Source organism: Natator depressus, chromosome 7 (assembly GCF_965152275.1).
Source record: "Natator depressus isolate rNatDep1 chromosome 7, rNatDep2.hap1, whole genome shotgun sequence".
In the NCBI taxonomy this organism is placed as follows: Eukaryota; Metazoa; Chordata; order Testudines; family Cheloniidae; genus Natator; species Natator depressus.
In genome coordinates, this window is record NC_134240.1 from 94,806,145 (window position 1) to 95,369,981 (window position 563,837).

Here is a 563,837-nt window from a genome sequence, read left to right on the forward strand (position 1 = left end):
TCCCCACAGCCCCTGACTACTTTCTAGTCCCAATCTCCTTTTCCCAGTTCCTCAGACTCTCCCCTTTTCCCAGTTCCTCAGCTGATCTCAGTGTTCCCCACCTCAGCTAACTCGCTCCCAATCTCCACCCCATTTCCCTCACCAACTGCGAGTCCCAGTCTCCTTGCCCAACCAATCCCAGCCTCCCCTCACCATGTTGGCCCCTATTGCCAGTATCCTTGCCCAATGAATCCAGCCTCCACACCACCAACCACCAGCTTCCAGTTCCTGCCGCTACTCCCTTCCAGTCTCAGTCTCCTTTCCCAGCCAGTGACAATCACAGTTTCTCCCTCTCCAGTCCTAATCTCACCAGATTCCTTGTCACACTCTACTCCTTTCCCTCCCTCTAGTTCAGCCTTTGTCTACTCTGCATTTGAATAGGACAACTTCCTCTTCTATGCTGCATAGGTGCTAGCAAGGGGGTCATTGAGAGCACAAAAAAGACAGGCTCCCTGCTCTCAGTTCTTGTACCTGGCCCCATCCCAGGCCAGAGCAGCTGGAGGAGCCATTACATGGAAAGTGCTCCTGAGCACCCATAGCCCTGGGCTGGAGCATGCTCAGTTACTCTGTGGGGATGACACATATGCAGTGCTTGAAGCTGTGAGAGGCTGTAGTGTGCTCAGTGAGAATGGAATCTTTGGAGAATTTAGTTGCTAAAATTAAAGGTGTTGAAAATGTGTGACCTGCTATTTTTCAACACTTGACCAAATTTGGGCAGATTCATGGGGATGGTAATTGGTAAAAGCCATTTCCTTGACACAAAGGCCATCCTCCCGCCCAATTTCAACTCTTTGCTCTAGAGCAAGGGCGAAGCAGAGCTGTTCAAAGAAAAGATCACCAGAATTGTTTACCATGGGCAAAAAAACAATATATTTTTCCCTAGCCTTATTTGTGGTAATGGCTGAGTGGTTTTTGGATGAAATTTTCCAAATAAATTCAGGCTGAGGCAGACCATGGAAAACTTCAACCAAAATGGTTAATGTGGCAAAGTTACAAGCAACTGAAAATGGGGTCTTGTGACAGGAAGTGTAGGGCAAACTTAATAAATAGTGCTACCAGCTCCACCTATCATAGGATAAAAGATGGGTAATGAATGAGTGCGTTGTGCTAGGAATGAGTATAATTCACAAACCTGAGATTACCATCTTCTCTTTTTCTCCCAGAGTAGCCCCCAAGGTTAGTTTTTCCTTTTTCCAGCTGCATCCTTCAGGTATTGCTTAGTCTTACTCAGGGGGTAAGTGGATGGAGCCACGGATATGCTGAGCCAGATGACTTGTCTTCTATCTGCCAAACAGCTAGACAATGTACTGAAGGAGTGGAGGAGGAGCTACAACAGTTATAATGACCTGCCAATGAAAGAAGTCGGTTTTCTGCCTACCCAGAGCCCAAGAGTCTTAGGTGATAGATACCACAGTGACAGGTACTGTTAGAAATACATCAAAACAACCCCCCAAAACAGATAGTAGCTGGAAGAGTAGCCCCTACGGCTTGGCAGGGGGCATGCATTTAAAACAAACCTCTCTCTCTGACTTGACATGCTGCATAGCCTTAAGGCATGAAATTTATCAGGGAGGGTGGACCACTTTAGAAATTGCAGAAGCTTGAAGACCAAATCCTGACCTTTCCCATTAGGCAGCAGTAAAAGCTGCTTTAGCACTTCTATTTCATTTATGCTGTCTGCTTGGACCAGACCAATCCTGAGGACATTCAGGTTGTGTGGGAAGGTGGGGGTGAATATACTCACTTTCACCTGGAGGTGCAGTAATTTCTGCAGAGAAGATATAGAGCAAGGAGAGAAGAGGGGACCAAAATGTATCTCTACATTTTACACTCACACACACATTTATACCTTGGTAAGAGTGCAGCTGGCTTTGAAGAATCATAGGGGATTATGCCCTTCTCCATCTTCCAATCTCCAGGGTGCAGTGATTCTTCTCTATAATGCACACCAACATGCTCCTGATGACATCTCATTCTGGAACTTTTGAGTGGGCCTGGCCTTTTCTGTCAAAAAACCCCTTCTGTTTTCAAAATCTGCTTAGATTTATCCAGAATCCCCCACTGATTCTTTGAAGGAAGGAACATGCTGCACTGTGGAGCTAAAGAAGCACTGAGCACTAACAGGACCGCCACGACAACATCCTCAAGTGTTCAGGGAGCACAGCATTATCGACTCCATCCCAGGGCACAGATCAAAGGGTGCCAACCATTGAGCAGCTTTGTGGCTGAACCTCAGGGGGTATTTCCCTCATGATATACTCATGCTTCTCTGGCCACATGGCTCTACTAGACTGTTTAGCTCCATCTGGGCTCTGGATGCTCCTGGACCAGGATTTTTGTTCCTGAGTCTCGAAGTGAAAGTTGCTTAGACTCAATGGTGAGAATGACTGTGTGAACACCTGGGAACAGCACACATGCCCCAGGCATAATTTTCAAACATTCATAATTTATTTCCATATTGAATTTCTTTACATGAGGTTAAGCAGGAATTCCTCATGCAAAACTGCATGTGTGCCATGATCCAAGTCTTAAAAGAAAGCCACTTTGAGGTGCCCAAAACTGAACTAATTAAAACTGGAAGCTGTGTACATACACAGAGTTAAGAATACATCCATCATAAGAAATTGGAGTAATAAATTTGATCCCTAATTACCTTTATTTAATGTTCAGTATAAATGTGAATTACTAAACTTCAAGTGATCTGTCTGGCAGAGAATTTTTTAAAAGTTTATGCTTTCTTGGATTATATCTTCATGGGACTTACATGGGAAACAGTAATTGCCACACTGGATTTGACCCATGGTCCATCTAGTCCAGTATTCTATCTCCAACAGTTAAGAGTAAGACAGAACTTTAATTTTAACCCCCTGTTGTCAATTGCCTGTATCATTCTCAGAAAATTACCTTTGGGGCTGAAATTTCTCATGCTTTGTCTCAGGCCCAGGAAGTGACCTATAAAAATCTGTTCTGCCACTTTTGTGTTATTCATGCACAACTAAAACTAATGTTAGTATTCAGCTGGGTTACATGTGCATGTCCAGGAGGGAATTTGTTAGTACAATATATCTGCTATACTGTACGTATTTCACAGACTTTATTTTTATGTCATAAGAAATCAGGTAAAGTCAATGATTCACTGACTCTAAATGACAAAAAAACCAACAACAATTAAATGATCCCATTTATCTTGGAAAAAAAAAGTCAAAAGCACAGAAAGAATTTTGGTCAAATCTGATGTTATAAAACATGTTGTAATTTATTTAATATCATGTTCTCCTACTCTGTAGTTATATATTTCTGAAAAAATAATATGCAAACAGATTATTGCATAACACATCTTTTCCAAATTAGCCTCAAAATATTTACTAAATTAATATTTTAACACAATAAGAAAGGTGTTTTCATATTTAATGTTAATTTTCCAGAGAGTTTTATCACATAAGATATTCTGTGGAAAGCAGCACCTATTTTACTTCTTTGTAAGCCATTATGAAGATCATACACAAGCCTCTCAGACAAAACAACACGAGTGACAGAAACGCAAGCTGAATAAAGAACCTCACTGGGTGTGTTCTAGCAAAGTGAATATTTCACCTGGCCATGTATGTGGGATATTTTGCATAATGATCTATAGACCCTCTAGGATTCATCTATTACAGCATAGATATATACTGCTGAGATACAGAGAAGTGGTATTTACCATTATGTCTATGCTTGCTTAGGGCTCACTGTCTATGTGAAATGAGAATAAAATAATATTAAAATGAAAATAATTATTAAACAGAAAATATTGCATTATGCAAACAATGAAAATACTGTATTTTAGTTTTGAGACAGTTCAAGCACATACAGCATATACATAATAAAGCATAGTTTTTTTTAAATTCTCCCCATCACTTAAAGAAGCAGTCATGAAAAGGTTGTATACTGGTTTAAAACTCAACAACCAACTAGTGCATTCTTCCTGCTCTTTTAAAGACACACATAATAGGAAATGGATACATTACACTGCTGTAGTTTACAATATATATTTCAAATTTACAAAAATACAGAAAAACAAGATTTCTTGCACTCAGATACTGAGCATTAACCCTTTGAGTACTAATTCCCACCTGCAACACTGCAGAACACATTCGTCTGACTTATGCACTTTTATAACATTGCAACAATTATAATTGTCACCTATATGTACACTGTTAGGAAATGTTTTCCTACATAATTTAAAAAAAAAGAGTAGGGACTAATAAACTGCAGCTAACAGACAAATGATGGGTTGAGGCATGTTAGTATTTCTGCAAAATATACATTGTAAATTGATGCTCCATCAAGGGGCTTTTATTATTTGTTCTGTGCTCTATAGCAATGTATCAGTTACCCAAGCCTGTGTTAGGATATGACAGACTTGTTCATATGGCCATACAACATTGTGCTTTGTCTTTTTATTTATGAAACCACTTCTCTCCTTTCATTGCAGACATTTTTCTTCCAGCTATATGTTTCTATTCACAGTATATAACTCATTCTTACTTTGCAGCCTTCTTATTTTAAAAAGGAGTTTCATTTCACATAAGGATAATTATAATTCAGATCTGTCCTGTGAGTTGACGCTTTGTGTACAGACGTTCATGGACAAAGAATTTCTTGCCAAAAGCCTTGTTAACAGAGAATGTTACTGACCCTAAAATGCCCTATGGTTGAGCGGAATTAATGAACACAAGTAACTGCTTTTGAAGGTCAAATTTGCATTAAAGGATAAAGACAATCTGAAATTTGCTGGGAGGGAAAGTGGCTTTCACATAAGATGTGAAATTAATAAATTAGTATCTGGAAAGTTATGTTTCTGGAAAATGATTAAACGTTCACTTTCCTGACAACTCTGGACTACATTGTTCATATGATTAAATAGACAATATAGTATATACAGTCTCTCTGAAGTAGAGTAAGCTATTTTTAAGAAAATGACAGTAGTCCTCAAAGAGTTAATGATAAAACTGCTCTACCTAAACAGATTTTGAAAGGTTATTGTGAAACAGCTTACAGATTTGTTCAAAAGGCATACTTTACAAAGAAGTGTAAAACTTGTTGAGACAATTGCTATTACACTGCACAGTGTCACATACAATGAGTAGTGCATGCTCTGTAAAGACATTAGAGTGGACCCTTATCAAAGCTATCATATAACCTTACACAAAGGATTGTGCCACTTAAACTAGTGCTTTAGTGATTTTTTGTAGATTCATAATGCTCTAGATTAAATACCAACAGGGTTTCCACAGCCTTTTACAATACTTGTTTTTACATATGTAACACTAGAACACAGCAAATGGTATATCCTGACATATGTCATGCAAAATACAACCAATACAGCACCATAGATGTAACAGACATTACCTAGTACTTCTCTCCAACAAGAAAAGAGGCATAACAGAGACTGTACATTACATGATTTTACAGGCCATATGCTACAGAAGATCTTTAGAGGCAGTATCACTTTGTAGGGCTAAAAAGCTGTATCAATAATTTATTAAAATCCTGCTCCTCATTTCTATTATGTAACTTCTGATTAAAATCCATGGCACAGTAATAATATTTTGCTACAAAAATAAATAAGTAAAAGATGCGGATATGTATATAAAAGAGTCTGAAGTTACCTTAGAATTAAAAAAAAAACCCCAAATAATGAATTAAAAGTGATGTATTTCTAAAGAAATACAGTTCTTTGTAACAAAAGGATATTGCCTCTTATATTCAGTTTTCTAGACTTCAGTTTCAAATTCTCTCCCAGAACAATTTTCTAACATTCTTTTAAAAATAACTTCACTTTTAAAACACTGCCACTACTTCTCTCTTTTAGTCGCTCATTCAGAAAACAGAAATAAAGGTGTAAAACCTGTACAATTTGCTGATGTGCTACACAAATGTAATCTTATTCAGTTTAGAATAAAAACAAAACTGAAGATGATCTGAGTTGAAAAAGACAATATAGTGGCCCATGAACTACACAGTAGTTTCATTCTTCCAAGGACCAGTTTTGATATTTCCTGTACTATCTGAACTGTATATCATGGCTTCATGCACATTTCCCTTGAGAATTCCATTGTGATTAGTTGTATTAAATGGCAATGATTGTGTCCGCGGATGCATCTCAAAATGAGCTGTATGGTGCACAGTGTCACTTTCTGGGATTTTAGGACAACTGTATATTACAGTACTTGCATCGCTACTTTCAGGCTGGTTGATAGTAGGATATGCATCACTTTTCGCACAGCAAGCCCGTCTGTGCCCTGACTGACTATCATGCGTGCTGTGTGGACTGTCTGTATGTGAACTGTGGATGCTACCATCAATGCTCGAAGGAATGTGATAGGCATATTCTCTTTCTCCTGCAGATCTATGTCGACTGAAGTAACGTGGTTTAGTTCTGCTTTTCAGACATCTGTGAATGTGCATGTTGGGCCTGAAAGTTCCCTCGTTATGCACATGTATATGAGCTTCATCATCCAAAAGTTGATCACAGTGCATTTTTGCACAACATGGTGTAACTGGTGAAAGGCAGTTAACATGGTTTTGAACAGCTTGTAGATTAGTAAGCTTGCAGTGATTAGCAGGTGGATGATTAAAAACAGCTGATTTGTTAGGACATGGTGACTCTTGAAGACAAGGTGCATGAACCTGCGTGTCCCCATTGACATTAACCTTTGGGCGGACATTAACTTGTACAGAATATGTGCTTCTTCTAGATGGGCAACAGGACCACCAGCAATGCCATACATCATCTCGCTTTGCACAGTGATGGATGAGGATGAAAAGCCCTAAGGTCACACAAAATGCTCCATAGAGGCAGCTAAATATCATATCCAAGAAATGTCCTTGAGATACAGCAAGTGCTCCAAAGGTCCAAGTGGCAGTAAACAAGAACAAAGTGAATGCCGCAGCTCGAAGCTGAGCCTTAAACGAGTGCTCGTTTTCCAACAAAGAAGAAGAAATCATGGAGCATGTTGTCTGGGAAACTGACCCAGTGTCCGTAATATGACTACGGCCCACTTCAGTACTTGCCAACCTCTGCTGATCTTCTGTCCTTTCTCTTAATTCATACTTGCGTTCTGGATGACGCTTCAATTGCACGTATGTGCAGAGAAAGTAAACACAGGTGACTAGCACAATGAATGCTACTGGCCCATAAAATGCACCAAGGCTAGGTTCCCAAGCCATCCAACAACTGCAAAACAAACAAACAAAAAAGTGAAAGTCAAATTAATTTTTAAACCCAAATTTGACATAATGGACAATAACTTCTCATATGTACAATACATTGGTTTTGCCTTAACAGCATGATATCCCCTTGATGTGTATGGAGAGCTCCCATTAATGTCAAGGAAACTATTAAATGTTAGCAATGGGAGGGAGAGAATATGATAATTAAGGTTCATTATTCTGAGTCATCACCCTCAGTCCCATTAAACACATATTTAGACTGAGATACTTTGGACTGAGGCTGTAGAGCAGACTCATTAATTGCTCTCTAAGTGGTCTCGGTGCCACTGCATGGGACATAACATCACACCCAGGAGGTGTGTGTGTTACACTGAGACTCTCAGCCTCACCTTGCTTTCTGACCTCCAGTCTCCAAACGCAGTCTGACTGACCCTGACTCTGTCCTCCTGATTCCCACCTGGTAACTGCCTCTGATACCCAGTCTCTGACTCCAGCCTGCCTCTGACTCTTACGTATTGATCCCAGCTCTAGCAATTATTCTGATTCCTGCTCACTGACTACCACTTTGTGGCTGTCCTTGACTTGCGGACACCAGCTCAGTTGTGACCAAAAGGCCAGACCACTTATGCCCCCGGTCCTTTACACTGGGGTCATGAGGCAGCAGGAGTTACTTTAATCCTAGTGCTGTAGTCATTCAAGTAGTGTGGAGAAAAGATAACAGGACGGTGTTCCTTTTCTATTTATTTCAAACAAAACAGCAACACATGCTAGCTGCGGGGTGGGAGGTGGGGAAAGGAAGAAGTCCCTTTCTGTTCCCCAGTATGATTGCTATTTGGGATAACCTTCTCTCCCAGATGACACTCTTCTATTTCTCTTTGACTGAGTCCCATTTCTGAAACAAGAATTCTCTTAAACCTGCACCGACTCTTTTACAGTCTCTCCTGAGGCCCATTGACATTTAAACCAGGGAGGAGCCCACCATGAGCAAATGATCACTTCCACAGAAATGCGGATGTTGAGATGGATGAGTGGTATAAGCAAGAAAGACCACATGTGGAATATGTTTGTTAGAGACAAGCTCAAAGTAACAGTCTAATGGAAAAATGAGGGCGTGCAGGCTTAGAGGGTTTGGTCATGTAAACCACAGTCCTGACAACTACATAGGTAAGAGAGTCCAGCAGATCAAGATTGAAGGAAAAAGCCAGAGAGGCTGACCCAAGAAAAAGTGGTGGGATGTTATAAAAGAAGACATTATTATGTGGTGTGATAGGGGATACGGCATTAAACAGAGCACTTTGGAAGGAGAGGATTCAGAGTGGACCCAATTTGATGCAAGGAAGAAGAACAAGAAGGGCCCACTCTCCTGCTGGGAGGTAGACAAGGTTCATTGCCTTCCCAAAGTCATTCTCCAGAGTTCACTATCTACATATGGCATTCAGAGTGATAGGTAACTTAGGCCACGTCTACACTACCCGACGGATCGGCGGGTAGCGATCAATCTATCGGGGATCGATTTATCGTGTCTAGTGTAGATGCGATAAATCGATACCCGATCGCTCTGCCGTTGACTCCGGAACTCCACCACAGCGAGAGGTGGAAGCAGAGTCAATGGGAGAGCAGCAGCCGTCGATCCTGCACCGCAAGGACGCGAAGTAAGTGATTCTAAGTCGATCTAAGATACGTCGACTTCAGCTACGCTATTCTTGTAGCTGAAGTTGCGTACCTTAGATCAATCCCACCCCGCAGTGTAGACCAGGCCTTAGACTATTTGACGTGGGCTCCATAACACAGAAAATGTTATGCATGTCAACAATGGGCCCTTAGGGAAAGGAAAGTGGCATGGAAGAGGCATGATACTTTATTTACAATACTTATTCACAGTCCACTAATAAAAAATAGGGTTAGTCATTTATAGCCAGAGGTGTGTATGATTCTTTACAAGGAGAACAGAAGTCCCCAATTTTGGATGTGGTCCTTCTAATACAATGGTTCTGAAACTTTTCCATGCCAGGACTCCCTCTCACCACACTCTCATGTAGCCAGAATCCCCTCGACCATTTAGTAATATGAGTGGTCATACTCTCTGGGTTCAGAACCCCCTCATCTAACAAAATTCAGCCCTGGTGTGTTTTGGTCACCTTTAGTAGCATTTACATTTGATTATTACATTTACATTTTTGATTCTGGACTCTGATCTTTAACAAATGCACACAATTTATTATTTATTTCATAAGCACCACAGGGTTTAAGTATTATGCCCTTCTGGCAAAAGACCAAGGTGATTTTACTCCCAGGGTCATAAGAAAACAGGTTAACTCCTACTTTTCATTTGATAAGTGTGAAGCACTGATATATGTGCATACATTAAATAAACTCCAATGTTGCACATTTGATGCAAAGTGAAAACCAGAATATTCCCCAGTAGAACACTGTCTCAGGATGTTGTTGGTTCACGTGGAATCTCATCAGGATCACTTCAAAAATCAGTTCCTCAGTTCCATAAAAAACATGTTGAAGTTACTGCATCTACATTTTGATGTGTTAATATTATTAAAAATGAATCAGGCATATAACCCACTGTGCTGCTGTTCAATTTGTATCTTTCCTAGACAATTTTATAACCATCCTTCACCTGCTTTCCGTTTTCTGTACAGATTGTGATATCTGGTATTGATTGTCTATGATTAAAGTGATTAAAGTAGTACAACCTCTGTAACTGTGCCAAAATAAAAAATGTCTCACAGATTTATGAAGATAAATAATCAAGTCTTCAATATATTGTTGATTATAAATGATTGTCTAATTGTACATGTTTGAATAAATATATTTTGAATATATGACAGGCATGGTCTGAGTAGGTACCAGTCTAAGCAGATAAAGTTGCCTAGGGTCTCTACTAATTTACTGTCAGGTTTTACAATTTAATTCTCTCTGAAAATGATTTTGAAAGGTCAAATATTTAATTATTATACCTTTCACTTTGTTTCCAGACAACTCTATTTCTACTCATTCCATGGCTGCTTTGAGATGTGTCAAGATGCATTTTCAAAGCACTGTAGCATTGATTGAAACTGAATCCCTTCCAAGAATCCGTATACCTGTATTGACAGAATGGACTGAAAGTTCCATTAAAGCACTGATCACTGGCATGATGAATCATCTCCGTGCAATCAGTGTCAATTACTATTCTAAACCACTTCCTGTTCAGCTCTTCTGGAAAAAGCCTATTGGGGGCCTCCTTTGGCACTCCCCACCCCCAGGCAACAAGAGCAAATAATGTAGCTAAGGTGCCTGAAGCACCAACATGTAACAGCTGTACAGCCACCTTGGTCAGACTGGGTACTAGAAGGTTGGGTCATAACTGCAAGACGATATTGCTGGGATGTTTCTGGGTTGCTGAAAACCCAAGAATGTTTTTTTAAGGGAAAAAATATTTAAAAAAAAATAATTTTGTTGAAATTACATTAACGATTTCTTCACTTATGAAGAATAGTCTCTCTCTCCTTTTAAGGTTGGGGGCTAAAAGTGTCAATAGCGCCCCTTAAAAATACTATGCATTAGGTATTTTGTAGCAGTCATAATGAAACTAAGCAAAATGTGGAGGGACAACATCTGGGAACCAAATACGTGCATGCAAGTGGGGGTTTCTGGTCAGCTCAGTGAAGTGTGGTACTTATTCCTCTTATACCAGCTGGTGTACATGGGGGTGTCCTTTCATCATTGCCCCCTTTTGGGTTTCTCTGATAAGAGTCAGACAGTGAGCATTGTGACTGTTCATTGCACAAGTGGGCAAGAAGTAGGGAAGGTCATGTTGAGCTGTCACTCCCCACCCTGTGCAAACCCAAGCAGAGCCAGTTATAGTCTGGTTGCACTGGTTTGAATAGGAGAATACATGGTAAATCAAACAGTAGTTAGAGGCGTAATCAAGATTTTGTTGTTTCTGATTGGCTAGTGTGGTCCTTTTTATACAATACATGCAACAATACATGATTATAGTGAATGTAGAAACAACAGGTCTGATTCTCTTCTCATTCACGCTGGTGTAAATCAAATGTAACTCCATTGATATCAGTGAAATCAAACTGGTATAAAACCGTTGGTAAGTGAGCCAAGCATCAGACCCCAAAGTAAGACAATGATTTTTCACAGCCATTATTCCATGCAGGCAAATATGGAATTTTATCTTAAAGTTTTATGTTTCTGCCCCTTATGAAGGCAGTAACATTTATCAGCATCTGACAGAGACATATTATTTATTTCTGAGAGTATTTTATTACAATGCTATATACTTACTATGGGGCATTGCCTTCAATTCCATAATTATTGATGTTGGTCGCTGCTGTAATCCCACATATAATAAAAGGAACACCTCCACTAATTAGATAAAATCTGTCAAGAGATAACAATTGATATTTTAATTTTCTTGGTTTGCAATTGCTAGAATTTTTTTTAAACAGTTTTTCTTTCTTGATGTTTTGTAAAAGGATAACAATGCACAATATAGCCTGAAACATTAAATATCAGAGACATAAGATCAGAAAATCAAGAAAATAAAATAGTTTTGAAAACCCTGAAAGCCCAGTATGAAGCAATAGCAGAGGGCTAATGTTTGCATTGATCCATTTCAGAATTTCCTCACAATCTCGTGACTTGTAGTTTCAATATGTATAATTACACTCCAAAAAGAACCTCAGTAATGAGAGAAAACAATGAGGAGTCCTTGTGGCACCTTAGAGACTAACAAATTCATTAGGGCATAAGCTTTTGTGGGTTAAAACCCACTTCATCAGATGCATGGAGTGGAAAATACAGTAGGGAGGTATAAATACACAACATATGAAAAGATGGGATTTGCCTTACCAAGTAGGGGATCAGCGCTAACTAGATAATTCAATTAAGCTGGAAGTGGGCTATTCTCAACAGTTGACAAGAAGGGGTGGAAATCACTGTTGTAGTGCTACTAAGGCCAATGTAATCAAGGTGGCCCATTTCAAACAGTTGACAAGAAGGTGTGAGTATCAGCAGGGTGGAATTAGTTTTTGTAGTGACCCATCCACTCACAGTCGTTATTCAGGCCTAATTTGATGATGTCCAGTTTGCAAATTAATTACAACATCTCAAATAATAAGTTATTCCTTCTACTTAAATGTTTTTGCTTTATATACATATATGCACTATAAATTCAGAAAGTACAGCCAAGTCAGCTGTTTATGGTCTATATCCAACGTAAATTTTCTCAGAAGCTTCTGTCCTACAGAGGTTCTGGGGTCACAAAAACTGTTCCTAGCTGACAACTCTGAAATGGAGGAGAAAAAGATGTGGTCCATTGGGCAAAGCTTGCCCTCCAAACAGGGATGCCCTGCTAACTGTGATGATGGCCCTTCCCGCTAAGGTCTGGAAATCAAGATGATAAAACCTCCCTCTGCCTACTGCTCCTCACCAGTGAAGGGTGGTGGGACAGCACCCTAACAATTTAACGCCCTAATCCTGCATCTGTATCCATGTGGGCAAACCTCTGAACCCCTGATCCCGGCCTCACAAAAATCTAACAAAATATACATTTTAATATGTAATTTTTGTAATTTAATTTTTGTAACTTGTATGAAAAGAATGGAACACATAATTTCACAGCCACTTAACTGGTTAAACACCACTTTACTTGGATCCAATAAGAGGAATACATACTAATACTATCCTAGTTAAGACACAGTCATTACCATTCACTATAATTAGGCTAAATCAGATTCCTAGGAGATGTCCTTTGAAGCAGCCATCCTGTTTTATGATGTTCAAATTCAGCAGAGTGTATTGTAATATTATTTTACATTTGCATAGCACCTTCCCTTCCAAAGCAAACAGCAAATTATGCATATAATGCAGCACTGAACTGCTGTGACTTCTGAGACAGAGAGCAGCAGCCAACTGGTGCACAGGAGACTGCAGAATAGTTATGGTGGAAAGGAATTTTGTTCAGTGGCCCAAGGAGAAAACTCAAATTTTACTGCATCCGATGAAGTGAGCTGTAGCTCACGAAACTTATGCTCAAATAAATTTGTTAGTCTCTAAGGTGCCACAAGTGCTCCTTTTCTTTTTATGAATACAGACTAACATGGCTGCTACTCTGAAACCTGTCAAATTTTACAGACAGTGTTAGGCTCTTTAATATCCACACAGAGAACTTTAGTTTGTAGAGTGTTGTTTGAAAAATCCACGCAGTAAGCTCTAGTGAACTCACTTTATCTACCTTTAGGATGAAGGGCTGAGATAACCCTGCTTAGCTTTGAACCTGTGGCTGCAGGGACACTACACATTTCAAACCAGAGAACCAAGCCCCTCCTGCAGACCCTGTAAGCTCTGTTGTTGCTCTCTGTGTACATCCTCTCTCATCTCCTATTTAAACCAGCTTTTCTCTCCGGTGAAACAATTCCTTTCTCTTCTATCACCTCTCAACTGTGGAAGGCAGTAGAGTTAAATTATAGGAAAGGATATTTTTTCTTCCCTACCCAGTATTTTCTGCTCCTCCAAACAAAAGGGGAACCTCTTACTTATACAACACATTATTGTGTGAGGTTCTGATCTGAGATTAGAATCTGGTCCCTATATTTTCCAAAGTCCTGTTCAAACATTACATAATCTCACAGTTATTGTAAGATAGAGCTTGGGCAGATCGGCGAAACAGAGGTAGAGTGAGTGGAAGTGACTGCCCCAAGATCACTCAGAAGGCTAATCAGAATCAGGGTTTTAATCCAGATTCTTTTGGTTCCCAGGCCCAAAGTTAGAGGTCACTTTATAAACAGAAAGATCACACAGCAAAGCTTATAGCACACTTTTTCCTAGGGTTCCAAGCTGTAAAAAAAAGCAAAGAAACCTACCAGAAAATTACCTCGCATACGCCTGAAAAATCTTTCAGATTTTATACCTTAAGCACATTTCCTTCAAACTTGGTTTAACTAGATCTCAATGAGTGCTACAGAATAAGCAAAGTCCAGACAAAATCCATTCAGCCATTGCTACTTTATGATTATGCAATCATTTTGTGATCTGGGCAGATAGGACAAACATAATGTAATTAATTTATCTTTTTTACATACACAATTCAAAACTGGATGAATGAAGTTTTCAGAAATGTTTTAAAAAATTGCTCTGGGTAGAGACAAAGCATGAAAAATTTCAGACCAATTTGTCTGAGAAAATTATAAGAAACACAAAAATAAGAATGTACAGATCTATATAGGAAATCACATTTCAATCTTAAGTATAGTAGTCACAAAAATTTCACAATATTACATTCTATAATCTCACTTTCTATCTAGATACACATTTCTTCTACATTGAATATATACTCACACACATTGTATATCCTTTAACCCTATAAACACTTCTATTGTACATCTTTGAACACTATAAAATACTAATCTATTTTAGGTTTTCAAAAGAAATATATCATGTCAATATCACACAGGGCACTGTGCTGTGTGCTGGTAATTTTCAGATGCCCTGGAAGCAGTTACCTATACGATGCTCCAGAAATGAGGCAATGTCCAGCCAAATGTCTATCCTGTCTCATTGCTAAAAGTAGGAAAATACATTCTAGAAGTGACATAAGGTGAAGTCAAATGCTTTCAATGCACCCAACGTGCACTGTACTGATATCCATCACAGCACAGTGCCTGCCCTGTCTCATTGCTAATTTTTTTTTAAAAAAAATCACAGGCTAGAAATGATACTATGTACAAATGATTCTTCAACTATAGTATCAGGCCTCCTCAGGAATAGGAAATAACTCCCCAGAAAATATACGGCTGAGAAATGAAACTGGGTAGCAGATGGATGGCACAAAGCAAAATGAAGACAAAATATGGAGAAATGGGAGTTAAAGTATAAGAACTAGGTTATATGCACTTTGGGGCAGGAACCATGTATTCTTGTTTATCTGTATAGAGACCATAACACTTGGGTGCTGTAAATATTATATTAATGAACAAACAATAAGTATCTGAAGATTGAAAAAAGAGGAAGAGGCATTGTTCAGGATGGTCCAGAGGAATATAACTAGTAGTTTAGGAAATTTAGACCATTTTTAATGTGGTCTATGAAATATTAGGAGAGTCTGCCAAGAGAAGAAATGGATGAAGGGTCATTATTTGAGTAATTTAAAATGATTGGACAAAGCACTGGAGGAAATAGTGCTGGGGACAATTTGTTAGGAGACTGGACTGTGTGACATAATAGGTTTTTTTCAATCACTAGCAATTATGCAATATTTTATTATTAAAGGGAGAAAATTTATAAATGCAAGTAATTTCTAAGAAGCAGCCAAGAACAGAATTCACAATGCAAAAGAAAGAAAAACCACAATAATGAATAAAAAAGTGAGGAAAAGGTTGATAACAATTAGTAACACTTAGTACTTATACAGCACCTTTCATCTGAGGAAATTAAAGTGCTTTATAATATTAATTGATTTAACCTTACAAACCCTTATGTGGTCGATAAGTATTATTAACCTTGTCATACCGATGAGAAAACTAGCAAAGAGAGATAATGTGGTTTGTCCAAGGTCACACAGAAAGTCTCTCTCAGAACCAGACCTCTTGATTCCTAGTGCTGTGATTTAAACACAAGACTATCTTTCCACCCTGTTAGAGTAAAATGAAGGGAATGGGTCACAATATGCCACCCAGGAAACAGTTTCCACATCAAGGAGTTTACAAGAAATGGGATTTGCCTCCCCTTGGAGTGAACAAGGGCATCACCCTTCATTAAACTCAGACATCTCCTGGATCTTAAAAGCAGGACTGAGGATTCACAAGGAGGGCTGGGTGGCTCTGTGCTACTCCTGGGACTTATTGATGCCCGGGTGTCCCTGCTCATATCTGGCAATTACTCCCTAAAAGGGTTTGACAGCAGGTAGATGGAACCTGTGTGAGTTAAGCCTTACAGTGTTAATCCTAGCTTCCACTTGTATTTTCTTCTTGGATTGCCAGGGAATGTCACAAGCATCAGCTTTTCCCCACCCAAATCAATGGAGTCCAAACATTCAGAATTTTGTCTGGGGCGGTGGAGGGGTGGGAGTGTATTCCTCTGAGATCAGAGCATGGAGAGTACTGATCAGGTTCAGCTCCTCTCCCTGCAGCGTATTTTCTGCTATTTCAACAGATTTTCAATTACTTTCATCTATACAGCAGGAAAAATCAGGGGGAATATTCTTGCCCAATGACACACACACACACAATCCAGTACAGCACCCAGTTTTGTGGTGTGAACTGCAATTATTCCCCATAAACAAACACACGTCTCTCCATCTCATTCTCGTCTCATGTTTACTTTCCTATTTTTTTATACCATCAATCTTTTTTCATTCGCTTCTTTACAGTTTCCCTTAGCATTTGTATACTCCCCTAAACTTACCTTATCTCCCTCTAGGTACATCTGGGTTTCAGAGCTTGGCTCTGTGCCCTTTGGCTTTTCAGTTTCTAATGACCATCTCCATCTTTGCATACAAGTCACTCAATTTTTTACAGTCCAGTTCTATTTGTGCTTCACTCTCTTTAACTAAGCCTGGCCTAAGCCAGTTTGCACAAAAGGTTTACAGCCAAACCAGTACCTCCACTTTGAATTTTTATTTCTCCTTTGTTTTACTAACTACTTTTTATTTACTGTGTAAATACTGACTCATCACCAGATCTATCTGAAGTGTCTGATCTATGGAATATATGATGCCATAACATCTTAGCATTATTTAAAAATGGACAGAGATATGGGCTAACTGTTAAGAGATGGATACATGACATCGGCTTGCCTACACCTCAAACAACAGGTGAAGGTGCTTGCCATTCAGATTGTGACCTTGTTGGATGCATACAAACTCAGCAGTTGTATCAGCTGCAGGAATGCAGACTGCTAGCTAGAAATAATGCTTCTCATGATTGGGCACTCATTTGACATCTGCATACATTTATTTACTTGAATCATACACTCCTTCCATTTGAAGGAGCACCTATCCTTTGCTCCAGGGGACACACACACACAAGTTATAAAAATAGACAAATCCTCTAACACCTTTTGTCCAATAATGCATCTATATAATAACCCATCAGCTGAAAACATATGTGAGGTCTTTTCAATCTCCCATCAGACTTCCCAGTCCTTTGCAGACAGGGAAAATAAATGGCCCTTGCAACGTATCCTGCAGTCTGATAAAGGCCAATTGCAGATGTATATGAACCCATGGAAGTCTTGGTTCCATATCTGTGGCCTGGTGAAGATGGAGTTGTGCAGCTGATTAGGAGTTATTTTTCTTATCTTTCCCATTCCCATTCATAAGCGCTTTCTCTGCCTCCACAGGAAAACATCCAGTAACATCAGAGATCAGAGCTAGTTTCACCAACTAGCGTGGCTATTTCGTAACTCATGCAAGTTAAAGCTGATAACGTATGCTATCAGCAGTGAAACACACTCGAAGGTAGTAAGATAGAAAAGCCATGCTAGTGGGTGAAACCAGCTCTGATATCCAGGGCCGGCTCTGGGTTTCTTACCGCCCCAAGCAAAAAATTTGCCGCCCCACGCTCAGGTGGGGCTGGGGCTCGCAGGCGGCGCTGGAAGTGGAGGGAGTGATGTCTCCTTCTCCCAGTGCCTGCAGGGGCTTTACCCCCTCCCCCGCCCGGCCACGCAGAGAAGCCCCGATATAAGGGGTGGCACAAGGCCGCGCAGCAGCCAGTGCACAGATGAGGTGGCACAACCCCAGCTCCCTGGTAGGACTCGTCCTCTCCTCGTAGCGGCTGGGCCCTGGCAGCTCAGCATCCCGGGGCTGGGGCTTCCCCTTCCTGCTATGGACGGGGGCGTGGCGCCCTCGCCCTGTCTAAGTGGTGCAGCTCCGAGAGCACAACTGCCCCCCAGAAAGGGTGGCCAGAATGCCGCCCCAAGCACATGCTTGCTTTGCTGGTGCCTAGAGCCGGTCCTGCTGATATCATTGTGGTGTAGGCTAATGTGTGGGGTTTGGAGTGGGAATGATGCACGTGCACACGCACACAGGAAATGGCTTCACACACACACACACACACACACAGGAAATGGCTTGAGACTCAAAGAAAACTACAGAGAAGAAATAAGGGTTTTATAGATAAAAGCTGATTTTGACACACTGTTTATTTATGTAATATTTTAGAATTGTTTTACAGGGAATTTAATCCAGGGGCAATTCCACACACAAAGGCAATTGCCAAGCAATGTCTTCAGCAGTCCCTGAGGAATGCTTTTTAGTATTTGCACATTGTTGTTAGCATTGGGCCACGTCCTTGCCATCAGTCTGAGTCAGGGCCTGAAAAAACACCAGGCACAGAAACGATAAAAACGCCCACACTCCTGTTTCGGAATACACACACTGCACATATTTTGAAGTCATTTTTATATGCACTTAGAGCTATAGATAGGCACATTTTAGGAATATAAAAACAACAGTGAAACACTGATGCCTTCCTTCCTTTCACTCTCTCCACCCTCCAAAAATGTGTATCTTTGTGAAGAGTGACAGGATGGGTGAGGTCATACCTTTTATCGGAACAACTTCAGAGAAAAAAATGTTGAGAACACCTGTTCTAAGGGACCATTCAAGGTAGAGTGGCACTTAACACATCTGCAGCCATAGGCCAAAAAGAGGGGGTTAGTGGGTTACAGATTGTTGTAATAAGCCAGAAATTAGTGTCTCTGTTCAGTCTATGATTTTTAGTGTCCAGCAGAATTATGAATTTAAGTTCCCAGACGTGTCTTTTGAAAGGGTAGTGCAGGTTTCCTGCCCCTGTTTTTTCAATCCTTATCCCCTGTAATCATTTGCCATCTGCACTTTGTGGTTCATCACTCCTGGTTAAGGTGGTGGGCCTTTAGTTCTGAGCAACCGTATGGCCGCCTGTCCCAGTATCTGCAATAGATACACACCTTCTGATTTCTACAGCAAATGAGGCAGGTCTCCTACAAACCACCTCCTCCTTCAGTACAAATCCCTCACCCCTATTCCTGAATCACCTATTAACTTGAATGGTTAAAGTCTAGCAAAGTTATAAGCAACTGAAAACAGTTATAAGCAACAGGAAGGATGAGGCAACATTAACTATAGATTAACTATGCCTATCATACCTATCTTTATGGCAGGAAAGGGGTTAACTCAGGGCCCATTACAGTACAGATAGAAACCTAACGCATATAAAAGCTAAGGGAAAGGTTATACAAGGATAACAAGTTGTCTCTCCTCCAAAATCGAGGCAAGAAGAAAGTGGAAAACTGAAAACTGATATTGAGAGTCATCAGATTTTGGTGTGTGACAAAGCCACACACTTTTGCTTCACTGTCGTTGAGAATCATCCAAACTACACTCAGTTATAAAGGAACAAGTGCTAGGTGAATATTTTAGCTTAATATATACAGATTCTTTAGGTATTCATTTCACTTCAAAAATACATTTTTCTTTCCAGTACTGATAAGCCAGAGTTGCGTCAGCTTGCTGGAAAAATTTTAGTATTCATTTGAATCAGGCTCCTAAATGACAGAAGTTATACTGCTGTTAGGTAATAAAATGCTGTAAAATAATTGATTAGAATGTTCCGAGGTTTCAAAATCCTTGAGGGAAAAAAAAGAAGCTAATACCCCTAAGCTTGTCCGAGTTTTCTGAGTAAACCTACCACCTATATTCTGTTCTATCAAGCTAGCAAGATTTCTGTGCTGACAAGTTCTTTTTTATATTTTCAAACAGAATAAATAACATCTTACCACCAAAACATTTTTAATGACAATAGTATTTCACAACTGCAGACCAAAGATATGGAGAACAGAATGAATCTAAACTGCAGAGCATTAGGTTCACTCTTGCCAGTGCAGGGAGGCATAATTTCAAATGCATCTCCCTACACTAGTTTGGGGAATTCACTTTAGGGAGTGCAGCTTTAGCTTCTGCCATTGGCCCTCCCAGTGTAAGTGGCCTGATGTGCTGAATCCACACATACCCAGCCTCCCCGTTTAAGCTCAGTGCCGCATAGAGGGTCTGCTGTGGCTTTTTGCAGGTGGAAAGGAATTTATAGGCACCTAATGTAGCAGCAAACTGCCGTTGTCTCAATAGCTTTTCTATTGCCAGTGCCCCACAGCAGAGTTTGAGCCAGCAGAGGGAATCAGGCCCAGAAAATTTGTTCACAAGAATAGCATTAAATGAATAACTCCAAACATCTTAAAGAAAATAAAAATCGGGAGGAAAAGATATAGAAGAAGTTGCACTTGCACATAAGGGACTCAATTACTTCTTGGAGACAGTGAAACTGCACTGCCCCAGAAGGGCGCCAGGAGGTTCCTTTCCTGGAGCTTCCAGGAATGCAGGGGCTTTCTTGCTACTAGGGCCCTTTGTGGGGGTGAGACTTACATGCTACAATCCCATAGTGAAAGTCAGCTTTGTTGGCCTGTGCACAGGGAGGGCAAAGTCATAGCCCTGCCTCTTCCCCAGCCCCTTACGGGCTCTATGAGTCCCCACACTGCCCAAAACACAAGGGCTAAAGCAGATCCTAAGAATTAGGACTGCAGCCTATTTGGTCCTTATAGGGACCATGTAAGTGGGGAAAGCTCTCCTCATGTAAGGGTCAGGCAGAATCTGGCCCAGAACGAGGGTAGCAATTGTAGAGATTTCCACTCACGCTTAATGAATAATAACTAAGTAGCAAAAATGAGTAAAGAACTAGTCATGCTGAAATAATTAAATAAAATATTTCTACAGCCTATTTGTACCGTCTGTAAAATAAAAGGAAAGTAAATGCACAAAAATCATATCTTTTTAAGCAAAGGAAAAAAATAAAGGAATGCAAAATGAGGATTCAAATTACAGAGAAAAAATGATTGTGTTAATCCTTTGAGAAGAATTATATAATGTAAATAAATACCTCTTTCTCCCAAAATATTCACATTTGATCCTTACCCCACCCCACCCACATGCATTTTCACTGTCATTTTCTCCTGAGGAATCATAAAAAGCTGGTCAATACCGTTTAAAATGTTAATTTCTAGCAGTAAAATGGCTGATACTCTTGTCGTAAGCAATTCATTGCTTCCTCCTTCTTCCTAGTCTACACTTGACTACATCAGTGTAGAGCTGTTATCTAAAATTCTATTGCAGCTCCAGCCTGCTGAATCAAATACAACTGCATTACCGAGCACCACAGAATACACCTTTCGAAAGTCAATTACCATCAAGATGTCCTTCTGCCTTTCAGTGAGGAGAAAAGAATCATTAACCTATCAACCCTCATCTAGGCAACAAATTCTGATAAGTGCCTATTTATGACAATGCCATTTTATATCATACAAAGCTGAATGGAAAATAAAGCATACACAGATAGTAATGATAAGTTCTATGACCTTATATTCTGCTATATTTAATACATGGTTCACATTATATTAGTATCCATGTTTTATAGCTGTCAGTAGAATCAGCTTGCATTTTAAAAAGACAATATAGATTTATTTGGTTCTGCTCAATGTAAATTGCATTAAGTCTGCCAAAGGAACCAAATCAAACTATCACCAAAGGGAAATGCATTGTACTTTTGATCAAGTATGCAAGCCCTTGTCAGTGGTTCCCAGTTTGTGTTCCCCTACAACTGAAATATGAAATAGTAGTTTTTAAAAGTAATTTTCTCTAATCCTTTATGTCACCGGGGGACCTTCAGTGTAGTTCCCTGATTAGTACTAAAGTTTATCTCCCATGCTTCAGAGCTGTTGGTTTATTTTGGCCATTAAATAACATTTAGTTTATTTGGCAGAATTCTCTCTCCTGTAGGAATTCTCTTATTTAAAATGGAATAGTCAGGCTAATGATTTGTAATCTATGCACACATCTTAAAACATCTTTCCCCACTTGTATAAGAAGCAGCATTTGTACAACTCTCTCTGCAGTATTTTATTCACTGTTGGAGATTTTTCCTTACAATATGAAAGATGGCACCATAGATTTAACCTATTGTATTAAAAATAAATATCCTGACAATGATTACACCATGAGTTATACCACAAACTTAAGACTCCATTATTTGAATCATGGATTTCAAAGAAAATGTGTGGAACTGTTCATTTTCCATGACAAAAGTGTAAAGTCTCTGAGAAACAAACAAAATGTAACTTTCTGCCACTTTTCTCTTACTACACATGCATAGAGGGAAGCTGGAGAGACCTGGAAGTGACTGAGCAAGCAATCTAATTGAGTTACAGACTTTACTGGTGGAGCCAGATGGTCTGTTCTCAGGCTCCCTCAGTGGAGCCTATAAATTAGAACTCTGAAAATGGCAGAGGAAGAATGGAAGACAACACACAGGAGGCTCAGGACACAGGAGACCCGCTTCTATTCTATTCCCTTCTCCGAAGTTCATGAGTCTTCTTTTCCCTCCTCTCTTACTGCAATCAATAGTCTACCCTGAAGGTCAGGCTCCTTGTTCCAGCAGCCAGAGAGAATTAAATCACTGATGAGAAGAGGGAGAGTGGAAAATATCTCAAATAATTCAGAGAAAGGAGACCTGACTTTCCATCCTCACCTGCTATCAGTGTTCCAACTCTCAAAATTTGATTGCAAGTCTTGCGACATTTGATGTTTTTCTTAACCCCAGTTCTTGAAGTCAGATGATTATGTGAGAATCTCAGTGTTCATTAAAAAATTAAAAGTTTTCAACACTCGTGGTTGTGGAGAAAAGCTGGAAAATGGGAACCCTAGTGGCTCAAAAACCAGAAGACAAATCAAAGGAACCTCAAATTTAGTATTTTTAAATCTCATGATTTTTGGGCAAAGTCATGATTCCGAGTAGCAATATTGCCTATCGGAAAAAATACTATTAGGCAAGTACCAGCTTCAACAAGCTGAGAAGCACCTTGGAAATTATTTTTATATCTTTTTCAGGTACCAAAACATTTTTAGCACCTTATGAAGCCTTGTTTGATTGATACTGGCCAATAAAACAATGTAAATTAGGAAATTTAATGTTGCTCAAAGAAACTTGCCATTTTCTCCATAAAAAATGGGCCATTTAAAATGAAAACAAAAAACTACAGTCCTACACATACTGTATGTAAAATCAGCTGAAATGCATCAGCTGGCTTCCTTTGAATAATGGTCAACAAATGGTAACTATTATGGAGATTAAGCTGTCACAACTATTTTAAAATGATCTGCTCTCTGACCATAATGTAAAACATTTTTGAGCTATCTGGCACTATATATTCCTATTTTCCAACCAAGCTCTATATTATGAAGTCAAGTTTAAAGTGAAATGGTATATTTTGTCACTTTTACTGGATTTGTTGTGCATATCATAAGCATATCTATGAATTAAGGCTTTTTTATACACCAGACAAAATAGATGATTATACTATATGTGCATGTATATGGAGAGACTTCCAGAAGGTTAAAACATACCTACTATTTCTGTGGGCATAATTCACAAGATACTAAGAAACAAATCTTTAAAACATTCCTAAAGCGTAGTTGCTACATCATCAAAATTAAACACAGTTAGTATGTCACGCTACTGCATCTTTTTTCTACAATTATGTTCTAATCACAATTTACTCTTTCCTCCCATCTATTTAGGTATTCAGATGTATTTTCAACTTCATGAATCTAAAAATCTAATCACTCACAGCTACAGCAAGATGTATCCTCAGGCCAAGTGAGAGAACAGCACTGTTTAAGACAGGAAGTAAACCAAACAAATAAAAATATCATCATTGTATTAAGTCTAGTTGGTCTAATTGAGAAATTCAGTCACAAACCCAGAAGGCAATTCAAAATTGAAGAGCCTTTATAGAAATGCTCCATGGATATCATCAAAACCCCAGCTGTTGAAGCTTACTAGCTGTCAGCTTCTGTCATGGACAAAGTCAGCCTGCACTTTACAGAACAGATGAAACATTCTCCTGAAAAGAATGGCTGAATATGTGAAAGAAATAAGAGATGATAAATTCTTCTAAAGTCCACCATGCAGAAAGCTACCTCGACGCCTATCACTTTAGGTTGCCTATCACTTCCCATTCTAAATATATTTCCAGTCTGTTTGGAAGGGCTCTAATGCTTCTATGGTTAGCAGTAGGAACTTGAAATTTGGCAGGGGGTAGTCTTGGGGGTGCGAGGATCAAAAAAGTGCCCACTTGAAACACCGAGGACATGATTTTCAGAGGCGCTGAGCACTAAAAACTCCAGATGAAGTCAGTAAGAAGCACCTCTGAAAAATAAGGTCCCAGCTGCCTCAACTCGGCCACCTAATCATTGAGGCACTCAAAATTAGTGAAAAATTTGGTCTAAATAACTTGCCGAAGGCCACACGATGCCATACAAAATAATTACTCTTGTCAAGGTATCTTTAGGACTTAAATGTGGAAATGTGCCATATTTCATCAGTTTTATTTCCCCCTTCTCGTTTCTACTCTCCATTTTAATCTGTCCACTAATATTGGCTGAGCAAACATCTGAAGCTCAGAACTGAAATAAGAGAACAGAGTATCCTTGTTCGAGGAATTTCCTTACAGTATATGAAGACTGGAAGTTCAAAAATCTTTGATGGAACAATTCTCTGTAAGAAAATGCAATTTCCTCTAACCATTTCATGAGGACATGTTAATTTAAACAAAATTTTTGATGGGAAACTCAAAATGTTTTCTTTAGACTTTCTTGCTTCATTTCAATAATGTTTAAATATTTCATTCAAATAATGTTAAAACCATTCATTTTGTATCAACTTCTATATAACATTGATTTTATTATATTATACACACCTTGCATTTAATATACAGTACATATTTTTTTCTAATATAGTGTTTTGATATTATTGGAACAAAATGTTTAGAGTTTCTGAATTGAAATTTTTCAAAATTTCTGTAACACAGGACATTTTGTAATTTCAACCTTTTGGTTTGATTTGGAAAAAACAAACTTTGAAATGTCAAAGTCTTCTGTGGAACAGAAATTCCATTTTCTAACCAGCCCTAACTGGAAGATACGGAGATATCTGAAGTGGGAGGTCCAGATATGAAATGCTACTTGTGACTAGATATATAAAGCTTTCAGAGTAGCAACCGTGTTAATCTGTATCTGCAAAAAGAAAAGGAGGACTTGTGGCATCTTAGAGACTAACAAATTTATTTGCGCATAAGCTTTTGTGAGCTACAGCTCACTTCATCAGATACATTCAGTGGAAAATACAGTGGGTAGATTTATATACACAGAGAACATGAAACAATGGGTGTTACCATACACACTGTAACAAGAGTGATCAGGTAAGGTAAGCTATTACCAGCAGGAGAGCAGGGGGGTGGGGGGAACCTTTTGTAGTGATAATCAAGGTGGGCCATTTCCAGCAGTTGACAAGAACATCTGAGGAACTGTGGGGGTTGTGGGAGGGAGAATAAACATGGGGAAATAGTTTTACTTTGTGTAATGACCCATCCACTCCCAGTCTTTATTCAAGTCTAAGTTAATTGTATCCAGTTTGCAAATTAATTCCAATTCAGCAGTCTCTCCTTGGAGTCTGTTTTTGAAGTTTTTTTGTTGAAGAATTGCCACTTTTAGGTCTGTAATCGAAGAGATTGAAGTGTTCTCCTACTGGTTTTTGAATGTTATAATTCTTGACGTCTGATTTGTGTCCATTTATTCTTTTATGTAGAGACTGTCCAGTTTGGCCAATGTACATGGCAGAGGGGCATTGCTGGCACATGATGGCATATATCACATTGGTAGATGCACAGGTGAACGAGCCTCTGATAGTGTGGCTGATGTGATTAGGCCCTATGATGGTGTCCCCTGAATGGATATGTGGGCACAGTTGGCAACAGGCTTTGTTGCAAGGATAGGTTCCTGGGTTAGTGGTTCTGTTGTGTGGTGTGTGGTTGCTGGTGAGTATTTGCTTCAGGCTGGGGGGCTGTCTGTAAGCAAGAACTGGCCTGTCTCCCAAGATCTGTGAGAGTGATGGGTCGTCGTTCAGGATAGGTTGTAGATCCTTGATGATGAGTTGGAGAGGTTTTAGTTGGGGGCTGAAGGTGATGGCTAGTGGCGTTCTGTTATTTTCTTTGTTGGGCCTGTCCTGTAGTAGGTAACTTCTGGGTACTCTTCTGGCTTTGTCAATCTGTTTCTTCACTTCGGCAGGTGGGTACTGTAGTTGTAAGAACGCTTGATAGAGACCTTGTAGGTGTTTGTCTCTGTCTGAGGGGTTGGAGCAAATGCGGTTGTATTGTAGAGCTTGGCTGTAGACGATGGATCGTGTGGTGTGGTCTGGATGAAAGCTGGAGGCATGTAGGTAGGCATAGCGGTCAGTAGGCTTCTGGTATAGGGTGGTGTTTATGTGACCATTGCTTATTAGCACTGTAGTGTTCAGGAAGTGGATCTCTTGTGTGGACTAGTCCAGGCTGAGGTTGATGGTGGGATGGAAATTGTTGAAATCATGGTGGAATTCTTTTCCATGGGTTCAGATGATGAAGATGTCATCAATGTAGCGCAAGTAGAGTAGGGGCATTAGGGGACGAGCGCTGAGGAAGTGTTGTTCTAAGTCAACCATAAAAATGTTGGAATACTGTGGGGCCATGTGGGTACCCATAGCAGTGCCGCTGATTTGAAGGTATACATTGTCCCCAAATGTGAAGTAGTTATGGGTGAGGACAAAGTCACAAAGTTCAGCCACCAGGTTTGCCGTGACATTATCGGGGATACTGTTCCTGATGGCTTGTAGTCCATCTTTGTGTGGAATGTTAGTGTAGAGGGCTTCTACATCCATAGTGGCCAGGAAGATCACCGATGGATTGTAGTTTCCTCAGGAAGTCAGTGGTGTCTCGAAGATAGCTGGGAGTGCTGGTAGAGTAGGGCCTGAGGAGGAAGTCTACATAGCCAGACAAACCTGCTGTCAGGGTGCCAATGCCTGAGATGATGGGGCGTCCAGGATTTCCAGGTTTATGGATCTTGGGTAGCAGATAGAATACCCCTGGTCAGGGTTCCAGGGGTGTGTCTGTGCGGATTTGTTCTTGTGCTTTTTCAGGGAGTTTCTTGAGCAAATGCTATAGTTTCTTTTGGTAACCCTCAGTGGGATCAGAGGGTAATGGCTTGTAGAAAGTGGTGTTGGAGAGCTGCCTAGCAGCTTCTTGTTCATATTCCGACCTATTCCTGATGACGACAGCACCTCCTTTGTCAGCCTTTTTGATATTGATGTCAGAGTTATCTTGATTAACAATAATGTAAATGGTTACACTACTTGACCTGATAAATTAGGTGCTATTTAATGTTATGTCAAATGCACTTTATCACTTCCAGTCTCTCATGGTGAAACATTAGGTGTAAATGCTTATAGATACACTTGTAATGCCAACATCACTGCGTATTTTCCTGCAATCCAATACTACAGGCTTTAAGCCAGCTTCAGTATTTAAAACATGACATTCTTTTATGAGCTTCCTTCTTTACATGTGCTAAGCAATGAGTGGACCAAGTCATTATTTAATACTCATATATACAAATCCAGATGAATGTATTCTGATGACATTACTATGGAACAACAACGGCATCCAGTGGCCAAAACCATTTATTGTCTATCCTGTACAGAACATAGTGCACCAGACAGTGATTGCACTATGGCATACATTCCCCTTCATACATTTAGGTGTGTACATGTGGTGCCAAAACTGGCAAAGGTGAGTAAATTCAAAGCTTCATAGCTTACAAGGCCAGAAGGGACCATTATGATCAACTAGTCCAATCTCCTATATAATACAAGTCAGAGGACTTCCCTTAATTAATTCCTATTTGAACTAGAGCACATCTTTTAGAAAAGCATCAAAACTTGATTTAAAAATTTCCAGTGATGGAAAATCTGCCACAACCCTTGGTAAATTATCCCAATGGTTAAATACTCTCTGTTAAAAACTGCACTGTATTTCCAGTTTTAATTTGTCTAGCTTCAACTTCTAGCCCATGGCTCTTATTATACTTTTTTCTGCCAAACTGAGGAGCCCATTATCACATTTTTATTCCCCATGTAGATACTTATAAACACTGATCAAGTCACCTCTTTATCTTCTCTTTGTTAAGCTAAGCAAATGGAGCTCCTTAAGTCTAACAATGTGAGGCACATCTTCCAAGCCTTTAATAATTCTGGTGGCTCTACTCTGAGTCTTCTCCACTTTACCAACATAAATCGCCTCCATTGCTCATGGTATTTGTCAGACCAGGTTTTGATCTCACGCTGATCAGAGAGTTTTGTAAGGTACTACTCATAACATAGGCATTGAGGTAAGAATCCACTTAGAATTGACTGGCTTTTGTCAGTTTGATGCGTTTTTTTTTTTAAAACAAACATTTATTAAAAATACATAACTTCCTATTGAGAGCTATGTATTATTGTACAAACATGGGATTATGAAGTCTTTTAAAGACTTCTGAAACCTTTGCAAAGAAGGGATCTTGGATAATTAAGATTGCAGTACTGATAAACTGCTGCAAGATGGGTTGACCAACAGTTAAGTAATGAGGCATTTCTCTTACCTCAGGGTTGGCTAAATTGAATACTTAAGTCATGAATAATTTAGATATATTACATACATTTTTATGTGCACATTATATAGTAAATGTACATTACATTACATTACATGGGATATACATTTTTATTAGGCCTGTGTAAAACTCAGTGACTTCAATTTTCAGGACCTTTGCTTCAGAATGGTTTGTATCTTTTGAGTTTCAGATTTGAATGAACCAGAAAACTCAAAGTGAAATTGAACCACATAAGGGAACTAATAAGGGGATGAGAAGCCCTGTAACAAGATGTAAGGTGGATGTTTTTAGCTCTAGCAGAACTGAATGTTAACTCATCAAAAAACAAACAAACAAAGGATGGGTGAGAGAGAAGGTATTTCTGTAACCCTCTTACATTTTCTACTGTAAATTAAATAATAATAGTTCATTTCAGTGTTTTATTTGCACTGTGCAAATATCATTCTTTATAAATATCTGTAAATATTATTTTAACGTTATTCTCTGGTATGATCTTGTGATTCAATCCCTAATGGCAAATCCCATACACGATAGATGTTATATGTATAAAGATTCAGAACATCGGGTCCTAGCAGCCCATTTCTTGTACGGATTAAGAGGAAGTACAATGAAATCCAAAGTGTTATGTTCCCTCCACCCCAAGCAACAGTCTTTAAGAGGCTCAAGTAACTCGGTACAGTGTGTGATTTGGGAAAGACACTCTGGTGGCTACAGATTCACAGTGCAAGTCCCACAGTAGGTTCAGTACAATGTATCACCTTACAGCCTAGTTCTCTTTAGTTTTATTGCGAAATGATTTATTTACTTCGCGGTGGGTACATATGCACATATTGTGTTAATTGTACTCTATTACACTGCTTCACAATGACAATAACTGATAGCATTGGGAGATAACTTACAGTTTGTTGACAGTCAGTGGCTTTATTTCAGACTGAACAGGCAACATCTTGTATTATAGCAAGCAGCTATATACTCTCCGATATCTAAATTTATGTGGTCACCATCAAAAAGTGGTGTTTTCCAATGGTTACCTCATTAAAATTACCAAAGTCTTCCTCTACTCTTACAATAAGAGATATCTACATGGTAACATCTGGCAAAAGGTGACTTTTTAAATGGTGACCACTGTAACGCATTTCCCATATCATTATATACCAAGTGATAATTTAAACAGAACCACAAGGGCTACAGACTTAAATCATTTGGTGCTATAAACTTTATTATATGATTTTATTAGTTGTTAGGTGATGACAGAGGCATTGGTGCTGCTGTATTAGACACAAAGTTAAAGATTGTCCCTGCTTACAGGCTAAAAGACAAACCAGCTAGGCTGAGTTCACTCAGAAATCCAGAAAGTGTGTTGCTTAACTTTTCTTTATTCCTTTTATTTCTGAACTCATAATTTATAGGTATGTAGGAGAAGTGAGTTTTATATCTTTCTTCCATATTCTGGCTTAGGTTTTTTTCATATCTTTCTTGTTTGATTCTTGTTATCCTTTAAATCATGCCAGTTATCCCTCCTTATCAGCTGTTCTCTGTTCAATGCAGAGAGAAAGTCTCTTTAGTTCTACTCTTATTGTACTTTTATATGACAATGTAAATTGGAACTACATACTATTCAGGGGACTGATGTACTTGACATAACAAGTTCAGATAAATATACAGTGGTGTCTCATGTAGAAGCTATATATTAATCTACCACTGTACAAAACTGAAAGAGATCTTATATTACACCAGGTGGATCACAGACCTATAACACATATCTGGCCAGATTCTTTTCTGCACTCCTACCCATTGCAATGATCTGATAGTACAAGGGGTATGGAAAGCCACTGAATCCCCCCAGGAAGGGATTCTCTGAGTATGGGTAATCTGTAGCAGGCATAGATCTGGCAGAAGCAGATCTATAACACCTGCCATGAAACTATGAGCGTAGAGGTCAGGTCAGGGCTACAGGGGGGTTGGCAAAACTCTAGCTATTCTTCTATGGTGAATGGCCCCCAGGGACTATAGCAAGGCAGGGCACTTTGAGGAGCCCCCAGGGTGCATTAAAGTATTCCTGGGCTGGTGTTGAATTGTTCTCAGATGTGAGAAACCACAACCAACTTCTTTGAGACTCATCCTTTCATACCAGAAGATAATGCACGCAGCTGAGTATGTCGCCCACAGCCTGTATGCTTCTTGCACTAAAGGAAATGTTTAATCTAAAGCTTATTTTTATCTGTGCTGTCTATAGAACCTCTCTGTTATAATACAGACATGAATGTAGAACCGTTACTCATGCTGATGAATACATACTGTGACTCATGCAAGTAGTCCCACTGACTTCAATCAAGCCCTATATAAGTGTAGTCTAGGCTCACACAATTCAGTACTACAGACACGCATTGTTCATCACTGGGAACTCATTCATACTGTGAAGAACGTTCGCGAGGTTTCACCTCTTCAATTTTCATGAAGAAAAACTAACTCTTCTAAGTTTGTTTTCATGGATAAAGTCTCTCTTATTATTGGTGGTCCAATTTCACATCTTACAATTTATCACCCTAAAAAGATAACTATAGATAACCAGCAACTCAAACCCTTACCCAGCTGCTAACTATTGAATACAATAAAGTAGTACATTTGAAGCATGAAAACATGATGGAAACCACGCTCCCTGGTGACTTCTGACTTTTGGCTCCTTCTTAGAGATCTCTCTCTTTCATTTCTGCTTTCTCTAGCAGGCACAGTTCAATCTGCTAATAAAGAGACAGCATCAAAGCATGCTCTTTTAAAGTTATACACAAAGGATAGATATTAGGGATTATAATGCTATTAAGTCACAGAGAAACTGTAATCAAGTAATGATTTGAATCCTCAAAACCAAGGAGATTTAGAGTTAATGGCAAAAATTCAGGTTGACATTGCATCCTTAGCTCACCCTACTGAAAAGTAAAAAAGCAAAGGTACAATGGCAGGAGTGTCAGCCCAAATTTTTAGCTTTAATGTTGAATCCTTTTGCTATTGTCAGTTTAAGTTGGATACCTAAATGGAGCTATGTGAAAACTTTCACATATACAATTAAATTCATGCATTCCGGCTCTCTGTTGTTTTTAAAAAACTGACACACACGAACGCACAAATCTATTTTTGGTGGCTCCTGTCCCAGATTTTTAACCAGAAGCTAAAACAAAACTTTTCCATCATCTATAAAAGTCAAAGGGTAAATTACAGAAAGTCACAAGCTTTTGAAGGACGAATCTTATTTTCCCCACCCCCAGCATTCAGACCAACAATGATGAAAGACTTCAGAAAGAAAAAAGAGAGGAGGGAAAGAACACAGCTATTTTGATGTGTTGTGGTTTTGTTGTTGGTTTTCTTTTTCTTTTTTTTTTTTTTTGGAGACACACACATCAGGTTAGAAAGAAAAATTGGCTAAATTGCCTAAAAATGTTGAGCTAAACATCCAGACAATGGGAAATTTGCGAGAAGAGGAATGAACAACTAGCATTGCGATCATCAACAAAGCTGCCAGTCTCAAAGTGCACATTTCTGCTCAGTTTCCTGTTCATTAGTCTGCTTAGTTTATAATCAAATGAATTTATTTTGGCCAGGGCTTATGATCTTTTTGCATTCACTTTTCTTCGTGAGATTGACTTTTCCTGGCATAAACGCTCACAGAAAGCAAATTTCAAAGTGACATGCATGCACACACACTTGTGGAAAATAAATTTTGCTTGCACAGGCATTTGTGCTGGAAGTGCCTGCACACTCCATCCACTCAGGGAGCAGAAGCAACACCCTGTGACCTGTTTGACTGTCATGACCAACATATAAAGCAATATCAAATATTCAGAGGACTTTCCACAATCAATTCATAAGTTAAAACAGTTGTGAATTTTTGTTTTTTTAAATTATGAAATAATTTAGGACAACAGATAAACCTGAGGAAATTGTAATCTTCTCCTGGATATTCTGGGAGCAGAAACAGAAGCTATATTTATGAGATAAATTATTAATTGAGAATTATATACTCCATTCTAGTGCCGATATACAACAAGTGCAGCTACAGATCGAGGCACCTCAGAAGAGAGAACTGTGCTGTACACCTATAACTTCCTACACTTTCAATGTCTTTCAGAATAAACAACGGAGCCTCTGTAACTTATGCAGCACTTATGCAGCACTATAGCATACCCAGTTTTGCAGGCACTGTTGAAAAAAATCACAGGTACTAGCACAAATTATCTTGTGGAACTACTATTGCAGAATACATCCATTTACAGTCAGATGACTGGATCTGGATCTCATCGGGGATCTCAAAAGCAAAAGAAATGGGCCAATCTCCACTCAGATGCACGGGTATAAATCTGGAGAAACTCCACTGATAGTGGCCCAATAAGTACGGCATTTCCCACTTAAAAAAGGAAGGACCCAGTAGGGGCATAAATTGTATACTGGACGTTGACCAGTATTGTTGGAGCATATGAGATACGTTAAATTGGTAGACTACTTGTATTGCAAACTATTTTAAACCGTGCTGCTGATACTAATAAGTACAGGAATATGCAGGTAGTTACTTTTATTTATTGGCACTAATAAAGGGGAAAAGATATGTGGATGAAATACTTCCCTGGGTTACACATGTGCAGCTGCCAATGATTTCAGTTAGGGGTGTGCATGTGTCTGTCTGTCTGTCTGTCTGACTGACTGACTCAGAGCAGAACTTGGCCTAAATTTTTGGTTTGTATTGTAGAGCTCTACAGCAGTGTGGTACCTGAACAAAAATACCTGGAGGACCAGCAGCCAGCTTCTACTAGACTCACAACAAATATGCCTTCTGAACACTGCAGGCATATTTGGAACACATTAGTTTCAAAGTCTCCTCTGTCCGAGTTGGCTTACATAATAAAAGACTATAGGTTCCTACCAGCTCCATAAAGCTGTAGGAATCCAGCAGGAAAAAAAGGCTTTTGAAAATGAGAACACGGTTAACAAAAATGCTTATTTTTAGATTCCTTATCCCATATTAATTTACTTTTCAGAGAACATTTTTTGGTTTATTTAAAAATGCCCACGGCCCTTCAATATTTTCTATCTGTGAGGGACTTGCCTTCTCCTTGTTTTATTTCTGTCCTCCCTTCCCTCATTCTCTGACTCCAAGACCTTCCTCCTTCTGCCTGCCTCTAACATCTCTACCTGCCCACTGGCCCCTGTTACAAGCAGTCATTTGAGGGCTGAGATGGAAGAGAACCTTGTTTCAACAGCCTGAGGGGACAGCTCCTAAGACCAGTGGTGAGAGGCCCACACAGGCTCTTAAGGACCCAACTGCCCACCTCTTTCTCGAGGAAACCTCTATTCTTGTAATTGGACTGTTTTTCTTGGGGAAGGGATCCTTTGGATCCCCTTTCTCTTAACTATCGCTATGTCTACGTTTGGAGCTGGTGGTGTTGTTCCCAGCTTGAGCAGACATACTTGTGCTAGTGTAATGCTGATGGACCCTGGTCATCAGTGGGCGGGATTGAACCGGGAACCTCTGGAGCTTAGTGCATGAGCCTCTATCACATGAGCTAAAAGCCAACTGCCTCTTAGCTAAGGCTGTAGAGCAGACTCATTTAACTCTGTCGAAGTGGTCTTGGTGCCACTAGATGGGACAGAACACCACAGCCAGAAGGTGTGTAGGCTACACTAGACCTAATCAAGCTAGGGTGCTATAAATAGCAATATAGCCACATTAGCATGGGCAGTGGCCAGTGACAGCACAGTCTAGCTGCCCTGAGTATGTATGCACAGGGTGCAGGTGGGTTTGTAGTCGGGGCAGATAGCTCATGCGTTCTCTCAACACTTTCCATGGTACTGGGGCTATTTGTAATGTACTAGATCAATGAGCACCAGTGTGAGTTTGTCTGCATAAGCTGGGAATCACACCCCCAGCTCAAAGTGTAGATGTAGCCTCTACATTGAGACTAGGTCTTTTAGCTTTCTTTTCCCTCCTATCCTCCACTATGCTCTCAATGGCCTGGTCTGCAGACTCCTCTCTCCCTCACCGCAACCTGCAGGGCCCAGTTCAGGTGAACCTGCTCCAGCAGAGGTCCAGTCTTTCAACCTGCTCCCTATCTGCCTGTCCTAAGTAGGTGAGCCAGACAAGAGTGCTGGTAAGAAAATGGTCTATTTCTTGGCCCCAGTTACCGGGTATAGACCAGAGTTCCAGAAGGTCATAAACAGGGGGTCAGTATTCACTGACTCGCATGGCCCACTAAAAGACTGAAACTAGGAGTAAGACCCTCCCCCCCAAAAGCATGACTGTCTCCAAAATCATGAGATATTTAAAAAAATAATGTATTTTTGGTTCTTGTTTTCCTTTTGGTTTCTGTGCCTTTAGCGTACATACTGGTCATATTTTCATGCTTTTCTCCCCAGCCACGAGGGCTAGAAACTTTTGTTTTTAAACAGAAATTGAAGTTCTCATTTAATCACATGGCTCCAGTGGCTGGGGCTTTAAGGAAGACACAAAATATCATGATGCTCATGATAAAATGGCGAGAGTTGGCAGCACTACACTCCTGCTTTCTCTTTCCATTTCCCCTTTTCTGCCACGAAAATTCCTCTTACCTGATTGATGAGGGTCCCTGCAGCCTAGGACCTAGCCCACAAACAAGGCATTAGCTAATGCATATAGGGTATATTCACGCACTTATACATACACCATATTAATAGGTATTATGCACATGGTATTAATGTAATATATATGTGTGTTGGGTTGGATAACAGTGCTAAATTGTACTCTGTTTATTCTTGCTCACTTATGCTAAGGCATATATCCCATGATGCCCTGGGACAAGTATAGCTCAGCACTTGGTTTAAGAAAATACAAAAGATGGCAAAAACTAGATCGACGAGTGTTATGAAACAAAGGTACAATGTAGCATAGGACAATAAGGTAAGATTTTTGAATATTTTGTGCTAGGGAGTATCTTCATGCCCCTTAACATCTGGAATTTAATATTCAAACAAAAGATGGTAAAGTATAGGGAGGCACCAAAGGCAAAGCTGGCACAGAGTTGGTTAATTAAACTTACACATTAAGTGACATGATCAGTGTACTGCAACTTGTAAAGAGCCTTCCTATAAAAGATGGCTAGTTTAAAGGGGCATCTGGGAAGCACATCTTCTGTGAAGATGAACTGAACATGCTGCATGAATTCGCCTCCTGGGAAGGACTGGTGATGTATTATCCCCTTCTTTCCTGTACTGTGTTGGATTGTCTTCAGACAATAAATTTGGCTGAGCTTGGTTATTTGGTCTCCCAAACATTCTTAACATCAAATGACACATACAGTGAATTAGTTGACCATACCCTTTTGTCAATAAAGGGGATGATTTATTATCTCAATTATTAGTGAATGTCGGGAGCTTTGATATCAAGCACTATCTAAATGTTAATCATAGTCATAATCTCTTGCCTTGATTTCTGACCCCCCTAAATCCCCTCCCTGTTCCCCCTTATGTTACTGCAGCTAACATTTTCTACCTCTTCTGTATTCCATTAGCATCATCCCATCCTCAAATCCCTTCAACCTTCCTCTCATTTACTGCATTATATTGTCATTATTACCTCTGAGGATGTGGACAGTTCTCCCCATGACCACATCAACCTTTGTTTCCACCTGCACTCTGTCTCAAGCCGAAGGCCTTCTCGGTTCTCTCTCTCTCTCTCTTTCTCTCTCTACAGCGTTCTTTGCCCACTCCGTTTTCTGCCTTTTTACACACTGGCCCTACACTTGAAACAGCTTCTTTTTTCTGTGCCAAACTTCCTTCTCCCCATGTGCCTCTTCAAGCCCATTTTTTTCACTGGCTCTTTCATTTGCCCTCATTCCTAGCCCTTCGGTCCTCTGCATTGTGCCTGTCCCAATTGCAGTGTATGTTCCTCCAGATGGGGAACTTGCCTAAATGTGTTTGTAAAGTGCAATGTACTCCCATAGCATTGTATAATAAATGTGGTAAGTAAAATCAATGTGAGATTACAGCTGAGAAATTAAAAAAACTAATTCCATCATGTTGCACAAGACGTATAAATTAAGATGTATAATCTATGGTACACAACGGTATAAAAATTAAAACGTTAATGTAAACATTTAAAAGCACATAGTAGTATTTTCCTATGTACAACATCATGGAATTACTGTTAAGAACACAAGAACTGCCATATTGGATCAGGCCCATCTACTCCAGTATCCTGTATGAGACAGTGGCCTGTATCAGCTGCTTCTGAGGAAGGCGTAAAAAACAATGCTGTAGTCAGTTATGGAGTAATCTTCCCCCAGCTTTCCTCTTAACACCCAATGGTCAGTGGTTGGCTTATGCGCTGAAGCATGAGGGTTTATATCCTTTCAGCACTTATGTTTTAATATTTACTATTATAAGTCTGGATATTGCATAAGAAATCTTCATTTGTCAAGGCCAGTGTTGCATTAACTTTAGTTATAGCATTTAGTTTTCCTATGTTTTTTGAAGTTAAAAGAAAAGTGAATATAAATGCAAAAAGCAAACTAAAATGCTTTAGATGTAAAGCGCTTGAGGTAGATATGCGCTAAAAGCAGTCTTAAATGCTGAGTCACCTTACACTTTAAGGCCTTAAGCACCTCGCTATCTAAAGGTGGTTTTGTTGCTTACAGCTTTAATGGTTTAAGGGCAATATAAAATGATTTGGTGCCTGCCCAGCATTTCAAATGGATTTACCTTTAGGGTGTCATGAAAATCAAAATAAAATACTCTACCATAGCTTTGTGCATATTCCAACTTTAAGCATTCATACCTCTAAAACTACAGGTGAAATTTTAATTCAGATGTCTTCACATTTGGTGTCAAGGCTGATTCCGCACTCTGGCACTTTGAGTGCAGAAGGTGGGGGCCCGCAAGGATTCTAAAAATTAGTAATGGTCACTCCAGGCTGATATTAAACTCCCAAGGTTACAGCTTTTCTCTGACCTTGGATGGGTAGATGCTGCCACCACCCAAGTGCAGAAAAACCCCTTTGGAAACCCAGGAAGGTGCACTTGGGAATTCCTTCCTGTGGGGTACCCTCAAGCCCTTTCACCCCCCATCCAGGGAAGGGCTGAGAAAGAAAAACAAAGGAAGTCAGCTGTTGCCACAAGCTAATTAAACATGTGCACAAACCTCTTAGGACACAAAAACCCAATCCTGTTCTTAAAAAAGGTAAATTTTATTAAAAACAGAAAGAAAATACATCTGGAACTTAGGCTATTGCTAGATTTCAAAAGAGCAAATATAATAATTCAGCACCAAGAATGGTTTTCTTGAGGTCCAGCTTAATGGTTACAAACAAAACAAAAGCATTTGGGGGTTACCACAGAGGAGTCCACAAGCCATAAAGAAATAAAAGAGATAAACCTAATCACATCTTCCTAGACATTTCCTGATCTACTTACATATCTGGGGTTTCAAATGAGTAGTTTCTAGGTATAATCTGATGATTTTCATACCTGGCTCAAAGTTTTTTACAGCACAGTTCCAGCCCTGTCCCTGCTCTCCGAGACAACAGCACAGACAGACAAAGGGGAAGCTTTTCCCCAATTTTAAAAAGTTCTCGTCTTCCCATTGACTCTTTTGGTGAGGTGCCCACTCCCTTCGTTTTACCTATGGACTTTTTAACCCTTTACAGGTAAAGCAAGTAGAGAACAGCTACTAACAGGGATTTTATTGCTAGCTGGCTGGCTGGATGTCCATAAAAGAGAGCTACCCCCACTTCATTTGGCATATCAGGATTCTTCAATGAAGATTATAAAAAAAGACAGGCTAGCTTCGACCACTTACAATGTACAAGCACAAAAATGCCATCTGGAACATATGGGGACAAGTGTATTTTTACAAGCTCCCATAACTCAAAAACAATTCAGCTAATTTAATTCAAACCTTTTCCCCCAAACACCAAAACCAGCCAGCCAAATACACACACTTTTGGCTGGAGATTAAGCGTGGAAAATTCCAGCCCCAAGTGAATCTGTCAGAGGAGGTTATGAGCAACCAAATAAAAGGATGTTAAAATGGAAGATAGATTTCAACCTTAAGCATAGTATTTGCTTCCTGCCAATACAGACGTGAATACAATAGCACTTACAACAGTAACCACCACACACTGCATTGTGTAATTAATAATCATGAAGTCCTGTAATCTTCTCTGATGACTATAGGCGAGTTATACTTTGGTTTGAATGCATTACAGGACACCAGTGTGTAGCTATCTCATGATCATTCACCTCCTCTGTGTGTTTACTTGTTCTTTAATTTTTAATTGTATTTACTATTTGTGAAATGTCCTGAACTGACAGCATTTACAGACTGAAATGCTCTATTTACTCTGTTCTCAGTGCAGATTATCACATGGGAAACTACGCCATAAACCGCACAACATTATCTCACCAACCTGCTCAATCCTTTTATGGAGGGAGGACCTTCACAGACTGAAAGGTAGCCAAGGTCTTCTGCCCATTTCAACTTTGGTCTCCTGGCAGAGACTGCCAAAAAGAGGCCAGTTAGTGCCAACTGTGATGTGACACCTGTCCACGTGGGATTGATCTAAAACTTCCAACTCATTTGAACTGGCAACAGATGATGAAGCAAATGAACATTTTACATGCTAGTTGTCCTCTGTCCTCCTATTCACCTTGGGCCACATCCTCTGGGCTGCAAACTGCCTTAGCTGAGCAGCTGAGGATATTCCCCACACTGGGAAATCCCTGAGTTGAGTAGAGTTGGCACAACTGTTTCTACATCATCCTCTCTCAGTCCCCTCATTAAAGGGGGCATGGCCGGTGGCAGGTGTGGCCAAGGGAAGGGGGCAATATTCAGCTGATGTAAATACCTCTTGGGGGGTTACTACCAGCTGGCACAAATTAGAACAGCCCTAAGACAACCCTTACTTGTGCTGGAAACTGAACCAGCCTCTGATGCATAAAACCACCTTTGTTCCTCCAACCCTCCTTGGGTTCTCAGCAGACTCCACCTGGACAGATCCAGAAAACTGGGACATTTAAGTACAGTAGCACCTTACAGACAAGCATAGTATTATACAGAAATTGTGTATTAAACTGTGCCACCTAGGGAGCCGTACTATTTGCAATGGTCCACTGGCCATATTAAAAGATACTGATGTTACTCCAGGTCATACTATCTATAGCCACACATACTGTAGCCATACACATATACAACTAGGGCACAGCATCAGAGTATTTTCTTTCCAGTGTATATTTCCTGATAATAGTACTATTTTCTTTTCATGATAAAGCCAAGCAAAATATTTTGAAATGTAACAGCATATTTAAATAAATTATTGAAAAGGAAATTGCATGCACACACACACACATAAGAGATAACTACTTTTGATTGACAATGTCTTTTTAAGATAACCCTTTGTTCCATATACTGCATTCTATACAATAATTTCTCTTGGTATCTTATAACACCTTGAATCCACAAGGGCTTAACAAATTAACTGTAATGCACGATCAAAATGCTATAGCCTTTCTGTACATTTATGTTATGCTGTCATAAACATATAATGCTTGTACAGTATTGCAATTCATAGAATTATAGAATATCAGGGTTGGAAGGGACCTCAGGAGGTCATCTAGTCCAACCCCCTGCTCAAAGCAGGACCAATCCCCAACTAAATCATCCCAGCCAGGGCTTTGTCAAACCTGACCTTAAAAACCTCACAGGAAGGAAATTCTACCACTTCCCTAGGTAACCCATTCCAGTGCTTCACCACCCTCCTAGTGAAAAAGTTTTTCCTAATATCCAACCTAAACCTTCCCCACTGCAACTTGAGACCATTACTCCTTGTGTAATCATCAATTATGATTGATTACTGAATCACATATCGTTAATTGTTGGCTAACTGCGTTCCAAGTTTCTGAAATGTTGCAGCGTGTCAATCACATATTATACTTAGTTCCTTGAATCACATCTTGCCACACTAATTCTTTAATCACTTCACTGTTTAGCCCCTCCTCCCCTGCACACATACCCTTACACATACACACAGTTGAAAAGTTCTAATTGGACGATATATTGGAAAATTCTAACTCCATTATTCACAGCATACCAGCTATGGAGTTGTACCATCTTCTGCCACATATTGATAGTTTTCATAAGCAATAATTTTTATCCTATATTTTATTTAAATAAGCCAATAAATTCTTTTTCTAATTTCCTTAATAAATGGTAGCTGTACTAATCATCGGCAATGAATGTCAAAATGGTCTTTTCTGTAACTGTAGTGAATATTATTCCCTATAGAGAGGAATGGTTGATCACGTATGTCACAAATCTTTGTTTTTATTATGGCAGTATCCGCAACATAAACATATGAAATGTATTCTTATGTGTTTGTCCTTACCACTCTTTGCATAATCAAGTCTCTACCTATGCAACACTGCATTCATCACAGAAAATATCTAGAGTCTCCAAATCTGACAGGATTTTCTGCAAAGCCCCTGCTGAAGTTTGAATATATTATCTTCAAGGATTTTCAGAACTTGCAAAGTTTCCAATTACCCCTTTACATTTTGCCTGGAGCAGCACATTAAAGTTGTAATTTTATCTATCTTACTCTATCCTCTACAATTACATATATGACTAGAACAGAGTCTGGAAACTGTAGAGAGATGTGCCAGGATTACAAGAATTCTGAATTTCTAGGAAATATGTAGATGTGTATTTGTGATAAAAGTACAAAAACATCCACTCAAATCGTAGTATTCCAGAGCAGCAGTTTGTGGTTACGAGTCTATCCAACCTGATAAAATCACAGCAGAAATCCCACTGAACCTATGTCATTTTGGAAGCATGAATTCAACTAACAACTGTTCTAAACCATGATGATAGCTTTAATAGTTTCCATGTTACAAGCACCCTAAGCCTAACCTTTAATCTTTTTCTTAGTAAAATGACTGTGTATCACCCATACGTTGCCTCATTTTTTTCTCTGCTAAAAATTTTGTACAGATGCACTGCATGCTTTCAGAATTTGGGAGATTTTAAAGCATACCCTCCTTCAAGTCATCTGCATTCCCAACTGATAGCTCAAATAAGGTGTCCAGGAGATATACATACTTGGCAAAGCAGTTAAGTATCTTGTTTACAAGTAAGGAATTTACTTACATAACTTTCTCTTTGAAGTACCTGTAAACCATCTGTATAGATCTGTAGTAAGTAGTTTATTCACTGTTCTTCTAATACAGAGGACAAACCTCATTGTAGATCCAAATTACCAATCATCTCATAAAGACATGGTATTAGACCACCTTTTATTATTGCACATTATATACATCATAAATACTGAATCTGAAACTATTACTGAAAGGCATAATTTTGCTGAATATATTTATATCTGATAAACAAAAACAAAATACCTAAGTGAATTGAAATATAGTATCCTGGCACAGATTTTCTTCTTCAGTTTATATTAGTTGTTGTTAGCTACTGTAATTCATATTTCAATATATAATAGATTAGTAACAAAAAAACCTTTCTTGTAAAGTACTGTATCTTCTATGATACATTTTAATCTACTGTGCGTTAGCCAGTGCAAAAATTTAAAAGGCCATATTGTATTTCAGCAATCTGGCAAGGACTTTGTTGACAAACATATTAAGCTTCAAGCCAAGAGCTATACGGGCTACCGAAATGTAGAGAATGTGTCTGAAAGTAGCTATTATGCATTTTGTCCCCTGAGAGGCTTCTGGTATTCAAGCAATGTGGAAGCCTGGGAAAATACATGAGAATTGCTAACATTTCCATTGTTCAATAATGAATTAACCCAATTACAGCACAATTGGAAAATGATCTAAAAATATACATTACAATTATTGGAGAAAAAGAGACAAGTTTCTAGTATTAACTTCTTCTTAAGATTTTCCACAGCTAACATGAGAAGCATACTTATACTGTGGCTTTAGTTATATTCCTTGCTTTTCTACTGTACCAAACTTGGGTGGAAGAGACTAACTCTACCAATGCTAGAATTCACATTAATGGTCCAAACTATGTTGTCCTCTAAATAAAAGAGTGTACTTGGCTAGGACATGTGGTCAGGCAAAAGTCATGCAGGAATAACATACCAGTAAGCCTAGAAATTGGGAAAAAAAAGTTTTCCCCCGGACTAGACATCAACACAAAAGTGTATATAATGTATATACGAAAATTGTGAATATTTTATTGTATTCTGCTGTATTCCTATGTACAGTGCTTAGCATAAATAGGCTGTTACTTGGAACCTCAGTACACGTAATAAATAATAATTATTACTGTCAATGTATTTTTTAACATGCCATCACCTAGAACCTAGGTATCACAGATTTTTCACTGGGAGAAAAAATCGTTGGGCTAATCCACCATTACTATGACTATGAGAAAGCTTATTCAAAGACACTCATCTTTCCATTTAGACATAAAGGTGGTGAGACTCCAGCTCATCCTGACTTCTTGTGGAAGAGAGTTCCGCAGCCAAGGGTCCTACAGGGGGAGTGCCCTGACTATGGCTCCTGAGCATTTTGCTCTGGGCTTTGTTAGTTGTAGCATTCCCTATTACTTGCAATATCCATGAGTTATAGAATCATAGGACTGGAAGGGACCTCGAAAGGTCATCTAGTCCAGTCCCCTGCACTCATGGCAGGACTAAATATTATCTAGACCATCCCTGACAGGTGTTTGTCTAACCTGCTCTTAAAAATCTCCAATGATGGAGATTCCACAACCTCCCTAGGCAACTTATTCCAGTGCTTAGTCACCCTGACAATTAGGATGTTTTTCCTAATATCCAGCCTAACCCTCCCTTGCTGCAATTTAGGCCCATTGCTTCTTGTCCTATCCTCAGAGGTTAAGAACAATAATTTTTCTCCCTCCTCCTATGTACTTGAAAACTGTTATGTCCCCTCTCAGTCTTCACTTTTCAAAACTAAACAAACCCAATTTTTTCAATCTTCCCTCATAGGTCATGTTTTCTAGATCTTTAATCATGTTTGTTGCTCTTCTCTGGATTTTCTCCAATTTGCCCACATCTTTCCTGAAATGTGGTGCCCAGAACTGGACACAACACTGCAGTTGAGGCCTAATCAGCACGATGTAAAGCGGAAGAATTACTTCTTGTGCCTTACTTACAACACTCCTCCTAATACATCCCAGAATGATGTTAGCTTTTTTTGAAACAGTGTTATACTGTTGACTCATATTTAGTTTGTGGTCCACTATGACCCCCAGATCCTTTTCTGCAGTACTCCTTCCTAGGCAGTCATTTCCATTTTGTATGTGTGCAAGTGATTGTTGCTTCCTAAGTGGAGTACTTTGCATTTGTCCTTCTTGAATTTCATCCTATTTACTTCAGACCATTTCTCTAGTTTGTCCAGATCACTTTGAATTATAATCCTATCCTCCAAAGCACTTGTAACACTGACCAGCTTGGTATCATCTGCAAAACTTTATAAGTGTACTTTCTATGCCATTATCTAAATCATTAATGAAGATATTGAATAGAACTAATCCTTGTGGCACTCCACTCGTTATGCCCTTCCAGCATTACTGTGAACCACTGATAACTACTCTCTGGGAATGGTTTTCCAACCATTTATGCACCCACCTTATAGTAGCTCCATCTAGGTTGCATTTCCCTAGTTTGTTTATGAGAAGGTCATGCAAGACAGTGTCAAAAGTCAAGATATACCACATCTACCACTTCCCCCCTTCCACAAGGCTAGTTACTAGTTACCCTGTCAAAGAAAGCTATCAGGTTGGTTTGACACAATTTGTTCTTGACAAATCCATGCTGACTGTTACTTATCGCCTTATCTTCTAGATGTTTGCAAACTGATTCCTTAATTATTTGCTACATTATCTTTCCAGATACAGAAGTTAAGCTGACTGGTCTGTAATTCCCTGGATTGTCCTTATTTCCCTTTTATAGGTTGGCACTATATTTGCCCTTTTCCAGTCCTCTGGAATCTCTCCCATCTTTCATGACTTTTCAAAGATAATCGCTAATGGCTCAGATATCTCTTCAGTCAGCTCCTTGAGAATTCTAGTATGCAGTTCATCAGGCCCTTGTGACTTCATAGAATCATAGATTTTAAGGTCAGAAGGCACTATTATGATCGTCTAATCTGACCTCCTGCACAACGCAGGCCACAGAATCTCACCCACCTACTTCTGTAACAACCCCTAACTTATGTCTGAGCGATTGAAGTCCTCAAATCGTGGTTTAAAGACTTCAAGGTGTAGAGAATCCTCCCGCAAGTGACCCGTGCCCCACGCTGCAGAGGAAGGTGAAAAACCCCCATGGCTTCTGACAATCTGCCCTGGAGGAAAATTCCTTCTCAACCCCAAATATGGTGATCAGCTAAACCCTGAGTATGTGGGCAAGACTCACCAGCCAGACACCCAGGAAAGAATTCTCTGTAGTAACTCGGATCCCACCTTATCTAACATCCCATCACAGGCCATTGGGCATATCTATTGCTAATAGTCGAAGATCAATTAATTGCCACAATTAGGCAATTCCATCATATCATCCCTTCCATAAACTTATCAAACTTAGTCTTGAAGCCAGATATGTCTTTTGCCCCCACTGCTTCCCTTGGAAGGCTGTTCCAGAACTTCACTCCTCTGAAGGTTAGAAACCTTTGTCTAATTTCAAGTCTAAACTTCCTGACGGCCAGTTTATATCCATTTGTTCTTGTGTCCACATTGGTACTGAGCTTAAATAATTCTTCTCCCACCATGGTATTTATCCCCCTGATATATTTATAGATAGCAATCGTATCTCCTCTCAGCCTTCTTTTGGTTAGGCTAAACAAGCCAAACTCTTTGAGTCTCCTTTCATAAAACAGGTTTTCCATTCCTCAGATCATCCTAGGAGCCCTTCCCTGTACCTGTTTGAATTCATCCTTAACTTGAAGACATCTAATTTGTCTAAGTAATTTTTAACTTGTTCTTCCCCTATTTTAGCCTCTAATCCTACCTCATTTTCACTGGCATTCACTATGTTAGACGTCCAATCACCCCCAGCCTTTTTTGGTGAAAACCGAAACAAAAATCATTAAGCAACCGCTGCGATTTCCACATTTTCTGTTATTGTTTCGCCACCCTCATTGAGTAATGGGCCTACCCTGTCCTTGCTCTTCCTCCTGTTTCTAATGTATTTGTGGAATATTTTTGTTACCCTTTATGTCTCTAGCTAGTTTGATCTTGTTTTGTGCCTTGGCCTTTCTAGTTTTGTCCCTATATACTTGTGTTATTTGTTTATATTCATCCTTTGTAACTTGACCTAATTTGTATGACTCTTTTTTATTTTTAGATCCTTGAAGATCTCCTGGTTAAGCCAGGTGCTCCCTTATCATATTTCCCATCTTTCCTAAGCAATGGGATAGTTTGCTGTTGTGCTCTTAATAATGTTTCTTTGAAAAACTGCCAACTGTCTTCAATTGTTTTTCCCCTTAGACTTGCTTTCCATGGGATCTTACCTTCCCATGTAGGTAAGTTGTAGAGGGCTGGGAAGGGAAAGGCAGACAGTCTTTGGGATAACCAGTCAAGGCTTTATAAATGAGGACTGGTATGGTCGCTGTACGATGAAAGTGGCTTCCATAAAGGTAGATAAGAGAAAATAACATTTAAGAACACAGAAGAAAGAGGAAAACAATAGGCAGAAACTGATGCTTATCTGGTGACCCCTCTCCCTCCTTTTACACTAGGAGACATAAATTCATAAGATCCATTTCTAATGAAAAATGCACTAGAGCTTAACTGCATACATTTCAGAGCCACTGGTGCCAAGGGGCTAGTACAGTCTGTGTCTGTCAGGGTGTGAATTATGCCACTTCATATGATTTCACCTGAAAATGGCAGGACTAAAGATGTGAACATGGCCAAGAAGAGGATGTGACTCATTTGGAGTCCACACATCTACGAAAGGATCCAAAATGCAAAGTCCAGACATTTACTAGAGGATCTATCACCCTTGGCCAAAATTCACCCCAAAATAACTTCATTACATTGATTGGTATTACATTAGGGATGACTTTGCACCCATGAGCTATACATTGATATGGGAAATTTCCTAGACCCTGAGATTAGTGAGATCTCTTGCTAAAGGAACTTGCAACTTCAAGTATATTAGATATACTCAATATACTAGATATACTGGTAAGTGACGATTATTGTGCCTCAGAGAACTAACTATAAGACTCTTGAAAAGTTAAAGGAGCACTTTTTATGCTTATACATGCTTTGACTCAGTTACCAGAATTCTAAACATTTAATGCCTTCCTTAGAGTCCAGAAAAATTGCACAGATGTGTTTTTATGATGTAGCTTAAACATACTGCAAGCGGCCAAACTGAGGAGTGCCACAGGGTGGTATAAGGCAATTATATGTAAGTCAATGTAAAACACCATGTAAACAGATGTAATTAACACAGTAAAGGGTGAAACAGGAAGGGGTAGAAGGAAAAGAACAAAAGAGGGTTTAATAAGGCAAAAATAAATGAGGCGCGTGCACCATTCAGCATAATTAGATTCAGGCTCATCCTGCTTTATCTCATAACCACTTCTTAGCTGCTTTTCGTTACTTCCTCCCCAACTCCACTGAATTATACCCATTCACAACAATTCACCGGTCTGCAACTTACACAATATTTACCTCACCTCCCAATTTGGCCTTTTTTAAAAAATCAACAACAACCTTGGTTGGTAATCCTTGCTGATAAACTAGGATCTAGGGCAACAGCCAGATCAGGGAAGCTGCCTTCAGTATTCATAATTTGCAGTGAGTGGAGGGTTGATCTATAAGAAAGATGTGGTTTGCCAGTCGTAAGGGTGGACCCTTAGGGCACCCAGCCCTGATATATGTGCCCTAGATGACCCACAATCTCTGCAGTGAAGTAATTACTATTGCACTTTGTTCAAACTGAACAAAAAAGACTATTGAATAAGCAAATAAACCAATAGAACAAAAGTTGCAGCCAATTTGACTTCCATCCAGTCTCTCTGGGTAGTCACAACCTGGTGAATGCATTAACATATAGCTGTAAAACTTTAAACCCACTTGCGCCAGTGACTTAAATATTGTGCTTGTCAGTATTTGAGCCATGCCTCCATTGCTTCATATGATTCACACTGAAACAAGCAGGGCTAAATCTATGGGACCAGAAGTTAAGTAAAGGACCTGACCCCCCATGGCATCATTTAGAGCCCCGTGAAAAGAATTGAGCTGCAAGGCCAGAGGTTTAGTGAAGGACTTGTTACCAGATGTCAAACAGTGATGGGGGAGATTTTCTAAACTTTGACACTTAGCAAGACTTCTCTCACTGCAAAAGGTAAATGCAGTAGATAAGTTTAAGTGCTAGATGTATATAGCTGGATACCAATGACTGACTTTAGGGTACCTGAGAGAACTACAGATAACATTATAACCTTGAAAGGATTAAAGGAGCACTGATGCATATTAATGTATTTCATAAGTGTGGGTTCTGGAAAAGAGTATCTGTAATTTAGTGATTTGATTAGAAATTAAGTAGGTTTTATGGTTGATTTGCTTCAGTGATAATGATATGATGGGGAAAGCCTTTTTGCCTCATCTTTTAGATAAAACTGAAGAATCCAATGGAATTTATGTAGGAACATAAAATCTAAAGTTATACTGTAACTTTTAGTGAGCTTTCAGATTAGCTTTTTTCTTTGTGATTAATCCTATTTTCTAATTAATTATATGATTTCTGATAGTCTATTCCATGTCAGCCAATATTGTGTGTGTGTAAATATATATGTGTATATATATATACATATATACACACACCAGCGCAGGTGTGTACACACACACACACTGTATAGGAACCCATTCTCATGTATGAAAGTTTGAGTGACAACTGGAATTAAAATTGCCTAAACATTTCCATTCTAGCCCACTGTTTTCAATCATTCATAGTATACACTCAACTCTGATTTCTGAGTTGAAATTTTCCAGGCTTGCACTGTGCCCAAAGGTGATTTTTTAAATGAAAAGTTTATGTTAAATGGTTTAGTCATTTTTTGGAAAGTGAAAATATGAACATTTCCCCATTAATTATTCTTAAATTATAAATACACACTTATTTTTAAATTAGTGCCAAAGAAAATTTAAATTTGGCAGGTCAATAGTGCTCACTGAGAAGTGCCTCTGAGTGTTCTGGTGAAAACTGATTTAATTTGGGTGCGTTACCACCTGCAGAAAACTGCACATGTACATTTTTAATGACAATAATGCTAACCTTGATAAGATGTTTAGCAAAGGAAGGACATATTGCCCATTCATAAAGAGCTATATACTGTAAAGTGCTCTGTAGGAATGCAGTGTCTGAAGCAGCGACCCCTAGATGCCTTATTGCATTCAGTGGGCATCTTGGAAGATGTATATTTTGTACACTGCATAATGAACAAGACAAAGCTCCATGGTCTCATTCATTGAGCAATTTGGGCCTGCTTAGCAAGTAGGGCTGTATTTGATGACAAGCAGCAATGGGACTATTTATGTGAGCTAGGGTTTGCAAGGTTAGTCCCCTGCCAGGCATCCAGCGAATGAGGGAGAGGGGAGGAAACCAGGAGATCTGTTTGTCTTGCAAACAATTCCCAAGCTTTTCCAAAGAGGGAGGGTGGGGGTGGTGCTCTGGCCCTATTAATTAATTTGTTCAAATTTTTAAAATTCAACTATAGGTGCCCATCCGAGGTGCTCTAGGTACCTACCCAATCAACTAAAATACACACCATTAACAGAAAGACTGCCACTAAACATACATACTGAGCCCACACCCTCCTCAGCAGTCTTAAAAAAGAAGTAAAGAGATAGGCTTTGTAGTGTGCTCAAAAGGTTTACAAATCTGAAGAGAAAATAATAAATATGTCTGAGAGGAAAATAAAGCTAACAAAAAAATTGAATGAACTAATTTAATTACTAATACAAAATTATTTACTTGCACTCTGTGATGGACTAGTGCCCGAAGAAAAAATAGATAAGCTAATTCTCAGTTTTGCTATAAGTGATATGCTGCCCCTGTTGATTGTTGAAGGGAGTGGCTTTCACACTTTACTTCGCAAAATGATTCCCAAGGCCACTGTTATGTGTACAGAAACATTAAAACATAAGTTAGTGGGACAATACAACTTGGATCGTGAAAGAATTAAAAACAAATTGGCATCTCTGCCTTATGTTGTCCATGAATTGTCTTCCTTTTTGGAAGGAAACCTGGGCGTTATCTGTCACTGGACTGACCCAATTAACCTAACAAGAGAATCAGCAGTCCTAGGTTTCTGATGCTTCGCTGGAACACATTCATGCAACAAGATTGCTTCTCTACTGACTGAGATCCACTAACAGTTTGATCTGGACTCAATACAAATAACAGATGTACTCACAGACAATGGCAACAATTTTTTTAAAGCCTTCAGTATGTTTTCAGATGCTGGAGAATGATGCTGGAAAGCAGGAGAAAGAGGATGCGGGTAAAGAAATGGAGGATGATGCTGGTAAGGAAGTGGAATCACCAGATTCTGATATATGTAGCCCGGTGAGTACTGATGAAGTTTTGTCAAGCAATACTGCTGACTGTTAGTGTATATTGTACTTGCCACCAAACAGGACCTGTTTTTCATACGCACTCAACATGGTAGCAACTACTGATGCTTCTAGGGCTCTCGCCAAAAACTCCTCATACAAATGTGTTTTTTAGAAGTGTGGCAGGTAAGTGCTCTGCACTACACACCAAAGTTCAAAGATTGCTGAGACTGTGAATGACACACTTTGAAAAACAATTCCCAAACCTAACTCTGTGTGCTGGAATTCAGAATCTGATTGCTTTCCACACATTTATGACATGAGTAATAGGATTTAAATTGTGATGCAGCATCTCCAGCTGCCAAAATTCTCCAACTCAGAGCTGGAATTCTAGGTGAGTAGTTGGACATGATGCCCCCAATTTCCACTACACTTGACAAACTACAGGGGGAGGAGAACAAAGTCTTTCTATGGTGCGGTTCTGCCTATTGGGTTTGTGCTAAAATCCAGACTTTACATGTTTTCTCCAAAATGCAGTTCTTGCTTGGTAGATAATTTGAAGGAGGGACTTAGAAAATGGTTCAGGCATATTTTGACCTTTGATGTAGTGGTGAATAACAAAAGTACTAAGCCATTTGTTGTTATTCCTGTGTTGTACCTATTTCTTAAGTTGCATTAGCTGCAGAATCAGGATAAGAGAATAAACGAAGAGGAACTTTAAAAAAAAAAAGATCTGGTTTGTTGTGACACCTTACTGAAGCCTGTAGATCAAGTTACTTCATCTAAAGCTGCCACTAATTTTGACGGCTTTGATGATTAGAGGGGCATCTGCATCTGACTCTGACTTAAGAATTCTTGGGATGCAATTCCTCAATGATCCATTGCATGAACTGGATCAACTGGACCAATGATCCATTGCATGAACTGGATCAACAGTTATTATGCTTTTTATCAAATTTAATATCAAAGAGCCAAGCTCTGCTCCTGGGGCAAGAGTATCCAGTTATACTGGACGAATCCTTAGGCCAAGAAGGAACTGTCTTCAGGATATGTGTGAGATTATGTTGTTATTGAAGAAAAATGCCCACTTCATGGAATGATTGCTGTACATAATATGTACATGCTGTATGTAATATTCTTATTAATAAATTTATTACGGAAAGTAAATTTATACATTTATTTACATTTAGAGATTTTTTCATTGTTATTCCATGCTTATTTGTATATATGAATAAAATTTAATTGCTGCTCTTTTTCTCTCTCTTCCATTATGTATTATATTATTTAGGCCGTAGTCCATATATTGACCAAATAATTGCAGGGAATACAGGAGTTGAAAGTACTAGAACGTATACTTGTACTTATAAACACATAAATACTATTTCCATGGAATATTTACATTTGTATTTATAAGTGCTTCTGTAATACTATTCTTAGTTGCTTAAACTTAAGCTCTTTTTATTAGTTCTTACAGGAACACTGTAAGCAGGGCCAGGGTAGAATAATGAAACAGAAAATTCACAAAGGCTGAATGGAACATAATCACCTTTGCTTGGCACATTTTTACTGCAGAGGTTCTATTTTAATCTAAAATGACACAAATTTAGCAATAGTCTCTAGCTACACAATCCTTCTATACATTATAAATATGTCTGCCATGTCAGTATAATTATACAGGTTAACACCCATATTTCCAGATACACTAACCCAATTTATAGTAGTCTAATATTATTCTTCTCATCCACAATGTAATAATTCTAACAGAGCTGTTTAATGATCAATTTTTCCCCCACTCCTCCTACGTCTCTCTAAAATGTATTGTGCAGTGTTCAAATTAAACTGGTCAGTCCCAAGAGACCACACTTGAAGCCCATGTATGCACCATCTGCACAACCTGATCCTATCCATGCCTGATAGTGGGATGATGCCAAGTTTCAAAGCCCAGAACCAACCACTAGAAGAGGACAAAGAGTTGGTGTTTCGTCTGCCAGCTGAGTACTCCTCATGTTTCAGGACAGTGGTGGGCACTTTACAAATGCCATACATAGACAGAATAGATTGAAATAGTTCCATTTACTCTGAAGCACATCACAAACTATGTTTATATAATCACATGTACAGCAATGACTTCATTTTTGCAGTGTTAATGGTTAGAATTTAATTGCACAAAATTCAGCGAAGCATTCATTAATTCATGTTTTGTAAGCATTCTAAAACATTAATCTGAAGGGCAGTTTGGAAAATGCCAGAATGTTAAGAGTTAATGAGTTTCTTTCACTAAATAGTTATGGGCTTATATTTAATCATTGAACTACGCAGAGAAGAAGTCACTACACTCAAAATAATGTTGCCAAGGAGGAGTGAGTTTCCGTAAAAATGTACAAGTTTAATAAGAATATACTTTAGGTTCCTAAAGCATTCTGGTTTTGGTCACTGTACCTATACATAACAAGAAAATAATCTATAGATGGCCAGCATTTCTTTCGGCAACCGAACACCCATAGCATCAGTCAAGAAGCAGACAAAATATGTGCTTTTTAAAAAAAACAACCCTACAAGGAAATACATCAAATACTATTTGTCATTTACTTTAATTCTTTAAAATTAAATTTAAAATTAAAATTAAATGCTATAGTGATAAAGCAGAAACCTTTTTGCAAGTGGTATTTTAACAAAGAATAGAATGAAAAAGAAGTTATAAAATTCAAGTTACAATAAAAGCAATAAAATGGTATTGCAAAATCTCAAAGACTCATCTACTGCAAAACTGACAAGAGAAAAACTTGATAAAAACCACAACAGGTCTACTCTGATTTTTACATTGTTGAATTTAATAAACATATCTTTCTGGGTCAAATGTATATTTATGAGTCAATTTTTTTAAAATGGCACAATTAGGCTGAAAATATATACCTGTAATTGTGCACACAATTAGTATAAAACTGCATGCCCAAATGGTAAAATGTACATGCAAGTGGCAAGACAGACCCTTGATTATTTGTACACATAAATTCAGTAATTGTATATGTAACCTCAAATGTCTTTTCACATACAGAGGTCGAGTCTTCATTTTGAAAATTTGGCCCTTTGGTATTTATTCAATATTTTCCACTATTTCAACTGCTTTAAAAGGTGAATCAAACCCTTTTAAGCACGCATTAGGTTTTTAAAAATTTCTTGGTAAATATTTGGTAAATGCTGTTCTACTGAGTTATTTTTTAATTTCCTGCAGTAGAATCCTCCAGTGAATCACAACAGATATCCTTGTCTCCTATAGAAAGAGTACATTAAGAAGGTGTAAAAACATCCATATGCAAACTGGGAAGCCAGTCAACTCTACACATTCATTTTGAGGAAAGAAAAGTTTGTAGAAGAGCAGCAAACTGTGCAGTTTATGTGATATGCACTCATAGACATTTTTGAAAGAAGCAGAGATACCAGCCAAAATAGACCTATAAACCTGAATTACTGATAGCAATTTACCTCCTAGTTTTTTTAACTGCCTTTGCAGGTCATATTATTTACATTTTACAAATGACAGCCCTTATATGTAGCAGTAAAAAGGCCTCAACTCAGCCTCTCTTACGTGAGCACAATTATTTATGAGTGCCAAAATTGAGGTAATTTGTTTGCTTTTACAAAAAATCAGTCCTGAAAAAATTTCATTATCCTTTACTTATGTGAAAATATTTCATACACACAAAGCAGCCAATGTCAGCTTTCAGGTCCAAAAAATTAACATTAAAACCTATTTCTTATTAATATAGTAACAATTTAAGCAGTACCAAATGGATGTTATGGAAATATTTTGGATACATGATACAGAATATTTTAGATATTAACTTTATTGAAAATAACCAAATTAAAATGACCATGAAATTATCTTTGTCTTTCCAAAAGAACAACAATTACTAATTCTGAGTTTGGGCATTCTCTGAATTAAAGGATTTTTTAATTTTCCACATAACATGCCCATTTTCTACTTGAAATAGATCCTTCACTATTTTGAAACTAGTACTAGCTATTATGGAATCACACCAGACATTTCAGTGGTTGAATCTCTAGGACATATGATGCTCTGAGTGAGAAAACTAACTGTAGAATAAATTTAGTTAGCTATTAAACAATTATTTACATGTGCTTTTACAGCTAAAAGTAGGTCTATCGTTTCTATTACAAAGTTTAAAATACCTACAGTTTATTTTCACTGTCTGAGGAACTCTATACAATTGCCAGAACAAGGGCTCTAATTAGAGTAATCTTTTCTGTAACCTGATTGTCTGTTGTTTTCTTCCAGCTCTAACAGGATTTGAATTTGAAGAACATACAATACACTGGGTCTGTGTAACCTGAAACAATTTTCTTCCTTAATAACCTCACTGCAGTACTTGAAAATTAACAATTATTCATTTCGCCATGAGCAAATAACTGAATGACTGAAATTCACATCTGTGAAGAATGGTATAGTAAATCACAGATTAGCACTCACTCTCAACAAAAACATTTCCCTTTGCTTATACCTAACACAAAGCCAACCTTCAGTGTGAGTCTTCTCCTTTCCACCAGACAAATTTTATGTAAGTTTTAATCAACTTCGTCTTTGGAAAGAAAATATTTTAAAAAGCAGAGAACTAATGACGGTAATAAAGATTTCATTCAATGGGGTCTGGGTTATAAAACAAATCTTTTTACAGAACATGTGCACAATGCATATTTCTATATAATGTTAACAGTCTGGCTCATGTTCACACAGCATGGCCTATCAAGGCCATATAACAGATTTTATGTTCTCAGTAAAAAATGCTGTTCTAGACATTTTTGTACAGAATTTACTATTTTGGACTGAGTTCTCATGAAATTATGCCCCCTTGGTGAGAATTCTTTTGAAATTACAGCTGCTGTAAATTCAGAAGAATTCTTTCCAGATGGCCTCCTCTACTGAGCATCTTGACAATCTCTCAAGTAGTGACGGATCATCTCTGGTGTGGGGTGAGGTGGGTGGTGGGAGGACTGGCATAAGATCTCTATGGAATGAAGAAGAGCATGAGTAAGATTTGTGGGCATAAGGGGAAAGTGAAGGCCATTATGGGCCAGTTTCTGATCACTGAATAGTACTTTACTCCACAAGTGGGCCACGGTATTTGGCTCAATAGGAAATCAACAGGATCCATTGGGGAGGTAGGTGCTATCTGGCATAAATAAGGGAATCAGAATCTAGCTGTATATAACTTCTATATATTTCAGTGTTTTGAGTGAAATTAGCCATAACCACTGCTGCAAAGTGGCAGATTTTTCCACATATTTAACAGACATTTCTGTAGTGCTCTGAGGGATTCAGGTTTTCAGTGGTCTTACCTATAGTTTTCACAACTGAAGATGACAGCAAATAATGCAACAGACTATTTAAAAAGTTAGAATTGTTAACAAATCTTAGGCACTCAGATAAAAAAAATCAACCTTTAATGTTATTAGTCCATACCTGAGCAATGGCTGTTTTGGATAAGAAGCTTGGTCACTATTTTGGCATGGCTGAGCTTTTTTTGTGACTTGCTTATAAATATTCCTTGCAGTTACTCCGATCCATAGCATAGTGGAGAGGGTAGAATAATGCAATACTATGCCAACCTAAAACAAGAGGGTAATAGTTACAGAAATCGGCAAATGGCCAGTAAAACAAAAATACTTTGTAACATAAGCCTATTGTACAAATGCACAAGTAAACCAGAATAATTTTATTTTAAATGAACTGAATTTGTGATTACCTTAACAACATTTTTGCATCTCTCTGGTTACTTCTAATCAGTGCAAGAGAATTAAAATGATTTAAAAAGCAGGTGGCATCTCTTACTTAAACTAATGTTTAAATTATAATTGCTAATATCTGAGACACCCAGTAAGGTGTTATGAAATCAGAACACATAAAATGTGTTTTCTGAGAGCATCATTAGTGGCTACTCACTGAATGTGCAAATTTAAGCTTATGGAAGATTAGCTTGATTCTCAACGTTTTGTTAGCAAGGAACCTGCCACTGCTTTGCTAATTATGCTGCATATAATGCAAATTTCAAGTCTGGGGTCAATGAAAAGGCAAACGTTTTGTCTGAATTTGTACTATCAGCATTAATTTTAGTAAGTTTTGTGGAAGCAGTATATCTTTTCCCTCTCAGCTAGGTACAGCCATGTATGACCTGATGAAATGACCCATTAGTAGATTGGGATAGGATCCTAGCATCTCAGGCATGCTAAGAAAAAATATTTCTGGTGTCTTTAAAAACTGGCCATTTTAGCCAAAAGTAGGTGAAGAAGATTTGCATCTTTTAAAACAGTACTTAGTACGGAAATAAAAGAAAAAGGAAGTACAAACCTAAAAGTGTGGCTGTCCTGATCTTTCCAATAAAGTGCTGTGTGTATCATTAAAAGTAAAACAAAAACACCAACGCTAAGATGCTAACATGTTTACTCTGCTAGTAACTGTTATTCATTACTATGGAAATAGTAATTGGAATTTTATCCAATCTACAATGCTTTATTATATTAGCTAAGTCTCCATCTGATTATATAAAATGAGGTTACTTTTGAAGCAATAACCTGACATTTTGCTGTGACAAGTAAAATATTGCTATAATTGGAAAGCCCATACATTTTTAAGGAATACAGAGAATTACTGAATAAAGCTAACACAAACCTATTATAATGATTTATCTAAACTAGAGTTCCATTTTTGCTTAAGTTGAAACAAAATAATTGATAGAAAGAAAAAACATGAATTTTGTTTAGGTTTAATAATACATCGTAATATTTATATATTTGCACAGCAAATATTAATCAAGGCAAAGGCTGTTGGAATTCTTTTCTTTTCCTGGGCTTGTCTGACATATTAGACAGGGGAGAGTATGGACTTCACAGTGGCTGTCGCTTGAGGTGAGAGAAACAGAAATAAGAGAATGAGACAACTATGCACCATCAGCTGGCAGATGTTGCCAATTCAGTGGCTAGTGCTGTCTGGGTTTATTTCATGTGCAGTTCACAGAAGAGTTTTGCAGGGACACAGTGAGTACTAGTATGAATCCAAGGGGGGCGGGAATGAGAAGAAAGAATCAGAAAAATATGAAGGACTAAATTGATAACATTGTTCTAGTTATTTCAGTGTAGGGCTGAGGCTGTGTATTGTATGGTTATTCAGAAAATATATCAAGAAAATATATATTAACAAATGCACGAGCATGAGGGATGAGTCTGGTGTCAGTATATACAAATGTGTGAAGTTCAGACAACATATGGGATGATAAAATTCCATTCCCTATTGATGTACCAACAGATATGGCCAACAATATAAATTAATGTGGATCCTAATAAAATAGTACAATAAAATAGCAACCGTTTCACTGCACTATCAAAGAAGCAACAGAAATGAGGCCAGAATAGAATTTCTGTGTCATACCCTACCCACATGACTTTTCTTTATACAATGCCCAACTTTCAGAGATTAGTCCCCTTCAGTAACATCAGATAAAACATGCTGACAAGGAAGAGAGACCATACATATTATTAGCTGTTGTGCAACCTCTTAAATACTAAGCCTATTAATATTGGTATTTCCTGCCTTTAATAGAGGAGAACATGTTTTCAGGCCCTGAATGGCTAGTAAATTTGAAGGATGATGGTGGCTCCAGACTTATTATTTAGCCAGACATATATGCAGGCATTCATAAAATATGCTCAGTGCAGATTGGGTGAATGCATTCGGCTTCTATATTCAAGTCAGAGGGCAACAGTGCCTTTTTTCTTCATAGATTCTAAAGCCAGAAGGTACTATTGTCATAATCTAGCCTGATTGCCTGTTTGTGCCTTACTTCACTCCATAAACACTGGATTAGAGGACAGATTTTTCTGATGTTAAATATGTATTCAATAGAACAGACGTGTTTGTCACACCTCATTTTGGAATATGTCAAGTGTTTGTAAGGGTACCCTCACTCAAATCCAGATTCAGGATATGGGAGTTCAAATGTATGCGGTGGGTATTGAAAGTCCTAATGGGTTACTTGTTTAAGGTGCTGAGTGGGGTTTGGGTTTATTTGTGTATATTGTGTTATTGGATTTGGGCCTAGAGCACACGGACAGATGCTATATAAAAATCCAAACAAACAAATAGATTAAAAATTAAGTAGTTTAAACACGATGTGGATGTGGTGCTCAGGTTCATCATTGTGTACAGATGATGTACACACTTGCATGACGGGCCCTGTTTCCAGTATGGAGAAAAGGATAAAGATTGAGGATACTAGATCTACACAAAACAGAGGGGGAGGGGGAGGGAGACTTTCCTTATAACCTTCAGACTAATGCTTAGAGCACTCACCCAGGATGTGGGAGATCGCGGGTTCAAGTCCCCACTCTGACTGATAAGGAGAAGGGATTTGAAGAGAAGATCTGTCACCTCTCAGGTGAGTGCTCTAACCACTGAACTATGGGATATACTGATGTGGGTCTCTCTCTCAGTCTTTTCTGCTGAAATTGTTCCATATCAATTAAATAATTGAATAATTAAATATTAATTGGGCCAGAGAAAGAGTGAGAATGACGCTATAGCAGGGGTAGACAACCTATAGCACGCGTGCCAAAGGTGGCACGCGAGCTGATTTTCAGTGGCACTCACGCTGCCCGGGTCCTGGCCACTGGTCCAGGGGGCTCTGCATTTTAATTTAATTTTAAATGAAGCTTCTTAACCATTTTAAAAACCTTATTTACTTTACATACACCAATAGTTTAGTTATATACTATAGACTTATAGAAAGAGACCTTCTAAAAACATTTAAATGTATTACTGGCACGTGAAACCTTAAATTAGAGTGAATAAATGAAGACTTGGCACACCACTTCTGAAAGGTTGCTGACCCCTGCTCTATAGCCTAGGACACGCCCCTGAGAAACAGATCACTGGCAGAGACAGGCGCTTCCCTGCTGCCTGGACTTAGGTACATATCTCTGAGGGGGGGGGGGTAGGGTTTAGGACACACCCATCTCATCCGATGATACGCATCTCTCACTGGTATTTTAGGAACAAGACTGTGACCCACAAAGCCTGAGTTAGGCACCTAGGTTCCCTATACAATGATTGGATTGCCTGCCTGTCTCTCCCCACTCATTGTATAGGAAACCTAGGTGCCTAACTCAGGCTTTGTGGGTCGCAGTCTTGTTCCTATGATTTTCTAGGTACTTAAAAGTTATGCATAATGTTGCAATGCTTAAGTCCATTTGTGGATCAGAGTCAGAGAGACATGCTCAAGATCACACAGCAAGCCTGGGGTAGATTAGAGTATTGAATTCAGGTCTCCCAAGTCCCAGGCCAGCACTCTAATCAGTGGACCATCCTTCCTCTCTTTACAAATGACAAATAATGAGCATCTAATAGGTAGCAAAATGAGGTAAACCATTTGAATGGGATTTTCATGTCTGAAAGGAATTTTTAGATGTTTGGATTTCAGATTAAAATAAATACTGTACCACGGAGAGAAGTAATTGTTTTTCTTTAGTTCAACTACTTGACATTCAAGGATATAATAAGATGAATTAGTGGCCTAGTGCAGAAAACAGCCCTTGTTCATACCATTAACTCTTTCTCCCTAAACTGGGATCATTGTGAGACACTTAATTCTGGGGTAGAGCAATGGTTAAACTCAAATATTCTGCAAAGACATCTGCTAATGAGGTAGAGCCTTAAGGAAATTCACTTTATTATTTCACTTAGGTGAAAGAATTGTAATGAGGTTTTGTCATGTGCAAAAGAAAGTGCTGGGGGTGTGGAGCTGAGTATGGTGAGAAAGCTAGGAGAAGATTCACTCCACAACACTCAGAGCAGTGACTCCATCAGAAAAGGCTGCATTTGGAATTTTCCACCAAGCATTGCACTATAAAACAACAATGCAGACTTCCCTCTGTCCTTTCCTTTGTTCCTGGGCTGCATTTATGTTGCATTTGTAAAGCAGGGAGAGACACCGAAGGTACTGTAACTATATCCCCAATGGAATATATGTTAACTTGTTTTAATGCTTCTTTGAGATAAATCATTTGAAACAGCCATCTTTACAAAATGTGTGATTAACAAGCAATGTTATGGTAACATCCTCTTCAGATACATCCTATCGGAAAGAAGATCAGATAGTTCTGTACCAGTGTTCTTTTCTTTCTGCCCAGGTCCAGTTGTGCTTGCAAGAATTTAAAAAAAGGATCAGCCAATCCTCATTCCTGCTTACACAGTCCTGAGGGACACCTGAACCAAATATGGCTATTTAAAAAGGTTCTGCCCTGGACTGACTGATCTTGACGATGGCTGCACTCATTGTGTGCACCCACTCCACAGGGCCTTGTGTGGAGCTGCTTGAGCGGCTATTGGGTATCATCATATAAATGAGCTCCCAGACACCCTGAGAAGCCATATGTAGGTCTCCCTTCTTTCCAGTACTGGCCTCTTACAGGTTACGTCAACGCTGCTGCAGCAATAATACCCAGAGAGCTGTCAGAAGAGGAGACAGGTGCCAGGACTGAGGGCTCTGTATGACTTTTTTACATGTGTATGTTGGCAGGCAAGGAGGTTAGGAAGGGTGGTGGTGGTGAAACAATGGCTGCGAATGGGCAGTATGTTCAGCCTGTGGTATCAGCTAAAATATCCCCTTCATGGGTTGTTCAGTCCATTCGATCTCCCCTGCTGTCAATCAGCTCCTCTCAGGGAATCAGAGAAGCTGTATGCACGCTCAGTGAGCTCTGTGTCATCCCTGGACCCTTGGTGAAGTACGGTGCTGACACTCTCCATAGACGGGCATGGTCTTATGTGGATGAGTGAACCTAATGCAGGTGCCTTGGGGGCATGTGTGTGGGGTCTCAGGATCTGTTTAGGTTTCTCTAGCTGCACAGTGTGACTATGCTTTATAATGACTCAGGATTTGGCCTAATACCATGAGAGGAAATAACTACCATATGCGCTGCATTTTATTAAAAAATTCCTGTAGCTTATCATAGAATCATAGGACTGGAAGGGACCTCGAGAGGTCATTTAGTCCAGTCCCCTGCCCTCATGTTATGTATTACTCATAACAGAATTATTAATAACTCATTTAACAAAATCTATTTTTCATTATCATTTTTACTGTGCAGTCTGCAAGGTAAATAACCAAGCAAAAATTGTAACAACAGATGGTCATTTGTGACCATGTAATTACATGGCCATGGCTGTCCTATAAACTTTCAATCTACAGATAAAAAAAAATGTAAATGATGTTTAGATTTGTGAGAATTTAGAGATTAATTACCATGCAATTGGCTAGATATTAAGAGAGATTTATCTCAAAATAATGAAATAGACAAAAATGTCGTAAAAATAATGTCACGTAAGGCATATTTTACAACTTAGTGTTTATTGCACTAGAGAAGCTTATAATATTTATAGGTGCTGTCTGTTGAAAGTCATACAAATGTAAATGTTCAACTTTCAGAACAGGTTACAGAAAATTAGAAACAGAATTCCTAAAATTGGTTATGGGAGCTGTATTATATAAATTCCTGTACTCATATTAAAAAAATCTAATTATATAAAATGTAAAGGACATGCTTCAAACAGTGTTAGAATTTCAAGTTGTGAAGAACAGGAGAATTCTAGCATGGAACTGTTGTCTTGTGGTTAGAACAAGAGAATGTGAATCAGGATTCCTGGGTTCTCCTTGTGGTCTTGTAATGCGACTTTCACTTAACCTCTCTATACCTTGGTTTATCCACCTGCGCAATGGATATAGTAGTAACAAACTCACTTGAGTGTTTTGATGTTATTTCTGTTCATAAAGGGCTCTGACATCTTCCAATGAAAGTATTATGTAAGTAGAAAGTATTACTTCAGCAAGAACAGTCTTGCAAATCCTCATTGGTATATTACACAGATCCTAAATATTTTATCACCATTTTTAGTTGGATTATATTTAAGAAATTCATAATACATTAAGCACTAACTGTATTAACTATGGGCCAAATATTGCCTTTATTTACAATCACACAGTGACATTGAATCCATTATAAAAATGGGGAGAATTTTGTGTCTTATTTGCTTTCCTCAGACAGGAATAATTCAAAGTAAGATGTGTAACTTGCTGTCTATTCCTTCCCTGGGTCACTATTCTAACTGAGAGATTGCATCTCAATTAAAATTTTACTTTAGAAATAAATTCTATCAGGAAATACAGAGGGGCATTTTACACGCTGCTATTTTTAGTAAGCCTGCTGAGCAATCATGAGTGCTTAGAAGAACAATTGCAACACTTTTTGATTCTCCTTGTTAGTAACAGAAATATTATAATGCATGAATGAAGAAATAATTTTTTAATTAAAAAAGTGGGCAAAGAATAATTTATAAATTAGCTAAAAAAAGGCAAGCAGACAAGTTGGGTCACTGTTCTCAAGTAAGATTTATTACTGGTGATGTTTTTTTATCCTCTTGTCTGCTAAAACCCCATGAAGCTCTGCTCACTTTTAAATTAAATGTGAGAACAGAACTTCTAATATATTAGTACTGCGGCTACACTGTGCAGACTCAGTTCCATCATGAGTAATGGAAAGAGATCAGCCACACATTTGTTTTCAATGGGCTGGGTTTCAAGACTATAGCCTGTTTAAGTAAAGGAGAATACACATCTCATATTAGAGGTCTCAGTGCTAATACCATTAGATAAAAGCTGAGTGTTGCATTCACAGATATTTTTGCTTCATGAAATTCTTTAGCAAAGGTCAGCAACAATATCATTCATGAGAACAGGGGCATCTGGTCTAAAGAATTCCAGAAAAAATTATTAGAAATACAAAGCTGGATTTTAACTGGTCCTTGTGAGGTTTTGCTGAGAGGGGAGGACGGAAGCAGGCTTCTTCCCTTCCTCTCCTGCCAAAGGACCAATCACAATCTCATTCCCTGTATCCAGGAGAGCACAGAGACTGCTCCCTCTGTGAGATTCCAGGGATGTACCTCCCCATATAAGATGTTTCACAGGAGGAGGAGGTGGGGATTGTGCAGCCTGCACAACACCCATGCCTGCATACCAGGAAACTCAGTGAGGCTCCCTAACATACAAGCCCTTTTCTGGGGACTGGGTGGTATAAGCATTGCCTCCAAAGCCTGCGCTGCACTTAAAATACATCGTTATGTTATAAACATTAAGTTGCTAAAATATATTCAGTGATTACACAGTGGGCATAAAGGGCCTACATTACAAAGCTGAAACAGGTAGGTTAGTATGATATTCTCATGGTAAGCAACCGCAAGAGTAATAATTCTAACTTTGCCCCTCTAATCTGAAGATCTCAAAGGGCATTACAAACATGAATAAACCATATCCCCCAACACTCCTGTAAAAAAGAGAAATAGTATTAACTCCATTTTGCTTTTGGATAGGGAAATTGAGGCACAGAGAAGTTAATATATTTGCCCAAGTTCACACAGCAACTCAGTGGCACAGATGGAAACACTGATGGAAAGAGTTCCTGATTGCCACTGCTGCATATTAGCCACAATCTTCATAGTGATGACTAATTCTGGTACATATGTCTGACAAAATATAGAATCTTTGATAAGAAAGAATATCATCAGTATTAAGTCAACATGTATAATTTCAGGGGCTTTTTTTTTTTTAAAATAAGAATAAGGTAACAAAGGTACTTACAGCTTGACATATAATTGGGTATTTTATGCGATTGATTCCACCAGCAAAGACAGCAAAAGTAAGAGCAGTATGGAAACAGAAGTTGAGAAGCATGTGCCATCCTTTTCTACTGATTCGGATTGTGCTGTTTAAAATTAACATATTTTTTCAATTCACATCTTTATTGTAAAAATCTTCGAATGCGTTCTTATATTTTTGGAAAAAATATATTTGACATATAGATTTCAAACTCTCAGATTCTTGACTACTAGACTACTTGCAGCATAGCGAGTCTGTTTTAAAGCCCATTGAAGTCAATGGGAGGTTTTTAAAATTTTTTTTACTGACTTCAGTGGGCTTTTTAAACAGGCCCAGAATGAAATAATACATGTATTTAAAAGGCTTTCTGCCAGATGTCAAATATGCAGTAGTCTAACTATGACAACTCTGAAGGATTACGTATAAGTTGAAGATCAAAATTCATTACATTAAATACATTCTTAATTAATGTTTATCAGCTTATACAGTAAAATACATTCCTGCTCTTTTAAATAGTTAATGACTTTTAAGTACTGTGTACACACACACAAACACACACTTAAAAATCTCATTCATACAAATGAAATCACAACATTTCTAAAACCAAACAGATTTAAAAGCAAGAAAACACCTTTCTGATAAGATGATATTTATCAAACCCTTTGTACAAGGTTGTTCTCTGATTCTAATACAATTAGTGTATCTTTCCAAGGGGCTGTCGTGGAAATGGAAGCGAGCATCCAGTAGTTTGATATCAAAGGTGGCCTTATATCACAGAGCTTCATATTGCAGTATCAAATTATAAAGAATATAAGAAATTTTAGGAACAATATAAGACCATCTCTAGACACACATCTGCTTCTTTTTAGGGGAAGCTACAGCTTGGGAACAAGCCCATCATAATATTTTATGGGTTTCTAGTTTTCTAGTCCTTAAATTTTGTTTGTGTGTGAAACCAATATTTGAATGGATATTTTTTTCCAAATGGAGTCAAGAAGGACACATTTCCATAAGTTACTGATTAGAAGAGCTTGTTTTGGTATGTGTTGTCACATGTAGAAAGATTAATTATGAATGTTTTTGAGGGCAAAGTTCAATTTCCCTTTTCTCTCACAGAGCTTAGTACAGTGGTTCTCAAACTATTGTACTGGTGACCCCTTTCACATAGCAAGCCCCTGAGTGCAACTCCCTCCCCCCAATAAATTAAAAACACTTGTTTATATATTTAATACCACTATAAATGCTGGAGGCAAAGCGGGGTTTGGGGTGGAGACTGACAGCTAGTGACCACCCATATAATAACCTCATAAGCCCCTGAGGGGTCCCAACCCCCAGTTTGAGAACCCCTGCCTTAGTATAAACAAAACAGATTATTTGACTTTGTATATATTTTTACTTATGAAACACCATATTCCATTCTTTTTTTTACTACATTATACTGTAAATTTTAGTATCCATCAGTAACTAAACTATTTAAGCATTTTATCTTTGTGCAAAGAAAACATAGATAATGAATGTCTGTTTGCTTCTGTATTGAATTCTTACCTGTGATGCACAATGTAAGTGATAATGGATGCAAACAGGCACAATAACATGACTGCAGTACATGCATATACCACAGGGTGCAGGAACTCCCCTGGGTACTGGGGAAAGGAGAGCACTGTCTTCAAATCCTGCCAAAGAAGGAAAATAAAATTAGCATTTTAAGGGGTGAGAACCTAAGACTTCACTGCAATACTCCCATCATTCCCAATTAACCCCCTCTAGATTTTCACATGCTGCATTTTGGAATAGAAAAATAAGATGATGAATTTATCTGCATAAAGTTCATGAATTTACAGTTGCAACAAACTGCTCTCCACGATTCTGCATATACTTCTCAGGGGGAAATTAACTTTCTTCCACAGGCAAGGCTGTCCTGATTAAAAAAATATATTCCAGAAAGAAAAATGTGCAAAATTCCACAGCAAACGGACATCAGTAATGTCTGTACTATCTGACACCACGAACTTTATAGATCTCTTTTACTATGATAGTGAGTACAAAATACCTATTTACCATGAACAGTATTCTACTTCCAACACACTCATTTCTTCTTAAGGAAACAGAAACATGACAAGATAGCTAACTGAGAGAATTCGTTGTTAAGATACTACAGGAGTCTGATCCTCATCTGCTGTAAAGCAGCATAAATCCACGTGGGCCAACAGATTGGAGTAGAATGTCTTTCCATAAAATGCCACCTTTGATGCACACATGCATAGCTTCTGTTGATGTCAGTTGAACAGCAGCTGCACAATTATATCTAAGGCAAAACCTAGGTGCAAGAGTTCTTTTTAGGGAAGCTGGAGGTGTTGCCACAGTTATTCATGGAAACAGCATGTCAGTGAGAATACTGACAAAGGATATACTTCGGTGGACTCAACCATATCAGATTCCCATACCAACCGGTTGGATGCTCATCCTGGTTATGCCTGGCATAAGGTCCCAAATACAACTGAGGCTATTGGAGATAACAGGAGAATAAGAAAAACATAAGACCAAGGGTAAACACCGCTAGGTCAGTGGAAGAATTCCTCCATGGGGGAGGCTCCTACGTTTGGTCTGGCAATTTTCTAGGTGTAGAGGCCTATCCTTCTGTACTTATTTAAAATATAAATCCCATTTACAGTGCACTTGTTACTTTAAATTAATTCTTAATAGAGAAAGAATTTTAAAAAAACGTGATTGGCTAAGAATTGTGCAGACAGTTAGTTTGTGCTAGAACATACTTAATACTAACTCATTATTCTCCTTCAAAACTATCCTTAAAACTCTCCTTTGCTGTGAGGCCTACAAAATCTTGATCAGCGCTAGGCTGCTGGTGTGCTGAGACCACAGACTAGCATGTTAACCAATATTGTTACATTGTTTTCTTGTACTCCCCTGTCTTTCTATATCTGTTGGTTTCTTCTTGTTTTATACTCAGACTGTAAGCTCTCTGGGGCAGGAACAGTTTTTTTGTTCTGTGTTTTGTTTTTTGTTGACTGGGGCTCCTAGTGCTACAATAATATATCTAATTCAAAATAATAATAAAATAACAACAACAGCAACAACATCCTATTCTCCAACACACCCATTTGTATCATCCACCTGTTATGGCTTATCTTTTAGATTGTAAGCTCTTTCAAGCAGGGACTATCATTCACTACAAACATACAGTGCCTAGCAAAATGGCACTTGGGTGTGTGACAGACCTCTATGCTACTACTATAATATACATATAATAAAATTAGACTGCTTTGCTGAAAAAGATAAAATAGTATCAGCTTCTAGCTCTCACTAATGTAGTCGCATTTATGGTAAATAAATACCAAAACCATGGTCAGAATTTTATTTTGAGGCCCTTTACATTTCCAGAAATGTATATAATAGCTACCATACCTGATACAATAATAGTAATACAATTATTTAAACAAGTAACAAGAGAAGAAAGCACTTTTCTGACATTTCTGTAACCTATTATTGAAAAACAAATTATAAAAAGCTAACAGAGTTGAAAACAGAAATAAAAAAAACTGTCAATGTACTGCACTGAGATATATATAGTATACCAAACTTAAAAGGGTTTAACTGACATGACATCATTTCACATATTAAAGAGCTAGCCTTTAATCATGTGTGATAGTGTAGATGCAGGATTCTACCAATCCTCTTACACTTGAGTGTTTACATGAAAGCAAATGCTATATGTCTTGCAGGAATATGGCTATTTTTGTCCCCAGAAGAGTCATGAACAATCAGCCTTTTAAACCTATTTCCAAGTTTAATCTTTCTCTTTTCTGATCTTGTACATCAAGTCTGTTAAAGAGTGAAATTCTAAAGAAAAATAGCTTAATAATAATTACCGCTGTAGAATATCTTTTTTTAGGGTTCTGAACACTGAAAACTGATTTCACTACAGATAAATGATAAATGTATCTAGTCTGCTTTTTAATGATAATTAAAGCTTATTGATCTGTCAACCACCCCTGAGTGATCTTCTGGGAGAGACAGCATGAGAAGATAAAGTTAATTTTTTTTCATGCCTTAAGCAGAGTAGTATAATTGTACATTACATTGAAATAAGGCTGTTTTGATTTTATTTCCTGGAGCGGATTCAAAGAACGATAATATTAAAAACTGGCAGGAAATATCTAAGGGAAAAAAGGATATGCAGTGGAGCATTTTGACATTCTAAAGAAAGCATCATCTAGAATTATACGGCCTGTAAAATGCTGCCGTAATCAGAAATCTCCATTCACTCCCTCTAATAGTAAAGGTGTCAAGCTCACTTATCATAGGTATAAATGGCTGCACCATATGGAAGGCAGTAGACAATCAGGCCCATAGAAACTAGAGATGGAAAAGACTTATTACAGCATCTAATTCAGCTAATCACTACAGAATTTTTTTTAAAAAAGTTTCACCACAAACAGGGTTTTCACCACTTTCCCTTTGGAACCCAGACAAAAATAAATTGTCTAAAGCAGATAAATCTGTAAAGATGGCTTAGTGGGTGATATAAAAGTATAAAGAAGTGTTGATAAATTATATAACGATAGTCCAGAGATATCCAACAGCAAACACTGAGAAAGGAGGGGGAGAAGTTATTTTGCTCTAGAAACCAGGTAGACGCAACACTGTCTGTGCTCGTTCACTAAAATACATGGAGTTAACAAACAAGATCGTGCACTTTAGAAAAGGTAAGTTTTTGTAATCCTGGTATTTATATTGGTAAATTCTGAATTTATTTTTTTGTAGGATTCAAAGTCAGATAAATACTGTGAGAGCATCCTCCCTTATAATATTATGACACTTCTGGCAAATGAAATTCAATGTTGATAAATGCAAAGTAATGCACATTGGAAAACATAACCCTAACTATACATATAAAAAGATGACATCTAAATTAGCTGTTACCACTTCAGAAAGAGATCATAGAATCATAGATCTTGGACTCATTGTGAATAGTTCTCTGAAAACATCCACTCACTGTGCAGTGGCAGTCAAAGAAGCTAACAGAATGTTAGGAAACATTAGGAAAGGGATAGATAATAAGACAGAAATATCATATTGTCTCTATATAAATCCATGGTATGCCCACATCTTGAATACTGCGTGCAGATCTGGTTGTCCCATCTTAAAAAAGATATGTTGGAATTGGAAAAGGTACAGAAAAGGGCAACAAAAATGATTATGGGTATGGAACGGCTGCCATATGAGGAGAGATTAATAAGACTGGGACTTTTCAGCTAGGAAAAGAGATGACTAAGGGAGATATGACAGAGGTCTATAAAATCATGACTGGTGTGGAGAAAGTAAATAAGGACGTGTTATTTACTTCTTCTCATAACACAAGAACTAAGGGTCACCAAATGAAATTAATAGGCAGCAGGTTTAAAACAAACAAAAGGAAGTATTTCTTCACACAACGCACAGTCAACCTGTGGAACTCTTTGCCAGAGGATGTTGTGAAGGCCAAGAGTCTAACAGGGTTCAAAAAAAGAGCAAGATACGTTCATGGAGGATAGGTCCATCAATGGCTATTAGCCAGGGTGGGCAGGAATGCCAAACCATGCTCTGAAGTGTCCCTAGCCTCTGTTTGCCAGATGCTGGGAATGGGCGACAGGGGCTGGATCACTTGATGATTATCTGTTCTCTTCGTTCCCTCTGAAGCATCTGGCATTGGCCACTGTCAGAAGAAATGATACTGGGCTAGATAGACAATTGGTCTGACCCAGTATGGCTGTTCTTATGTTCTTCTCATCCTGGCCAGAATCAGGACAGGCAAAGGGTGTATGGAAAACTCTGCCAGTTTCCCCCAAAAGAGAGTTTATGGTTGTTCCAAGGTTTATGTTGAGCAAAGATTCAGATTGGTTCTATTGTTGTGAAATTGGCCTGGCCATCCCTAGTTATCAGGTACCAAATAGATGTCCCTGACTACGCCACTCTCCTGATCAAAGGAGAATTATTGACATTCATACCAAGAAAATTAACAATCATTTAAATTATTTTTAAAAACTAGAGTGATACAATAAGTCCTGTTTTACTGTGCTAAAATATAGAAAACGATAATTTCAGACTTCTCATTTGTTTGGCAAAAATTCATTAAAAAGAAGAAGGAATCCTAACAGCATTTATTAATCAATTTTCTCTTCATTTAGAAGCATACTGTTTAGGCAAATTGGGGAATTTCACTTTTATTTATTTACTAAATGCGTGGAAATTATTATGGACAAAACCAATCTGATAGGGAAAGGAATGCATTGTACACAATTACAATAACATTCATCCCTATTAAATTGTGAGTGTGTTTTAAGAAAAAAGAAATAAAGAAAAACAAAGGAAAATATATGACAAAGATTTAATCACAGATTTGAGAAGTTCTCACTTTATCTCATTAAGAGTTACAGTTCTCTGAGCTATGTGCTATGATTGCAGGAAACTATACTACTTGAAAAAAATAAATGCTGTTCTTGCAGAAATTAAAATATTAATATAACATTCATTTCATAAGTGATGCACTCATATTTGTCTATACCTATTAAAAGCTTCTGCTTGTTACAAAACAAACTTTGGTAATTAGGTATACTAAGGCTTTAGAATATATACATTTATAATGCTACAATAAATCAGAACAGTTTGCTTTATATAGGTGCATTTTTATCTTTATCTGAAGATCTAAAAGTGCTTTGCATAGAGTAAATAATAAAGCCTCACCACGTCTCAGTGAGAAACTAAGTATTATTATACCACTTTTAAACACAGATAAACTGAGGAAGGGAGAAGTTAAGGTGACTTAACCAAACTCATGCAGCAAATCAATGGCAGACACAGGAATAAAACTCAAGGATACTGTCTCACAGTCTTCAGTTCTAACCACTAGCCCACACTTTTCAGCAACTGATCAGGGGAAAATAACGGTATGCAAAAATCTTGATGTTATGCTTTCACTTCTAGCCACTTGCCCAAGCAAAAACAGTGTGAGGTGAAGGTACATTATACCCACTTGTATCTCACTCCCAATTCAAAGCACTGAAACTTTCAAATTTATATCACTTGAACAACATCACGGAGAGAAAAACAGCTAAACATAAATACCTACAAAAACATTAGTCGTAGCTATTAATTATTATGGAGAAAAATCTCAAATTATATTTACTAAACGAAAACCATATTAAACAATTTTTCTGAAGAAGGCCTCCACTAAAGCTAGATTTTAACACTTTGTGGTCATAGACGGCAGCAACGGTAGAGAAATAACTCAAAGGTTCGTCTTTTAATATTCCAAAAAGTCTCCCTGTCAAATACATAATAGCTATGATGAATCTGAACGTGTGCTGTGCTAGCAGTACAATGCACAGCTGGATTAATTTAGGCATTTACTTCATCTTGTTCCACAGCAGGGTATACATTATCCTGACAGTGATGCAAACCTTCAGGACCACTGCATCTTTATTGCTTCACTTCAGTTTAGTTGTATTACTTCAATTCACTGATATTGGCCCACACCATAATAGTGCTTTGTTATTGGATGGTACAGTTGCTTTAAAAAAAAATATCCTATACCAGTACATGGCATCCTATTCTACTGAGTCACAAATAACATGCTACCTATTTTTAATTTACTGTTAGGTAAAATACATTAGGTACTCAGCTGATCTGCTTAGCTGAAGCTATGCAGTTTATTACTATAACTTAGTCGATCATTAGAATAATGCTTCACTATTCTGATACGAACAACAAAACACCTAGAAACTCTTAATCTAAATCAAACTCAACAAATATCTCATTTTATGCCCCCAAATGCCACATTAACAAATAAGGCACTAACATTTACAACTACTAATGCACTTAATTATGCTACTAAAGTTTTCCATTGGTTCTTCCAGAAGATCTTGGAAGGCATGTCTGGATAAACATTGCAAAAAACATTATTGCTTTTCTTAACAGTGATTGAGAAACACAGAACAGGTGCCATATTACATTATTTAGAGCTGTACCAACTACTAAGGCAAAGTAGGATGTGAAAGATTTTATTTTGATGATGTTTTGCACAGATCAAAAAGGAGATCCGCATATAGGGAAAGAAAAGATGGAGTAATGAAACAATATAAAAAAGCCTAAATCAAAGTAACAAATTAAACATAAAAAGTCCAAGAAAACCCACCATGTTACACTTTACCAAATGATATAAACATGGAATAAATTTGATATAAATGTCTAAAATAAAAATAAATTAGTCAATCTTTAAAGTAGTATATGATTTTTGTAAACAAAACAAGCAAATGAGTTGTTTGTGAGTAAATAATTAGTAGCTAATTATTAACTAAGCAAACTTTAAATATGATAACTTGAACTGAAACAGTTCTAGAAAGAGACAGCCATTTTGGGTGTGGTACCTGCAAAGTCAACAGGTGTTTTCTTTAAAATTTTTAGAAAAACCTCTTCAGAGCAAAATTATGTTTCCTACTTAGAAAAAAACACAAATGTCCAGAAAAAATAAGTCCATACTAGCTATACAAGGGTGAGACATGTTTGACACCATCTGATCTTCAGCAACAGGATGCTAAATTCGGAGCCATTCAGGTATGTGTGAAAAAATGATCAAATAACTCTGAGGGAAATCAGTTCTTATAAAGTAGATGATAATTCCGCATTTAACTACTCATTGTCACAGCTTCGTGCAATGATTGGCTGCCATCTATGCTCCATCTGACAGCAGCAGATTGGTATTCTCTGCACACGTCTTCTCAATTCCTGTCGTCTATGTTTGCTGTCCTTTACAAATACACACAATGCATTATTTACTTAACTATAAACCTATCAAAAACATTCACAAGCAGTACCAAACATGTACAAATGCACCAGCATTTAGGAAAAATTCAATATTAGGCAAATACAAGTGACTAATCTATTTACAACCGGCTCACAATGACCCCTTTTAATGATGTAAAAGATTGTCAACAACATGTTCTTCAATCAGCAACCTTACATTTTTTTGTTTGCTTTTCTCTTTCTCAACCAAGAAGCCATTTATTATCGCATACGTGTGCCTTTTCTTTCATTAAGGTAACTTTCTGTTAAGCATGGTAGTTAAATAACTGCAGTGTGAACTGCAAGTGTGACTGAGAACAGACCAAAGCAGCCTGATTGTGTTAGCATTGCACAGAAATATCTTTCTTCATGAACAGCAATTTAGCAAAAAGAATATTATCATCAGTATACACACTAAAGCTCCCAAAACACCAGCAAGGACAAAAAAGTGCTTGTTTAAAAGGGCATGAGATGTTATTCATTTCCATTTATTAAATGATTCAACATTGCGGTATGCCTGAAACTAATTAGTATGATCAACACAGTGTGAGGCAGGAACAAAAGCAGATGAGCTTTCTGAGATATACTGATGTAAAAGCATAAATGAGTATACATTTAAAAAACCTTCTCCTGTAATTTGTAACCTTCACATACTGATCATTCCTTGATAGAACTTTCATCTGACAAGATTGACTTAAATGTCATTTACGATTGGGCCTCTCTCTAGATATTAGGCTGAGATGACCACCAGGTTTATTCACTTATTAGCAGTTAAATAATTTACTTTTCTCTAAGGTTGTATTGTATAAAACATCATGAGAAATGAAACCTCAGTTACTGGCAAGCAAGGATGGTACATGTACATATAAGAGGAATACATCTGTGTATATATAGATATATATTTATAGATATACTTGCTAAGTCATATACTCACCATTAGCACTGCAAAGTTACTGAAGTGTGTACTCTGAATGGTGGTAATATTGCCTACAGAGCTAATTATGTGGCACCCTTTTCCACACCAGCCTCCATGTCCATCTAGAAGGTCAAAATCCCAAAAGGCTGCAATGGGGTCTATACCCCGTGCAAAGTGTCTCAAACCTATAGTAAGAGGCGTGGTGAGGTTTCCGAAACTGCATCCATCTGCAAAAGCAACAAACTGAATCAGAGAAATAGACTGGAAAATCCTTTACTGCTGAATGCTGTATATTCACAGATTCAAAAATGTACTGAACTATGGAAAACCAAGCAATAGCCACATATTCCTGTCTGTGTGAATTAAAAGCAAATACAGAAAAGTTTACTACAGTTTAAATTAATCTTAATGACTATTTCAGCCTGTTGAGGTGTCCGATTGATCTGATCATCCTTAATAAAGCTGGATTTGTTGTGTAAGTCTTAAATTAAGACACGTTATACTATTCACTCATGTAACTGAAAAAAGAGCTGTCCCTTAGTATGATTAATAGCTAAGGCAATTTTGCACTTTTAAAGTTACATTAAAACATTGTTTTAAAAGCAAATGGAAATGTGAATACTATTCAGAATAAAGTAAAACTATTAAAATTGCCTAGGTGACTAATTAACATAATTAGTCACAGTTCTGTAAGATTCATCACACTGAGACAAAAGCCTTTAGCAACACCTGTTTTAGGTCTTCATACCAAAAACTATTCTGGTGAATATTAAGATACATGCAACAGGGCATTAACACCCCTCCCATCTTAATATTTATCTGAATCCAGAGTGATGGTCTTGCAATTTTCCTTGTATAGAGTAAAACAAGGTTCTTTTCTATTTCACCTTGGTTTGAGATATAAGCTTCTGTCACAACAACATAAAAAAAATGTAGAACCTAATTTGCCTTCTGTTCCTACAATAATTACACTTCTCTTGTGGACAAGTTAATTTGAATAAAACCATATACATATGAATAAATACAAACACTTGTGTTAAGAAACAGAGAGACCCCAGGCTCTCAGCATACTGTATACCCTGCTGCTCCATTCTGTAATCAAGTATACCGTAGCTTTCAGATTAAAAGAAATAATGAATAACACTCCTCACCTATTTTAGCAAAGACAGCTGGTGTGGTAACTGTCCTACGTTTCCCGTCATCTGCAAGATTTGATGAGTTTCCCGTGCTAGGAAAGAGTTTTCCATTCCGAAAGACAATAAACTGTAGCTTGCAAGTGGAGTTATCAACAGATTGCAAGGCTGAAGACTGAGAGAAGACAGACTGTGGCAAATGAACTGAAGCTACTGCTACAGCATTCTGTACAATGAGAGGAAAAAAGAAAAATTTAAAATGCAAATCACAACAGGGTTGCTTTCAGTATGTTTTAAACTCCTGTACAAGAAATGTATGCTGCCTCCCTTTTCCAACAGACTAGAAGCAACCAAAGAAGCAGGAGCGGTAACCATGGGAATAGGATTGGTACAGCGCATATTAAAAGGGAAAACGTTTTGATTGAATGTGTGAGCCTATATGGTCAAGCTCCCTGCTGCAGAGGTGCAAATGGTTCTTACCATGCCTGCTAGAGGGTCCATCAACACTGCAGATCTGATTTAAAGAGACAACCTCTACCAGGTTTTCTCCTTCACTTAAAACAGAATCAGACAATTTACATGAAAATATTTCTCTGAAAGGGTACTTAAAGAGTACTGGTATAATTTTATTAATACAAAAATTACATCAGTGGAGAACGCTAAACAGAAAAAATGCAGTGCAGTAAATATATTGTATGGGTAGTATTTAATTCTTGCTTCACATAAAGAAAATTATTCATCCAACTCCGTTTTTTAGTAAATCTAGCATTATAAATATCTCAAAGTACCAATGTACCAGAAGAAAGCAAGATTAGTATGAAGTGAATACAAAGACTGTCAGATCACGATAATGGCTTTGACTTGTGAATGTGTTATACACCATTATGTAAGTAGAGATGTCACTTACAAAATGCATATAAACACACCAGAATGAATGCTAGGCTGATTTTTCTCATCATTCATTCCCCTTCCTCCTGCTCTAGAGGGAACCTTATCAGTAAGCGCTGAGATATGTACAAGAAAAAACAAAAGGGGAACAGAGTGTAAATAAACAGGACAAGAGATTGGCCTGAGTCTATTTATGTGAAAAGTCTATTTATTTAAAAACAAACAAATTGAAAAATGTTCTGAGTAATTTACATTCCCCCAAAGGCAAAGTACAGCTTCTGTGCACACAATTTGCATAGATTATCACACAATTTACTTATAGCACATGTGCAGTACCTCTTTGAAAATTAAAAAAGAATCATCTTCCCAATCATGCAGACAAACATGACATTAATATATGTATATGTGCTGGGAAGGATACATGTGTGATAGATACATAATGCTACTCAGGTGAGTGAGCAGAAAGGCTACAATAATGTAACAGAGGCTTCTTGTGACATCATAGGTATGAGAGCAAAGCTTGGGTGGCCTCTAATGTCATCGGAACTCTTAGATGAGTGGGTATAGGCTTATTCACAATTCTCCTCTGTTGCAGTGCAAATTCTGGAAGTGTATCAAGATTTTAACATGACAAAAGTGCTTAAAAATTACGTAAAAGTCCTTCTGGACTTGATGGCTTTTTCTTATCTGGAAGATGCCATTTGTTAGATAAAGACATTTTGGAAAAACGGAACAAAAAACAACACGAGAGAATCTTTTAGATATTTTTAACCTCACCATTAGATTTTAAAACAGCTGAGGAAGTAGTGACATGAGCGGTAACTGGAACTGTGACATTATTGGTAACTCAGTCCATCATTATGCACTCAACTTCAGATGTTTATATTGCAGTCCCATTGATTATAAAGCTGTAAAATTTCTGATTATTCCCTCATGCTTTTAAAAAAAAGTCTTATTTCACTGTTATGATATCATACAGTAGCTGTGAAAATATGAACCTCTGATGACATCACCTTAGCCACAAATCAGTTTTCAACAACTAGAAGTAAGGATTTTTACTAGGTCCATTCATCAAATTTCAGCAAGTACCTATTGAGGACTTTTCTAGGGTCACATATGAGCATGAGCGAGGTTATAATTTATTTATATTGTTCTTTTATTATTATTACTGTGTGCTGGAAGCAACAAAAGCACTAAATTACACAAATTATTTAGTATATAAAAAGGAGAAAGCTAGCAGCTCTTGAATAAGATTATGATAATGAGACTGACTCCTAAAAGCATTGGGATAAATAATGATGTACCTTGACAAAATAGCTTGACAAAAGCAGCGGTGAATAAGCTGGATGAACACAAGGGTTTTTATAGAGTATTTACTGAGATAGAAAACTATTAAGCCAGTGTGATTCTTAAGCTCTTCCATACTGTGACTTCATGTTACAGAGAGAAAAAAAGTTATGGATCCCCCTTTCCCAAATAGGTATAAAGGAAAGTGGTAATAATGTCGTTCAGCTTTGAGAAGCCATGAACTAAACCAATCAGACTTGGAATGCTGTCCATGTATTACAAATGATTTGTGGAAATACCTACACTTGGCTGAGGAAGTCTGATGTGCATAACACTACAGATTGGTGAGTCAATCAGATAATAAAAAAGACTAATTATATTGTTGTATGCAGCATAATTGTAGCAGTGTTGGTCTCAGGATATTTAATATCTTTTATTGGACCAACTTCTATTGGTGAGAGAGACACCCACACCTTGTCTCTGTAGGATTAATTACAGACAACTGAAATTTTTTCTCCATTAGTAGAGCTGACAAAATAATCTGTAACAAGACACTTCATTGCTGAATTTTGTCTCTTTTTCTCTTTACAAAAATTGCCTACAAACACATAGTAATTTTCAAAAATATAATAATTATTTTGAAATTATCTACCAACAAATCTCTGAATAATTCTTGATCTGTACTTCATTCATGAGCATGTCACTTTGAGCATTTAATATTTCAAATAAAAGTTGTTTTAAGTGGATATACGGGGCATGTGGGTTTTTTGTTTTGTTTCCTGATTGGAGATGTGTAAATCCAAAGAGCAAATACTCATGATTATGCATTCAAAATTTGCTTTCCATGGATATTCTGCAATGATAGATTAAAACTGGCTGTTTCAGCACACATTCCTGCCAATAAACTCATCTGCTAGAATATTCATGGAACACACACACATTGGGAGTGCCTACACATTCACATTGCTGTTTAAAAATATGAACAAATATTTGTGAACAATTTTTACATCTTAGCCACATGAGAAATTTTTGTTCAACAGCATTACTCATATGGGGAAGGTATACTGTAGACTAGAATTCTCTCTCTCCTGCAACAGAAGAAGCAGCAGGGTCTTGTGGATAAAGCACTGGCCTAGTTGAAGGACTTGAGCTCTATCCTTGGCTCTACCGTTAACCTTCTGTGTAAGAGCAGGCAAGTTATGTCACCTCTCTCCCTCAGTTTCCCCACTGGCAAAATGCAATAATGATATTCACTTTCCTTTATAAGACATTTTGAGAGCTATAGCTAAAAAGCATTATAGAAAAACAGTTTTATTATTATTGATAATATTAATATTACATCTGGGGAGACTTATGACTGAATGAATCAAGTGCCAATTGCGGTACTATATGTAAAATTGTTATTATGGTTTAAATTAAGACATTTCCCCTGTTACAAATTTTATTTGATCACTATAATATGAAACTGCCTATGTGTGGCACTTTACAAAATTCAGCTAACAGCGTTATGAGAAGGCGCTCCACGGTTATGACAGCAATTATAACACTACCCTAAAAATGCCATCTGGTGTCTAGCAAGGGAACTGCAGTGTTACAATGATGTGAAGATTCAGAAATGACACCTGGCATTTGCTCAGGGAAAGGCAGGAAAAGCTGCCAGCTTGTGCAGTTTATTTAACCATTAGGATTTATGCACTTGGTGGGGTTTTGGAAAATAACCATGTAGGTAATCCAGTCATGACAGCAGGGTTGTTTGCATTCCATTTTTCATGACTGTATTTAGACTAGACACACCCTTCAAAAGGGGAAATACTAGAGTGACTGGAACTAGTTCAACACAGTGTTTTTTCCAGTGGAAACACTGATTGGTTGAAATCAAAATATTCCATGGGAATGTGTCAACTTCAATGAAATTCTGATGGAACCCTGCCTGCCAGGAATGTTACAAAACCCACCTGGTTTCTTGCCAGCTTACCTGCCTGGCTCCTCAGCAGACCACCAGAGGAGCTGAGAGACTGCAAGCCCTGGCTCACAGCTTTTCAAAATCCAGGGCTCCTAGATTTCCTGGCTCTTGCATAGCCTGCCAGGTGGACTGTCCTGGAGCCAAGGCTCCCAGCCTCCTCATCAGCCTAGAAGCCCTGTGAGCCGCAGCTCCCTAAGCTGCTTGGCTCCCTCACTGGCATGCTGCTGGGACTCCAGGGAGCCTCAGAAACATTTAGATAAGGATGAAACAAAATACCATTTTGACTTTTTTTAAACAAAATTTCAGAATTCCCATTTTGTGGAAAATTTTGACATTTCAATTTTGTTTTAGCTAAGAATTTTATTTTGGAATTTCCCACAGAATGGGAATTCCAGTTACCAGCCAACTCCAGAAAACTCTAAAAAGGGACATAAGAATCCAAGAGAACAATACTGAAATTAACAAGTTTGTCTGCAGTGTTGTAGCCGTCTTGGTCTCAGGATATTAGAGACACAAGGTGGGCGAGGTAATATCTTTTATTGGATCAACTTCTTTTGGTGAAAGAGCCAAGCTTTTGAACTACACAGAGTTCTTCTACATACATCACCCACTTTACCTATCAAAAGTTTAAAATTTCTCATACCATAAAGTGAATGATCCTCAAAATATTGAGAGCTACTGAATCTTGACATTTTTTGTAGCTCATGCATGTGTGACTCTTATTAAAAATGTTTAAGGGAAAAACTGAAAGATTTAAAGTGAATTTCTTCCCCCAGGCAATTTTACTCTGGCCTGGAGCACACTTCCTCATAATTGATGCTAGCATTCACGAGGAGTTTTTAAGAGTTTAGAGAAGACATTGCTTCAGGTACCTTTGTGATATGGTAACCTCTTCCTAGTTTCCCTCTACTTTCATGACCTTTACTTCTTTAAAGAGGCCTGCTCCTGTTTTCAGCATTCCTTGCTGATTGTCCTGCTCTAGCTAAATGAAATTGGAACGTCGTAAGTTATCAGAGGTTTGTTATTAATGTATTTACCTGCTTGCCCTGTGCTGGAGTGACATTCATTGGATGATCAGGTACACAAATTCTTCTTCTAGTGCTGTCCTTGCTTTTACCATTCGGATATTGCGCTGCAAGAATATGAGGGTCTTGTTCCATTGTAGCTGGAGTGCTACATCAGCTGTAGTGAGTCATGACACAACAGAAGCCCTTCCCTCCGGCTGCATATATCTTGTAAGGAGTGCAGTGAATGAGGCCAGGGCTGTCACACACTATTTTTCAAATATTACAATGTAATATCATAGAATATTTTCTGCAACCTTGGTAATTGCAGTGTGTATGGTGAGGAGTGATTGAGGCAGAAACCTGCAAGAGCCATTGTCTTCTTCATTATGGATCTTGTATATAAATGGATTTCATGGAGCCCTGTTTGTGCTGTAAACACAGAGTAGTACACAGCACTACAAGAAGACAAACACATATCTGGGGATCTATTTTATGGTATTATATTACACTACTTGAGAAACAGCATGTGCTCATATAGTTAGAAATTATGTGACAGATAATTCAAACACACAAAAGGAAAGATAAGTGCAACCGTAACTTTTGCATTTCCTGATTTTCAGTGCTTCAACTTTGCTTGATTTAAATTATTCTTCAAGTAATTGGGAATCCACCACATCCCTAGATGAGCTGTTCCAACTGTTAATTTTCCTAATTTAAAAATGTGCACCTGAATATGAGGTCGGAAGAAAATAATCTCTGGCAAAAATGAAACAAATGTAGCCACCTCAATCCCACAATCTGAAAAAGAAGCTGGCAAGGAAATAGAGAAAGTAGGTGCAGTGCTTCCAAACATTAAAGAATTTGATGACTGACTAATGGATTGGGATGCATTAAGGATATAATACATCATACTGATAGAGATCTGAGTGTGCCGCCAGAAATACATGCACCACATAAAGTTGCATTAGCAGTAAGAGAGCAAGTAAAAACTGAACTTGACTGGATGGTAATATCAGGTGTTATTGAACAAATACAGACACCAACGGACTGAGCTAATTGCATGGTCCCCACAATAAAATCAAACACAGGATTTATATATAAACAAATAGAGAATATCCAAAAGATGAAGACAAGGACCTAAAATGAGACTTCTGCTGCACACAAATATCAAGACTTCAAAATAAAAGAGTATATTCAGTTTGAGATGCATGCCAAGGGTTTACGCAGACTGACTTGATACAAAAAGTGCAAAACTCTGCACTTTCAATTCCCCTTGTCGATAGATATTGGGGTTGTCTCAGCACATGTGACAGATTGAGGTATCACATTCCAGATCCTTGTGGTTCTAGATGGGGCAAAAGTAAATTTTGAGTTGCTGATTTGGGGCAAAAATAATTAACGAACAATGAGAACCTTTGTAATGTTCTTCAACATGCCAATTAAAGGAACTTTAAATCAAACAGAAGCAAATGACAATTTGAATAGAATGTAGTTAGTTATAAACTTGGTGACAAAGTTTGACAGGACCTAAAAAAAGTAGAGCTAATTGTACAAATAGAAAGACCCCCAAGCAAGGAAAATTTACAGAGTCATAGCCAAGAAAATTATTTCCTGATTTGTCACAGTCAAATCCTCCACTTAGAATGCTGCTTGAACACAAGTGCAGAATGGTACAGAAATGATTGGCAATAAAATAAACCTTAATTTTTTGTCAATTAAATGACAAATATAAAATGACCTAACCCTACAACTGGTCAGACAGTGAGAAAAAGCTGGGTACCTCCAAGAATAAATATTTATTGAGACTATAGAGATGTAATTGCTGTATATGACAGGATTATTGTGCGCTACAAATATTATATAATAATACTGCATAGCATGAGGTTGGAAATACTAAACATAATGCACATCCACCTATGTACTGAGAAATGTAAGACTAGAGTCCAAGAAGTCCCATTCTGGCCAGACATGGATATGCCATAGGGTATAGTGAAAGTGGAATCTACAGTAAAGAAATACAGGAAACGCTATGCAAAAAAAAAAAAAAAACAAAAAAAACCCTGAAACCACATAGGATTCCAGATCGCTTTTGTTTCAGTGCTGGTGCAAATGTATTTGAATTTAAAAACAAAGAAAGAAAGAAATTATATATTTATATATATATATATATATATATATATATATACACACAAATACTATATGTGTTGCACAATACACCACACAGCAATGTAAACCAGCTTTTCTTCCATGTGATTCTAGAGAAGTTGCTAACAAATAATGGCACATTTCTCTTTGGTATATTACCTCAAACACACCAAGTCACATCCTTTTTATGCAGTCAAACATGTTAGCAGAAAAGTCAGTATGAAGAGAAAAGAACTTTATTTTAAAAAACACTGGTGGATTCAAATGATCCATACTTAGACTACAACAACCCCAATGCTGTATTAGAATCCCCATTCAGAGGTGCTGAATCCACTGAAGTCCACTGAAAATGCAGGTGCTCAGTACTTTTGAAAATCAGGGCACTTATTTAGGTGCCTGAATATGGATTTAGGAGTCTAACTTCAGGCACCCAATTCTGAAAATTTCAATTTAAATGCATAAAAATTAGAACAGCTACAGACATGTTTTAAACCTCAGAGTTAAACAACTTTTTATCTCATTACTAAGTACCATGAAGAACCAAGAGACCATCCACCCCTCCACTAAGAAGCACAAGCTTCCAACCACTCTGAAGTGTGTGACAGTCTGGGCCATTCCACAAAATATCAATATTCAATGCAAATGACCTAGCTAACTACTAGCCCATGCTCAGCCAAATATTCCTGATGCTAAATCACAGAAAATGTGGAAGCAAGCAAGCAAATTCCAACAAAGCTAATCTTCTGCCAGTGTCGTAGATTTGCCTTACCCATTTAGGCTAAGACTGGGACACAGCATGGACACGGTACTGGCAGCACATCTCAGTCACTTGTCCTTTGTTCATGGTAGCCATGGATAGAGCACAAACTGCTACACTTACACTGCTGGATCTGTCTGCAGCCTTCCATGTGTGACTGATGCACATATAAGTAGAAAGAACAGGAGTACTTGTGGCACCTTAGAGACAAACAAATTAATTTGAGCATAAGCTTTCGTGGGCTACAGCCCACTTCATCAGATGCATAGAATGGAACATATAGTAAGAAGCTTATGCTCAAATAAATTTGTTAGTCTCTAAGGTGCCACAAGTACTCCTGTTCTTTTTGCGGATGCAGATTAACACAGCTGTTACTCTGAAACATATAAGTAGGGTTCTATGTACACTGTGACCACGATATTTTCTATAAACCCCTCCACTCACATCATAGAATTGTGCTCCACAATTTTTCATTGTTTGAAAAGTTCTTCCACCATGATGACTGCAAAGAAAACGTTTGAAATGTAAACTGAGTATTTCTACATTGTCTTGAAGTGTGGGCATCAGAACTGGACAAATATTTTAGTACTGGTATTACCCATTCGGTGTGCAGAAGAAAGACCACTTCTTTGTGTCTACTTGATATTCCCCGTTTTATACATCCAAGCATCACATTAGCCCTTTTTGCATAGCAGAGAGCTCATGTTGAGGTGATTATCTATAATGACCCAATAATCCTTCTCTGAGTCACTCCTTTCCAAATCAGTCTCCCTTCCCGTAGGTATAGTGTTCATTCTTTGTTCCCAGATATATTACCTTGTATTTGGTTGTAATGTTGGACTGTGACTATTTAACCAGGTGGTTCATATCACTCTGTAACAGTAACCTGTCCTCCTTATTTACTACTGCAGCAATTTGTGTGGTCATATGGAATCTTTACCAGCAAAGATTTCATATCATCTAGGTTTCAGAGTAGCAGCCGTGTTAGTCCGTATTCGCAAAAAGAAAAGGAGTACTTGTGGCACCTTAGAGACTAACCAATTTATTTGAGCATAAGCTTTCGTGAGCTACAGCTCACATCATCTAGATTGTTGATAAAACCATTTAATAACACTGATCAAAAGAAATGATCCCTGAAGAAGCCCTCTAGAAAAGGCCCCATTCATTGGTACCTTCTCATTAACAACTACATATTGAGATCTGTCAGTGAGCCAGTTTTTAATCCATCTAATTTATGCCCTATTAATTCCATATAATGCAAGATTTTAAATCAAGATGCCATGTTGTACTAAATCAATTTCAACAAGCTAATATGCTAATCCTGCAACCCCACATCACCTCTGGCACCTCCTAGACACCAAAACATCTGGCTCTCCAAAAACTTCTCTGAATCAGTTATGTGTTGACAATACAAAACTCTGAAGCATATTGAAACCTGAAAATGTGTGAACAACATTATGTCAATTTAAATATAAAAATAAATAGGACAGGGCTACTCTACTGACTGTATTATTCACTTTCATATTTAATTTAAATACAAACTTTAATTTTAATGAATCTGCCACAGTGCCCCATCAGAGCACTGCGAAAAAAGGGACCTTGTTGCAAAATGTAGGTACAGCTTGATGCAGAGTCTCCAGAGGAATATAGACAAGATTTAGCAGGATTAAACGGTACGTTCCAAGTGGATAGATCTCTTAGAGCTATGATAAGCAATCACTCATTGCTGCTAAGATCCGAGAGATGGGATGCCTCCTGAGGACACTGGAGAATACGTGCCTCCATCTGTTCCTTGTTTCCCCACATGCTGGAGGATAAAATGAACCATTGTGGTATTGCCACAAGATGACAAAAATCAGACAGCTCATGTTGGGGGAGTTGTATCATATTCATAGTGCTCCTTTGTTTGGCTAGCCATCTAACAGTAAGACAGTCTAAACACTAGCGCAGTTCTGAAGCCCAGTAATTGTTATTTATTTTAAAATAAATCTGAAAATTCATCAGAATAAATGCACACAACCTTTCCAGAAGTGTAGGATTAGGACCCCCAGAACTCTGGTTTGCTTGGGAATTTGCCTCCTTTTATTCATTATTAAAGGTGAGTATGTGTGCAATCCCATGTGCCTGTCCTGAGAGGGGATGTTGCAAAGGAGAAGGGGGACAGTTGGGGAAGTTGGGAGGACTTGTGCATTGCAGGAAAGGAGAGATCTGTCAATCAGGGGTAAAGAGGTATCCAAAATGAAATATTTTTAAAAATTGAAATCTGTAAAGGGAAAGGGCTGTAGTTTGGATTATTACTTGTGCTCTCAAAACTAGTTTACCCATCCCAAGTTGTAAATCCAGCATAGCCTCATTGTGCTTGTCACAATGCAGTGGCCCACTTACCGAGTGGAGTTTCACTCTGAGAATGCATGTCACAGGTATTCTGGAGCTGTGCTTGCTGCTTATGAGTTTCTAAGTGGAATTGAAGGTGCTGTTTTTGATCTTTTAAAGGTCTGGGACATAGTTACCTGAGACAACATAATATCCCCATTATCTTTTGCCTCTGCAGAGATGTTCTCACTGGAGCTCCCTTTTCATAATGGAACGTAGCAGCTGGCAGCGTGTGTTCCAGAAAGCTCCATCAGATCTAGAATCCGTTTCCCCCTTGCCCCTTGCAGTCTGTATTTGTTAAACTCTGGGAATGATACATTTTGTCCCAGACATGTTGGGTGAAGGCTGCCTGAGGTGTGGGGATGTATTTCTATTTTACAGGGAATGTTATTTGCCATCTAAGGCATGTTGGGAGTGAAGATTTTATGGTGGAATGAGGAGACAATTTATTATTATGATATTGATGGGACTGTAACGTAACTGTTACAAGGGCACTCAGAGGATAGACGGGCATCTGTTGAACTCTTGGATTTTTTTTTTTTTTTTTTTATAAATCAAAATAAAGAAACAGACAAGTAAATAAATATCATCAGTGGAGCTGTCTGGATGGCTCATTCAGCTACATTCCATGTTTTGCAGGTCTAGCATCATGGGACGTCAGAGATAAGAATCACAGTTAGACCCAATAGCCACTCAGCCAATAGCCTCTGTGACTCATCATCCACAGAGTTGAATTATGGATGAGCCCTGCCAGTTTTGATCAAGGATTCATGTGAATTCCAGCTCCAGTATATTAACAGATATTCTTTTTTTGCACATGAATATATGTGATTTCCATTTACAACTAGTTAAACCCTGTCAATACACATGCCTCATGAGCTTTTAGTTTTTATTTTCTACGCGGGTTCATAGCTTACTGACACAGACGCAGAAGATTCTCAGTAAAACCAGGAAGAAGTACTTTTTATCAACCTTGACATCTTATTACTCCCACCACCCAAAAATAATAAAGTGACACCCAAAGGTTTTACAGCATTAGGATCAAAATATTTGAGTTAAAAGAGGATGCTTATGATATGTACAAGAAAAAAATATTTAAGACTGAGACTGTATTGCAAATTGTATTTGCATTTGGGTAGTAAGCAGAATATACATGAAGGCACCAGTCAAACTTTTACTGAAGTCTCACACTTAGATACATTTTACATATTTCTGCTTACTGAATCTGATGCAAACAGATTCAGCCATTAGGTGACATATAAGGCCCTACTTGAACTGCAGGATGATTGTCAAAAAATTGCAGCTAAGTTGAGGACAAGGCATGGAAAATTGAGGGAAAGGAATAATGGACCTTATTATTTGCAGTAATAAAGTCCATTATTACATTTCCATGATTTTCCTCTGTCAGCTGCTCGGGTTTCAGAGCAGGGGCCCACACTGTTGGCCGCCCAGAAGTGACAACGGGGATCCAGGGCTGAGAGTGGCCACCGGGGCTCACAGCAGGGGATCCCACTCTCAGCCCTGAAATGGCCCAGGCTCCCACTGTCAAAATTGCAGTGGAAGCCTAATATTGCAAAATCTGTAACTTTTGCAATATTACAAGTTACAAAGGACCTTAGTGATGTAATAATTTAAATGACTGAATATTACAGCTCTTTAAGCATATTAGTTATTAAGATTCTAAACTTCACAGAACTATATTCACACTAACTAGATAAATATAAAGTTCATCAAGGAACATGAATGGGAATGCAATGCAAAACAAAATTCATAGAGCTCTCTTATGAAGTTTGTCATTAGAATGTTGAGACTGAAAAATATAAAGAACATACAGTGTGCTGAAGTCTTGGTATTACATGATTTTTAGCATTCTTAGTTATTTCTTGTGGATAACAGGGTGTTGATTACTGAAGTGCAATACTGATATTACTAGTCAATGGCTATTGAGAAATTGCTACTTTTTGTTTAGGGAAAAACATAAACTCATTTAATGCAGTCAATGACAGCAATTCCAGTTATCTTTGTTTTTTTCTGGAAGTGGGTTGGGGAAGTTCCATGCCATAAAAACTCCACCCATCATTCTTCATATTTTAAATTTGATTTTGAACAATTCACAGACCGTATTAAATCAGTATTCCCCAAGCTGCACGCACTGCTACAGAAGAGTGTGAGATTATCAAGGGCTGTGAAGGCACTTCAGCTCCCTCTTCATGTGGTAAGAAGGGGATATGTAAAGGAAGAAGCAGTGAGGCTAATGTTAAGGTTTGCCTCTATTCTAAGAGCCATATGTAGATGACCCCCATCTTTTGCTGTACTCCAAGAAACAACAACCCTGCCACTCTCACACTACTAAGGGGCACAATCATCCCCAAGGTGGGGGGGAGGTGTCACATATTATTATTTTCCCTGTTCTTGTCCCTCCCCCCTGAACCAATACCGTCTCCCTGTCCCCAAGATAGAAATCAGTCTCTCTTTTCTGAATTCCCAAAGGTGACAAATAGCAGTCTCCTCTCTGGATCTCAGTTAACACAGCTGATCTGATAGTTTCTAGAATGCAACTTGAAGGAATAAGTAATAGAGAGAATTGCCCTTGGGTCAAAAGGTTTCATTAGCTTGTTAATGAAATTCAGATGTCACAAAGGTGGTGATTCTTATACTGGAAGATAGATGGAGACCAAATCCTTAAAAAATGTCTTCACATTTGGGTGAACAAAAAAGAGAAGACCATTGGACTGTGGGTTATATGATGGTATAATTGATGAGTGGACTTTAATAGTGGCAAGAGCTAGATCTGACTTTTCAGAGAAAACATGCTGTCCAAGACGTTGGTAATGGAGGAAGATAGAGACTGTGTTCTTGCTGTATGCCCATATTGTAAACCACCTTTATTTCACAGCATGTGTCTTTTTGTAGTACTCTCATGAAATTCTTTGGAAGAGCCAGTTGGATCTACTGTGAACACTAAGGGGGAAACTCTGACCCTATTGAAGGCAACAGGAGTTTTGTAATTGGTTCATTCGGGCCAGGATTTCACCATAAAAGCCCAAGGGCTTTTCTATACTACCGCTTAAGTCGATGTAACTTATATTGCTCAGGGATGTGAAAAAGACATCCCCCTGAGCAACAAAAGTTACAGCGACCTAACTGCTGTCTACAGCAGTGCTGTGTCAGCCGGAGACACTCTCCTGCTAACTTCTGCCTCTCGCAGAGGTGCAGTAATTATGCTGATGGGAGAACACTCTCCCATCAGCATACAGCATCTTCACCAGACATGCTACAGCACTTCCAATGTAGACCTGCCGTAAGTCTAGCAGAATGCCATGCTAAAGGTCTGCATGAACTGGACATGGGGCTGAGTGAAGGACCTAGCTTTGGGCCTGGGAAAAGAGACATGGAGATGCTATACTGGTAAGTGATGCAGAGGTTCCAAGACTATGACTACAGGTTCCAGTTACTAGCACTGTTGAGCCCAGGTTGGAAATATAAGGATGATCTGAGCCTTGTCCTTACTTTAGCTTTCTGAAGACTTGAGGGTGATGTGGTAGAGAAGAGGATGCTTAGCTGTGCACCAGTTCATAAGATCTAGGGATGACTTTAGGGGCAAGTGACCCAGGCGACCGCCTGGAGTGCTGGGCTTGGACGGTGCTGGGCTGAGGGTGCTATTCTGGTTGTTAGTGACAAAAGGGAAAATAGAATGTTTGAAGTAAAATATTTCAGGTATTCTGTATGTGGATTCATTTTTCACTAAAATCCTACAACGTTCTGGAACTTTGTAGAATATCAAGGAACCTTCCAGACTTTCTGAGAACTACATTTTCCTTGAACCTCCTAGAATGTTGTTAGCCATGCCCTCATATGTGTATAATGGGGCAGGCATCACCTTAAGACTGCAGAACATAGACTTTTGCTTTCCCTAATACTGTCTGTTTTCCCCTGCAGAAAATACAAGATTCCCCCAAAGAATCCTTCAGGAGCTCAGTATAGGAAGCGAAAAGCTCAGTTGCAATCTGGTTTGCAGCAAGGGGCAAATTTGATGGGAAAATATCTGAAACAGAACAACATAGAATGGACTTTAGGTAGTAGTGATCGTCCCAGTGCAGAAGAAATTGAAGACGAAGCATAAATGATGGAAGTCCTATTACTAAGGAATTCGCAGATTTACCTGATGCACAGTTCAATTTCTTGATGTTAGTACATTTCAGTTATTCTTAAAATTCAAAAGTTTCTATAAGCTTAGAGGAAACAATTTTTTATTTGCTTATATATGGCATGAATAAATACAGATTTACAGATCCTGGCATACAAATTTACCGTCTTGCATAACAGGGATAAATAAGGCATGTAAATCGTGCATCAGAGTCATTAAATGGGCTACAAATGCAATAAAAAAGAAGATATTCAAAAGTTTAACAAATGGGGGGGGGGGTGGAAGCACCAAAGACGCTCCTCACCTGGGGCACCATTCGGTCTTGGGCTGGCCCTGATAAGATCTATGTTCTTTAATAAACTCAGGTCAGATCCTTATTAACTTTTGAACAATGTAAAGGACACTTAGTATTGTCCTACAAGACAAACACATACTTGGGGGTCCCCATTGTTAGAATCAGCCTTTAGTGACACTTGTGTTGATCTTGTTGTTTCAGGTCCTTTGTAAAGAAATTATCTTTGCCTGCCAAATTTAGAATCACAGGGATGCCTGGATGAATAAACTACTGCCAGAACCATGTGAACAGTGAGGAGCAAACCCTTCATGTGGTAGTACATTCTGACTGTGCCATATGTCAGAATCTATGGTGTCAGACTCTTGATTCAAGGAAGAGAGACATTCCAAGCCACAACATCTCTCATAGTTCAAGCTTGTTCATTTAAATTCTGGATTATCTGATCATAAACTGTTAGTCAGTCTAGGTTAACTTCCTAGGTTAACTAGGCTGGATGCACAAGCATTGATGGAAATGACTGACAAAATGGAAGCCACTCCTCACCCTGAATCTGTCTAGGTAAGGTTTTTCTAAGGCTCTAACCACAGAGGTATCTAAACATCAAAGAACATTTGCTATCACTACCAACAAAGGCAATGACAAAAATCCTGAGGCAACATATGCAAGGTCTTAATGTTGCTTTTCTCACGCTCTGTTGCCACTTCACAAAGTGCTTTCAATTGACAGTATTTTTTGGGAAAAACAAAAGCCATCTTGGATAAAATTTCCAAAAGCGCCTAAATGATTTAGGATCCTAAATGACTTTTTTGAAAATGGGACTTATGTTTCTAAATCATATCAGTTCTATTGCAAATTTTACCCCATTATTTTTGCAAAAATAAAAGTATAATGGCAAAGTGGCATTTTATTTTGCAAAAGTGGATTGTGAAACATAGTAAATTTCCAACTGAGACAAAATCTTGAACATTTACCATTTTGCTCATATACCATTAAAAGCTGGTGACATTTCATCCTGGGTCAAATTTGAAAATAATCACAGACATAATCAGTTTTCACCACAAATACTCATCATGTGAAAACTGATAGCTTAAAGTGAGGAGAGAGTAGCTGATATTTGAGGGACAGCATGGGAAGGAAGATTGTGAAAGAGCAGCTCCTGCCACAAACTTGTTATGTGGCCTTGTGTGAATCCCAACCTCTCTTCCCCACTTTCTAGATCTATAAAAAGGGAAGAAGAAGAATATTGCGTAATCTTCCTCTTCATTCTTGTGGGTGGTAGATTGACTTGCGAGTGATAATACAAAGTTAAGTCACTACAGTATTCCAGAAGTGGATGGAAAGAGCTTGTCTTCTAGTTTTTTCTCTTGCTTATGAATTCAGATAAGTTTTCACATACTAATGCTGCAGGGCCCTTATCCTTCAGAGAAAAGCATTAATAAAAAATAGCAGTTTATACACCATGCAGTACTTATTTTTGAATCTTGTATAGTAGGAGCAAATTTGCAATTTAATCAGAAAAAAAAGAACTGTTTTACATTATTATATATAAGCATTGCTATAACTTGAATATTTTTGGTCCTCCCATCTTGCTCTACTGATTTTCTAATTCCTTTCAGTAAAGGTCAAATTTTCTGGCAAAAGTATATTTAATGTGTTCACAAATTTGTACCAAAGGCTTTTAGACTAAAGGGCTTCACTTTACCAGTCAGACACATCAACATTGTGTATAATTCAGATTTACTCAAGGGCTTCTACTGCTAAATCTGACTAATCTTTAATTTTTTTTAAAAGGCAGCATTTTGTCATCCTTACTGAATCACTCCCAGTCTCCCATTAAATTGATATACCTTTTTCTATTAATATTCTATCACAATACCATAATATGTTCACATTTACCCTATGTGTTACTTCCTCTTCTAGAGTCTCTAACTTTACTTTAAACATTAGTGTCCTAAAAGAATGGGAGTGCTTTGGTAAGTTTGGCACATGCATTTTTGCATTCTCACTACTCTTACAAGATGTTGATATGAGGACCTGAGTGGAGGAATCAATTATTTAAGAGCCAAGAGCTGAGAAAGCATGCTAGAGAGGGGAAAAAATCAGTAAAGAAAAAATTGGGTCTCTGATGCCAACTGAAGGGCTAACACTGCGTACAAAATTAATAACTTGCATTATTAGCTGAAAGACAGTAGATTTGAGAAAGTTTGGCAGAGTCCTAAATTGCCTACTTCAGCAACTGGTCTTGGAAACTACCCACCTAAGGTGATCACAAAATGCTCCTGACAAGGGCACAGAGTAAACTAATGACTAAACTCCTATTACTTTCTTCCTTTCTGGCTCTGCAAGTCTCCAGAATAGCCTAGCAGGGAAAAAAAATAGCTGTGATGATGATTGTTGTGGTTAGATGAAACTAGACTAGACTAGGATCGCAAGGAAACCAGTCAATTTTGACACAGCTCCTAAAAAAACAACTTTAGAAGTGTGGTGTTGCACTTCCATGCAACATATAGCATCTGCAAAGCAAATAAAGACAATGCCTTTCCTACAGTCTGCATTAAATAAATGGCTTAATTTTGATGAAATGAAATATCATAGATTGAGGTCTCCTTCCCCTCCAGATGTAAAAACAAAAACTGAACACAATAAAAACTGATTGAGCTCTTTATGCTCTTCTGCTAGTCGAAATGATGATGCTACTACATTCTTCCTATAGTACATACGACAAATACATTGACAAACATATTCAAAACAACACAAGACTAATTAAATTATAAATATCTTACATCTCATCTCTGCATTTTACAACCATTTTAGGGCTCTTGAAAGAACCTTATTCAACACTCATTTTCTGGATTAGCTTGGGTACTCTTTAACTGGTTAGATTTTCAATGAAAATGTTCATTAACAATAAACCAAAATGATGTGCTCTGGGGTATCTGTTTTTTTTTCTTTTCTCTTTTGTACCTTGACATGGAAAATGCAAGATACTTGTACTTGCTAAGCAATGGTCTATTCAGCACCATTGTGTTGGCATTACTCACCAAGTGGAATTAAAAACTGCACTACAGTTACCATGACAACCAGCTGTCTCCCACATACAGCATCAGTTTGAATTTTTGCAGACCATTTCTAAAAAAGATTTAAGTCAACAAATTCAGTCTTATCCTGAGGTAAAACCCTGGTTTAAGGACAAATAAATAAAATTACTAAACTGAAAATATTTAAGATCAATACACGTTTATCCCTTTCATATGACTTTGGTCTTCAAATATCAGCAGTGACTTTTGTCAGAAATTAAAGGTAAACAGAAATCTCCCTGTTCAAACTATAGCTGAGGGCCAGTGAAATTCTTGACCCAATATCTATCCAAGATTATTTAATGTGGTAAAGCTACAAGAAATTCTTGATATATTGTGCCCTCAGACATATTAAGCTTTTCCATTTAGCATTGCTTTTGCAAATCAGTCACATAATAAATGAAATAAAATATAGCAACCCCAATGTTTACAACTGCATTTCAAGTCCTGAGGTTCTTGAAACAATGGATCTATAAAGTTAGGTATTATGAATCTTTTGTGTTTCAACAAATCTGCAAATTAGCCACTGAACTGAGGAGTAGGGCTTGCATAACCAAATAAATAATTTAGGGCAAGCCAGACAGAAAAGACAGCACTGTTCTCAATGGTCTAATATATTATACACTAATATTTATCATCATCTGATTATGTTTTAAAACATTATACACCCTTTCCTCCAAGCAGGGGGTATTTCATTATGTATTCAGGGAAAACACTCCTACTAAATCTAAATTTTCTTTTTAAGCTACCTTTTTAAAAAATGAAAGAAATTCAGAGGTTAAGAACACACATAAATAATGTTTACTTAAATCCTAACAAAATCAGACAATACACAATTCAGACTTGCACTCCCCTGGAAAAGTGGGACACTGTGACATGCAATTATGAAACAAAACAGTAAAACACCAGAAGTTAAGCACGACTTTAGCTTTAAATCTTCTTGCTGTTGATGGTTTGTATGATAATTGCATTTAAACAGCATCAAAGTTTTGTTCTGATTAACAATGAGCAAAATAAAAGGAAAAGATCTTTCACAGAAGGACATCAAATATATATTATATTCACACAGCATGTGAAAGAAAGAGCTATTTTTTCTCCATCCCCAACTTGTTTTCAGGTAAGAGTGTGTATGTGTGTGCATGTGTGCAAGAGAGAGAGAGGGAACAAACAATAATGTAAACAACCACTCTTCTGACCAGAATTTTTGGATAAATAAATTATTGATCTCAAACATAAATCTGTAATCTCAAAGTATCTGGAAAACATACATTAATTAATCATACTTATTATTATAAAACAATTATATTGCACTATATATTTCCATTTTGCTTTACAGAACATTAAAGACACATTCCCTGCCTTGAAGAGCTTGCTAACCTGGTAAGGCCTGGATGGACAAAAGGAGTTAGGCATTGTGATGCTGAGTATCACAGTGCCTAACTTTTAGGTGCCTAGAAAAATCACTGTGATTCACAAAGCCTGAGTTAGGCACCTAGACTCCTACAAAATGACTGGGGAAAGACATTTTCCTTTGAATATGATTCACAAAAGCCACTAGATTAGGCATTGAGCCGACTAAGCTAGCCAATGGGTGATGTCAGCTAGAGGGATGTGTGCTACCCCACTCATGCAGATAGGTGCCCAAGTCCAAACTGCAGGGATGAACCTAGCTCCATTGGTGATTCTGAGCCGTGAACCTTCTTCTCGAGTTAGGTGCCTATGCTGCTTTAGCAAGAACTGGGGGGAGAGAGGAGAGGGCAGAACAAGGAGAAGGAGGAGGAGCTCCCTCATAAGTTTTAGCCCAGTAGTCAGGGTACTCACCTGGGATGTGGAAGACCTCTGGTTTAAATACCCCCTTCACCTGAGGGGAAGAAGGGTTTTGAATGGGAGTCTGCCACCTCTAAAATGATTGCTCTAGCCACTGAGCTATGGGAGCCAGTCCCTCAGTCTCTCCGGTGGAAGCTGATGCACTCTGGATAAATAACTAAGGTGTCACTTGGGACAAAGGGAGAGAGTGAGAGAGCACAACCATAAGAATGACTCTGTAGCTCAGTGGTTAGAGCTCATTCAGATGGTAGAAGAACCAGTATCCAGTCCCCCTACTCCAGTGACACTCATTATTTATCCAGAGTGCAACGGCTTCAAAAGGAGAGACTGAGGGACACCCACATCAGAATATCTATAACCCAATGATTTGAGCACTCATCTGAGGGGTGGCAGATCCCTGTTGAAATCTCGTCTCTCCTCAGGTGGATGGGGGACTTGAACAGAGGGTCTCCGACATCCCAGGTGAGTACTGACCACTGGGCTAAAAGTTCTGAGAGAGCTGCCTGTCCTCTCTAACACCCTATCCCAGTGAACTCACCTGAGGGACCAGTCTGGTAGGCATGCTCAGAAGATGCCTATTGGATCGGACCCTGCACATGACTCAGGCAGTCAAACACCTATCTTGCCCTGGTTTGTGAATCTCCCTGAGGCTTTGGTGGGAGATAGGCATCCAGATGCCTAGAGGGAGGCTGCAGAATGCATGCTGAGAGGCAGAAACACAGGCATTTAGGAAACTTCTACTACAAAAACTTAGATGCCCAATGAGTTTAGGTAGCTACGGGATTCAGCAGGCATCTTGTGCATTGCATTGATCCTGAAACAGGGACATAGGCACCTAATTCCTTTTGTGCATCCAGGCCTAAACAACAAGAAGGCAACAGATTCATTCAGACGAGGCAGTGTCTCTTGGGTAGACTATTAACAGATCTTGGCCTCCATTTCCTAAGAGGTAAAAATAGTAAGAATAGTATTCCCTGTGCTTGCAAGGCCTCTCAAATTTTTATATATAGTTTTATTGTTCTGTTAATTGAAAAACTCCCATTTTATAGCTGGATAAACTGAGACATAGAAAGGTTGCAACACACCCACAGGAACACCTCAGAGGGAACTCAACTTCTCTCTGTTCTTAAGGTTCAAAGGTGTTTGTGTGCATGTGCACAGTAAGTGTGAGATTTTACTCTGTCTCTTTGAAATCTACCTGTCTGCACTCTTATTCATTTTGATAGCCTCTGATATTCACCAAATTGCCCCAAACAGCTGGGTTGTGGGTGTTTAAAAAAAAAAAAAAACCTAAGACAAAGAGACCACCTGCCCAAACCATCCACCCTGACAAAGGGCCAGCTCATCTCCTACTCCTGGAAGTGAAGTATCAAGGAAGAAAATCTTTGCAAGGATCCCCTTGTATCAATTCACCCACATCGTCTCTTTGGAGAGGTAGCTAAAGAGATCTGCAGAAGGCCAGCACCATCCACAGAGAAGCCCTGTTACTCTACATTGGCTCTAGCCTGCAACACCCCTATTGCCTTGTGTTCCTGGCAGCATGATAACACTGGAGCCACACGACAAGGTATTCCCCCAGAGTGCTGCTGGCTTTGGGACCCCAGGGCAAAAAATGTAGTACAGCCTGACAGAGCTCCACATGGCCAAAATGAGGGACAAAGGGGGGGGATCGATCTAAGTTACGCAACTGAAGTCGACGTACTTAGATCGACTTACCATGGTATCTTCACCATGGTGAGTTGACTGCTGCCGCTCCCCCATCGACTCCGCCTGCGCCTCTCGCGGCGGTGGAGTACAGGGGTCGACGGGAGAGCGCTCAAGGATCGATTTATCGCGTCTTGACTAGACACAATAAATCGATCCCCGCTGGATCGATTGCTGTCCACCGGTAGACATACCCTTAGACTTTGTCCTCCACAAGACTTCTACAGGATCCAGAGGACAGTGATAATATTATCCCAAAAGATCCCAAATCAGAGAGGCAAAGACATTGTTCATGCAGGAAACTTAAAAGGGTGCAGAACTCATTTCTGTAGCATCAATAATTATTTCCATAACCTGTTTCATGATTCTGTATTTCTACTGTAAATACTTTTCTATAATAAAAGTGCTGAGGACACCCATTTTGTGTGGAACCAATGTGCATTTGGCACTAAAATAAGAGACGTCCCTTAAAAAAGTTTATTTGAGGCTATGTCTACCCTATGAGCTAAAGATGCCATTCCTCTGCTCGTATTCACATACTTGTTCTAGCTCTCATCAATCTAGTGTAAGTTAGGTTGACCAGATGTCCTGTTTTTAAAGGGACAGTCCCATTTTTTGGGACTTTCTCTTATAGAGGCGCCTATTATCGCCCACCCCCGTCCCATTTTTTCACAGTTGCTATCTGGTAACCCGAGTGTAAGTATCAACATCTGTGTAGCTACGGTAGCAATATAGTGGCAGCTGAGGCACTTAGCTTAGCTGTGCCAAATATAGACCCACCGGTTTCAGACAAGATTTTACCCAGCACAGCTCAGCTATGTCTCTGCTGCCACTTCCATTGCTACCGCAACTACAATGCTATTTACACTTGCACTAGCTCAACCAGAGCTAGTGCAAATATACATACATGAGAAGGGGAATTACATACCTAGCTCATAGTATAGACATATCCTGAGAGGTATGTTCTACTTGCACCAAAAGTAGGGTTTAACATCTACCTTTTATGAAGGTAAAGGACTATACAAATTCAAAGCAGTGGAGAGTCTAGACCCAGAATGAACTTTGGGATAATCCTACACAGTTCCCATATTCTGGTCAAAAGCATACAAAAAAATCTCAGTCTATATCCAAAAATTGTTTCTGAAAGTACCTTGTGGAAAATGTGAAATGCATCAGGAGCGCTGTGATTCACAGTAGTTTGTTCTAAGTTGCAGATGTGAAAGTTGCAAATTTGGATTTTTTGAAACATTTCTGAGCTTTGTGTTCATGAAGTGAACTACCATGCTCATGTACAATGAAAAGCTTTTCTAGGCAATCTTTGTCTCTTTTTGGATTTACATATCACCCAGCACATTTTGATCGAGAGTCTATCTCATGATGCATAGATATGCTTTTGTATAAGTTACACAAGAAAGGCATGTTGCTTGATTGTCTTTATAATTAATATAATATACCTTATTATGAAGCCCTATGTAAAACAAAAATATAAAAATATTAAGATTAAGATGCAAATAACTATAAAAATCATAGACAAATAAGCTCACAAAATAACTTTTATATTAGACAAGGCTAGGTCAACAAAACATGTCCAAATGCCATCATCAAATTGCCAGACTTAAGGGTTTAGATTCTTTATTGCCACATAAATGTCTTTTTAAAATAAAGTGATCATGAATCTAATTTTTGCTGTGCTTTTCCTGTTGGATCCCAGGGGAAAATTCTTAACATCTGCTTCCTATTCAAAGGTGGTAAATTGAATTCAAAACTAGAAAAAGACTTTCTTCCCAAGAGTTGCATCACTAATTAAGATGTGGTCAAGAAGATGATCCTTAAATAGTCCTGGCAAAGTAGTAGTTGAGAGGCATCTACATATCCTGGGACAATATCTTGAGGGTGATGGGTATTCTGATCACTGATGGGTATTTAAAAGCACTCTAACTTCTTATATGCCACCATCAAATATCAAGTCACTGATTTCTATACATAGCACTGTACAAATGTATTCTCTTCAGAGCCCTTGTTTAGCCTAGAAGGAATAATTGACAATGTGGTATATATATAGCAATGTAATTGCTTTCTTTGCACTGCATTTTTAATTGTCTAGGAGTTCGCAAAAAGAAAAGGAGTACTTGTGGCACGTTAGAGACTAACCAATTTATTTGAGCATGAGCTTTCGTGAGCTACAGCTCAAGCTCACGAAAGCTCATGCTCAAATAAATTGGTTAGTCTCTAAGGTGCCACAAGTACTCCTTTTCTTTTTGTGAATACAGACTAACACAGCTGTTACTCTGAAACCTGTCTAGGAGTTGGCTTTCTGCAGGACTAACTACTATTTGGCAAAGATACTCATTGCGTATGGAAAACATAAGAGAATTGTATATTGTTTATAGCAGAGTTTGTGTGAACAAAATTTTAAAATAATCTTATTTAACTATTTTGTAAGTCTAGGTTTGAATCACTGTGTGTCGATTACATTGGAAAGCATGGCTAGTGTAGCCAAGCTCACCCAGTGAGGGAGGAATTTGCAATCTATGCTCACCTGAAGCATCACCAGGCAACAGCTATAGCATAGGTTCAAAAAAAAAAAATCTAAAAGTTGTTAGTTCCCGTAGTGGAAATTCTAAAATGGGATTTTTTTTCACTAAATCTGATGTGTTTCACTTGTAATCCAATAATGGGATTTCTACCAAACTTCTCATATCTTAAACAATTTGCAAAAACAGTAGAACCTCAGAGTTACGAACACCTCGGTAATGGAGGTTGTTCGTAACTCTGAACAAAATGTTATGGTTGTTGTTTCAAAAGTTTACAACTGAACGTTAAAATTACTTTTAATTTTAGCTCGGCAGGCTGGCCAACTGGTTAGCAACCAAAAGGGGAAGTTAGGAGACTTGGGTTCTAGTTCAGCTCCAACATTCGCTCACTGAGTTACCTTAACTTTTCTGAAACCCCAGTTCATGAAGAGCATGAAGTACCCTTCAAAAGTTTACAACAGCTGTGAAACTACTCTACAGAATAAAAATTCTGCATTCCCCCTTTTTTTAGTTTACATTTAATACAGTACTGTACTGTATTTGCTTTTTTGTGTGCGTCTCTGCTGCTTCCTGATTGCGTACTTCCAGTTCCAAATGAAGTGTGTGGTTGATTGGTCAGTTCGTAACTCTGGTGTTTGTAACTCCAAGGTTCCACTGTAAAGAGAAGGCAACAAAGCCACAGCTGAGCTAATGAAGGAGAGGGGAAAACAACGATTGTTTCCAGCATATCATCTTTATATTCTCTAGTGAAGCTGCAGTAAGATGAATGTCTGGTTATCTGTATGAAGTAGCAGTCCAGCACTTTTCAAACCCTGTTGATCACTGAATACACTTACAATAGGGAATGGATGGTTTTAATTGCCAGTATGTTAAAATACAATGCAGCAACATCCCAAATCTGTTTGCAGGGGATTTGTCAATTTTGAAAAAAGAAAAACAAACTGAGCAAAATCCCACCTCCAGAATACAAAACCCAGCTGATTTTGCTCAAATGTAATATCAGCACAGGGGGCTGGAACAAAGAGTTGGAAAACACTGAAATAATGGCAGGAGAAATCAACCATCTATTACAATTTTTTTAAATGCAATCTAATCACAGGGAATAAAATAACTTATTTTCATAAAGGAAACCATAACAAAAAAATCAAGGAGCAATTCTTAGGATGGAGAATTTGACAGTAGCTCCCAAAATTATTAATGGAAGTAGTAACAGTATGTGTTCAAGTCCCCACATATTAATACTATATCTCCAACTCCTCACTCACTGTTCTGGTAAGATAATGCCATGATTTAGGTCATTACAGGTACCACTTTTCATCTCATGTTTAAGGTAGTAATTGAGGTGCTCCTGTTTTGGAGTCTGACATAGGACCAGTAGCATCACAGAACTTAAAATACACAACAAAAAAAGAAAACAGGAAGAAATCAATATAAAAAATTAGCATTATAAACACCAGAGACATTATAGGAGCCGATGCTGTTTGTGAGCAGTTGTAATCTGTGACTGAAGGCTATCAAAGCCTAACCCTCAGCACAACATATATTTTATCCACACTAAAGCTTCTGATGAGCACATATTATTGCTTGCAATTTCATATTACTTTTCTTTACTTGGAGCACTTGCCAGAGGATAAAGTTAGAAAAATAAAAGAAATCTAGGAAGACTAACAAAGGCAGTAGCACAAAAAAAGCATTTAGTCCTGGATCGCTGTGGACACATTTTTATTAGTGACAGGTAATGTGAAATGAAGCATAAACTGAAATCAAACCCATCTTTAAGGTTACACTAAATTGAACTGACAAGAACACTACATGGAAGGGGGGGAAAGAAATGGATTGCTACATAGTACTTTGATCTTCACAAATGAGAGTGCACAGTGCTTAAATATAAAACCAGAAGAGGTGGAATTCAAGGTAGAGGAGAGATGGAAAACAAGAGGAGGTGTAAACTTTAACCTGGAACTTCAACTCCCCAAGTCCAGATAGATGCCAGTCTTTGTTGGTGAAGGGGATTGAGGGAGAAAAGGATGGTGAAGAAGGAGAAATAACAGAAGTGAGTTACTGATATTTAACAGTGCTGTCAATATGTACTCTGTCCTATATTTAGCTACAGCATAAGACCATAAAAGAAACAAAGAATAGAGGAAAATCAAGTGGTAGCCTAGGCAGACATGTATGAGTTTACTCTGAGGCTGGGTTTGATTCCTGAGATTACAAATGCTGTTAAAGAGTAACATTGCTAAAAACAGCTAACGGATACTCTCTCAGGGCATTTTAGAAGACTATAGACAATGTCAGTCAAAGGAAACATTTTTCTGTGTGGTTTATTGAACCTAGCAGCTCAAAAACTGGCCTCACAGATTGCTGTCTTGAAATGAGAAAAGAAAATTAAAATAGCAAGACAGGAAAATCAACAAGTTATGTTCAAACTTAATATTCCAGTACATATCTGCAAACATTCCCCACCAAAGCCAATTTCCAGGCCTCCTATAAGGCCATCTGCAGAAACCAATATGGGGAATGGTGTTCTTTAGCAAGTCAGAACTGCAGGCATTTGCAGCTTGAGGTGGGCAGCTGAAACAGGTGTTGGATGAAATGAGTGCTGGTAGAGTGAAGTTGGTTCGGAAGTTATTTTAGATCAGATTCATTAGAATCTCTGGCCTTGGTACTGATTTCCTTATTCCAGATTCACAATGGTGTAACTTCATTGAGTTATGCCTAATTTATACCAACACAAACAAGGCAGAATCAGTCATTTGTCTCAGCAGAAAAAACAACTAGTTTATATAGCTGGTAATGGAAAATAAAGCTAATTTCAGTCTTACCAACAGTACCTCTTTTAGCAGGACACTTTGCATTTGTTTCTGCAGTCTGCGTCCTCTTGAGTCTCCCTTGCAGGCAGAGGCACTAGAGAGATTTGCAGTGTGCTGCTGTCTCAGTACTATTCCTAGTACAACCATACAACAAAAAACACCTGAACATGGCATGTTTGTAGACAGTCTATGTCTGCAGAGACTTGGACTATCCTTTTTATCTAGAGGTGGGCACTTCATCTCAGGAAATAAATACATTAACAGAAATATCTTGGAATCTTTCAGTGCTGGAGACCAGCTGTAGATAAACTGAGTACTTCTTTATGAGTGCTACAGTCTAGTGTGCTTTAAAAGCACATAATTAAATATTTTTAACTAAAGGTTTTGGTTTTGTGTTTTTATTTTAATCTAATAAACATGGCACACAAGAATTATTTTGAATTGTGAAGCATTACTTCATCCCCAGTAATGTAATGGCAGTAATCCATATGACTTGTCCGAAGACGCAAAAACAGAAAGGAGTTTTGTTGTCTGACTTTCAGATTGGATCGAATCAATGAAAGAGCAAGTCAGGAATGTTTATTTTCTCCTGACCAATTTAACCTCTTCTCAGATAGCTACAAAGAGAAATGCTGGATGAGATTTCAATTCCACTCACAGGAAGGAAACAACATTTTTGTTGTGCAGATAATCAAATAAGATATTTATAAGACTTGGCTGACAACCAATTATTCCAGTCCAAGCTTTGTGTTTCAGATAAACAAATAAGTACATAATGAACAGCATGTTCCTAAGAAAAGTGCGTAATTGTCTAAGGTGGAGGGATGTGAACAGTAAAAATTAGTCTGAAAATGGGTACTCTTGCATTCATCAATTTAAGTATCGACAGCAGTAATAATCCTACGTATCATCTTTGTCCTTTTCTTATATGGGTTCCAATACAAGGGAATGTTCAACAGATTTGTTTCCAGTCTATGCCCTTACTTATGCTGAATATTACCTTACTACTCATAATGTAAAGTCCTTAACTGTCAGTAAAGATGTCAGAATTTGGCCCTATGTTCAAATGCACAATCAGTCACTATTATCTCATGTAGTTCATAGCCTGCTTCTGCTATTCACATGATGAGAAATATGGTTGTGATTACTTCTTTAACATCCCCACCATAATGTAGGATGCTACTATTTCAGTGCAACCCATGGACCTATCTCCATATTCTGTTATCTTACAGAGATCATCATCAAATAAATGTGCTGCAGGGAATGATGGAATATAGCCAAACTGAAGCTGAAATTGCTAGGCAATAGCCACAGATTGAAAAAAGATTGAGCAGCAATAGCAAGTGTACACATAAGTATGTCCCAGCTCTAAAAAGCCTTATACCCAAATGTGTAGGCAAAATAACAGCAAATCTTCTAAGACACAGAGAGTATTATTAAATTGATTACAAGTTTAATGAAGTGTCTGTTTAAGAGAATATAATACTCTGCTGTTCAAAGTGAGAATCTCCGAAGAGTAAGTATTCCATCCTTGACTTTGTTTTTCAGATATGATGAGAGATGAGCAGATACTCCAATTCATTTAACTTATGAAAGCAGGACATATATAAAAGGAACGTTGGGAGTGAAAACAGGCAGAATGCTGCTAGAGATTATTTATGTGGGCAGGATAAGGAAAACTCTTACAGAACTGGCAAAGATAATAAACAGGGTTACTTTGACAAAGAGGGTCAAATATATCAAGTGAAAAATGAACTACATTAAAACATTTAAGTAAATGTTCATAATCTAGGCATTAGAGGAAGAACTACTTAACGCTTCTCATTTACCCCTCTCAACTTAGTCATCTCGTTTTTCAAATATGAAATGTGAAAGCATGACAGACATATCTGCAAAATTATAACCGCCCGTCTATTCAACTTCATACCTTGAATTACTCAAATGTATTAGTATTCTTAAGCCATTTATATTTTTTTTTTACAAAAAGGAAAGGAAAATGTCATAGCAAAATACTACTTTATGAAAGCTGTGGGCCTCATTTACAGTAGTATAGAGGACCCATAATTGCAAATGAGGTCACTGGGTGCCGCAGGTACGCAGCACCTCTGAAAAGCAGGCCTATATCTATACTTCACCAAAAAAGAACTTTAGGAAAATATCAAGATCACATGGTTAAACACTCAGTAGTAAAGAAATAAACAACCTTAATTATGCCTTGTAATAAATACACATTATGATGCTGTCTTTAATTATATACTATTTCTCAAATTATACAATGTCATGCCATTTTTTTACACTCAAATAGCTATGTGAAGAATATTTTTATCTTCTTTCATTATTTTCTACTTAAACTAACTTTCATAATAATCCTTCTAAATGTACTGATGTAAACATTTCATAATCTCAGTAACTCTATGATGTTTCTTTCAGTAATTTTGTGTACCCTTTCTTTTCCATCAGCCCTACAGACCTGTTTAGCAACAATTCAGAGAATAAAACTGTTGGCTATGAAGCTAATTTAGCTACATATATACAGCATGGGTTTCCCAGCCTGCAATTTGGGGGATGAGATTGTTAGCTATGAAATCCTGCCCTGTTGCAATTTAGCCATAAAATAGCTAATACTAGTTAAGAATCTTTCTGGAATAAATGTCAAAGGAATGTATGGTCCTGTGTATACAAGGCATGCGCAGGGTATCCTTTGCAATAACTGGGTTTCCTGTTTAAAAATGTATCATAGGCTTTAGTTAGATTATACAATTGGATTTCTGCCAAGTTTCAGAAACAGGTAACTCAGGAAAAGTTGCACAGTGTAATTTTGGATTTGGCGGTATAACATTTGTCCTTTTCATTGGGTATGAGGGAGAGTTAATTTCACATGCATACTGCTAACACTAATGATCACTTAGTTGCATATACCCTGTGGAAATACATTTCTCTAACAAATGCACAAATTTAAAATGAGAAAATGTGTATCACTAGTAAATGTTTGCTCTAGTGAGGCTGATAAACTGCATCCAAACACTGAACACTCAAGCTACAATGAGGCAGATCCCCTGTTGGTGTAAACTGTCATAGTTCCACTGAAGTCTGTGGAGCCGTGACAATTTATACTAGGTACTGCCCCGGTGTCTCTCTTCTGCTTTTGACCAAAAAGGTTATTAAAACATTTTAATCCTCCAGACAAACTTTATATTTCCATAATAACTTCTCAAGGGCTTCTTATCCTAAATGAGCGAGGGCCTGCTCTTGCTCCCAATGAATTAACAAACTCCCATTGATTTCAGTAGAAGCAGAATAGGACCCTGGGTGACAAAGCAACTTCCTCCCTGGTGCAAATGGCCTGTGTAAATCTCAGCTCTATTTAATCCCTCAGCACCAAATGACCAATTTTGTCATCTTCATTTGGACAAAACAATCACTAAAACTTTTGCAAAGGGGCTCGTCCGTGCAAGAAAAATGAGTCTATTCACTGGACTGCAGACTGGGAACTTGCTGCTTTATTTAACTGCATCACAACAGAGTTGGGGGTGGGACTTACTAAATAGGAAGTAATGCAAGGATAGAGTGTGGCGCCAACCTGTAATACTCTAAGTAACACAGCTAACCCCTTGATGTCCACTTACCACAGAAACCAGTAGAAGTTTTGCCTGAATAAGGACTACAGGCATCATTCCCAGTGATGCAAAGAGGTTTACACAGGTAAGTTTACCCTTCAGATTTTATGTACGTTTGCAAATCTCACTGTGATTTTACCTTCATTCAGACACCCTCTTTATCATATTGAATACCTGCATAAGTGTCTGCTATGCTTGACCTTGCAGTGTACTTTGGTCTGCAATGTCATTAAGCTGATTCACTTCAGCTTTATGAATGAACCATCAGGAATCTCTCTAGCATTACATAGGTTATAGTCTTCCTTAACTCCATAAAACACTCAGAAGAATCTGAACTTAAGTGAAAAGTTCAAGAATGCAATTTTTAATTCTTTCTTAAAATCTCTGGTCCAGAAAACAAAATATGATTAAAATATTTATCAACTATTTGGTAACAGACCAATTCAAAGGGCAAAATTCTGCTCCCAGAGTTAGACATTGTTTCACTCTGGTATTCTCTATACACACAGATCAAGGGACTGTCATCCATGTCATGAAAGCACAATACTGGAATTGAAAATCACTGTGTGAATCTGAGAGCAGAATTTTGCTGATGCTTTGATGGAGTATTTAATCAGTTACATGGAAGGAGTATATGACAGGAGATAAAAAGAGAGAGATCATCTCTATGGAAACAACTATGGTCTACTTCAGCAGTAAGGGATATCACAAGAATGAACTATTCTAATGTTACAAGAAAGTCCAGTAATGGAGAAAGTGTGATTTGAAACTACTGCCTGCATGGCCAAAATTATATAGAATTACATAAAATGATTCACATAAATTGCATAGAAGATTTTACCAGCAATTACCACTAATGAAGTGATCAAAGATGAAGTGGTTCTGTTGTGCTATAGCAGAAACATGAGGTCCCTGAAGTTCCTGTCACTATTTCATCTGTTTAAATGAGCATAAGTAAAATACCATGATAGCTGTTTTGGAAGATGGCTTAATCTTCAATCTCATTTAATACAATAGTAGTCACTGATGGACTTCAGTCTTATGAAATAAAAGAAATGACCCCTTAACATGCAGTTCTACCTTGCAAAAATATCTGTGTAAAAATGGCATGGTCTTACTCAACAGATCTGCTCCCTGATGTATACTCTGAGATATATTTGCTTACTTCAGTGACAGCACAACATTTTTACTGATTTTTATTCTTAACCCAGATCTAATAGTTAAGGCAGAGTGAACTAGATTCCGTTCTTCCTTGTGCATCATCAACAGAATTGTTCACCGTGTCTAATCAGTCACACCTGCACAAATCCATTGAAGGCACAAGTGTCAGTAATGGCCTAATTTGCTAGCTGCAAAATTTCAAAACTTTTAGTGTAAAATGGCAGATTTCTGTGGAAAACGTCCCCCATTTTTCAACCATTTCTGACAACTGGTGATGATGCTCTAGAAGGAAGGACCATAGTGTTTAGTATGATTATTAAATATTGGTACAGCACCAAAACATGCAAAAAGCACCTTAGAGAACAGATATTTAGGCTGGTCCCTGTGCCAAAGGGCTTACAGTCTAAGGAAAAGCTAACATATATGAGAACTAGGGCAAGCAAGAAGAAATGGGCCAGGACAGGATAAGTTCAAAAGATCATGCGGAGAGGTGCTAATATATTTCATATGAACAGGTTTTATTTTCTTCCCAGTCACCTAAAGTCCTTATTTTGTAAGTTTAATTGGTTCACTTCTAACAGGCTTTATGTGAGGGATCGCAGCCCTCAAAGCGAGTCCTGCAGGTCCCCAGATGGTGCTCAAGACCACAGCTGCCACTCAGCAGCTCACCTAACCCCCTGGAGAAGGAGGCCAATGAAGCTCTAGCTTATAAAGGACCCCACCCAACAGAGCTCCTGACTGGGGGAGACATCCTGCCCTACCAATTGCCTGACTTCTACTTAAACCAGAAAGAGACACAGGAAATTGAGCAACTAGGTGAATCCATGACTGGCTGCTATTATGCATCCCACCTACTTGCCTGACTCCTGAGCCCTGCCTGGTCCGGGTTCCTGCTTTCCTGCCTTGCTCCCGGTCCCTGCTGATCTGGCTCTGACTCTTGGCTTGGCATCTGGCTCTGGTTCCAGGCTTCTGACTCTAACCATTAGGCCTGACCGCCCATGCCCTGGTCTCTATTCTTTGCAGCAGTCAGGAGAGGAGCTGATTAGAATGTGGACAAATAGCATAACTCTCAAACTGAGGCTAAATTTGCAGGACTGAGTTTTAGAAAAAAATTGTTTTACTTGTGAAATGAGCAAATCTAATAGGCAAAAATCACTAAAAGGCAAATATGGAACTTTACAATGGAGCCTCAGAATTTTTAGAATAGAACTTCACTTTAAACATCTTGGCCACAGTTAACTGGCTGTTGTTGTAAGTCTTTGACATTTATTATATAATTTCAGTAAGTAGGGTACTGTGATTGGGGAGGCTCATATTAAGCCTTTTAAAAACATTTACAACTTTGGGAGAAAATTATCTCTTGGGCTAAAATTTCTAAAGTAACTTTTGTCTCTTAAATATGTATTTATTAAGTCTAGTAACATTCTATTTTGATAATTTTTACTAAACCAAGTACAGAAGACAATGACTGAAATCCTGGTCCCACTGGGGTCAATAGAAGTTTTACCATTAACTTCACTGGGGACAGCATTTCACCCAGTGTGTTTTTCATTTTTTAAGAATATCCACATGTGCCTTTCTTGAACATGGGTGTGACAGACTGACACTATCCTGCAATATTTTGAATGAATTTTATTGAATTAAGTTTACCATCTTTGGGATTCATTGTATGAAAAAAGCAATTGCGTATGTGTGATTGCAGAATTGTACGCATGCACCTTCTCTAGGAGACTGACTAATGCAATCTCTGGAAGGTATTAGGAACTTCAAAGGACTTTTTGGAACAATATCTGTGAACTGAATTTCATAGGAAATGTCTATGAAATGCAAAAGACCTACTTCAATCTACTCTTTTGAAGCTATGTCCTGGGGAGAAAAACCCACGGTTTATTAATTACCTGATCCTGGAAACTAGTTCAAACACCCCTGACCTGCATAAAGGATGGACTAACATGTTATGAATGTGTTTGTTCTGAACTGAAGCTGTGATGAACTTGTAACCACATGGAATCCCCTTGAATGCTTCTGACATGGTCCATGTAGGATTAGGTGAACTCTGGTAAATTTATTAGCATGCATGTTGGTTCTTTTATTGTTTTTAATATGTTTTCTCTGTAGTGGTTTTTACCTTAAGAATACAGTAGAAAGAACTGTATGGTACTTATACTGTTTCAATCACTCTTATTAATCTCTGAACAGGAAGCAACCAGGTGTGCTTGGGTAACCTGTCCCTGCTGGGAACAACACAGTGAAGGCAGGAAACTGCAGCCTGGACATACCCCAGATGGAAGGAAGTGAGACATAGGTTTCCACCAAAGAAAGGCAATAATTAGGGAGCTGGAAGTCTGTGAATGGGTGCTTTGCTGGGCCACTGAGGGGAAATCGAGGTTCATTTGCCCTGAACTGTGACACAGGGATTCAAAACCAGCTACTCAAAATTTCAACTTTTCCATAGACCTAGTCAATGAGAACACGTGCCATTGACATAATTTAGTATAGAAGTATTTGGAGTTCACACAGTTTGTTAAACCATTTTCTCTGAAGGTGTTTGAAAGAAATAAATCTCTTGATGGTCACAGATTATGGTGATGTTGATATTCCCAAAGAGAGATTTCTGCTTTAAGTCTATCCATCACTTGAGACATAATTGAATGTTTATTGGTTTTAGGCGAGATACAGATGAAAAGCCAGAGGATTTTGTAGCAATTAAAATAAGCTGACCCAGCCCTCTGATAAAATTTATCTTTTAATACAGCTGAAAAATATATCTTCTGCTTTCTGACAGAGCTTCCAGTGGTTCTCTTCCAAAAATTGATAAGGAATATATTTGTTTATTTTGTATGAACATGGTATTAAGTTTCTTTAATGCCCAAAAGAATATGAAAAGAAAGTGGAGGATAAATCAAATTCAAAACATTAATCTAATCTGATCTTCTTCCCATCGGAGAAATATGGTTATTTAATCAGAAATTGGAATATATGTTCCAAAATTAATAGTAGAAACCTTTTAAAAAAGACAGATGTTTTCTGTTACATATATGTAGAGGTTATGCTGATTCAGAGCAACAAAGTCTTTCTGAGGCAGGGATAGACTGGAGAGTTCGGAGACCCAGCTTTCCATGATCTTGGTATGAGGTATGTTGTTACATTAAATCATGGCAAATTAATGGTTATGATGCAAAAATCAGGTGAAACTCAGTGGTTTAGAGTGAGCTTCGTGTTGAGAGTTTGAGCTCCTTCAATCAATGATCCAAAATTAAAGAGATACAAACCACCGTGGAATGAAACCAAAGAATATTTGCGTGACATGTAGGATGTGAAACAGCCAACTTTTGAGTCAGCTCTCACACTAGCAGACCTAGTTGACATATGGGGGTTAGTGCAGAACAACAACATTTTATACTTGATAGGTATCTAGCAACTAAAAATCTATTTGTAGCATTACATTATTTTAACTATAGAAATAAAAGGTCTTGGAAAAGAAATAATAATAGTAATAAAAATAATACAGCCTATCTGTGAGATTAGGAAGGTGGTTAGGGTTTTTTGTTTTGTAAAAGAGTTACAGTGTATCTTTTAGTTAATGTCAGTTTTGATAATATGCAATGATTTTATTGTAACTGAACCACATCTAACAAATGTAAAACTAGGCATTGTTGATTTCTTAAGTGTACTTCCCACTCCACCTCATCCAAAGCTCTTGGGACCCTGCACTAAATTCAATATAAAGTAGTAAATACTCCTAGGTTTCCAGCTGAAACAGACAAGATGGTAGGAGATTAAATACAAAGAAAAAAATGGAGTTTAACATTTTTGAAAATGGACAAAACACTACACTAAACATACATACATGCATGCTTTCCTACTAATACTTTGCATTTAAGCAATTGCTGTATTTGCCACAGTGGTGATGTGAGAGGGGAAGGGATCTGATCTGAGCAGACATGAATAGAAAGACAAAGGAAAAGGAGATAGTTTTGACTGAAGCAAGGACTCACACCACTAAGGGTTTCTACAAAAACAATAGAATCAATTGACCCCTATGGAAGGCAGTGGAAAGAAAGCAGGACAAGGGGAATGTAATCATGATACATAGTATGTTTTCCTTTGGATTTATCCCCACAGTGATTTGCTATAGTCAACGGAGAGCACTAAGGAGAGGTCTTTGTCTTTTTTACAAAGCACATATTGGATGATCCTCCCTCAATAAGCTTGTGAAAGCTGGAAAAACCACTAGGTGCCTACAGCATGGGGTAGAGGAATTCCTTCCTGACCCAAACTTCCACGAGTTCACAAGGCAATTTTACAAATGAGTTCTCAGTGATGTCAGCTAGATGATTCTTTCTTCCATATAACTGTACACTCTGGAAATGTGCCAAAATCAATAGGCCCTAATATTAGGAAAGGAAATTTCCAGGCCTTCTAATCTGTTATTAGAAGCTATATTAGTGTGTGACTAACTGGGGAAGGTGGGGAGGGGAAATGGGATAAAAATACTAGGATATAGGCCAGACTATTACCTATTTTTGGTTAGCAAAAAAAAAATAATTTAATTGCATGTTAGGTAAATTCTTCCAGGTACATGGCATTTAAGATATAGAAGTTTAATAGAATGAGGCACCCTTTCTTAACACATTTTATAAGCCTGTTTACAATATTATGCAAGATTGCTGCCATAGGATAAGTGGAATTAATAAACTATGATGCCTTATATCTGTCTCTGTTTTTATCTGCCTTTGACTCTGCTTTCAGGGAAAGACTGTATGCTCCAGAACAGAAAGTACAGTGTTGTGCAGTGGTTATGTCAATTTGGTTTGGTTTTACATTGTTACTTTGAACAATTACTCCCAGTAAGAGCATTCATGGTAATTCAGCCAAATGGAAAATGCTGCATTTGTGTCATACAGACAATATTACATTTGCTGAATTATGATGTTTTCAAAAATTTTATTAAAAAGAGAATTAAAAAAGGCAGGTGAATTTGGTTGATCTGATTACCTAATGTCAGTCCTGAGCTTTGACTTTTACAAAGCAAAATTCAGAGGTCAGAATTTCATTGGTTTCAAGTGGTGAATTTTTGCTATATTATATTCACTAGTCTGACCTAGAGAACCTCAACCTTATTTCACAATGGGATAAAGCTTGAGAGGGGATGAGCACCTAAAACATCCCTTGGATTTAGGGTCACCGTTAGGATTTGGCACAATATAGATGGTGTTTCTTAATGGCAAGTGTGATTTGTCAAGTATATTGTTGCTACAGATCTAAACTCTGGCACTCACTCACTTATTGCTGTATGGAAAGCAAACCCCTGGGGGTAACACTTATGACCCTTCATAGAACTGAACATTCTTTCAGATTCAGGGATATTAGAAAGACTGTGGATCCAACACAATCAGTTCCCAACCACTAACTCATTCATTCAAAGATCCAACATAGCTTTCGGAAGAAGTGGAGAACCTGCAGAAGCAATATACATAAAGAACTGGTTTCTTTGAGTTAACCTTTGCTTTCTCTTTCAAAAATTGCATCGGCAGAACACCACTCTGTGAGATTAATAAGCAGTATGACCTCCTAGGAGGAATAGGGCTAAAGATTACTAATTGAATAAAGAATGTAGGAAAGGCTTCCTTGAGAAGCACGGGCTCTGATGAACCAGTCGTTCAAGTTCAAGCAACGGGAGGTGGACATACAAGAGCAAAAGGCCCCCCATAACCACTACTTTCCAGAAGATTCAAACCCAGTGGTGCTATGGGTGAATGCATTCCGGAATTGGAATCTGCAGAGACAATTGTCAAAGGAGAATAAGATAATCATAACAATACACCCCTTTGTGAGACACACATTCTTTCAGTTCACACCTCCTTACATTGAAGAGCATATAACTTTCAGCCTCATGCTTAACTTCACACTAGGTTAAACTAATGCAAAACAATTCACGCCCAGTCATATCTCACTATCTGAACATAACAATCTCAGGTAACAGAATTCATATAAGACAGAAAAGAACAGGCCAAATCCATCTTTGGAGTAACCTCATGAACTTCAGCTGGGCTACTCTGGGGACAAATTTAGCATAAATATAGCATGAAAAAGTCTCTGATGTGACGAATACTGATCTGACAAAAGAATGCTACCCCACAAATATTAAATGCATTAGACAGTGGTTATCCTTAAAAACTTGTCAGTTGCCTTTGAGAATAGGTTTACCTCCTTATTTGGAACATTCTAATTGTCGCATCTAGTAAATATAGGAAAGTTTAGGTAGGACTGCAAATTCTGAGATAAAGTTATTTAATTAAGGCAAGATTGTCAAGTTTTTAAGAAGGGCCCTGTAGATTTAATTTATTTCACTCACTCACTACTTTAACTGCTATTAACACATTGTTTTGCCCAATTTCATGGTGTACTTAATTATTTTAAGAAATGAAGGTAACAAGTATTTAACATTAATATGAAATCCCTCAACACAAGAAAATTAGTGATAAATAATACAAATGCTTTCCATTTCTATAGCCGAATATCTTAAAGTGCTATATAAATATTTAATATAGTTTCACAAGGGAGTTAAGAATTATTATGCCTTAATTTTACAGAATGCAGAACTGAGGCATGGAGAGGTTAAATGATTTGCTCACAGTCACACAGCAAGTCTGTGTTACAGCCAGGAATAAATCCCAGAACTCCTAAATCCCAGTCCACAAGATCATCCTCCCTTCTTATTCCTAGTTAAAGCATCACAGCTCCTTTATCTCAGTTCTACTGTTTCCAAGCATCATAGTCTGATTAGGTCTTGCACTGGATTAAATCACAACAAGTAAACTTGCACACAATGGACCAAATTCTGCACTCAGACATACAGGTAATACGTTAAAGATAAGTATTAGCATCAGCCATCTGAAAACTGGAGATACCATTTCCTCCAGTTTCTTTTCCAATCCACCACACAAACAGCAGTAGGGACCTGTGTGTCAGCTATTTTCACTCTGCCGTATCTCCCCACGCAACCCACCATGGGAGAGACCAAAAGCAGCAGCAACAAAGAGAGACTTAGAGCAAGCTTCTTCATGTATTTGTTGGTTTTTACTTCTGCTCCTGACCTCTCTAGGTCTAGTCTACACCTAAAACTTAGGTCAACCTAGCTATCTCGCTCAAGAGTGTGAAAAAATCACACCCCTGAGACACATAATTAAGCTGACCTAAACCCCAGAATAGACACTGCTAGGTCAAAGAAAGAAGTTTTTTTTTATCAACCTAGCTATCCCCTCTCAAGGGGTTGGATTAACTAGAGAGATGGAAAACCCTCTTCCATCACTGTAGCAAGTGTCTACACTATGGCACTACAGTGCCACAGCTACAGTGCCATAACTGTGTTGATGTAGTATGTGTAATGTAGATATACCCTTAGCCTCAGTACATAGTTCTTCCTAGAGCAGGTCACACTGGCAGAGTGGAGTAGCTAGACGGATGGGCCTCCCTGCTCCCACTCAGCTCTCTTTTATTTTGTTCTGATGCTAGACCGGCTGGAATTGGATGAATGCTATAAATATCCTTATAAGTTTTTTTTTGGCGGGACCAGCCAATCAGACATAGGAAAACCAGTAAGAAAACACAAACAAATTAGAACATAAATGACAGATAAGATGACAATCACTGGAGATGGGAGAGATGTGGGCACTGAGATCTCCTTGTCTAAAGATATTTTAACAATTACTAAAGGCACTGTGGGTAATTCTGGAAGGAAACTGAATAATTCATTTGATGCTAAAATAGATGATGCTGTTGACTTTGAAACACTGGCTAAAGTTACAGTTAGGATTCAGGAGGCCGAGTTTTGCATTGTGATCATAGAAAGGCAGCTGGAAAAGACTAATTCTGCTAGATGTTGGAAAGGCTGTGGACAGTAACTATGTGCACACGTGGTGAAGTTGTACTGTTGCACACGTGGTGGAATTGTTCTGTTGTTAAAACATTCTGGACAGCTGTTCATTCCAAGATCACCATACTGTTACAAGTTGACTTGCCATTGGACCCTGCACCATTTCTATTAGGTCGATGGACTTTTAAAATGTTGAGTGTAGTCTGCTGAATATTAACAAACCACCTTATTCAGTCAGCACTGTACAAAAAAGTCTCAGATAGCTTTCATATGATCATACTCAGCCACACATCAAGAGGCTGGATGATTATGAATTTGCATGGAATCTGCTCAATTCCAAAATTTGTGAGGCTCTAGTCCATTGTCTCTCATTCTTTCCTCACTCTGCTTACTAATGCTCACTTCTTGTTACCTAACTGTGGCTTCAACACGCTTGTCAACAGTGTTATAAGAGAGAATAGTTGTGCATTCGAAAAGCACATAAGAAAGAGAGGAGTGTCTCAGCCATTCAGAATATCAACAATATCTGATATATGTTAGAGACTTTACTTGCCATACTTTTCACATTAATCTATTTTATGTTACATTTCCCCAAAGAGGCTTTAACTGGGTTAAAAAACAAATGTGTTAAAGATAATCTGAATGAAATTCTAGTATGAAAATTTCCATTTGGACTGAAAAATTATCTCAGTGCATTTGGAAATGACCAAGGGCTTGATCCTGCACTCTGGCCCTAATCCAGCAAAGCTCAAAACTTTAAGCACTTGCGCAGTTCCATTGAAATCATTGAGTGGCCAGTGACATGGATTTGTGACCTCAACGTAAATGACACAGCATATTAGAGAGCAGGATGCCCGCTCCTATAGAGAACTCATACTACTTACTCTAACTCCTCTAAATAGAAAAGAAGTTTGTGGGGAATGGGAGGAGTGGGGATATTCAAAACCTTTATAAAATTAGGCGTGGTGGTCTTAATTCACAGAAAGAGTTAAGGAGCACAGAAGTCTAGAAAGTGCTTTATCTATAGTGTAGGTCCAAAGGTCGAACAAACTTATTCTCACAAATTCCATATACAGCATAACATACTGTTAGTACTGGGCCATTATTTTAAGTACTTGACTGCCTCCATATTTATGTCCAGAGTTTATTTGCTTAATTACTGCTCCACAATCATTCAACAGTTAAGGAAGTATGGTTTCATAATAAATAGTAGTAGTAAATATATTATGCAGTCAGCTAGGGGGCATGCTGTACATATACAAGATAATCCAACTCATAGGTTTGCATTCTTGAATTTCACATTTTGTGCAGTGAACCTTTGAAAAACTGTATAAAAATGTAAACTAATACCAACATTTGGAATATTCTTATTTGATAAGCCCAAGCAACCTTTAATTAACAATATTGTTAAAAGGCTGTGTGATTCTTAGGAAACCCTTCAAAGCAGGTTATCACAGATTAATTTTATCATAATAATCCACATGCAATATTCAGTTTTTCACCATTCCAAGAACACATGTCAATTTCAGGAAGATTAAATAAAATGTCATATCAACCCTAGGATTCCTCTGCTTAGTTTACTTTATTTTGAGACTGTTCCTTTGTGACTTTACAAAACAAACATTTACACTCAAAAAGACACTAGTGGAAAGACCAACCATCGATATAACCCAATAAGTTGTTTAAAGTGGGTACATGGACAATGCCCAGCTTTTCTGTTCATTAAAAACATAAGAACAACAGTATTTTTGTTAGGACTTCACAGAAATGTGAAGAATTTTGTATTTGGATAACCATTTAGGACTAAATCCTGGATGGCTGTGCAAAAATCATGTAATCATGTAATCATGTCCTTCATGCAGTGCAGACTGAAGCAGAGCAAATCCTTCTCCCAGGGTGTGGAGCATCAGAGCAGATGCTCTTCAGCCATTACTACAGTCCATAGGCAGTGGGAGCCACAGCTGCTATGAACTACTCTAAGCAGGAATTTGGGACAGTAGATCCATGTAGTCACAGACCCAATGACCATGCCCCCATCTCAATAACTCCTCCTTACTGCCCAAAAACAAAAACAAAAAACCCAGAACCAAAGAAACACCACAGAGAATTGCTCTGTAGGGAGCAAAGAGTGCAGAGTTCTCTGCATGGCCATTCTGCAAATTAGAATTCCCCAAACTTTAAAAAAACTATTTTTTATATTCATGGTATTAATGCTTTTAAAGACATTTTCTGAACTCTTTGTTTATTCATGAGCATGTCTTCCTAAGACTAACTGTGCATTCCCTGCATTTTCAGTTCTTATCTTGTCAAAATCATTAATTGAATCTTTGATTAGAAAGTTGGATTTGATTGGACATCACATTGGGGCCATTCTTCCCATGCATTAAAATCAAAGCTATTCTTTAAAGGATTTCCATCTAGTCACTGACAGGAGGTTCTGGAACAAAAGGACAGCCTTTCTTTTCTATTGTTTAATTTTGCTGATGAACCAATATTTTCCTCTTGGCTCTTGTGACATTATGTCTTACTTCAGTGAATTTCACTCAGTATTTAATTGCAATAGAGGCAAATTTGTTTTTTTCTTGCAAATAATAGATCAGTAAAGGAGAATCCCTAATTATTTGCAATATTTATATAAATATATAAAATTTTGTGTGGAAGTGTGTATTTGTATATTATTCAATTACTTTTCACATGAAGAACAGTGGTCACCCTTGTCAATTGGCTTAGATCATAGGTTTTTAAACTGTAGTCGGTGAGAAAGACTGTCCATCATCACAAAAAAGATGGGGTTAATAATCATTTCTGAAAAAATAAATGTAATGCAACCCCACCAATTCCCAGCTCAAGCATAACCTTAGAAGGCGAAGAATTGAGTCAATTCACATATCTTGTCAGTAACATGCATGCCAACGAGGATATCCAGAAGGAAATAATGTCACGCATTGGCAAAGAGGCAGCTGTATTCACCAGCTTAAACAAGATTTAGTCATCAAAAAAATCTACAATTAAAAAGACCAAACTACAAATTTTAAGTCAAATGTTATTTCCATCTTAACCCCTGGACAGAAAACCACCAAAAGTACAGACAAACATGTCAATACCTTTGAAAAATGCTAGGTATTAAATGCAATAAATTTATAAGATATGATAAGATTTTGTCAGAGAGCTCAACTATTCCATCTCTCTAAAGTTATTCAGAAAAGAAGATAACATAGCTCCCAGATATTTCTAAGGATGAAGCCAGAGAATCTGCCATAGCAAGCATGCCACTGGGCAACTGGATGAACCGGCAAAAGGATCTAACCCAAAGAATCCCTCCATGGAACACTGCTTAGAAAGGGAAAATATATGGCACTTAACAACATAGAGGACATGCAAAGAGCATCTCAGGATACACAGAGATGGCACAGCCTTGTTCATGCCAGTGGCTCTCAACCTTTCCAAACTACTATACCCCTTTCAGGAGTCTGATTTGTCTTGCATACCTCACAAGTTACATCTCACTTAAAAGCGACTTGCTTACAAAATCAGACATAAAAATACAAAAGTGTCACAGCACACTATTACTGAAAAATTGCTTACTTTCTCATTTATACCATATAATTATAAAATAAATCAATTGGAATATAAATATTGTACTTACATTTCAGTGTATAGGATATAGAGCAGTATAAACAAGCCAGTGTCTGTAGGAAATTTTAGTTTGTACTGACTTTGCTAGTGCTTTTTATGTAGCCTATTATAAAACTAAGCAAATATCTAGATGAGTTGATGTACACCCTGGAAGATCACTGCATACTCCCAGAGGTACGAGTATCAGTGGTTGAGAACCACTGCACTATGTGACATCTGATGGCACAGGAAGGATTCCAATTCAGAGTGCCTCATGGATGCTGCGTGGTCACTAGGGCTGGTCGAAATTTTGCTGTCAAAACAGTTTGCTGACTGAAATGGTTTGTAGATGAAACAAAAGTTTATGTGGAAAGTACCTGCTTTCCTTCAAAACTTATAATTATTTTTACCACAAAATTGAAAACCTATTTTTTGTATCCAAAACTTGAACATGTTCAGGTTTTGTGTTTTTGACTAAAAAAAATATGTCTGTGAAAATAAACCTTTCTGACCAGCTCTAGTGACCACAGATGAAAGCAGAGATGTCTGTGTGATTCCAAATAGGACAGGAAGTATATCCATGAAATAGCTTTTTTACAAAAATGTGATCCACCCGCTGAGAAAGTTTGAGGACCTTTGAAGTAAACTAAATAATTTTACCTCACTGTTTGCAGTATTCCCCTAAGCATTCTTTATATTAAGTACAGGGAATACTGAGAAAATCTTTGTATTACTTTAAGGTAAAATTAACAAGTTTTAAAGGTTATGTCAGACAAACATGTCTGTGTTTAAGAGAACTGTTGAGATTAATATTGTAGCATTAAAGTACAGTGAGGTGACTAAGTGAAACAGGACTGAGCAGTTTGAACCCACTCATTGTACAGCCTTTTTTATTATAGTGAGATACAGAATGAAAGTCATACAATCTGCAACCTCTTTTCCCATAATTCATGAATGCAAAGGAAGTCTTTGCATATAATGCACAGAGGTCATTATCACATTTGAATTGTGCTTTGTTAGCAGTTAGCACTGTACGTGATACTTCAGGTTTGGGAAATTTCATTTTGATAACTGGAAAGGGACAATATGAATGATATCAGGTTCCCAAAATCAACCTTTACACATTTCAGTTGAATGATTGCTGGCATTACATTAAAATAATGAATACACAATTGTGAAGCTGTCAGATAGTCTCCTTTTTCAATATTGTTTGGAGAAGATTCATGAGATAACAGCAAGTGAGAATATAGGATCTGCTGGTACAATATGCCCAGTTCCTAGTTACCTCTTCAGAGCAAGAGTTTTATATATTGGTAAGCAGGACAGTTATTCTTCTTGACTACAGAAGACCATTTCCAATGTACTATAACTCAACACAAACTACTTATAGTCTACCAGAGTAAAAGGCAATATTTTGAAGTTGCTTGAAAAATGAATATGTCCAGAAGCTCTAAAATATGTTTGATCCATTTCTAAGAAAAACAGGGTGTTTTATTATATGTTGAAGCAAACATCTATCTGATCCAAAACATTTCACATTTTAAAAAGCCAAGTTAGAGAAAGAAAAGTTCTTCCATTTAAAAAGGTGACAATTATAAAAGCTGAAGAAGAGGACTGTTTAAATGACTAATTCAACATAAACACAACAAGTAGAGCTAATTTGGTCTTTTCCTTGTCATTTGTCTTTTCTAGAGCTAAATACTGATACAAATGAAAAATAGAAATCACAAAATATTTGCTTCTGAAAGCACTTTCTGTATTTCATACATCTTAATTTAGAGCATGTCACTCTGAGATATCCACTATACAGAATTAACAACTAGCTTCACAAAAACACTACACAAATAAAACCTACTAATCCAAGTACCAGACATAGCAAGAACTCACCATAGCCACTGTGCTAGAATGTACCTCTGTGGTCACACACTACACATTATTGTAATAATCTTTGTACAAGGTATGCTTTGTGAAGTATGATTTGAAAACTCAGTAACTTGCTGATCAGTAATGTCATGGTAAAATATATGTAGTAACATTATGTGTAAAATTATGAACATAAGCTAAAATCATGACTGAAGTGTGTTTCCCAGATAAGTCTGGGAAGTGGCTAAACCAGTTTCTCAAAGACAAAGGACAATGTAACACCCCAGCCAGCTGTCAACAAAGCTGATGGGCCCTCACTTATCAGGTGGCTATTCTTTGGCAAGAAAGCAGGAAGGGACAAAGAGATCTGCATGTTATCATAGAAACGGTCCTGCACCAGACCCCGTCTCTTGATTCTGAACTGGAAATACATTTCAAAGAGGGACTGAAACTATAAAAAGAAGGGGCAAACACCTCAAGATACCCCCCTTTCTCTTCCTGACCATCTCATTCTCTGCATCTGAGATGATAAAGGAAACAGCCGTTGGAAACTGGGGGAGGGGTCCTGACTTGAAAATTTGGTCAGTAATGCTGTTGGATGCATGTGGCAAGAAGCTTTGCTACAAATCTAATATAGTCTGTTAAGATAGGCACTAGAAAGCGTTTTTATCTTTATTTTCTTGTAACCATTTCTGACTCTTATGCCTCATTCCTTGTACTCACTTAAAATCTCTATTTTTGAAGTCAATAAACTTATTTTATTGTTTTATCTAATCCAGTGTCTTTAAGTTAAAGTGTCTGGACAACTCTATTCAAGGTAACAAAGCTAGCATATATTATTCCCTTATAGGAATAATGGATTTAATATATTTGTACTGTCCAGACAAGGGGTGGGCATTACAGGATATACATTTCTGGGGGAGAAATCTGGGACTCAGAGTGTATTGGGGTCACCCTGCAGAAGGAACCAAGGCTGGTAAAAGCCAGAGTGTAACCCAAGTGTGGCTGGCAGGTTGCAGTTACACACAGACCCTCAGGGTATGGCTTTGCACACTGTAGGGCTATTTGTGAGTAACCAAGGTGGGAATACTGCAGCAAGCCATTATAAAGCACCCAAGGTAGCAGGGCAGGGGGTCATACAGCCCCTCACTGATTTAGATTGCACACCAGTATGTCACAATCACCAGCAAACCATAGTGAAGAACCAGAGAATCAAATTACTAATTCCAGCTTTCACCTATAAAATGCCATGACGGCAAATAAATTATTCAGAAATTAAGAAGCTATTTAGCAATTTAGTTGTAAATAATGAATTAAGGTAAAACATGAACACTACTGCAGTTATCATGCTGCTTTAACATATTTAACCTCCAGGATGGAATTTTGCATAAAAGAAAGAGATTGTGCCATTTGAAAGCAAAATTATTTCTGCAATTACGGAACTCAGAATATACACTATAAATGAATACCTACTGTATATTTGGGATTGGGACTAAGTTTCATTTCAACTCTATACTGCCTCTGGTGTCATTAAGTTTTTTTAAAAAAAATCATATATATATTTTCGGTAAGTGCTCACCTTCAAGAGCTCAGTAGAAATGAAAATATATTTTCCTTATTCTGTGTTAAGAAATGAAACTACTGAAAGTTCTCCTCTGTGGCATACCACACAAGATGATCAACAGCACGATAGCATTAGCTCCTTGGATGCAACATCTCTGTCATGTGCATGTCCATTTATTTCAGGGCATTGACACTGATGTATCAGGTCACACAGTGTGTGGCAAGTCCAGTGGGATATTTTTGATATTAGTCCAACACATTTTGACAGCATTTTTACTATGCAGCAGTGAAAGTACTAGTAATTTCCACTAGTAATGGAATGGCTTTCACAAATCTCTCAAGATTCTGCCATTGCAGTTTTCTCATTTTCTAATTTATTGACACACAAAAGTCCAGTGCAGATATGGCATCTGTTTTCCACTGAAGTCCAGCTTTTTGCACAGTTCCAGCTGGGTTAACTGAGGCAAAAGAAAGTTAAATGATTTGCCTAAGGTCACACATTGAGCGAGTGGCTTACATGAGATTAGAAACGACTTTTCTCCAAAGTCCCAATTCTGTCTTGTACACGGAACACTAGAATTCTTTAATAACAAATTGTTTTGAGGTACTCTATGCTTAGTCAAAACTGTACAATTCCAATGCTGCTGCAGCTTACAGATTTACAGGTAAGGACTTGTGTCCTTTCTCTCTTCTCAAACCACCTCTGGAAGGTGCTCAGATACCATGGCGAGGGGTATAAGAGTGAGTAGAATTTACAATCTCCATTTTCCAGAGCCTCTATTGAGTTTAAGAAAATGCATGCACAGTAAACCATGGCATAGGACTTTGGAGTGATTATTTGCTCCACAACTTTATTTTCAGTTTTAAAGAGCAAAACAACAGGCCTGAATAGCTACATGTGCTTTTATTAAATTTATTTGACTAAATGTTGACATTGATGTTTTTAAAAGCAGCATAATTTCGGAAGCAATTTGTCCAGTAATCTAGTTACTTTTGATATAATTGAAACAATATGAATCAAATAAGCAGTATACCTGCTGTTTAAAATTTGGCTATAGCCCACTGCACACTACATTCTTCACACAGCATGTAAACAAAAACTCTACAGATACCAGTAAATTCAAACACAGTAAATAAATGTTTTATTTAAAATAATCCCCCAGTTAAATCAGAAGTCTAATATCTCCTCTTGCGGTGTCTCTAAATCCCAATAAGATAATGGGGAGCCATACACATGAAGCAGTATATCCAATATACATTATAGATTAAAAATCTTTTTTTAGATAGGATATATATTTTTCTCAGTGTAAACATTACTTGATATTTTTAAAGGTGCCTTAGAGTAATCAGTAATGTCTTTTCTGTATAGCTGACTGTTAAATAAACAGTCCCTACGCACAGCCAGTCATATTCCATTAAAAGAAGACAGTAAACCTTACCTACAGGGTTTTTGTTCAAATCAACACTTTTAACACGTTGGAAGAGTGAGTAGAACCACCAGGACTGGAAGAACTCTGAGGAAGATCTGTCTGTGGCCAGAGTACCACTTAGTCACTCTGCTAACTTGCCAGGAAACTAAAGGGTATGTTACAAGATTTTTCTCTGCATCTACAAGTAATGTTTATGTTGTTTTTTCCTTCCCTTAAAAATATTTCAACAAAGGGCCATTACTCCAAGTAAAGTGCAGCAGTCCTGCACAGTTCTGCATGAACTATTCTCAGGAGCAAATTTACATAGCCAAGGATGATCTATTTTAATAGAATATGCATACATATATATATATTATATACAAATATGTCGATACAAAGAAACTTAATTGAAGTGAAGTTGAGGTTGCAGGCTCTGCTTTCCCACAAAAACCTAACCACTAGACTCCTTGGATTCTTAAAGGTCCCACAAACATGCTGTCCATAGGGTAGGATGGCTGTGGAGCCCCCAGTAATCCTTCTAATAGTTGTAAAGACTTTGGGGCTTTTAACAAACTTTATAATGGGTGCAAAGGGGTTGATACACTCTGAGAGGGGCATTAGTTATATTTTGTCCTTAGGTAGATTGTAAGCAGTTCAAACCATGCCTGCTTACATATTAGTACATTGCCTAGCACAATGTGGCCCTGCTGCTGAATCAGGCACTTGGGTGCTACTATAATATAAATACACATATCATATCATAGAAGCATATATATTGTGATTGCATCTACGCAGACTGTCAAGTCAAATGTGTTAATAGCTGAGGGAAGAGCACTGTGCAAGTCCATGAGGAATACAAACAGCTCTTGCCAAAGAATGCAGCTTGCAATATGTGGCCCTTATCTTCTAACGAGCCACAGCTGCAAAGTGGGGAGTCACGAGGGTCCCACTTATAGTCACTAGAAGCACACCTGATCAGTCCACAGCATGGCAGTTAATCACATGCCTGTGCCCATATCTCCTCACTCCTAATCTATCTCTCTGAGACTGGCCCTAGTGTTCCAAAAAACTCCCATTTAAACCACAAAATCAACTTGTTAAAGAAATGTCTCCTGTGGTATCCCAACAACATGAAGACCACTCAAGTGTAAATTCAAACAAGACGAAACCGTATTCCAGGGATCTTACTTAGACTTCTAGGCTTCTCTTCCTCATTACCCCCTCACTGGGACCTCTCCTCTCCCTCCTCCTGGCTCCACTTCCTGGTTTCTTAAAAGAGCCATGCCTCATAAGCAGCCATTCCCAAATACAACATCTGCTCCTCTGGATTTCCTTCCCAGGCTGCAACTGCCTCAGGCCTAGAACTTTCAAGCTTTAGTTATGGTCCAGTAACTTTTAGGTCTCTAGACCTAAAAGTGTCACATCATTAAAGTTTGATATTGTACATCCACCCTGCAAGGCACAAGGGGTATTTTTTTTTTCAGGTGTTTGCAGAGGCGAAGTTCTCTAGCTTCCTGAATCTGAAGCAGGAACAAGTAGTAAATGGAGCAATGGGCGACGATGTGAGCCTCTCCGAGACAATACAGAAAATGTTGGTGCTCATCACTTACAGAGAAGGAGCACAGGCATGAAGCACAACTTTTGAAGCTGGCTTGTAGGGCTTTGTCCTCAGGTGAACTCCACAAGGGGAAGAACTCCACAACGGGAAGAAATCCAACTGTGGGAGACCTAACTAACAACTCCTGGAACTATATACAATTGACAAAAAGTATGTACAAAAGGCAGAAAACGGACTAGTCAGTTCATAACTCTGGTGTTTGTAACTCTGAGGTTCTACTGTAGTTCCTTTGCATAATCTCCTTGAAAAGGATGTGAGGTGTAAATAGGGATGAAGCATACAAGAACAACTTTAATGAGATAAAACATTCAATTTCCACCAGTCCTTTTGATTTAAAAAAATCCTATTCTGTCATTAAGATAGAGGGCAGTGAGTGGGTGGGTGAGGTTCTCTGGCCAACAATGTGCAGGAGGTCAGACTAGATGATCATGATTAAGATTAAGATTCTGTCATTGTTATTTTTAGTAAAAGTCATGGACAGGTTACAGGCAATAAACAAAAATTTCCTCCCAGCCATGGAGGAAGGGACAACTCCAGCCCCGGCTGCTTGGGAGGCAGGGGATGACTCCATCCCCAGCCACTGGTGTGGGGACCACTCCCGCCCCAGCCCCAGCCACTGACAGCTCCTGCCCTGGCCCCTGACAGCTGTGACCATGGCCCTGGTCCTGCTCTGGCCCCAGCTGCTGACAGCTCTGGCCCTGGCACCAGCTGCTGATGGCTCTTGTCCTAGCCATTGCCGGGGGGGGGGAGAAACAGGGGGACAGCTCCAGCTCCTGCTGCTGACCAGTCCCGGCTGCAGGCACAGTGGTGGGGACTGAAGCCAAAGAAATCCCAGAGGTCCATTAAAGCCTTGGAATCCATGACCAAATCATATCCTTAATCACGATGGTCCCTTCTGACCTTAAAGTCTGTGAATCTACAAGTAAGATACTGCAGAACCTGCCTTTGGGGTAGGAGATTTTTCTTAAGATCTGATCACAAACCTCTTTCAGCTTTATTCACTGCATGAGGTTCTGGATGAACACCACTAAGAATTGCCAAATGGGCCACCAAACTACTGGACTTTGTTTTCCAGACAGTTTATCTTCCAGGTTCCAAGAACACCACTGCAGATCGTCTGTCTCGCTTGCCATACCTTATCATGAAGGTGCAATACAGAAATAGGATAATAAGAGATTACTATTTCACAAATCACAGTTTCAGAGTTGGCAACACCCATGAGAGAAGACAAGGAACTTAAGGACATGGAGACTTACACAGTCAACGGATGGCCTTACAATATGACCAAACCAGAACACTTGCAACCATATAGAAACACATCACATGAGCTGTCCCTTGCAAATGAATGGCTCTTAAGAACTGACCATCTTATTGTGCCTACATTTCTGAGAGAATGACTGATCCACCTGGCACGTGAAGGACATCTGGGGGTGAGTTTAATTAAAAGTTGACTGCAACAAGACTTTTAATGGCCAGAGATGGACAAGAAGGTTGAGGAAATAATCAAGAATTACATGGCTTGTGCTGCTAGTGATAAATCAAAAGAAAACCTTCAGCATTCCTCTCACCATCTGAATATCAACCATCCATGGAAGAAACTGGCTTTCAACCTAATGGGACCATTTGAAGATCAGCCTGCTATGCAAAGGTTTGGAATAGAAGTGATAGACTATACTTCCATGTGGCCGGAAGTTACAGTCACTGGAAAGGTTACCACTGAAATAGTGATAAAGTCTTTGCTCGAGAAGGCTTTCCCAAGAAATTGGTAAGTGACAATGGAATGCAATTGTCCTCTACCAGAAATGAAACACCACCTCAGTAACAGTGATATCAAGCACAAAACGGTGTCTCTATGCTATCTGAGAGCTAATGGTCTAGTTGAGAGAATGAACAGACTAGTGAAAGAAAGTTTGCAACTTAACAGTTTGCAAGCAAGACCATGGAATGATGCTTTATGTGAAACACTGTTTGGTTACAGGACCACTCCACACTCAATGGGAGTATCACCCTTTGAACTGTTCAGAGGAACCTTTTAGTGTTATATACATTTTAGACCAGATCCTTGGCACCATTAGGTTGTTTTTTTACTGTTCCAGCAACATAAATCAGCCTTAGTGTTATTTTTATTGGCAACTGAAGGAGTCTCCCTACACCCCCCATGTGGTCCTATTGACAACCCGATCTTGGCTCCAACATTCAGTGCTTCAAGATGGCATGTCTTTACAGAATGTTCTTGAAGTTCAGGGGTACTAGAGGAGGGTACAGCCTACAAATGGAATAACAGAGGCTGCCTTGAAGAAGTAGCTTCCATTTGCAGCCCTACCAGTGCCCATAGCACATGCATATGGCATGACACAAGGCCTGAAGGGGGAAATGATGTACGACAACTCTATTGAGAATGCAGCTCTCAGGCTGGTCTCTCAGTGGTGCCTGGTGTGCCTGACATGCACATCTCACAGCTGTGAGAGCCTGGCACATATGTGGTTCATGGCCATGATTACAATGTGTGGGCTATAATTATGCAGGTGGAGATGCTACATGGTCACATAACTTCTCACAAAACAAGCACAAACACAGTGAAGAAACCATGGGGACGGATTTAAATCAGTTGAATAACTCTGAATTTGTAAAAAGAAAAGGAGTACTTGTGGCACCTTAGAGACTAACCAATTTATTTGAGCATAAGCTTTCATGAGCTACAGCTCACTTCATCGGATGCATACTGTGGAAAGTACAGAAGACGTTTTTATACACACAAACCATGAAAAAATGGGTGATTATCACTACAAAAGGTTTTCTCTCTCCCCATCCCACTCTCCTGCTGGTAATAGCTTATGTGAAGTGATCACTCTCCTTACAATGTGTATGATAATCAAGGTGGGCCATTTCCAGCACAAATCCAGGTTTTCTCCCCCCCCCCCCAACACCCCCCCCAAAAAAACACTCTCCTGTTGGTAATAGCTTATCTAAAGTGATCACTAAGGAGAGTGATCACTTTAGATAAGCTATTACCAACAGGAGAGTGGGTTTTTTTGGGGGGGGGCTGTTGGGGGGGGAGAAAACCTGGATTTGTGCTGGAAATGGCCCACCTTGATTATCATACACATTGTAAGGAGAGTGATCACTTTAGATAAGCTATTACCAACAGGAGAGTGTTTTTTTTTGGGGGGGGGGGTTGGGGGGAGGGAGAAAACCTGGATTTGTGCTGGAAATGGCCCACCTTGATTATCATACACATTGTAAGGAGAGTGATCACTTTACATAAGCTATTACCAGCAGGAGAGTGGGGTGGGGGGAGAGAAAACCTTTTGTAGTGATAATCACCCATTTTTTCATGGTTTGTGTGTATAAAAATGTCTTCTGTACTTTCCACAGTATGCATCCGATGAAGTGAGCTGTAGCTCACGAAAGCTTATGCTCAAATAAATTGGTTAGTCTCTAAGGTGCCACAAGTACTCCTTTTCTTTTTGCAAATACAGACTAACACGGCTGTTACTCTGAAATCCGAATTTGTGCCGCTGTAGCTGAGATCAGAATATGGCCATAAAGTGTGAGGGCAGTTAAAATGTTTCTTTTAACTTTTCACTGATATTTCCTGTTAAAGGTAAAGGGGCTACCTGCTCAAACTAGTAATATCTTATATACTGGTACAAAGATAAAAGAAAATGTTTTACCTATATCTACTCTCTCTCTCTCTCGCTCTCTCTGTGGTACAAGTAGGTATGAGTGAAAACTTTTGACTTTCCCAATTCATTCTTTTGGAAACTGAACTAGTTTAAATCTTAAGTAAGGTGATCATTATAGTATATATTTAAGATCTGAACTAGTCATACAACAGAGTGAAGGTTGAGCTTATTAGATTCTCTTCAGCACACATCAATTATACCCACCATTGAAGGTGATGTAAGTATGATTCCAGCTAATTAAGTCTGTACTATTAAGATGGAGTGCTTAATAAGGCTTAACATGGGAAATCAAGTTAACTGTCAATCTCCTTTGTGATAATATGTTTCACTTCTAAACAGTCAGCATAGCTGTGATTTGCAATGTTGCCAACTTCCAATGCATTTGGGTGCTTTTTGTACAGGTTTTAAATAATAAATAATAACAATAATTAGGATAGAAGCTCTTGGGGTGGCCAGATGTGTGTCTTTTTTGTTAACATCTTTATTGGTATTGTTACAAAATATTCTCTAAAATCCAATAGGGAAAACACTTGTTTTGTATTCTACTGAGTCTAAATCTTTCTCTGTGTTTTGTTATCCATAAGAAGGAAAGCCAGAATAGTATATTGGAAATAGAACTACTTTATCAGACCTCACTGAGTGATGTTACCCATTTAATGACTACATGGTCTTGTAAGAATCACATAAAGCCAAAACTTTTCAAAACAAATGTGAGTAGTTTTGTCTCCCATTTTCTACTCACTATCAAATCACAGTCCTCACAAATACACGACTAATATTAAGCCTGTTAAACAGTAGGTTGATGCAGTATAGAGCTCTCTACAGCAATTTTCCAGTATCATTCAATCCTTAAGTATAAAGATGCCAGGGTATAATGGATACTGATGTTTACTTAATTTGGTAATAATGCAACAAACACATAATGTGCAATAGCAATAGATTACCTTAGACTAGAAATAGTTTACCTTAGGTAGGTCTGAATGTCATTACGTTGTTCCACTCTTATCATGGGTCCTATTTAAATTGAAATTTATAGTCTTTGACACTGACTTCACTGGGAGTAGGATCTGAGTCGACAGGCCAGTCCTTGCTTACAGACAGCCCCCCAACCTGAAGCAAATACTCACCAGCAACCACATACCACACAACAGAACCCCTAACCCAGGAACCTATCCTTGCAACAAAGCCCGTTGCCAACTGTGTCCACATATCTATTCGGGGGACACCATCATAGGGCCTAATCACATCAGCCACACCATTAGAGGCTCGTTCACCTGCACATCTACCAATGTGAGATATGGCATCATGTGCCAGCAATGCCCCTCTGCCATGTACATTGGTCAGACTGGACAGTCTCTACGTAAAAGAATAAATGGACACAAATCAGATGTCAAGAATTATAACACTCAAAAACCAGTCAGAGAACACTTCAATCTCTTTGGTCACTTGATTACAAACCTAAAAGTGGCAATTCTTCAACAAAAAAACTTAAAAAACAGACTCCAAGGAGAGACTGCTGAATTGGAATTAATTTGCAAACTGCATACAATTAACTTAGGCTTGAATAGAGACTGGGAGTGGATGGGTCATTACACAAAGTAAAACTATTTTCCCATGTTTATCTCCCCCCCTTCCACTGTTCCTCAGACATTCTTGTCAACTGCTAGAAATGGCCCACCTTGATTATCACTACAAAAGGTTTCTCCCTCCCCCCCGCCCCCCGCTCTCCTGCTGGTAATAGCTCACCTTAAGTGATCACTCTGGTTACAGTGTGTATGGTAACACCTATTGTTTCATGTTCTCTATGTATATAAATCTCCCCACTGTATTTTCCACTGAATGCATCCGATGAAGTGAGCTGTAGCTCATGAAAGCTTATGCTCAGATAAATTGGTTAGTCTCTAAGGTGCCACAAGTACTCCTTTTCTTTCTGCGAATACAGACTAACACGGCTGCTACTCTGAAATCTGACAAATCAGTGGGCAAAATAAGGCACCTCCTTTAGCACTGCACAGCCAATACAGCAGACAGAGAGAGAGCATGAATTAGATTCTGTTCCTTCCTTGGGATGCATCAGGAGAGGTATTTCCAGTAGGGATAAGGAGGTTTTAGTACCGTTGTACAAGGCACTGGTGAGACCTCACCTGGAATACTGTGTGCAGTTCTGGTCTCCCATGTTTAAGAAGGATGAATTCAAACTGGAACAGGTACAGAGAAGGGCTACTAGGATGATCCGAGGAATGGAAAACTTGCCTTATGAAAGGAGACTCAAGGAGCTTGGCTTGTTTAGCCTAACTAAAAGAAGGTTGAGGGGAGATATGATTGCTCTCTATAAATAGATCAGAGGGATAAATACCAGAGAGGGAGAGGAATTATTTAAGCTCAGTACCAATGTGGACACAAGAACAAATGGATATAAAATGGCCACCAGGAAGTTTAGACTTGAAATTAGACGAAGGTTTCTAACCATCAGAGGAGTGAAGTTTTGGAATAGCCTTCCAAGAGAAGCAGTGGGGGGCAAAAGATCTATCTGGCTTTAAGATTAAACTCGATAAGTTTATGGAGGAGATGGTATGATGGGTTAACATGGTTTTGGTAATTAAATATTCATGGTAAATAGGCCCAATGGCCTGTGATGGGATATTAGATGGGGTGGGATCTGAGATACCCAGGAAAGAATTTTCTGTAGTATCTGGCTGGTGAATCTTGCCCATATGCTCAGGGTTTAGCTGATTGCCATATTTGGGGTCGGGAAAGAATTTTCCTCCAGGGCAGACTGGAAGAGGCCCTGGAGGTTTTTCGCCTTCCTTTGTAGCATGGGGCACGGGTCACTTGCTGGAGGATTCTCTGTTCCTTGAAGTTTTTAAACGACAATTTGAGGACTTCAATAGCTCAGACATAGGTGAGAGGTTTTTCGCAGGAGTGGGTGGGTGAAATTCTGTGGCCTGCGTTGTGCAGGAGGTCAGACTAGATGATCATAATGGTCCCTTCTGACCTTAGTATCTATGAATCTATGTGAATCAACAGAATTGTTTATTAAGGTCCAAGAAATTACACCTGAAGAAACACCCAATGAAGGCTATTTGGAGACAATGGGCTTTCACAAATATAAGAGAGGGCCCAATTTGGCCTCAAGAACAACACTTTAAGTGACCATTGAGGGGACCTACAAAATTTGGTTCTTTTGACACACACAATCTTCTAATAGAGGAAAGAAGAATTATTCTATGCCTAGTTTTGCTTTCTTACACTGGTTTAAAGTTTGGAGTAACTCACTGAAGTTCTACTTGTATGAAACATGTAAGAGAAAGAAGAATAAAATGCAACATGGTTAGGAATTCTTTGAGGGAATCTCTTAGAAGGGGTTAAATAAGAAGTGTCTTTTGTAAAGATATTACTGTGATTTAAATCCTTAAGGCTGCATCCTTAGCTGGGGTAAAATGGTGAGCCTCATTGAAGTCTGTGGTGCTCTACTGATTTACACCAACTGAGGATGTGGTACTAGTAATCTGCACTTTAACAACATCATCAATACACAGTGAATTGCATGTGTATATTCATTTCTTTACTGAAAATGTCTTTATCATAAATCCCTTACATCCAGTGATCTTGAGGTTCTTTATGCATTTTTGTGAAGATTTTGTACACTTGCAGCCCCTCTATTAAATATTATTTCAGTAACTTCTTACTGACAACATAGGATCCAGCATTGTCTTATTTATCCTGTGATTAACACGAATGTTTTAGTATTATTCTAACTTATGTTTAATATGAACTAATAATTATACCCTTCAAACATAAATGCACTGTTACGAAGGCATCCTGTTTAAAATACAAAGAATGCAAAACCCTTCTATCAAGCTTTAGATGACAGATTAACATTCAACACTTGTCACAAACAGAGTGACTAATTATGCCCAGGCAGGCACAACAGAGATAACAGGTGTCTGCGATAAGGTCACACGAAGGGCTTTATATTCAACTTGAATGAGAAAGTGATTGTTGTAACAGTCTGCATAGCAACACCCAGCCACAAGCAGCATGTGTATTTTGAAAATTGCTAATGCTTCTAAACATGGGGAAAAAATCTTCATTTGATAGCACCAAGACTATCTTTGAGTTTCTGATTAGGATGCATACATAAAAATAAATGAATACAAATATTCCCAAACAGAATCAGTCAAGCAATATTAAAACACTCTACATTATTTAGTTTTGGTATTCCTTTAGGCACTCACCACTTACTACTGGTCACATGAAAGCTGACGCTCAAAAGGATACATGGGGACAATTTCCTGGTGCAAGTGCTGGAGGAACCAACTAAGGGCAGAGCTCTTCTTGACCTGCTGCTCACAAACCGGGAAGAATTAGTAGGGGAAGCAAAAGTGGATGGGAACCTGGGAGGCAGTGACCATGAGATGGTAGAGTTCAGGATCCTGACACAGGGAAGAAAGGAGAGCAGCAGAATACGGACCCTGGACTTCAGAAAAGCAGAATTTGACTCCCTCAGGGAACTGATGGGCAGGATCCCCTGGGAGAATAACATGAGGGGGAAAGGAGTCCAGGAGAGCTGGCTGTATTTTAAAGAATCCTTATTGAGGTTACAGGGACAAACCATCCTGATGTGTAGAAAGAATAGTAAATATGGCAGGTGACCAGCTTGGCTTAACAGTGAAATCCCTGCGGCTCTTAAACACAAAAAAGAAGCTTACAAGAAGTGGAAGATTGGACAAATGACCAGGGAAGAGTATAAAAATATTGCTCGGGCATGCAGGAGTGAAATCAGGAAGGCCAAACCACACCTAGAGTTGCAGCTAGCAAGAGATGTTAAGAGTAACAAGAAGGGTTTCTTCAGGTATGTTAGCAACAAGAAGAAAGTCAAGGAAAGTGTGGACCCCTTACTGAATGAGGAAGGCAACCTAGTGACAGAGGATGTGGAAAAAGCTAATGTACTCAATGCTTTTTTTGCCTCTGTCTTCACGAACAAGGTCAGCTCCCAGACTACTGCACTGGGCAGCATAGCATGGGGAGGAGGTGACCAGCCCTCTGTGGAGAAAGAAGTGGTTCGGGACAATTTAGAAAAGCTAGACAAGCACAAGTCCATGGGGCCGGATGCGTTGCATCCAAGAGTGCTAAAGGAGTTGGTGGATGTGATTGCAGAGCCATTGGCCATTATCTTTGAAAACTCACGGCGATCGGGGGAAGTCCCAGACGACTGGAAATGTAGTGCCCATCTTTAAAAAAGGAAAGGAGGAGGATCCTGGGAACTACAGGCGAGTCAGCCTCACCTCAGTGCCCTGGAAAAATCATGGAGCAGGTCCTCAAGTAATCAATTCTGAAGCACTTAGAGGAAAGAGATCAGGAATAGTCAGCATGGATTCACCAAGGGCAAATCATGTTTGACTAATCTAATTGCCTTCTATGACGAGATAACTGGCTCTGTGGATGAGGGGAAAGCAGTGGACGTGTTGTTCCTTGACTTTAGCAAAGCTTTTGACACGGTCTCCCACAGTATTCTTGCCAGCAAGTTGAAGAAATATGGGCTGGATGAATGGACTATAAGGTGGATAGAAAGTTGGCTAGATTGTCAGGATCAACAGGTACTGATCAATGGCTTCATGTCTAGTTGGCAGCCGGTATCAAGTGGAGTACCCCAAGGGTTGGTCCTCGGGCCGGTTTTGTTCAATAACTTCATAAATGATCTGGAGGATGGTGTGGATTGCACCCTCAGCAAGTTTGCAGATGACACTAAACTGGGAGGAGAGGTAGATACGCTGGAGGGTAGGGGTAGGATACAGAGGGACCTAGACAAATTAGAGGATTGGTCCAAAAGAAATCTGATGAGGTTCAACAAGGACAAGTGCAGAGTCCTGCGCTTAGGACGGAAGAATCCCATGCACCGCTACAGACTAGGGACCGAATAGCTAGGCAGCAGTTCTGCAGAAAAGGACCAACGGGTTACAGTGGACGAGAAGCTGGATATGAGTCAACAGTGTGCCCTTGTTGCCAAGAAGGCCAATGGCATTTTGGGATGTATAAGTAGGGGCATTGCCAGCAGATCGAGGGACATGAACGTTCCCCTCTATTCGACATTGATGAGGCCTCATCTGGAGTACTGTGTCAAGTTTTGGGCCCCACACTACAAGAAGGATGTGGAAAAATTGGAAAGAGTCCAGCGGAGGGCAAGAAAAATGATTAGGGGACTGGAACACATGAGTTATGAGGAGAGGCTGAGGGAAGTGGAGATGTTTAGTCTGCAGAAGAGAAGAATGAGGGGGGATTTGATAGCTGCTTTCAACTACCTGAAAGGGGTTCCAAAGAGGATGGATCTAGACTGTTCTCAGTGGTAGCGGATGACAGAACAAGGAGTAATGGTCTCAAGTTGCAGTGGGGGAGGTTTAGGTTGCATATTAGGAAACTAGGAGGGTGGTGAAACACTGGAATGCGTTACCTAGGGAAGTGGTGGAATCTCCTTCCTTAGAAGTTTTTAAGGTCAGGCTTGACAAAGCCCTGGCTGGGATGATTTAGTTGTGGATTGGTCCTGTTTTGAGCAGGGGGTTGGACTAGATGACCTCCTGAGGTCCCTTCCAACCCTGATATTCTATGATTCTATGATATCCTGTAAGTTTTTTATTTTTCTGGTCAGAAAGTGCTAATGATATAAAAATAGTAACAGTAACAATACCGTATTATTTAAAAATTGAGATGGTCTTTGGTTTTGCTACTAAAGATGGACTGGAGAGGTATTTAAGTTACCCAGGAACCATTAGCAATTATCTCCAAGAACTCATGGAAGACAGGTGAGGTCTCAGAGGACTGGAGAAGGGCAAACATAGAACCTATCTTTAAAAACAGGAACAAAGAGGACCAGGGGAATTATAGATCAATTAGCCTAACTTTGAGATCTGGAAAGATAATTGAACAAATTATTAAATTAAATTATTATTATTAAATTATTAATAATTACATTAAATTATTAAACTATTAATTAAATCATTATTAAATTATTAAATTATCATTAAAGATTCCATTAATAAGCACCTAGAGGCTATGAGGGTGATAAGGGATAGCCAGCATGGGTTTGTCAAGAATGAATCTTGCCAAACTAATCTAATTTCTTTCTTTGACAGGATTACTGGCCTAGTGGATAGGGGGAAGTGGTAGATGTGATATATCCTGATTTTAGTAAGGCTTTTGACATTCCCACATGGCAGTCTCATAAGCAAACTAGGGAAACGAGGTCTAGATGAATTTACTAGGAGGAGGGTGCACCACTGGTTGAAAAGCAGTACTCACATAGTAGTTATCAATGGTTCAGTAGCAAAATGGGTGGATGTAGCTATTGGGTCCCGTAGGGGCCTGTCCTCGGTTTGATACTATTAAATATTTTCATTAATGTCTTGGATAATGGAGTAAAGAGTATGCTCATAAAATTTATGGTTGACTCCAAGTTGGGAGGTGTTGCAAGCACTTTGGAGGACAGGATTAGAATTCAAAATGACCTTTATAAATTGGAGAATTGGTCTGAAATCAACAAGATGAAATTCAATAAAGACAAGTGCAAAGTATTTTGCTTCAGAAGGAAAAAAAAACAAATGCACAATTACAAAATGGAGAATTACTGGCTAGGTGGTAATACTATGGAAAAGGATCTGGGGGATATAGTGGATCACAAATTAAATCTGAGTCAATAATGTGATGCAGTTGTGGGTTGGACAAATACCTGTCAGGAATAGCCACATATCTTAGGTATTTCTAAGGTGCCTATTTCCTTGGTATCTAAGTATCCCTTATCCCCAGTACTGAGAGAGTGATACAGTACCTCGGTCATATGGTCACCTACATTCAAAAAGCATGCTTGTCATTCAGTTTTATTAAATCCTTCATGCATTTTTAAAAAACCCCTATAAACTTTTATGATTTGACTTGGTCAGGCCTAGTAATGTTCACTGTCTACAAATAGAAGCTCTTGTTCTGGAGAGTTGTAATTATTTCTACTGAGACAGTTCTATTATATTCTCTTCATTTCATTATAAAGATGCATGTTTTCATATTTTAATATCCATGTCAGTGCTATGCTCCCGATTTAATAATTATATTTAATGTTAATGAGACACACTGTATTATTTTTAAATGCACTATCAACACTCTTTTAAAACAATAACAAGACCAACATTATTCATACTTCATCTAGGAGCAAGTTGAGATTTCAGTTTCTTTCATGAAAAGAGCAAACATAAGAGGATAGACCAATCCCCTCCTTCCACCCAACTGGCTCTGCCAATAGAACAAAAGATGCATATGTTTAATTGAAATACACTATATGTCAAATTCTAAAAAACCAAAAAACCACACGTGTTGTAGAGTATACTGAAAGATATGCATGAGTGTGCATAATGCTGAAATACACAAGATAAGTTTGTTTGTGTGTGTATATATATATCTATATATAAAAGCAGGTGTTTACCATTTGAATTTATAGATTTGTTTGGAAAGGGAACAGTGAATATAAGCATTCAATCTTCTTTTTCTTATTTGTATGCCAGCAACATCTGTGATAACTCTGACCATGGTTTCAAAAATTTTCCAAGCAGGGCAAACCTCTCCTGGGATTCTGACTCTGATTCCCTGAGTTCAAATTGAGACAGCTCTCCTTCTTCCACTGAGCGTGGAGATGAGTCACAGGAATAGGAGGTCTTTTGTTTCCTTTGAAGTGATTTTTCTTTTTCTTAGCATGTTTACATTTCTCCTCTTCTTTTTGGACATATGAACTCTGATGCTAGACAGAGAGGAATGGTGATGTGCCATCTTCACTGACTGTTTCCTTTTCAGAAGCACTTGGAATCCTGAACAGCTAAGCTGACCCTATTCTTTTCAGAGTTGAAAAGGCTCATTTACCTAGAATAATTCTGATACGTCTTTGCCATCAACTTCTGAAAGAAAAATCTAATGAAGAACTCAATCCAACTCCCATTAAAGTCAATGGAAAGACTCAGATTGCCTTCAGTGGGTGCTGGATCCAATCATGTTATATTCATTCCAACAGTAATTTACTATTGGAATAATTTTTGACAGAAAATGCCATTTCTGGAAAGTCAAAATTTTCCATAGGAAAATTTGATTTTGCTGAAGTTTTTCAATTTTTTTAAATTGGGAAAACTCATACAACATATTTCATTTCTTATCCGTTCAAACAGCATCGAAATAAATGACTAAGTGGTGTGATGCTTCATGGGAGAGATTGCATTGCATCCTGAGAGATATACTGCAGCCAGGGAGTTGAGTTTGTTGGAGACCCCAGGGCATGGCCACTAGTTAAGTCGAGGGGATGGAAGGCCATAAGGGTCGAGGAAGTCTCCCTGCTGTAGGCCTAAGGGCTTCTTTTCAACCCCCCTTAATAGAACTCAGGCCTGGCTGGTTTGAGTAAGATCTTTTGCTCTTAAAACAATGTTGCAGCCGCAGATAATGCCTCGTAGTGTAAGGTTTGCTGACGCCAAGTTAAAAATAACAGGAGAGACAGCTACAAGGCCAGACAGGATGTGCTGGTTGTTTAAGTTGCTAGAAATGCTTGTTAGAGGTTGCAAAAAATAAATATTGTTGTAATCATACAAGGAAGGCAGAGTATTTGAGCAAAGTTTTGATTGGCTGATGTGTAGTGCAGTAGCATTAAAAAATATAAAAGTGTGTGTAATGACCCGCTCTAATGTGCAGGATTTGAGATTCTATTCTCCCTGTACCTTGTTTGCAGCTGCAAATAAATGTTTCTGCTTCTCCACCCCGTTGCGTTTATTGGGTGACGCACACCGGGCAACGAACTCCTGCTGTTGTTTGCCTCTGGCACTGGGTGCCGGCAACAGCTTTTGGCGTCCCTGGGTGGGCGTGAGGCTGCAATTTAGCCTTGCCCGGATCCCTTCCGGCGGTCGAGGACTGCAGTGACAACCGATGCCCAGCGCGCACCGGTGAGTTCCACTCCCTGCAGCCTGGTAATTCAGTGCTCGTACGTACCTAAAAAAACGAGCCCCTCCAAAAAAAGTGGAAGGGACCCTATACCGTCCTGCTGGTCTCCCACACGGCAGCAAAGGACGAAAGACACAAAAATTGAATTCATTATACCCGTCTGAAAGCGGTGTCAACCCCCCCGGCTGAAAGCTGCAAATAAATTTTTCTGCTTCTCCACCCCGTTGTGTTTATTGGGTAGTGCACACCGGGCAACAAACCCCAGCTGTTTGCCTCTGGCACTGGGTGCCGGCAACAAGTTCATAAAGAGAATGGGGTCATCAGGCCTGGAAACTACAGTGAGGAAATGCACCACAATAGGGAAATGTATTTTAATGTTGAATTAACTCAAACTTAAATATTTCAGGTCAGTTCAACAATCCTGTCTCCTGCTGACTAAGTGGTGTGGTGCACCATGGGAGATGTAGTCTGGCCTGGGAGCCCAGCCCTAGAGAAGAATGGGGGCAAGGAGAGTACAAACTACAAAATCCATGAGGCAATGTTACTCAATAGGGAAATGCAGTTTAATGATGAATTGTTTGTCCTGATTTGTGACAAAAAACAAATGTTGAAATATTGCAATTTCCTGTGGGATGGAAATTCCGGTTTTTGTCCAGTTCCATTCATTAGCATTATAATATGTCATATTCTGTTAAATTTATTAATCTGATTGAAGACAAGTTAACATACCATGGCTCTCATCTTGCAAGATGTTCCATGGTAGTGGACCCACATGCCATGATGTCTTCATTTTGGCGCCATGGTAAATGAGAGGAGAAGGAGCAGAGTCCATGTTGCTAACACAAGAATTTTTTAAATTTGATACTTGTTTTTTAGGTAGTGGACACCATTTCCCAATAGATATTTTCTCACTAAAATGTCTTTCCTTGGAGGGAAGGAGTTGGGAGTCAGAAGGTGCAGAGTTTTAATTTGGGCACTGCCACTGGCTTGCTGCATGTCTCTGTCTCCATTTTCCCATTTGTAAAAAAAGTAATTAAATAATATGTACCCACTAACCTCACAGAAGTATTGTGAGAGCTAATTAATTAATTTTTGAACAGTGTTTTGAGCAGCTACAGCAATATTATAACTGCTAAATATCTGTATTATCAGCAGTCAGTTTGGAGAAGGTCTTGCACTAAAAAACTGCCCAGATGTATCAATGCTCTCTTGAAGCTAAGATCAAATTCAATCAATTTTGTGGGAATAATCCCATTAATTTGCATTTTCAGCTATTTCTGTGCTTTACAAAATACTAAATGAAAACAAGAAAACATACAAACAATGACTTAATATATGAGGATTTGCATCAGTTTTGATAAAGAATTAGGTTGTAGCTCTATGATTTTCTCCTTTGCATAGATTTCATTTTAAATCAGCCTCAGTCTAAGGGTATATCTACACTGCAATGAAAACCCACGGCTGGCCCATGCCAGCCAATGAAGGCTCACGAGGCTGTGGCTGTGGAGCTGTTTCACTGCAGTGTAGACTTCCAGGCCTGAGCCCAGCAGTCTACAGAGCAATGAAACTGCCCCACAGCCTGAGCCCAAGTCAGCTGGCACAGAAACAGTTCCATAAGCTGAAGAACCAGATGGTCTCAGCCTTTGGGGAATTCTCTCCAGCTAAAGAGGAAGTTCTGCTTCTTCTAGGCAAGACAGATAACTTGGGAAAGGGAATTGAACAGTGAAAATGTAAAGATTATTTAGATTTCAAAGAGCTCTGAAGACTGATTTCTGATGAAAAACTAGAGAAGATATGGCCTCAGGGAGAAAACAAATAGCAGTTTTCTTGATGACTCTTTTCTAAGAGTTTTTGGACACTAACAGATTAAAAAGGTAAAGGTTTTGACACCACTGTGTCACATCTTAGTACATGGAAATTAAAGTTATCTTTCTATCTATGTACTGCTTAATAAATACTTAATTGTCAGAACAGAAATCAATCCCACATCAGCTGAAAAAGCAGACAGTTTTCCCCTTTTTGTCTGGATTTATTTCTTACAATCATTTGACAAATAATTTACAAAAGTGATTAATGACTACAGTGTCAGGTTAGAAGGCTGAAACTTTTAAAGATTCAAATTAATCAGTTCTAGTACACTATTTCTTTAGTTCAGTAGCGGTGCTGATGGATGGATATATGATTAGGCTTAATTACTATACATTTTTAAGTTTTTTGCTGGGAAATTTTGCACGACATGATTCCTTTTCCATTTACTTACCAATTACTAGAGGGATATTGACAATGTTTTGCTTATAGATGATTCTTTCTGTTCCTAATAAATAGAGTACAACCTTCTATTTAAATGGTTAAGATTACTATAATTTAATGGAAAGCTAAATTGTCCTGGAGGTAAAAGCCTATGTTGTTTGGAAAATGTGAAAGATGACTTTATTCTTTTAAAAGAAACGTATCCTTTTATAAAGTAGTAACTCAGCTGCAGCTGGAGTCATTAAACTATTTTCTCAGCTTCCTAGACTCAAAATGAGATCCTGACTGTAACTACTGTAGCAGGGTGTTGAGGCTTGGGATGCATAGGTGTATCCCAGTGCGCTTGTTATAGCCCTTAGCCCCTTAGAAACAGGAGCTGTATTTGCAGGATACATGAACAGGAGCAAGAATGTGACCTACAGGAATCTAGATACAAGGTTTCTAGCAGACAGGAAAAGAGCCAGGGTCAGAGACACCCTAGTATGGCTACACAGTAGCCAGAAATGGGTACTGAAGGGGAAGGATGTGTCCTCACAGCTGTCAGAAGCTGGGCTACCATATAGTTAGGGTATGTCCTTTTCCCTCCCAGGAAGTTGGGAAAGCCTCAGGTGGGTAGTACCACATATTCTGAGCTTATTTGCTCTTGGTTTGGAACTAGTACTTGTGTTTTGTAAAATTGTGCAAGCAAAGGCAGTGATAGGATATTTTAAAGTACAAGTTCTTTAAGTTGGCATTTCTACTCCTACAATTTTCCAACCAGTTTAACCAGAACTAGGTGAACTTATTGACAGTGAATTTTTTGAACCAAGTGAGAACAAATACAAAGAATGTTCTGTAGTGCTAATTCCAGTTTACCTGCAATGGTTCAGTGTATTCTCGCCATCTTGTGTGCCATGTTCATAGAATCATAGAATATCAGGGTTGAAAGGGACCTTGGGAGGTCATCTAGTCCAATACCCTGCTCAAAGCAGGACCAATCCACAACTAAATCACCCCAGCCAGGGCTTTGTCAAGCCTGATCTTAAAAACTTCAAAGGAAGGAGATTCCCCCACCTCCCTAGGGAACGCATTCCAGTGCTTCACCACCCTCCTAGTGAAAAGTTTTTCCTAATATCCAACCTAAACCTCCCCCACTGCAACTTGAGACCATTACTCCTCATTCTGTCATCTGCCACCACTGAGAACAGTCTAGATCCATCCTCTTTGGAACCCCCTTTCAGGTAGTTGAAAGCAGCTATCAAATCCCACCTCATTCTTCTCTTCCACAGACTAAACAATCCAAGTTCCCTCAGACTCTCCTCATAAGTCATGTGTTCCGGTCCCCTAATCATTTTTGTTGCCCTCCGCTGGACGCTTTCCAATTTTTTTACATTCTTAGCTCAACCATAACAAATGCTAGAAAACAGCTCAAAATTAATGAGACTACCAGCACTGGGAAAGGGAATGACATCTAGTCAGTGGGAGCCAGGGTAAGAAAAGTGAGAGCTGTGGAGAGGATCCACCTTGTTTCTACAGCACTCTGCAGATCATGGTGCTTTAGAGAAGAGAGCAAGGATGGCCAACAGGGGCAGGGAGTAGAGATTTCCACCACTTTCAGCATACCTATCAGTGGAGACCTGGAAAGGAGGAGCATCTTCAGGAGTCTATTCTACAGTTTGGTATTATGACCAGGAAGAGCTAAGAAGTCAAGGAATAAAATTAAATTATTGCATGCCTCACTCCACTGATGGCCTGAGGAGTGTTACAAGGGTGTCACATGATCCCAAATGGGTTCACTGGCAAGAAAAAATATCTATACTATCCTGGAAGACATTATACATCAAAATGAAGGCACCCAACAGATACTATCAAGTCTGGATGTACAATTTGACCAGTTAACAAGTAGTGCAGATAATACTGAAATTCAAACATGGAAACAAATGAACAGGCTGGAGTTAGTCTGCAAAGGGCTTCACAACTTTTAAAACAGACACTGAAATGACTAAAACAATATTAAACTGAAATAATGAAGATCTACTAAGGACAGACATTAGAATTTTGATATATCCAGTGGTCAACCAAAGGAAGTGCTGATAGAATTTGTGGAGCAGTGACCAGCCAGTATATTGTCTCCCATATTTAATAACAAACCTATGCATACTAAAAAGGCAGCCCCAGTGATGTAGGAGCAGGATTTTATATTTGTACTATGAGAATTAATGTATGATTTGATGATCCTGCCAGCCACACTTTTTGAATAGCAGAAAGGAATGACCCCCTGGGACATTGGTAGAAATGCATCTGACAGACTGCCAATGTCTGTACTGATATTAACACAGACCAGAACAATCCTTATCACTGATTATGTTCACCCTTTAGTTTTAGGATAAGTTATAATGTCTACTATGGTTTCCTATATGTATTATAAATTAGGCACTCTAGTTAAATATACATTTCTTTGTTTTAAGATTTAGTAAGTAAGAGACAGGATCTTGTATTATGTCTATGTTAAGGAGATTAGAGGAATGTTGAAGGCCCAGGCCACAATGTGAACTGTTTTGATTACAAGATTTAGTAAGGTTTAATTTACAATGCCTTTCTTGCTCAACATAAACTCTGCTGTATACCTCTGAAGGTCTCTGTAAAAGACTGTTTGTGTGAATGAGGAATGCATGCATCAGGAAAAGATAAGGTATGAAGGCCATTGTTATAGCCAGATGGTCAAGGAAGAAGGAGTGAAGAGACTTAACGACACCAGAGAACCATCAATGCACATCTATAATTAAGGAAGGGCAGATTTACCCTGAGGTGGAGGCTGGCACCCCTAAAGACAATGATTCAATCAGAACCCATGACAGGATGACCCTCTTAGAGGTGTTTTGGAATGTTAACATAAAAAGATAACACCAATTAAGGAGTAACCAGTCACAAGCTTACAAAGCAAAATCCATAGATTTCAACAGAGAAAAAAGACTATAAGAACAGGGTGCTTGGCCATGGGACTTTGGGTTCATCTTGCCTAAACTCCAGGAGCATCGGATTGTGACCGACAGAGCCCGGCTCCCCTGGGCAACCAATCTGGCTGGCCACTAGATTGATCCAGACTCTGGACTGCTAACTATAAACATCTATCAGGTTTCAGAGTAGCAGCCATGTTAGTCTGTATTCGCAAAAAGAAAAGGAGTACTTGTGGCACCTTAGAGACTAACAAATTTATTTGAGCTTTCATGAGCTACAGTTCAGGACTGTGTGCATGGTGTGTTGTGTCTGTGTGTGTAACTGAAAAGCATATGGTAACTGCTGTATTCTCAATAAATGCAGCGTATTGCCTTCTTCCCTGAAAAACATCCCGTGTGCTTCTTACAAGCGTAACAGTGAGATCATTGCAGTGCAGTCAATGTTGGCAGAAAAGGCACGAGACAATTGCAGGCAGCAATGTGTTTTATTCCAAACCTCTGGACAACATAACTCATAAGAAATGTCCCTGGCTTTTCAGGGGATACACGACAACGGAGCGGGTGTGGGGGATGACTTTTTGGCCCGAGGGCCACATCTGGGAATAGAAATTGCATGGCAGGCCATGAATGCTCACAAAATTGGGGTTGGGGTGCGAGAGGGGGTGAGGGCTCTGGTTGGGGGTGCAGGCTCTGGGGTGGGCCCAGAAATTAGGAGTTCAGGGTACGGGAGGGGGCTCCGGGCTGGGGTGGAGGAGTGGGATGTGTGGGGAGATGTGTGTGGGGGTGAGGGCTCTGGCTGGGGGTGCGGGCTCTGGGGTGGGGCTGGCGATGAGGAGTTTGGGGTATAGGAGGGTGCTCTGGGCTAGGACCAAAGGGTTCAGAGGGCAGGAGGGGGATTGGGGCAGGGGGTTGGAGTGCAGGAAGGGGTGCAGGCTCTGGGATGGGGCTGGAGATGAGGGATTTGGGGTGCACAAGGGTGCTCCAGGCTGGGATTGAGGGGTTAGGAGGGCAGGAGAGGGATCAGGGCTGGGGCAGGGGGTTGGGGCGTGGGGAGAGGCTCAGAGGTGCAGGCTCCAGGGTGGCGCTTACCTCAAGTGGCTCCCAGAAGCAGCGGCATGTCCCTTCTCCGGCTCCTATGAAGAGGCGTGGACAGGTAGCTCTATATGCTGCTCCGTCCACAGGTACCACCACTGCAGCTCCCATAGGAGCACTGGAGGGGGCCATTGGAGCACATAGGAGACAGAGGGGGGCCATGCCATGGCTTTCTGGAGCCACGTGGAATGGCCCCTGACCCTTCTCCCGAGCTGGAGCACTAGAGGGGGGCCATGCGGCTGCTTCCGGGAGCCACGTGGAATGGCCCCCGACCCTGCTCCGTGGCTGGAGTGCCAGAGCAGGTCAAGCCCCAGACCCCGCTCCCCAGCGGGAGCTCGAAGGCAAGTTTAAAATGGCTGGTGAGCTGGATCCGGCCTATGGGCCATAGTTTGCCCACCCCTGCACTACAGCAAGAGTTACAAAAGTCCAAATCAGACTAAGTTCAAAGTTGCTCACCCGATTATACTGTTCAACATGCCTACATGCAGAGGTCCTCCTAGCCCAAGTTCCAGGCATCATGTCCCTCCCTAGAACCAAGGACCCATTTCCCTAATGAAGCCTGGCAGTCAGTCCCTTCCTTACATGAACACTTAGTTGCCCATTTATCCTCTTGGTAGGACAGGTATATACATTTTGCCATGTGATGCTACATGGCAAAAATAACTCTATCCAATAGCAGGCTAACCTCATCTGCAAAATAAAAACTTCCTCATAGCAAAATGTGGAATCACCATTCATACACCTGGTAATATTGTAGGTTTAAAACTGGCGGGGGAGGGAGGGGAGAAAGGAGGTGCAGCACATCCCAAAAGAAGTAGAAATTCTACTACAAACATTTGGAGGTGGAGATGTCAATAGCAGCCCCCAATGGGAAAAAAGTAAAATCAGATAATGACAAAGTCTGAAAAGAAATACATTGTATAGTAAAGATTACTGAACAACAATGGGTGTATAATAGATAATTGCAAATTATTCTACTGTTGCTTTAAGATGCAACTCAGTAAATTGGCAGATTTTTTTTAATAAGATGTGATTTGATTGATTTTCCTTTTGCTAGTATTCTACTGCACACTCTAGGTATACGGAAGCATGTGCTGGACAAATTAAAGTTAATAAGGTGTTTTTTCTGGACCTATTGTTCTTGCAAGCAATGAAGGGATTATATGCCTATTAAAAAGCCAATGGCTGCACAACAATATTTCTAAAAGCAGATGCCAATACTCCCACATCCTCCACCCCTGAATAGAGGTCAGACTTTGGAAAGCTGACTATTGATCATTTTTTCTTTTGTAAATGCCTTTTAAGGTGGAAGTTTGAAATCTATATATTAAAATTGACTAGATGAATGTATTTAGAGTAGCTGCTGGTTCTTGTTCTTTTATACCAGTATGCTCCTTGTGACTTTTTGACACTGTATGATATTAAAAGTTATATAAAAATCACGAAACATTAGAAAGAAAAAGTGAATTCACTCCAAACTGCCCAAAAATCTATGGAGCTAACCTAAACATCGAGAAGAAATTATATGAGTAACATTTTTTCCTGTATTGGCCATTGGCCATAGTAACATGTTAATGTATGTTCAAGAATGCTACAATTTGGTATCACATAAATATTTCTCACTACAGCTATGTCAAAGACTAGAACTTGGTAAAGTATTTATAACAGACTAATTATTATGTATATTTAACTCCTTTTTTCCACCTGTGAATTGTCCATGAACAGACTTCAATTTCTATTAAATATATTCATTATTTGAACTATTCAATCAGTGGTTTAAACTAATGTAGTTCAAGGTATGTTGCTTAAGAGCTATTCCCACTGGAACTGTGTCGGAATCCTTGCCATTCTTATTTACTAACTGTGCTGAGTGACTGGTAACCTAAATCACATGGTATTCTTTTTGCTCTCTGGCTGATAAATCCCAAGCCCACAAAGATCTTTTTAGATGGCCACTGAGCACTTCCAGCCCAAATATTTATGTGCATACATATTTACATAAGTATTTGCAAGACTATTTTTCTGCAAATGTTCTTGAGAACAAATATTTGCACACACAAATATTCAAAGAAAGCACATTGAAGGGGTCACAGATACCACCTAGCTCTTCTTCAGGTGACCTGAAGGTGATGCAGCAGGTGATCTGAAGAATAGTTCTGTGGAGCTTGAAAGTGTGTTTCTTTCACCAACAGAAGTTGGTCAAATAAAAGATATTACCTCATCCACCTTATCTCTTTCCTGTCCTGGAACCAACATGACTACAACAACAACGGTTGATTCTTATAGGCCAGTGCAACATATGTTTAACACTGCCAAGAAAATAGTTATTTGTTTCAGCCTCTCCACCCAAATTATGTATTGAATGTTTCAGCGAGAAAACAATTTGGCAAGTAAACAACTACATCAAGGTATACAACAAAATTCCATTTTCTACATGCTACAATGGTAACTGAAGCAGAAAGAAGCAGTGTGCAGTTACCGTTTGCTCTTGGTTCTGATGGAGTAAAGCTAGCATATCAAGAGTGGGCATTAATGGAACATATCTTCCTTATACTCAGTCCCTTTGAGACAGTCTGTCATAAATATAAAGGGAAGGGGTTAAGAAGCTCTGATACAGTACTATAAAATCCTCTTGCCTGTAAAGGGTTAAGAAGCTCAAGTAACCTGGTTGGCACCTGACCAAAATGACAAATAAGGGGACAAGAGACTTTCAAATTTGGGGGGCGGGGAAGGCTTTGTCTGTCTGTCTGTCTGTGTGATGCCTCTGCTGGGGACAGATCAAGAAAGCAAGCGATCCAACTCCTATGGAGTTGATAAGTAATCTAGCTAGAAAAATGTGTTAGATTTTCTTTTGTTTTTGGCTTGTGAAATTCGCTGTGCTGGAGGGAATGTGTATCCCTGTTTTTGTGTCTTTTTGTAACTTAAGGTTTTGCCTAGAGGGATCTCTATGTTTTGAATCTGACTGCCTGTGAGATTATCTTCCATTCTAATCTTGCAGAGTTTTTCTTTTATCTTTATTTTGTTCTTGTAATAAAGTTCTGTTTTTTAAGAATCTGACTGGGTTTTTAGGGTCCTAAAAACCCAAGGCTGGTCTGTGCTCATTGTGTTTATTCTCAAGCCTCCCCAGGAAAGGGGGTGTAAAGGTTGGGGGGATATTTTGGGGAAGACGTCTCCAAGTGGTCTCTTCTCTAATTCTTTGTTAAATCGCTTTGTGGTGGCAGCATACTGAATCCCAGATATGAGGAGTTTTGTGTCTTGGGGAAGTTTTAACCTAAGCTGGTAGAAATAAGCCTAGAGGGTCTTTCATGTGGGTCCCCACATCTGTACCCAGAGTTCAGAGTGGGGAAGGGAACCCTGACACAGTCACTTGTAATATATTTTCTGATACTGCTGGTATAAGCCAGGTCATTCCTCTTCTCAGACTTCTGAAATGCTACTTGAAAATGCTCAAAAAATCATTTAGGAAAAGTCACGTTCTTAATGCTATATCCCTGATTGATTCCATGCAAGAAAGATTCACATAAGTGAAAATCATTAGTTTGATATAATCAAGCAATATGTCTTGGGTTGGCAACACCCAAAATCGCACCTTAAAATATACAAATGTTGATCAACCTCCGTTGTAAATAATTATTCTGAGAAGGAACTGTCTCAGCCACTCGGTTTACAGATGTTATACAGGGGTTGACGTACAACAGAACAGCTTTGTTCACTGTACAATTTCTGTACTCTGGTTGTGAAATCTGATTTACATAGCAACTGGATGGATGTATCTCAGTGACAGTATCTCAGTTCACAAGTCCTTGTATTGTAATTAGCTGCCAACACTTGTTAGCCAGAATGTGATAGTTTATATGATCACTGCCCAGTAACTTAATAATTTAGTAAAATGTACTGTGAATATGTAAATCTCTCTGCTCTATTGGCTCCAATAATTCCTTTTTTTTATTTCCTCCTGTACTCAGGAATAAACAATTTTATTTTTAGAATACTGAAATACAATAAATAAATTTAATTTGAGTTCTCTTAATTCAGTAGTGGTTAATGTAATCTAAGTCTTTATTAATTCTAATGCTACAGTTGTTGAGAGCTCTTCTGTACGATTTATATTGTACTTGATTAAATACTGCAAAACCTTTTGTTGAGCAAAAAGGACTTGCAAAGACTGAATAATAAAAAGAATTTTGGGCTTTATCATGTATACAACCCTCTGAATATAAATGCACCATTGTAGAGATAATCTACGAGAAAATGTAAATTCTGGCTAATAACCAAACATTGTATCAATTCTACTTTATTAGCCTGGAAAAAAATAATTAGTGCTGACAAAAAACCTCACTAGTGGCTTGAAGGCAAACAAACAGGTGGATAATTAACACATCAATTGCTAGTTAGTTAATATTGTACATAATGTATACATAATATTTTGATGGTTTTCAGACGTTTCTATTGGACTATAAATACATGCTGAAGAATTCATTATAATTGCTCAACTTGAAAATGTTAGGTATATCATTGTCATCTGCTCGCATTTTTCAAAGAAATGCTGAAAAGAAGGAAAAGAGCAATGCTTCTGAACCATGGCACTGAGAAAGGATGTAGGAGTGAGAGTTCAATAACTTGTGACTGATCATTAGAACTGAAGTTATGCAAATATTCAGGTTGCTTTTGACAAATGTCAGGTTTCAGAGTAACAGCCATGTTAGTTTGTATTCGCAAAAAGAAAAGGAGTACTCGTGGCACCTTAGAGACTAATCAATTTATTTGAGCATAAGCTTTCGTGAGCTACAGCTCACTTCATCGGATGCATACTGTGGAAAGTACAGAAGATCTTTTTATACACACAAAGCATGAAAAAATGGGTGTTTTCCACTACAAAAGGTAGAGATAAAAGGGAGGGAAAACCTTTTGTAGTGGTAAACACCCATTTTTTCATGCTTTGTGTGTATAAAAAGATCTTCTGTACTTTCCACAGTATGCATCCGATGAAGTGAGCTGTAGCTCACGAAAGCTTATGCTCAAATAAATTGGTTAGTCTCTAAGGTGCCACAAGTACTCCTTTTCTTTTTGACAAATGTGAAAGCTGAATTCAATTCAGCATAATCTGAGTGGTTTTGTTAATTTTATTTAAATCTTCTGATTTATTTTATTACCAAATGTTATTAACTGCACAAACTGCTCCTACTTCTCAACTCTCTCTGTATGTATCCGACAACAAAATTTGCTCTTCACTGGTGCATTTCTCTATGAAATCCCCGCAAAGTTCAAGTAACGGATAATTTTTTCTTTTCGTTTACTCGTGGCAGGAGAGACCTGAATTATCATAACTCTGAGGTCATGGACCTGATCTGCCACTGTATTCTAAATCTACTGGAACAGCCACCAACAACCTTAGGCTCCTATCTCTTTGGGAAGGGGAAGGAGAAGGAGAAGGATGGGAGGAGATTGTGTTGAATCATTCCTACAAGTGGCATGAATCCTCAAAATGAACACCAGCTTGAAAAAAATGTCAGGGTGAAATCTTGGCTTCACTGAAGTTGATAGGAGTCTTACCATTTACATCAATAGTGCCATAATTTCACCCTCACACTATACCTCAAAAAAAAAAACTGGTTAAACTACCTTTGAGGAAAAGTCTGTATTATCATTTTTTAAAATTTGGCTTATGTCATTAACTGCCAGCCACCGACATGTAAAATAACAATCCCCCCTTCTACCTCCCCAAAGATTTTATGTTTAACTTTGTTGTTCTTGTACAAAGAGATAAGCTACTCAGAAAAAGTTTATGTAGCATGTTTAGCTACTCAAAGCCTTTCATTTAATTGGCTAAATGGGCTCATCCTCTTTAAACAGGTAATTTTCTCTTGTCTCCTATAGGTAGCAGTAATTTTTAGTTCAGCAAGCTGTTTCCAAAACTCTCGACAAAAGGAGTTCAAACTCACAGCCTTAACTAGGGTTTTTGCCACTCTGTCAAACACATCTTCTTGTACAACTTTTATTTATACATGGTAGTGAATAGAATATTATTTAAAGCTGCTGTTGCACTGACAGCTAAACTGATTTTGTAGCTCAGCTTTCTGCAATAATAGAATTATATGTTTTTAACACTAATACATTTTTAATATCAGATGATGTGCTGATACGTGTAATGCAACTTACAATGAGATTTTAGTTGCTACCATTGTGAACTTTTGCTGTAATTTTAAAAAGAAAACCCCCACATCGATACTGCATGTAATGACAGATCCATACCCTGCTTTAAAAAAAAAGAGTAATTGAGATTAGAATCTATGATGTGCCTACAAGGCAGAGTCACTCCCACTTCACAAAAAGAAAAGGATTTTTAAATTGGTTAGTCCCTAAGGTGCCACAAGTACTCCTTTTCTTTTTGCGAATACAGACTAACACGGCTGCTACTCTGAAACTCCCACTTCAGAGCTGCATTGACTAACTTTGACATTTTCTGAAAAAGAAAACGGGCTTCAACATGCATAAGAAATGTGGGAGTGTTTTGTCAACAAACTTGCCAAAACCTGTTGTTAGTATTCAACAATAACAAAAACAAACAAATATATAGGCTCAGGGAAACTAAATAGAATCAACAGCAGCTTTCAACAGACAGCAAAATGCAAAGCTGGAGCCTGGATAGAGTAATGTTCACTACAATAGTTTTCCCTAAATTAAAAATACAGCCAGGTTACTCCAATAGTACTTCTGTTGCAAAGACAATAGTGAAATGCCTATTATGTACTTTGAAATGAAACTTCCCATGGAGACACTTGCCTAAAGGATTCAATACGGACTGGCTACATCAACTGCACCAGATAGTCCTAAAGGGTTGAACATATGGGTTAAACACGCTTTTCCATCTCTATGGAGACTTGCAAAGAAGCCCCTTCCAATGGATATTGGTCAAATTTGTCTGAGTTACTCTGTGTTGCAGAGCAGCTGTCCAGAAGGGTAAATGTACAGGCTCAGAGCTGATTCATGCTGAGTACTGAGAACAATTAGCTCCACTGGGGCAAGAGCTGGTGACTTTGGGATTAGAGGTGTTCCAGGTGAGAGTACAAGGGAACAGACAGTGTGCTGAGAAACAAAAAGACCAAAGGTAAGAAAGAGAGATTTATTTCTGGCACGAATATTGGACACCCAGACAAAAGTTTCTTTATGTGGAGGTAGTTATGTGTAGCTTTGCTGTTGTTATTGCCATCTCTTTTCAAGGTAAACAGGAGCCATGTGCCTCTTATGAATAAATCAAACTACGAAATATCCTGAGCCTCTATGTTTGCTAAATTCTGTTCCAACAAATAATCATTCTACCCCAGAGGTGTAATTGTTCAAAGGGACATCAGTATAAATCCATCATATACATTTACAGTGTGTTCTCTGCCTACCACTTTGGGATATCCATGAATCATGGGGGGTGGAAAGGGATATGATTTAGCCAGTACTATACAATTACAATTCACTGGGAATTGATTTTTGTTGAAAAATTTCATTGGGGAAAACAATGTTTTTTCTTTCAAGTTTTGTAAAAAAAAAAAAAAAAAGTCTTTGGAAGCTTTGGGGTTTTCACTGTAAACACCCAAAATAACTTTTTTTGGTGCTCAGCACCAACATCTCACATTTTTCAGTTGTGGAAAATGGATTAGTTGTTGCTTTTTTGATGAAAAACCTGAAATTTCCACTCTGTAGGAAAAAAACCTTCTCTTTATTTATGAAAAAAAAAAAGTTACTGGAAAATTTTTTGACCAACCCTAAATGCAATGTACCTACATAAGACATTTGGGCAGGGACAATGCTAGGGCAGTAAGGTGACTGAGCAGGCAATGCCACATCTAGATTTTTAAAAAGGACCATCCCTGAAGTATAATAAGATGCTAACTCCCTGAAAATTCTTGCACTGAAAGATTGGGTGTTTAGTCAGCTGCTACCCAGTGCATCTTTGTCTTGAAGTGCACTGTCTGCATGTCCTTTGGCTATGGAGCTGTGTGTCACCTTGTCTGCAGAGTATGAGCAGATGAGAGCACAAGCAGTCCAAAGGCAAGATATGCCTGACAGCTTCTATCACAAAGAGAAAAAAGAAGAGAGAACCAGCAATGAAGGAGTAAAGAAGAATCTAAAGGTTAAACAATACTAATTTAAAGAGACAAATTACAGGGCAAAAGGAGGAAATGCATAAGAAACTGAAGAAAACATTAACATCAAAAGAAAATAAATTCTAAAGGAAAAAGAGAAAAAAAGGATAGAGGAAGAAAAAAGCAGAGAATTTAAAAATGGAGAATAAACTCATACCAGAAAAGGAATAAGGGGGAAAAGGGGGAAATGTTAAAAAGAGAGTGAGAGAGAAAAAATGAAAGACAACAATTTGCAGTGATTATTTTGGATTTGTTCTGTTGACAAGTACTTCCCCATGGCCAGGTGTGAAACTTTGTTTTGAGTTTTAAAGAGCTCCTATGAGTTGACACAATGTGCATAGGCCATTTGCTAGGAGAGATTTTAAAGCTTCAAAACCTGGTGACTGGTAAGCCTCAGAATAAAAATGACGGGTTTGAAGCCATTGGATCTGTGGACATGCAGATTCAACACATGTAGTGTCTTCTCTTAAAACAGAACATAAGCTCCTTGGGGACAGGATCCATCTGCCAATTGTGTGTTAGTATAGTGCTAGTACAATGAGGCCCAAATCAGGAGTGCTGGGCCTCTGGTTACTACTGTAATACAAATAATTAGAATAAGGCCTGCAAGCAACAGGATCCACAACACTTATGCACCCCTTCTATGAGGAAGTAGCTACAGATCTGCTGGATCTACTCTTCCTTTGTCCCCATCCCTAATCTCCAAACCCCACAACATGCTGGGGAGCAATGAGCCATTACAAAGCCTCTTTCAAAGGGCACTGGAATCCTGCCCACCTAAGATGTATAACCACACCATTTTTGTTGCAGGCAATGTGCCCTGTGGCTATAGAGAAAGGAGCAAAATTTTACCCCTACAAACAGCATTTTAACTGAAACAGCACTAAGCATTTCTCACGCTGCTTAATGATTATAAGATGTTTGAACTACAAAAGGAGTTCCTATGAGTCCAATATCAATATTGTAAGACGAAAAATGGAAAGATGTGAGATGAAAAAAAGCTATAGGATATCTTGACACTGGTTGTCAGGAACTTTATGAAAATTAGTTGTACCTGAGGAAAAGCTCATGATAGATAAGTTGTCCTTCATTCATATCTGTAGGCTTTGCTGTCTGTTTACCCTATCAAGATAAACTTTGAAGTACTAATATGTATTTTTGTTAGATACAACATTTGATTTATGATTTCTCTGTTTTCCTTGTGTTGTGTGTGTCACCTTTAAAATAAATACAGATGTTCAGCTTTTAGCTGCAAAAAAACCAATGACTCAACCTTTATTATCTATGTGCATTTGTGAGCTTAAGATTTACTTCAGCTTTTCTTGAAAAAAAAAAAAAACAACCCCAAACCAACCACATTTAGAAGAAAGGAAAGAAGGGTGAATTGCTTCCTATTTAGTATTCCATTCAATTCTATGTAGTTTGTAACACACCAAACTATGGTTCAGCCTGACTTGACTTACTAACATTAAATAATCTTAAGGATTGAGAAGTTTGCTTCTTTCTAGGTGAAATTCAGCCCTTTGCTTAGGTCCAACTCAAGCACAATTTAAGGCCTTCTGCTGGCCCTCTGCACCAGGGTGAATTCCACCTAAGACACAGAGTATTCATTTCTTTTGCAATTTATTTGGGCCAACATAAAATTCATGGATTACACAGTTTGAAGGTCTTTCAGTAATTTCTTTCTTCAAAATGTAAGTTTTCATTAAAAGAAATGTTTTTCCATAACAGAGAGCCTTAAAAATGTAAATAGATGCACAATTAATATAGGCTTGCAAAAACAATATTCAAAACTAAAATGGTACCCAGACAAACAGCAGCAAAGGTGTGGTATGCTCCTTCACAAAATACAGATTCCTGTAGAACAAGTGAACAGTTATGTACACTGTAAAGGAAGCTTGCTGCATTTGCATCATACCACTGTCTACTAGTCTGACCTCTTGCATAACACAGGCCAAAGAACCACATCCAGTATTTTCTGCATCTAGCTCATACCTTCTGTTTGAGCTATAGCGTATCTTTTAGAGAGATATCCAATCTTAAAGACTTCTAGAGATGGAGAACCCACCGTGTTCCCAGGTAACTTGTTCCAATATCTAATTACCATCAATGTTAACTTTTTTTGCCTTATTTAAAATTTGAATTTGTCTAGCTTCAGCTTCCAATCATTAGATCTCATTATACCTTTCTGTGCTAGATTGAAGAGCCTCCTCTCAGGGGTGCTGGAACAGTTTGTATAGTGGGGGTGCTGAGGGGCATTGACCCAAACTGTAAACCCTGTATATAATGAAAACCACTTCAAGCCAGGGGGTGCAGTAGCACCCCTAGCATCCCTAGTTCCAGCACCTATGCCTCCTCTATTATTAGAAATCTTCCCCCATGTATGTAATTGTAGACTGTGAATCAGTCACCTCTTAACTCTCTCTTGGACAAATTAAACAAACTGAGCTTCTTAAATTTCTCATTGTAAAAGCAGGTTTTGCAAAACCTCAAATTAATCTTATTGCTCTTTTCTGAACCTTTTCCAGTTTTTCAACATGCTTTTTGAAGTGATGACGCCAGAACTGGATACAGGGTTCCTGTAATGATCTCACTACTGCTGTAAATAGAGGTAATACCACCTCCCTACTTTTACTTGCTATTCCCCTGCTCTTACATCCGAGAATCATGTTCTTAGCTACACCAATGCACTAGTAGTTCTAGTTCAACAGGTCGAGTTCAACCATGACCCCTAAATCCTTTTCAGTGTCAATGCATTTCAGGATATAATTCCCCAATTTGTGTGACCTTCATTCTCTGTTCCTAGACACATGACCTTGTTTTTTACTGTATTAAAATGCAGGTTGTTCAAATGAGCCTGTCTCTCCAAACAAGCCGGGTTGGTCTGTGTAAGTGACCTATCCCCATCATTAATAACTATACCACCAACTTTTGTATCATTGGCAAATTTTACTAGGAATGATTCTATATTTTCTTCCAAATTGTTCGTGAAGATTCTGAATACCATCAGGTAAAGAACAGATCTCTCTCGCACAGAAACAGCCCCATTAAATGACATTTTCCCACAATTGCTAATATTTTTATCAGAATGTCCTACAGGACTGACACTCTTAAGTAAGGTTTCAGAGTAGCAGCCGTGTTAGTCTGTATTCGCAAAAAGAAAAGGAGTACTTGTGGCACCTTAGAGACTAACCAATTTATTTGAGCATAAGCTTTCGTGAGCTATAGCTCACTTCATCGGATGCATTCAGTGGAAAATACAGTGGGGAGATTTATATACATAGAGAACATGAAACAATGGGTGTTACCATACACACTGTAACCAGAGTGATCACTTAAAGTGAGCTATTACCAGCAGGAGAGCGGGGGGGAAAAAACCTTTTGTGGTGATAATCAAGGTGGGCCATTTCCAGCAGTTGACAAGAACATCTGAGGAACAGTGGGGGGTGTAGGAGGGGTATAAACATGGGGAAATAGTTTTACTTTGTGTAATGACCCATCCACTCCCAGTCTTTATTCAAGGCTAAGTTAATTGTATCCAGTTTGCAAATTAATTCCAATTCAGCAGTCTCTCCTTGGAGTCTGTTTTTTAAGTTTTTTTGTTGAAGAATTGCCACTTTTAGGTTTGTAATCAAGTGACCAAAGAGATTGAAGTGTTCTCTGACTGGTTTTTGAGTGTTATAATTCTTGACATCTGATTTGTGTCCATTTATTCTTTTACGTAGAGACTATGAATGTAGAAGCCCTCGACACCAACATTCCACACAAAGATGGACTACAAGACATCAGGAACAGTATCCCCAATAATGTCATGGCAAACCTGGTGGCTGAACTTTGTCATGGCAAACCTGGTGGCTGAACTTTGTGACTTTGTCCTCACCCGTAACTATTTCACATTTGGGGACAATGTATACCTTCAAATCAGCGGCACTACTATGGGTACCCGCATGGCCCCACAGTATGCCAACATTTTTATGGCTGACTTAGAACAACGCTTCCTCAGCTCTTGTCCCCTAATGCCCCTACTCTACTTGCGCTACATTGATGCCATCTTCATCATCTGGACCCATGGAAAAGAAGCCCTTGAGGAATTCCACCATGATTTCAACAATTTCCATCCCACCATCAACCTCAGCCTGGACCAGTCCGCCCAAGAGATCCACTTCCTGGACACGACGGTGCTAATAAGCGATGGTCACATAAACACCACCCTATACCGGAAACCTGCTGACCGCTATTCCTACCTACATGCCTCCAGCTTTCATCCAGACCACACCACAAGATCCATTGTCTACAGCCAAGCTCTACGATACAACCACATTTGCTTCAACCCCTCAGACAGAGACAAACACCTACAAGATCTCTATCAAGCATTCTTACAACTACAGTACCCACCTGCTGAAGTGAAGAAACAGATTGACAGATCCCAAAGAGTACCCAGAAGTCATCTACTATAGGACAGGCCCAACAAAGAAAATAACAGAACGCCACTAGCCATCACCTTCAGCCCCCAACTAAAACCTCTCCAACGCATCATCAAGGATCTACAACCTATCCTGAAGGATGACCCATCACTCTCACAGATCTTGGGAGACAGGCCAGTCCTTGCTTACAGACAGCCCCCCAAACCTGAAGCAAATACTCACCAGCAACCACACACCACACAACAGAACCACTAACCCAGGAACCTGTCCTTGCAACAAAGCCCATTGCCAACTGTGTCCACATATCTATTCAGGGGACACCATCATAGGGCCTAATCACATCAGCCACACTATCAGAGGCTCGTTCACCTGCACATCTACCAATGTGAGATATGCCATCATGTGCCAGCAATGCCCCTCTGCCATGTACATTGGTCAAACTGGACAGTCTCTACGTAAAAGAATAAATGGACACAAATCAGATGTCAAGAATTATAACATTCAAAAACCAGTCAGAGAACACTTCAATCTCTTTGGTCACTCGATTACAGACCTAAAATTGACAATTCTTCAACAAAAAAACTTAAAAAACAGACTCCAAGGAGAGACTGCTGAATTGGAATTAATTTGCAAACTGGATACAATTAACTTAGGCTTGAATAAAGACTGGGAGTGGATAGGTTATTACACAAAGTAAAACTATTTCCCCATGTTTATTCCCCCTCCCACAGCCCCCACTGTTCCTCAGACGTTCTTGTCAACTGCTGGAAATGGCCCACCTTGATTATCAGTACAAAAGGTTTCCCCCCCCCCCGCTCTCCTGCTGGTAATAGCTCACCTTAAGTGATCACTCTGGTTACAGTGTGTATGGTAACACCCATTGTTTCATGTTCTCTATGTATATAAATCTCCCCACTGTATTTTCCACTGAATGCATCTGATGAAGTGAGCTGTAGCTCACAAAAGCTTATGCTCAAATAAATTGGTTAGTCTCTAAGGTGCCACAAGTCCTCCTGTTCTTTTTACTCTTGAGTAAGTTTCCCAGACCTGAAGAAGAGCTCTGTGCAAGCTTGAAAGCTTGTCTCTCTCACCAACGGAAGTTGGTCCAATAAAAGATATTACCTCAACCACCTTGTCTCTCATGCAGGACTAAGTCAAATACCTTACAGAAATCCGAGCATATGATGTCAACAATTACCTTTATCAACCAAATGTGATGCTTTTGCATATTTGTTTGCATATGGCAAACCGAAGGAAAATAGTCATTAAAAAAATCATTGGCCCTGACTCTGCTTTTAACTACAGTCCTGGTGACTTGAAATGCCTCCTTGTCCTCTCTATCTTTTTTTTAAAGCAGGATCTCAGTCAGGGGCAACGGGTATCATAGGCTGGGACAGGCTGTGCCTCCCCAAACAGCCTGGCATGGCCCCGCCCATGCTCCACCCCCAAGGCCTCTGCAGTTCCTTCTCCCTCTTCCATAGCCCAGGTTGGCTGGGGCGTGCAGCCGGGACTCAGTGCTCCGGGGCTGGGTGCGCTGCGGCCGCATCGCCCGGAGCTCTGGGCCTGGGGTTAGAGGCCTGCCTGGTGCTCTGGGGCTGGGAGCACTTGGGCAGCCTGGGGCTGGGGCAGAGGGGGCTGTGGCCATGGTGGGAGTGCTCTGGGCTCCTGCGGGGGGAGGAGTGTGTGAGGGGTGGGGCCTTGGGCAGAAGGGGAGGGCGTGGTGGTTAGCCTCCCCCAATGGCCTGTTCGTTGGCCGCTCATGATCTCAGTGTTACTCATTGAATTCACCATTGGGGCAAGCACTATCTTGCAGGACAGGTGCAATTGTAAAATGTCAGTACTGTGCATCAGTACTTGCCAATGCACTTCACTGGAGGTACTCCTGATTTACACTGGCCCAGATTCTCCCCTCACTTACACCATTCCATGAGGAAAGAAATGACACTTTCAGCCCTCAGGGACAGGGAGGGAATTTCAGAAGTAGATAGACTTTCTCCCTGGTCTGTTTTGTAGATTTGATTGGGCAGAGATTTGAGGTTATTCTATGTGGCAGACATGGCATAGGGTTAGGTTCTCACACCAACCCTGGTGAGACTATGAGAGGGAACAGAGAGGAAGCAAGTGCTAGACCAGAATAGGGGGAACAGAGAAGGTCTATGAAGACTTCTTTTTAACTGCTGCTACAATCTGTTCTATATATTTTAGGGCATTTACATGCTATGAAGTAACAACATTTGCTTCTTAACTAAGGAAACTCAGTAGATGCCTTTGTATCTTGGTAGATGTCTAAGGCCCAAACAAATTCCCATAAATAACAATGGAAAGACTCCCATTAACTTTTATCAATAAATGCAAAAGAGTCTAGGTCTAGGTTTGGCATTTCCACTTATTTCTTTATAGTTTTTTTCTGATTCTATTTGACCAACACATTCATTAACAAGCAGAAGGGATCCTTCACGTCTATATTTGATTTCTACACAAAATGTCACATTTGTCTCTGCTCTGCCTAGAGGCTACAACACCGCCATGCTCAAAAAGACAAAAACTGAAAAGGAAAATTACATAATGAGGTTTAACCAGAAAATGGTATTATTTCATGTAGTGTCATTAACCTTAGATTTCATTTACTCTCTGGGAAAAACTCTCCCTTCAACGTGGTATATAATTCCTGTGAATACTAATGGCACACACTGATGTGCAAATAAGAGAAAAATACCTCAAAATTTTGAAAATGCTCGATTATGCAAGATGAGGTGCACTTCTAATATTTATAGGAACCAGCTCTATTCCTAATTAAGACATCCCAATTAAAGGATCTTAATAAAAAGAACATTTTTACCATATTTAACCTAGATGATGAATAGTTTGAAATAAGCAATAAAACAACAGTACCTTTCACTTTATGGTAAAGTTTGAGAGTCTCTCTAGGGCCTGATTTTGCAAACATCTTATACAGTGAGTAACTCTATTTGCATGAGTATTCCCATTGCAACCAGACCACACAAGGGAAGGTTTCTGGTGCCCTTCATGTCCTGAGCACCTACAAAAGGGTGAAACACAATCTGGCTATTATTTAATGATTATTAGGTAGGTAAAATGCTTCATCAATCCTTCCTCACAATAAAATAAATGACAATTGCTTGAATTTTAAAAATATGTCTAAAAACTAGCATTATGCAGATTTTAATTAGTCAATCCTTGTACCGAACAATTAAATAATTGTCTTGTACTCTGCTCTATACTGGCTTTAATATTACCCTTATCATGGTGTCAACTGAATGTCCTCCATATGTTTTGATTACTCATTTGACCTCTGAGTGAATTTCACCCTTGTGCAGAGTCAGCTGAGTCCCACTTACACCCTAAAACATTGAACAGGCCTTGTACTGGCCTGCTGCACAAGGGTGAGTTTCACCATTCTTGTAGAATATTTATTGAATGAATTAATATCATAGAAATTCTTGCTTTTCCCATGTGTCTTTGGACAGTGATTTTATAATTATTTTTACATTATTTTAGATTTAGAAATCTTCATATATAATGCTAAGATTTTATATGTTGATGATTTTTACTTTTCCTTTGTGTTTCCCATTTTCGTAACTAGACATCATATATAGAGTTGGTTAAGTTATTTGTATAAAATGTATGTCCTGCTAAAGTAATTATTTTCATTTCTGTTGTCCAAACATTTTCTTAAAATCATAAATACAAAGCACTGAATGTTTCAAGCAGCAAGTAGAGAATACTATACTCAGATATTTGTTAAAATGTTAATTTTTACACTATTACATAATTTAATTTAAACAAGCGAGATAAATTTGTCAGTAGTCATCTTGAAACTCATAAAAGTTATTTCCAGCATAACTTGGAATAATTTTACTTAGATTTAATATCTAATTATACTGTAGCAGTTTCTTTAGGGGGAAAATTATTTGGGTCCCATCCAGAATCTGCATTTAAATTAAGATACACTCCTGATTCAGACCTCCAAGCTGAAGTCAGCATGCTCTAATTAGTACACAATTGTGGTAAATATTGAATACAAAACTAAATTAACTACTCATTTATAAGAGATAAAGGCAATGAAAATCAGGAAAATAACTGCCATCGTGTTTTATGGTGAGCTACATTTTTTTTAAAGAAAAGCTCTTTTAAGATTTCAAGTCATTAACAAAAACATACAATTAAAAGTACAGATAAATACAGTTAAAAGGGTTTGCAGCTTACATTTCCTCTGCCAGGATGTAAATTCCTAATCTTGCCAGCATTTACTGCTCTGACTTGTCATTTCAATGTTTTATTTATTATTAGGCCCGGCAGCAAATGTAGGCAGCATTTCAGCCATAGATTATAAACTCCTCTCAGAAGTGCAGCACTGAACGTGCAACCTGGGTCAGGGGGGTAGTGGGGAAGGAGGAGTGCCAGGCTGAAAGAGTTTCCACCATGTGGCCACATCATTTTTTGCTGTGAGCTCACAGTTGGGTGAAGACATCGCCAAAGCTGTGTATGAAATCTGTAGCCTGTTCCTTCTTTGTATTGCAGATGTTTATATTTGTGCCCTGAAGTTAGCAACTCAGCTTCAACATTTGTTCAATGGGCTAAACAGACATTTCTTCTCTGACTCTTCAGAGTTATAGAACAAGTTCATGTAATAAATCTGTTTACCTCTGCCAAGGTTCATTCCCCACTCTGAACTCTAGGGTACAGATGTGGGGACATGCATGAAAACCCCCCTAAGCTTATTTTTACCAGCTTAGGTTAAAACTTCCCCAAGGTACAAACTATTTTACCTTTTGTCCCTGGACTTTATTGCTGCCACCACCAAGCATCTAACAAATATAACAGGGAAAGAGCCCACTTGGAAACGTCTTTTCCCCCGAAAATCCCCCCAAGCTCTACACCCCCTTTCCTGGGGAAGGCTTGATAAAAATCCTCACCAATTTGCATAGGTGAACACAGACCCAAACCCTTGGATTTTAAGAACAATAAAAAAGCAATCAGGTTCTTAAAAGAAGAATTTTAATTGAAGAAAAAGTAAAAGAATCACCTCTGTAAAATCAGGATGGTAAATACCTTACAGGGTAATCAGATTCAAAACACAGAGAATCCCTCTAGGCAAAACCTTAAGTTACAAAAAGACACAAAAACAGGAATATACATTCCATTCAGCACAGCTTATTTTATCAGCCATTTAAACAAAACAGAATCTAACACATATCTAACTAGATTGCTTACTGATTTTTGACAGGAGTTCTGACCTGCATTCCTGCTCTGGTCCCGGCAAAAGACACACACAGCCAGAGAGAACCCTTTGTTTCCCCCCTCCCCAGCTTTGAAAGTATCTTGTCTCCTCGTTGGTCATTTTGGTCAGGTGCCAGCGAGGTTATCTTTAGCTTCTTAACCCTTTACAGGTGAAAGGGTTTTTCCTCTGGCCAGGAGAGATTTAAAGGTGGTTAGCCTTCCCTTTATATTTATGACAATCTCCTTGCCTATAATAGGCATATTTGAAAGTTCAGTTCTCCCATCCATTGCATTACTTCAAAGGGGCCCTGTCACTGTGCAGGAAGTTTGTCCTCAGAGCATGATAGTGAGAAAAGGCTCCAGTCTCCGGGTTGATCCACCTAAGGTCAAGAATTTTTATTGTAATATTGCTCTTGGGAATATTGAGCAACATGTAAAATTTAACAAGTGAAAGCCCCTATCAGCTGCAGATGTTTCTGTGAATTGAGGACACACTAGAGGTGAAGATGCCACTCACCTCATGTTATAGGTAATGCTCTCTTAGGAGACTAAGGATTCCAAGCAGTGATTCAAAAGAGGCAAAGCATAGTAGAAGATTACAGGATCTCATAGATTAATAGATGACTGCTATAGAAGCAATTTGTTCCATTTAATGTTTATGCAACCCCAATATGTATCACATAAACTACTTTCAATTCTGTTGAAATGACTATTACATCAGTTTGAAGGTTATAGACTAAAGATTTTGCCATAACAACCTTTGGGAGGGACTACACCTCTCCCCAACCCTAATCAGTTAACAGTTTTGGGGGGATATCATCAACCTGAGAAAGTATTTTCAGCAACTCACTTGTTAATAATTGTGCTGGCTGTGGGCCAAGTTCATCACTGTTCTACTCCAATTTTATGGTGGTGTAACTTCATTGGTTGCACACAAGCATAACATTGTGGAAACTCGCCAGAAAGTGCAGCAGTAGGGTCTCTGGGTAACTGTTTGGACAGTTAACTATCACTAGATTTTAACAGCACCTACTACTTCTCAGCTTGAGAGATTCTATCTATCTAATGTGATCAAACAGCACGTACATTTATGATAGCAGGATGAGTAGGCCCTTTGATTAGTCTGGAAAAAAAAGAGCTAGCACCGTAAGGAAAATACACAATTATCTTTGTGTAAAATTATTCCTGACCGTAGGAACTCAACCAACATTCTGTCCTGTTTCCTCATGATCTCCAAAGGGCCAGACCACTAAAAAGAATGAGCTAGGCTCTGTGTCGTCTGCTGAAAACCTTTTCTTACTAATTACTACTTACTAAAGCTAAGATTTTCTTGTAAGAATAGTGTCTTGTTTGGGTTGTTTAATGATCCTCCCCAGGTCAAAGTGGGGATAGCTGTACACAGGGTATCATCCCGCAGTGCCTCATTATTCACCTTTGCCATCCACACATAAGCAGCTGAACACAGAGTCGTTTCTGTGGTCCTACATAAAATTTGCAGAACTAGTAACCAACTGAAAGTCGACTGGTGAGAGGGTATGTGGTGGCTAGACCTGAACAGGTACTCCACAATAGTCCAAATTATAAAGTCCCTCTAAGCCCCTTTATCTGGATCTTCTGGGGTTATAATTTAACCCCCATTTGGTCAACAGATATTCCCTCTGTTTTTAGGAGATGGAAGGTCAGGGTCTTGAAGGGGATTTATTTTCTCTTCCACATATGCATACCTATATATACTTTCTCTCTTCCTCTCTCTATTTATATCTCCTCAACCATATGTACACACTCTCACACACAAAATCTGCTGAGTAAGATCTGATAACTCATTGTGGCAGATGCAGCTTGTTAATGTCACAAGGATATGAGAGAATTGCGCATAGCCTTTGGTCAGAGGGAACTAGGGGCAGAGACAGGGAGGTCCCACAGGAAAGCCTAGGACTTTTGTTGATAAATTTTAGGCTGAAGTTCATATTTTGTTATTATTTGTTACCTGTGAAGCCAAACGGCATGAATGGGGTACCTTTTACACCATTTATACACCATGTGTGTATTTCATTTGGAATATACACAAAGATATATGTGCACATCCACTCACTCTCTCTAAAAGTTGTAGCCAGAAATTAATTAACACAAGGTGAGAGATAAGCCTCTGAAAAACAAGCAATCTAAAAACAGATGGCAACTCAAATTAAGCATACTGCAAAAGTATGCCAAAATTCAAATTCAAATGTTCTGTGTGTAGACCTTATCTGCAACTATTAATTAAATAGTTTTGCATATTAAAGCCTATTTTTTCTTCAAACTAGACCATGTACATATTGTAATAATTAGTATCAGTTGAATAGTATGTTTTCTGACATCCCTCTAGATGATATTGCTCTTTTCTGATTAGGAATACTTAAGGCTTCAAAGACAGAGTAAATATCTGTAAATAACTATTCAGTTCAGTGAGTCTGATAATTACATTTGACATTGGCAGATAATATTTAGCAAGAGTGTCAGCTCTGTTGAATACTTTATACCAGCGGTTCCCAAACTTGTTCCGCTGCTTGTGCAGGGAAAGCCCCTGGTGGGCCGGGCCGGTTTGTTTACCTGCCGTGTCCGCACATTCGGCCGCTCGCGGCTCCCAGTGGCCGTGGTTACTGCTCCAGGCCAATGGGAGCTGCTGGAAGCAGGGGCCAGTACATCCCTCGGCCCACACCGCTTTCAGCGGCTCCCATTGGCCTGGAGCAGTGAACCGCGGCCACTGGGAACCTGCGGATGCGGCCGGCAAACAAACCGGCCCGGCCCGCCAGGGGCTTTCCCTGCCCAAGCAGCGGAACAAGTTTGGGAACCGCTGATTTATAAAATACTGGTCACCAAAGCGAATTTATTAAATGCAGGATGCTTTTTGTGAGGGACTCTCTTAAGGAGGTGGTGTTTTAAGTATAATTCTTAGGTCTACTCTTTTCTTTTCCAGTCAGAATTGCAGCATACATTGATCAGTGAAGCATAAGCCAGACAGCTGTTAACCCTACTGTATGACCTGCACATACTGAATTAGCCATTGTGTTTTTCAATTCTGGTTCATCAAACTTTTGGTCTGAGGAGCTTTAATCTATATTTAGTAAAGAAATACAATTCAATGCTCTTTTGTCCATCCATAATTCATAGCCTCTAGTCTGCTTTACATTTACAGCAATTGCTAAGGATTTTTTCGCAGTTACATTGGAAGTATAGAAAAACAACACAGTTCATGGATTGACGGTAGCAAACCTAAGAATAGTTCTTTTGTTAGCAGTTTTGATGAAGTAAATGCTTATGGACACACAGAGGCAATTAATAGATGTTTTTGGTGTCAATATTTTGTATATTAAGAATGATAATTTAGCACATAAATACCATACAATACAAAATTCAATTGGAGATAAATAGAAAACAATAAGGGTAGAGCCCACTAAGACCAGAGGTGAAAGGGGGCCGGTATGGCATACTGGTAAGAAGTGCCTGCCGGTACCGGCCCGTACACAGCCAATGTTAAAGCGCTTAACGTCGCTGGCCCTTTTGGCCCCCCCCCGACAGAGCTGCTGATGGGGTGGGGGCAGAGGCGTGGCACAAAAGGGGCAGCTGCCCTGGGGCCCAGGGCTCCCAGCTGCCACCTCAGGCCTTTTAAATCGCTCCCAGAGTCCCAGGCAGCACAGGCTGGGCAGCATGGAAGGGCTGGTTGGGGGAGGCCCCTTCTGCCCGAGGCCCTGCTCCTCCTGGGGGCCCAGAGCCGGGCCCCCGTACTGGTAAGTCTTTTCTGTTGCTTTCACCCCTGACTAAGACCTATTCCATTAAGACCTACCAGAACTTCAAATCTACCCATCTGTCATGACTGGGGTGTGGGCAGTCTGACCTAATGGTTGGAGCACCAATCAGGCAGGGTCAGGTTACCAGGAGAGCAAGAGCAGGCATTGCAGGGGCAATAGTCCGAAGCAGGGTGAAACCAGTTGCATCAACAACTTCCTGATTCTGTGCTGGGTTTAAATGGAAGCTCTGAGCCAAGTAGTTCCCAGGACTGAGGTCCTCTATCAGAGTTCAGCTCCTCTTCTGACGACAGTTTGAAGGTCACTGGATTGCAGGTTGGAACTTACTAGTTTCAAAGAACCCTGTGGACCAGGCTTCAAGACGCCTGGTCTCTGACACCACTCCCTCCCCAAGGGGCACCATTGAGGCGATGTGGGACCAGACTTTTCAGGGGGATTCCTATGGAATGCTTGTACAAGCGCAGGGGCATGGACTTTTTCCTCAGGTTCCTGAATCCATTCGTGAGGACCATATCTCTTCCAGTCAACAAGATACAACAGCTTGCCACATTTATGTTTTGAGTTCAGGATTTCATTAAACACGTATTTCTCGTTGCCCTTTATCTGTACCAGTGGAAAAGGTGTCTGGCTTCTGGGAGGAAAAGGGTTTTCAATCGAGAGCTTCAAAAGTGAGACATGAAACACCGGGTACACTAGTACATCTGTGATGCCTTGCTCCAGTCGGTATTGGCATTGAGGCAGAAGAATTGCATGGCATAAGTGGCTACAGTGCCCCTGTTGAGCTTCCTTAGGGAAGCCTCTGCTGTTTGAGCTCAATGTGGATTGTCAAATAGCACTGACATGCCTTGGAGGAAGACCTCCCAGATGGACAATACTGGGCTGTCACACTCCACGCAGGGGGAAGCCCAGTCTAATACTTCCCTGGACAGCAGGCTGATAACCAGGCTCACCTTTGCACAATCAGTAATACAGGACTGAGGGTGCATCGTGAACAGAAGATGGCACTGGTTTATAAAACCCTGGAATTGCTGGTGATTACCATCAAACCATTCCAGCAGATATAGAGGGGAACAGGGCTCTGCGAGCCATGTCTGGAGTGCAGCATTTTCCGCATACAACTGCATGAATTGCTCCTGCAAGAGCACATTCTCCGAGGTCAGCTGGACGACATGGGCCTGCAGGGCTTTGTTGTCTGCCTGAAGGCAGGTGGCCCACTTGAGTGGATCGGTGCTCTCAAAGGGTTAGTCAGGTCCATTCTGCTGGTACCAGGACCAAGCCTGTGACCTAAGCGATCCACGGAAACTGTGTAAATGATACCCAGTGTGCATGCATAAATCAAATAGCTGCATGTACATGTGACCACTCAGCCTACAGACTCATTTTAAGATAATCTGTCTGAGTCTTTATTAAATCAGCTAGATAAGTTCCCTTCATGCATAATTCAACAGATATACATTGAGTAATTCCCCAAGATGCTATGAGAATAACATTCCAATCAGTCTATATTATAAACAAACTGGAAGTTTATCATCAGAAACATAAATGATGAATCAACAGACTTACTTGTAGAAGGAATTCACTTTAAGTTCATACAACAAATGTGTTTGGACTTTCAATTGTCTTTACAGACTATTTGTAGACATAGCATCTAGAAGTATTCTTGGAGTCAAAGAAAACTCATATATAAGCATGGAGAATGAATATTTGTAGCTCCATTGTGGATTAATGATGATGGAAAGAATAAACTTCACAGTACTCTAACTCTGGGGAATATATGTAAAGTTGCATCCTGGATATATATCCTGAATTCTTAACTTTAAAATCAGATGTAAATGGTTCATTAGAACTATTGAGGCATTAAAACTAAGACAAATCTTAACAATATGGAAAGGAAATACGAAAACTAGTTTAGAACAATAGATTAATTCGGTGCTGGAAATATGGAATTTTGAAGATAATTTTTTATAAAATACATTCAGTAGATTGGCTATGATCATATCTGGTAGCACTTTTTTAGATCTCCACAGTATGCATTGAATAAGAGCTTAATTAATTTACAACCTCTCTTTCACATTTTATATATGATATGCCAACCATACATAATTCAATAATGCAGGAAGTGCTCCCTATCCAAACATGAATCAGCAGATCAACATTTATTTAGATAAAATTACTTTCATTGAGATAGCCTTGTGAGATGCAGTGCGTATGTCTTCTTTGTGAGGAGCCCAGGGGAATGGTAGTCATGCAATCTTACTTCATATGTTACAAAAATTGTAACGTAAGACACAGTCTAAAACAGCAGACAAAAATGAGTCACAGTTTCAGTCAACTCTTTTTACTCTGAAAAGGCTTCTTAAGATAATTTAAAAAACAATTACTTGTTTTATTGCAAAAGACATTATTCCATCTCCCTGGGGCTTTAACCCCACAAAAGATCGACTCTACAATGTATTATCCTACTTTGATATCACATCCCCCCTCCTTCTCTCTTTTCCTGTTAATTTCTTTCTCTGTGCTTTTTTTGGTTTGGTTTTCTTGTTGTTGGTTTATATATCTATATCTATACACACAAGTTTACATTGAACTCATAACCCATAAACTCATCATATATTCTATTTATGTGGTAACTAATTCTTACATTATTTCTTCAAAACTAATTTTGTAAAATATTGCCAATTGAGTACTGCCAACTCCATGCATTCAAAAATAATAAGACATGATCCCAAAGTTATGAGATTTGTTTTTTAAAAATAAACATTTCGGATTATTTTATTTGCCTTGCATTTTCTGAGCCATTAAGATTTTCTCTGAAACAATGAGGGCTACAAACTTGCCCGGTTTTTAAATGAAAGCTCAGATTCTCATGTCATTACTGGATTCCAGTAGCTGGGGCTTTAATAAAAACAATTATCTCAAAATTGTGAGAGTTGGCAACTCTGCTAATTCCTGCCTCCACAGGAATTTACACTCCATGTTTTGGTAAACACAAGAAATTCTGATTTGCAACCAACTGGGGCAGGAATATGCCATATATTCCCTCTGGGGCTGGCAGACGCTGATCGCACCTGTTCCAAGGAATTGTTTTATAGGGTGGCTAGTCAAAGAAACAGAAGGTCACTTTAGAGTGGTTCCATCCAGCCCTGGTTTTCCCAGTGACCTGAAAAGGAGAATGTGTAAAGAAGAAGAAAAAAATCACAAGGATTCAGACAGCCTCTAGAATGCCAATGAGTAACAACAACTACTGAACCTACTGGATATTGAACCCTGTCACATGACAGGGGCAATTAATCTTTTGCAGCCTTGATGTATGTCATCATCTGACCAAGACAAGAAATAAAGATCAGTCTCTCTTCTCAGCATGCTTCTTAGCTTCAGAAGAGAACTGAAGAGCTGCCAAAAATATAACAAAAGGAAGCTGCCTGAAGTTGCCAATCTGAAAAGGAACTGGGCAGAATCCATGCAGAGCTAGATGTAGCACTTTCAGGTTCTGCTGGAAGCAACAGGCATTGAAGACAAATGAGACAGGCTGAAATTCTCCACATAAACCCAGATGCATTGGAGATCTACAATACATTCCAATGGGACTGCAAAGAGCTAGAAAATGTCATTCATAAATTTTGGCAATAATTTAATTCACACAAGGCAGTAATTTGGGAAAGGCCCATTCTCTTTACTTGAAACCAACTGTGAGGTGAGAACACTGACCATTACGATTTAGACCTGGGTAATAAAGCTAAGTCCACGTGAATTTGAATATGTGTAACCCCTTTAGAGGGGGTGCTTCTGAAATACCACACTGAGCATTTAGGGGACTCACCCCTGGACTATAGCATTAATAGTAGCAGAGGCTCAGGACTCTGATTTCAGGTTACCTAGAGTCCAGGACAGAGAACTGGCTGGCAACACTACCAGAACCAATCATAAGCCAGAAGTCAAAGACAAAGGGTTTGGTTTTACTTTTGGTTTTAGCTGTATTTGGGGAGTGGAGCAGAGAGAGAAGCTACACACCTGGGGGTGAGCCTTCTACCCTCCACAGTCCTATGCAAGGGAAGACTTGGAACTCCTGGGATCCGGGGACACTGAGCAGTGTCATCTGAGCAGATATCAGAAACCCAGGAGGCTGAGGAGAGTCACAGTCAGGATACCAAGAGCCCGCCTAACTGTACGTGGGAATCCAGATCAGAGAGCCACAGAGACATCCTTGGTATGGAGACTTTGGAAGAACAGCCCTCTTTATTTATTTTTCTATTTTGTTCAAAGCTGGCCAATGATTGTGTGTTAAATATTTTATCTAGGGACAAACCAACTATGTTCTCTGTGCTAGGAAGGGTTTCCCTGAGTGGAGGCACCAGGCACTCTCATAGGTGAACCAAGGACCCATACCCCTGAAAAAGAAAAGGGAAAGGCTGGATCCACACCGCAGGGTGGAGTCTACAAACAGTTACTAGATGGACTAGGTAAAGTAAGAATTATTTAATAGTCAGCAAGATTGTTATTGTGTGAAACTGACGTGACTCTCAATTACAAAGACAGCTGATATTTGTGGGGCTAGAGAAAACTTCCCAATGAAAGAGTTAGCAAACAATGAAAGAACTGTGATGCAATTAAAAGTGCACTTCACTTTATAATGTGAGCTGCCAAAAATCCACACATCATGTAGTGCAATAAAGGTTTGATGTTTCCTGAACTTTTCTTCAAATAAATGTAAATGAAAATTGTTCACTTTTTGACATTTAATTATATAAAATTTAATAAAAATATTCTCTAATGGGATGGATGGCTGATAGTCAAACAGCCACTGTGAGCATATTTTCAAACTTGGTCACCTAAGTCCGATAACTGCATTTGGCCTCTCAAATCTTCATTCACACACCCAACCTATTTTAAGTTCTAATCTTCTGGTGTGAAGGTGGGCACCCTCAGTTAGTGATTTTCAACCTTTTTCATTTGTGGACCCCTAAAAAATTTCACATGGAGGTGTGCACCCTTTGAAAAATCTTAGACATAGTTTGTGGTCCCCCGGGGTCTGCGGACCACAGATTGAAAACCACTGCTCTAAGTCATCCAAATTTGAAAACTGAGCTACCCTACTGTAAATAGGAGAAGTAGACAGTGTAGCGAAACTGCCCTGTAGAAAGAACACTTTGGATTAGCCAACTGTAACTATCCCCTGGTTGCTACTTTTGTAATATATTCAGCATAGTACATTTTGCTATTCAGTATCAAGTATATTTTGATGACTGAAAATAAAGTGGGCCTTGGAAGCCAAAGATTAGAAAGAGCAGTTACAGGTATTCAGCTCATATATGGAACTATGGTACAGCATGATATGGTATGTCTTAAAATGGGCCACATATGAAAAACACATCATAACTGCAGTAAATTGCTCTATTAGATTTAGGGTCTAGTTCTTGAGGTGCTGAGGGCTTCCTCAGAATCATGCCCCAGGAAACTTGTACAGTACTCAGTGTTCTCCTCGTTCTTTATTATAGTTAATACCATTAAGTTAACTTCAAATATATTCTAACAACTAAAGTGCTATATTATTAACTGTTACCATATCAGTGTGGTTTTATTATCAGATTTATCTTAATTAGTGTACAAGCTATTATTTAACAGCACATTGCACATGAAGAAGTTTGGCAATTTTGCTTTCTTGGCTCATAATAATAATCCTATCTTCTAATGCACTTTGGGAAATCATGAAAAGTACTTTCCATAACAGGGGAGAATGCAAAGAGAATAAGAAGAATCTTTCTTACACACACCATTTTGAATTAGAAATAGATAGCTTGATCAATCTTTCAGATATGTCTGACAAGTCATGTAAAATATGTATTTTACAGGATTCAAGAAAGTCAGAGGAGAGTGGAAGGAAAGAATTTCTTGTCAGATACAATTTTACAATTTTTTCAATCTTGTGTTTCTTATTTCTTTTCCCTACCCAAATTTCATATATATCTATATTGGAAATACAAACTCCATATGTCTTTAATGGACAACCTAACATAAATTATACAACTAGATGAATAGATTTATCTTTGGTTTTGTGAACACTTTTTGGGAAACTGAACATTGCCAAATTTTGTTCAAATCTGGTATTTTTATCCAAACATTTGTTGTTTTAAAGATAACTCATGCCTACAGAAACATCAGTCCAGAGACAAAGTTATAGATGTAACAACTGCTTGGCAACTGATACTACTATTTGCATAATGAACATTTTATTTGCTGAAAGAAGGCGACATACGACAGTAAGAGGCAAGATATCTGTAGGATACATTTTAAAGATGTTTTTATTATTACCACAAAAGCAAACAGAAGCCATGTATAAAGTATAGGAAAATGAGATAAAATCCCTTTTCCTTTTTTAAAAAATTTTTTGGAAGAACTTATGTGGAAGGATAAGTAACTGCATAGCTAAAAATCTAAATGCATACATGAAATAAACAATGAGATGATGGGAAAAGTGGGAATGATTAGTGTGTACATAATACCTTACCCATTTGTTGTACATGTGAAATCTATTATTATAGCGCAATTTAATCTTCTTGGTATTTTTTTTTTAAGATATTTGTAACAGGAGGGGAGCATTTACATTTCAAAGACTATAAAAATAAAACTATGATAAGGTAGGAAATATAAGGTGGCAAATTGTCGTCCATATAGATGGGATCATTGTAGGAAGTATAGGTATTTACATAGATGATTTGGTTTTGGGGGGGGGGGGCAGGGGATGCATTCTGGCAATTTTTTTAAAAAAAGGAGGTGAGTAAATCTTCTTCTCATTAAAATGACCTGATCCAGCAACTGAAAAAAGATGCTCAGTTTTCCCCACAACTGTTTTTTACTTCTCAAAGTAACTACAAACAAATTCAGTCCTGTGAAGAGGGCCAGCACAAGTCCTATGCCCCACTTAAGTCCAATTGAAAATAGATGATAGTTCACTCCAGCTGACTATTCCCATTCTCAACATTAGATATATTAAAGATTTATGCCTAATTATGATTTCAGGTTGCATCATCAACTTGATAGCTGCAACAATACAACAATGGCCCAGTGACTTCATTTTTAATATAGCTACCTTTCTATTTTTCCTAGATCTCCGTTCTTATCAAGAAGAATATTGCAAGTCATCAATACATATTTTGGTATTGATATGAATGGAATGATAAGTACAGTACATGTGTATACAGTCTACTTACAACACATCCCATTATATCATAAATCTTGAAACTGAAACCTTAATGGATTAAAAAAGCCAGTCAAATGACACAGGAAGGAAAAAAAGCTCGTAAACTGTCTATGGAATGTAAGGATATCCCGGTGTGAAAGTAGCAACCAAGTACACACACACAGAAAGAAGCAATAGATTCAAAAGAATTACTATACAAACATAGGTGCAGACTATGTAGCATTTGAGCCAATTTCCTCATGAATAACCACAGCAAACACCCCAAAAGACATCAACATTTAATATTACAATAGCAGGATGCTTTTTGAACTTGGATATCACAGTGGTGGGTGATGAAAAGGTAGAAGAACAAATTACAAAATTCTAGTCTGTAAACAGAACATTTATTACTCAATCTTGATTTATACACTGAGGAAGTGCCTTGCAATACTTGGATAAGAAAATCTGAAACCAATGTAAGTTATTGGTTATTGGTATATTATCTTCCCTTCTCTTTCTTATTAGCATTGAGTCTAACTGCCTCCAGATGATATACAGTACCTGTAAATTAGAAAAGTCAGTCCTCTGTTGTGTATCTGTTCTCTTGAAGCAGCACAAACTAGAAAAGACAATTTCTTACTAATCTTACATACACTTGCATCTGGACATTTTATTTGGTGTTACTGTACTATTCCATCTGAAGCCAGCAAAATGTTTATTAGGGAACTGGTGGCAATTAATGTGGCTTAGAGCACCATATCTTCTATTACACCCTACGCGTACCTACCAATTTACTAAATGTTACCACGCTGCGGCATCAGAGATACTGCTGTTCTCCCATCTTCTAAATATAGAATACCCACCATGGTATCTCTAATACTACTGTGCGTTAAAGGTTGACTTTTATGGCTATGATTTTGTTTGTGTGTGTATTTATACCCAAAGAGATTTCTTTCAATCACGTCACCTGTAACTGATGCATAGCCATCTCCTGACTGAAACAGTCATTGTTTCATCGCATAATACATTAAATGTAGAAGTGAAGAAAATCAGATCCAACTGAATTTACTGGGAGAATTTTATGTTGGCAGATTTGGCTAGGACAATCTGGTTAAAGCACTCATAATCTTGTGAAAGTTGCCATGAAGTATTTATATGTCAGCAAGTAGAAAAAATGTAATCTGAAATTAGATTCTACTAACTTTTACCATTTTTTCATTTCCCTATACTTCTGAATTCCCTTATCTGAATTTATCGTGCCTATATTTTGTGGGTATCCAAATTTTGAGCAAAACTGAACTGTATATCTGTAATGGATGCACTTCCCATTACAGTCAATAGGCTTTAAACACATGCGTATTGTTAAGTGCTTTCTTGATTCAGGTTGTTATGTAGTTAGAGCTTTAAGGACTCAACTGTGCACACAAATCAGTTGTGGGCACAAATTGGAACCCCAAAATGAAGGCCATTCTTTTGAAACTTTATCCACTGGAGAGCTGGAAAAGCTGCTTCCAAATGTCTTCTCAGTCTTCAAAGTAACAGAAGAAGAGTTATTGTTCAAAAGCCAAGTCAAAACTGGCTGGTTTTATAAAAGTTCAGTATGAAAACCATTTTGAAACCTATAGCTGTTTAGCCGTGCATGTGAAACACTCTGGGTTTTGACACTTTCAGTATAAATAATAATTATTTATATAAGAACTAGCTTTTGCATTAATGGGAAAGTTAATTAGTGCACACTCTGCTAGGCAGCTTCTAAACAGATACAATTAATTATCCACAAAGATTCTGACAATTTCACACATGCTGAATTATAGAGTAGAAGGCACTTTCATTATGAGACCTATTTTCTGGACCTTATAACTTTCCCCTTCAAATTCCTCTTTGGGCTTCAGTTTTCCATGCTTGATCCTAGCTCAAAAATGTTTTTTTCCCTCTTTCATGGTGGAAGCGGTTGTACTATATTCTATTCTCCACTCTTTTAACTCAAGCACTTCTACCTAATGACTTATGATCATCATCTTTACAATTACTAAAATTTACACACTATTTTTATAATTTGAAATTCAAAATTGATTCTGGGCAAAAGGAAAACTGCTTCTCACAAGATGATTGCATATTTTTCAATTCACAAGTCATTGTGGTACCAGTTCCATTGAATAATATTATTTAACATCTGAAAATATTATACCGTGAACAAAAAAGCATAGGTTTTTGTCAAGGTACTTTAAAATCCAGGTATGTTTCTTCATGGTTGACATGTTTAAAGTTATAATACCAATTCAACTTTTAACATCCCAACCTACGGACATCTCCTGTAATGCAACCTGACAAATCAAAAGGCCAGTCTCACTCTGAAAAACATAAGAAGTAAATAGAACTGAAAAGCTAATAGGAATGTGTGGAGTGCAATGTGCCTACCTTGAATTTTAAAATGCAAGGCATACATACAGGAAACGAATATTGTTGTTGCACCTCTGAAGCATTAACTCGATGATTCACCTCTCTGTGAGATGACCCAAAGGGAGGTAAGGCTTTTTATTGTGGTTTATACTCTGAAACAGCAATCACTTAAGCTGAGACCTGCAAGTAAAATGCTTTTTCAAAGTCTATTTATGACACTAACTCTAAGGCCCTATCTATATTACAAATTTGACTGTGATATTAAAAGTTTTTAAAAAGTTTTCTGCTAACAGAATTTTAATGATCGTATAGAAGGGCTATATATTTAATGTACTGTACATGTTCAATATGGGTCATATTAAATTTAAACTGGATTTCAGGTCTGAGGATGAATCAAGACTAGAATTTGGGTTCAGATTTAACAGGACTGAAATTTCATGAGTTGTTCTCACAATATCTGACCCCAAAATGCAGGAATATCACTTCTTGTGATAGCTTGATAGCAACCAATGCAGCCAGAGCAAGAGATGGAATCAGTCCTAGTTATGAGTTTTTAGGACAAGGGCCAAAATATAAACCAGAAGGATCAGAAGTCTGAAATTCTGTCAGCATATAATAAAGAATGATTGATGTTCTTCAATCTCAAGCATTGTGGAAAAAATCTAAACCAACTTGTCCTTTCTTGAACACACACATATATTATGGTTCCAGTATTTTCCCCTAAGTCTGAAGTCATACTAAAATACTTTATTATTATTATTGACTTGGTATAATCAAATTGTACTGATTTTCTCTCTCTTCAGAGGTAAGAGGTTTGATGACAATAATGGTAAAGCTCTGTGTGCGCGCGTAGGGGGGAACTTGCATGGTGCCTACTTGCAATACATTTCGCTCTCACTATTAGATACTCCCTTTCTTTTGTTCACTCTCCATTGGATTCTGGACTTACTGCCTTGACTTACTTTATGGAAAACATCCTAAAGTTGAAATGAAAATTAAATTGAAAATCTGTGAATCAGACAGGAATGAACTGCAGGCTTTAGGACATCTTGAGAACATTACAAGTTATTCTCCCAGAAGGGTCTTGCTGATAGTGGAATCAGAACTGGATGTTGAAATGTATTAAAAATGGTTTCCTAAACTTCTGTTTTGAATGACTGTTCTCTCTCTCTCTCAGGTGCCATTTTTGTAATTTAGTTTTAATTTTTTTTGTCCTTATAATTTGTTTTATTTTACCTGTTTAACTCAGTACATTATGCCCAGTTTAGTTTTAGTTTAGTTTTCCTCCTTCCCGAAGGCTACAACTGGATGATCTATTCACAGCAAAGTATTTAATAATTTTGCCATATTTTTCTACTTATGAAAATAGAAATAGCAGGCTCCAAATGTTAGGAGTTTATTATTCAAATGACAATATATTTCACCCTACATCAGTAAATTGTTTTCAAACTACTTATTGTGGCTACTGCTTGAGTATTTACTATTCTTTTATTGTGTAATTGGTCATCTACAACATGTGGGTTTTGTTTGTGCTCCCTGAATTGGATGACTAAATATCTCATAAATAAATTACAAGATAGTTATATACTTCCAGGACAAAATCATGTAAATATTTCTCTTTCCTCAAACGTTTTTGAGGACAACAACAGTTAGTACTTATGTTGGTGGAAAGCAGGTAACAGGGATTAGTAAGAGTACTGTTGTAGTGATTTTGTGGCTTTTGCTCCTCCGCCCCCACCCATATTCACCCAGCTCTAATTAAGGAAATGCTAAAAGAATAATTAAAAATGAAAAGTAGTCTTTGAAACTGAGACCATCAGTCTCCCATCACTGCCACTGATGGGCCTGATTCTCCATTTTCTTGCACCTTGTGTAGTCATTTACAACTGTACAATCACTATTGTCAATCAGTAAGGTTTCATTTTGCATCTAGTTTGCACAGGTATAAATGGCTTTTGCAAAGTGCAGGGCAGTGGGGAATCAGCATGGATCAGATAGCTGGAATTCTCCAGCTCATTTTATTGGGAGAGAACAGGTATAGAACAGGTGAAATATAGCTACTCAACTGTTTAAAATAAATTAAAAGAGAACTGTTTAACTTACCAGTGGCAGAGAAAAGCCAGTCTATGGAAAACTCTCACTTATCAGAATTAAGTTAAGGAATGTACTTAATGCTGCAAACTCACATCTTAAATTTAAGCTCTGACTAATTTTTTTAGTCAAGCAATAAAACCCATGAAAATACGATAGGAACTGCCACTCAGCCTCATCTATAAACAGCAACAATGTGCTGATATAATATTTATAAATTCACATACACATTCACATGATAGGCAATGATCCACTTAATGAAATCACTTCTCTCAAAATATCTCATATACTCCAAAATTGTTTTGCACGCTAAATAAGTAAAACATTCTTTTCAATTTCCATCTTCTTCCTGTGTGTACATTCAGTACGGAGGGTTTCCCTTCAGTACTGCATATGGGTCTGAAAGCAAGCTTTGCGTTACCCTATATCAGCATGGTAACAGAAGAAATGTTCTTAGACCCAGGGGAAAATAACTACTTAATTCCATACTTTCTCCTATTCCTAAGAGCTGGAGGTACAGATGAAACTTCACACTAAAGCATGGAAATGCAAACTGAGGAAAGGGTTTTGGTGGCGAGGCAGGGGAGAAATAGAAACGGTGTCACTGGTGAAGGTCTTTAGTAACTGTAAAGATGGCTGCTCAGTGCTCATGAGGGTGCACACTCTGCACCAGCCATCAGAACAGAGCTGATTGCTCCTCCCAAGCACATTCTAGTGCCAGTGTCCCACATTCCTCTCTGCCCCTTTCTGGATGATTTGCTTATCGGGGGAGAAAGGGGTAAACACTCCTATTTTCATAGGTAACCCTTGCACACACAAGGAGAGGAGACTCTTTGCGTTCCTCCCCCATCCCCAACACAAGGACCACTCACAATTGGGTCCAGCAATAATTTAAATGCTCTATGTTCCAAGGGCACATTTGTCTTTATACTCCTCTTAATTTGCAGAGCTTAATATTTCTACATTTTCTAGATATAAAAGTGTGCTGTATTTAAGGAGCTGAAAAAGATTGACTTGCATCTTGTTTCAAATTACATTGCAAACTCTTCTGCACTGCAATCGTGTCTGTTTACATGTTTGTCTACTTCCCAGCACCATGGGACCCCCAAAACGTTTGAGGCCTTTGGATGCTACACCAATAAAAACTGATACTAATGATGATGATAACGATAAAAATAATTAACAATAAGATGGAAGTGGAATCTTTTCTCTGCCAGTGCCTGATACAAATGTATCGGATCAAAGCTTATAATCTTCTCTCAGGTAAATGCTTTACTGACTTCAGTGCAGGTTTGCCTGAATAAGGACAAAGGTCTGCAGGATCTGTCCCACTGTCTCCATTTTACAAATGGAAGGGAAAAGAGTGTGTTTGTGCATTACTTTGTATGATTACTATTAGAAAAAATTCATTGACTTCTTATCGAAACAGCTTCTGTGCTCAGTCCGAGAATAAATCTGAAACCAGTTTAAAAAAGGTTCTGCTTGAGACATGGAAACCTTCTCATCTAAAAAACACAGATCAAGAAAATACGTCACCACTATAGACTTGCTTTTACCATGGTTAGTGTTGCTGTAGCCATGTAGGTCCCGGAATATTAGAGAGAGACAGGGTGGGTGAGGTAATATCTTTTACTGGACCAACCTCTGTTGGTGAGAGAGAAGCTTTCATGCTTAGATAGAGCTTTTCTTAAAAAATATTTCCTCATCCACCTTGTTTCTTTACTATATTTAGTATAGCTAAAAGAGGAGAAAAGGCAGCTTTCAATGTTTCAAGCTAAATCAAGCTGAGTTTCACTCTATTTTATTTTATTAAATTGGGAATGAAGGATGCTTACGTGTACCTTTTCCTGTTCTAATATATCTTTTTTGAGATGGGGCCACGAAAAATGCATGCACTATTCAAGGTGTGAGAATAGCATGGATTTATATAGAGACAATATGATATTTTCTGTCATATTATCTATCCCTTTCTTAATGATTCCCAATGTTCTGTTTGCTTTTTTGACTGCCGCTGCACATTGAGTGGATGTTTTCAGAGAACTATCCACAATGACTCTAAGATCTTTCTTGAGTGGTAACAGCTAATTTAGACCCCATCATTTTATATGTATAGTTGGGATGATGTTTTCCAATGTGCACTACTTAGCACTTATCAACATTGAATTTCATCTGCCATTTTGTTGCCCAGTCACCCAGTTTTGTGAGATCCTTTTGTAATTCTTTGCAGTCTGCTCTGGACTTAACTTGAATAATTTTGTACCATCTGCAAATTATGCCACCTCACTGTTCACCCCCTTTCCCAGACCATTTATAAAGATGTTGAACAGCACAGGTCCCAGAACAGATCCTTGGGGGACCCTGCAATTTATCTCTATTCACTGAGAAGGCTGACCATTTATTCCTACCCTGTGTTTCTTAACTTTTAACCAGTTACTGATCCAATAAAGGGCCTTCCCTCTTATCCTATGACTGCTTAGTTTGCTTAATAGCCTTTGGTGAAGGACCTTTTCAAAGGTATTATGAAATTCCAAGTACACTGTATCAACTGTATGACCCTTTCCCACATGCTTGTTGACTCCCTCAAAGAATTCTAATAGATTGGTGAGGCACAATTTCCCTTTAACAAAAGCTGTGTTGACTCTTCCCCAGCATGTGTTCATCTGTGTGTCTGACAATTCTGTTCTTTACTATAGTTTCAGCCTATTTGCCTGGTACTGAAGTCAGACTTACTGGCCTTTAATTGCCAGGATCACCTCTAGAGCCTTTTTAAAAAATCAGTGTTACATTAGCTATATTCCACCCATCTGCTAAGGAGGGTGATTTAAGTAATAGCTTACATACCAAAGTTAGTAGTTCTGCAATTTCATATTTGAGTTTCTTCAGAACTCTTGGATGAATACCATTTGGTCCTGGTGACTTATTACTGTTTAATTTATCAATTTGTTCCAAAATGTCCTCTACTGACACATCGATCTGGGACAATTCTTCAGATGTGTCATCTAAAAATAATGGCTCAAGTGTTGGCATCTCCCTCATATCCCCTGTGGTGAAGACTGATGCAAAGAATTTTGTTTTGCTTCCCTGCAATGGCTTTGAGTGCTCCTTTAGCACCTTGATCTCCCAGTGGCCCCACTGACTGTTGGGAAGGCTTCTGGCTTCTGAGGTACTTAAAAAAAATTTGCTGTTAGTTTTTGTGTCTTTTGTTATCTGCTCTTCAAATTCTTTTTTGGCCTGCTTAATTACACTTTTGCACTTGACTTTCCAGGGTTTATGCCCTTTTCCGTTTTCTGCAGTAGGATTTCAGTTCCCATTTTTAAAGGATGCATTTTTGCATCTTTTACGCCATTGTTAAGCCATGGTGCTATTATTTTTGTCCTATTACAGTTTTTTTTTAATTTGGGGAATTCATTTAGTTTGAGCCTCTATTATGGTGTTTTAAAATAGTTTCTATACAGCTTGCAGGCATTTCACTCTTGTGGCTCTTCCTTTTAATTTCTGTTCAATTAGCTTCCTCATTTATGTATAGTTCCCCTTTCTAAAGTTAAATGCTACTCTGGTAGGTTTCTTTGTTATTTAAGGATGTTAAATTTAATTACATTATGGTTGCTATTACTGAGTGGTTCAGCTATATTTATCTCTTGGACCCAATTCTGTGGACTACTTTGGACTAAATCAAGAATTGCCTCTCCCCTTCTGGGTTTCAGGACTAGCTGCTCCAAGAACAGTCATTAATGGTGTCTAGAAACTTTATCTCCATATCCCATCCTCTGGTGACATGTACTCAGCCAATGTGGGGATAGTTAAAATTCCCCATTATTATTGCATTTTCTGGTTTTGTAGCCTCTCTAATCTCCCTGAGAATTTCGCAATCACTGTCACCATCCTAATCAGGTGGGTGGGAGTGTACTCCTGATGCTATATTCATTATTTAAGGATAGAATGTCTATTCCCCGAAATTCCATGGAACTGAGTCATTTAAGATTTTTATTATATTGGACTGCTTTCTTTCACATATAGTGCCACGCTCACACTAGCATGTCCTACTCACTCATGGCCTATATATTTTGTTCCTTGGTATTATTGTGTCCCAGTGATTACCATCATTCCGCCAAGTTTCTGTGATGCCTATTACATCAATATTTAATACCAGGCACTCAAGTTCATCCATCTTAGTATTTAGATTTCTAGCATTTGTATACAAGCACTTATATAATTTGTCAATATTTTGTTGTCTGCCTTCATGTGATGTAATTGAATAGGTCTCTTTCGTTTGACTGTTTCTCTTCATTTCCTACCACTACTATCCTTTCCTCTTTACTAGGATATAGAATGTCCCCTTTAATAGATCCTCCCCTAACGAATGTTTCTGTCTGAAACGTGTGCTTCACATTATCTTTCCCCCAGCCCTTAGTCATATAAAAGCATCCATGCATGGGGCCCTTATGCCACACGATCCTTTTGCCTAAAATAGTATTATTACTTTTATTACTAATCTCTGTTCAATGTTCTGTAAAATCACAGATGACTTACAGCTATGTTAAGATACTTCTGCGTAAGGTATAAATAAAACAATAAAAGAACAGGAAGAATGTGATACTGAAATAACCTCTTGAGATGCCAAACCAAAATATGTAGGAGAGATTAGAGGAAAAAAAAAAGAAAAAAGTTAATCTTTTAAAGAATAATGAAACCTTGTATAGAATAACGTTCTTTTTCCTTTGGAAACTTGATGCCATTTAGAATTGTTCATGTGTTTGAATATCCAAATCTTTCTTATTCTACATCTGTGCCTGTAAACACTTAAGCACTCATATACTTACTGCCAATAAGTCAGTATTACTAAAATGACACAAGTGTGTTTGAAACATCGCACTGAAGAATCACACTGTCACATAGCAGCGTGGTGGGGGCCGAGGAACTTCGCACAAGGGCCAGTCCCTGTGCCTCACACTATATGCATTTTAGTATGCTCTTCACTGTGTAGTTAAGTTAGCTATGATGATTCAAACTCTATTTAGCTGTACAATTTACAAAATTAGCATAACTCCTGTAGAATGTATTGCACATGATCAATTTGCACTTTCCAAAGGCTCATAACCTGGTCAAATCAAAACCAATGCACACTAGAACACTTACAGCCACTTTCTCCTCAATGAGGGCTATTTCTATGCCAAGTTTTAAGACTCAACCATTTTATATGTATCATTAGATCTGTTTTGATTTTATTTTTTAATATTGCTAGAATTTCTTTTGATAATAATACAAGGAAAAAATTATCTCCTCCACATCTCTTGTATTCAAAAACCAGCTTTATTCAATCTTTCTAAACCAGCTCACCTTTGAACAGTGACAAAGCCTGGAACATTTCCACCTGAAAAGTGAAAGTTTTCAGTCATAATAACTTTTTAGAAACAGGAGGTAGAATGGAAAGCATAATTTAACCTTACCTATTATACAGAGGTCACTTCTGTTCTCAGTATAAGAAGAACATAAGAATGGCCATACTGGGTTAGACCAAAGGTCCATCTAGCACAAACATTCAATAAAGAGATGCTTGCCTCATGCCCAGCTATAATCTTTAAACTTACTAATGCATAGGTTAAAGAGACACTGTCAAATTTAATAGGGCCAAAATTTAACCTACTTTGTTATTTTTATATCTGTTTACACAGTCCCTGCCATTTTTGTAAAACAAATGCTTCAGCACTCTTTTCTTCTCAAAAGGAATGATAGATTCCAGCAGGTCAGCACTCATGTGAAAAATACTTTTCACATGTGTTGGAAGGGAGAAATGTGTGTAAGGAAATGGTTTCATTTTCAAGGAGTTATTATAAACAAAGCGAAAAGAAAAATGAATTATAAAGTTATGAAAAATAACTTGACAGTCTCCTTTTAAGGAAGACTTGCTATATTTGCAAGCCTTAGTTTGGTATCAAATTCAGCAGTACATTCCTGATAAAATCTTACATTTGGTTATAATTATAGAACAATGGGGTTCTAAAGAGCATTATGAAATACCCTATTGCACCTGCAGTTTAAAAAAATATTTTTATCCACTGAAACTAGATATGAAAACGCAAATTTGGATGGAAATTCTGACTTGGATGCTTTCTATAAACATGGCAAAATATGTAAGAAAAGATTATAATGACCCTTTATGCAGTGATGCACTGCCAACTTTTTATAAAAAGGGCTTCAACCAAAATGTTCTGCCTTAGCCTGTGATAAATCTTGCATGCCTGTGTGCTTATAGACATGGAGGATGAGGGGCTGTGGAATCTATTTGTTTTCCTATTTAAACCAAAATGCTTAATCATAACCAAAGAAGGAGACATCATCACTTGGCAAACAAACTTCTATGGACTGCATTTACTGAAAATGTTTATTCTTTGTTCCTGAAAAATATACAAAGTACATATATAGATTTAGATATTTTAGGGCCAGAAGGGACCATTATAATCATCTTGTCTGACCTTCTGCATAAGATTGGCCAAAGAACCTTACCAGTAAACTCTGCTTCAAGCTCACAACTTCTGCTTGAGTTATAGCATATATATATAGCACAGTGCTCAGCTTGTGTAGTTTGAAGTGTGTGTATATAGCTATATTAATAGATAGATTGTTTTGTAAGAAAGTGCAAGAGTATTAGTCCCTAGGGATCTTTCTTTTTTTCCCCTTTTTAATGTAATCATTGACATTAGGTTCTACCTTGTGCATTCCAAGGACTAAAAAGTTGCTCTTCAGAAGCATCTTTGTAAGTCATTCTCGGTGTAGATGGTGTTCATCCCTCCCTGGATGCTGCTAAACTATCAAAGGGAGGAAAGCTACCCAATCCTTCCTTCAATTTGGTGACAGAATTTTTACAAGGTTCTCCCAAGAGCTGCCTCCACTGGCATTACCTAAGTTACACAGAGCTTCCAAAGGCAGCACTAGGAAAATAACTGCAATCAAAGTACTCTCAGAGTTCAGTAAGCTTGTAGTATTACCTAGAAAAGTATCATTTTGGAGTACTCAGCATTTCCAGGAATAAGCCTATTAAAATGAGATGCTGTTGGAGGATAACTAAAATTCAACCCTAGTTCTCTTAAATTTAATAACACACTCAACCAAACGCAAAATTTCCATTTCCCGCTAGATAAAAATTTCATTGTACCACTTCATTATTTGATAATAATACTGCATTCTATTAAGAGGCTTATTTATTATTGTTTTCCTTAGGCTGTTCCAAAACTCCAAGGTAATGCTCTTCTTTTATATCAAGTTTTGGAGATAAGAACCGTAAAACAATTTAGTGGAAGTAAAGACAATTTTTCTGAAAATGTCACTGTCCATGCAAGCTTAACTCACCTGAGAGTTCCTGACAAAACTCAGTATTTCCCATCGACTTCAATGGGATTGCTCACATGTGTAGAAGTTTGTAGGATCGAGCCCAAAGATTATAATTGCAAAATATATACTCATTTCTGTTTATATGTTGAATTTTTACATCATGCATGGAAACACTTATGCAATATTTGTAAACACAGCACACTGGTATTGGAAGTAAAATATGCATTTTTATCATACTTGAAGTTAAATATTTAAGACCAGTAACAAGTTACAATTACTTCTCTTATTAACCAATTTACAAGATTAAAAGCTCATATAATTATTTAATATAATCAGTTTGAGTCCTGCAGTGGTAAAGTAGTAATCTGCTTTGAATACAAGATACAAATGAAAAAAAATATATATATACCTATGAGTCAGTTGTACACAACTGTTTATACCACTTACTTTGGTAGAAAAATTCATGAAAGAACCACTGAGACTGCCATCGTTGCACTTAAAATTCAAATGTTGGTCTGGGTGATAATCTGCTTCCCAGCTCCCCACCTCATGGATCAGTGACCTGTCTGAATTTTCAGATATTTTCTGGAAGGCAGTGCAAGTCATTCCTATGAAGCTAGATGGCTTGATCATAAAGGCTTCCAGAGCAATATTAAGGGAAATCTGTCAAAACACATTGAGAAACTGGTATTTTGCTAACATACTTTAAAAGGAATCCTTGGTACAAAATATGCATTTTGTATACATTGTATATTATATATATATATATACACACACACACACACACACACACACATATGAAATAAACATAAACATTTCAATAAAATGCCTAAAATAGAAAATATGAAACATCCATACATATTCAATTTGATTTGTATAAAATCTTGAATGTATGTGTAGTAGAGCTAAGGAGAGAGATAAGCTTTAGGTTTCGTTTCCAAATTATATCCTTTATAGTGAAATTACTACTGACTCTCCTTATGTTTCTATTCCACTCAGGAAATAATTAGAGAGAACTCAGGAAAGTTTAAGATACTTTCCCTACTAAAGCATATCCACGTTATGCTGTGCAGCAATAAAAGCCATTAATATGTCTGTTAAGATACAGGCCTGGAAAGCAGGGAAAAGTATTGACATTGGTGCAACTTCCCTCTCATACAAGAGCTGTTTTTGCAATTTCCGTGTTCTGGTTCACACAATCAAAATGGGTATGATACATACTACAACTTACATAGGTCAAGCTGGCTCTGTGGATGAGGGGAAAGCAGTGGACGTGTTGTTCCTTGACTTTAGCAATGCTTTCGACACGGTCTCCTACAGTATTCTTGCCAGCAAGTTAAAGACGTATGGGCTGGATGAATGGACTATAAGGTGGATAGAAAGTTGGCTAGATTGTCGGGCTCAACGGGTAGTGATCAATGGTTCCATGTCTAGCTGGCAGCCGGTATCAAGTGGAGTGCCCCAAGGGTCGGTCCTCGGGCCGGTTTTGTTCAATATCTTCATAAATGATCTGGAGGATGGTGTGGATTGCACCCTCAGCAAGTTTGCAGATGACACTAAACTGGGAGGAGAGGTAGATACGCTGGAGGGTAGGGATAGGATACAGAGGGCCCTCAACAAATTAGAGGATTGGGCCAAAAGAAATCTAATGAGGTTCAACAAGGACAAGTGCAGAGTCCTGCACTTAGGACGGAAGAATCCCATGCACCGCTACAGACTAGGGACCGAATGGCTAGGCAGCAGTTCTGCAGAAAAGGACCAACGGGTTACAGTGGACGAGAAGCTGGATATGAGTCAACAGTGTGCCCTTGTTGCCAAGAAGGCCAAAGGCATTTTGGGATGTATAAGTAGGGGCATTGCCAGCAGATCGAGGGACGTGATCATTCCCCTCTATTAGACATTGGTGAGGCCTCACCTGGAGTACTGTGTCCAGTTTTGGGCCCCACACTACAAGAAGGATGTGGAAAAATTGGAAAGACTCCAGCGGAGGGCAAGAAAAATGATTAGGGGACTGGAACACATGACTTACGAGAAGAGGCTGAGGGAACCGGGATTGTTTAGTCTGCGGAAGAGAAGAATGAGGCGGGATTTGATAGCTGCTTTCAACTACCTGAAAGGGGGTTCCAAAGAGGATGGATCTAGACTGTTTTCAGTGGTAGCAGATGACAGAACAAGGAGTAATGGTCTCAAGTTGCTAGAGGTTTAGGTTGGATATTAGGAAAAACTTTTTCACTAGGAGGGTGGTGAAACACTGGAATGCGTTACCTAGGGAGGTGGTGGAATCTCCTTCCTTAGAAGTTTTTAAGGTCAAGCTTGACAAAGCCCTGGCTGGGATGATTTAGTTGGGGATTGGTCCTGCTTTGAGCAGGGGGTTGGACTAGATGACCTCCTGAGATCCCTTCCAACCCTGATATTCTATGATTCTATGATGGGCTTATTAGTGGGCTCACATTTGCTGAGTGCAGTCAATGGAAGAGCACTGTCTTTACTAGTCCTAGAGAGACGGTGTTTCATCTTTCATTATGCAAAGTGGTAATTAATGATGATGGGAAAGTTTTAACAGCAGCACAGCTCTGAAGAATAGCAAGTTTTCTACCCCTGGATTTTTGTTAATCGGGTATATTTGCTGCAGCAAAAACACAGTTTTGATGATTATTTGTAGAGTAACAAAGGTGCACATGGCACTTTATACAATCTTCTTCATTTGTGGGGATGAGGTTGTCCGGGAAATTTTGCCCCTTGATTTAGAAAAGGAAGGGACTCTAGAGTGTATTAGGCTCCAAGCATTCTAGGATACTCCTCAACCCCTCAGACAATAGTGTTCCACAATAAGACTCAACTCCACTCAGTATTGATTAGAATGGGGTAAAATTGTCACATCAAACCCCAGCAAATTTGGAGTATGGTGCCAGTTCTGCTGAAGGTTTATTTTGCAGAAGATTTTCACATGACTTCACACTAAAGGAAAGCACTTTCTACCTGGCAGGGAAAAAAACAAAACAAAACAAAAAACCAAGCAAACATAAGACTCAGTTTAGAGCTGGGGGGGAAACTGTTTTCCTGTCCCAGGAAAATGTTTGAAATTTTGAAAATATTTCCTGTCCTGACTGGAATAAAAAGCTGAAATTTTGAAGTTTTTTGCTGAATGGATATATCACATTATTTCATTTTGGAAGCACTGAAATGCGGTATTTCTGAAGGGAAATATATTCATCAGGATCCCTGATTGCCCACCTGGTGAACTGAAATGGAGCTGGGGACCCTGGAAGCCCTAGCAGCTGCAGACTGAAGTTGACATGATTCTTGTCAATTTCATGACTGCCCACCACTGAACAGCAAAGTAAAACTGACCAGACCCTGTTAACAAGAGTCTGGTCAGCAACACTGCTGCTGTTAGTGAGGACAGCAATGAAACTGACAAGAATTATGTCAATTTCAGCCCCCTGTGGCCAAATCTTTGAGGGTCCTCCAGAGCCCCCAGCTCCAAAGCAGCCAACTTGGTGGGGGCTTTCAGGATCCTGGTTTCCCTCAGCCTGTATGGTGGGCTGAAGTGGAACTGTGAGCCCGGAAACACTGGCTCCTATGTTCTGAGACTCCCAGCTCAGTGGACTGCCAAGGAGCTGGTCAGGCAAGCTGGAAGGAAACCAGGCAGGTTTATGATGGAAACCTGACTGACTGGCAGGCAGGTTTTGAAACCTGGGGTCCATTGGGAGTTTGTGAAAATCCAACCAGTCTCACAAAATGGTGTGATCCCAATGAACTGGCAAATTCCAAAAAAGAAAGTTTTGTCAGCATTTTTCTGATCAGCACTCTACTCAGGATGTTGTAGGCTTGGAGCCAAAACATTAAAACCTCATTGTAAGGTGGGGAGGAAATATGGTGGCTTTGCTGCTCTTAGGTCCTGCCTTGTCAATTCAGATTGCCTGGATTCTGTCATAAGCCAGTGGGGTGTCTCATGATAACCCTTCAGTGGCTGGTTTATCTGTGTGTGCTCAAAACGAAGCTATGAAGTGCAGTAAATTCCTGTCGGCCACAAGTGCTGCCACCTCCAACGCTATATTTAGGCTGTAGCACTAATGGCTAATTATAGCAGGAACTGCAGCTTCTGCTACAGTTAAGGTTCCATAATATTTCCATTCTAATCCCTTGTTTTCAGTTGCTGCTAATTTTCTAAAATATTCACCTGTCCAGATTTTTTAAGTTTGAGTAAAAATGGTTGAGCCATTTTAGAACACACCAAGCAGAATTTTTTCCCCCACTAAAAAAAATATCCTGAGACTTTGTTTTGAACAGTCTAATTGCTGGAACAGCCAGGCAGGAAAGCTTTAAAATTGAAACCAGGTTTTCCTGGATAACTTGATGCACCCTACACATATAGATTTCTGTGCTGTGCAGACAAGTTTCACTGGCACATGTTATGCTTGTGGAAAAGTCAAAAGATATGGGTTCAATCCCCAGCTCTGCCAAAGACTTCTTGTGTGACCTTAGGTAAGTCATGTAGTGTCCCCGTGCCTCAGATCTCTCTCTCTGGAAAATGGGGATAATAGAGACAATTTCATTAACGCTAACTTAGATATTTTCATGATGGAGGACATGTAAACAGAAGTAAAGTCATTTGCAATAATGAACGCTACTATTTTTATAAATATATACAATTATATTGAAATATATTCTTGCAAATGCCATGCAGTTCTCTCATGCCAAGCACAGAAGAATATGTCGATAAGGAACTGTATATGATATGGTAAGGCATCCAAAGTAAATCCGCAGAATTAGATATATCATGGGCAAGGATAGATGCAGAACTAAAACTTTCTACCCTCTACTCCATTCACACAATCATAGCAAGTTACAGTCAGAATGGCAAGCATTGTATGGAAAGCTACCAAACTAATCTTCTTGTTTCCAAGTGCTATAAATATATAAAATAATATGGTATCCATGCATGTAACAGCAGGTTGGGGCAACACTTAAGATGATGGCAAGAACAGCTCCTTGGGTGTGCAGCTCAGGACAATGCCAAAGGGCACAAAGATGCCTACAAAGGGAAAGCCTCATTAACAATTAACCCGAAATTCTCTGACAGTTTCAATGGGATTATTTAGAGCAGTGGTTCTCAAACTTTTGTACTGGTGACCCCTTTCACATAGCAAGCCTCTGAGTGCAACCCCCCACACCCTCTTATAAATTAAAAATACTTTTTTTATATATTTAACACCATTATAAATGCTGGAGGCAATGCGGGGTTTGGGGTGGAGGCTGACATATAATAATAACCTTGCGACCCCCTGAGGGGTCCTGACCCCCAGTTTGAAAACCCCTGATTTAGAGAAAGATGTGAAAAAATATATGGAAGGTTTTAATACTATTTTGTGCATTTCCAAAAATGGGCTGAGGAATTAACATAGAACATGTTATTTCATGGCAAAGAGGCTGCCAACAACGTCACTACCTAGTTATAGATAGGCAGGATAGTTTGCTTTTGAAAGCTAAACAGTTACCGTAAATTAGATAAATAGATAGATAGTTAGCCAGCCAGCCATGGAAAGATATTGCAGACTACTTAGAACATTTACACATACATTAACAATGAAGTTGGTTTAATTTGAGTGGGTCAGGTTAGCACACTAAGAGCAAAAAATAGTAGCTTTTTCACTTGTCTCTGTCCCATCAGAAGAATTTTGTGTTCATAGGAATTTATTCTTACTTTTTAATAATAACATACAGAAGAAGAGTTTCTTTTTCACTCTGCACGGTAATATTAATGTGAAGACAATATACAATTTCCTACCTTAAATGCATTATTATATGGGATACAGTATCTGGGATTTATACATTTGAGAAGACGTAACAGGCCATTCCTTATGTAAAGAACAATGTTTATATATACATCACCCCAAACTGAGGGAGGCATAAGGAAATACAACTGATCTATTGCCCTATCTTTCAACTCAGGGATTTGTTTGCCTTTGTGATAACCCATCCCGTAGTGCATGAGAAAAACATGTCTGTCTTCCCCAAAAAACCATTGCCATTTAAGGAATTTTTCAATAGACTTAGAATGAAAATGGCCAGTTTCATGTCATACAATTGACAGATTTAGTCGGAGACTTAATTTTTCAGAAATTATATCTAAAACCGGTGACCACTTCAAGCTGTGTGCAGTCTTACTCTGTTTAAAGAAACTAAAGCAATTTCTATGAGCTAGTTAACTGGCTAATTGTTTGCTGGCTGGTCTCCAAAAGGAACAGAATTGCATGAGACTACACAAGAAAGTCCACAGATTTGTTTATTTACAAGCTGCACTCGACTGCACTAAATCTCCTACAGAAAACTGTAAGAATAAAAAAGATAGAGCACAGCTAATAGGTTAAGGATACAGATTTACAGCTTGCATAAACAGAAAGAATTACTTTGGATAGGAATGTCAGCATCCTCCCGAAGCAGAGACAAGAAAAATGACCTATGGAACTTGACATTTAAAATAAACCAGGAGTTTATACAAATAGAGCATCCCCTTAGCTGTTACATAAAAAGTCAGCCCTAGGAAGGCACTTTACTGTCTATACGTATTCTAAATAGATACATACATAAAAATGGGCATCAAAGTGATTCTTTTCTATATATAACCATTTAAATGAACAGCTTTTTTCTCACAGAGTATAATCTGCAAGTGAAAAAAGACTGGCTCTTCTAGCTCTTTCTTCTCTAAGGATATGTGTTTACTGCAGTTAAAAACCCAAAGCTGGCCCATGCTAGCTGACTCAGGCTCACAGGGCTCGGGCTAAAGAACTGTTTAATTGTGGTGTAGATGTTCGGGCTCAGGCTATAGCCCAAGTTCTAGGACCCTCCCACCTCACCTAAGTTGTACTATTGAAGGATCTAAGGATATAGGCAGGCCATCAATGCCTTTTTGTGTCTGTGCGTGCACTAGGGTGAACAGACAGCAAGTGTGAAAAAATGGGACAGGGGGTGGGGAGTAATAGGAGCCAATATAAGAAAAGCAATATAAGGGTGGGGGAGTGATAGCTCAGTGGTTTGAGCATTGGCCTGCTAAACCCAGGGTTGTGAGTTCAATCCTTGAGGGGGCCATTTAGGGATCTGGGGCAAAAATTGGGGATTGGTCCTGCTTTGAGCAGGGGGTTGGACTAGATGACCTCCTGAGGTCCCTTCCAACCCTGATATTCTATGATTCTATGAAAAAGCCCCAAATATCGGGACTGTCCCTATAAAATCGGGACATCTGCTCACTCTAGCGTGCACATGTGTGTTTGCAAATACACACTGTTCAGTAACTAAAATTAACAATGAATTCACTTTCAAGCAATACCCCCAAACAAATTCTGTAGATAACTGACCAAAATATGCAAGGTTTGCAAGTTGTTATTGTTTTTTTCTTTTTTACACAAACTCAATAACTCTTTAAATATTTAATTTAAAATTGTGAAGGGTTTGGATTTAAGCTTCTGATTTTGGTCCATTTCTACTATTTAAATGTTGAAAAATTGATAAAACATATTCAGTGTCCCGGGAGTGAACTCTTGTGAACTGGAGGCTGGGCATTTTTGGTAGCAGGTCCATGCATCTACAGTTTGCTCCCTATAGACAGGGCCGGCTCTAGGCACCAGCAAAATAAGAAGGTGCTTGGGGCAGCACATTTCTAGGGGCGGCATTCTGGTGCCGGCCATGCTGCCCCTAGAAATGTGTCCCCACCGGCCCAGTCTCGCCTCTGCTCCGTCTCCGCCTGCTCCCCTGAGCGCGCCGCCGCCGCTCGGCTTCTCCCCGCTCCCCCCCAGGCTTCCTGTGCGCGAAACAGCTGTTTCGCGAGGCAAGCCTGGGAGGGAGGGGGGAGAAGCCGAGCGGCGGCGCACTCGGGGGAGGTGGTGGTGGTGGAGCGGAGGCAAGCTGGGTTGGGGAGCGGTTCCTGTACCCCCTCCCCCCCGTTATTTCCTGCGCTCCCCCCCGACCCTCGCTCACCTATGCTCTGCCTGCTCCCCTGAACGCGCTGCCTCTCCCTCGCCTGAGAGGGAGAGGGGAGAAGACAAGCGGCGGCATGTTCAGGGGAGCAAGCGGAGCAGAGGTGAGCTAGGGCGGGCGGTTGGGGGGGGCCACAGGAAGCAATGGGGGGGGGAATCCGGCATGCCCGGGGGAGGAGGCGGGGCCGGGGATTTGGGGAAGGGGTTGGGGGGCACGAAAAAAAGCAGGGGTGGCCAAATTTTTTTTTGCTTGGGGCAGCAAAAATCCTAGAGCCATAGAAATAAGCTTAAACACAAAACTAGCTGCTATCTTTACCAAGAGCAACAAGATGCACCTTTTCAGCCAGGCCTTTCTCACTGGTTTACGCTATTAATACCTAGAATACTCTCTGACAGCCATATCAAAAGCTGCAGGCAACAACAGAGCATGTTGTCTTATCCTCTTATTGGAAATGTTGATTGACCCAATTTAAGTCTTCTAAAATGAACACAGATCACCAACAGTGATGGGTAAACTGAAGTGAACAGCAATACCATATTTGAAGAACACTCCACAAACAAAACAATCCACTATGATAATAAATAGATAAATGTCAGTTATTGAGCCTATCGGTAATGTTCGATAAACCTGCTGTATTTGTGCTCTTTTTCTGTCTTCCAACGGTACTTTAATGTATATAAATTGCTAATGCAAAAATTCATAGAAAAATAACAGATCTTTCGAACAATGCCCCCACCCCAAAATGTTTGTAATTTTATTACATACCTTTGATATAACCTGAGTATGGCTGCTCAGCGTCTGATTTGTAATGTGCGCCACACATTGTACAATCCTGGTACAGGCTTTGTTTTCATTCTGGGCCATCCACAACACATGGTCATCTACCAACATTATGTTGCTGGCAATTTCAACTATAGCATCTACAAGCTGAAAGAAAAAGTAATTACAAGGGAAACTATTATACCATTAAAACTGCAACAAAGAACACAAGAGTGAAATTGAAATTAGGCACCTTATCTCACCTAATGGCAGTCATTTTAAGGAGACTAGTCATTCCGTTAGATCATTACATTTCAACAAACACAGAGACCAAGGAGAAGAGGAGACAAAAGTGCCAACTGACATCAAAGAAAATACTTTCTGGTTCACTATTTAAGTGTAATATCCCCACAGTACTCAAGTTTTTATTTTTTTTATGTATTTATTTATTTGTGTATTTCACCATTTTGGGTTAAAGCAGGTGCTATTGATCATGTTTTTCCTATTAACTAAAATCAATTAAAATAAAGTAACACTGCTAATTTTTTATTTGTTTATTACAAATATGATTATTGATTATTGATCATTCCTCTGGTTATTTTGGTATTTTATTCTGCTCTGCTAATTTAATATGTTCTACTCTACTGTTTGTCTTATTAATGTGGGATATTTACAAGCCTTTATTTTTAAAGAATTTCAGTTCTCCTCTTACTATCTCAGCCACTGGATCTTCCCTATAACAACAAATATGAATTGATTTTGTATGGATTTATCTTTTCCCAAATTAATTTTTTAAAACTAAATCTGTTTGAGTTATATATGCCCAAGAAAGCATTCTACTCAGATGAAGTACATTTTTAACCAGGATTAACCAGGTAAAAAGTTTTCCTTCACGATTTATATAAAACCAAACCAAAATACCAGAATCAAACCCAAAAACAAACACCGCCCCCCACTCCACCCCCGAACTTCTTGTTTTCTGAATTACAATCTTTTTTTTTTTTCAGAAAACAAGAGACTAAGATGGAAACAAGAATACAGCCATAACAGCTACAGTGCAACTTGCAATATCCCTTGATATTTTACAGCATTTTGTACAAGAAAGGAAATGCTCTATATGACTGAATACATGCCTGGCAACAGTCTCCATCAGAATGTTGGCAGTTTGTGAGAGTCTGACAAATTTCATCAGACAGCAGAGTGAACAGTGCCCCCAAACCAAGGTGTTTCTGAGATTAATACTGTGGTACCCAAGATACAATCATTTTATATTTTGATGGGTACAACGATTCATCAGAAAGCCTGAAATGTTTCTTTGACTTAAAAACACAGTCAACTTAAAAAACACATTTCTGTCTGAAAATCACTTTCCCTGGTGTTGTTTCAAGTAATACCTACACTTACTGTAACTGAGAGGGTTTTAAAAAAACATATTTCTTTTTTACTTTGTGCATTTGAAAGCACTTTGGGTATAGTCAGTTTCACTCTCGCTCTCTATGTAGGGAGAGAGGGCCTAATTCTCAAAAGCGTGGAGAACACACAACTCAATTTGAAATGAATGAGAGTTGCAGGTCCTCCGTATCTCTGAAAATCAGGCTCACAGTCAGTTTACATTTTTGGTTGATTGCTTCTAAGTATGAGTATTGCAGTAGTTCCAGGAAGCCTGTGAAGAGCCCCACTGCCCTAGGTGCCTTAAATGAGCCCTTGCCCTAAATAGCAAAATTGAAGAGAAAACCATTTTAGAAAATGTGATTGTAATGATACTCCAAGGATTTCATCTTGAATTGAATCAAGGATGCAATGGCTTCTTTCTTGACTTTTCATTCTGAAATGAAAATATTAACTTTTTTGGAAATTAAACTTAATTTTAATCAGAGTACAAAGTCATATAGCCTTGTAAATGTACACAGCAGTTTTCAGAACCCACAGATATGGCATCCCAAAGAGTTTACTGATCAACTCACACAAAAATGATGCATGGAAGAGTGATTACATTCAGGGGCATAAAAATAACTAAAAAATGTTTCAACAGGGAAAGAGGTAAACTAATATATCTGGACATATAGTTCAAAGTACAGATATTCACTAGAACAAAGAAACCTGTAAAGCAACAATACTGAGATGTCGGAGATGGCAGACATTAAGAAATTAAACAGGAGTTTGCAGTGCTAATGGTTGCTGAAAAAGCCAAGGCAATTTTAAACTTTATATACAGCAGTCACACAACAATGGACAGAGATATAATGTGTCCTCTCTATATGGCTCTTTTGCGACGACCTGAAATAATATATTAATTTCTGGTAACCTAATTACTAGTAGGTTATTGACAAATTATGTTACTGATGCAGTGAAGAGTAATAAAAATGATTAGGAGACTGGAGGCAATGATTTATGAGAAAAGATTAAGACGTATAGCTCGGCTAGGTGAGGGATAGGATAATAGCCTATACATAAATAAGAGGTGGGAAAATGAGGGAGAGGAAGCAATTCTTTAGCATAATAAAATGTGCTAACTAGGAGTAATAGCATGAAATCAAGAAAATGAAAAATTGGGTGAATGTATGCACATTTTCCTGACAACATGATGTACTAGACTGTTAAATTATGCCCCAGGAGAAGCAGTGAAAGCCCTATCATTTGACACATTTGACACCAGATGGGACAATGCAGGAGTAAAATGTGCAGTAAGGAACAAACATGCACTGGCTGCAATGTAGACTAAATGATCAAATTGGTCTTTTTCTGCTCTAAGCATGACCTCAACATAGAAGTTGCACAAATTTAACTAAAATCGGTTTAAAACAGTGCAAAACTGTGAACCCACTTACGTTAAAAAAAACAAAGAGTACTTGTGGCACCTTAGAGACTAATACATTTATTTGGGCATAAGCTTTCGTGGGCTAAAACCCACTTCATTGGTGGAAAATACAGTAGGAAGATATATATACACAGAGAACATAAAAAAATGGGTGTTGCCATACCAACTGTAATGAGACCAATCAATTAAGGTGGGCTATTATCTTTGATTATCTCTGATAATAGCAGACCTTAATTGATTGTGAGAGATTATGAAAGAAACGGGTGGAGAAGTAACACGCGATGAGGGGTGGAGTTGTGTGGATGCTTTGATAGTGCGGATCAGGAGTTTGAACATTACATGGCAGGAGAAGCAAAACCAATTGGAGCTGATGCTAATTTATGTAATGAACAATACATAAGGAGCTAGTACCAAAACCAAAGTGGACTCAAAGGATTTTTGAGGAGAGCTATAACTGTGAATAAGGCTGTTTTTTGTCAGAGAGAAAATTCTTACTTTTGCAGGGGAGAGGGGGTCAAAAAGCAACATCATCATATTGGGATTCTGAGCCAGGAGGCTGAAAAGCAATTGTAGCTTTGAAATATGACTCTGGGAAGCACTTAGTATGCACTTTAGTTCTGGCATATGATGATGAAATTAAAGTTGAAGGCACTCTCAAAGTGGCACTAAAATGTTAACCATTACAAACCCCAAAGCCAGAATGAAATGAACAATGCCAAACCAAAAGAAAAACAAATGTTTTAACTATAACTATCATGTATTCAAAAATTACAGAAAATGAAATCTTTACGCAAACAGCTATTCTGAAAATTAAACAATGAAAACTTTTATGAGTATCATTGCTGTTCTCTATAAAAAGCTATTTTTTCCTTTGGGATTTGCATAACTGATTAGATTTCCTTGTAAAATGTTACCCCCTGTGCTAGAAGTTTCTTCAGAAAGTTATACTTAAAGAGGCATTTTGTCCTCTTCACATAAAGTGATACATACACTCGTAATTCTTCAAAATGCAGTGAAAATATCATCCATAATTATTCTGTTGATAATACAGAAGAAACAAAAACATTTGTGACACTCAGATACTGTCATGGAAATATCCAGAAGGAAAAGCATCTAGGGTTACTTCCAATACTTTATCCACTGTATAATTTAAAAAGGCACAAAGTAAAGGAAATGTGTGCATCCTAAAATATTTTGTTCCAAAACAGCAATGGCTCTATCAGGCAGATGAGAAGGCTCAATCCTCCTACTAGACACTGAGCAACCCACTGCTGAATCTTTTGTACAAAGTATATGCATTCACAAGAGCAGGGAGCAGTTTTAGAATCTACACTGCAATGTGTGCCTGCATATGTTAAAACAGGACCATGCCCTAAATGTACAAATACGTGATTTCAATTTTAAGTGGTAGATTATTCAGTATTCAAACAGTATCTTACATCTTTGACTTCATCCACGATGGCTATTAACTTTTCCATTATGTAAGCCAAATATATAATATCCATCTTATCTGCAAAGTTGGAAGCATCTCTTGTGTAGGCTGTAAGTTGGCGGGAAAATTCAAGAGCATTGGTGGCGTTGACGTGCATCTGGAAATACATCAGAATTGTTATGTGTAATATCTGGCTTGGCTTTTATCACTCTTTTCACATTTCTGAGGCTACATAACTTGTTTAAGGTGTACCAATTTAGGATCTGATCATACAATCAAGGAAGATTAGGGTTGGAAGAGACCTCAGGAGGTCATCTAGTCCAACCCCCTGCTCAAAGCAGGGCCAACACCAACTAAATCATCCCAGCCAGGGCTTTGTCAAGCTGGGCCTTAAAAACCTTCTAAGGATGGCAATTCCACCACTTCCCTAGGTAACCCATTCCAGTGCTTCACCACCCTCAAGTGAAATAGTATTTCCTAATATACAACCTAGACCTCCCCCACTGCAACTTGAGACCATTGCTCCTTGTTCTGTCATCTGCCACCACTGAGAACAGCCAAGCTCCATCCTCTTTGGAACCCCCCTTCAGGTAGTTGAAGGCTACTATCAACCCCCGCCCCCCTTCTTCTCTTCTGCAGACTAAACAAGCCCAGTTCCCTCAGCCTCTCCTCGTAAGTCATGTGCCCCAGCCCCCTGATCATTTTTGTTGCCCTCCTCTGGACTCTCCAATTTTTCCACATCCTTTCTGTAGTGGGGGGCCCAAAACTGGATGCAATACTCCAGATGTGGTCTCACCAGTGCCGAATAGAGTGGACTAATCACTTCCCTCAATCCTTCAAAAGACTTACACACGTGAATAGTGCCATTGACCTAAAGTGAAGCATGTGTAGAAGTCTTTGCAGGATCAGGGCTTTAGTCAGATGATTCCCACTAACATGGAACCATGCAGCTAAGAATCAATACACTGCACTGAATCAGGATTCCCTAGGACCTGTGGTTTTTATCTCATACACACAGCTGTGAATCTGAAATAACTTTTGACTTCAATGGCATTTCTTTGGATTTACACTAACATGAAGGTGACCAGGATACATGGCTCTTGGAGTCTTTATGTCAGGAACATGTCCAGATTTTCAGAAATGTAGCTACTGGAGTAAAAAAAATCAGTTTTAAAAGCAGAGGGGTATCATTTTTATTGACAATTTTCAGGTAGAAAAGCAAGTCCCAACTCTGAAGGTCTGGGAAAATTATAAGCAAGGAGTTATAATGGAAAGGGATTTTCATCCTTAACTATCACATGCACTACACACGTTCACTATACTATTTCTGATATTGGCTAACTACACAGTTAGATGACTGCAGTTCAAACAGGCTACACAAAAACAGGCTAATAATTACTCTGTGCACCTTGGCTCTCTAGCTTGGATTTGACAGTAACATCTGATTATTGAACAAATTGTTAATAAACTTTCTGCTGTGGCAACAGGCAGCACGAATTCTATAGAGACTTGAGAGTCCTCCAAAGAGAGGAAGAGGTGAGACAGGAAACTAATGAATGGAAAAAAAGAAAAAAGCAACAAGAAAAAAAGTCCTGTAAGGAAAACTCACAGGTATGTGTGAGATAAATATATTTTTCGAGGATAAAGCCAGAGTAAGGAAACAGAATGTCTGGATTCATTATCCAGAACCACTGAAATCACACAGACTAAACAGATGACCAGGCAAAAGAAAGGCATTGCTTTGCTGTAGCATTCCTTCAACCCAATCTTTTCATTTCTCTTTCCTGAGATGCTTTTCCTCAGATTAATCTTTGACTTTTCTCACAAGTAGAATTTTTAAAAAAAAATTACATTTGGTTTACCTATCAACTGTTGTAGATTATTATAAATGGAAATCATATTTCCAGATTGAACTTTCTGGCTGTGTTATGAAAATATGCTCTGTTTATGTTTTAGTTTAACTCTGATATTTTAATTCATTGTATCTGTGATATAATTCATCTGAAGAAGTCCAAAGAGTAGAAGAGGCAAGAGATCAAAGAGCAATTCTCTTCTTCCCCCTGTACCTTTTGGTGGCACTGTTTGTGTTAAGTATCATTACATCAAGACTTCTTTTTTTAAACAAGCTAGAATTAAAAGGGGAGTTTTGCAGGCAGTGGCTTTAACAGGCACAAGTTAAAAATATTTAGGCTTACATATTTAAGCTTTGTACTGAGAACAAGAGGTGGAAACAGCTGCCTTGTGTATATAATGCTCCTAGTAACTTTTTCAGACTGAAAGCAGAGTTTATATTATTAATATTATTTATGCAGCATTGTAGGTCTGCATCAAGCTTTACAGAAATGAAAGTAGGAACACTCCCTACCCCAGAAAACATATAATTTAAAGGCCTGATCCTGCTAATTGTTCAGCAACCTTAATTTCCAATGGAGTCTGGGGTTCAGCACCTCTGACCAGACTCTGCAATTTGCAGCATCAAATTAAGCAAACACAGATAACGGACAAAGCTGGTGGGAGAGACAGGAGGGATGAGGGTTTCAACAAACCAAGATAATGTGATCTGAACTGTTATGCTGTGTGCAGCCCACACACTTCGGGTTGGACGTATTAATGTATTTATTTCAAAGAGAAGCTTGTGAAAAAATGTGAAAGAGAAGCCCTAGGAGTGGAGGTGTGGTGGAAATCTAGCAAACAGAAACAATTTCAGGCTAGGTTGGGTAGATTGGTGCACTAGGAAAGGGAGGCAGTTGTTATACATCAGGGGCAGCGCATGAAAGGAAGTGCATGGAAGGAGACAAAGAAGAAAGAGTGTTGGAGTGAAAAGAGTGTGCTGAGAACAGAGGCATGGGATTGAGATGGGAGCTGAGGGCAGATGTGCAAGCAGGTACAGAGCTGTGCAGTTCCAACCACCGTCCTCCCTTCTATACACTTTCCTGCTCTCTCCCTATACCTCTTTCAACATCTCACCCATTTTTTTTTGGACTTTGATGCTATCTAGACAATGACTGGAGGTGGAGGAGGTGATGGTAGCTGTATCCCTCTTACAACCTTTAGTCTAGTGACTAGGGCACTCAGTTGGGATGGAGGAGACCCCAGTTTGAATCCCTACTCTGGTGCCCTAACCACCAGGCTATGGGGTATTCTCTGGTGGGTCTTTCTCAATCTCTCCTGTTGAAGCTGCTCCATGTGGTAAATAATTAAATATTTATTGGAGCAGGGACTTCAACTTGGGTCTCCCACTTCTCTCTCTGGGCTCATAACTAATCAAGGGAGTGTGAATGACTCGATAGCCTGGTGGTTACAGCACTCACCTGGGAGGAGGGAGATTTGAACCTCTCCCCTTACAGCCCAGATGAATGCCTTTCATGCCATGCTAAAGCTTGGTGGTGGGGGGAGGGAACACCACATCCCATTCCCCCATTTTGTGACTCTAGTCCTTTAAAAATGTTCAGAAACAAAACATTTTGGGTTAATGAAACATTTTGTTCGATTCACAACAGACTTTTTTGAATCACTGAAATAAAAAAAAAAAACAGATTTACTTCAACCCAAGCCATTCTTTTTTTCCAGTTTTTTAGAACTGCCACCAAACCAAAATAATCAGTTATTCACCCAGCTCTACCCAACCTTGCCTCCAGTAGGTGTTGAACACTCTTCATGCTAGTCTAAAACTTTCTCCTTTCCTCTTTCTTACAGACCCTCTAATCTGTGCTCTGCTTCTTACCCAACTGAAATGCCCACAGAACCAGTATCATGGCAATGAGGAGAGACATTCTAGTTGGGGAGTCAGCCATATAAGAATGCAAGAGGAACTAACACCACTGTGGCAAGAATGTGTGTGTGGAGGAGAAAAGACAAACGAAAGTGGTGCTCTGATGTCTCATTGTCCTTGTCAGTGAGTACCAGCATGTCACTCCATTACCAATGTTCACGTAAGTTCCAGACACAGGGAGAAACACACATTGCAATGAAGGTGCTGATATGCTGTACACACTCACATCCACGGCACAATTATAGCACTACATTATTCCAGTTTTACCTCAGTTTAAGTATAGTTACACTGAAGTAAAACTGGAGTAATATAGGGTATATTTATACAGCAGTAAAATACATGTGGCTGGCCTGGATCAGCTGACTCGGGTTTGGAGGTTATAAAATTGCAGTGTAGACATACAGGCTTGGGCTGGAGCCCAGGTTCTGAGACCCCACAAGGGCTCTAGCAAGAACATCTACACTGCAATTTTATGGCCTCACAGCCTGAGCCCCATGAGCCCAAGTCCACGGACCCAGGCCTGCCACAGCTGTGCTGTGGGTCTTTTATCACAACATAGATGTACCCATAGTGGTGAATCTGGCCCAAAACATTTTCCTATATATATATCATATTTTACAGTCTTTTTTGTGATAGAGAAAGCTAAGGAAGTGAAGACAGTATAGGCCCTTTTCTTATTCTGAGGGCATCAGTTTCCACAAACCCTTCGAATGACGACTGCCTCATTTAGATGAAGTACTTCATTTTGCCTTGCTAGAGTGTAGAAATCCCAAACTTGTGCCTAAACTCAGGTTTGCTTGCAAGCTGTGCAATAAATCAAAGCTACAGCAAGGTGGCCCTAGTTAGTGCTTTAAAGCACCATGATCATATTGCTCCATGGTATTTGGATCCTCACAGGAACCCAGTGTTGTATGCCCTAGAAACAGACGCATATTCTGTTTCATGTGAAGGACCAACAACCACCTCACATATATATGTGTAACCTAACAATAACTACAGTACATTCTATGAATAAGGACTTTGTAATATTACCTGACTAAAGGCATGAAGTACTTGAGTTACTTCTTGTGAATACGGACATTCAGAATAGTTTTCATCTGCCCAGCGTCCCGTCCGGTTACATTTACGCCATGCCTTTGACTCTTCTGCTCCATTGTGGAGGGAAATGGAGCTAAATGAATACTGAAGACAGGGGTGATAAGCAGTTATCCCAGCTAGAGTTTTGGGCCATCTATAAGGAGGATAATAATAAGCAATTTGAACTTGACATGCTTTATTTAGAACCAATTTACAATGTGGCAGCAATATGGCAGAACATTTGAAAAAAACTGTCAGTAGAAAGTAATAATTTAAAACATTTTATTTTCTAAAAATAGCTTCCTGTTTTTGTGCTTTGTGGTAAATTACTTTGTTTTCTTGGGAAATGCCAAAAATACACGAACCCAGAGTCTGGCAGTGATGAAAACTGGCAACTGATCTGTTCTAATGAGGCGTTTGGTTGTTAAAAAATATATATATAGATGGCATGTTTCCTCCATTTGTGTCTATTCAGCTCTCTAAGAGCAGAGCTAAAGAGCACAGAACTATCTGGAAATGCAACATCTGTTATTAAAAACCGAATGGCAAATGCTCCAAAAAGGGACGGCCATTTGTACTGTGGATTTTGGCCCAAAGCCACAGAAGGGAAGATCATGAGTTCACTTGCAAGCTCCTCCTTCTGCCTTAAGCATGTGGAAACCTATCTATTGGGGGTCTCAAGAACTCGGGATCCATGGGTGAGGAGGGTGCTAAGCCCCAGGTGAAATGGCACAGTTATACTCTAGCAGGTTTCACCTAAAAAGTATAGTGGATAAGCCAGTGTAAGTTACACATCAGTTCCTCTGCTTTGCTGTCAAGTCACTCCTGGAAAGAGGGCTCATAGGGCAACAGCAGTCAGCACAGCTCAACTAGGCTAGAGGGGACCAGTAGGCAATACAATGTCTCTGTACTACTACTGTATTCTCAAGAGCCTCACAAATCCCAGGGAATCTGAAACTTTTGGGGCTGAATCCTGTGCCATTTACAGGGCAGTGGGAACAAAATGCGTTCAAATGATTAAAAGGGGAAATTAGAAGGAAACATAACTACAATCTCACAGAGTTTCAGATGCCTTCATAAGTTTGGAGAGGATCAGGCCCTTTAGCACATGTCTAGTGAGCCTCCTAGTCTTGGTCAACAGACTTGGGCTAGGAGGGCTTGGGTCTAATCGTTACATCAGTATAATTTCAACTGAGGATATGTCTACACCGCATTTCGGAGTGAGTCTCCCAGCCTGGTTCGACAGACTGAGGATAATGGGGCTCACACTAATGCTCTAAAACCAACGGTGTAGACAGTGCTTTGAAGTTGCAGCTCAAGCTGGAGCTTGTGCTCTGAAGTCTAGGAAGGGGCAAGAGCTTCACAATCTGAGCTGCAACTTCAAAGCACTGTCTGCACCGTTGTTTTTAGAGCACCAGTACGAGCCCTACTAGCCTCAGTCTGTTGAACCAGGCTGGGAGACTCACTCCAAAATGTAGTGTAGACATATCCTCAGTTGAAATTATACTGATGTAATGATTAGACCTAAGCAGTCGTACTAGTACTCAGCTTCTCAGTGACGCATGTAGCACACCTCGATTATTAATGTTTAGATTAACATGTAAATTAACCCTTTTCACTTGTGCTCTGTAGATTGATTTGAACACTAGTACATAATATGCTGACAGGTTCTGAGCCATCCACATCTTTTCAATTCCAAAGAAAGCTAAGCCAAGAAGAAAAATTATCTTCCTTTTCCACAGCTGACAAATCAATGAAATAACTCATCACATGGAGCAAAAACATTGGACGCAAAATGAAACACGAACAGAGTTGTGGGAAAAAAAAGAAAAAGAAAATACCACATATTTCCCTCTTTGCCTTTGAATGGAATGCTACCTTTAGTGAAAGGTAGTGTACTGTATTAGCTAAAGGCCCAGTTCTTACCTCAAACATAAAATCGATGAGGCTCCTCAGAAAAGTAAGCACCTAATCTAAGCAAGGCTGGCAGAATCTGACCCTTTAGGATTAGGAATAATGCAACATAAAGCTTTTACCTTTAGCATTTAAGAACAGACTTATAGTGAGTGGAAAGCAAAGTACAGCATCACACAAAATATCATTTAGTTCACAGGATCAGTTCAGTCTGATTCACAATGCATAATATTCTTATTGCAATTATAAATACCACCTGGGCCTGCCAACTAAAAGAACCAATCTTCGACAGCATTTATTGCTTCTCTGCCCAATAAAGAGGCAGTCCTTTTTAGTTTTGCTTTTGTGGATGATATCTTTCTACCTACCTATTTGCTATGATATCAAAACCTCAAAGATCTTTCCATGAAAAATTACTGGCATGTTAGCTACATCTCAGAGGAGAAACCTTTGAAACAACCTTCATGTGTTAATGCTAAGTTTGCTCAAAAGAAGTTCTCTATAATTTTACATTAATTCCCTTCAAATGCCAAAAGAATCCATGGATTCAAGATACTTTTGATCTATGCTTCAAAACTAAATTTGTCTGGACTTTCTGAAAGATGATCAATAAGGAAAGAAACATGCATTCCTGTTCCTTTGATTTATATAAAAAGGCAAAATGCCCTTGGCGTTAGTTTGAGACACTATGTAGGAATTTATATATCTTTTATTTATAAATAAAAGAATGACATTTACTGGCAAGTGTATAATAGGCCTCTTAAAGTTGCCATTTGAAAGCTGCATTGTGTGGCACTCAGTACAATTTTATATAATCTATTTCAAAAATGGCTCATTAAAAAACACCCACAATTCATCCTTTTGGTGCTGGACAGAAAGGTAGTTTTGCCAGTAACAAATAAACCCAACAAGCTCTGCTTGAGACTTTTAAAGGAATCCAAGGGATTTAGCTATGTGTCTTCCATTATTTCAATATTTTCCTTGAAATTTGTGGTGAAGCAAAAAAATATGTTTTGGGGTGGGTTTTTTTGGAGAATTGTGAAAAGAATCTTTGGTGGCAGTAAGTTTTCCTTCTCCACACAGCTCTATCTGTGCTGTACCATAAGTGAAAGCCAGAGGCAAAGTACCAAGAAAAATGAGTCATTCTCACAGTTTAAGGATAAATTAAAAGAGAAGATATTTATTACAGTTAGAAGCTTGTACAGAGAGCACTAAGCTCCCACAGGGAAAGCTCCCTGCCCACCTTACTTTTCTTTTAATTAATTATGCAACATCAACCCTTATCATAATCAACCTGGCAACAAGTTACCTTCCTGCTCTTTGGGGACTATTACACATTGGTGTTACTCAGTCATGGCCCACCCCCGCCCCCACCCCCCGGGACTCCTGCCCCATCCAACCCCCCGCATTCCTTGACGCCCCCTGCAGGACCCCTGCCCCATCCACCCCCCTCCCCTTTCCCCTGACTGCCGCAGAACCAGGCAGGAGGGTCTTGTGGGCCACTGTAGTGGGTGCCCACCACGCCCCGCCCCAAAGAGCCAGAGGGACCTGCTGGGGGGTGAGGTGGGGAGTCCCGGCAGTGCTTACTTGGGGCGGCTCCCAGGAAGCATCCGGCAGGTCCCTCTGGCTCCTAGAAGTGGGATAGCGTAGCTGGGGGAGAACAGGGGGAGGGCCGCTCCCTCCACTGATCACATCAAAAGTTGTGCCTTAGGCGCTGACTCTGTGGGTGCTCCGGGGCTGGAGCACCCATGGGGAAAATTTGTTAGGTGCAGAGGACCCACGGCAGCTTCCCGCCCCATGCCCAGCCCCAGCTCACCTCTGCCACCTCCCCTGAATGCACTGCCCCGCTCTGCTTCTCCGACCCCCCTTCCTGCAAATCAGCTGTTCACGTGGGAAGCTGGGGAGGGCTGAGAAGCAAGCAGCAGCTTTGAGCTCAGGCCCAGGGAGGCGGAGGTGAGCTGGGGCGGGGAGCAGTTCCCCTGCGCGCCCCCGCCCTCCTGGGTTACCTACTGTGGTGTGGGCGGCCTTCCTCGCACCTCCCTGCCCCAGCTCACCTCCGCCTCTCTGGGCCTGAGCGCAAAGCCGCCGCCTGCTTCTCAGCCCTCCCCGGCTTCCCGCGCGAACAGCTGATTCTAAAAGGCTTCCCGCGAGAACAGCTGATTTGCGGGAAGCTGGGGGTGGGGTGGGGTGGAGAAGCAGAGTGGGGCGGCGCATTCAGGGGAGGAGGCGGAGATGGAGCGGAGGTGAGGTGAGCTGGGGCCGGGTGAGGGGCTGCCGGTGGGTGCTCTGCACCTACCAAATTTTCCCCGTGGGTGCTCCAGCCCCGGAACACCACAGAGGTATGAACCGGCTCCAGCTCACCACTGGTGTTACTGCAGGACAGGTTAAAAAAAACGTATCTTAGAATTTTATATTCATCACCATCATATTTCAACTTCTCCCACTTAAAATCTCTAGCAATAGTGGAATCCCTAGCAGATTTCATGAAGTCTCTGGTTCTCCTCCATTTTGGGAGTTAAAAACTTCTTAAAACATATCATGTGATTAAACTGGAGTTAAATCATAAGTTACATTTGGTCACCACTTTGTGCAGACTACAGGTTTAATATGTAATTTTAGGGGGAAAGTCTACCCAAATGCAACTAATATATTTAATCTCTGTCAAAATACAATTGGTGGGTAATATTCATATTTATTTAAAAGAACAAGTTTTTCTGAAAGCAGGGTTAAGTATTCTATTAATATTTTTTCAAATTTTATTATATATTATTAGGTATTTTGGGAACTTGGGTACTATATTCATAAAAAGTCATCTCAAGCAATCTGTTTGTTTATCTGAACAGTTTTCACTTTAAATTTTTAGTACCTCCAGTGGAATATTCCGTAACAGTTGTATGCTACTTATTGCTCCTAATAGCACCTGAGCAAAACAATTTGAACTGGAATGGATTCATCAGAAGTGTATTGAAGATTATATCTTGTAATGTTTTAGTGCAGTGGTTATTGACTTATTCTTTACTATGATTCCGTGTTACAACAGAAAAAAGAGTCCCAGAAGTTTTCAGAGCCTTCTCTCATTTAGCCATAATGGAAAGGAAGGCAGTCACAACCCCCCCCGAAACCTTCCATGTCTCAGGTTGAGAACACGTGCTATACCACAAGCATTATAACAGAGTTTTTCATAATGCACTCTATGGACCACAGAGCACTTGCTGGTGGTCCTCAGAGATCTGGCTAGTCACAGGGTGTTGGTTCTTCCTCCTACTAAATCACATTAAAAAGACAGCAAAAACTAAGTGAGATACTTTCCTAAAGTTCCTTTTCCGCATGAGCACTTGTTGTAGTTACCACAAGGATATTTATATAAATCATGGATGAGAGGGAAAATAGTCCACAGGTTAATTTCTTGCATCAATATGAGGTCCATGCTGAGAAAATGTTTAAGAACCTGTTGTAAGTAATGTGTCCAGGATGAATTTACAGATCCATTTTATAGAGGACAAAGGCTTTTGCTTTCTTCATGTTTGTATATTTTAAACTTAGAGGAAATCATACCTGAAATCTCCTTTATTATTAATTATTCTTTCTTCAGGGCAGTAGGGTGCTGCTGTTTCTAATACCACAATTTCTACGTGCTTAGTACTGGTTCCATAGGAGTTGTTGATCAGACACTCCCAATCTCCAGTCGCACCAATGTCAATGCTGGACAAGATAAGCTCACTATAGGTATATATAAAAAAATAAAATACAAATTATTGACCACACCTAATCTATGCACAGGTAGACATTTGTTACTTGAAAAATATGAAGTTATCTTTTAGGGCTTTACTACAGAAATACAGAACCATTTGTGTATGTGTATTGCTGTAAAGACAGAGAAACATGGTGATTTGGTATGACGTTTTCATCAGCATAAATTTGGATTAGCTGTTCTGACCATGAGTGACAAAGCCACAGATATTTGTACAGGTCATCCCAAATGAGTATCAGATACATACAAAAAGCTACATAAAAAGAATGTTATTTATGCTGCAAAGTCAAACAACTGAAAGTTAGAAAATGCCATATTTACAGTTGCCACTGCAACCTTAATTTGGCCATGATGTCCTCCTGTCCTCCACCCCACAGCTGTTTTAGCAACTCCAAGGCATTCCCAGTGCAGTGCCTGATACTGCTGTAGCACGTGCATGGGCCTGGCTCTTTACAGTTTTCAGTGATTTCGGCAAACTGTCAACAGTTTCCTGAGGAATGCAAACTAGAAGATGAAAATGATATTTTTTTAGTATTGTGCAACTCAGGGACATCTGAATGGCACTTCAAGGGACAAAGAAAAGTCATTTGTATAGCCAGGGGCTTCTCACTGTTGAATATGAAAGACTTCCTCCAAACAGTGGAGGTGTTACTACTTGTCCAAAAAAAAAAAAAAAAAAAGGGCATACAAACCTTTATACTGGAGTATTAAGAAACTTAAATATATGGGTTGCTATCAACATCCTCAATACTGAAACTTCTGTGCAGTACCACACCACACTAACATGTTGACTCTGTATGACAAATATTCTACAGGGAAATTATTTGGGGAATTATTTTAGAACCATTTCTAAATTTTATTGATACTATTTTTCATAGACTTCAACATGTCAGCCCAGCTTCTCTTAGTATAATGAGTGAACCCTTTACCCCATTGAAGTCAAAGGGAATTTTACCACTGACTTCAACAGGACCAGGATTTCACCCAATGAGTGCAATTCCATAGATCTTATAAACAAAAAATTCTAACTATTAAATTTTCGGAAGCAAATTCTACATTTAAGTCCTTATTAAAGATGCACTTCTGCTGTGCTACATACAGCAAATATTCTTGGTTTGAGTCCTACCTACAACAAATCTACTTGGAAACAAACAAACATTGTTCCCCTTCCTCTAACTTGTGTGTCTGTCCTTACACTGGGAGATTCTTGTGTCATGGCCCATCCCTTTCAGAATTTCTGGGAGGTGCCTTGTTAATTATAGTCACTAACAAACAAACAAATAAATAATAAAACACCTTTAAAAGGTACCTAAAAACTTTTATTTACATAATTCATATTAATATTTAAAGGTGTAAAGTGTCATGATCTACCATGAAAAATTTACACCATTGAAAAAAGCTTGCTTTCTAATAAACAAATCACAAAATATTATACCGTAAATCTGTCACTGATCCAGAACTGAATATTGCTCATTCTGATCCTCAAGGAAGTGCATTTCTAGAAAGAAACTCTAGATTTAAAAAGGAGTTGGGAGGGTGGGAAAGGCAACATCTCCCTGAAAATTTTTATTGTTTTACAAAGATGGCAGCTGTTCAAATCTGCTCAGTCACTTGGAATGTTAGTTGTTCTGGAAGAATTGGATTATGGGCAGAATGCAGGGCAGGTAATAAATGTACATGATAAAACAACATCACATAGTTCAGTAACTGTCAAACCGATATCAAAACAAAATTTGAGGTAGTTAAAACAAGACCTTATCGGCAGGTATTTGGTGGTCCTTCAAGTTATCTGTAATGAGTTTGACAATTTTTAAAGGCAATGTGTAGTAAAAAGAATTGTACCAGTTATTGAATTTTGTCATCTTAAACTTGATAAATTTCCATTTTCTTTCAACTTAAATCATGATGAATAAATTAAACCACAACACATTAGCTGCATGAAGGTGTCCGATTTCCTCACATATAAACTAGTTGAACAGATGCTTTCATCTATATAAAAATGGACTACAACTGATTGATTCACTCAGCAACCTATATTCCCATTTTTTCCCCATAAACAATGGAGGACGACCGTCTCAGCTAGTCACTTCAATATCATTAATCAGTTGATAATGATTCCTAAATTAAATTTACTCTTTCAGACCACAAATATTTTCACATCACCTTCACAGTCAGCTGGGGACAAAAACTTCAAGCTGGTTGAAAAATTTCCATTGAAACTGTTTTTCAATAAAACATTGTTTTTTTTAAAAAATGACCTCACAGTAGCGTTGGGGCAGAATAACTTCTGAAATGCGTAGAATATGTGACAGTCAGATGAGTTAACCTATTGATATAATTGATAAAAAAGCAGATGAGATCACTGTTAAGGTTTTGCATTTGAGTACAAGTTTGATGAAGTTGAAGTTGCTTTTGGGTATCTGCTGGATACAGATGTGAAAGCCTTATGGGGGTACTGGACTGCATTATCAACAGCATTGTGGGGAATACGAAGGTGGAAAGGAATGTACATGTCTTTCCCCTTAACTTCTTATTTGCATTCTTTTAAGGTTCTGATTGCATGAAGTTTTGCCATAATCTTAACTACTACTAAACATAGTCTGTTTGTAATTAAGTTAACTCAATTTTCACACAGCTCCATAGGCAAATATTTACTAGCATAACATCAGTCCTTACATTAGAAGTACAAGAGATCAGCGTTCTCCGAGATCATATGAGGAAGCTGACATTCAGACTCATTTAGCCTTCTATGAGCCTTGACTAATGGTGGACAAAATAAAAGGCCAGATCCAGCGTTAAGCAAAGCAGAAGACCCTGCATAATGACTAGGGTACGAATTACCATCTGGCCATGGCAAATTAAGAATGAATTTATATTCCTCTAGGAACATTTTGGGTAGAGAGCCCAATGGTGAAATTGTTCATTTTCTTACCATCTGGATATGACAAATGATTAATTGATTTTATTCCCCCCGGAGGCTTTTTGGGAACTGGTCAAGTAGAGAAACCTTTTACATTCTTAAAAAGAGAAGTCTGTAAATTGTCCTGCCACTCAACATGATGTCTTAAACATTTTTTCACCTATAATCCTTAGCAACTTCAGGTTTCTGGAAGACTTTAAGGAAAGCATGGGTCCGTATAGAATTTTAAACTCCTTTGTAAATCTTTCCAGGAGGTACACTGCTTACGCTGTGTCTTGGCATTATTACAGTAGCCTTCTCAAAGGTTCCAATAATAATAGTGTTTTTTGGCTCCTAATAACAGGCTGCTCTTGAGCTTCCTTGAGGATGGTGGTGAGTCTTGGCAACAGGTAGAAACTCTCAGTCCCCACATGAGCCTAGAAGAATGCTGAATTTAGGCAGCTTGATCAGAGAGGAATCAAGACATGAGGAGGATGGAGGCTTCTGGGCCCTCCTGTTCACAAGAGATGCATTTAGTTGTGCCTCTGGCTGCCATCTCTCCTTCAGACACCTGGCTTATCCCACAAAGGCTAAGGATCATTCCCACGAGTTCACTCAGCAGACCTTGTGGCAGTAGTGAGTTTTCCAAGGGGTGAAGCAGAGGACAGAAAGAGCCCACTGCAGCGGGCATCATGCCTTTCCTAAAATTGGAATGGATTCTCTCTCTCTTCTTGAGAAGTGCGGTAGTTGCCATTTCCAACAGAAACTTCTGACATGCCAAGAGGTACAGTGCAGGAAAGCCTAGGTGTTCACAAGAGGGGATTACTGCAATTTGGAATGGAAGTGTTCTGACTGGAAAGCTGCCTGATGAGGTCAAAGGGCCGAGTAGCACAAATGTTGTTCAATTTATCATGCACCTTATAACACAGAACCTTGAAAGCAAGGAAGAGGATTGTAGTGGGGTTCACTCAGAGGCCAGCTGGCTCAGTGGACATGCTGTGGCACAACAGTCTCCAAAGGCCAGAGGGATAGGGGGCTTTGTCAGGCAATCTCAGGGTCTGGCAGCCAAGTTACAGTCTGTCCTTCTCTATGTTGGACTGGGGCAAAGGGAAGAGTAAGGAGACCCGGGTGATCCCTCTGCACATGGTCCCAGCCCAGAGCCCAAGGGATGTGTCTGTCCCCTCTGGCTGATACCCCAGACCAGCCTCCCCTGGGCCACCTCCAACCCCCCCTCCCACCACCACCACCACCCACGGACTTTCTTCGTTTGGGGAATGGTCACAGCTCTCTGCTTCCCTTCTGACAGAAGGCTGTTCAAGTAGTCTCCGTGATTCTGACAGTTGGCTGGGGCTTCCCAGCTCACTTCGCAGTGTTCCATGATTTCCTCCTTGTCAGGGAGAAGGGGAGAGAAAAAGGGGTCAGGTTTCTGGCTGACTGGTTGGGCCTTACCCACAGTCCTTCCCCTGTATATTCCTAGAAGGTACTAACTGGCTTCCTCCCTGGGTACAGCCTCTTTTACACTCTTCCCGCAGCTTGATTGCCAGAGTCCCACTTTAACCAGGTCTCCTATTTGGAGCATGCTCCGCAGCTGCTGAGGGCCAGGGCCTTCTTGGCCCAGTACTGCTCCATCACCCCTTTAGTCTTAGTGAGGGGTCTGCAAACCCTATCACAAGGATATACATATTTTTTCCACTTTGTGCTGGGTGAACTCATGCATAATAGGAGTCCTCTCTCAAATGTAATGATTGACATGCTGGAAAATTAACCACAATATGCAACTGAAACTATTCCATGAAAAGTCGTTATAATACTCTACAACACCCTGCAGTGTTGGTCATTGCTAAGTGAGGAAGCTTAATACAGGCAGAAAGCATATCCATTTAATCAGTTAACCTATGGCAAAAGATTTTCATTTGAAGCATAGATTTTCTTCGTTATAGCTATGCATAACTAATTAGGCAGATCGGAACTAGGTCATGTTTTGTAGAGTTACTCATTTCTTGTCCCCAAGTAATACCTTAGCGACATTTATCTTACATTCTGATAGTCATTTACATGTCAGAAAAAACAACCACCAAGGGAGGGGATGACTACAGCAGCCTATTTTGATAATCTTTCCTTCAGAAAGGTTTTAGAATCTGACCGAATTTCCTATATAACGCTGCAAGAACCTATCTCCGTACAGGGGAAAACCAAAAATAAATTATTGGAACATGAACAGGTTTTTAACATTTGTGGCACTCTTCTTCAGACAGACAGACAGACAGACGCAGAGAATTGGTTTCCACAATTTAGGCAAAAAGCCGGCATAGCCTATATCTAATCCAAGCCTCCATAAATTATTAATACTAACAAAGAATTTAAAAAATGATGATCCCTGGAGTCTGCTGCTGCTGGGAATGCAGTCTTTCACAGAGGATAAAAGGTTAAAGCATGAAAAATCAAAAGACAATGTGCAAGTCTGGGCATTTAAAACGAATTTATATTGCTAATCTGATCTCTCTGACCAATTGTCAGAATTGCCCAGGAAATAAATATCTTTAGAGAACTGATGGACTTTTAAAGAAAATTTGTGTCAGGCAGCAGCAAGAGAAAGTGAAGATTAAAGTACTTATTCAGGGTCTTCTATGCAACACAGAAGAGTTCTAGCAAATATATTCCAGGTGTAATCAATTTGTCAAAGTCATAGCAAATTCAATACACTGTATTTTCTATTTCTTCTGATCAAATATATAAAACACATTACTAATCATTTAATTCAATCTATGTGTTGAAAAAACAGACACTCAAAATACTGACTATATTAAACATTAAGTTTCATTGTGATTTAAATAGTGCCTAACATGCTACACTGTGGATTAAATTTAAGAGATGTGAATTGAATGGAGAAAATGATCTATTGCGGCATTACAATAAAAATATGTGGACAAAAATATAAGACATATACCTTCAACACAGGAGACAAATGATCCTGGAGATTAGTTTTATTTCTGTTATTCAAATGAATGATACTGACTGAAGAGACATAAATGGTCAACATTGTCATAGGATAATATGCTCCATCTGCCACCAAGTACTTGGCCAAAGGTGAAGTATATGTTTTCAAAGTAGGGTCAGTGATTCTGTGACTCAGTGTACAGTTCCATTGAAATACTTTCTCATAAATAAGATAATAAATACAGCAATATTAATATTGGAGACAAGTGGCAATTTCTCACTGTGCAATGGGAAATCTGCTGCATACTGACTGTCTGTAACACATGACAGATTAGCTTTTTTAATCTCGAAGCCCATCAGATATAGTCAGAGCCCAGATACTCAGCTGTAGCTACGGAGTGCTCAAAGGGCTGCATGCGAAAGTGGTCTTAGGCCTCCTGGATCCAATCTGTACCAATCCATTCATCAGGAGGGCGAGCTGCTCTAATTTCTCCCAGCAACCAGAGTTAGCTGGGACATAAGAGAGCCTTGCCCACACAGGACTTGTCAAAAGAGCAGGTACAGGCCACTCAAGGATTCCCCTAGGTTGGGTAAATCATCTGACAACTGGGTTTTGTACCAGAACAGTGCTATAAAGCTGCCCTAACAGGGCAGGATCTGGCTTGGTGTTTTTTTAAAGTATACTGTACATTTATTAATTAGCCAACGGTTCACTAGTTGAAAGGTTTGGGGGAGGGGTGTAGTTTGTTTTATTGCTTTAAAAAAATATCAGCAGACAATAGTCAGCTATATTGGAATTCGTTCGACTGCCACAGCAGTTGTTTGGTACAATGCAGTTAGACCTGTTGTACATCTTCCATTTGCTCTCAGAGAAGTAGTATTCTATAGACTGGAATATTGTATCCTGAAAAAGTTTTATTCCATTTGCATAGTTCTTGTGACTTGTGCACTAGGAGAGGTTTTCAGACAAAAATATCATTGTGACAATCAGTCCAACAGAGTCAAAATTGCATAAAAAGCTTTTTAAGTAAAAACATTTCCCAGACGATTCACGAGAAGTGTTAACCTCTTTTTGATGATTCTTGATTACTTGATTACAGGCCTTTGGGACTAGCCAGAAAAAGGCAATGCTCAGTTCACTACACTAACTAATTTTTTAATTTGAAATTATTTCTTTCTCAAGTTTGTAGTTCAAATGCTTGCACAGCAGTATGGCTGAAGTGGGGCTGCTATCTAATCACTTGTACTTATGAATATTGAAATGTAACAATTTATGAATACTGTATGAAACCTGGTCAGTCAGGGTTACTGGGGTCAGAAGATTTGCCTGTGTGAATGCATTGATTTAGCAAGAGAAGGCTATGGGAATAACAAACAGGGAAGCAATCCAATGACTTCCCAGATAAGAACATCTAGGTAGACACTTGAAAGACAATGGGGCAAACTGTTGACTTCAAAAATCCTGTCTCCAACATGTTAGACATCTTGTTTTGCCAGAGTGGGCAGTTGCCAGATCAAAGGGCTATAAACAGTCAAAACGTGTTTTGATTCCTGCCAGGGTGGTGAGTTGCCAAGGGCTGCTCAGGATGTTCTCAATGAGCCCTGACAGGCTCAGATTCCCTGTGGGGCTTGTGTGGGGAACAGTGTGCACTACCTGCACCCTGCAGTCCAGGCCAACTCTTTCTCCACACACAGATCCTGACCTGATATGCTGCTGATGGCTTGTGGGTGGGGGAAGTGAGGGAAGGGGAGATCAGTGCCACAGAGGCAGCTGACCCTTCCACCATTCCATGCTGGAAGATTCAATTGTGCAGGGTCCCCTCTAAGTACATCTCACAGGGAGATGAGTGGGCCCCAAGATAGCTAACAGTTCCTATTTTCTTTAGGAAACAAGAATTGTTTTTCGCCTTTCAGCCAAAACTTTACACTTTACAATACTTGTTTTGATTAATGTTCTTATCTCTTAATATTTCAGTATTCTCAAAATTAAGCAGTCAGATAGTATATCACAAGACAACTTTTTGCAGTTGCCTTTATTCCATCAAACAAGTAGAAAGTACCATATCTGCCCCTATTGTTTTCCACAGGATTCATACATTTAGTTCACAAATTTATTTTAAACTATTCTCACATCTTTAATAAGTTACAAACGGTAAATCATCTCCCTTGTCACTGGATTTTATTTAATCAATTCAGATTATTTCAGAAAAATCCTAACATTACTCTTCCAATTAATTAATGTGAAAACTCTCTTGTTCTTCGCAGATAATTAAGCCCTAAGTCTGTATCCTTCCAAAAAAACTGCACTGATTTTTAACATTTTTTTTACAGTCTAAAAATACTGTGTGAGATGGGATTCTTTTCTAAAAGTATTAGCAATAAGGACTTTTTGTGCTTTCAGTATCCTTTGTCTGTTTCACAGTCTGAAGTTTAAGGTAATCTCAAAATGGTGTAGGAGCATTGATTTACAAGTTAAATGGGTTTTTGCTTTGCTAAGTCATTTACCTAGCTGTTCAGCAATTAAGCATCAAATAGAACCCAAGACTGCTGCTCAAATGATGTACAAATAAAATATCAGCACTATACAATTACTGCTGATTACCACTGGCCTCTCAGTATGCCCTTTAGCTGCTCATCCATCACCAAGAGATAACTGACAGCAGTACATAAAGTCCTTCTCAAAAATCTATTGGATGAATCAGATTTCTTGGTCTCTCCTCTTATCCTCACAACTGTTGTCTTTTTGTCTTGCCTAGATTAAGTCTCCCAGACTCTGTCATCACTTTACACTCATATAGCCTCATCTAATTATGCATCTGGGTTGCAATCTATTTATCTCTGGAACACAACTCTCAAAATGCTCCTAACATATTAGCACCACCACAAGTTCACTCACAACTCTTCCCGAGGAAATGTATGGTTATCAGTTTGCCAAAAACTGATCAGAGAATCTGGAAATCACTAGTTCCCCACTTCCTTTCTACCAGAACTTCTGCAAATGTGTCATTCCTTCTTCTGGATCTCAAAATTGCCATGAAACTGACAGCCTAACTCTTGGCACGTCTTGATGCCCACAGCGTGTTCTCTCTCAACAGCCACACCTTGCCCCATCCTCATTTTGTTAGCATGCTTTTGCAACTCTTCCTCTCACCCAATGAAATTCCTTTGCCAACTGCAGTATTATCAATCCCAACAATTTATAAATAATGAGTCAGAAACTAAAAAATCATGAGATTGGCTTTAAGATCATGATATATTTTGTAAAAAGCGTTGAGCTTTTTATTTGCTTTCTGGTTTTTGAGTCTTTGTGGGTCCTGTTTTCGAACTTTCCTCTGCAACCATGAGGATTATAAACTTACTTACAAAAAAATCTGAGATTTACATCTAATCACTTTCCTCCAGGAACAGGAGCTTTAAGGAATATGCACTCTGCAGAATTTTAGTTCACTCCTTTTTTCTCCTACCCTTGCATCTCTTAAAGGATCAGTGGTAATTTTGTTCTTATTGTCTCAAACAGGTGTTTCCTCTTTCCTTAATCATTAACACTCAGTCCAAGACAGCTCATCACAACAGATGCAGAGGACTCTGCTGGAAAAGCATGAGGAAATGCTACGTGCATGAAAAGCTCAGATTCCTATGCATATTTCCTTTTGGTAATGTATTCTAAATACTCTAAATGTACATCTATGGCAGCTCACAGCTCTATACTTTGGACACATTTTAAAAGGAAAACTATCATTTGCAATGGTTCATGGGTGGGACATATCGACATAAATTCATGGTGGCATTTGAATCTACATAGCATGACGATCAAGTGCTTAGATGATGTGAATAATGTGCTTTCTAATAGCACCTACTATCTCGGCTTCAGTTAAGTGCATGCTAGTTTTCCCATTAGCAACATATACTTTCATGGGTTCTTAACCTACTGCACAATTCACTATTTTCAAAAAGAGCCTCACAAACCATAATAGCCCCACAGCAACCACGAAAGCCAAATAAGTGCTGTTAAACACTGTCTAAATAAGTATTTACAGGATAGAACAAAGTATCTCTAAAGTAGTCATTACAGTCTATTGGGTAACTAATGCAATTATCTGAAAAAAATCTCTCACTACTGAGGAGCTGATGGATTCTTGACAACTACAATATTTTCTCTTTGAACAGAAAATCTAAAAAAAAAGATCAATGCAAACTATATAATTGTAGTACCTGCTTACTGGCAACTCCTCAGAACAATAAAATACAAAAATGGGTTGAAGTGTGAGGAGATAGCTGTCGTTTGCTGTACATAACGCTTCTGTTGGCAGAAAGGCTGCTTTTACCTGGAAGTAAAACTGAGCAAGTCCTTAGGTGGAAGAGAATTTTTTTGTAAAAAATAACATTATCTGCCCAGCCAGTGGAAAACAAAACCAAAAGAACAGTTTTAGAAAAGCGTTGATAATGTGTAGTCTCCTAGAATGTTTATAATTTATCATAAACTGTTATCAAACCTAAGACCTATGTGTTACCAAACCATTTCATAAGCTATAATCCTGAAATATTTACACATTAAATCACTGTACATATGCAAATAGCCCTCAACGTTACTTGTGTGCCTAGAGGGTTTGCAGGATTGGAGTCCTTGTGTGTAAATTCAAAGGACAGCAAATAGAATGGGACAAAAATGAGATGACAGTATAAATCAGAGTGTCAATGTCTTCACTGTCTATATATCAATCCTGCTCTTTATTTCACACCTTTACTTAAAATTGTCTCCTCAGCTTCATTTAAAATCCCAATTTTTAAAAGGTCCTTAAGTCCTAAAAAGCCCCCAGCAGCTAAGTCATCAGTAAAAGGGTGGCTACTATATCAAACCACTGGATTTATTTTCCCTACAAACTAAGGGCCAGATTGTGGCACACCTTGCATGCAAGCAGCAGGGAATACAGGGGGTATTAGTGATCTCCCTTACTCCTTGTGCTAATGCACTGTATTATAGCTTCCTGTGAAAGTGGGAAGCAGCCTACATTTCCCACCCTCACCCCAAACGTGGGTGGGAAGTGCTGAAGGGAGTAGCTGGAGCCTAGACTCCACACACACCTGTAAGTTTTAGTTATGCCAGTGTATCAGTAAGCAAATACTGTGACACCCTCCCCAGAACAGTGAGAAGATCAGGAGGATGATGGTGCTCAAATGAGCTAGTCTCCCTTCTGGGCTGCTCCAGGGATCATGTGTTATTGCCCTGCCCCTTACCTTGAGCTAGGCCCCAATCTAATGGTCTAGCCCTAAGAAACTAGCACTGCCTTGGTACAAACAAGTCAATTTCTGGATATCACACACACACACACACACACACACACACACACACACGAATAATGACGGAAAGTTCAACATGAGCAAAATCAAATACTATTATTGTTGGCAAGAAATGGTAAATGTGAGCTAGCAGCAGAATTGAAAACACCCTTTTGAATATCCCATAAGGAAATACCCTTTGCCAAGAAAAATATCAAGACAGAATATGGTTTCAAAAATCTATAATTAGCAGAAGAAAAAGTATTTATTTTATTTTGTTTTACCATAGGAGACATAAATATGCATTTGATATTCTATCCTTGCATGTTGCCAATTAATAAAATGGAAAGATTTAGGAGGATATTTTTGTTACAAATCCATGTCTACAAATATCTGGTTTCAGAGTAACAGCCGTGTTAGTCTGTATTCGCAAAAAGAAAAGGAGTACTTGTGGCACCTTAGAGACTAACCAATTTATTTGAGCATGAGCTTTCGTGAGCTACAGCTCACTTGAGCTGTAGCTCACGAAAGCTCATGCTCAAATAAATTGGTTAGTCTCTAAGGTGCCACAAGTACTCCTTTTCTTTTTACAAATATCTGGAAATCGGGAGCTACCAAATAAAATAATAATCTACAACTGTTTAAATAAGTTGCTTTTGGAACAGCACCTCTTTGTTCAAAGTCAGCTTCAGAAGTAGAACCATAAGCTGCTAAGCATTATGGGTCAAATTCTGCCCTCAGTGCAATCACAGGAACAGAATAGATTTCAATGGGAGCTACATGCATAGGAGGGCAGTAGGTAGTACTTTAAGAACTGCAGGAAGGAGTAGTTTTATTTATGTACTGATACTATGTAAGTTCCTCAGGGAAGGGATTTTTTTATTTAGAGTTGTACAGTGCCTATCACAGAGTGGTAGTCTATGACTGGGGGACCCTAAGGACTACAGTAAAACACAGTAATAATAACTGCAGCAAATATAAACAAAACCATTCTATACAATGACATAAAGCTTAGAAAATGTTGTCAAGTGATTTTAGGACTAAAATTTACTAATGTATTTTTAGTATCTGTTTGCAGAGTCCAAACAACTTTTTTTAACATTAATTATTTGAAGAATAGTTTTGTTTAATAATAATAGAAGAACAAGAGAGACCAGTTTTAACAGCACTGCACTCATAAGCAACGGTAAGCCCTGATGCTACAATGAGCCCTATTTTGGTGGGCCCCAGCACCCACACAGAGCCATAAGTTCAATGGCAGCACTATGCCAGCAGGATTGGGGCCTTGACATATAACAAACTGAAGTATTACAGGATAGGGGCTGTAATGTATAAAAAGTGAAATCTACAACCAATCGAGAAAATAAAGTCAGTCATGAAAATCATTTGTTTTACACTTCCAATTTTTAAATATTCTGAAAATACCTTGGCAGTCATTTTGCATATTGCATATAATATGCCTTTAGCACTGTACTGTTTAAAAAAAGAAACTTTCTAGTCTACAGTCCATCAGCAAATTAATGTTTCCAGATCCATCAATATTCCATACACTATTATAACATAGTAATTTCAAGCATCTGTTTAAGAGCACTCTTTAAAGTGGTAGACAGAAGCCCCGTAATCTTTATTGAAGTATTACTATAGGCCTAGATTTTTATTTTATGATTGGACACACAGCTGACAATCATAAATAAATTCAGTTTCATTGCTCCATAATCTAACTTTTTAAAGAGGAAGCAGTAGCAATTTTGCAGACCCTAATATGATCAGACAATTTAATACTTCAGTGTACTATGACCCTCTCCCTTCCTACAAATTCTTCATATAGTATAAAATATAATTTGGTTGAAGAGTGTAATGATGGTAATTAAGAGTATGTCTCTTAATTCTGATATCATGGAAATAAGGAGCACATGCTTAAATTAAAGTGATTTAGCAGCACTTATACCAGCTCATACACTTGGCATTACCATATTAATTGGTATAATATTCTTGTTCATTATCCATTACACCCCTTGACATTGCTATTACAAATTAATAGATGAAAGAATAGATCTCTTCCACATCTCTCCATCTATCAAAAACCAAATAGGGTCAAATCGCCAATAAGGAGACTCCGCAAAAATCACTAAAGTAGGAAAGCCCCAAATGGTTTGGAAGCAATTTATTATATACAAAACAACCCTTCCATAACCTTAGTTTGACAGTTCAAGAAGCATTTTGGGTAAATTACATTAATAGAAAGTGGTTGAGGTGGAAATAAATTAATGATGTTCCAAAAGGCAATTAGTATGGTTACTTTCACTGTGTTTTTTAGACAGAGAAAGGTGGTGGTAAAGAATACAAACAGCCTTGAAGGATTGATTCTTCCTGATCACATAGGGAAACTGGCTGGGGATCTGCTGAAGGGATATTTACAATAGGTTAGTTGCTTTCAGAGCTAGTTTTTGCCATCATAATGGGAACCAAAAACAAATATATGAATAAAAATAAAGGGAGGGAAAAACTAAAAGACAAAACAGAGGCACAAGCCAACATGGTATGTTCACTATCAGACAACCTTTTTATTAGAGGATATTTTTAAAATATGTTTTTTATGCAATCAACCTTTTACTTCAATTATATGCTACTCTATTCTTTCAACATTTTTTCACATCTAAAACATCTGAGGATATCCGAGGATGGTCATAGCTAAGATTGTAGATACCTGTAAAGACAGGTTCTAACCAGATGCAAAAGACAAGTTTATCTAATTAAAGTAACTGTAAGGGTATGTCTACACTATGAAATTAGATCGAATTTATAGAAGTCGTTTTTTTAGAAATCGTTTTTATATATTCGAGTGTGTGTGTCCCCACAGAAAATGCTCTAAGTGCATTAACTTGGTGGAGTGCTTCCACAGTACCGAGGCAAGCGTCGACTTCCGGAGTGTTGCACTGTGGGTAGTTCCCCCAGTTCCAGCAGTCTCCGCTTCCCATTGGAATTCTGGGTTGAGATCCCAATGCCTGATGGGGCTAAAACATTGTTGCAGGTGGTTCTGGGTACATATCGTCATACCATCAGGCCCCCGTTCCCTCCCTTGCTCCGTGAAAGCAGCAGCAGACAATCGTTTTGCGCCTTTTTTCTTGAGCTCTGCATGGTCACCATGCTCTGCATGGTCACCCGCAGCTTGCCACGCTGGCCAAACAGGAAATGAGATTCAAAAGTTCGCGGTTCTTTTCCTGTCTACCTGGCCAGTGCATCTGAGTTGAGAGTGCTGTCCAGAGTGGTCACAATGGAGCACTCTGGGATAGCTCCCGGAGGCCAATACCGTCGAATTGTGTCCACAGTACCCCAAATTCGACCTGGCAAGGCCGATTTAAGCGCTAATCCACTTGTCAGGGGTGGAGTAAGGAAATTGATTTTAAGAGTCCTTTAAGTCGAAAAAAAGGGCTTCATCGTGTGGACGGGTGCAGGTTTACATCGATTTAACGCTGCTAAATTCGACCTAAAGTCCTAGTGTAGACCAGGGCTAAGACTCCCATCATAATAGTATATAATGTGCTGGATCCTAAGTAAATTCATCCAATCTCTTCTATTTATAGTTTTTCGTAGCTGGATCCCACTTTGCTGTTCCAGGTAGTCTCAGCAAAAAGTGGTCTGGCTAAGAGTTAAAGTTCTCCTAGGCTACTGAGTTATTAAAACTTTATTTAATTTTTTTCCCATTCCTTTCATCACCCTATGTGTCAGAACCACTAATCATTATCTTGGAGTTTTCTCTAGCTCCCAATTCCAGAGCAAGTCAGAAACACCAACATTTTCTCAGTGATTCTTCAAGTTCTAATCTGAATATGGTAGCATGTAGACTAGAAAAATGGGGGTTAGAATATGCATCCATGTATAGATAAGACGATTCCATGCCTCTATCTCTTAATGTTCAACACCATGCATATGGAACACTTCCATTTCACCAACTCAAACTAATCTTTCTGCACATTCCTGTTAGGCTTGTTATTTATTTTGCATTTGTTTGCACTGCCTGCAGTACTGTATATCATTAAAATGTGTATACATTACCGTGTAATTAAACAGCAGTCATGTATTATGCTGTCCTCCACAAATATGCCACTCTCTTCATCAGTTCCAATAAGATGACCGTCATGGTACCAGTGTACTTGGGTAGTGTTGTCGACGTATGTTGCAGTGCACTGAAATGGCAAGCGGTCTCCATGAAAAACCACCTGCCTTTGTGATGGTATCAGTTCAAAAAGAGGCAGTTCCAAAGGTCCAGCTGTGGAAAAAAAAATTCCTGTTATTTAAGGAATGGAAAACAGGCCATAGTGTGCTTTTCAAAAATTGCTTGGATTTTGTTAATAGCTATTATTTCTACAAGTGTCAGCATGCATTATAGAAGAAATCAAGTGTTCTACAATTTAACACTTTCAGATAAGATCAAACATTTTTCATGCACAGGACAAAATATGCAATCAAATATCTACTCTACATCTACTACTGCTTTTCTTGCATAAAGCAATAAAAACACAATACTGGCTACACACCATGTATAATACTGCACCCATCATGCACAGAATAGATTTTTTTCTGAATTCTCTTGCACGTGAGTTTGTCTTATTACTTTTTCATTGATTGGGATTCTCTGAAGTTAATTCATTCATTGCCTCTGCATTTATTTTACCAGGAAGCAATGGCACAATGGCTGCCCAAGGAGACTTTTGTGCCTCATGTGCATTGTGAAGATGGGCTCTGCACCATCCCAAAATACGCTGAGGCAGAGGGAACTGTTGAGGGTGAGTTGGGGAAGGAGCTATTGGATCTGCTTACATAGATACAGTGTTCCTCACAATTAAGGTGGATGTGGAGGGGCTGAAGCTGCTTCTCAAGCCCATAGTGAGCGATAGCAGCTTCCAAGGAACTGAACTTCAGCTTCATCATGACTTGCCCCACTACTTAGTTCCTAGCATGAATAATCAGATTTTTTGTGGGGAAAATCTATTTTCTCTACAACTAGTGAAACACACACACACACACACACACACTCTGCAGCTATGTTTAAGTGCACATCTTAGACTTAAAGATGTTGTCTATCAAGGACCATCTGTAATCAGACCTGCTGAATTGTTTGTCAGCTGATGATTGTCTATGTCTGCTGCAGCTAACTTTAAAAGACACGCCCCCTAAGACAACTCACTTCCAAAGGAACTCTCCTTTAGGTTAACCATAATTGGAGCAAAAGGTAAATTTGTTTTCTTCACAGTTCACCTATGCGATCAGCTGGCAACCACAATGGCTAAATCCACAGATTGTTATAGCCATCCACATTTCGTATAAAAAGTTAGTGTTGTTCTACAATAGTTGTTATTGCTGATTATTAAAGCAAAACAGGACAAATTAGAAAGTTTGTCTTTAAACATGTAAATTATTACTCTAGCAAAGCTGTATTGAAAAAAGAATTAACAGAACTTTGACAAAAATTAAAGACATACAATCATTGCCACAACCACTGAGAAGGAGGAAGAGCAAAGAAAGGAATTAAGTTGCATTTAGCTGGAGTTTCAACAACTGAGAATGGTTTTGGATTCAGTTCCATTTTCTGAAAAATGTCGCCACATATTTGAGTTAAAAGGATGCATTCAAAGTAATCTGGTAATCTGAAATTCTCCTCCTTAAATGCTTGAGAAAAAAGCTTACCACCTTGGAGACTACCAGATGGAAATTTACCCAGACTAAAGCAAAATTCCTCTTTTGCCCAGTAAATTATGTCCTCCTATGCAATGATTTTTTTTTTACCATGAATACTGTAGAGTGTATGTTTGAGTGATTAGTGACAAAGCCAATAAAACTATTCTAGCGAACCTTAGTCAGTGTGGCCATCATGGTCCAGAAACCCTAAGGGGAGAACAGAAGGTTTTAACCCCCAAAATGATCAGTTAAACCAATTGATTGTATATTGTGTTATTGTACAATAAAACATATCAGTTAAGGTCTTTTATGAAAGCCTGTAATGTTCTGAACTTAATGGTCAAGACTGGTTATGAATGTATATATTTTTGTATATAGAAAATTGTGCTTATAATCTCTGGCACAAATTCAACTACACCTCATGGCAGGATGGTGAGAAGTTAAGCAGAGAGCCGCACCTGTCAAGCCAGTTGTTTACGTGCAACAGGCTTAAAGTAACTCTCTGTTGTCCAGTCCAGGAAAGGACAACGGTGGACCACTAGAGTTCATGGAAAGACATTTAGACAACTCAAAATTGAAAAGAATATCCTGACTCCTGGACACCAAATCAGGAGGAAATTTCCCCATTCTGATTAACCATGAGTCAAGGTAGACTTGGGGGGCAGGGAGAGGAGAAGAGAAGGAAAAAAGCCTTTTAAAAAGCAGATTTGGGATTGAAGCTCAGGGGACAGTCTTGAGAAAGGAGGATGCTCATGAACAGTGGATCCCGCCTACAACTAGGGGATATGCTGGGAAATTGTTTTAAGGCAATAGGTAACTCTTATTAGAAAAGTATCAGAGGGGTAGCCATGTTAGTCTGGATCTGTAAAAGCGGCAAAGAGTCCTGTCGCACTTTATAGACTAACAGACGTATTGGAGCATAAGCTTTCCAGAGGCAGTTATAAATACGCATCCGACGAAGTGGGTATTCACCCACGAAAGCTTATGCTCCAATACGTCTGTTAGTCTATAAGGTGCCACAGGACTCTTTGCCTCTTATTAGAAAAGACATTTTACCTAAGAAAGTGTAAAGCCTGAGGTTGTATCTTTATCTTTATTTTCTGTGCAACTTTTATGTTTGCTTTCCCTTATGATTTCACCTTTCCATCTGTGATTTTTCTATTATATAAACTTTTTGTTTATTTTTATCCCAAGCAGGTCTCTGGTGTGCAAACTGTGTGGAGTGTTTATGCCAAAGGGAGCTGATAACTGGGGTTAGGTTTTCACACCTTGTGGGGGTGATGAACCAGAGGGGAATGGCCTGAGTGTCTGGTAATTAAGAACTCATGGAAGAAATATTTGGGGAGACTAGGGACTGGAAGGGCTGTTGGAGTCATCCTGCAAAGAGTAACTGGGCAGGTGAGCCTCCTTAAATGCTTGCGGGATGGCTACTACTGGTGTCAGGGATCCAAACCATAACAAACAAACAAAGGCTCTCAAGGTTACGGGGCAGGCAGTGACAACTCCTTGCTGATCTGAGTAGTCCCCAAAACGTCACAGTCAGCAAACCTCATTTACTGTGATGGAAAGAAACCACATTGCACAGATGATTCACCAACCTGCATCCAGTGCTTTTGACATTTGTGTCTTTTACAGTACAAACAGGACATCTTACAACCTAAAAACAAGGTTTCAGTGCATTTAAAATGTTCTTTAAAAACATCACAAAGACTGCCAAAATGAAACCATGTTCATTTGCTGAAACACATCTTTAAATATATTTTGGTCTACAATAAAACTACCTGTGGTATGTTTCAGCATATTGGTTGTTCAAACTACAAGCCTGCTACCCACTAAAAGCCCCACAATCAGTGGGTCACTGTGGAGTAGTTATTCATCTGATTAAACTAACAGATTTGCTAAATCTTTAAATGTGCCCAGCTGTTTTTGTCTGAATAATATATTGCAAATTGAACAAAGTGTATAAAATTCTAGCTTCCACCAACCCCAATATTAAAAGCACTTAAATAAAATGTATGCCTATAAACTACCCACATATATTTAATCATATTTTCAGTTTGGAAGCACAAATATCTTTAAATAGGCTGAGACAAGACTATTATATGATTATTGGAAAATACTGCAGTAAATAAAATGTTCATTTCACAGCCAGGTACATGCAAAAGAGATGAGAGGCCAACAATATAGAATCATAGGGTTAAAAGGGACCACAAGGGTTATCTAGTCTAACCCCTTGCCAAGATGCAGGATTTGAGCGTCTAAACCATTCAAGACAGATGGCTATCCAGCCTCCTTTTGAAAACCTACAGTGAATAAGCTTTCACACCCTCCTGAGGCAGTCAGTTCCATTGTCCTACTGTTCTTACAGTTAGGAAGTTTTTCATGAGATTTAATCTAAATCTGGTATGCTGTAGTTTGAACCCATTGCCTCTTGTGCTGCCCACTGTGGCAAAAGAGAACAACTTTACTCTATCTTTTTTTATGGCAGCCTTTCAAATATTTGAAGACTGCTATCGTGTCCCCACTTAATATCCTCTTTTCCAAACTAAACATCCCCAGTTCCTTCAGCCTTTGCTCATATGGCTTTCATTACATCCCTTTGATCATCTTTGTCGCTTGCCTTTGGACCCTTTCTAGTTTCTCTACATCCTTTCTATACATTAGTGACCAAAACTGGACACAGTACTCCTGCTGAGGCCTAACCAGCGCCGAATAGAGCGGTACTATCACCTCCTATGACTTGCATGCCATGCCTCTGTTAATGCAACCTAAAATTGCATTTGCTTTTTTTGCAACAGCATTGCATTGCTGACTCACGTTTAGGCTGTGAGCCACCACAACTCCAAGATCCTTCTCAGCAGTGCTGCTGCCAAGCCAGTTTCCCCCCATTCTGTATTTGTGCATTTGTTTTTTTCCCCTTAAGTGTGGCACCTTACATTTGTCTTTGTTGAATTTCATTTTGTCGTCTATAGCCCAGTTCTTCAATTTATCAAGATTCCTCTGAATCTTAGCTCTATTCTCCACAGTATTGGCAACCACACCCTATCTTTATCTCATCTGAAAACTTGATCAGTATGCTCTCTATGCCTACATCCAGGTCCTTAATAGAGATGTTAAACAACACCAGACACAGAACAGCTCCCTGTGGAACCCCACTTGAGACCTCCCTCCAATCCCACATCATTCCATTAATAGCTACTCTTTGTTTGCAGTCGTTTAACCACTCATTGGTAGCTCTGTCAATCCCGCATTTCTCCAGCTTACTTATCAGAATGTCCAATGGGACTGTGTCAAAAGCCTTGCTGAAGTCCACCTCATAAGTATATTATGTCCACCTCATTCCCCCATCTACCAAATCAGTTATGCTGTTAAAGAAGAAAATCAAGCTGGTTTGGCATGATTTGTTCTTAGTAGCAGCCAGCGTGGCTGCTAAAGATTACCCCTCCATCCTCCAGGTATTCACAAATTGAATGTTTTATACATTGTTCTAGTAGCTTCACAGGTAAAGTCAGACTGTCGGGTCTATAGGTCCCCTGCACCTCCTTTTTGCCCCTCTCTAAAGACAGGCAGTAGGTTAGCCCTTCTACAGTCTTCCAGGACCTCTCCTATCATCCATGAGTTTGTAAATATTATTGCCAGTGACTCAGAGATTTCTTCAGCTAATTCCTTCAGTACCCTTGGGTGAATAGCATCTGGACCCGCTGATTTGAATTCATTCAAATTCATCAGAAGATATCTGATCTGCATCTCTTCCCCTTTATTGTCTATGGTAATTTCACTAGTTGTCCGGTGACATGTCAAATTTTTTGAGAAGACTGAAACAAAATAGGCACTCAGCAGCTCTGCTGTCCTATCATTTTCTATTACCAGCTCACATTCTCTATTGAGCAACAGATTCACACCATCCATGATCCATTTTTTTGTCTGATATATTTGAAGAACCCCTTCCTGTTGTCTCTAACATTTCTTGCCAGGTGTAACTCATTGTTTGCCTTAGCTTTCCTGATTTTGTCCCTACACACCTGCACTATTACTGTGAAAACTTCCTTGGTGACATGCCCCTCCTTCCATTTCCTGTATGTATCCCTTTTGGTTTTTAGAGAACTAAAAAGCTCCTTTTGCAGCCACATTGGCCTCCTGTGGCTCTTCTTGTCTTTCCCCTGCGTTGGAATAGCTTGATGTTGAGCCTCTAGTATTACATCTTTTAAAAACCAACCCCCTTCAACTCCTTTTCTTCCTAATTGGTCTTTCCATGAACCTTTCCTACTATTTCTCTGAGTCAGTTGAAATCTGCCTTTCTGAAGCCCAGTGTCCTTGTTTTGCTGTTCTCATGTCCTCCTTTCCATAGTATCTTGAATTCTATCAGATCAGGATCACTTCCTTCCAAGTTACACCTCCAAGTTTGCAACTAATTCATCCCTGTTGGTCAAAACCAGACCCAAAACGATGCCCTAGTTGTTTCCTCAACTTTCTGAATCAGAAAGCTGTCCCCTACACGTTCTAGGAATTTTCAGGACATATTATGTTTTGCTGCCATAGTCTTCCAACAGAAATGAGGGAAGTTAAAATATCCCATTAATACCAGCTCCCGTGTGTTAGCTAATCTTGTTACCTGCTTGCAGAATGATTCATCCCCTTCCTCGTCCTGATTTGGTGGTCTTTAATAGACCCTCAAATAACATCACTACTGTTCTTTTCCCTTGTTATCCCCCCCAGAGATTCTCAGTAGGTCTGTTGCTCACTTCCCCTTGGACCTCGGAGCAAGTGTACACATACCTGATGTACAGCGCAACATCTCCTCCTTTTTTCGCATAGTTATCCTTTTGGAACAAGCTATATCCCTCATTCTTGGTACTCCAATTATGGGAGCTTTCCCACCAAGTTTATGTGATGCCAATTAAGTCATAATTTTCTTCATATACCATGACTTCCCGTTCATCCTGCTTGTTCCCCATACTCCTTGCATTTGTATACAGGCATCAAAGATATTTTGCAGACTGCCATGCTGCTTTTCTTTTTGTCTTTATAATGCAGTTGTGATTTCGACACCCTTCTCCATAAAGTAGCCCCCTCATCTTAGTTAGTTTAGCCTAGATGCACTTTGCCTGGATTTTTGTCACCATCCCCCACAGGACCTCATTTAAACCTTTCCTTATCAGGTTAGCCAGACAACATCCAAAGATGCTGCTCTGAGAATTTGATATATGGAGTCCATCTCAGCACAGTAATCCGCTTTCTTGGAAAATCAGCTTGTTGTCAAAGAAGCCAAAGCCCTCTCACCAACACCACCTGCATAACCATGCATTTCCTTTCACAATTCCACAGTCCCTTCCAGGGCCTTTTCCTTCAACAAGGTGGATGGATGAGAACACCATTTGCACCCCAAACTCTGTTATCCTTCCTCCCAGAGCCACATAGTCTGCAGTGTTCTGCTCAGGGTCATTCTTGGAAGTATCACTGGTGACCACATGGATAAATAGCAAGGGGTAGCAGTCTGAGGGCTAAAATTACTTTAGCTTGTGCTTAACGTATTTTCTACTCTCTCTCTCTCTATATGAATACAAAACAGAATCGAGTCTCACAGCTCAAAGATCAGATCCTGACACTCTTCATCAGGTTGAGTAGTACCTTACCCTGCAAGTAATTCTATTTATTTCAACAATACTATTCAGATTCCAATTTGACTATTCAGTGTGCATAAACACAACCAAAGCTTACTCTTACTTAGTAGAAAGTAGCCCGTGTCCAACCGTGTGCTATACACAAAATCTGATGAGTTCCTGGGTTTTCCATTTTCCATTTTGTGGGGAAGTAAGAATATTTAGCCATTCTTTGGTCACTGTGGAATAAGTTATTAGGCATTCTGTAACTCCTCTTTGCCGTGAAGAGATTCTTGCTCAGCCCAGCTCATATGCCTTATAAATGGGCAACTGGCATTTGGACAGTGACACTGTGGAAAGCCTACTAACTTTGATCAGGAAAGAAGCAAGACACTCTGCTACTGGAGTGACCCCCTCCCCTGGCTGAAACAGATATGGCCAGCCTCTTACACTAGGAACTATTTAAAAGGCCAGTCATAGAATCATAGAATATTAGGGTTGGAAGAGACCTCAGGAGGTCATCTAGTCTAATCCCCTGCTCAAAGCAGGACCAACACAAACTAAATCATCCCAGCCAAGATGTTGTCATGCCGGAACTTAAAAACCTCTAAGGATGGCGATTCCACCACTTCTCTAGGTAACCCATTCCACTGCTTCACCACCCTCAAGTGAAATAATGTTTCCAAATATCCAACCTAGACCTCCCCCACTGGAACTTGAGACCATTGCTTCTTGTTCTGTCAACTACCACCACCGAGAACAGCCTAGCTCCATCCTCTTTTGAACCCCCGTTCAGGTAATTGAAGGCTGCTATCAAATCCCCCCTCACTCTTCTCTTCTACAGACTAAATAACCCTAGTTCCCACAGCCTCTCCTCATAAGTCATGTTTGATAGAGCATAACCAATGTTTGATAGACCTTGACTACAGGTCCAATCCATTAGCCAGTGAGAGCAATTTATGTCAGCAACTTGGTTCTTGTTCCTTTAGTACTAAAGGAAATGTGCAAGTGATTGGATGATATGCAAACTTCTCCCTGGCTGACCTTAGTGGAGATCTTGGGTCTAAGCAGTGTAGGGCTTCAGTCTACCTGGGTCCCTGCATCACATGCAGAAATCCAATTACACAGCCTGAGCCATATCCTCATTTTGCCGTCTCTTATCACTGAGGGGATGGTTACAGATTGGTGTTATGAGTATGCAGAGGTTGGGGGCCCCTTCATAGGAGAGGAAGGAGCTGGATGTGTCTAAGGTGTTTATATGCCCCCCCCACCACCACCACAGTATCTAAACCCAACACAACCTGTAATGTATTTATTTTCACAATGCCCCTGTAAGTTAGAGAAGTACTATTATCTGCAGTTAACAGATGGGAAAATGAGACAGAGAGAGTCTCTTCCTCTGTCCCAGGCCTTGTTTCCCTCTGTCTGTAAGAGATTGCCACCAGCCCCCTCTTGTTCCCCGGCTACAGTAAACAAGATGCACATTGCATTCTGACTCAGTAGTAATTACCTTGTGTCTTTCTGGAGGATTCTAGCACCTCGCATCAGGATGACTCATTAGATGAGCCTTGAAATCCTATACAGTATCCGTTATGCTTACGACTTCACACTAATGACTCGGATTATTGAATTTGGTGAATTAGCAAGTAAGTGAGCAAACAATACAAAGGAATGTTAAGACATCACAAAATGTACTGTATGTTGCCAAATAAATATTTGTAAGGATTTAATATGCTTCACCAACTACATGTAATGTGAAATGTTTTGTGAAAATAATGAAATCCTGATGGTATAAAAAATCTCGTAGAAGTTATATTTTTGGTTAATGTTAAGGAACTACTCCTTTCTTTGTGTGGATTACAAAGTGTGTGTTCAACAAATTGTGGTTTAGAATGGTTATTTTGTAATATTACCTACAAAGAAATGGCTATCCTCATCTTTCCCTCCTCTCCTTCATCCTTTTGTGAAGTATAGGAAATTTACTAGAGTTGCATGTTCGTGGGCAAAGAATTTTTCAGAATTCTCAAGAACTGGATATTGTGAGCTGTGAGGTTAAAATTATTTGCATGGGCTTTCCTCTTCCCACTTAGATCTACAACTTTTTGATACATACTGGTAATCTTATTTTTAATTAGGTTGGGGCTAATATTGCTACATATCAATTCTGTTGAGCATATTGGCTTTTTGCAGAATCAAGATCCACGGCCTTCTGCGCAAAGCACATAAAATTAGTTAAATATAAATCAGACATAATTCTGTACCAGTGAAAGTTAAAACTACCAAAATGCACAGGTAGACATGCCCTCCAATCCATAGACCACATCCCATGCTGTGCTCCCTGAACCCTCTTCCTCTTATTACACAGTAGTAAATCAAGTGCAGGTTTGAGGCCAATGAGTAACATTAGTAGGACCTCCAGTTCATCTAATTTTGAAAGCACACTTAAAATATATTTCATAGTTTCAACTTCCAAAGTTATAATGCACAACCTGCTCTATGCAGCTTTTGACAGATAACTCAGATCACTCCTGATCTTATTCCGTCAGCATAATGGGATAATTTTCAATGCAGTTTAAAGAGAAGGAGACGTGGAATTCCTATTAACATGGAAAATGTACCACATTGTGGCATTAGATTGTGGTGTGTCAATCTCATGAATATGTAAGTACTTTTTGTAATGTATGATGGTCTGGGTGTCAAAAATGATTTAAACTTTAACTTGCCACTTAATCCCTTAATGCTAATAAAACAAAGCCATTCATAATAATTTCCATGTTGATTATCATGATGTTATTCATAACTTGCTATGCACAATGCATAAACCTCACACATTCTCTTCAATTATAATTCTTTCTGAAATAAATGCAAACGGTTTTATTTATTGGCAGCATCATACAGAATTTACCACGTCAAGTAAACGCATCAGCATCATACTGAAAGGATTAATCATTTAACAGATCTTCCATGAGGCCAAAAAAGATCCTTCATATATTTGGCAATAGTCTCTTGACATATAATTATGTAATTGAGGATATTTTCTATTTTTGTATATCTAGACAAATTCACAAATTTTGGAAGCAGAAAAACATCAGAAATGTATCTTATTCCATACCTCTTATTTTCAGCTGACAAACCCTTTCCTCCACATTCTAATATTTGCCCTTCCCTCATGTTAACAATCCTCTCACCTTTGGTTCCTATTCTGTTTCTATCTCTCCCCAAACCAGAAAACTTTCACTACCTTTATTTAATACTATCCCCATCTCTCCCAGGTGTTCTCTTTTCCACCTTATTTCTCACCCTTCAGGTTCAACTGTTTTTCCCAAGACCTGGCCTGGTAATACAAATGCTGCACATGCTTACTCAGGTCAATGGTTTTTTGCATATAACTATACTTCACAGTTTCTTCTAAGTTTTTGTCATGCACATCCTTAAAGTTAATAAGAATTTTTATTTTTTGAGATCAACAGTTAAACTCCTGAAGGTAAATTATGTTAATTTACTGAACTTCAATTTATGCTAAAGACCATGCCCACTCACACTTGAATCTCTGCACTGGTTTCCCTTTCCCCCCACCTCCATATACTTTTAAGCTCTCTACAGTTGTGCATCAGCATATTCTATGTATAATAATTTGTTCATACTCATTATATAGCTCTCGCATGCCTCTCTATTCCATGCAGAACGTAGGGCCCTCATCACTGCTTTCCAACTTTGTCTGTCTCCTACTGCAATCTTCCCATGTCATTCTGATAGCTTTCAATTTTCCTTCTATTGTGCATTTCCATATTATTCTTGGTTTACCTCATCACCTCTTGCCCTGTGGGTTCCAGTCCAACATTTGTCTTGTTATATGTTATGAGAATATATGTACTCTTGCTTTAAATTTGTAACAGGAAGCTAGGCAGTAATGGGGAACAGGAATGGGGAAAGTAATTTAGGCAGAACCTCTGTAGTGAACCAGAGAGAGGCAGCGTACCTCCAAGGATAAAAAGATTTTCATTTTTCTAATATTAATCCTCATTAGGTGTTAGAAGAAAGTGACTCTCTCCACCTGTGATGTTGTTCCTCATGAATAGGGAAAGGACCCAGTCAAATCTGTAAAGCCACCATCTTATCCCCGATCTCCCTCCTCAAAATTCACTTCTGCCAAAATGCATACAGAAAACGACAACCTAAGAATTCCTAAGCAGGTAGTGAGTCGCAGTCACTGCTCCTTGGATGTCTAAGAACTGTGCACATTCTGTTATAGTTGCTACCTTGTCTCCCCCTTGCCTGCACCCTGGACCTGTTGGTTTATGTCATCCACCTGTTGTCTTGTCGTTTGGATTATAAATTCGTTGGGGCAGGGACTGTCATTGTTATATGTTTGCACAGCACCCAGCACAATGAGGCCAGACCCAATTGTAGACTTAAGGTGCTTCCGCCATATAAGCGTTAAATAATAAGACGTTTAAAGCATATCTTAAACAGACAGCAAGAAGGACAGATACTGCTTAAAGTCAGATAAGTTTCTTTTACATAGTATCTTTCATACTCAAGGAATATCGAAACTTTATAGAATAATGGATTAAATTCTTGTAGTAGAGGAACAGTATAAGTAAACTGAAGCGATTGTACTCTTGGTAATAACTCATAGATTGCCTTTGTAATTAGAACTTGTCCTATGTACTTAGCCAGTGTAATACACAGGACTTGCATGAATGTATGATATTGCTTTCTGGGGATTGGCCTGCAGGGGATTAATGGATCTGCTGATATTACCTGGTTAAATGGTAGAGGTCGGTTTTGGCCATTATAGACAAGTGTTTAGTCCCCACTCCCTGTGCAGACCTGTGTGTGTGGAATACGATTTATGTAGTAATGGTGTCTGTTGTGTGCAGACATGAATTTTTTACACTAGGTTGCTTGGAATATACCCTGGAGTTTTAAAAAAATTATGTGATTTTTAATGTACATCTGAACAGCTAAAAGAGATATTAGAAAGGAAGCCAATTTAACAACTCATTCAAAGGATAGCACTCCTACTACTAAGAGGATATTGCATGGTTGCATGGTGTCAAGCAGTACATATTAGCAGAAATCATGGCATTGGAGGAGATCGGCCACCTGGCTGAACGAAATGACAGCTTAGCAAAATGTAAGCGTCCATGATCAGAGAACATGGAAAAATAACCTAAGAGAATCCACACAAGTTAAACATACCATCACTACAGTAACAGCAATTCATTAAACTAGCATCCTTAATTCATAAGGTGCTTTCTGTGAATGTGATCACTGTTTACTGAGGGTACATTGTACTACTGAATTTAAGTGTTCATTAGTGCAGTGATCTATTATGTCAAAAGGCACCTAGTAGAGCATGAAATATAACATTGGTATTTCATAAATCAAGCTAAATAACTTGCATGGTGTATCGATTTAGAGTAATGTTGGAACAGCAATACTTTGAATTTACTTCTCCCTTCACAACTGGTCTTAGATGCTCTTTTCTATCAGTACTTTGGTATTCAGCCTTGGGAATCAGACCAAAATGAGGAATGAAATAAGCACCAAATATTCTGAACAGATTTTTTAAGTTAAAGACCACAAACAAATTAAACCGTTGTTTACAGATGGATGTCAAAAAAGGAGAAAATCTTTTGTTTGACATCAAACATGCCATGTTCATTTTCTTGTTATTTACAAACCCTTGAAAGCATGAGGAGACATGCCAAGTGATACTGAATGGAACCTGCTACTGGTTTACCGCTAATTTCTAGGAGAGCCTTGTAACCTTATGAACTCTTGCAGAATGTAAATTTTTGGTTTGACTAACCTGACAAAAAAATTGTGCACACACATTTTTTAACTGAAACCGATTTAATCGCTTGTGAATTATGTCATTTGCAGAGCATAGAAGACACATTTTAGTACTGCTTTACAACATCTGTTTTTCATTCTAAGGATGTCTCTGGAAAAATGATTGGTATCTTTAATCCTCAGCTGTCTCTTGGAGATCATCTTGATTCAAATGACTGAGCCCAATCCTGCAACTAATACTTCTGCAAAAAGTCTCATTGACTTCAAAGAGACTAATCACAGATGCAAGGATTATTCACCATGAAAGAGTGTCTCAGGATTAGATACTATATACCAAGTCATAAAATGTCTGCATAGCAATAGGAACAGTGCAGATGGAGACACTTGTTTCTAAAACTATAATCTGTCAATCCCTCAGTTTTGGAAATGTGTATAATTTAAAGTGCTTATTTACCAATAGAATACCCACATTTTCAAATTGTACACTTTAAGCAAAGCACAAAATAGGAAAGAATCTATTCAGAAGCCATTTAAGGGTCTATTCTTAGTTATTTTCCAGTTATCTTTGTACAGATAGCACTTAATATAACTACAAACATGCTAGGATAATCATATCCTGGCCCTAGCACAATTTATTCATTGATTAAATAATTATTGAAGACCCAGATAAGTATAGAACAAAACAATCTTTTCAGCTAGTTTTATGAAGATGTTGCACCAGACGGTTACAGCCTCACTGCTAAGTTTTATAAGGCAAATGAGAGTTAAAAAAAAATGTTCTGCTTCGTAGGCTCTCCTTCCAGACAAACCCACCCGTCTTGCAAAAATGCAGGAAAAGAGAAGTGTGATTCTGCTCCAGGCATTTAGATCAAGAGTTGGTAAAGTATTTTACAGTAATCTCCTATCTTATCTCTTCTGTCAGCACTGAACGATGATTGCAGTGCAGCACCACAGGAATCACTGATTACACAAGGTATTCAAAGGCCTAACCCATCATTATAATAATTCCATCTTTTTCTTGATTTCTCTACCTCATTTTGATGTAAAAACAGGTTTTTGTTGACTGAAAGCTGTATTCTTTCTATTAAAAGTGACCATTATCAATCCTAAATTCCAGATTAGCTATGGTTTATAAGACAGAGCAAAGATGGAACAGAAATCAGCTAGGTTCTACACTAAATGCTATGGTGGTGAGTTTGAATACTGCTAAAGGGCCTGTCTATTATAGTGCATGATAACAAGGTGCATGTGCGATAGCAAAATAGAAATGATAGGACATACAAGATCTTGTGAATTGCATCTGAAATATGAAAAGCATATTTGGAATAGCATGGACGATTCATTGCATATCTCTAGGGCAACAGAAATTCTGTCCCAATTTCAACACACACACACTTAATAACCTTATAATAAGATTCAGAACACAAATACTTTAAATAATTTACCTCTTGTACCCTTAAACCTCAATTTTGACTGAACACTTACAATATTCAAATTATAGTTCTCACTTGGTTTCCTTTTTAAATTTCTATTTCAAAAGGTGGGTAGGGGAAGAATGTACTGGAAATAAAGGAAAACTCTAACCTATCTTTATGCATAAAAGCAACACATGAATGTATGTGACAGACATCACCTAGAATACATCTATAACTCTGAATTTTAATTACATTTTAAATATTTTAAATATAGCTCTTTGTATTTGAATAAATTAAGCATTAATGTATTTTTAATGGACAAATACTCTTTCCTGCTGGGTAAGTGGTGAAAAACAAATGTTCAGTCTCAGTAGCCATCCCATGAAGTAGACATATTGGGACATGTTCTAAACATAGCTCTTTGTCATTCTTTGGCGAGACAGACCTACGCAGCATGACCAGAGCAATTGTAGGCATGTCCCAACACAGTCTAACTCCTTCCATGCTGACTTCCACACACACAAGCTATTACAGCATGAACAAGAAACTTCTCACAGCCAGAGAGTTGGCAAGTATACTTCGGGGTTGTTCAGTTTGCCATTCATTTCTATGATTCTTTCTTTCTGTTATAAAATTTAGTGAGCCACAGTAACTTATTTTGCCAGTTTGGAGTGGGTGGGTATAGTAGTGTTAGTGAGAAGAAAATCCAGTTTTTGTAGGTGGCTTACCATGCTTTCCATACATGCAACTGTTATGATGCTTATGCCTTAGAATAAAACGGTGAACTTTTGCCTCTCTTTGTGTATATTATTCAGCTCATTATAGCCTACTGTGAGCTTTGGAAGGCATGAAAACCAGAGTTTGGTATATTATTTCTTGTTAATCAATTGATTTGTTGTATTGCCAATGGGCCTTTCTAGCTGAACTGCGTATGCACACTGAGTGTAGCAAGTACTGATGATGAAAGCTCTACTATTTGTATACAGCCTCAGTGGGAAAGAAATATGCAAGGCAGAGTTCAATGGGAAGAAACTGGAAGCCATGACAAAGTAAAGTAACTTGTCCAATAATGAAGATAAATGAAAAACTGGAGGAGGAGGACTGGAAAAAACAACTTTGAAAATGTTTTAAAAATTGAATTGCTGATAAAGCAAATTATCTCTAGTGACACTGACTACACAGAACCAAAGAAAACAGAAAAAATTGGAATGCTGTAAATGCTGGGTCTGCTAAGTATGGAAAATGTTAGTAAAACAATGCCAATTTATGTACTGCAAAACATTGCTGAGCATGACGCAGGATTCTGTGCAGAAGGTCAAAAACAGCGCCACAGCATTAGAGACAGACCAGAATGAATAGAGAAGTGGAGACAAGTTTCAGTTTAATGAAATCCTATCCAGTCTCTGATTTCTACATAATTTATAGAAAACGTAGCAGACGATGTATAAAATGCATAAAAACAAGTCAAATTTTACTGGGCTGAGGGTAAAGACATTGTGAACCATACCCATACTGCTCACTAAAGAAGGGGAAGAGCCTCCATTCAAGTAATGGCTTCTCATTTCTACCAACTTTATGCTACCAGCAAGGGAAATTGGGATTCCAAATCATTTTAACAACCTCTGCTTCCTTAATACAAATGCTCTAGTCAGTAATATAAAATGGAAGTTGTTTTCGCAGTATCTCAAAATTAAATCACAGCTTTATGTTTGTTTCTCAATGTGCAGCTGTACTCTGAAAAGTGATTGTATAAAAATGGCAGATTTTTACTTAAGAGAGGCTCCCTCTGTGTATGCAGAGTCATACTGGCTGTCTGTAGGACCAAAGTTTTATTACATTTACTCCTGTTATCTCTGCAGAGCTAACACAGCTGAGAGAGAGAGATGGATTGTAGAGCTTCTTGGTTAAATTGCAGTTGGTTACATGTGTGCAAAAACCATTGAATGTAGCAAAATTACAAGTAAGGGCCTAAATTGACCTGCATAATTTTTATTGCTGGAGTTGATGTATAAAGTCAGTGTAGCCGAGAGAAACACATTCTAACACTGGCTTATTGTGTGGCATTTGGCTGGTCACTTCAAATTTCAGTCTGTTTGCCATCTGTAAAATGGGGGCACTTACAGGGATGTTGTGAGGATGAACTAATTCTGTACAGTACTCCAAACAGAGTAAACACTATGTGACTGAGAAATCATGTCATTAAGAGCCTAAAAGAACCCAGTGTGTGTTGTAGTTCAGTATGCAGGGCGGGGAGTAAATTAAGTATAGTCTTCTCTAGCAACATTGACACACTATCAATATTGCACCCTGCATTAACACTTTCAGAATAGAATTGAGGTGTGCAAGAAGATCTATCATTCTATTTCACTGGAGGAAATGTGTACTGTGCAGTACTTTTGGTGTCTACAATGTGACAGAAAGGCCACAGAAGAGTTAATCCCCCATTGGATTCCCTTAGGGGCTTGGGAGAACTACCGCATGTCTCTCCCCATCCCTCCAAGTCTGCACCCTACTTACAAATTAGGGCCCTCTGTGTATGCATCCTGGGTGAACTATTTTCCATGATGCCCATGAGCTTTTATTTACAACTCTGTATGTAGTAAGCCCCCATTCACCCCCCCAAAATATAGTATTTCTAAAGACACTCCCACACTATGGCAATATTTTACTTACCTCGCCCAATATGGATATGCCTTATACTACAAAATGCTGTGGAATATGGCCACATGTAGTAAATGAGATGCCATCAGAATATCATCTAACTGGAAGAAAAACTGATTGAGGACTTTGGATTTACAGGGGAGTAAAAGACTAATAAGAAACTCCTTCTGGACCAGAGGCATTTCACATAATACAATGAACAAGGCTTTTTAGTCTGATGTGGAACTAGGACTCTGGTCATGGTGTCTTGTATGATAACTGCCTGAAGCATTTTTATTTTCTGTTTTGGTTCTCTCTCATTTTTTTACTTAAAAAAATAAATAAATTATGTTAATGTTACTCATTTTATTACACCTGAGCAGAAGCTATAGTTAAGGTTCCAATGCAGTGTCCATGATAACTCACTGTTTCCAGTCACTTAACTTGTTTCAGCTTATACTTTTTGTACTGACATTTTCCAAGCTTGGTCTCACAAAAAGTGATTTTATTTTAAGTTGGAGAAGAACTCTTCAAACTGGTAGGTGAATCAACAATCAACTGCAGGAGAAAGTCTTTCTCGGTGTAATTTAAACCAAGTTATCATTAACAAATCAATCTTAACATCCAGCCCTCCACAGCTGGGTGTGGAGTCCTTCCTTGCCACATACATTCTCCTGCTTTCAGTTCTCCAACAGTCTCTCCTGTAGCCCAGAGCATCTGTGCAAGGGAGTTGGAAACAGCTGGAGTTGCACCAAGGTGAGGCAGTGTCCCTGCCTGCATCAGACCCATTCACCCCATTTTGAGTAAGGCAAGAGCAAAAGTACACTTTCCCATCTAACAAAAAAAAGTCATGTTTCGTTTCAGGGCGGGTCAAGGAACAGTTGTAAGAGCTAACTCTTGAAATTTGACATGAATATAGTTCTCAGGGTATAATGCATACTCTACTGAGTTTCAGAAAAATCAGCTGTAAAATAGCTGTAGCTGTCTGAAAAATCTGCATGAGCGTATGTATAATATGAAACGGTAAATTTTATCCATTTTAATCCCAAGTGTGATCTGAAATTAAGGCCCTGATCCTGTAAGGAGCTCAAACAGGAACAGGGGTCTCTGAAGGGTGGACAGAGCAAAGGTGGCTTTATGCCCACTCTTGTCACCCCCCGATCCTTGGCTTTTACATTGCCAGACCAATCTCCTGCCACACATCAAAGAAGCTGGGGATCAGCAAGTTGCAAGGATGTTCTGGGGTACGTGGTAACATATCTTTACACCATCAGAGGATTCCCCAATAGAGGAAGGCTCCTCCACTGGTCAGATCAACCAGGTTTAGGATACATTTAAACTGGGAGACTAGTGCAAATTTTCCCTGACTCATCATAGAATCTGTCCTTTAGCTTTCATTTAGCCAATAACTCAAAACTAAACAGGATGACTCACAATTTTATTTTTAAGGCAAACAAGCTGAAGCTCTCTCTTGGCAGTGTGTGGATATTTCAGTTTATCATTGGTCAATAACAATGATCAAGCAATGACAGAAATTAGGATATGAAGCTGCACAAAACTTGGCAGCTATATCTGGGGTACTGGTCGGTGTCTGGGATGCTTGCGTCAATGAGTGCTGAAGGGTGTCTGAAGGATGCTAAGGTTGCTGTGGATGTCTGGGTTCTCTCTGGTGGGAACTGGATGTTGTTGGTGTGTCTAGGACAGAAAGTGGAGTTCGTCCTGGGTGCTGTCTGGGAGAGAAACTGGGGTCTCTCACCGGGCTGTGATCTGGCTAGGTACTGTTTGCAAAGGTAACTGGGGTCTGGTTGGGAAGTCTGGAGGCAATATTGATCACCACTACCTTATGTCACTACTAGTCAGCTGCCCATTGACACCATCTCTTCTGACTCCTTCCATGCAGAGATCCATTAGGGGGATCAGTAAGAGGGGAAGCAGAGAGGCAACTACCCCATTTTCCTGCAGTCCAGTTGACTGCATGAGGATCCAGCTGGGCTGCTGGAATGAATGCCTTACAGGGCTGCCATATGCATTAATATCATGTGAGATGTGTAACGCCTGACAGTCCTGTCAGACTAAGAATTTACCCCTTTCTCATGCTGAGAAATTTCTCCTGTTCCCACTGCTCTGCAGTACCTTCAGCACGGATGGCTACCATGTCAGCTACTGCGGTTCCATGGAACTGTGTAATTACATTTTTATAGATACATTAAAGAAAGTACTTTGAGATGAAAGGTGCTACATAAGTGTAAAATGCCATTACAGCATATTCTACATAATTGGGACACAGGATATCGGGATGGCTGCTCTATTGCAATATCTCTCAATAAACTGATTTAAGCTACGGATAGTGAACAGTAATAACTGCTGCTTATCAGGCCAAATAGTATAAATTTAGCTAAGGAGTTTGATGTATTTTAATATGTGTGAAATTCTGAACTCTAGTCTTAAATGCACAGGTTGCCAAATTAAGATTAAAGGACACATTTTCTTGGGTACTCAATAAGTCTCATTCAAGGGTGGCTGTGTTCTCATTGTCTTGGTTAAGGGTTGGGTTCTAGAGGCATCCAGCCAAGGCACTGGTGCTTAGAAGCTTTGGAGACTGAAGCTCTCTCCTTTGAGTTAATTTTCTCCTCTCCTTCCCTGCAATCCCATCTATTTCTTTCTTTTAGAAAGAGAAGGAGGAGGGAATGTAGGAAATTAGACACAAAACTACACAAACAGCCATTATGATAATTTGAAGTTAGGATACATGAAAAATACAAATTAGATATGCTTCCAAATAAGAGACATACTGAAAGATGAAATCTTAAAAAAAACCCCACAACATTTAACTCTTTCTCTGTGTATTTCTCTGAGGAACAGTATGAGATACCACAATAATAAAATATTTGTTATGCATGCACAATTCACTGAGCTCAATGACTGTTGTAGCTTACAACTTAATTGCAGACTTTGGATTTAAGTTAATAAAGATATTCTGGAAAAATATGACAATGAAATTAAAGTATACAAAAATGAAAACGATATTATTATTGTTATTGTTATTCCAAGATGCTACATATGTAAAGCTGAGAAAAATTAACTATATTGAATTACACAATATACTGGATTTCAGGAATTATGTGAGATCATTTAGGTAAAGGCTATTGCAATGCACATGCACAGGAGGAAAGGTCAACCTAACTTTGGTACTTCCTGACATTTGATGGTTTAACCATACAGCCTTGATGGTACATTATGTTTTTTTTTAAAAAAAATCAATCATATTTACACTGAACAATTAATTACTTTCTTTTTCAAAAAATAGACTAGCCAGTTTGGGAGGGGGTATCATTTTCAGGATCATTTCATTTTCTAGTATTCACACATTAGCACAGCTGCAAGAAAGTATTTAAATAGCAGTTTTCATTTATATTCCTAAAAAGATTAACATTTAATAGAAATGCCTGATCTGATAAATGTGTGTAATCAGAGATTTCAATTAAAAAAAATCACTAGAAACAGCATCCCATGGGTAGGGTAAAGGCACTCCCTTTGTAATGTGGTAACACACTGTTAAATAGAGAGTTCTGATGATTGCTACTTTATATTTCTCTGAACAAAGTCTCCTTGTTTTAATGATTATTGTCCTGTTTCTGATATTTACATGCAAGGATTTGTAAACCTGTTAAACCTTCATAAATAAATAGGTTTTTTTAAAGTTTCTATTAATGTTAGATTTTGGTAGGTTTTAATTTTAATAAATGTTAGGACCAAAGATTGGCAGTTTTGTTTTATACTAGTACAAAATGAATGAAAATAATAATTTCCCTGTACTTTCACATAGACAACACATTATTGTTTTATTTTCCAGCTAAAAATGCCTGAGATTGGATGAGAAACCTAGGGTTTGTAGCCAGAGCTAGTTCAACACTATTGGCCTCATATCCTCACTGAGTTATCTATTGCAAAGTTTGACATATAAAATGAACCACTTAACTCTGGCAAGAAACTAGAACCCACAACCTCCCACTTTAAAAGACATCCAAAAACTTTCAACTGCATTAGTTGATTTATATGTAAATCTGTTAAGAGGCATATATTGTTATAGCTACAAAACCTTGATTTGATAAAAATTTGACACAAATAAAATACCACAGGATATATTTTTACTGATCACTGGTAAATGTATCACAGTTCATCTCTTCTGAAACCTGAAGCATGTATTAAATAATGGTCAGATCCTGAAAAACATTACTCATGTGCATATTCCCATTTACATTTAATTAGAGCAATTCTCAAGAATTCCCCACAGGATCTGGCCTCAAGTCCTTGCTCCTGCAGCTTTGTAAAGTCAGTGGAGCTTAGTGAGGGTGCAAAACATTGCATGATTGGAACCTTAATTTGGATAATCAACCCATCCATACTTTGTACTTGTGAGTCTCAGTTCAGCAAATATTTTTTAAAAACCACTAATGTTTACACTGTACCAGATTTATCGTAGAGTAGAAAGAGCAGCCTGAATGAAGAATTTGTATGAAGAATGTCCTGTCTTGAGTACAGGGGACTGGACTAGAAGACCTTTCATGGCCCTTCCAGTGCTACAATTCTATGATTCTAAGAACGAAGTTAGCGAAGTGCGCTAACCCTGGAGAATTTTACTACAAAAAGTACCAAACAACAGGGGTTGGTACACAAAAAGGGAACGCTGAATGCCATTATTATATAAGAAAGTTATTAACTTCCCAAACTGGGACAAAGTTCTCATGAATTTTGAGCTAGTTATTACTACTGCAGTATGTTACATAGGGGAAGCATAATTTTCCAGAAGGGGCACCTAAATCTACATGTAGGCAACTAAAACTGTTGTTTATTTATTGCCCAAGTGCCACCAGGGGCAACTAATTTATGGCACTCATTAGAAACATTTCAAATCACCACTTCCAACCAATGGTTGGCACATACTATCTAACAGTAGTCTATAAAGTAGCTGACTTGACAAGGTGCTGAATGCCCTCAATTCTTATTGAGTTCAGGATTGAAGCTCAGTGCTGAAAAGGCTCTATTCAAAAGTAAACTTTCCCATCATCAATCACTCTCTATTTTTATCATTTTAAAAGTATGTGCCCTCCAAGGAGCTTCTAATTATAAAGACAGGCTGTTTCAGATAGCTGTGTCAGGGACGAAGGTGAACTTACATGTATGCATGTCAAGTAAAAGATCGCAGCTACCTCAACACATTTAGGACATGAGAATCATTAATCAACCACAGTTATGAAAAGAGCTAGTGCCATATTAGAAATACATCACTGGAGGAAAAGAAGACATTTCTAAATAGGTGAATACTTCATGACAAAATAATACTTAAAAGGAAATTCTCTTCTTCATAAAGATTCCAGAGCTGTAATTGACAGATGTCTTGCATTTTCTGCATTGCTGTGGCAACTGCAATGTGTAAGATCTGTGTAACTGTAGTACACACTTCTTATGAAGAGAAGTTAGGAAGCTGTGTACTGACCTGACAGAAATATGCCTTAGTGTGTTGCTTACACTAAAAGAGTGGAAAATAGACTGGAAAATGTCATAGTGGATAAGGAATGATGAAAAGACTTGGTGTCCTTCTTGTTGGATCATATTAAAGAAGTTCTGTATTAAAATCACAAATGAGTTTGATTCCCCATAGTTTAAATTCCAGGGTATTACTAATTAAGAGGTCTCTTGGTTTTTGGTACTGTTTCTCTCCCTCTGTATGTGAAACTTGCAAGCTGCTAATTGCGTTAGTACATTCTAAGACAGAATCTGTTCTCAAAGCAATTCACAGAGACTCAAAGCAATACTCTAACAACAGAAACAGCACCCAGAGACTCCCCGCCCTTTTGTTGTATTAACAATTGTGATTAAAATAGAGATAGAGGATGTATGTGGACGGATGCTTGGTGTGGATAACAACTGAATGATCAGGGAGGTGCCAGCCTAAGAATCCAGTGTCCATCGGCTGAAGAAGGCGTCAAGTGGAAATAACCAGAGGACCCCCGGAGGGCAGACTGGAATCCACCCAACAGCCTCAAGAATGGGAGAACCAAAGAACAAGATAACTTCTTGGAGCCGTCAGGAATGTGCTATCTGCTGATTGATTCAGCAACAGCATGATGAAGCAATTCCCATAGACTGGCATAGGAAGAAATTCCTATAAAAATAGACTCTTAAAAAGTGAGAACTTTGGGGTCTGATTCTGCAAACCAACTTCCAGGAGCATCAGATGAGCATCTGACAAGGCCCTGCTCCCTCCTCATGTCCAGGCCACCTGGCCAGTGGCTTGGCATGAGCAACTCTAAGGCTGGTAACTATGATGACAACCTTGCAGAACCTCTGTGTGTGTGTGTGTGTGTGTGTGAATGTGTGAATAAATATGAGATTGAATGGAATGTTATAGCTATAACTAACTGCTTACTATGATAACAACCTTGCAGAACCTGTGTGTGTGTGTGTGTGTGTTTGTATGAATGAATGAGTGAATAAAGATGAGATTGAATGGAATGTTACAGCTGTAACTAACTGCTTACTATGATTCTTTCTGTATTCACAATAAATGTGGTATTTTGCCTTTTTCCCTTTAATAAGATCCTGCTGGTTTTTAATTTATTGGTACAACATTTTGGTGGAGAATTGCGAAAGGGGGAATATTGGTAAAAAAACCTCAGTTATTGTAAATATTGGTGTGCACACCGCCAGCTCTAGTGAGCTAGGCATTTCTATTAGGTTAACCAGACCTGCTGGCCTCCGAGAAGGTAGCAGGGGACCTGCTGGCCTCCGAGAAGGTAGCAGGAAAAACAGATTAAACCAGACCTGCTGGCCTCCGAGAAGGTAGCAGGGGACCTGTTGGCCTCCGAGAAGGTAACAGGAAAAACAGATTAAACCAGACCTGCTGGCCTCCGAGAAGGTAGCAGGGGACCTGCTGGCCTCCGAGAAGGTAGCAGGAAAAACAGATTAAACCAGACCTGCTGGCCTCCGAGAAGGTAGCAGGGAGAAACAGGTTAACCGGACCTGCTGGCCTCCGAGAAGGTAGCAGGGAGAAACAGGTTAACCGGACCTGCTGGCCTCCGAGAAGGTAGCAGGGAAGAAAAAGCATAGATTAAGCACTGAATAAAATCAGGAGTGATAGAAAAATTAAAAATTTGTTAGAATGTTAAAGAAAAAACAGGGTAAAGCAGGTATGGAGGGAGGAATGAAACCGGAGGGAGCTCCAGCCTCCGCTTTCATTAGAGAAATTACACCTTTCAAACAAGTCCTCCAAAGATATGGACATAATCCATGGACTGAACAAGTCCTTGTAGATGTCTGTACTATATCAGACCTAGAGGATAGATTGGCTCAATACATCCTCATATACAAACCCTTCTAGTGCTGCCAAAAGAGATGCAGCAGCAATTTGGTTGTTGTGGGAGGCATGTAAGGATTCTTCCCTCCACTTGTCTTCATGTAAAGAAGAAAAGGCACAAACGGAAAAGGGAGCAGACAATTGGAAGGTGCTGGCTACAAATACCCAAAGCCAGCTGAAAATAGTGAAAGAGGCACTCCAGGAATACAAAAAGAGTGAAAAAGTTAACTCTGCAGAGGCTGGAGGGAATTAAGCAGCTAAACTTTGTGAAAATGTTAAAAAGGAAAAGTGTTAGAGAAAGAGCATTCTTGGTTTCTTTGCAGCCATTCTGAAAGAAAAATGGGCCCTTTTCCAAAGGAATGTCTGTAAATTAGCCAGGCAAAAATAAACTATCTGATTAAAATCATTTGACTGGACAATTTAGTCAAATTTGCTAAAAGAACATAAGAGGATTCTATTGGAACTTAGCTGCCTCAAATGTATAAAGGGAATGTAAGATGTAAAAAAACCAGAGCAGTGTGGAAGGGATGTTAAAGAAAATGTGTATGTATCTATCTCTGTGTGTGTAAATATGTAAAGTTCTAAGGACCAGTTGGTTTTGTTTTTGTTTTAAATAATGCCACTAAAAATCCATTTGACTCTTTAATTCAAAGTTGCAAAACTGACAGACCTTTTTGCTAGACACAGGTAATTAGTGCTGTTTGGCTTTGGGATTTGGCATTCAACCCTTAAAAGGTAACTCAATGCTTTACAAAATTTAAAATGTTTTTAAGTTGTGGCTGCAGCTGGGCAGTCAAAATCAGGAGAATATAAAAAAAAAAAATTCTCGATTCTTTTTGTTTGTTTGTTTTTGTAACAAAATAACAGATGAGAGTTGTAGAAAAAAAATTAAAAAAACAGTGCCTCTCTGAAGCAACAGCAGGGGTGAGGTGCACAAAACAAAAAGAAGCAATGTGAGAAACACTGAGTCTTAAAATGGCTCTGAGTAATCAGACTGTCACTTTGATAAAGGTACATGAAACCTCTGCAAGCAAAAAAAAGGAATAGTGACACCTTATGTAAAAATGGATCTGGATAATGTTATAGAAGTTAAACTATGGAAGGAATGTGCATTTGCCCCAGAACATGTGCAGGGTATATTGTAGAAGGGGCAAAAGAAATGCAAACATACCATGCTACTTAATTAAAATGCTATTAGGGCTCCAAAGGGAGCCACAATAGGTTGGGTTTTCTTTTTCAGATTGCTGTGTGTTTTGGAAGCAGAAGTTCAAAGTAATCAAAACTCTGGTGAAAGCTGATTGTGTCCCTTTTAAGATAGAGTCTCTGAGCTGCTGATGGCTTTAAATCCAAAAGCAGGAAGCTTCTGTGAAAATGCAAATTACCTAAATGATAAAGGAAGGAAAGAACTAGCAGCACAAAGGAGCTGCAGATAAAGGACACACCTGGTCAGCAAACAAATTGTCTAAATAAAAGACATGGGATAACAAGATAATTTTAATAAATTTAATGATAATAAGTATCCCTGTAACAACATATAGTGTGTATGATTTTTGGAAAAACCCTTTAAGGTCGTATGGTAATGATGCTTCTCAGTTATTACCTGTAAATAAAACTTGAAGCTTAACACAGCAGGAAAAACATTATAAACTTGGTCTTCTGTATAAGAAGGAAAACTCAGGGATTTAATGACTAAACAGTGGGATAATTTCCCCATAACCCTTAAAAGATAAAAGCCATTGAAACCTGGCCTGCCTATAGAACAAAAACAGGAAAATACGGGGGCAATTCCTCTGTTTTGCCTGCAATCAGCAAGGGTATTTGTAAAAGAAATATTTTAAGCAATAATCTGCCACCCCAAAAAGGGGTAGAAACATGTTCTTTTTGTCTTTCAGAAAATCAGGAAAAGCTGATGCCAGCTGAAAAGCAACCCAATACCATGAATCTACTGTCACAATAGAAATTGTGTTTTGTGTTCTATGTTTTGTCTTGTTGCTAGCACTGTTGTGTGTTTAAAAAAAAAAAAAAATACTAAAGACCTGCAGGTACTTAAAAATAAATTAAGCTCTCTGACCCAGCTACAGGACAGCCTGACACAAAAACAAGTACATGCCAATGTAGACTTGGTCCAAATTGGTCTGGGTAACCTAAAAGCCCGATGGAATCTTTGGCAATGGCTTAATACTACCACATGGCTTATGCATAAGAAAAAAAAAATATTAGAAATAGGAAACCACACAGCCATAGCTATGGGATGCACTGAAATGCAGATACTTGCACTAGCTACTTTGGAACACGAAATGTTCTGGGTCATATTGGGAAATATTAAGGGTTTGATGCATTTGTTAAAACAAAGAAAGAGATCATTGTTTGACACTTATCAATATGAATGGATGCAATATGTTTCCAGTATTGTAAAACCAGACTTGTTAATGGGAGAAATTGTTGTCAAAATTGCACACCAACAGTCCCTGGAGGCAAAGGTATTGAAGGTTAGCCCACTCCCCATATTACACGTGGGATCCTTCTGGCTACCCTGGACCTCGAGCCAGTGGGCTGGGGAGGGAGGGAAGCTATTGGACACTAGAGGTTGTACCGAATGGACTCCTCAAAAGTGGGTGTGCCTCACCTTGCCTGTTGCCCCAGAACCTTGTAGTAAAGATACATCACTAGGATCATGTATGTGGCATGAATTGGAATCACAAACTCAAATTGCCTCACAGTACCTTCTCTTGAATTGGCTACATAGAAAGTGACACTGACGATTATAAATCTTAGTGTCAAAAGGGGGATTATGTTGGATCATATTAAAGAAGTTCTGTATTAAAATCACAAATGAGTTTGATTCCCCATAGTTTAAATTCCAGGGTATTACTAATTAAGAGGTCTCTTGGTTTTTGGTACTGTTTCTCTCCCTCTGTATGTGAAACTTGCAAGCTGCTAATTGCGTTAGTACATTCTAAGACAGAATCTGTTCTCAAAGCAATTCACAGAGACTCAAAGCAATACTCTAACAACAGAAACAGCACCCAGAGACTCCCCGCCCTTTTGTTGTATTAACAATTGTGATTAAAATAGAGATAGAGGATGTATGTGGACGGATGCTTGGTGTGGATAACAACTGAATGATCAGGGAGGTGCCAGCCTAAGAATCCAGTGTCCATCGGCTGAAGAAGGCGTCAAGTGGAAATAACCAGAGGACCCCCGGAGGGCAGACTGGAATCCACCCAACAGCCTCAAGAATGGGAGAACCAAAGAACAAGATAACTTCTTGGAGCCGTCAGGAATGTGCTATCTGCTGATTGATTCAGCAACAGCATGATGAAGCAATTCCCATAGACTGGCATAGGAAGAAATTCCTATAAAAATAGACTCTTAAAAAGTGAGAACTTTGGGGTCTGATTCTGCAAACCAACTTCCAGGAGCATCAGATGAGCATCTGACAAGGCCCTGCTCCCTCCTCATGTCCAGGCCACCTGGCCAGTGGCTTGGCATGAGCAACTCTAAGGCTGGTAACTATGATGACAACCTTGCAGAACCTCTGTGTGTGTGTGTGTGTGTGTGTGAATGTGTGAATAAATATGAGATTGAATGGAATGTTATAGCTATAACTAACTGCTTACTATGATAACAACCTTGCAGAACCTGTGTGTGTGTGTGTGTGTGTTTGTATGAATGAATGAGTGAATAAAGATGAGATTGAATGGAATGTTACAGCTGTAACTAACTGCTTACTATGATTCTTTCTGTATTCACAATAAATGTGGTATTTTGCCTTTTTCCCTTTAATAAGATCCTGCTGGTTTTTAATTTATTGGTACAACATTCTCACATCTAACAAAACAAGTCTTAAAATGATTAAGAATTCTGTGCGACTGAAAGTGGAAGAAGAACGTGAACATGTTCTTCTCCTTTTTTTGCTTAGAGTCAATTTTAGTGTGAATAAGCAGAGTGCATCAGAGCATAAAGTGCTTACTTCTTTACCTGACTCTGCTCCTCTTGGGGATGAATACTTTTGATATTCAGTGAAGTGAGGGCAACTGCAAAAGACAGGCTGGTGAACTGTCTCACAAATAATTCCCTAACAAATGTGTGTTTTTCCTAAGAAAATGGCACAAAGATTTCATTGAAATGTCATATGAAACTTTTAATTAATTGGATCCTAAAACACACAGCAAAGAATAAGGTATCCTTTTGAAAATTCCTTCAAAGGCATCTTATTAGACTCCCCCCACCTACCCGGAAAAAAAGCATTTCAGATAACATTTTGTGTCACTACTTGCTAATTTCACTCATGACTTAACACTTAAAATTAAGGTAGTTTGCAAACTATACAGACTGGAAAATCATTCAAATGCTGGTGGTTTAAAAATGATTCTCCATCACTTAGGATAGGTACATTCCTTCACTCTTTTCATCCTGAGCCTTAAAAAGAGAATTTTTGTGGTCTTTAGTATTAACACATTTCAAAGTATATTCTACTTTAATGCCCACAACAGACTACATCCTACAGACCTTACACAAACCAAACTCCCATTTGCTTCTGTAAGTTCTGCAGGATAGGAAACTCTCTGTAAGTTGCCAAGAGTAATATATCCCAAGCACTTACTCCATCAAAAAAAGAAAGTGCGATTTACTAGCAATTAAAGCTATATGTAAATTATCAGGGCCATCCCTAGGGAGGTGCAGGGCTGGGACAAATCAGCCCCCGCTGGCTTAGGGGCCCCACTCTGTATCGGTGGCCAGGCCAGCGGGATGGATCCAGCCTGGTGCTATGCCCTCTGCTGCTGCTGGCAGCTGCAAGCGCCTACCGCAGGGCTATTGTTGGCTATAGGGCCATGACAGCTCAGGGCTCTGGCCGGGACAGAGGATTTGCTGCACCAAAACGTGGGCGGCAGAGCCCATGGCACATAGGGCCAGCAGCCGGGACCCCGGGTGAGCAGGGCCAGCAGCCCAGGGGTGCTGCTGCAGCACCACCCGACCCCCCGCACCCTTAGTTCCTGCACCTATGTCTTCTGGGACATTTGTCTTCTGGCTAATTGCACTGGCCCGCAGGGCCCTCGAAAGAGTGGGGCCGAGAGTGGTCTCCCCAATTCGCCCTACGCAAGGGATAGCTCTGTAAATTACAAGCCAATCAATAAGTAAATTCACAACGCAAATTTAATGTAATCAGTTGCACTATTATTCAAATCCAGCATGGACTTACTAACCTATGAATCTCTTTTGTACAGTTTGTACATGCTGCTACCAACACTACTTACCACAGTTCTTGCCATTCAGAGACACTGAACTGTAACCATCATAAACCTTGAGTATACACACTTTTTCATTTAACATATTTTTGTCCATGTATAACATCCCCAGTGGAGTTGGTTGAAATACATTGGGTCCAATTTTCAGATGCACCGAGCACCCAGAATTCCAGTTAAAGTCAATGAGAGTTGTGGGCACTCAGCACCTATGAAAATTAGGTTCTAATTACATATAGCTGAGAGACATCCTCACACACCAGCTTGGCAATCTTTATGAAAGAGTAGACTTTTTATTTTTAATATTAATTCTTATTAATAATAATTAAAGGGAAAAAGAAAGCTGTTCTATGTCATGGAAAGTACATTAATAGTCACTGAAGCAGGGATTTGCACTTGGTTCTCCCATGTTGCAGGTGAGTGTCCTAACCACCAGGTTATAAAGTCATTATCTCTCTCTGACCCAATATATATTTAATATTATTTATATGAAGTGGAACAGCTTCCAAAGGTTATGGCACTCCTCTATAACATTTCTGAATTAGGCAGAGTGGTGACTTGAAGCCAGGACTCCCTCATGCCCAGTAAGCACTCTAACCACGGTTTTCTACAGTACCTCCTTCTTCTCCCTCCATGAATGGTATTTCCAACTTTCCTTTGCTTTTAATGGAAAAAAAAGTGGTTAAAATGCCCCAAACTGAAATAATAATAATAAAAAAACCCATTCATTTAGGTCATATTAAACATTATATTTGACCCAAAATGAAATTTTTGTTTTTTGTTTCACCAAGAGAAGTCAACCTAAAATGATTTTTTTCTGATTTTTTTGGCTTGGCCAGCAAGCAGAGAAATAGATTATTCACACAGTTCTAATTAGACCCAACTATCAAATAGAAACAGTCCATGTACAGTATCATTTTTTTAATGAAGCCAAGACACTGCCATGAGTATGAGTCAAAACATGTTAAATATATTAATGTATAATCTTTATATCCAAGAGAGGAAGAGATGCAATTTCTTAGAGCAATTCTTAGGGCCTCTTCTCATAGCCACCAACCTTCTAGCTGTCAGGCACCATAGGTCTTGAATTCAGCGGACAAGGTTGCCAGCTGAGAGACTTATCCTCTGCACCACTGCACTGCAGGATCAGATGAGGGAACTGCAGCTGATGCCCCACCACCAGAGGCTGCACCCTCTGACTCAGCACTGTCAGGGAATTTGCAGCAGACTCATGAATGGACACCATCGGCTATAATGCTTCCTGCCTTGTCCCACTCTTGTCTGAGCAGCTAGTTGCTGGCCAAACCTCTGAGACACAGTTCCTGCCTACTGACCTGGTCCCTGCTCTTTGCTCCTACCATCACACTTTGTTCCTAGTTTCTGCTTCATCATCCTAGCTCCAGTTACTGGTTCTGGCTTGACCCTTGGTATGGCCTCTGTCTCCAACTCTGGCTTAATCCTTGGCATAGTTTCCACCTCTGGCTCGGACCCTTGGCTTGGCTTCAGACTCTGGCTTTGACTTTTGACGGGACTTCCAACCCCTGACTCCACCCTTGGTTCTGGTCACTAGGTCAGACCACTTCCTTACTGCCCTGACACTAGTAGAGGATAACTGAATAGGAACAACTGGAGAATCCTCCAGGCAGTGAAGTCTGTATTGAGCATTGTAAGATACTCCCTCTACATAGGTGCCTTGAATGCTCCCTCAAGAGATGCCCTATTACTCCAACAAACAGGAGACCAGAGCCAAAAATCTAACCAGTGCTTTCCACAGAGAAGTGCAGAATATTTCCACCAAGTCATAAGGCCACCCCAGATTATAAAAGGATGTCACTTGTGCCCTTTATTGCACATTTATTCTAATAAATATTACATATTTTTATGTATCTCAACAACAGTTCCCTTGTTTTGTGAAGGGTGGATATGGAAAGAACATGGATCACCTTAGGAAAGCATTAAATTCCTGCAAGTCTGCAATAGCCTAGACAACAAGAAAATAATTAAAAACATTCCTGGTCTCCACATCCGGCAAAGAAAAATACACTTAAACAATGTAGACTGAAAATTTAAGTTAGTGCCTCCACATACAGGGAAAGTATTAGCAAAAATGATATTGCATAATAGCATGTCACTTTCTACTCTTAACTAGGAATCTGTGAAACACAAATTGAGGTGATTATATCATGAAATAAGTGTATCTCCAAGAAAAATGAAAGCATGCAGCCTCATTGTTCAGCCAGCTGAAACAGAGGCAAAATTAATGCTAATTAATTACTCATTAATGAGGAAACCCCAAATACAAGCTAGGATTTTTTTAAAAAAAATAGCAGAAATAATAGTATATTTTTATTAAGTATGTGAATCCAATACAGAATTTTGCTCTATTCCTATAAGAAATCAAAACCATTAAGGCTAAATGAATAGTGAATTAATGGACTGGTACCTCAGGGAGACCCAGGCTCAAATTGACTTTGATGTGAGCTAAAACCAGTACCATGATTATAACTTAGTTCCTAGCAGATGTTGCGCACATCATAAAGCAACCTTACATTCACCCAAAATTCAGGTTTTTTTACACAAGAGAGGACTAGAAATTGGGAAGGGTGAATTTGAAGCTGAGACAAAGTGCAAATCTATTGTCTGTGAGAAAAACTTGCCCAATGGCTAACTATTTCTCCAGGCAGCTTCGGCCATTGCTATCACTCCCTTATTTTAATTAATCATAAGAATGGCCATCCCGGGTCAGACCAAAGGTCCATGTCTAGTCCAGTATCCTGTCTTCTGACAGTGGCCAATGCCAGGGGCTTCAGAGGGAATGAACAGAGCAGGTAATCATCACATGATCCATCCTGTCGCCCATTCCCAACTTCTGGCAACAAAAATCAATCTATGAAAATACAGGGCCAAATTACTCAAGCCCTGAAGTCAATGGAGTTTCATCGGGTGACAACAGATTTGAATTTGGTTCATAAGTACTATATTGCTCTACCCTAAAAAAATGACTGTGTAAAAATGATACCTTCTTAATCAACACTGCTCCCAATGTGTTTTTGTAGCAGAGCTGGCTTCCTGTGCTATGAGGAGTTTTCAAGATTTTGAAAATTTTTCCTTTCCTGAATTGGGACAAAGTCAAAATCTCAAAAATGTTTGCAAACCAATAAACCATATTTTTTTTGGATCAGATCAAAATGTCTTATATCAATAATTTTGAAACATTAAGTTTTGATTTTGATCCTTTTTTAACAATTAAAATTTCTAAATGAGTCATTATGATTTGAAAAAAGAAACTTTCAAAAATTCAAAATGGGGCATTCTGAGAATTCTGAAACATTTTACAATTTTTTGAATGATCAAAACTGACCCTTTCCTGGGAACAATTTTGGCCTTGATAAATCAACATTTTTGGATGAAAAAAATGTTTCAACAGAAAATTCCCAACCAGGTTCTAATCTGCAGGTTTTCAGAACAAATAAGCTCTTATTATTTTGTACTGCTAGCTTGGTAGAGCCCACACAGCTATGTTAAACTGGCTCACTCAACATAATTAACTAAGCCTTAATTGCAGCACCAATTACTTTCACTTGTGTAATTCCATTTAAGACAAATGTCAGCACCTCACAAGTTAGGTTAACCCAGCGACTTCACTCATTGGTGTGAAAAATCTACACTCATGAGTGATGTAGTTAAGCTGACGTAACCCCCAATGTAGTCAGAGCTAGCTTGACAGAAAAATTCTTCTGCCAGCCTCGTGACCACCTCTTAGGGAAGTGGACTAACTATGCTGACAGGAGAACCCTGAAACACAAAATTGAAGTGCTACAGTGGTGCAGCTGCCGCGGTGCCACTGTACTGTTTCGAGTGTAGACAAGGCCAAAGGGCTTATACAGGTGTAACCAAAGGCACAATTTAGCCCGCAGAATCGTTATGGCTAGTGATGATGTGTGAAAAGGGGGGGGAAACAGTCTGATTTTCAGACCTCAGGCTGAGTTTGCAAGGCTGGTATTCAGAAAAGTCACCTTTTTGCCTATAACCTGAGCAAGTTTTATCTAGAGTCAGAGAGAGAGTAACATGGAATCTCATCATGCCATTTTCAGCCACTTTTCAGAGCAATACTGTTCCTAAAATGTTATAAAACCACTGTAGTATCCTGTAGTTGTTTGGTCTGTAACACTATTTTTATTATCATCCAAGTTTTGACCCACACCTCGAAGATTCTTTAAAAATCACTTTTAACCCTGGAATTTATTCTGATGACAAGGGATGTGTGTGTGTTGCATGAGTTAGTCATAGTCAGGACCCTATGAATTCAATGACTGTGCAGCTGCAAATTTTTGAAAATTACTTTCATACTGTTAGACACTACAAAAAGTGTCTACCTACCTCACACAGGGTACTTTTTTCTTCGTTTTAGAAACAGGGAAACAGACAGGGCCAGGCAGCTCTATTGATTTTAATGGAATTATGCCAATTTACATAAACTGAGTATCTGACAGAAAGTTTGGCACAGTCAAGATATATACTCAGGTCTCTGAAATCCCAGACCACTACCATCTAACCGTATGTCTACACTGCAATCAGGTGTGGTTATACCACATGTAGGTATACCTGAGCTGGTTTTGACTGTGCTAGGTCACTAAAAATAGCAGTGAAACCATGGCAGTATGGGTGGTGGCAAAAGGCTAGTAGACTGAGTATGTACTCGGGTCCCAGGAGGTCTTGCACTTGGGAATCTGCCCCATGATGTTGCGGCTTCACTGTATTTTTAGCAAGCTAGTTTGATCAAAGCTCGCTTGGGTGTGTCTATATGTGCTGCAATCAAACCATCGTTTGCAGTACTGACATAGCCTTAGTTGGGAGACTCTTTTCTCTACTATTTGTGACAGCTGCTGCATGATCTTCTATTTTGGTGGCAGTTGGTGGCAGTTTTGCCAGTTTAGTTGCAACCTGCTGCTATTTTGTACTTTCTGACATTTCTCCTCTCTGCCCTCCCTCCAACAAGGCAGATTTCTAATTGTTTTCAGTGGACAGACTATACAACTAGATAGAGTTTTCCACCTGATCCATTGGAAGGCTCTTCTCAGGAAGAACCACGAAAGACAGTATTTTCCCTTACTTCAAAAGTAAAAAAAAAAGAAAAAGAAAAAATCACTCTACAAAGTGCTTCAGAGGCTTTTTATTAAACCCAAGTACAAATTAAATGATTGAAAATTAAATTTCTCAGTGTTGTGAGCACCATGGGCTCCACAGAACCATGAAGTACCTGGAAGACATTATAAAGATTGTGAACCACTCAAGAATTATTATAATCATTGTGAAGCTCTCAGAGGATATTAAAACAGCATCAAGTTCTGGGCAGACATAGTAAACAAGTGTTCTATGGACATAATAAACAGCATTTTAAAAATACTACAAGTATATCAGTGGTGTTATAAGGAGTGTTATCCGAGAAATCATCGTTTCACTTCCTCTATAACATTCACTGGACTCTCTGGGAAGTTCACGTTAGTTAAGAGCCTAAAAATACCAGTTCAAAGCCTTGAGACTTCTCTGGCTTCTCCAGAACTTTCAATAGCCAGGAGCCCTTTTTTCCACCTGCACTGCATTCTCTATACTGGATTGCTATAAAGTCTTACTTCTTGTTTAGCCAATCGCTAAGATAAACAAGTTTGTTTACATTTGCAGAAGATAATGCTGTCCACTTCTTGTTTACAATGTCACCTGAAAGTGAGAACAGGTGTTCTCATGGCACCGTTGTAGCTGGCATCACAAGATATTTACATGCCAGATGCGCTAAAGATTCGTATGTCCCTTCATGCTTCAACCACCATTCCAGGGGACACATGTCCATGCTGATTACGGGTTGTGCCTGATAATAATCCAAAGCAGTGCAGACCGATGCGTGTTCATTTTCATTATCTGAGTCGGATGCCCCTAGCAGAAGGCTGATTTTCTTTTTTGGTGGTTCGGGTTCTGTAGTTTCCGCATCAGAGTGCTGCTCTTTTAAGACTTCTGAAAGCATGCGCCACACCTCGTTCCTCTCAAATTTTGGAAGGCACTTCAGATTCTTAAACCTTGGGTCGAGTGCTGTCGCTATCTTTAGAAATCTCACATTGGTACCTTCTTTGCATTTTGATAAATCTGCAGTGAAAGTGTTCTTAAAATGAACATGTGCTGGGTGATCATCTGAGACTGCCATAATATGAAATATATGGCAGAAGGTAGGTAAAATACAGAGCAGTAGACATACAATTCTCCCCCAAGGAGTTCAGCTACAAATTTAATTAAAGCATTATTTTTTTTAACAAGCATCATCAACATGGAAGTATGTCATCTGGAATGGTGGCCAAAGCAAGAAGGGACACACAAATGTTTAGCATATCGAGCACCTAAATACTTTGCAATGCCGGCTGCAAAAGTGCCATGCAAATGCCTGTTCTCACTTTCAGTTGACATTATAAATAAGAAGAGGGCAGCATTATCTCCTCTAAATGTAAATAAACTTGTTTGTCTTAGCGATTGGCTGAACAAGAAGTAGGTCTGAGTGGACTTGTAGGTTCTGAAGTTTTACATTGCTTTATTTTTGAGTACAGTTATGTAACAAAAAAACCTTATATCTGTAAGTTGCACTTATGCAATAAAGAGATTGCACTACAGTATTTGTGTGAGGTGAATTGAAAAATACTATGATTAATCGTGATTAATTTTTTTAAGTTAACTGCATGAGTTAACTGCAATTAATTAACAGTCCTACTCACAATCACACGTTTTGCTGCAGAGAAAGGCGCTTGCATCCCTTGGTATCTCTCCCAACTTCTAAATACCTGAAAATTGTTTTTAAAACCAGCATTTGTACTAGGATCACTGCTGGGCCCTACCTCCCTCCTTCGTATTAGCACGGCCTACTCTTTGCTTTTATAGTTTTTAGTATAAGGGTGTGTCTACACTGCAGCTGGGAGCTTGCTTCCCTGTGCAAGTAGACAGACACATGCCAGCTCTGCTTGCACTAGCATGTTCAAAATAACAAGGTAGATGGAGGCAGCACCAGTGGCTCACACTAGCCACCCGAGTGCATACCCAGGGGGCCTGGACAGGTTTCTATCTGCTCTCAGCTACAGAATAGATGTACACATAGAATGCAACTAGTACACTGGTCTTTGTATCATGTTTTTAGAATATATTTAGCATGCATCCCAGCAAACTATTGTAATTCAAGAAACTCCTCATAAAGATCATATTAATATTGAAAGGTCTGTGAAGTGATATTTCTGTCTGTGTTAGGATTTTCAATTGAGATCATCACTGTGGTATCTGAGAGCTTCTGATGTACTTTTTTGCACTTACTAATGTATAACATTGTTGCTTTGAGTCACCTGTTTTAGTGTCTTCCTTACTATAAGAGGCTCACCTTGATATATCTTATATTCATTCATTCATATTCTTCTCTCTCACCTCCTCCTTTCCCCATCACTTTGATTATGGTGGAAAAGCTTTTTCAAAGAGCTATTTCCTTTATACATTTTCAAATAATGAATTTTGCCTAACTGGAACTCTTCTGAATATAAAAATTATATTCCTCTCCAGTGCACAGTGGTAAAGAATACTGTACAGGTTCATAAACGTGAGAGATGTAGCAATGTGGTTTCACATTTGCGCCATGCTGTTAAGAGTACAACCTAAAAAAATATTGTTTTAATCCCTGCAGGAATACACTGCTTCATGTAGAACTACCACTATGGATTGATGTTTATTTTATACCATAATTAAATATTATTTTATATATGGGACACGACAGTTATGTTTCTGTGATTTACAAATTCCATTTTATATGAAACTAGACAGCTGTATTTTTTCCAAGCTGTATTCTCTTTCAATTATCAGAGGGGTAGTAGCCGTGTTAGTCTGTATCCACAAAAACAATGAGGAGTCCGGTGGAACCTTGAAGACTAACAGATTTATTGGGGCATAAGCTTTCATGGGTAAAAAATCCACTTCTTCAAAAGCAATTTTCCCTCTCTTGGTATTGACACTGCTTCATCAATTATTGGGAGTTGACCACATCCACCCTGACTGAATTGGCCTTCAACATTGGTTCTCCACTTGTAAGGTAACTCCCTTCTCTTCATGTGCCAATATATATATTTATGCCTGTATCTGTAATTTTCACTCCATGCATCTGAAGAAGTGGCTTTTTACCCATGAAAGCTTATGCCCAAATAAATCTGTTTGTCTTTAAGGTGCCACCAGACTCCTCATTCTCTTTCAATGTTAGTGCTATTTTCTGTGCACCGTACCTTGGTTTTCTTCCACTCATGAGAAGGCTATACATCAGCACATTCTGTTTGGCATTCATTCATCGGTTTACACCTTTTCCTGGGAAATCCACTTCAATTTATAATGTTAAATTAGTGTGCAACTCACCACATATCAGCTGGTTTTCCTTCAGGTTATGAAATGCCAGCCCTCGTAAAGTACTGGGGTAAGCACAAACTGTTTCTTCTGCTATTCGAACTGAAGCATTTCTAGCCCACTGCAAAACCCATTTTAGATTACAGTCACAGATGAGCGAATCAGTGTTGAAATGTCTAGGAAAATAAAAAAGTAACACTGAAGGACCAAAATGCACTTTTGCAAAATAAATTCATGTATACAGCACAAAATTAGACTGATGCATCTAAACATAAAGACAGGCATCACATGACAAATAATATACATTTTCCTCACTCATATGGATTCCAAGATACTATGCCCAATTCTACTCTTAGGTACAATGCAACATCCTTTGACTTCAATGAGAATTTGGCCCACCATATTCCATATGCACGTAATTACAGTGACACTATTTGTCCACTACACTCGTTAATTTTGCATTAGTGTGTGCACTCAAAGCTAAAACCTGTATGACCCTACTGAGCAAAATGATCCTAAGCTATTACTTTGTCTATTAAAAATTCCCCTTAGAGTATGTCTACCTTGCAATGAAAGACTCATGGCATGGCTAGGCTATGGCTTGCCTTGGGACAGCTGATTCAGGCTCACTGGGCTAGGGCTGCGAGGCTAAAAAGTTCAGTGTAGATGTTTGGACACAGACTGGAGCCTAAGCTCTGAAGCCCTGCTGGGAAAAAGGGGGAAATGGGGGCAGGTCTCAGAGCCCAGGCTCCAGCCCGAGCCTGAATGCAGTGTAGTCATGACTACACTGCCATGTTTAACCCTGCAGCCCAAGCCTTGTGCTGTGGGGTTTTTATTGCAGTGTAGATATACCCTCTGTCTCTAACACCATGCAAACAATATTTACCCATTTAAAAAACCCTCTAATATGTGTATTTAATACATTCAGTAATTAATTATTGGAAATTTTCAAATGAAAATTATTTGGTATTAATTTGTTTTTCCTCTTTCCATAAAAAACAAAGGAAAATTATTGCAAAAGGCAGTACATTTTAAGTAATTAGAAACTGACAAAATAAGCCCATTCAAATTAATACTGCAGTTCTGCCATGCTGGTTCTGAGAAGTTCTCAAATTAGGGTAAATGGGGAAAAAGAAACACTATATAGTCTACGGTATCAACAGAAGGACTTAATATATAGTTTCAGCCTTGATTATTAAAACTCTGTGCTTTTGACATGTAGAAACTAGATAACGCCAAGATATCTTAGCTACAATATTGTACACATATATGACAACAATAGATTTGTATGATATCCAAAATCGAATTTTACATAATGAAGCCATACTTACAAGGCTTTCAGAGCTAATAGCTCAGAAAAAAGTCCAGTCATGAGACTTGAAAAAATATTCCCTGATAAATTCCTAGAAAAGAAGCAACATACAGTTACTATAACAAATAAAAGATACAAACCAGTTGTTAATTTATATGGCAGAATTTTTGCTGCTGTTAAAAAAATAAAATAGGTTAGAACTTTGCTGCTTTCTTCCATGGGAAGAATAAATAAGATATACTTTCTTAAGGTTACATATTCTTTTTTGATGAAAGACTATGTATAAACATGTATAAAGCAAATCACACACCGATTTTCATCTTCCTTTCACAGCAGACACATTTCTATGATGCAATAATATCTTCTAATAAACAGCTATTCATAGCTGTTATAGATCTAGTAATATTTTCCGTGTTTAAATTTGAAGTTATGATATAATGATATAAAACAGACCTATGTTAGAGCTATGTTGTGCTCTTTTAAATCTATGTAACATGATACTTCACGGTAATCCAGACCAAATAAATTGATTAATTTAATATTGAGAAGAGTTTAGAGAACATACTTAATATGTTTTATGTGTAAAATGAGACTAACTATAAAGCAAGTTAGTTTCATATTCTAAGGTTGCATTTCATTATACCTTCATAAAAATAATATTTTCATATTAAACTTCTTGGAAATGTAAACTTTTTCTATAAACTACAAAAAGATCCAGCGTCATGGGGTCAGTCAAGAAATGTCTGTTGTAAGAGGATTTGTCCATGAATTTGCTTTGAAAATTTATTACTGTCTTTAAGGAACAAGTCTGAACATCTCAGTTCTAAATAGCTCTAATTGTCTTTGGTAATTGATTCCTGATTGGTTTTTAACTTCATGACTACAAATATATTAATTTTCTTTTGCATAGTCTAATGGTATTGTTGTGCTCAATACACGTTAACATCAATGGCAAATGCCTAAATGTCAAGTCATATTCTCCATTGCTATACCAGTTAAATAAAAATTGGTGTAGCATCTAAGATTAAAGTTTCCTTTCAGATAAAGCACATATTTCTGGATTGCTGACAAACGTTCTTTTCTATCTATGCAAATAAGTAAATGCCTCAAGCCTTCTGAATTTACATGACTACATTTAAGATGGCTGCAAAATTTCATGTCTTAGAGGACTGTTCAGCAGGAAATGTGTTGTCACCAAGAAGAAAATAAGTTGTATCGAAAAATAAAGATGCAAGCCTTTTTGACAGAAAAATCGATTTTTTACTGATTTATATTTCTTGTTCTGTCTACAAAGTAAAGAACTCAAGCTATACTGAAGGTAAGAATTAAGTTTAAAAGTACTGTTTAACAAATGAAGCCTCTGGCAAGCTGTAAATAATCTGATTTAAAAAAAAATCTTTGCAGGGACTCCATTATGTACAGGAACATGTGCCCTGATGAGTTCCTGCCAGAAAGATGAGGAAGTATCACAGGTCAAAAACGTTTATGGAATTCTTTTACGAAAATCATTTATTCTTGAAAGATAATATTACTTTTAGGGTATTTATTCAAGAAAACTGTACCGTGCATGAAGCCCAATGACAAATATGCAGCGTGGATGATAATGTATGAAGCCATGAAGATAACTGAATAAATGTTGTAAAGATAGGAGATGCTAAAACCCATTTCCATCCTACTAGAAATGTTGGTGCAAGTTTGTGAAGTGCTGAGTACCTTGCATCTCTCATAGTGTAGCAGGAACTGCACCCTATTTAAGGCTCTATTACAGAACTCAGTTTAAACAAGAACTTTACATCTTTATTTCGTAATAATCTCATCAAAATGGCAAAACCCAAAACACAGAATATAAACTTTGAGTACAATGAATTTTATCATGCTTTGACGAAAAACAAATTTATACAGAAAAAAATAAATTGATATTTTATTTGCACTCTAAAGCAAACCCTTAACAGTGACCTCAGCAATGTTAAGGCAAAAGAACTTCCCAAGTGCGTGGAACATGTGAGTCAGGTGTGCTGTTCTTTTGAGACACTTGATCTGAAAGGAGTGTGACAGGGTCGGGCCAGATGGCTATAGGAGAGTAATAGAAGGCAGATATATTAGCCCCAGGTTAAGTAGCTCCCTTTTCCCTGGGTAAGGTAATAGGGAAGGTTCCAGAACAATCAGGAACCTTCTGGAGACAATTAAGACAGGCTGATTAGAACACCTGCAGCCAATCAAGAAGCTGCTAGAATCAATTAAGGAAGGCTAATCAGGGCACCTGGGTTTTAAAAAGGAGCTCACTTCAGTTTGTGGTGTGCGTGTGAGGAGCTGGGAGCAAGAGGCACTAGGAGCTGAGAGTGAGAACGCGGACTGTTGGAGGACTGAGGTGTACAAGCATTATCAGAAACCAGGAGGAAGGGCCTGTGGTGAGAGGAGGCCATGGGGAAGTAGCCCAGCGAATTGTAGCTGTCACACAGCTATTCCAGGAGGCACTCTAGACAGCTGCATTCCACAGGGCCCTGGGCTGGAACCCGGAGTAGAGGGTGGGCCCGGGTTCCCCCCAAATCCTCCCAACTCCCGGTCAGACACAGGAGAAGTCAACCTGGACTGTGGGTTCAGAAAAATGGCCAAGCTGAGGGCTGCTGTGAAGCTCCAAGGCAAGCAAATCCGCCAATAAGCGCAAGACCCACCAAGGTAGGGCAGGAGCTTTGTCACAGGAGATGAGGTCACTGTTAAAGTTTTGTGTCACCCTCCAAGTTTGATGAAACTGCAGTACGTATTGCTTTTAGGGATCTGCTGGAAATGGAAGTAAAAGCCTGATGGGGTGTTGGAGTACATTACTGACTGTAGGAAATATGGAGATATAAAGGAATGCACTAGAATTTCCCCATAAATTCTTATGTCTATGCTTTTTAGCATACCATAGTGTAGATGGAGCATGCTCTGTGCAATTTTCAGTCTCATTAAATATAGTTTTTGTTTGCTGATATCAATGGGAGTTGAGGGCACTCAGCATCATAGAGACCCCAATTATGCAGATGCCTAACTCTAAAGTCAGTGAGACCATTCATGTGCTTACTGTTAGGCACATGCTTAAACACCTTGCTGAGGTGCTGAGAGTTCCTCAGCGTGAACTGGACTGATCAGGATTTGGCCTACAGTATGGTAACCTAAATATTTCTGAATCACCTGCCATCAAGGGTTTTCTGTTTTTCTTATTTGCTGTAATCATGAAGGATGAGAATATTTTCTTCAGTGTTTTAATCAATGTTAAATGCTGCACAACTCTAACACCAACACACACACACAGAGGATAATGCTAATCTGTAGTCTTTTTTTTTCTTTCTTCTTCTAGTTGTATTTTCTCTTTCAAATGAGGGAGTGATCCCAGCATTTGACTGACAGGATGGTTTTTTGTGGTTATGGCAGAAGTGAAGTTTGAGGAGGGATTTAAGTGAAAATAGGGAGGACACAAGGGGCATTTGAATAGGGAGTGTGTTCCAGGCATAAGAACAGCACTGAAGAAAGTATAAAGATGAAAGTGATGAACAAATAAAGGGAGAGGCAAGGAGAGATTAATTAAATGTGGGAAGAGATTGAGGGGGTGGGGAATAAAAATGAGAGGAGAGGTGTAGGCTGGGATAGGTTCCAGTGGATAGTTTCTTGATACCACTACAGTAGTGCCAATTGGATTCCCTACACGTTACTTGTTTTGTACTTTATCTCTACAGTGTACATAGTGATTAGCTGCTTCAATGACATTAACAAAGTCACAAGAGAATTTATTATATGATATTATCATAAAGATAACTGATGATGATTCAGAGTCAGGATGAAATATAAATCAGATGTACTTTAATCAAATAATTGCAAGTAAGCAGCAAGGTATGCTTCATACTTTTAAAAAGAAGATTCAGAAGTAACTGTTTGTCAAAGCATGTTTCAGGCTGGAACATTTTATAGTCTGAGGTGCTAATTTATCCAGGTTCATCAAAATAGACTCTAATATATCATTAAAGTGATACCCATAATCTTCTGCTGCTCCTGATACTTAGTTCCGAGTAGAACAGGTGTTTAAATTATTAAGAGCCCCATTACACACCAGAAATCCATTTGCATACCTGGTTCCTGGAACATAGCATTGAAACATGACCATTGAGAAGGCCAAAAGGAGATATGAAAGACTTGTTACATTCAATTATGTCACTTATAATCATGTTTAGAATATAAGAAGCTCACCAAATATAAGCATGACCAAAGGATAAAATAGAAGCCAGGAAAGCCAAGCCAATAGATTAGCAAGTCATAACAAAGCATCTTTTGAACTACCTGGATTGCAGTCAGCTACACCTGTCATATAATATGAATATATGCGCTAGGATCATTTTGGTACTCTTCCATTTTGGCAAATTCATCAGCTCCAAGTAAGTGTAAAACCTGGATCAATCTCAGGGAAAATAATCACACATCATTGACAGGCAGTGATAAATTCCTGGAATAGTGTGAAAACTTTGGATTTCAATACTAACCAAAAGTTCAACTCCTATTCATTGCAAGGTATGAGACTTTTTTGGCACAAGCTTTGGGCAAAATCCTCCATCTCTATGGGTGCCATCAAGGGGGCTATGTTTTTAAGTGGATTCAGTGGTTGTACTTGAAACCCAATCTAGCTTAAACATGGCAGTTATCAATGAATTTATTAACCAAATCAAGTCTGTGGTTTGGCCAGATCTAAAATAATTGTGTAGCCTTTCTGGTACTGACAAGAATATACTGTACCATGGCCCTTGGCTTTCAGAGCCAGCAGACAAAATCCTGCCCAGGTCAATGAACTATGGATGTAGAAGCCCTCTACACCAACATTCCACACAAAGATGGACTACAAGCTGTCAAGAACACTATCCCCGATAATGTCACGGCTAACCTGGTGGCTGAACTTTGTGACTTTGTCCTTACCCATAACTATTTTACATTTGGGGACAATGTATACCTTCAGATCAGCGGCACTGCTATGAGTACCCGCATGGCCCCACAGTATGCCAACATTTTTATGGCTGATTTAGAACAACGCTTCCTCAGCTCTCGTCCCCTAACGCCCCTACTCTACTTGCGCTATATTGATGGCATCTTCATCATCTGGACCCATGGAAAAGAAGCCCTTGAGGAATTCCACCATGATTTCAACAATTTCCATCCCACCATCAACCTCAGCCTGGTCCAGTCCACACAAGAGATCCACTTCCTGGACACTACAGTGCTAATAAACAATGGTCACATAAACACCACCCTAGACCGGAAACCTACTGACCGCTATTCCTACCTACGTGCCTCCAGCTTTCACCCTGACCACACCACACGATCCATCGTCTACAGCCAAGCTCTGCGATACAACCGCATTTGCTCCAACCCCTCAGACAGAGACAAACACCTACAAGATCTCTATCAAGCATTCTTACAACTACAATACCCACCTGCTGAAGTGAAGAAACAGATTGATAGAGCCAGAAGAGTTCCCAGAAGTCACGTACTACAGGACAGGGCTAACAAAGAAAATAACAGAACGCCACTAGCCGTCACCTTCAGCCCCCAACTAAAACCCCTCCAACGCATTATTAAGGATCTACAACCTATCCTGAAGGATGACCCAACACTCTCACAAATCTTGGGAGACAGGCCAGTCCTTGCCTACAGACAGCCCCCCAATCTGAAGCAAATACTCACCAACAACCACATACCACACAACAGAACCACTAACCCAGGAACCTATCCTTGCAACAAAGCCCGTTGCCAACTGTGCCCACATATCTATTCAGGGGACACCATCACAGGGCCTAACAACATCAGCCACACTATCAGAGGCTCGTTCACCTGCACATCCACCAATGTGATATATGCCATCATGTGCCAGCAATGCCCCTCTGCCATGTACATTGGTCAAACTGGACAGTCTCTACGTAAAAGAATAAATGGATACAAATCAGATGTCAAGAATTATAACATTCATAAACCAGTCAGAGAACACTTCAATCTCTCTGGTCACGCAATCACAGACATGAAGGTCACTATCTTACAACAAAAAAACTTCAAATCCAGACTCCAGCGAGAAACTGCTGAATTGGAATTCATTTGCAAATTGGATACTATTAATTTAGGCTTAAATAGAGACTGGGAGTGGCTAAGTCATTATGCAAGGTAGCCTATTTCCCCTTGTTTTTTCCTACCCCCCCCCCCCAGACGTTCTGGTTAAACTTGGATTTATGCTGGAAATGGCCCACCTTGATTATCACGCACATTGTAAGGAGAGTGGTCAGTTTGGATGAGCTATTGCCAGCAGGAGAGTGAGTTTGTGTGTGGGGGGGGGGGTTTGGGGGAAAAAGGCGCGGGGGGGTGAGAAAACCTGGATTTGTGCTGGAAATGGCCCACCTTGATTATCATGCACATTGTAGGGAGAGTGGTCACTTTGGATAAGCTATTACCAGCAGGAGAGTGAGTTTGTGTGGGGGGGGTTTTTTGGGGAAAAAGGGGCGGGGGGGTGAGAAAACCTGTATTTGTGCTGGAAATGGCCTACCTTGATTATCATACACATTGTAAAGAGAGTGGTCATTTTGGATGGGCTATTACCAGCAGGAGAGTGAGTTTGTGTGTGGGCGGGCGGAGGGTGAGAAAACCTGGATTTGTGCTGGAAATGGCCCAACTTGATGATCACTTTAGATAAGCTATTACCAGCAGGAGAGTGGGGTGGGAGGAGGTATTGTTTCATGGTCTCTGTGTATATAATGTCTTCTGCAGTTTCCACAGTATGCATCTGATGAAGTGAGCTGTAGCTCACGAAAGCTCATGCTCAAATAAATTGGTTAGTCTCTAAGGTGCCACAAGTACTCCTTTTCTTTTTGCGAATACAGACTAACACGGCTGTTACTCTGAAACCTATAAATATTCTTCTTACTCCTGTTTTGAAGACAATCTGCTCCAAACTGCCCTCTATCTGCCCTTTAATTAAACTAGTTAAAGACCTTTGCATTAGAGTTGGTACCTCTGACAGTTTTTTCAGGGCAGCCCAAGTTGTCCTCCCTAATTCAAGCAAAGGATTTAAATCCTTCCCTATGTTGCTGGGTATGGATATATACCCTACAGTACATGATGAAAAACCAATATGAAATGAAACCTAAAGCCAGTGGTGTCCCAAAACGTTCTGCAAATTAAATCAAAGGGTAACACATAACTCTTAAAAAACCTTGAATTATGTTAATCTAAATGAAACATATTCCAATTGCCTTTGTTTCACCCGATATTTATGCTTTTAAACACTGTAAGAAACCTAATCTCTGTAGTTAGCAGAAGATGACTAGAGATTTACCTCTCTTGCTCTTTCCAGTAGACTTATGGCTCTCTCTACTGGTTCTAATAATGGCCTACAAATGATTCCTTGTACTTTGTCATGCTAAGGTAGCAAGAGAGCTTAGAAGAGTTTCTACAGTAAGTAGGTTTCAGAGTAGCAGCCGTGTTAGTCTGTATCCGTAAAAAGAAAAGGAGTACTTGTGGCACCTTAGAGACTAACAAATTTATTAGAGCATAAGCTTTCGTGAGCTACAGCTCCAGCATTCAAAGAGTATGTATGTGATTTCCATTTTGCTGTTTCAGTTACTTGGACCAGGCTTGATTGCTTTATCAGTGCCAGTTACTAGTTTAAGAACTTGTCACCTTCACATCACTTGCTCAGTGCTTTCAAAACTGTGTATATCAGCACTATTGTTATGCTAAATAAATGTTTCTACACAGCTCTTCTACAATTTAGCTGTCTCTCATGCTCCTCAGTTGACTAGTAAACACATTTCCAATTATATCAATGGCAAATGCATTACTACCAGACAATTTTCTGTATTTCAAACAGGTGCTAAAGAAGGGAGAATCTGGAAAGTATTTGTTCATGAACCACCAAGAAAACCCTAGGGTGCTGCTATCCAGATTCAAAAGATGGAACTAGCATGGAATTAGGAGGCAGTGCACTTTTACCACCTTTTGGACAAGAGGAAAATGGTCCTGACCATTTGTGATAATTAAAAAATACCCTGACACTTTTCACAAGAATAGGGTATTAACCCCAGTGTTCCTGGCTAAATTCCAACTTCATTCTACTTATGTAAACAGCCTTGGCAGTTTCAAATAGATCCGATATTCCTCACTTATACAATACTGCTTCATAATGCTAGAAATGGCCACAGTCTGCCTCAGAGGGTGGCTTCCTTTTCCTGGTGAGTGAGGAGAATTCTGTATATCCTATAAACATGTGTTTACTCGAATCAGGCCCAAGGATCATATTCTCAAGCCCACTGAAATCAAAGAGTGCTAACTGGTGGATCCATTTATAGAATTTAAGAACTTTGGTTACGTTTGTTTGACAGGTACTATATAAGTGTAATATATAGTTTTGTGTTCAGAATACACTACATATTCACATAAGAACTAAGATTTAAGAATAAACTGCTGTCTTGATCAGCCAATAGGAAATAAGTAAACTTCCAAAGGTTCCTTCTGCTCATGAATAAACTTTTATCATCTGTTAGATGCAATGACACACTCCCTTCAACTTCAGAATGCTTTAGTTCTACTACTCAATCAATAGCTTTTACAAGAAGAGATTTATTAAATGCACTACTTGTTCTGCATTTCAACATCCTTGTTGCACTAACATATCATTACATACAAATGCCAAGAAATTCAGGACTGAATGATCCACATGTACAATGAAGCAATTATACAAGTTAAATTAATGGCAAATAGGATGCTGACTGCTTCCATAAAATTGAGCTGCCTAAATTAATATTTCCAGAAGCAATCCAATTTGAAGTATCCTGGTTTTCTAAATCTCCCCTAATTTAATAGTCTATGCACTACTTTTTCTCAGCTACCATTTTGAGTCTTCACTGTAATATGTTTTATTGCACATTTAAGATGATAAAATATTATGCCATCTGTACGGAATATAAACAGGTGATTTTTTTTTTACCATTATGAATACCAATATTTGGGATTATCATTAGCATGTTTGATCTGAGCTGAGTTTTCAAACTATGCAAAATGAAAGACATCATATTTTATCTTCTGCCTCTTCTTGGTATGAAAGTTAAACTTTCAGTTGCATTCTTTGTAGAGTATACGCTTAATAGGTAACTTGGCTTATATCATAATTACATATAGAAAGTATGTTAGAAGAACGTAAGGCTGTAAAGTCAAGCCCTCAAAAGCAGAATACAACTTGAACGGGGTGGGGAGGGGGAGAGTGGGGAGAAGGGAAAGAAAGGAGGGAAAAATAGATCTACTCCTGTCATAAATATAAAGGGAAGGGTAACAACCTTCCGTTACACAGTACTATAAAATCCTTCCTGGCCAGAGGCACAAAATCATTTTACCTGTAAAGGGTTAAGAAGCTCAGGTAACCTGGCTGGCACCTGACCAAAAGGACCAATAAGGGGACAAGATACTTTCAAATCTGGGGCTGGGGGGGAGGCTTTTGGTCTGTCTGTTCTGTGTGCTTGCTGGACACAGATCAAGGAAGCAAGCAATCCAACTCCATTAGAATTAGTAAGTACTAGTAAGGGAATGCGTTAGCTTATTTTTGTTTTGGCTTGTGATTTTCTCTGTGCTGAGAGGAAGGTGTATTCCTGGTTTTCTTTTTGTAACTTTAAAGTTTGGCCCAGAGGGAAATCCTCTGCGTTTTTGAATCTGATTGCCCTGTAAGATTATCTTCTATTCTAATTTTACAGAGGTGCTTCTTTTACCTTTTTTCTTTATAATAAAGTTCTGTTTCTTTTAGAATCTGATTGGGTTTTTTTTTTAGTATCCTAAAAAAAACCCCCAAGGTTGGTCTGTGCTCATCTTGTTTATTCCCAGGCCTCCCCCGGAAAGGGGGTGCGGGGGCTTGAAGGGATATTACGGGGGGAGTAGGAACTCCAAGTGGTCCTTTCCCTGAGTTTTAATAAAATCACTTGGTGGTGGCAGTGTTACCCCATCCAAGGTACAAGAGAGAATTTGTGTCTTGGGGAGTTTTTAACCTAAGCTGGTAGAAATAAGCTTAGGGGGTCTTTCATGTGGGTCCCCATGTCTGTACCCTAGAGTTCAGAGTGGGAGGGAACCCTGACAACTCCCATTTTTCAATACCAAATTTTCACCAAAAAAGGGGATCCTTTTGAAAATGATTTTCAATTTTTTTGAATTGTTTAATGAACAAAATCTTACTTTTTGGATCAGTTCTATTCAAATGTAGGAAGTGCCAAAATTAAGGTTGTCCACGTAAACCTTAGTCTTGCCCCAAATATCCCCAAATCTGTGATAGAACCAAGAAAAAATCCATTTATTCCACATCCCAATCCAGCGCTGTCGGACTTAAACACAGAGAATGCCCTTTTGCTTTTAGTATTGAATCGAGGCGGGGGTCTTGTAGTACAAATTATATAATCACGTAATTGAAGACGATACCATAATGCATAAGGAGAAAGAGTAAAGGTTTATTTTTGCATTTAAAATTAGTTTAGACTCTTTAAAAAAATAAATCTGCAGTCTTTCCCATACTCTGCACACCCCACTGTCTGGCTTACATAACATACCAAACAAATTGGATAATGGCTGGTTTACTTTATGTTCTTCTACTTCACTCTTGTCCTAGCAGGCTTGAGTGACAGGATCCCATTCTCTGTTTTTCATTAAGTGTCCAGGGGAAATCCACTGAAAAAGTTTGGCTTTCTCTAGTTTAAAATGTACAGACATGCCTTCTTTTAAAATCCTTTGCAGATAGTTCAGTCAACACAATTGACAGACAATTTCCTGTTCTCCTAGTTGTAATGTGTTAAAGGTTTTTTAAAAAAATGATTATTACAAAATGGTATTATACTCACAATTTGTGAAGATTGTTAAGGCCCTCAAATATTTCTGGGGTCAGACATCCAATTCTATTATTGGAAAGATCCCTGAAACAAACAAAAAAAAAATCAAAAACATTAGTTGTGTACTATGGGCGTACACAGCTACATAGCCACAAACAGCTTTGTTAGTTTTGATTTTAAGGAGTTAGAAAGCTACAAATGAAAGAATAAATATAATTTTTTTGTACTATAACATATTTGAATTTAACTGATTTTATAGCTTTTTAATTTTTATTATATTAACATAGTTACGAATCCCACTTAACAGTTAAACTTTCCTGTAACACATTGGTTTGAATTTTACATTAATTGCTTTGTAAATGAGTGTCATGTCTCTAGAGGCCTCAAAGTAAAATCAGTCTTCATCTCATAGCAGTAATTTTTAGCAACATTTATTTAATAATGAGAAAATGACATGTATTTTAGGAATTGCTGCATACAATAGTTTCTGCAGCCTGGTCTGAACCCTAGGTATCATCTATTTTTCCCTTATTAAGTTACTCCATGCTCAAGGCCTCCTATCATTGCCAACCAGAATGGATTTGATTTCAGTCAAATTGATTTAAATCGTGATTTAAATCGCTATACAGGAAAACTCGATTTAATCATGGATTTCTACATAAAAGTGCATTCTTGTTGTTTGTTATAACCTTAATACATATTCTTCACAACTCAGAGATAGATAGATGTAGGTTTCATTTTTAGAAGGTACACACTATGCATTTTTAAAGTGATTTATTTTGAAAACTTTTCAGATTAGCTTTACAGCTATATCAGAAAATGAATGATTGTTTGGTTATTTCATTTACCAAAGGTAACTGAAGCAGATATTTAGGAAGTCATTGGGAGGTAAACTATCTCCAATTCAACAGGTTAATCATTAATATTTGTAGGAATTTCTTGCCTCCAAATATTAATGATTAACCTGTTGAAGGTTAATCACCAGACAGACATTTAAATTCTTTTATTTAACTAAAACAACAATGTTATGTATTCTGGAATTTTTTCTTCAACAGCAAATGTCTAATGTTTTAACAAAACATGCATATGAATTTTTGAATTTAGTTAAACATTCAAGTTTTTTAAAATCAGGTTTGTTTTTGTTACAATTGTTTTAACTAAAATATTAAATATTAAATAAATATTAAATATTAAAAATTATTAAAATTAGTATTAAAATTTTTTTAATATTAAATATTAAAAAATATTGACAATGTCAGCCAGGTTAACACAAGAAACTTAAAATATTGGCTCCTGCAGCTAACTCAGTCGTCTTCACCTTCATTTTCCTGTTTGTTCATAAACTGGAAAAGAAAAACAAGCTTTCCTGCTTTTTCAGGTCCCAAACGATTTCTAAATTTGGAATGAATTAGTCCAAAGGAAGAAAATATTCTTTCTACACCTTTCCACATTCTTTAACAGCTACTGCTGTTAAAAGTGAGATTATCACTTCAACAGTCTCTGAATCCAAGTGTTTAAGTGACTTCCACCAGTTCACTGGTGTGACTTTCTTTAAAACATCATCAGCAAGCATATATTTCTTGAATGGTTCACCCTTAGCTCTGAAGTTTATTATAGTTGGCATTATGGAGGGATGATTGCTGGATGTCCATGTCATAGCCAACTCCTCTTCTTCAGCAATTAGGGTTTGACCCTGGTACCAAGTATTGAGAATATCTGCAAGAAAATGAGATGGAGATAGTGCTTGTCCCATTCCTTTTCTTAATGCTTGTAATTTAACTCTGTCATTGCATATTTCTCTTTTTAAGATCTCACTCAGTTCCTTCCAAATTTCGACAGCATCAGCAATAAACAGTGATTTCCCTGCATTTTGTTCAAGGCTACAGAAATAGGCTTCAGGGTACTCAGTATGTGTTCAACATTTCTCTTAAGCCCAGTGCTGAGAACTTTGGTTATGACAGTGCCATCTAGTTTTTAACAATTTTGTTCACAAAGAGTCATCAGATTAGGCCAGTTCTTGATATAGTGCTCAAAACAGTCCACTACTGAGTTACATCACAAGTCTTGTGGGAGAGTAAGCTTGGTTCCTCCCACTCTTTTCAGAGCAGCTGCTGCAAAGTGGTTGTTACAGAAGTATTTTGCAATTTCAGCAACATTAGCAACCATATGTTATTAGCTTGAGACTCTCTTCACTTTCCTCTAAATAATTTCTTCTCATTTTGGATACATTTCCAGCATTGTCTGTGACCAAGCTGCGTACCACACATTTGAATTTTTGTTCACAGTTTGTTATAGCTTTTGCTGCTACTTCTTCTAAGTATTCTGCTGTGTGCGCATTTCCTGATGTATCAGTTGTTTCTGTAAGAAAGACATTCCCTTCTTCTGTTGTCACACAAGCACATACAACAGGATCATTGTGGACACTGCTCCATCAAGACTCAGGTTAACAATTTTACCTTTACCTCTAGACCTTTTGCACACTGCTCAATTTCTCTTTCATACACTTTATCCAGCAATTTGCCTGAGACATCTGCTCTGTTGGGTGGACTGTATCCTGCTCTTAATCACTGAACCATGCTAATGAAGTGTGGGTTCTCAATCATACAGAAAGGAGAGTTTGTTCCATAAACAAACTGGGCAATTTTTTCATCTATTACCTCTTTTTGTAATCTGCTAGTTCCTATCACAAACTTATCTATGGTTGTTTCTGGATGATGGATTTTTTTTTTCTTTTTGCTACAGGTGATATAGTGTGGCTATGTGACATACATGATGTGACTGAAACACTATCATTGGCAGATAACTCTGAAACTATAGAAAATGATGGTGATCTTGAAGGTGGATAGTCTTCAGAATCCCATATGTTGAGGATGGATTCTCCTAAACAAAATAAGTCAATGCAGTTATTTAATTATTATTAATGTACTGCTCATTTAGTATTACTCATTGCACTCACTGACACTCAGTACTACTTTAAAGGTGAAATTGTAAAAGGAAGATCTACCTATTTCAGCTATTTATTTTTTATCACAACTGCATCTAAAAGGATAGTACCATAGAGTAACAACCATATTTTTTGCTCAAACATGAGAATTCAAGAATAGTCCAGAAGGAAGACAGGCAGTCCTAAGAAAGAAGTATGAAATGAAAAAGTTTACCAACCTGAAGATCCTGCATGTTCAGACATGTTCCTTTCCATCATCTTCAACGCAGCTTCCTCCTGAGAAGGAACACTTCTCATGATGTTTCATTCAGGCAACTAGGCCTTGCATTTCTTTGTTGCACTGTTTGCATTTTGCATGGATGCCTGTCTTACACACAGGTAGAGGAACTTCATTAAAATATTCCTATACTGGGTCTCTTTTACGGCCTGCTGGCATTATAGGTTTTCCCTTCTAGTGAGAGAATGGTATGGTAGGTCTTAAATTAATGAAGACTACACTCAAAAAGACCTCAAGACTTCTGGGATATGCTGCTCAAACAATTTAATTGTTTCTACTGCCTGTCCCTCCCTTCTCACATTTATCTCCAGACTTCTTCTCCTTGTCCAGATCTATTCCACCCCAAATAATCTTCTCTTCATTGAACTTTTTGAAATTTTGCACGTTTAGAGAGAGGTAAGGGATTGACTCTGTGTGCACAAATTTGCAGGGGCAATAGGGTTGAGGTCTGTTATTTTTCACCTCCATATATTATTTATTGATTTTAAAACATTTTTGCTGTTAACAAGCATGTTATCTCTGGAGACACAAATCCACAGTTTGAGAACTGCAAAACTAAGCATCTCTGATGGTATCTTCTAGACTGAGCACTGAGTCCCATTGGGTAGATAGAAAGATTAACCTAAATAATCGATACAGAAGCCCCTGGAACCCCATAAAATTGGGTCCCTAATCCATGAACTATTGGAACTCATTCACAAAACTTTTCTTAAACATTACATGAATACATTGTCTCATACTAGAGAATTAGAATTTATAATCCCTATTCCATCATGAGATTCTTTGAGCTATAACGTATCTTAATTAAAATGATCTTTGGATAGGTTTTGTCCTCAAAAAGCATTTTATAAAAAAAATCTTATTTAAATTAAAAAAAATCTGATTTTTTTAAAATCATTGATTTTTATCCACCTTGTTGCCAACATTCTTCCAGCTGAGGAAGTCTGTAGGAGAGTTTTGAAGCCATCAATGCCACTCTTTAATTAACCAGAAATATAACTCTTGAGAAATGCAAACAGTGTACCGCTGCCTCTGCAGCATGCCTTGGGTCTGCAGACCAAAAGTTTAGAGAGACTGGCCCAAACCATAAATTTTGGATCTAGATTTCAAACATCCCAAAAATTCAGAGAAGTTTGTATCCAGGAGTTTATCTTGAGATCTTGGGTCTCAAGAGGGAAACAGATTAGGACTGGAAAACTGAACACCCATCTCCCATGTGATATTAACAAATAAACCATGAATGTCTTACTGGAGGTCCGTATTAAAAGTTATAAAAGCAAAAAACCAAAATATTAGCCTAGGGTAAGTTTTCATTATTATGCCCATTTATACTCTAATTTCAAAGCTAACTTATATATAGCTGACTGATAGCCATAATAGAAAGCTTAAAGCACTAATTAATAGTTGTTATAAAACCCATTTGTGTTGTAGCTTATAAAACCCAGGTGGGGGCTGTTATGGAAGCCGAGTGAGTGGCACCAGTGGGGTATTTCTTCTGCGTTTTGTGTCACTGGTTTTCTTCATCTCCTTTTTCTTATATTCCAGTGTGCTTCTGACACAACACACAAAACATAGTTGCAACAGGGACAGGATATGAGCAGCTAGGACAGAAAATTCACAGAAGGCTCAGGTGAAGGAAAAGGGAAAAAATCAACTTCTCTGGTTCAAGCAAAAGAACATAATTCAGCAAAGTTTCTGGCTACATCACTTGCAGTTTAACAGCCTAAACTCTACAAATAATATTAATCTAACCAAAGTAACGAACAGGGCAGCTGTTATGTCTCTTGAGCACCAAGTAGGGGGTGTTTGGCCCTCCTACAAGAGTATACCAGCCACTTCATAAAACACTAATCCTCACTAGGTTTTCAACTTAACCTGAATGCCTCCTGCTCAAGGAGGCACTTATAACAAGGACTCCAAAAATCCCCATCAAGGTATAACCCCAGATCCCCCCAAAAAAACCTCCCCACAAACACACTGATTGTCATAGCAATGTCTATTATTAAATGTACAGATGGGATGGGCTGTAACAGGTCTGTGGAACCTTCTCAAGGGTTCCAAAAGATTGTGTACAACCCATCGCACCAGAGTAATAACATGAGGCATAAAGTCACTATGATGTGACTATAGTCTCCAGAAGAGCGTATGCAAGATTACACTCTATGTAATTCATAACTGCGACAGCGTACACTTTCAAGAGGCAGCTACCAGGGCTCTCCCACCATTTACAAGATGACAGCAGCTGCGTAATTCCAGATTTTCCACCCTATGTGTATTCTCAACTATAACCTAATTTCCTGACTTTCAAATGTTTTGTTTGTAATTTTAACTTAAATTTCTTCAGCTCTGTTTTTTGTGAAAACTGCAATGATCTAATCATCTTTCAAACGAACAGATAACCTTTTACAACGTTAAATCTAGTCTGTTTGGAAACTAGATTGGTATTGCTTCAGGTATTGTGCCGCCTTTCTCTGCCGCCCTATTTTCTCCTATTATCCTCCGCATCTGTCAACACACATGTCCAAAATAAGAAAGCAAGAGTAATAATTTGCCATCTTGTAACTAAATCCTCAGAATCTTGGAGAGCCACCCAAAAAAATTACTGAAAGAACAGGGCATCTTTTAAATCTCACTGTGTTTCATGTTATACTTAAAAAAATGAAAGTTTTGGATAATCAAATATTACTGTATCTTCTTACTAGACATGAAAATATGCTTGTGCAGCTAAACATTTTAAAGTAATTTTTAAATATAGCATACATTTTTCTTATATACTTCTCAATTATATTAGCTGGACTAGTCCAGAAAAAGAGTAGTTTGTGTAAAAATATTAAAAATGTTAATTTATATTTTTTCCTACTGAGAGGATCATTACTCCATAATGAACACAAGCATAAAACAGAAATACATCAGTAATTTTCCTAGTATGTCAGTGTCACTGGATTATCCTGGAAATCTGTAGTTTAACTTAAAAAAAGAAGGAAAAAATAACAGCCAAATCCTAAAATTGTTACTTGGGCAAAATTTTATCTGAAATCATTAGGAATTTTACCTGAGCAAAGACTGAGCAGGGATTTCAGAATATGGATCACTGTACGTGGCAAAACTGGGTAACAAAACTAGATTTCAGCCAAAAGAAAAAAAAATCACAAAACTAAAAACGATCTTGCCATCCTATTCATGTAGTTCTCAAGAAGAGACATGCAGTAACAGGCTATTTCTAACAAAGCCACAGCACATGTATCCTCTTCTCAGCCTCTAAAATAACAAATGCTATTTTCACAACATGTTGCATAAGCTGGCAACAACTGAAATCTGTTCACTGTAAACCATTTTTCCTCATGAAACATTAGCAAAGAGAAATGACAGCTTGCACCAGCTTGCTGCACATACCTCTCAGCTGATCCTTATGATTTTAGGGCCAATTTGCTGCATGTTACAAAAATCTGGTGTTCATTTTTAGTTGTAAAATATTTACATCAGAAATGTTGACTCATGAAATTGATCTTACAGAAGACAAATATTCCTCTGTTAAAGAAACGAGTCCCACATGCTTTCTGTGCTTCCTCACATTTTATTTTTTATGTATCCATCATTTTGTGTTAACCCAAATGGTAACGCAGTTTGCCATTGCAAATAATGAATTCTCACAATACAATCAGTTCTCAGAAAGGGTTATACACAGGAGAAATTGTTAATTTTTATAGGACCTTGACAGCTTGCAATTTACCCACCTCGCTCACTGTAATTATGTCTCCTTCAGCGGCCTATGCTACACTAGCTTCAGCTGCCTACTGGATTACTCATGGGACATATGTGAAACAATACTAAATGAATGCAAGTACAGTCAAAGTAATTACAGCATTCAGACTTCAGTAACGTTTTTTATTTAGAGCTAGCTCTGGTTGATATTGTGTAGTGATCTTCTACTACTCAAGAACATTTTCCTCGTGGATAAGAGTGGAAACATATCAGTACCAAACACAGAATACTTCTTTTTAAAGTCTGGCATGATAAATCTCAGGATGTCTGTGGGTGACGAGAGCTTCTGCTGAGGAGTCTTTTTGCTAGCTGTCCCATCTCCTAATACCTTTTCCCTTCTTTGACTTCTCTTTTGCGGCCAACCTTTGACTTCCTCAAAATGTTTCTTTTCTGTGACTCAGAAAGATTAAATCATGGCGTTTACAGGTTACCCATTCTTCCCACAAGAGGTCAGGGTTGTGTTATTAGATTATATGGCCTCATCAGTAATTAACATTCATTCTCATCATTGCACTACAATGTAATTATCTGTGTATGCAATACAGAAAAAATTCAAATATAGAGATCATAACTAAACAGCAAAAGTGTATGATTATATAACGTCATTTATTTTTCATAAAATTGCCCTCCACAAGCTCTAAATGAAGAATTTACGCAGTATAGGGATTTACTTATAAACATAACTGCATTCACCATTCTTTGATGTTTATTATTAACACTGCTATTTACAAGCCATGTAAAATTAGCAGATATCAAAGTCCTTTACTAAAACCAAAGAATGTTAATTGAATATGTTGTTAGGGAATTAACGAGTTAAGAATATAAAGGTATATGCCAAAATGTATTATTTGAAATTTGACCCCAATATTTTGCATTAAATTAGTAGGGAAGTAATATTTTAAAACCCAACTTCAAAAATACACAGTTATCACATGATCACCAGTATTCGGAAGGATATGGTGTACAATATGACCAAAGAGATTAAACAAACAAACAAAAAAAGACACAGAGTAGAGTAGACTTGATAGACAAGAAATTGGTGAACTTAACTTCTTCAGCATGCAGAATCCTCCTTCCGAGGAAATTGTTTTATAAATCTGGCCTATGGTATCTATGAGTAAAAGTGGACCTCATAACAAAAAAAGTGGGTGCGCAGAATTTTTATTTCAATGTACTAGTTAGGTCATTAGTTACACATTTTTAAAAAACGTATCAGCTACAGTCTTATTTATTTAGATATTTAATAGGGTATTTCTTTGCTAGAAGACAAAAAGATATTTTTAAATACTCCAAAGCATGCCCCCAAATAGAGCAGAAAATAGGAATAGGACCTATGTAGAAGAAAAAAAATTAAAAGAATCCAAGTACAGTATGTGGTTTTATGTCCTTTGCCCTAAGTCCTTATGTTATTATTGCTTGGTGGCATACTCAAGTTCCCCAAGGACAGAAATGTTGATATGAACACAATTTCCAGGGTAATTCAATTGGAATTAATACTTACAAGCGCTTCAGTTCTGGAAGTCCATGGAAGGTTCCAGGCTCAATAGTACTAATCAAGTTATTCTTCAGATCTCTAGAGATATATAATAGGAGGAGCAATTAATTAGCACTTTACCTAGAATACTAGTCTCATACATGAACAGAAGAACAAAAAAGATAACATACTAAGGCTTATCCTAAGCTTTATTTCGTTTAACTCAGAACAAGAATGCATGTATTTTAGATAGCAAAACTGAAAAATATTACCAAGCTCACAGTTTGGAAATCAATGGGGAGATTTTGCAATAAAAAGAGTTGGTTAAGATTGGGGGGAAACATATGTGGCTATGTGCCCTTTGTTTTAAATTATTTTTAAAAAATTTCCCTAAACAAGTTTGCCAGCTTTACCAGCCTAAGGAAAAATGCATTAGTCAACAGAACATTTTAAAGTGAGTGAAACAATTAGATCAACCTATTGGTTTGCTTATTCATTGTGCTGTGCCCTTTTACACTCAAAATAGTCTTCCTTCCCACCTACGGAAAGCAAAGCAACTGGCATTTGGTATATTGTGCAGATAGATCAGCACAGTGCATTGGCACACATACATATTTGGCAGACAGGTGTACTTGGTAACTATCCAGGGGATCAGATGTTGTAGAGATAAAGAATATTTTACTAGCATTAGTAACCTCATCTGCTACTGGCGCAGTACTTGAGGCAGTGACTCTGCTCTCAATTCAATCTCCACTGAGATTTAATATGAGATTTTCTGATGCTCTCCAGGATTCGGACTCTGAAGTGTGTTTTGGGAGTAATTAGAAAGGCAGGCATAGGGGATATCTGCTGTAAATTCTTGTAGACTCTTGGTGTTCATCTTTTAAACAGTTTGAAACTCATAGTTGAGGGCTGGCATTCAATAATATTAGTGATGTTTTTCTCAGGACAAGTCTACACTACAGCACTACTTCGGTGCAGCTGCGCCACAGTAGCACGTCTGGTGAAGACGCACTATGCCGATGGTAGAGCACTCTCCTGTCAGCAGAGCTACTCCACCTCCACAAGAAGCGGAAGCTATGTCAGCAGGAGAGCATCTCCCACCAACAAAGTGCCGCTGTGGACAGCGTGAAACTTGCATCGCTTGGGGGCAGGGGGAGCTTTCATACCCCGGAGTGACGTAAGTGATATTGATTTAGGCTGTAGTTTAGGCCTGCTCTCAGACTGGTGAAACATTCTACAATGGATGCACTGCTTCTGGGAGTACCACAGGACAGCTATGTCAGCACCAGTATGAGTCACCCTACCTATGGCTTTCTATTTTATTGCAAATACAATACATACCAAGTGAAATCCTGGTCCAATTGAAGTCAACAGGAGTTTTGCCATTGACTTTAATAGGGCCAGATTTCACTCACAATATTTATTTCAAATATTTTCAAATAAGATCCACATATGAGAAACCAACTTTTTGTATCTTTTGCTAACTATGTAGGTGGACCTTTACATTCACTGGTTCAGTAAGGTGCTGTGTATTAATGCTGCTTAGATTTAATGCTGGTGGCCCATTAATGCTCTGTCTCCCTCATATTCCTCAGTCACCCGTTGACTGAAAGCTCACTTCACATAACCACCCCCCAGTTCCATCAAGAAGGAGATCATGACCGCTTACAGACAAGGAGTTCCAGTAACTTCTACGTTTGTGAACATTTGAATTTTTCCTATTGACTTGACGCAAAAACTGTTTATATGGTTATCGTTATGGAGTAAAGAGCAAAGCTATCGGGCAAACAGTAGTAATATTCTAATCTTACTGGAAGAGACTGAAGGAGGAGTGAATGCCTCACAGCATTTCTACTATTCATCTCTCATTTCAGCCAGAAGAGCATATTTAGGTAGTCACTTGTTGAAGTTATAAATATAAACCTGAGTCAGGATAATCATACTGTGATTATTACTGCAGCTAATAAAAAGAGCCTAGTCAGCTCAAAGATTCTGCAACAGCTCAATCTACAAACACACATAAGCAAGAACTGAATACTCCAATATTCACATTTACTCCAATATTCATACTAACAAAGATTCTGTTAACCATAGTTCATTTTCATCAATACATTTTATGTATCAATGATTTATTTATATGCACATAGCAATAATGTGACAAGACCCAGATCTGCCTACAAATAAATGTGAAAATAATATGAAAACCCAGACCTTTAAAAATGAGTATAAACTGGTATTGCTTATGTTTAATCCAATATGAAAAAAACAGCAAGTTATTACGTTATTTAACTTAATGTGATTTGTGATTAAATTGCACTGTATACGGAGTGATTCATAATATTTTAAAATAAACCATTCGTAGTGTATTTCCCCCGGCTTTGACCGCAAAGATCATGTATTATAAAAATCAACTACTCTATTGTTCTTAAATCAACTTTTGTTCTTTACGTCAACATGTTCGTCAGGGGCGGGGCTTTCATGATGAAGACGTCATATTTTCTCATCTTGTGACATCATTAGAACAAATCACATAAGAAAACTGAGAAGGGAGCTGCATTTTTAAAGCTGAGCTAAAATCCTTTTACATGAAATATAGGTAGTGCAAGTAGTCCATGTTTACTTAATCCCTATAATTAAATACTTAATCTAAAAAAGTGAAGATTTAAGAAGAAAGAGTAATATATTGGCAAATTTTTCTCCTTGCCACCCCAGATATTGCAAGTATAAGTTTTATTTTATTTTATTTTTTAAAAAAATATATTTCAGTTGCTATTCTCCAGCCCTAATTTTCATCTATATCAGACATACATTGATCATCGTCTTATACAAACATAACTCATCAGAGTAAGTTAAACTTATTTTAACAAAAATAAATTGAACATTACGATGACATGCTGGCAAATATTAATATGTTTCAATTAAGCCAATATTGATATAACTTTTTTAATAAATATGCATGCATACTCAAATATGCACATGTGCATATCCAACATTAGAGGTTTATTGCATTTTCATATATTTGGGCATGGTCCAGCATCCTATTTCCTTGGACCATAATGACTCCTTATGCATACTCTCTTGCTGCCTGCTACGTAGGCAGAAAGCAAGCATCAGGCCCAGAGGCTTCCTCTTTCCCTTCCCCTGTGTGGTCACTCTGCAGGAAGTGAATGTGCTAGGGGTTGACTGAGGAAGGGAGAGAATCAGTGCCCCCTTTCCTCCATTGTGGAATCCCAAGAACCTGGGAAAGTTGGCCACTGACAGGTTGAGTAGAAGAGAGGCAGGTGGCAAACAGTAAAGTGCGGAAAGCAATTGAGCTGCTGGACAAAGTGGAGCAGCCAGAAAGGGGCAAAGGGCTTGAGAGAGGAAACTTGATGGTGATTCTGAGACATAAGGGGACAGGAACAAAGGAAACTGAGATAAAGGGACAAAGAGAGGAAGAGATATGAAATTCAGAGGAAGAAAGAGACAGTGACTCTGCCTCACAGAGGACAAGAGGTGCTACCTCTCAAGTTGCACAGAGTGGATAACAGATCCATTATCTACCCCTAAAGATGCAAATTTTATTGCAGGCTTTTTATGGGCCCAAAATAGACATGTCCTATGGTCAGTTTCCGCATAAAGGTCAATGAGTTAATAACCATAAATCTAAAGTATCTTCTCATGCTTGGAGGTCATCTCTCTTCAAGTTTGTAGCTGGACAGTCTAACTGCCGGGACCATTGTTGCACGGACCTGTAGTAGTCCTCCTCTCATTCCCTCAGTCACAGTAGTTTGCCAAAAGTGCGCAGCAGATAAAGTGGGATGGAAGGATAATGAAAGGCAGTCACTAGTTACTACAGTGACAGGAGAAATACATATGCACAGACTTGACTGGAGAAAGACTTGCGCTGATTCTGATCAACTGCAACACAGTCCTCCTCTTGCTCGAAGTGTATGTGAAACCGCACAGCAGATGACTGAGAAATTATGGGCCATGGTGTCATCATTACACTGCTGATACTCTACTCTCCACCTCTTTGTTATCAAAGCAAGAAAATGGCAGTGTCTCGATTTCTCAATGTCTGGTACAGATAGGAACTTGGATGAAAGCATCTGTAGCTGGGCGAGATACAGATGATGTTTATTAGTAAGGAGACACACCCTCAGGAATCAGCAAAGGCTGTGATCTCATCTTCTGTTTTTTGTCAAGGTGGTTTGCAGACTAGGGATAAAATGGATCCATCTGCTGTCCTAGGACTACAAGAAAGCAGCAGTGGCCAAAAGTGCCATCTTCCACCTTCAGTTGACCAAGAAGCTGTGAAATTTTCTTCTAGATCAGAACCTCACTATTTATATAGTAAGAGTGGTGTGTGTGTGTGTGTGTGCGCACACACACATATATTCCTCCAGACTAGACTATTGTAATGCATTTGTAGATCTCTTGAATAGTGTCCCAGGCCTTTCAGAAGACATACTTGAGCCTTTGGTTAACGTTAACCAGCAGAGTTTATTTTCTTTTGGTGATCCTGGGTTATTCACCCTGTATAAACTTCAACCACAACCGAATTCCCTTAACTCTCCAAAATCCAAAATAAACCTTGCAGCCTACTGAACTCTGTCCACAAACAACATCAGGAGTTAGCCTTCTCTAGTCAAGACAACTGAAAAATACCTTAGCTACTTACAGATGTAACCTTTTGCCTGCTTAGTATGTTCAGTCTATACCATCACAGCACTCTATGCAGATAAATTTGAAGACCACTTGTCAGCTTCATCTAGTGCAGATGTCCACGTTTAGACAGATTAAACTAACAAGAACACGTTACAACAATAATCCATATTCTTCATTGGTTGCCAATTAATTTCAATGTGAAATTCAAGTTGTTGATTATAATCTGTAAAGCCATAAATGATATACAAATTTAATAACTATTTGAAGAGATCCTCTCTCATAGTTAACAGTACCAATGGCTAGTGACAAATCTAAAAGAACCAGAATGCAGAGAACATTGTTGATGGGTGCATTTTAATGTATGTCAAAATGGAAAAGTAGACACCAGGTTTTAGACTTATTGAAATTTGCTGTGTATTTGCCCATGGAAACACTGTTCTATTTCTAGGTAACTTGTGAAAGCCCATAGGAAAAAGAAGCATGATCCTGAACTATCATCTGCAGGAATTAAAAAGCACAGCCTCGTGTTAGTAAAAAACAGACCATTTCCAGGAAAACTGTCTATCAACTGGATGGCCAAGCTAGGCTATCTGCTCTCCTTATTTTAGAAATTATACTAGAATTTGGTAGGTCATTTTAGTGACGGCTTTTCCCAGAAAACTGTAGATATACTACCCACAGTCTTGGCACCATATCGGTAAGTATGTTGTTCTTGTGATTATTCCATAATGTGTCAATACACTGTTAACTTTATCTTTTCCTATCTAGCACCCACTGTAGACTACAATACTGTCAAAATAAATGTGAAAATTACCACAACTGCATACCATCTATATTTCTTATTTCTGCAGTAGGAATGTTACTTGATTATTATTACTTCCTTACCTTTAACTGGTATTTTTGTTTCAAACAGAATGACTTTTGTCAAAATATTAAATACAGGCCTGTCATTTTCTAATTTAGCTAAAGCAGCTGGTTACATTGAAGCTTTATAGTAAGTATCAACTTTCACTGAGTTAAATAAAGAAACCAGGCTAATTTGGTTGTATGTTTACACTTCCTCCCAAGAAGATATTCCTGAGGTTTGGCAAAAGGCTTGATCCTAAACATGCCAAGCAGCAGCCCAGGCTGGACCACACACACACATACTCTGTGCAAGCAACTTTGGCATCAGCCAAGCATAGGAAAGGAGGAAAAAGACCTACCACCGTAATACTCAATGGCTGTAGGGTGACCCAGTTAAAGTGACCAAAAAATGCATTTTATAACTAACAGTTATGGTTTTATGATAGAGAATTCTAACTTCTAAGTTGCTGTTCTTAGTCTAAATGACGTGTCATTTGTGGTGTGGGTGTATACATCCGGTGGCACGACCTGAAAATAAATCAAAACTAAACTGCTGTTACAATTACAGATACACGAAGCTACATGAAGTCCACTCTAGTTGTAATAATTGAAATGTTTATACCAAGGTTGTACAGTTGTAAAACTATTACTAGAATATGTATTGGAAAGTCATATCTTGCATCATTTTATATTACTGTTATTAGAGGTACTTATGGTGTGGTACCATGATCTTGACTAAATATGAATGGGAAAAATAACAACAGGGTGGAGTTACTTAGTAGGAATTGCCTTGTCATAACAGAAAATATTTTCTGCAGAGTTAGAAAAAGTAACCAGAAGACAGTTTCCTTTCTATTTACAAATTAGAACGTACGTAGAACAGGGGGCCACAAACAAGGGAGTTTGGGAGGCGGGGAAGGAGATACTCCTGCTGAATGAACAATGTGCAAATACTAATGTCTTGGGGTGAGTGAGTTTGTTTGGCTGTTTGTGTTTTTCTTTCTCTTTCAGATCATTTCAATTACATGGTGGATTGGGATTGTGAATCTGGGTACTATTTAAACCTTTGTTCCCTTGCATGGTGTCAAGTATCAGGGGGTAGCTGTATTAGTCTGTATTCACAAAATCAATAAGGAGTCTGGTGGCACTTTAAAGACTAACAGATTTATTTGGGCGTAAGGTTTCGTGTGTAAAAAGCTTTCAGAAGAAGTAGGTTTTTTATCCACGAAAGTTTATGCCCAAATAAATATGTTAGTCTTTAAGGTGCCACCGGACTCCTTGTTTGTTCCCTTGATCATCTTTGACCAGCCTCAATCAGCTTTGTGATCACCCTCCCCCCTGTATGATTAATGAGGGGGTAGGGCTGACCTAGGAGAGAAGGCCTTAAAAGCCAAAGGCTAAGTGACCAAGGGGAGCTAGCGAACACGGGACCACAAACAGGGGAGTTAGAGAGGGAGTTTGTGGAAGGGAGACGTAATATAATCACTATGGCATCACCAGTGCCAACGCTGCTCCTGTCTCCTCCACCTGTGCCTGTATCCAGACAGACAATCTGACCATGGATGCCTCTACCCAGATCCCAGTGTGGATTTTCAGAGACTGTGGCCTGCATTTCCCACGCAAAGAAAGCCAGGCTGGGGGGAACATCCAGTGTGAAAGGTGCCTGCTGGTGGAATATCTCAGGAAGCAGGTGGGAGAACTACAGGAGGAGGTGGCTAGGCTGAGGGGCATCTATGCCCATGAGGAATTCCTTGAGCGTATTCATATGGAGACATCCAAGGCTGAGGAAACTATCCAGCTACAGAGGATGGCTGTCACAACACCGGAGGAGGAGGATATGGCCCTATCACAGGGAGTACAGTGGCTGCTAGTTACTTCCAACCCACCTACCATGGAAAACTGTTATGCTGCCCTAGCAACGAGCGATGAGGAATCACCCAAAGGTGGAGGAGGAGAAACCATGTACCCACAAAGCTGGGAGGATCGCAGCCACCACTCCCGGGAAGAAACGTAGGGTAGTGGTGGTTGGTGACTCTCTTCTGAGGGTGATGGAGGCACCATCTGTCACCCTGACATGGCATCCCAGGAGGTATGCTGTCTGCCAGGGGCCTGTATCTGATACATTACAGAGGGATTGTCGTGGATCATCTGGCCCGCTGACTACTACCCCATGCTACTCATCTATGTAGGCACTAATGATACTGCCAGATATGACCCTCAGCAGATCAGAAGTGACTACAGGGCTCTGGGAGTAAGGGTGAAGGAGCTTGGAGTGCAGGTGATGTTCTCTTCGATTCTTCTGGTCAAGGGTAGGGGCCCAGGCAGTGACAGATGCATCCTGGAGGTGAATGCCTGGCTGCAAGGATGGTGTCGCCAGGAGGGCTTCGGCTTCCTTGACCACAGGATGCTGTTCCAGGAAGAAGGACTGCTAAGCAGAGATGGGGTCCACCTATCGAGGAAGGGGAAGAGCATATTTGAGTACAGACTGGCAAACATAGTGAGGAGGGGGCAGGTGACCAAAGCCCACAGGTAAGTCAAAAACATGGAGACCTGGGAGAAGGGTCAGAATCTGGGGGGTGAGCATGGGCTGTTATAGCAGGGAGAAAGGAGAGACAAGACAGAACTGGGGGAGGTGGAATCAAATCAGTATCTTAGATGTGTGTATACTAATGCAAGAAGTATGGAGAATAAGCAGGAAGAACTTGAAATGTTAGTAAACAAACAAAACTATGACATAATTGGCATCACAGATTTGACTTGGTTGAATAATACACGGCTGAATATTGGTATAGAAGGGTACAGCTTGCTCAGGAAGGATAGGCAGGGAAAAAAAGGAGAAGGTGTCACCTTATATATTAAAAATGTATACACTTGGACTAAGGTTGAGATTGAAATAGGAGATAGACTTGTTGAAAGTCTCGGGGTAAGGATAAAAGGGGTAAAAAACAAGGCTGATGTCATGGTAGGGGTCTACTACATGTATTAGCAGGAGTGTTGTAAGCAAGACACGAGAAGTAATTCTTCCATTCTACTTCACGCTGATTAGCCCTCAACTAGAGTATTGTGTCCAGCTCTGAGCGCCACATTTCAGGAAAAATGTGGACAAATTGGAGAAAGTCCAGAGAAGAGCAACAAAAATGATTAAAGGTCTAGAAAACATGACCTGTGAGGGAAGACTTAAAAAATTGGGTTTGTTTAGTCTGGAAAAAGAGAAGACTGAGAGGGGACATGATAACAGTTTCCAAATACATAAAATGTTGTTACAAGGAGAAGGGAGAAAAATTGTTCTTCTTAACCTCTGAGGATAGGATAAGAAACAATGGGCTTAAATTGCAGCAAGGGAGGTTTAGGTTGGACATTAGGAAAACCTTCCCAACTGTCAAGGTGGGTAAGCACTGGAATAAATTGCCTAGAGAGGTTGTGGAAGATTGGAGATTTTTAAGAGCAGGTGTCAAATATAAAGGAAAGGGTAACAACCTTCCATTATACAGTACTATAAAATCCCTCCTGGCCAGAGGCTCAAAATCCTTTTACCTGTAAAGGGTTAAGAAGCTCAGGTAACCTGGCTGGCACCTGACCAAAAGGACCAATAAGGGGACAAGATACTTTCAAATCTGGGGGGAGGGGAGCAGCGGCGGAGAAAAGGTTTTGGTCTGTCTGTTTTGTGTACTTGCCGGACACAGATCAAGGAAGCAAGCAATCCAACTCCATTAGAATTAGTAAGTACTAGTAAGGGAATGCGTTAGCTTATTTTTGTTTTGGCTTGTGATTTTCTCTGTGCTGAGAAGAAGGTGTATTCCTGGGTTTCTTTTTATAACTTTAAAGTTTGGCCCAGAGGGAAATCCTCTGTGTTTTTGAATCTTTTGTTACCCTGTAAAGTTATTTTCCATCCTGATTTTACAGAGGTGATTTTTACCTTTTTTTTTTTTAAATAAAATCGTTCTTTTCAGAACCTGACTGATTTCTCTATTGTCTTAAGACCCAGGGGTTTGGGTCTGCGATCACTTTGTAACCAATTGGTTAGGATATTATTCTCAAGCCTCCCCAGGAAAGGGGGTGTAAGGGCTTGTGGGGGAATATTTTGGGGGAATAGGACTCCAAGTGGTCCTTTCCCTGGTTCTTTGTCTAAATAACTTGGTGGCACCATACTGTTCAAGAACAAGGTGGAATTTGTGCCTTGGGAAAGTGTTTAACCTAAGCTGGTAAAAATAAGCTTAGGGGGTCTTTCATGTGGGTCCCCACGTCCGTATCCTAGAGTTCAGAGTGGGGAGGGAACCCTGACAGCAGGTTAGACAAACACCTGTCAGGGATGGTCTAGATAATACTTAGTCCTGCTATGAGTGCAGGGGACTGGAATAGATGACCTCTCGAGGTCCCATCCAGTCCTATGATTCTATGTACAAAATGTACAAACTTGTACAAAATGTGATAAAACAAGCACCCCCTGCACTCCCCCACACATTTTCAGCATCTCAGACATACCTATGCAGACTAATAATCCCTCACATTTAAAAATACAACCATCCTACAGAGTAACACAGGGTGCTTACAGCAGAGCTGGTTAGAAATTTTTCATAAAAAAAGTTTATCCAACTAAAAATGCTGATTTGAAAAATGTTGATTTTGATAAAGTTTTATTTGTCAAAATGTCTCATTACATTTTCATAACAGAACACTTTGATTTTTCGTTTGAAAACAAAATTCATTGTTTTTAACAAAAAACGTTAAAGTTTTAAAAGGTTGAAATTGGAACAATACCTTTTGATTTTATCTACACAAAACCCAAAATGATTTTTTTTTGGGGTAGGAATTTAGTTTCATGGTAAATTTTTAGTTTTTGGTCTGTTTCAGAATTGATTTTTTTTTTTCAAAACAACAGAATTTACCATTAAGTGAAAAATTTGGTTTCTGCCCTGCTCTAGCTGAGAGCTTATCACCTTGAGCCTCTGATCTTTGAACTGGTTCCCATTTACTAACTGGATACTTGCACTTCAATTAAATGGAGATAACTGATTAAAGTCAGGGAGAGCTCTGTGTTTGAATGGTCAACTTCCCAAAGGCCTTATGGTGGTAGAGAAGAGATGGGAAAAGAAACTACTAATGAGCCTTTATATGTAGAAACTTTAACGGCTTTAAAATAGCTGCTTACTTCTTCCCTCTCAGCCATCCAGCTTCCCTATCTAATTGAACCTCTGATTATCCAAAGATGTCCTTGTGACTTTTGATGATTCATGTTTACTATATGCATTCATATAATATAATTATGGTGAAATAGCTATATTTAAACCTAAATCTCATTAACAAAAAGAACATATTTCCCTTGACAAGTTAGATGCTGACAAATTGGGCATACTGTTTTAGATTATTGGTGGTTATACTGGAGGTCTTCAGATACTATGGAACTTGTTTCCAACTTAAAATATATGCACTGAAAATATTTTGAATACATATTTTTAACAAATATGTTTGGTCTTTGTTCGAATTCTTGACATTGATACATCTTTCATAAAAAATATTGGTTGTACAAAGAGGACATTTTTGTTTGGAAAGTTGTCATTGTGGTACTATAGACATTCCAAAAAAAGCTCTGAGAAATGCAATCAGTCATGGAGCAGATGCCAAATACCAGTGAAATATAACTGACATTGCTTTTTGCATGTTGTCTGTTACTATGAAACAAAACACACATAGAGAGGTCAAATCCTCCACTCCTTACTCTTACAAAACTCCAACTGAACTATATGGGACTTATACCCAATTGTGACTGTAGGATCATGTACCTTAAAGAACAATGTGCTTTTACAATATGGTTATAATTAGTGGTGGTTGTGGAAGGCCACAGGACAGACAGGACCAAGCTGATCACCACATCTAATGCATATCATGCTAAGATGATCACTTTTCATCAGGTGGCTACAGTGACCAAGACCTAAGGTGAGTTGGCAAATCTATGTGAAGACATTTCAGGAGGATCTGACCATATTATGCCTGGCTTGTGCCAACGATTCAGTGCCCACCTCTCACCTCCCACAGCATAGCTATTTTTGTTAATAACTGCAACCATACATATTTGAGAGAGAGAGAGAGAGAGGGGGGGGGGGGGAACGGTGTATAAGCCAACTCTCTATTAACCAAAGCTGTTAATGCTCTCAACAACACAGCACACAATGCTTCTCTGAAACTCTTGGGGTTTGCATTTTTTGGAAGGGGGGTGGGGTTTGTAGATTAAGGATGTTTACACCACATTTCAGAAAAGTCAAGGTTGCACTGAATGTAAATGTCAAGAGATAAGAATACATCCCTGCTTATCTTAAGAATTCTCCCCCAAGAGATATTTCTATTTACCAGATATCAGATAGACAGTAATTGCTTCTTTGGAGCCACTACAGCGTTTTGGGTTAAAATTCATTCACTTTTAAATGTTTATGTCTTCTTTGTTTAATTTTCTTTATTAAATAATTAAATATTGTAGAACGTCACACACACGAATCTTATGTTTCAATTCATGATACTTACTAGTATGGCTACCTATGCCAGTAGACCTGAGGATAGGAGCAAAAAAAACCCACAACCTCCCACCTCTACAAAATGCTAGGAATTGTCAGCAGTTCCTACCCTGCCATATTCAATTGCTATAATAAGATATAAAACAACCAAGTCTCTCACATAGACTGAACCTATTGTGCTGCAATAACTACGCAGCTAGTTGCAATTTAGAGACAAGTTTAAAAATATTAAATAAAGAGCATCAATATATAGCTGAAACAAAACAGAATTTGATGCATTATGGAACACTTTAAATATGAAAACTACTAAAGCATTTTTAATGTAATTAGTTTTAATGATAATAGCGCAGTGACTGTTATAATACCTTGTTACTGAACACTATCTCCCACAGCCCATTTAGATTTTTTTTTTTTTAAATTGTAGGAGCGTTATGTTGGCCAAGACGTATGGGTTCTTCTCTGACCTCTACAGAAAGTGCAGTGGGATGTTTCACTTTCACATCTGCTGCCATCAGAGTTACCACAGTTATAACATTTCTTCTGAAGGACAATACCTCCAACAGTGTAATAATTCCCAGCATACTTTGCAGTGCTATTGTTTGGTATGACCTTAATTCCTGGCAGGGCTCTGAACTTAAACTTCTAGTCCAGATGTGAAAGTGCAACTCAGCCACATTAACGCATTGTTAGTTTTGAAGTAAACTTTTGTTAGACTCCCTTTTTTGCTTCTTAGTATAAATAATCAAAATGTAAATGTATGGAATGGGGTTTTGGTCTGTGCATTCCATGTACGCAGAGAAAATCTAGGCTAACTATTTGGCATGGGTGATTGTCCAATGTTTCCTCTGCTATTGTCCCATCTTACTTGCTCTGACTTACTCTTGTAAGTGCTGGTCACATTAACATTGCCTGATGCAGTCAAGTTTCCAGCACTGTTTGTACAAATTTGTTCATTGTCATTGTTTTCATGATAAGCCCAGCGTTCCCTTATATCTTGTGATCTACCGACCTTGTTATTTGCTTATATTCCTACTCACAAACCTGATGCTCTATTCACCAGCACCAAGTAACCAAAAGGAATTAATTTCATGTGTATAATTTATACAAAAACAGCCACATATGAGTGCTACACACCACGCAGCGCTCAACCTAATGACATTTAAAGAAATGGAATCGGAACTGTAGTTAAAAACAACACCAGCACACTTAGTAAGTAAAGATAGTTGTCCTAAATGTTTTTTTGGGGGGGTGTTTAAATATATTTTGGAAGATTGCACTTTTGCTAATTTGGAATTTTTTAAAATATTAATTTATGGCATGCTGGCTTCAGAGAGGTACAAATTTGACCAGGTACAAATTCTAATCTAAGTTTAAACATGATGCCAACCAATGAGAAACTGGAGTGCAGATGCACAGAAATTAGAATCTGTCAATCACAGTTGGAGTTTAACTTAGGTTTGGTGTTTTATTACTGTATATAAATAAATATAGGGAAAGTCATCATGGCTGCAGCTAATCTGAAGCAGAAAACCCAAGTTGAGCATTACATGCAGCTTTGAGTTCATATATCCCCATGGGATAGACACAGTAGTATATTGTTAAAAATGAAAAAAAAAGGAATATACTCAAGATTGTTACTAATTAACAAGCAAATTTTAAATGCAGATATTTATTCTTCTAGAAAGCTTTCCTCTCATTCAACTCTGACATACTGACATCTCCAAGAACACAAATTCTGCTCCTGTTACCTAATATATAAACCACAGTTTTAAACACATCCCTGCATACACTAAAATATCCCCTACTTAAATTAACATATGTAGTATCCCACCTTTGAATCACAAGATTCTTCTGAGCCCCATCTGGTCCATTCCAGAGGCAATGAATGGAGAACTACTGCACTGCATGGAGAAATCAGTCTGAAGGCAAAGGCAACAGCCACTCTGGCTGCAGACATAAGCCTTGTCTTCACTACAAAATGTGTAAACACAGTTGTGATTGATCGTGTTAACTGAACACAGTTTAACCATCAGTGTAAACTTGGATAAATCATCTTCAGCACTAGATCAGACAATTGTGATTAAACTCTGATCTCAGCAGAACTTAATCACAGTTAGCCATATGCTTTGTGCTGGTCTACGCTGACTGCTAAACTGTGCTCAGTTAGGCTGACCTTTCACAATGGTACTCAAACACAGTAACATTTTGTAGACTAGACAAGGGCACAGAAGTTGCTGGCAGCAAAGGGTGATAGAGAGAGTAGTATACAAGGGAGCTCAGGGCAGGAGCTGAACTGTCATGTTTCAGAGAAGAGAAAGTAGGTGAAGCAAAAGCTTCTGCAAGGCATGAATCCAGGAGTCAGGTCCAGAAATTATATCAAATAACAAGACTATTTTGAATTAGGAAGCTGTCATTCCAATAACAATTCCAATGAGTATATAAACCACTCAAGCTTTCTTCTCATGGTTTGTGGAGTGACTAGAACTCCTTGATGGAATTATAGCCTCATCGTGCATAGTTACCTGTTAAAAATAAAACTTATAAACATCTTATTGAAATGGAGCTTTTCTGTTAAAACTTATGACAATAACATGTGCATGCACCTATTAACATCTCAACCTTTACCAATTTTTACATTATTTGAGGCTGACCCAGAAGTCACAGGCTAGCAATAAATACAATCTCCAACCAGGCAAAAGAATCATTTTATCCTTCCTACACAGAATTAATGAGGTAGTAGCCAAGCATCTGACAGATGTTTAGGTTTTACTCATGAACTTATTTAACCTTTCATTTTCTAACCACACAATTCCTTCTCCACAAACAGAACAGCCACATATTATTAATTTACTTCCCCTAGGTCTTTTCCTCACTATCTGTTAAAGACCAACAATGAACAGACAAACAATAGATGAGAACAGGGGGTACACACCAGGGTCAGCTAAGGTCTGTGAATCAGTGGCTTTAATTGTTGCAAAAGATACTGCCACATGTGGCTGGAGGTAATAACTAAGAGAACCAGCCAGGGGGTCCATGAATTAGTGCTACAGGGAACCAGTAGGAATGAATGGATGGAGGCAATGAATGCCAAGGGAGGCATACAGAGTGGAGGAGCTCAGCCCACACCAGTGTGTGGGTGACTCACTGGAAACAGGATTTTGAGCACTAGATATCAGCACCGTACTGATATACAGTGAGATGTCCTACATGCTAAATCCGGTTCTCTGCTGATCACCATTGCTGATGGCTGTTTGTCTGTCCATAACTGGTTCTCCATGGCCCACAGATTCATTACAACCAGCTTTTAGAGAACCACACTGCATTCATCAGGCATCTTTTCCTCTACAGCCCTGCACATGCTGTCTCCACATCTACCTGTGGCTAGACATGCACAGCAGCCTTCCAGGAGTCTAGCTATTTCCATGGAGACACTGATGAGCATGAAGAGTTTGGCAGCTGAAAGTAGCCAGAGGCTTCTTTAATTTGTGCACCCATTGGGACCCCTCTGAGCATGTATGCCCAGGGGGTAATTCTGTGTGGACTAGATTTCTTTAGACATGCTCAATCCTTTTTGTAACTGGCTAACTCACACATCTGCTTTCTGGGCACAAATTCAGAGCACAATAGCAGCAAATGAAAAAGCTGCCTGCAGAGAAGATGGGAAAATGTACGCCTGACCTTTAAAAAAAAATCTGATAGAAAATGATACTTTCACATTTATGTGCTGCTTTGTGTCCCAGGGCCACTGGTACTCACTGCACCCTAAGCATATAGAACAAATGAAATATAAAATAAAGACTGTGAAAATGAAATACAATATAATAATTGCTACTTGTGTGGCAGATTTCAGGTCTGTTATCGGAATGGTTATTCTCCATTCTAACAATGCATTTATTTATGTATTTATTTAATTTATTTATAAAGTTCCAACATTATCAATATAATATTCTCCGAGATCAAATTCCAGTCACTCGTCTGAAGTTACCGGTTAACAACAGAAATATACACTTTTGATACAGTATATTAAATATCTCATGCCTGTATTTCAAAAGTATATTTAAATTCAATTTCTATAATAAATTAGAGAAGTGGCATTTTTACACTGAATTAACAAATACACTGGGTAAGTGATCATGCACTTTGTTTAATAATTTGAGAACTATAATAAATGAATTATTGAAACATGGACATAATATTTTAAAGGGAAACACATGCTTGATTCTCACTTTTGTTCTGCTGTGGAAGATTATCCCAGGCCGACACTGAAGAACACACACAATATGTCATTACATTTAATTTAGAACGTTGTAAACTATGTCACTTACAGTGGATAAAAAGTCAGACTGGGCTATACTAAAAATGGGAGAAATTCAGCCCTCAAGTGTGTGTGTCTGCACACAAATCCAAATATTTGAGACCAGATTTGAGACAAAAATGAATGAATTTACTATTCTGTATAAATCAAATTTGATAATGAATCTATCTTCCTAGACATTTTTAGGTTACTCTAAAAACATCTTAAAGCGGATCTTAAAAACTTCTAAAAATTACTAATTAATAGTGTTAGAATCCAAAACCCCACAGAAGGAAATCTGGCTTCCAGTCCCCTCCCTTGGTCAGTATAATTCTGCAAGAAGAACTGAGAGTTAATGTGGATAAATAGTATTACAAAGAACCCTCTCAATTTGTTAAATTAATCTGAAATGGGTTTTTCGCCTAGTTAAGTCCCGCCGAAGTTCTCATGTTGCCTCCTATAACTGTCTAGTTGTTTTTTGCTTATTTAGAAAAAATGTTACCCTATGTACAACTGCTTTGCAGAATTTCAGCAAGAACTATATTCAAAGCTGTTCTTCCTATTTACATGGGCAGTTTAATACCCACAAGCAGTAACCGTGACTGGATAAATTCTAACTACTGTATTTTAAACCAGCACTGAAAGCAGTTTCCAGAAAAAATAATTTTAAATTCAGTTTTACTCATCTGAACAGGACAGAGGCATTTTTAATGAGGTAGAGAGACTTTCAATTAACTCTCACAATTACAGGTACTTTTCAGGGAAATTGGAAGTGGTTTTAGAACTGAGGACAGAGTGGAACCATTTGTCTGCAGTACTACTCACAGGAATTAAAATTAGCTAAAAGGGTGGCCCAGGAACTCTTCCCCGGAAACATTTGTGGATGTAAAACAGTAGCTTTTGAAAATAATTTCAAAAGCGTTCATGCATGCAAATGACAGAGCATGCAGAGTGGTTTTATACTGGGTAGCTGTGATTAATAATCTCCCTTTTCATACAAATAGAAGAGAGTTCACAGGGATTTTCACTGTCATTCTGCATAGATGAACATGGAAGGAAAGCGACATCTCTAGCCACCCAGGCATTGCTAGAAAACTTTATGAAATTTTAAGTAAGAAATAATAATCAATACAGATAAGGACAGCACACTACAAAGTTTGCAAAGCAAGGAGTTAGTGGACACATGTAAGGGTGGTGTGATCCATTGTTCTGTTATGCTCCGTATCAGATATTTTGCTTGTTACATCATCTGTATCCTTGTGCCATTTCTAGGGAAACAGCTTTCTTGAATTTCACCCACGTTGGTGAAATGCCGTTTAGACCATTCCTCACTCCAGGGATTCTCTTGGTACTTTAAGAGCCAAATTTTCAAAAGAGCTCATCTGATTTGGACAATTTGGGTGTGTCTACCCTGCAGTGTAAGTCCAGGCTCAGACTCAAGTCCACCCTTCACTCCACACTATTCTGTCTACACAAAAGTCTGTCTGGCTTGGGCCCCAGGATCCCAAAGGAGTGGAGGATTTGAGCCCAAGCCATGAGGGCTTGGGCCCAAACTCCATTGTTTGCAGTGAGGATGCAGCTCAGGTCTGGTCTACCAGTCCTGCAAGTCCACCAACACAATCCCACAATCTCATGGGACAGTGTTCTTTGTCCTTTCTATCCCAAGACTGGACAATTGACTCCCAGGAAATGGAAGAGTATAGCTGCTTGGCGTTTAACCCTTCCCTTTTGTTCTGGTCACTGAAATGCAGAGTGAGCCTTCTCCTGCATTTGCAAGGGACAGCGACATGAAGAAGTGCTTTGCCAAGCATGCTGCTAGCTGATCATGGGAGCACACCTAGATTTTGGTTCATCTCTGGTACAAGACGAGCAAACCGTTCCAGGACCACGCATACCAGCTAATAACAAAGAAGCTGTCAGTGTTGGGCATTCACCGGACTAATGACCAGTGCAGGCAGAGAATTAAGAAGCTCAAGACCAACTATCAGAAAGCCAGGGATGAACACTGCACTTCTGTGAACTCCCCATCATCTGCCCCTTTTACGAGGAGTCTGACCAGGTGTCCAATACTGTTCCAAGCATTGAGGTATGCCTACAATTAGACACCTGCAGCTGGCCCATGCTAAGTGACTCCAGCTCATGGGGCTCAACCTAAGGGGCTGTTTAATTCCAATGAATTCCAATAGATATTCGGGCTCCAGCTGCAGCTCAAGCTCTGGGACTCTCCCACCTCACAGTTTCCTAGAGACCAGGCTCCAGCCCGAGCCCAAACATCTACACTGCAATTAAAAAAGCCCCTTAGCCAAAGCGTAAGTCAGCTGGCACAGGCCAGCCATGGGTTTTAATTGCAATGTAGACATACCCTGAACCACCAGTGCTTCACAACAGCTTGATCAGCTGTGGCGGCGACTTTCTCACCCCTGAATCCAGCATAGGACTGGAGGGGAGCCAGCAAGGGTTGGATGAGACTGCCAAACCAACTCTTACTCAAACCAGTCCCTGAGGAGGCTTTACCTCTGGAGCAGGTGCAGCACATTCCGGGTCCCTAATCAGAGAAACATTTTGATGCCCCCCTGCCCCAAAAGGAGCTGACCGCTAACCACCCTAGCACCAGCATCAGAAACACAAGAAGCGGAAGTAGACCCTGAGTCCGGTAAGCTTCTGGCTCCATATTTATTATCAATATAGAGATGGGCAGGATTTCCGGTTTTAACCCAATGCAAAATGTATTGCAAGCCACATGCAGCAGCATGCATCTGCTAGTGGTGGATTGCATGTCAGCGCCTCTCCTGCACCTCCCCAACACAACTACACCTCTACCCAGATATTACGCGGTCCTCGGGAGCCAAAAAATCTTACTGCATTATAGGTGAAACTGTGTTATATCGAACTTGCTTTGGCCTCGAGTATTTCCGTTATTAATAGTCACTTCCCGCCCCCTGACTGATCCCCTCAGAACCGCCGACCCATTCAACCCTCCCCTGCTCCCTGTCCCCTGACCCCTATCCACACCCTTGGCCCCCTCACAGGCCCCCGGGACCTCACCCCTATCCAATGCCCCCGTTCCCCATCCCCTGACCGCCCCACCCCCAGAACCTTCGAACCATCCAACCCCCCCGCTCTCTGTCCCCTGACTGCCCCCCGAGACCCTCAGCCCCTTATCCAACCCCTCGCCCCGGCACCCTTAACACGCGGCTCAGAGCAGTGTGTCGGAGCCAGACACGCTGACGCGCTGATCCGCCGGAGCACGCAGCCCCGCCCCCCAGAGTGTTGCTTTACCGCGTTATATATGAATTCATGTTGCATCGGGTCACGTTATATCGGAGTAGAGGTGTACATGGAGACCAGGAAGCACAAACGGCAGTGAAACAAGGATTTACAATTAAAATTTTTATTAGAAACTCTCATATTTTTAGAGAGATGTGCTGCGGTATTAAAAGTAAGAACCTTATATTGCCTTCCCTTTTAGTACGCCATACCATACAAATCAAGCACACCATAACATAATGAGCCGCCTGTAAACAGAGAACTGTATAGGGACGGGGGAAGGGTGGTTAAATGTAATCCATGGGTGACAAAAATCAACATACGGAGCATGGCTGAGGGGTTGTATGTAGTTCAGAAACATGCCAGGGGAGAGGGGGTGGCTGTGTAGTTCTTTGAGAGTCTGTAATATCATGTGTGTTTGCATCTACTAGTCCCTGACTAGATGAGTTCAAAGCAGCCTCCATTAGAAGTTGTACAAAGCCATACAGAGGTAGTCATTCACGAGGATGCTAACACAGCATACTGCTGAGTCCCCATGAATTTGAACCCAATCCCGAGCGCTGATAGCCGCAAACTTTTTCCAGTAATAGGAACTCCAGATAGATAATCACATTTTGGAGAAGGGGGCATTTTCTAGGCCCAGCTCTATAGCTCACTCCACTCAGAAAGGTGCTGCTCTGTCACCACAAATTTGAAAACTCTGTGGCATACATGGCTAGATTGCCATGGCAGCTTGGAATAAAATCTCCCTTTGCCATTCTGGAGCCTCTCAGATTATGTCCTCAAGAATGTGGAATGCCTGAAAGCACAGAGAAGGCTTATGTAGTAAGCCGTGGCTTCTCCTCCCCATCCCACCAAAAAGCCCAGGGATCTCTGTAATTTTTTTTTAAAAAGTATAAAACTTACTACCATTGTCTGTGTAGTCTCTTCACTGTGGTTAGCTGAGTTTTATCCAAGGAGCTTCTGGGACCTGAGGGTTCCTCTCAGAAGATAGTGAAGCTGTTTTACAAAGTTATTTGTGGCCTTGAGATTCCACAAGGCACTTTTTCGTGGGGGTACACTGAACTGGTTGGGAAGCACTGAAACAGTAATGCACTGTTTGATGTCTGGTTTTAGATCCTTCAAGTTCTGATGGTACTCCAACCTCTGCTGGTCCTTCCACCTCGGTGGCAGGCCCCTGGGATTCAGAACTGTCATGGACTGGTCTTACCGGAAGTGTTTCCTTGATGAACTTTTGGTGGATATTGTGGAAAGGGGCCAACAAGCATATGCAGTACCAGAGGGAGAAGGATTTGTGGCAAGAAGAAAGGTGCAGGCAGGTTGCAGAGCAAGAGGACAGAATTTCATGATGGGAGGAGAGGCTTGTAGTACAATTTCTGGACCAGAAACATAATCTGATGGGGGAGGATATAGCCGAGCAGAAAGATATTTAAGAGGCTGCTTATGCTTATGGCCCCCAGAGTACAGGTTCCTCTTCTATCCTAAGCAGTCGTCCACCCTCATGCTGACCCCTGCCCCTATGAACAGTTTCACCCTGCTGCAGTGGTGCCAAGTGCACACTAAACGTGGAAGGAATGGAAAGGAACATGAGGGACCAGGAGACACACAACAGTTGTGAAGGTTATTGTTTGGAACTAGATTCACTGTTTGCACTGTTCAAGCCCTTTGTGTTTGTTTAAGATTTTGGTGTAGGTTGATGACTGGTGTTTTGGTGTGCTAATGGCAGCTGGCTTGCCCGGCAATGGTTTAATATTGTGCTTTTCTAATATATGTTCAAAAATGAAGGTTTTTATTTTATTACGAAAGTTTACCGCCATCATTGCATCACCTAATATAATGTGTATTTCAAATAATAAAAGTAAACACATGGTAAGGGTCAACTGGGAAGTAGGATGCAAACACTATTTCTCAATACATTTCTTTACATCGAGCCACATTGATAACCCACAATTCTGGCCCTTACCCCAACCCCATTTCATAAGCAGTCAGATCATTCACAACTACAATGCATGGCAATCCATCACCCCACGCCATTTCACTGTATGATGTGACAGTACCTCATTTATTGTAAATATTGTACAAGCACATCCACAGATATACTATTTTTCCTCTTCCAATGGCCCATACAAGCCCAAGCGGCATGGACGTTTTAGCCCCAGCTTTGGAGCCTGGGTCTAGAAATGCTAAACTTAGGGTCAATATGCAGTATGGATGCTCAAGCCCTAGGCTTATGAACCACAAAGGTCCACAGACTCAAGTCCCACTAATCCTCGGTTTATACTGCAGTTTAGACATACTCTTAAACAAAGTGACTAGAGTTTCAAAAGAGCACAGAAGCTCTCATTGAGAACAACGTGCTCACTGCAACTTCATGTGGCTAGCTTGAAAGAAAAGGGATGCTCCCTTACAAGGGGTGGGGAAAGGGGAAAGTTTACAGGGATAGACAGGAAGCATAGAAAACAGGTGGGGTCAGGTTCTTGTAGCAGGTTCTTAGTCCAAAGGATTTCAGTGGAGTCGTCTTGGAAGATGGGCCCTAGAAAGGATCCACATCATCCCATCACTGTTAAAAAAGCTTAGAAATTTGGTGAAGGTACTCTATCAAAATTTGTAGAAGCTGACAGGAGGCAGCCTTGGTCAAGGCTGCATTCCTGATAGTGTTTTTTCCAGCTTTTAGAGTCAGCAAGCTAGTGCTTGGGTGAGCAAGGGATACTTTGGGAAGCACTTTGGAGTGAAGGAGTTTACCATGGGAAGAGCAATCAGTCATCCCTAACCCTGAGGATCTTGAAAACCAAATTGAGGCAATGAGGTGAGTTCTTAATGCTACAGGAGGGTGGCAGGACAAAGCAAGGATTGGCTCAATAAGGGAAGTGAGGACATAGACAGTAAAGAGACTCATTGGAGAGGGGCCCCTCTTTATTCATGGTGATGGAAATCCCTTCATAACATACCAATTTGTTACAGTTTTCAAAAATGGGCTTACAAAGTTACAAAACACAGGAATAAAGAGTCAGTTTTCACAGTGGAGGGGTAAATAATGGAGTCCCCCCAAGATCTGAACTGAGACCAGTGCTGTTCAACATATTCATAAATGAGATGGAAAAAAGGGTAAACCATGAGGTGGCAAAGTTTGCAGATGTTACAAAATTACTCAAGATAGTTAAGCCCAAAGCAGACTTCAAAGAGTTACAAAGGGATCATACTAAACTGGATGACTGGCCAAAAAAAACAAAAAAACAAAAAACCAGATGAAATTCACTGCTAATAAATGCAAAGTAATGCACACTGGAAAACTATCGCAAGTATACATACAAAATGATGGGGTCTCAGTTAGCTGTTACCACTCAGAGAGATCTTGCAGTCACTGTGGAGAGTTCTCTGAAAATATCTGTTCATTGTGCAGTGGCAGTCAAAAAGGCTAACAAAATGTTAGGAACTATTAGGAAAGAGATCACAGAATGCTGACTGTTCCTGATCACTTTCCTTTCGTGTAAGTGCTTCAGGATTGATTCCTTGAGGACCTGCTCCATGATTTTTTACAGGCCAGTCAGCCTCACCTCAGTCCCCGGAAAAATCATGGAGCAGGTCCTCAAGGAATCAATCCTGAAGCACTTACACGAGAGGAAAGTGATCAGGAACAGTCAGCATGGATTCACCAAGGGAAGGTCATGCCTGACTAATCTAATCGCCTTCTATGATGAGATTACTGATTCTGTGGATGAAGGGAAAGCAGTGGATGTATTGTTTCTTGACTTTAGCAGTGCTTTTGACACGGTCTCCCACAGTATTCTTGTCAGCAAGTTAAAGAAGTATGGGCTGGATGAATGCACTATAAGGTGGGTAGAAAGTTGGCTAGATTGTCGGGCTCAACGGGTAGTGATCAATGGCTCCATGTCTAGTTGGCAGCCGGTGTCAAGTGGAGTGCCCCAGGGGTCGGTCCTGGGGCCGGTTTTGTTCAATATCTTCATAAATGATCTGGAGGATGGTGTGGATTGCACTCTCAGCAAATTTGCGGATGATACTAAACTGGGAGGAGTGGTAGATACGCTGGAGGGCAGAGATAGGATACAGAGGGACCTAGACAAATTGGAGGATTGGGCCAAAAGAAACCTGATGAGGTTCAATAAGGATAAGTGCAGGGTCCTGCACTTAGGACGGAAGAACCCAATGCACAGCTACAGACTAGGGACCGAATGGCTAGGCAGCAGTTCTGCAGAAAAGGACCTACAGGTTACAGTGGACGAGAAGCTGGATATGAGTCAACAGTGTGCCCTTGTTGCCAAGAAGGCCAATGGCATTTTGGGATGTATAAGTAGGGGCATAGCGAGCAGATTTAGGGACGTGATCGTTCCCCTCTGTTCGACATTGGTGAGGCCTCATCTGGAGTACTGTGTCCAGTTCTGGGCCCCACACTACAAGAAGGATGTGGATAAATTGGAGAGAGTCCAGCGAAGGGCAACAAAAATGATTAGGGGTCTGGAACACATGACTTATGAGGAGAGGCTGAGGGAACTGCGATTGTTTAGTCTGCAGAAGAGAAGAATGAGGGGGGATTTGATAGCTGCTTTCAACTACCTGAGCAGTGGTTCCAGAGAGGATGGTTCTAGACTATTCTCAGTGGTAGAAGAGGACAGGACAAGGAGTAATGGTCTCAAGTTGCAGTGGGGGAGGTTTAGGTTGGATATTAGGAAAAACTTTTTCACTAGGAGGGTGGTGAAACACTGGAATGCGTTACCTAGGGAGGTGGTAGAATCTCCTTCCTTGGAAGTTTTTAAGGTCAGGCTTGACAAAGCCTTGGCTGGGATGATTTGATTGGGGATTGGTCCTGCTTTGAGCAGGGGGTTGGACTAGATGACCTCCTGAGGTCCCTTCCAACCCTGATATTCTATGATTCTATGATTCTATGAATCATAGAACTGGAAGGGACCTCGAGACGTCATCTAGTGCAGCCCCCTGCACTCATGGCAGGACTAAGTATTATCTAGACCATTCCTGATAGGTATTTGTCTAACCTGCTCTTAAAAATCTCCAATGATGGAGATTCCACGACCTCCCTAGGCAATTTATTCCAGTGCTGAACCACCCTGACAATTAGGAAGTTTTTCCTAATGGCCAACTTAAACCTCCTTTGCTGCAATTTAAGCCCATTGCTTCTTGTCCTATCCTCAGAGATTAAGAAGAACAATTTTTCTCCCTCCTCCTTGTAACGTTTTATGTACTTGGAAACTGTTATCACGTTCTCTCTCAGTCTTCTCTTTTCCATACTAAACATAGAAAATATCAGAATGCCATTATATAAATCCGTGGTATGCCCACTCCTTGAATACCGTGTGCAGTTCTGGTCACCCAAAAAAGATACATTAGAATTGGAAAAGGTACAGAGGAGAGCAACAAAAATGATCATGGGTATAGAACAGCTTCATATGACGAGAGATTAAAAAGAGTGGAACTGTTCAGCTTGGAAAAGAGATGACTCAGGAGGGGTATGATAGAGTCTATAAAATCATGAATGGAGTAAGTGAATAAGGAAGTGTTATTTACCCTTTCACATAACACACGAACCAGGGGTCACCCAATGAAATTAGAAAAGGAGTACTTGTGGCACCTTAGAGACTAACCAATTTATTTGAGCATAAGCTTTCGTGAACTACAGCTCACTTCATCGGATGCATACTGGGGAAAATACAGAAGACATTTTTATACACGCAAACCATGAAACAATGGGTAATTATCACTACAAAAGGTTTTCTCTCCCCCCACCCCACTCTCCTGCTGGTAATAGCTTATGTAAAGTGATCACTCTCCTTACAATGTGTATGATAATCAAGGTGGGCCATTTCCACATTGTAAGGAGAGTGATCACTTTAGATAAGCTATTACCAACAGGAGATTGGGGTTTTTTTTTGGGGGGGGGGGAGGGAGAAAACCTGGATTTGTGCTGGAAATGGCCCACCTTAATTATCATACACATTGTAAGGAGAGTGATCACTTTACATAAGCTATTACCAGCAGGAGAGTGGGGTGGGGGGAGAGAAAACCTTTTGTAGTGATAATCACCCATTGTTTCATGGTTTGCGTGTATAAAAACGTCTTCTGTATTTTCCACAGTATGCATCCGATGAAGACATTTTTTCCAGTGCACCTTGCTGACAACAGTGTGCTGTTGACACCAAGAGCTGCCATCTTTAATAGTTAATCTAACCCACAGTGGTTTAGAGTAAACCTAATGTGGATCCAGCAAAAAATCGTCTACCAGGTGCACGTAGATACACTGATTTATCTGAGCTTCATTCTATGCAAATCAATCAAGGCACAATCACTTGGATGTCATCAAGACCGAGGTTTAAAGGTGTGATGTTAGCAAACGTTATTTAAGTCTAATGTAGACAAAGCACATTGCCTTTAACATGTTAAACTTGACCAATTTAAGCTAGCGTGCTTTGTGCACACCAAGCTTTTAAATGTGTTACTCAGGACATGTTAGCTAACTCACCCTTTTAAACACACTTTTAAATCTCAGTCTAGGTAAGGCCTTCAAGCCTGGAGTGTAGACAAGTCCAAAGTCAGGAGAAATATACATAGACATCATCCTCCAGCTGTATAATACTTGCCTTCACTGAAGGAATGGAGATTGTGGGGAATAAACTAGTTCACAGTGACAATTGACAATGCAAAGTATAAGTTACTATCTTAATGCTAGAGCCCTGCAAATCTGTGGATATCTGCTTTGTATCTGCTGACCCTTTTTGCGGATCAGGGACCGGATCGCGGATACAAATTTTATATCCGGGCAGGGCTCTACTTAAAGCTGTCTTACTGCTTCATTCCCTTTCATATTCTTTTTTGTCTTACTCTCCACCTATTTCTATTTCCTCTTCTGTTTCTACTGTTTAGCATTCTCTCACGCATTTATGTATTCCCTCTCTCTCGCTGAAAGAATTTATTTTCTCATATAATGGAGCAGCATCCCCGTGCCCTATGCATTTAAGGGCCTGATTTTCTCCCCATTCCAGCCCTTGGAGTTGCTCAGGTGGCACAAAGGGGCTGGAATCAGGCCAAATGAGAATTCTCCACGCACAAGGGAGCTCTCCACTGGCCCTGTAGTAGAGCGTGTGCAGGGGGCATAGGTGGGACGTTGATGTACTCCAGCTATTCTCATTTGATGCACAGTTACTTTGAAATCCTTGCCAACTGACTTAGGTTGGAGCTCAAAGGGCTGTGGACCAGTTGGGCAGAAAAAATAACTCCCCAATAGACTCCCCTCTGTGCTGAACTACCTCGTCACAGTAGAGAATCTGGCCTTTTGTGTTCATCAATGAAAATTACTGCTGAATGAGGACAGTGCTCAGTGCTGCATATGACCCAGATAAGGATATAGTCCCTTCCTCAGGGAGTTCACAGTCAGAGAAATAAATTTTTTCTTCACAGTTTTTCCCCCGCATCCCCACTTTCATCTCCCAGCTTCCCTCTGCACCATCCAGAGGCACGGGAACTAGCAGTGTGTGTGGGGGGGGTGCTGCAGCTGGCCCTGGGGTCCCGGCAGCCAGCCCCACGGTCCCAGCCGCCGGCCCCGCAACCCTGGGGTCCTGGCCCCACACCTAGGACTCCTAGCCTCAGCTCAGGGGTGGGAGGGAAGGGATGGACAAGAGTCTTTCTTAAGTGCTCCCTTTAGGTCTTAGATTCATCCAATCTGCTGCTCAAAAAGGTCAGCTTTTATGTCAGAAAAAGCCCGTACAAGCCTGCAGGAGGCAGAAAAACTGAACATCAGCGCACGGGGAAGCAGCAATCTGCTTTCTTTGCTCCCTGCAAGGCCTGATGGGTACTATATCATTAATAAGCAGGGAGTCAAACTGGAGGTGGAGGAGAGTATTTTAACATGTACTGTCCCTCCCCAAACTTGTGACCAGGTCCTATCCTGCTCCTACCCCAGTTTCAGAGGTATCAGTGAGGAAATGCTCGTGGAAGCAGAGGTACACAGTCACTATTTTAAATGCCTGTTTAACATGGTAAAAGATTTTATTATGTTTGTAGTTTGTAAAATCAGGGTACACTTTCAAGCCACACCAAAAGTATATTTTACATGATGTAAATTTATAAATCTGTACTTGATAAATCTTTCTAAAAGATGACAGTATCCAATACAATTTTTTTTGTCACCTTAATGACATCATTGTTTAAAATGTCAGATGCATATTTCATCTAGCTGAGATGGTAGACTGCATGTCAAACTAATTTGACTATTTGCACAGGGTTACTGAGAAACAGAAGACTGGATGCCCATAAATCCAATTATGTGACTTTCTGAAATACCGCAACATTTGTTAAAGACCTATTATATTGATTTTTAAAGATCATATTGTCCGTAATTTAAACAGCTCTATAAATTAATGTTATAGGATATTTTATTTTATATTTTTGCCATTTTGAATGCAAATATTGGAATTTTATATGGAACACACGCTATATATATTTGTTTTGGTGCACTATACACATCATAAATTGTTAGTTTAATGGTGTCTAATGTTATTTTAAATCTGTTGATGAAAATCATTGTAATGTGAAATGGAATCAGTATATAATCAATAATGAATAATAGTTCAAAACAATACAACTTTTAAATAGTGACTGAAAAACAGGACTGCTAGGGGATACTCTGTATTTGTCTGTTTAATAAACAGTATGTATTCAAAGTTACAGCTGCTTTTTGAGCCTCATTTATAAACAATGTCTTAAAGAATATCCCACAAAGCCCTGTGCCTGCAAGAATATATTGCTATAATATACCCTAAAACAAAAACAGTCCAGTAAAGGTTAATATAAATGAACTAATATTGTACTTATTTTGCATAAGTAATGTCTATCACATAGCATGCAAGCACTGGACTCCACACCAAAAGTGTTATTTAATTCCAAGTTTACAACAAAGAATTTCCTTTTGGGAAAATACCACCAGGAGTTTAATTGCTTCTATTTTTTCTAGAAATGGCAAAGTTTTCAACAAAACCAACATTTATGCCAAAGACATACTGACATTACACACACACACACACACACACACAAATTCTTATTTACACTGAAATCCAAATTGTGAATCCTAGCCTTTTGCCACTGCTTACAGCTGTCTAATACATAAATATGAATTAAATCCTGCCCCAGCCCACCCCCACCCAAACAAGAGAGGTCAAACTTTCCCCTACTCATTGTTTCAACAGCAAGTGAATAATTTATTGCCCTTTGATTGCATGGATTGCCACTGAATTTCAAGCTGAGTAGATAAAGTACCTATTTTCTGTCATGTATTGTATAGCCTGTCTTCTTGCATCATCAGTACATCTTCAAAAAAAAAATTCAGTCAAACATACCATATGCTATGTCCATTTTCCCATTTTAGAGGAGTACATCTATTTTGCTGAATAATTTAAAGATAAAAGAAACGTACAGTATGTTTTTTCCCCTTTAGGATAGTAAATCCACATCTGATTTTACCTATTCATAACATGTACTATAGAGCAAGGTCCATTACCAAACAATTTTAGACCAAAGAAATTAAGTAGAATTGTGAACTTTCCTTTTAATATATCCAAACTTTGAAAAAATTAATCATACCCCATTTCAGGAGTCTTCTCCCCCCACCCAAACTAGATTAATAAAATAATTAAAAGAATAAAGTCTACTGTATTATGAAGCACTTAACATACTATAGTGATGAATGCTATTGAAATGCCTATGTTCAAAAACAAAATTTTCCTGGCTATCTAAGAGACATAAGTATCCTTATAGGATGATAACAGTACAAACAAAAGTACAGCCAACCCATTAAATCATTATGATATAGAGAATTTTTATACCCGCTTCATTTGAATTTGCTACGTGCCATTTGTAATGGTTAGCAAAGGACTGAATAGGTGAAATAGAACTTATGTGCAATGTGTCTTCTGCCTCTGTTCATAAAAGAAACCACTTTTCAGATAGAAATAAACTGGGGTTTACATTAGAATAAGTGTTGGGGAGTGTACTTTGACCTTTTAAAATGTTTTTTCAGAGAGTTATAAACAATATGACCAACAGCCAGAACAGTATCCATCTAAGAAAGAAGTCAGGGCGTAATGTCTCATTCACTAAATATTATATCTTACACTGGAGTTCATAAATTAAGTTTCAGCAGTTGATCTTTCACAAAAACATTCTGAAGCAGTTAACTCATTTGATGGAAAGATGACCTTCTGCATCTGTCTTTTTTATTCAAAACATAAAAATATTGCCTCTTCTAGAATAGATTTAAGGGAAAAATGGTATTTCAAGCTAGGATTTTTCCTTTTCAGGAGCAGCATTTTGCTAAACTAGCTCATAAAATTCATTGGCTTCCACAGCTGAGAATCAGTTGACAACTGTGCTTCATACTGATTCAATATTTAAGTAATTGTGCATTAAAAGAAGTGCATTTTAATTATTTGTGAATATAAAGAGTGGAGGAATCTGACCTTTGCTTCTTTCTCCAAATAAATCTCTCTGGCTCTGTGTAATAGATGGCCTAATGTGAACCTGGTTTATCCGGGAGCAGGTCACTAATTCTCCTCTAAAGTTGATCTTAGATCTCATCATTTCTCTTGGGGACTACACAGCACGTACAGATGACTTTATAAGCTCTGAAAATAATTCATCTCACCAAGATCAGCAACTGTCCAACCATGCCAGAAAAACACAGGAGGCAATGAATGTGGTTTAATTAGGCTGCAACTCTATTCACTGAAAATAACTGGGAATACCTGGCAATATATTGTATGGTGCGGCTCATCATTATTTTCTTAATTGTTTCTACCTATTTGGAAGGGCTGCCACCAGCCCTCCCCCTTCTTAACCTGGTCCCAACCAGCCAGTTGCTGGGACCCCACTGCTCTCACCCCATGTGAACGTTAAGGAACCTTGAAAGGGGGCAGAGGCTGACTCCCCGCTATGCCAAATGTTAGGAGCCCTGAACCCACTTTTCTCAACTTAGGATGCTTTCTTAGGATGCTTTCTTCTAAATCCCTGTTCAGTGCATATTATCTTATAGCCATACCCCTTCCATAACAAGTCCCTGCACTGGACATCTGTCACATTTTTTCATTACTAAGTTGTAGCATTTTAAACTAACCGCCCTGCCCACCCCACCAGGTCCCTAACCCACTGTGGGGAAGGTGAAAACCCCCCACCCTGCCTAGGTGCACTCTGACACTGAGGGGAAAATTCCTTCCCAGCCCCCAAGCACAAAGACAATTAGCGTAATGCCCACAATGGATCATGAAGAGACCCAGTACTAGTCTGATTCCATAGGTGGGAGGGTGGGTGTTGCCAACGCAATCACAGTGAGAGGGCTTCTTTGGAACTGCCTGAGGTATAAATACCTCTTTCCCCTCCTCCAGTCACGTGGAAGGGCAGTGGCTCCCCACCTGGTCCAGCCACTTCTTGTTTCTCCCTGTTCTATTCAGGTAAACTTTTCCCCTCTTCTGCTCCACCACCAGTTGCAGAGGGAGCCCCATATGGGGGAAAACACTTCTTTTCTTCTGGCCTGCCAGACAAAGGACCCAGTGCATACAGTTGTGGTGATGACGTTTCCAGAGAGCTCAACAGTAAATCTACTATTTTGGCAGTTTCAGAAAAGAAGTTTGTGACATAAGCCATCCTGAGATATCTTGCTCACATAAACATTTTAGATGGTGGATTCTAACTGGAGCCAGATAAAAAGCAAAATGAGCTAAACCTACCTTTAATCATGAGTGACACAGAAACTATTTTCAACACCTTTCAAAAGCCACAACCATATCAAAACCAGGAATCAAGTTAGAAGCACTTGGGACTGCAATAACATCCAAAACACACCACCACACAGAGACTCCTTTACCCATCAAGGACCACACATGAGGCTTAACGTTTGTTCTAGATTGGTTGCTGCCAGTTGGGTATGGTTTAGATATGTTTAAATCATCTGTAAAATGCTAGAAACCTGTTTCTAACAACAAGAAATAGGCCTAGTCTAGAGTGCAACTTCACATTCAAATTAACCAGTAGGGAATACATGGCTGTGGTGCTGCCTGCCCCTTCTCCCAGAGTAGAGAGTATAACCAATGTGACACTGCTCCCTAGCAGTCCAGGGAGCAAAAGAATGTAACTGGGGAGTGCAATTTAGATCTCTAAATAATAATGGCACAGTGCTATATCCCTGATCCACCAGAAATATCATGGATAGCACTTTAAAAATACAGAATTCTCTTTAATTCAGATTTCAGAGTAGCAGCCGTGTTAGTCTGTATTCGCAAAAAGGAGTACTTGTGGCACCTTAGAGACTAACCAATTTATTTAGCATAAGCTTTCATGAGCTACAGCTCACTTCATCGGATGAAGAGACCCAGTACTAGTCTGATTCCATAGGTGGGAGGGTGGGTGTTGCCAACCCAATCACAGTGAGACGGCTTCTTTGGAATTGCCTGAGGTATAAATACCTCTTTCCCCTCCTCCAGTCACGTGGAAGGGCAGTGGCAAGTCCTAGCTATCTCCAAGCATAAAACTAAACTCAAACAGAATGCATCAAACCAACTTTATACTCAGTTTCTCACATCTCATATAGGCTGTTTTAGAAAGGGGTAGTCTTTGAGGATAGTGTTTTCCAGCTGTACAATACATTTTATGCACCTATTCCACCCTCATCCCCTCCCCTCTGCTGATAAGTGATGAGAAAGGGCAGCTCAGAAACAATGTCCTGCCATATATGGCTCCCACTCAGTACACACTAACCCCATTCTCCCAAATCTCACCACAGCGTTACAGCTCATTAAATTCAACTGAAGGATGAGAACTGAGCAGTGCTACTAAATCTGCACAGTTTGTGTTTACCAGCAAGAACACTGCATGTAGTGTTGCTTACCACATAGTCCTATAATATGGAAGCACTCTTGTTGGCAGCTTTGACAATTTATCTATTCATACCAAAATGAAACAGTGGCTGCTTTAAAACTGTTGCTCCTTGTACTACTGGGAAAAAAAGAGGAATATTAAAAACTATCACAGTGAAATCTCTGTTGCCATCAAAAGGTCGTTGATCCAAATACAAACAACCTAGTGTTAATGATTTAACTAAACATTTTTCACACAGATTACATGCTCATTCATTAATGTAAAATATTTTTCACATCATGAAAATAATGGCCATTTCCTTCCAAATGCCAATTATAATGAAATGTACACAAATCAAATACAGATTAGAAATTATCAGGTCTTTAATCTAATGAAATGCATTACAGCACACACAAAAATAGAAAGGAAAAATGTTGCCATTGTTTGAAAGCTAGACACAGTTCTCTGGTCAATGAATCTAAATAGGAAAAACAGCATGGTAATGGTGAATATTTTCTTTATTGTCCTATTTTCAAATGGGAAAGCAACCTACAGGATATGATAAACTGATTCCTACCCTTGCGAGCCCCACTAACATGCCCTTTTCCTAATGAAAATGTGCACAAGTCCATTTTTCAAAGGAAAACTGAGGAACAGATGTTATGACATTAGCATATTAGGTAGCACATAAGGACCTTAGTCAGATGCAGAGCTCCATTGGCTAAGCACTGTGTGAAATAAAATAAACTAACATCATGCATACTATATAGGGGGAGAGGGAGAGAAGAAGAAAGTCTTACCACTTGCCAAATGTTATATATGAAATTTGTGGCAGAAGTAAAAAAAAAAAAAACCTGAGAAATTCCAAAAGCAAAAACAAAATAAAATTAGTAAGAGAATTAAGGTTGTTTAGATGACAGCCTATTACCTGATACATCATTTGTGAAACCCAAACGTTTAAAAGCAACTAAAAGAATGTTAAGGATCTCTTAACTCGTCAATTGTTCACATAGCACACACTGACTTTTCCCACCACTTATAAAGAGATACACACACACACACACACACACACACACACACACACACACACAAAATAAGCTTAACTCTGACCCTTAAATCAGTAATCTCAGAATAAACCAGCCACAAAACCCTTCTGGGAAAGCAACAAAGATTATATGTGTACACCTTAATGCCATAGACTGATTAACCTCATATGCAAGTCCTCAGGTATTTTTACCATTAAATTAACAGTGCTATGTCCTTTTCCTACTAAACTACATATACAGCATTGTTCTCAAGGAACTTAAAATATAAGCTCTTTACCAAAAGATATACTGTCAATTGATAAATATATTACACTAAATATTTACCATATTACAGGATATATATTTAAATAATATTTAGATGTCACAGACAAAATAATAAAAAAAAAAAACATTTTCTAACCCCAACAAAATTCATCATAATCAGTAAGCAGTAAAGTTGTATTGTCATTGTGGTTGCATTTCTCCATAATTGATTAAAACAATATATTTATTATGCAGGCATTGTAAGATGTATGATATCTTTAACTATTCATTGTCCTACTTTTAATTGCTTACATTTTTCAATTGCTGTTATTTAATTACCTTAACTGATTATTGAAAAAGTGGTTTTTGTTTTTTTTTAAATTTAAAGGCACCAGTCCTGCAAAATTTCTCTATGTGGGGGTAAGGCCAAATTCAGATCATACTATATATACACATAACAAAATAATGTTCAGATAATATCTGTACTCGTGTAATGTAAATGTATTAGAAACACAACAGATGCATATTTGGAACAACAACTTCCCTATTACAACTACTAATGCTTTAAATTTATAAAGTGTTTTGGTATGCAGCAAGATTACCTATTTAGGTAATTTCCATATATTAATGGGTCCTGGAATGGGTGGGGTTGATTTTTTTTTTTAAACAGTTTCAGCACTGGATCTAAATTGTCTGTGGGCAACTTGCCTGAAATTGTACAATTCGAGCTGTAATTTGTTCCACATCCCATATTTGCCTGGCTATACCGAAAAAAGGACAGGAGACATTTGACATAGGTTTAATCAGGCCACAACTTTATTATTTGATGTCTGGGACTACCCGGCAGATAAAAGCGTACAGTGCAGGTAAATCCATGCTCATTCAATAATTTCTGCCAGTTCCCCCTCTTTTTCCATCCAGGTCCCTCATAGGAGGGTTAAGGTGGGCTATAAGCCAATCCATTGCCGGGACCTTGCCATCCACCTCCCTCATAGGAGGGTTAAGGTGGGCTATAAGAATGGGGGTTGGCTCCCTGCCATACCAATCATAGGAGTCCCCAACCACCCCCTGTTGGTTCCTTTAATGAACACCTCTTTTAAAGTCCTTTCCCAAGCCATTTATCCGCTCACTGTATACCTTTCGTATGGAGTACCTGCACTGGACTCCGCCCTACACTTAAATAATGAGTTGCAACATATGGCCTCTCCCGCTTCAGGCCATGCATGAACAGAGACCTTCCTGAACCCGTTGTGCAGAAAGCAAAAAAACCCCAACTGCACCCAAGCCAATATGGTGGTAAGGGAAAAATTCCTTCCCAGCCCCCCTAAAAAAGGGGCAGCTAGCGTAATGCCCACAGCAGGTCTTGACCAAACCTGGTATTTTAGTACCTAAAGGGGAGGGAGAGTGGGTCCTGCCTCAGCCTGCTCTGGGTAAAAGGAAGGTTTCCCTTTTAAAACCTTCACTCCCGGGAGATGAGTCAGCCGCCACGTGATCCTTTTGCAGCAGCTTTCATCTCCCCCCACCAGCTATAAAGCAGTTCCCTTCATTCAGCCAGCCAGCCAAATATTCCCTCCCCCTCCAACACCCACTTAAATGTGTGCTGTGGTCATTCTTGTATTTTATTTAGATACAACTTCACTGTAGGAGTTTCTTTCATGAGCTGTACCAGTGTGATGAATTTAGTGACTACTGTTAACATTTATAATAAGTTGTCATTCTTTGGTGCTCTGAAGGTTGGGGTGGGAGCATCCCTCTTGTTCTTATAATGTTAGCAATTTTTAATGCATATGACCTGTCACAGACATACTCAGCTACATGATGTTACACAGAGAAGTCTGGCTATTATGTTCAAGTTAAAATGCTAGGACAATGATTAGAGGCTGATATACAGGAGAATATCATCAGTGATTATGTCAAGTTTTTGAACAGGTGGTATTTCTTCACTTTGTATATTTTGAGTTCAATAATTTGTTGCCAGAAAAAAATAACTTATGAAAATAGTTAATATTTATATTGTGCAAGTGCCCAGAGGTCCACATCAAGACTGGAGCCCCACTGCGTTAGGCATCTAGACCCCTGTCAAGGTACCTCCCCCACTCGGAACGCTAGGGGACCTGCATGAAAACCTCCTAAGTTTATCTTTACCAGCTTAGGTCAAAAAGTTCCCCAAGGTACAAAATATTCCACCCTTTGTCCTTGGATTGGCCGCTACCACCACCAAACAAATACTGGTTACTGGGGAAGAGCTGTTTGGAAATGTCTTCCCCCACAAATACTTCCCAAAACCTTGCACCCCACTTCCTGGACAAGGTTTGGTAAAAAGCCTCACCAAATTTGCCTAGGTGACTACAGACCCAGACCCTTGGATCTTAAGAACAATGAACAATCCTCCCAAAACTTGCACCCCCCCCCTTTCCTGGGAAATGTTGGATAAAAAGCCTCACCAATTTGCATAGGTGACCACAGACCCAAACCCTTGGATCTGAGAACAATGAAAAAGCATTCAGTTTTCTTACAAGAAGACTTTTAATAGAAATAGGAGTAAATAGAAGTAAAGAAATCCCCTCTGTAAAATCAGGATAGTAGATACCTTACAGGGTAATTAGATTCAAAACATAGAGAATCCCTCTAGGCAAAACCTTAAGTTACAAAAAAGATACACAGACAGAAATAGTTATTCTATTCAGCACAATTCTTTTCTCAGCCATTTAAAGAAATCATAATCTAGCACATACCTAGCTAGATTACTTACTAAAAGTTCTAAGACTCCATTCCTGGTCTATCCCCGGCAATGGCAGCATAAAGACAGACCCACAGACCCTTTGTTTCTCTCCCTCCTCCCAGCTTTTGAAAGTATCTTGTCTCCCCATTGGTCATTTTGGTCAGGTGCCAGCGAGGTTACCTTTAGCTTCTTAACCCTTTACAGGTGAGAGGAGTTTTCCTCTGGCCAGGAGGGATTTTAAAGGGGTTTACCCTTCCCTTTATATTTATGACAACCCCCAAACCTGCAACCTACAAGGAGTCACTTGCATACAGTCATTTATAGCACTGGAGCCACAGACCTAGATATAGTCCATGCCCCAAAGAGCTTGGGGTGAAATCCTGACCCTCTAGAAGTAAATGAGAGCTTTTTCAGTCAAAATTTTACCCTTGAAATCTAAGATGTGTTTGTATTACAGATGTTGCAATTAACAGTTTTAAAGAATCCAATACAAAATAGCACTTGAAACTAAACTTCATCTAAAACAAGATTTGTTTAAAAAAAATTATCCAAACTACTCTAGTTTGGAAACAGGGGAAGGAAGACAATTTTAACTAGCAAATGTTCTGGCCTGTGAGCATTATGCTCAAACACAGACTATATGTTACTGATTCTACCCAAAATTTACCTTCCCAACAAGTTTGCACATCCTTACTTAGGAAATATATTCATGAAACATATATTTAAGGAGCCATATAAGATTTATAGGCTACCACAGTGTGAGCTCTTGCCAGTGAAGACTATTACTTTCAGAGGAATGTGGAATATAATGAGCACGTTTATTGTTGTAATCCTTTTTTTTTCTTCTGACTTATTCAAATGTGGTTTAGATGACTCCCACTGGACAAAATGTTCTTCAATAATTAGTGCACTGTAGTGATTTTATGAAAGTATTAGAATTTCACACTTTTTCCAATAGCAAAAGGTCTGTCTCATCTTGAGAGAAAAAATAACCTGGCACATCTTGATGCCCCTGGCATTCATAAACATTCACTGTGCAACCCAGAAAACAGATAGCTACTGTAGTAAGATTCTTGGTCCATCTGGTCTATTTTTGCCTCAACTTTAAAATCTGTTCCCAAAAATACAAAGCATTTTTTCTAATGGATTTGGATTTCAATGGTCCCTTTCTTCTTTTAAACATAAAAATCACCCAGCAGAAGGACATTTCCCTGCAAACAATCTGCTATCCAGGCCCACCCTCTCATCGATGTCCTTTGGAGCGGTTCCCAAACTATCCCCAAAGCACCAGCATTTCAACAACTCGAATGGCAATTTATTTTTAATTGTTTGAGATCTTACAGGCTTCTATCTGAAAACAAAGCATGCACATACACCACATTCTATAGCTATGATTCAAGTCCTTCTGAAAATAACTGATATATTGTAACAATACCATTCTACGTAAAACAGTGTAGTGCTCATGGGGCACTCAGCAATATACCTAATCATAGGCAGGTTCATTTCCTAACCATCTAATAGATTATTTTAGGGATTTAATGACAGTTACATAAATGTAATCTTTAAAAAGATAGTTTTAGCTAGTAGATGCATTAACAACAGTTTAAATCTAGAGCTGATTGAAGAAAAGATCCAAGGATTGGAGAGCAGGTGGAAAGTCTGGTTGAGTTTAGAAGGGGATTCGAGCGGATTATGGAGCAAAGACATGAGGCAGATGAAGGGAAAAGCTCAGACTTGCAGATGGAAGCAGGACCGAAGAACTCTGAAGGGAGACTGCTGGGTGAAGAAAATGGACAGTGGAAGCATGTGACTAAGAGAACCAGGCAGAGGAAAAGATGGGCTAGTGAAGGAGAAATAGAGCTCAAGAACAGGTTTGCAGAGTTGGAAAATGAAAAAGGGGCTCAGCAGGTGGTCACTGAAGGTGGAAGGGCAAGGAAGAAGAGAAGAGCAGCTTATCCTATAGGAAGAGGGGCAGAGTCAATGGAGACTACACCAAATATGAGCCCCAGGAGGATACAGGATGGGTTGAAGAGGATTACAAGGAAGAATAGGAATGGAAAGAACTTGCAGCCAGAGGGAACAGGGGATAGACCAGAGAATTGCACCGTCACCAGGAAAAGGCAGGTCTACGTGATTGGGGACTCTTTACTGAGAAGAATGGACAGGCCTGTAACCAGAGCTAATCCAGAGAAAAGAAGGGTGTGCTGTCTTCCAGGTGCTAAGATATGGGATGTGGATCTGAGGTTGAAGAGGATCCTAAAGGGAGTGGGAAAGAATCCACTGCTCGTCCTTCATGTGGGAACAAACGATACCAATAGATTCTCGCTGGAACATATCAAGGGAGACTATGCCAGACTGGGGAAGATGCTTAAGGAAATCGAGGCTCAGGTGATCTTCAGTGGGATTCTGCCTCTTCCTAGTGAAGGGCAATAAAAGTGTGATAAGATTATGATGATCAACAGATGGCTCAGGCAGTGGTGCTATAAGGAGGGCTTTGGGATGTATTTGGGAAGCATTGATGGACAGAGGACTTGTTCTCTCGGGATGGACTTCACCTGAGTAGGGAGGGAAATAGACTTCTAGGATGGAGGCTGGCACAACTGATTAAGAGAGCTTTAAACTAGGAATTTGGGGGAGATGGTTGGGAGATGTCCAGGTAATCTCCATGCTGGATTTTAACATTGAGAGGGAAGAAAACAAAGTAAGAAAGGAAACAGCTGTGGGTAGGAGAATGGACATAAGGAGAAAGGGCAGTGTGGATACCAGTCTAATGGGTCATACTGGCTGTAGAATGTCCGTGCCTAATTGGGTAAAGAATGTGAGCAAGGCAAACAGCAAAAATTAAGATGTTTGTACACCGATGCGAGGAGCCTAGGTAACAAAATGGAGGCACTAGAGCTACTGGTGCAGGAAGTGAAATCAGATATTATAGGAACAACAGAAACATGGTGGAATAGTAGTCATGACTGGACTACAGGTATTGAAGGGTATGTGCTGTTTAGGAATGACAGAAATAAAGGCAAAGGTGGTAGAGTAGAATTGTATATCAATGATGAGGTAGACTGTAAAGAAATAAGAAGTGATGGAACGGATAAGACAAAGTCTGTCTGGGCAAAAATCACATTGGGGAAGAAAACTACTAGAGCCTCCCCTGTGATCGTGCTTGGGGTGTGCTATAGACCGCCGGGATCTAATTTGGATATGGATAGAGCCCTTTTTAATGTTTTTAATGAAGTAAATACTAATGGCAACTGCATGATCATGGGAGACTTTAACTTCCCAGATATAGACTGGAGGACAAGTGCAAGTAATAATAATAGGGCTCAGATTTTCCTAGATGTGATAGTTGATGGATTCCTTCATTAAGTAGTTGCTGAACCAACAAGAGGGGATGCCATTTTAGATTTGGTTTTGGTGAGCAGTGAGGACCTCATAGAAGAAATGATTGTAGGGGACAACCTTGGTTCAAGTGATCATGAGCTAAGTCAGTTCAAACTGAATGGAAGGATAAACAAAAATAAATCTGCGACTAGGGTTTTTGATTTCAAAAGGGCTGACTTTCAAAAATTAAGGAAATTAGCTACGGAAGTGGATTGGACTGAAGAATTTATGAAACTAAAGGCAGAGGAGGCCTGGGATTACTTCAAGTCAAAGCTGCAGAAGCTATCGGAAGCCTGCATCCCAAGAAAGGGGAAAAAATTCAGAGGCAGGAGTTGTAGACCAAGCTGGATGAGCAAGCATCTCAGAGCGGTGATTAAGAAAAAGCAGAAAGCCTACAGGGAGTGGAAGATGGGAGGGATCAGAAAGGAAAGCTACCTTCTTGAGGTCAGAACATGTAGGGATAAAGTGAGAAAGGCCAAAAGCCATGTAGAGTTGGACCTTGCAAAGGGAATTAAAACCAACCGTAAAAGGTTCTATAGCCACATAAATAAGAAGAAAACAAAGAAAGAAGAAGTGGGACCGCTAAACACTGAGGATGGAGTGGAGGTTAAGGATAACCTAGGCACGGCCCAATATCTAAACAAATACTTTGCCTCAGTCTTTAATAAGGCTAATGAGGATCTTAGGGATAATGGTAGGATGACAAATGGGAATGAGGATATGGAGGTAGATATTAGCATATCTGAGGTAGAAGCGAAACTCAAACAGCTTAATGCGACTAAATCGGGGGGCCCAGGTAATCTTCATCCAAGAATATTAAAGGAATTCGCACATGAAATTGCAAGCCCATTAGCAGGAATTTTAATGAATCTGTAAACTCAGGGGTTGTACCGTATGACTGGAGAATTGCTAATATAGTTCCTATTTTTAAGAAAGGGGGAAAAAGTGATCCGGGTAACTACAGGCCTGTTAGTTTGACATCCGTAGTATGCAAGGTCTTGGAAAAAATTTTGAAGGAGAAAGTAGATCATGCCAAACCAACCTGATCTCCGTCTTTGATAAAGTAACAGATTTTTTAGACAAAGGAAACACAGTGGATCTAATTTACCTAGATTTCAGTAAGGCATTTGATACAGTGCCACATGGGGAATTATTAGTTAAATTGGAAAAGATGGGGATCAATATGAAAATTGAAAGGTGGATAAGGAATTGGTTAAAGAGGAGACTACAGCGGGTCATACTGAAAGGTGAATTGCCAGGCTGGAGGGAGGTTACCAGTGGAGTTCCTCAGGGATCGGTTTTGAGACCAATCTTATTTAATCTTCTTATTACTGACCTCGGCACAAAAAGTGGGAGTATGCTAATAAAGTTTGCAGATGATACAAAGCTGGGAAGTATTGCCAATTTAGAGCAGGACTGGGATATCATACAGGAAGATCTGGATGACCTTGTAAACTGGAGTAATAGTAATAGGATGAAATTTAATAGTGAGAAGTGTAAGGTCATGCATTTAGGGGTTAATAACAAGAATTTTAGTTATAAGCTGGGGATGCATCAATTCGAAGCAACAGAGGAGGAGAAGGATCTTGGAGTATTGGTTGACCACAGGATGACTATGAGCCGCCAACGTGATATGGCTGTGAAAAAAGCTAATGCGGTCTTGGGATGCATCAGGCGACGTATTTCCATTAGAGATAAGGAGGTGTTAGTCCCGTTATACAAGGCACTGGTGAGACCTCACCTGGAATACTGTGTGCAGTTCTGGTTTCCCATGTTTAAGAAGGATGAATTCAAACAGGAACAGGTACAGAGAAGGGCTACTAGGATGATCCAAGGAATGGAAAACCTGTCTTATGAAAGGAAGTTTAGACTTGAAATTAGACGAAGGTTTCTAACCATCAGAGGAGTGAAGTTCTGGAACAGCCTTCCAAGGGAAGCACTGGGGGCAAAAGATCTATCTGGCTTTAAGATTAAACTCGGTAAGTTTATGGAGGAGATGGTATGATGGGATAACATGATTTTGGCAATTAATTGATTGTTTACTATTCATGGTAAATAGACCCAATGGCCTGTGATGGAATGTTAGATGGGGTGGGATCTGAGTTACTACAGAGAATTCTTTCCTGGGTTTCTGGCTGGTGAGTCTTGCCCACATACTCAGGGTTTAGCTGATCACCATATTTGGGGTCAGGAAGGAATTTTCCTCCGGGGCAGATTGGAAGAGGCCCTGGGGGTTTTTCGCCTTCCTCTGCAGCATGGGGCTCGGGTCACTTGCTGGAGGATTCTCTGCACCTTGAAGTCTTTAAACCATGATTTGAGGACTTCAATAGCTCAGACATAGGTGAGAGGTTTATTGTAGGAGTGGGTGGGTGAGATTCTGTGGCCTGCCTTGTGCAGGAGGTCAGACTAGATGATCGTAATGGTCCCCTCTGACCTTAATATCTATGAATCTGTGAAACTGTGTTTAAACTTGTGTAAGTAAATTACAGAATTAAGCTAAATAGCATAGAGTAAGGATTCAACTGGTTTAAGTTTGTATATTAAAATAGGTGTCAAAGGTGGAGCACCTAGTATACGGGGCAACCCTTCACCTCCCTGTCCTACAAACATATTTCGTTACCAGTTTTCTAATCCATTCGCATTTATTTCATGGGTCAAATGGCTCAAATGTAACAACGTAAACTTGGTGACAACTGATTTTGCAATTTAGATCCAGTCCTCTTCCCTCCCAGCTCCCATATTTAAAAGTTGGCATGTGTTTCACGGACAATATAGATATCACATGTATTAAATTAAGCCTTGGGCCTTCAGAAAACTTTGCAAAAGGTTATGTTTGTAATCTTCAGTGTTTATTTTACTATGAAACGAACACATTCAGCAATAAGTCAGATTTATTGTGAAAATAAACACATTAGGGCATTATAAATAGCTGTTAGAAAAGTTCCGTATGGTATGCCAAAAGTTGAAAATGATTGGTTTGTGAACTTTTCCACTCCTGCTCTAAAGCCTGGAAAAAAATGTTTATTTTTGACTAGTTATGAAGAAATGAGGATTATATTTCATCTGCAGCCTCCATTAAAGTAACAGGATTTTGAAAACTTTCCCCAAACTTTTAGGGAATGCATATTAAAAAAAATGGTTCACAACAGATTTTTTTAATATGTTTAATGAAAGTGCAGAGAGGAGTGTTACTTTAAATGTAAATTTACAAAATGAGTTTCTCAGTTCACCCCATTATATCACCTAAAAAGAAAACAAATAGATCCATCTTCCAAAGTTACCGAGAGTCTCTCCAGGGATCTAGCCAACCCTACTTAATACGTATCACTACTGCAGCAACAGGGTTGATATGCATTTCAGCTACAGAACTGCCCATATTTCACCAAAGAGGACACTTTATCCCTGGCCTCTAACTGAAGCATATAGATGAGGGACTTACCACAGCGATGACCAATTTTAAAAAATAACCTAGAGTGATTATTTAAAAAAAAAAGAGCATAGCTGTCATTTGGTTTGTCAGATGAATGCCTAAAAATGTTATTTGTTATGGTATAAGGCTTAGCCTTGGTATGAGCAGATAAGTAGTACTGTGAGGCATAGAGAACTCTGAATGTGAGACCTGGGAGGAAAGTGCAGAGATCTTCTGTTGTAAAAAATTACATCTGCTCTGAAGTTTAACTTTCTGTGCCTGATATGTTTCATTCGGGGCAAACCTTCCCATTCACAGGCATGGAGGATAGTAAAACCAGCAGAGTTTTACAGTGCAGGAAGAAGAAAAGGAGTACTTGTGGCACCTTAGAGACTAACCAATTTATTTGAACATAAGCTTTCGGGAGCTACAGCTCACTTCATCGGGTGCATGCAGTGGAAAATACAGTGGGGAGATTTTATATACACAGAGAACATGAAATAATGGGTGTTTCCATACACACTGTAACGAGAGTGATCAGGTAAGGTGAGCTATTACCATAGGAGAGAAAAACAAAAAAACAAAAAATCCCAACCTTTTATAGTGATAATCAAGGTGGGCCATTTCCAGCAGTTGACAAGAACATGTGAGGAACAGTGGGGAGGGGGGGAATAAACATGGGGAAATAGTTCTACTTTATGTAATGACACATCCACTCCCAGTCTTTACTCAAGCCTAAGTTAATGGTGTCCAGTTTGCCATTAACCATGTTTATTCCCCCCCCACACACACACACACACACTGTTCCTCACACGTTCTTGCCGACTGCTGGAAATGGCCCACCTTGATTATCACTATGCAGCCAATGACCTCAGCTACATCTTAGCATAATTCAGGTTTAAGTGCAGATCCCTTTCTGAACGCACAGAACAAACATGTTCCATCCAAGTAAGAAAAACAATAGATAAGCAATCATGCAAAACAAAAATTTTGTTCTCTTCTGGAGGTCTGCTGGTTTAATCACCAGAATCCTGAGCTAGGCCTTGCATTAGACAGTTGAAAATAGATCTCTCTCTATAAAACAGGGTTATACACATTATTTCCACATGCTTGGATAACTTCTATTTCAACTTCCTGTTTATATTGCTTCATCTAGAAAATTCTATGAACCAAAATCAGCACTCTCTTATTTGAAGTCTTAAAAATCAGTGCAGAATCTGACCCTTTATTATTACTGATGTCATCATGTCTTATCAATAATGAAATGATTTTCCAAGTTGTCCCGCCTGCTGGATTATGGCAAGTCTCAGGAACTCTACAGGGGCACTCCTTAAAAAAACTGAATAGATCTAGAAAAAAAATGAGTAATACACTTTTTAAAAATACTGTATACGGTGTCAAATATGTATGAAGTAAATCTGTGGACAAGTTATTTATTACTTTTACCTGCCTGCTTACCTGATTTATATATGCAATGTCTTATCATTTTAGGAAAAATTAAATGGAAAAGTCAGTACAAAATTGATTTATTTATTGGCAATTATCTGCTAGACAGAATAGTTACAAAAGCCAAGTTATTGTACCCTGTTGGTCTGAAGTCTAGCTTGCTATCATTGTGTCCATATAGCAGCAGAGAAAATATTTTAAGGTAAAATATTGAATTATGTATAAGTTATGACAGACTATCTTACAATGGAGAAATCTCATTCCCCTTTTCCAGGTATTTCCCAATTCCTAGAAGAGAAAAAGATTTGAGCTATCTTTACTTTCATTGGCAAGTACATATGTTTTTCTTATATTCTGAATTACTGTTTTAGTTTAAAAACAACGATTTGGTACTGTGAAATTTCTTCTTGATTTGTACACGCTTGAACAGCGGAAAAATTAAGGGTAATATACAAGAAAGATCAATGAGAGAAGGTATTAGACTATTGTGGTCCACTGAAAAGAATTTAACATGGTAACAAAAAAGTATAACTAATATCGACATCTAGGATCCTCATGTATCCCTGAAAACCAGAAACATCTGTTTCCAGGGCCTGTTGGTTTAAAAGGGTGTTTTGTCCTGGTTTTTGTATACTCCTGCAGACTGAAAGAACCATCAATCATCTGAGCATCTACATGGGAGGGTGTATTACTTTTGTGTCAATAGGCCTTTGAGAGTGAGGGGAAACATGTAAAGAGGAAACCATACAGAAACCATGAAAAATCATACAGCACACGCAACTTAAAAATAAATCACCCATACATGAGTATATAGGTATAGGGGATAGAGTATGCATCGATACACATGGAGATAAGGAATACTCATTCCGCTTTTAAGAGCAGATTAATGAAATGATAATAGATAGTCAAATAATATTTCCATTTCCCAGGTAGGAAAACAAAGATAGAAAGAGGGGAAGTGATTTGCCGGAGGAACAGCATGTCAGAGAACAGATTTAAGGAACCAATCTTACATGTTTAGCTAGGAAGATGCTTGAAGAGGCTCCGTGCAATCGTTCTACAAACACACGAATCATGTATACACTAAGAACAGAGAAGATTTATTTAGTGTTGTATACCAGGGTATAACTAGAAGTACTGAAATTGAATTCAGAAAGGCAAAATTTAGGCTGAAAAAAAAAAATCAGAGAAAGCCTGTCAATGAGATGCATCAGGCCTGTGGAATAACTCTCAAAGTAAGCGGAGGAAAAAAAACTGTGACAGAGTGCTAGCAGTAGCACCCTGGTCACAGGTTGCTGCAACATGGCGTCGGCTGTAGGCTCACATAGGAAAAATTAACCACTTTCTAGTGGGGGATGATGAGCATGTGGGTGGTAATTACTAAGCTATTGATACAATTGGCAGTAATTGGGAGGATAAAAGTGGGAGGAACAGGAGGGAGGAGCTCAGAGGGTGAGCTGTGCAGAAAGCACCTTCTGAACTATGCCTGTGTTTTGTTGGGTTTGCAAAAGAACCGTGGAATAAAAAAGGTACACCTGGTGAAAGAGAAACGGCTTGGGTGTGTTTTTGACCATGAGGTGACAGAAGCAGGCAGTGCAGTGCAGCATAGCTAAGGGAGGACCTTGTGACAAAGCCTATTTGAACTAGACTGGACAAAGCAAATGTGCTGTGAAGAACAATCTTTCATTGGCAGTGAGATGGACTGGATGAAATAGTTCTTCTCTATCTCTAACTTCTGTGTTTTTGTCATGGGGCTTTCTTCCAATACCAAGCACACACTAATGTGCATCTTTAAAGGAGAAAAAGAAAGCCAGCTACAGAGTTTGTACGCACATGCACAACAGGTGCTTTTCCAAGATGCACACATATGAATTGCCACCTAGAGCCTGATCGGATGGTGGCTCAGTGATGGATGACCCAAAGGAAGCACTGGAACCAAGGACTGCCCTATGCCACTGTCATAAATATAAAGGGAAGGATAACCACCTTTTTTACAGCATACAGTGCTATAAAATCCCCCCTGGCCAGAGGCAAAGTCCTTTAACCTGTAAAGGGTTAAGAAGCTAAGATAACCTCGCTGGCACCTGACCAAAATGACCAACGAGGAGACAAGATACTTTCAAAGCTGGGGGGGGGGGGGGAGGGGAGAGGGAACAAAGGGCCTGTCTGTCTGTGTGATGCTTTTGCTGGGACTAGAGCAGGAATGCAGGTCAGAACTCCTGTAAAGAGTTAGTAAGCAATCTGATAAAATAAGTTGGGCTGAATGGGATGTATATTCCTGTTTTTGTGTCTTTTTGTAACTTAAGATTTTGCCTAGAAGGATTCTCCATGTTTTGAATCTGACTACACTGTAAGGTATTTCCCTTCCTGATTTTACAGAGGTTTTTCTTTTCCTTTTTCTTTAATTAAAATTCTCTTAAGAACCTGATTGCTTTTTCATTGTTCTTAAGATCCAAGGGTTTGGGTCTGTGTTCACCTATGCAAAGTGGTGAGGATTTTTATGAAGCCTTCCCCAGGAAAGGGGGTGTAGTGCTTGGGGGGATATTTTGGGGGGGGGGGAGACGTTTCCAAGTGGGCACTTCCCCTGTTATTCTTTGTGTAACACTTTGGTGGTGGCAGCTTTTAACCTAAGCTGGTAAGAATAAGCTTAGGGGGTCTTTCATGCAGGTCCCCACATCTGTACCCTAGAGTTCAGAGTGGGGAAGGAACCTTGACAGCCACCATATGTTATCTTGCTTTACCTCTCTTCAAAGTGCCTCCATCTGAATCTTGACCACAGCAGAAGACCAACTCCAGGTACAGGAGAAGTGGGCATCACATACCTGTCGACACCTTTGAATGTCACTTCTTTTCTACAGAAAATTTCTTGGCCTGGTACACCTCAATGCAAGAGCCTCTGCTCTTCCATCCAGCCTGGTTATTAATCCTCTACAGTGAGACATTTCAACAGCTCAAGATGTATTGCACAGGCTAGCCCAAGATAGTTGCTGCCTCAGAGGCCATGAAAGGCTTCAGCCTCTACCACACAGTCACTAAAAGAGTGGATGGTTGACACTTCCCACATTCCAGGCCTGACCGTCACAAGAACATGAATTCCTGCAGAGTGATTTGAGTACTCTTGAGGGGGATCCAGCTGTCCATTATGAACTCAGACCCCTACACATGAGGGGGAACTAGTGACCTCTGCTCCAAGGATCCAATCTCTCATCAGATCTCATCTGTCATCAGATAAGAAAAACCTAAGAGGAGTTGAGGGCAAACCTAAATACAGACTGTGTTGACATGCCAAATTTGAAGAAGATATGTCCAGGCCTCAGCGCCTGAGAAAATAACTCCATCATCCAGCACACTTTGGAGGCAGAAAACGAAATAGCCAACGTCTTCTTCAGAGACTTAACCTAAAGATTTCCTGCAAGTTGTCTCACATCAGAGGACCTCTGGAGCTAGATTTGTTTGTCAGGCCACAGAACAACAGACTGAAATTCTACACAAGGATCCCATGCCATACAGCAGCAGGCAAGGATGCTCTTTTCATCCTGTAGCATGGCCCCAATGTCTATTCCTGTTTCGTCATCTTGAAAGCCCAATATTCCAAAAGATACTGGAAAGGAAATGAAGGATTGCCCCCACTGGCCACCAAGAACCAGAATTCTGTACAAATATGATGTGTGTGATATGGTGTGATATGCAGCTTGGTCACACCTCCCCACCTGAAAAAGAAACCAACAAAATCCTGTGGGTGCTAGGACCCAGCATGAGTGCAGGCAAGGGATGGGAAAAACAACTTGCTTGCCCCCTTCTCCTCTTGTTGCCACTTCCAGTCAGCCCTGCTCCATCCCTTTTAATCACCAACTCCTCACTAATTGCCCAGTAAGCTACTTGCATCTCGCCTGTCAGGAACAGTGCTATGAGGGCAGATCAACTCCTCCCAATCTGCTGCCTTTGCCACCCTCTCAAGTGTTTGGAGGAAGACCTTGGGTCATCTTCTGGTCCAAGATTTACCAGCCTCAGAACCAACTAGCCTCCAGCCCCATCAACAACTGTGTTACTGGGTGTGGCTCAGTCTAACTGTTCCTGTATCTATGCCTGTTTGGAGTAGACTTCTTGCCACATCCATTGTGCAGCAAACTGAGCATCCTGCTATTTCTGTTAATTTTCTGTAAATTGCATCAGCAGGGCCTGGGTCTGCTGCTGCTTCTCTTGTTGCTACTGCTGCTGCATAGGGATCACCCTTTGCTGCTGCTCTGCACCTAACAGGCAGATCACCTCCTCCCTCTTTCCCCTTATTCTAGGAGTAGGCCAGAGGCCTGCTTCTGGTACCACATATCATCGGGCCAGGTCTCTCCCCAGCCAAAGCACATGCTGCCACACCCAGTCTTTTTCACAGAGGCTCATTACTTTAACAGATGTTAGCAACAAACAGAAAAGTCTTAACTCAATGTCTGGCCCTGGACTTCAGGGGCACCTCTCCCAGGGGCCTTTGGCACTCCAGCTCCTGGAAGCTTCCCAGCCTGTTAACTCTGCTGTCTTCCTGCTGCTTTCCTGAGCCACTGGCCCCTTGCTCAGAAGCTAACTCGTCTCTGTGGTGGCTTTCCCACCCCAAGGCTCGGTCTGTCCCAGTCCTTCTGTCCCAACTGCCTATTAGCAGCCTTTATAGGCGGTATTATACCACAAACCCCAGTGCCCCTAAACCTGCCAACAATGGTTTCATTACATGATTCCAGCATTACAAAGGACAGAGATTTGAGAGGTCAAGTCAAGAAATCATAGACGGTGTTAACCATTAGGAAAGGGACAGCTAACAAGACAGATAATAAGCAAATATCATAATGCCACTAAATAAGTCCATTGTACGCTGATACCTTGAATATTGCAGTTCTGGTGGCCCCACCTCAAAAAAAGATATATTAGAAATGGAAAAAAGTACAGGGAAGGGTAACAAAAATTATTAGGAGTATGGAACAGCTTCCATATGAGGAGAGATGTAAAAGAGTGGGACTATTCAGCTTAGAAAAAAAGATGACTTGAGGGGATATGACAGAAGTCTATAAAATCATGAATGGTGTGGAGAAATTGAATAAGGAAGTGTTATTTACCCTTTCACATAACACAAGAACCAGGGGTCACCCAATAAAATTAATAGGCAGCAGGTTGAAAAACAAACATAAGGAAGTACTTCTTCACACAACGCACAGTAACCAGTGGAACTTGTTGCCAGTGAATGTTGTGAAAGCCAAAAATATAACTTGGAGCCAAAAAAGATAAGTTCATTCAGAATAGGTCCATCAGTGGCTATTAGCCAAGATGGTTAGGAATGTAACCCCATTCTCTGTGTGTCCCAAAGCTTCTGTCTGCCATATGCTGGGAGTGGATGACAGGGGATGGACCACTAGAAAATTACGGTTAAATTCCTCTGAAGCATCTGGCATCGGCCACTGTCTAAAGACAGGGAACTGGGCTAGATGGATCACTGGCCTGACCCAGTATGGCCATTCTTATGTTTTACGTTATTTTATGGGTCCCAGGCTGGAAAATAAATTGAGAAACACTGTCTAGACAAAGGTCCCACTCAGTCCCAGAATTTTTGTAAGAGCCTTTAAAGCCATCACCTGCTAACCCTCAAGGATCAGTTGATAACCCCAATGTGAAATATAATGTGCCATAATTCCCATTAAATGAGCAAAATTATCTCTATTTTAATCAAAGGTAATCTTTTTTTTTAAGTGAGTTTTGTGTGCTGTAGTAGATGCACCACATAATGTTGCTTCTGCTTGAATGACTAATGGAGATGTGAGCACTTATATAAACAAGGAAAGGGATTTAATGAACATACTGTACATACTAAAGTGGATGCTTTACTTTGGAAAAGCGCAGAATGCATTCTTCCAAGTGCATAAAAATCCCACATAAATGATGCATGCGTTTCCTCTGAACTGGGCTAGTCAAAAATGGTCAACTACGCTGTTAGGGGGCTTATTCCTTCACCCACTTACTTCCCTGGTCCTTCTCGCATGAACAGAGAGCAACAATACCCGAAGTCCAAAGGTGCAAACAATTCGATGTTTATTGGGGTGAACTTCCAGCAAGCATGATTCCAGTTTCCTTCGTTAGTGTCCCCCTTCCCAGCTCTGATACCACAGAGCCTTACACCTGTGTCCCTGTTCCTATTCCTGCCCTTAGCCAAACATGATTCCAATTTCCCCACTCCCATTCCCTGTTCCCATTTCCCCCTCCCACCCACTCACCCACCCCACTTCCTGATTGACTGCAGACTATATAGTAAAACTTGAGTTCTGCTTAGCTATACCTTAACCAATCATTTTCCTGAAATTTAACTATCCAATCCTAACATATTGTAACACGATTATTTAACCAATTATATCCCACCACCTTAATTAGTTTACACCCAGCAAAATTAATTATACAGCAGACAGAAACAATCACAGAACCAGACAGAGATTATACAGACAAACAATGGGGAAATGGGGACTACAGTGATAGAACAAACACAGAAATGAGGATTTCACATCCCAGCTATTGATAAGTGAGTTCTTGCCAGACAGGATGCTATCAAACTAAGTTTCCTTTTACATCTTCTAGGCACTTCCCTTTCTTTGGAGGTGATCCGCATTATCAGGACAGGATTGTATTCCTAACAACCCAATAGCACCTTATTTCAATGTGACTCGTTTGGAATGTGAGGATGTGACCCGTCGCTTCCCAGCTTATGGCTGCCTCTGTTGCTTAGCCAAAGATCTTAGCCTAAGCACGGGGCCTCAGACTGTCACAGTAAGAGAAGGACCTTACACCGGCAGACAGTGATTTTGATTCTTTCTTTTATACCTCTATAACTAGCTAAGTGATAAGAATACATCTAAATTCTTAGAGTATAGGCCTTTACAGACAGGCCTGAATATCTATATCCTAACATAAGCTTACAAGACTAAATCAAGTATGGTAATTGTTCACTTCGATTTCATGTAAAAAAATAGAGCAGAGAAATTTTCTAAAATGATTGTACTATTTTTATGTTGTTTTTCATTAGAGACCATTTGAAGATTCAAGCTTGTTGGTCTCAGATGAATGTGTTTCTCCGGAGCAGCAATTTCACTTATTGTACTTCCATTCATTCTCATTCCTTGTATGTGAACAGTGACATTTCCAAAACAAAAAGGATACAGCAGTTGGAATCTCACATTTACAGCACATTTATAGAATCCTGTCATGTTCGTCACAATTTTATGAAAATTATTAGAATTTCAAGAGACTGTGTCCCAAAAAAAAAAAGGAAGAAAGAAACTTTTGTGATACTTTTGTTCAAAATAATTACAGCAGGAGGATGTCTCTTTTTTTGATTGCCCTTTCATCATTCCATTTACTGCAGTTGCAATCTTCCCACATCCTATATGAGGATGCATAAAAGGATGCTAGATGGTCTTCTGTTAAGCATGGACCTTGGATTTGGTTTCTATGGCCAGCTGTGCTACAAGCTTCCTGTGTAACCTTAGGCAAATCATTTTATTGCTCTAGCATCTCATTTCTAAAATAAAAATAATAAACACAAGAAGTCTGTATTTAACAACAACTCTAGCTCCCTACAATTTTAAATTCACTCTCTGCAGGAAAGGAAAGAGGACATGAATCCTTCCCTTTCTGGTACAAAAACATTAACTGTCATGTATGCCAAAGAACAAAGTTATCTCCATTCACCTTCTTGGGTGCCAAAAGCCCCAAATCACCACCAATGTCTTCCGCTGACAGTTTCTACAAGGCTATAAAATGATTAAATGAAAAATATATTGTGTTTCTAGCCATGATTGCAAAGAAAACCATAAAAATATGACCCAAGTTTAACTGACACAGTGTGTCTTCCTGAGTCTGTGCAGAGCCTGAAAAAATAACTCTGTAAGGTGTGCCCCATTCACTACAAACGAGCATTAACTCTGAAACAGTAAGAAGGAAAGGTAAGTCTCAGGAATAATATTTTCATTATTTAATTGCCAAACATTTGGCAATGGAAATATTATTATAAATCATCATCATTATTATTATTAATTATTATTATTATTAAAAGGCACAACAGCAATTGTCCTGATGTAAAGGAAATGTAGAAAGAATAGCAAGAGACCAATATGGCTGTATCAGGAGCTCTTTAATGACCTGAAAAATCTAAAAAGAAATCCCACAACAAGTGGAAACAAGGACAAATTGCTAGGATGAGTACAAAAGAACAGCACCAGCATGTAGGGGTGAATTCAGAAAGGCTAAGGCACAAAATGAATTACACCTAGCAACAGACATAAAAGACAACAAGAAGAGGTTCTATCAATACAGCAGGAGGAAGAGAAAGACAAAGGAATGTGTAGGTCGACTACTTAGTGGAAAGGTGAAGCTAGTAATGGATGACACCAAGATAACAGAGGTATTTAATGCTTATTTTGCTCCAGTTTTCACTAAAAAGGTTAGTTGTGACCAGATGCTTAATACAATTAATTCTAACAACAAGGAGGAAGGAACGCAAGTCAGACTAGGAAAAGAACAGGTTAAAGAATATTTAGATAAATCAGATGCATAAAAGTCATCAGGATCTGATGAAGTTCACCTTAGGATACTTAAGGAACTAGCTGAAACAATCTTGGAACAATTAGAGATCATTCTGAGAACTCATGGACTATGTATGGTGTTCCAGAAGACTGGAGAAGAGCCAACATAGTTCCTATCTTTAGAAAGGGAGTCCCAGGGAATTATAGACAGCAGGATTTCAATAACAGTCCAGTACTAGTCAACATTTGCATTAATAACTTGGATAATGGAGTGGAGAATATGCTTATTAAATCTGCAGATGACATCAACTTAGGAGGGATTCCAAGCACTTTGGAGGACAGGATTAGAATTCAAACAGCTAGACAAATTTGAGAATTGGTCTGAAATCAACAAGATGAAATTCAATAAAGGCAAGTGCAAAGCATATACTGAGGAAGGAAAATAAGATGCACAAATACAAAAAGGGGAATAACTGGCTAGGCACTAGTACTGCTGAAAAGGATCTGGGGGTTATAGTGGATCATAAACTGAATGTGAGTCAATAATGTGATGCAGTTGTGAAAAAGGTTAATATTCTGTGGTGTATTAACAGGAATGTCATATGTAAGATATGGGAGACAATTGCTCCGCTCTACGTGGCACTGGTAAGGCCACAGCTAGAGTACTGTGTCCAGTTTTGGGCACCACACTTTGAGAGAGATGTGGGCAAACTGGAGAGATCGCAGAGGAGAGCAATAAAGATGATAAAAAGTTTAGAAAACCTGACCTATCAGGAAAAGTTAAAAAAATAGAATTGTTTAATCTTGAGGGAGGACCGGATAACATACTTCAAATATGCTTATAAAGAGGATAGCAATCAACTGTTCTCCATGTCCACTGAAGGTAGGACAAGTAGTAAGCAGCTTTACCTGCAGCATCAGAGATTTAGGTTAGATATTAGGAAAACTTTCCAACTGTAAGGATAATTAAGTACTGTAATATGCTTCCAAGAATCATTGTGGAAGACTCATCATTATAGGTTTTAAGAACAGGTTAGACAAACACTTGCTAGGGATAGTTTAGGTATACTTGGTCCTGCCTCAGTACAGGAGACTTGACAAGATGACTCCTCATGGTCCCCTTCTAGCCCTCCATTTCTATCATTATATGATTCTACAATTTTAGCAGAAACTTCCAGTAAATGTGATATCCCACACCCAGATTACCAAGTGACTAATCTGGTATCAAAATAAACACAGCTCTTGTAAACAAATAAAACAAAGCTCTTGTAAACCCTGCACCAGCATGGAAGAAGTTAAGGAATTGCTTTATGCTAGAGTGGCCCCACCTCTCTACACCTATGAATCAGGACAAGAGGAGGAGTTAAAAGTAAGGACCTCCACTTAGGTGGGGTAACCCTGGGAAAGGAACAAGCTGTTGAGCTCTCCAGCTCCCAGAGAGAGGTCTGACAGCCAACAGAGTCTCTGCCCTCTCAGAAAGGAGAACACAAATTCCCTGAACTAAGAAAGAGAGACTGAGACCTGTACTGCAGACCCAGTGAACTCTGGGTGGACTGTGATACTTCCAGGGCACTCTGAAGTAAGAAAGGCCAATATTCTGACTAAAGCTGCCTACAGGTTTTTCTTTCTTTTCCTTCATGCTTTTATTTAACCTCACTTGCTTTCTGTGGACTGTTTTGTTTGCGTCACCTGGGACCCTGCGAAGAAAAGAAACAGTCAGCAGGCTTTGGCTGGAGGTTCAGAGCATCAGCCTCCCTAAACTAACACAAACCACAGCACCTGCTAGTCTGGGGCAGTTGCGTGCTATCCACCCCCATCTGGCTCCTAAAGGGGGTACTTTGCTGAAGACAGATTTGTGACAGCCCTGTGTTGTTTTCCTGTTTAATTGATTAAAACCTACTTTTTAAAGCTGCTGCAGAATTTGCAATCTGCCATACTAGATTTAGTGGTAGAATCGAGAAATCTTGCCACAAAAATTAGGTCCAATTTGCTGCACAATACAAAGCCTTGCCTAAAGCAAACTGTGGTTAACAAAAAAGGTCACAGTTTGGAGTGCCCCAAACAAAATACATGCTTTGACGATCAAGAATAGCAAAACACTCTAGAATATACAACAAGAGCTGCTAGTGACAATTTAAAATAAAAAGAATTGTTTGGACTCTTGAACACTTGTTTAAATGTGACCTAGTAGAAAGCTCTTTGGGGTAGCAGGATAGAAATTAAGGTGGCAATTTGACATATCTGACAATGTCCTAACATAACGCAGCATAGTTATAGCCCTGTTGGTCCCAGGATATTTCAGAGACAAGGTGGGTAAGGGGATATCTTTTATTGGACCGACTTCTGTTGGTTTCCTGTGTGTGGCTCAAAAGCTTGTCTCTCTCACCAACAGAAGTCGGTCCAATACAAGATATTACCTCACCCACCTTGTCTCTCTAATGTAAGACATTTTTGGCAATATGTTGGAAGTGTTATAAAGATAACAGAATCATATTTAACATCCCTGTGGCAGGGAAAACCACCACAGCAGCCCAACACTGTAGCATTTAATTTCAGAACGGGTGACTACACATAAATGAGGAAGTTAGTTAAACAGAAATTAAAAGGCACAGTGCCAAAAGTGAAATCCCTGCAAGCTGCATGGACACAGTTTAAAGACACCACAATAGAGGCACATAAACTCTGGCAAATGAAATGTAAAAACATAATTAGGAAGGCCAAAATAGAATTTGAAGAACAATTAGCTAAATACTCAAAAAGTATTAGCAATTTTTTTTAAAGTACATTGGAAGCAGGAAGCCTGCTTAACAACCAGTGGGGCCATTGGACGATTGAGATGCTAAAGGAGCATTCAAGGACGATAAAGCCATTGCAGAGAAACTAAATGAATTGTTTGCATCGGTCTCCATGGATGAGGAGGAGGGTGATTCCCAAACCTGAGCCATTCTTTTTAGGTGACAAATCTGAGGAACTGCCCCAGATTGAGGTGTTATTAGAGAAGTTTTGGAACAAATTGATAAACTAAACAGGAGTAAGTGACCAGGACCAGATGGTATTCACCCAAAGGTTCTGAAGGAACTCAAATGTGAAACTGCAGAACTACTAACTGTAGTTTGTAACCTATCATTTAAATCAGCTTCTGACAGAAAATGACTGGATGATACCTAATGTGAAGCCAATTTTTAACAGAGTTCCAGAGGTGATCCCAGCAATTACAGGCCAGTAAGCCTGACTTCAAACTGGTTGAAACTATAGTAAAGAACAAAATTGTCCGATACATACACCAACATAATATGTTGGGGAAGAATCAACATGTTTTTTGTAAAGGGAAATCATGCCTAAACAATCTACTAGAATTCTTTGAGGGGGTCAACAAGCATGTGGACAAGGGGGATCGGTAACTGTTTAAAAGATAGGAAACAGAGTAGGAATAAATGGTCAGTTTTCAGAATGGAGAGCGATAAATAGTGGTGTCCCTCAGGGGTCTGGACCAGTCCTAAACAACATATTCAGGATCTGGAAAAGGGGGTAAACAGTGAGGTGGCAAAATTTGCAGATGATACAAAACTACTCAAGATAGTTAAGTCCCAAGCAGACTGCAAAGAGCTACAAAAGGATTTCACAAAACTGGGTGACTGGGCAACAAAATGGCAGATGAAATTCAATGTTGATAAATGCAAAGTAATGCACACTGGAAAACATAATCCCAACTATACATGTAAAATGACGGGGTCTAAATTAGCTGTTACCACTCAAGAAAGATCTTAGAGTCATTGTGGATAGTTCTCTGAAAACATCCACTCAATGTGCAGCGGCAGTCAAAAAAGCAATCAGAACGTTGGGAATCATTAAGAAAGGGATAGATAATACGACAGAAAATATCATATTGTCTCTATATAAATCCATGGTATGCCCACATCTTGAATACTGTGTGCAGATGTGCTCGCCCCATCTCAAAAAAGAGATATTGGAATTAGAAAAGATTTAGAAAAGGGCAACAAAAGTGATTAGGGGTATTGAATGGCTGCCATATGAGGAGAACTTAACAGCCATACTGGGTTAGACCAAAGGTCCATCTAACTCAGTATCCTGTCTTCCAACAGTGACCAATGCAAGGTGCCCCAGAGGGAATGAACAAAACAGAGCTAGATGTACCTTTGGTCTGACCCAGTACGGCATTCTTATGTTCTTATACATTACCACCTAAATCAGAACTCTTGTTTTCTATTAAATAAAATATGTTAGCTATAAATACATGATATATGATATAGGATATGTGGCTGGCAATTACCCTTTGTTGTACAACAAATGATTGAATCTTAGTAGTAGAAAAGCTCTTTTGCCACACTTTTGAAAGAATCTGATTGATATGGAAGAAATTACTTCCAATGAGCATCTTGTTTATGATGCTGAGTATGGAGAACTGTACATATCAGAATAACCCCTTACCTGAAGGAGAAAACAAATATGTATGTCAGAATTACATGAGATCCCTATAGAGTGATGTCACTGTCCAAAACTTTGTTTTAATGAAGGGTTGTTTGCTGCCTCTTCCTTGTTTTTTTAGTTATTCTCATCGGTAGATTTTACAGTTGTTTTAAAAATCAATAAAAACAATATTTTTTAAAAAGCAGCTCTGTAATGGTTATAATCATTACTGTGACCTAGATAAGGGAGGGAAAAGACTACATCACCCTAATTAGCAGATTTAAAAAAAAATTCAGAAAGATTTTTATTGGAAAGAATAGGGTTTAATGCCTCGGTTACAGAGGCAACGCCTAGGAAACCAATTGCTGGAAGCCAATTAACCAGTTATAGAGGAACAGCTTGGCCTTTTATTTCCAAGCATTTTTAAAAATATATATTTTTAAAAACTGAATAAGAAAGGCAACACATAAATTAAGGGGAAGAGGGTTTGTACCCACATTACCATATTACCAAATATCCCTTAATAATATGTTGCTGTCTTTTACAGCCAGTTGTTGGTACTCAAATGGGAATAAAAAGACTCTGAGGTCATTAACTGAAATCCACTTTGATTAAATTGATCCCATTAAAATAAACACACAGGAATTGAAGACCATTTTTCTTGGTCCTCTCTAATCAATGATGGGAGAACAAGAGAAGAGACTCTTGATCGATCTCCACTCTAATTTGTGTGTTTTGTGGAAGGCACCCACAGAACTCTTGCAGTGGTACTGCTTCATGGACAGCCATTCTGCTATATTATTCATGTAGTTATAAGAAAACAAAGACACACAGAACACAGTGCAGTAGATTATTTCTGCAGAATAGATCCCAAGAAAGCACTTATCAATGTCAGGATTAAACTGATAATGGTAACCTTCTCTACACACCTCAGTGGCTTATGCAGGTAACGAAAGAAGATCTATTAGGTCAAACTGATTAGTAACGTTACAATCGATTCTAAACTGCAGCTGGTTGGGTGTGACTAAATGTTAAATATTGATTGTTAAGATACTATTAAAACAGATTTCTTTCATTTCAAACTTCTCATTCAGCTTCGTGAGTTAATGGATTAAGTAATCATTTTAAATTCTGGATTTACAATTAGTCATTCCCTTGTATCTAGAAATCTTAGACAGAATTACAGAGGATGCATATATCAGTACTAGAAAGTGATTTACACAGCTGCTCCCTTTAGCGGTTCTGCCTTGGGAAGTGTAATTTAATGCTTGAACTTCTTTTCTAGACTCACACACTACAGTGCAGTACATCTGAGTCATCTTAAATGAGTAACAGTTAAACAACTGAACCGTAAAACCTATATAACTTCTAAGTACAAAATGGCTGAAAATGAAAGTCTCCTCTAGGAAAGGAAAGAGATTGGCTTTTTAAAAATGTGCAGCTATTCACGATGCCCAACTTTTCAATTCTATTTAATTTTAAATAGTTATTTAACTTACTGTACTTTGTAAAAATGGGTTGTTTACACAATGAGTTTGACATACATATGCTAAATAGTTAGCGGGTGTTTTCACAGTAAGACTACTGAAGAAGGTATCAAAAAGTATTCAAAGTACTGTTGTTTCAGACAATTTTATAGACAGCGAATGACGGAAAGGGCTACACCCTGCAGACCATTGAAAATTGCACAGATGTTCTTACGTCTTCCTACTTAATCAGGCCAAACCTATTACTTAGCAAAAAAATACTTTAGGAGAAACGATTTTCATGTCTTATTCACATTACATTGAGCTACAAATGAACGAATATCTTCAGGCACTATGTTCAGCCACAGACATATAAGGCCTTTTTTGGAAGAGGCCATCACAATATTTACAACCAAGTATGAAAAAAACTAACTGGAATATAAACTAATGATGCTAAATTGTTTTATACACACTATTAAATTAGCACCCAGATAATCCAGGATACCTGCTACATTGGGGTAACTGCCAGGGTACAAATTCAGAATAATGCTTTTCACTGGCAATAAAGAATTGATAAATGGAATATTTCGTGCATTAGTCTGGAGTTGGCTAGATCCCTATTCACGGTATATCACTATATCCCTATTCACAGGTGTAAATTTAGGTGTTTTGTTTTTACTTCACACTGTTTGAACACTGTTACGGGTGATAAGAGTCACTTGCTTTAGTATATTTTAATGCTTTGGAGAGAACTTATTTTTAAAGCAATTCACAAAAATATCTAGCAGCCCAGTGTATTTATATGATAGCCTGAGAACTGGCCAGGTACAGCAGGTTAATTGACACATTTTCTCTCTCTAGGGTGTGCCATTTAAGATTCTACTATAGCAATTCGTAGAAGCGAGGCACCAACAAAGGCTGTAACCACATGATGGCAAACAACAACACTCCACTTAACTCCCCCTCAACCATGGTTTGACACTGCATAGACAAGGTCAAAAAGTTTTCAATGCCTGATGCAGAAAATATGCTTGCCCTTCCTGTCCCTCCTCTCAGAGAGGGAGCAATGTTTGAGATTGGGTTTCAAACACAATTTGTTTTTGGAGTTTGGACACAGGCAGAGAGAAGAAGAAACACTAAAATCCTAATAAAAGTGAGTTTGGTCTCAGTTAGACTTTTAGGTGGATGTATAGAGATGAATGATTATCTGAGATTAATAACAGTGGCAAACAAGTGAGGTCTTGGGCAAATTGGAGGAAGTGGGGACTAAAAAGAGGTGACAGAGTGCCTAGGTCCTCAAAATTTACATCACTACAGGTGAGAAGTATTAACTGGAATACAGAATATTGATGGCTACCAAAGAACCAAGGCAGGATGCAGAGGAGTACAATGTCCCCGCACCTCCCCACAAACTAGTTTCCATTTTGGTAGATAAACTGCAGGGATTAACACTACAGGTGAAATCTCTTCCAGCAAAGAGAGAAGTCAAATCAGACAGATCAAAGACATTGCAGGAAGGACACTGCCTCTTCAGATGATATTTGGGCAAACATGCAGAAGGATCAAGGCAGATGGAAGACCTTGCAGTCGCAAGAAGGAAGGAGAAAAGGGCATGCATCAGACAATGAACGGATACTCCACTCAGTGAGCTGAAAGCACAGTCAAATTGATAGAGAGAGAGACTACACTATGGTCTGATGGGTAAACAGGTAATAATTAAATGAGAAGTGTTAGAAAGAAAGAGGCAGCAACTGATCTGGACTGATGACTTGATAGTGAAGAATGTACAGTACTCCCAAAAGTGTTAGACAGACAAAGATGTGAGGCTAATCTCAATCTGGGTGCCAGAAGAGAAGATCTGAAAAGAAAGAGCGAGACAGAGAGAGAGTGCATGTGATTTTTAGGCCTATACCAAATAAATATAAAGATAACATCCCCATAAAAGTTAGTCCGAAATCCCCAAGGTCTGCTACCTAGCAATAGGACTTGTCTTTCTCTTGCTGTATCCATTCTCTTCTTACAGCTTGCTCTAATACCCCTCAGCCTATGGATATTTTCCAGCTACACAGAAAATCATTTTAGTTTTTTGGGGTGGGTGGGCTTTTTGGGGGGTTTTTGTTTGTTTTGTTTTGTTTTTTTGTAGTTTAGCCAAAGTCAGACTTCCACTTCAATCTGTTGAAATTCATTGCGTGGCTGAACATTTTAAAATACGGCAGGATTCTTTAAAATACCATGTGATTATTTTAAAATATATATGTAAGAGTATAGCCATTATACTCAGAGTACATTAATCCCTACAATGTGAAAATGGATACTACATTTTTGTAACCCCTGATTCACGTCAGGCGACTGATGCCAGAAAATAAAGACCAATCTATTACCATCACTCTTTGATGTTACATATACATAAAATCATTATTCATTAGCAAAATATTTTTTCTATACTATTGAGAATTTTATACATACCCAAGCTCCTTCCTTGTTCAACTTAATCTAAAAATAGTATGTTGCCTAGCACAAGTAGAAACACAAGTGAATATTGTAGCTCTACTGAAGGGCCTGTCTGTGAATGGCAACACTTAACATGTTCCAGATGCTTCAAGCTACTGTAATTATGGTATAACTATAGACCAATTAGAGAAGTACATGCAACTTTAAAAGTATGCCAGATGTGTTGTGCAGAATTATGACAGCTGTCCTGAAAGCAACCCAAACTAGGACTTACTATCCTTAGTGGCAAAGTTAAGGTCTGCTTCTATTATGATACATACATTTCTCATCAAGCCCGGTTACACAACAGTTTGTTGAAAAAGTGCATCAAAACATGACAGAGAAGGGAGCTCATAAGGAAACATGAGTGTTGGGAACAACCCCACCACCAGCAGTCTGCAGCACACTGTGATGGGATATATGTATCCTGCCCACAGCAAAGGGAGCAAGGGGTAATTGAGCTTCTCTGAAAGGGAGGAAAAAACCTGTCCCTTCCCAAAGGGAGTACACAAGCTGTCATTTCTGGAGGGAGGGCCTGGCTAAACAGCCTCATTAGGGAGACTGTCTTTTAAAAAGAATTATTTGAGTTATTGCAGTGGTCCTTGGCTCTAGCTAGGAGCCTGAGCTGAGAGGAGAAATTATGAAGGGCACAGACACATTCAAGTCTTCTGTGGCCTCTCAGGAAAGTTAGTAGAGTGTCTCCTGGAGAAGCAGAGAGACCCAGAATGAAATCCTATTCAATTCCGACCACAGTGTTGTGCCTCACCATGTGAGTCTTGAAGTCATGTAGACCCACTGATCTCACCGCGGTTCCCATGCACCCAACTCCCCAACCTTGTGGGAATAGCATGCTGCTTAACAAACATAAAATAATATACATCCATAAAACTATATTTTGCACAATAAAAACATGTCATAAATCCAATCTCATAAAATTAAGTACTGATGGCGTATTTACACTTATTTTAAAAATTGTCCTAAATCACATCTCATAGTGCTTATTTATGATAAAAAAAAGTTGCGTGTCAACACTGATAAGACTTACCAAAGATTTAATGGCTACAAAATAAGGGATATAAAAACTGAAATTTTTTTAATCTTCCCCCACTCTGTATATTTTGCAGTCTTTAAAAAAACAATTTTATATAAAGAAACACTCTTTTAAAAAAATACATTTCCCAGAGTGAAAACACATTAATATTAGGGCTGTCAAGAGATTAAAAAACTAATCGTGATTAATCACACTGTTAAAAAATAATAGAGTACCATTTAAATTTTTTGGATGTTTTCTACATTTTCAAATATATTGATTTCAATTACAACACAGAATACAAAGTGTACAGTGCTCACTTTATATTTATTTTTGATTACAGATATTTGCATGGTAAAAAACAAGTATTTTTCAATTCCCCCATTACAAGTACTGTAGTGCAATCTCTTTATTGTGAAAGTTGAACGTACAAATGTAGAATTATGCAAATAAAAAACTGCATCCAAAAAATCAAACAATGTAAAACTTTAGAGCCTACAAATCCACAAGTCTACTTCTTGTTCATCCAATCGCTCAGACTGTCTGAACAAGTTTGTTTACATTTGCAGGAGATAGTGCTGCCCGCTTCTTGTTTATAATGTCACCTGAAAGTGAGAACAGGCGTTCACATGGCACTGTTGTAGCTGACATCACAGGATGCGCCGAAATTTCATATGTCCCTTCATTCTTCAACCACCATTCCAGACGATAATGCTGCTGCTGATGGGTTCTGCTTGGTAATGATCCAAAGCAGTGCGGACTGACGCATGTTCATTTTCATCATCAGAGTCAGATGCCACAAGCAGAGGTTGATTTTCTTTTTTGGTGGTTCAGGTTCTGTAGTTTCCACAACAGTGTTTTGCTCTTTTAAGACTTCTGAAAGCATGCTCCACAATCAAAATCCCTCTCAGATTTTGGAAGGTACTTCAGATTCTTAAACTTTGGGTCGAGTGCTCTAGCTATCTTTAAAAATCTCACATTTGTACCATCTTTGCATTTTGTCAAATCTGCAGTGAAAGTGTTCTCAAAACAAACATGTGCTAAGTCATCATCCGAGACTGCTATAACATGAAATATATGGCAGAATGCAGGTAAATCAGAGCAGGAGACATACAATTCTCCCCCAAGGAGTTCAGTCACTAATTTAATTAACTTATTTTTTTTTTAAACGAGTGTCATCAGCATGGAAGCATGTCCTCTGGAATGGTGGCCAGAGCATGAAGGGGCACGAATGGTTAGCAGATCTGGCACGTAAATACCTTGCAAGACCGGATACAAAAGTGCCATGTGAACACCTGTTCTCACTTTCAGGTGGCATTGTAAGTAAGACGCGGGCAGCATTATCTCCCATAAACGTAAATAAACGTGTTTGTCTTAGTGAGTGGCTGAACAAGAAGTAGGACTGAGTGGACTTGTAGGCTCAAGTTTTACATTGTTTTGTTTTTGAGTGCAGTTTTGTAACAATTATAAATTTGCACTTTCAGGATAAAGAGATTGCAGTACGACTTGAATGACATGAATTAAAAAATACTATTTCTTTTGTTTATCATTTTTATAGTGCAAATATTTGTAATAAAATTAATATAAAGTGAGCACTGTACTCTTTGTATTCTGAGTTATAATTTAAATCACTATATTTGAAAATGTAGCAAAACATCCAAAAATATTTAATAAATTTCAGTTGGTATTCTATTGTTTACAGAGCAACTAAAACAGATCAATATAGATTAATTTTTTTAATCACGATTAATTTTTTGAGTTAATCTCAGGAATTAACAGTGATTAATCAACAGCCCTAATTAATATGCCTCAACCTCTGCAGAAAGGGATATTTAGTGCTCAGTGGATTTCACTACAAAGAGCAGGAAATCCCCCACAGAAATAGGAAGCTCAAGGTGCGGTTATTGTGCTCTGTATGCTTCTGATCTGTTAGAGTTATTACTTAGCTTTACTACCACGAGTAGTCTCATTGAAATCAGTGAGGCTTCTCATGCAATTAAACTAAGCACACCTGTAAATATTTTCAGGAACTAGGTCCTAGTCTCTCTGGGCTCAGTTCACCACCTGTAAAATGGGGATAGTAGTACTTCACTACCTCAAAGAGTTATTGTGAAGATAAATACATTAAAGATTCTGATGTGATCAAATACCATATACATACTGTGATACAGCATGGCCAGAAGGCAGTAGGAGAGTGATCCTATTGGGATCCAGGAAGTGGGCAGGCAAAGCTCGCCCACTGCTAAAGGATCCCCCCCCAGCCTAAGGGGGGGATCCACAGGACCTGGAAACCAAATGATTACGTGGGACAACTAATGAAGAATAGGAACAGGAGTGCGGTCAAAGGGTCAAAAAAAGGGAACCGGACGGGGACACCGAGCAGAGGACCCCGGACAGCGCCCACCGCTCCTCAAAGGCGTCAAGGGAGTCGGTGGACGCCGCCCAGAGGAACTCTGCCCGGAGGCGTGAACGGACTGAGGATCGGAAATAGGCCCCGCAGTCGCAGGAGACTCCATCGGCCAACCTCCTCACCCTGGTTTTATAGATGGCCACTTTAGCCAGGGCCAGGAGGAGGTTGACCAGGAGGTCCCGCGACTTAGTGGGGCCACGGACAGGGAGTGCGTAAATAAGAAGGTGAGGAGAAAAGTGCAACCAAAACTTTAATAAAATATTGGTGAGGAGCCGGAATAGGGGCTGCAACCTGGCGCACTCCAGGTAGACGTGCGCCAGGGTTTCCCTCACGCCGCAAAAGGGGCAGGTGTCCGGGATTGGGGTAAACCGCGCCAAGTACACGCCCGTGCTCACGGCCCCGTGTAGGAGCCGCCAACTGATATCCCTGGCGGGCCTCGGGACTAAGGTGGAATAAAGGCTGGCCCACCGGGGCTCCTCACCCTCTAGAGGTGGCAGGAGATCCCGCCACTTTGTGTCAGGGCGGGACGCGAGGGTGAGGACATGAAGGGTGTGGAGCACGAGCGTGTAGAGATGTTGTTTTGGCGCGGTCTGGAACCGGACCGGCTGCAGATCGTGCAGCTGGCTCACGGTGAAGGGGCGGGGGGGTCGGTCGGGTCCACGGGCAGTAGGAGAGTGATATAGGAGAGATATACAAGTCCCAGGATGAGGAGAAGCCTTATTCCCTGTAGAGGGAAGAAAAGTTTCTATAGATTAATTAAAAGCACCTGAAGCCAATTAGAGCACCTGAAGCTAGTCACCTGATAAAAACCCCCTGCTTCAATCAGCCAGAAGAAGGACTTGGAGCAGAGAGCAGTTTGAAGGAGTTGGAGCAGAGGAGAGTTTGGAGAAGTGCCGTGGCTGGCTATGTTGTACCAATAAATTAAAAACCAGCAGGATCTTATTAAAGGGAAAAAGGCAAAATACCACATTTATTGTGAATACAGAAAGAATCATAGTAAGCAGTTAGTTATAGCTATAACATTCCATTCAATCTCATATTTCTTCACACATTCATTCATACACACACACACACAGGTTCTGCAAGGTTGTTATCATAGTTACCAGCCTTAGAGTTGCTCATGCCAAGCCACTGGCCAGGTGGCCTGGACATGAGGAGGGAGCAGGGCCTTGTCAGATGCTCATCTGATGCTCCTGGAAGTTGGTTTGCAGAATCAGACCCCCAAAGTTCTCACTTTTTTAGAGTCTATTTTTATAGGAATTTCTTCCTATGCCAGTCTATGGGAATTGCTTCATCATGCTGTTGCTGAATCAATCAGCAGATAGCACATTCCTGACGGCTCCGTGCTGCTAGATGTTATCTTGTTCTTTGGTTCTCCCATTCTTGAGGCTGTTGGGTGGATTCCAGTCTGCCCTCCGGGGTCCTCTGGTTATTTCCACTTGACGCCTTCTTCAGCCGATGGACACTGGATTCTTAGGCTGGCACCTCCCTGATCATTCAGTTCTTATCCACACCAAGCATCCATCCACATCCATCCTCTATCTCTATTTTAATCACAGTTGTTAATACAACAAAAGGGCGGGGAGTCTCTGGGTGCTGTTTCTGTTGTTAGAGTATTGCTTTGAGTCTCTGTGAATTGCTTTGAGAACAGATTCTGTCTTAGAATGTACTAACACAATTAGCAGCTTGCAAGTTTCACACATAGAGGGAGAGAAACAGTACCAAAACCCAAGAGACCTCTTAATTAGTAATACCCTGGAATTTAAACTATGGGGAATCAAACTCATTTGTGATTTTAATACAGAACTTCTTTAATATGATCCAACAGCTAGAAGACCAAGACCCTAAGTAAAGAGACACCCGGCTTGTGCAGAGAGAGAGAGGGGGGGGGGGCAGGAAGCCCCATAAGCTGAAGAGCAGAAGAGGGAAGTAGCCCAGGGGAAGGAAGCACTAGTTCAAGTGGTTTACCACTATCCCTAAGGCCCCTGGGCTGGGACCCGGAGTAGACGGCGGGCCTAGGTCCATCCCTCTCCACTACCCTTCTCTGGATTACTAGTGGGACAGCAGATACCCTCGTTCAGGGGCAGGAAACTGCACCCTGAACCCCCCCAAGAAGAGGAAGAGTGGGACCCATCATAATCGTACCAGCAATTTGCCACAATACCTAAAACAGACAGATTAGCAACTGGGCTGAATAATTTTTACAGTTAGGATTGTTTACAGAACAAACTAACTGCAGTCTAAAATATTTGTATACTGTATGATAATACTTCTGATTTGATAGTCTGATCTGATACATGAGTGCACGCTGCTATATATCATATGCAAACAGCTACAGCTATACTGATATATGCATGAATTAAATATTAGTTGTAGGCCAAAGGGGGAAGAGATTTTTTTCTATCCTCAAGTGTTATAAGATACAAATAAGGTAACAAAAATAAAGGAAAATGCAAGACAGTTAAAATGTCTATATTAGTAAGACAAGAGAATGACAAGTTTCTTCTTTTTTTTAAATTCTATCTTTATCACCTTAGTACAGAAGAGTACTCAATGTATAATTCTTAAATAATACAGTCAAGGTAATAAAAATAGAATTAAGAGAATTCTATTAAGAGAAATGCTCTCTATAGGAGAAGGCTATTCTATTAATAGTATTTTATGACTTGCTGTTTGAAATACGAAGTTCAAGCTATCTTGCTTAATCAGAATTGGTGACGTCACATGATATTTCCATTCCATGATTGGACAAATTATAATCTTATTAGATTTCTGTCAATGTTTGTAGAAAAAGGATTTAAAATTTGCTTTCTGTAAGTTTTCAAGTGATAAATGCTTCATTTTAAAACACAAAGTATTTAAATCAAACCAATCTGTACACAGAACACAAGACTGTGCCAGGATAGTAGATTTCATTCATAGTATGTATATTTATGATTTTCTGACATGTTGGGATTTCATCCTTCTCTCTTAAGTGTGCCTCATCTATCCACAACTCATTATGTTAGTTTGTGTCTATCCATAACCATTTCAGAAAATCCAAAAACTCAATGGTGAACAGATGACTTCAGGATAATGTATTTCAACATTTTTGGCATTTTTTTCTAGTGGTATGAAAGCTATATTTAGATAAGTATAAATGTAGGAACTACAAAGAAGTCATACAATACTTCTTGCACTGTGAGATGTTCTTGTATAAGAAAGAGTCACTGCAACAGTGAATGGGTGGGGAATACTGCCACAACTGGTAGACAGTGTCAAAAAAGAAAAAGCTTTAAGTACTTCCACTGTATTATGAAAGTTGTTTTGGTTTTTTGTTTTTGGTCAAAAATTCCCAGAGCATCATTCAGCTATCCATTATGTGGAAAATAGAAGATTTTCAGTCATATGAATCTCTACTGCAGGTTTAGTTTTAAGTATGCAAATGTGGTATTCTTCCATCATTAACATGAACAGCTTGACTCCTTTTATGTTTACAAAAACAAGTATCTGTATCCACTATTAGTAGGGCCCTCCCAAATTCACAGCCATGAAAAACGTGTCATGGACCATGAAATCCAGTCTTTTTGTGTGCTTTTACCCTATACTATACAGCTTTTACAGGGGAGAACAGTGCTTCTCAAATTGGGGGTCCTGACCCAAAAGGGAGTTGCAGGGGGCCACCAGGTTATTGTAGGGGGGTTGTGGTATTGCCACCCTTACTTCTGTGCTGCCTTCGGAGCTGGGCAGCCAGAAAGTGGAGGCTGTTGGCCCAGTGCCCAGCTCTGAACACAGCGCTCCGCCAGCAGCAGCGCAGAAGTGAGGTTGGCAATACCATACCATGCCACCCTTCCTTCTGCACTGCTGCCTTCAGAGCTGGGCGGCTGGAGAGTGGCGGCTGCTGACTGAGGGCCCAGCTCTGAAGGCAGCAGCGCAGAGGTAAGGGGTGGCAATACCATACTATGCCATCCTTACTTCTGCACTGCTGCTGGCGGTGGCTCTGCCTTGAGAGCTGGGCTCCCAGCCAACAGCTGCCGCTCTCCAGCTGCCCAGCTCTGAAGGCAGCACCACCACCAGCAGCAGTGCAGAAGTAAGGGCAGCAGTACCGCAATCCCCCCTACAATAACCTTGTGACACCCACGCCCCCCTCCACCTCCTTTTTGGGTCAGGACCCCTATAATTACAATACCATGAAATTTCAGATTTAAATAGCTGAAATCATGAAATTTATTATTTTAAAAATCCTATAACCATGAAATTGACGAAAATGGACCGTGAATTTGGTAGGGCCTTAACTATTAAGCACTGAGCCAAAAGAAGGTAGAAATATCCCAGTCAGTAAGTTTTCAGTGTGTTTTTTTTAAATATAAGAATGTCAAAGAGTCAATAGTGTACGTTAAAGTGACACATGTCATGAAATCAAAATTGGCCCAAGAAGTAGATTGTGTAAAAAGAGGCTTTTACCAATAAAACTAGGATCAAAAGAAATATTGATATATGTTAAAAAAATTTCTAATAGACAGCTATTTTAAAACAAAGAAAGATTCATCACCACTGTTACAACATTGTAGTATTGTGCTGGTGAATTTGATAAAGTTAAATAAACTAGAAACAGAAGCAAAAATGGAGAGTTTATTTTCTTTGTCCTGCAGTGTTAAATGTGTGGGGAGCAGAGAGGATAGTCGGAGAGAAGAAAAAAAATATCTGGACTATCCAGCTTCCAAACACACTGGAAATCATCCTTAATCAAGTGCACCTAACCACAGCTGTCCTAAGCTTGCAACCTGAGCTAGAATTATTTATATTGTCAGCTTAAACTGTAATATTTCTATATACAGGCTGGCTTGCTAGATCTTGTAATGATTTATTACTTACCTGGTTTTACTACGAGTTACAATTATGAGCCTAACCAATGAGTTTCATAATTGTCAAATAAAAATAATCCTAAAGATCATATGTAAAACCTCACAAAACATAACTAGAAACACTCAAACCTTTTGAAACAAAAACTACCCACCTTTAAAAAAAATTTTTTTTCTCCAAAAATTAACTAGGAACCAGAAAAAGACAAAGATCTGACAGGCTTGATTATTATTGATTAAGAATAACTAACATAGAAGCAAAAAGCTGCAATGTAGTATTTTGCGTTATTGTTTACTGTGTGCCACTGGATCTTTCATTGTTTACCAACCTCACATGAAAAAAAACATGCAAATTATGTTAAACACAGTGAGCAATCCAGTTATAAACACACTAAGGGACTTGGACATCTAAAGGATGTTACTGGGGTTAATGCTGTTTGAGTTAGCATCCTGATCATCAACCACATCTTTCCCACATCTTCATCATACACAATTCCTACAGTATATTCCATATGTAACACATATTGAGGATAAATTATTTACAGCTACTATTATACTCCTCTTTCTTGCTGGCAGCATTCACTCCTTTGGTCAGTAGGTAACTTGCTCTCCTCACATTGTGGTCAAACCAGAAAACTGTAGCCAACTGTACTTCATGGCACCACCACCACAAAAAGAGAAGCTTTGAAAAGTTCACCATCTAATCCTGCTTGTTGCCACCATCCTTCTAGCCAATGAGGATCACCACTGGTGGCAGTTAAAATGGGAAATGTTTTCAGGAGTCAGGGAGATATGCAGTCCCAGTCCCAAAGAAGGAGGAGGGGAAAACGGAGTTCTAGTAGAAGAGTGCTCATGCTGAAAAAAGTTAGAATTGGAAAGTTAAACTGCAACTATTTTCTCATCTTTTTATATGTGCACAGTATTTGTTTGGATTAGTACTTCTTGCAAATCCGGGAAGCCGAATATATCTTCTATGGTAAAAGCAGCACTATTCATTATACATAAAACCTCAGTCCACCGAACAGGGTATATAATACTGTGCTATCAGTGCAATACTGTCACTCTGTTTCATTACAGTAATGGGGAGCCATACCTTACAGCAATACTTGGAGCATTTTTTCAGCTTAGGCTTTTGCAATACACTAATCATTTTCACTAAGCTGACATTTTGTCTAAGAAGAGACAGTTCTCAGGGAATGGAAGTATATCCTCATAGCAGAAGGTTATTTCTTTGGGAAAAGGTTGTCTCAATAGCAAAGGAAACTAATATGGATTCCGTAACTTTGCTGAGATGAGCTTAAAATGAATCTGTTTTTCCTCATACAAAATTAACTTATATAACCAAAGACTGTATCAACAACCAATTAAGACAAACAGTACTTAAAGATTAAGAGATCTATACTACCATCAATGCTAATTAAAATTAATAGGATTCCTATGGGTAATTCCTTGGTGCATCACGGGCAGAGTAGGCCCCAAGGAATTTATTAAACAATACGTATCTTTAGCGGGGAAAAAAAGAGAGGAAAGGAAAGTTGTTTGAAAGAGCTGGCGCTCCAGCAGTTCTTATTAACAGACAGTAAGAAGCTGTTTCTCCATTTTTCTCTGAGAAGAGTATGTATGCAGTTATTCAGGAAGGTAAGGGGAACTGTTTACCTGTTAACAGCATGCTGCTGCATTTTATTTGGAATGCACGACACCGAGAAAGCTGACTATATGCAAAACATGCTTATTAAAAATATGGACTATACATAGTGTTTCAGTGAATGATGTTCCTACAGAATCACTATGGTTAATATACAGGAACCAGAGGGTGCAATGACATCAATACCCATGATGACATACAACCACTAGAATTGGTGCTCTGTTTTAACCACTGGTTCTGTCCAACAAAGCAGCATTTCTTTACCCATTGGGTGTGACCCAGAAGCGATTTATAAAGGAGTCGGGGGTAAAAAAATTAAACTATGTCAAGTAGTTGCTAAGACTCAGCGGGAGCCTAGGGAGGACAGGTAAGGAGCAACTCACTCCCATTTCTGGCTCTCACCTTGTCCTTGCTCTGAACTTCTCCAAGCCCAATCACTTTGGAGTCCATTCTCTTAGATCTTTTCCCAACCTGTCCAGCACTCAGCTCGACGGCTGGAGAAATGGAGCTCAGCACCATGTCTGCAGACAGAGAGGAAGGAGAAAGAAGAGAAGCACCCTCAGCAACCTAAATCAGCTCCCCTACCTATTTCCATCCGGCCACCAACTAAGCCCCAGCATCTTCAAGCACCCCAATCACCAGGTAGGCTGGCAAAAATAAACCCAGCTGTAGCCACCCCACTAAACTTACAGCTGTCCCCAGCATTGCTATCTAGCCGCCCTCCTTCCCCCCCACACACACATACAGGCCTCACAGCATCAGCCATCCCATCTCACGGCAGTATCAGCAACCCTTGTACTCATCACCACACAAAATCATCCCATTGTTTCTTACTGAAACCCAAAGCGCTCAGTTCTTCGTAGCTGGAACATGTTGTGTTGCTGGATATATATATTTGCTCTCTGAGCCACAGAACAAATGACACTTTGAGGACCATTGCAACACAAAATAGTCATACATGTAACAGAAGAAAAGCCGGTATCACACCACATTTCTGCTTACAGGATTATGCACACCTATCCCTTGCAGCAATGGAATGTGCTATAAATTGTCAAATACAGAGGTATCATAAATGGAGAGCCCCACATACTTCATCACTACTGGGTAAATTAGATGGGTGGACAGAAATTTTGTACTATTGAACAGAAAGAGATCTCAGATTGTCAAGACCTCTTGTGTCAGAGGTCAAAATTGCACAGAAGTATAGGTTAAGTATGACTTGCCCATTTTAGAGAAGGTTTTGAATGAGTAAGTCAAGCACTAGAAGAAATAACTTGGATTAAATGCTCCCTCACGCAATGGAGCAAATCTTGCTACACAGAACGTTGGGTGGGAGGTATGTGACTTCTAACAGAGATTTGAGAGTACAGTTGTCCCAAGAGGAATAAAACACTTTCCCCACCCCCCAAAAATACACACACACAACTTTCTGTGCTTTCTGAAGACCTGCAGGACTAAACACTAGAGTTAGAACATGAAGGCAGATTTGTGTGGAGTTCAGCAGATTAGTATATAATAACTAGAAGACCTTAGACACGCTCCTGTACAGTGGAGGGAGGAGCAAGATAAAATGAGCCCTGAATTACTGCAGTTCTAGGCTGGAATAAGTCTTTGATCTCTTATGTTCCTTGTTCTGGGCATGAATTCTTGCTGCTATGAGCCAGGTCTGATTTACAAACCTACTGCAGGCTACCAGAATTTATTCTAGTGGAGTCTATCAGGATTTTTTTTTCTGTGTTTGCTTAGAAGCTCCCAAGCTCTGGCCCATTAATAGAAATGAATGATTTTACTATATTAAGCTTGGTGACTGGCTTGCTACAAAAAGCTGGACAAAAACAATACAATAAAAATGAGTGCAGCTTTTGTACCTACTGATTGTATTTAAATTCTGAAAACTGTTGCATAAGCAGTTAACTTCAAAGCCAAACTTCAACAGCTGTCAATGGAAGAGGGTTTTTTTGTTTTGTTTTTGTTTTTAAATGAACTGAGGAAATGCGCTCATATATATTTAATCATCATTGATATTTAGCATCTTATTTTTTGCTATTTGGAAGTTTTTGCCTCATAATTAGTGTATTTATAATAAAACTTTTCTTAGCATTATATTACATATTCTACACATCCAATTTCATAGCATCATGGATATTTTTTATTCCCAATTTGATAATCTTTTTTTCTTCAAATATCACATATAGGCATAATTTTAAAAAAATCCCAAACTAATTATGAAGACTTTTTTCTTTTTTTGTTTTTTGCATTTTAACTTTACATATATACAGCTTATAGATGAGAAAATATTTAGGTAAGTTAACTATATAAATATACTTCTACAAATAAGAAAAAATAAGCTGAATATTGTATACGTTAATACCAGCTCAAAATGTAGTCATGATTCATACATTAAACACAAATCAAATCAAATTTAAAGCCACCCACTGAGCTGAAAATATTTAGAATTACAACTATTGTACACTGTAACAAAGAATTTCACAAGCTTTACATTCTCACTAGCAGACAGCTTGTACATTAAACATCTGAAGATGTGAGAAAAACAGAACACACTTTACGTGCAAGATCAGTCTGTCTAACACAGCAACAAAAGTAAATATTTCATCAAAAAACAAACCTGTAAGTGAGGTTACTTTTATTAGTCATACAGTATCTGCTTTATCTCTTGGGTGGCCAAATATGAACTGGTCAGAAGAAAATGGAGAAGTTCTGCAAAAGGCAACTTTTACACTATTCTGTATTTTAATACTGGCAATATTAAACTTTCCCTGGAAAATCAGAGTTATACTTCAGAAATCTTAACTTTACATAACATGTATTCAAGAGGGTTTGTCACAACCCAACCTCTTCGATATTCCAAAAAATTTAAAAGGCAGCCTACTGACATATAACAAATTTCCATGGACAGGAGCAGCTGCATGGCCTGGTGCTGTTGCCACTATTAACCTCCGTTACAATTTGATGGCTGAATTAAGTTGTCTGCCAGCAGTTCCAGCTGGCATAATACATTACTATAAGGTGTCATGCTGTTTAGCCATGGTCAGTGTTGTGACATGCTGAGCTCCATTTATTTATTCTCATTTATAGATAAAGCATAAATACCAAGATCTCATAGAAAGTGCCAATTTCTTTAAGTACCGGATAGGACAAGATTAGATACATTTAGAACTGGTAAAAGTACATTGATACAAGCTAAGATACAGAACTAAACTATATTCCCCCCCTCATTTACACACTACAGCAATGATTCTGTGACATGGCTTATGAGAGCCACGGGACCCAAGATACATCTCAGAGGGAACTGGGGAAAATATGGTTTTTATAGAACCTTTACATCCTCTGGATTCTGGGCCACTGTAGGGGTTGAAACAGCCTCTGGCATAAATTAAAGCAGCCACTGGACTGTGCTAATTTATGGCAGCCTCTTCAGGGCTGCATATGAACTGCACAGCAGCCCACAATCCCTTAATTGTGGCACATCCCATCCTTCCCCCAACCCCTATATTTTCTTTGTCTTAAAAGATTATTGTCTTAATAGAAATATAAAGAATACCAGAAAGAAATGAGTTGGTCTGAAGGCAACCTATACATGTGATGGTACTTGTGGCCAGCAGCCCTCTTAGATCTGAAAAGTTCTAACTCATCTCACTTGTATCATCATCATCAATTCCAGATTCTGAAGCAAATAAAGAATGCTTCCAGCTAAAGTTAGCCTCTGGAGTGGTTGATCCTCAAATTCTGCAGGCTTCCTTGGCTCTGCAAAAATGAAGGCTGAGCACAGTTCTAAGGGGAAGCCTTCTTTTCAGTAGCTACAGAATCTCTAGAGTAGAGTTTTCAGACTCAGCCCAAACTAAACTGTACTGCTTCTACAGTATGACTGAAATAGGATATTGGATGATTCCAGGGAACATGGTCTGGTTCTCTCCCGATTAGTTTAACATACTGATAAGTTCCTTACTTGGGGCTCAGTGCCAGCAAGGGAAGACCTTTAAAATGTACTATGATCAGAAGCTGGGATTTCTCTGTCTGACTTCAAGAATACATTAGTTAGGGAGAAAAGAGCCATGGATAGCCCAGATATCCCAGGAATAAAAAAGGGTTGTGGAATACTAACCTTCCTATGGTTTCCTAGTTATAACCAGAAAAATCATTTATAAAAAGCAAACATGAACCACTTCTGAAAGGACCTCAAAGTGCATTTCTGTTATCAACACCCTGGCATTCAGGCAAAAGCATATATTTTTAAGAACAACTTTCTGAAATGTACACTCTGAATTTTAATCACCTTCTTTGGTAAAGGAGATCACAGTTAAGAAAAAGGTTGAAATTTTCCAAATCTTACAAGTATTGATTAAATTCAATATATAGATATTTAACTCTGAGGATAAGGTACAGATTAATTTTGAATTTTTTATTTTGATACTAAATTATTTTGTGACCATTGTGTGTGTTCAGCTTTTTTATTCCAATGCTATTTTCAATGGCATTGACCTTTATTATTCCCAATATTGAAACAAAACAATGAAGCTGTTAATTGTGGTTCCATGTGGAGTCAACAGGAAACAGCCTTGCCTCTGCCATTTCAGTGACCTCTCAAGATGTGCCTGGACTCATTGCTGCTGTCCGCTCTGACACTGGGCCTGTTTTCCTCCCTAATTATAGCAGCAACTATAATAAAAACATAACTGTTCTAGCTAATACCTCTTCAGTTCAGAGTATGATCATTTCTATTATCCCACTATTTTGTGGTCATAAAAATTCACTTTGGGCTGACCCTTGCCATACAAAAACCTCAGAGAATTCTCAAGGAAACTACTTTTTCTGTTTTGAGATCAAAATGGGTTTGAATTTTCTGGTGCCCCTCAAATGATGTGAATGAGAGTTTTCCCTGAGCAGGCTGTGGATAATGAGTGCAGAACAAGGCCCTTGATGTATTTGGGGGATGGCAAAAGAAATACAATTAAAGTGAGGTGCTTCAGTTAAAAACATCTACTTTGTACATACACAAACATTTTCCTCATAGTTTCATAGGATTTTATTGCTTTTATAGGCAGTGTTCCAATGCAATTGCCAGAATGTTCAGAGAGAAGGGGAGAAAAGGAAGATGCTTCCTTTTGATCTGTCTTTCTAAAGTACCGATATGGCCCATCACTATAGTGTCTGAATGCCACACAATCTTTAATATAGCTATCCTCACAACACCCCTGTGAGCTAGGGCACAGAGACACTAAAGGTTTGTCTACACTGACTTATCTTAAGTCAACCTAATTTTGTAATCAACAGCCACCACAGTAATTCACTGGCTGTTGATGTCCACTTCTTCTGCTGGTGGTGCATGTCCTTACCAGGAGTGCTTGTACTGACTGAAATGGGGGCATTGTGGGGCACTGATAGCCAAGTGTGGGGCACTGACAGCCTTACTGGGCTCACACCTGGAGCCCCCCCACTTTCCCTGGGGTGACAGCACTAGCTGTGAGCTCAATTTCACAACAGGGACTCTATTAGCAGTGAAATTGACATTCTTGACAATTTCATGGCTCCAGCTGTGAGCCAGGGCTGCTGACAGAATGACAGCAAATAGTCAGTGTAAGTAATGCTGTGTCTACACAGACAGAGCGTCGCCCTAACTACACCAATATAAGCTCTATGCCTCTTGTGGAGGTGGAGTTATGATGTTGATTAGAAGGCCACTTATTTCAGTGGAAGTAGCATTCTAGTGTAGACATTGACATAATTAGATCAACATAAGGCAGCTTACAGCAACCTAATTCTGTAGCGTAGACCAAACTTAAGTGACTTGCCCAAGGTCACACACAAAGACTGTGGCAGAGCAGGAAACTGAACCCAGGTCTCCCAATTTCTAGGCTACTGCTGTAACCACTGGACAATCCTCCTCCTGTGATCTCCCCATTCATAAGAGAGCCCACACCACCTTTTTCGACGTAGCCTGCATAATTGTAATACTGCATGAAAGGCCCAAAGCGGTGTGGAAGGGGACTACTCTCAATACAAGTGTAATTGATCAGATGCACATTCCCAATCACTGCCCATTTTCTACTCCCACGTTCCTAGTTTATCACACCCACTTTTTCCTGTTCCTTTAGCTAAAGAGGTCACATGGCTTTTCTACCATCAGCAAACTAATCAATCAGACTTTAAGGAAGATCTGAGGTAGGGTCTCACATAAAGTTCATATTATGAAGTTTAATAAGGGGTGAGAGGGCATTAAGCAGGGAAAAAACAGCCCAAGACAAATCTAGAAGCTGGTACAAAGAAAGCTTCAGCACTGAGCTCCTGTAGTTAGGAGTCAGACAATCATACCTCACAAGGACTCTACCCACAACTGCCTCCCCTCAGTTAATCACTCTGAACTTCTTTACCCCTATCTGCCTGGTAACAAGTTACCCTCTAAACCCTCTAGTGGAAAGAAAGGATTGTGGGATTTCAAAGATAGAAACACCAGTGCTAAAGACTAACCACTTTATTCTTCTGAAACGTGTTTCAAAGGAATGATTGTTCAAGTCTTGAATATCATTGATAAGTGAAACTGGGGTGGGAGCTTTTGATTCTGCTCTGGCAATGCTGTAATCTACACTATTGCCTCCCAATGTCTCAACAATTGCTGAGAAGTAGATGGTGGTGTACCATGCATTCAATTGTTAATTCTCTTCCTGTTTTCTTCGGCAGTCCAATTTATCCCTATAGGAGTCTCAATGCCTCATTTTCCCCCTTTCCTTCCTCCACAGACTCTGTAAGAGTGGTAACCAGCATCACCTTTACATACAAGACAGACCAGTGTGGCATCAGCAAATCTCCACCAGATCTCCCACTCTCCTGTTGGGGCAGGAAGGGAAGATTGGATTACATATAGCTTCACCTCTGCCAACAGAAGTGAAGGGAAAGCCTTACAAAAGAACAAGCAACTGCATAGGAACCTCTGTGTATCTTGAGCAACTCTTAGAACATGAGTTTTTCTTTAGGCTTTCACAAATCATTAGGCTGGCTTTTCACACGAATGGACAGAACTCCCTCCAGAGCCCAACAATGCAATTTCTAGAGGTGGGTCACTGTTTAGCAATGTGAGCTACATCCTTATCCCCTGTGAAACTGAATGGCACCACACACACACCCACACCCCTGATCCCAGATTTCCCATTAGCTTACCAGACCTTTCCAAGCCCGATCACTCATAACATTTGCCACACATTTATGCTTTACACAAATTCAGTGGAATGTTTGCCAGTTTCCAGTCTCACTTACCCCATTCCATCCTTTACCTCACTTCCTTCCCAATCTACTTCCACTCCCCTACAATTCCATGTAATTTTTACTGCCTCTGCTTTTCATATCCTGTTTTCCATCTTTCTATAACATTTTTCTCTTCTCCTTTTCCACTAGCCTACCTAAAGGCACAACCTTTACCTTATTTAATGGTGTTTTTATGTCTGAACAACATTAACTTTCATAAAAGTTAATCTTAATTTGCTCTCAATGAAGTAGATATGGTTAAACCAGCATGGCTTCCAGAGAAAGAATTTTATTAATGTTCTAACTGACTTTGTGTTGTAACATCACAACACAGACGATGTGCTCCAAGATTACAGATCCCTGCTACATGTACAAAATGTAAATGCCTGGTATACTAAATGGTTTAAGCAGTCTTCCTTTATTCCGATTTCAAAATTGTGTGTATACCCTTTGTTATAAACACAAAAAAAGTCAGTCTCCCAGGTCCAGGATTATTTTAAAAATATTTAGTGCTTTATTTTTGACTTCCATTCTCTGCAATTAAAACATAGTCAAAGTTTTCCATATCCCAAGATAATTATCTCACTATTGGCCTCAGGAAGACAGAATACTTCTGTAGCAGATGACTCTACACCTGCAGTTCGTCAAGTTTAGACAGACTTCAATAATAGGTACTACTACTACTTACTCATAAATTTTCAGGCTTACAATATCTTACATCTACATTAAGAGTGACAGATTGTACAGTATATAATTTACAACAAATGTCAGCCATAAAAGCATATGAACTTAGCTGGCAGAAGCAATAAACTTTTGGGAGGGCAGCAAAAACCTACCTCAAAATTTAATTTTTATGTTGAATAGCACCAGTCCAAACTTCATATTACTAGAAAAATTATACTTTGTTATTAATAATACCTCATGTATTTATAGAAGCACACCAAAGCACCACATAAACTTTATTCAAACACTTATATCCACCTCTGGGAAGAAAAGGGCAGCAGACAAGAGGACAACTGACATAACGGCACATGGTAAACTGGAGAAATAGCTCTGACCAAGAAACCTACATCTTAGGAAAAAGACAATGAGATATTTCATATTAATGCAGATGATCAGACAGCACCTCTTTTCTGAAATCAATATACATAGATTCATAGATACTAAGGTCAGAAGGGACCATTATGATCATCTAGTCCGACCTCCTGCACAACGCAGGCCACAGAATCTCACCCACCCACTCCTGCGAAAAACCTCTCACCTATGTCTGAGCTATTGATGTCCTCAACTCGTGGTTTAAAGACTTCAAGGAGTAGAGAATCCTCCAGGAAGTGACCCATGCCCCATGCTACAGAGGAAGGCGAAAAACCTCCAGGGCCTCTTCCAATCTGCCCTGGAGAAAAATTGCTTCCCGACCCCAAATATGGCGATCAGCTAAACCCTGAGCATATGGGCAAGATTCACCAGCCAAATACCCAGGAAAGAATTTTCTGTAGGAACTCAGATCCCACCCCATCTAACATCCCATCACAGGCCATTAGGCCTATTTACCATGAATATTTAAAGATCAATTAATTACCAAAATCATGTTATCCCATCATACCATCTCCTCCATAAACTTATTGAGTTTAATCTTAAAGCCAGATAGATCTTTTGCCCTCACCGCTTCCCTTGGAAGGCTATTCCAAAACTTCACTCCTCTGACCTTCGTCTAATTTCAATAAGTGACACTTCAGGGATCCTTCTGATTTCATTCCAGAGCTTCCACACTGCAGGTTATTATAGGCTTAGGAGAATGCCTTATATATTTTGGCCCCAAGCAAACATGCTCACAACGTGACCCAGAAAAGTACACTTGACTTTAAAAAAAAAAAAAAAAACTTTACAAACTCAAGTAAAATCTAAATTAATTGACACAGGTTTCCTGTTTATCATTACAGTGTTGTAATGAAGAACATTTATATTTTATGTTTCATTCTTCTGAATCTAAAACATATTAAGCTTTACACTTCTCTGGGATGGAACTGTTTTCATTGTTTAAGTTTTGTTTGCCAATAACCTTGTATGTCCCTGAACTACTTGACTGCCAGCTGCCCCTCTACGGCTCACCTTCTGTGAGATTCATAGAGTTCATGGCCAGAAGTGACCATTATCATCATCTAGTCGGATGTCCTGTACACAACAATTTTACCTTCTGTAGTCTCTTGTCTTATATTTAGATTGTAAGCTCCTTGGGACAAAGACCATTTTTAATTGTGTGTTTGCACAATGCCTAGCACAATAGGGTCCTTGTCCATGACTGGGGCTCCTAGGCACTATGATAATTTTTATTACTAATAAATAATCATCCTTCTCCTCCACATTGTGTGAATTAATGAGACTTTAGCTTGACTCCATCAATGTGCTCCCACCACAGATCACATGCCATACTATCCTATATATCTTACAATTACTTTCCCAGTTTTGTCATGCATGCATGTGCAAATCCAACATGAAGTTATGAGAGTCCCTTTACAATGGAGATTTCCACTCCATTTATATATGATACACATGCATGCAGTGTCCCAAATGAATGTTGGCAGATATTAATTGTATTGTTTAACAGAGGTCTTTGTGCAAGTATGAAGAATATTGTTTAAATCCTTACAACTTAGCCAAATGAAAACAAATCACTGAACCATGGAAAGCACATCTGCAACTGCCAAATTTTAAGTTTGAATTCATAAGTGTTAAAAAAACACCACACAGTTTTACAATTATTTTTGTACTGGCTAAAGAATTTTTTCCACTCTGTTCTTCAAAATCACCCAGCCATTTTTGATCAAAACTTTCCAAGAAGTTAACTACTAGACTGACATCGAATGTGCCAAATTACAACCAAAATCATAAAGCTGTTAGCATCTGAAATTGAAAGTACAGAATTAGAACAGAATTATCTGGGCATCCTTAACTATAGGCAAACACAAACACACACAAATTATATATAGTGAGAGGCAGGGAAAAGAAGAGGATGAAAGAGATGAATTTCTGTGCAGGAATTAACAGTAAAAATGACTATATGGATACTCTCTCTCTCTCTCTCTCTAGTATAATGATGCCTTTTGGAAGCAAATTGAAGAATAGAACCATACACACCAAAAAGTTTTATACTAAGAAAATTCTGACTGATAAGTCCCCTTTTTGAAAGAAATGTTTATTAAAAGGATGCTTCTGAGAATATTCCCAGTTATTTTTGCTTTTAATTGTGCAACGTGATACACTGCAGAATTATATTCTGCACAACTAAAGAAAGCACCACTTATCAAAGAAAAGAACGGTAAGTCTTTTAAAGGAAGTTATATATTCTTTCAAAATTCACAAGTGTACAAAGTATATTTTAAAAGTGTACTTTAGTGTAGCACATTAAAAGACTCAGCAAGGAGTCTTCTTTATTGCAAGTTAATAGGTCTGAAATCCATTCAAAAGCTGCAGAAGATACAGAGTGCAACTTTGCTATACCTCCTGGAAATGAAAAGATGGGGCACTTGTTCACAATGTGTTTGATGGTTTGACCATCTCTGCATTTGCACTGTGGTGAATCCTAAATTCTCCATTTATGCATCAGGTGTGTGCATCATCCTAATACAGTTGTTGGTCATCTAATGTCTTTGGCAGAGCAAGTAACCGTACAGTACAACAGTGGGATCATCTATGAGGTGCTTGTTGCTTATGTCAGATCCTGGCCATTGCATCCACTAGGTATCTTCTGGGGTGAAACTGGATGACAGAAGACCTTCTTCAGCCATCCAGAATGGTCAGCGGGACTTAGGTGAGTACGAGGCGGATGAACAAAGGAGGTCACAGGCTGGGAGTTTTTGGATGATATTGACACAACTCTTCATTTTATGGCTCACCTGCTTCAAATGTTGTTGTTAAGTAAGGCTGCAACTGAGAATGACTTCAAGGTAGCAGGGGTTGGGATCACGAATAACTGCCTTGCCACAGAAGTTTACATTCGTCATCGTCTTATCTTGATAACTGCTGAGATGGAAAGCTGATTACACCATTTTTGATGGATTGGAATTAAGCCCCCAATACCAAAAGTAGTTTTCCTTCCTCTTCAGATCAGCATTAAGGGTATCTTCTGCTTCCTTGAGGGTTGTGGCCTGTGTTGTTAGTGCCAGGTTGTTGGCATAACTTGCAGCATGTCATTTCAGGCACATCACTTATACACAACAGTGCTAGAACTGATCCACATGGGAGGCCATTGTGCAGACTCTGTTTTTCTAACCTGATATCTGAGATGGACACGGAACATTCTGTCCGAAACCATTGATCTAATGAGGCAAGAAGTCCAGTTGCATTGAAGCAGGTTGGATAAGCTTCAGCTGTAGGCCCTGGGCTAGACAGTGTCATAGGCTGATGACAAATCGAAAAGAGCTGTGACCGTTTTAAGCTTCTGCTGGAAGATGGCCTCCGTACGTGTAGTCAGTGCAAGCACTTGGTCTTAGCAGCCTCATCCTGCTCTGAAACCTGCCTGTTCTGGGGGACTGTGGCCTCCAGATAGGGGTCAGCCTCACCAGGATCGCACACTCCAGTAATTTGTTGTTGTACAAAGGAGAGGTAGAGGGCAGCAGCTTTTAGGGCCATTGGGCCACTTTCCAGGTTTTAAAATGACAATGACCTTCGATCATCTCCAAGCTGCAGGGAGTTTGCTGGTGGTGCTGACTTCCGTGAACAGTGCAGCCATCCAGTCATGCCCTCTCAGCCCAAGATATTAAAGGAAGTCTGGAAAGATGCTATTAATGCCAGCTGCTTTTCCTGCTTTGGTATCAGAGAGGACAGTGCCAATCTTGGTCCTGGGAAGGATCGACAGAGATTTGACAAAGTGGGCACTACTCTTCATTTGTTGGCTTACAGTTGTCTTACATTTTTTGGTAAGAGGCTGGCAATGCTGTTAGCAGTGACTCACACTGTTTGCGTGTGTGCTGGTGTGGCTCCACTTAGGAGTTAATGCCCTATATTCATAGCAAGATAGCATGACCCATAGCATCAGGATGGGCCACAAGAATGTATCTTGATCTCTAACTAATGTGTATCCCAATTACATAAATAAAACAAAACTAAGGTATATCTTAGCCGGGGGGGGGGAAGGAGGAGGAAAGGGGGAGGAAAGGGGGAGCACTAGCACTAAGGAACTGTGCTCTAAGCAGCAGCCATACAGGACCAAACTGACCTCTGACATAGAACTCAATTTACTTCACTGGAGTTATCAGTGATGAATTTGGCATAACGTGCCCACTCCAGAAGAGAGACCTGTCTAAACTAAAAACGAACAGAGACCAAATCAAGAAACAAAAGGGACCAAAATAAAAAGTTAGTGTATATGTCATGGTTACAGGAAGAGCTACACTTTAGACTCCAGTTAGTACCTCTCGAGTGCACCCCTTGGACAGGTTTCACTATCTTCACCCCTCTCTGGGTGGAACCACATGATCCTACCACTCTGAACCAGATCACTGGGCTGTAGTCCTCTCTTTCCGAACTGCTTTAACCCAACAGACCCAACAGTGTTTAGCATCTGTAAATCCTTTTCAATGAGGAGCTTGCAACAGTGGCTGGCTGATTAGAGTGACTCAATCAGCTGCTTCAAAACAAAGCATCATTTATTCATTCCCCAAAATGTACATAGCACATGAAACAAAGAGTAAAAGCAATAAATGTCTATACACATATTTCCCCTTTCTTTGCAAGCTTTTAGTAAATTGCATTCATCCTAGTTTACCTCCATCTCCGAGGTGGGAGAAGCAGATTACCCTGTGAAGCTTCTGTCTCTTTTTTCAGTGTAACTTTGTCAAGGACACTATCTGCATCTAGTGAGGAGAAAACTGTTACACAAATCAACTTGTGATTACATCTTTCATAGCGGAAATATAGGTTCCCTCCATACTGCTTCATAGAATCTCTTAGATTTATGCCGAGACAGATATGCTCTTTTTTTTAATCCACAATAGGCACTATAGAGCATACCACTCTGTTTCAGTAACATGATTTAATTTTTTTTTATAAAAGCTAATGTTAAAATTATCTAATACACAGGTGAAGGAAAGAGTAAAAAGTCTCCTGAGTCAGCATGGGGGAAGGTCTGTGGAGAAGAATAAACTACAGGTGGACGGTGCTGGGAGGCAGAAACACAGATCCTGAGGGAGAAGGGGCTGAGCCAAACTGAAGCAGTGATGATACTGAGAGTTTGTATTCTATTTTGAAAGACTGCGTTATTTTGGATCATCAGGAGAGAGACACTGAATTACTGTTGAGGCCTGGAGGGCCAGTGGAGCTAAGGACTGAATAAATTGGACCCCAGGTAGGGGATGTTTAATTTCCTTTGCGCGGTGACGCCCCGAAGAAGGGGGAAACACAGGCAGGGCACTGCAGAGGCCTCACAGCCACAAGGGGGTGCTAGAGGCAGTTGACCCTATTATACTTCAATATAATCACCAGTGGTTTCGCTGTAAGGAATCCATTTTCACCCAAAATATGCTTACATCCTCTTTTGCATTTGGTAGTCATATCTCAAAATGACTATATTTTAGTCTAGGAAGTTACTTAGCATAGCTCAATTAGTGATAAAGATGTCAAATACATACTTCTTGCTTCTGTACCTATTGTGGCCTTTGAACTAACTCTAGCAACTTATCTGTTGTAATGAGCTATTGAGCACTATCCTGACTGCTCCAGTTTAGGGCCAGGGTTCATGTCCTAAAAAGTCTCCTTACAAAAATCACAGTCATCTCTGCTCTGAATCAATTTAAATTTTACAGCATTACACATCTTGAGATGAACAGTGCAAGCCTGCTCATGGATGCTGTATTTAGATAGATCCCAGGATATAGGCATTATTCACCCTTGCTTGTCTGTCTCTTCCTATTACTTCTCTGAAACAGATGTCCTCCCAACCTCTTCCTCCTTCTATTTCTTGCAAATGCTTCTACTAGCGTGGCTGACCTCATTTGTTCTGTGTTCTCCCCCTTGCTAGACCTGCCACGTGACCTCCCAGGACATTCGGTGCTCCTAAGAGACATTTAATGCCACCCCTGTGCCCACAGTTTCACTAACTCAGAGCGCCATACCAGTTGCACCACCCTTTTCTAAAAGTCCCTTCTTTAAAACTCCAACCACTGGATTATCTCTTTTTTGAGAGTTAGAATTCAGAGGGACACGGGACTGGCTAGGCAGTCATGGCCAAACATGAAATGGGTTTGGTCAGAAAAGTTTGTGAGGTGAGTATGGTACAGAGCAGTCGAACCAGCCCATTTTGACAGGGCCCAGAACAGCATGAACCACAAAGTTGCCAGAATCCTTTTTGGATGCAGGTGGCTTAGTGATCACACAAAAGGACGTCTGGTACAATGTCCCGGAGCTTTTTTAGGGATTATGGAGTACACTTGGCAGATTCAAGGCATTAAAAATTATGGGACCTGGAGGATTGAATTAGGCTGGAAATAGCTACCAAGTGTGCAGGTGGCAGATGCGACCAAGCTAGTTTCTGGCGCTTTCAGTGGCCAGGACAAATACACTTTGTCTATACAAACGTTTAGTTCACAGCAAGTGAGGGTCTGAACCCACCCTCCACTAGCCTAGTTTGTTAATGCACTTTGAAATAGACCTGTTTCAAAGAGGAGTAGATCAAATTGCACTAACGAACTGTTAATGAGTGTCAACAGGGTCCACACAGAAAGTTGGCCTGCAGCAGTGCAAGGTAATTTCACACCACATCTTTCCACGGACTAATTGTTTGTGTAGACAACCTCAAACACTAAAAGTAAAAGGGGAAACTCAACAGACAGAAGTCCCTACTGGAACACTCTGTCCCCTTTGCTATGGGGAAGGGGATTCAGACGTGAGCTGAGTTCTAGGAGCAGGCTGAAGAGAGTCTAACCTGAGTTATTGGTTATATGCTGGGAGCCCTGTAATCCCACACTGGACGCAGTTAAATTTCTGGTATGTGAGAGTGGGGGTGAGCATATATATGTTATGTTAATAAAGTTTCAACCTGCCACTTAAATCCATCCCTCTGTCTTTCATTCGCCCACATATCCCGATCAAGTTCCTTGTTTAAAATTCCAGCCACTGGGTGATCTTCTCTGCATACTTCCTTATTGATACCAAAGTCACAATGTTCTGCTTAATCAGAGTCCTCACAAAAGGCTTTGGTCTCTCCCTGAGCCTCAGCATACTTGGGTAAAAGCATGCCCATGTATTATATTCCATTTTAAAATGAAATGCTGAAAGTTTTTGTTGAGTGGTTATAGAATTCCACAGTTACCACAGGACCTGGAGCAGAGAGCTTAATAATCATGGGAACTTCCTAGTCAGAAAATTCTCCAGTTGTTGCTTAAAGCATGGCTCTGTGTATTTGTCCACACACTATATGGTGTCAGGAGTGAGTGAATCCCTTTCTCTAAAGAAGGAAGGGAGGAAACAAATGAGACCTCTCTGACTGCCAGAGTGGTAAGTGAATAGGAAAAGGGAACATCAAGGTGGAGGCATGTGAAAACTAGAGCAGAAAGAAGGCACAGCCCTGTCTCAGTGCAGCAATGAAGCCCACAGTGCAAACGGCTCTGTTAGAGAAGATTGATTTTTGTCACTCAAGCAGCTGGCCTTGCTGAATTCAGATATTAGAGCGACGGCTCCTGATTTAGCAGAGAAAGCTCAAAAATACCAGGTAAATGCTATGATATTTGCCATGAGTGATGCTGCGGATCACATCATCTTCTTACCCTACTCCTCTCTGATGAGGAAAAGAAAGAATACACCGAAGTGAAAGAGGTTTTTGAAAGACTTTGGATGCCCATTTCACAGGTAGACAGAATATTACATATCAAAGGTCTAAGTTTAATAGGAGGTTCCAGGAATAAGAGGAAAAAGCAGAGGCTTTTATTACTACAGTTCACAGGCTTGCTGAACCTTGCAAATGGAGAACTTTAAAAGGACTAAGAAGAGAAGTGATAATTGTTAGTATAAGAGACACCGATTTATCAGCACAGCTTCAGTTAGACCCAAATCTCACACTAGCAAAAGTGAGAATGCAAGAAACAGCAATGTGACTTACATGCTAGCAGCATAGGGGAGAGTGCATCAGACAATGATGACACAGTAAAGAGAAAAGACAAGTGTAAGCAGCAGTCAGACCAAATTTACAACATAAGAACAGTACACAACTAGACAGTGGGAGACCAAAGAACTTTCCTTTCTATTAAAGTTGGAAAAGCAGTGGGCGATGAGACAAGATACCAAGCCAAAGACAGAATATAGAAGATGCCACAAAATGAGACATTTTTTCAATAGAATGCAGGTTACCAAGAGTAGTGGAAACAATCCAAAAGGGAGTGTTGAGACTTGCTAGAAACTTACCCAACTCTGCCAAACAGGGTGGGGTCAAAGAAGTCAACCATCAACTGACCTACTACCTGAAGAGCTCTGTGTAACTCAAAAGCTTGTCTCTTTCACCAACAGAAGTTAATCCAATAAAAGATATTACACCTCAACCACCTTTCCCCTCTACCATCGTATCGGCAGCACTGCAATGACCTTCACATGGCCAATGGCCTGCTTCTGAAAGGATGGCACATTTTCATCCCTATGGTATTTCAAAGAAAATATGTTCTCCAAAATTCATGGGGGACACCAAAATATAAACAAGTGCAGGGCATGAGCACAACAATCTGTATGGTGGCCTAGTCTGAGTAGGCACATTCACACTTTAGTATAGGCTTGCAAGGTAGGTAACAACCACTACCACTGCCAGAACCATTATTCCAGAAAGCTACCTGGCAGGCGCTAGCAGCAGCTAGCAACACATTTGTTTTTCTGGAAAGGACACGAGCACATTATTGTAGCTGATTGCTTCTCCAGATATATTGGATTTGGCTATACTTACACAGACTTCATCAGCATAGGTCATCCAAAACCTGAAATAAATATTTGCAAGACATGGAATTCCTGAAGTCTTCCTATCAGATAATAGTCTCAATTTATCTCTGAAACATTCCTAGCATTTGCACAGGACTTCGATTTTGACCATTGTACTAGTAGCCCAGATTTCCCCCCAAAGCAATGGGAAGGTAGAGAGATCAGTGCAGATTTTGAAAAGACTTCTAGAAAAATCAGTGGACGCACACAAAACATTCTTGGCATATTAGTCAACACCGCTTGCATCTGCACTATCTGCAGCAGAACAAAAGCACTACCTGAACTGAGACCAGGGAACAAAAGTGGGCTCTAAAGTTCCTAGACATTCTGAATTGTTTAGAACAAGGCAGAAACTCCGAGATCCTACCTAGTGGAGACTCCTCCAGAGAAGTCCTTTTGGAATCAGGTTCATCTCCAATATTTCCAAAAGCAACAAAGAGAGGATCTATGAGTACTTTGACAGTATGTGAGCCCCCTGCCACAGGGAACTCCACGCACAAACTCAACAGAAGTCAGAACCTGATCTGGAAGACTGATCAGACTTTACCTTCACTGCTCAAGACTATTTTAATAGAATTGATAAGGGGACATAGTAATGTAAAGTTTATTTTGAAATGTTTGTATACACACTGGTTTATAATTTAAATTTTAATCTTTTACTATAAAAAAAGAGAGAGATGAGGTGTGGCGATAGAGTTTCTGGTCCTCCACAATTATCAGAGAGGACCAGGATGTTCTTGCACTGGGGAGCTTAGTAAACATGGGAGTTTTCTGGACAGGGAGTTCTCGAGTTGCTGTTTAAAGCATGGCTCTTTGTGTTGGTCCTCACACACTCGTAAGGATGATCTCATTATCACCACTTTGGTGTAAACAAATGATCACCATTTTTTCCAAAACTTCCCTCTCCATTGATTAACTTAATGAGCTGACCTCTCAGTCACTGCAGCTCAGGATCTAGGGGAACTCTTCTACCGAGGCCATGTCACACTGGAAGTCTTGCAGAAGCTTCTTTCTTTTCCTTTTGTTCATGCTTTCTCAGCTGAGAGGAGTTTTACTTGGCATTTGGAAAAAGGGGCCATATATAGCCGGGCATTTTTTAAGAGTGCCCAGGAACATTTAAAACCAGAAATGAGTGGGGGAAAGGGAATAACGAAAGAAAATTGAAAGGAAGCAACTGGGTGAAAGGAGGGAGAAATTGAAAGGTACAGAATAGGAGAAGAGAATATTGAAAGGAGAGAGCAATAGGATTTCCACAAAATGTTTCATCCGGCAACAGTACGCCTGTCATTTTGGGAACATTTTAGAACTCAAGATCATTTTACCACCAGATTACTAGCCCCAATTATTATTTTTTATATAGTGCCATAAATGATCAGAGAGTGTTAAACAAATACAGAAAAGTATCTGCCCTGAAGAGTTCACAGTCTGAGCAAGACCAAAATACAACATGAGGATGTGGAAAAACACTGTGGGGACAGGTTTCAGAGTAGCAGCCGTGTTAGTCTGTAGCTGCAAAAAGAAAAGGAGGACTTGTGGCACCTTAGAGACTAACAAATTTATTTGAGCATAAGCTTTTGTGAGCTACAGCTCACTTCATCGGATGCATTCAGTGGAAAATACAGTGCGGAGATTTATATACAGAGAACATGAAACAATGGGTGTTACCATACACGCTGTAACGAGTGTGATCAGGTAAGGTGAGCTATTACCAGCAGGAGATTGGGGGGTGGGGGGACAACCTTTTGTAGTGATAATCAAGGTGGGCCATTTCCAGCCATTGACAAGAACGTCTGAGGAACAGCAGGGTGAGGGTGGGAATAAACATGTGGAAATAGTGTTACTTTGTGTAATGACCCATCCACTCCCAGTCTTTATTCAAGCCTAAGTTAATTGTATCCAGTTTGCAAATTAATTCCAATTCAGCAGTCTCTCGTTGGAGTCTGTTTTTGAAGTTTTTTTGTTGGGTTTCGGAAATGCCCATCCCCATCCCCCGGTATAGGAATAATCGAGAAGCCCACAATCCCCTGAGAGCTGAGCGCTCTGGTCGCATCCATTCCTTTCCCCTACACCTCCTATAATGATAGCTGTGAAGGAGGGTGGCACAGAGTTGTTATGCTAGCCCTGTGTAACCACCCCTCCTGATCTGTAATTTCAGGGGGGTGGAGAGGAGGAGACATTAGCAGTCTACTGCAACATAAAGGAGCCAAAGTGCAGCTCAGAATTAGGCCCATGGTGTTACAAAACAGCATATTTGATAAACATATCCTGTGCTTTGGTGTTTGTATTGGACAGAGTCAACTTGAAATATAGACCATTTCAAAACAAAATTAAGTAGTTTCAGATACTCCACCTGGGTTCCCTGCCAATTTTTATGGCTTCACAATCCCATTTGTGTTAAATGTTTTCCCTTTATAGTTTCTGTGTAACAGATCCACAAAAACAGCAGAACAAAGCAGGTAAGGTTATGGTAGAGAGGCAAGCAGGACAAACCACGGTGGAGCTGTTACTAAAACAAGTTTCTCCTCTCATGCAATGGAGATGTTCTGTGTGACAGAATACCAGACAGATTTATCTGAACCTGAGAGCCCCTGTTGTGTGATGGACCAAGAGACCTAATACGAACAAATAAGCTGAAGGCCTTTCTTGGCTGTATTTTATTTGATTTACACTGAATTATGAAGGGAATGCCACTGTCAGCTAACCAGGCTCCTGAGTGCAAAGAAATCAAAAGAGAAGGCTCAGGACAAAAGGTCTCAGAGCTGTACTCTAGACACATGTACGATGTCATTGACAGTTTGAGTAAATAAAAAGACTAGTTTACTGAATGTGTGATTCTGGTGACAAAATGAGTACTCTGTACTCATTTTGCTGGTCCTAAAGAAGGGGGAACATGCCTCAAATGCAGGAAAGATTCAATTAAACCTCATTATTGTGGAAGCTCTCCTTTTTATCTACATTTCTCTAACTTTATCTTGTTAGCATTGGCTAGTGCCACATGGGTCCTGAAGAAGTTTCTTTATACAGCTGTGACAGTGGACACCCTGGACCCAATGCCCCAGGCCTTTCCAGAGTGTGTGTATTGCATCTATTATGTACACAGCTTAACACAAGAGCTATTGAACATTAGACCAAAACCATCAAACTTGTTTTACGTATTCAATAAACCAAATTTGAACCCAGTCTTCAAGAATTAAAAGAAATACTGTACCAACACTCTGTGTAAGATAAATATTTGCAGATAAATTATCATCTTATTGCAGGTAAAATATCTGAAAGTAAACTATATGTTCACAGGCTTTGTGTCTGTGGAGCTCTCTTTTAAGGATATGTAATTCTTTAAAAATGTATTGTACTTTTCATGAAGTCACAAGCAAAAGTCTGAAACAAAGATTCCCTACATTGAACACCATATGCAGCAAACATTTATACAAGCAGACCCAGTTCTGTGCAGCAGGAATGCTTAATGCAGTACTTAAACTACAGCCTAATGGAACAATTGTCCCTAGTGAGGTACTTGCACTTTGTACTACTAATTGTTTGCAATTTTTTCCCCAAAGAAAGAAAAAGCTATCAACAGTCTGAATTTAGCTGCCTACATAGTGCAGAAAAACATTCTTTTGTTTTGAACATGATGTACCTTAAATTCTTATTTCAGCTGACAAGCTTCTTTTTAAAGACATTATTCACTTAGTTTTGTGAAGAAACAAATGTGAATATTGGACATTAGAAAATAAAATGAGTACTTGCAGAAAGTAATTAATTCACTGTGTGTCTACAGAAGGTACATCTGCTATAGAAGTTTCTTTCACTTGACAGTAATTATAGCATCACAGCAACAATGCTACAGTTGAGAAGGCACTTAAAAATAGCTCTCATTCTCAGGTGCTTTTAATTTAAAAAAAAAGTCTTTTTTTTTATTAGAATTTCTCATGCTTGTCCACAGCCAGACATGAATTGATTTGAAAAGTCTCAAATAATTCTATCAGGCCATTTTTTGAGTTGTACAAAATGATAAAAAATGTTTTTCCATGTTTTAGAAGCCTTTTCATTATAACTCTAACAGGTTATTTTTAAGAGATCAGCATCCCAATCATTAAATCAAACCATCTCACTTTACATATTCAAGTGAATAAACAAACACGCTGAATTGTAGCATGTTTTTCTCTCTATTCCTCCCCGCTCACATTTTAAAATAAAGTACCAAAGAAATTCCATAAAAAAACCACACATAAAATGTTGTGTCACTGTTGATGAGTTTAAACCCATAAAATACAGCACATGCTAGGGCTCACCTAGAAACAATAACTAAGCTACTTGCAGCATATTCCCTAGTTCATAGTAAAATGTATATGCCTAGATCCTCAACTATCCCAATCATGAACCACATGTAAGACATTCGTTTTCCCAATTCCCTTTCTATCCTTTTCCTACCTCTGACATTCACTCCAGCCCACCATATGAGGTATGACAAAGTTTGCACTCAAGGAATCTGCAGCTACCTGTTTGAGATGGCTTTAATGCCCTTACTGTGGCTGGAGCACCATGGTGGACGCTTGTTCAGGGCCAAAAATTTGGCTCAAATTGTATTTCATGAAAACAAATACATACTGTATTACATAAAATACTGAGGGTAAATAGAGAAGGTGGATGCTGTACAAGTCTAAACAGTCTCAGTATATAAGGGAACGTTAACTGAACTAAAGACAGAGTATGTCTACACTGCAATTTTTAGTAGCTTTGATCTAACTAGCTTGAATAATAATAGCAGTGAAACCATTGTTCCATAGACTATCCAAGCCACCCCTTGGTATTTACTCAAGAGGTTAGCCCATGCTGTAGCCTTCACTTCCAGGGTTTTTCTGCTATTGCTACTCAAGCTAGCTAGATCAAACTACCTCAGGTACACCCACACTTACTGCAGTTACACTTCTGACTGCAGTGTAGACATATGAGATTCTTAAGAGAAAACTTCATGTTAGGAATAGACTACCAAAAGCAACAATAAAAGTGACAACGATGCATTTTTTTATTTCAAAATTACAAGCACTTGGCATATATGTGAGAGATAGCTCAGTAGGCAAATTGAACCAAATGAACCATTTACCTTTTGTCCTGAAATGCTACCATCCTGTACTCTTCAATGGAAATGGGCACATTTATTGTGCACCAGAGGAAAAAAGGGACTCACAACTGAAAATAACACATTTTTATCATTCCAAAGAGAAAGCTTGGGTATTTTATTCCTGGATTGTAGAAGAAATCTCAGCACACAGCAATATGAGAGCACAAAGAATATATGAAAGTTGGCCAATGGATATAAAAAGGTCTATACAATTTTCTGTGAAGAATATGCTTTGGAACATTCAGATAAATAAAAAAAAATTCCTTACTCTCAGAGAAGTGTTACACTGGAGTGCCTCACGCAGGAAACTTCACTTTATTCTATTTGGCACCCTGTAGAAAGAGTACATTCTCCAAAAACATGAGACTGTTCAATGCATGGACTAGTGTATATTAGCTTTTAACATTAAAGGAACCAACAGAATTATTAGTTACTAAAAGTTATAGCAGTTCTTAAAATATTAAGATGGCAATGTGAGGAAAAGTGCTTTCATGAAGTGATACTTCCTAGTAACAAGTAGGGGGGCAGCAGTCAAACACTTCTGTCAACCAGTTCATGCTGGACCAACTCGTGTATAAGAAGATCTATGGATGCCTAAATGAGTGTAAGGGTGTCTAACTTATACCACTCTATGCATCACTTCTAAATGTGACTTGTAGTATTAAGCTCTTAGAGTATGAAACTGGAAGATTATTATTTAGACTGTAAACTCTTCAGGGTAGAAACCATCTGTTATTCTGTTTGTAGAGTGGCTAGCACAGTGAGGCAGTGTCTCTGTTGGGGCCCCTAAATGCTACCATAACATAAATAAATAATACACAACCTGGAACCAGTAGAACATATTTATAGCACAATTATCTTACTGTTACTAATTGGCATTCTTTCAGTAAGTTTGCTATTTGGATTAGGTAAATAAAAGTTTATAGTCTAGAAATACTGTATCTCAGTATACCATTGCATTAATTGCTTACAAGATGTGGAGGTACAAATTAAGGCAGCAACACAACATGCTTATATATGTAGCAGCCAGAACCCTTCCACTTCTTCACGTACACAGTAAAAGTGTGAAGAGGCACAGATACAATATTCTGGAATGGAGCCACCAAATTTCCTTCACATGGCAGAGAGCATGCAGCTGACTGGGTAGTGGCACCTGACCAAGCCCCAGTAAAGCTAGACACTCATCATAGCATTATAGCTGGTCAAAACTTGGAAGTTCCATCTGGTGGGAAATTTCAAAATTTCAAAATTTCCTTTCATCCCAGAATCAGAATGAAAAGTCACATTTTCAAAAATTCCCCACAAAATAAAGTTTTGGAAAATGATATTTTAAAAATAAAGCCTTACAGAAGTGCTCTGTTTTTATACTATTATATTAATAGAATAAAGTCAAAATAATAAAGTTGAAATGAAGGATTTTGATTATTCCAATGCTGATGCATTCCAGCAAAATGTTTTGATTTCATCCAATCAGTATTTTCCTATGGAAAACAGTTCTGTCAGAAAATTTCTCAATCACAGCTCTACTCAAAACACAGATGGGGAGCTTGGCAGTCACAAAAGCCTTAAGTATCATTACTAGTACTACATATGTAAAAGTAGTTGGCAGCAACTGCCCTAGATTAAGCAGTTTTGCCATGCCAGAATTGGAGGAACATAATCCCAGCAGCACATTCAGAATTACAGAATATTCCCCCCATATAAATGAGCAATGTCCGTGAGGGAACACAGTGCTGGCAAGTGCTAGTGTCATATAGAAACATGGCAAGAAAAGCAATGAGATTGGATTGGTAGCCAGAGATCTGTGGGGGGAAAAAGACACTACTCAAAGGAGAGAGAATAGTAATGTCTTTTAGGAGAAACAAAGAAACAAGGGCCATTGAGTAGAAAGACAAGCCTCAGAGCACAGAAGAATGCATGTAGTAAACAGAACAAGAGCAACAGGGCCAACGGTGAATGGACAGGGTGGGGGGAGATGAAGTGTATTTCTGATCATTATAGATCCAAAAACACCCAGAGAAGCTATGACACAGACCTTTCTGTTCTTCTTTTCCAAAGTGTCGATTACTGCTAAATTTAAAGAACTGCATTGTAATCTGGAAAGCAGTGTTTCCTCTTCTTTTAGACTTTTTGTTTTATTGAACATTACAGTATAGAAGTCCTACAGCAGCTAAAATATAGGGAATTTAGCAGTTCTCTCATCCCCTAGAACATGAAGTGTATGACCTCTAACAGCTTATGTAGTGACTTTGCACTGGAAAATAGCAAATGACTAGAGGGGGGGAAAATACATTAGCTTTCTGTCAGATTACATTACAAGTGCTTTGACAATTACTTCGTGCTTGTAAGACACATTACCTATGCTGATTAGAAAGAGAGTAATGTAATCTTCTCTTTAATTTCCAAGTCTTGTGTTTCTGACATAGAGAAACAATGGTTTCATAATTCCCAGTGTAATACTGCTGAATTTCCTCCTGCATCAACACACACTGGAGCATATTAGCTATTGTAGCAGTTGAAAATATCTACTGAGCCTCTGCTTTACGAAATCATCACCACAGAGAGCAATTCATTTGTCTGTCACAGGGTGGAAAGGGGGAAGGAGGAAGGACAATGAATGTAAAGGCAATAATGACTTAACAAGATCTTGCCCAATCTTGTGTCTGACCCTGCTGCTGCCTCTGTTTCTCTTTCTTGGGCTTCTCAGAAACTTCAACCAGTTGTTCGCAAGTCAAGCACCACCCCTTTCATCAGGTCTGGTTTACTAAAACAACATCATAATTCAAATGTGAACTTAAATCTAGACAAGTCTTTCCTCCACTCCAGTTTCTTCTGCCTTACATTGGGCTCAACAGTTCTTTCCCCAAAATCTAGTACCTGCACCCCAGAGTTTCCTTAAGTTTCTTCAGGCTTCTAGTCACACTCCTCACTGCAGATAGCTCCAGACAGGCCTTTCCATCTTGCTGGTGTAGAGAACCCTTTCCACAATCTTCACTGGGTCCAAGCCACACTCCCCTCTTCCTCACTGTTAGAGCCTCCCTTTTACAGAAGTCTCACCCCTAGATCACTGCCAGGTGATCCTGGTCACTGGACCCAATAACCAACCGAAGCCCAAGTCCATCCCCTGAGGCCAGATAATGAGGCACAGGCGGGACTGAGCCCAAGTTCCTTAACTGGCCAGCACATCCTGTGATATGACCCTTGGAGTAAACAGATTTGTAATTATTTACAATCCACTACAATTCATCTCTGTGTGTCACAATAGCCAACCACTACATTGTATCATTAATAAACCTGAACAACAAGATTCACGTTCTCAAACCAAACCATTACATCAAAAACTCCTAAAGGCAAGAGAAAATGAGGAGGTAGAGAGCAGGAAGGAAGGCTAGGACGACACACAAACAGAAGGGCAAAAAAGCAAGAGAAGCAGCAAGCTGGAAAAAGGAGAAATTTGTTCTTCCCCCCTTTCAATTTTTAATTCGGCACCAACTCTTCTCTTCTTCCTAGTTCCAACCTCTATCCTTCCTTTCTATTGTCCTTTCAAAGCAGCATCCTTCCTTTATCAAGTGGGCATTCTGGTGAATTTTGAGTTAAATTTTTTCCTAGAATGGGTGGAGGAGAGGAAATTATCCACCCACCCTCCTCCCCAAACTCAACAGAAAGCAGTTTAAACCCTTCAGAGACTCCCAACCCTGTGCTGATTTGAAAAATCATTCTTTGAAAGCTGGAACGGCTACAACCCATAGTTTGGTAACCACTGTATTAATTATATCAGAGTTGCTTTACACTATGGGCCTAATCACATTGCCACTGAGTTTGAGAAAGTATTACCAGGATTGGCGTTTTGGCACTGGATTTTTTATTATCAACTTATTTTATGTAATATTTCTGTTGAACACACTATGCTCATTACCTTTCTTGATATTAATTTTAACATTATGTGTTGAAATAGTGTAATTAGTAAAATCTAATGTTACAGCTTTCCAATATTTTACTTTGACTTTAACCTCTACAATATACTAAAATTATTTCCTGTATTTAACTAGTAGTAACCCAGATAGACCATGATATGACACATGATAATGCCAACTAGGTAGAAGTGATGGGTGGATAAGTTTTTGAAGATCAGAAATCACTTTTCTGTTAGCAATGCTATTGTCCTGCCATTTTGATATAATATTTCAAACTGCTACATGGGAAATACAAAGAATAGATATTTGCATTTACATTAACTCCTTCACTTTTTTTTGTAGGGGATAAGGGGCTAGGAGAATGCGAACTTCACAAACACAAAGTCCAGCTCTGATCCCAATAACTTGTTTTCTTATATAAATGTCCATACTCTTGCTGAGTAGAATTGTGATTTTATACACTGTACAAAAAAAAATTTATTTAGAGACATAACTGCTGATTTTAATTCACTCTAAGAATGATGTGCACAAATTTGATGTCTACACAGGGCCATCTGCAAGTGGGATTATCTACCCCTCCCCACATACACCCATGATAATATATTAACTAATAAAAAGGCTTTATATTTTATCCATCTTACACTAATTTACACCATGAAATTTAACTAAAGCTAGACTATGTTGCTTTGGAAGAACAGAAGCAATAAACATTTGGAGTCAAAGCTTCATCAACATGGGCATCAGCAGAGCTACGAATTATCATGTATTTATGCAATCATATCACATCTCTGAAGCCCAGCCCACATTTGACACATTCAGCTGAACTCCAGATATGCCTGCGTGTGTTCTTCCTGGCCAGTAGGGGAAGCTGTGTCACCAAAGCAGTAAGACACTCTGCCTCCCCATCTCACTGTTCCCATGCTGGATCCAAGCAGGGAAGAAAAGGCTGGAGATGGTGTTAGCAGCAGACCCAGAATGTGAGAGACAGGGGCCCAGTACTGGCTCCAGTCCCCAGCCACAGTTGCCAAGCTTTCTGTTACGACCTTTCTGCCCCTGCCACTGTTTAGACAGGGTATACTGATCATAAACTGAAGATTATGGTTATATGCAAATTTTCAAACATGCAAATTAGCTAGACAACTGGCATAAAGTGCTACACTTGGAGTTGTACAAAGCACACCAGTTATGCATCAATTTATTTTCTCCTCATCCATTCACTTACACCCAATAATGTTGCCTACCAATCAGGGTGGGAGCATGTTGTCATAAGGAAGTGACCCCTGTCAAATCAGGTGAAGCTGGGAGAAAACAACAACAAAAAAATCTGTGTAAAAGAATCCAGTATCACATAATCATAATATTGTGCTCTTGTAACTCCTTCCCTCTGAGCATCTCAAACTCATACAAACACTAACGTGTTTACTTGAGTCAGGTAGGTAACTCTTTTGCAGATGGGGAAACTGAGGGCTCAGAGAAATTAAGAGATTTGCCGAAAAGGACTACACTAAAAGTCTGTGGCAACATTCAGAATAGAAATTAAGTCTCATATTTCCCCATCCTCGGACTCAAGCAGAAGACTATCCTGCTTCCAAAAAGTTACCTTATAATTGCTAATGATAATTGCTTTGTTTTAAACCCACATATAAGTAAGTGAAAGGGAAAAAATCCAGCACATTTGCTACAGTAAGTCATAGAATCATAGAAGAATAGGGTTGGAAGAGACCTCAGGAGGTCATCTAGTCCAACCCCCTGCTCAAAGCAGGTTCAACCCAACTAAATCATCCCAGCCAGGACTTTGTCAAGCCAGGCCTTAAAAACCTCTAAGGATGGAGATTCCACCACCTCCCTAGGTAACCCATTCCTGTGCTTCACCACCCTCCTAGACAAATTGTATTTCCTAATATACAACCTAGACCTCCCCCACTGCAACTTGAAACCATTACTGCTTGTTCTGTCATCTGCCACGACTGAGAACAGCCTAGCTGCATTCTCTTTGGAACCCCCCTTCAGGTAGTTGAAGGCTGCTATCAAATCCCCCCTCACTCTTCTCTTCTGCAAACTAAATAACGCCAGTCCTCTCAGCCTCTCCGCCTCTCCTCGTAAGTCATGTGCCCCAGACTCCTAATAATTTTTGCTGCCCTCCGCTGGACTCTCTCCAATTTGTTCACATCCCTTCTGTAGTGAAAGGACCATAACTGGACACAATACTCCAGGTGTGGCCTCACCAGTGCCGAATAGAGGTGAATAATCACTTCCCTCGATCTGCTGGCAACGCTCCTACTAATGCAGCCCAATATGCTGTTGGCCTTCTTGGCAATGAGGGCACGCTGCTGACTCATATTCAGCTTCTTGTCTACTGTAATACCCGGGTCCTTTTCTGCAGAACTGCTGCTTAGCCAGTCAGTCCCCAGCCTGTAGCGGTGCATGGGATTCTTCCTTCCTAAGTGCAGGACTCTACACTTGTCCTTGTTAAACCTCATCAGATTTCTTTTGGCCCAATCCTCTAATTTGTCTAGGTCACTCTGGACCCTATCCCTACCCTACAATGTCTGTCTCTCTCCTCCCAGGTTAGTGTCATCTGCGAACTTGATGAGGAAGCAATTAATCCCATCATCCAGATCATTAATAAAGATGTTGAACGAAACCGGCCCCAAGACCAACCCCTGGGGTACTCCGCTTGATACCGGCTGCCAACTAGACATTGAGCCGTTGATCACTGCCTGTTGAGCCTGACAATCTAGCCAGCTTTCTATCCACCTTATAGTCCATTCATCCAATCCATACTTCTTTAACTTGCTGGCAAGACTGGATATGGGAGACTGTAACAAAACCTTTGCCAAAGTCAAAATATATCACATCCACTGCTTTCCCCATATCCACAGAGCCTGTTATCTCATCATAGAAGGCAATCTGGTTGGTCAGGCATGACTTGCCCTTGGTGAATTCATGTTGATTGTTGCTGATCACCTTCCTCTCCTCCAAGTGCTTCAAAATGGATTCCTTGAGGACCAGCTCCATGATTTTGCCGGGGACTGAAGTAAGGTTGACCGGTCTGTAGTTCCCTGGGTTCTCTTTCTTCCCTTTTTAAAATATGGGCACTATATTTGCCTTTTTCCAATCGTCCGGGACCTCCCCCAACCACCACGAATTTTCAAAGAAAATGGCCAATGGCTCTGCAATCGCATCAGCCAACTCCCTCAGCACCCTTGGATGCATTAGATCTGGACCCATGGACTTGTGCATGTCCAGCTTTTCTAAATAGTCCTTAACCTGTTCTTACACCACATGTAAATCTCTTTTCACAAAAGCATTTTTATGATTGAAATACAATTGATAAATCTGCAGATATTAATTAATACCTGTTAAACATGAGTCACAATGGCTATAAAAATATATTTTTCTTGTTGTAACACGTCTCAAGATTTTCGCTGCCTTTGTGAAATCTTACAGGATCGTGTGGTAACAACAATTTATTCATGAATAAACACGGTGAAGTTCACAATCATGAATAGGCAGTGTGCAATTTATATACTGTATCAGACAAAATTATTTGGTTCCTTAAGGTAACAGTGGAAATCTCCTATTGAATACTATTGCCACTTAATTTTATTAATTGAAATATTTAGCTGCACTTTCCACAAATCACAAAAAAGAGAACTGCAATGTTCCTGAAGTGCTAGAGAAGCGTTGTGTACTTTGGGCACAGTCAATTCATAAGCTGAAGATATTACATTGAAAGGCAGCAAGGTGCTAACAGTATTCTGATGACCTTTCTGTGTTACCAGAGGTAATCTTTGTACCTCATTGAAACTTGACAGACTTGTATCAATCTGGCCAATCTAAGACTGATTATGTCATCAGAATTATATGGCACTACAATCTTCTACAATGTTTCAATGGGGGAAAAAATAAAGATTTTAAATTCTGTCATGCACTTCATTAATTTTACAACTATTCATTTAAAAGCTACAATCCTCATTGATAGATACATAAAGGTTAGTATTTAAACATATTCATTTAAATATTTTTCTTTAAATGAACCTCACTACATTGTTTTAGTAATAAGATATAAAGCCTTTCATCTCTAAATCACTAGTCCAGACAGGCTACAACTCCCCTTGAGCCTCACATTCAAGATTTTGTGCTGATAATTCTTCAGAAACTACCCCAATCCAGGTCACAAATGGCCTTCTCCTAGCTAGACTTAAGGGGCTCTTCTTTATCCTCACTCTTAATCTCTCTGCTGCCTTCTCTTCTGCTTTCTCTCTTCTCTGGCTTCCCTGATTCTTTTCCAATATCTACAGTGGATGTGCATGAGGTGGCAGTCCTTTAAAATGGATGTTCATGAGGTGCTAAATTTAATGTGGCACATGCAACCTTAACTTCAGCTTTTCAAGGTTTTCTAACATTTCAATTTTTGACTTTAATGCTTACCATTGATGGTGTGTATATATATTCAATACAAAGCCAATATCCAAAGAGGACTTAAGTGACCAGGGTTGTTTATGCTCTCTTGTTCCACACTAGGGTGACCAGATGTCCCAATTTTATAGGGACAGTCCTGATTTTGGGGTCTTTTTCTTACATAGGCTATTACACCCCACCCCTGTCCCGATTTTTCACACTTGTTGTCTGGTTACCCTATTCCACACTCAGAAGTGGCATAGGGATCTACTAGGTCATATAAACACCAGCATGGACTGTACTCTCCAATGGGTAGATAGGTCTCTATTCCACTGTTTAGGCAGGGAGGTCAGGCAACACCACCATCCAGGATTTCAGAATGGGAAGATTTAAGGGAGGGAAAAATACACACAGAACCTGGGTCAGGACACAAAGCCATTCCCTGACATGTTTTATTTTCTGGCTAGCTCAGAGAGAGAACATAAAGTAGAGACTCTCCCTCTGAGAAACTGATTCCAAATGGATATTCCTAACCCTCCTTACTACATGGAACAGACCCAACCAATCACAAACCAAAACAGCACAATGTGACTTGTAACCAAATGCAACGAACTGTCCTGACAAAAAAATTAAAGAAAAATGTGCTTCAAATTTCACCAGTATTCTTGGACGTTTCCAGAAAACAATTAGAAAAATGTTGATTGTTTATTAAAATTGATTTTATTTTGGGGATATTTTGCAACAAAAACCCCCTTTGTTAGAATAGTTAGCTAAAACTAGAGGAGTTGTAGTGAATAGCTACATCCATGTATTCTATTGTTAAACCTATCAAGAATGTGGAAAGAAGTGGCGAGAAGAATTTAGCTGTTTGAAAACATGTAAAATTTTCTCTTCCTTCATATTTCTCCTACTCTTCCCTCTCTGACTATCTCAATGGTTTTCCAAATTGTTACTGCCTAATTGTGACCAGACCAACACATTGGAATTAGAAGTTTTTGTAACAAAATTACAATCTGTTTACATAGGTGACTATCCTGATTCATGTGGATTACAGATTGAATGTAAAATGCTAGACTGGTTGGCCAACATACAGGAGCAACCAATATACAGAATTATAGGGGTAGCACAGGCAATTATTAGCTTGAACTAAAAAGCCTAATTATTACGCTTTTTGAACTGAGCTCTTTTAACACACAGAAGAACAATAAAGTGACCTGACGCTTTCCACCTTATAGCTGTGCTGAACAACTAATATTGTTTGCAGGCAGCTAATGTCATCAATCTATAACAAACCGGAGAAGAGGGAAGACTAACTGAAAGACTGCAAGGAAAGCTAAACTGGTGTAGTTCCAACATGAATTACTGATTTACATAGGAGCTGAGTTAGCATTTTGGGGGCAGGACTATAGAACAATTTTTTGCAGTACCCTTCAAATAACACCCGTATGACATTATCATAACTCTACACATGGCTGTCTGGGGAGGGTTAACATGATTCTTTGAGATACCCCGAAGCTTAACCGACTTGTTCTAAGTGAAAAGTGTGTGTGTGTGTAAACAGGAGTGGGGTCTTGAAGTCTCCTGCTGCACAAGTACATCCCAGATGTTTGTTATTTTCACCTCTCATGATTGCTTTTATTAGCTATTAGTTTATGTTTCCAGGGCTATCTTCACATGAAAGATCATGAAATTTTATCTTTACGTGTCAGACATCCAAGATTTCTAACTCCCCAAAGCAAAGGGGCCACAGCCACAAGCTCGGATTTAAACTTTTCAGGCATTTTGTCAAGCCTCAGAAGTTTTAGGTTTCAACCAAAAGTTACCATTCCACTCCTATTTTTGGATGTCTAAAGAGAGAGAAGATAATAAAAATAGTATGTTCTAGAAGCACATGGAAATGTAAACCTTTAACAGCTTATCCTTTCAACTAGGCTGAGAAGATTCCAAGTGCAAAACAAGAATGTGATTCTTCTATGGCCTAATTAGTTAACGTGCCTATCTTCCTGAGCCTTCTGGGCCATACAAATTTGAGAGTGTTCACTACCATTTTGATTTTATAATAAATTATGTAGTCACAGATTTCAATTATGATGAAACTGTACAGCTTTATGTAATACCTTTAACAGTAGCTAAGGACTGCTGATGTATTTTAACTACAATGGGATTTCTCCATAGCTAGCACCCTAACTACAAAGATGCAGGTTTCAGAGGGGTAGCTGTGTTATTGTTTTTGCTGATACAGACTGAGGAGTCCTTGTGGCACCTAGAGACTAACAAATTTATTTGGCATAAGCTTTTGTGGGCTATAACCTGCTTCATCAGATGCATGGAGTACTATATTTTCCACTCCATGCATCTGATGAAGCGGGTTATAGCCCACAAAAGCTTATGCCAAAATAAATGTGTTGGTCTCTAAGGTGCCACAAGGACTCCTCGTTGTTTTCACAAAGATGCAGTAAGCAGAGGTGCCTGGTCAGATGTGCAGTACAAGACACACTCCATGGAGCCAAGATTTTAGAGATACAGGGCCACACAGCCTCCATCCCCCTCTTCCCTGGAACACCATGCTCTGCTATTCTCTATGACATTTCCCAGGAAAAGTGGTCCTTGCAGGTTACAGGGACTTTCTGAAATATGAAGAAACTCAACAGCATGCACTGCCAACAATATTCAGTAATTGCATCTTGTTCTTAATTAGACTTTAAGCTCTTTTGAGCAAGAGCTATGTTGTGCTGCACCTGACACAATAACTCAGTCCTGACTGTGGCATTTGGATGCTACGATGATAAAATAATTAATAATTTGGTGAAAATGATCTGTGCTGGCCTACTGGTCGACAACAAGCACAATAGCAGTAGCTCTGGTTGTTGCTGCTGTACTTAACTCAGAAACAGCTAAATCTGGAGTTTCAATTTATGGTTTAATTATAAAAGTTTTATATTTTCAGTTATTCAGATCTTATAAATTGTCAATTTATTAAATGAGAGTTTCTGTACTGCTGAGATCTACTCCCCATAGGATTGCATGACTGTTCTGCAATTTCAGAAACCTATTTGACATCTGTATTGCAGCTGGGCCATGTGAGAGATCTGTGATAAGCCCTGTCCTGTGCAGTCCAACATCTCTCTCTCAAGGACACAAACATTAATGTGAAAAGTGAATTAGAGCTGGGAAACAATACAAAACCCAGGCCTGATCACTCCTGAGCCGGAGGTTTCAAAATCCATATTGAAATCTGTCAATTTCTGTCCAAGTGTCAAGCAGTTGACATTCGGTGCAACACAAAGATCTTTTCAAGCTGCAAACTCTGATCTGGCGGTTTTGGCACATGTTAACTATAGTTTAAGTCTGTCAAAGTTGTACTATTTTTAAATAACATCCCCCACCCCCTACCCTCTCAAAAAGAGGATTTCTAGTAAGTTTCCACTTAGATTCGTATTTGTCCCTTGATTTTTAGTCCAAGCTGTTGGAGTAGTCAAGGATTGTAATTCAAACAAGGACAAAAATGCAAGTTTGCAGAAAGTTTTTACCCCTCCAATAGCATTCAAGTGACAAAATCTTTTTGTTAATACCCCCAGATAGCACTACATAGCATGCACAGTGGCACAGAAGCAATTGATTATGATCCAGATGTCATAACAAATTTGTTATTTAACCTAGTGACAGGCAGTAATTCTTAGTCTGGAGAGACAGTGAATTGCCATCTCTATAGAGCACCCTTGTGACTCACTGTTCACATATTTTACGGGAATACAGTTCATACAATATCCGCACCTTCAAAAATCAGCATCTTCCAAAGTGTCCCAAATGTCAATATTTCATAAACTCCATAATTTATGTTGTCCTGTTACAATCTTCACAAAATATTTTAGCTTTGCATCTAATATTTCTTAGTGAAGCAACTGTACCTTCCCAAAACTGCATTTTCCTTAGCAGGGTTGGCTAGGTGCTAAATATGTGTTACTTGCCTACATATCAGAGCAATAACAGAATGTAAAGAAATGTGAATATTGAAAACTTTATAGCTCTAATATTTACAAGGCAAACAACTTCATGAGAAGTATGCAGAAACAAAATGTAATTACTAAGGGAATTCAAATACAACAAGACTCATACATTTAAACAACACTGCTTTAAGAGTCCTTCTACATGATTAATAATTTAAAAGGTAGAGTCAACCTTAATCTGACAATGGGCATTTTACTAGAAATTATTTCAGCTTCTAGATTCATTTGAGAAAAGTTAAGAGACAGATTTGCCAGCGCATTGTGAAATTGCTTTCTTGGGTGCTGTCATGTGGTGTATGTATCCCACACTGGTCCAGCAACCAAAGGGTTAACACAGGCACGGCGGGTCACTACTGATGGGCAGCCTCACAGGAGCTAGGAGGATAAAAGGACTGGGAAACTGAAGGATGGAGCTGTGGGGTGGCTACCAGAGGCGTGAGCAGGCTGGAAAAAGAAGCTCCTGCCAGCAAGCTACTGAAGTGCCGCCCAGAGACAACAGCCCAGTAGGGTATGAACTGACCGACAGACTGGAGAGCCTGCAGAGGCCCAAGGGGCAGGTAGTAAGGAGCTCAGGGCACTGTCAGAATCAAAGAACCGGGTCCTGCTTATCTAGCTCAAGGGCCCTGAGCTGAACCCAGTAGAGTGGGAGGGCCTGGGTTCCCCTACTAACCCTGATGGATTTGGGAGTGAAGAAAGGTTTTCAGACTCCTGGGCACCAGGAATAGACTGACAGCCCCACTAGGCCGTGTGAGCCCCGGGGCTGCACGACACTTGGCCAGAAGGGGCACTGTTGCACTGATGCATTGCCTCACGGGTGCCTAGAAACTCAGAAAGTGCTGTGAGCTGAGAACATGCATGACATTTCTGAGGTTCAATTCCTGTTGTGACAAGCATAGGAAGACGAGACAGCAGAAACCTCAGTGCTCCAATTTCTCTCCCACTGCTTTTGCCTGGGGTTTCATTTTTGGAGCATGTGATTTTGGCAGACTGGAAGCTGTATCCTGATTAATGCAATGCAATGTGAGCGCCTAATAAAGATTTAAAAATAGGTGAGGTTCCCGCTTATGTGAGATTTAGTATATGAGTCAGTTGGTCCTCTGGTTAGCTTCTTTCTCTACATACATATCATATGTAACATGAGCCCAGGGCGGAGGGAATAAGCATTGTCATCATCAAGAGGTTGTCTGGCTCCGAGGATGGATTAATTTGAGCGTATATTTGTGAATGTTAGGGTTGGATTAATTTGAGAATAGCCATAATGTACAGATCACTCCATTGCACTTCAGAGCTCCCTTCTACATTAGACAGACTTCTATTCCGTTCTGGCACTGGAGTCACCAAGGCTTACTGCCTTCAGTGACCTCACTGTTCATGTGGATAATAGCTCAATTTGTCCTAGGATCTTATGGCTGCTATAAAAAAACACTACTGGTATATCCCAAGTGATTTCTTGCTCTATACAGATGGCATCTTCTATCCCATAGAGCTAGATTAGCCTTTTATTTATCAGGTCTGTATCCCGTAAAACATTGGCTTAAGCAGACATGCATGAGTAAAGTGGGCCTATGACGCTTAGCATATATAAAATGGTCTGACAGTTACTTTAGATTTTGGGGAACTGGGAATAGCTTGCTCAAGAGAGTGGCTTGGTACAGAACGATACCAGGCAACTGCAGGAACAATGAACTGATATTGGGTTTGGATATTTTAGGTTAGAAGCATTGGCAGATGTTTAACCATAAACTTGCTTTAGCTATGATGATGAATATGATAATAAGCTAAAAGTCATTAATATATTAAACTTTAGTTGATAAGGGCACACCAATATTACAAGGCTGAGGAAGTTAGATTTGGACATGGGAGGCTGGGCATCTGAATGAATATTCGTGATACTACCCAAGCCCTATAAATAGGCCAAGCCACCACGCAGCAGGGGCCAACTTTCCATCACTGACCCTTCAGCTCTTCGTTGTTATTATCTACCATTGACCTTTGGGCATTGGGCGTCTGGACCAGGGACAGGGCTTTGTCTCTCACCTCCAGGTCCTCAAGGAAGGGTATGAGTATATAAGTAGATGAGCATATGCAGAGGATGACATCAAAGATATCCCTAATGCTATATCACTGCTATTTATTTATGAGGTTAGGAGTTTTCTTGTCTTTACTGATTGTTTAACTAAAAGTAGCTAAGGGGCTTTGCTTTGCCTTCAGTGCAAGTGTCTTTGCCACACCCCTCAGGATAACCCTGCAAAATACAGAACTTGTTAGTTTTAATTCTGTGGAGCCTGATTCTGGGACAAAAACCCTGTTACCCCCAGTTCAATAAATTAATATCAATTGACAATCAATACCCAATTATTAACCACTAAAGGAATCCGGCTACAATCCACAACATTCCCAGCTGTTTTCCTCAACGGGAGAACAAAAGGTATATCATAGTGCACCAGGGGGCAGAATTAGGGTTATATGGGTAATCTTAATCCTGTCAGGACACAACTTTCAAGTGTTTGAGTTTGGACACTTAACATTGTTAACTTAATATGGGTTTTTTGGGGGGTGGGTGGGCAGGGGGTTGATATGGAACTTCCTAGGCATTTTAAACATTGTTTAACAGAAAAGTAAATTTTAAAAAATGCCATTATGTGCAACTGTAATATCCTGCATCAGCAGGGTTTAAATCTAGGACCTTTAAACCTGTAGCAAGACTTCTGCTGCTTGAACTAAAAGAGTAGTTTAGTTAGATAGCAGCAACAGACCAGTCAGTAAATATCTGAACTTAGTGAGGGCTCCTTCTGAGCATCTGAAGTCTGCCAAAGTTCTCCTCAGGAGGCACATTTGTAAAATCCCTCTGCATAAATCATCTGTAAGGCTAGAAATGTAGGATATTTACCACTTCCCCAAAGACACCTAATGACTTGAGCTACAGGAGTAACTATTAGCTAACAGCAGCAGTAGGCTGTTAACCACTGTGGACTAGCCATTAGACGATAAAAACATAACTCACTACACAGTGCATAACATATGCAAGAGTAGCAGATTTACAGACAGCATACCCAAGCGCACAGATTTGGCAGATTTTCTCTGAGGTGTATCATGGCTAAGACTTGAGTTTGGCATATTACAAGTCTGGGGTCAAGCCCAAAGTCTGCAAGAGTGAGCTGGTGCAAACTTTTAGTTACTCCTGTAAAATGGAGAAGGATGCAGGCAGCCTGGTGACGGACAGGGAGAAGAGTATGAAGATACTTGCATGCCCCCTAGGGTAGGGATAAGGTCTTGTTCAATAATAAGGTGATCCATGGCACAAAATTAATAACCACTTTGTGGAAGAGGGGAGATCAGAACTCACAATCTTTTGTCTTCTGTGCTAGTACCTGCTCCCATAGGCCTAATAGTATTTTGCTAGAGGAAAGTGGCAGGAGTAAGATTCATTTTGTCTGTGTCTCATACAGAGATTCAGTTCTGTGTGGCTACTTCAGAACAATTCAGAAATCTCAGTGGGGCCTAGGATCATGCATGACCTCTCAAGGTCCCTTCCAGTCCCATGACTCTATGATAGTACAGTTGGAATGTTCAGAAAATTAAGCAGCAGAAAATGTCTGGACAAGTGCAAATAGCAATTTTCCACAGCTTATAATTTAGCCAACTCTGGGCAGATTTAAATGTCTCTGACCTCAGGAATCACTATTCTCCCTGCCAAACTTAAAGTCACTGCTCCAAATAACAGAAATGCTTTAGCAGTTTAAAGAAGTCAAAACAATTTTTCAACATAAAGAGGCCCATTCCTGACTTAACTGGGAGAGTGTGCATGTAGGAATTACCCTATACTGGGTTCTGGTTGGAGTGGGGGTGGGTGGGTGTGTGCCCTCTGCCACCAGTGTGAGTGGAGCAGAGATCTGCCCCCTCCCCCACAAGCTACTCACTCAATTCAGTGGAGTGAGGGAAATGATGGGCTCCCAGAGCAGCCATTCTTGCTATTGAAAGCCATGCTGCCCTTTAAGCAGTGTAGTTGTTGGAGATGGGTTTCTCTGCAATACATTGTTAATTAGGGAATTTAGAAAATCAGATGACAGGAATCACACTTTGGCTATGAATAATAATAGTTTAATTGCCCTTTACTTTTTCATCAATAGGGCTTTTTTTCAAGTAATAGTTTACTAATGGAAAATTAACTGATATATTTTACTTTTGGTATATAGTTGCAACAGAAAGCCATTAATCTGTTTCATTATCTTGGAAATGTTTCATCAGTTTTAGACTTTATTCTTTTAGCACACCGACATTTCTGTTCCACCTCAAAATAATCTGAAAAGAAAAAAAGGCAGTATATATGCAATTATTGCTCCACTGTAGTGCTTCAAGCTGACATACTGGGATGTGATAGCAAAATTTTAAAAATCAGTCAATTAGGTGCTCAGATGCCATGATAATGAGCACAGCATAGATTAGCTAGAGTAACTTATTTTAGAGCAATTTGGAGACATCAAAGAATGTCTCAGTCTATTTTAAGCATCTGTACTAATATTTTTCATACATGGACTATTTTAGCGGAAAGAGATTGTCAGCACATGTGAAAGTAAGGCATCTCAACTAGTACTAGAAACCAGTCACAAAATCATAGAAATTAAAAGTAGAAGGGATCACCAATTTGACTTGTTATATATCAAAGGCTTCCAACACAACCCAGCACCTGCACGCTAAACCCAATAGCCAAAATTTGACCAAAGTATTATAGCTCACGGAAGATGGGAGGTTATCATGTGGGGCACAAACTAAGAGGGACTGAGATGCACCAGTGCCTGAGGCCCCCCTCAATGACACGTAAATGATTAAGTGAGATATGCCCAGATCTTGGTGGTTATCTTATTTAAAAAAATAACATTGTTCACACTTAAAACAACTCCATAATTAATGTTCTCAAACACATTTCCTTTCCCCTTCCCAAGTCCTTCCTACTTCCTAAAGTAGAAGCCTTTTCCTCTCCGACCTCTGACATCAAATGATTTTGTCTGTTTTTCATACTACATTCAATGGGAACCTTTATTCCCCGTTGCTGTTTCAGGACAATTTGTCTAAGGAAGTCGAGTGGCTCTCAGATATCCCAGCACCTGACAGGGTCCTTCAGCATTGCAATTAAAGTCCCTTTCAATCCCTAGGGACCTAGAGATCAGAGTGCCCGTAGAGTGTTGAAGTACAGCATGCTGGATCAGAGCAGAAATCAGAGAAATTTAAATGTATCAAGCTATAACAGATCTTACAAAAATGTTTTTTTTAAATAATTCCCCCTTTCCTTTGTGTTTACAAATTCCAAATAAAAAAAATATACCTAGCTCTTATAGAACACTTTTCACCTTTATTTCAAAGCACCTTATGAAGGAGGGAAATCATCCCCAATTTGCAGATGAGGTAACTGATGCTTAAAGAGGTTGAGGGTATGTCTACACTACAGAGGCTATACTGACATACCTGTGTCGGCATAGTCCTGAGAGTAGATGCAGCCTACTCTCTCACCAACAGAAGGGAGTTTACTGTCAATGTAGTGAATCACTTCCTCAAACAACGTTTGATAAGTAGACAGAAACCCTCTTCTCTAGACGTAGTTGCACTTATGCTGGGGGTTATGTCAGCATAGTTATGTCATAGAATCAAAGAATCATAGAACTAGAAGGGACTTCGAGACGTCATCTAGTCCAGTCCACTGCACTCAAGGCAGGAGTGAGTATTATAAAAAAAGTTCTCACCAGGGGAGATGCACTGTTCTTGACAGTTCTGCAATACCAGGTTAATGCGTGCAGTAGATGGAACAAGCTCCTATTTCAAACACCCAGTTAATATAAAGTTTTCACAGAGACAGATCTGATACTAAACTGATCAGAACAGATCTAAAAAATTGATTGAAGTGAATGTTTAAAATCAAATTTACACAAGTTAAGAAGGAAGGTACTATACATCTGGGGTCAGGCTTGAGTTATGAAAGATTACAAGTACTGGTTACAAGCTTCACAAGATACATACATAGTACATAACCAGCACAGACCCAGATTGGGGTGTGGGAGTTTTTAAAGAGTCAGTGAATAAGTGATCTCGGGTATGCCACCCACAGAATGTATTTAGAGTCCAAGTCAGTCTTGGTGTAGCGAATCGGTACATGGGTGTGGTGTGACCCTTGGTTCATCAGGGGAGGAAGTGGGTTATTTCCCTGACCGGCAGTCTCGTTTACTCATCCTAGTACTGACAGTGTCCCGTGATGTGCTCCATGTAGATGTCTCTGGATCACCCGATGGTGTCGGACACCTTGAGCTGTCCCGTGAGCCAGGCATAGCCACAAAGCTGACAGACAGGTGGGGGTTTCTCCACAGCCCTGACTGACCTACGCCAATATATGTTTTCTGTGTGGACTAGGCTTAAGTGACTGCCCATTGGCTTACTGTATAGTTTTAAGAATGGCTCTAACTCCCACTCCAGCACCTTCCCCACTGGCCCGCTTTGCCTCTGATAAACACTTTAAACCACTAAAGATCTTAGTAGTCTCTTAGCAAAGCAATACATTTAGTTCTTATTCTCTCTTCATAATCAATATATTTGGCTCAATCATTTTTGTTTCTAATTTCCAAACTCATCCAATTTTTCAGATTCTTTCTGGGGAAGCTGTAAGTGTAAGATTTCAAAATATAAGATGTTTTAAATAAGAACATAATTGCCATACTGGGTTAGACCAAAGGTCCATCTAGCCTAGTATCCTGTCTTCTGACAGTGGCCAATGCCTGGTGCCCCAGAGGGAATGAACAGAACGGATAATCATCTAGTGATCCATTCCTTATTGCTCATTCCCAGAGCAGGGATGGGCAGGGACACCATCCCTGCCCATCCTGGCTAATAGCCATTGATGGACCTATCCTCCATGAATATATCTAGTTCTTTTTGAACCCTGTTATAGTCTTGACCTTCATAACATCCTCAAGCAAGGAGTTCCACAGGTTGTGTGAAAAATACTTCCTTTTGTTTGTTTTAAACGTACTGCCTATTAATTTCATTTGGTGAGCCCTAGTTCTTCTGTTATGAGAAGGAGTAAATAACACTTCCTTATTTACTTTCTCCACACCTTAATCATATCCCCCCTTAGTCGTCTCTTTTCCAAGCTGAAAAGTCCCAGTCTTATTAATCTCTCCTCATATGGCAGCCATTCCATACCCCTAATCATTTTTGTTGCTCTTTTCTGAACCTTTTCCAATTCCAATATATCTTTTTTGAGATGGAGCACCCACATCTGCATGCAGTATTCAAGGTGTGGGCATACCATGGATTTATATACAGGCAATATAATATTTTCTGTCTTATTATCTGTCCCTTTCTTAACAATTCCCAACATTCTGTTTGCTTTTTTTTTTTTTTAAACTGCCGCTGCACATTGAGTGGATGTTTTCAGAGAACTATCCACAATGACTCCAAGATCTCTTTCTTGAATAGTAACAGGTAATTTAGACCCCATCATTTTATATGTATAGTTGGGATTATATTTTCCAATGTGCATTATTTTTCATTTATCGACAGTGAATTATATCTTCCATTTTGTTGCCCAGTCACCCAGTTTTGAGAGATCCTTTTGTAACTCTTCACAGTCTGCCTGGGACTTAGCTATCTTGAGTAGTTTTGTATCATCTGCAAATTTTGCCACTTCACTGTTTACCCCTTTTTCCAGATCGTTTATAAATATGTTGAATAGGAGTGGGCCCAGTACAGACCCCAGAGGACACCACTATTTACCTCTCTCCATTCTGAAAACTGACCATTTATTCCTACCCTTTGGTTTCATATCTTTTAACCAGTTACCAATCCCTGAGAGGACCTTTCCTCATATCCCATGAATGCTTATTAAAATCCAAATATATTCGGTTTACTGCTTTCCCTTCATCCACTATTTCTGTAATTCTAGGGGTTGGGGGGGGGGAAAGCAGCAATCAAGTTTTTCTGAAAGAATTTCACACTTTGGTTCTTTCTATACCAATGCAGTGATTTGGTATAGTTTAGAGAGCTAAGCAAGTGCTCATTTATACATCACAGCTATTCCTCATTTAACCCATAATAATTAAAACTAACAATATTAAAAGTATTTATTAGCTCTAATGATGTATAGCAAAGCGTTTATATGTTTTGGCATATATTAGTTTCCTAAGTTAGGCCCTGGTCCAGGGCCAGGTGAGGGTACTTTAGCAAATGCCTACATTTAAGGACTTGAGTAGTCCCACTGACAAGAGTTGGATTACTCACATGTTTAAGTACCTCAGTGACTCACCTTAACACATAACTATAACAAATCTTAAATGTTAACAACATTATTCATGCCAATTTCAACTGTAAATACTGATAAATGAGATTTTATATAGCATTTATTATTCTGAACAATCCTAAAAAACTCTGTAGAGATTGCATATAAAAACATTATCCATACATCACTGAAATGCAGCTCTGAGGATGAATACAAGCAGCTACTTTTTGACAGCAACTCCTTATTGCAGTTATTTTTAGGAGGGGCTGTGAAAGATAATTTCAGTGGAAAGTACACTGGATATTTTTAGACAGACATTTATTCTTACCCAATTTAGATACCCTGGCAAAATTAGTTGCCCACAGATATTGAAAAAAATAACACGCTAGACTAATTTCTAACTCTGTAGATTATTTTCAAGTGGTTTATCTAAATATGAACAGAAAACAAAACTCTCTTATTTCACTATACAAAGTGGGATTATTTACCTGTTCTGTAACCCAAGTACTTCAAGATGCGCTGGTCCCCATTTGTATTCCACTGTGGAGTATGCATATGCACCTGAGATTGGAAATTTTTTCAGCAGTGGCTACTGTTCCATACCTATGCCTTTTGTCTCCTCATGCTCCAAACCAAGGGCATAAGGGGTGGTGCAGACTGACCACCTCTCCAGTTCCTTCTCTATGGCCAATAAAGTCATGCGCTGAAGTAGATGGAAAAGAGGGCAGGTAGTGGAATACAGACAGGGACCACACATCTTAAACAACAGTGAGCAGGACGCCAATGGTTCAAACTGAGTTTTCGTGAGGGCCACTAGGACAAGATTAAGATCCCACATTGAAGTTGGCTTGCGTACAGGAGGAAAAAGCCAAAGTAAGCCTTCAAGGAAGTGGATCCTTATCGGATGGACAAAATTGGAGTAGTCATCAATGGGGGGACGGCAGGTGTGGATAGCCGCCAAATGAACATGCACTGAGTTGAAAGTGTGTCCTGAAGACTTTAGGGAAGGCGGCAGATCAGGATAGCAGAGATGTCTGATTCTTCTGGATAAGTGTAGTGGTTATGAGCCCTGATGGAAAATCATTTCCACTGGGCTGCACAACAATTGTTTAGTAGACTCCCTTCTATTATTGTTGAGAATAGACTGGACATCTCCTGGGCACGCAGTCTCTAGGTGGATGCCCATCCAAATACAAAGTGGTCAAGTGCAGTGAGTCTTGATTGGAATGCTTGATTCTGTCTTTGTGCTGCATCAACAGGTTCTGGAAGGTGACATGCAGATGAGCTGACAACTGAAGGAGGCTAGGAAACCAGAATTGCCTGGGCCGAATGGGAGCTATCAGTATGACCCATGTTTTGGCCTGCCAGATTTTCTTCAAGACTCGAGGTAATAAGGGAATGGGGGGGAAAGGCATACATTAGTTGCTCTGACCAGGGACCAGAAGCACATCTCCCATGAAGTTCTGACCCAAAGTCCCCCAGAGCAGTAATTCGTACACTTTTTGTTCTTGTAGGATGCTAAGAGGTTGCAGGACAAGGAGCCCCAAAGATGGAATACGGTCTGCTGAGTCATGAAGCTTTCACTTGTGGTCCTGAGAGAAGCAACTGCTGAGGTTGTCTGCCTGGGTCTTGGGTACTTTCAGTATGTGCACGGCTGACAGAATTATCTGATGTCAAATATACCAATTCCAGAGTTATACAGCTTTTGTAGAGGGGTGAATTTCGCTCGTTCCTGTTAGTTTACATAGAATAGCCTGGCAACGTTGGCCCACATCACTAGAATGTGGTGAGACCTTATGATGGGGAGAAACTATTTGGAAGCCTCCCAGATCACTCTGAATTCAAGTTGGTTTATGGGCATTGTGGCTTCTTTCACCGACTATATGCCTTGTGCTGAATGTTCAACCAGGTGGGCATCCTTACCAAAAACGGAGGCATCTGTGATGAGAGACTTCTATGGTAAAGTCAGAGTGAACAGAACTCTGTTGGTCCTTGTTCTCCCACCAAGTCAGGGAGGCCCTCACTTCTTGACAGAGGGAGATTAGTTTGTTTATACTGTCTGAGCAAAGCCAGCCTGTGGACAGTGAAGACCATCTCCCAAATGAGGTTACATAAGCATAAGACACTGTTACCCTGGAGGGGTAGACAGGAGCACATTTGCAGCTGTGGGCTCTCAGTTGCATGGCAAGATGTTTGATACCTGGAGCCATAAACCAATCCCCTCTGGACAATGACAGGATGATAGAAGCCAAAGGAAGCATTCTCAATCTCAGCTTACAAATAAATATACTGCATTGTCTTAGATCCTTTGATCTGAGGAAGAAATTTGAGTAGAACCTCTTCCCTCTGTGTTGTTGAGGTATTGGTTCTAAGGCTCCTTGAATGAGGAGGGAGACTACTACTTGGGCAAGTCTCCTCTTGTCAGAGGGATCCCTGAACAGGGACAGGGAAGCAAGGTTTGGAGGAGGAAGAGAGAGGAATTCAGTTTAGCCTGATTATACTATATCAAGTCTCCATCTGTCTGTTGTGATGCCCTGCCAAGTATGGAAAAAGTGGGCCAGGCGACTTTCAAACTGAAGAAGAGAAGACTTGGGTCAGACTGTGGCCTTAGAGCACATTCCATAAAGCATTTCTTGAGTCTGTCTTCCCATGCCTGTTTAGTTCAGCTGGGAAAGGAGTGGTAGGTGTTGCACCTGGAGACAATGTGGGCTTCTCCAGATATAAACACCAGAGTTACAGACTGACCAGTCAAGCGGACACCATGTGAAACCGGAAATATTCAATTAAGCAGCAGCAGAGGCAACAACAAAAAAGCAAACACTGTACTGTGACTGTATTACATCTTAAATGTAGGCACATCTGGGTTGCCTGTCCCCACCCCATTCCCACGGCAGACACAATGTGCACCGTTTTCACCCCTCACCCCCACACACACACTGGGAGGGAGACACACTGTTTTCACCCCCCTCTGCCAACTGGGAGAGGGAGGTGCTGTTTTCTCTCTCTCTCTCACACACACACACACACACACACACAGAGAGAGAGAGAAAGGTCGGGAAGGGGGAAGTTGGCAAACTCAGTCTGACCCAGGGAAAGAAGCTGCCTGCAAGGAAGCTGCCGGTGCCGAGGAGGGAGCTCAGCTGTTGCTGAAGCCTGCCCTGGAGTGTCAGCTGCTGGATCTGGAGCCCTAACTGTACTTTGTTCAGAGTTACAAACATTTCAGAGTTACGGACAACCTCCATTCCCAAGGTGTCCATAACTCTGAGGTTCTACTGTAACTAACACTAATACTATACTAAACTAATGGAAACTATTTAAGTGATTTAAAATGATATATTTACAATATTTACTGTTTCAAAAAGGAGAAGCTTTGGGAACAATGGAATAGTTCCATCTCAGATCATGCAGCGGTAACATGGAACTGGAGCAGCAGTTGGTCCACACTGCCCCTGATGCCCTTTGCTTGGAGAGCAAAGGGGCAAATGGCAAAGACACAGCCAACAGACACTGCTAAAAAATTCTGATCTCAGGCTCATAGTGCACATGCATTCCCCACAATGGCATACACAGAGACCAGCACTCAGAGAAGAACTATTTTATTGCTGATTTATTCACAGGAGGTTCTTAGATTCTTTTTCTAAACTCATTTGGGTACTCCTGAATAAATAACACAGAGTAAGCAATGCATCTTTCTTTTTAAAAATCTGTGAGTTACAAATACTCTGTAATGGAGCTTTACCAATTTCGTGTCCCACTCAAGAAATAAATGCTGCCCAATGTCTTTGCACAGGAAATTATTCAAAATAGAAGGAAGTGTTGGGAACTAGAAAGTTAAATAATCCAGGCTATATATCAGGTACATTACCATTACATATGCCAGTCTTCACTTTGATTAGGTATGCAGTGCAATACAAACCTTTCGCTTCATGTTTATTTTAGTTCCAAATTAATGGCAGTGCTTTCCTGCGTTTTTCATCTCGATCCCAGTTCACTCATTTCTCTTGTTTATTAACTTGATGATTGCCCAGAAAGCCCGTTCTGATATACATCCAAGAACTTCTGAATTTTATTATCTGTTTGTTTTACATTTCAAATATGAGAAACATTTTTGAATGGAAAGTGAACAGAGGCTGATCAGTTACTCACAGTCTCTCCAGGGATCTCAGTCCAAAGAAAGAGCCATTCTTTAACCATAAGATCTTGTTGTTACTCAGAATTCTGCAAAAAGTCATAAAAGAATCTGGTTAACAGATCATGATAATTTCGCTGATTAAGAACATGTAATTACAGTAAATGATGTCGCTGTAAAATACCAATCACAAAATTCTCTGCTTCATTTGCATTTTCTTTTTTAGCAGTAAATAAAATAAAGATTATCATTTTCACAAGTAGAAAGTTACATCTCCAACATTCTCCTGTTTAACAAGCAAGTAAGTCAACAAGTGCAGCGTGGTGCCGTGTGAAAACTGTGAATTTAATAGACATCTGCACAGCACACATTTGATGAACAGCTGGTGAACGTTAATTTTTATGCTTGCATAAGTCAACAAGCTGGGTGTGTGGGTGAGGGTGTGGGGAAATGAAGAAACCTCTTCCTCCAGGCCACAGGACAATAGTGGAATTACTTGGGACCTGCTACAAACAGTGATGAACTCTTCCCCCATCTCCCCATTGTCAATGACTAGTATATGTCAGATCCATACACCTAACAGAAATAACCTGCTCCCTATCACACTGAACTGGAGCTAGAGAGAAGTACCTCCCCACACAGTTCTGGGTTTTGCAGGAGATTCAAACCTACTTTTCTAAAAGCAGCAGAACAAAACCTTTCCATGTTTATCAAAGATTTTCTTTTTTCCTTTCATATAGCATGTTGTTTTAAACCTATCTCCTAGTATTTCCTACCATAATTAAAATATAATGAACGCTTATTTCAATAGTGCAGAGGTCTTGCCAGAACAAACTGCTGCTGGAGATATCGGTGTCTCAGAGCCATACTGGCTCACATATGTTGGGATTGTCCCAGGATACAAACTTTTTGCCTAGAAGCATGCAGGACGATTAATAGGATAATGAATACTTCCTTAAAAATTATGTCAAGAACTGTGTTTTGGAATCTATCCCATCACCTTGAATACCCTCCAATTTATGGAAAGCTTGGTTCTCTGTCGCAGTGCTTGTAGCCAAACAACTCATATTGCTTAGACTGAAGAGCAGACTGCTTCCAGGGGCAGGAGCTTGGTCCAGTGACTTGGCTGATCTGGCAGCTAAAGAGTGGGTAAAATTTCGGAGAAGGGGGACCGCAGACAAATTAGAAAAGATTTGGTCTGACTTTTTAGAAATTTTTGATCGATGCCTAGTGGATGGACACCAAGATGTCACTCTCCTTTCCCCTCCCCACCCCCCTTTCTTGCTTTCCTTTCCCTCCCTTTCCATTCCTTTACCTTCCCCCCACCCTTCACCCCATCCCTGATTTTTTCAAGGGGTAAATCAATAAAATATTAATATAAAACATTTAGATGTTGCACACCACCATATATTGCATAGACATAACCTCTCAACTTGCCAAGGCCCAAATGTGGAACACAGTGTGTGACAAACTCCCAAAATGAGGGACACAAAAATAATTATCCACGCAGGAAAACTTAATATGCAGTGGAACTCAATCCTGTTGCGTAAATAACTCTTGATGAGTTTCATGATTTTTTTTAGACTAATGTAAATAATTTTCAACAATAAAAATGAGGGGACACCCGATTTGTGACCAGTGTATAACTTTAGGTCTATATTGAGTGACATTCCTCAAAATAAGGAACACATCAGAAATATGCATCAGTGCAGTGCATCTCTCATTTAAATAGATTCCATAAACAAGAAGTTAGTTTAAAAGGAATAAAGGCTGGTTAACTGTGACACTTGCCCCCCCCCCCAAACTCAAATCCTTAAAAGCAAGGAAGTCCTTAGGTATGCAACAATCCTTATCTGTACCCTTACATCCTCAGAGAACACTTCCACTGACAGTCACAAGATCTCCATCAGGTCAGGAAACATACTATGCACAACACATTAACTCTCTTCCACAGTATAACACGAAGTCTTAAACATAACCTAAGCAACATTAGCAAATAAACACCACAGATTAAGCATGTGCTCTGTTATAGGATTGTGGGATAAATATAAGGTCATAAAGGTCAAAGTCAAAATAGGGCTAGTGTTTGTTCTGATTTTGTTTTATAATCTCCTGAACATCTAAGGTAGCCATATTTGATGCATATTGGTTAAATAATTTTAAAATTGAGCATTTAAACTGAATATTTGACCCACATGCTGTAGAATTTTTCTGCTCTTTTAGGTTTTGGGGGGTTTTTTGGTGTTTTTTAATTCTTTCCTTCCCTTTTATTGATCTAAACTTCTGAGACCAGGCAGAGTTTGAATCACCCCATGGAAAATGAAGCCCCCCCAAGTTAAAATTGGCTTGGTTTTGGAGGCTCAAAACGTGAAATTCTACTTTGTATTATATATTGTGTCATTTGGCTATATATTGTGTTATGAAGAGATCGTATTTTGAGGTATATTGTAGTGGCAGAGAGTATAAATATTACACTTGGACTGTTCAGTATGACCCAGATTTACAAAGATCTGTGTACCTTAGAACTACCATCTCACTTAGGTATGATACATGCATTCCTGTCTTCAGATATTTGCCCTTATATGTATATATCATTTGGTTTTTCCAGTTTTCTAATAATTATATTCTGGATATAGAGATAAGATTTAACTGCTGATAGCTCCATTTGTCAATATAATGTGTGCTTCATATTGTCCACCACCTGGATTTGCTTCTGGTTTGTCCTAATAGCATAGATACAATCCAATATTAAATTATCTGCATAAGGCAATCTCCTTGGAGGGGAACGTAGTGAAGAAAAATATTTTCATGATGCTAATAAAACATGGTTGGTTTAAGTTAAACATTGAGCAATGTGGGCACATCCAGTCACTATGTTTGCCTGTTTTATTTTCTCTTAAACATGATTCTTTTAGTCTTCAAAATTTTTCATTTTTAAAAGATCATTCATGTAACCAATGTAAACCCCCCCCAAAAAAGTTTAAAAATTAGAACTAATTAATTTTGCGTTTCTAAATTTAACCTTAAACTGTATTCAGACCTTCACATAGTGACTACGTTTCCAACAGTTAATTTTTCTTTAGTGCCTCATCTTGTTTATGTCAACTGCCAAGAAGGTTTTATAAACATGATAATGTAAAGACAGCAAATACTTACTTAATTAGGTATAGTTAAAATATGCAATTCAAGCCAAAAATGCAAAAACTTTTCTGGGTGGATTATTAATAAGTCATGGCTTCAGAAAAGTGTAACATTCAGATAGGGCAGATGAAAATGGTTTCCTTATAATCAAAGCCTAGCTAGACTGTTCTAATATGAACAGTATATAGTATGAATAGTAAAATAGTATGAACTTCAGCACTGTCAAAATTTAAGTTACATTATATTGTATTGTAGAATATTGCTACATATTACATACTTAACTCAGTCTTCTTTTCTAAGGATATTCACTGTGGGGATAGGAAAGAGAGTCATGTGGCCACATTGTTGAGTATCTTGATATGGAAGAGGACTTTTAAATGAAAAAGGTTAAATAATAAGCCCTTCCATGTAACAGAAGCCTGGCCTGATGTCTCTACTAAAAGTTCAATTTCTTCTGAAAACCGCAGTACATTCTTTTCTTTACCAAAGCACCTGAAAGAATGGAAGATCTACCACGTGTGAGTAGAAGAATGCTATTCATGCTATATTTTCTGCACCCCCTTTGGTTTTTTTGTAAATATGCTTCTAGCCTGCTTCTAGCCAAATGCAGTATTATGTTTGTAAATAGAGACAGGGTCTAGAAGTGATGTAGAAAAATAAAAAAACACAAAGAAGCATCTTTTTTAATGTAGTTATCTATTGGATTCTTGGTTTTATGTACCTACTTAATTATAATCGGCAGTTGTAACATATGCTGTGTTTTTATAACATCAGAAACTGATGCACTTGGGATTATTTTGATAAGAGAACATTAACCTTAAACTTGAGGGTTTTTTTTTCCTCCTTATAAACCACAGCAGAACACTACATGTTAAATATTTCACACTTACTATCTACTGTTCTCAGCATTTTCACTTGTCCTATCTTTTCAGATGTGTTAGTTGATTTCAGTGATAAAACACATATTGCTAAAAAAGCTGCCTACTTGCTATATTAAAGTAATTATCAGGTTCCAGCTGTGTGCTAGGAGCCTCACATTTTGAATTTTTTATTCAAATGAGACTAACATTTAGAACCTTTTATTTCTTCAAGTGCCACTTCCAAAAGAGTTTGTGTTTAAATGTTTTGCTTTTTCTAAATAGTTTCCTGGCAAATTTGCTCTGTCGCCCTATCTGCATTTACCCTCTACATCCAAAAAAGATACTTTCCAGCTTTCCAACTTTTTTTCCCAAAAGTTACCTGTAAGTAATATTCATGTGTATTGATCCAGCATTCGTGGGTCAGTGACAGACACATACTATCTGAAACACTAAACCAATCAGATATTTTAGTACTAAGGATTTTAGGCCTCTTGATATGGAATAGGACTTTTAAATGTTTTACCCAGACAAAGATTCCACCACAATTAGGAAGAGGGGAAGTTATGATGGGGACGCATATCAATTATATTAATATAAAAACACCCCTAAATCATAAGGTCAAAATATAAAGAGTAGCTCTAGCACTCATAAGGGAATGCCAGGGTTATATCTACCTGCACCCTGTCCCTTTAAAGAGTGGAGGTCTAATGAGGAGGCCAAAGGAGACAGCTCTGGGGAGCAGTGTGTGGTTGCAGGAGTAGAGGTTTTTGGTGCTTGCTCTGGACAGACTCAGCAGGAGTTTGCATAAGCTGTGCTAGTTTTTTGGATACTAAGTTCAATGAAACTCCATTTTTTAAAAAAGTTTTAAAATAGTCCTTGGTCTGGCAGTATAAGAGCCTAAACATTAAATCAATAACCAATGGTAGGTTAAAGAAAATAAAATGAGTGACAAGATCATGGAGAGTCTTTGATAGTGGTAGATCTTGAGATAATGGAATTTTATTTGCGGGTAAAGATTTAGTATCTGCATAGATTTTGTGCTACGGAAGTATAGAGGAATGTGTCAGGTAGTCCTTCACTCAGAGACAACTGTTCTCAGCACTCTGATACAAAGACCCATGCTGAGGCAAAGGTGTTAGTCTGATAGGATTTGGTGAAGGAGTAGAGAGATCAGACTGCACCTTTCCATCTCTTTAACTGAGAGTCTCTGACTCTAACAAAGTAGCAGCTACAAAATGAGTGGAATTACCCTGACACTCAGGAAACATGGGCTTTCAAGGCAACAATTCATTCCGGTGGAATATACAGTATATCTACATATGCACATTGAGCTCAGTCATTTGATGGCATCATCATAAGCCAGGTGGAGAGCCACTAGCCCACCATCAAAATAAGTCAGTGGGCACTCAAAGATATGCTACATAGTCTGAAGTTGACAGCAGCTGCATCACAGGTCATTAGAAAAATCCCATTTAAAGAGACTGGCCACACAGCTGCCCTGTCCTGTTCAAAATCGGTTCAGAGATGACCACAGGGGCCTTGGTAGATCAAAACCTGATTGACAGATGATGAAAGAGTGATCAATGACTATCATCACTGATCACTCACTGTGTCAAGCAGATTCCACCGTCATGTCTTGTGGTGCCATAAATGACCATAAAAGGCATCTAGAAAACAAGCGAACTGGTCGGTGGTTGAAGAGTTCTGCATACAAAGGCAGGTTGCTATTCTCACAGATCTTGGCCAGCAGCACAACAGAGGCCTTCTCACAGTGAATGTGGGGTGGTGTTATGTCATTAAGTATCAATACAAGCAACTCCATTGCCATGGCTAAAGTCATAGTAACAATACTCATAGCTTTGTTAAGCTCTACATTTACCAGCCTTGTGTGAGATGAGCAACGCAGACAGAAGACAGAAGCATAATAATCTGCTGTTGAATAGCAGAGTGCAAGGGCTGATATTCTAAGTGTCCAGGCACTCACACCCCAGGTTGAACCAGCCAATTTTATGAGGAAGTTGTTCGGAGTGTTGACTTCGGCTCTCATCTTCCTCAAGTGGTTGCAATACATTAATGACCTATCCAATGTCACATTGAGGTAAACCAGATTTGGATCATGCTGAAGGTGTTGGCCACTGAGGAAAATGTTTAACTCGTGGCTTGTATTTGCATTATGCAGATGAAATACACTAGGAACTATCATGGAAGAGCTCAGCTGCAGACGCCATCAACTATAATAGTCTGCCATGAGCTCCATATCACCATTCAAGGCCTTAATTTCTGAGAAGGACTGAGCTTGGTAGCTGCAGCAGATGTCGTCGGCATAGATAAACTTGAGAGAGAGTGTAGCTCACAGGTCTTTGAGGTACACATTGAACAGTAATCAGTGAACGAACTGAACCTTCAGGAAGGCTGTTGATCTGACATTTCCAAGAGCTACAGCTCTAAACTGCCTGTTTTGGAGAAAGAGCTCTACCATTTTGACCACCCAATGCAGGGCAATGCGAGAGAGTTTAAACAAAAGGCCTCTGTATCAAACTGTGTCATAGGCAGCAGTTAAATCCAAGACGACAGCTCCTGTCTTTAGATTTTGTTGAAAACTGTTTTTGATAAAGGTGGTTGTCAAGGTTCCTTCCCCACTCTGAACTCTAGGGTACACATGTGGGGACCTGCATGAAAACCTCCTAAGCTTATTTTTACCAGCTTGGGTTAAAACTTCCCCAAGGTACAAACTATTTTACCTTTTGCCCTTGGACTTTATTGCTGTCACCACCAAGCGTCTAACAAATATATAACCGGGAAAGAGCCCGGTTGAAAATATCTTTCCCCCCCAGAATCCTCTGAAACCCTACACCCCCTTTCCTGGTGAAGGCTTGATAAAAATCCTCACCAATTTACATAGGTGAACACAGACCCAAACCCTTAGATCTTAAGAACAATGAAAAAGCAATCAGGTTCTTAAAAGAAGAATTTTAATTGAAGAAAAAAAGTAAAAGAATCACCTCTGTAAAATCAGGATGGTAAATACCTTACAGGGTAATCAGATTCAAAACACAGAGAATCCCTCTAGGCAAAACTTTAAGTTACAAAAAGACACAAAAACAGGAATATCCATTCCATTCAGCACAGCTTATTTTCTCAGCCATTTAAAGAAACAGAATCTAACGCATATCTAGCTAGATTACTTACTAAGTTCTAAGACTCCATTCCTTTTCTGTTCCCAGCAAAAGCATCACACAGACAGAGAAACCCTTTGTCATCCCCCCCCGCCCGCCAAGCTTTGAAAGTATCTTGTCTCCTCATTGGTCATTTTGGTCAGGTGCCAGCGAGGTTATCCTAACTTCTTAACCCTTTACAGGTGAAAGGGTTTTTCCTCTGGCCAGAAGGGATTCTAAAGGTGTTTACCCTTCCCTTTATATTTATGACAGTGGTCAAAGCCAGGATCAGTGTTCATGTCACACTCCCTGTCAGTACCTGGCCCCGACAAGTTAATCATCTAACCAGTGGACCAAATTCAGCGACAAATCCTGATTATGTGCCACCTGACTGTGACCCCAACGTATCGCCATCCTTCAACTTTCTGATGGAATAAGGTTAATTTACAGGCCTAGACATCCCTTATCGATTCATAGATTCCAAGGCCAGATGGGATCCTTTATAATGCAGGCCATAGAATTTCCCCAATTTAATTCCTAGAGCATATCTTTTAGAAAAATATCCAATCTTGACTTTAAAATGGTCAGTGATGGCAAATCCACTACAACCTTTGGTAAATGATTTCAGTGGTTAATTACTCTGACTATTAAAAATGTACACCATATTTTTAGTCTGAATTTGTCTAGCTTGAGCTTCCAGCCACTGGATCATGTTATACCTTTCTCTGCTAGACTGAAGAGCCCATTATTAAATATTTCTTCCCCGTGTTGATGCTCAGGGAATGTAATCAAGTCACCCCCTTCCTTCTGTTTGCTAAGCTAAATAGTGATAAACTCAAAGAGCTCAATCTATCAGGTATGTTTTCTATCCTTTAAACATTCTCACAACTCTTTTCTGAATCTTCTCCAATTTATCAGCATTCTTCTTGAATTATGGGCACTGGAACTGGACACAGTACTCCAGCAGTGGTCACACCAGTGCCAAATAGAGACATGAAATAACCCCTCTAACTCCTTCTCAAGATTCCCCTGTTTATGCATCCAAAGATCACATTAGCTCTTTTGGCCACTGCATCATTCCAGGAGCTCATGTTCAGCTGATTACCACCACAACCCCCAAATCATTTTTAAAATCACTCCCTCCCAGGTTAGAAAGCTAATAGGAAGTCAGTTCTGTCATTAAACAATGAGTGTCACAAGCATTTCTTATGTTACTATGTATTGGTGTTGTACACAGATATGAGAATGCAGCAAGTCCACTTGACATTACTCCTTTCTGTAGGCTCACTGCTTAAGTTACGATCTAAAACAATTCCATTTCAAATCTTGTTCATGACAAGCTGACAAAACTATTTCAATTCCAGGATAGAGTGGTTGCCCTCATATTTTCTTAGAGCAAAATTACAGCAATAAATATCAATGAATCTTTCTTTGGTAGACTAATAATGGACTGGATAGGTCATGTTCTAGGTTGTTTCTTCTCTTTGCATTGGAACTGCAGAGACAGGACTGTTAGGCAGAGAGAAGGGGAACGAGACCAGGCACCCCATAAAACAGCAGTTGGAGAAAGTGTGGGTCGTGAGAGTGAGATTTAAAAATATCTTTGCTGAATTGGCATAAAGTGGGATGGGGGACATTTACATTGAGATGCTGTGGTATAAAATGACAGATTATTTTAAAGGTTTATAATGCTTCTTCCAAGTCAACAACATATAATGTTTATCCCCACAGTATGCATAGTTCATTTGACTGTTGTAGTATAACAACTTAGACTAGAACTTGCAACACAAAATAGCAGGGGGTAAAAAAGCCATTGCAATTGTGGGCTACATATGCAGAGATAAACATCATTGTCGTGGATGAGGACAATAACAGTCCCATTCTTTAAGATGCTGATGATACCAAAACTAAAATAGTGCACATAGCTTGGGTAGCTGAATACCAGAAGGATATTAACCTTAACCAGTTGGGAGGAAATTTAGAAAACTATAACAAAATGATTAAAGATCCAGACAGATTGACTTACGAAGAAAGAATGAAGTATTGACAGCTTATCTAAATGAATAAATAGGATATGCTAGCCACCTACAGATATTGATGACTGAACAGGACAGAGAGGGAACTTGTGTTTGAGGTGTTCTAAGGAGAATTGGGAGTATTTTTTAATATACATTTCACTTTTTTTCTGTATGGCAATTTACAAACAAGGTAAATCATGGTGTCTACCGAGATGAGTTTGAGCAGAAGGAAAACAAACAATTTCAAGAAATATTTTTCTAACAGCAATGTCTATTAGACTATCATAAGTGTGCAAAACATTTCCTAAACAAGTAAGTGTCAGTACTCCTCCCTGAGTTCACAATCTAAGAAAGCATTTTACGAGCTAAATTATGTAGTCATCTATATTCTTACTCTCCCAGTCCTCACTCCACCTTTAGTACCTCCCTATTATTTTACCAAACTCCCCTCTCTTGACAAAATGATTTTTTCACTAGCAATATGGCCAATGCCAAACATTCAAAAGCAATGAGTCAGACACAAATTCACAAGATTGGCTTAAAATGGGGGAGAGGGAGGGTTAATTATACATTTAGGTATCTTTTTATTTGCCTTCTGTTCGAGTCTTTTGTGTGCTCTTGGCTCAAGTTCTCAAGCTTTTCTCCGCAACCATAAAGCTAGAGACTTACTTCTTTAAAAAAAAAAAAAAAAGAAAAGAGAAATTCTCACCTAATCCCATGCCTCCAGGTGCTGGGGCTTTAAACATCAAATAGCCTGTGACTCATACTGAAATTGTGGCAACACTGCACTCGGGAAAATTATGTGACTTGAACCCTCCCTTGCTCAGCCCAGTTCTCCTCCTCTCCTCTTTGAGAGCTCTGGGAAGTGAGGGTATTGAATTCCTGGTTGTTCAAGGGCTAAAAGGAGAATATTTGTGAAAGACTGGCATTGCATGTGCTTCCATAGCTCTGCGCATGCTCCTGAGGCTGTACTTCAGGCTGAGGGAGTGCAGAAAAGCCTTAAAAAGCTCTTTGCCATCAGTGCAGGTGAGGAGGGACAGCTTCTTTCCAAGAGGAAGAAGGATCATTTCAGGAACAGAAATGTTGCTTCCTGTTGCTTACTCCTTTCCCTGCAGTAGCCCTCTGCAGCTCTGTCCCCTTCAGCTTTTTTTTTCTGTGCTCATCTGCTCCCCAGGGGAGAAGCAATGTGAGTGAAAGTCATCTGTCACATCTGCTTAAATGTGGAATGGAGCACCGAGGAGAACAAAGGGCATTTGAAGAATGGCTTCACGTAAATCCCGTCCACCACATCTCCACCTGAGACCCAAACCATGATCTTAGAGCTAATCTAGATCTGAGCGCCACTGTCTGAACCCTCTCTAGTTAATGTTACATTGAATAGCAAGAGTATGTAACTTTTTCTGAATCACCTTATGTCACAGCAAGGTAAGATATGGAGAATCCAGTACTCCACAACCTTAATGATTCCTTCTTGAGACAGCTAAATCTCAAACACACCAGAGGAGGCACTGTTCTCAATTTAGGGGTTTATCTACACTTGAGATTCACTACTCCACCACAGACTGCCCGTGTCACCCCAGACAAGTCACTTAGCCTCTTAGTTCCTCATTCATAAATTGGGGATAATAGCACTGCCCTAGCTCACAGGAGTGTTGTGAGGATAAGTACATTAAAAAGTATTTTAAATCAATTGTTCTGCCTCTGGCAGTCCTCCCACTGCCATCCCACACTGCTTTGCTCCACACCAGGGTTGGCCTGTCTATCTGTGAGCCCCTCAACTCCCTAGGGTCACCTTGACCAGTTGCCACCTGCCCATTTAAATGCTGATGCACAGCCAGGTGTGCCCCTTTTGCAATTCTAACTCATGGCATGTTCACATAACCAAAGTAACATATGGATTACATAGCAGCCACATACATACAGTCCAGTAACATCTTATCAGCATTCACCGGAATACCAAGATATGCATAAGGATAACGAAGCCACATGAAGGCGAGGGGGCACTCCCAGGGCAAAAACCAGTGCCGTAACAAAGGAAAGGCTCGCCAACAGTGTTATAAAAACAACAGGGACAAAAGCAGGATCTCTGGTAGAGCTCAGGTGGTCTGTGCCTACCATGAGGAGCTGGAACACATGTCTGTGAAGGGGACTACCACCAAACCCTAGCATGTTTTGGACACCACCGAAAACACCCCGAACACAACTCTGAGCAGGAAAAGACTGACCTGGACAAGCAGGATCTCTTTGACCCACAAAGTCCTGACATAGAGGCAGTGTCAGAGAGCCCAAGGCAAAAACCCAGTCTGATAGTGCTGGGAAGGGAACCTCTTCCATAAGTATCATGACCCATCGCACGATACAACTGTAGAAGGGGATTTAAACAATTTTCTTCCAGGTAACATCAGGGTGCTGTTGTGGTGGGCTGATGTGAGTTAGTAATTAACCGGGCCTTGCGATACAACTGCCAATGCATGTGCAGCAGCCAGTTTGTATTAATGACCACCGGGAACACAGCACTCCATAGTGTTTACTCCATGCTGCCTGACATCGGTTTGAAAATGGTGCTGGTTTGCAAATCAGATTAATTGTGGGATGCACGGTGAGGAATCTTGTCGGGATTAAGTATTGTTTATAAATTATTTTGAAAAGAAAAGGAGTACTAGTGGCACCTTAGAGACTAACCAATTTATTTGAGCATAAGCTTTCATGAGCTACAGCTCTCTTCATCGGATGCAGTACTCCTTTTCTTTTTGCGAATACAGACTAACAGGGCTGCTACTCTGAAACCTGAAATTATTTTAAGTTATTTGAATGAAAGGGCCTCCAAAAGTGCACAGAATGTTTAACCACTTCACTACACATATACTATTTAAGATGAAAATGAGACATTTAATTATAATTGATTATAATACCGCATGAGTTTGTAGAAGGATCTTTTGGTGTGAAAGACACAATCAAAACCTTCAATTGAAACTTATTGGAAAATAAAACCCTAGGGTTAAAACCTAGACCCAGTGTTTTCTTTGGAACAAAAGTATATTGTTCTCTCACTATCCTTGTTGGATGCTTTTCCACAACACTCCTTCTGGGTGGTATGAGAGACTGTTAGGTCGCATTAAAAATAACAAGGGCAGAGAATTCTTGCATAAATCATTGCAAATCTGCTTTAATTAACTAAAACACATTTGAGAGCATGTTTATTCAAGCAACACCACAGTCGAGGCAGTGAAACTGAACATTCACATCACTAGCAGAACACAGAACTCTAGCCCTAACCCAGATTTTGGTTCATTTGAATTAAATCTTCAAAAAAAAACCTAGCTCACTGTCTATCTTGCATACAGTGTAGGATCTTAGTATGATTCCTTAACAGTGGGGAAGTTATAGTTCACAGCTTTTGAAACAAGCTCCCTCAGCCACAGGGCCACATTCATTAACTGAAAAGGACAAAAAGCAGCAGGAATCAAAGCATTACTAATGGAACTGTAAGTACTTCAGAAAAGCAATATGATTGGCTCTTTTACTATATTTGTCAAGCACTGGCAAACCTTTAAACCAGACTGATCCACTTAAGTAAAGCATATTCTTTTCTCTTTGTTTGTATACAGATGAATTTGACTGTCCAAATACCGTCAGACCTAAAGGCTTTCCAGTCATGACAGGAAACCCTGCAGAGAGCTTCAAAAATGCAATCAACTGTATCCAAGAAATTCAACACCTGGAAAATCTATTACATTAGTGGTTGACTATGGAAACAAATCTGATAGTATAAACAGTGGTTAAAGAAATCCAGACAGCACAAAAAATGTGCAGTCATAATTCACTAACGCTCATACAATCTTACAGTGCTAAAACCCTAAAACCAGAAACTTGCACAGATACAAAATTTGTGTCCGCATCCATCCATGATCCGCAAACATGGTCCACAGATATCCGCAGATTTGCAGGGCACTACCTAAAACATCTCTACATATCTGCTATCTATATTTCACATATTAACGCAGCGTTCATATGGATTTGTAGCATCCTTATAATATGTAGATTAATTTCGCCCCCCTCCCAAATTCATGACACAAAATTCATGACAGCTTTTTAAGGTGTTCTCTTAAAAATTTAACCATGATCTGAAATGTTCCTTGAGGAGACTATGCTAGTAGCTTTTTAAAATGTGTAATTTGGTAAGATATGGGTAGCACTGAGCCTCTGGACTGTGCTATCACACCCACCGTAATGTTTTCCTATATATGGTCCCGTTCCTGTACTTAACTTTACATGACTAGCCCTACTGATTTCAGTAGGGCTACCTACCTGCATGAAGTTAAGCATGAGAATAAGTGTTTGCAGATAAGGGCTTATATCATATAAGCTTATATCATATAAACTGGAAATATTCCAGTTTACCACTATACAGCAAATTAAATCTTAGTAGCCCAACTCTCAATAGCAATTGTGTGGTGGTTTACTGATTGGAGAATGGGTCAGGACATCTGGGTTCTATTCCCAGCTTTGCCTCTGACTCATTGTATGACCTTGACTAAATCACTTACGTGTCTCTATGCTTCAGAATACCTATTTGTAAAATGGATGTAGTAATATTTGATTCTTGTGGGAGTTGTAAGAATGTTTGAAAAGTGCTTTAAGAGCTTTTGAGAGGAAAGGTGCTATAAACTGTAAATGGATATACACTTTTAAAAAAGGTTATTCATGCATTCAGGTACTAGATGGGTGCACTTTTATCTTAAAAAAGGATTTATATGAAAGATTAACAATGCAGTAAATAAAAATAGACAGTACTTCTCTTTATTGAGCACCTGGCATGGAAGTCAGTTTAAGGGATAGGGATGTAAAGGGATTGTTGAGGGGTATGCTATTAAAAGAACTAGTTTTTGTTTTGTTTGTCTGGCAATCCAGTTGATTTTGTGTTACGGTTTTAATTATTGTATGAAATGCAGACACTTCCACAATTCAGTGCTCACCTATGGTGTAGAGGATATAAGGAGGAGTGAAACCACTGCCTGAGAGTGGGACAGTAGCCACCAGCAGATGGTGGCAGTGCTGTTGAGTTGTTTATAGGCTCAACACTTACCACACTGCCTGGAGTCAGAAGGTGAAATCTTGACTCCACTGGAATCAATGTGAGTTTTCCCAGTGACTTCAGTGGGTCCAGGATTTCACCTAGACTCCAACTCCGTACACAACCCATTCTTTATGAGCATGAGGGTTGGCTTGAGATCACTTGCAGAGAATGGTGAGGTGAAGGTAACAACATGCCAAATGCTGGAAGACAGGAAGTTTCCAGAAGCAAACACATACGTGCTCAGCTAACCTAAGTCAACCTCCATGGCTTAGCTGACCAGCAGCTCTTTCTATAACAGGACAGAATCTACAATGGTTTACAAAGACTGTTTTTGTAAAACAAGCCTTGACAGGACCCAGAAAAAAAAAAACGATATTCCCTTTTTTCAAGGCCATGTGGTCAATCTACATATGTGCAGCCAGGAGATAAACTGTTTCTTTTCTCAGTTGTACCCCTGCTACTATATGCAAGTCTGCCTCTACCTTTGCTGCTGAGCTCAGAGATAGTACACAAGGCTGATCAGTGAGCCTGTGATGGAGGTAGTGAGATGAGCAGTGCTGCTTCCATAGCTGAGCGGCCTTTCTGCAGGTGGCTCTCCTGTCCCTTCCAATCCCTCTGCTCTAGGATGAAAGTTTGGGGGTGTTGGAGAAAAGATATACTTGTCCTTCCCCAGATTGAAAAATAGAACAGTGAGGCAGCAACTGCTCCCTATAATTAGAAAAATGGTACTACTGAACATAATGAAAATAGTTCAATTTATGAATTTTAGAGCCTCTTAGTCCATTAAAGGCGATGAATGTTTGCTCTTCTACAAACACTAACAACTTGAAATCATGAACAGTAACACAGGAATCGCCATAACTGATCAGACCCACGGTCCCCCTAGTCCAACAGTGGCCAGTAACAGCTGCTTTTGAGAAAGGTACAAGAAATCCCACATATGTACATGTGGCCTGCCCTCCATATGAAAGTCTCATCCAACAATCTTTACTCTTAATGTACTGAAACATTAAGCTTTATCTTCCTTTCAATACATTGTTGTTTGCATTAACTCTGGATATTCTTATCTATATAAAATCTCCAATCCCTCTTTCAATTTTGCTAAGTTCTTGCCCTCAGTGACATCCTGTGGCAGTAAGTTCCAGAGTCTAGTTACATGTTGTGTGAAAAGGTATTTCCTTTTATCAGTTTTGAGTTTGGTACCTTTCAATTTCATTGACTTCCTAAAACAAGATCAAATGGCAACAGGGAGAACAGAAGCGCCAAATCTACCTTTTCTATATGATTAGATATTTTAGATACTTTTATCATATCCTCTCTTATTCATCTCCTTTACAAGGTAAACAATCCCAAGTTTTTTCAGACTCTCTTCATGCAATTTTTTTCCCATGCTCCATGGCCCTTCTCCAAACTCCCTCAAATTCTGCAGGATCCTTTCTTTCTCTGCACTCTTCCCAGTTTCAATTACTTACAGTTTATCACTCCATACACTTCTCAGTGTCTCTAAGAAATATGTACTCAGAATTTTCTCTCAAATACTCATGTGTCTCGGCTCCTACAGCAGACATAAGCAGAATACAACTGAATACTTAAGGAAAGAACAGGGAACAACACTCAATCTCTTCATCAGTGTAGGCATTTATCTTACTGGCTTGCTTGTGTAGCTACCATATTTTAACCCAAAGGTATCATTAGGAGATTAACTGGATTTTGCTGAAGTGAAGCCTGCAATGGCATTTTTTCCCCTTATGATGGTGTATATTGGCAACGAAGTCACTAAATACTTTCCAAACCCCATGGGAAATTGAAGGGCTGGCCCTTGCATGACACTGACACACACACACTTCTTTCTGGCTGATCTATATGAGAAAATACTTTATCCTAAGGAACATTAGAATCTTTGATTTGAAAGAGCAGGATTATCACATCTAAATTCTGTTTGTTCTTTACTCTTTGAGCCATTTGGCAGGGAGGTGTGGGTATCAGTAAGAACCTAATATTCAGAGCTCAGCAGTCCAGTGGGTTTTCTTAAGATTACATGGAACTGCACAGATTCCAAAAAGGAATGGAGCTTTAAGCACAAATAGGAAGTGGCAAAAAAAGTTTCTCCAAAATAAACACACCAATGAAAGCTTGAAAACAGATCAGCTCCTGGTACTATATTGTTCAAATAAGTTAAATTACAAGTTTATCAAAAGATAATGCCAAGTAGAAAAATGCTAGCATACAATTACTATTATCTCTTGTACTTTAAGTTACTGAAATTTTCATAAAATATTGTATTGTATTTTAGAGATGGTATGTACCAGGATCCTTTACCAATATCACTACTATGCTTCAAACATAATTAGAAAAAATATTTTTCCAGTTATATCTGAATATCAATTTAGAATGTAAATTAACAAAGACTGTTCTTTGCAACAAAATTGAAAGATTGATAGAAAAATATTAACTATATGAGAACATAAATTTACCCCAAACAAATATTTGCATATCATATCATAGGAGTAGATGGATAAGAAAAAGAGATTAAAAGTTGATCCTTGAATATACGGTATTCTTGTAATCAAAAATATAAGACTGTGGAGTAGAACACAGGGACATTTAAAAGCTACTTACTACTGGAAGACTAGATTTTTTATTTTTTTTTTTTAATCAGAACAGCACAGTAATACTGTCCCATATCTACCAACGACTTACGTTTGCTATTATGCAGGCCAAATGAAATAACCTACAAAGAGCAGTCCCAACATAATACTGTACTTTCAGCATCAAATTTGAAAAACCCACCTCAGATATTGCAAATGGATATTTGGCTTGTAATTGTGCTCTAACTCTCCAATACTTGAGGTTCAGATAGAGGCGAAAAAAGCTTAACATCACGTCAATATTTAAAAAAGATAAGCAGAATGATCCAAGTAACTATGGGCTACTTGGTCTGGTTTTAATCCCAGACAAAATAATGCAAAGGCTGATGGAATACAGTTGGTAAAATAATTAAAGGATGGTAGTGTAATTATGCCAATCGTAAATTCCTAGTTTATAAGGCCTGAAGGGACCACTGTCATAATTTAATCTAGCTCCTGTATAATGCAGGCCATAGGATTTCCCTGAATTAATTCCTGTTTGACCTACAGCATGTCTTTTAGAAAAACATCCAAACTCGATTTAAAAATTGCTGGGGATGGAGAATCTATCGCAACCCTTATTACATTTTTTCCTGTGGATAATTACCATCACTGTTTAAAAAAACAAAATGAAAAAACACTTTATTTCCAGTCTGAATTTGTTTAGCTTCAGCTTGGATATGTTATACCATAGTCTGCTAGACTGAAGAGGCTATAATCAAATTTTTGTTTCTCATGTAAGTACTTATAGACTGTGATCAAGTCACCCCTTAACTTTCTCTTTGTTAAGCTAAATAGTTTGAGTTTCTTGAGCATATAAGGCATGTTTTTCAATCCCTTAATAGTTCAACTCTAAACCCTCTCTAATTTATCAACATCTTTGAATTGCAGGTACCTGAAATTGACACAGTATTCCAGCATCGGTCACACCAGTGTTAAATACAAAAGTAATATAATCTCCCTATTCCTGTGTGACATTCCCTGGTTTATACATCCTAAGATCACACTAGCCCTTTTTCACTGGGACCTCATCTTTAGCTAATTATCCATCGTGATCCCCAAGTTGTCTTCAGAGTCACTGCTTCTCAGGAGTCCCCCTGTCAAGGTTCCTTCCCCACTCTGAACTCTAGGGTACACATGTGGGGACCTGCATGAAAACCTCCTAAGCTTATTTTTACCAGCTTAGGTTAAAACTTCCCCAAGGTATAAACTATTTTCCTTTTTCCCTTGGACTTTATTGCTGCCACCACCAAGCGTCTAACAGATATATAACCAGGAAAGAACCCGCTTGGAAACATCTTTCCCCCCAAAATCCTCCCCAAACCCTACACCCCCTTTCCTGGGGAAGGCTTGATAAAAATCCTCACCAATTTACATAGGTGAACACAGACCCAAACCCTTGGATCTTAAGAACAATGAAAAAAGCAATCAGGTTCTTAAAAGAAGAATTTTAATTGAAGAAAAAGTAAAAGAATCACCTCTGTAAAATCAGGATGGTAAATACCTTACAGGGTAATTAGATTCAAAACATAGAGAATCCCTCTAGGCAAAACCTTAAGTTACAAAAAGACACAAAAACAGGAATATCCATTCCATTCAGCACAGCTTATTTTCTCAGCCATTTAAAGAAAACAGAATCTAACGCATATCTAGCTAGATAACTTACTAAATTCTAAGACTCCATTCCTTTCTGTTCCCAGCAAATGCATCACACACACACACACACTTTATTTTTCCCTCCCTCCAGCTTTTGAAAGTATCTGGTCTCCTCATTGGTCATTTTGGTCAGGTGCCAGCGAGGCTATCCTAGCTTCTTAACCCTTTACAGGTGAAAGGGTTTTTTTTCCTCTGGGCAGGAAGCATTTTAAAGGTATTTACCATTCCCTTTATATTTATGACACCCCCATTTTGTAAGCAAGGCCTATGTTCCTTGTTCCTAGAGGGATAACTTTACATTTGGCTGTATTAAAATGCATATTGTTTGCTTGCACCCAGCTTACTAACCAGTCTAAATAACTATCAGTAATACTGTCCTCTTCATTATTTACCACTTGATATGTCTTTGTGTTATCTGAAAACTTTATCAGTGTTGATTTTATGTTTTCTTCCAAAGTCATTGATAGAAATGTTAAACAGAGTAGGGCCAAGAACCTATTCCTGTAATATGCCACTAGAAACACACGTGCTCAATGGTAATATTCCCCATTTTGAGATCTGTCAGCAAAGCCAGGTTTTAATCCCTTTAATCCATTTTTTTTTTTTTTTTTTTTTTTTTTACTTTTCTAGGCTTTTTAATCAAAATGTTAGGTAGGTTTATGGAAAATGGAGCTTGTCAACAGTGGCCAATGCCAGGTGCCCAGAGGGAGCGAACCTGACAGGTAATGATCAAGTGATCACTCTCCTGCCATCCATCTCCACCCTCTGACAAACAGAGGCTAGGGACACCATTTCTTACATCCTGGCTAATAGCCATTAATAGACTTAACCCCCATGAATTTATCATCTAGTTCTCTTTTAAACCCTGTTATAGTCCTAGCCTTCACAAACTCCTCAGGCAAGGAGTTCCACATATTGACTGTGCGCTGCATGAAGAACTTCATTTTGTTTGTTTTAAACCTGCTACCCATTAATTTCATTTGGTGGCCCCTAGTTCTTATAGTATAGGAACAAGTAAATAACTTTTCCTTATTCACTTTCTCCACACCACTCATGATTTTATATACCTCTATCATATCCCCCCTTAGTCTCCTCTTTTCCAAGCTGAAAAGTCCTAGCCCCTTTAATCTCTCCTCATAGGGGACCCGTTCCAAACCTGTAATAATTTTAGTTGCCCTTCTCTGAACCTTTTCTAATGCCAGTATATCTTTTTGGAGATGAGGAAAGCACATCTGTATGCAGTATTCAAGATGTGGGCGTACCACGGATTTATATAAGGGCAATAAGATATTCTCCGTCTTATTCTCTATCCCTTTTTTAATGACTCCTAACATCCAGTTTGCTTTCTTGACAGCCGCTGCGCACTGCGTGGACATCTTCAGAGAACTATCTACGATGACTCCAAGATCTCTTTCCTGATTAGTTGTAGCTCAATTAGCCCCCATCATATTGTATGGATAGTTGGGGTTATTTTTTCAAATCTGTATTACTTTTTTTGCAAGTCCTCTCCAACCCCTTAAATTTTTTTTAAGTGACTGGTGTAATTTGGCATAGTCTATTTCCTGTACTAGGAAGTGTGACCTTTTGGCCATATTAAGATTTCCTTCAGTCTGTTTATATACAATATAAAAATTTGCAATAGAAGTGACATTCTGTAACTTATAAATAACCATGCTAAACACAATTTCATAATTTTTAGTATCTGTTTTCGGCTTGTTCTTCTTGCTGCTTTTGTTTTGTAAACTAAGCACATAGCTAACTGGAAAAATCAACTTTGTCTGAAATTTTTAATTAACTGTCTTAATAAATATTTACGTAATCTTAATATCTGAACCATTTATTGATACAAATACTTATTTTATATATATATATATATATATATATATACACACACACACACACACACACACTAACTATATATTTAATACTACTACTTATAATAATAATACTAAGATTTAGTACTGTTCATGTGTGGAAATCTCTCTCGATGTGTTCTATGTAAAGAATAATATAAAACAGAAACTGTAACACTACGGGTGTAATTTAAGATATCAAAGGAAGAAAAAAAATCTAACTTTGACACTTCCTCTGACAACTGTGTACCATTTATAAACTATGGAACAGGGTTTCTCAGTCCATGGGTCGGGATCCAAAATTGTGTGGCCAGAATGTTTCAAAGGGCACTGGTCCCAAAGGGCTGGCTAGGCTTGCCTCCCTGCTCCAGGCACTGCAACCTCTGGAGTCCCAGCGCCACATAGATTTGGCCAAGTCATAATGATGAAGGGAGTCTGGATAGGCCAAATTTGAGCGAGTGGCACCCCATGAGCCAGGTCACAAGTCCACTCATGCAAATTTGGTCCAATCGGGGGGCTGAGCCAAACCTGTGCAGCACTGCAACTCTGGAGGTTACAACGCCCAGAGCCAAGAGCCAAGCCCAGCCAGCCCCACAGCACAGGAGCTGCAGGAGCCGTGACTGTGGGGTCACTGCCAGGCTGGACCCAACTCCCCTGGGGGAAGGATCCAACTGAAACCACCCCAGGGCCTCCACCCCCAGACTATTTATTGGGTCTCGACAGGCCATAAACATTTACAAACGAGTCCTTAGCCCAAAAACTTTGAGAACCACTGCTATAGAAGACACTTCTTTTGACAAATGTGGCTGCTATTTATGAACTTCGGATCTTTAGGATTTTTTTTTTTTAAGGAGCTTAGTTATTCAACTTTCTCATTCACAGAACATCACAGTTGATAAGAGGAATTACATTTTAATCTGCTGTATAACTTCAATTGAAAAAAATCCAATGTTACGGGCACACCAGAAAAAACATTTGAAATCAGTAACTTCTACATTTTTTTCTTTCCTCCATGACTGACGTTTTTTAAGACAATGTGCAAAAAATTATATTCAAAAGTAAACTTCTTTGCCAGAATTCAGTAGCAGAATTTTTAAATGTTTTTGTGGTATCTATGCTACAGGCATTTAGGGAAGCTGCTATTCACTGGCTCTGTCCAGCACTCTCCATGTACTTCACATGGAGTTTTTTTGAATCGCTGGATAGGGCCCTGTAGCTGAAAAGAGATGTCGCTCATTCCTTTCTACCACTGGAAAACTGTACTACAGTATATAGGAATGACTACATGCTGTCCGTATTTCCTATAATGGCAGTTTTGTGCATTTTTTTTTTTAAAGGCAGTATTAACAGTCTACATGGAGATTGTTACATGGCCTTTTTAGGGTTTCGCACATGTGCTCAAAGATTGTGACCGTTACGCATGATATTGAAAGGCAAAATATAAATATACATAGCATTTTGGGGAAACAGATGATGCATTGTCATTGTCTTGACAACTGGCTGAACATAATACACGTTAACTGAGAAAGCAGAACCTGCCACACACAGTTGGCAGCATTAGTATATGGGTTTTCATTTGGGATTTCTAATAATTTATAAAAGATAATTCATGAAGTAGTTCATTAACAATAATTTCAGTATATACTTCTTCCCAAAAGGCCCATAGATTGTACAATGCTTTAATTTATGAGAATTATTTGTGGGGATGGATTTGCAGTCCTTCGGTACATTGCCAGTGACTGACTTCAGCGATATTTTTGTGTGAAATGTCTGCAGGATATGGACCAAAGTTTGAAGTGCACAGCACATTTTCTGTATTCAGGGTTCTGACGGGAAAGAACAACATATATCATTTTAATAGTGAACTTTCAAGTCAGGTACGATGTGTTGATTCAGAAGGAGAAGCTTGGCAGTATCATTCTAAGACAGATACTGGAAACATTCCTTTGCTGCAGGATGATAACCTGGTCGTTGTTGATCAGTCTTAATCCTACAACGGATAGATTCAAAATTCCCACTTTCTGTATTGGAAGCTGAGTAGTTTAACCATGGTAGAACGTTCTTATATTCTGTAGGCATTAGTGGTCCAGTTTTCTTACCCAAGAGCCACGTATTCTTGAATGTTTATGCTTTTGTACATATTTAAAAGACAGATGTTGACTTACTTTCATTCATTCTGAGCAATAGCTTGTGGCCTGTTACCCTTCAAATGTAAAATTAGTTGTTTCCCTTAACTCCCTCCCCTCCCCCTCTTAAAGCATTTATTTTGGTTTTAGAAATTTTGTGTCTGGCCGGAAACTCTGAAATATGCTATTTTTCACCCTGTTTCTGTATGTTTTCAAGTATAAATATAAGAAAAATTAAACAGGCTTTTCAAATTTGTCATATGCACATGTGACGGGTTGTGCTCCCCACACCAGCCCCGGGAGAGTTGAATTAGGCAGGTGGGCTCACTCGGTTGACTGAGCTGCATTTAGGCGGTGGAGAGGCTGCTAATTAGAAGGAGACTCACCATGAGGGAACAGGTAGGGCTTTTATAAAGCCAGGAGACTGGCAACCATTTTGCAGAGGGGAAGCCTGCAGTCTCTGCCTGAGGTAAGGGAGGGAACAACCCCTGAGAAAGGGTTTATCTAGGTGGCCAAAGAGACTACAAAGGTTAGAGAATGAAAAGCTTGAGGAAGCATGGTAGGAAGTAATCCAGGGAAGAGAGAAGTAGGTGTAGCTCCAGAGCGTAACTGTTTGCTGTAGGGCCCTGGACTGGAACCCAGAGTAGGGGACAGGCCCGAGTTCCTGGACCATCCGCTGTAGAGTGATATTGCTAGGGGAAGTGAATAGGAAGACTGCTGAAATCACTATGGGAGTTCAGTAGTCAGGGCAGCAGGCATGAGGACTGCCTGATGCTGCTTGCTGAGAGAGACTTTGAAAGACTTCCCTTGAAGTGGAATCACAGTGTGACCTGGCTGGAGAACCGAGTCACAAAGCAGCCATGTTGCAACTCTGTAAGCAAGAGGAGAGCTGCAAATGTAGAGGGGGAGAAAGGAGGCACTGAACCAGACAGAACTAATCCCTAGAATTGCCAGAAGGAGGCACCACCCAGCAGTGTGTGTGTACTCCATTACAAAATGGTATAAATGACTTTTGGAATGTTAATCTGCATTGTGCTTGGAAGAGATCAAGACACTTAGAAGTAGCACGGTCACATTTCTGTGCCAATAAATATGTGTTGAAGTTTGGTCAGAAATGAGTGGTTAATAGCTCTGTTGGTTAAATAGTATGAATAAAGTCTCCAGGCTGTAATTTTTTTCCTTATGAGAAGAAAGTTATTTTATTGGGGGAGGGATAGCTCAGTGGTTTGAGCATTGGCCTGCTAAACCCAGGGTTGTGAGTTCAATCCTTGAGGGGGCCATTTCGGGATCTGGGCCAAAATTGGGGATTGGTCCTGCTTTGAGCAGGGGGTTGGACTAGATGACCTCCTGAGGTCCCTTCCAACCCTGATATTCTATGATTCTATGAAATGAGTAGAAGAAAAATCCTGTAAAGGGAGCAGCTACAAGAATCTTTCAGTTTGTTTTATTTATTTATTTTGAACCTTGTCAGAAATTTCAGCAATGTTGAAAACTCGTTAAAAATAATAGATGTCCAGGTGGGTATTTGCCACAGTGGTGGTGAACTACTGACATGCATAAACCAAAAATACGTTGTTGGGTACCATTCTTTATGGTGCATTTGTATTTCCTTTCAGTCCCTTTTCATCTTCACTGCTGCTTACCACATTATTACCATTAACTTTTATTACGATAGCACCTATATGCCTCATTTATTATGTGCTAGGTGCCTTGCTCACTTATCAAGAAGTATGTGTCCAACGAATGTACAATCTGTATATGTGAGCCCACAAAGCCAGGAGGATAAAACAAATTACTGGAGGAGGGTAATCCTGATTAGCTTAATAAGTAGAAGTGTCAACATACCAACTGTCTAGTCCAGTGGTTCTCAACATGTGGCCCAGTCAACATACAGCTGTGGCCCACATGAACTCCTCAGGGCTGTAACTGGGGCAGGGCGGGAGGGGCACCTGTCCTGGGCTCAGAGCTTGTGGGGGTATGGGGGTGCGAAAATGGGGCAACAGAGGATCAGCCCCATCAGTGATAGGCCTCCCCAGCAGGATCAGGCCCAGTGGTGTCAGCCCCCATCCCCTGGCAGGATCAAGCCCAGCAGCATCAGTAGGAGGCCAGGGTGGTCAGTGCTCCCCACTCTGCAGGATCACATGTCCAATGACCATTGCTGGAGCTGGTGCCTTGGCACTAGGACCACAGTAGCAGGTGGGCAGGGAGAGCTGTATGGCTGCAGCTAAGGTATAAGACCAGCTAGAGTTGCCAATTTAGGCTGGATGTATTCTTGAAGGTTTCATCACATGACATAATCTTTAATGAAAGATTAATTTTTAATTCCTGGAGACTCCAGGGCAATCCTGGAGGGTTGGCAACCTAACACCAGTGGGTACGAGGAAAGGGCTGCTGGGGGCATGGGGAGGGATGGGAGACAGACTCTTGGTGGGGGGACTGGTAGCTGGGGGCTGTTCCTGGATGGGGGAGGTTGAGTGCAGGGCGCAGACCTTGGGGGGCTAGGTTCAGGTGCTGGAAGCCTTCTATAGAGGGCAGTCCCTGGATGGGGGACTCTGGAATAGTCGTCCCTGGGGTGCCACTACGCTCTGAATACGAGACCCTATCTCTGCAGGGCAGGCACATGATCCAGCCCCGTGTTGGGCAGGGTGTGAATGCTGGAGGGACAGTGCCACGGGGGTTGGATGATGGGGGGGCAGTCTGGGGGCAGTCCCTGACTGGTGGGGCACCCTGCACTGGGCAGCGCTCTCCATCTCCGCAGGCAGGCTCCACAGCTGCACTCTCCGGGAGCTCAACCCAACCACACCACCACCAGCAGCGTGGAAGTGAGGATGGCAATACACCATGCCAACTTTACAGTAAATTAATTTTAACAGTTAATGTTTTGACTTTTTTTTTTTGCTCATTTAAAATACTCTTGATAAGCATTTGCCAGTGTTGATATGAAAGGTACTACACTGATCTGAATTTTATTGCTGTCATAACAAATACTAAACCTTATTTTTTTGGGTAGATGTACAGGTAGTATATCTGTTGTGTGGATGCGGCCCATATAACAAATAGAGAGTTGCATAGGCGGCCCACAATGGTAAATAAGTTGAGAACCACTGGTCTCTGCCATGATCCCTACAAATCACTCGGTAATGGCTACAAGTTTGAGGGAACGATGTCAATGTATTGGCTTTATGGATGTTTACATGTAATTCCTTACAAATACAGGAGGCAGCATAGCTGGAAAAGTGAAGGTGTTTGAACTAAAGACTGACACAGCATCACGACACTGGCAAAATAGAGACGGGAGCCAGTGCCTCTATATATGAGCCAATTAATAGAAGAGACCATTGTAATGGTCTGTCTAGACTTACCACAGCCCCTCATACATACACTGACTACAGCTAGACAGTGGAGGGGCAGAAGGGCAACATTTGTTAGTCCAATGGATCCTCCCTTCACCACAGTGTTAAATGTGAAAACTGAAGCTATATAGTCAGAAAAGCAAGTCTGGATGATGATTTTAGCACATGCTTTGTTTCTAGAGGATTCTGGTCAGAGCAGTCTGGCAGAGTTGAAGAGAAACCTCCTCTCGAGAGAGATCTCTGCTTTTAAGAGCTTGTTTACACAGGGACATCCAGGAAAATTAATCCAAATGAACTAAAAGTGGATTAATTAAATGGGACACATTAAATTGCTGTGTGGATGCTGCCATCCAGAATTAAACTGACATTAATTCAGTTCACAAAAAGAAAAGGAGTACTTGTGGCACAGTTCACTTTGGAAGTGAATTAATGAGTTACTGATCCTGTTATGTATGTATATTCTGAATGATTTTCAATAGGTTTTTAAATATAGTTTTAGTACAAGGGACAAGAACAGAGCCTGACTTTTTAAAAAAAATAATCTGATAGAATATTTTGTACTCACATTTTCTCCTTTTGTGTAAATATAGCTTGTTTGTTTTCAGATACATGTAGCCGATATGTTGTTCCTTGAAAGGTACATATGTTAGCCTGAAAAAAATCACCATTAGAGGAATGCCAGATTAAAATAGTTAGCAGAGTGCATCAGGGATGTGTCTAGCCCTGAAATTAAGATACCTGAGATGTAGGCTATGTACCCTACACAGCTCTCTAAATGCCCAAGTACTGTAGTGCCTACCATGTCTACACTCCTATTTTTAGCAATGTAGAGTCCCATTGAAATATTTCTTCACACAACGCACATTCAACCTGTGGAACTCTTTGTTAGAGGATGTTGTGAAGGCCAAGACTAACAGGGTTCAAAAAAGAACTAGATAAATTCATGGAGAATGGGTTCATCAATAGTTAGTAGCCAGGATGGGCAGGGATGGTGTCCTTAGCCTCTGGTTGCCAGAACCTGGGAACGGGGGACAGAGGATGGATCACTTGATGATTACCTGTTCTGTTCATTTCCTCTGAAGCACCTGGCATTGGCCACTTTCGGAAGACACGATACGGAGCTAAATGGACCGTTGGTCTGACCCAGTATGTCCATTTTTATGTTCACTGCCTCCCTGCAGCAGGAAAAGGTTCTGGCAATGGGGACAGGCTCTAGCAGCCCTCCGCTGCTGGAGCCTTTCATTACTGCATGTAGCTACACATCGGTATGTGGCTGCAACCTGCTTTTCACTGCGATGTGTAGCTGCATATACCCTAAACACTGCCCACAAGTGTAGACAAGGCCACAGAAACATTAAAGATGACCTACACGTACTAATAAGGGTTCTACCTGGCAAATCCCTATCCATCACAGGCATGGTAAAGAGAGAATTTGTCTTAGTTCTGAATTTCTTAGGTGCACATGAGACCCTTAGCTACTGCACTTTGTTTTTTGAACATCTCTATGAAACAGTTGGCAGTGTAATACACTTAATTCTCAAAAGTTTATGCAGTGATCCCTAACATAATCATGATTAGTATATCAAAGCCAAAGACGGATTTCATATGGCTATCCACAATACGCTTTTGTTTAAATAAAATATGGCCAGGGTCTTTTGGTAGTGGGATTGCATCTATGTAATTCACTCCTACTGGGAATATGTCTAAACTCCAATTAGATGAGGATAGATTAAGGGTAAGTGTGGCTTGAATTGATTTAAAAAACATAGGGCTCCAGAGACTTGCCCAGCTGGTAGTGAAGCTGTAAAACAATTTGAGAATCTGTGTGAGAGTGAGAGCTCAGTTTTGTACTGGAAAAAAATCCATAAGGACTGAGAGATATACTCCAGAACCAAATCCACAGGAGTGTGTGTACGTGTCTTTATATCATGGTACTTAGATCAACCAATCTCACCACTGACTATTGCCCTGACCTAAATCCAACAGTGAATAGACCTCCAAACGTGGTACTGTAAATCATACACATTACACCACATGCACTGCTCAGTGCAGATAGATTTCTTGAAATGAAAACAAATATCTGAAATTATTTTTCACTGCTTTTTTTTTTTGCGTAGCATTTAAAAATTGTGATTCTTTGCATTACATCCAGTAGATCATGTTGTCACTTTAGCTGTCTGTTCTCTGTGTGTAAAATCACCAGTGAATTATTAAGGAGTAATTTTTCACAAGTGAAGATAAATGACATTCCAACCCGCTATATAATCACTCAAAGTAAAGTACTGGAGACCTTAATAAAACAGAAGCCTGTTTAATAGTAGATAATCATTCTCTGTGTTAAAAAAAATTCTGGTTTATTTGTGCACAGAGATACTTTTTAACTCAATACATTCTGAGTTAGCATTTCTGAGTGCAGTGATAGACTGTACAGTAGTTTGTGTATGTGCTTGCCTTAGTGAAATTTAAAGAACTGTCACATTACTGAACTGTCAGAAGTGGCCTGACTTCAGGGCTTACTTGCAAGTGCCTGCAATAAGCTGCTTTTTCAGAACTCTGTAGGATTGATTCTGAACTGTTGAACTCTCTCACACCTATTGAATATCAACGAAAGCTGATGGTGATGAGCACTGATGCAGTGATATCCATTCCCCTCCTGAAGAAGTGTTTAAGATCTCTGATGTAGTCATTTTAGACTGCAGTATTGACAATACTGAAGCAAAAATAAATCAAAGTATCTAGGAACTGAGCTTATTCTAGCTGCTGAATGCTTTGCGCCTTTTAAATTCCCAGCACCAGTTACTTCAGATTTTGAGCATGATGATGCTGAATAAATATAAAGGTTGAGGGCAGAAAAAGCACAACTTGGAGCAGTCAGACAGCAAGATGGCTCATTAACTAAAGCTGTAACTTGAAAATCTCAGTGCTTTGTCACTTAAAGGAATCCCAAGACAGAACAATTTACAGTAGCTTGACTTGCCACAATGAATTCATTTTAATTGTAATTTCAGGTTATCTAAAACACCAAAATTAAGTTCAGTTCTAATACATTAAAGAAATTGCATTAACCAACGTGATAGCTCATCACAGTCATTGCTGCATGGAGAATTTAACTCTCTACTTGTATCCTGAAGGCATCAGGCTAAACTCTGATTTGGGGTAAGAACTCATTAGGCAAAGGGGAATATTTCTCCGGCTCTTTCCAAAAAGTACTGTGTAATTCACAGAAGCTGAGAAAGTAATACATATGGGAATCCAACAGGACAAATGATAAGCAACTGATCTGCAAACCAATAATGAGACTTGCGGGGTGAGATCATTTATTTTTCCCCCCAACATAAAACCATTTTTAAGTCTGCTTTTAAGTCCTGCTGCTCCTCTCCTCTCTTCTGCTGGAATGGTTTCAGTTGAAACTCAACCCATAGTTACTTCCAGAGGATCTCTTAGTTTTAGCTGGCACAAGCCAGTACAATTCTAATCTAATATCTGTCAATAAAGTGGTTCTGGAAATGCTAGCCAAGGGAGACTTAACACAGGTTAGTCTCCTTAAAATTCATCCTTAGGTTGTTTGGTCTGTAACATATTTCTAACTGGCTTTCCCCCTAGCAGATAGTCACCAGTCTGTTGTAATTGCACCCTACCTTTGGACGGATGTAACATGCTTCCAAGCCAACTGGATCTGATCAGGTTCCAGACACTGTTTCTAGCTCTGGGTCTCTAAAGCACACCCCCAGATGTAAACTCTCCTATTCCGGCACCCTGCCTTGGGATTTGGGACTACACAATCCAACTACCTTAGGCCCTGAAGCCAGTCATGAGCCCTCCAAACCCTCCCTGGTTGCTTATCTGCGCTCCCCGAGCACCCCAGGTTACACCTTGCTGTCGGTGCTCTGGTTTATAGTTTAACTTTTCAGGGTCCAAGTGGCAGGTAAAGTAAGGAACAACATAAACTTTGCATACGAGTTTAACCAAATACAGGAGTTAAAAATGTAGAAATAAAACAAAACCTAGATGCTCTCTCCCTTAAGTCTACGCTCACCCTTTTTGTGAGTTTTAGGGACATCCTGGTGTCGGGCGGGTAGGCTTTTCCTGCTTTCTGCAGTCTCTGTTGTCTGCCAGTAGTCAACCATTAGGGAGAGGGGAGAAATGAAGAGAGAGAGCCCGTAAATAAGGTTTCTGTTCTCTTTGTCATTATGTCAGAATTCCAGTGGGTGGTTAGGCCCAGCCCCTGTAGAATCCAAGCATGGAAAACCAATTTCCTTCAGCCCAGCCACTATTTGTCACAAAACAATTGATCTAGGCACAGACCACTTTGTTTCGAAGACAGTCACAGTTGATGGCTCTCGGGTTAGTCCTTCAGGGAGGTGGTGTCAGATATTACAATAAGATACCCTTGATCTGTCCTTGACAACTCTGGGCAGTTACAGTTACCTCCTCAAAATGTGGGTTAAATTCTTCAAAGCAGTGGTTACAATGTCAAATGAGGGTAATGGATCCAGACCATACAACACAGGGGGATTGGACTATTCCCAAGTGAGTACTCAATGTTGTTTGATAATACTCTGTGTGTTTTGTACTTCACAAGGAAATTTAATAGTTTGGTGACATGGGGAAGGGGCGGGAGAGGATCCACTAAAGGTAGGAGTATAATCAAGAAAAATAGAGCATAATGGAAGTCTAAGGAAAGAGTCTCATTAAGAAGTTGGTAAAAGCAACAAAGAGTCCTGTGGCACCTTATAGACTAACAGACGTATTGGAGCATAAGCTTTGCATCCGACGAAGTGGGTATTCACCCACGAAAGCTTATGCTCCAATACGTCTGTTAGTCTATAAGGTGCCACAGGACTCTTTGCCGCTTTTACCGATCCAGACTAACACGACTACCCCTCTGATATTAAGAAGCTGGTAGTCAACAGGGTCAAAGGCATTAGAGAGTAAGATAAAGAGACCCACAGAGCTAGAAAGGAAAGGTTATTAGGGAATTTTATGAAGGTAGTTTCAGTGCAGTGAAGAGGGTGGAAGCCAGACTGGAAGAATAGTCTGGAAAAGAGGAAAGAAATGGGCAAATAGTCTGCTCAGAGAGTTTGAAGATAGAAAAGGAAAGATGTGGGTTATAAACAGAAATGGGTTCCTTTTGGATAGAACATCATGCTTGTGTTCAAGTGAAACAGAGTGTAAGTTGGAAGCAATTGAGTTGACAAATAGAAGTGTCTGAGGTGGAGAACTGAAGTGACCTTAAAGTGAAACTGACTGGAAATGAAATCTCTCTGAAGCAAGAAAACACTGTTTAAGATTTTAATATATTTTAGACAAGGTATTACAACCTGGGGGTTACTGATAATCAGTGTATAACACATGGAAAGCTGTATTTTACACATTTTAAAAATAGAAAAATGTACATTGGGAGATCAGGGTGATAGCACAAATTCATTTCTCAGTATGTAAAACAATATATAGGATTTTACTACCCATGCTAAAACATATCTATCCACATTGATGAGACAAACTTCTCTTTCTCATGCATAGTATCTAATGACACCAAATTGCTGTACCTTAGTTGTGGTCTTGAATCAGTTAATCTCTCTCTGTTCCTTTTTCTCTATACAGTCAGTCCTTTTCCAGATTTTACTCTATTGCCACAAAGTTCATATTTCTACCCTTTCTGCATGGAACTTCCTTTTTCCTAACTCATACAAACCCACAACCTTACCTCAGGCTCCCAAATGGTCTCAAATGTATTTGCATATTGTGGTTTCTTAGAGCTCCTCATGCATTTTAAGCTGCAATTTTTTCTCTGGTTATGCATGAAGAAGAGCGTCCAAAAACAGAGAATAATTGTGTTTGAGCTTTGGTTTTGCAAATCCAAACTAGTGGTGGTTCTGATCCGTTTCCTATTTTTTGCATACTCCAAACACAGATTTTAGAGAGCAGATGGTTTCAGATAATGATTCTGGGTGTGGTCCATTTCTAGTGGAAAATAGATCAGATGCTGAGAGTATCTTCTGAGGAAGGAAGATTTGAGAAAGGACAATGATCTGAAATTCAGAGCTGAGATGGTTTTTGAGCAAAGACATAACAATTGATTCTTTCAGTGAAGCTGGCATCCTGCCATACTGCCAGGAGGCATTTGGGAAAAAAAAAAAACAACTACTTTGGTGATAGCTCTTGAACTTCCTCACTGTCATTCATCACCCTAGAAGAACATAGCTCTGATAATTTGATATGGAGCACACTCTTTGAGAAAAGACCAAGTCTGGTCAAAATCCAGTCAAAACAACAAAGCAATGAACTGTAGTAGTACAGATACAAACTTTCTGGAGTACATGCCTTATTTTTCAAGACCGAGTATAACAAAATTCCATTATGGTGAGATAATACCGTATATTTCAAATATGGTTACTAGTTTCCTTTTTCCATGATGATATTCTAAGCATGGTGTGGGGGAGGTAACTCATGTTTTTTTTAGTACTATCCCTACCTTTATTGCTTAATTAACCTTGAAATGCAGAATAGAAAAGGTAACGTAGAAATGTCAAACATTCAAGGACTAGATGTATGTGGGTTTAGCAACAACATCTTAAGGCTGCATGCAAGGTTCTAGAAAAAGTATAGGAAGAATTTGATCCCTGACCCCAGGGAGTAACCTCAACAATTCTAAGGTACTATGGCCGTCAAGAAGAAATTGCGATCTTGATTAGGGCAAAATTATAAACTTTGCATATGTTGACTTTAAAAAAAAAATAGAAGCTGTCTACAGTTTTGTTATAAAAGATTTAGATTATCTAAATTATGAGATGAGAGAAATGGAAGATACATTTTAAGTGCCAGGACTATTTATTAATATATACAAGTCACTATCAAATGTTATGTTATTTTGGATACTTTCAATAAATGCTCTTGCACTGGACCCAGACCTTAGCATCAGAAAAGGTAGTAGTTTTGGTTGAGTTTCCTAGGAAACCAACAGATTAGGCCAAAAAGCAACAGTGTATTGGGGAGAATATTAGACTTATTAGGTTTGAGGATTGACGGATTTGGCCCAAATTTGGGATTTTTAAACCCTGCTCTATTTTGCACTCCTGTTTATTGATGACTCATGAAAAATCAGTACTAGTCTGTAGACACTCTTGGTTTTAACTGTCTTCTGAAGCTCTACTTTTACTTAGTTTTCTTTACTCTGTTTTACATGCAAATTTTGATATATCAAAGCACCTCTCAAATCAAGCAGTTCTTCAATTAAAGCATATTATCCTATCAGTTAAACAAGAAAACAGCTGTTAAGCGTATTTTCCAGTTATATGGGCTGCAAGCCTGTTTTAAGGTTTTGGAATTTGATCAAAAACACTTGCCTGGTGAATTAGTTTAAAACAGGATTTATAGGTAAAACTCTCTATAGGGGAAACTCTTCTCCTTTTTGACAAAATGAAAAACAAGGAAACAAACTTTTGAAAATGAACACACTTGGGAGAACAATGATTCGAGGCTGTGGCAGAGTTGCTGTCCCAACATGGCCTGCAACAACTTTCCCTCAGTTTCTCTCAATGTCTTTTGGCCCCCTCTGGCCAGAAGGCTGTCCTGACTCTACAGCCAGACTGCTTTGCAGAGTCCTCCCCCTTCAGGGGCCACAAAGTCCATTACTAAAGTCCAACAGAAATGTAAAGAAAACAAACTTTCAGCATGGCTGGGCTCGGTTGGCCATCTCTTCCTCACAAGTGTGCCTCGTCCACCACAGTTTGTACTCTGTACCTTCAGAAACCCCGCTGTCCAGGGGGCTGGCATGCTTCTCCCCTCACTCAGTGGTTCAGGCTGGCTACAGGTCCTCAGGGCCCCTGTATCCAGTCAGGAATCCTGCTCACCTCTAGAGTAGCCTGTCTGGTCTGCTTGTTCCTTCTCAGCCTTCTCTCAGGCTGCTTCCCAGAGAGACAAGGGAAACTTGCCACCTCCTCTTCTATGAGTCTTCCCCCTTCAACCTAGCTCTTTATGAGGAGAAAACCCAGCTCTCTCCATCGCTGGGTTTTATTTCTGGTATTTCTGGCCCACCCTCCAGGTGCACACAGGATGGGCAATTGGCATCTCAGGGTATGTCTACACAGGGATAAAAAAAGCTGTTTAGACATTTGGGCTAAGGCTGAAGCCCAAGCTCTGGGACCTGCAAGGATGAAGGGTTCTGTAGCTCAGGCTCCAGCCCAAGCTCTAATCTTTACACAGAAATTTTTAGCCTTGTGAGCCCACGTCAGCTGACCCAGGCCAGCCGTGGCTGTGCTGTGGGTCTTTTATGCCTGTGTAGACATACTCTTAGGCCCATATTAACCCCCTCATGTTTTGTATGTGTGGAGGACGCACCTCATCACAGAGGCTTTTAACTTCTATAAGAAGAGAGAATGGAAAGATTGAGACTTCAGTGTCAGTGTGTTACTTCTATCACATCCCCACTTGCTTGTATGCTCATTACACTCAACGAAATGAGGTGGTTAATCATAAACAACCTAAAGTGAAAAGTAAAGGGAATAAAATCTTTAAAGGTGGAACGGATATTACTTACAAAAACAATAAGACACTCAGATGGCAAGAGTACTGCTGAATCTAAGCAGAGCCGGAATGGCAAGAAGTAAACCAAGGCCTAAATAGAGAGGTTTGAGAGGCTATTTGAGCCAAACAGAAATCCTTCAAAATTTGGAAATCTTACCCCAGTGAAGCCAGTAAACAAGAGCATAAATTATGGATGCAATTAATAACAGGGGAACGTAGACGGGGCAAAATGGATTTGAAGAGCAAATGGCTAAAAGTGTTTAAAAACAAACAAGATTATGTAAGTATACCGGAAGCATATTATCCCACATCTGCCTATTGTGGGGTTCTTACAACTTCATACAAAGTTCTGCTGATGGCCACTATCAGAGACAGGATATGGAACTAGATGGACCTGGGGTCTGATCGAGTCTGACAATTCCTATAGTCCTACATACACAATAATGAATCGTATAGAGAAGGTAAACTGGGCACTTCTGTTCAGCCTTGTGAGAATATAAGAAGAGGACATTCTGTGAAACTCAACAAATTTAACAGAGATAAAAAGGAAATGTGTTGTGTGTGTGTACACACACACACACACAGACACACACACACAGTTTAACATATGGAACTCACTGACAAAAAAAATATATCAAGGAAAGCTGCTAGGTTTCTAGATTTTTTTATTTTCTTTTAAAACCTATCTGTATAATGAGAAAATCCGGTTACATAAGATCACCTTAAAAGGGATATAGGTCCTCATGCTTTAGGCTATAAACACTATATCCATTAATTGGTGGAGTTAGGAAGAACCTCTGTGTTCCAATTATTCCATAACTATCAACGAGTAGGTTCCTTGCATCTTCCTTTTGAAATATCTGGTATTGCTCATGGTCAGATTCAGGATACTGAAATAGATGGACCAGTCTTCTCCGTTCCAGTGTGACAATTCCTTTATTCAGTGTACATTACCCAAAACTATCAGGAGTAAATTATAAACCAACCTTCAATAGTCTAATTTCAAATGTTCGTCAAATGCAAACCCACCCACGCCCAAAAAAACAAAAACAACCCAGTAACTCCTGAACACTGCAAAAAAGCAGTTAGCCTGTGCTCCTTAGGTTTATTTGTTAAACTGCTGAGCTTTTGCTTTTTTTTTTTTTTTTTTTTTTTAAGTTTTTCTTTCCCGATTTATTTATAAACAGTTGTGTGCTGCTATTTTAATATAACCTAAGTTTAGGACAAAATATTCAGGGTAATATTTATTTTTGTTTTTTGGCATGTTCAGGTTAGCTGCACATTTTGTTATTTTACTTTTTTCTTTCCATCCACTTCCCTTAAGTCAGGAACCATAGCTTCCTGTAATGTGGTTTTCAGCTATTCTCTGAGGAAACTGAATTTCTAGATTCTAAAGCTGCCCATTTCAAGTTCAAGAGCTCTTCTTTCTTTATTAAAACATTTATGAAACTATATAGTTTAGAAATATTTTAATCAGCCTTCTAAACATTCTTTTTCTCTTTAAAAGCATAGAAAGAAAGCAGAAGGAATTTAAAGATAAAGGCACGCTGTCTTGAAGCTTCATAATATCAACACAGGCATTAGGAATTTAAAAACATATTATAGAAGGGAAAACACCCCTAAGAATTTAAAATACTTTGTCTGGTTTACAGACTTAACATTCCAAAGAGGTATGGAAAATAACTCCTTTTTATTCTGAGCTTATGAAATTAATAGGAGCTCTTGTTAGCCCTCTCTGAGGAACAGAGTAAATTTTGTGAAGTACCAAGTTTTCTTTGAAAAGATATTTCTGTATATAGTGTTACTTTAAAGTAAGAAATTATAATTTATATTTAAGTGATTATATATATAATATGGGAACAACATGGTTGTGATTGAGGGTAGTGTTTTTGGGTTGGCCTTTTACAGTTCCGTTTTTTTTCTGAAAGGATACAACTTAAATAATGTAAAAGGAACCTTCAAGCTAGTATTTGTCCTCATTTCATGAGTTTTATATATTTTGGGTTAGTGCAAGTAATAAACTTTAGCTGTAGGCCTGGAGAAATATAAATAAAATAGCACATGTACTTTACATTCTCTAACAAGCTTGCTGGTTGCAGATTTAACATCACATTCTAGGAAATAAACTAACTAAATAGTGAGATTACTAAATTTCTTACATCTCTAAAGCTTGCAATAAAAAATAACACATAGCTATAAAATGTTTTTATAACTGATATTTAAAATGGGTGGCTGACTAGATAATGGTTACATAACAATTAATAGATGGGATGGAAGATAGTTTAGGTGATAGGTCATATAGCTTTTTGCTTCTAGATCTATTTCCTATATACCTTAGGTATATTGTAATACAAAACAGTTACCATATGGTGGCGGTTCAGAGGAAGTGCAATCAAGCAGTTACAGTAGGGTACCTGGAGTAAGATCTCTTTATAACTAAATTCCTTCCTCATTTGTGCAGGGCAAATACTCAAATTTTGTATAAATGAATTCAGTTTGGTCATTTTCACACCCGTTTTAGTTTTACTCTCTCAAAGGCATGTTTTAAGACTGTACATATAAGTAAGTATTTGCATCTGAAGCAGTATTTTATATGGCATGCGATGCTATTTGGAACACTCCCTTTCCCCTCCCCGCCGCCTCTCTGACTTGGTAATGGGGTAGTATCTGTAGAGCAGAGCCGGTGTTCTGCACCAAACCAAGATCCGGAGAAGCTGAGCAAGAAGGTAGCTGGGGGGTATGACATTCCCCTCTGGTGTTGTCTGGACCGGTGATCTGCTAGGCCACTCCAATCCTTGAGTCTGGGAGCCAGCCTTACCCTGCTCTTCTGTGAGAACCCCCACTCCTGGGCTGTTCACGCACAGCCTCTGGCATGTAAGCTGTTCCCAGCTACTTGCAAGCAACTGACGCTAGCCAATATCTCCAGTCCCAGAAGCACCCTAGGAACCTCCATCTTGCACTGTCCAGTTATGCCCACTAGATGCTGCAAGCTTATATAAATTCATCAATTTAACAAAGCAATTGATCTGTACCAGGCTTGTTCTCCCAAGTGGAGTTTCTGACACACTGCAAACCAAATGCACTGCTTCAGGTAGAACAAACAAACAGATTTATTAACTAGAAAGACTGACTTATAATCACTTAAAAATCTAAGTATAAAAAGTCAGATTTGGTCAAATGAAATAAAAGCAAAATGCATTCTAAGCTGATCATAATACTTTCAATGGCCTTACAAACTTAGATGCTTCTCGCCACAGGCTCGCTCTTCAGCCAGGCTCTCCCCTTTGATCAGTGGTTCAGTCACTTGGCGGTGGTGGGTGTCTGTAGATGTAGGCGGAAGAGAGAACATGGCAAGATGTCTCTCCCTTTTATCATGTCCTTTCTTTCCTCTTGCCTTCGCCCCCCCCCTTCAGAGTCAGGTGAGCATTACCTCATCGCAGTCCCAAACTGCCCAAAGGAAGGGGGTGACTCCCTCGAAGCTCTGAGATTCTTTTGCTGCTGCTGCCTCCCACCCACCAGCAGCCCTGCTGATCAGCGCCTCCCCCTCTCTCCCTGCACCTCCCGATCAGCTGTTTCATGGCGTGCAGGAGGCTCGGGGGGGGGGGGGGTAGGGGGAGGAGCAAGGGTACGGCAGGCTCAGGAGAGGGGGAGGGAAGCAATGGAGTGGGGGCAGGGCCTGTGGCAGAGCCAGGGGTTGAGCAGTGAGCACCCCCCGGCACATTGGAAAGTTGGCGCCTGTAGCTCCAGCCCCAGAGTTGGTGCCTATACAAGGAGCCACATATTAACTTCTGAAGAGACGTATGTGGCTCCGGAGCCACAGGTTGGCCACCCCTGCTCTAAGACATGAGGATATATTTTCAGCCTCATGAAATTATAACATCACTGTAACAACCATGCTCAGTGCATTACGAGCCTTCCGAAGACACCCAACATAACACACTTTGCATTGGATACCACACAAGCATTTTATAAAGATGAACATGGGGGTGAAGAGCTTTCCCCCAAGGTACAGAGCGTCACAGGGAGGCCTTACTCCTATGTTGAGCCAAATAAGACAAGTGCCATTCTGGTCCATTCTCTAAAGTCCCAGATTCATATACCCTCATTCACATTGGTTACTGTCACTAGTATTCTGACTCCCTTGAAAGGGACTACTTGTGACAGTTGCTGTTCACCAGTGTGAAAAAGGGGTTTATAACTTGGCCTTCTTGATTTCAATGGGACTACTTAGTCAGGTACTACTCAATCTGAGAGAGAGTGGCAGAATCAGACCTTAAATCACTTTTGTTCTAGACTCTAACTTCTATATATAGCTAGAAACTGGAATTTCTAGTATAAACATTGTACATAGAAACTGTAAATATATAAAAAAGTAAACAGTTATCTACTTGAGACAAAGTCCTAAAATGAAACAAAACAAGAAACAATATGATACCGTACAACAGTGTTAGCACTTTCCCAAGTATCTATCTCCTCCGTTTCTTTATACTCAGATGTGGAGTATTTCTAAGGGTTTCTATTACACGTGCAGTCAAAAAATACTGTGGATGTTCAAATAATCTTAACCTCAGGATTCCATATTTTATATCTTGCTTTCTATCTTATAACATAGAATCATAGAATCATAGAATATCAGGGTTGGAAGGGACCCCAGAAGGTCATCTAGTCCAACCCCCTGCTCGAAGCAGGACCAATTCCCAGTTAAATCATCCCAGCCAGGGCTTTGTCAAGCCTGACCTTAAAAACCTCTAAGGAAGGAGATTCTACCACCTCCCTAGGTAACGCATTCCAGTGTTTCACCACCCTCTTAGTGAAAAAGTTTTTCCTAATATCCAATCTAAACCTCCCCCATTGCAACTTGAGACCATTACTCCTCGTTCTGTCATCTGCTACCATTGAGAACAGTCTAGAGCCATCCTCTTTGGAACCCCCTTTCAGGTAGTTGAAAGCAGCTATCAAATCCCCCCTCATTCTTCTCTTCTGCAGACTAAACAATCCCAGCTCCCTCAGCCTCTCCTCATAAGTCATGTGCTCTAGACCCCTAATCATTTTTGTTGCCCTTCGCTGGACTCTCTCCAATTTATCCACATCCTTCTTGTAGTGTGGGGCCCAAAACTGGACACAGTACTCCAGATGAGGCCTCACCAGTGTCGAATAGAGGGGAACGATCACGTCCCTCGATCTGCTCGCTATGCCCCTACTTATACATCCCAAAATGCCATTGGCCTTCTTGGCAACAAGGGCACACTGCTGACTCATATCCAGCTTCTCGTCCACTGTCACCCCTAGGTCCTTTTCTGCAGAACTGCTGCCTAGCCATTCGGTCCCTAGTCTGTAGCGGTGCATTGGATTCTTCCATCCTAAGTGCAGGACCCTGCACTTATCCTTATTGAACCTCATCAGATTTCTTTTGGCCCAATCCTCCAATTTGTCTAGGTCCTTCTGTATCCTATCCCTCCCCTCCAGCGTATCTACCACTCCTCCCAGTTTAGTATCATCCGCAAATTTGCTGAGAGTGCAATCCACACCATCCTCCAGATCATTTATGAAGATATTGAACAAAACCGGCCCCAGGACCGACCCCTGGGGCACTCCACTTGACACCGGCTGCCAACTAGACATGGAGCCATTGATCACTACCCGTTGAGCCCGACAATCTAGCCAGCTTTCTACCCACCTTATAGTGCATTCATCCAGCCCATACTTCCTTAACTTGCTGACAAGTTACATCACTATTTTATGAACAGATAGCATAAAGGAAATCCATATATTTAAAGAAAATATAGTTATGCTTCTAATGGAACATAATTGGTTTAATGAACACTATTAAATAAATATCTATTTTTTTTTTAGTTTGCCATGATTGTGGTAAGGAGTTTGATATTAGGAGCCATTTTCAGCTCTGGTTTAAACAGATGCATTCCTCCTGCTTTCACCAGGGTTAAAATTATCCATGTAGGTGCAAAGTGAATTCTTAACTTTAACAGTTTCTGTATAATTATCACTAAATTCCAAAAATAGAAAGCTAATTTGCAGCTTAAGGGCATATGCTGAATGGCCCTTGAAAATGTAAATCTAATTTAAGATATCTTTTGAAATAACCAAGATTGTATCCTTCAGCTGCATATTAGCATTTGTATCCCCCCATGCTTCATAGCTCAGATGCAAGATTTATCTTTAACTTTTCTAAAGTGTGTTATGTGAGTGAAACAAAGTGCCACATGTTCATCATTTTAATACATCAGCAGCAGTGATAAAGACGGAAGGGCAGAATCAGACTTCCGCATTCTGTAATGCATTCTCCCTGTACATGAGTTCAGTAAACCTGTACAAATAAAGTGGTTTTTAAATTCATTCAGAATCTATCTTTCGCTAAATAGAAGAAAGATGGCAGATCAGATTTTATATTCTATTTTAAGGCTGTTAAATTGTTACTATAGGCCTTTGTTAACCTCTCAGTTATAGGCACGGATTGGTTTTATACATAACCTTTGATCTGCTGTTGAGGCCAATCTTCATCTATTTGGCAGTCCACTTCTCACGTACCTTAGCTGTGGGGGAGGAAACCACCTAACAGATATGCATGTCCAAACCAGCTTTTTTCCCTTCCAATCTCTTAAGTTTCATTTCTGCCCTGATGCCTACTGAACACTGGTGTCTGCCAATAAGGAGGCAGGTGAGGAGTTAGGACTATAGCTAATCAGGTAAAACTGTGCTTGTTTTACTATTTCCTCACCTGTCTCCATTCTCGCCCCTCAATGACCCCATCCTCCCTGCAATTTTTCTGTTTTATCCACTTGCTGGATCTCGTCATAAAACCAGATTACATAAATTCTTGTTGTCAGGAAATGCCTTCTTGCTAAGTTTGAGTCCCTAGCACAATGGGACACTGATCCACGATGGTGGCATCAAGTCCCTATTGTAATACAAAACAATACAAAACAATAAGGTGTTCTCACACCTGATTCAAACCAAAACTATATACTTAAGGTATGAACTGTATTCTATTAATATTAGTTTCAAAAGCCTGATGAACTTTCATTTCTGATTTATATACCACCTGATTTTCAGTAAGATTATTCCCACAATTGAAAAATAGCATTTTTCTATGGTGGATAGTAGTTTCCAGAGGGCAGCTAACTCTGTATCGTGCTGCATTTGAAGTCAATGTGGTAGGCAGGAGAGACTACTGTGCAGCTCAGTGGACTGGGTCTTGAGACCCTGGCTCAATTCCCAGCCCAACCTCAGGCTTCCTGTGTGACCTTGAGCAAGACATTTAATCTACCCTGAGCTGAAGTTCGCCATCTGTAAAATGAGGTTAATGGTGCTTCCCTACCTCACAGGGATGGTGCTATAAGGACAAAATCCATTAATACGTATTAGGTGCTCAGATAAAATGGTGGCGATAGGCATATAAGTAACTACGTAGACCAGGAGTGGCCAACCTGAGCCTGAGAAGGAGCCAGAATTTACCAATGAACATTGCAAAGAGCCACAGTAATACGTTAGCAGCCCCCCATCCACTACTTGCCTCCAGCACCTCCTGCCCATCGGCAGCCCCACCAATCAGCACCTCCCCTTCCCTCCCCACGCCTCCCACCTGCCGCAATCAGTTGTTTTGTAGTGCACAGGAGGCTCTGGTGGGGAGGGGGGAGGAGTGATGGCATGGCAGGCTCGGAGGAAAGGGCAGGGGCCTTGGGGAAAGGGGTGGAGTGGTGGCAGGACCTGGGGCAGAGCAGGGGGCTGAGCAGTGAGCACCCCACAGCACACTGGAAAGTTAGCATCTGTAGCTCCAGCCTCAGAGTCAGTGCCTATTCAAGGAGCTGCTTATTAACCTCTGAAGAGCCACATGTGGCTCCGGAGCCACAGGTTGGCCACCCCTGCCATAGATTCTATAGAGTGAGTGGCAAAAGTCCCTTTGACTTCAATGGTGCAACAGCAAGGATGCAGTAAAGATTAGCTCACATTTTCCTCCTGTTATCCCTCCACCCACACCCACACCCACCCACACTATTTCATTAGTTTTTTTGATGAATGACAAAAAAACAGCTAGTTTGGAGCTTAAAAACTATGGGATTAAAACAACTTTCCAATTTTCCTCACACCCTATTAACACTGGGCCAAATTCTGGCTAGTTGTGCATTGCGTGTGGGGAAAGGAAGATGAACATTCTGTGCTGATTCGTGTCCTGTGCATTCTCAATGGCTTCTGTGGGATTGCCCTGTGTGCATGTAAATCATTGGAATGTTTGGTCCAAAGAATGCCAGCATGATTATATTGTCTGTCCTTTTTGTGTTTCATCAGACAATTTAATTTTTCTGTAATCTTAATGTTCTCTTCCCAGCTGCAAGAACATGCTTGGACGACAAGCGAAATATGTGGACCAGCTAAATATGAGTCAACGGTGTAACACTGTTGCGCAAAAAAAAAAAAAAGCGACCGTCATTCTGGGATGTATTAGCAGGAGTGTTGTAAGGAGGCAGGAGAAGTAATTCTTCCACTGTACTCTGCACTGATACAGCCTCTGCTGGAGTGTTGTGTCCAGTTCTGCGGCCACATTTCAAGAAAGATGTGGACAAATTGGAGAAAGTCCAGAGGAGAGCAACAAAAATGATGAAAGGTCTAGAAAACATGAACTATGAGAGAAGATTCTAAAAAATGGGTTTGTTTAGTATGGAAAAGTGAAGACTGAATGGGGACATAATAGTTTTCAAGTATATAAAAGGTTGTTACAATTAAGAGGGAGAAAAATTGTTCTTGTTAACATCGGAGGATAGGACAAGAAGCCATGGGCTTAAAATTGCAGTGAGAGATTTAAGTTGGACATTAGGAAAAACTTCCTAGCTGTTAGGGTTGTTAATCACTCGAATAAATTGGAATCTCCATCATTGGAGATTTCTAAGAGCAGGTTAGACAAACCCCTGTCATGGATGGTCTATATCAGCGTTTCTCAGACTGGGGACTGCAGACCCCTGGGGGTTCCTGAGGATACTCCAGGGGGTCTGCAGGCCCTGCTGATTAACTGCTCCCCTCTCCTTCCCTCAACTCCTCCCGCTCCCTCCCAGCAGCTCCTTCATGCTGGGGAACAGTTCCCCGGTATGAAGGAGGCACTGGGAGGAACGGGGACTGTCCGCGCCACTCCCGGAAGTGGCCAGCACGTCCCTGCAGTTTAGGCGGTGGGGCAGGGGGTCTCTGTGCACTGCCCCCAGCCCAAGTGCTGACTCTGCAGCTCCCATTGGCCGGGAACTGAGGCCAATGGGAGCTGCGGGTGCGGTGCCTGAGGGCAGAAGCAGCGCACTGAGGCACTCTGGCCCCCCGCCTAGGAGTCGCTGACAGAGATGTGCCGGTCGCTTTTGGGAGCTGCCTGAGGTAAGTGCTGCCCCGCTCAGCCCTTCCCACACCCAAACATCCTCCTGCACCCCTCACCCCCTCCCGCACCCCACATCCCAGCCCTGAGCCCCCTCCAGCACCCAAACTCCCTTCCAGAGCCTGCACCTCCTCCTGCACACAAACTCCCTGTCCCAGGCTGGTGAAAGTGAGCGAGGGTGGGGGACAGTGAGCAACGGAGGGAGGGGGAATAGAGTGGATGGGGGCGTGGCCTTGGGGAACAGGGCAGGGGCATGGTCTCGGGAAGGCGGTGGGGCAAGGGCTGAGTGGGGGTGCTTGGTGGTCCCTGAAAATTTTTAAATCAAAATGGGAGTCCTCAGGTTGCTAAAGTTTGAGAATCTTTGGTCTAGATAATACCTAGTCCTGCCTTGAGTGCAGGGGACTGAAATAGGAAACCTCTTGAGGTCCCTTCAAATTTTAAATAAGTGTGCAACATAGGACAATATAATGTTTAATCATTATTATATAGGAATCAGACACATCCTGTAGTTTAACTGAAGAATTCTTTACCAGTGTCCATGAAACTATTTGTGTCATTCAGAGTTTGTTTATCCAGACAAATTATTATTATGGTAGAATCGAAACAACAGCACTTTCTTTTGTGAGCTGTAATCACCAACTAAATTTGTGATGTCAGGTTTTATTTTTCATTGTGGAACTTCCTCTGAATGACAAAATGCAGATCAGTTTCCTACCCATAAAGCCAATGAAGGCAGCAGGTGCTGGAACAATTTGTATAGTGGGGATGCTGAGAGCCACTGAACCAAACTGTAAACCCTGTATATGATGGAAACCACTTCCAGCCAAGGAGTGCTGCTGCACCCCAAGTACCCTTAGTTTCAGCACCTATGATGAAGGCTAAACTTCTGTTTGACCTAATACAATTTTGTTCTTCTAGAGCAAGGACTACTCCTGTTATGGTTCTACAATGTGTATTAGAGGACATCTGAACACATTAAGACACTGGCTGTTCTCTCCTCCTTTGTATTCACTAATTGCTTTCGGTCCATGAGTTCAGACCTGGGTTTTCAATGTCCAGAGAACAGGATGAATAGTTAACACTTTAACACAGAAAATTACTTGAGCTAGCCATATTATTGAATTAGAATAATAATAATGTACATGGATCAAAATTCAAGTAATTTCTTGAAATACAGTACTATAAAATTGTTAGTTAGTAATGTGATAATACCCATGTACAGTTGAATATAACAAAACAATTGAAGAATGATATTGTGAAAAAAATATGAACGTCTTCATTGCAGTGACTTAAAAGCTCAAATGATCTTTGCTTGCCATTAGGTAATGATTAGATTAATGCAAAGTAATATGAACCGTGTTGTTGCAAACCTTACCACTACAATGAGGTTATTCAAAAATTTACTTCAGTTTATAAATAATTGATCTGAAAAAGTACCATCTGGGAAATGTATATTAACAGTTTATTACTTATTCTTTCCACACAAAGATTTACAGCACTTTAAAAAAATCTCTTGGCTGGTACTGAATTTCAGATTACATCATAGCAGCTGTTTACTAGAATTAAAAACATCTTGTACACTTGTCAGATTAGTGATTTTGTGTGTGTCTTTAGAATCTGTGCTCTCTGTTTCTGAGCTAAGTAAATCCAAGCCATAGTTAGTACTACCACAATCTCCATAGGCAAGTCTCAAAATAAAACTCCTCAGAAGAACAGATCCGGAGGTTCACACTGTGGCCTTGATGGCTGCCGCCTGCAAAAAAAATACTTGTGATTGCAGGACACTATGAGGCTGTCCTCCCAGTTTTCACTAGTTTTTCCAATTGGGGAGGTGGGAGAGGATATTTCATTCTCAGACCCTGTGGATTCCAGGACCATCCACACAAAGGCCTTGTACATGCTTGAATTGCTGTCCTCCCCATCCCAGCTCTGACAGTCCAGCTCTGCTGCCTCTGGGACCCTACCCTACAAGAGCATTTGCCCAGTTTTCAGTAGGTGCCCATCAGTTTTTTCCATTAAGGCCCATATGACTGTGCACGTGTCCCCCAGGCCTGGCTCTCCCTCTCTCACCTCTGGCATCCCTCCCCTAGCAAAAGATTCATCTCTTCAGAAGTGCTCCTGTGGGGCCAGAGGAGGGAGTGCTACAAAGGTGACCAACATCATCCTTGCTTGTTCCATGCAGGATCTAGTTGATGTACAGGGAGGGTCCTCACTACATTACTAATATTGGTGGGGGAACAGGGGAGAATTCTTCCTGTTCAGGCAAATTTCCACTGAATATCAGGATGTCAAGATCTGGTCCATTATACATTTTTTACTGTGTTCATACTGCAGCAAAAAGTGTGAGGGAAAGCAAGCAGTACTGCCAAGCTTAAGGGTCCAAAAATCATGAGTCTGCTCTGCTAAAAGGAGATCTTCCATTTTTTTTTAAATGGGTTCTTATTTGCCTTCTAGTTTTTAAACCCATAGGGTATAGCGAGGTCACATTTTCAAGCCTTTTCTCCACAATGATGAGGGGTAGGAACTTTCTTTTTTTTAAAAGCTGAGCTTCACAGTCACTAGAGACCAGGAGCTAGAGATTTAAGGAAAATATTGAGAGACTTACAATCAGATCATGAGAGTTGGTAACACTGAATCAAGTTGCAGCTCTTTGAGTCAGTTTTTTTTTTTAAGGTTACTGGGTTGAAAGGAAATTTTTTGCATTAAACAGAAAATAATGTTGCTGTAGGTGAATACCCTATGTGCTTGGCTTGAGTTTGGTTTTTATAGAAAAGCAACATTGCTGTAGGAATATGTGTTCATATTTTCCAAACATAGAAGGCTTTGAAGTGGTCAAGGATTCTTATACAGTTCACCACAGATGTTAAAATTAGTAAAACCAAATTCATGTATAAGTGAGGTATTTGATTAATTAAGGCATCTAGGTAAACCCCATTATAATTTTCTGTTCTTGTACCTATTTAATACCACTGATTTTGTCAGTTTGCCTGTGCACAGGAGCAACTCCTTGTATGTGGTTATAACTGGTTCAACATTGTTTGAGGCTTTTGAAGAATTTCTAACTAGGACAATTTTAATTTGTATGGGCACAGTCTTAAATTTTAATCTCAATGGAACATTTTTTCCCCCCAACAATATCTCTTATAAAATTAGTTATCCATTTACTAATTAGCAAAAAACCTGAAGATAGCTGTTTTCAGGTGTTCTTGCTTTCACTTTTCATCAGAACTGCATACAGTTACTTAGATTAAATTATGTAGATCATTAGTCTGCTTTGCGGATGAAGTCTCTTTAGTATTTTTTCCTTAATTTTTTAAACAGTTGTTGCGGCATTTGTTTTGCTTGGCTAAAACACTTATTATTTGAGGTAGCACCCATGATCTATTAAGTACTTTGGATTCACTCTAAAAGAGATGCACCCTGCTCTGAAGAACTCATCATTTAAAGGCAGACCAACAAGTCGACAACAGTTAGCGGAGGGAGACCAACAAATTGGGAATAATTTAATCTGTCGGCTAGATTCATCGTAGGAAGCATAGCAGAAGTAGGTGTTTAAGAGAAATCTCCCATTAAACTAAACTTTAGGGAGAATTATCCCATTTTCCATCTATTAACCATGACAGTGTCCCCTTAGCTGTGAAAGCTCACTAGTGCACAGATACACAACATACTGGGCATATGCTGTAACTGTACTGGATGCAGTAATTCTATATTGTGGTACCAATACTTCCTAGCCCTAGGTAGGAGCACCTGAAAATAAAGGATTATCTTCTGGTAGGGACTTGGCAGTCTATGAAGACAGAATTGCTGATCTCAGTCCAGCTTATAATAGAAGGCCATCTAAAACATTATCTTAATTAGCAACGATGATCATTCCCAGCTTCCAAGATACTAATATCTAGAAGTCCAATAACATCTGTTAACTTTAAGAGGACAGAATAAAGTGCCTGAGCATTTGAACCTGCTGAGGGAAGTCTTATGCATCTATTCAGCTAGCTATTTGTTATGCTGCAGGAACATGACCTCTTTTTGTAAAGGGTTCATTCAGATGGGTTGCAGCGATATCGATAGCCATGTTTTCTATTCCTCCTTTGGAGCTGTGTAAACTTTCTTGATAGCACTTTGGAAATAGGATGAGTCCGAGGCCTGTTTCTGGGAAGGAACCTGGTGATATTGACCCAGCTGGATCTTAATCTTCTTTTACTAGTACATCAACAAATTTCCTTTAGATATTCTTGGCCCATACTCATTATATTCTGTCTCTTCAGTTGAAATGCTGAGGTTAATGAATGGTCCCTTACAATATGTGCTAACTACTTCTTGTAAACAATCTTGTGTTTTGCTGTGATGCTGGAAATACCTTTCCCAGAGCTGAAGAAGAGCTCTGTGAGCCTTGAAAGCTTGTCTCTCTAACCAACAGAAGTTGGTCCAATAAAAGACGTTACCTCACCCATCTTGTCTCTTTCTGGTTATTTTAGAAAAGTTCTAAAAACCATTGAAGGTAAAGAACTGGGAGACATTTGGCATAACTGAACTTCATTTAGTAGAGCTTCAGGATGTGATTTCCTAGAAAGTCTTTATAATTCCTTGTGGATATTACTGCCAGAGTTCATTATCATTAAAGCAATGCAACAAATTACAGTAACCATGCATTAAGTGTTTTAGGAGGTATTTGACAGGAATTTAAATGGTAAAGTAATGCTTAATAGTCATGGAATACATGAAAGGTGATTGAATGGATTGACCATTGTCTTTGTTTCCTGCACATTAGCCAAAGTATGAATCAAACATTCTCAAGCTAGAAAGAAACCTTTGGCCTGGAAGTAGGGTCAAGTGGTAGGTACTTTGTATTAATTATACAAATGGCTGAACAGTGGTGTTGAAAGCATAGTTTCTAAGGTTGCAGATACTGCTAAAATGGAACGCACATCAAATACTGAACAACATAGCCTCACAAAGATCATTTAACTATCTGAACTGATAGATTGCAAATGCAGTTGGAAATAGTTTTTTTTCCTTTTCCTCAAAATCTGTCTTGGCAGTAATACTGGGGACTAGATGGATTTGGTGATAGACTTAACTGTCTGTTAATAGAGCTGGTCCCTCCAGAGTTGAAGCATGTTGCCGTGGTGGAAAACTTACATTGCTATAGTATGTAGTGTCTTTGGACTGTGGAGAAACAGTGGACTTTGAAAGTATCTGTCTCTCTTTTTTTAACCTAAATTCACTCAGGAGCCAGACCCAAGTTCTAGGTAGCACTAAAGTAAGTGGGCTGGGTGTCCTCTCTTCCCCTCACTACCTTCTGTATCTGCATTGTCATGAAAGTCTAATAAGAATGTGAATAGTTGTAATGAAGTTAGAGTGCCTTTTTCTTGACTCAGAGCCAAATCCTGGCCATGCTGACCATATTAGTGATCAAGAGCTGGGGTTCTCAACCTTTTTCTGTCTGAGGCCCCCAACATGCTATAACTACTCAATGGCCCAGCTGTGCCACAACCACTGTTTTTCTGCATATAAAAGCCAGGGCTGGCATTAGGAGGTAGCGAGCAGGGCAATTGCCAAGGGCCCCATGCCACAGGGGGGACTACAAAGCTAAGTTGCTCAAGCTTCGGCTTCAGCCCAGGGTGGCAGGGCTCAGGGCCCCGGGCTTCCGCTCTGTGCAAGGGAGCTTTGGCTTTCTTCCTTTGGCCCCAGCAAGTCTAATGAGAGCCCTGCTTGGCGGCCCCCCTGAAACCTACTCACGGCCCCCCATGGTGGGCCCTGGACCCCTGGTTGAGAACCACTGATCAAGAGCATCTCTGAGGATTTGACTTTAGACTTCTTATAATGATCTGTTCTGCAAAGTTGCAGTTTATTAAATCAGGTTTCAGAGTAGCAGCCGTGTTAGTCTGTATTCGCAAAAAGAAAAGGAGTACTTGTGGCACCTTAGAGACTAACCAATTTATTTGAGCATAAGCTTTCGTGAGCTACAGCTCACTTCATCGGATGCATACTGATGAATGCATCCGATGAAGTGAGCTATAGCTCACGAAAGCTTATGCTCAAATAAATTGGTTAGTCTCTAAGGTGCCACAAGTACTCCTTTTCTTTTTATTAAATCAACCATCTTTTCTTTTGCAAAAAGTACACTTATGAGAACAAATTATTATTATTCCAAGTGTTTCTAGGATAAAAATGTTCTGATACCAAGTAATAGTAATAGTGTATTTATTATGGTTTCTCATTTGAATATGTATCTTACGGAAAAGTGTAGTTTTGTTACCTATCCATCAACTATCTTTACATTTACATGTTAATTTCCTGAATACTGGCTGTAATTTTTTTAAATGGTTAGTGTTTCTTTAATAAGCAATAATTTGTGATCAGAATTCATAATTTCTTCAACTGATTTCAAAATTCCTCAGTATATTTGGACTAGGACAAATAAATAGTTGTGCTCAATGGGAACCAAACCTGGCCCAGAGAGCTACACTTATTCTTTATCCCTAGAAACCATAAATGGCCTTTTTGGAACAAGCGGAGCATAATTGTTTTCTACCCTCCCAGTCATGAAGAAATATGATAAGGAATCTCTCCACTGTCAAGCTTCCTGCAATTCTCTTTGGTTACCCAGAAAAGACCAAGGAAATGCAACAAAAACCAAACCAAAACATTGATAAGCTGCACACCACATGACTGTCTAGCCTGTGTTTCAACAAGAGCATCCAAACTATATCCAAATCCAATTTGCTCAAAACCACCACCATATTGGGAGATAACTTTGGGGGTGGGGGGTTGGAATCTCTTTGGATCAATTTGGGTTTGCCTTTTACTGGTATCAAGCCCTTACTGAATGACAGTACAAACAACAAAGCAACTTTCCATTCAAAGGTAGGTGGTGTAACTTAGGAAAAAAGGGGCACTGGACATGTGACTGTCATTTTGCAGAACTACCTGGTACAGAATTTATGACTTCTTCATGCAATTGTGCATGACAAAAGTTAGGACACACTAACATGTTGCACCAAATTATTGATAAGCCCTGGAGGAAAAAACTAATTCCAGGAGAGTTATTAAATAACACATTGACTCTTAATGTTAAAACCAGTTCCATTTTAATTTAATCCAAACCTTTTAAAATATATTTATAAATAACAGCACCCTTATAAACAGAAGCCCTAGCTATAGGATATCTTTAAGAAAGATATCCAGTCTTGATTTAAAGACTTCAAGCAATGAAGCATCCATCACCATCTTTGGAAACTTATACCAATGGTTAATTACGCTTACTGTTAAAAATGTCCACCTTATTAAATAGTAAATTTTCAGAATACAGAGGGATAACCAGTGGTGTTCCCCAATGGTCAGTCCTAGGACCAATCCTATTCAACTTATTCAAAAATGATCTGGAGAAAGGGGTAAACAGTGAGGTGGCAAAGTTTGCAGACGATACTAAACTGCTCAAGATAGTTAAGACCAAAGCAGACTGTGAAGAACTTCAAAAAGATCTCACAAAATTAAGTGATTTGCCATTTTGTTGCCCAATGCATCTGCCTCAGTGATAAACATTTGTTCCATTTTTTAAAACTGTGTATGAAATACATCACCACCTTCTGAATCAGTTTGGTTCTAACTAAACCTTTTTCTGCCTGCATACAAATATGATGCCCATTTAGAGGGTTTTTTAAAGGAAAAAAACCACAATAAAGGTTCAGAGAGCTCCTTGGCCAATATTTATAATAATTGGGTGCAAGTTATCAGGTGGTATTTTATCCTTAACCAAGATTTTCTTTTTTAACCCAAAGAAGGTTCTTTTGGGATTGCAGAAATTGGAGGGGGGGCATCTAATCAAACAATTCCCAATTATTCACATTCTGTGTTTACATTTTTCCTTCCACTCAATTTTACTCATGATTGTTTTTCAGCTTTGGGAAATGGGCCTTTTTAAAGTATCAAGTACATATCACTAATCAGAAATATATTTTGTTGGCACATAAATAAAGTTAGGTCATGAATATTGGCACCTAAAGCAACTCGGTGATCAATTAATCTTTATGAGGCAGAATAAGGTCTAATATGGAACAACACTGAGTTGGTTGCAATACTTTTGGAACTTAACACTTGAAAGCCAAAGTTTGGGTGGGCATGCCCTTACATTCATCCCTAACTCAAGGCTGCCAAGCCCTGTTCCACAACACCAAGTTAAGGACACAAGCCATCAGGCTGATTGCTTATACATTCCAATGAAGAAGTGGCCAAGGTACACAGCAAGCCCTGTCACAGACAAACATCCATCAGTCCCTAATGATGGCTTATGTGCAGGAGTAGTTAGTCTACCTTCCATTCAACCACATCAATATGGGCCAGTAGCAACAGGGGAGAAAACTAGAGCCCTCTCCTACACCTAAGCACAGGGAAAGACTGGTACTTTGTAGCTAACCTGCTCAGAGATACAGATCTTTATAGTCTGAGCACCTGTTTAGCTAGGCCCCCCGGACACAAAAGCAACATGGAGAGGCTAATTGAGTCAAAAAAGGAAAAAGTACTTTGCATGTGTGCATTTTAGATCTGATTGAAAAACCTTAAAGCCATACAGTATATGGAAGTTTTCAGTGATTCTTTCCCGCACTCTCTCCTGTCCCCCAGTCAAAAGTTGAATTTTTGGATGAAAATCTTTAGTCAAACTCAAAACTGAGAATTTTTTTAGCTATTTCCCCCACGTGCATTGTGGCTTAAAGGAGCAGTGACCCAAATCCAACAGGTGGAATAGGATCTATTACCACCAGCATATACTGAAGGCAGCCTAGGAGTCGTGAACTTATGTATCTGCAGAAAGGGAAAGCTGAAACTTAACCCTAGTGACCCCGATACAGGTAGTGGCACAACCACTATCCCACAACCTCTCTTGTTAAGCAAGTGACCAACATCTACCCCATTAACAATGCCTTATCAGTAGAAGCAAAACAAGGCCCTGGTCCATTGTTTTTATACCTTGTGTGGCCATTTACACCTGTACATAGCAAGAAGTCCCCCTTTTTTGCTAGGTGCTGTACAATTCTGATGTGGTAGCTTTTACACCCATTGTGCACCTACTTTTCACAAGTGCAAATGAATACATAATACAATGAAGAATTGGACTCACAATGTTTATGGACAACAAGAACTGGATCTCAGATTGAGGCAGGTAGAGGGGAGTAAGAACAAAAGGAAAACCCATATAGCCCCATATCAGTCACCAGGAAATGAGACCAACCAATAGGGAGGGTGGCTTTTGGTTTTTATTTTTATTACAGTAGTGCCTAGAGGCCTCATTCAGGACTGGAACGCTCTTCTGCTAGGTACTGTACAAACACATGGCAAGTGAGCCTGCATCCTGAAAAGCTTTCAGTTCAGCTCCCTGGTAACCAGTCAGAAAGGAGATTTGCAGCAGAATTCCTGCTGCAGCTCACCCTTCACCCAAGAAAGGTATTGGAGAAGTTCAACAAGCGATGTTGTTTCCTTTCTCCTACTTGTCCTTTGCCATGCACATCCCTACTGAATTATCTCAAGCGACCAATAAATGATTGATTAAAGATCATATCTAAAGTTTTTAATTAGTTTATAACCACCAAGTCAGAGGTGTCTATTTTTACCCAATACACGCATTCAAATCTTGGTTTTGAATATTTCAATGTGCTATTGTCATATTTCTATGCATAACTATTTAAAAGTGACTAAATTTCATCTACATTTTTCCTATACTCCACGTAAGCAGACCATTCAACTCATTTTTGCCAGAACTCTTAGAATATAACAGTTCAGCCTCTATGCATTAGGTTATAACCCTATATCATTGACTATAATGAATGTGTTGTTCTACCCTGCAAACTGACAGCATAGAAATGGCACAGTTTTGTTTAAACTCGCTTCCTGTGTGCTTTCAGAGTTGGATATACTCACTTAAGTTATAAGAAGTTTTAATGCTTTTCTCTCCGTTTAGCTGAGATTTATTCTAGTCTTTCTTGTATATCATTAAATAGAATAGCTTACTCTGGTTTCTCCCAAAATCTCATCACCTAACCTTGTTTTGTAGTTTAAAAACAACAATTAATTGGATCATAACAACAAGAAGAAAGTAACAAAAAGTTACGCTAGCCCAGTTAGTCCCTTGTTTATAAGCTATCTTCTTACCGTACGTACAACGTGCCTCCAGTGGCACATGACCAGGATTCCTCACCAAATTTAATCTGCTGGTTTGAACATTAACTTTCCCAGTCCAGGCCAGGTAATGACGGGGAGTGCGATGTGAACACGGATCCTGGTGTAAGGGTACTGTTGCCCCCTTACTAACATTCAGTGGGGGTGTTTTGGTTGGCTAGCTCCCAGTACTAAAAGGGGAAGGGTCTATGGGAAACCAGGACCTTGAGACTGATAGTCCCCAGGAACAATGGGGAGAGGCCAATGCTCCAGGTCAGCCTGAATGACAGGGCGGGCAGGCTAATCAGGGAGTCAGGAGGCCAGGGGAGTTCCCATCCTCCGTGTGAGCTGGATTTGCCTGGGTCAGACAGAGTGGGGCCAAGCTAAGGAGAAAGCACGGGCCCAAGCTAAGCTAGAGAGCAGAGCTGTGCCAGATCCAGAGGGACCAGAAAGAGCAGACCTTGTCCTGCGAGCAGAGCTGCAGCCCCAAAGCCAGAGGCACAGCCCAGAGAGCAGACTTGCCCTGGGAGGAGAGCTGTAGCAACCAGAGCCAGAGGGGCCAGAAAAGCAGCCCAGGAAGCAGGTCAGTGCTGGGAGCAGAGTCACAGAAGCAGCCTGCAGAGCAGACCTGTCATGAGAGCAGAGCTGCAGCAACCAGAGCCAGAGGGGCCAAAGAAGCAGCCCAGGGAGCTGGAGGCAGAGCAGCAGAAGCAGCAGCTCTGAGACAGAGTGGTGCAGCTGGGACTGGAGCAGTCCGGAGCTGGGTGTAGTGAGCAGCTGGGGAGAGCGAGGGGGACCCTGGGCAGAGAGCCCAGCACAGGGAGGCACCTCAGCCAAGAGGCTCTGCAGGCCAGGCTTGGATCATAACCCCGACAGGGTGGGGGCGACACTGGGAAGAAGGGTCCTACCACTTAGAGCCTGAGAGCGTGTGGCCACCACCAGAGCAAGTGTCCAACCCACAGCATCCCTGCAGCAAAGCCAGGGCCTGAGAAGGAGGCCTGGGACTTACAAGGAACAGACTGTGAACTGCCCTGACATTCCAATGTTTGTGATGTTCCCTGCCACAGAGCGGGTTGATGTGTTTCCTTTAACCTTTCCCATTTTTCCTTATTCTTTTTAAAATTAATTGTTGATTAAATAACTTGCATTTGCTTTAACTTGTATATAATGGTCAGTGGGTCAGAGAAGTGCCCTGTGCAGAGAGAGTACCCCGGAGTGGGGAGACCCTAGCCCCTGTCCTAGGTGACCACAGCAGGGTTGGGGGTCGAGCCCCCCAGGAATCCTGGGCCCAGCCTTGTTGGGGTTACGAGGACTCTGCCAGACAGGAGAGTGGAAGGGGAGTCCTCAAGGGGAGGAAGGCCACTGGGTAAAGGAAGTGGGAGCGAGGACTCTGATCCTTTCGCTAGCCCACTTCACCGGGATAGTGCAGAAGCCAGGAAAGTTCCCCACAATAGCGGGACTATTCCCCCGCTTACACTGGGTTCAGTCTGCAACCCAGCTCTAGTTGCAAAAACTTCCAATGGTAAGTCCTTTGAACTCTGCCAGCCCAGAACACTCCAGACTGTAGAAGGTACTGTAACAAAACACAGACGTCACAGTTCTTAAAGATCCATATACCACATTCAGCAAGTTCCAAGCAGGATCAGTAACTATGCAAACCCATTGAAGGCAATGCAGACACATCTGTGGCAATTCATAACCCATGTTGGCCAACAGAACCTTTATTTTTAGTCACATTTTTAGTCACTATTTTTAGTCACTTTTCAGAGAAAGACTCTACCTAATCTGAAATAGTGCTTTGGAAAGCTATAATTTAATAAAACATTACCTATTTTAATTTAGTCAAAATTTGATCCTGGCCTTTGATTCATTTTCATTACCAAAAATCTTTGAAATCAAGTATTCCATTTGTAAATTAGGTGCCATAATGATATCAACTAGTAATATTAGGCTGGGATTTTCAAAGGAGCCTAAGAGAGTTAGGCACTTAAATACTGGTAAATTTCAGTGGGATTTGGGAACCTAATTTTCTTAGGCTCCTTTAAATATTTCCATCTTATTTTTAATATATTTATAAAGAAGCATGCTACACAAGTTACTGGTGCTACTGTAATTCTTGAGTAAAGAAAAAAAATACTTAAAAATCAAGATGTCTTACTGAGCAATTTACATTTAAACAGTATAAAATGTTGCTTTGAACACTATTTTATGACATGATTATCTAATGAACCAATAATTACATGGGGGCACAAATGAATCAGAAATTGTTTCTGGAAGAATAGCCAATTAGAAACAAGTTTATAATGATAACCTGATGAGCATGAAGTATTCTAAAACAATGACTTCACTTACCCTGAAGTATTCAAGGAGATAAACAACTGATGTGTATCTGTAACAAATATGCATCTCTCATTTATTTACTGCTTATTGTTATTTTTTGTTCATAAAAAGCTATTGTTTTTCATTAGTTTTATTAAACAAACGATCTTGCACAGAATGGAGACAAAATAAACGATCACATCTGCATTTTTGTGAATATTTGATATTACCAAAGGGTTTACCTATGCATCATGTTTATTGTGAAATTAATTGGGAATTTTAAAGACATATTAAGCAACAGAGAAAAAATTAATGTAGTTGCTGGTTTGGGAAAATGTTCTCACTTCTTTACTGTCATAATGCGAAGAGCATAGTTCTAGATGTTCTAGTTTTTCCTTGACATAGACCTTGAAGATTAGTGAATACAAGAGAGATATCTTTAATAAGATCTCATTTTAATAAGTAGCAATAAGTATTAATTCAATACATTGTCTGGGTTAGCTCATGTACATTTTATATTTGATGAAATGTTAGCATCTGAGATTGAATCTTCTGATATTTCTGTCCCAAGTCTTGAATCCTCACGGGCTTCCTAAGGTTTTCTGGTTACTCTGGAGTATCTATGAGGTGCTCTCACTCCAAATTCTAAGTGGGCAGCAATGGGAGCAGCATGCTGCTGAAGAGAAAAGTAAGGTCACAGAATCATCCCGTGAAGATTGTCACCTGCCAGTGTCCTTAAGAGCCCAAACCTTCCTGCCACTGAAGGGAAAAGGCTCTGGAGCCTCCCCATGAGAGGAAGGTTGGTGGGTGGAACCCACACAATTTCCTAATTTTTTTGTTTAATTTCACTCAATCTCAGATTGATGATTTCTTTGCTGATGGAATAACAATCATTGTCTTCCTACAACAGAAACCAGCCATTGTTTTAGTTTGCTTAATAGAGTAATGCTAATCACAGACCAGAAGTTCAGAATCTAGCTGGTTAAAATGCTCACGCATTTCTGATCAATAAATGGAACACTAGTGGATATATCAATGGTGCTTTTTTTTCTATACCCCAACTCCAGTATAAATGGGAAATGGTGGCTTTTGCAATAGTAGTATGGCTTTGTCAGCCGCAGCCCCCATATCTGAGAACAATTCATTAATTAGATTTAAGGTGAAATGCCATGGTAAGCTTGTAAAAAGGCTGGGAGCAATACCAGCTATACCACAGAAAGGAGGAAAACTGTCTTTTAAACTTAGATTTGTTTTGCATATAGATAAGTTTTAGTTTTCTGGCTCAAAGACAGTAACCGAAGTAACAGTGCATTCTGGAGAGATTTCATCCTCAAATTGCTACACTTTTTATGTACGTACTGCATACTTTGTTTTCTGTAACAGAGTCATGGGAATAGTTACATGGGGCTGCAAAGGATTAAGAGGGGAACTCCTCTCCCTCCCCTCTTTGCGCCCCACCCCCGGGATTGCCAACTTTGTAATATTTTTTTTTAAAGAGTGCCAAAATCTCCCCCCCCCAACCCCATCCCCCATTTGCTCCTCTTCCCCCCCCCCCCTTCCCCCATCACTCGCTGCTATTCCCCTCTCTCCTCTGCCCAGGTTAGGAGGGACTTGCCTGCGGATCCATGGCTGGGAGCTTCAGCAACCCAATGCAAGTAGGAGGTGTCCCCGGCTGAGTAGGGGCTGGCACAGGTGATGACCCCACATCTCCCCGCCACCCCTGTCCACAGTAACTCGACTTTGCATGTCCAGTCAGTAGATATGACTGGATACTTTCAGCTCCCCTTTTTGACTGAACTTTCCAGTCAAAAACCAGGCACCTGGCCACCCTATCCTCACCCCTGCATGCCATCAACACCCAGCCCTGGGTGGGGGGTGGGCAAGGAAGATTGCAGTGTCTATTCCTTCCAGCTGACAGATGGAGGGGAGGCAACAGAGCCACCATGAGGCTACTGCTCAGTGAAACCACACTCAGAATTCTCCTCCCATTTCCTAGCCATTGTTTAGATGATGAACTGAGAAGAGAGGAGGAACTGCAGCGATGACAGTAGGACTGCTCTGGTCTTCTACTAGGCAGATGGAGTTTATGAACCAGCAGTTGGCAGTGGAGAATAGAGGAACTGGAGAAGGCAGAGATGGGAGCAAAGAGGCAGGAGGGAGCAGAAATAATCAGATTAAAATGGAGGGTAGAGCTGGGTATGTCAGAGACAGGGGAAACTGGAGGAGGAGAAGGAGAAAGTAGGAATAGGAATGCAATCCACTATCTAGGGCTGAATGAGGGAGGGTGAGAAAGGGAGACTGAAAAGCAGAGGGATTGTCTGGGGACTGAAATACAATGGAGCAAATCAACACAGGGTCACTATGGATGTATTTCGGAAAGACCTTTGTGGCAGAGGGACATCTGTGGAAGGGAGGAAAGACTATAGAGTATGGGAAGGAAGAGAAGAATGAGTTGGGGAGGAAGGAGGAGGAAACTTGTGGATGCAACAGTGCAGACGCAGACTGCAACAGCAGAAGGTGAGCGTGACTATGTGCAAAGGCTGGCTAGTGGGAGAAGTAACAAAGAATGAGCCTCTTAAGTAGGGTGTTCTTTAGACCAAAAGGTAAAAGATAAGAGGAACAAGGCTCATGTTTTGGGGGGTGGGAGGGCAAAGAGATACTCAGAATGTCTATACTTGTTTTCAGAATCTTAATAATGCATTGCCCCAAGTAACTTTTAGGTACTATTGCAAGGAAACTCAGTTTTTAGTCAGCACTGACCTTGTGTCCTAGTATGTCTGAGTGTTAAAAGCTGAAGCTGGTTTTTGTTGTGCTGTTGATAAGTTACCATAACTGAGAGAAAGTTTCACACACTCCTTAGGGTGCATCCTTCCCATCATTTTTGCTATATTTTTCCAAAATGCTATAAGTAGAGCTGAGTGAATAGTGACCTTTTCAGTTCATTGGCAATTTTGGAAACTTTTTTTTTTTTTTTTTTTTAAAGAATTAAAGGTAATTTTGAAACAAGTATTTCAAACTGAAAAATCAAAATATTTCATTTCAGTTTTTTCAGATTTTTTTTCACCCCCAAAGTGAACAATTTGGTAAATCAGATACAAATGCATAAAATGTTTCGGTGTCACTGATTCTACATAGTCACCAAAAATGTTTTGTCCCAAAAAAAAAAAAAAAAAAAAAAAAAAGAAGAAATTTCACGCAGCTCTAGCTGCAAGGCTAATTGTGTTCAGGTTTGAGGTTTGGTAATCTAACCTCCATTTCTTGTATTCAAAGGTATAGGGTCACTTGCTGGTTTGATCTAGCGTAAATGGTGGATTCTCTGTAACTTGAACCCTTAAAATCATGATTTGAGGACTTCAGTAACTCAGCCACAGGTTATGGGTCTATTGCAGGAGTGGGTAGGTGAAGTTTTATGGCCGGCAAATGTGCAGGAGGTCAAACTAGATGATTGGGACGGTCCTTTCTAGCCTGGAAGTCTATGAGCTTTTCCAGTGAGTTTGTAGCATATTTGTTCTGCCCTCATACAAAATGCTAGAGTTAATATTAATTTTCAATTAAAATCTATTGTCTAATAAATTATAGCAAATTTGACAAACTGTTTAGCTCCTCTGACAACAGTGTATTCTGTTTCCAGTTTTTGAGGTCTTGTTTTAGGATATTACCAGGTTTAGGTTTATTTTCCCGTTCTATTATTTAGGTTGGCGTTTACTTTAATTCCAATATATATAAATCCCTTTATCTTTCCAGTTACAATTCCGGTCTATGAAACAAACATTGAAGCACCTATTTTGAATTGGAATTGGTTCATCTTTACATAAAAGAAACTATTTATAAGAGGGTCACCTCTGCTACCTTGATTCTGTGGTTCCTTCTTTTTACAGCAAACTCCTCACTAGCCAGGGAGAACCATGAAGGTCCATATCCTAGTAGGCCTGGAGGCCCTAGGCCATCAAAGTTTTTCAAAGCTATAATGCTGCATTAACAATGAAGAGAATCGCAGTGGGCTTGATTCTCAGTTATGCTGAGGCCTCTCTACATTGCCAGAAGGGCCTGAGTGTAATGGGGAATTCAAGACAGTATATTGAGAACTCTGGAAGGTAAAATACAGCCAACCCCAAAGCCTCAGGATTTACCAAGGGGCAGCTTTTTAAAAAGAAAAAAAGGTTTAAAAAGGACATTCTTATTTATGTGCTACCTGACAGCAAGAGCTAAATTTTATCAGACCCAGAGGTAAATCTCAGAGTTTTTTCATAGGTTTTTATAATAAGACTGCCAGCATACAGCAACAAATCCCACAAGTCTTCTCCTGCCTGTGTTTTGTTACTGACAGAACAGTTTATATAGTGGACATAATCTTATCTGAAAAAGAATAAGTCCAATTTAATACAGACAAGTAACTATCACCAATGTTATTAAACTATAATAAAAACATCAGAAGTGGAGCAATGGCATGAAGTACATTCACTATTTAGAGATAAATCTCTCAGCTCAGTTTTAGGCAGGAGAACAAAGTAGGAACTACTGAAAAGGAGAACAGTAGCATGTTACCTCAAAATCAAAAAACAAAGTGAATATTCTCTATACTAAGAAAAGAGAGAGAGTGTGTGTGTGTGTGTGTGTGTATCAGAGAGAGAGAGAAAATCAAAAGAGCAGGAAAGTGTTTGAGAAATCTACAACTCCGCATTAACTCCCAAGAACTTGAAAGTAAATTTATGGAACACACTCTATCTTGGCCAATGAAACAAAGGTTGGTCCAGTATGACTAGGGAGGCAGATAGCTAGCAGACTATTTTATGTATTTCTAATGCTGTAGAATTACTCGTCAGAGACAATGAAAATGAAGGAGAGCTAAGATATCAAGTGGCAGTTGTACACAAAATTAGAGACAGAAGGCATGCTTGAAAACTTTCACTGCTGGTTTAATTCTGAATGTCAAGTCAGTACAGTGCTCTGAATCTCAGGTGTACATGAGAGAAACCAGTAAGCCTCACAAATACGTCTTAGGAGTTGTTAGAGCAGAATAGCTGTCTTAGTGGAGAAAATCTGCCCTTTTAGCTTCCAGATTTATGCCACAAAACAGCTGTGTATAATAGAAGCAGGGCAAAACACAGTCTGAGGAAAGAAGGATGGATTATCTGGAACAGGGCCGGTTTGAGCAGCTGTGACAAGGCCCCTGCAGAAGAAAACAGTGTTATGTCTACAGAAGTTTTACTCAGGAAGCTGCTGGGTCCTTCTGTGGAGGGATGGAGGCAGCCACAGAGAAGTGTTCTTTCTGGAAAGGGAGAAAACAAAGGGAGCAGAGTGACTGGAGAAACCACTACATGTGTCACAGGATAGGAAGGGGACAGGGAAGGAGTAGAACAGCCCTAAATTGCAGTTTTTTCACAAGATGGGAGGCAGGAAGCATAGTGGCCTCAGAGCTGCTGCTCCTTTAAGAAGAAGAGGGAGCAATGTGCAGAGTGTCCTGGCAGAAGGGGAGGCAGCAGAGCCCTACAAAGAGATACTCGAAGCAGAAATGATTGATCTGATTGGGGAGGGCAGAATTGATAAGAGCATAATTGACTGAGGGGAGGGAAGATGTGACAATGGAAATCAAATATGCATAGCTTTGGGGGGAGGTATTTCACTTGGGATAGTAGGTATAAGTTTTGGAGGCCCAGATTTTCACTCTCTCTCCGGGTCACATGAAAACTGTGTGTACAAGCTGTGCCTCATGACCAGCGAAGACACTCAGCCCCTGACTATCCCCATTTGTACATTTTTATAGTTTGATCACCCTTGAAAAACATGTGGAAGATACTAAGATTTCCAGCAATGCTGTAAATGTGTCAATGTTACTTCTGAGAGTCACTTTCATCACCTGCTTTTTAGGGAAAAGTTCCCTTTCAGTAGTTGGAAAAAGATACTATGATCCCCAAGAGGCATGAACTCCTAGAGTCTCTTTTAAGAAGAGCTTCCACATGCATAAAAGTTACCGATGAGAGCTGGAATAAGAGACATAACCAGTTGGCGGGCAGGACTTCAGCTAGTGACCAAGGGTGGGATCCACAAAGGTACTTAGGTGCCTAACTCCCATTTTTAGGCACCACTGCAATTCACAAAACTCCCACTTGGCTGCCACCTAACACTGTAGGAGCCTAAACTCATTTGGCACCTAAGTTTTTTCCTCTGGGCACGCACACTGCCACCTCATTCTAGGTGCCTGGATACCTATCCCCTGCCTGAGCACATGCACTACTGCCTCATGCTAGGTGTCCAGACATCTCCTGCCTAAGCCACAGAGTGTTTCACAAACTAGAAAGACAGGAGTTCAGCTAGCCAAGTTGTATGTGTGGGCCCAGTCCAGTGCGTGATCTCTGAGTATGCCTACCATATCGGGGCCCTCAGGCAAGTTCATACAAAGACAGCTGTGTGCACGGGGAGAGAAAACCTCCCTTGTAATCTTTAGCCCTAGTGAATAGGGTACTCAGCCAGGATGTGGGAAATCCCCAGTTCTAGTTCCCTCTCCTACTGAGAAGGAGAAAGGATTTGAACAGGGATCTTCCAACTCTCATGGGAATGCCCTAACCTCTTGGCTATAGACTCATTCTCTCTCTCTCTCTCTGGCCCAGTTAATATTGTTTAATTAAAGTGGAACAACTTCAAGAGGAGAGATTGAAGGTGCCCACATCAGAATATTCTATAGCCCAGTGGTTAGCGCTCTCACCTGAGAGGTAGGTGACTCCTGCTCAAATTCCTTCTACCCTCAGGTAGAATACTTGACCTGTGAGTCTTTCACGTCCTGGGTGAGGACCCTATCCACCAAGCTATACATTAGACAGGAGATCCTCCCTCCTCCACCCCAGCTCTTTTGACTAGAATTCCACGTGCAGCTCAGGCAGCTGAGCACCTATGTTCCCTTACTTCATGGATCACTAGCAGAGCTAGGCTCCCCCATGGAGCCCAAACTTAGGTGCCTATCTTTGAGAGAGGGGCAGTGCATAGCCCTCACCCCTCTGGCTGAAGTCTCCCATTAGCTATCCTAGGCAGCTTCCCACCTAGCATGCTAGCTTTGTGGACTGAAAGCTAAGGCGCCTCTCTCTCTCTCTCTCTCCATTCATTGTATAGAGAGCCTAAGCCTCTAATTCAGGCTTTGTGGATTACAAAGGCATTCCTATGATTTTCTAGGCCCCTAAAAGTTTGGCATTATTAGGCTCCACATTGCAATGCCTCCTTCCCTTTGTGAATCCCACCCCCAGTTACTGACTGCCTTAGAACTGCCAATGATCCAAACATAGGGCCCTACCCAGACACAACAGATGAGGGTACATGCACTTGAGACACAAATTTGATTTTTTTGCCGCGTATATCCTTTGGGCATTAAAAATAAATCTGTGCAGCACATATTGGCCTAACATAGCAAAACATGCAGTGGCATTTATCAAATCTCTTCTAGCTTGACAATCAACTAAGGTCAATAATGGATCAACTGGCAAATTATCCCATATGGCAGAAACCTACATATGAGGGAGCAAATTTGCAACATAACACTTTACCTAGGTCTATCTTCCCTGTTAAAGATATATACATATATGTTTACATATACCTATTTTTCCTAAGCAATCTTAAGTCTTTTGTCCCTCTGGAAAGAGTCTACCCCAAAATTAGAAAGCCAGCGATATGCAAGTTGCCTAGTCTCTGATATATATTCCATGTTGTTAGTGAAATGACCAAATAGATAAGTGATCCAAATAATAATAGATTGCAAAGATTGCAGTCCTGGGCCTCTAAAGAGTCACCTGTCTAGAAGAACAGGGATAGAATGTTTAGGCTGTGGAACTGCAATGATCACTTATTATCCTTAGATTAGTCAGAATGAAAAAGATGAAAAAAAGACCCTATTATATATTTAAGAATGTATTATGAAAAAAAAACAATACAATAGCTCCTCTATTGTTCCTTTGGCATGAAAAACTGGTATCAGCATGGCTAAGTGTCAATTTGAACACCAAAATGTCAGGATTTAGTTATTATATTAGGTACTGCCAAATTAAATAGAGAATTCAGGGCTCCTTCTCCCCTCCCCAGAAATAACCTCACCCAGCGTGTCTGTCTAATGGAGAAAATAAAACATTTAAATTCATGGTATTTTGTACTCATTCTGGGTATGTCTAGACCAAGAAAAACAATCAATTTTAGGCTGACCTACAATGCCCTACAAATCTCATCCTGCCTGACATGTCTACTCTCTTTTCCTCCTGTTCCCCATTCACCTCTCCCTGCCACTCACTTCAACTTTCTCATATCTTCTGTCAATTTTCCTTATGCTTGGAATTTCTTTCACCATGGCCGATTGTCCCTCCAACAGATTTTTGGGAGGCTGCATGGTCCAGCACATAGATAGGGAGCCAGAAGATCTGGCTTTCCTATTCCTGTTTGACAATGATCTGTTGTATGACCATGTGCAAGTCACTTAGCTCTCTTCACCTTAGTTTCCTCACCTGTTTAATGAGGATAATAACTTATCTGTCTTTATTCGGTGCCTTATGAATGATCTAGAGATTACAAGTGTTATGCAAGGGCTAAGTATTATTAAAACATTTTTGAAACCCATTCTCAGGAACCCTCTTTTTCCATTATCTTCTCACCAATAATCTTTTTTTGTTCATCCCTGCCTTCCTAAAATATTGTCTTGCATTTGCTAGCCTTGGATAACTTAGATCGTAGGCTCTTAGGGACATGAAATGTGTTTTATACTGTAAAAGTGCAGTGCAGTAAAATTTATTTGCTATATAATTAATAACAACCGCTATGAACCACCGCAGCATAGAACAGGAAGAGACAAGACTGGGCATGAAACAAATGAAGTAGTTTTTTGTTTTGTTTTTTAAAGTATATAAAGCAAGTGCTGATGTGACATAACATTTAAGTAATTTGGGGACAAGGGAAATGGGGTAAATCCAGCCTTTAGAGAATTGGTTAACATTTGCAAAGTGCTTTGAGTATGAAAAAAACTATGTATTATCATTATCGTAACAGAGCATCTCTGAAATTAAATATCTGAGGGGCTCACCGTGGCCACTGATCTATGAAAATGTGGGTCTTCAGCTCAGCACATCCACTGCATTTGTGATAGTTATTTACTAATGGCCAAGTTCTACCTTTAGTGAAATCTGTGTAACCCCATTTAAGACAACAGAGTTGCATAGGGATAACTGAGGGAGAATTTGTCCATAAAAAGGGACTTGGTGTGAGAAGAGTGCTGGATTTTCTTTCAAAGGAAAAAGTAAGTTAATCATGTACCACTATCAGAAACAGGTGAATTTTAGTAATATTTTGAAATTATATCACCTTCCAGCCAAGGCTACCAAGACATTTAATAAATAAAGATTCACAAGCCAAGAAGGAAGACTGCCTTATCCTCATTTTACAGAACATAAAAAAAAAACAAAAACAAAAAAAAAAAAAACACACACAGGGGTACAGACAAGGTAAATGGCTTGCCTCATAAAAAGAAGAAAAAAATCAGACAGCATCTCTGTGCTAGAGCTGAGAACAAAACCTAGATCTCTTCATGACCTAGAGGTGATTTAACCTCTAGACCACAGTGCTTTGCAATAAACGAGTTGCCTGTGTATATCTGAGGTCAACAGGACCAACTATCATGTTATGCAGCCAACCATCACTGAAATGACTCCAGAGCCACTTCATAGCTTGCAAAGACCTTTCTGATTGCGTCTCTACACATTTTTCAATTGCATCAGAGATCCAAATGTAAAACCAAGCAGTCTAGGGCATGATAAGGATTTTCATTAATCCACATGCATTATGTAGGTCCACAAGTCAGCGAGGGCTGATCCAGCAGTCCATATTTATCCAAAATTCCCTACTAACATCTAAAAGCAATAACATGCATCCAAGGAGTGCAAGGTCCTGAATGGATCACTGTAATTCACTTACCAATAAATCTTTACATCTAGAATACCCACTTGTATAGTGAATGGAGATTATAAAAAAAAAAAAGTCTGGTCAGTATTTTTGGGCATATGTTTAATTTAAACAAGTAAAATTTAATTATATACTCTCTTAACTCTTATAGAACACCTTTTTATGAGACAATGAAACCAATGGTTATTACCCAAAAAGTTGTAATACATCTTGTTTAGTAATATTGTGACAGTTTGGATGATCAGCTCAAGAGCAAGCTCCCACAATCAACCAGAATTTAGAGTGCTCATGAGGGAGAGAGTATCTCATCTGTTGCACACTCATGAGCCTGCAGGCACACTCAAGGAATAGAATAGACAGGATCTGAAAGGGCCAGATGGAAGATCAACACAAAGCAAAGTCTTTGTGATTGGAAGGAGGAAGTGTGGAAGAATACTGAAGTGCTCAAAAGGCTCCTGTCCCACTAGGGAAAAGAGTATTATGGAGTGGACAGCCAAAACAAGTTATATGGCAGGCAAATGCTTCCAAGACTTAGATGGACAGGGTCACAGGATGATCTTGTTTGACAACAGCAAAAATATAGAAACCTGAAGAGAAATAAAAAAAAAGATCTGCCTAAACTTTAAGTTAAGTTTAGACACAACAATAAGAACAATAAAAGATCAGGTCATTGGTCCTTCTCATCAAGCATCTTGCCTCAAAAAGTGGACAATAACTTAGCCAATTGCAGACTGATCTGCACAGATGTGGAGTAGGATAAGCCTTTTGCTGACCTCTGCGGACACTCAAGAAACCTGAGATTGGATTATCCACATCATTAGTTTACATAACTACAACTGTCTTGAACACTATTTTGTCCCTTTTATAATCCAGCCAAATGTCTTTATTCATTGCCATCGGAGGTAATAAAGTCTCTCTCTCCCTCTCTCTCAAAAAAAAAAAAAAAAAAACCACCACACCCACCAACATGGTTATACCAACTTTATTGTCCAGAAGTGAAATGTGGGCACTGAGAAAGGCTGAAGAACACCAGACTTGTGGTGTTCAATTCTCATCTCATTTTTCAGCATGAATCTCCTTCTCCATAAGTACACTTTAAAGGCCATTACAGCAAAAATAAATAAGAATAAAGTATACAAGCAAAATACACAATTTAAGAAAATATAAACAACTACCAAGAAAAGTGAACACATGATATAAAAATCCCATTAAGATCCACTCTAAACACAAATGAATGAAATATGCAAAAAGCAAAATGAAAGAAACGTTACGTTATGTTACTTCTACTCATTGTGGGTCTGCACATCAGTAGATATTCGTATCAATGTGGAAATTGCAGATGCCGTAATTTAACACAGCTTTGGAACAACAGTATACTGCTGTAGAAAGACGAAAAGAAATCCCTCTGCTACAGAAGGCACATAAGTCTCTGTCGCAAGTCACTGAGGAGTATCACTGTGGATCGGAACAAACCCATTTCAACAGAAGATACACGCTTACTTTCAGAAGCTATAGTAAAATTAGACAGCCATTTTATCCAAGTGTTTACAGTTCCTATTTCAAAGGCACCGAGATAAATATTGAATACAGACAGATAAACAGTGCATCCAAAAAATTTTAACAAAATTTCTTTAAAAAAAAAAATTAGGGTGCTACAGCTGATTGATCAGCTCATTTTCTTAAATTTTGCTTCTCGTAAAATGCTCTTAATTTGTTGGGGCCACCTGACATTTTATAGTGCAGATATTACTGAATGTAAAGATTTTGAAACCTGTATGAGCCCAGTCAGTGACAATCTCTCCCACCACTCAAACTGAAGAAACCATCCAAAGCCCACTGAAGTCAACGGGAGTCTTAACTTCAGACGAGACCCTAAATTACCAAGACATTTAGTAAAATTTATGTCAAATCCTGCCAAGTCCGCCCATCACAACCAACTCCCATAGTTAATCAATTAAAGAAACATTAATACAAACTCTCTTCCCTAACAAAACATACATATTGTGTTAAATTAGTTGATAAACTGCATCACATAGCATGTATGTACATATGTACTTACAAAGTATACAGTATGCACTATAACTTCATCTTACTGATTTAAGAGATATGTATTACTTCTCGATGGTGGTAAATTTTTCATAACTGCCCACTACGGTTATCAGAATATTGTAACAATTTGCCGTAGATCTGCCCTTCCAATTAAATAGCACCAAAAAGAAAAAGCAACTATTATTGAATGAATTATTAAAATCATATGAAATGTTATAATAATTTGCTACACTTGTTTTATTTAATGTTACTACATCTGCAACACACATTGACCTTTATTCACATCTATATTTCCTAATTGTTAAAGCAATCCAAGACTTTGTATTCCATATGTTATAGCTTTCTCTGTAGGCCAATAAAACTGAGTGGAAATAGGCAGCGTGTCTGCAAGCAAATGCTCTTTTACTAGATCTTTTTACACCTCAAATTTTAAGTCTTGTTTTACCTTCAAGCATTAGCTTCTAATTACAGATTTAGTCTTGGAAAAAATGTAATCTCCTTAAACTACATGTAATTTAAAAAGGAGGCATTTAGCAGGCATACAACATTTTATTCACTTAAATAGAGCAATTTTGAGCATAAGAAATGGAAAACTTCTAACACACATTCAGTTTTGAAGTCAGCAGAAGTTGGTCCAATAACAGATATACCTCACCCACCATGTCTCTCACAGTTTTGATCAGTTAGCTATAAATAACAAGTTACCTATTAAGATTAAGTGACTTTCATATGTCACTTTCAAAAATGTAGCATAGTGTATTTCTGACACTTGAACAAATGTGTTTGAGTGTCCTCTGAACTATATGGTATTATCTACCTTGAGACTAGTGCCTTAAATCTTAGATATTAGTGGGCAGCTCCTCATTTTGGAGCTATGACAATTTGTGTCAGCTGAGGATCTGCCTGTATATATTTATTCCTGCACTACCTTCTTTCAATAGTACACTCCTATTTGAAACACTTCAACTGTTAATCCTATATTAAGTATGCTGAATTTACTTTCTAATACAGTTTAAAAGTATAAATGGTCATAAAAGAAGTGTTTCCAAAAAGTCTGGAGAACTTTTTGCAAATAAATATTTAAAAATAAAGCACAAAGGAACACCTTGTAGACATGCACAATTAGAGAGTTTCTAGAAATGTCTTAAGTAATGGAGAAAAGTAGTTAAGCCTGCACAAAATCTTTTTGGAAAGTTAGAATGCTTTATGCTCTTAAAGAAAATTATAAACTGTGAAAGTAACATTGCATTTATATGGTAGTTACGAACTTATGTTGATTTAATAAAGTTATTCTACCTCAGTTCAGCAAAATTCTTTGAGAAGTGTAGTTATCGTATCTATATATTAAGACGCACAAGTTTCCCAGATGAAAGATCTGCATAATCAGTTTTAGCAAAACCTGAACTGGATCACACTCAGCACATCTGCACATTTACAAGCACAAATTCCCCAGATGTCATAAATTACTATCTTTACCACTTGCCTCCTAAAAGTATTGACTTAAAGAAAGCACTGTGAACAGTGGAGATGTTCCCAGCATGAGCTGTCAAATGAACTAAATTCAATTGCATAGGATCAGTTGGATATATGCATCATCTAAAAGGGCAAAATGCCAACAATGTTAATGCTTGGGTCCTGTTATAGGAACATTACTTTAACATCTCAGTGATAGAGGTACAAAATACCATTAGTTATGTTTACTTACAATGAATATCATATAGTCAAGTTCATGTGTGTGCAATAGACAACACTATATTTGTTGCCTATTTCCAAAACACATGCAAGTCAACAATGCACAAATTGTGAGTCATTTCCCCACTACTGGATTACTTAAACAACAAACAGATCTGACCTATTCCAAATAGTATGTATACAACCAAAAATGTATGCAGACAAAAATGTAGACATTGCAGCTTCCAAACTGTAATTAGAGAAGAAAACATCAGTTTCAGATAATTTGTTAAATAACCCTTAAAATGCAGCTCTGCAGTACAGATGGCATGTTTTAATCATCCTTGGGGTTGGAAATTATCCTGTTTCAAGTTTAAAGGTGCATCAGCTGGTCTAATCAGCTTAGCTATCACTAACATTTTCAAAACCACCTTACAAGGTAGTATGCAATTTACATTGTAGTAAATTCTGCTTCCCAAAAACAAACAAAATACCAACAAGAGTTTTTAAGCTAGAAGTGAAAACAAACTCAAATATTTTTTAAAAGTAGGGCCAGAGTCACAATTGCCCACCCAGGTTGATTAGAGAGACAAAGTGGGTGAGTAATATATATTTAGAGGACCAACTTCTGTTCTTCTTCAGGTTTCCTCACCCACCTTGTCTCTGTAATATCCAGGGCCCGACTGGGCTACAGCTATACTGCATACACCCAGTTTGATCTCAGTTTCTACTCCATTTTGACTCTGATTAAGATGTTTGATGTATATTTCATAATTTGTTATCCACACTGAACCATTTCCTCTTTTGGAGCAGAGAAGTAGCTTTCTTCAAACTTTTACAGAAGGTTTGAGACCGACACTGCACAAACTATTAGTTTATAACGTTTTTCCTAGGTGGGCTTCCTTAGTCCACTACTCTCATTTCTCTCCCAGAAAGGAAATAACACGCTCTTTAGAGTCCAAATTTTCCCCTCCCCTTCGAAGCTGTGACAGCTGTCTGGAAACACCAGTGACTAGATTAGTGTCCATAGTTTGCATGGGGATGCGTGTGCGCTTTGGGAGAGGGAATGCATCCCCACCTGGAGTGGGTGAGCAGCTCGGCGAGGTATTCGGCTCTCACACTTCAACTTCCAGGCGCCCAAAGTGTCCTCCAACTTGGGCTGTCTCCCAGGCACGACCCGCTGCCTCCTGCATTAGCCAGAGGCTTGCCTCTCTTGATCCTAAGTCCAGCCCTGTCCGACCCCCTCCCGCCGGCCCAGAGAGCAGCAAAGCCAGACCCTTGACAGCTAGGTTTCCTTTCACACGCTCGCCTAGCCAGCTCCATTCACACACCCCCACACCGGCTGTTTATCCGAGGCAGGCTCCACACGTGCCCCCGCAGCCCAGCCGGGCTGTACTTACAGAGACACCGTGCGGCTCGGCAGCAGAGAAGGCTGCAAAGTTTCGACCAACTCCCCGCCGCTGCAGACAACTTTGATGCGGACGGTTTGGCGGCCGGGCCCCTTGGAGCGCTCCGCGGTGCAGAGGCAGCTGTCAACGATGAGGTCCGGGCAGTTCCGGCTGGCCCAGGAGAGCCCCGCCAGCGCGGCCGCCAAGCAGAGGCAGCGGCAGAGCCCGTGCATGGTGGAGGAGCGGACGCCGCGGCTCTGCGCTGCTCATGGCAAGTTCCGCGCACAGCCCGCTGCGAGGGCGGCTCGGTGCCCGCCACGCCTCCTGCACAGACCCGCTGCCGGCAGCGCGGCCCCGGGGCAGGCAGCGGCCCCCGCCCTCGCGGTAGCCGGACCAGGCGGACCCGCGGCCGGTCACGCCCAGCAGGAGCCTCGGCGGCGCCCTCCCGCTCACCGGAATAAAACTCCCCCGGGAGGGGAGCGCGCCTCCCACCGCGGCAGAGGGGCGCTCCCGCCAGCTGATGTCAGCGCGACCCGCCCACAGCCAGGCTCCGCCACCAGCCCCGGGCAGCGCCCCCGGGCTGAGAGGGCGAGCCGGGCTGCAGCTCACTCGGTCCGCGCCTGGCGGGGCTCGCTGCCGTCTGGCCCCCACCTCGCAAGGGGTAGGGCCTGGGCTGGTGCTGCACAGGGCGAGCCCCCCGGGGCAATGACAGCGTGAGGCTGAGGGGCACCGTGGGAACCCAATTTACAGCCAGCCTACTCCTCCCCCTGTGGGTTTGGAGAGCGGAACTGAGTGGGCAGATGCCATTGGGAGTATCCTGACCATGGGCTTGTGGTTAAGGAACTGGAGGACTCGGCCTTTGGAGACCTGGCTTCATTTCCCAGCTCCGCCACTAATTTCCCTTGCGACTTTTGGCAATTGGCTTCATCTCTCCATGCCTAATTTTCTATCTGTGAAATGGAGAGAATAGTTACTTTTAAGTTAAGACAACGTTAGGTTAAATTTAGCTTCATCAGTGTTACCAGCTACTGCAACCGCTGTCACAGAAAAGCTTACACCTAAAATAAGTGTTGCTTCATTAGGGCAGTATAGCAAAAATACACAGAAGCTCAAACTGTAAGAGACTCTGCAAGATATTATGTTTATTTTCAACATACGTGTACTCCAGAACGCCATGCAGAGCTGAACAAACTGGGATGGGGTTTATTCAAATGGTGTTCCAAATCTACACCTTTTAGTTTGGCCAGCTTCACATGCTCTTTCATTCCCTTTTTGTGAACACTCATGTAAATTTCTTTGCTCATAGGCAGCCAAAGTTAGGTGGCTAACAAAGATTAACTTAAATCAAGAAACAAAGATCCCAATCCTGCCCTGATCTCTGTATGGGCAGACCTGCCCACAGTCCCAATGACTTCAGTGGGGCTCTATGCAGAGGTCTCTTGGGTGTGGTTCATTCTCTCATTCCCCAAACATATGTGTAAATAGAGTAATGTATATTTAACCTAGGCTGAAAATTGTTCACAATATGAGCAGTCATGATCTATTTGCAGACAGTTCAGGAACAGAAAAGAAGGCTAACTTCTCAGCATGAATTACAACCAACAATTCATCTAGTTCTAGCTGAGAGTGAATGAAAAGACAGTTTGTAAAGAAACCCCAATCCTGCAATGAACTGTATTCTGACGGACTTTGATGCTCACAGAGAGCCTTATTTAAATCAATGGGGGTCTATGGCCTGGAGCTCGTTGCAGGAGCTGGGTTACAGATTGTAACTTTATATCATTTGTTACCATAAATATAATGCATAGCTATTATAAGTTACTAGTTTTGAGGGCAATAGTGATACTGTAATATTCCCTAAAGGCAAGGGCTGTTTTTTTTGTGTGTGTACAGCCCCTAATACAATGGAGCTTTAATTCCTAATCTGGAGCTCTTGGCATTAATATACTAATAAATAATCCATAATAGAAAAGTTACTGCTATTATGAAATATCATGCCCAAGGTAATGTTACACCTCTTTTTAAAAACAAAGTGCTGTAAATCTTACTTAGAGAATAAAATGGGATGTGTGTGTTACATGAGGCATTTCAGCATCCTAACGGTTGTGCCCCTTTTTTTCTTTTTTAAGGTAAAGAAAGCCTAAAAAGTATTTAAATTCTTACATGAATTTTTAACCATGTTAGAAATTCAGGTCCACCCTGTATTTTTTTACATCTCTTAGGACAACTAGAGAAGTTATACCATGTGTATAAACCTGATTGAAAGGGAAGTGATTTTGTTAGAGTGTTAAAACTCTGCTTTGCTTGTTTTTAATCACTAATCTAACTCATGCGCCCTAGGAAGTATTGGACAAAAAGATCTTCAGTTAAGGGACAAGAACATTCACAGAGTACATCCTAGCTGTCTGCAAAGTCCTGCAGTAAGAACAGACTTGACATTCCTAATATTTAAGGTAGAAAATAACAGGTAAATTACTCTCCAACCCCCAAAAAGAACCAACCAACCTTTCAGGCCATTCTTATAGATTATAATGCAGCAAAAACAAGACACAAATCCACATTGCCTGTTGCCTTTAAACATTTATATAATGTCTGATGTATATGATGCTTTACAAGCACAGATAAAATGTTTCCTGCCCCAGAGAGCTTACAGTCTAGACAAACCGAACACAAGGTTACTGTGCATGTACTCAAAGAAAGCATACCTTCCTGGCTATAGTTTTCCCACTTAATTTGATCAGCTGCCAGGATTTTGTATGTGTCATCTGTAGGAAATGCTTGAGGGTGTTGTTAAAATGAAGGTTGTGCCTTCTGTACAGCAGCATGAACTTCTAGCACAATTTGAGAAGCATTCAGAGTGTTAGAACAATGTGGGCCCAGCCCAACGCAGATTAATTTCCTGGAGCACAGAAGCAAGCTCTGTTAGCTTTGCCTGAATACTTAAGGTCTGGAGACTCATGTGGGACATGGGAGCCTAAAACCATCTGGTTTAATATAATTTCTTTGCAGTCTAAATATGTGCCTTAGTTATTGGACAAAATAATTATCTGCATAATGGGGTAGACTTTCATGTGACAAACAGGTCAGGCCAGTATGAGTGTAGACAATAGGCAAACAAATAAATGTGAATATTTTCTATTTATTCTTTTTGCTGACCAGATTTTTTTTTATGTGCACTGAAGTAATCCTGAAACATACAAGTCTTACTCTGTGGCAGAAAGTATGAGTTAAAAAGGGACATCTATAAACATCAAGTAAAGTCACGGATAATCCTAAATATTGAAATGCTGCTAATATGAGTGAGGGCAGAAACAATTTAAAAAATGAATCAGAAGTTAGCAAAATAGGCATTTCTCTGACTTGCAAGTTTACATTATACTTGGATCACTTCACCAATCAGACATGCAGCAGTACCTGTTTAACGTGTGTAACTTGGGACACTGCACAAGAGTTATGTAACAAGAAGTGAAGGATTTTACCAAAACTAGACAAGCCATTTACAACGCACACTTTACTTCTCTACAAAAGAAAAAGGACACTAAACTTTCTAAACTACTACAGGCTACAAGGGGCCACAGCAATGGTTCCCTCAACCCACCCAGCAATATTGTTAACCTATCCAACTATACTCTCAGCCCAGCAGAAGCAGCTGTCCTATCTCGGGGTCTCTCCTTCTGCCCCTCCACCCCCTCGAACATGATACAGTTCTGTGGTGACCTAGAATCCTATTTTCGACGTCTCCGACTCAAGGAATATTTCCAAAATACCTCTGAACAACATAATGATCCACAGAGGCCTGCCTACCAACATTACAAAAAGAAGGATTCTAGGTGGACTCCTCCTGAAGGTCGAAACAGCAGACTGGACTTCTACATAGAGTGCTTCCGCCGACGTGCACGGGCTGAAATTGTGGAAAAGCAGCATCACTTGCCCCATAACCTCAGCCGTGCAGAACACAATGCCATCCACAGCCTCAGAAACAACTCTGACATCATAATCAAAAAGGCTGACAAACAAGGTGCTGTTGTCATCATGAATAGGTCGGAATATGAACAAGAGGCTGCTCGGCAGCTCTCCAACACCACTTTCTACAAGCCATTACCCTCTGATCCCACTGAGAGTTACCAAAAGCATCTACAGCATTTGCTCAAGAAACTTCCTGAAAAAGCACAAGATCAAATCCGCACAGACACACCCCTGGAACCCCGACCTGGGATATTCTATCTACTACCCAAGATCCATAAACCTGGAAATCCTGGGTGCCCCATCATCTCAGGCATTGGCACCCTGACAGCAGGATTGTCCGGCTATGTAGACTCACTCCTCAGGCCCTACGCTACCAGCACTCCCAGCTACCTTCGAGACACCACTGACTTCCTGAGGAAACTACAATCCATTGGTGATCTTCCTGATAACACCATCCTGGCCACTATGGATGTAGAAGCCCTCTACACCAACATTCCACACAAAGATGGACTACAGGTCATACAGTCCAGTCTCCTGTGCTCAGGCAAAACCAAGTGTATGTAGGCCATCCTGTACATGTGTTTGTCTAGCTTGTTCTTAAAAACCTCTGCTGGCAGGGATTCCACAACCTCCCTTTGTAACCTATTCCAGTACTTAACTACCCTTATAGTTAGAACGATTTTCCTAATATCTAACCTAAATCTCCCTTGCTGCAGATAAAGCTGATTACTTCTTGTCCTACCTTCAGTGGACACAGAGAACAATTGATCACCATCCTCTTTATAACAGCCCTTTACGAATTTGAAGACTGTTCCCAGGTCCCCTCTCAGTCTTCTTTTATCGCAGCTAAATGTGCCCAGTTTTTTTAACCTTTCCTCATAGGTCAGGTTTTCTAAACCTTTTTCATTTTTGTTGCTCTACTCTGGACTCTCCAATTCGTCCACATCTTTCCTAAAGCGTAGTGCTTAGAATTGGACCCAGTATTCTGACTGAGACTTCATCAGTGCTGAGTAGACTACATATGACACTATTATGACATAAGCAGAGTCAGAATGAGCTCTACCCTGACATCTGGTGGTGAGCTGTGGAAAAGGACTTCAGGGGCTGATCTCATTTGCATGGGCACTCTCGTTTGCATGGGCACACCTACCCTGCCTAGCATGATGGACTGCTTGCCCAAATGGTCACTTTGGCTGCTGTGGGATCCCCAGTCTCTCTGTTATTGGGGCAGGAGTAATAAAGGGTTGTTATCCTGGTTATGTGAATCAAGGACAGTAGAACTGTACTTGGCATTTTATGATGGAGGGACTTGCCCTCAACTAAGTAGGACTCGCTAGGCAAGGGACATGGGTTCCAATGCCCAGGGAGTTGAAAGAGGCTGGGGACAGGTATGTGTACCTGGTAGTGTGGGTCTTTTCTGAGGGTCCTAAACACTACTTTGATCTCTCTTCTCTCCATGGTGTAAGAACAGAGTTAATGTTAGCTCCATTAAGTAGTCTTGTTACATGCTGCAGAGCTGAAATCACTGGCACCTAGGTCTAAGCATTAGCCCTACTTTGGGCTAGTGGTGTATTAGCACTGAGGCTCTGCCTCCTATCAACTAAAAATCACTGAGAGCTGAAATCACTGAAGAGCTGAAGTTGCTGAGAGCTGTGTTAAGTAGGGAGGGGGGGCTGAAGACAAGTTGGTGAGCAGACAGCAGGACGGCTAGCACAGAGAGCAGATAGCTGGGTGGCTGGCAGAGAGGAGCAGACAGCAGGACAGCTAGCGGAGAGTGGAACCGATAGCTGGGCAGCTGGCGGAGAGGAGTTGTCAAGGTTCCTCCCCCACTCTGAACTCTAGGGTACAGATGTGGGGACCTGCATGAAAAACCTCCTAAGCTTATCTTTACCAGCTTAGGTCAAAACTTCCCCAAGGTACAAAATATTCCACCCTTTTGTCCTTGGATTGGCCACTACCACCACCAAACAAATACTGGTTACTGGGGAAGAGCTGTTTGGACATGTCTTTCCCCCCAAAATACTTCCCAAAACCTTGCACCCCACTTCCTGGACAAGGTTTGGTAAAAAGCCTCACCAATTTGCCTAGGTGACTACAGACCCAGACCCTTGGATCTTAAGAACAATGAACAATCCTCCCAACACTTGCACCCCCCCTTTCCAGGGAAATGTTGGATAAAAAGCCTCACCAATTTGCATAGGTGACCACAGACCCAAACCCTTGGATCTGATAACAATGAAAAAGCATTCAGTTTTCTTACAAAAAGACTTTTAATAGAAATAGAAGAAAATAGAAATAAAAAAAAAATCCCCCCTGTAAAATCAGGATGGTAAATACCTTACAGGGTAATTAGATTCAAAACATAGAGAACCCCTCTAGGCAAAAACCTTAAGTTACAAAAAAGATACACAGACAGAAATAGTTATTCTATTCAGCACAATTCTTTTCTCAGCCATTTAAAGAAATCATAATCTAACACGTACCTAGCTAGATTACTTACTAAAAACTCTAAGGCTTCATTCCTGGTCTATCTCCAGCAAAGACAATATATAGACAGACACACATATACCCTTTGTTTCTCTCCCTCCTCCCAGCTTTTGAAAGTATCTTGTCTCCTCATTGGTCACTTTGGTCAGGTGCCAGCGAGGTTACCTTTAGCTCCTTAACCCTTTACAGGTGAGAGGAGATTTCCTCTGGCCAGGAGGGATTTTAAAGGGGTTTACCCTTCCCTTTATATTTATGACAGGAGTGGACAGCAGGACAGCTAGTAGAGAGGCATGGAGAGCAGCGTGGAGCGGATAGCAGGGCAGCTGATGGAGAGGCACGGCTGGTGGTGAAGACTGCAGCAGAACCCCATGGAGAGACGTGGCACTTGGCCATCGACCCGAGCCTCAGAGCATGTAAGATGCCCCCCCATACTTTCCTCCACTTCCACCCAGGCTGGGTGGTAAACTCTGCAGATGAACTTCTGAACTCTGGAGGGCTGCACTGACCAAGGACAGAAACTGTGGGAGGGGGGGTGACTATTGGGTTGCTGGACTTAAGACCCTGAGGGGGAAAGGACACTGCCAAACTTACCTGGGGGTGGGTCTTTTGCTCATGGTTGGTGTTATGAATCCTGTTTGTGGTGTTTCCCCAACATAATCCACATTGTTTCCCTCCTTTGTTAAAAGGCTTTTGCTACACTTAGACTCTGTGCTTGCTAGAGGGGAAGTATTGCCTCTTAGAGGTGCCCAGGGGGGTGGTATGTAATTGTCCCAGGTCACTGGTTGGGGGCTTGAGCTGGTTTTGCATTGTGTTATTGAAATGGAACCCCTAGATACTGAACCCGGCCCTTGTTGCTGCCAACTCTGATGGGCAGAAGCATTACAATTAATACACCCCAGGCTATTAACTCTTTTCGCACCTGCATCATATAGTTGACTCATATTCATTCTGTGATCTACTAAAACCACCAGATCCTTTTCACCAGTACCACTACATAGCCAGTTATTGCCAATTTTGTTGTTTTGCATTTGATTTTTCCTTCTTAAGTAAAATACTTTGCATTTATATTTATTGAATTTCACCTTGTTAAATTCAGACCAATCCAATTTGTCAAGGTCATATTGAATTTGAATCCTGTCCTTCAGAGTGTTTGCAATCCTTCAAGCTTGGTGTCTTCTGCAAATTTTATCAGCATACTCTCCCCTCTCTTAGCCAAGTTCTTAATGAAAATATTGAATAGTATTGAACTCAGGACAGACCCCTGTGGTATCCTATTAGTTTCCACTAGCAAACCATTGTTAACTGCTCTTTGAGTACAGTCTTTCAAGCAATTGTGCACCCACCTTATAGTAATTTTACTTAAACCACATTTCCCTAACTTGCTTATAAGAATGTCATGTAGGACTTTGTCAAAAGTCCTACTGATATAAAGATGTATCGTGTTTACTGCCTCCACCTCCCACCCCACCAATCCTCCAGGCCAGTAACCCTGTCAGAGAAGGAAATAAGGTTGGTTTGGCATAATTTGTTCTTGACAAATCCATGATGGCTATTCCTTATCATTGTATTATCCTTATCCTCTGGGTGCTTACAAATGGATTGTTTAATAATTGGTTCCAGTATCTTTCCAGGTATTGAAGTTAAGCTGACTGGTTTGTAGTTTCCCTTTTTAAAGATAGGTACTATGTTTGCCCTTCTCCAACCCTCTGGAACTTCACCCATCCTGCCTGAATTCTCAAAGATAATTGCTTGATCAGGCCCTGCTGAATTTAATAGATCCACTTATCTAAATATTCTTTAACCTATTCTTTCCCTATTTTTGGCTTGTGTTCCTTCCCCCTTGTTAATATTGTGTTGAGCATCTGGTCACCATTAATCTTTTTAGTGAAGACTGAAGCAAAATAGGCATTAAACACCTCAGCCTTCTTGATGTTGTCAGTTATTATCTCTCCTTCACCCCTAAGCAGAGAAACTTGCTCTTAAAGTATTTAAAGAACTTCTTATTGCCTTTTATGTCTTTTAAGCACGGATACATGTCTGAAAGCACACAATATGCTTTTTTGTCTTTAAAAAGTGATTTATCACAAAAATTGTGGTCAGGTGTTTCAATAAAATTAGGTAAATGTGTCCCTGAGGTTAGAGTTCTTCTGGGAAAAAAAATGCTATTCTATTTGTTATGTAGCAGAATGAAGACCAATATATTGATTACATTTGAAATTGTGATTGTAGCTGGGCAATAATACACTACTAGAGGGGTAAATACAAATTCAGAAATATTTGGAGAACAAAACAGGATCCGGAGTTGTTTCCCAAGGATGAACTGAGGTTTTCCATGAAGCCATTAGAGTTATTGCAAGAAGCCAAATATAGATATCATTAAAAAATCTTAATACTGACTTTTACTTGCTAAATGAACCTCAGCAATTAATAAGATACCTTGCAGTATGCACCACAAAAACCTGGAATAACATTTCTTCATAATTTATTACAAAGTAATTCGTTCCATAACTTTCAGTTTTATTGACGTTCTAAACATTCAAAGTAAAACTGTTTTTTCATCTTTCTCTCTTACTTGCATATTATTTATTTGTAACAGAGGAACAACTCTCCTGCATGTCTTAGGAGTTGCCCAGGAGAGCAGACTTCTTGGACTATGCATTTACTGGGGACTAGGGTGGGATTGGGGTCATATAGCATCATGAAAGACAAAAGAAGCCGAAGCACTTGTAGGAGAAATAGGAGAAGTTAGAGGCTTGGCGAAGTGAGACCACTGCCACCTAGGAATCCTAAGCCACACAGGAGGAGAGGTTCACTGGATTAGATTTTATTATAGCCACCTTATGTATCTGACACAGTTTCTAAGATGCATGAGATCAGGGTACATTCTTTTTCCACTTTGATGCCCCACATGGCAGGTACTTTGCTGTGTAGTTCCTACACAGTCTATATTAGAAGCGCTGCTATAGTGCAGTTGCACTGATGCAGTTGTGCCTCTGTAGTGCATCTGGTGAAGACGCTCTATGCCAATAGGAAAAAGCTCTCCCATCAGCATAATAAAACCACCTCTATGAGTGGCGGTAGCTATGTCGGTGGGAGAAGCTCTCCCTCTGACATAGTGCTGTCCACACTGGTGCTTAGGTGGGTGTAATTTACGTTGCTCCGGGGGTTGGCTTATTCACACCCTGACTGACATAAATTATACTGACATAACGTATAGTGTAGACAAACACTTAGACACAAAGGCTCCCACATGACTTAGTACAGTAGCTGCACAGCAAAACAAGGTACATGTCATAGAGAGTACCTAACCCTTCAGTGGTAGATCTGTGCTTCTGTATTGTTTAGGAGCCTACTTCAAGCATTACCTCAGCCCCACCCTGCAAAAACAATGCTTCACCGCTTTCTACCTCCTCTTCTCCCTCACCACCACTAGTGGGGCAGACTATTCTTGTCCTTACTGTCCTGACTTGTGAAGATTTCCCTGTTCCCACTTCCTGCTCTATCCTGTTAGGGGCAGCAAGGGGGGAGGATGTGCAGAAAATTGGCAAAATGTCAGGAGGACAATCTGGGTACATGGAAGAGGGCAAGAAAATGCTACAGAAATGTATGTGGGGGGGGAAATGTAAATCATATGAATTTTGTGCAGCTGTAAAACTGAATTTTAGACAAGAATCTGGCTAAAAACACACTTTTATAGTAATCAGTAATAGGATTTAGGGTTTTTGAACTATTGTACTTGTGATAATGTATTAACAATACTACATAAGAATAGTTTGTGTTCTATTACTTCCTATTTTAGTCAAGTGAGAAGCAGGAGATTGTGTCAAGAATATTTAGTGAATTTCTAGGTTACTGTGATAATGCATTCAATGAGACACAATGACATTACTAACTCAAGCTGTACTTTGCTGTGTGTTATTTTTTTTTGCTTTTAACTAAAAATTGCTGTGTATGGAAAGAGAATATTTTCTACTTTGGAAGAGAAAGTTGAAAAGAGGGCTATCCTCATACAATGGATGTTTGAATATGTCCAAGTGTTAAGCAGCCTATGTTATAACATTTTTCTCTAATAAAAGATTACAATACCTTGCCACCCAATTATATTGAATTCCATTTTAAATGCTAAGGATGGCTTTATAAAGAGCGTTCAGTACATTACTAGTGGTTCAAGTAATTAATTTGTTTTATTGTATGTTTGCTGGTCAAAAATTTGCATGACTGTATGGGAGACACAAAAAGATTTAGAAGTGAACAGTTTTAAAAGTATAGACTATTGCACTGAGGCTAAAGTTTTCTTTAATCAAGGATTTAACCAGAATCACATTTTGCACCCAAATGAGAAATTCCATGAAACAGAAATCTCGCTTGTATGTGCTGACATATTTAATTATAACAATGGGAACAGCTGTGCAACAATCCTACCAACTACAGCAACCTCACCTCCTCTCCAGGCTCTTACTGCCACTTCTTCCTTTGTTATATTTTTAAATGTATTCTTTGCTCTAAACCCCACTGCCAAGACACAAGCTCATACGCTAGTTATCTTTCAACCTGACAACTGGAATGCTCTTCTCGGGACCCCCCATTTTCCTATCTTTCCCCACTGCTGTCCACTCAAAACTGTTGCCACCAAATTTTCTTTCCCAGAATTCTGGCTATACCTTTTCTCTTTCAAGTCTTTTCAGAAAGATTTTTTTTCCACGCAAGATTCTCCTCCTCAGTTTTAAGGCATTTCATAAAGTGACCTTATGCCTCATCTCAGACACCTCCTTTCATGTGTTCTAATATCATCCCTACTTGCTCATTCTCATTCTTGAACTTTCTCTCCTTCCCCCTCCACATTCTGGAAATAGTCAAATGCTTTCTTGATGGTCTCCTTCAAAAGACCAAGACTCTTAGCCCACCTCCTCCATGGCACATTTCAACCACATACCACTCTTTCTGTATTGTCTGGCTCTACTTTAGACTGTTCCTGCTTGGCCTTACAAAGGAAATCTTTCAGCCTTAATTTTTCAGCATAGCATTATTTTACGTGTACATGTACAGCACAATAGTCCTATCAGCAAAGAAACACAAGTATTGCAATACTGATTACTTCAAGTAAAATCAGAGGTTTCAGAAAACCTTAATGTCCACTATTAGTATAGTGTTGATCTCACTATATAAATATTAGCTCTCCTAAAGGATCCCTAGCCCTCTACCTGTAGCCAAGTTTTATGGTTTTTAAAACTAGTGATTTAGCCTATATTTTCTTGAAACCAAAAATGCTTATATCCATAGTTAGCTGAATTGTATACGATTAACTTTAGAGTAACATTTTCTAATTTTCCCCTGGCTACTTGAGTTTACCTCATGAGTTGAAGAGCACCAGTCTCTTCCATTCCAACATAATTAGGCTGAAAGTAAAGACATCCTACTACTTACAATAATTTGATGACGAGGAAGGCATGCATGAAATTAGAAGGAAAAATGGGCAAAGAATACAGAACACTAAGAAATTCATATGACAATCAAAGAAGACTAGGAAGACTTTAGAAAGAAGAAATTGAGAGAGGCGGCTGAAAAGAATGAGAGCCTGAAGACGGTAGAAAGGGATTTTAGGCTGAAACAGATTATCCCGGCAGTGCTGAAAGATAAAAATGGTGAAATGACATAGGAAAGGAGCAAGATGAATGAAATATGTACACAATTCTAGAATGACCTCTACTCCTCACATGTCTATGTCCAGCATACACCGTCAAGGCAGCAACTTACAGAAGAAGTTCCCGACGTTATGTGGGAAGAAATTGAATACGCAGTTCATAACATAAAGAGAGGGAAGAGTCCGAGAGTGGACGATGTTTGGCCAGAATATCTCAAAGTAGGGGAAGATACTCTCTTCAAAGTGTTGATGTAAATGGTGAACCGTTGCACCATAGCAAGCGTGTTCCAGATACATGGAAGAAGAAATCGAAAACAGTACTATTGATGAAGAAAGGCTATCTAGAAGAACTGAGCAACTACTGTCATTCATGCTCCTCTCACAAGTGTATAAAGTCTTCACCCATGTCAGACTCAATCAGATTAAGAAGGATCTTGAAATGTACGAAAGCAGAGAACAAGCTGGTTTCTGCTCAGGGTATTCGACAATTGATCACATCCACTCAGTTCGGCAGCTCATCAAAAAATGCAAGGAATACAAAATACCATTGTGTATTGCATTTGTCGACTACAAAAAAGCATTTGACTTGGTAGAGATTAATGCTGTACCTAACGCCCTCAATGAAATCTGAATCAACCCGCGGTACATCGACCTGCTGGAAGAAATTAACTGCAATTGCTTGACAGAGATAACATTATTCAATGTCCCCTGCATTATTACAATATGCAGAGGAGTCAGACAAGGCAACACAATCTCACTGAAGCTCTTTGCAGCAGTACTGAAGTTGCTGTTCAAGAAATTGAACTGGGAAGAAGGAATCAGAATTGATGGAGAACAGTTAATGCAGCTTTTCTTCTCTGACAACTGTGTAATACTGGCAAAGGACACAGCAGAACTGGAGAAGAAATTGCAGCAACTGCAAACACTTTCACATGATATAGGGTTGGAAGTGAACACATTGAAGACAAAGTGGATGTGGAATGAGCATTATGTAGAAGGAATCATCCCTATAAACAGGAAAGAAATTGAGGAGGTCGACAAATATATTTACCTGGGTCAGCAGCTGAGCAGAGACAACTCATTCGAAGGGGAATGCAGTAGGAGGTGAAAGGCAGGGTGGGCAAGTTTCAGCAAAATAAAGATATCTTTAACGGATGATGCACTGAAAAGGAAAGAACTGTTTAACTTCATTGTTCTGCCAGCAGTGCTATACAGAGCAGAAAGCTGGTCAATGACGAAAGCGGAGGAAGGAAAAATTTGCTGTCACCCAGAGAGCAATGGAAAGTCAAATGTAAGATATCACTCCGTGATCATATACCGAATGAGGCGATCAGAAGGCGTACGGAAGTGACTGATGTAGTGCAGGCAATGTACGATGCAAAGCGAAGATGGGCGGGTCATGTAGTCCGCAGGCAAGACAACAGGTGGACAACCCACATCAGTGGCTGGATCCCCAGAGACCATAAATAACGACTGGGCAGACCAAAAACATGCTAGACAATCCCATGACAAAACTCTTTGGCCAGAAATGGAAAGAACGTGCTTGCAACAAAATAGAATGGTGTGACGTCGACTTGCATTCATGGAGGGACGGATGAGGACAAGCCAGACAAAGGCAACAAAGGTGACTACTTATGAAGTTTTCACCAACTCCATAACGTTCAAGTAAGCTTGATTGTAAAGACTGTGGTGGGTTAAAAGAGAACAAATTGCAGCCTAATGTGAAAATGCAGCTTGCCAACATTGTGAGGAAGATGATTAGAACCAAATTAAAGAGTTGCATTTAAAATGAATCTAGAAGTACACTGCATGAGTAAAAATAATGTTCAGGAGAGCCACATTGCAGCTGTATAGGGATTATTGAAACAACTGTGGTTGCTGATTTATAACTGTGCTGCACAGTGTATTATAAAACTGGTTATCAGTGTGCTAACGCTACAGTAGTGCATGAAGCTTAGGATCAGTGTTAAATGATATCCATCAGCTATTGAGAATTGCTAAAAAGCTATTGTTCCTTATTCATTTCACTCTAAATGTACCATTTTCCCACCCCTTTTGCAATTGTGCTCTCTTAACATGTGCATTTGGAACTGGAATAAAATGAATCACCCTCCACACTGGTAGCAATTGGTATGCATAAGATGTTAACTGAGACAGGAAATGATTTTTATTAGACTGATATGGATTTTTGGGATTGTGTAATGACTCTTTAAGAAGCCCAATATAAAAGTATGAAATGGGGGCCTCTTGCAGATGGCTTTCTGAGGCAACATTGCTAAAAGCAGATAAATAGTTCAAGATATTTGGACATGTATTTCAGCACACATCGGGAGCAGACAAAAGGAGGGAGGGGAAGTAGAGAACGAGAACCCAGGCCTCCTGATTTCCAGCCAATGCCCTCTGCCACTACACTGTACTATTGCTTATCAAGCTTAATAAAAGATACTGAAGGAAGTTCTCATGAATTTCTTGAACTGGACCATCCACACAACATTCTTCATTATCTGTTTTCTTTATTTATATTTTCAGTACTACTTTGTAGACTGCATATGCTTTTCTCATAATTGCTTGTAACCTTTGTTTATTTATACTAAAAAATGTCCTGACTATTTCCAGACACTATTAAAAATAAACTATTTTAATTGTTCTGATGTTTTATGCCCTCCTCCCCTTTCCAGCCCACTTTGACAGGATGGAACATTGTTTTTGCTTGGGATATAACTATTTCTGCTGGAGGAGAAGAGAGCTAGGGGGAATCAGCAAACAGACAGTAACCAAAGTTCCAGTCAAGTGAATGCACTTTGTCTAGGAGCTGTCAGGTATCCTGTTACAGGCATATACATTTGCTTAATAAATTCACTCCTCATGGTTTCTTTACCAGATAAGCCATAAAATAAATGTACTTTTTCATATGACTATGAATCTCACCGCCTTTCAGTTAAAACTGTATGACTCACCTCTGCCCTTGCTTTCTCATTACGCTATTAAAATTTACATATTATTAATTTTTAAAAGATGCACACCCTCTCCTCCCTACAGGAAGAGGGGCAAGTAAAACAAGACAACCTCTAAAGGTTCCTGATGGTCCCATGTAAGGCACTCACCATAGTGGTGAGTATGAAATAGTTACATAGATTCAACGGACTCTCACAGGCCCTTTTTATTATTATACCACATCCCTGATTTTGAACTCTAGTTAATCAAGACTCCCAGTTTACCGAATACCCCGAGAGAAATAGGCACCAGGCTTTGCAATGCCTTGCACCCCCTCGCACCCCCTCCTAACAACCCCATTTCTACAAAGTTCTCTGAGGGCTTTCAGAAATGGGTTCTCTTGTATTTGTAAAAAAAACCTTCTAATTTCTAATGAGATTTTTAAAGGAGGGTTTTGTGGTTGAGGCACTAGCCTGACTCAGGAGATCGGAGCCAGACTTCCTGTGTGACTTGGGGCCCTTAATAGGTGCTCAAGTTCTCTGAGACATGGGGAATAGTACGTTGATTTTCTTACTCTTTTTCTCAGTCTTGTCTATTTATATTGTATGCTCTTCAGGCAGGGACTCTCTCTCCATATGTGGTTGTCCAGTGCCTTGCCCATTAAAGCCCTTATCATCATTGGGGCCACTAGGTGAAATGGTAATAATAAAATAAATCAGTGTAGTAGTGGCAGCAAGTAACTTGTGCCCTGAGGGTTAAAATAAGGGGGAGTATGGGAGAGCACAAGTCCTCCTCCTCTGCTAGAGAGAGACTGCCCTGTCCCGTGCTCTCCCTGGCTTGGGGAATCTTGGTTCCCACTCCACCTGCCACTTCACCAGAGGAGTTCTTACTTCACCAGCAAAGTGAAGTACAGATAGGAAGAGCCTGTGGGCTCAAGTCCTATCTGTAGATGTTGCAAAACCAATACCACCTGGGAGAAGAATTATTCCAGCTGCAAGTCTACTTTCTTCTACAGAAAGATCTCTCCCCATTGCTGGTTCTCCTGCCCCTCCAGGGAGACAAAAGGAAAGAGACAGACTGCCCCTTCAGTAGGAAAATGGAAATACTGTCACATGCTTCCCATGACTAATGAAAATCCAGGGGAAACACAATGGGCCTGTGAGGTCCCTCTCCCCTCCTGGCCATCCATGGTGTGGGTGGAGAGTGAGTGGAGCATATGATTTGGGAGCAATCCTGTACAGTTTCATGCTGTGTACACACATACTTCTGTCTGGTTGCCCATGGCCTGTCTTGGAACATGTATTTCTTTTTCCTTTGTCCCCTTTCACTTCCTGATGTCATACCCCCTTACACAAGATGCTGCAATCAAACACATGGCAATATAAGTCCATGAGAATTGCTGATCTTCCCATTCATATTTTCATCTACTTTAATCTGTAGTGCTAAGTCAGTAATAGAGGCCCGTGCTGTGGCTTGAGACGTAAAATGGGCTTTGCCAGCAAGCTGAGTCCATGACTTGAACTGAGTCTGGCAAGTTACAGGTGTTTAGCCAATGACTTTGGAGGCCTATTCCTGGACCTTGGGCCAGCAAGTGATAGGCCCTGAGGAGAGATACTGGATCAGAACCTGAACTTCAACCTTCATCTACTGGGAAAAGGGTTTAACCAGATGACACTAAGTTGACTATGACGTGACCTTGTCTACACTAACTGCAAAATCATAGTCAATATAATGCTAGTGAACATGACACCTTATGGTCATATTCAATGGCAAGTTATATTGAATTAGAAGACAAGCCTTCAATAACTTTCACATCAACTAATTTAGATCAAGTAAAAATAAGATGTTTCCAACTGCTAGTGCTGCTATTTACATCTGCTGTCTGAAAAGCGCCCTGTCATCTTTCTGCTTTATATCCACCTAACAAAACATACAGTTTTCCTGAGAAGGGAAATCATCATTGAGCTTGTTTTTCTACAGCTATTGTTGCACAAGGCTTTGTGCTTATTATTCAGATATTGCTAAGATGATACATTAGTGGCAAATGGGTAGTAGCAAGAAGACATTTATCTAACCCTAAATGTGCATAACCTGTTTTAGGGTGCATGTGTTGCAATAAGGCAGCAAATTCTACATTGTTTTTTACCCAGAAAGCCCGTGCTAGGGGCTGAATGATGAAGTAACTTGCAGAGAACGGTGTCTTGTTTTAGTTATTAATCCTACAGTAGCTTTGGGTACTTAGAACTCCAGTAAAGATGTAACAAAATGGCTCAATTTACATTAGTGGCTAAATTCCTGTTGACTTCAGTGAGGCCAAGATTTCACCCAGGAAATTCTGCTGAATCAATGAAATGTTCACTTGCTGAAAAGGCCAGAAGGGACAATTATGATAATCAGTTCTGAACTGCTGCGTGACAGAAGCCTTGAGACTTCCCTGAATTAATTCCTAGCTGACAAAGCATATCTTTAAAAAAAAAAAAAAAATCAAATCTTGATTTAAAAAAGTTTAAGGATGGAGAATCCACCAAAACCCTTGCTGGGTTGTTCCAATGGTAAATTACCCTCATTGTTAAAAATCTGCACTTCTTTTCTAGTTTGACTAGCTTCAGCTATCAGCAGTCGATCTTGTTATACCTTTGTCTGCTAGATTGAAAAGTCCTGTTATCAATCTTTTGTTCCCGGCCTAGAGACTTGTAGAATGAGATCAAGGCTACGCCTAACACTAGGAGCCAGAGGTGCGATTCCGAGCTCATGTGCACGTACTCACGCCAGCTCAATGTGAGCTATAAGTGTGAGTATAAATAGTTGAGCAGTCACAGTAGCACAGACAGCAAAGGCACAGCTTAGTTGTGCCCAGCATGTACCCACAGGATTCAGGTGGGCAGGTATGTATGCCTGCAGCAGCTAAGCCATATTGCCACTGCCTAGGGTACCAGCATCTATACCACTATTTACACTCGCAGTAGCTCTCATTGAGCTTATGTGAGTAAGGAGTCACTTCCCTACCTTGTAATGTAGACATTGCCCAAGTCATCCCTTAACCTTCTGTTTGTTAAGCTTTATAGTGGAAGACTCGAGGAGCTCAATCTATTAAGGCATGTTTTCCAATCCTTTAATCATTCTCTTGGCTCTTCTCTGAATCCTCTCTAGTTTTTCCTTCTTGAATTATGACACCATAAATGGACATTGTGCTCCCATATAGGTCACACCAGTACCAAATAGAGAAAGAAAACAACTAGCGGGATGAGGGTTGAAGTTGACCATTCCCTTCTACATTGAATGAAGGCTTTTAGAAACTCTCCTTTGAATGCCTGTAATTGGATAAGATCTAGTCCTAGAAATAAATCTGAGTACTTGCAACTGGAAACAAGAGGCAAGAGAAGCTCATTGCACTTTAATGAAAAGTACTATGTTAGTATCATTTTAGGTAGGTCCTATTGCTATATCAATAACAAATTAGAGATAATATCACGCTGAGATGCTACTTCCAAAAAGGTATATACAGTTAGAGGAAGATAGAAAACAGTTGTACAAAATGCAGGACTAGGCCAATAAGAAGGATGTAGTCTCATAATCCTAAAGACCAGGAGCCAAAGTCTCTTCTTGTTCACACTGGTGTGAATCAGGAGTAATTCCATGCAAATGGAGTTATACAATAAAACTTGGTGGAAGTAGATAATCAGGGATATACATTTATTTACGGATCCTTATAGTTAAGTCAGAGATTCCACAATACATCTGGGTGTATGCATCTCTTTTTATCATTATTGGCAGTTATACATATATCAACAGGAAAACATGTAGCTTCGAATAATCATCTAATGAACAAGCTTTGGAGTTGTACACATTGGTTTTTAGAGACAGATTTTTAGAGAAGTTCTCCAATTTATTTATAGGAAGGTGGGGAGAGACAAGGATATCCTCTGAATTACTACAGCTCAGAACTTGGAGAATGCTTCCTCCTTCCAGCTGTGTAACTAGGAAACAGGAAAAAAAAGATTTATTAAAAGATTCCCTCTGATTGGCCATGTTAAATCTAACTATTATTACTGGACTTGTAATAAATAATAAAAACATCTTACACAACAAGCCCTGAAAGGGCTTTAATACCTCTTATACTACAGACTTGTGTTATGCTTTTGAAATCATGGTCTATACCAATAAAGTTCTACTTTGTTCAGAATGCATTCATAGGCTGGGAATAGCTGTAGTCCACAGAGGAAATAAACTCAAGGGCATGAAAATGCTTTTTATGAAAATGGATATCAGATGGCTTGCATAACAATTCTTCTGTGGAATGTTTGGTCATTATTGCACAGTCTATCTTTCTGTGCCAGCAAGGGCCATTGCCTCTGGCAGGTAAAGGGAACATCCACCCCCGTGGGAGGGCAGCCAGCATTTCCAGGTTCATTAAAGGTGAGCAAGCTTTGTTCTGTACTCCACAGAGGCTGCTAGAGGGATGTATAGAATCAGTACATTTCCTATTCACCATGACTATGCTTCATCCCCAACTTGCTCCTTTTAGAGTTGATTAGCTTCAGTTCTCCTAGAGGAAGGGGGCTTATGGACACCTTGTGCCATCACTAACTCTTTTCCTCCTGGGTGACTTCCTGCCACCAGGACCTCTTCTAGGGTCTGTATCAGCAGAATGCAGAACAGACACTATGTAAAGCACTGTGCTTTAGCAAAGCATTAAGTTGCAATACAGGAAAAGGGAGTGTAGTAGTAATGTGTATAATTGGCCTTCCATCATCTGTTGTAACTACACTTTTAACAGCATCAATAAGGATCTTATTTAAATCTAGAAAGAAAAATTCCAACTTTGATCTACGTAAGTAGGAGAGAGTTTTCTTTTACCCCCGTGAGATGAAATGAAGGGCAGAAGCTTAATAAATGATCAAGCTTAAGGTGAGAAGGAACCATTAGATCATCTAGTCTGACCTCCTGTATAGCACAGGCCATAGAATTTCATCCAGTTACCCCAATAACGAGCCCAATAACTTGTGTTTGGCTACAGCATATCTTCCAGTAAAGCATCCACCAGTCTTGATTTGGAGACAGCAAGAGATGGAGAATCCATCACTTCTCTTGGCAATTGGTTCCAGGGGCTAGTCACCATTACAATTATAAAGTTCTTAATCCATTTAAGGTATGTTCTACTGATATTGTATAGTGCGAATTTTTTAGTCATACTATCATCTGCTACTAAGTCAAACACCTTACAAGAGTAAGTATATTACCCCTATGCAGTTATCTTCATCAATAAAATTTGTAATCTCAAAAAATGAAATTAGGTTTGTTTTCCATAAGACCATCTTGACTGGTATTAATTATATTCCTATTTTTAATTTTCTTAATTAAATTCCATACCAGTTTTCTATTATTTTGCACAGGATTGACATCAGGCCAACTCAGTTACCTGGATCATCCTGCATGTCCTTTTTGAATATTGGCACTATCTTAGCACTCCTCCAGGAGACTGGATTTATTAAAAATTAACATTAGAGGGCCAGAGAACTCATCAGCCAGCTCTTCTAGGACTCTCGGGTACTAGCTATCTGGCTCTGATGGTTTAAAAGTATTTAATCCTAGCAGATTTGGGGGTTTTTTTTGTTTGTTTGTTTTTTTAAAACCACATATCCTCCTCGGTTACTAGTGAACTGGAATGTACTTAATCCTCCTCATGTGATAAGACTACATCACCTACTTTTCCCCCCAAATACAGAATAAAAATATTTATTAAATTTACCATCTCCATCTAGTAATAGACCTGTACCATTATTAGGATTTCTTTTGTTCCTAATATACTTAAACTCCCTATTGTCCTTAGTCCTGACAGCCATGGATTTTTTCCCCCTGATGCTTTAAGGTTCCCTTATTAATTTTCTACTTTATGAACATTTATATCAGTTGGTATTTTCCCCTTTTTCCAGTTGCTATATATTCTCCCCCCACCCCCGACACACACCATTTCTGCCTTCATTTTGGCACTGAACCAGGATGGGCTTTTAGCTAAAGTTAGCCAGGATTCCACAATCAAGGAAGAGGACATCTAATAAATGCTTCAACTCCCACTTTTCATTCACATTTTCTTTCTAAATTTTTCCTTCTGGTCAATTTTCTTCATAATTTTTCACCAGCTTTAGGAAATGAGCCCTTTTGAAGCACCTAATATATGTTACTGTTTGGGACTGCCCTCTGTTTGTCACGATTGAATGTAAATCAGATCATGATCAGCGATCCCTATGCAATCACAAATGGAGGCCAGTAGTGATGAATTAATCTTTATTCATCATAATGAGGTCCAAAAACAGAGATAATTGGTGTTGGGTGAAATAAGTAAGTTTTTAGAAACCTCTAATGATGTTTTACTACTGGGTGCATAAGACCTCCAGTATACGTCCCTGTAGCAGGCTTCCATGTGGTTGGGTTGCAGCCAAACAGTCTCTGTAAGCCTTGAAGGAGCTTTCCAGGAGGCTGGTGGCCAAGCCACAGTTTGTCATCCCACCTGGAGTCCTCTGGGATCTCTAGAAGGCTGGGGGAAGGATATTTTTAAGGCAGGTATATTCTAAGTATTTGTAAATCATCATCAGTGTACCTCATGTTTTTCTTTTTCAGATGGCAAGATTTTGCATACTGACTACAGAAACCAAAAATCATCTCTGATGCTACAGTTTTTATGGAGCCTTGGCAAAGGATTTCCCAAAGCTTGATGGAAAAATCCATAAAGCTCAGGATGAGTAAGATCCATTCAACTGGTTCTGTAAGTTCTCTGTCCTTCACATAGGAGTCAGGTGTCTCTTTAACCTCCCAGGGTATGCCTACACTGCATAGTAAATCCAGATCTGTGGGACCCACACTTCCAAACCCTTTCCTTCCAAGCTCACACTTGAATAGGGTGATCAGATGTCCCAATTTTAGTCCTGATTCTGGGGGCTTTTTCTTATATAGGCACCTATTACTCCCCACCCCGTCCCAATTTTTCACACTTGCCCTCTGGTCACCCTACACTTGAACATCTAGATTGCATTTCTCCACAATCATACCCATGCAGGGTTACAGACATCTTTACTGAGCTATGCAGACAAGTCAGATGTGGTTGGTTCTGGGGACATATCCCTGGATTCTTAGCACCCTTGCTAGTAGAGCTACTGTAGGCCTTTGGTTCATGGTCAGAGAACTGGTCTGTCCAGTCAGCAGCACTTGACTGGAAATGCTGCTAGCCTGACAACACATCCAGCCAAGCAATTTCTGGGTTTGCAAGTGCCTTGCAAACTGAATCAGCAGCATGGATCTAGCACTGATGGAAGAACTTCTCTTGCTTATGCTTTTGCTCCTATTTTGGGAATCAGAGATGCTGGTGGACATTTCAGCAGCTGTATTTATCCTATCAAAGGCACCTCTTGGAGGGGGTACAGACATGGCAGATGCTGCTCATGCCTTTTGCCATACCTGGGGATTCCCTCTATGTAGACCAGCAATTTTAGAGCAATGTCACAAGTGAGATCACGAAGTCCTGCAGACCTAGAATGACCAGCAGTGGCTCCAGAACTTTTTCCATGAAGCAGCAGACATTCCTGGAGCTGTGCAATCAGCTTACCCTGACCATCCAGCATCAGGACACATGCATGAGGGAGGTCATGCTGGTCCAGAAATGGGTCATCCGGATTTCTACAGGGCCATGGCTAGACAGTTTGGCGTTGGCAAGCCAACTGTGGGGGTTGTGAGGGAGGAGGTTTGTGCCGTGATAAGGACTGCGATTTACCCAAAGTGTTAAACAGCAATAATGTTCCTGAAATGACTGCCAGCTTTGAGAGAATAGGGTTAACTGTTTTGGGGCTATCACTGGATAGGCAAGGGCCCTGAGGTAGCACTAAGCATTCTCTCTCTCCCCCATATTCTTAGCTAGCTGATTCTTGCTCACATGCTCGGGGCTAGCTGATCGTCCAATGTGGGGCTGGGAAGGAATGCTCCCCCAGGTCAAATTTCACCTGGGGGGTCTTCACCTTCTTCTGCAGCATGGAGTGCAGGTCGATTGCCGGGATTATCTAGGCATATCTCCATTCATTCCTTGCCATTGCATGGGCCTCAAGCATTGGTACACCTTCTACTCTCTATTCTCTGTATGTGGCACATAATGGGTTCATCTACAGGGGGCTATAATATTTTGATCTCATTTTTGTTGTTGGGTTTAGTGTTCCTGGGGTAGGTGGTATTGGTGGTCTGTGTTATACAGGAGGTCAAACTAGATGATCTGGTGCTCTTTTCTGGCCTTAAGATCTGTGGGACTCATGTGCCCATAGTCTGGTCTCTGCAAAGAGCATGTTAGTACATAAAGATGCAAAGGGTACTACTCTATTGTTATGCAGGCCCAGGTCAACCACAGAGACAAGATCATGAACATGAGTGTGGGATGCACTAGGAAGATGCAGATGCCAGGATTTTCCAAAAATCAAGACATTAGATTCATGGACAAGCTGGGACGTTATTACAGTCATGTGGAGGGAATAAAGGGAGTCACTGTCCCCAATATTGTCTTAGGGGAACCATGCATGGCTTATGAAACCATACACTAATCTCCAAGGGCCTGGCCAGCGAAGGTGCAACTACACACTCAGTAGTTGTAGGATGGTGATGGAATGTGTGTTTGACAGATTGAAATCCATATGGCACTGCCTTCAGATTCATGTGGATGCCACTGTTAATGCTATCTGCATTATTGTGATCGGCTACATGATGCACAATGACTGCAAGGCCAAAGTTGAGCCATTTTGCCAGCAGTAGACTCAACATACTGCAGGAATACTACACACAACCAGACAGTACACCTATCATTACTGGGACATAACCCATACATGCAACAGAAATCAGAGATGCTTTGTGCTCCTACATAATGGGTTTGCATGGTGACATGGTTGCGGGGGAAGGGGGGGGGGGAGGAGAGAGGGAAAAAAAAAAAGACTTTAGTTATCCCACACAAACTGCCCCACATACTTTCTGCAATGTCTAGGGCTAGGCTAGCTCAGGAAAGTTTGTGAATTTCATATAACTGTTTGCGTACATCAGAGAGTTTATAGATTACTGTGATAAAGTTTAGAATTTTGTTATGCTCCTCTACTGGCCACCACCGACTTCAGTTATGGAGGTGGAAGAGGGAAGAGTCGACCTCATGAATGAGAAAAAGCATGGAAATTAATGATGAAAGGGAGCACACAGGAGCTTAAAATAAAACTATTCAAGGCTCTCCATCTAGAAAATTCTCTGGTCTTGTCTGATCAAGGAATGAGTGCCTCAAATTAAGTTAGCCAGCACAGCTTATTCCTTGCCCTTCCCTCCACCACCATTCCCTCCTTCCCACAAAAATGAATACTTCCCCGCCCGCCGCCTACATCCCCCAGGAAGCACAATATTCCTTAGAAAAAATTGTGGCGTCAATACAGAAGTGGTAAAACACACTACAACAAACAGGAGCATGGAGTCTTACAAAAGATCTCTACATAATGCACTAAAATTTTGGCCCAGCTTTCAAATTCCCTCATACTGAGAGTCTAATACTGATATAAGTACCTATTTACTATAAAAATAATGGTTAGTTTTCACTTACTTTGCTAGTACATACAAATGCTGCATCTACCTGTATTGGTTTGCAAGTACCTCTAGAAGTCTGCCAATTGCAAGTCTCCTAGCGGTAGAGGGAATTAGCAATATTTGTGCTGAAATATTACTCTGACCTGGTCTCTTTTGTAGGATAGCCTGCCATCGAGGTGTAGGCCATGATAAAAACAAAAGCATCCACAAACAGAACTTCCACTTATGTTATAATTTCAATTTTCTGCATTCCACCACCCACACCATCACCTTTATTCTGCCCTCCAAAAAAATTCATTATATCAAATAGAGTTGTGTCATTAAATCTTGTAGGAAACTGAACAGTTTTGTGGTGCCATCCAAATTTGGCTTCACATGTAAAGAGGGTTTTTTATTATTATTTCAGAAAAAAAATAGTGATAACTGAACATCATCCTCACAGGTACCAGATTTCCATGGACTTCCAGAACAATTAAAACAAGTTTTCTGCAAGCATCTCTTATTTTTGCATATTGCCTAGGAAGTGCCATTTGAAATTATGACCAAATCCCACGGTCTACATTTTTCAAAATGCATTCAAGCAAAGTTGCACCAGTCAAGACGCACATAATAAAATATTAAATTGAGCTCTGCTTTTCCAAAATAGAACCAATGAAATATAAAGTTTCTGAAAACATGCATGCACTAAAGGGATGGTTTTCTACCCTAAGGCACTATGAAAGTAATTGGACAGGGAACAGTTTATAGTAACGGCAAGTTTCCCTTACCCCTGTTTTTGTGTAGACACTTTACTTCTGCTCTAAAACATCATTGAAGTAAGGCAAGGCTCTTGTTCAAAAAGTGTGTATAGAGAAAGATGTAACAACACGTGTTGGATTTTTGGGTCCCAGCTAAAAATGCTCTGTGGCCTAGTGGCTACAGCACCGGAGTGGGACTGGAGATCTGGGTTCTATTCCCAGCTCTGCCATTGGCCTGCTGGGTGACCTTGGGCAAGTCACCCTGCCTCTGACTCAGTTCCCCCTTCTGTAAAATGGGGATAATGATACTGACATCCTGTGTAAAGTTCTTGGATATCTGCTGATGAAAAACCATGGTGTAAGAACTTGTTATTAATACATTTGGAGATTTTGCAGCCACACCTGTTCTCATTTCAATGAAGTGAGAAAACTGAATTAGTTCAAAAGAAGCAGGATTGGGCATTCTGTCACCCAGTTTAGGAAATGTATCATTTTCCTGCTACAATTTAAAGACTGATTCCACAGATTGTCAGATAATTAGGGTCAATACTTGCCCAAGAGATCTTTCTGAAAATCCTAGTTAGTGCAGGAAGCTTTCCCCTGACTGTATGAGATGCCACTTGCTTTTTCATCCCTGGCCTGGTAACAACTGAATATGAAAATATATCCCAAATACTGTGTTTCCTTTCTATAAATCCAGTCACATTTCTGGGGCCTAACAGCACAAGGCCTGATAAAGAGTTTGCTGCCGGAGGAGGGTGGGGGGAAGCGGCAGCCCACATTCCAGCCTCCCCCTGCCATATGCTTCTTCCTTCAATTAACCAGAAATTAAAGTGATTTTAATGTTTTTCTTTTGAAAGAAGTGACAGCACATTGCAATGATTTCAACTTCACCTTCCCAAACCCAAGTAACTGAAGTTTTATTCTGCATCCTTCAATCATGGGCCATAGGACCCAATTATATAACTCACAGTCCAGTCACAACTCTACTGTATTTAACTTTGGCCTAAGCTCATCCACACAGCGATGGAGCTCTTAGTTGTTCATTAAGCTTTTCAGGGAAGCCACCACCTTCATACGCTTGAGTAGCAAGATAGAACCTGCTGTTCTACGGGCACAGGTTATAAATAGCTATGATGTTACTTTAAATAGATTTAGTTTCTTGAACAGTTCAGGTTTACAGTAGCCACATGGCATGAGTGTAAACATGAATACCAGTAAATCTTCATTAAACAAGAGAGGAGTGCGAGTGAATGGAATCTCCTTCCTTGGAGGTTTTTAAGGTCAGGCTTGACAAAGCCCTGGCTCGGATGACGTAGTTGGAGATTGGTCCTGCTTTGAGCAGAGGGTTGGACTAGATGACCTCCTGATATTCTATGAATCTCATTAAGTTAAGGAGTAAAGAAGTGTACAATATACTGAATTGCATATGGTCACTGAGTATGCATGTATCTTTTATTGGATGCCTTCAGGCATTGTAGATGAGCTGGCACTCTGGTAAACTTGGTTAAGCATTTTCAGTGTCTGGAACAAGCAATTTTGTACCTAGGATGTAGCTAAAAAAACAAACAAACAAACAAAAAAACCACCACCAAGCAAACTTCAGACACTTAAGCTACTACCAAGATATTTCCCTCTCCTCCCACCCCAAATATCTTTAGAACACCTTGTCTGAATAGCCTCAGATTTGTTCCAAGAAGAATGGTCAGCTGGCCACAGACCACACATACCATATATGAAGTAGAAAGGACTATGGATGGGGGAGAGGAAAGAAATCAGGTTTAGAATTGGAAGCAAGACTTAACTAAGAGCAGCTGACGTACACTATGTAACAGTGTTCATTCTATAACCATTCCATGCCCTTGTACTCAAAGAAATAAGACTAACAAATTTGAGCATAAGCTTTCATGGGCCCACGAAAACATATGCTCAAATAAATTTGTTAGTCCCTAAGGTGCCACAAGTACTCCTTTTTGCTGATACAGACTAACACGGCTGCTACTCTGAAAGAAATGAGTGCAACTGTAAGTTTTTGTCATTCACATTTGCATTACCTTTTTGTTTTTCCCTTACTGAATCAGTGTATTACCATTCTGAGATACTAATGCCAAGGGGTAAATTTGCATGTAGCAAGCGAGAGCTGGAGGCTTTCTATACACCTCAGAAGATTATGTCATCAGCTTATTGACCTACAACCCTTTATTCAGGATGTTGTAGAGCCTCAGGAAATACCAGTAGAGTCGTCTTAGGATATGAGGAGTCTTGTAAGATCTAGTAAAAGATGAGGCTGGTTAATTCAGTATCATAAATATACAGGGCCTGACAGCAAGTGTGAATATCACAGGAGATTAGTATACAAATCAATTATAAACAGATTGGGGTTAAGATGGAGACTGAAGGTTTCTAAATTAGCCAACAATATCAGGGGATTCAGTACTGTTAAATTAGTATTAAGCAGATCTAGCATTTCAGAAATAGTTGAATGTTTATCTGAACTGTGACCTTGCTTCCTGCCTTTCCTCCAGTCCAAACAGACATGACCTTAGTCCCCTCTACTATTCAGTTGGGGGGGGGCGGGGGGAAATGATAATTTGGCATGGCTACGCCAATCCCTAATCTCTCTACTAGGCAGAAACACTACAATGTATTCTCCTGCTTTGCTTCCCCTAAATCTCCTAATCCCTCACCCCTTTTGCTCCTCGCTGACATCTGCTATCTGTCAGTATGCCCTCTGTTCCTGGGGTTGTCCCAATGGCAAGACTCTGCTCAGTGCATGGTGGGATCAGAGGCAGCAGGAGAGACACCATCAGGGACCGAGACCAGTCAGCAAACAGCACCAGACAGAAGCAGGAGTTGAGCTGAAGGATAGGTGAGTTAGAAGGTAGAAGGTATTTCTAGGGCTCTAGGGGCAGTTGGATGGGTGAATATGTGAGGAACAACGCAAGAGACACTTTAAAAGGCACAGCTTTTAATTTTCCTGTGCCAAAAAGCCTGAACATGTTTGGAAAGGCTCTTTGCCAGTCACTTTTTTTTAAAAAAGTGTTGGGGGAATTAATTGGCCAGTATTGTTTATGAGATGCTACCCCCCTCTACCCCCATGTTATAGGAAGAGATTCCTCTTCTACTGGGAATTACTACTTACGTGATCAGTAGAAGCAAAAGCAGCACACATTGCCAGTGAGGACAAAGTCTGTCTAAAGCTATCCTAAGAAGAGGAAGATAAAAGTACCTTCGATGAAATGAGCTCTTCTGGCAGAAAGTCATCCCACCCCCAAAATGGTGAAGGATATGGAAGCTCTGTAGAGATGGTAGGGCTGCCTTGCTGGGGGCAGGAGTTCGGTGGCTGGACAGACAGGCAGCAAAGTCAGCTCTGTCTTTGAAATACTGCCTACTCCTCTCTGTGCTAAACAACTGAGCTGGCCAGGCCTAGGTATAATTCCCTGCTGCCATTCCCTTGACCTGGTACAAAAAAGAAAGTCATGTTCTGCTCTCCCCCCAAAAAATCAGGGGAACTGGATCCAAATAAGGGGAGAGAACACACAGGATTCCTCCACTGGCAAACCAACAGACTACAGGAAGGCATCAGAAGTCAGCTGGGTGAGCTTACCTCTGAAGTGCAGAAAGTTCAAAGACATGGCTGATTTTACTCTGACTTCTCCCCCATTCGAGCACCCAGATTAATACCTCCTCTCCCTCTCCTCCTCTGTTTTGAGGGGTTTCCTCCTAGCAACAAGCATCATTAACATGCTTGCCTCTTAGAGGCTTTGTTTAATACTGTTCTATGTAAGGGCGGCCAGCTATGTCCCAAGTGCTGTTTTTGCTGGCCCCAAACTGTACTGATGACAATTAACAGAGATTGTACTGGGGGCAGGTTTGCCTGGGAACATGGTAGCTCAGGGGAAGTGGAAGTGTGCCATAGTGTGCTCCAGGATATAGCTTTCATTTAAAAAACATTTTATATATATATATAAAGTCTTATGCTTCTGAAGAAAACCTTCAAAGCAGCCAATACAATGAGGTCTGAGTATGCAAAAAGCCTGAAATAGCAGCTCCAAGATGTGAGAAATGAATAGGGCCTTTAAATGGAATGCTAACAATGATGATCATTTATATTTTAAATGCAAAAGAATTTAGCGCATATTCAATTCACAAAATAGAAACATGTATGCAGCTAATAAGTGGCAGCAGCAGAAATGCATTATCTGTGTAGTGACATGCATTTTGATAGTCATCATTATAAGAAACTTCACACTAATGTAACTGAGGAGATAGGAAAAACCAAGCTTATCCGAGAGCGATTTAGTTCAGGTCATAGAAAGTCAGTGTACTAAATGCTTCCATCTCTGATTCCAGGTCCATAGTAGGACCTTTTAGATAGCATGTTAATTTATGACTATTTATAGTTTACTTCTATTATGCATACTCAGTTGCTGAAATCTCTTCTAACTTTCATAGTAAACAGATAAAATTGAGCCATAGATTAGCATCAGAGGAAATCCCAGCAGCACACCACATTACTGGATTTCTATTACAACCCTTATGTCACTAGTTTCCTATTCAAAAGGGAGGTTAAACAAGCCACAGGCATACAGGAATTAGCACGTCTATTTGCCACCTATAGCCTTATGTTAAATCCTCAATCTTCAGTGCCAGCTGCTTCCAATGTCAAACCTGGAAAAAAAGGTGTGCGTGTAGCATGCACACACACAAGAGGGAAGAGGAAAGGACTGAACCTGAGATAACAAGCTAAGGCCTGGCTTCACAAAAGGACTTCAGTGTTACAACCCTAAGCCAGAGAGTGAAAGAATGATTACAGCCTGGAGGGTTAGGGCATTCACCTGGGAAATAGGCTATCCCATTTTGAGCCCCCTTGCTCCAATAATTATTTATCCAAGGTGGAACCACATTAACAAGAGAGGCTGAGGGACCCCCACCTCAGAATAGCCCATAGCCTAGTGATTAGGGAACTCTCCTGGAAGACTGCAGTTCAAATCTTTACTTCACATCAGGCCCATGAATTGAACCCTTATCTCCCACATTCTGGATGAGGGCTCTAACCACTAGGTTGGTAGTTAAGGGAGGCACCACCACCTCTTACAGCTGGATTTTGTGTACAGCCTGATCCAGTAAGCATACTCTGAGCGCACCTACCAAATCAGGCTCCCCAGGATAGATGTGGGGAACATTTACCCTCACATGGCTTGAGGATCCCACTGAGGCTTAGAAGTCCAGATATATAGAAGGAGACATCATGCATGTACCTAGAGACAGAAACTTAGGCACCTAGGGGCTTTTAGAGGGGGGAAAAAAGTAGGCACCAGGGAATTGTTGGTGTCTGCAGGATTACATAGCAGGCCAGCAAGGGTTTTGAGGGTCTCAGTTCCGCCTAAATTTTGGACTTCAGTCCTTTTGTGGATCTGGACTCAGATACCTACTTTTTACCCACAAAATACTAGTTTAACATAATCAGAGTGTAAAGTATTCTATTGCCTTCCCACAGAAGGCAGCTATAGTGGAGCTTAAGAGTATATCCAGCCACTGCTTTTACTGGGGTAATACAGTACTGTAATTTTCAGCTAATGGGATAGATAAAATGCCCCAGAGAGTGGGGTGACTCAGAACTACTGTGACATTATCTTCTACCTGTAAAAGAATAACCCAGGAGGTCACCCTATATAGCAAAGCTTACCTGGTAAGAAGTTTCTTCTATAACTAAGCTCTCTCTATCTCTCTCATGCTTGCTCTCTCTACACACCTGAGACTCATTGCCTAGGAACTGGGAGGATTGTTGCTGTCCTCTTATATAGCATGCACCTGTAGAAGGCTATCCTGCAGGAGGAGGTTACAAAAGTCATAGCATTACTGGAGAAGTACTACTGTGTTCGGTGTATAGGGAGGGGTTACCATTCTTTAGAAGATAATGAAAAATAGAGTTCTGTTCCATCTGAGCATTCAAAATGCATTCCTTATCTTTTATAGGGGCCTAATAAGTGTTTGCTTGTTTCTAGTTTAAATTTCTACCTTTTTTGATTTTACCTGCAGTGCAAGCTCGCATTATTAAAAGTTTCTCCCCACCTGTGGCCTCCCTTTCTAATTCTAAAGCTACCACAACTGCAGCTAAGGGCTTGGCTACACTTACATTTTATAGCGCTCTAACTTCCTGGCTCAGGGGGGTGAAAAATCACCCCCCTGAGCGCAGCAAGTCAGAGTGCTTTAAAGTGCTAGTGTAAACAGGCTCCGAGCTAATCCCCTTGTGGAGGTGGATTACCAGAAGCGCTGGGAGAGCTGTCTCCCAGCGCTCGCGCGGGACCACACTCACACTTCAAAGCACTGCCGTGGGAGCGCTTTGAAGTTTCCAGTGTAGCCATGCCCAAAGTTTAATTATAGGATTACTTACCAAACTGATGGGGGAACAAGCTTCTAGTTAGCTTCAGGAACTTAAAAGTTAACCTTGAACAAAAAATACTTAAATCTGAGATGTTCTGATTACAAAATTATTTCAGCAGAAGTAATCAGTGAAGCTAGTGTAAATATACTACACCTCATTAAACACTAAAATGAGCAGCCAACTTACTTTTAAATATATCAAAGCCATGATAACTCGTATCTTTCATTAGAGAGAAACATTAAGAGCAATTTAATTAGGCAACAGAGTAAATAATTATGAATCCTACAACATCTAAGGGAAATTTCACTCCAAAGATAGAGCAAGTTTGATACCATATTTCACAATTCCAGTTAAGCCTTTAGTTTTAAATTATCCAAATTTAGCGCACACAGTCCCTAGGTCCAGCAGTCTTTAACTCTTTAGCAGCATTTTTCTTGCTTACTTAGTCTCTGCTGTCTCCATCCACAGCATATATAGCTTAGTTAATAGTCTTCTAATAACTGAAGCCATTTAGCTTCCCATGTAGGCAACGAGAATCCAAGGTTGAGGATTTTCACAGTAGTCTAGAGGATTTAATTTTAATAAATGATGTGTCTAAATCCTCTGGACTGCTTTGAAAAACCTCAGCTCAAATCCCTAGGAGTCTGAGTCACAGGTGAATCTATTATTATACCAGTCTGTGGAAATTTGTTTCCTTAGTAGGGAAAGGAAATTAGGGAGAGGGGTACTCAGAATATTCCAGACAAACCATTTCTCTACCCTAAGTCTTAGGAGCCTTTTGTTTTTAATGTTACATAATTTATCTTGTCATTTTATTCAAATCTTTTGACAATGTTAGACTTCACATTATGTTAATAACTCAAGTGTGGTAATTTTATATTTGGAAACAGACAGCAGACTGTGGCTTTCTACGGTGCTTACTATATCTGTGATAGAATTGTACCTGATATTTAACTGACGGTACAGTGCCTAGCAAGATGGGCTTCTGGTCCATAATCTCAGCTCTCTACAATAGAAGCTAAAGGTAGCGTTAAAAACCCTAACAAGGTCTCTCTATAGGTGCAGTAAATGTAGATATTTTAGAGTGGGCTACTTTCTTCTGTTCAAGAGATGTAAGCAAATATCATTATTCTCTCAGTAGTATAATGAACATTGCTGTAGTGACTACTGGACAGTACGTTGCATAGCTCCTCCATAGTTTGGACACGAAAGCAAGTTTAAAAAAGCATTACATGATTTTCTGGCAATGGCTGAATGCATATTAAATATCGTGAAATCTCATTTCCCAATATATTGTGCCTTCTAATGCATGAGTGATCATCAATTTGTAAAAATGGCTTCAGTGACATGATATAAATAGTCTTATAAGTACATCTGGAGGAGCAACTCCAGTAACAAAGACCCCATTTAATGATATGGGGCAACAACTGGCCTTGATCTGGCCAGTCACAGGCTGTGGAGTGCCATTTAAAGTGATAGGGCATAGATTTGCTCCCGCACCTGACCTTTCTTTTCCTTTCCAGCCAGCCCTGCTTACAGCCCATGAGCCCTCCGCCCACCCCTCCAAATCTGAATGAGTGGCAGGCAGGGTCACAGCATCGCTCAGGTTTGTCTCTCTCAAAAAGTGGGTGGACCCTGGCCCTGACAGTCCCCCAGCTCCACAGCTTATGCTGCAAATACTTAGGCACATGCTTAATTTTAATGCATGTGAGTAGTCTCATTGAATAGACTGAGAAGGACTTAAGTGGGTTTACCCATATGCATAAATTTACAAGATGGGGGACTTGATCTTGGGAAACAGTAACTCAGAAAAAAAGATTTGGGGGTCATGGTGGATAACAAGCTCCCAGTGTGACACTGTGGTCAAAAGAGCTAATGCAATTCTGGAATACATAAACAGGGGGTCAAGTAGGAGTAGAGAGGTTATTTTACTTCTATATTTGACACTGGAGTGACTGCTGTTGGAATATTGTGTCCAGGTCGGGTGCCCACAATTTAAGAAGGCCGAGTCAGGGATAGGGCATGGGCAGCCCAGCCAAGGGGTTAGGCATCAGGCACAGGTCAAGGGTCCAGGAGCCAATTACTAGGAATACAGGATAGGCTAGAATACCAGGAGGTCAGAACTGAAAGACAAACCAGAACACAGGCATTGGGAATCAGTTACCAAGAGTCAGACCAAATCAGGATACCAGAAGGCTGGTGATCAGTATTATCCATTCCCTGAGTAGAGGTGAGTGGTGCAACTTGAGTGGACAGAGGGGAAAAGTTTCCCTTCCCAGCCCCCCAAAGGTGTAGGATTTTTCTACATTAATAAATAACTTCACAAGGCATGCTACTGAAGCCATATTTGTGATATAAGCATAAATGTAATATGCCATGTATGCTAGTTGTGTGTAGGGTTAACGCTGTAAACTGGAATACATTAAAGATATTTAGTATGTGTGGGGCACAAAATGTGTGTCTTTTGAAATATGACTGACAACCTAATGGGTATGGGTGTGATAGTGTGTCTACCCTACACAGGACTGGAAGGGGCCTGCGGCCATACTTGACCGAATGGCCCCGATCCCATCCGATCTTGGAAGGTAAACCATCCCAACGGGACTACTCCAGTGGCTTTCCCTGCAGGGGAGGGCACTGGTGCTCAACCAGCTAGTCCTGTCCATGCTCTGGCACCGGCTCAACACCCTGGTCCCAGCCCTGGGTTTCCTGGCTGATATCCAGAAGCTGGTTCTGGAGTTCTTTTGGCCAGGACTGCGATGGGTCTCTGCCGGGGTTCTCCATCTCCCCCTGGAGGAGGGAGGACAGGGCCTGACATGCTTGCGCACTCAGGTCCATGTCTTCTGCCTCCAGGCCCTGCTGAGACTCCTCTATGGTGCAGGTAGTCCGGCTTGGAGCACGTTGGTGCACGCCTTCCTGCGCCTCTTGTGAGGGCTCCGATATGACTGGCAGCCCCTGTTCTGGCTCCTCCTGAACATCCTTTTATGTTTTTGGCTGCACTTTTCACCTCACCTTTTCCTATATTCGCACCCTATCTGTGGCCCCACAAAGTTGAGGGACATCCTTGTTAACCTCCTCCTAGTGCTGGCCAAAGTGGCCATCTACAACACCAGGGAGAGGAGGTTGGCTGAGAGGGTTTTCTGTGACTGTGGGGCCTATTTACGATCCTCCCTCCGTTCACGCATCCGGGCAGAGTTCCTTTGGGCGACATCTGCTGGCTCCCTTGACACCTTTGAGGAGCACTGGGTGCTGTCTGCGATTCTCTGCTCGGTGTCCCATTCAGGTTCCCTTTGTTTGACCCTTTGACCTTCAAACCTGCCCCGTTACGTTTTTGGTTGTCCCCCATAATTATTTGAGTTCCTGGACCTTGTGGCCCCTCCCCTAAGGCTGGGGGAGGGTCCTTTAGCAGTTGGTCCTTTAGCTTGCCCACTTCCAGAACCCAATATGACAGGACTGGAGGGGCTTGAGGTGGCCAAGTAGGCTGGACCTGGAGGAAGAGCCAGGCAGCAGAGAATTTACTGCAAGCAGGTTCAGCTGTGCAGAAATAGGTGGGGCCTATAAAGCCAGGAAGCTGGCAACACATAGGTGCTGATGTTGGCAAAGGGCAGGTATTTCCTGGGAAGAAGGTTTGGAGCTGGTATTTCCAGAATAAGTAGGGGGCACCAGGAGTAGTAGGAAGCAGTCCAGGGAAGGAACAGTGAGGGCTGGAAGAGGAAAGCCCAGAATTGCTGGGCTGTGCCAGACTTGGTGGTGGGGCCTAGGTTCCCCTACCAGCTATGGAGGGTGAGGCATAGACCAGGTAAAGGGGCAGTTAACTGAAAAACTGCCAGTGTCACTGTGGGAAGTGTCATAGATGATTTGAAAGACTGTACCCTGGAATGCTGAGTGACCTAGCTGGATGGCTGATTCATGAAGATGATGCTGTAATTCCTGGAGTGAGAGGGGCTGTAGACCTGAGAGAGAAACAGTGTTATGGTGTGTGACCACAGGAAGGAGTGTTGACCTCAGGAGCTAATCCCCAGAGTGACCAGAAGGAGGCCTTAGATAAGTGGTGAGTGGTGCACTCCATGACAATGGGAGCATATAATGATAATGACACAAATGATGCACAGCTATGGCAAGAGATAATTACACCCTCCCTTCTCCCCTCCCCCCCCCAAGTTATTAGCTGCAGGCTGGGAAAGAAGTTGACTACGTAGTGATCGACTATAGATAATTTGGCCCTAATCCTGCAAAAACATAACTTTGTGCCCATTCTATTCAGGTTGTTATTACTACAGTTATGAGGGTAATATCTGAGCATCTTACAGTAGTGCATTAAGTGACATGACCAATATTGTCACTGGTGGTTCATTCTCTCTCTCTCATCTTTTTCCCAATGACATATTTGTGTGTACAGTGGAGTGTTTTGCTTCAGCCGCATTTTTTGTTTTTAAATGTACACGCTGCTCTGTGTTTATGTTAAAATGCAAAGTACACTTCTTCAACCTTGCCCTCAAGTGGAAGTTGGTGGGGGATTGTGATGGTTCATGGTGTCTGGGGTAATTCACTCCACAGCCTCATATAAGCCCCCTGAGAAAGCTCTGTCTCCTGCGCACATGAGCTTTACCCTTAGGTTAGAAAGCTCTACTGGACCTGAAGAGTGAAGCTATTGAACATGACCTTTATCCCAGAGTTACCTATCTTTTAGAATCCTGGGCCCAGGCCATTGAGCACCTTAAAGATAAAGACTGAGAGACTGAACATGATTTGATAAGAACGGCCATACTGGGTTAGACCAAAGATCCATGTAGCCCAGTATCCTGTCTTTCAACAGTGGCCAGTGCCAGGTGCCCCAGAGGGAATTAACAGGTAATCAAGTGATCCATTCCCTGTCACTCATTCCCAGCTTCTGGCAAACAGAGGCTAGGGACACCATCCCTGCCTATCCTGGCTAATAGCCATTGATGTACCTATCCTCCATGAATTGATCTAGTTCTTTTTTGAACCATGTTATAGTCTTGGCCTTCACAACATCCTCTGGCAAAGAGTTCCACAGGTTGACTGTGCATTGTGTGAAGAGATCTGATGTGCTCACAGTAGCCCGCATTGCTGAGGAGATGTGCTGCAGTGTTTTGTAGTAGTCTGAAATTCCTAAGGGATCATGGATTTATCACCAGGCATGTTGCATTGCTGTAATCCAAATGCAGGGCGACAAAGGCATGTATAACTAAGGCCAGGTCATGGTCTGCCAGAAAGGGATGGAGTCTCCTAGCCAACCAGCAATGGTAGAAAGTGTTACTCAAGGATGTTGCTGCAGTGCTGATGTATTAACTTCAACAGCCATACTTACATAGTTTTCGTAAGATCAGGGCCTTAATTTGTTTCCCTTGAATCTGATTTTTTGCAGTTTCATTCCTTTAAGTATATTAAATAGTTTTCACTGATAAACCACCATTTCTTAATATAAACAGATCAGACCCAGAAATTCAGGACCTTCTCATAAACATCTCCTTTCTGGATACACTTAGACAAATGTATTCTGTTATATCTCTAACAGGAATTTCCAGCTGTAGAGCCCCAGTCCTGCAACTGGATCTGTGCGGGGACAAACTAAATTCAGTGGGAATGCATGTGTGGGCAAGAATCTGCCTGCACAGATCCATATGTAGGATTAGAGCCAATAGTCTGACATCCTTAAAATGTAGTTTCCACAGTCCCCTAAACTTTGAAAGCATTGCATGAGGCTTTAGCTGTTCAGTTCCCATTGACTTTACTACAGCTCATTCAGTCATGAGGAAGACTGAAATGATTAATGATACCTACGAAAGATGAACTGCAATCCATGATATTACATAATACAGGGTCTGGTATATTCCACTTGTCTGGGGAAGTCAGTCATTTCATGTATGCTTCATTATTGCTGATAATATTTTAAAAGATGACAAACTACGGCAAGGCATTAAGGGATAAATTTTCAGCTTGATAGAACTATTTAATAATTTAGGAGTAAATATTTAGCTGTATCCTCCAAGCTCTACATTTTATCTTTTACTTTGTTTATTTGCAGGCTTTCTTGGCCATGCCATTTGTGTGTCTGGCTTTATTTGCCTATTTCCATAATTCTCTATGAGCACTTACATAATTAATAGCTGATAGTTCAGGACTACACATCCATCACTGGAGTGGTTAATTATAAACAAATTCTAAAAAAAACCCAGACAACAACCTCCAACTCTTCAACTGGCTAACAGCATTTAGAGAAAACACAAATTACAAATTTCCTGCCAGTTTAAATGTCAACATAGCAGACTGTGCTGATTCAGACTTTTTTGACTTAAATCAAATGCAAAGTAATTATCAAACAAATGCCACAGAGTCAAAGAGTTCCAAGATAAACCTGAAGAGTCCTGTAGTTGCCTCTACAGGCTCAGCTTGGGGAGGCATGGATGGGTAGTATGCCACTTCTGCAACATTGCTGCTAACATCCCACGTAACTTGCTCTACAGGGACTGGACTCCCTAGCTCAGGAGGGAGCAGACCAGAGGGCTAGCAGTTCTCATTGGCTTTGTTTGCCTGTCCAAAGCCAGGATTTTTGTGGTATCCAGTCCACTTTTTTCCAATTGGCAGAAGAATTTGTAGGACTCCTGCTGCCGGGGAGCTGGAGTGGGTATATGGGAGCTGGATTCAGTACAGGGGACTAGACCTCCAAATAGATGATCCTGTGTTTCTTCAGATACAGAACAAGTTCTGTATCCACGGTGGTGGAAAAATCTTCATCTACCATCCGAAGAGCGAGGAAGAAATCCTGCAAGTGCAGACTCAGTTTTTCCAACCTCCTCTCTATGCAGGAATGGCCTGTTCAGCAAACTTAACATTTTATTTTGTAAAGGTTGTTTGTTATGGGCACAACAGTCCTGCTCACACTGAAGTTAATCGGATTGTTCCTATTGATTTTTGGGGAGATTAATAAGGTCACATCATAGAAATGTAGGGCTGGAAGGGCCATCAAGAGGTCATATGGTCCTGCCTCAATGCAGGGGGGCTGGACAAAGTAAACAGATCATTCCTGACAAGTGTTTGGCCAAGCAGTTCCTAAAGATCTCCAATGCTGGGGATTCCGCGACCTCCCTTGAAAGCCTAACTACCCTCGTAGTTAGTTTTCCTAATATCTAACCTACACTTCCCTTGCTGCAGATGAAGTTTGTTACTTCTTGTCCTACTGTCAGTGGACATGGAGAACAATTGATTGCCATCCTCTTCATAACAGCCCTTAACATACTTGAAGAGTTGTCAGGTTCTCTTTTCCTCTCCTACCCACTCCCACAAAGTCTTTTCTCAAGACTAATCACACCCAGTTTTTAACATTTCCTCACAGGTCGTGTTTTCTAAACCTTTTATCATTTTTGTTGCTCTCCTCTGGACTCTCTAATTTGTCCACATCTTTCCTAAAGTCTGGCACCCGGAACTGGACACAGTGAGGTCCATTAAGAGACACTTGGGAGGACTTCCTGTTCACTGGGACCTCCCCTTCCCATTTTATTCCACACACACACACACACACACACACACACACACACACACACACACACACACACACACACACACACACACACACACACACACACACACACACACACACAGCCCTGGACACAGTACTCCAGCTGAGGCTTCACCAGTGCTGAGTAGAGCAGGACAATTATCTACCATGTCTTACATTTGCCAGTCCTGTTAATACACCCACCATCCTTCTCCTCCACTGCATCATATTGTTGACTCACATTCAATTTGTGGTCCACTATAACCCCTCCGTCCCCCCAATACTTTCAGCAGTGCTACCACCGAGCCAGTTATTCCCCATTTTATAGCTGCACATTTGATTTTTATTTTTTTTCCCTTCCTAAGTGAATTACTTTACACTGGTCTTTATTGAATTTCAGCTTGTTGATTTCAGACCATTTCTCCAATTTGTCAAGGTCATTTTAAATCCTAATCCTGTTCCCCAAAGTGCTTGCATCCCCTGTCCCTTCAGTTCAGTGTCCTCCACAAATTTTAGAGGCATACTTCACACCACTGGAACTCCACTAGATATACCCATGTGCTTGTAAACAGCAGTGACTGGGGGCCTGAGGAATCTATTCATTTGTTTTCTGATTTAAACCAAATCACTTTCTCGTAACCAAGGAAGTGCCACTTGGCAAACAAACAAGTGTCACATGCCAAAAAAAATTTCTTCTTGATAACTGTATTGATTTGACTGATAGTGTTCATCTTGTGCAATTTGAAATGGATGATGTAGATGAAGACCCCATAGGAGTGTCCTGGGAAAATCTGTTAAACCTGACATCTAGAGTAGCATGTGGTGCATTTCAAAGGAGGGGGGATTGCTCTAAGTGTATTCATCATTTTTGATGGGGATGATACAGCAGTGCTCAGGGAAAGGGTAAACTCCATTAAAGGTCAGCAAATCTCTCCAGCCCCCTCTTTGGATTAGTGGGGGATTTTAAACTAAGGGTTCACTTGAGACTCTACCCATCCCATCTTTCCACTAATTCAGGTTTCTGTGCCAACAGCTTCGCTGCTGGCATGGAAATGTCTGAGTTACCATTCTCAGTGACATTTTAAAAGCAAATTAATTGCTCTGGCTTCAAAAATGTCCATTTGGGTTTGTGCAGAGCTGCCCGAATTGTACTTTCCATGTGCTGATATCGTTTTCCACATGGAAGAAGAGACTAGCAATCAACATGACACCATTGCTCTGTCCTTGCATCCCACTTAGGGCATTCCATGAGGACAGGGATACATACATGGAGGGGGTCAGGTCAAGCTGGATATCATCCTCCCTGTACCAACTTCAAGGGGAATCCACAGCAATGGTAATATTATCTGTAGCTGCTTTATTACATTTGACCTGCCACCTCCACAGGTAATCAGAGGTGAATGGTTCCCCATTAGCATGGCTCCATTGCAGCGAGGCTGCCAGGAGTCTGTGAACAACACAGGGCCCTGTAGAAATGCAGATGCGCAAGACTTTCCACACTGATAGCCCTGGCTTCTTTGGGCTTCCATTTCCCCCATACCTGCTGGAAGAACTTATAAGCAGCAGTGAAAAGGACCTCACAAAGTCCATTCTCTTTGGGGGTTTTTCCATGAAGGGAATGGTTTGAAACACTGTGACCATGTCGCTTTTTCAGAGAAAAATAAAGCACTGCTTTGCCGCTTCCTGCAGTCTGCAGAGTACCGTGTGCATTTCCGTTTCTGAAAGGGTTTTGTTATGTTTCATGATACTGTATGCCTCTTTCATGATATGCCTGTAGATCTGTTTCCATGAACCAAATGTACAGCTAAATACACTGAAAGGGTAAAGTTAATTTTAGGTAAATGGCAACTGAGTGATGCCATTGTCATTGATTCACAAAACACTAGAGCTCTAGGAATTCCATTTCCCTCACTGGGCAGCATTAACACAGTTATAAATTGCTAAGTGTCACAAAGGGCAAAACATTCCTTTTTTGCTTTTACTGAGGAAGCTGGCCACAGAGGTAACAGAATTCAAATGTCCTTGTGTGCATGAAAATGAACCCTCCCCCTTAACACACAGAAGAAAGTTGAAATAAGTATTCAGCAAAATCCAACAAAGAATGGAAAACAAAATCAGCAGACATCTACAGTGGAAATCCAGGAGTCCTTGAGAAAGGAGGGAAGCTGACGGGACCCTGTCAATGCAGCTGCAGAAATCTAAAATATAGCTGCCAGAAGATGGGGATCATTGAGGCAAACAGCCCCTGGGGCTAATCCCCAGATAGTCACTGTTACAGTCTTTCTCTTGCCTTCCTCCAGTGTGCACACATACAAGTGCAAGAGCATGTGGATTTTTTCCAAGATTAATCTCTCTGGACTGAGTAGATCGCAGAGAGACTGCGACAATCCATGAAGGGCTGCTGGGTGGCAAGGGAGCTCCCCATTCATAAACAGTATGGTGGCTCCCACCCACAGAGTTGGAATCTTCCAACTGTTCCATTTGTACCAGCCCCAGCTGTCCTTAGGATTGTTGAGGCACTTATTGCTCCATAAAATGGGCCAGAATTAGATCCTTTATGCTTAACGAGGAGTTGTCATTTGTTGTGGCTGGAACTGGTATCAGTGCTACAAATGTAATCCTCAGTTCATACCCAGACCTCCACATCATGATGGGTTGATGGTGCCTGACCATTTTAAAAGTGCCCCCCTTTTGATAACTCCCAGTCTTATTTTGTAATTTCCTAGTTTGACCTATTATATGAAGGAAGGGAGATCAGTGCTACCAATTCTTGCAATTTTATTTCAATTCTTGTGAAATTTGGTGGTGTTTTTTTCCCCCCATAAAGTCCCCGCTCCTAGTGTCATCAGCTTATGTGAGACTCTCTGCTTTCGCTTTAGATGTCTAGCCCTCATGGTTACAGAGAAAAACTTGAAAATCTGGACTCTTAAAAACTCAGAAGCTAGAAGGCATAAGCCATAAGATGAGCCCACAATTTATTACTTCAAAAAAAATCTCAGTTAAAGCTTCTTTATTTTTGGAGGACTAATTCATGATTTTTGAATGCTTGTGTTTGGCAATATTGTAAAATTGGCTCAGGGTTGTGCATAAAACCTAGAATAGCTGTACAATATCTGTAAAATAAACAAATGCAAATCTTTTAAAAGCAAATAGAGACATGACTAATCCTGATTACCGTGGAGACACAAACTAAATGTGTCTAGTGTATCAACACCACAAGAGCTGCTGTTGAGCTGTAGGAAAGTGTCTGTTTACCAAAATCTGCAACTATTTTTTTTGAAGAGGGTCAGGGGAGAAATAAGCCAGATTTGATCCTGAATCAGCAGGGATTTGGTGGTTGTTGTTGTGTTTTGTTTTTTTTTCCCCCAGAGACAAAATATAACATCTCTCAGTGGCCATAACCTCTACTTGATCTGAGGGACATGAATGATAAACTAGTTTTTTACTCCTTTAAATGTTTCCTTTTCATCTTGAAGTGAAGACAAATATGTCTGTAGTAATGCAAACATTTCAGACAGCATTTCCACAAGGAGAGGAAAAAATTTTAAAGCAAAATTTTGAGCAAGATGCTGGCACGACTAATTATCCCTCATTGGAGGAATTCTGCATTTCTTTTCTATCAGGCAATGAATTATAAGGTAGAGTCAGCAGTCAGGGAACAAATGGAGCTTTCTGAATGGAGATTGCCATATTCCCTATCATATCTTATTACTTACTAAGAATACTTAATGTTTCCATTTCCTTACCTTTTTAAATTTGTTAGTTCCATTTCTTAGCTACAAGAGACAGTCTGATACATTTCTAGAGAATTACAGTACTTTGCAGGGTCGGATTAACCTTTTTTTGGGCCCGTATCCAAACATATTTGTGGGCCCCCATGGAGGCAATGGAGCATGGTGCGGGGAGGTCAGTCCCCAGAGCAAGGGGCTAGCTGGGGCAATGGGGCCTGGCATGGCAGGGGTCTCCCCGCTCTGCCCAGCCCAGTGAGAGGGCACTAGTTACAAACCAGCAGTTGCCAGATGGCCAGTGGCCCACCCTCCACCCCCTACTGCCCCAACACACACATCTTCCCCACCCTCTCACAGCCCAGCACCCCCCCAAGCTCCCTAGAGGCCCACTCCCTCGGGGCCCTGCCAGGAGGTGACTATGTCTGCCGGGCTGAGCTGGCAGCGCAGCCACAGCTGGTCCCAGGGTGAGGAATCGCTCCAGATCTTCGCAAGTGGCACGATCAGCCGGGACAGGGCCTGCCCCGGCTGGGCTCCCTCAAGACGCACTTGCCTAGAGGGGCCCAGCCAAGCCTCAGACACTGCCCCCACACCCCACCCAAACTGGCTGAGACTGGCCAGGCTTCTGCACCAGTCCCAGGTGGCTCAGCTCCGGGGAGACAGGTGGGACCTCACAGATAAGCAGAGACTGCCTGGAGCTGGAGGTGCACTGGGGTCCAGCCAGGGGGCAGAGAGGAGCTGAGGGCTGAGGCCAGGGGGCAGAGAGGAGCAAGTGGTGGGCAGTGAGAAGCCGGCCAATGGGCAGGCCGAGAGAAGCAAGTGGTGGGCAGTGAGAAGCCAGCGGGCTGGTGGGGTCTTGGGGCACATTGCAAGCAGAGCAGGCCAAGGCCCCTTCTGAGCATGGGCCTGGCTCCATGGTGCCATTGTAAACCTGGGACTGTACTTTGTGGGAGGCTAAATGAAAATACAGAAATCTGTTATACTCCAAGAGGTAAAGAATGCTTCAGATGGTAAATATTGTTAGACTGAGGTTAACATAACATGGGTGTGCAAGGAAGTGGGGAAAAGAGGGTGCAAGTAGCCTTCTGTGGTTTTCTTCTATGCACAGGGACCAGTCATAGCTTCAGTGTTTGCACATCCAGAGCACAAGCACTGGGAGAATCTCACCCTGGTACCCACTGAAACCCCAAAGGGAACTGGGAAAGGTTGGGCAAGGTGATAGCTTTGTTTCCCCCTCATACTGGCTGGTGGAGTTGAGTTAGTGACCGTCTGTACCAGTAAGGATTGGTGGAACTCAAAACTGGGTCAGCAGAGGGACCAGGCAACAGGCATCTCCACACAACTACTCAGTGGCAGCTGTAACCGGGCTGCTCCTCATGACCTGCAATGGATGTACACTATGGCAAGTCCCACCGAAGAGACTCTATTGGCAGCTGACTTGGAGGCTTCTGTTTGGCCCTTTAACCCTATAAAAGCCCACAGGACTACCATATTGATCTCAAGGGCCAGAAAAGTTAAAGGTGTTATAAATTCTTTCACTGTCCAGACATTAAAATGGTCATTCCAGAGTTCAGGTGGCTTCCTACAGAGAACCTGGTTTAGTCAGTTTCTTGGCACCCAAGAGCTTTTATTCTAAAGTTAGAAGTTCATTGATCAAAATGCAAGAAAACAAGCAAGCAAAAACTGAAAGTGAGTAATTATGCAAAACAAACTTAATCAAAACTTAGTCTGATATTTTGCCTCCAAAAGGAGTCTCTTATTTTCACCAACAACCTTTCGTTCATAAAGAGAGGTTAACTTTACTCTCAGTCCTCATGTGTGAAGTGAATTCACTTCTATTTGTGCCAGACACAAGTTGGAGGAGAGACAGGATAAAACAGAAGGAAATACGGCTACTGTTGGTGTTCCCGGAACAGTGGAATGGATGCTTTAGGCTGGCAGGTCAGCCACAGCACCTATTGCTTGAACCCAGGCTTGAATTCTAGTCAGACATTATCTGGTTGGGTCCTTTCTGCTCAGACAGGGCAGGGCCCAATAGGCCATTTCACGTTGCTGTGATAATGCATGTGGTGCAGTTAATTTTAGGATCCATTGAGAAGCCAGTAGAGCTAGATAGGATACCAGGGGGAAAACATTGGGGCAGAAAGTAACAGAAAGGGAGACAGAACAGTATCTTATGTGCCTCTGCAGTGCTGACAAATAGGTATCTCCACTGATGGGCTGAGGACTGGGTGCCGTGATGATGTGATGTGTATATAACATTGTTGTAGCTGTGTTGGTCCCAGGATATTAGAGACAAGATGGGTTAGACTGTTGTAATAAGCCATATGACTTATTTCAGGACTCACAGATGAACAACGAAATTCCTTTAAGAGCAAGGCCTGTTCACCTTCCACATGGGAAGAAAATCTTTGTCTGGTCTATTCCTTCTGTCTTGGAGTGAAGGGAGCTGAGCTGGGAAGAGATGAGTCAAACTGATATGTGTCAATGAGCTGGGATCCCATGATACTTTCTCAAAGTCTCCTTTTAAGGAACCCCCAATAGGGGGTGTATTTGGTGGGGGGAAGGGAAGTGTGTGAGGCAAACTTGCAGCCAAACCAGGGCTGCTCCATCAGCTGCTGCAGTGAGCAGCACTTAGGCATGCAGCTACTACCTATCATCAAGCAGAGCCTGGGTCAGAAGACCTCAGGCTCAGGTATTTCTACCACCCCAACAGAGCTTCAGATCAGTCTGAACAATAGTGTTACCTAGTCAGGAACCACCCTGCTGCCTCCCAGTGCAGCAGACTCCAGAGACTCCCAGCTTGCTCCCACTCTGACTCCGGCTCCCACCGTCACTTTGCCTGAGCCTTGTCCTAGTATTGTCCTTGTCCTGCACTAGCTTTGCTCCAGCCTCATCACCTGCTCCAGCCTCTGCCTACTATTCCCTCTCCCCCTCCCCGCAATGCCCCTCTGACTAGTCAGTTTTGACCTTCGGTGTGTCTCTGGATTCCAGCTTCATTATCAATTTGGTTCATCTTTAGACTCTTTGACCTCTTGCCTGCATCTGGATTCTGGCTACAGTTCTGATTTTGGTTTGGCTACTGACTCTGGTCTGTGTTGACCCTAGCATGTCCCCAGATCTCAATTCCAGGACCGCTCTTGGTCCAGGCCCAACCCTATGCCTAGCTGCAACCCACGCTTCAACCACTAGGCCTGATTATCAGAGACAGTGCCTGATAAAGTGGGAGGCACAGTTCATCCCCTCATTATTTCATTCACGAATTAAACCCCTTTCTGTAAGACCATATTTTCTTAAGTCCAGTCTCAACAGCCCTTGAGTCACATTGGTAGGCCCTTTTTGTTTGGACTAATTCAGTTTCTCTGGTTTTCTTGCACCTTCTTATAACATACTTTATTGAAAATAACTTGACCTACTTTCCATGGTTAATTCCCACACAGGCACAAAGTTATAGGTTATTGTGAAATCTGTGAGCTCAACTGTAAGAAATGTGAAAACTCATAAATTAGGGTAAATTTGTCATCCCAGTTATGAAAACAGGACATACCAGGCAACATCACAGATCCCCAGTGAGCTACCATGACTGACTCTACTTCTGTGCTGCTGAACTCCTGGCATTGACTTTGGCTCTGTCTTGGACTCTCATCCTCTCTCCCGAACCCCAACACAAGTTCTGACCTCTGCTCAGAAATCTGATCTTGAGCCACCCCTTGCCGGGGACCCTGACCGTTTGCCTGGATCACCCCTAACCCATACTGAAGGCCAGCCTTGTGGTAACATAGAGGCAGCAGATCATTCCATACCTGGCATGCCTGTGAGGGCACCAGAAATGCATGAACGAGTTGACCATCTCCAGGAAGAACTCCCCACAGTGAAAGCACAAGTGTTTGCAGCTCTCATTAGAGAACCACATGCTGCCGCGCAGACTACCCAGCTACAGGGAGAGAATGCTGCTCTTCAGACTCAGTTGGCAAGGTACACCGCTGAGAGCCAGTCCCTGTGGGAGCAGACTGCCCTAGCTCTGTAGCAAGAATACTGCACAGCAGACCCATGCTAGGCCCATGCCCCTGAATGCAAGGCTGACCATTCCCCTCCCTGAACACTTCAGTGGCGTGAAGAAGAGGATGGCAAAAAATGAAGCTGTATCCCTTCTTGCCCCCCCCCTTTAACTTTGGATTTGGAAACAGGAAAAAAAGAACTGTGTACATCTCCCTAAAGAGCTAACCCTTAATCTCCAGATGCTGGCATGTTATATTAATTTAAAAGATTTTGATACAACTTTTTAAATTTAGTCATTTGCCTTTCAAAGCTGTCTGCTGATGTGAGTCTGAGTGACCTTCTGATGAAGTATCAGAATAGACCATACAGTGTTTGGTTTCTTTAACAGAGGCTCATCAAGAATGCAAATGGAGGACAGGATAACATTGCAAGAATCTTAAACTCCAGGGTAATATGAAATGATGAAGGCCCAAGACAGCATTTAGTCATGGAGAATGTTAATGAAGTCTTTGCCACATGGAAGCCTGAAATAAACTTTGGTTCTTCAGTAACTTAAATTTTTAAGTTGTGCACAAAGGGTAGATGTTCAAAATCATCCTACTCATGTAGTCAAGGGGACATAGGCTCTCAAGTGACTAAGGCTCTCTTGCACATTTTACCCACCAGGACTACAAACTGTTTGGCTTTTACACTGCTTTTCATAAGATCTTTTGAAGATTAGATAATCTATTAACAAAAGCCTATGTATGGCAACGTTTTTCACCCCATCCACCACCACCTCCTTTCTATTTTATTACTTCACATGGGGAATAAACAGCAGGAGCAAAAGAATCCTGTTTTCATGCAGATAGCCTTAATTTAAAATTTAAAATTCCCAGGGATAGTCAGATTTATCTCTAGAGAAAATATTTCTAAAATTTTCCCTGAGGTGTGAGCTGGTATAAAACATCTTTGCAAATGAAATTTTTCTGTAGGAACTCTATAGAGCAAATATACTCCAGGGCTGAGCTGAGCTTGGGGCAGTATTTGACTGCTCCTTTCTCTCTCTGGCCTGCCCCAAGCTCAGCTCAGCCCTGGAGTATATTTGCTCTATAGAGTTCCTACAGAAAAATTTCATTTGCAAAGATGTTTTATACCAATAGATGGTGGAACCAGTCACAATGCATCCCCAATATAAACCAGAATGGCAAACATTTTAATATGGTGTTCTATTGTATGAGAACATGGTAAATTTAATAGCTCCAAGAAATAATGAAAACGTTATGTACAATTGTAAATAAGGAGTTTTTTTCTAATGTTAAAATCACTGTTTGAAAAACAAAAATCAAATCTCCAATAATAAAGCCTAGATATCTATTCTAAAATGGAGCTGGCCTTTATATATGGTACTAAACCAAGTACAACAGTAAACAATAGGATACAAATATTCTTAATCTCAAAAATGAGGTTGTACAATGATCCATTTTGGCATAAATAAATCAAATGAAGGACCTGATCCCACAAGGTCCTGAATGCTCTTTGTAAGATGCTGAGTGCCTTGAGCTCTCATTGGCCTTCACAGGAGTTGTGGGTTTTTAGCATCTGTCAGGATAAGGCCCTTATCTTATGATGTTGTGAGTACAGTCAAATAGCACATGATGAATAACTATTTCATGCTGTCAGTGTAAAAAGTGGCAATTTTTCAGAGTTGCATCCAGTGGTTCTGATGCTTGGAAACTCCCAGCAAATTCAGTGAGAGTTTGCCTGCATAAGAATTGAGTAAAGCAGTGTGGGAGTCAGGCTCTTCTCCAGACACACAGTGATAAGTTGCCTGAATCATAGAATATCAGGGTTGGAAGGGAGTCATCTAGTCCAACCCCTGGCTCAAAGCAGGACCAATCCCCAATTTTTGCCCTGATCCCTAAATGGCCCCCTCAAGGATTGAACTCATAACCCTGGGTTTAGCAGGCCAATGCTCAAACCACTGAGCTATCCCTCCCCCCAAAAAATTAGCTTCCCTGACTGGGAAGAAAAAAGGAAAGAGGGTGCTCCACCTACCCACATGCTCTCCTTTTCCCTTCATTTTGTGGAAGCCTGTCCCTAGGGCTTCTACTGCATCAGAAGGGGAAGACCAACCACAGGGAAACTGAGCAAGTTAGGCTCCCCTATATGCCCCTTCCACCAAACCCATGGGTGGAAATAGTGGTAGTTAAAGCCTGTAGTTTTATTGATTCCCATGGGTCTGTTCATGTGTGCTGTGGAACCTGCTTCTATTCTGATTCCGCATTTAAAGTAGGCAGGGGTATCCCTAGTAGCATGGGTCCAAGAAATGGGGTGGGGCAGGCAGGAGGCCCTGGAGGCTTGTGGGTGGCTATGTGAGTGGCCCTCTTCATTTTGTTGGCTCCAGCCTTCACCAGGACCCAGGAGATCAGCAGGTTCTGGAGGCTAAACTCTTGGCTTCTTCTACAGGGAGTTGTGGGAGGAGGCAACCCCAACCCCTTGCTCAAGGAGTGTTTCCTAAGAAACCCTGAATTGAAACTCAATTTCTGATGAGGAGAGAGAGGCCCTGACTAAGGACCTCAGAATTAGACCCTCACTTTTTAAACAAGGCATAGTATGTAACAGACAGCCACAATTACAATGTACAGTGTGTTAATCTTCTACAGTGCTTTGATTTTAAATTGCAGTTAAGCTGAATAAAAGGTTTTATAAAAGACTATCTTGCATAGATTTTCAGCTAGACAGTAGGTTCTCCTGCTTGATAGAGTGGCAGCTTTTAAATCCTCTGTGTCCAGAATAGGAGTTACAATGTAATCATGTACAAAGTTAGTAAATATTGTTTAATACCATTAAATCCACATTTTCTGACTCACTAACATTTCACAGACTCTTTATTGAAATGTCCCAAAATAGAAATATTCAGTGAACCCTCTCTCTTTAATAATCCATAACCAGAATTAATTATCACATTGATGCTTTTGCTTGTAACTTGTCATCAAGTGATTATTATGAAGCAAGAATGATTCAGCTCACTGAATTAGTCAGTGACCTATATATTCTGGAACTTCTGCTCTGATTTAGTTGTGGTCAAAATGATGAAAGGTCTGTCCAATTGCATTCTTGTTAAAGGTTTTCAACTGAATAAGTCTGGTTACTATCATTCCAGTTTATAATGGAGCTTTTCACAATACTGTCACACGTGCTTTGGTATATTGATGGGGGTCTTTAATTGATCCAGCCATATCTCCACCCCACTCCCCAAAAGCACTGTGCAGGAAATATAAGATTGGTCCTAGTGCCCTGAAGTCAATGGAATTTCTGCCATTGAATTCACTGGAAGCAGGACTGAGCCCTAAATTATTAAACTACTCTTTTCTTTTACTTTTAATCCCTTTAGGAGTACTATGTACTGGAAAAAATGTCTCCTTGTCACAGTGAAATCATCCAAATGCTGTGCTGGCAAGTAGTAATCCAGCACTTAACAATCAATGTACTGCAGCAATTCATTAGTACCACACTGGATGCCCAGGAGAATGGAAAATGTGATAGACCTTATAACTGCTGGCGGATGATGCTAAACAAAGAGGCGATAGTTATTTTAAGAGATCAATTTTGTGCACCCATGTATTTAAACAGAGGTGAGAACTTTCTATATGCAACATTTCCAAAACTGCAGGAAGGAAAATTATTAAATACACATTCATACAGTATTAAGGCTGCACAGTTAAACACCCTCAAATTCAGGAAATGAAAAAATAAAGGTTCCAACATCATTGACTTGGCAGTATGGTACTTCCTGGATGCTTTACAACATACAGTTAAGATAAATTAGTCACTTCTTAAAATCAGCAGTGTTCTGTGCTGAGAGAGAGAAGAGTGGTGGGAAGGAGGGGAGGTTTTAAGGCGGGTGTTTGAAGGTGGGGTCTATGCAGGTAGGTGGGCACAAGAGATGATGAGACTGGAGAAATTGTGCTGTTTGAACAGGAAGATGGCAGAGCTGAAGGAGGAGAGAATAAATGTATAGTGGAGGAAATCCATGCAGTCATGGGACTTTCTCCGGAATGGGAACAAGAAGGGAAAAGCTGCTGTTGTGAGTGAGCCAGGGTTAATGGGACACACTTTTCAGTGGAAAAGGGTAAAGTGTGGTGGTGTGAGTGGAGTGAGTATTCAGTATGTATTGTTTCTCTGGCCTTGAAATGAGCTTATAGCAATACTCTTCAAGAATCACAATATATACCCATATACAGTAAATCCCATACAAGAGACTACCCTTATTATCCCATCTCCTTGCTTAAGACTGCCCTAAAATATTCCTAGGTAAAATGGACAAGATTTTTTTAAAAGAGCCTAAATTAGGCTCCTAAATCCTGATTTAGCCATTGATTTAAGTGGACTGACTTTTCAAAAGGTATGAGCATTCACCAGCTCCCACTTGACCTTCTCACACAGAGAGAGCTTTCTCCCGAAGTAGAATATGCTACTAGTATCACAAAGCAGTGCAAAATCACAGCACTGTCTCTTCTGTATAAATAGCAATCAGTCCTATTCTTATGGTGATGACCCCAAAAATATAGCATTACATTTGGTTGTCCAGGACTGAGATATTAGAATCTCCGTCTTTACCCTGTTCATTTATTCAGATATAAATATTCCTGTCTCATCATTGGTTCCATGTTGCCAAGCAACAGTCAACCAAAAATGTAACCAAACACTTGTCTCAGTGTTTGAGGAGTTGACATTTATTTTCACTTTCCTTAACTACTTACCTGCAAATGAAAAACCTCTCTCTGTAATGGTATCAACTTAAAGCAGTCTTCAAAACTTTAATAGACACATTTTAATATATAACTTTTTTATGGATTATTCTTTTTTTTTGTCTCACACACACACACCCCTCCCATATATCCTTAAAACTAGCTTGTCAGCTTTGGCTCTACCAGCTGAGGGCTTTTTGCTTCTGATTTAGTAGGGCATATATTATCACCACCAAAGCAAAAAGCCATCAGACATTACAGACGCTGGAAAGAACCAGATGGACTCAAGGCATGTGAAGAAAGCAGACAGAGTCATAAGTTTGCCTCACCAGAGCATAGAGGTTACCTAGTATAGACTCTGACTTTTTTCCCCAGCAAGTCTGTTTCCTATTTCACTCCATACTCCTCTGCTTTGTTGAAACAGCTGCATCTTTCCAGCATGGTATGAATGGATATCACAAATAATATTTGTACAGCAATTTCTAGCTACTATGCAAACAGAAAAATAATCACTCTCCTAATTGCTTTTTCTATACATATAGTACATTCTTTCTTAAAAGATGCAATGACATTTTATGAATACCCAAGGGAGTGAAAATTTGTACCTTCTGTTAATTCTACTGCTGATTATCACTCTCTGCTTTACTTTTTAGTAAGAAAAATGAAAATAAAAACTTGTTTCTTTTTTATGGAGGATGTAGAGACAATATCTCAAAGAGAATTATACCTTCTAAAGATTTCTTGGAGTAAGGAGAACAAAAGATGGTGCATGTCAGAGGTAGAACATTTTGAACCACGCTTATTTTGTTATCTAGTAGAGTACATGCATGAATCTGACAGTATGTATTATTAATATAATACACTATCAATTACAACTATTTACAAGTACATCATGTAGACTACCACGAAAGCTTATGCTCTAATACATTTGTTAGTCTCTAAGGTGCCACAAGTACTCCTGTTCTTTTTGCGGATACTGACTAACACGGCTGCTATTCTGAAATTTATATAGGATATGAATAGCTGGATTTTTGAGGTTTCCTAATCAGAGAAACTTTTCTATATTGAAGTCCATAAATTGCTCTGAATCTACATGTACAATTCCCATTGACATCAATAAATTATGCATGTGGATATACTTCAGTATATGGCCTTTGATATGGAAACTAGGAATAGACTTATTTAGGTTGGCTTAATGCCTCTTTGTGCCCCTAAACTAGTGAAGAGGGGCCCTACTGCAGGTTAGGATTTAGACCTTTGGGTCCAGCCCTACTCCCTTTGAAATTAAGGAGAATATTACTGATAACTTCGGTGTGAATAAAATGGAACTCCAAAATACTAAATAAATGTACAAATGGTGACGGCAAATATCAGTAGTGAGAGAGAACCTAACTAATTTACAAAATATGTTGTAGTGGAAGCACTTTGTCATTGTCAGTAATACTTTATCTATATTTTTATTGTAAAATAATTTGCTAATAGATATCTGACCAGATTGGGATATAAAGATGCATTCTTCATTTCACAAGTATCCCTTTTCCTCTGGCTTCTATCAGCGACATGATACTTTCATTGTTATAGAAACAAAATTTGCTGCTGGGCTAATGCCATGTGAGACTTGGAAAACACCGATAGTTGAACATCTGCTCTTTGAAAGTGAAGCTGGGCAAATTTTTAGGCTCAAGGAATGTGATGAATTTGTAATATTGGCTAAAGCTAGTTAATGTATCCTGCAGGCAGGTGCTGGGTGAACTTTCCCAAATGGTTCTGCTTAAGTCCTGCTGCCCTCCTACTCTTTCAGGTTTTGAAATTCTCTTTAAAAAATAAAAAATAAAAAAAAGTGGAAATGATCTCAAATTGGCTTTGTAAGGTAGGAAAATGCTCAGGATGGACTAAACTATTAACAATACTTGTGCCTTACATAGTGCTTTCCATGCAAGTATCTCAGAGAGATTAATAAATACTAAGTTAGTTCTCACAGCACCCCAATAAATATTAATATACCCATCTTAGAGATGGTCAGCTGGGCCACAGATGTCCATTAAAGTGAATGGAAGACCTGTGGATAGAACTTACTGTAGAAGTTCTGTATAGATAAAAAACAGACCAGTCCTTCAAAGTGCTATGATGTACTGAGCACTCTCAAAATTCATGGAAACTGAGAGCACTGTGCATAACTGAACCATAGAGAGAAAATAAAATGTTCCTATTTGAACCCAGTTTTTCAGGCTCCCCAGAGCTGAAAGGATAATGCACCAATCCACTGAACATTTAATTGATATTTAGGCTTGAGAGAATTACTTTTTTAATCAATAAATGTCAATTTCACCAGATATGCACAAACCAACAAGAAATATGTCCATTGATTTTTTTTTTTTTTTTACAGCTAGGCAAAGTAAGTAAAATGCTGCTTGAGAACTTAAAGTTTGATTTAAGGAGATTTTTTTCTATATTTTGGCATGTGAGGTTGACAATTTTGTGTTTTAACCCTTCTAGAATGTTAACCTACTGAATCTCAAGGCTTACCATCTGGGCTCCCTCACAACCGCTCTAATTTCCCACAAATTGGAGTACTGGTTGATCAAAGGATGACTATGAGCCGCCAGTGTGATATGGCTGTGAAAAAAGCTAATGCGGTCTTGAGATGCATCAGGAGAGGTATTTCCAGTAGGGATAAGGAGGTTTTAGTACCGTTATACAAGGCACTGGTAAGACCTCACCTGGAATACTGTGTGCAGTTCTGGTCTCCCATGTTTAAGAAGGATGAATTCAAACTGGAACAGATACAGAGAAGGGCTACTAGGATGATCCGAGGAATGGAAAACTTGCCTTATGAAAGGAGACTGAGGGAGCTTGGCTTGTTTAGCCTAACTAAAAGAAGGTTGAGGGGAGATATGATTGCTCTCTATAAATATATCAGAGGGATAAATACCGGAGAGGGAGAGGAATTATTTAAGCTCAGTACCAATGTGGACACAAGAACAAATGGATATAAAATGGCCACTAGGAAATTTAGACTAGAAATTAGACGAAGGTTTTTAACCATCAGAGGAGTGAAGTTTTGGAATAGCCTTCCAGGGGAAGCAGTGGGGGCAAAAGATCTATCTGGCTTTAAGATTAAACTCGACACGTTTATGGAGGAGATGGTATGATGGGATAACATGGTTTTGGTAATGAAATATTCATGGTAAATAGGCCCAATGGCCTGTGATGGACTATTAGATGGGGTGAGATCTGAGTTACCCAGGAAAGAATTTTCTGTAGTATCTGGCTGATGAATCTTGCCCATATGCTCAGGGTTTAGCTGATCGCCATATTTGGGGTCGTGAAGGAATTTTCCTCCCGGGCAGATTGGAAGAGGCCCTGGAGGTTTTCCGCCTTCCTCTGTAGCATGGGGCACGGGTCACTTGCTGGAGGATTCTCTGCTCCTTGAAGTCTTTAAACTACGATTTGAGGACTTCAATAGCACAGGTATAGGTGTGAGGTTTTTTTTGTAGGAGTGGTGGGTGAAATTCTGTGGCCTGCGTTGTGCAGGAGGTCAGACTAGATGATCATAATGGTCCCTTCTGACCTAAATATCTATGAATCTATGAACTGTGTGAAGTTGAAATCAATAAAAATGGAAAATTGTTTAAAAATAAACACTGATATCCATCAATTATAAAAAATCTACCAAGCCTACTGATATTTGTGTGTGTAATATATTGGCTAAGGTGGTCACTAGTATCTAGTTCTAAGAAAGGTCAAGAGCCTACTCTTCTATCTAATGAAGCTTGTTTTGCTATGTCAGTGATAGAGACCTATGCTTTGGCTTCTAGAAGATGGGGGCTCTATCCCCACAAATGATTTGTGATGGTGTTCATTCACTGTGCAGCTAGTTAAAAAGTTGTGTATGATACAGCATTTATCTGGAAATTATATGGCTCATCATACATGCTTACAATGTTCGCAGGCACGATCCTGTCTTTCCTAATAATTTCATATAGATTTGACTCTATGTATGAACAAATAACTTTGCTAACTTTTGTCAGGAATGGCACAGCTGCAGTTAAGATTTTAAAATCCTTGGAACAGGATGCAATTTTTCATCAGGAGTGCAGCCAGGAGACTTGGTCCAAAGCTTGATGAAAGTGTCAGACACAGAAATATATCTTTATCAACTCCCTTTCATGATTTGTTTCTAATTCACTTGACATTTCTGTTACTTGATGGAGAAAGGTGCATTCTTCTTCAAATACTTTCAATAACTACTGAGCAAACATACGATTCTTTGTAGCCGCTTGTCAGCAGCACCTAGTTAAGTGGCCTCTGCAAAATGACTTTAACTGAAAGAAAACCACTCTAGAGCAGTGTACCATATTTAAACAAAGGAGCCTTAAAACACATGCAGAACAAAAAACACCTCTGTCAAATACCCTCTACACACATTTTGAATTATTTTTATAAGACGCTGCTCATTTGCACTGGAAAATGTTATTTTACATAAATGCCAAAAAACTGCATACATAGCAACACTGTAGTTAATATTTTAGACCCCTATGAAAAAATTCAGGGGTATAGATCCTACAGCAAACATAATTTGTCCTCTTTATGCCATGCGGTAAAAAGTGTTAATATTCAGCATGTGATGCCTCCCCATTCATTCCTGATCCACAGAAGATATGACGGTTACAACTCTCAGCCAGAGGACTTAAGGACAGATTTTTAAAGACATTTAGACACCCAGTACAATTTTCAAAAGCACCTACGTCCTATTGATTTCACAGAGTTCATTTTGAAATTCAGTGCTCCTCCTCCTCCCACCCCTGATGTAGGGAGTGTGAGCAGGAAAAAAGGGGAGCATAGCCAGAGTGAGTGCCACTGTGCTACGTTGATTCGTGGCTCCAGACTGGCCCTTTGGGCCCCTTTAAAACTGCTCTAAGGTATTCTGAGAGTCAACGTAGCATCGAGAGACTTAACAACTGCTTAAAGCCACCTTGGCACTTTCCTGTCCCACCCCACTCCAAACCCAGCTCAGATAAACCAGAGTCTGGAGCCCATACTACATGGCCTGACAAACAAGGAGAATTCTCATAGCAGTTGAGCAATGAGGTTATACCCCTAGACCCATATTTGTCCAGAAGCTACAAAGCTTGTCTTCAAATAAGCATTTTCTCAGAGGTTCTTGAGAACAAGTTTCCTTCTTTTTGTCTTACATTCCCCCACTAAAAATCAAGTGCCCCTTCTCACATTGCCAGCAATGGTAGATGTTGGGCGATCAGCACTTTTGAAAAATCAAACCACTATTTAGGTGCCTAAATACACTTTTTTAAAAATAAATACTCATCCTAAGGGTGTAAAAAACCTGGGGCTCACTCCATACAGATTTTCCATTAGGAGCAGCAATAACCTGTGTGGGGTTATGTGAGAAAGGGCCATTTCTTGAGCAGGGGGTATATGTCCATCACCATACAGACCATGCCCTTTGACCCATAGTCCCTGTCCTAGAATGGTCTTTCATGGTTTCTGTCATGGAGTGAGTACAGAGTTGCCTAGTTTGGGATTTGAGGAAAAGCCCAGATAAGCATGATGACCTGACCACAGTTATACATTCTTTCATGTGGACTAAGGACCATCAAAAATCTTACCACCTTCGACTCTAAGTACAAGACACATTTCTTTGACCTTGCTAATACATAGCAACATTTTTATTAAAAAAACGCAACCCTACCAAAACAAGACACTCCACTGTACCCGCTTCTCCCCTGGGGAGAGGATGAGTGAGCAAACAACGCATGCTAGATGTTAGTCATGACACTTAATGTACTACCAGAAGGCATGGTAGGTCATGATGAACATGATATAAGAACCTATATAGAATAGAAGAGGGACAGTTTCCCACCTGCAATACTGTTGCTAGCTGCAAATTTTGTGTTGGCTGACTAAGCATAGTGTCTGTTAGAATTTGGCCCTAAAACTGGCTATTTGCTAGCTATAACAACTGAAGGATAGATCAGCTGCAACAAAATGAACAATGATGCTTTTATATGATATCTTAGAGATTTTTCCTTATTTTAGTAATCCATTAAAATGTGATATTTTTAAAATGTAAATATTAAAATGTGATATTTTTAAACTTGACTTTGGAATGTTGGAGTCACTCTGTGGGAAAATCATTTGTCCATGGTTGTTTAACAATCACTTTTCAACAGTCAAAACTCTGGTTACAATCTGTTTCTAATTACTCAACAGGACAAGACAGGGTGAGCATTGTCCTAGTACAATGTCATATATTGGATTCACTGAAAGCACCCCAGACAAAAGTGTTTTTAGTAACCCAAGAGGAACATTTTAATAGTCAGAATTACCAAGTTATTTTTTGCAGTGAGCGCAAAACAACTATGAATTTAGATTTTAAATGCAAAAACTTTTTTGTTTGTTCTTAATTCTTTTGAAACATAATTAAACTGATTTAAAAATACTGTAAATGTCATTTAAAACACTGATAACTGTGTAATAATATAAAATAGTAGTGCCCAGTCCAAAAAATTTTGACATAGACTGCTATGGCCATCATTATCCTAGTATCTGATCATCATTCTTGTGGGACGTACAAAAAATTCAGGAAGACTGACAATTCAGACTGTTTCAGGTCCATACTTTCCCATTTAACCCAGTCCTTTCGTTACAGGGGTTGTTGCATTTTTTATATGAAGTAGATACAGTTGAAAGTTTTTGAATTTTCAAAACTCTGACCTTCCCCCCCCAAACCACCTCATTAGAGTGATTTTTTTCAAAAATTCAAAATTTAAATGATTTTTGTTGCAAAAATATTTCAAAAATGTTCTGTGAAAATGCTCCTGCATTTCTTCCAACCAGCTCTAGTTTTAAATTGCTAATGTGAGATTCTATCCTGCAATCTTTCCTCAAAGTTCAACGGAAGTCGGTGGGAATATCCACATAAGGACTATTTGCAGGATCAGACCTCTAGACAAAAGAAAATGATTTACTTTAGAAATTCTGAATTCTGGGTTATAGAAAATATTCTTTGTTGAATTACAGCCCACTCATTTTAACATTCCTCTATTATTGTTGTTGTTATATCCCTGATTTTGTTTGAGAGTAGGAATATCATGAATGCTGTGTGTTATTGCTTCTCTGAGTCATTGTTATAACAGGAATTACTCTTGCAACAGGCCTCAGCAAAGTTAGCCAGCTAGTATGTGTATGATGGGGGAGTACTGTCCTGTAATCTCTTGAAATTAATCTTTTTACCATTTTTTTCCAGAAAAGGATTTCTGATTTTATTGGAAATATAACTAAAAAGCCGAGATATATTATGTCTATTTTTTTTTAAATAATGGGTGTGACATCTCTGATAGATAAAGTAATGCACAGCCTTGTAGACTTGTGTGTGAGATTGTCCTTGTACTCTGACCGGGGCATAAGAGTGACAGGGGTGATAATGCTCTGAGCATGTCAATTTAGGTGAAGGAGAGGTTTATATCCTGTTTTGTCTTCCATTGGTGGCCAGACATTGCAGTAGCTTTTCCAGTTGGTGGAGTCCCCTGTCTGGGGTTTGGGTTAGCTCTGTGTGCAGTACCCTCCCACAACTGAGACTTGAAACTCCAGGTGCAGCTGTACATAGCTGAACCAAAAGAGAGCTTCTTTCTACCTAATCCAGGAGGAGCTGTACTAAGCTTGTGTTCAGTATGCCACTCTGTGCATATCTCAAAAAGCCCTCTCAGACACAAGTAATTGTTTCTGCACTTTTAGTAAGGACACGAGAACGGGTCTGCAAATTATGGAATACCCTCACACAACTGGTGTTCCAAGCTCCCCCACCCTCTCTTCAAGACCCATTTCCTCTTGGGAATAGCCCAGAACAAATGAGTCAACAAAATTATTTGTGATGGCAAGATATCTTTAACCACATGGTTCCATCATGACGTGCGTTTAGGCTTTACCCAGAAAGGCCATCTCACTATGCCACGCCTGGCCTTTTCTTTCTTATCTGCTCCATACACTTGTTGTTTTCATCTGTTGTGCTAGATCTGAAATTAATTTGTATGCTCTTTGGGGCAAGGAAGTTGGGTGAATCCTGCCTCCATTGAAGACAATGGCAGTTCTAACTGACTTCAATGAAGACAGGATTTCACCTCTTGTCTTCTAACACAGATAAAAAGACACTTAGCATTCTTTTGTGCACTATAAATATATTAATAATAGTCACAGAAAAAAGCTATCTCTCAATGAAAAGGTGATTGAAACCACAATAACTTCTGCTCAGATTTAGCTAAATGATATGAGTCATTTCCACGTGGGGGTAACTTTTGGGGCATATGTTCTGACCATAGGCTGCAAAGGCAAAAGAATGCTCATCTTGGATACCTGGGATCACCGTTATATGGTAGAGAGAAAAGTCTGATCAATTAATTGTCAGTTAAAAACAAATCAGATGGACACACACACAAGCCTTACAACAAAGATTCTCAGCGGTGGTCAATGGGCCATGGATGGTCAGTGGAACAAGACTGGATGGGCAACTAATGCCACTCAGCATGGTTTTATGGAAAATTGGTCCCATCAAACAACCTGATTTCATTCTTTGAGACTGCAAGTTTGGTTTAGGAAGGTAATTGTGTAGCTGTAATATCATAGAATCATAGGACTGTAAGGGACCTTGAGAGGTCATCTAGTCCAGTCCCATGCCTCATGGCAGGACTAAGTATTATGTAGACCATCCCTGACAGGTATTTGTCTAACCTGCTCTTAAAAATCTCCAATGATGGAGATTCTACAACCTCCCTAGGCAATTTATTCCAGTGCTTAACCATCCTGACAGTTAGGAAGTTTTTCCTATTGTCCAACCTGAACCTCCCTTGCTGTAATTTAAGCCCATTACTTCTTGTCCTATCCTCAGAGGTTAAGAAAAAAAAATTTCTCCCTCCTCCTTGTAACCTTTTACGTACTTGAAAACTATTATAATGTGCCTCCCTCCCCCCAAGTGTTCTCTTTTCCAGACTAAACAAACCCAATTTTTTCAATCTTCCCTCATAGGTCATGTTTTCTAGACTTTCAATCATTTTTGTCACTCTTCTCTGGATTCTCTCCAATTTGTCCACATCCTTCCTGAAATGTGGTACCCAGAAGTGGACACAATACTCCAATTGAGGCCTAATCAGTGCAGGGTAGAGCAGAAGAATTACTTCTCGTGTCTTACTTACAACACTCCTGCTAATAGATCCCAGAATGATGTTCGCTTTCTTTTACAACAGTGTTACACTGTTGATTCATATTTAGCTTGTGGTCCACTCTAACCCGCAGATCCCTTTCTGCAGTATTCCTTCCTAGGCAGTTATTTCTCATTTTGTATGTGTGCAACTGATTGTTCCTTCCTAAGTGGAGTACTTTGCATTTGTCCTTATTGAATTTAATCCTTTTTACTTCAGACCTTTTCTCCAGTTTGTCCAGATCATTTTGAATTTTAATACTATCCTCCAAAGCACTTGCAACCCCTTCCAGCTTGGTATCGTCCACAAATTCTGTAAGTGTACTCTCTATACCATTATCTAAATCGTTGATGAAGATATTGAACAGAACCAGACCCAGAACTGATCCCTGCAGAACCCCACTCATTACGTGCTTCCAGCATGACTGTGAACCACTGATAACTACTCTCTGGGAACAGTTTTCCAACCAGTTTTGCACCCACCTTATAGTAGCTCCATCTAGGTTGCATTTCCCTAGTTTGCTTATGAGAAGGTCATGCGAGACAGTATCAAAAGCTTTACTTAAATCAAGATATACCACGTCTACCGCTTCCCCACTATCCACAAGGCTTGTTACCCTATCAAAGAAAGCTATCAGGTTGGTTTGACATGATTTGTTCTTGACAAATCCATGCTGACTGTTACTTATCACCTTATTACCTTCTAGATGTTTCCAAATTGATTGCTTAATTATTTGCTCCATTATCTCTCCGGGTACAGAAGTTAAGCTGACTGGTCTGTAATTCCTCAGGTTGTCCTTATTTCCCTTTTTATAGGTTAGCACTATATTTGCCCTTTTCCAGTCTTCTAGAATCTCTCCTGTCTTCCATGACTTTTCAAAGATAATTGCTAATGCTCAGATGTCTCCACAGTCAGCTCCTTGAGTATTCAAGGATGCATTTCATCAGGCACTGGTGACTTTAAGACATCTAATTTGTCTAAGTAATTTTTAACTTGGTCTTTCCCTATTTTAGTCTTTTCTGATCCTACCTCATTTTCACTGGCATTCACTATGTTAGATGTCCAATCACCACCAACCTTCTTGGTGAAAACTGAAACAAAGAAGTCATTAAGCACCTCTGCCATTTCCAGATTTTCTGTTATTATTTCCCTCCCCCCCCCACATTGAGTAATGGGCCTACCCTGTCCTTGGTCTTCGTCTTGCTTCTAATGCATTTGTAGAATATTTCCTTGTTACCCTTTATGTCCCTAGCTAGTTTGATCTCATTTTGTGCCTTGGCCTTTCTAATTTTGTCCCTACATATTTGTGTTGTTTGTTTATATTAATCCTTTGTAATTTGACCTAGTTTCCACTTTTTGTCAGGACTCTTTTTTTTATTATTTTTAGATCCTTGAAGATCTCCTCGTTAAGCCAGGATAGTCTGTTCCTTTACGTCCTATCTTTCCTAAGCACTGGGATAGTTTGCTCTTGTGCCTTTGATAATGTCTCTTTGAAAAACTGCAAACCGTCTTCAATTGTTTTTCCCCCTTAGACTTGCTTCCCATGGGTTCTTACCTACTGACACCCTGAGTTTGCTAAAGTCTCCCTTCTTGAAATCATTCTTTATTTTGCTGTTCTCCCTACTACCATTCCTTGGAATCGTGAACTCTACCATTTCATGATCACTTTCACCCAAGCTGCCTTCCACTTTCAAATTCTCAACCAGTTCCTCCCTCTTTGTCACTTGGACTTCTGCAAGGTGATTGACTTAGTACTGCAGAACATTTTGACTTAAAATATTAGCACTATGCAATATCAATACACATTAAATGGATCTAGAAATTGCAAACTGACCAATCTCTAAAACTACTTATTAATGGGGAATCATTATTGAGTGGGGTGTTTCTAGGAAGATTCTGCAGGGTTTGGTCCTAGGACTAATGATAGTGACTATTTTCATCAATGAGATGGAATTCACTGTGCCAGCCACCAATTTTATTAGCAATGATTGGTGGAATGGGTCTCTGGATTGCTTGGTTATCTGGGTCTATTCAAACAAAATGTGTTTCAGTAAAGCCCAATGCAAAGTTTTATTCTTTGGAACAAGGAATGCAGGCCATACTTACAGCATGGGGGTGGGGGCTGTATCCTGGAATGCAATAACTCTGAAAAGATTTAGGAGTCATAGTGGACAAAGCAACTCAACATGAGCTCCCAGTAAAGCTGTGGTAAAAAGGGGCTAATATGATCACTGGATGTATAAGTAGGGAAGTAGTGAGGAGGAGTCAGGAAGTGATTTTATCATTACATATAGAATTGGTGAGATGTATGCTGGAATACTGTATCCAGTTATGGTGTCTACCTTTAAAAAGGATGTTGAAAATTTGGAGGGTGGATCCCACTCCCCCTGAAAAAAAATCCAAAGGTGAAGAAAATCCCCTACTTTGAGCTCAATCTGTTTATGTTTTCAAAAGTTTGAAAGATGACTTGATTATGATGTGCAAGTATATCTTCCTGGGGAGAAAATATTTGCTATTAATTTAGCAGAGAAAGCCATAACAAGAATCAATGGTGAGAAGCTTAAAACAGAGAAATTTAAATCAGAAATTATGCACAGATTTTTAATCAGGACGATGATTAATCATTGGAAAAAACTAAGCAAAGTGGTAGATTGTCCATCTCTTGGTGTCTTCAGATCAAGACTAAATAATTGGCTAAACCATATCTTCCAAAAAACTAAGTTACTGGCTCAATACAGTGATAACTGGGTGAAATTTAATGGCCTGAGTTACACAGTGGGTCAGACTAGATGCTGTAATGGTCCCTTCTGGTCTCAAACTATGAATCTATGCATCACCTGCTGATGTGCTATGAAGAACTGGTTGGTCAAATGGTAGTGTTCCTTATTTCCAGCTGCTTAACTGAATTAAAAGAAGCTAAAATATATAGAATACTTCCCTAATTACTGTTCCTTGTATCCACAGGGCGGTAATTCAGCTGTCAATGGGAGTGTGGTTAGTCTGTTTGCAATTGAAAATAAGGCAGGTTGTTGATAGGACAATCTGTGTTCAAATGTGTGACCTGCCATAGAGAATTTCTGCCTCAGTCTGTATGCTTTTGGGGACAGGGCATATTCTGCTGGAAAACTGTGATTAAGTAACTAATGATATTTCAGTTCTAAAAGTACTATGATTTTATCATATTGTGTTTACATACACCTCATCTATATAAAATGTGCATGATTGTTGCAATTAAAATACAAATAGAGCCTAAAGATTTTTAAAATGTTTGTTAATTTTAAAATAATGTAATTCTATCTGAACTACATTAGTTGTTGGCACGATACCTGTAATTATAATAATTAGCTTTAGATATAAAATGAATCCTGAATGAAGAAGTTATTTATGGAGATCAATCTAATCTATGAAATTTTTCTTTAAAAAAAAACAAAAAACAATAGTTTAGGAGCAGATGATTTCACTATAAACACAGCACATATTGCTACCAGAAGTGATATGGAAGCAAAGAACAAAATGTTTACACCAAATAAATAGTTGCATTTATTATATCTCCATCTAGTGATCAGAAATGTTGCAAACTGGCTGAACATTTGCTCAGCCTAATGGAACAACTTGGCTACATGTATTTCTGGAACACACAAATATCATGGAAGGGAGGTTAGCCAAGTAGAAATTACTAGAATCGTTTCACTTTTAAGGATAGATTTGTTGCCCCTTTTTCTTCTGAAAGTCTTCTGACCCCTTGGCAATAATTTTCTCCCACTCTTGTGCTCAATCAATATAGTTCAGATGAGAAGAAGATGAGCCAACTCCTTTGTCTCGCAGTTTACGAGTTAAACTACAGTCCTATGATATTTGGGTCACTTATTGTGTACTTTGACAGCTGTTACTTGTTCTAATATAATTTTAAAAGTCACAGATAACATGTACCTGTAAAACAGGCAGCTTTAGGTGCCTCTGACAAGAACTTGAAAATACCATAAAGAAGACACAGCAACCCTATAATACTGCTAAGTAACATTTATATGGAGCACTGACTGTACAAAAGGATCACCATGTAAAATTTTAATTCTGCAGCACTTGAACTGAACATCTGTGGTTTTGATTTTGCTTTAGGTAAACTGACAGCCAGTGCTCAAATGGTAAAGAATTCATAAACAGCTTCCCTTACTTTCTAATATGTATCCAGGTTTATTATGATACTTCCATTAGGTGTTTTATCAATGGGAGCGTATTTGGGAAGAAGGGACCTTAAGAATAGGGAACTGACTGGACCTTAGGAAATCTAGGTACAATTCTCAGCTCTACCAGGAGACTTTCTGTGTGCCCTTGGCAAGTCATTTAATCTCCCTCTGTGCTTCAGTTCCTCTTCTCTAAAATCTGAATTAGTAATGCTTCTTTACCTCAAAGGAATATCTTAATATCATTAATATCTGTGGGGTACTCAACTATGGTACTATAATGACACCAACCATATAAGTAGATTGATATTTTCTCCTCATTTCATATCGGTCTTTTTGATCCTGTATTAAGTTTAGCTAATATTAAGCTGCTGACTAAAGTTTCAGACAAAGCTGTTTTTCTTGTTTGTGATTTTAAGCTGATACTTCAGTTTCTATGCTAGAAGCATAGGGCTTGGGTATAGCAAGGGTGAGCCTGAAAAGAAGGACTTTCTGTGCTTGAATAATACATTTCAAATGACAGGCTTCAGAGTAGCAGCCGTGTTAGTCTGTATTCGCAAAAAGAAAAGGAGTACTTGTGGCACCTTAGAAACTAACAAATTTATTTGAGCATAAGCTTTCATGAGCTACAGCTCACTTCATCGGATGCATTCAGTGGATACATAGGAACTTACACATCTGGAAGTAGTGAATGAAGCAAGGACACAAAGTCTTACATTTTACACTTCACAGACTTATAAGAAAGAGTTGCCCAAATCAGGCTCCAGGTGAACTGAGATAATTAAATTTCATACCTCAAATACTAGATCAGATCTCCAGTGGGGGAAAAAACAACCAAAGCAAAGAATGGTTTCTTGCTAAGAGACTGGCAGCAAGGGGGAATTGATACATAGGAACGTACACATCTGGAAGTAGTGAATGAAGCAAGGACACAAAGTCTTAAATTTTACACTCCACAGACTTATAAGAAAGAGTTGCCCAAATCAGGCTCCAGGTGACCTGAGATAATTAAATTTCATACCTCAAATACTAGATCAGATCTCCAGTGGGGGAAAAAACAACCAAAGCAAAGAATGGCCATACTGGGTCAGACCAGTGGTACCTGTAGGCCAGTGGTTCTCAAACTTTTGTACTGGTGACCCCTTTCACACAGCAAGCGTCTCAGTGTGACCTCCCCTTTATAAATTAAAAACACTTTAAAATATATTTAACACCATTATGAATGCTGGATTCAAAGCGGGCTTTGGGGTGGAGGCTGACAGCTCGCAACCCCCCCCCCATGTAATAACCTTGCAACCCCCTGAGGGGTTCTGACCCCCAGTTTGAGAACCCTTGCTGTAGGCCAATACCATATATCGGATATTGACCAGTATCAGATGCTTCAGAGGAAGGTGTGAGAAACTCTATAGTAGAGGTTTCTGGAATAATCTTCCTGCAGAGTAAGTTTCTTCCTAACTCCCTCTCATCCCAAAGGGCCACATTAACAATTTCTACTGACAGAGGACCCAGCTTCTCCCATTGGCCTTTACAAACCAGAAAAGACATGGGTCCATCCAGCTCACAGGTGAAGCCCAGGACTTCCATCAAACTAAATAGCCCATTGAAGGCTTCTGCAGATGAGTAGAGAAAACAACATGCAGAAACAAGCCTCCTTTCTTTCCCATTCTGGGACTAACTGACAAGATGAATGTAGCAGGGTTGGCTGCCACCTAAGCACCCCCTCGTGGCCAGAAATTACTCTGCAGTGTCCCACCCCTGTTTTCTCCTTCATAGGGTTCCTTAAACTCACAACAGTCCAAAAGAAATTAATAGATTCCCTTCATGGGGGTCCAATTTATTCACTCTTTAATTATACACTGGTCACCCAGGCCCAAACCCCAGTTCAATATCTCTCTCCCTTTAGTTGGAGAGGCTAACCCTCTTTCCCAGAGCTAGGCACAGTTCAGTCCCTGCAACGGCTAATCTAGCTAGGTGCAGGTGCTTCATCCAGCCAGCTACAGTTTCTCAAGCCTCTATTTCCTGAATGTCTCACCACTCTCTCCCTTACTGCAGCCACCTGCTGCTCTTTATAGGGAATTTCCTGATCCCACTCAAGTGGGGCTCCTCCTGTCATCAGAGTTGGGTTAGCCCTAGCTTTTCCGCACGATGGGGCAAATCATCCTGTTATAATGGACATACACTATTAGATTTAGGAATGAGACATTTCTAACATTTAAGGACAGATAAACCTAGCATCACTTTGCATAATGACAGGTTTCAGAGTAGCAGTCGTGTTAGTCTGTATTCGCAAAAAGAAAAGGAGTACTTGTGGCACCTTAGAGACTAACAAATTTATTTGAGCATCAGCTTTCGTGAGCTACAGCTCACTTCATCCAATGTACTCCTTTTCTTCTAGCATCACTGTGTTCTCTCCACAGGGAGTATTGAAACATAATGTGTGTGTGTGTGTTGATCTTCTAAATGTTCCCACTCATTCTCCCATCCCCCTTTTCCCTTTCTGGAGATCTGCTTTATGAAAAGTGTAGGCCAAGAGGTATTCAACAAAACGTGTAAGTGTGTAATCACCGTGTCAGCAAGTTACAATGTATTGTAATGAGGGTTCTTGTGTGTGCATAATTATGTCAATTGAAATAACTGTATTTTAGCAGAAATACTGATTTCCAAAAATATGTATTGAGTTTTTGACAGTTCCGACTAAAAGTACCTTTTTTCATTTTCGGAGACCGTTGTTGATGGTGGAGCCAACAGAATTTTAGCCTAGAACAACCACTGAGTTTCATATCTGCAGGTACAATTTCCCCCCATGGGACGTCTTTGAGATACAGCCCAAAAAATCACGATTGGGAGGGATAAAAGAAATATAAGGGATTATATGAATGATTGTATAATTAAGTAGTCATGTACATTATGAACTCAATTCAAATTTTTCTGTGTGGCCATGTTGACATCTACCTTCCACAAATACAAATATTAAAACAAAACAGAATATAAACAAAATCCTTAATCTGTTTGTGGCTTGTTTGTATAGGTGAAGAAAACACACACTCACTCACTCAACAATGCATCCCTTTGAAACTGACCTCTGTGTGCTCAGTTGAAGTCAGAATCTGTTCTAAATGAAGGCAACTGGAATTTTGCCATTGACTTAAGTGGTAGCAAGACTGGAGCACTGGTGCTTTTTCCTGATTTATATTGTCTATCTAATTTCAAATGCAAAGTCTTTAGAACAGGGTCCAAACCTTCCTTTATGTTCATTACATCCTGAAACAGACTGTCATAATAAATACATTAAATAAAAAGTCTCTGTATTTCTAAGCTATTTGTTTTAGTGAAATAATGCATTGTGGGAATGAAAAGCAACTTGGTACAATGTATCTTCTTCCTATAGAAAGACAGAATTTATAACCCCAATAGTGCCGCATCTGGGTACAAATTCATAGAATATTAGGGTTGGAAGAGACCTCAGGAGGTCATCTAGTCCAACCCCCTGCTCAAAGCAGGACCAACACCAACTAAATCATCTCAGCCAAGGCTTTGTGAAGCCAGGCCTTAAAAACCTCTAAGGATGCAGATTCCACCACCTCCCTAGGTAATCCATGCCAGTGCTTCACCACCCTCCTTGTGAAATAGTGTTTCCTAATATACAACTTAGACCTCCCCCATTGCAACTTGAGACCATTGCTTCTTGTTCTGTCATCTGCCACCACTGAGAACAGCCAAGCTCTATCCTCTTTGGAACCCCCCTTCAGGTAGTTGAAGGCTGCTATCAAATCTTCTGTTCTGCAGACTAAATAACACCAGTCCTCTCAGCCTCTCCTCGTAAGTCATGTGCCCCAGACCCCTAATAATTTTTGCTGCCCTCTGCTGGACTCTCTCCAATTTGTCCACATCGCTTCTGTAGTGGGGGACCAAAATTGGATCCAATACTCTAGGTGTGGCCTCACCAGTGCCGAATAGAGGTGAATAATCACTTCCCTCAATCTGCTGGCAATGCTCCTACTAATACAGCCCAATATGCCATTGGCCTTCTTGGCAACAAAGGCACACTGCTGACTCATATCCAGCTTCTCATCCACTGTAACACCCAGGTCCTCTTCTGCAGAACTGCTGCTTAGCCAGTCAGTCCCCAACCTGTAGCGGTGCATGGGATTCTTCCTTCCTAAGTGCAGGACTCTGCACTTGTCCTTGTTGAACCTCCATCAGATTTCTTTTGGCTCAATCCTCCAATTTGTCTAGGTCACTCTGGACCCTATCCCTACCCTCCGTCATATCTACCTGTCCCCCCAGCTTAGTGTCATCTGCGAACTTGCTGAGGGTGCAATTAATCCCATTAGCTAGATCATTAATAAAGATGTTGAACTAAACCAGCCCCAGGTCCGACCCCTGGGGCACTCCGCTTGATACCGGCTGCCAACTAGACATCGAGCCATTGATCACTGCCTGTTGAGCCAGATCTAGCCAGCTTGCTATCCACCTTCATCCAATTCATACTCCTTTAACTTGCTGGCAAGAATACTGTGGGAGATCTTATCTAAACCTTTGCTAAAGTCAAGATATATCACATCCACCACTTTCCCCATATCCACAGAGCCAGTTATCTCATCATAGAAGGCAATCAGGTTGGTCAGGCATGACTTGTCCTTGGTGAATCCATGTTGACTGTTCCTGATCACCTTCCTCTCCTCCAAGTGCTTCAAAATGGATTCCTTGAGGACCTGCTCCATGATTTTGCCAGGCACTGAAGTGAGGCTGACTGGTCTGTAGTTCCCCAGGTTCTCTTTTTTTCCCTTTTTAAAATATGGGCACTATATTTGCCTTTTTCCATTTGTCCGGGACCTCTCCCGATCGCCACAAATTTTCAAAGAAAATAGCCAATGGCTCTGCAATCACATCAGCCAACTCCCTCAGCACCCTTGGATGCATTAGATCTGTACCCATGGACTTGTGCGTGTCCAGCTTTTCTAAATAGTCCTTAACCTGTTCTTTCACCACTGAGGACTGCTCACCTACTCCCCATGCTGTACTGCCCAGTGCAGCAGGCTGGGAGCTGTCCTTGTCTGTGAAGACCAAGGCAAAAAAAGCATTTAGTACTTCAACTTTTTCCACATAATCTGTCACTAGATTGCCTCCCCCATTCAGTCACAGATACATTAATTGTAATTGGAAAAACAGTGCTGCAGATTCTCTCACAGGACGGGATTTTACTGCCTCTTAGAATATTGCCTAAAATGTGGAGAAAAGCACACAGTAAGAGACAGATTCTGGAGGAGGAGAGGAGAAAGTAACTGAACAGGTGTGTGAGATTCCTCAGTTGAATTGGCTGGCTCCCTAATTAGGTACCCAGAGCTGAGCTACAGTTCATTGCTGCAGCTGGATTCATTACCAGCTGCCTGCTTCTTTCAGGGATAAAGCATTGTTGACCTGACTCTCTTGGAAAGTTGAAGATGTGGCTTGCTTTTGTACCTGGAAACTGACCAACATGTTCCAGTATATCTATTTGTCATTGTAAGAGGATGTGTATCCATGTTCTGTTTTCATATACCCAAAGTTTTGCCCTATAACAATATTTCCATGTAGTTAGTTTAGGTTAAAGAGCCCTCTGGGGAATGAGAATCCACAATCTCTGCTTGCTAGGGGCCTGAGGATTTGTAGCACAGGATATCTGCTTGTATGCATGAAGCACTCCTTTTGCTCTTATCCTTACATGTGGTTTCTTTCCTAATGTTGTTTAAGATTCTACCCTTCACAGTGACCATGCATCCAGCTATACTGGTTCCAAGCACTGGGCCAGAAAACCCAATTATAGTATTATTAGCTGGGCATGCACTTACTACCAAGATCATTCGGGCCACTTTAGAAGTCTCCGGGATGGGGCTGGCTGGGCAGGACATTGCTGTTTGCTTGCTAGTCTGGATGGTTTGTTGTTTGCTATATTGATAAATATTTATTTCTCCCATGATCCCTTCCCCCATACTAAATTTCATCTGCCTGGTTTTGTGCTAGTAGTTCTTCTATTCAGCTTCTCAACTTCACCCATCCATGTGGCATCTAAATGCCTATCAATGCTGCACTCGGCAATGTAACTGTTACTTTGTCCACTGATTCCTTCAAGCATTATGCAGATTATACTCTTTGTTAAAATAGTTTGGCAGAACATCTGTTGCAAACACATTCTCGTAAAAGTTAGCAGTACCATGTGAAAAACACTAAAGACTGAGGAGATGACTTACTATTACTAGTGAATTAGATGGTTCTGCAAAGTTAATAGTACTTTGGCCAAAAGTCCTAGACCCCTCATATATATTGCCAGTTAATGAAACAAGGGATGATGTAATCTTGATGTAGCTCCATGTAATTCTTATTCACAGTAATGGCAGGTAAATTTGCATAAAGAGAAAAATCTGCTGTTTTCTGTATTATTACACATAGATTATTCAGCTATACAACAGGCTATAATTAGCTATTTGCTGTTAAGTCCAAAAAAAGAAGAGAGAATTAAACTTGTAACGATACTATGCAGTATCCTGGGAGTAATGTTTCTGAAACAATTCTCTGTACCTCTTGAAGCAGGCTGTTTGGGTTTCCCAAAACTCTTGTAAATGTCACTGCATTATTGCTCAGCATTTGGAATTCGCAAGCTAGACCCAAGGAGTTAATATAAAGTGTTACCTTAATGATAAATGTGAGCTTGAGCAGATCCAAGAGATAGACCTGAAATCATTCTATCAAGCTGAAACAGGCAGGCACATGTTTCTCCCCTAGATGCTCAAAAGTAAAGCTTTCACATCAGTTACACATGAATAGTTACCCAAATGCTACTGTTCAGTGTCTGTCAAGGTTGAAAAAATGCCTTGCAGTCTTAATTTCCTCAGTGAGCACACTAGTGAGTTAGTTAGCATTTGGAGACAAACACATTTGTTTAGAAGTAGAATGTACAATCAGGCATTATGGGTAAAAATACTATTAATCATTTTCGTGCAAAAGAGAATTTTAGCATATAGCAAGTGCAATAATATTCCTACCTCTAGCAATAAAGTCAGTTAAAGATAGACACAAGGAAAGTGTTTCCGAACCAATGGGATGTGTGGAATGGTTCTCTAAGTATCATTATCTATGCACTTGTGCACACAGGAATTAAAAAGCAATAAAAGGGAGGTCTGGGAAATTTTCCCCTGAGAACATTTCATGTTAAATGGTACATTTTCAAAGTAAATTCAAAACAAGCCATGCATGCAAATCTTTGGGGCATGCCAAGGGCTTTATTCTGGGCAAGCTGTAGAGTAATAACCCCCTTTTTATTAAAAAAGGGAGAGGGAAACAAGATGGCTTCTAGATGAGCAGATTCACCACTGCTTGCTGTCTCCATGTTGAATTTCTCACATCAGCAGTGATAAGCCCTGCACCTTTTCCCTTTCCAGATACAGATCACTGGTTAACATTTTCCTTTTTGTTGGAGCAAATAGACCTTCTTGTTCAAATGACAGGTGAATATAGCTGCTGCAAGCTACCAGAGAACAAAGTGATGGGGTTCAGACAACAAAAGATACAGGGAGAATGTCTCCCCATGCTATGAGATTTCCTCCATTAGCTTTAGACTCACTAGGTAATTGTTTCTCATCTATCTCAGTTTTTTCACTCCCACCAATTTAATAATTACTGAGACAGAGTAGACTCATGGCAGCTTTATTTCATTCATCAATGTTGATTTTTTTTTATTTTATTTATTTTGCCCAAGATGATGACAAAAACAAGCAGAAATCTTCAAGACTCCTCTAATAACATAGGAATAGATGCACTTATGGAAGGGACCATCTGCAGATGGATCTCCCCCTCTTGAGCAGAAAGAAGGTTCACACACCTCTGCAGCAATCTCTAGCACTCATTGGATTCTGCTGAAGATGGGTCCAAGGTTTATATAAATAAATGCAAAGTAATGCACATTGGAAAACATAATCCCAACTATACATATAAAATGATGGGGTCTAAATTATCTGTTACCACTCAAAAAAGAGATCTTGGAGTCATTGTGAATAATTCTCTGAAAAAATCCACTCAATATGCAGCGGCAGAAAAAAAAAGCTAACAGAATGTTGGGAATCATTAGGAAAGGGATACATAATAAGACAGAAAATATCATATTGCCTCTATATAAATCATGGAATTCTTGAATGCTGCCTGCAGTTCTGGTCACCTCATCTCAAAAAAGTTATACTGGAATTGGAAAAGTTTCTGAAAAGGGCAACAAAAGTGACTAGGGGTATGAAACCGTTCAGAAAACCCCAGATAACACATCATTTGCTGTTTCCAGGTTGGCCACAGGACGGATTTAGCAGATGTGAATGGCTCTGACTCCTGCCAAATATGTCCTGTGGCCTTTTCCCGAGAGGTCCCACTGATGGAATGATCAAGGAAGAACTCTGAGGGGATCCTTGCTGGCAACACTTTCCCAGAATTTCCCACAAGAGAGGATGATTCAGGACATAAACTTCAGTGTGAATATTATAGTTGAATCAATTGAAGAATTAAAAATGCCATATCTATTCCAGGCACCAACCTGGAAACAGCAATTGATGTGTTATCTGGGGTTTTCTGAACTTGAAACTATGGTAACTAATCCCTATTTTCCAGGTGGTGTCAGGTCCATAAATCAATGGGGACACAGATCCTCCATTTGATAAATGATTGGTACACGAGTGCTTTCACCCCAAAATCCTTATTTTTATTGAGTCTCAAGCACACATCTAAAATAGCAATAGTCTAAAACATCCCAGATATCGTTACCCAAAATCTGAGATGGTGTAGAGTGGTCAGCAGCAGTTTTCCAATGGCCAGCATTCATCTTAGCTGCTGGGGAGTTGGATGTCAGTCTCCTAGTTCATTGAAATGCACTCCGAAATTCTCCAAATTACATACACTAATCTCTTTATATGTTTCTCCAAACAAAGCACATAACTCATAGTAACCCCTAGAGTGTTAATTTTCCTAGCATCAGCAAAATAACTCATACTACTACTTATCAGCAAAGCAACTCCCAGCAAAACTCAGAGTCAGACACCCAGATTGGAGGTCAACAATCCACACTCCCTTTCATTCTCATGAATCTGTCACTGTCTATTCTTATTAGCAATTCTACAGATGTGCAGCTGTTTTTGTCTTGTCTGCTTAGGCAAAGGCCAAATTATTTCTGACTACATGGTGCTCTTGCTTCCAATTAATGGTGTCTGAGCACACAAAATGGCTGTGGTTACGTCAAATCCAGTTCTCTCATAACAGGCGGTCAAAGCATTAAAGTCAATATTACATTATAAAGAAGAGAATAAAAAATAGAAAGTTCCCGCCAATACAAAAACTTAAGCATCTTTCCAAGGCCCAGCTGCAGCTATAGCTACTAGAACTTTGGGGGATTACTATTTTTTTTCTTAAATCTAGGCTGGAAAAGATTAGATTTGTATTGATAAAGGTCAGTAAATGTTGATTTCACTGTACACACAAACTGATAAATATTTTCATTGATAATAGAAATTTACAGATAGAGAAAGTAAGAAAAATGTCACTAGAGAAAGTAATAGACTTTGATTTAAGGATATATACTTTGTATATTTTAACATATGATGTTGACAATTTGTGTTTTAATGGTTACAAAGCTTCTAACTTTTTGAATCTTAACAACTGTCAGTAAATAATTGTCTAATCCCCCCAATAATTTCCCAGAACTCTGGAAATTTAAATTGATAAAAATTGAAAGAAGTGCTTAAAAATAAACATCTGTCAAAATTACAAAAATATAAAAATAAAATTATTTCAAGCCTACTTAAAACATATTATATACAGGACAGATGTAAAAGATATATATCTCCTGAATCTGTCAGGCTGCGCTTCATGAAGTTTGTCTCTAAAACAGACAGACAAAATTTCTGATTTGGATTAGATATCAACAGGAATCAAAACCTTTGCCTTTCCTCCAGTCTGAAAGAGACAGCTACATTCAGCCCACATGGTAGTGGAAGCAAATTCACTGATATTGAAAGAGTTTCAATTGCTTGAAACAGGGCTGGATGGGCCCAGGGTCTTCATGCTTTTTCAGCAATCTCATAACATTTAATTTTGTGGGGTAATATCCCACATTTCAGGAGCAACAATCACAGTGGCTGTAATCTCAATACACAGGCAAGAGATTCTTAATCCCGGTGCAGACTTCTCCCTACAGTTGTTGATGTCATATAAAGTATCAAGATGCTATATTTAGGGGTTTTTATCCCAACTGGTTGTCATCATTTATTAAATGAAAATCAATTCTCATGCAGTGAAAAGACACGTCCACTTCTACTAAGGTAAATTGAATCTATCTTCTCAAACAAGTGTTGATCATCTGGAGAATAATTACAGGTTTCAGAGTAACAGCCGTGTTAGTCTGTATTCGCAATTATTCTCCAAAAAGAAAAGGAGTACTTGTGGCACCTTAGAGACTAACCAATTTATTTGAGCATAAGCTTTCGTGAGCTACAGCTCACTTCATCGGATGCATACTGTAGAAAGTGTAGAAGATCTTTTTATACACACAAAGCATGAAAAAATACCTCCCCCCACCCCACTCTCCTGCTGGTAATAGCTTAGCCAAACATTAATATAGCTAAGAGTATTTTTACTTTATGTTAATACTGATAGCATTTCCTGGATCTATGAAAAACTTTTGCATGATATATATTTGAAGTAAAATTTGAAAAACGTAAAATATAACTCCAAGCCCAGGTTGTTTCCCTGGAATGTTTATAAATGCCCTATTAAATGCTCCACTTTTGCATGAAGAAAGTGAACCTCATCCCTTGCCAAAAATTATATTAAAGGCTTCAAGTCTTGCATGCTTTCTGGGTTAAATTCCAGCCCTCAGTGGGAGTTGTAATTGGCTTGAATAGGGCAAAATTTTCACTCTCCATGTTTGGAACTCCTGTTGAAAAGAAGGAGAGTTCTGCATCCGGAGGGCTTGCAGCATTGAGATCTATGTTCACTTAGTAAAACATATTGAGAGCCAGGCATAGTAGAATATAATTTAAACCAGGGGCGTGGGCCTTTCCAATGAGAATGATTTGATTATTAACACCAGGGGGGCCACAAGAATGGGACCAGATCCTTACCACACTCGCACCCCACATACATATATGAAGATATAGGCGACATTGACTCTGGAGGAAAAAGACAGTGATCTTTAGCATTGTGGAATCTTGCATCAACATAAGAACATAAAAATGGCCCTAATAGGTCAGACCAAAGGTCCATCTAGCCCAGTATCCAGTCTTCCAAAAATGGCCAATGGCAGGTGCTCCAGAGGGAATGAACAGAACAGGTAATCATCAACTGATCCATCCCCTATCACTCATTCCCAGCTTCTGGCAAACAGAAGCTAGGGACACCATTCTTGCCCATCCTGGCTAATCGCCATTGATGGACCTATCCTCCATGAATTTATCTAGTTTTTTTTTTTAACCCTGTTATGGTCTTGGCCGTCACAACATCCTCTAGCAAGGAGTTCCACAGGCTGACTGTGTGTTGTGAAGAAATACTTCCTTTTATTTGTTTTAAACCTGCTGCCTATTAATTTCATTTGGTGACCCCTAGCTCTTGTGTTATGAGAAGTAGTAAACAACACTTCCTTATCTACTTTCTCCTCACCAGTCATGATTTGAAAAGACCTCAATCATATCTCCCCTTAGTCATCTCTTTTCCAAGCTGAAAAGTCCCAGTCTTATAAAGGAATAGCAATATAGAGCCAGATACGACCAAATTCTTGTATTGAATGGCCAGAGGAAAATTCACGTCAGGGAACTCTCTGCTAGCATTAATCCAGAGGAAGCATCAGCTGCACGAGTCCTCTTCACTCCCCTCTCCTGCCCTCTCCTAGCATAGTGAGTTTGCCAGGGGAGGGAGGAGTTGTGTCAGAGTTGGGATGGGGGCACGTCACGAATGTGACAGAGCAGAGCTTTGATATGCTGATCCTCCATTAGCATAACGTCCTCTATTCCATGGGTCAATCCAGAATCATGGAGCTATAGCCAGCTCCCTAACACCCTTCCCCTGTACCAAGTTGAGTTCAGATACAGGGGAGAACTGAGCCTACAATGTCCACGCCAGTGATGCATCAAAGTTACTCAGAGAAAAGACAACAAAGCCCCCTGTAAGACTAATACCAAAACAATGCCAGCTTGTTTAATCGTAAAATAAGATTTTTAACTCCAGTATACAGAATACGTGGCCACCATTATGAAATTCACATATGTGTTCAGAGTAGCAAAGTCATCAGCAGAGAAATTATTCTGCTTCTACCAGTATTGTTTGCAGTCTAGAATCTAGTAGAAGAGGCAGCCAGGGGGTAGCATTCTTAGGAGCATTCTTGCTGCTTGGCTAGACTAGTTGACTAGTGTAGCATTCTTCCTGGCTGACCAGCTGGCTGAAGAGTAGTATGTCTGTGTCCCGTCTGGCAGCTGGTAAACTGGACCAATTACATCCCTTTCCTGTGTCCCCCCTTTGAAATGCCTTCAATTAAAACAAAATCATTTAAACCATCTCTGCTTCCAAATCAATGCTGGATATGCCGGGGTAGGTGCAGGGGAAGAATACGTGCTTCTCCAGCATGTCATTTGGAAAAAGTATGGTCCATTAAGTAGCAAAACCAACAGTAACTGTATAAATCAATAAGACTGAAATCCCCACAGCAACATCATTCTGCCAGCCCTCTCCCCCAGACTCACAGAGCTGTGAGATATCTGCCAGGGAAATACAATAAAATACTGGAACATGAATAAATAAAATACAGTTCCCTCACCCACAAGTTCTGGTGTGTTCTTCCCCTTTTCTTTCGTGTCAAGTCCCTTCTCCAGTTACTCTTTGTGCTCCAGTTTGTTCAATGGTTCTTTCTCTTTTAACCTTCTCCTCATCTTTCTCTGTCTTTTTCTCTTTGGAACTCCCCCTTTTGCCTCTTCAGAGTGCAGCAAGGGGCAAGGACATTTGTACACCTGACTGCATCACGCTCTCAAGGCAGCATGACTCCCTCTGGATCTGTGCTTCTATTGCCACCGTCCCAAATCCCCACCAGGAAGCTGCAGAAGAAAATACTGACCATGTCAGCGGCTTTATCTTCCAAAGATTGACTGGGGGTTGTATTGATGCTCTGGAAAGTGGTCTTCTTCTGGCCTGGCCATCATCACACACACACATCACGCACCACTGAGTGTGAACCCTGCTGAATGGATGGATGGATGGGCTTCCAGGAGAAGCACACTATGGAGCTACCTCTACCTCCTGCTGCATCTCCCCAGGAAACTTCCACCAGGTTTTGCCCCCTCCACTCATGTTAGCAATAGGGAGTTTTAGGGCCTGATCCAAGCCTTTTGAAGTCAATGGGAGACTTTCCATAGGCTTTGGGTCAGTTCCTCTATTAGATTATCCATTTATTTTCAATGGCCTATTTACAAAAGTGTTCATGTGCATTCTGTGAAATCAGGGGAAAAGAAAACAAGTGCCATCCTCTGTCAAATGGCAAGTATACTGTGTTAGTTGCTGTACAGATGTTAAAGAAGAAGCTAACATGTGAGAACACCTTGTAGAGGAGGCCTCCTTAAGCAATCCTTGACACTTCACTTTGCAGTGCTATAACAATGGCAATGATCACAATGCAGAAAATCTCCTTAGTTAATAGTGTGTAGCTGGGTGATAGAATGAACAAATTGTTCATTCTTCATTCTACCACTGACGATATTGTGGGAGAAATTTCCAAGTTATGACTAGTATCTATCACAACTACATCGCTCTTAAATCTTTAACCAAAGTGTCTAAATATAGGGAGCAACCCTGAACTCCCTACTCCAGCAAACCTTGCAAGGGGTGTCAATCTACATTAAGTCACCGGTAACTTAATATTGAAACCATATCCCTTAAATAGTATCTTAAAAGTACAAGAAAAGCAGATTGTGCCCTTGAAAACAGTGAGAGTGAAAAGTCTTTAGAAGTTAGCTATATTACATGACGAAGAGACTTTCCTAACACAGCCCTATAGACGGCTGAAATCACTGTTGGTGTGCGTCAGGCTTTTGCAAACTGACATTCAATCATTTAGTTTATTTGCCAGCTGTGATAATTCTGAAACGGATTAAATTTAATGGCACTATATGGTTCTCTGTTCTATGGGGTCATGTCTGTGGTGTATTTGAAGCAATACAGTCATACTCATTGTGATGAGGAAATAACTTTGTGGCTCTTTACACATAACTTTTAACTATACCATTTTCATTGTTCTTTTTACGATTCTTGGAGAAAAGGAAATGGGAACAATTGCATATTTTAAGTTAAAATTCATCCACTATGTGAACTGGGCACTGTTTGTAAACCTCTGTTTTTGTGATTAAAAGAGTTGGATCCTGCAGCATTTAACCAGGCTGGCAAATTCTCATTGACTCCATTGGCAAAGTAGGTTGAGCAAAGGATGACTTCAGGATCTGGTCCTATATCTTTTGTGCGAGATTTGTCACAGAAATCTGTATGATGTGAGTTCTTTAATCTGAGATCTCTTCTAGGATTCCTCCATTTTTTCTCCCCTGTACTTCCTCCTGAGCCTTCAATGGCCCCACATCTTGGTGACCCAGACTCTGGCCAAAGGAAGCTGGATACTTCCCTCCAACTGCATTCCTAAGTCAATGAGCAGAGGGTGGATGTCACTCAAAAGCTCTGAGCCCTTGATGCAGTTATGGTGGAAAGTAAGAATTAAGTGCAGGACTTTAACCTGGCAGGTTGACCAATTTTTGTATTTGTGTGTAAAAATTAGAATAAATGGTGTCTCCATAATCAGAAGGCTTTCTGAAGCTGTAGCAGCACTGAAATAAATGTACTGGTGATATTTTATGTAGAAATGTTGATGACTAATAGAAGTAAGTCAGCCTTACTAAAAGCTTTCAGATTTTTATGAGAAGGAAAATATTTATTAGCAAACAATATAAGCTAAACAAAAAAGAAGAATGTGGGGCTTAAATCATTAGCTGAATCACATGGGGCAATTCACAGAGCTCTACTCTTGTACATATAATCAAGTCAGGCTTTCAGGAGCAGCCTTAAGAACAATACAAACAGCAAATCACTGTTTGAGAACAGGCAAAGCCTTAACAACTTAGGGCCTGTTGCTCCCTCTCATATTGGGGCCAGAGAAGCAGCTAGTCACAGCCCATTTACTTCCAGTGCTAGCAGGGGTTAAAGCTACCCAAGGCACAAATATCCAATGTAAATTCTTCTTTGGGACCTATGAAACAGAACACTGCCCTTGGACACTTTCAGTAATGAAGTAGTTCAGCTACCCATTCTTTGCGGAGTGAGGCACTGAACAGAGCAGATGTTTGTAAGATTTCTGCTGAGAAAAAAATCCCTTCTCACAGAGTTATAAAAAGTTTGAAATATGTTACTTAATTTTTTAATATATATAAAAGACTTGTTTTACTTGAAAGCAAAGTGGTTTGCAGCTAGACATGTTAGATGTAAGCAGAGTCAGGATGAGCTCCACCCTGACATCTGGTGGCAAGTCATGGTGGGTTGTGGAAAAGAACTTCAGGGGCTGATCTCATTTGCATAGGCACACCCACCCCGCCTAGATGGTCACTTTGGCTGCTGTAGGAGCTGTTACTGGGGCAGGAATAAACTGTTATTATCCTGATTATGTGACTCAAGGACAGTGGAACTGTACTTGGCCTTTTGTTATGATGGAGGGACTCAACATCAACTAAGCAGCACTCGCTAGGCAAGGGTCATGGGTTCCAAAACCCAGTGAATAGAGAGAGAGGCTGGGGATAGGTATTAATACCTGGTGGTATGGGCCCCATGGGAAAGACAAAATGTTTTTATTCTCCTTCTCTACAATTTCTGTCTTTCATTTTTCTGCATTTTTCTTAGAAACACTACATGCCATGAGTCTGAATCTGAAATGGCTATAGACAGATTTTCCTCACGGCAGAGCCCTGTCCAATATCAGCCATTTCCCCATTAGTGTAAACAGATTCAAAGGAGCAAGGTTGCTATATTTTCCTTCTCATGCTTTCTTAACTCTTTCCCTAAAGACTACTCTATGGCGTAACCTCTCTCAGCATGTCGACACCCAGGAATTCTGTTTATTACTTGGTTTGACTTCTGCCCTGACTGTTGATGCTGGTAATTGAAAAGCAGTCTCTTAACTGTTGAAAAATCTACCGGTTAGAATGCTCATCCATAAAGCCATGTTTTTCGAGTAGTGTGTATAGAGAGAGCGAGAATGTATCCTGTTAAGATGTGTTAGTCTCTAAGGTGCCACAAGTACTCCTTTTCTTTTTGAGGATACAGACTAACACAGCTGCTACTCTGAAAGGTTTCAGTCACAGTTATTGAATACCAGGAAGCCCAAAAAGCAGTGGTTTATTCCCAAGTGATTCAAGAAATCTAGCTTTAGGGGTGAGTGGAGTGTGCGTAGATTCTAGTGTGTGTGTTTAGAGTCTGTTTCGGCCATAAACTGAGATTTTACTGCATTTCATCCTAATGCTAGATTAGATTCAAACATTGCATACTGCATTTTGCATGCAAAATCCATAAATTCTATATATGCATATATTCAGGATTCGACACTCATGTAAGTTTCAAAGCAGATGCAATTGCATGTGAATGTGAATTTTTCTTTACCTCTTAAAAATAACCAATGAAGCTAAGATTCAACACAAGTGTAAACTTCAGAGTAAAATTGTGAGTGGCATTTTATCAGGCCAGATGATATTGGAAGAATAACAATACTAGCCAAAGCACTTTCATTTTAGCTACTCATGGTTTACTGGAGAACGGTTTTGGGGTGAGTCTCTGTAAGTAGATGTGAGAAATCAAGCACATATGGGCCAAATAGTAACACCAATGGGAAAAATAATGGGTCCTCTGTTCTGAGCTCTTGAGTTCCCTAATCCCATGAAGAACTACAGCAAATGTGAGATCTCCACACAGGTGCTTGACAATACTAAATGTACACATTTTAATGGTGATTAAAATACCACAGCTGCAAAAGAGCAGCTGGGGAAAAGAAGGAGGAAAATTTCACAGTGGTTGTTTCTGGAGAAGCTTTAACAAAGTAACTGCAGTGTAGTGTTTTAAAAAAGGTTGACATACAATTCAGAATATACAAAATGCAGAGGCAAATCATTAAGAGAGCAAAGCTGCAAAGTCCTCTGGGAATGAATAGGGCTATAAAAACCCAGATGATCACATTTAGGGTCATGGAGAGAGTGCTACTGAGACAGAAACGTTCTTTCCCAGGCCTCAAAGGGTACATCTACACTGAAAAACACCACCACCAGGAAATACCCACGGCAGTAAGTCTCAGAGCCCTGGTCAACTGACTTGGACTTTCCCTATGGGCTAAAAATAGCAGTGTAGATGTTCCCACTTAGGCTTTGAAACCAGGCAGGAGTAGGAGGGGGTGTCTTGAGGCCAAGCAGGAATGTCTACACTGCTATTTTTAGCCCCACAGTGCAAGCCCAACCAGGCTCTGAGACTTGCTGTTGCACATCTTTGCAACTTAGCCAAATGTCCAAAGATGTCCAAAGTGAAGTTTGAGGTAGAGGAACTTAACTATGGGAGAAAATCCATCCAAGGGTCATAGGCACAGGAAGTAAGTGTGAGGGGGGTGCTGCAGCACCCCCAGGTTTTATGTGTGGCTGCCGGGCCCATGTCTGGGGCTCCACTTCCTGGCTTGGATCCCAGGGGACGGCCCCACACCCTGCTCCCCAGCCACTGGCTCCGCACCTGGGGCCCTGCTCCTGGCCCTCTGCCCGGGACTCCACTCCCCAGCCCTGCGCCCGGGGCTCGGGTCCCTGTCACTGGCCCCGCTTCCCAGCCACTAACCCCATGCCCTGCTCTCCGCTCCCCAACTCCGCACCTGGGGCTCAGATCCCGGCCACCAGCCCCACTCCCCGGCTGCTGGTCCTCTGCCCAGGGCCTGTACCCATAGCCCCACTCCCGGCCCTGTGCCTGGGGTTCTGCTTCTGGGGCCACGGCCCCACCCCCCCACTCCCAGACCTCCACTCCCGGGGTGCCGCACCCAATCTCCGCTCCCAGGGCTCCACTCCCAGGGACCCACATCTTCAAGCTTCAATTCAAGCTTCTATTTCATATTGGCGTGTGTCTCTTCCTTCCTGCATTGATGCTGCCATTGGGATAGCATGCGAATGAGAAAAGCAGGCTCCCTTAAAGAGTACCCAGGCATGTGTTTCCAAAAGTGTGTGTGCACACAAGTAGGGAATTATGCACGCACACACAAATATATATATACACTGAGTATTGAAAACATGAAAATCAATAATGCACAATCTGAGAACTTGGAGGCTGCCTTACTACTGCATATGTGTTCTGGTGGTGCCAGTAAACATAATGGGATCATCTTGGAACACTGGCACCTCCAAAAATTTGAAGGAGCAATAGACACCAGGGAACCTTTTCGTAGATTTTGTTCTATCATTAGTATTTGAAACTATTTTATTAAAAGAAATAAAAAAAATCTGTCATTTTCAGATCTCTACCTGTACTCCTTAAAGTTAAACCAGTGCTAAAACACTTTACTGAATCAGGGCTCAAAATAAAACCAAAACAAAATGGATTTACTAATGGCCCTGGCTCTTTGTGAGGTCAATCTGGTTTATTTATCTGTACAATTCAATTAATCAGTTGTCTGTGAGATAGTTATAATGTCTTGGCTACTAGTAACTGGTCCTCTAAATCACATGTGTTGGTGTCTGTTTTATAATTAGATAAACATGCAGTCATTACGGGTATTAATATGGGCTCATGCACATTTTAAATTTGTTTTCCAAAAACACTTATTCATGGATCTTTGGAGCTCACTTCTTGCAAATATTCATGGCAATAAAACATGATTGCATGAATGAATGTGCCTGGAAAGTAAACATGCAAAAAAGATGTGAGTATAACCAGAACAAATACATTATAAGTGAACTTACATGAATATATATAGGGGGGAAATGTCTAGTATTTACAAAGCTCTAGAACTGATCCACTTGTAGTAGTCAAATCTAATTGTCTTTACAGGACAGGTTGGGGAATGAAATATCTACTATAATAAAAACCCTTAATGAATTCTTTCATAATAAACATTTTATTCATCCCAACTGATTAAAAAACCCCAAAATGATCAAAACAACATCCAAATAACATTTGAGCTGACAGCACCCTCTTCTGATTGCTAGATAAAACTGACTAAAACCTCTACTGAAAGTATTGCAAAATCCCTAGTCTCATTGAATTGCACCATAACAAGGATTGCAGAGAGACAAACTGCTTGGAAGGAGAATGCAGTAATTTCATTTCCACTGCAAACCCCCATCTAAATTTAGGCTTTAATTTTTATAAGAAGAGGGAAGCCTTTTCTAACCACTTCTAGGTATAGACCCTTTACTATACCTGTGGTCAGTTGTGATGCTTATTATTCTTGCAAAATATTCCCCTTCTAGCTAAGAACTCCGACACCCAGAGCCTTTCCTGTGATTTCTCCATTTTATTCTGCTTTTCCTAGCCCCACAAAGTGAAAGGCTGCCTCATGCAGGCTTTACTCTGATCTTCCCTTTCCAGGTTGTATTCCTGGGATCTCTCTCTGGACCAGGGAACTGCTAATACTCTCTCCTACAACTTCTTGGAAACAATCTGTTTAGCTGATTCACGGTAGAATTTGGGTCCATCGGTATGTTGCTCTCTCAGTTCAATGCTGCAGCAGCTGTGTCCTCTGCTGGTGAAGGACAATAATCATGCTTATAAAGCCCATTACAATAGTAATTGCCTAGCACAAAGATAGGGAAAAGAGATAAGGAAATGAGAGAGAATTAAGATGAATAATGCCATGATGGAACTAGTGTCAATAGAATAACTTAACTGTGTGTCATAGACCTTATATTACTAAGCTCAAATGGAGGTTCTCCTCTAGCTCAAGTGTCCCAGTTCTGTGCTTTTGAAGCAGAAAAGTCTGTGTTCTATCCCAAATGCAGCAGTGGTAGGGTGTCTGATCTCATGAACATTTATCTCTATGTCCATCTCTTCACATGTACTGCAGGAACATCCTCCATCTCCTCACTGCAACTGCCTTTTCAAAAGCTCCAGCAGAATAACCTTCCTTGCTGAACAAGAAAAGTAAATGGAACATTCATCCTGGCCTCCATTTAAAATAACTGCTTAGAAATGACATCATCACTAAATTTCCCTTAGGAAACTCTGAAAATTTTCTAGGATGCTATGGTAGATTGATCTGTACTTCTGCAATATACCTGTGCTCTATAACGTAACCCACAAGGACTTTTGAAATCTCCCATAATCTGCTGATTCTGGTATCTGTTCCAGGACCTAAGCCTCTGAGGGCTTGCAAATTAGAGGCAGGCTCACATTAAGATGCTTTCTTGGCTACTCCCAATGGCCCTTGTACTTTAATCTGATGCATTTTTTTTTTATTATGAAGGTCACTTTCTTTTGACAGGCCAAAGCAACAGACACTCACATTATGTTAAAGAAAACCAAACCAAACCCACAACAGCGGGGTGACAAGGCAAGTCATAGTGCTATAAGAGTGTGGGGAAGCTGGGATTGGCTCTGTCAAAGCAGTACACGCAGACTGGCTTTGTGTGGAGGTTTCTGGTGCCAGGCCACTCTTTCTTCACAGGGAAGGTAGTTACCTCAGAAAAGCAGAGTCCATTTGTGGTGATATCAAAGAGTGTGCGTTGTTGATTCCATTTGTTTAGGATTAGAGTGGTTACATCCACAGCACAGCTTGGAACAGGAGCCCAACAGCTTCTGGCTAACAATGGGGGTATCTGAATGCATACAGAGGCCCCTGTTGGGAGGGATAATCCAGTGGTATACATGTGCTTATCCCTTCCTTCAGGATCAAGAGAACGAGTCAGAGGCATTGGTGACTAGATGCGTGGGCGCAGAACAGTGCATTTGGCCCACAGATGCGTAGCCAGTTCTGAAAATTCACAGCTGGACTTCAGTGGTGAGGGAGCTCGGAGTTGGCATGAATGGAGGGACACAGTCTGCAGTCAGTGGATGATGCTCTTGCATTCTTTGGTCGGGGGGGGCCATGTGAAGGGATCAGTGTATACATGGGTGGGAATTAGTAAAGGGGTGAAGTTAAGGATTAGGACAAGGAGTGATGGGGTAGTGGTGGAGCTTGATCTTTTTCCCAAGGGTAATTTTAACCTGGCCTGAGATGCTGCCGCAGAGGTTTCTGACAGGCCTGCCTGGCCTTTGCAGGTCGAAAAGGCCATGAGAAGGTAGATCAGCTGGTGGGTAAATTGTGTGAATGGAAAAGGTTAACAGTTGCCTATTGTGAAATTGCATATCCTAATACTGGAGTTATTCAATGAAGGGGCAGTACCCCTCTCTGAATGGGGTGTGGATAGGATTCTGGCTGCTATTGGGGAAGGAATGGTTAACAATGTGGGAATCTGGCAGGGGTGTTGTGGTGACAGCCAAGTAAATTACTACCATCGCTGGTGGCAGGTGCCCAGAGCAGGTAATCATTCAAAAGGGACGGGTATGGTAAGCCCGTCTTCCAGAATTGGAAGTACATTAGGACACGGCCCCTCCTAAAGAAGGTGTGGAATGGAATCTGGGCACCTAATGTCTGGTACAATGAGGAGACAAACCCCTCTTTGCCACCCTCTTAACTCTCATAAGGAGTCCCAGCAATGGTGGGGTTGGGGCGGATGGTAGCCCTCCACAGGTAGAATGGATTACAATAGGAAGAATGACCTGCACTGGATAAAGTTATTGCTTAGTAGTTCTCACATAGTTTTGGCCTAGTTAGACCACATTCCTGGTGTCTTTTATCTCTTCCTGAGGTGTCTGGGACAAAAGGAGAGATGGGTGTGAGGACCTGCTGTAATGTGCGTGGGGAGAAGTGTGACATGGCCAAATCTGAGCCAGGTTATCCAAAATGACAAACAATGAGCATGGGATCATCCATCTCCACTCTGGCATATTTTCTTGCAAGTTTGCTGCTATTTCTGAAACACAATGGATGCTGAAAGTAATAACATTATTAATACAAATGCAGGGCTTGGGACATGTGTGCAGGAAAAGACATTAATGTGCATTTCTGGCTGCAAATAAATCTTATAGAATCATTTTGTTGTGTTTTCTCTCTCTCTCTCTCTCTCTTTTTTTTCCTTCCAACTGGTGCAAGTGTCAGGATTGCCAAACCGAATTAGAGGTCAATGCTATGTCAGCTTGTGCTCTGGCTCCCTCCCAAGATTGGACTCTTTGCCTTGGGCTCCTATTTAGAATTCAGACCCTTCCATCACCCTTCAAAGGAAGCTATACCAATTGAATGCCCATGATTTAAAAATATTGTTATGGATGAGTATAGGCTGAAAAGGTAAATTTGGATTGTTTCATTTGAGACTAGGGCTTAATACTGAATCAGGGCTATGGTTTGTGTTCAAATTTGATTATGCTAAAATCTCGTGTTTTTTTTTTCTTCTAAGAATTTGACTACATTTGAACTGGATGGTCACAATAGATCCCTTCCAGTCTGGAATGTCACACAGATCCCAAATCAGGAGCAGGTTCTCATCCAGGGATTCAATTACCAACAAATAGCCCCCACCCCTGCTTTCACCAGGTTGGAAAGATAGTCTGTACAGTGGGAGTTGGGGAAGAAAGATGACTCCAAAGGGAAACACATGAAAAGTTGAATTTAGCAGTATTATTAAAGTGGAACCTGTTTCTTAATTATAAAAACAAAAACAAGTAACGGTAAATGCCTTACAGAGGCTTCAAATTCAGTATCAAGCCTATATGGCAATGTAGGATTGATCAAATGGAAAAGAGAACCTCTTGAATCAGATGTGAGTAACAAAACTATTGGTGCTTTTTCCTTGTAAAAATTGTCGTAAACATTCTTTAATGTCTTTGCTGATAACAATTTAGAGGGAACTAACGTGAGTACTTGCAGGCATTTACAGCAGAGTTCATTCAAGCGTTCATCAGCCAGGTTGGGATAATTTGTTCATGCAGTGATCTGTTTAATCAGCCTAATAGAATCCTGCTGGTCACATTCCCAATGTTTCAGTAAGCTCTTGGAGTAGGGAAACTATTCCAAAAAAATTGTGTTGTCTTTTAAAATTATGTTGATCCCAGTAGTGTGAATTGTTAGCAGTGATGCAGCGAATTACTTGAAAAAGTTTATTCGGGATTATTAAATCTTTATAGGAAAAAAGTATCGTGTGTAATGCAGCTGCCAGACTGAACTGGAAAGGCTATAATAATAGTGGAGGCATATTGACAACCCGTGGGAAGAATTAGCCATGTTCAGAGTGATAGGGATAAAGAAAATGTCATGTTCACATTAGTAAATCACTAATTGTTATGGTTATGATGTCAGGCAAATAGTGGTGAGCATATAGGTTCTTTAAACAATCCATACCTAGGTAGGGTAGTCTGGATTTGTAAGGAGGACCAAAACATCTGAATTCTGGAATAGAAAACAAGAGGCCCCAGTAGCCCACCTGACAATGTTGCTTTGTTTGCTTTTAATTAATCTGTCACTGCAAACATGACCCAGTTGCCATAGTACAGATGTCAGCTTGCAACAATCTACCCCTAGAGTCATCCATAACTAGGATTTGACATTTATATCTGCTCACCCAGTCATGAAGAGTAGTTAATTAGCTCCATCTACTGCTGCATGAAGTGAACTGTACCAACAGTAGTAAGTTCTTTAGTGGTCTCCTTACATTACTTTCTTCACTATAATTCTAGGGCTTCCTGCTTCACCACTCAACTGGCAAAATATTTTAGTGGGCAGAAGTAAGGGGACAGTTTAATTAGTTTTCTGTTTTTTGCAATCCCCTTTGGTCTTTATAATGTATCTTTTCCTCTGTGTGTGGCTTTTTTGATTGCTTGTTTTGAGTTTTTGAGTGAAGTTGTTTGTTTTTTCTTGGCTTTTCTTTGGCTTGCTTTTCCCCTAGTATGAGAGCGATGATAGTGCTTCAATAGTAATTCCTGGGAACAGTGTTCAGAAGAACCAAGATAAGTGAGATACTCAAGCTACTAGTGTCTTGAATGAAGCTGGTCCAACAATTCTGTTTCATGAAAAATTTTGAGGTTTCAAAATTTGTTTTCCTTCTGCATCAGAACAAAAATGAAATTCTGGAATTTTTCAAGAAAAAACAAGACCAAGAGGGTGACTCACCCTAGAATAGCCAATAGCCTAGGAGTTGGGTCCTCACCTAGGATGTGGGAGACTCAGGTTCAAGTTCCTGCTGTGAATCAGGCAGAGTAGGAACTTGAGTCTGGGTCTCTCACATCACTGTGTGTGCCCCAACCACCAGGCTATAGGTTATTTGGGGAGTGGCTCTCTCAATCTCTCCTCTTGCAGCTGTTCCACTTTGTATAGATCATTAAATAGTCATTGGGCAACAGAAAGAGAGCAAATATTGACTCACTCCATAGGCTGGTGGCGTTCAGCTGGGCTGTGGGAAATCAAGGATCAGACATACTCTGAATCAGCTATTGGCTATTCTGGGGTGCCAGTGTCTCTCTGACCAAAAATTCTATCCTGGATTTGAGAAGGCTTTGACTAATTGGCATTTTCCAATAAAAAATCATTTCATCAAAACATTTCAAGCCACCAGCTCTAGTTCTGAATACAAATGGGCTGTAACTGGACACCAGAATGCTGCATTTGGGTACTCATGCCAACTCCTAAGTAGATAGATGCCTCGGTTATACACCTATAATATGTGCCAATTTGAACATCCAAATGTGGATTTCAGCAACTGATACAGTTGCATTAAGTCACACTTGAAAATAAGTCTCCTTATACATATATTTCCTCATATTGATTGTAAATACACACTTTGATTTATTAGAGAGATAATGAATGTCTGTTCTAAGACTCCTTCCTTCTTAGTACTACCTTTCTGAATTCTACTGAATATTCCAGGTACATCTAACAGAACACATCTGCTATACCAGTGACTGGACCGTATTATGTACTCCTTAACATTCCAGTGAGTGTCAATCGAATGGCAGCAACAAAGCAGGTAATATGGAAAACTAGCAGAGAAAGGACTAATACCCCAAATGCCTGACATACACAGGAAAATTCATTGGTATGATGAAATGTAAAGATGACCTAGCAATTAGAGCATTTTAATAGTACACAGGAATGAGACCTTGTTAATGTCAGAGTTGTGTATCTGACGTATGCGATTAAGCAACCGTAGGGAGCTTGATACACCAGAAAAAAGGAATTGTGGCTCAATACCTTTCAAAGTGTATGTGTGCGGGGAGTCATGTTTATTGCACTAAATGCTACCCTCATGAAACCCATGGTCAGCTCCCATGAAAATCAGTCGGAGTTATGCATAACTACCTAGGCAGAATTTTGCAATATGAACGTATACGGCAGGTGCAGTGCTACCATTATGTATGATTTTGCACATTTGGTGTCCCTCGTTATATATTCATCTGAAGTAGCTCCCCAAATATGCTAGGTGCTTTCCAAATACAAAGTAAGAAACAGCCCCCTGTCCTGAAGAGATTACAATCAAAATAAAGAAGACCACAATAAACAGACAGACAGACATACGAGCAAAATATCTCAGGTGATCTTAGGTATATATCAAGATAGAGCCTTTCTCCTTTACATCCCAGCACCTGTGAAAATCAGGCCATTTTTGTTTCTCTGCCTTAGACACCTGAGCTTGTATTGTGGCCTCTGGTCTTAGTACCAGCAGAGGCTTACCCATCTCCACTCTAGACCTCATATCTTATCTTAAAAACGTCTTCCATAAATTTTGTGTATTTAGAGTATCTATTGCAGCCAGTTAGCCAGGAACCTGGAGCTAGTCACTTGCCGCTGTAGGATAAATGCTGTGTGTGAGAGAGGGATCATACAAGTTTTGCTACTAATTCTTCATGCAATGCACTGAAATCCAGTCCCCTGTCCCAGAAGATTACAACCACTTCTATTTAAGATGCATTCATGCCAAATCAAGTTTTGCTTTTATGAATTCATCATTAATGCAGAATTATGCAAATTATAATTATACATAAGATGGCTTTTCAGTTTATTCTTTCATGCATGCATGGGGAATTTCCATGTCTAACTCCCATTACTATTAGCACATCAGTGGGAGAGAAGATCCCATTATAGGATTTTGCACTTCAAATAAAGTCACTTTGACCGAAGACAGCTTTCAAAAAAGTACATTTACTATGAATTGTCTCTAAATTAATTTAAAGTTATATTACCCAAAGGGGTAACCTTGTGCTTCTAGCAAAAATACCCCCCCACACACAATTTACTATGTTAATGTAACCAATTTGCCAAATACAAATGGCTAATCAAAAAGATATAAGATGAATTTAAGCTATAGATTTGAAAATCCAAATACAGAGCTTTATTTTCTACTTTCT

The 563,837-nt window shown here is 39.8% G+C and overlaps 1 protein-coding gene and 1 pseudogene across 1 annotated transcript; both read right to left on the reverse strand.

Moving 5' to 3' along the window:
• Positions 1 to 3,829: 3,829 nt before the first annotated feature.
• On the reverse strand, positions 3,830 to 472,586 carry ADGRA1 (adhesion G protein-coupled receptor A1). Its single transcript, XM_074959108.1, has 19 exons — positions 472,271 to 472,586; positions 401,011 to 401,082; positions 282,441 to 282,512; positions 273,969 to 274,040; positions 263,114 to 263,185; positions 261,795 to 261,958; positions 223,694 to 223,907; positions 208,329 to 208,493; positions 202,815 to 203,013; positions 198,018 to 198,167; positions 193,767 to 193,928; positions 185,472 to 185,687; positions 74,995 to 75,202; positions 73,862 to 74,070; positions 65,635 to 65,762; positions 64,072 to 64,195; positions 55,854 to 55,999; positions 11,548 to 11,643; positions 3,830 to 7,258 (listed from the first exon to the last, which is right to left on the reverse strand). Exons 1-19 carry the CDS (start codon positions 472,489 to 472,491, stop codon positions 6,037 to 6,039), a joined length of 3,912 nt encoding a protein of 1,303 aa, XP_074815209.1. The 5' UTR covers positions 472,492 to 472,586; the 3' UTR covers positions 3,830 to 6,036.
• Positions 394,343 to 394,502, reverse strand: LOC141991762 (U2 spliceosomal RNA; annotated as a pseudogene).
• Positions 472,587 to 563,837: the final 91,251 nt, after the last annotated feature.

Bases quoted from the DNA above. Each gene is read 5' to 3' on its own strand.
- ADGRA1 (XM_074959108.1), bottom strand. From the start codon at position 472,491: ATGCACGGGCTCTGCCGCTGCCTCTGCTTGGCGGCCGCGCTGGCGGGG. The intron at 208,494-223,693 runs GTAATGTATACA...ATATACCTATAG, and splicing joins GACTGCTGTTTAATTACACG to TGAGCTTATCTTGTCCAGCA. The intron at 56,000-64,071 runs GTAAGTACCTTT...CTCTTGTTTTAG, and splicing joins ACCCAATTATATGTCAAGCT to GTTGGCATAGTATTGCATTA.